The sequence below is a fragment of the Cupressus sempervirens genome, chromosome 7, assembly GCF_028749045.1.
Source record: "Cupressus sempervirens isolate cs-2001-9-10 chromosome 7, ASM2874904v1, whole genome shotgun sequence".
NCBI classification, from domain to species: domain Eukaryota; kingdom Viridiplantae; phylum Streptophyta; class Pinopsida; order Cupressales; family Cupressaceae; genus Cupressus; species Cupressus sempervirens.
The window spans coordinates 584242983-584819698 of NC_143124.1; the positions used below are offsets into that span (position 1 = coordinate 584242983).

A 576716-nucleotide genomic window follows, 5' to 3' on the forward strand; every position below is an offset into this window, starting at 1 on the left:
TCAAACTCTTCATAGGCCAAGTGTAGATGCTATACACCATTGTAGTCATCAATGCTTAGTCTTGATACATCTAAGGTTTGAGAAGACACATCTTATGGAGATTTCAACTTAGATGAGGTAATTGAACTTCCAAAGTTTGATCTCGCAACAATAACCATAGAGGAGTGTTGGAATATTCAAATATGAAAAGAGTACTTATGAGAGGGCGGGGGTGAATCATAAGTATCCCACTTTAGCTAATAAAACTTTTAACTGAAAGTAAATTGCATGCATGTAAATACATCAAGTAAACATGAAACTAAACACATGCATCAACAACTCATAACACTAGAAATTGGTAACCCAGAAACCCTCCAGGAATAAGAAGGTAAAATTGGGGTGGGGATGATACCCACAAAAATTACTGCAACAATATTGTTCAACCACTTCTGATGGTCTGCCCTAGTAAAGGCCTGCCCTATTAAAGGCTTTACACTGTGTCAATAGTGACCTGGTTAGAGGATTTCAAACACTTAACATGAAGTGTCACCCTGTTAAAGAATTTAGTCACCTAATTAAGGATTTACAAAATAGTTGTTAAGCTAACCTATCACCATAGGATTTTCATTCTAATACAATTGCTAGAGAGTATTAGGTATCATGAACCTGATAGATTACAATTCTTGATTGCTGAATGCAGGCACCTGTTCCGCTTTCTCTGATCTTGATCCTTTTGTGATCTGATAATCCTTGCTTCCGAAAATAGAATTCCTTGTGCACCCTTGTATGTCTTTTCACACCTCTACTTTACAATGAAATTTTGTCTTCCTTATAAAGACATTTGAGAATTTAGGGTTAGGTATGGATCTACGCTCCATATTCAATCTTCATTTTCCACTTATTGTTTTCACTTCTTCTATTGGTTGCATGCCTTCATCATTTTTCTTATTGGCTGCATGTAGATTGCATAGGAAAAATAAAAGATTTGATCTCATCATTAAATCTTTCGAGATTTACTTTATGTCGGCTGCAAAAACTATTTGCATCATAGTTTGTGCAATCACAAACTCTTATGCTGATATACTGAGTTACTCAGCTCCTAAAGTATTGCTAATACTCGGCACATGCTATTTCTTGGATAGCTCGGCACTTAAACAAAACTGTATCACTCGGAACCTTATGTTACTCGACACCTAATCTTCACTCGATATCTGATCTTCACTCGATATCTGATCTTTACTCGATATTTGATCTTTACTCAGTATCTGATCTTTTACTCGATATCTGATCTTTACTCGATATCTGATCTTCACTCAGCATCTAAAAACTACTCGGCACATGAAGATTACTCGACATGCATGGTGTACTCAGTTCCAATGTGGAATGTGATTAAGTGTGTTGGCACTCAAGCGTCAAAAACCATTATGAGGTTAACAATCTCCCCCTTTGACATGAGTGACAAAAACACTTAACTAACCTTATAAGTACATTTACTAATCTGATTGGTATTTACAGAGTTTAAAGAAAACTTGATCAAAATTTGTAACTTACAATCTTACAATATATACCTCAAAAATTTTGTAACTCCCCCTGAGTTGATTGTGCCTTATCTGTATATCAATCAAGCTCCTCATTTGTATCTTTTCTCCCCCATTAATTCATCTCATAATATCTATATCTCCCCTTATTATAACTATTTTCTCCCCCTTTTTTGACAGTTATGTCAAAGAGTGTTTAAGGGTTAAGACCATATTTAGCCAAAAATGTGCTATTTACCTCCATAATCATCCTAAGAGTTGCATCCCAATTGTTCAAAGCAATTTCCAGTGACTTATGCATGATGGAAGTCTCGGCAGCAAGATGAATAAGTCCATCTAATGTAGAAAGATTTGGGTCTTTCGTGAGAACAATTTCAGCATATACTTGCTCTTTATGGAGTATCTCTAAATGAGGGGTAATGGAGGACTGGAGTTGTACTAATTTGGCTTTGATATTAGCCTCATATGTTGTTAATATAGCTATTTCTTTGTCAGTATGAAGCAATTGAGCAAAATGCTTCTCACTTTGAGCTGGATCATTTGGTAATTGCATGCTTGAAATGTTTAAATTTCTTTCCAAGCTCAATATCTTTTGGCTTGTTTCTTGTGTCAAGTATGAAAAATCACACAACTTTTTGTACAATGAGAATATATTCTCAAGTACCTTTTTCACTTTGTCAATAAGCTTAGTCAATTCAACTTGTGAGAGTGCAATTTGACTTGATATTTTCTCATTCACTTTCCCTTGAAATTTTCTTTTTGACCATTCCATAAGTTTTGCATTTGTTTCTAGGTCTTCATTTGTCACCTGGTCAACAATATCTGTTAATTGCTCTGTGATATGCTTTGACACATCTAGTGATTACAAACTGAAGGCATCCATAAAGATGTCCTTAATCTCATATAGTGTCTGCTTATGTTTATATTCCTTCCTGAGTATCTCTTATCTTTTTCTCCTATTCAGTGCATCTTGTACCTCATTGATTTGATCAATGGTTATTGATTTTGAGTCATAGCTCGGTATGACTATCTCCTCATCTAATTCAGGGTCTCCATAGTGAAGTACCCTTGCAACTCTGGTAGTACTAGATGATGGTACTGATATTTGCAATTGCTGGTGTGAAGGAGTTCTCGAGGTAGGCAAATTTATTAATGTTTGTATTGCCTCCTGTTCTTTAGGGGTTTTCACTGTTTCCTCCTTCTTCTATCTACCATGATCAATTATTGTAATTTGTGGAAGTGCACCTTGTGTTTGTGCTATAGGATCAGATGTAATAGTCTGTCCTATTTGTTTTGTTCCTTTTTCGACAGCTGCACTTTGCTTCTGTCTTGCAGCATCAATTATGCTTGTTGGTATTTGGAATTGACTACTAGTAGTTGTAATAGAAGGTGGTTCTTATGGATTCACCTTATCTTTGACTGTATTTTCTACTAGTTTTTGCAATTCATCTATACTGACCAATACTAGATCTGTTTGTGTAGATTGGTTAAGAATTCTTTTAAGATATTCTACAGTTAATTGATTGATATTCTGACCAGAAGTATCAGGAACATCAGTAATAGTTACAATGTCTACAGGTGAGATGGATGCTTGAGTAGGGCTAGGGGGTGGCAATTGTGTGTCTTGCAAACTTTGATTTGGTTGCTGCTCTTGCTCAACTGTTGCCATTTTGTCCTATTTTTGTGTCTCTTCCTCCTCTTCATCTTTCTTTTCTTCTTCCTTCTTCTCTTCTTCTCTTTTCTTTTCTTCTTCTTTCTTCTCTTCTTCTCTTTTCTTTTCTTCTTCTTCTTTCCTTTTTCTCCTCTCCTCTATTGGTACAGCAGCTTCTTCCTTGTTTTCTTCCTCAAGAAAATTTTCAATCTTTTTGTACAAATTCTTCCATGATTTCATTGTTCTTTGAACAATCTATTCCATCCTATTTTGAAGTATGAAGAATGCCCTGTATTTAGGTGTAAACTTGTTATTATGCCTTTTGACTGCCTTCCTTACTTGTTCCCTGGTCAAATCTGGCAATACACTTGCTAGGGTTGATTCTCTCATCTCCTTCTCCATTTTAAAGAAAAAATGCCATCTATCTTCTACAATTTTTGACAGTTCTTTTGGCAATTGTCCATCTAGTTCAAGTGGAGTGTACTTGAACTGTGCCATCATTCCATACACTATTTCTTCTATCTTATTTTGTTCTTCTTTTGTAAATTTACTAAAATCAACTTTATTTAAATTACTCAAGTCACCATTTCCAATCTTTTTACATAAGGTATTGATGAATTACTTACCTTTTCAAATTGATCTTCTTCATCAGTGTCAGGTTGAGCCACATACTTTCTTCTCTTCCTCGGCTCTTCCTATGTTTCCTTGACTTGTTTCTTCTTGGTAACTACCTCTTTGGCCTTTTGAGTGGAGGCCCTTGTTGTAGCTCATGTTGTTGGCTTTTGAGGTGATGGCGTGGCAGCTTTCTTTGATCTAGGCTTAGCTGAAAGCTATTCTGTTGCCTTTCTTTTCTTTAGCTCAGCTTCAGTTGGTGCTTCTTTGGCTTCTTCTTCCTCTGCACCTTCCTCCTTGTCTTCTCCAAGACCTTGAGTTAGTTCCAATGTCCCTTGTTCTTGCTCATCTTCATCATCACTATCATTTTCTTCTTCTTCTGCTTCAGCCTCAATTTCTTTGCCAAACTTCTTCTTAATCTTTCTTCTTCAATGTGGAAGTAGTTTTTAATTCCATGTTTATCTTTGATCTTACCACATCATAAGTGCCAAAATGTGGAGCACTTTTATCTGTTTCTTCTGCTAATAATGCAGTTATTGTTGCTGATGCCTCATCAATATGAATTTCATATCCAAATGGCCTTAGCCATCTTACTCTTGGTATTACTGCTTGAATATAGGTAAAATCAATGTCAACTAAGAAACATATATCATTAGTATGTTTTTCTACTAAGGAAGCTGGTATCCTTGATCTTTGCTTTATGAATTTCTTGAAATCCTCAAAATAGCTTGTCATCAAGGTATCAAAATTTTCTCCCATTTGTTCTATATATTCATTAATTTGTGCAATGATGGTTCTGTCATTCCTCCATGCTACTTTTCCAAAAGAAGGAAACTCATTTTGAACATAAAAGAATATACAAACTAGGATTGCTCCAAACTTGCATTGAGTGCCCTTTGTTCTTCTTATGGCAGCTAGGTTTTCATTGATCTGTTGCAATTGTAGTTCTGCAAGATCATAAGTATGATCCTTTTTCACCAATTTGTAACCTACATCTACTGCAATGCATGGTACACTGTTGAGTCTACTAGATTGATAGAATTTATGGGCGATGACTCTAACAACAAACTCAACTAGAGGATCCTGTATGGTATGAATTGTCATTCCTCTTTTGTTCCATTGTGCACCAGTATTCTTTTCAATAACCTCCTTTGATTCACTTCTCAAGGTTTTGTACTGATCTAGGGTTGGGTACCCTATTACTCTATGTATAATTTCCTTTGTCAATTTGATGGGAATATCTTCTAACCACAAATTTCCACCATGAATTCTGCTCAGTACAAGTCTAACCCATTCTGTTTTGAATACGATGGGAAAACTTAAAACTCGAGTTAAACCCTTTCTTTCTACGATTTTGAATTCTTCTTTCAAGACTCCATCTACACACAATTTATCATATGCTTGTCTAATTTCCATGTCTCCTAGAGCTCCTATCTTGCAATTGTAACATTCCCGCACATCTTGAACCATTACAACTTTTGGGGGAATATGGGAGAGAGCTCTAACTAGGTCATTTTTGTAGGCAACTTTGAGAATAGGATGGAAATTAGGTTGCTTGACCTCATTTGAAACTAACTGGACTTCAAAAGACTCTTTTTCCTCGATTTTCTTTGAACTTGATGCCATTTATGCAAACTAGGGTTTTCACAACAAAAGGATATGAAACTACGTAGCTTGGCACAAATGAAAATACCTTAAGATCGATGAAAAATGTTTGAATGAGGTTGCAATCTACTTGAAATGCTGGATTCTTGCTATGAAGTCGCTCAACTCTCTTTCTTCTCCTTTGCTTCTTGATCGCGATGAGTAAAACTGATTGAAATCATGATAATATACCCTAATTCGATTGCATTAAATGTTCAACTGCCAACTTAGCTTCTGAAGAAATTTTAACCTAACTCGGCTTCCACTATTTCTATTTTACTCGACTTCCATTGGAGTTATCCAACTCGGCATCATTTATCAGCTCGATTGCTGTTAGGAGCTCGACATCTATTGGAGTTTTAACTCAGTATCCAAAGATAGCTCGACAACAACATTTAGTTTTTATCTTGACATCTTGTTTCATGTAGATTTATACTTTGCTTATGTTCTTTGTCTTGGGACTGATGTGTGATATAGCTTTGTATATCAGTCCTATGTACTTTTCCTGCTTAGTTTGATGAAGTGTGATCACTTGACCCATTGGGTGAAGTGATCCCTCCACTTGATGTGTTGCACTCATCTTTCTTTTTCCAAGTCTTATTCATTTTCCCCCTTATCTTTTTGACATCAATCTTTTGTTTTCCTTTATTTTTTCAGTCTTGGGTGCCTTTGATCTTGTAGGACAGTTTCTGCTGATATGACCAATTTTCAAACAACTGAAACATGTAGTTTGATTCAACCATCTTTTGTAGTTCCTTTTGAAATGTGTTCTTATGCAGTTCTGTGGTATATGTCCATATTCTTGGCAATAGTGACAATTGTACCTGGTGTTGTAATCCTAATGATAATGACTTCCATTCCCTTCTATTTTTGCTGGTTGATTTGATGTCCACATAGGTTTTGATCTACATGGAAACTTATAACTTTTGAATCATAACTTGGTTCTTAAATCTAACCATCATATTTGCACATATTTTTCCCCTTATCAACAACATATCTAAAACTTAGGTGAATCTAAAGGTGGAATCAAAAGATATGGTCTCTACACCAGGATCCATTTCTTTTTGTGACTCTGTTATAGATTGTTGAATTGATTAACTATTCAATAATAGCCAACAAAGATTTCATATCAAGTTATTCTGAGGTTGCAAATCTTTGAATTGGTCAACCTTTCACTTACAATGAACTACAATCTCATAACAAGTCATTCTAAGGGTACATATCATCGAATCAATTAACCCTTCACTCTCAATTAGCATAAATGTTATTCTAAGAAATTCTAAGGTTAGAAGCATACAACTTTCTTAAACTTTGATTATAAATTGGCTACAATCTCATAACAAGTCATTCTAGACATAAAAATCACCTACTAAGTCAACTCTACACCTATAACCAACTAGAATCTCACAACAAGACATTAAGGTTAGAATGAAAACACAATCTTAAACTCTACAATTGTTGTATAGACTTGTACACGGAGACTCATAAATTTTGAATGAAAACTTAGTTCTTAAATATGATCGTTGGATTTGGGCATATTTTCCCCCCCCAACAACATATCTGAAATTTAGAAAATTCTAACAGTGGAATCAAAAGTTATGGTCTCTATACCGAGACCCATTTTTTTGTGACTCCTTAATAGATTGTTGAACTGATAAACCATTCAATCAAATCTGCCTAAACTTTTATAGCTAGTCATTCTTACATTGTAGATCATTGAATCAGTCAACCATTTCGCTCAAAATGAGCTACAATCTAATAAGAATCCATTTTGAGGTTACATATCATCGAATTGGTCAAATCCTTTAGTCCAAATCAAACAAAATGTTATTTACAAGCCATTCTGAGGATAGAAGTATCCAAATTAGTAAAAAATTGACTATGAATTGGCTACAACCTCATTTCAAGTCTCTTTCAAGCTGCAGATCACCACAATAGTCAAGTCTTCAATCAAAATTAAGTACAATCTCATAACAAACCATTATGAGGTTACAGATCACCGACCAACTCAACCCTTCACTCACACTATGCTCAAATCTCATAACTAGTCATTGTAGAGTTACAAATCACTGAGTCAGTGAACTCAACACTTATAAACAAATAGAATTGCATAACAAGCCATTCTAATGTTAGAAAGAAAACATGATCTTAAACTTTGCCATTTTTGTATAAACTTGTACATGGAGAGTCATACTTTTAAATCAAACCTTGGTTCTTAAATCTGATAATCAAATTTGGGTAGATTTTGCCCCCCAGCAACATATCCTAAACTTAGGAAAATCTAATGATGGAATCAAAAGTTATGGTCTCTATACTGAAGCCTATTTTTCTATGACTCCATGATAGATTGCTTAACTAATAAACTATTCCACCATAGATGCCCAAAATTTCATAGCAAGTCATTATAAGGTTGTAAATCATCGAATTAGTTAAGCCTTTACAAAGAGTGTGCTACAATCTTATAACAATCCTTTCTAAGGTTACATATCATTAAATCGGTCAACATTTCACTTTGAATCAATAAAAATGTTACAATCTCATAATTGGTCAAGAGTTCAATCAAAATTACTTACAATCTCATAACAAACCATTCAGAGGTTATAGATCACCTAACTAGTTAACTCTACACTCATAACTAACTAGAATCTCATAATAGGCTACTCTAGGGTTAGAAAGAAAATATGATCTTAAACTCTTCCATTTTTATATAGACTTATACATGGAGACTCATAACTACTAAATTTGAACTTGGTTCTTAAAAACAATCGTCAGATTTGGGCACATTTTTCCACCTAACAACATATCCAAAATTTTCAAAAATCCAACAGTGGAATCAAAAGTTATGTTCTCTACATTGAGACTCATTTTTTTGTGACTCCATTATAAATCGCTGAATTAAAACCATTCTAAGGTTAGAAGTACCCAAATTAGTAAAAATTTGACTATGAATCAGCTACAATCTCATCATAAGTCTTTTTGAAGCCTCAGATCATCAAACTAGTCAAGTGTTCAATTGAAATTAGGTACAATCTCATAACAAATCATTTTGAGGTTACAAATCACCGAACAACTCAACCCTTCACTCAACATTTGCACAAATTTCATAATAAGTCATTCTAGAGTTAGAAATCACTGAATTAGTCAACTCTACACTCATAATAAACTAGAATCTCATAAAAGGCCATTCTAAGGATATAAACAAAACACTATCTAAAACTCTATCATTTTTGTATAGACTTATACACAAAGAATCATAACTTTTGAATTAGAACTTGGTTCTTAAATATGACCATTAGATTTCATCATCTTTCACCCCCCAAAAATACATCTGAAACTTAGGAAAAATAAACCATGGAATCAAAAGTTATGGTCTCTATACCAAAACCATTTTTCCTTTGACTCCATTATAGATCACTAAACTAATCAATTTTTCAATCAGAGTCAACCAAAATTTAATAGCAAGTCATTATGAGGTTAAAATCACCAAATCAGTCAACCCTTTGCTCAGAATGGGCTACAATCTCACAAAAATCCATTCTAAAGTTACATATCACCGAATCGGCTACAATCTCATAATAGGACATTTTGAAGCTTTAGATCACTGAACCAATCTAGCATTCAATCAGAATTAGATATGATCTCATAACAAACTATTCTGAAGTTACAGATCACTGAACGACTAAACCCTTCACGTACAATTTGATCATATCTCATAGCAAATCAGTCTAGAGTTTACAAATCAGTCAACTCTACACTCACAACTAGCTAGAATCTCATAACAAGCTATTCTAAGATTAGAAAGAAAACATAATCTTAAACTCTGTTATTTTTGTATAAACTTGTATACACCCATAACTTTTGAATTGAAGCTTGGTTCTTAAATCTGACCATCAGATTTGGGCACATTTTGCCCCCCAACAATATATCCAAAATCTAGAAAAATCAAACGGTTATGGTCTCTACACCAAGCCCATTTTTCTCTAACTCCATTATATATCGCTAAACTAATCAATCATTGAATCAAAACCAACCAAAATTTTATAGCAAGTCATTCTAAGGTTTTAGATCACTGAATCAGTCAACCCTTCATTAAGAGTGAGCTACAATCTCATAACAAGCCTTTTTAAGATTACATATGATTGAATTGGTCAAGAAATCACTCTGAATCAACTCAAATGTTATTACAAGCCATTATGTGGTAAGAAGTATTTAAATTGGTCAAACTTTGACTATGAATTTGCTATAATCTAAGCACAAGTCATTTTAAAGCTACAGATCACTGAACCAGTCAAACATTCAATCAAAATTAGTTATGATCTCGTAACAAACCATTTTGAGGTTACATATCACCAAACATCTCAACACTTCACTCATAATTCACTCAAATCTAATAACAAGTCATTCTAGAGTTACAAATTATTGATTTAGTCAACTCTACACTCATATCTAACTAAAATCTCATAACAGATTATTGTAGGGTTAGAAAGAAAACATGATCTTAAATTGTACCATTTTTAGATAGACTTGTAACTTTTGAATTAGAACTTGGTTTTTAAATTTGACCGTTAAATTTGTGTACATTTTGCCCCCCAACAACATAGCTTAAACTTAGAAAATTGGCCAGTTGAACCACATGTTATAGTCTCTACTCCAAGACTCATTTTTTTATAACTTCATTATGGATTGTTGAACTAATCAACCGTTCAATCAAAGCCAACTAAAATTTCATAGCAAGTCATTCTAAATTTGCAGATCACTAAATTGGTCAACACTTCACTCCTAATTAGCTAAAATTTATTTCAAGACATTATGAGGTTAGAAGTATCCAAATTAGTCAAATTTTGACTTTGAATCATGTACAATCTCATCACAATTCATTTTTAAGTTGCAGATCACCAAACCAATCACACGTTCAATCAAAATTAGGTATGATCTCATAAAAAACCAATTGGAGGTTATAGATCACCTAACCAGTCAACTATACACTCATAGCCAACTAGAATATCATAACCGGCTATTCTAATGTTAGAAAGAAAATATGATATTAAATTCTACAATTTTAGTATAGACTTGTATACGTAGACTCATAACTTTTGAATTAGAACGTTGTTCTTAAATTTGGTCATCTAATTTGGGTACATTTTGCCTCGCAACAACATATTTGAAACTTAGGAAAATACAATGGTGCAATTAAAATTTATGGTCACTACATCGAGAACTATTTTTTATACTCTAGTATAAATCATTGAACTTATATATCATTCAATCAGAGCTGATCAAAATTTTATAGCAAGTCATTATGAGGTTTCAGATCACCAAATTGGTCAATTCTTTGTTCAAAATGAGCTATAATCTCATAACAAGCCATTTTAAGGTTACATATCATCGAATGGGTCAACGCTTCACTCCTAATTAATGAGTATGTTATTACAAGCCATTCTAAGGTTAGAAGTATCCAAATCAGTCAAAATTTGACTATGAATCAAGTACAATCTCATCGCAATTCATTTTAAAGTTGTAGATCACCAAACCGATCAAGCATTCAATCATAATTAGGTACAGTATTATAAAAAACCATTCTAAGTTTATAGATCACCAAACTAGTCAACTCTACACTCATAACTAACTAGAATCTCATAACGAGCCATTCTAAGGCTAGAAAGAAAACACGATCATTTTGAAGCTATAGATCACTGAACTGGTCAAATGTTCAATCAAAATTAGGTACAATATCATAACAAACTATTTTTGAGATTACAAATCACCAAACAACTCAACCCCTTACAAATTTTGGGATACATATTATCAAATTGGTTAACCTGTTACCTCCAAAATACAAAAAATGTTAATGTAAGCCATTATGAGGTTAGAATCGATGAAGCGTTCAATTTGAATCAGGTATGATCCTATAACAAACAATTCTAAGGTTTACATACCACTAAACAACTCAACCCTTCACTTGCAATTATTTCAAATCTCATAACAAGTCATTCTAGAGTTACAAATCATAGAATCAGTCAACTCCACATTTACAACCAACAAGAATCTAATAACAAGCCATTCTAAGGTTAGAAAGAAACAATGATCTTAAACTTTGTCATTTTTGTATAGACTTGTACATGGAGACTCATAACTTTTGAATAAGAACTTGGTTCTTAAATTTGACTGTCAAATTTCGCTAGAATATTCCCCCAACAACATATTTGAAACTCAAAAAATCCAACAATGGAATCAAAAGGTATGGTTGTTATGAGATCGTACCTAATTTTGATTGACGGCTTGACTGGTTGGCTAATTTGTAGCTTCAAAATGACTTGTGATGAGATTGTAGCCAATTCATAGTGAAATTTTTACTGATTTGGATACTTCTAACCTCAATTTGATGATAAGTAACCTAAAGATTATGAGATTCTAGTTCATTATGAGTGAAGGGTTGATTGATTTGGTGATCTGCAACCTCAAAATGAATTGCAATGAAAGTTTGGTTAGCTTTGATTGAATGATTGGTCAATTCAGTGATCTATAATGAACTCATAAAAAAATGGGTCTCCGTGTAGAGACCATAAGTTTTGAATCAGAACTTGATTCTTAAATCTAACAGTTAATTTGGGCATATTTAGCACTCAACAACATATCCAAAATGTAGGAAAATCCAATGGTGGAATCAAAAGTTATGGTATGTACACCGAAACCCATTTTTGTGACTCTATTATATATCACTGAACTAATTAAATGTTCAATTAGCGCTGACCAAAATTTCATAGCAAGTCATTCTAAGGTATTTGATCACCAAATCGGTCAACCCTTCAAACAGAATGAGCTATAATCTCATAATAAACCATTTTGTAGACACATATTATTGAATTGGTAAACCCTTCACTCTGAATCAACTAAAATGTTTACAAGTCATTCTTAGGTTAGAAGTATCCATATTAGTCAAACTTTGACTATGAATTTGCTACAATATTATCACAAGTCATTTTGAAGCTACTTATCACAAAACTATTCAAGTGTTCAATAAGAATTAGGTACAATCTCATAAAAAACCATTATGAGGTTATAGATCATTGAACAATTCAACCCCTCACTCACAATTCACTCAAATCTTATAACAAGTCACTCTAGAGTTACAAATCACTGAATTAGTCAACTCTACTCTCATAACCAAGTAGAATCTCATACCAGGCCATTTTGAGGTAACATATAATCAAATTGGTCAATTGTTCACTTCAAATTAACAAAAATGTTATTACAAGCCATTTTGAGGTTAAAAGTATGCAAATTAGTCAAACTTTGAATATGAATTGACTAAAATCTCATCACAAGACATTTTGAAGCTGTAGATCATCGAACCAATCAAGCATTCAATTAGAAGTAGGTATGATCTCATTCTGAGGTTACAGATCACTGAACAACTCAACCCTTCACTCACAATTCACTCAACTCTCATAACAAGTCATTCTAGACTTATAAATCACCAAATCAATCAAGTCTACACTCATAACCAACTAGAATCTCACAACAAGCCATTCTAAGGCTAGAAGGAACACATGATCTTAAACTCTATCATTTTTATAAAGGCTTGTAACAAAGACTCATAACTTTTGAATTAGAACTTGGTTCTTAAATCTACCTCTCAGGTTTGGACATATCTCATTCCCCAAAAACATATCTAAAACTTAGGAAAAGCTAGTGGTGGAATCAAAAGTTATAGTCTCTATAGTGAGACCCATTTTTTTGTGACTCCATTGTAGATCATTGAACTGATCAATCGTTCAATCAAAGCTGGCCAAAATTTCATACGAAGTCATTCTGACTTTCCAAATCATTGAATCAGTCAACCTTTCACTTAGAGTGAGCTAGAATCTCATTACACGCAATTCTGAGGTTATATATCATTGAATCGGTCAACCCTTCTCTTTGAATAAACCAAAATGCTATTATAGGTCATTTTGAGGTTAGAAGTATCCAAATTGGTCAAACTTTACCTATACATTGTATACAATCTCATCACAAGTCATTTTAAAGTTGCAGATCACTAAACTAGTCAATCGCTCAAATAGAATTAGGTACAATCTTGTAACAGACCATTTCGAGGTTACAAATCATTGAACAACCCAACCATTAACTCATATTTCACTCAAATCTCATAAAATGTCATTCTAGAGTTACAAATCATTGAATCAGTCAACTTTACATTCATAATGAATTAGAATCTCATTACAGGCAATTCTAAGGTTAGAAAGAAAACTTTGCCATATTTGTATAGACTTATACATGGAAGACTCATAAGTTTTGAATCAGAACTTGGTTCTTAAATTTGACCATTGAATTTTGGCACATTTTGCCTCCCAACAACATATATGACTTAGGAAAATCCAAAGGTGGAATCAAAAGTTATGGTCTCTACACCAAGACCCATTTTTTTGTGACTCCATTATAGATCATTGAATTGATCAAATGTTTAATCAAAGCCAACCAAAATTTCACAACAAGTCATTCTAAGGTTGCATATCACCGAATTGGTCAAACCTTCACTCAGAATGAGCTACAATCTCATAACAAGCCATTCTAAGGTTACATATCATTGAATTGGTCAACGCTTCACTTGAAATCAAGTAAAATGTTATTACAAGACATTCTGAGGTTAGCAGTAATTAAATTGGTCAAAATCAGCTACAATCTCACACAAGTCATTTTGAAGTTGCAAATCATAGAATCAATCAAGTATTCAATCAGAATAAGGTACGATCTCATAACAAACCATTTCGAGGTTACAGATCATCGAACAACTAGACCCTTCACTTACAATTTGCTAAAATCTCATAACAAGTCATTCTAGAGTTACAAATCACCAAATCAGACAATTGTAGACTCATAACTAATTAGAATCTCATAATAGGCAATTCTAAGGTTAGAAAGAAAACACAATCTTAAACTCTATCATTTTGTATAGACTTTTACAAGGAGAATCATAACTTTTGAATCAGAACTTTCTTCTTAAATAAAAACATTGGATTTGGGCACATTTTGTTCCCCAATAACATATCTAAAACTTAACAAAAATCCAATGTTGAAATCGAAAGTTATGGTCTTTATACTGACACCCATTTTTTTGTGACTCCATTATAGATCACTGAACTGATCAACCGTTGAATTAGAGCTCACCAAAAATTTCATCACAAGTCAATCTGAGATTGTAGATCACAAAATTGGTCAACCCTTTGGTCAGAATGTGCTACAATTTCATAACAAGCCATTATGAGGTTACATATGATTGAATCAATCAACCCTTCACTCTGTATCAACTTAAATGTTACTTCAAGCCATTATGAGGTTAGAATTATCCAAATCAGTCAAACTTTGATGATGAATCAGCTACAATCTTATCACAAGTCACTGAATCAGTCAAGCATTCAATCATAATTAGTTATGATCTTATAACAAACTATTCTAAGGTTACAGATCACCGCACAACTCAACCCTTCACTCACAATTCGCTCAAATCTCATAACAAGTCATTCTAGAGTTATAAGTCAGTCAGTTCTACATTCATAACCAACTAGAATATCATAACAGACCATTCTAAGGTTAGAAAGAAAACACAATCTTAAACTCTATCATTTTTGTATAGACTTTTAACGAAGATTCATAACTTTTAAATTAGAACTTGGTTCTTAAATTTGACTATTGGATTTGGGCACATTTTTCCCCCAACAAAGTCTCCAAAACTTAAGAAAATTCAATGGTTATAATGAGCCAACCCTTTGTTATAATGGTTCTTAAATTAGTCAACCCTTCACTTAGAATGAGCTAGAATTTCATAACTCTTAATTTTGAGGTTATATATCATCCAATCAGTCAACCCTTCTCTCTGAATCAAAGTAAAGGTTATTAGAGGTCATTCTGAGGTTAAAAGTATTCAAATCGAGCAAAATTTGACTATGAATCAGCTACAATCTCATGACAAGTCATTTTGAAGTTACAGATTAGTGAACCCATCAAGCATTCAATTAGAATTATGTACGATCTCATAACAAACTTAGGAAAACACAATTTTAACTCTGTCATTTTTGTATATACTTGTAAATGAATATTCATAACTTTTGAAATAGAACTTGATTCTTAAATCTAACCGTCAAAGTTAGGCACATTTTGCCTCTCAAGAACATATCTAAAACTTAAGAAAATCCACAAGTGGAATCAAAAGTTATGGTCCCTAAACCGAGACATGTTCTTTTGTGACTCTATTATATATTGCTAAAATGATCAATTGTTCAATCAAACCCAACCAAAATTTCATAGCAAATCATTCTAAGGTTGCAGATCACTGAATCGGTCAACCCTTTGCAAAGAATGAGCTACAATCTCATAACAAGCCATTTTGAGGTTACATATCATCCAATTTGTCAACCCTTTACTTATACATGAAGATTCATAACTTTTGAAATAGAACTTGGTTCTTAAATCTAACCATCAAAGTTGGGCACATTTTTCCTCTCAAGAACATATCTAAAACTTAGGAAAATCCACCAGTGGAATCAAAAGTTATGGTCTCTAAACTGAGACACGTTCTTTTGTAACTCTATTATATATCACTAAAATGATCAATCGTTCAATCAGAGCTAACCAAAATTTTATAACAAGTCATTCTAAGATTGCAGATCACTAAATTAGTCAACCCTTTGCAAAGAATGAGCTACAATCTTATAACAAGCCATTCTGAGGTTACATATTATCCAATTTTTCAACCTTTACTTATGCTTTGTGTGATAGTTTGTACAAAACCCATGAGATATAACTTATAGTGCTGGTGCGACAAACTTCTATATAGGTTTGTGATACTTTAATTGGTAAAATATCACACTACAATACTGAGAACTATTGTACGATACTGATAAAGTATTGCACAATAATTATGATTGTAGAGAAAAAAATTTAGGAACACCAAGTGGAAATGAAAGAAAAAATACAATAGAGAGGAAAAACTAAGACATCTTGCCCCATGACGGGCACCAAAAATGTACATTAGGAAAGTATACTTCTCTAAACCCCTCTATCCAAGGTATCCCATAGATTGAAATGCTTGAATTTTGGCTTAGAGCTCCCTATCCATGAAGTGTAAAGGTGTGTGCATATGAAAAAATTTTATCTGAGCCTTAGAGACACAACCCTTGCTATTAAACCATGCAGTTGAGGATTCCTTAGACAAGAGCAAGAATACAAATGTCAAAAGAGCTCTCAAACATACAATGTAAGAGATGAACTATGCTAGAATGAAATGCAAGAATGCAACTAAACTAATCAAGATGAAAGTGTTGCAACCATTTTAATTAAGCTATGTGATCTATGCTAATGCAAGAGAAAGCTAAACTATTACAAATGCAATCTAAACTAGAATGAGGATGATAATGCAAGAATGAGAAGGGAAGCAAGAAGTTCTCCACAAGTGCTCCAAGAAAACTTGTCCACAAACCTGTAGGATAACAATAGCTCAAAAATTGGGATTTTTAGATAGGGAGAGATATTTCTCATTTAAAGGTATACGGACGGTTGATATCAAGATCAAGAAATGGATGATCAAGGGTGGTGGTTGACTTTTGGCATGATCCATTTGCAAGATCAAGTCAACCAATGAGAAAAAATTGACTTTTTCTATGAGACAAAATCTTTTTCTTTTGATTTTTAAATAGGAAAAAGACTTTATGTGTGCACATTGAGTGGGTTAGAAGAATGGGTTCTTTTATTTAATTGAAAGGGGACATGTTCTTTTAATCAAATAAGGACTTAGGATAATATACTCAAACTATAGGTTAAAATTAAATAAATTGATTTTTGGCAATTTGACCTAGGTAAATGATTAAATAATTTAGCCAAAATTTTGAGAAGGGGACTAATAGTCTAGAAGACCATTTTTAGGTGATTACACTCACTAGCAGACTTGAGCCCTAAAGAGACAGTCATGTGACTTACATATACGCACTTAAACTAAAACTGGCTGAGACTTGTTGAATTTATTTTCTTTGTGTGTTGTGTGTGACAATTTTCTTTGTTGAATGTTCCCTCCCTATTAGTCTCTTGAGGATGTCATGGACTAGAAGACTAGGGGCATGGGGCATGTTTTCTTTTTCTTTTTGCCTATGGGTGTATTTTGTCGATCTCATCTATCTTGAGCATCTTGCTTCTCCCACTTGACACTTAGGGTCTACAACATATCATCCTTGTATTTTTTTTCAAGTGCATGCTTATGGCCATCTCAACATTTTGTGTCTCAATGCAAGTATAATCTTGCTATACTAAACCTAGTGAATCTAACTGCACTAGTCATCTTGACCTTTATGTCCTTGATGTGTAGGTTGTATTTCCCATGTTTCTATTTGATATAGATCATATTCATATCCTCATAGTCATACTTTTGTATCATTTCTACTCTCTTTCACTCTTCTTATTCATTCTATTCCATCTTTATTCTTTCTTTGACCTAATTCTTATACTTCATCTTCATGGTCATATCTTCATTTCTTAGTGGTCACTCTTTAGTTTTAATCACTTATCTATCATCATGGACTTTGCTTTATCTTGATTTGATCATTTATGCATCTCCTTTATCTCATTTCAATTTTGATCCAGAAGGGGTAGGAATATTCTATCATTACTGCAAATTGTTTTTTCTTCTATGGTTTTTATTCATCTACTTTCATTTCCTACTTGTTTTGACATATCGATGCTCATCTCAAGTGTTGGTATTGTTTATCTCTTTCCTAATATTCAGTACTACTGTTAACAGGTTGTGCATTCAAAATTTACTATCTCTCTATGCTTCGTTCTTCAAAGTCATATTTTTCTTATTTGCTACTTGCTTAGCTTCTTCATTATTTGACTTAATGTGTTCCTAGATCGATCAAACATTAGTCAAAGAGGGGAAAATATAATCATCCAAAAATGGTCATCTAGACTATGGGCCCCCTTTTCTAGCAATTTTACACAATTTATCTATTGCTTATTCTTTATCAAATCATCAATTTTCTATTTATTTGATTATAATCTATGGTTTAACCACTTTATCCTAAATCTCTTATTTAATTAAAAGAACATGCTCCCTTTTAATTAAATAAAGATCCCCACTTCTCACTTATCTTAAGTGTGCACACATAAAGAATTATTCCTATTTTAAAAATAAATTAAAAGAATTTTTGTCTCACATGAAGGGCACACTTTTTTATGCGAGATGAATCTTCTATTTTTAAAATAACTTTAATTCTCCTCCACACATTTATTTCCCTCTCAAAATGTCAAGTATTGATTTTTATTGGTGGAGATGCATGTGCACATGGATCACTCAAGATGCATTCTCCTCCCTTGATTATGCCTATTTTTCCTCTTAATATCAACTATCCATTTTTCTTGAAAAGGAGAGCTCTCTCCTCATTCTCTCAATCTTAGACTCTCATGCTACCATTATGCTGCAAGATTTTTAGGTGCTTTTGGAGCTTTGAAGACTTGGCTCATTTTTTTATTTTGGTATTTTAGCTTAGCTCTAATTCTACTTGCATTATGGCATTTTATCTTAGTCTTTCTTTATGCTCATAGTTTAGCTCGCATAGCTTAAGTAGGAAGGATTTTTAATACTCTCATCTTGCTAGTTTAGTTTGCATCTTTCATTTCACCTTAGCTTAGCTTTCATCTTGCATTGCATTTACATAATGATTCTTAGATGATAGCATTCTTGCTCCATCTTTAAATCTCTCTTTCAATGGTGCACCTTGCAAGGGTTGCATAGCTTGGTTCATTTGAGATCCACCATACTTATATTTTCACGTTTACTCAACATAGATAAAATATTAGAAGCTAGGAATTTTGGAATGGGGTTATAATAGACAATCAGTTCAATGGTTCACAAGTTTTGGTTGGGCCAACTTTGCAATACCATAACTTGCGAACCATTGACCCGATTGGCTATTATAACCCCATTACATAATTCCTAGCTTCTAATATACAAGGCATGAGTCATATTTGTGTGTAAAAAAGTGTCACACTTTTATAAACCATTATTCTTGAGAATACCCGTGAAAGAGAGCACCTATATGTAATTTTAGGGTTGGTCAACCTCAAGGGTTAGGGTTTCATGTTTAGAACCTTCTTGGGTGGTGTAAAATTGCCTATATAAGGAAAGCCCATAGATTATCTAGGAAATCTCTAGGGATGGTTTGCAACTCTATCTTGTAGATTATTATAAGGAAGATGCTCATGTGAGTTTTCATATTGTAATTTTGAATTATGTAATTCCACATTTGTGGAGAGAATAAGAAGCCCATACTTTGTTCTCCCAAATTATTATTGTTTCTTTGTTTCTATTATGTGTTTGTGGTAGTAATGAGAGACCCTACATCATCCCCAAGGCCACAGAAAAGCCTTGATATCACAAAAGCTTCACAAAAGAAAATAACTGCATGTTACTTGATATGCCTAGGAAATAAGATGAAATGTCCCTTTTTCTAATTTCCTATGATATTTCAAGCCTCTAATCAGATTTTCAAAATCAAACAACCAATATTACAAAGATCCACCAATTTTTCAATAAACCCCAAATCGGGTATGTCCGAAATAGTGCCAAAAACTTCACAACTTCACATATTATTAATAAATCTGAAAATGAACATTTTTACTGAAATTTCAGCAGCATAACGGCCTACAAAATGACATTTTCAGATCTGTATAGCATCTACACAACAACTCTCAAACGTAGGACAAAAACTATGCTCATCGAGCTCCTGAAATAACACAAAAATTCCTGGAAACACCACAAAAACACTAATAAACTATCTCAAAAGTTTAACCACATCCCAATACATATGTTCAGCTCTATTTTAACATCTTAAATTCTGAAATACAGTAGCAACCCAAACTGATATGAAATACCCAACCGAAAACACCAAACTCTTACAAAAAAAACTCGAAAAATCACAAATTTGCACTGTTCAACACAAGGGAAAACTCTGCATGAGCTTGCACATGGAATGGCTTCAAAATCCCATCCTTAGCCTTCCTAGAAACCTGCAAACTCCCATCTTCGAGTCTCCTTCTCCACAGGTTTGGCAGCCTCTGAAGAACAACAAAGCAATAAGCGAAAATCAAGTTCTGGAATGAGGCCAAAATGCCTCCAAACCCCCTTAAAAGAGGGCATAACCCTAACTCACGTCCAAGAGGGGTTAATAAAATATAATTTAATAATATTTTTTATTTATTAGTCCATTGGTTTCCAAAGATTAGCCCCTTTTGCCGAAACTTCATCTTTTTGGAGCCTGCTTGCCTTAGCAAAGTTTATTATTTTTAATTATTTGAAAAGGGGACATGACATAAGAAGGCCTTAAAAAAGAGAATAATAACTCCTACAGGGAATGAAATTAAGTTTCATGAATATAGATAAGGATTCACAATAGTTATTGATTAAGAATCCAATGACATAGAAGGAGAGAACATGAATAGAAAAGGCCATTCTGCTAATAGAATACAGGAACAAATAACAAGAAATATTTTAGGTTGATGTAAGATTTCCATAGTACCCAAGATGCTCCTATGTCATTTAAGAATTAGCTAAAAACTTTTCCTACTTATGTTTACATCATTTAAGAGATAACAAACTTTAAAGACCTATTTAGCTAGATCCAAATAGTTTAAAATTTCATTCTAACTAAAGAAAGACAAGAGAGATTAATCAAATCCCTACTAGACTCATTCGAGAACCCAATAAAACTTCTAGTTCTACCCAACTAAATGCAAAATCCCATTTCTTTCAAGCTACTAATTAACATAGATACTATAAATTAAAAGAAATTTATATTTATATACGAGTATTGATATTAATATCTGAAGCATTGTAGAAAAAGATATAATATTTGTCTTTAAAAGAAAAAGATGTATAAAGAATCTTGTCCCTATGTGATCGCTGACATGTATTTACTATAGATATTGACCTATATTAGAAATATGATTTTATCAGTCAAAACTACTTTCAAAAAATATATTAATGATAATTATTTTAACATAAAGCTAGGATATGTAAGATAAAAGCCTTTGATCTAAGCTTGGTGGAGCTAGACAAAATATGCAAATGTCATTAAACCTTAAAAAGAAAAGCATAAAAAGAATAATTAGTTAGAAAGTAATAATTATATTATTATAATGAGCCTTGTTTATCAATAAAACCTCTTAGTCTAAAAAAAGGAAAATGTCTTCAAAGTATATAAATATTATATAATGGAGATGCTTAACCAAGAACCAAAAATCAGGAGTATTGATGATCACAATAAATGCACAAGTTCAAAATTCAAAAAACTTAGCAATGAAAAAAGATAAAGAGGCTCAATTCACCCTTCCAACTGAATAGCTTCCCTTAGGTCCTCAATATCTTTTTCCAAATCCCTATCTTTGGAAATTCCTTCCTCATTCAAGTGGATTTCTGGCTAGCCTTCCTCCACTGTGACCTACACGTCAAAGAACATAATAAGAAAGTACATATTTCTTTTTATGACATTTCTAGATAACCAAAAACTGTCCAAGTCCTCAAAAAATTTAATGGGATAGGTAGGGATGGGTTGGTCTCTCAAAATAAAGAGACCATGATTGTCAACCTTAATAACGGTGAGATCACTCATATTGATTAAGACTATATAAATCCCCGAAATTTTTTATTCCATGAAGAGCTCACTAGAAGTCCCACAATCAAATCCATGGTGTTAACAATATGCATTGCAATAGTAATAAACATAGCTAAAATGCCAAGGTTAACCATAAATTGGTTTCTCTAGTTAACAAATTGCTCTCCCAAACTGCATAGAACAACTCTCCAAATGATCATTGTTTAAGAGAACAATTTGAAGAATTTTATCAAGGAGAATAGGAGAATCAAATTCAATCTACCTATTTAAACTCTAGAGCTTAATTGGGGTCTCCATCATATTATAGAACATAGAATTTCATTGTTGATGAAATGGACTTGACAATTAATCTTTCCACTTTCAAAATAAAAGAATGAAAGAGGTTTAGGATAATACCAATGCCCTCATGAAAGCATTGCTAATACACTCAACAAGTTAAAATGGAAGTTCTTCTTTTGGTGGCAATGCAAAATAATGAACAACTTCTCCAAAATATTATTATGTTAGCTATTAACAACCAAACTATCACTAATAATACAAAAAACTATATTTAGTAATCAATTTTTTTTAAGATTAGAAAATTCTTATGAGCCATGACTACAAATGGATAAAAGGTTAACAATTTAACATCAAAATAAATTACTCTCAAAGGGAACAAATGGAATAACATAATAAATATTTTATCGAATTCTTATACAATATAATCACCATATAATGACACTTCTATAGATTAGATAAACTCGTGACTAAAGAAACATGGATATTTAGGATATTATGAGTCTTTTCATGAAGTGTAGGTGAGAACGAAACTCTAACGGATCTATATAGGAATATTTTGAGGGATTTTGGGATTGGTAAGAATGGTGAAGGATTATATGAGAGCAGTTAGACTTAAAGATAGAATCGAGATTGAAGAGAATAATATATGATGGTCAAGATTTATTGGGTGTAATTATATATAGATAGTGATTGGACAGAGATTTTTTTAGGATTCAAGCAAGTAGTATGGGATTGAGTGATTAGGATTGGAATCACAATGATGTTTAAATTAGTTAATGGTGACTTGAATCAGGTTTGCTTAGTGTTTGTAGAAGAATGGAGAGAAATGTATTGATGAATTTAGAAGAAAAGGAGACTAAGTGGTCAAATTAGGATGCGAATACCTATTAAGGATGTAGATAGTGGATTTTCTACATCAATTTCCTTTCACTCTCACAATGACTTTAATTTATCAACAAATAGGATAGTCATAGTTGCTAGTATGTATCTAATGTAAATAATGGTTTCTTTTTTATGTTTCCATTGATTACTTTTAAGGACCCCAAATCTCCTACGAGCTCAAGAAATATTCATGCAACCTTGGATCAACCCATTTTAGGGGTTTTAAAAACTTTTTTTTGGACTATCATGAAGATTTTATATTGGACAATCAATAGATGATGATTGATCCTTGCACCGAAGGCTCTTCAAATGTTAACATTGATTGGTTAGGGTACCAAAACCATGAAAAATACTTCTCTACCCTTATATTCCTCCAAAATTCCATCCAACACTTCATGAAAGCTTTAAAACATTAATTTTCTATGTCTAATACATGAAGATATTAGACTTTTATGCATTCAAAGCTATGTCAAAGTTGCTGGTGACACCCTAAAACCTTAGGGTGTGTAAGAACACACACAAAAAACAACATATATAACATGTTTGGAAGTTTAAAACTAAGTGCCATAAAATATGTTATTTCTTCAAAATATATTATTTCATGTTAATAGTTCACAATATACATTTTGTGTGATAATTTATTACTATTTATATGTCTATAAAGGAATTCAATCTCATTCATTATAATTATTCAAATATTTATTTGAATATCATTCATAGTACAAGGAAGAACAATATAGTTTGTTGCACTAAAACAAACCTAGATCAACATTTGTTTTAGAAGCATTTTCATGGTAGAGATTGATTATCTTAAATCCAAAATATTTTGAGGATTAATGTAGGAGAACATCTCCCATGTTGATTTACAAAAAAATTGCTCCACACTCCTCACCAGTAAATTTGCACCTATTTTTTGATGAGTGTTAGTCGATATTTTGACGAACAATAGTCAAAAAATTGCTTCACTATAATTTCTTCAAAATTTTGATGAAATCTAGGGCTGTCTATATATTGACAAACCACCCTGTCAAAAATGATCCCAATCTCTGTCACGAGGCATTATTAGACCATTATTAAGAAACATTGAAACTTCGATGATTAGGAGATTGGTATCGACGAGGTCACCATACCATCAACGACAAAAGCCTTGTCAAAACATTGTCAAAATCCTATGAGATTTCGACAATGTTTCCATATCATCGATGACATTGACCATCGATAGATCAATTAATTGTTGTCAAAACTTCAATGACAACCCTAATTTTATCAAATTTCTACAGTGTTTCCATATCATCGATGACATTGACCATCGATAGATCAATTAATTGTTGTCAAAACTTCAATGACAACCCTAATTTTTTAATAAAAAAAAATCTTAAGAATTCTTCCATAGATGTTTTTTGTGGAAATGTTGCAAACTAAAGGAATTCACCCATTTGAAGAATCTCTCTTGTACCAGCTATCCATTTTAGCTATTGACCTTTAGCAAATATGGTATTAATCTTGGAGCTACATTAGAAGCTTATAATTTCACATCCATATCATTCAAGGGATTTGATTCCTAATGCTCTCCATCTTTCATTGCTTAACTATACAAAAACTTGTCCCAATGCTCTCCAAATTGAGTCCTCTTTGCCCCCCTATCCCTTGTCCCCCCGTCCCTCAGGCCGATGTAACTATGCCATTGAATGAAGAGGGTAAGTCCCCTAAGTGATTACTTGCAAATCACATTATTTCACCAAGTGAGAATCCATAGATAAAGGAGCCTTGAAGTCATTTCATGATCTTACTATGCAAGCTTAGCATGAGAGATGACCCTATTCAAGAAAGGATTGAGTATTTAGTGTTTCATGCCAAAGTAATGAGTTTTTAATTCTACATGTTGTATTGGAGAAAAACTCACCTCAACGCTATGATAATTCTCTTTTGCATCAATGTCAATGCAAAATAAACCATCCAACATTTTGGTTTATAGCATATGAAACAATAATGAGTTGTCTTTGGACATAACTATACAAGGTCTTATATCAAGTCAAGTACTATCAAGCAGTAACAAAAGATTCACAAATTTCCATGATAATGAAGTAAGTAAGTGAGATTCAGATAGGTGCGAATGACTAGCTGCCTTGATGTGATCACAGAGATCAAAATGTACATCAACCAATAGAATTTGACAAGTGATAGATAAGCATCATTGACTAGCTAACAATAAATGTTATAAAACAATAACTTCCATGGTAAGACAAGTTCATCAATATTAAAGAGAAAACACAAAAGAACATAATATTAATGCTTCTGATAGGAACATCTTTGATTAGTGCTTTACATGTGAATACTCAAATGAGTAAACAATAAAAAGTTACCTCTCCTTTTGTTATCTTTTTATTGCATTTTTTGGATGTTGCACGCGAACTTTCTGCATTCTCAATTACATACTCAATTGTTTTCATCCTCTGCAACACTTACACCAATACTTGGAGACGCCCCTTCCAAAGGATTTTCCACATACTTCATTAGCTTCTACTGATCTTTCCATCTAATCATATCAACCCCTTCCACATCATCTAATTTGAAATTATATTAGCAATATAGTTTAGTAGTCATGCCTTGAATACTTGATCAAAGTAAATGCTAAGATAATAAAATTTAATTCAAAGCATGAGGAAGAGTTACATACATTTGAATTTGACCATGTTTCTTTAGAATACACCCTATATGATTCCAAAATTGAACCATAAAGGATTAAATGCATTATTTTCCATGAGTGTAATAACATAGTCATAAAACAAACATCAAAATTAAAAGGAATTGTGTACAAGGAAAGATCTCCAAAAAATGTAGGCAATGTTATATCAAACCAAATTGGAAAGATCTCAACAACTCTATTGGTACTAATGATGTACTAGAGTAGGAAAATATACTTACTATAGCTTTTTGGAACTATTTGTAAGTCTCCCAGCTCAATATATTTGCACAATGAATGAAAGAAAACATCATATGTGAACTAACACTACATCGCTATTTCGATTTAGTTCATTGTTGAATCAAACAGGTTTGTTTTTTCTTAGGCCTTGTGTTATTTGTGGTTTCAATCACTCATCTTAAGGTTTATGGTTGGTATTTTCTAGGACTTCAGTTTTGTGTTTTAGATAGTGGTCTTAACTTTAAGATTTTGTTATGGCATATGGAAGGTGATATAGGCTTTTTATGTCAAATGTATAGTCTCAAGTAGCATGGTACTTCAAGCTCTTCTACAGATGGTACTACCTCATTTCGGGTCATAGGCTCATGCACCTTGCTTCTTACAAAATATGAGTTTGTGTTTCGATGAGGGGAATATGTTTTTGATAACACAATACACACAAGGTGATTTGATTTGAGTTTTTTAGTTATATCCTTTGCCCTTTTTAGTGGTTTCTATAGCTTGTAGGGCCCTTTTAGCTGCTTGGCATAACATTACATTTATGTATTGTTTGAATTCTATCTTGAGTGGGTGCCCTATGGGTAGCTCAAATTATTCAAACTAAAAAAGCCATATGCCTTATTTTGATAATATATTGTCTTTTCTTTTTACCATGCACAAGATACACTTCAAAGAAATTTTGAATGTAGTGATGATGCACAAGATTTACTTTAATGGAATTTTGAATGTATTCATTATGCATAAGATGCACTTCAATGAAATTTTAAATGTAGTGATGATGTTCTGAGCCCAAGAAGTAAATTCAAAAAATCTAAATCTCTTTATTGCTCCTTTGAAACAACTATATAGAATTATAAATAAGGGAAATGGAATCATGAGTTTTCTCATCCTTGTGTTGTAATGATACATGAGATACAATTTACCACCTAAATCAATATTTACTATACCATCTTGTCAAAGTATCATGGAAGTCTCCTAATGTTGAAATGATTCAAATAAGGTTGTGGAAAATATAAAGGATAAATTTAAGTAGCATGGCAAGGATCTCAAGTATTTTGATGATGTCATTTCCCCTAATTTGTCCAACTATTTTGTGAACTATGACTATTATTGTAGAGTTTTATAAGTCAACATTATGATTGGGTCTCCTATTATTCCATGAAGTTGAATGAGATGAACCCTCACATTGGATGGAAATAGATTTTAAGTTGTTTTGAGTCATTGTGTAGAAAATACATTATCATACTATCTTGACTATGATAGTGATAGTCATAGTAATATACTAATTCATTAAAGGTGAGATCTATATGGTTGGGAACAAAACACTATAATTGACCTTGAAGTACATTGAGGTTATTTATTTGGTTTGAGTGTGCATTAGGAAGGTTTGGATCCTTTTATGCGTCACTATTATGCCACAGTTACAGTATGAGATTCAAATTAGATTATGAAAAGAAAGAGCCTTTGGTTCCAACAAAGTTTGTGCATTTATATGTCATGTTTGAAAGGGTGCAAGGAGAAAATTTGAATCCATATTAAGATTTTTCAAGTTGATTCAAGGGTTGAGAATTAGGTGGGTATAGTAACATTGTCATGTACTACCTAATAAGCCTTATTGTTAATGTGATCAATGAATGGGATAGGAGTTGACAATTCATTTGAAGGATCTAATTCCATTGGGTGCTTCATGAGTAGAAGTGAAGTGAGTTTAAATGTTTGTGGGATTAGGTATTTTGATTGTAGTCATGGCCCTAGGGTATGGTGAATTAGAGATCCAAATATCCTTTCATGTTTGTGTGATGGAAATGTTGAAGCTTGCATTCAAAGTTTTTTCATAAAGCCTTTGTAATAAGCAAATGAGTTTGATCCATCTAATCCTATTTAAAAGGTGTTATGATGATTTAGTGAAGGTTTATTCAAGTGTCAAGTTGGTAAGGTATTTGGGAAGAATTGATGGGACCTTATATTGGTGTTTAGTTTTGATAGGTTTACTTTGAGCTTCACTTGGTTTCAAGAATCCTTTCATATTCTCTACTTAACAAAGCCAACCACATGAAGGTGAAAGCTCATCTAGCCTCTCCCCCCCTATAATCACTCTAAATTCCCCATTAACAATCAAGTAAATATTTCATTCATTCATTTAAGAAGTATATCATTGAATCATTATAATTGCATAACATTCATTAACACGATATACAATTAATTAATATGTATAAACGTTCATCAATAATTCATGAACACATCAATCATAATATTCACATAATGTTCATTAACACAACTTATAATTCATTAATACGTATAAACATTCATCAATAATTCATGAACACATCAATCATTGTAACACATAATAATATTCAATAGCATGATATAAAATTCATTAATAAGCAATGTTCATAAAAAATTATCAACACCTTCATCGTCAAACAAGGTTTTTAACCATTACTTCTTCTTCTTCTTTTTCTTTTGTTAAGGACTATCATGACTATCTTTAGCATTCTTCCTGGCTCTTGTGGTTCTGATCTTATGACATGAGGCTTCCTCTTCTTTTTGCAAGGACAAGGTTGATGCACCCCTACAATAAGAAATAAATGGGTTTAATTCTAAACATTTTATATATTTTTGTAAGTATTTCATTAATTTAAATAATATAACATGGATTTTTCTTTACCTAAGAGTTCCACATCATCTACTATCACATTATGTTCATCCCCAACCTCAACATGCTCCACACTAACATCACGCTCTGCATACTCAAAAATTATCACATAAAGGTTACACCAATCGCAATTTAAGATGTTAAATTTTATTAATAATTACATAATTAATTTTCAATAGAAATCAAATATGTACATGTATCATTGTGATGCACATCAAGGCCTTTGTCATTTGTAGGATATGTGCCTTTGTCACCATGAGTAGGATATGTTCCTTTGTCACCATGAGTAGGCTACAATGAAATGTCATGTACATTGTTATCATTGTTCAAAATTAACATGAAATAGATTATTTCTCATGAAGCTCAATTTCTATTATTATTCATTAGGCCTATTTACCTATGTGTATACTGGTGCACTAGAATCTTTTGTATCTCTTTAGCCGCTAGAATATGTGCGATGTCGGACAACTGCTTTATAGCCTTTCTTGAAGCCAATCTGTTTGTCATCTTCTGTGGGCACTAGATTAAATTCAATGCCCTACATTTTTTGCATAATATCATCAATATTTAATGTATTTCTTATTTTTAATCTTATATTAAAAATTTGATATGAAATTTCATTTACTTCTACTTACAAGTCGTAAGTGAATTTTCATATATCCACCAAAGCCAAGATGGTGTTGATGAACCTTCTCTTTCCTAGTTTGTGTAACCTTTGATGTTTCTTGCATCCTATATATATAAACTTCAAAATATGTTAGAATATATAAATATAAAGATCACTAATTTGTACATAATTACATTAAGACTACCACATACCTATTTTTGTCAGGTGGTGGGTTAATTCCTTTATCTCTTAGTCTTATCTCTTTTGCATCTTCAATGATTTCATTCCACTCTAGCTCTAGAACCATATGAGGATGCTCATACTTTGGTTTGAGCTTTAGAGCCTTTCTGTATTGGTCATTCATAGTCTTTAGATGTTTGTAAGCTTTCTTAAGAATTAGGACTCTATTCAAAATATATTGACCAAAGAGCTCCTTTGTAGATTTTAAGTTGATCTTTTAATTTAGGGCCTTTCTCATTCTACTTTTTAACAAAAAAAAAAAAATTAGATAAAAAAATTAGTTTAATCTATGTACCTTGAATATTTACAACAAATGGATGAACAAAAAAATGCGGCAACTAATTATATGAAGCTATGTACCTTTTACATAATGTGGGCCCAAATATCTTCAATGTTAAATCATAAAAAGTTCCATAAAAAAGATCATTTTGTGTAAAACCATCATAGGATCATTAGTCAAAAATGAGTTATGAATAAGTAAATTACAATTACACTCGAAATAATTACAGTTTTAAAGTACCCGAAAGCTTAGAAAATTTTAAGGGAATCATATCTTTCTCAGCCATCAAATATGATGCCTCCAATGATCCAGTAGAAGTAAAACAGGCTGCTCCAGGAAAGGTTGGTAAATTATCACCAATACTGGTGTTTGTTTTATCATCATGAGAAGGTGTACCTGTCATTGTACAAAGTTAATCAATGTCATAATATCATCAAATGAACAAGAAAGTACAAATCAAATCATATTTAACACATAACAAAATGTAGCAAAACAATGATTTATTAGCTCTAGTTGCAGCATGTGTGGATGTTTTCGTGATCCTTGTTGCCGATCCTATAGTCGACAATCTCAAAGTGCTGGTCGACCTCATGGAAGTGTTGATATACGATTGAAAAGATCATTTGAGTAAGAAAACTATTGAAGAATACTATGTGTTTTGAATCATTATTTTGTCATTGATGTCAAACCTGTTATATGCTGGTAAGGCAATTGCTTATATGTTTTAAGCACTATCACTTATTTAATTGATGAGGAGGATTTGATCAACAAGATGTAACAAAAGTACCTAAAGGAAAGGTTCAGTTATAATTATGTATTGAAGTGCAAGAATTAGTTAAGATGGTGATAACATAATGTATTGATGATCTACTTGAGGTTACAAAATGATTGGCTACACTTAGAAAGTTTAGAAGAAAAAGTTTGGACAAAGTTCATTTGTGAAGCTTGACCAAGTTGATAGAAAGTGTCGAGCAAAGTTAGTGCAAGCCAAGCAAAAAATCAGTTGGAGCAGAGTGAAAGTGATTTCTAGTGGATGCTAAGCAAACTAATAGGTGCCGAGAAAGTTAGTAGATGTTAAGCATCAGTAAAATCCATTTGATGCTGAGTCATTTTATAGTAGAAGTTGAGTAACACAGTATATGTCGAGCATCAGTAAATTGATAATGCCAAGCCACTAAATTATGAAAAAGATCGAAGATTCGCCAAATAAAATTCGACAAGTTTGTTTTCTTGAAACTTGTAAATTAGGAGGAAGATAAGATTGATGAGCTGGAGGCATAGAATCTTATGTAAACCATTTTAGAGGTGTATTCAAATGGATTCTAGGAGAAGTTTCTAGACAAGATAAGATATGGGGTAGATACATTGTATCTTACCTAATTCATCAAAAACTCTAATTTTTGAGATGGATAATGAGTGGGAAAAAGAGTTCTAATTTCTTATATGTAGGGATGTTTGGTCATGAAGCAAAGTTGGATGAAGGTCAGAGAGTTTTGGATGCAAAATATTTGATAAGGAGAAAGAAGAGGGTTTGCTTCATCAAGTGACCCAAGTGAAGAAGTCTACAATGGTGAGCTAAGCAAGAAGGCTAGAAGAGGATGAATGCTTGAAGGGTGAACAAGCTGTCAGAACTACAAAGATAGGAAGCAAAGAAAAGTTGAAGACTAAATAGTGATCTATAATCTATAAGTAAGGTTGTAAGTTGTATCAGATCAAAACTCTACTGTTACTTTCTAGCAATTGTATCAGATTAGGGTAAATCCTTTGGAGAAAGGTTGACTTAACAGTCATTGGTAAATTCTTTAACAGGGTGGCATTCCAAGTGAATGACCAAAAGTCCTCTAACAAGGCTCACTTTTAATAGGGTGATTGAAATCCCTTGACTAGGTCACATTTAACAATGTGTTTTGTAACCTTTAACAGGGCATCACTTCAAAAGAGTGAAAAATGAGTAGCATGTTACTAGTGGTTTTTCTCAAATTGGGTTTCCATGTTAAATCATTGTGTCAAGTGTGTTGATGGATATTGTGTTTTATGCTTTATACATCTACATGTTCATGTTACAGTAACATATTAGTTTTGGTTAACACACAATGAATGTATGCATGGTTAAGCATGTTATATGGGTTCACTAAAATAAAAAGGTTTTATTTTGTACATATGGACCTTGAATAACCAATTCAACCCCTCCAATTATTCTAAAAGAATTCCAACAGTAAGGAAGCATATGCACATCATCAAGACCTGGAAAATAATCATATATATACAATGTATTGTCTTTTAAAAATATAGATTGCAAAAACATGACACTAGTAATATAAATCTATCAATAATAATTGTGAAGAAAATAATTTTCCTTCTAATGATTGAAAATTGAAATCACACACCTGTAGAAGCTATACTGGTACACTCACTAGGTGGAACAACTCGTAAGGTCTCAAAAAGCATTGTAACACCACATGCATATTTTTGGTTCATGATCCATAAATTAGTATAAAACATAAAGCTTTATTGAACTATTGTCCTAGAAAAAGATTCATTGTTCCTTACTTCCAGACAACGTGCTCTCCGACACAATTCATTTCTTGTCACCTCTTTCTCTTTGGTTGGATATGGATCCATCACAAGTGCAAAAATTTGTAGATTGATGTTTTTGAGGCTCTTTTTATACATGCTTATAGAGTCATTAGTATATGCGATGTCATTATTGCATAATATTGTGGCCGCCATATCAACAACTAATTGCTCTGTGTAATCCATTCTTTTCCCTTTCCCTAAGCATCAAATTATGACAGAAACATCAGTAAAGCAATCAAAACAAGTCCAAAACCTTAACGAAAATTACATAATAATATGATATTTTGTAAAATTACAATTACACACCTTTTTATACAAAGGTTTACCTGTACTAGAGAAGGGGTGGGAGTAACATCCCTACCTCTGTCATCCAATGGATTATCCATGTCACCATGTGGCAAAAAATATATATAAAAACATCAACATAATGAAAGGAATAGTTGACTTAGCAAAAAATTTATTAATAAAATGCTATATTGTATATTGGAGTTCTAATTGGAAGTAATTAGTTTAAATATTACATATATAGTACTCTCAAGTCCCATGATAGTAACTTTCTTTGTATCTATGTGATTCAATTTGTAATTTATTAGCAACTCTTTCCCTAAATGTATTGATTTTATTGCACATACAAAAACATGATTTCCCTCATGCGCCTTGAAAATGCAATTGAGATGCTTATTAGTTGACCCAGGGTGCGTACTATTTATAAAACCTACAGTGTTCCATGTTCCTTTTGGCCTTCCATCAATGTACACAACAAGTCTTTTACTTTGATCATTTTCTTTCCATTGTATATAATTTGCTAACAATGCATACCTACATGAGCATTTTGTCACCAAAAAATGTTGGTAACAACATGAAACTTTTTCAAGCTACTTTTGTGTCTCTCTAAATTGAATTTGATATTCAATTATTTAATGTTGATCGATCAATGAACTTCAATTCATATATCAAATTATTTTACTAAAGACTTTCATCAAATCTTTTTCATTTTACTTTCTGTCGAGCCTATGCTTGATTTTTGAGGCCTTTATCATCATTTTCTTTACTTTTGAGTGTGCGTTTGTTAGTTTTTATTCATTTGGTTTTTGCTCAAGTCATGGCTTTCAGTTTTTCCTTCGATTTGAGCTAACCTAGAGCTTAATTGGAGTTGTCAGTCAAGAGATATGGTCATTTTAGTGTCTCAAAAGTGAACCTTTTTTATGCAACAACATGAATTAAAAATTATCATGTTATATTTATAATTTGACATTCACTTTTTGAAAAATATAACTTAAATTCACCTTATGTTATGTTTTTAAGTTACTTTATCTTTTAAATTTTCACTTAAAATAACTATAGTGCACTTTATGTTATAATTTTAAGTTGAGTTACTTCTTGATTTTTCACTTAATGTCACTACTAAATACACTATATAGTTTCAGTTTGATTTTTTATTTTTAAATCAAATGCTCATTTAAATGTTACTTTTTTAATGATATTTATTTGTTATATTTTTAATATGATATATAAATATTGTTTATGTCCCATCAAAATAACATTTTAATAAAATTAAATTGATATATGTTTGTTAAACAACTTTAAGTTATCAAAAGTGGACGTTTTATATGCAATTATATGTAAAATCCATCAAAAATGGACATTTGACCTGTCACTGCATATAAAGTTGAATTTGAAATCATAAGTGGACCTTTTTTATGCCATTAAATCAAAATGTAAGGTTTTGTGTCATTGCATCAAAAAAGTGAGATGCAACTTAAAATATGCATTGCACCCCAAAAGGTTTGATTTTGATCATATGCATATTTTAAAATGTGTTATGCACTCCAAAAGGTTCAATTTTCTTTGTTGAAAGTTTTTAAAATATGCAAGTCACTCCAAAGGGTTTGATTTTAACTAAAAGCATATTTTAAAACATGCATATCACCCCAAAAGGTCCATTTTTGGAAGAACGCATGCTTTTGCTCTTTAAGAACCCAATCTTGCTCATTGTGAGAGATTTATTTGGTGGATTTGTGTGAAATCTTTCCCATTAGGGTCATTTTTGCTTGGCAATGGATTTTGTAATATCAAAAATGGATTTATCTTTCTAAAAAACATTTTTCAAACTCCTTCCAAGGGCACATTTTTGGAAAAAAAAAAAAAAAAAACATCATTTTTGGCTCAAGGTTTGGCTCAGAGAGGAATCCATTTGGCTTTTCAAGTGTTTTACATTACATTGTGACTCTTGTTTTGGTATTTAAAAGCCAAAATGTTTTTGTTTCATGTCTTTTATGAATCACATTTTTGCTTAAAATGCCTAGAAAATTGAGGGTTTTATCCACTTTTATGCATTTTGAAGTCAATTTTTTGAATTTGGATCCATGGATTAGCATTTGGGGAAGTCATTTTTGCATTCACAAGTCTAAAATGACTCAAAAACATGCATTTGTTTGCCACGTTTTTGCAAAAATGGCCCAAATTTTTCCATAAAAAACTCATGTTTTTGTTCAAAAAACTCAAAAAATGACATTTCGGCCCATACATTTGGATCAAGATGGGTCATTTTTGAGTTTTAATGCATGCTCTTATCTTTGGAGACCAGGCTTTTGGCCTTTTCATGTCAAATTTGACTATTGAATGTCCATTATATGCAAGTACGGAGGTTAAAAAGTTATTTGAAAATCCAGATTTGAGGGAGAATTAGACATCAAGTCTATAAAACTTGCTATTTTGGCTCTTTAACAACCTTCAAGTAAGTGAAAATTTTCAAACTTTCTCATCAATTCATGCTTATCTTTCTATTTTAATGCACATTATTGCTTAATGATTGCCACTTGTTGAAATCAATGTCATGGAAAGTGCATTTTTTCTTTAAAAATGAAGAAATTGTTCATTTTCTTATTTTCGATCTTTCTCCAATTTCCAAATTTGAATTTGTGTATTGAAGTGCACTGCATCTTGACATGTTTGAGTCACTTTTCGAAGGTACATTTTTCTTTTGAGCTTTTGTGCTTTGTGTTTGTTTGTCAATTTTCTCCACTTTGGAGAAGTTACAAGTTCTTTCCCAAGAACTTGTTGTTGCTTCACTTCATGCGAAAGCATCATCACATTCCACTTCCATTTTCCATGTCACAACAATTCACATCCCATCCAAAAAAATGCAATTACATGTTTTCCATCTCATTCACCATCTGCACATGCATGTAATCCAAATTTTCACTTCCATTTTCACTCATCTTACTTTCCACATCCATTCGCATGACATGATTACACGAAATGCCTTACATGTAATTGCATCTCAAAGGTTTCATTTTTATTAAAAGTCACTTTTTGAAAATTCAAAAAGATGTCATTTTCATCTTCCATGTACTTTGACTTCACCTTTTCACCAAAGATGACTATAAAGTTCATTATCCCTCTTCCATTTTCCATTTTCATCTCTCCATATGCATTCGCACCTGTATGAGCAAATACATGTTTTCGTATATTTCCATGCTTCACACCTCATCCTCCATCTGCACTTGCATGTAAAGTGCATCCTCCATCCACATTCATATCTCATCTCATCCTTCATCCCTTGTTACATGTTGCACTTACATGTACTCATTTTTCATGCAGCAACGTCTTGAAAACCCTATGTCACATTTTGAAAATTAGCAAATCTTCATTTGCATGCATTCCCATGCGCCAAGTACTTGAATTCAAAAAATGGAGTTAAAGGTGCTAATGGAAAGTTATTCTAAGTTTACATTCAGACATTGTCAAGAAGGTTTTCAAAGTGTCAGAGAATCCAAAATTTAGAATAATAGGATAGGGAGTTCTTATATTGTGTGTCACTGCATTCACCTTGATAATCATTTTCCAAAGGTTATTATTTGGGATAACATCACCAAGTACAAGGCCTTTCAGGACAGTCCTTAGGATTGTTTCAAATCTCTTCCATCTTTCTTCTTCTTATTCTTTCATGTTTGTAATTGAAGAGAATGTATTACATGAAAATATTTAATTACATGTAATACGACTTGCATGTGTATGTAAAAGATGTAATGCGAGTTACATGTGTATGTAAAAAATGTAATGTGAGTTGCATGTGTAATTGCATGTAACCCTATATTTTCTCTTTTAGTTAGACTTAACCAAAGTTGGTTGAGTTGCTGCCACTTTTTCCTCCACCTTTTTCTCAGCTCCTATGCCTATATAAAGGAGTGCCCCCTCATTGTAAAAATCATCTTTTGTTGTATGCTTTTGCTCTACCACATTTGTGCAAGCATAACTTTGATTGTGTAGTACAAATTTGGAAGAAAAGTGAATTAAAAAAAGAAATTGAATTCGAAGCTTTGTCTGGAAGCAATTGTGATAGAGAAAATTAGAAGCTTTGACTGTAATTTGTGCCTATTATCTTGATTCATGTTATTATTGTGTGTTCAATAAAAGAGCATAGTGATTTAAGAAGCAATCGGAGCCAAAGCTTTGACTTGGAGCAGTTGTGAAAATATATAGCTAGAAGCTTGGTCTGTAGCTTGTATTTCTTTCTTAATTCACAAAATAGTTAAATTATTCTTACTTTTAGGAGTTTTTGTGCCCTAATTGTAAAACTTTTCCATATAGAAGTACGATCAAACTTAAGAGCCAAATAGGTACATTTTTAGCTAGCCTTTGAGTTAGTGAAGGTTTGTTGGTATCACTATTTCCAACTTTTGATAGAAGTGTAGTTAGAGATTCACCCTACCCATTACTCGCTTCATGAGTAAGTGGATTCTTTCTTAAAAGTTAAAAAGAAAAGATATTGGTAACACCTATTTTACAAAATCTCTCAACTTCTTGCTTACCTTGAGTTGATCCAACGAATGATGAGAAGGGGGAGCTTTCCCTTTAAGGTAGGAGAGACTCTGTCTCACACACTGTGGTTGGTTGTAAGGCCCCTTCCCCAATACCTTGTTATGAATCTCAATAAACCAAGTATGGCATGATTGGCATTTCCCTTATCAAAAAATGAACTAGAGATCTTATTAAGACTGATATAGTTATTGTTATGCTAGGTACCCTATTTAGAATTACACTAGGTTGATAAGTTGAGACCCTGGAGAATAAAAGCTCAAGATGTCATAACTTAGAAACTATGTCAATGGGTTTGTGATATTTTTATGGCCTATTAGGATAATTAAATTAGATGGCTAGTATGGAAAGATGAATCAACACCCACTCTTGTGAATAATATTAATAGTCATAAGATGAAAATTGTTATCAAATTTGGATAAAGGTCTACACAGTAGAACTCAATATGATGTAATGCGATAAGTCAATTAGGTGGATATCTTGATATTTACAAGGAAAGATTTTATGAACCAATTAAATATAATTGATTTATTCTATGTTGGATTTTGAAACTATGTGACATGACTATGCAAACATCATGTTTACCTGACATTATTGATACACTTTATTATTAACCTCATAATGATAACGAGATATTGTTAGAAACCAAATTATATTTAACTGAATCAAAGGATATTAGTTGAGATGCTTACATCTTGATGATTTTGACCTAAAATATGTATTTGGAACTAATTTTTATGTTGGCTAATTTAATAGTATAGATTCAACATTTCATCAACATGATTGGAAATGGATTATGATGTGGTTCAGAATGTTAGTTGTATCATATGATTAGATAGTAATATTGATATGCAGATTCTGATATTTTAATATTTTAGATGCTTTATATGAAAATAATTAGAAAATAAAGTTGATTAGGATAATTGAGTATGGTAATGTGAATTATTCAATATGAAATTTTTCATGCACCTATATACATGCATTTTATTTGATTTTTCATTGGGCTACTAATGTTCGAGTTTAGTGTACAGGTAATTGAATCGTGGATTTTTATTGGGGAAACACAGCCCAAACTAAGGTGGACACAGTATAGCCAAGGTGAATCTTTGAAAGATTCAAAGCCTTGTTGTGATGTGTTTATTTCATAAATGCAAGTTGCATGTGTGTATTAAAGATATATTCATGAATGAATTAGGGACATGTCATTGTGATGTGTAATGTGTTTTAATGTGTCACTTGACACTTGTAAATTGTTTATGTGTTGATGACATGTCACCTAAGGTTTGGTCATGGCAACACTTAACCTTAGATTAAATGTCCTTCAAAAGATTTAATCAAGTCCACTTGGAGAGAGAATAGGATGGGTCACCATCAAGGAGAATTTCGAATTCAAAAATGAAAAGGATTTTAGAGGGTCAATAGGTGGTCCCAAAGTGCCTTTTTTGTGAAAATAAGCTACCCATATGTTAACATAACATGTTAGAGGTCTAAATTTGACCATTTTAGTGCTTAGCTAACCTAGGGGACCCTTAAACCAATGCATTCTTCGACCAATTCGAAATTTGAGTTGTCACATGATTTTACCCTTTCCTTTAAACTTGGTCAAGGTCCTATATTTAGAAGGGACAATAGTGTAAGAGAAAGTGAGCTTCATGTTTTGTTAAAAATGGAGATAGTGGGGTTGGAGGTCTTCTTAAGGGAGTTTGGACAAACTAGTGGGTATTCACCCACTCTTTAAGTTTAGAGACAATTAGGGTTTGGAGAGGAAGCTAAGGAAATAGGGAGCTCTTCAACAACTTTCATTGCCATTAGCTTGGACAAAGGTTGGTGCCCATTCCGTCATCCTGATTGCACTTGTTCATTGTGTATAATACTTGTTCATATTTTTAATGGGAATATGTAATGTATGTGGTGTTGTAATTGTTGTTATGTGTAAGTATTGTGATGAATTTCTCTTTCATTTTGTCTTGATTTTGTGTATGAAATGGTTATGGGTGTGAAGGCTTCACTCACCCTAGGGAGGGAAGAGATGCCTTGGATGAAGGGGCTAGTTGGGCTCAACATTGAAGTTCAGAGATTCTCCTCTTGGAGAGGGTTTTGTTGTTAATGGAGTATGGGCTCCATTAAAGCCATATGCCTTGTTTAGTAGCCTTGAAGAGGTATTTTTATCATGGGAGGTATAAGTGTATTAATGTGATGAGGAGGATGTATTTTGATAGCCTGGAAGAGGCTCTATGCAATTGCAAATGTATATGTGTATATGGATATGGAATTCTCCTCTTTGGAGAGCCCACCTTCACCCATTGTTTCATGATTCCAATGGTGAATCATTGTGTTAAACCTAGGAGGGTTTGTAAAATGTATTATGAGATTGAGTTTTGTATGCATTGTGAAATGTTTGAGTATAACCCATTTGAGTCTTGTTTCCCCTGCTTGGTGGGTGGCTTCTTAGAAGCCTAGGATGGGAGGTGAGCCCCCATGGTTTTGTTGTTTCTTGTGTTGTGTTGCAGGTTTTGTGCTCAAGGGAGTAATGTAAAGAATGCTTAGGATGATCATCTTGTAGATGTTGCTTGAAAGAGAAACATGTCAATGTGCATTTTACATGTATTGGAGGATCTCTCTCCTCCTTATTCATGTTGTAGCAATGTATGATTGTGTAGTAGCAAGGAAGGGATATGTCATTATGTAATTCATTTGGAAGGAGAAATCTTCCTCCATGTCATTAAACATTGTATTTGTAAGGGCAAAGTTTCCTTTTGGTTTTTTGTGTATTGTGCTACAAAAGAAACTTTCCATTTTGTGTATATCACTGTGAAGAATGGTTTCATGGAATAAAGAAAGAAATTTGGATGTTCTCTTAACTATTTGCATCGTAAGAATCTATCTTTATGTGTTTAGTTACATTGGAATAGAAAGAGTTTTCTATCATCTTAGTCATTTATGAAAGGAAAGAGAGAGTTTTAGGTTAAAAAATAGTCATAACTATTTTTGAATCATGGATGGAAAATGCATTCGATTGTGGTTGCTCATGTAAAGAAGTTTGATATTGTAGTTAGTTGATAAGAAATTTCATTTAGAGTTTCATTATAAGGGATGTATTAGTAGATGTTACAATGGATCTTTTCCAAATGTAAGCTATAAAATTTATGTAATATTTCAAGCAATTAGTATGAAAAAGTCCTTAAGAATTGAGTTTATTTACTTATGATTTCAAGTGGCTTCAATAGAACTGATAATTGAATACAATAGGATAACCAAATTAAGTCACTATTTAACCCACACTCACATCCTATCAAATGGATTATAGGAGAAAATGCAATAAAACTCTTAGTAAAACCATGTTGTAGATGCATTTTATCTCTCTGGAATTTGTGTGGAAAGTGGGAAAAATACCCCACCCCTTATTACAAACCTATAAAATAATAAGAGGAATATTCCCCTAGATTTCAAAGTAATAACTTGGTAAATAATGATAGGCAAAGTCTAATAAACAATAACATTACACAAAGTTTAAAAGATTGGGACTTAATCATACTACTCACGTGACAAGGACTCAAAAAAGAAAAGGGGTCACTTCCATCATAGAGAAAAGAAATTATAAATCTTGAATAAATTTATCTCTATCACCCTAGCCTCCCTCCCTAGGGATTTGAAAGCACACCCATAATAAAGCCTTTAAAACAAAAAGGGGGTTTCAAATAAAACATTTTTACTATATTCATTCCTAAACACTTTTATCTCCAAGCGTGGGTTGACTAGTCAAATGGGCGCCTGCTACAAGGAAAAGAATGCAATCATTATGATATGATGGGAGGGGACCCCTTTTGGTCAGTGGTCCCACTCCCCACCCACATTTGTGCCCATGCTCCACACATTTTGACAGATCTCATAGCTTGTTCAAGGCATACATCCCATCTTTGATTCGCGCCTCCCAAGCACTCCAACTCTATCATGTGAGCAATAGAAAGGGGGTTGCAACATAGGGTAGGTTGTGTAGTAAGAAAGGACTAAAGGGCCTTGGGTTGGGCTAGATGGCATGAGAGTAAGGCTTAGGGATTAGTGAATGATAGTTAGTATGTAGGTTAGAGTTAGGCTTTTAGCATGTAATATTAATAGTACGAGTATTAGTGGGTTAGTTAGTGTTGGGATTAGGTTAGTAGTGTGTCAATAATAATATGTGATATTAAAATAGAAAGGGAATTTATTAAGGTAGGAGGTAGATATGAGGGGAGGCCCTATGGGGTATGTAATTAATATAGTAATCACTATAGGAAATAGCAATATAGGTCTTGTGGTGTTATAATAACAATAATAAAATAGATTGGGTAGCATGTGGTATTAGGAAATATGATTTTTAGCTTGTAGGTGGGTTATTTTAGTTAAATGATTAGTTAGTAAATATGAATATAGTGAGGTAAATTTGTATATAATATAGTAGAATAGCTAGGGTGTCATGTTTATTCACGTTGAAATAGTTATTAATAATATTTAATAGTCAATAATAACTAATAATTGGTAGTAAAATTAGATTGAATGATGTCATGCAATGTATTAGAAAACATTCTAGATGTGAGCATTATGTATATTATTAAAATTAGTTACTTTTATTATCATATACGGTTTTGATATGTATAGGCTATGACACTAAATGAAAATCTATTTGAGTCACTGTTGTCACTAAAGTTTGCACCCTTGTCCAAAGCCTATGCATGAAGACAACCTAGTGAAACATGGAAACAACCTCCAAGCTATGGGATTTGAACTGTGAGGTTGAGTCTCCAGAGAAGGTCAACTTACTCTTACTATCAGGGTGCACCAAACTACTCTTGGAAGGGAAAAGGGAGAAGGAGATGCAAGAAAGAAAATCTACCTATTATAATCTAGGGAGGTGATGCATTAAAATAGAGTGTTCAGATCAATCTCTTCCCACACATGCACTACTGAACTAGAATGAAACTAAGGATATACACATTTGGGCTTGCTTTAATCTAATAATCACATGCAGATCAGAAAATCCAAGATGAATGACACAAGGAAAGGGATATTCACTTACATTATCATTCATAGATCCAAAGAGATATAGTCATGCAGATCATAGATCTCTACAAAACACCAGTGAGAGGCAAAGAGTTCTTACACTTTCACACCAATGGTTGAAGGAGATAAGGTAGAATATCATTCAGTTCAGAGGCAAAGGGAATTTTACAATGAAATTGCAGAGCAATGGCAGAGAACAACAGAGAATGGTCTGACCTGAACAAAATCTACAAAATATGCCTTTATAGTTCAAGCATAACTGAGATGTCCTCTAATTGTAATTACTCTACAACTACTTGCCATTAAACCCTGCAGAGAATAATCATGGGGAAAATCTGAAAAAATCTAATCTAGGTATAGCTTTAGGTAACATGAAATCTGATTTTTAACTAAAATAGGGTCTTGAGAGGACAGAATGATGCCATAACTATGCTCTGACCAAGTAGATAGATTGGATCGAGGGTGGTGGAGCATTTTCTTGCATTCAGCATTCACTTCTAGTGGTTAGAATCAATCATGAAGATCAAATTCGTGCAAAAAACCTCGATCTCCCCAGTTTCTATCTCATGAATCGGCAGGGTCAGGAAGTCAACCTATCCTTAGCACCAGGACGAGCCACATGGACTAATGAGTTTATTTCCTTTTTTGCCACCTCGCGAGGGTCCTATATTTGACCAGATATTCCAACTAACCGCATCACCTTACAAACCATGACTGCGACGGTCACATTAACTATTAGCACTGATCATAACATAGTCAGGCCGCTAAGACACATGTCTCTCAAGTGCTTCCCCGCATTACTTAACTTTCGCACAACATAGTAATGCGGGAAAGCCCTGATCATTGATCTCTGCGAGATCAATGATCGTGAAAATCCTCTCTATGTCTGCACCTGCTTTCGATCCGGGCCTGCGACACCTAGCACACACCTCAGCAACTATATCGCACCTGACGACCCTCAAAGAGACAGGCCCCACAGGGACACGCGGAAGCAAAATGCATTCTCACATTCTTTAACTCACTTGCAACTTGATCAAGTGGGGGTGCACCAACCATCAATCGTTGAAGATCTGTCGATGCCCAAAACTTGTGCGTTGAAACTCAACGGTGACCTCGCATGACATCATGCTATGCATGCATCAGAAAGGGGCAATCCCACAACACATAAGATCCTCGCAACTCCTTATTGTGGTTATGTGCCAACCGTTGATCAGATCGTATCAGACGGTGCTCAAAATCTATAACTTCTAAACCTCTGCAACCATTGACCGTGATGTCACTTAAACGCGTGTCACCAAAGTGCTTCCTCGCATTGTCAGGAAGTTTGATGAAGCTCAGAACGTGGGAAAGTGGGCACCAATCAAAATGCCAGATCACCTTTCCACCTTGTCCAACTTGTGGCCCACAAGAAGGACATGGACCTACCTGCCACGTTTCGTTAAGGGGCTTTCCTACAATGTTTAAAGATCGTGCATTTGGAAAATGCGAGAAAGCACCTACCGTGAATTTGGGTAAGATCTGACAACGCAAAAAGTTGCAGGCCGATGGGACAAAACATAAGGTTTTACATTTTACTTTTTAAATATTTCTGTGACATTTAAATAATATTAAATCTGGGGACTAGCCGTTGGGTGGGGTTTGCATTTGAATTCAATTTTTTTGGCGGGGGGCAAAAATAGGCAACATTTTTTGGCGACTCATAGGGGAGGCGAGCCTGCTATGCATATGACCAGTGGCCTAAAGAATCCATTGGGTTATAGAGTTGTAAAATTATAGATCCGTGCACCATAAAACCCTAACCTTTCCTCTGCAGCAGCAAAACACTGAAAATCTGGAAAACCTGCCCTCTGCAACTAAAACTAGAGATTGAACACCTTCTGCAAAACACGTGTGCTCGTGCACTTCGTGGAAAGCTGGAAAACAAATAAAGGGAAACTACTTTAATATGTACAAGAAAATCAAGCCCTCTCAGAAACATGGCTTGAGGTAGATCCCGTTGACTGGGATGGGCAAAACTTCACCACCAAGCTTGCTTAATCGAAAAGCATTGGCCTGCTTGCAACTGACAATCAGATATGGACCACTCCACATTGCATCAAATTTTGAGTGCCTCCCTGGTTTTGCCCTGTTTGTATCCTATTTCAAGACTAAATCACCCTCCCTGAAGGTTCTGATCCTAGCCTTCTTATCAAAGCTCCTTTTTACCTGCTGTTGATGTGTCTCTAGAGTCTGCATAGCCTGATTTCGTCTTTCTTCTAGCTCCATCAACTCTGCCATTCTCACTGTCATGGAATCACTGTCAATTAGCTCCAATTGATGAGCTAGCTCTAGGGATGGGAATTCTAATGAAATTGAAAGCCTCACTTCTTTGCCATATACCAACATAAATGGTGAATTCCCTAACGACCTCTTAGGTGTTATCCTATCAACCCATAGAGCTGTTCTCAATTTTTTATGCCAACACCTCTAGTTATCTTCTATTGTCCTCTTTATGATCTTAATTAGATTCTTGTTGGATGACTCAACCAGGCCATTACCTTGAGGATAGTAGCTTGAAGACATGCTCAAATAGATATTATGGTCAACTGCCCATGCACAAACCTGAGCTCCTACAAAAGACTTTGCATTATCTAAAATAATGGTTGAAGAAGCACCAAACTTGGTCACAATTCCATCAAGGAACTCAACAACTGAAGATTTTGTGGCATCCTTCAGTGCAACTGCCTCTGTCCATCTAGTGAAGTAATCTGTAGTAGCTAGAATCCACTTGTGACCAGAACTAGAGGGAGGATTGATAGGGCCTATGAAATACAATCCCCATTGAACAAAAGGCTAGTCCACCTGAATGGGATGAAGAGGAAGAGCTGCAAGCTTTTGTTTACCAGAGAAGAAGGCACATTTCTCACACTTCCTTACATATTTATGAGAATCATGAAAAAGGGATGGCCAATAGTAACCAGCTCTCATAATCTTCATTGTAGTGGTTCTGGCTGAGAAGTGACCACCATCAGGACCATCATGAAGCTCTTTGATCATTCTTTCAGCTTGGTCCACGTCGATGCATCTTAATAGGGCTCCATTTAAATCTTTCCTGAAAAGAATACCCTCAACTAAGACATAAGGAATTAACTGCAATCTATATTGTCTTCTTTTAACTTTATCTAATCCTTGAGGGTATCCGTTGCCTGATAAGAAATTCTTCATATCATCCATCCAATTTTTTGGGTTATCATTTCTTGCCTCTTGTTCCTCCATTAATACCATGGCAACTTCCTCATCTGACTCCTGAGATGATATCATTTGTTTGCACAACCCCTTCCCTCTTACCAGCTTGGTGACCTGGATGTCAATGTCATATTCCATTACCTTTGTAATCCAACCAACTCTTTTCTCACTAATGTCTTTGCTCAAAAGGAAATTCTTCACGCTAGCATGAGGTACTAACAAATGAATCTTATTATGGGACAAGAGGTGTATGAATTTCTTCAAAGCTCTAATGATTGCAAGGGCTTGCTTCTCTACGTAGTTGTATTTATCCTTATACTCTTTAAGCCCTTCACTAAAAAAGGCTATGGGCTGCTCTTCATTCTTGTCATTTGTTTGAGTCAAGACAGTAGAGATACTTGACTCACCACCTAAGGTATAAAGAATGAAATCCTTCTCAAAGTTTGGATTGATGAGAGTAGGGGCTGAGGCTATGGCTACTTTGATCTTTGCAAAATTTTCCTTCCCTTCCTTGGTCCATGCAAAGACCATACTTTTCTTGAGCATAGTTGTAAGGGGTTTCACCATGGTGGCAAGATTAGGGATAAATCTTCTCACAAAATTTATCTTACCAAGGAAACTTTGCAGCCCTTTCTTGTGTTTAGGAAGAGCAAGAGCAAGTATTGCTTTTGTTCTCTCTAGATCAATGGTTAAGCCATCTTTAGATACAACGTGTCCTAATAATTTTCCTTGATTGGTAGCAAAGACACACTTGCTTGGGTTAAGAGATACCCCAAACTCTCTACATCTTAAGAATACCTGCTTGAGATGATCAAAATGATCTTCTACATTCTTTGAATATATTGTGACATCATCAAGGTGTTTAACTAACACAAACCTTTCAATCGTATTCTTGAAAGCCATTCCCATTGCCTTTTGGAATGCGGTACTTGCATTAGTTAGTCCAAATGACATTTTACAATAAGCATAGGTACCCCACTTGGTAGTGAACGCAGTCTTGTATCTATCAGACTCCTTGACCAACACTTGATTATAATCAGAGAACCCATCAAGAAATGAAAATCTCTCTCAACCACTTACCTTGGATAAAATTTGCTCCATGGAAGGAAGAGGGTGGTGATCTTTAAGGGAAGCTTGGTTAAGGTTCCTAAAGTCCACACACAATCAAATTTCTCCATTCTTCTTCCTAACAAGGACAAGGTTTGCTACCCATGATGAGTGCTTGATAGGGAAAATTATGTTGGCCTCAATCAATTTGGATAGCTCCTTTCTCATTAAGGGTTCAATTTTAGGGTTCACTGGTCTCTGTTTTTGTTCTACTGATTTTACATCATTAATTATGTCTAGGTATGTTGAAACAACCTTGGGTCAAAGCCCTTTAAGTCATCATATGTCCAAGCAAATACATCATTAAATTCTTGACATAAATGAATAAAAGTTTCTTGTTCCACTTTAGAACATAGCTTCCTCATGTTTAAGGACTTTCCATCAGCAACCATGACTGGAGTATAGTCATCTTCATCAGCAACTAGGTTCATGACTCTACCTCTTACTTGATCGTTAGGATTAAAAACACTCTCTAGAGTAATGAGACCTTTAGGCAGCTTGTTGGAGCTGAGATTAATGATTTGACCATACTGATCCTGGAATCTTGACTGATTTCTCTCTAAAAATTCTGCTTCATTCTGCAAGAAGCTCACAATTTGCTCATCAAACTCAAACACTTGCTAATGGATGTCATTGTTAGGGATGGCAAGCCTTACTACCACTCTAATTTGTTGCCCTTTCCTCTCCCCAAAATTCCTTAGCACATCATTAGATGCACCTATTGCTGCAAGTCTATCAGGATGTCTATTTTCTTTTCTAGGGATGCTTTGTATGTTAAATGCATTGGAACCTCCAAGAAAATCCCAAACTCTATGTTTATAATACTTGAGCAAACCATTTTTTGTGATATTTTGATTCCTCACTTGATTCACCACCAACTCACTATCTCCATATACACTTAAAGCTTGGATTCCTCTTTTTTGAGCAAGTAGGAGGCCTTGAATCAAGGATTCATACTCAGCTACATTATTAGTGCAACTGAATTGGAGCCTAAAGGAGAAGTAGTACCTTACTTGTGCGGGAGAAATCAACATCATGCCAGCTCCTAATCCATTCTTATTCCTTGATCCATCAAAGTACATGCTCCATATCCCACTTACATCTTCTTCAATCTCCACAAGATTGGGAACTAAAGCATTCTTCTCTAATATACAATATGTATTGAGGCCTATCTCAAAATTGATATGCATCAGCCCATTCATCTAAGAGGAAATCAGGCACTTGTGTTAGGGGTGTGGTAGGCTCACTTACTATGTCATTCTTATCCACTTCTAGGATAGTGCAATTTATGTTGATGAGGTTAGGGGTGTAGGGCTCGGTATGATGGAGGGCTAGAGGCTCTGCTCTAATTGAAGCTTTGGCTCCATATCTTGTTCTAAAAAACATATATGACCAATCAGAAGATATGTAACCACCTATTTGGGCAGTGAAGTCTCTTGACAGACAAATGGCAAAATGTGGCTTGACCCCAACAATGGATATATCTTGAATGACAATACAACCAAGGCATGCATGTAGGGCCATCTCTACATTCTTAAGGATCCCTACAGTCTTGACAATACTACCATCCAACTGTAGTACATCCTTAACAATGGGCTCATATTTCATTTCCAAAGCATCGGCAACACATCTAGGCATCACTGAACTACTAGCCCCTGAATCGATCATGCAATTGTGGACTAGTTTATCCCCTGTATTATATAAACATAGAATGGAGGAGGTCTAACCTTTTTGCTTGTTTCTATGTCTGATGGTTGTACTAGGCTCATGGCACTTTCCATGTTTGGTGGCTGATCCTTTGGTTGAATACTCTCCAATTCCTGCTGCAACAACCTCTTCTACATGGGTATAGTAGCAATAGCATCCCACACAGAGATATTCACATTTGTCTTCTTCGTTTGCTCTACCACATTGAATGGAGTAGAGGGCAGTTTGGTAGAAGCCTTGGGAGCTGCCCTTGCAGGAGGTTGAGATGGAACAACTAGAGGATCACTGGCATCCTTTCTGACATTATTTTGCCTTTGCTACTGTGAAACATTTGATTGCTCATTGACTGCTTGTTCATGAGGTCTTGCACTTGAAGTTGAGGCCTGATTAGGAGGAGGGGCAGTATCTTCAATAGCTCTTCTCTTGCTCCTAGTGTTGTGAGCAATGGAATCCTGGTTTACATTACAATGTTCCTCCATCTGATGGTTCATAAAAGAACAATCACCTTGCCCTTGCACATATGAGGCATCCTTAAATTGGTCCTCCTTGTATGATTGTCCTGCTGCAGGCTCTTGGATGGCCAAAGCCAAATAAGATTAAGCTTTTTGACACATGCAACGAGCATAGAAGTAATTGCAAGAGGGACAAAAATCTTGATCTTGGGCCATGTTGTTTTGCGGGACTATGGTCCTACTTTGACTTGCATTTGAGGTTGAAGCATGACTACTTTGCCTATTCTGATCAAAAGAATTGTTCCCATGATTTTGATTTGGAGGCCTACCACTATTTAGAGATTGATGTTGCAATTGATGAGCTTTACTACCTTGAGCCCGCCTTTCTAAAGTCACCACCTTATTGCTCATTTTTTGTATCATAGAGAAGTTGTCCTCTAGCTTCTTCTCTTGGCCCTGCAATCTCTTATCTATGTTCAGCATCATAGATTGCATCATCTCCTTAATCTCATCTATTCCATTTGAAGATGTGGAGGCTTGAGGGTCTAGAGCAAGGGATTGTGAGGTGGAAACTGTGGGAGGAGGAGCCATTGCTGGTTGATGGTTCGGGACATCAGGGAAAAAGGGCATAGGAGGCCTTGGAGTGAACTTACCTCCTTGTATCAATATATTTCTTGCCCTTATTGCTATGTCATAAGCGTTAGGCAAGGTATCTCCTCCCATGGTTTGGATTGTAGTAGCAATGTCACTATTAAAGGCTCTAAGGTAATGCAAGAAGGCATTACCAGGGGTAGGCTTCACTAAAATAGGTATTCTATCCCATGTCTTTTGAAATCTATAGTTGAAATCAGTCATACATTCATGGGGGGCTCTTTTTATAGTAGTCAATTGTTCTAAAAGTGACAAATGGTTGCTTTTGTCCTCAAAGTGTTTACATAGTCCTGCTCCTAATCCATCCTAATCTGTTATAAAACCATGACCCAAACTTCTATACCACTGTAGTGCTTTTCCTTTTAGGGTTGAGGCTAGAAGCCTAACTGTAACATCATCTTCTATAATACCATGGATATTACAAACATTTGCAACCTCTTGAATGTGCTCTAAGGGGGAAATGGAGGTTTCACCAGTAAACTCTGGTATACTTTTGAGTGCAACTACTGGTATGTCATGCCTTTAGGCCAATAAGAGAGGACTCCCACCATTAAAGGTGGCAAAAGCATGAACTCTAGGCAGCATCATATAGACAAGTGATCTATTAATATGTATCGATGGTAATCTAGGCCGAGATCTAATAGTAGGAGGAGTAGAGATAGATCTTGCAGGGGTATTTGTTACTATTGCACTCCTATCTGGTGATAAAGATACTCTAGTCCTCCTTCTTCTAAAATTTGAAAGTGAAAGCTCTTGGTATTGAAGATTACCTCTGGAAGATGCCCTTGCTTCAACTTTGGGCATGAATTACTGCAACTTTGGTCTAGAACCAGATGTGTTTGAAGCTTAGAGTCACCAAGTCCTTTGAAGAATGAACCCTTTGAAGGCCTGAATACTGAGGCCAAAACTATCTCCTCAGTATTAATCTTGAAATCTTCCTTCTGACACCAGTAGACTTAAAATCTTTTGATATATCTCCCATCGGGCATGCCAAAAACTGTTGTCACTAAGGTTTGCACCCTTGTCCAAAGCCTATGCATGAGGACAACCTAGTGAAACATGGAAACAACCTCCAAGTTGTGGGACTTGAACTATGAGGTTGAGTCTCCGGAGAAGGCTAGCTTCCTCTTACTATCAGGGTGCACCAAACTACTCTTGGAAGGCAAAAGGGAGAAGGAGATACAAGAAAGCAAATCTACCTATTCTAATCTAGGGAGGTGATGCACCAAAATAGAGTGTTTAGATCAATCTCTGCCCACACATGCACTACTGAACTAGAATGAAACTAAGGATATACACATTTGGACTTGCTTTAATCTAATAATCACATGCAGATCAGAAAATCCAAGATGAATGACACAAGGAAAGGGATATTCACTTACATTATCATTCATAGATCCAAAGAGATATAGTCATGCGGATCATAGATCTCTACAAAACACTAGTGAGAGGCAAAGAGTTCTTACACTTTCACACCAATCGCTGAAGGAGATAAGGTAGAATATCATTCCATTAAGAGGCAAAGGGAATTTTACAATGAAATTGCAAAGCAACGACAGAGAACAACAGAGAATGATCCAACTTGAACAAAATCTACAAAATTTGCCTTTATAGTTCAGGCATAACTGAGATGTCCTCTAAGTATAATTACTCTACAACTACCTACCATTAAACCCTGTAGAGAATAATCATGGGGAAAATATGAAGAAATCTGATCTAGGTATAGATTTAGGTAACATGAAATCTGATTTTTAACTAAAATAGGGTCTTGAGAGGATAGAACGGTGTCATAATTGTGGTTTGACCAGGTAGATAGATTGGATCGGGAGTGGTGGAGCATTTTCCCATGTTCAGCATTCACTTCCGGTGGTTAGAATCGATCATGAAGATAAGATTCATGCAAAAATCCTCGATCTCCCCAGTTTCTATCTCATGAATCGACAGGGTCAGCAAGTCAACCTATCCTTGGCACCAAGACGAGCCATGTGGACTAATGAGTTTATTTCCTTTTTTGCCACTTCACAGGGGTCCTAAATTTGACCAGATATTCCAACTGACCTTTCGACCTTGCAAACCATGACCGTGACGGTCACATTAACTGTTAGCACTGATCATAACCTAGCCAGGCCGCTAAGACACGTGTCTCTCAAGCGCTTCCCCACATTCCTTAACTTCCTCATGACAATGTAATGCGGGAAAGCCCTGATCGTTGATCTCTTTGAGATCAACGATCGTTAAAAACCTCTCTATGTCTGCACTTGCTTTGGATCCGGGCTTGCGACACTTGGCACACACCTTAGCAATCATATCACACCTGACGACCCTCAAAGAGACAGGCCCCACAGGGACACGTGGCAGCAAAGCACATTCTCGCATTCTTTAACTCACTCACAACTTGATCAAGCGGGGGTGCATCGACCATCGATCACTAAAGATCTATCAACGCCCAAAACTTGTGCGTTGAAACTCAATGAAGACCCCGCGTGATGTCATGCTATCCATCCGTTAGAAAGGGGCAATCCCGCAATACATAAGATCCTCGCAACTCCTTATTGCGAGTATGAGCCAGTCGTTGATCAAATAGTATCGGACGGTGCTCAGAATTTGTAACTTCTAAACCTCTGCAACCATCCGCCGTGATGTCACCTGAATGCATGTCGCCAAAAGTGCTTCCCCGCATTATCAGGAAGTCTGACAAAGCTTGAAATGCGAGAAAGCGAGCATTAATCTAAATGCCAGCTCACCTTGCCACCTTGTCTACCTTGCGGCCCACTAGTAAGACATGGACCCACCTGCCACGCGTCATTAAGGAGCTTTCACGCAATGTTTAAAGATCATGTATTTGGAAAATGTGAGAAAGCGCCTACCGTGGATCTGGGTAAGATCTGACGGCGCAAAAAGTTGCAGGCCAACAGGACAAAACATAAAGTTTTATCATTTTACTTTTTAAAATATTTACATGACATTTAAATAATATTAAATCTGGGGACTAGCCATTGGGTGGGGTTTGCATTTGGATTCAAATTTTTTGGTGGGCGACAAAAATAGGCAATAGTCACCATTATGTTGCATGGTTAAATTTGTAGGTGTGAAGATGTAATTGTCTTATAAACACGTATTAACATAATTAGATATTTGATGTAATTAGTGGATGATTTTATTAAATCAAATCATTTAGCACCCATATTTGATCACAACCTTGACATAGGATTGGTTGTATTAAGTGCTAATCATTATTTGGTACACATAATAGTTGTTCATAGTTACTTATGTAATATGTATACCTAAGATCTTTGTATAGACATATAGGTTGTAAACTCTAACATTAATTATAGATAAAACATTATAGATTTACCTAATTTCTTATCACTCCATAACTAGTGAATAAGGAAGTGTGTCCTAAAATTTAGATTTAAATGGATGCAAGGAAGGATAAGTTATTTCACAAAATGATCTATCAATATATTGTCCAAATATATCCTAGGCATAGTAAGTTCATTGATGCAATTCTTGACAACATGTGTCTCAGTAATCATGACATCGATCATGATGGCTATATGTATATCCTTTTAGTGTAATGCCCTGGTCAGGAACTCAAAAGAAATAAACCTAATATGTTACAAAGTTTACTTAACTATATTTTAAAAAAAAGTTTAAACAATCGTCAAAATAACAATAATATGAAAGTAATATATACATACACATCAAGAACACGTAATCAATTACAAATATAGTTTCAATTCCTCAAGGGTTCCTTAACATTGAGTCACATTTAAGAAAGTTCTATTAATAAGTTTAAGTCTCAATTACAATGTGCATAATCATAAAATGAATAAACACATACATATTATAAGCAAATACATAAGTACAACTAATAATATGAAAATGCATCTAATGAATAACATCCACTGCACATGTCACAGGATATGTGAAAATAGATACAAGTATATTAATATACAATAGAATGTCCCATATGATCTCAAAACACATGATACATAGATACATCGGATGAATAGAAGTCTTCAAGATAAGATGAAGAATGATAATGGTACCACTGTATTAAGAAGCATCCAACATCTGTCAATCTAAGGGGGACCCAAATGGTAAGAATACACTACCTCTCAACCACGTGTTCACCTAATCAGACTCCCACTCCCACCATGCAGAAGAGATAATGTACGATCCACACACAGATAATCAAATCATAAAATAATCTTAGGCGAGGAATCTTGATAGCCAAATCTACCTCAAGGGTAACACAAACTATTCAATAAGAAGAGATAATAAAAATCAAAAGGACACTCATCCAATACTAACATCTCATACCAAATCAATATACAAATACCAAGACCAAAAAATATATAACCACTTCGAAATCAATGTCAAGTGTCACAAGCACAATGACCAACAGATAACAACTATCATCAATAAAAGTAAACTACCAATCACTAAATTCAACAATAAAAACACCACCAATGAATAACTAATCATTCATTAGTAAAAGTCACCTGTCAACAATAAATGACATCCAATTAATAAGTAACAACTCACAATAAATATACCATCAAAAGTAATATCCAACAAGTACATCAATAGAGGCAAATATAAAAAAAAATCATAAAGGAGACTCAGGCTACATACTATGGAGTGTCATCACATGAGCCAACTCTAGAGTTACCCTGGCAGTCTCTCAAGACACCAACCCTTTAATGACTCTATGTTGAACTAGAATATCCTCTCATGATGAGGAGGAAACTAGTCATACCTCTAAATGTATCATCTCCATCTCATCCTTAGTCTATACAAGCACTCAAGGCATAGATGAGGAAAAATCTCTAACTTATTTTTTTAATATATCTCAAGGAAAAGGGCTAGGCAAGATATTTTAATTACTATGTTATTACTTGTTACACAACCTATAATGAGTTACCCTGGCAACCACTTTGGGCCTTGGCCCTCATTGCAAGCCACTCCCATAGACATGCACCTAGACTACCTTCTCAAAATTCACAAACCACAATAGTGTCTCATACAAAAAAAAGTAATATTGATTGAATTTGATTCCTTAACAGAGAACCCAAAAAATAACATTGGTTCTCGAAACCCAAGTTCTCAAAATTGTTTAATAGCATAAAACTCATAAAACATAAATCTCAACTTAAATAATAAAATTCATCATGACATCCAGTCAAATAATCTTAAAAGAAATATAAAAAATCGCCTCTAGTTCACATCCTGACTTGGCCAACTAAACAACCCACAAAGAAAAACCATCATGAAAATAAACATCACAAAACTATAACTAGAATATTAGAAGACACAATTTTTAACCACATGATTTAAATCCACCAATTTCTATTGTTTAGTTTGGGTCATAAGGATGTGTTTAGAAATAAAGTAAGAATATATATGTTAATATAAATTGTTATGTTGATATACTTATTTAAAATAATAAGTATTTAAATATCCAATTTATTGTGCATATAAAATATCATGCAATATTATCATGTTATTAATTTAAATAATCTTAAATCATAAATAATTTTCGTAAATCATAAATGATTTAATTAATAACATAAATGTATATTATTTTATTTAAATATTGATATTAATTTCAATTTCTAAAATATTAATGCGACTTTTATTTAAGTCTAATATTAATATTTATTTTTCCTTTTATTTATAATTTCTCTCATAAAGTCAAATAGTTATTAACTAAATGATTAAAAAGTGAACTTTACCACAACTTCTCTTAAAATATAATAAAATTATAAATATTTATCTATTATTAACTACTCTTGCATTAATAAATATTAAATTATTAATATGCAACTAAGAGTTTTATATTACTAACATTCACTTTAACTAAATGAATAATATTTATTTAAATTTTTAAAAATTAATAAATAATTTTAAAATTTTATTATTAATTAACTAATTTATTTTTAATTAATTAATTTTTAAAAAATAAATAAATCTAAAAATTAAATCATATTAAATAAAAAATACACATGCAATTAGTATTTTTGCATGTCTTTGATCTCTCAAATCATGCAACCATACTATACTTATTTTTCTATTTTTAACATATTTGTTTTCACATGCAATCCTACTATACTTAGCTTTCTATTTTTAGCATATTTATTTTCACATGTATGTAACCTTACTATACTTATCTTTCTATTTTTAGCATATTCATTTTCACATGCATGTAACCATATTATACTTAGTTTCTATTTTTAGCATGTTTGTTTTCACATGCATGCATAAGTTTAGTTACATGTTTTCCTCTCAATTAATCTTTTTCCTTTTAATGCTTAGTTACAAATGTACCTATTAATCTTTATGAAGGGAAAAGTTCAATCCATAACTCATGACATGGTATGCTCTCTGGGTTGAATACATAGATCACTTATATAACCTGCCAATTGATAGGAATATTTTAATAAATATCTCATATAAAAATACCATCAGGTGTTCCGAGTTGTTATATGCCCATAAACTAGAGAGATAGATGTATGAGGCCCTCGTGGAATAGGGTTTTCTTATAATACAAACTTGATCTTATCAAAGATTGTTTACTTTTACTTTTTAACTTTTGTTTCATACTAATTCTTGGTCAAAATTCTAACAAGTCCATTACTACATAGGCACCTTCCACAACTAATATTATATTAGGTTAATCTATAACCTTAACTAGCCTTATGTTAAGGTATAATCCATTACTTATGATAATCAAAATATATTCACTCTTCCTACTCTTGAATTCCTAGGAGAGGGTGAGACACATATACCTTCACTAAGAACCCCATACCCTAATGCTCTACCTCCACCTAACTTTTAGGAATCCCTCAGGTAGGCCGGTCACAAGTCACCTTTCCAACACAATTCACAAGAAGGTGCCTCATAATTTAAACTCAAAATCGAAGGTAAAATATTTAATTTAAAAGTAATAAAAAAAGAAATCAAGAGTGGCCACAATAGTAACATTGCTTAAAGACTCTCATTTGTAAGAATTTAATTCTTATCGAATTTAGCTCAAATAAATCAAGTATCTATCACTATCTACTTTTGATATCAATCATAGAGATGCTAATGAAATATTCTACAAAGTCATTAAATTGTGATCAAAAGCTTGGAAAATCAATGAAAGTAAAGGTTATTACACCTAAAAAAAATCAACCATCCATGTAATAATTACTTACTAAAACTAAATTCAAAACAATTGCAAGATTCTCCAAAGGACTAATTTGAACCTAAAATTATACCACATAGTAAACTAAAAAATTATTACAGTATAAAATACAGGTAGATTACCAGGTGACAAGTTGTCTATGACAAAATATCCTGGGTCTATTCAAAGAGTCTTGAAACACAAATTCACAAATCCTCAATATCAGTGCTTGCAACAGTTGTTCCATTTTAGTTGTAATTAGAATGAGATTTTGTTTTACAATTTAAATATTTCATTTGATTAATACATACCTTTTTACCCAAAAAAAACATAAGTTTTCATTTTTATACAATTAATTTTATCTATTTTGTTATTGTTTATGATAATAAAAATGTTGAAAAAATATTTACTTCATTTTTTGTTAAAAAAATGCTATCTTAACTTAGTATACTAACTTTGTTTAAATTAATTAAATATATAATAGTTTTTTTTAATAAGAATAAAAGTTAGAAAAAGTATTTATTTAATCCTTAACATAAAAAGTAATCTTAAATTTACTATTCAAAATTATTAAAATCTATAAATGTTATCATGCATTTATATATATTTTATTTTATTTACTCAAAAATATTATTGTTTTTATTAATAAAAAAGAAAATTTGTAATAATTATATTAATTAATTAAAAAATAATTTAGTTTTTACTTTTATTATTAAAATAACAATTAAATTAAAGAATAAATAAACTTATTACACTATAATTTATAAAAAAAAATACAGATTTTTTAAATCTAAAAAATATCATTTTAAAAGTTTAATACAATTAATTTTATCCATTTACTATTATCATACAATGTTATTGTTTATTTTAATTTTAAATTTGATTAAAAAAATAGTAATAATTATTTTATTCAAAATTTTGAAGCAAACAACTCAACCTTTTCCTTTTTATTTTCACCAGTGAATGGAATCTCTTTCTACGAATGAATATCATGTTCAACACAGTTTAAAAAACCAATGTTTTCGGTCCACACCTCATCGAAGTACGCATAGCACACGAAGGCGCCATTGCCGGTACCGTTGTGATATTCCTCATAAGAATCTTAAATACAGCACCATTTAGAAGCAATACAAGAACACACGCTGGTGAAAGATCTAGACGCCAGAAACTGTTTTCCACATAATATTACAATTAATGCAGAAGAATGCTCCTGCTCGCTAAGGTTGCGTCACCAATTTTGTTAAGCAGGACGTGCCTCACACTCAAAAGCAAGAGCAAACACAGAACTGCAGGCTATACAAATACTCATTACTCCTATGGGAAGTACAGGATAAGGGCACAGGTGAATGACCTGGTGGTTCTGGGAATCGAAACAAGCTGTGACGATACAGGGGCTGCTGTGGTACACTTTTTTTTTCATTGCTACCTTTATTTTACTTTGCAAGAAGGAAACCAATCTTTTTCGTGGATTAATCTTTCCAGATAATTTAACAAATCAGAGCTCAAGGAAGATACCTGTTATGAACTGCAATTTAAGGAACCACAAATTATATTTATTTTCTGTTTTCTTACAGGTCACTGGGGATGGTGAAATTCTCAGCCAAGTTATATCTTCACAAGTAGGCTGAATACCTTTGCTCTCTGCCATTCGACTTCCCCTGTTACTTCTTCTAATTGTTGGCTCAATTTTGCTACTCTATCTTCGGAACTTTTCTCAATTCAATGTTAATTTCACATGAATGAAACATGAAGCATATTTGGCTAGGTAAAATTCAAATTTTCTTTCGCGTTGTTAGATTACAGCAGAGGATGTTCCTGTCTTTTCTTAGCGTTATCTTCTCTTGCAGGGGAGAGTGATTCCGACTTAGATGACACAGTGACTTAACACATCCCCTGCAAATATGAGCTAAGGTCTCCATATTGAAAGCCCCGACGAGTTAGCATTTGACATCATCCCATTTGACTCGCATGCAGGCTTATTTTATTCTGAAATTTGATTACACAATGCTCTGCCATGAAACTCACGGATTCAATTCTTAATTATACTATTACGTCAGCAGTTCACATTTTTGTGCTCCAAAATTAAGTCCACATATAACACGTTTTCTATTTCCTCATATATGGATTCATTCTGTAGGGTTTGCATTTAACTGCCTTGCTCCTATAATTAACTCTCACTTGAATCCATAACTCTGGTGGTATGCCCTGTAGTTCTTTACGTATGCTATGGTCGTTATCGGAGCAGCTAAGAAGAGGTAAGCGGACATTTTGGTGACAAAAAAAGGATGTGAGAAGCACTACAAGTGATTAAGGACATAAATGCACATATTAATTGCAGGTTATCAAATAAGTTTGAATCTACGTTATCATTTGAATTTCGACTCTGGTACACTGGTACGACAAATAAAAATTGGTGTCAGATACATTTTGGCCCAACCTGATGATGGAATCGCCTACATTCAATTATTTCTCTATCCTAAATCTCCCCAGTTTCCTATCAAACTACAATTCTACAAACACGGAAATATTTCTTTGCCAACATACGGAATTTCACAGAATGTCAATCTACAAAAATATCGTATTGTGAAGATCCAAACAGCTTCACAAACTAAACAATAAAGCACAATGCAAATTCTAAACTGAATCCACCAAAATTGGTGTATATAAGTTTTCCTCCAGTCTACCAAGAACCCAAGGGTTTTCGTTCTTGAACTTGCTGAACCTGAAAATACACGCCCTCAAAGAACCTCTTTAAATAACAAGTTGAAGGATGAGAAATTCACTTACCTTTACCCCCTTTTAAAGGTCCATCAATACTCTCTAGGAGAATAAGGCTTACCTCTTTGAAGCTTCTATAAGAAGCACTTTGTTTAATAAAATGATTTTATAATATTTATTTATTTTTGCCTAGAGTCAAATACATCAATTCTAATAAAGTTATCTTTATTAAAATAGCTTTAATTAGATTTACTTTATTGAAATAGCTTTAAAATAGTCAATTTAATTAAATAAAAATAGGCTAGAGGATTTTGTTGAATAGTCACTTGGAAAAAAGGGGGCAATAAAGTCCCCACCCTTCTAAGAATTGCTTGCCCTTAATTGATTGCACCTGGATGCTGTAGAATCCATTCACCTTCCCAAGTAGCACCTTTAGGAGGCCAATCTCTCCATTGAATAAGTCACTCCTTGATCACCGCACTTCTCTATCTTTACATCTAGGATAGCGTCAGACATCAAAATTAAATTTCCTTCCTCTTCTAACGTTAGAACCTCTAGAGAAGATATCGTTTGCTGCCCAAGTGCCCTTTTGAGGCAAGACACATGAAATATATTATGAATTTTGTTAGCTTTAGACAACTCTAGTTCATAAAACCTCTCAAACTCTCTTCACTATTAGGGGCCATATAATCGGGGCTTCAACTTTTTTGCACCACCCTTCTTCAATGTAAGCTATTTGTATAGTTGTAGGCCCAAGGAAAATCACCAACTTCAAATGTCCTCTCAACCCTTGCTTATATGCATATTGTTAGGATGAGGAAGTACCAAGCGGGGGGTGGGGGTATTAGGATATTATAATGTTTCTTTTAATGGTCATCTTAGTTAGTCTTGTTTTATTAGGCTTAATATTTGAGATCAAGTTTTTGGTTGCGATGGAGATAAAGTTTTGGGAATGCGAAGTAAGGATGACAAACATTATGTGCAGATTCAGATGCAGTGTTTAGAAACAGTATTTTAAACAATGGCTTCATTGGAACTGTACAAGCATTTGACATGCTATTAGTCAGTTCGATTTAGGACTGCAAGCCCATATTGTTTGTATAATTGGCTTTATGCCTTGAAGTATTTGGATTGCATAAATGATTTGTGAGCTCTAGATTGTAGACCTGAATGCAAGTGCATTCCCCTTTTGTACTTAAGTCTTTAACCGAGAAGCCTTTAACAGGGCACCTTATTATTACTGCAGTAGTGAGACATTTGTGGGTATTATCCCCACCGGGGTTTTCCCTTAACTGGGTTTTCCTTGATAACAAATCATGGTGTTATGATGATCATGTGTTTGATCTTGCTTTTTTTAATTGCTTTTATATTCGGTTTTAAATTGAAGTTTAAACAACTGGCTTCTTAAAATCTCACATATGTCAAACCGAGTGTCCTTTTTCAACATCTGATAAGCAATGAGTATGATAGTGGCTGAAATTGAATTGAGTCAGCTACTATGATAGACGTTGTAGCCAAGAATCATTGATGCTAACTTCACATCGGGCTGAATAATATCATTAATGGTCATTGCCCTTCTATCCCATCTGGATTTAGTCAATTACTCAACAAGTTTCTTCTTTGTCAATTTCAACGCTGGTTCTTCTCCAGTAGCACCGAATCTGGTCACCTCACTAATTAGCTCTTTAGTAATCTTTACTAGTCATTCTCTGAACCATAATTGATCATGTATTCTGCTCAATATGATTTTGATCCATTCTGGTTCTTTGAATTCAACGAAGTCTTTGTACTGGATTAAGTTACTTTCTTTTAATTTCTGGTACTCATCCTTCAAAATTCCATTCTCACACAACAAATCATACTGCTTATAAATATCTGAACTTCCAATCTCATATCCTCAACATGTAAAACTCCATGGGGCACATGAGAGAATGCGCCTTCTGGATTGTTTTTCATAGACTCAAAGGGGTGCAACTCGAGTTCATACCATGGCTTTTCAAGGATACTAACAATCTGAGGTGTATTCATGATTATTCTGAAAGGATAAACAAGATTTCCACAAAGATAAATATACCTTTTGACTCTGCTAGGGTTTCTTCACAAATTCTGTTGGCAGCTTCAAATTTCTCTTTGCTAGGTTCTGTGCTCGATCTCAAGAAGGAAAGGTGTCAAATAAAGTGTAAAGATGCCTTTTTAATTCCGTAATCTGATTAGGTATATTTGTTTAATACCACTGTACTCTTTCTTGCCAAATAAATTTGATATAACAAGTAAACAATTTTTTTCTTGCAATCCTTGATATGATCATGAAAATATCAGTAACTTTGCATATAGCTTCTTCAGATTAATTCCAAGATGATATTAACTTCATAGTGCATACTACTTCAATTCAGGGTGCCAATTGATTTTCTGATGTAAATTCTCCATTAGGTCTAATAACTTCATTGTCTGGTAAAGAAGGATCCACAGCAGAAAGGGATGCAATCTGTCCAAATGTATCAATATGGTCCTTTCTCACCCAAACGTTATTCGTTTCATCTCTAAAATTACTCTCATCAATTTGCTTCCCTTCATTGTCATTGTTTGCATAGTTCTTTATGGAACCATTTTCTTTCATTCCATTACTATTATAACTGCAATTTCTAGCAATGTGTCCATAATTGTTTCAACTGTATAACACAAAATTCTGATTTACATACCTCTGATTGTTAGGTGCGGTCTTCAATCTGCAATTCCTTGCAATATGTCCAAAGTTGTTACATTTATAGCATATAGAGTTTCTAGTATTGACATTAGGTCTCATCTCCAGTCGAGATCTGGATTTGCATTCCTTATATTTGTGGCCATACTATCAATATGTGAAACAATAACCAAAAAAGGGTAATGAGTTTGAATTGTTCCAACATTATTTAGCTCTATGATCAAGTTTATTGCATGTGAAACATCTCCCATTGAATTTCTGTCCACTTGCTTGCTTAGAAGGTGTTTACTTAGATTTCTTAGTCCGATCTTTCCTTTCTTCTGCAGTTATAGAACATTCACCTGGTTAATATCTCAAACCATTGCTTTTCACCATGTGTCCTTTGATTAGCTATTTGTTCATCAAGCTTTGCTATGCTAGATCTGAACTTTTCTTGAATCTCTCTTGCTTCAGCCAGATCTGTCCTCTGTCTCATTAACTCTTTTCAATTGTTGCTCATTATGTTTAGATTCTTTAATAAAAATCTGTAGCTGTCCAATCTTACTGTTTAGCTTATTACATTCTTTGGTTATAGCTTGCAGGGATTGATCAAATGTTCTCTTAGGTTCAATTTTTTCAGTCATCTTGATAGAGCAAATATTGTGAATTTTAATGAATCCAATGACAAATTATCTTGGCCAATGAATTCAAATGAAGGTGGAGTTACATTAGTTGTAAGGTTTAATTCGGTTGCAAGCCATGGTTTTCTGTTGGTAGTTGTGAAGCATGTGTGATGTTAAATTGACAAGCCTTCTTTAAGCTAAGCAGTTTATAGTGCAATAAAACGGTTGAATCACAGATATCAGAAATTAAACTTTCAAGCCTTCTTCTAGTTCAGTTCTTGGTGAATTCTATCCAGATGAGTTTGGATCTCCGAAAAGGGCAGTGATGAATTTGAGTTATCCACCTGTAGCAGGTTGTGTGTTGCAGTTTGCAATTTACAGGTGTTTGTGGCATAAATAGCTTCTTTTGGACAGAACTGGTAAGGGATCTTGCAGTAGCATCTCACTGTTTGGAAAAAATTCCAAAGTGAATCCGATGGATAATCTGAAACATGAAGTTTTTTTTGAAAGAATTCATTGAGACTTTTAAGCATGATACTGAAGGAAAATGCAATAGGAAATATGGCAGTTAGAAACCGAGAACTCATTCTACTAAATTTGGAAGAGCTGGGCTTCTGTCTATCTAAGGTGGAGCAGTCTGATTGGAGATTCTTAAATTGGGCATTACAACCTTACATGATTGCCTTAGTCGAACACAGGTTAGTGGAGCATCCATGTGAACAGGTGAGATTAATGGTTGCTACTTGTCTCAGTGATATCATCAGAATAGCAACTCCAACTGCTCCTTATAATGATTGAATTTTGAAGAAAGTTCTACAACTAAATGTGGATAGCTTATTTGGGCTTCATGATGTCACAAGCCCTACCTTTGATAGATGGGTAAGATCTTGGAACCCATGGCGAAGGCCAGATTTTTATCATGATGTTGGATCTCGATTGTGAACAAATGGTGTTACAAATGTGTAAATGTCTCTTAAGGGAAGTTGGGAAGCATCATCTAGACAAGGTGAAAACTTGAATAAAAACAATCATGTCTTTAATGCTAGATGAGCACGATAACATATGTAAGCAATTAAAATCAAAATTGCTGGCTATGTGGAGGAAGGAGGATATAATCTCACCTATGGCTTACCAGCTTGTGGAGGAAATAATTGAACATAAAATTGACATGTTCGAGGAATTTGTGTTTGAGCATGAGCTGAGATCAACAGACATTCAATGTTGTTAAAATTGTAGCTTCAGTTAGATTGATTCGATATGATATACATTATTGTTATTGGTAATCAACATTTCCTATATATACTTATCCATGTTAAAAATATATATTATTGTATACAATACATACATATATATATATATATATATATATATAAAATTGTATATAATATATATATATATATATATATATTATTGTATATATTATATATATTATATTATATATATATTGTTATACGTATTATTATTATTCATGTTAATATAAAATTATTTAAATGATGATTACACCATAGAAACATGTCTCTTCTCATTTTATATGAGATCTAAATTTGCATTTGGACATCATCAATAACAATGGCTATGATTCTACATTTGCAGAAACAATCCATGTTACTCGATATGGTATCAGAGCCAGGTTGCAAATGGAGAATAAGAGAAAATGAAAGACATCTGAGATACTGATTGACTAAGAAATCTTTACTATGGCCTCATGTAAGATGGACCGTTTAGATGATTCAATCATTAAGGAATTCTCTAGCATGTTGAAATTGATGAAAGCCCTATAGCTTTTGGCTGTGACATGAAGTATCTACAGAAAAAGTCAATAAAAGTAGTTGTCATTGATAAGAAGTCTAGGATAGAGAAGAGCAGGACTAGTACCATTCAAATTGTGGTTGTTGTTCTTGACAAAGAGGCAGCTATAGAGCATGTTGATATGACATTTTTATTACTACAATACCCACGGTGTTTTTTCTGCCTGATACGAGCGATGATAAAGATGATACTAGCTATAATATAGGCTTTGATGAATATGTTCTAGTTTAAATGACATGAAACTAGAGGTTCAAATGATATATCCACCAGTATTACAAAGGCTTTGTTAGAATCGTACGCTACACATCAATGAGAAAATAAATAAAGACATAAAATTAAATAAAAGACGACTCTCATGGGATCAAGCCATTATCAAGGGTGGTAAACATTTCACACAATCTCATTTAGAAACCCTGCCTCCATGTGGACTTCATTGAACAGGATCAAATCAAAATACACAGCAATATGCAGCACCCCTATGACAAATTCGTGGGCCATGCGGGCATGGAGGGATCCATGGGCTGAATGGAAAATGAATCGATGAGTATTACATGGATACCTCTGAGCGGAGTATCTCATACGAATGGAAGTGAAATGGGTGGACCATCTACTTTGGACGCCTTATGTTTTTAATATTTTTTAGGGCCTCATTTTAGGGTGTACTCGTGAATACTTGAAATAAGGCAAACCGAATACTATTCACGCCACCTTTAAAAGATGGGAAATTATCAAATAAGAAGGAAAAATGAATACCAATTGCAATAGAGTTTACTAAAGTTAAAAAGGGAGACTCGTACTTGTGCATTTGATTTCTGGATTTGATTGTGTGAACAGATTTTTTACATCAACGTTTCAGATCACACTCCGTGATCCATCATCAGGAGGCATGCAAGAGAAGAGAAGGAGAAGATGATGGATCATGGAGTGTGATCGGGAACGTTGATGTAAAAAATCTGTTCACACAATCAAATCCAAAAATCAAATGCACAACAATGATGGATTGTGGAAATTTGATAGCTCTAATAGACTCGTACTTGTCGGGTGTGAGACCCAAGTAAATACACTTGAGCTAAACAATTACATTAATATGAGCACATAAGATTAGACAAAGGATTGCAGAAGAATATCACAAAATGGGACGGATAAACATTGTCTATGCTCAATTTAAGACTATATGTTTTGTTGGATGTAGGCTGAGTGAGTTCCAATGACAAAATATTTGAGATTTGAGGTTTTGATGTCTTCTTTCCGACCTAGATGCACTATAGGAGCAGTGTTTGGATGTGTATTTGACATTAATAAGAAAATTAGTTCCAATAGCACTGCATATCAAATAGAAAATTGTTGGATTCATTGATAAAGTGTGAATGCCATTAAAATGATGATCCAATGACATTGGGATAAATACGCGAGCTAGATTCCTATTTGTGTGGAACATCTTGTCTTGGTATCTAGCTTGGTAATACTAGAATCCTCAACCTACAAATTTAAAAATCTTGATGAAAACCATAATCAACATCTTACTCATCGAATGGATTGGAACAGGACAAAGAAGAAATCTATCTCATTTAGATGGAAGAAAATAGATTATAGAATAGAATGGGAACATATGACTAACTCAAGAATCTATCAATGCCTTAGTAACAATGCACCATGACATGGCGAAGAAATGGTGATTGTAGAATTGAAGGCTACTGCATGCATATTCTTTGAGCCAATATATGGAAATCAAAGTCACTGGTAGGATTAAAGGAGAGGCTCACACTTAACAAAGTTAAATTATCTACCTCTTGGCTGATGTGAAACCCAAAGCGGTCTTAAGGTGATAAATGCATCAATTCCATTGATCTCATTAAAAGGTAAGTATTGAGGTAAGTCAATTGTGTTTACAAAATGGTAATGATTTATTGTTTATATGTGTGTGTGTGTGTGTGTGTGTGTATTATTGAAAGTTTGAATATATACACATGTATTTAGATATGTATAATTACATTTAATGATATTTAATAAGTTGATATAATGATTGTGAGATCTAATATGAGAGTATGAAAGATTAAGTTCTTACTTCTATTATTGAAAACATAATAAAAGTACTATATTCATTTATGTTATTGTTAGTAATAGACAACGTTAGATTTCTAATAGCCAAATTAGCATTCTTATTTGTATTTTTATACATCCTACTAAGAGCTATATACCTTGATGTTTTCCTCCGAGGATGTTCTTGCAGGAAAAAGAGAAGGATTGAAATTCAGAGGGAGGCAACCTTGAAAGAGAGGGAGCATATAGAGGATATGATTCAGTCAACCTTTGGTGATCTTGATCATATTAATTCAGAGGTAGTAAACCACGTTGTGATGGTTTCACCAATGATATAAATTTGGAATACACAGATTGCAAGATGTGCGTAATATAGGTTTAATTAAAAGATCAAACAAATACCTTTGCATGAACAAAGGAGATTTGAGTTGTTGTGAGACCTCAATGAAGTTTTTAAGAATTCATTTGAACCATCTATGAGTCTCCTTGATGAATGAAACTTGACATATGAGTTGTAAATTCATCCATGTGGAACAATTACACTCAATCAAGATATTGGCGTATCATGGATGAGTTTAAGAAAATGGAAGGACATGTTTTCTTCTACTGTTAAGCTTAATGAATGTTTGGACCTTCAGTGGATGAAAAGAGGAAGTTGAAACTTAGAAAGAAGTTGTCATATTTGATGCGATGCAAAAATGCTCAACGATATAAGAATGATAATTTTACATTTTGGGGGAAATAATAACCAAATTTCATTCCCACTCGAACCATCTTTAGAAAGGAGATGTTCCATGACCCTCATGAGCAGATAAGTACTCATATATTTTACATTTATCTATTCATTTATTTATAATCCTATACGTACTATAAGAGTTTATTTATCTCCAAAGACCTTGATGATTAAGATGGATAAAGTGAGGCTCTTGAAGCAAACATCTTTGATGATTGAGATTATGAGATCCTTCTACATTAAGAGGGAATATGACACTTCTTTTAAGGTAACACAATCCAGCTTAGAAGATTGATACTCAAGGGAGTCTAGAAATATGTGTGTAACTGCATGATTTTGATAGGTCCACTCCTATGAATATCATGAGGAAGTGATGACTTATCACCAGAAAATTAGATATCAGATTCAAAGTGAGTTTGACAAGAATCCTTGGGGAAGAGAGTCTCTAAGGGAGTAACTACTAGACCTGACTTCTCAGGATCATTGTTCAGAGGGAGAATTTTTTGAGGTGTAATCTTTTGTGAATGATATCTTCTCTATGAGGAGAAGTTCTAAGTGAAACTCCTTTTAATGCATTCTTCTCTGTGAGAGAAAATTAAGGTGAAAGCCTTTGTGCCACCCTTTGACTAGGTTCATGGTGGTTACTATTACACATATGATATGTAATGAAAGGTTACAATTTTTCATTGACATATATAAATGAAAGGTAATCATTGTAAGACGACGATCTTATAAATGGTAAACCTATTATCATGACAGACTTCATTAAATTGTTGTCCTAGAGTGTTGGAAGTCATGATGACGAACAAACAAAAGGTAACCATTGTAAGGTGGCGATCTTATAAATGGTAGACTTGTTATCATCGTTCTTTGGGCCGGATTTTGCTGGGCACCTTGATAACCAACTTGCTATGGTTCTTTGGGCTAGATCTTGTCTGACACCATGACATAGCTACTATCATAGACCACATTTAAGGTGGTGTTTAAGCTTATATTAAAGTTATGGAATTTGTTTCAATTGTGTGTTATAAAAGGTGAGATGATATCTCTTTATATACTTGAGAGCATAATGTGTTCTATATCAATTCTCCCTAACTAAGAGGGAGTGTTAAAATTGTAGCTTTAGTTAGATTGATTCGATTTGATATACATTTTTGTTATTGGTAATCTACATTTCCTATATATACTTATCCATGTTCGTAATATATATTATTGTATATAATACATATATATATATATATATATTATTGTATATAATACACATATATATATATATATTATTGTATATAATACATATATATATATATATTATTGTATATAATACATATATATATATTATAGTATATATAGATATATTATTGTATATAATACATATATATATATATATATATTATAGTATATAATATAATATATATTATATATTGTTATACATATTATTATTCATGTTAATATAAAATTATTTAAATGATAGTTACACTATAGAGACATGTCTCCTTTCATATTTATATGAGATTTAAAATTGCATTTGGACATTGTTGTCTTGCATTTTGTCACCACAAATGTTGGCAATAGTACGAAACTATTTCAAGCTAGTTTCGCATTTCTCTAAGCTTAAATTTGATATTTAATTGCTAAATGTTGATCGATCAATCCATTTCAATTCATATATCAAATTTTTTTATTGAAGGCCTTTATAAAGTCTTTTTCGTTTTGCTTTTTGTCGAACCTTTGCTTGATTTTTGAAGCCTTCATCGTCGGTTCTTTGTTTTTGAGTTTGCATTTGTTTGTTTTTAGTCCTTTGGTTTTGCTCATGTCATGCCTTTTGGTTTCTTTTTTGATTTGGTCTAACCTAGAGGTCAATTGGAGTTGTCAGTCAAGAGTTTGCCCATTTTAGTGCTTCAAAAGTGGACCTTTTAGGTGCAACAACACGAATTAAAAATATGATGTTATATTTTCAATTTGACTTTCACTTTTTGATAAATATAACTTATATTCACTTTTTGTTATGTTTTTAAGTTACTTTAACTTTAAATTTTTAACTTAAAGAGACTATAGTGCACTTTATGTTATAATTTTAAGTTGAGTTACTTATTAATTTTTCACTTAAAGTAACTTTATAACTATATAGTTTTAGTTTAATATTTGGTTTTAAAAATCAAATGTTTATTTAAATGTTACTTTTTAAATGATGTTTATATGTTACATTTCTAAATATGATAAATAAATATTGTTAATGGCCCATTTTGTAACATTTTTATAGTTTTAAATGAATTAAATGAATTAAATGGCTTAAAGTCTTCAAATGTGGACATTTTATATGCAATAACATGTAAAATTTATCAAAAGTGGACATTTTACATGTCACTGTAAATAAAGTTCACTTTGATCGACTTTTTTGATGTCATTACATCAAAAGTATATCATAAGTGGACCTTTTTGATGCTATTGCATCAAAAGTGAAGTTTTCATGCTATTACATCTAAAAAGTGAGATGCATTTTAAAATATGGTTCCTCCCCCAAAAGGTCCAATTTTGCTTATGAACATATTTTAAAACATGTAATGACACCCAAAAAGTGTGATTTTGATCAAAAAACATGTTTTAATATATGCCATGACACTCAAAAGGTCCATTTTTGAAGAAGAGCATGTTTTTGCCCTCCAAGAACCCGGTTTTGATCATAAGTTGAGATTTTCTCAATGTATTTGCATGAGATTTCTCCTATTGAAGGCGTTTTTTGTTGGCAATGATTTATTTTGCATTTAAAATGGATTCAACAAGCTGAAAAACGTATTTGGAAGCTCTCATCTAGGGCACGCTTTTGGAAATAACTCCAAATAGATCCATTTTTGACCCACATTTTTGCCCAAGAAGGAATTGATTTGGTATATTTTGGTGATTGCATTGCATTTTGGTACATATTTTGATGTTTAATGATCAAAACATTTTGATCATGTGCCTTGGAGAAAAATGTTTTTATTAAAACATCCCATATGCATGCAATCCAAGAACATTGGGATTTAGAGAAGTGATAGGGCATGTTTTGGTATCTTCTACTAACTTCTCCTTGTTTGCTGCCTTCTCCCATTTGAATTTGTGAGAGGTTGAAGGTTTCAAACATTTTTGAAGAATTTTTCAAATATTGGAGCATCTTTTCCCTTCATTTTTGGCACATGTAAGTGGACTTTTTCTTTCTTGCTTTAAATTCATGCTTATCTTGTTGATTTCATGCATGTAATTACTTGATGGTTGCCACTTGTTGAAATCTTTGCCATGGAAAGTGCATTTTTCCTTAAAAAATGAAGTTTTTGTTCATTTTCATGTTTTTGGTTCTTTCCTAAGTTCCAATTTCGAATTTGAGTGTTGAAGTGCATTGCATTTTGGTATGTTTGAGTCACTTTCCAAAGATACGTTTTTTCTTTTGTGTTTTGTGCTTTGTGCTTGCTTGCCGGTGTTCTCCACTTGGAGAAATTGCAAGTTCTTTCCCAAGAACTTGTTTTTGCTTCATTACATGCGAAAGCATCATCACATTCCACATTTCGTTTCCATGTCACAACACCTCATCTCTCACTCAACAAATGCGATTACATGTTATCCATCTCATTTGCCATCCACACATGCACGTAATCTCATTTTTCATTTCCATTTTCACTCATCCCATTTTTCGCATACATATTAGAAAATCGTATGATGCCAGATTATGCATATTACTTATATAATCTTTGCCTGTACCCTTATTCCCAAAATTTTGCTAGGAAACAATCACCTTTTACTAGAGGGCGCCGCCCTAGAATCAATTATGCGAAATTATGAGTCGAAAAGGGAGGGGCAGCCTTAGAATAGTAGGGAACCATTTTCCACTTTGATTTCACACAGCACAATTACACAAAATGCCTTACGTGTAATTGCATCCAAAAGGTTCGAATTTGATTAAAAGTTACATTTTGAAAAGTCAAAAAGAGGTTAGTTTCATCTTCCATGTACTTTGACTTGCCCTTTTCACCAAAAGTGACTATAAAACTCATTATCTCACTTCCATTTTTAATTTCCATCCCTCCATATGCATTTGCACCTCTATGAGCAAATACATGTTTCTGCATCTTTCCATGCTTTTCATCTTATCCTTCATTCGCACTTATATGTGAAGTGCATCCTCCACCTTCATTCGCATCTCATCTCACCTTTCATTTCCCATTACATGTTGCATTTATATGTATTCATTTTTCATGCGACAATGTCTTGAAAACACCAAGTCACTTTTGAAATCAGCAATTTTCATGTGCATGCATTCCTATGCATTTCACCATCACACATTCTCATTTCGTTTCACTCCATCTTACATATTCTCACTTTCATACCATTTCATTCCGCATTCCATTCATTTCATTCCGCACTCCACTGCATATGCATATGTTTTCTCTTTAAAGTCACTTTGTCGGATTTGCGAAATCTCCAATCCATTTTTGAACCTTCACTACTAATCCAGAATCCACTTGTATGGAGATTTCTTCTAATGATATATTTGTGTTTTGGGATTTTTGTGTTGCAGCTCAAAGACAAGACATGTCCTCGCTATCAAAATCCAAAGGCGAAATGAAATATCAATATGATAAAGAATTGGCTCATGCAGCTCCTTCGTTAATCATATCTATTCTGGATAACGTGATGAACACAAAGATTGGTCATGTGGATGTGGCTGATTTTTTACAAAGGGTTGAAGCTCCAGCTAGTCATGAAATGAAGTATATTAAGAGAAGCAACATTCACTTGGTGTCTACGTTTCCCATGGCGGCTATAGAACTTGATTTCATTCTCGGATTTGCACGGCAGTTTACTCTCAAGACGAAAACTATCAAAGACGTTGATGACAAGGTTATCATTAGCCTTGATCCTGAGGTCATTGAGCAAATCTTCAAGGTTCCACATAAAGTAGAATGTGCAAATTTGACCAAAGAATCATCTTTAGCATGTTGGAATGGGCAAAAGGGCGATTATCAGAAGTATGTCGACCTTTACTGGTTAGACAATAAAAGAAGCAATTGATCCAGATGGCCAAAGATTCTTTATCGGTTTAATTTCAAACAAGAATATAAGGATCTCATCATCCTTCTCCAGCAGGATTTTTGGCCTTAAAGATTCTACTGATTTTGAGCCATGGATGTATAAGTTCATGTTTCAAATTATGGAGAATAAAGAACACATCTTTTGGGGAGAACTCATCAGTACTCCACTTTGCCAACAGATATGCAATGTGGGAACATTAGTGCCCTTTTATATGAATTCTTATCTTGTTTACATTGCTGCAGCCATGGGATCTTTCTTTGGTCTTTCAACCAAGGGAGATTGTCTTTATGTTTCTATTTGGGATTATTATGACCAAATCACTTTTGCAAATAGTAAATTCTATTACAGAAGAGTCCAAGATGCCTTCTTTGGGCATTTCCAGTGCTTGTTTTATAAACAATTATCTGTCAAAAGAGTATCTGATGTAACATGGGAGAAGGTGAACTAATACAGCTATATTTTATTTAGTTTTCCACTTTCACATACTTAAGAGTTGGATATTTCAAAGGTGAGCCGTATAACTTACCTAGGTATGCTACAGATCGAATCATCTTGATGGAGCTAGCTAGATAGCTCATGGATGTGCAGAGTGATCAACATGCTTTTCATAGTCCTAGTTTTGGCATTATTGCCTAAAGCAAAGAACATGGAAGCAGAGTTGTAGTTGATCACCTTGAAGAAGTTCAAGGCCAGATTTGATTTTGACTACCGAGAGATGAACTCTCAAATGAAAAGAGCCTATACTCATGTTCATATGAGGACATAACTTGAGATTATGAAAATGGACCATTGCAGATTAACCCTGCAACAGATAATTGATTTTAACATGTTGTAAATCTCTTCAGATTTCCAAGTTGAAGATGATGGCAACATCCTTGATCCGGAGTTTCATCAAGCCAACTTTGATAAGAAGTACCCTTTGTTGTCCTGCATTGTGTCACCACAAAATGTTGGTAACACGAAACTTTTTCAAACTAGTTTCGCATTTCTCTAAGCTTGAATTTGATATTCAATTGCTTAATGTTGGTCGATCGATCCATTTCAATTCATATATCAAATTGTTTTACTGAAGGCCTTCGTCAAGTGTTTTTCGTTTTGCTTTTTGTCGAGCCTTTGCTTGATTTTTGAAGCTTTCATTTGTTCGTTCTTTTCTTTTGAGTTTGCATTTGTTTGTTTTTAGTCTTTTGGTTTTGCTCATGTCATGCTTTTCATTTTTCTCTTCGATTCGATCTAACCTAGAGGTCAATTAGAGTTGTTAGTCAAGAGTTATGCGTGTTTTAGTGCCTCAAAAGTGGACATTTTAGGTGCAATAGCACGAATTAAAAATATGATGTTATATTTTCAATTTGACTTTTACTTTTTGAAAATATAACTTATATTCACTTTTTGTTATGTTTTTAAGTTACTTTAACTTTAAAATTTTAACTTAAAGTGACTATAGTACACTTTATGTTAGTTACTTTTTAATTTTTCACTTAAAGTAACTATATAACTATATAGTTTCAGTTTAATTTTGGTTTTAAAAATCAAATATTTATTTAAATGTTACTTTAAAATCATGTCTATATATCATATTTCATAATATGATAAATAAATATTGTTTATGACCCTTTTTGTAACATTTTTGTAATTTTAAGTGAATCAAATGACTAAAAGTCTTCACAAGTGGACATTTTATATACAATAATATGTAAAATCCATCAAAAGTGGACATTTTACATGTCATTGTATTTAAAGTTTGCTTTGGTGGACATTTTTGATATCATTACATCAAAAGTTCATCATAAGTAGACTTTTTTGATGCTATTGCATCAAAAGTGAAGTTTTCATGCTTAAACATCTAAAAGATGAGTTGCATTTTAAAATATGCTTTCTCCCCCAAAAGGTCCATTTTTACCTATGAGCATGTTTTAAAATATGTAATGGCACCCAAAAAGTGCAATTTTGGAGAGATACATGTTTTAAAATGTGTATGTGACCCAAAAAGGTCCGATTTTAGAGAAAAACATGTTTTTAATAAATGCATTAAGCCTCCAAAGGTCTCTTTTTGATGAATAACATGCTCTTGCCCTTCAAAAATCCAATTTTGATCATAACTTGAGATTTTGTCAATGGATTTGCATGAGATTTGTTCCATTGGAGGCGTTTTTGGTTGGCAATGATTTCTCTTGCTTCTAAAACGGATTCATTAACCTCAAATGTTTTTGAAAGCTTCATGATAGGGCACGTTTTTGAAGAAATTTGCAAATAAATCCATTTTTAATGCATGTTTTTCCTCCCAAGAAAATCGATTTGGCATATTTTAGAGGTTACATTGCATTGTGGTTTATATTTTGATGTTTAATGATCAAAACGTTTTGATCTTGCATCATGAGGAAAAACGTTTTTTGCCAAAAACGTCTCACAAGCATGAACACCCAAAAACGTTGGAATATGGAGTATGAATAGTGCACATTTTGGCATCTCCTAACAACTTTTCTTTGTTTGCTGCCCTCTCCCATTTGAATTTGTTAAGTTGGAAAAAAGTTTTTAAGTGTTTTGGAAGAATTTTTCAAACATTGGAGCATCTTTTCCCTTCATTTTTTGCACATGTAAGTGGACTCTTTCTTTCTTGCTTTAAATTCATGCTTATCTTGCTGATTTTATGCAAGAAATTACTTGATGGTTGCCATTTGTTAAAATCTTTGCCATGGAAAGTGCATTTCTCCTTTAAAAATGAAGTTTTTATTCATTTTCATGTTTTTGGTTCTTTCCCAAGTCCCAATTTCGAATTTGAGTATTGAAGGGCTTTGCATCTTGGCATGTTTGAGTCATTTTCCAAAGGTACGTTATTTCTTTTGTGTTTTGTGTTTTGTGCTTGCTTGCTGGTTTTCTCCACTTGGAGAAATTGCAAGTTCTTTCTGGAGAAATTGCAAGTTCTTTCTCAAGAACTTGTTTTTGCTTTATTACATGTGAAAGCATCGTCATATTCCACATTCCGCTTCCATGTCACAACACCTCATTTCTCACTTAACAAGATGTGATTACATGCTTTCCATCTCATTCACCATCTACACATGCATGTAATCCCATTTTTCACTTCCATTTTCACCATTCTCACTTTTCGCCTCCACTCTCATGACACGATTACACGAAATGTCTTACTTTTAATTGCATCAAAAAGGTCCGATTTTGATTAAAAGTCACATTTTGAAAAGTCAAAAGGATGTCATTTTCACTTGTGACTTCTCCTTTTCATCAAAAGTGACTATAAAACTCATTATCTCACTTCCATTTTCCATTTCTATTCCTCCATATGCATTTGTGCCTCTATGAGCAAATACATATTTCCATATCTTTCCATGCTTTCCATCTCATCTTTCATTCGCACTTACATGTGAAGTGCATTCTCCACCCGCATTCACATCTCATTCCACCTTCCATCTCCCATTACATGTACTCATTTTTCATGCAATAATATGTTGAAAACACTAAGTCACTTTTGAAATCAGCAATTCTCATTTGCACGCATTCCCATGCATTTCACCTTCACGCATTCTCATTCCATTCCATTTTATTTCATCTTCCATTTTCTCACTTTCATACCATTTCATTTCACATTCCGTTCATTTTATTTCGCTTTCCGTTCCATTGCATATGCATATATGCCTTCTCTTTGAAGTCACTTTGTCGGATTTGTAAAGTCTTCAATCCATTTTCGAACCTTCACTAGTAATCCGAAATTCACTTGTATGGAGAGATTCCTTTTGATGATGTATTTGTTGTTTTGAAATTTTTGTGTTGTAGTGCAAGCACAAGGCATGTCGTCGCCATCCAAATCCAAAGGCAAAATGAAATATCAATATGATAAATAATTGACTCATGCAACTCCTTCTTCAGTCATATCTATTTTGGATAAAGTGTTGGACACAAAGATTGGTCATGGGGACGTGGCTGATTTTCTACAAAGAGTTGAAGCTTTGGTTAGTCATGAAATGAAGCGCATTAAGAGAAGTAGCATTCACCTGGTATCTACGTTTCCTAGGGCGGCTATAGAGCCTGACTTCATTTATGGATGTACACGGTTTACTCCCAAGAAAAAGACTATCAAATGATGGCAAGGTTATCAGTAGCCTTGATCTTTAGGTTATAGAACAAATCTTCAAGGTTCCACATAAATCAGAATGTGCTGATTTGACTAAAGGATCATCATTGGCCTGTTGGAATGAGCAAAAGGGTAATTATTAGAAGTATGTCAACCTTTACTGGTTAGACAATAAAAGAAGCAATTTCTCCAGATGGCCAAAGACTGTTCATCGGTCAAATTTCAAACAAGAGTATAAGGATCTCATCATCCTTCTCAGCAAGACTTGTGGCCTTAAAGATTCTACTGATTTTGAGCTATGGATGTATAAGTTTATGTTTCAAATTAGTGAGAATAAAGAACACATTTTTTGGGGAAAATTCATCAGTACTGCACTCTGCCAGTAGGTATGCAATGTGGGAACATCAGTACCCTTCTACATGAATTCTTATCTAGTTTACATTGCTGCTGCCATGGGATCTTTCTCTGGTCTTTCTACCAAAGGAGATCATCTTCAAGATCCTATTTGGGATTACTATGACCAAATCACTTTGGAAAATAGTAAATTCCACTATAGAAGAGTCCAAGATGCCTTCTTCGGACATTTCCAGTGCTTGTTCGATAAGCAGTCGTTTATCAAAAGAGTATCTGATGCAGCATGGGAGAAGATGAACCAATACAACTATATTTTTCTTCCGTTTCCCACTTTCACATACTTGAGAGTTGGATATTTTAAAGGTGAGCCGTATATCTTACCTAGGTATGCTATAGATCAAATCATCCTGATGGAGCTAGTTAGATAGCTCATGGACGTGCAGAGTGATTAGCATACTTTGTATAGGCTTGGTTTTGGTATTACCTTGGCTAAGCCTTTGGCTATTAGCCATTATTCAATCATTTCTGTGCCTAAAGCAAAGAATATGGAAGCAAAGTTGTAGTTGATTACCTTGAAGAAGTTCAAGGTCAGATTTGATTTTGACTACCGAGAGATGAATTCTTAGATGAAAAGAGCCTATACTCATGTTCATCACATCGAAGACTTCTAGATAGATATGAGGACAGAACTTGACATCATGAAGATGAATTACTACAGATTAACCTTGTAGCAGATAATTGATCTTAACATGTTGGAAATCCCTTTAGGTTTCCAAGTTGAAAATGATGGCAACATTCTTGATCCACGAGTTTCATCAAGCTGGCTTTGATAAGAGTACCCTTTTCCTATTCAATGGAAACGAAAGGAAGGTACGTCTATCATGGATAGATTTCAATCTATCTTAGTCAACGCCAACAAATGGTTGAAAAGTAAAGGCCTTAAAAGAGTAAATCCTAAGATGGGTCTGGATTGTGGAAGTTTTGGTCCTCTTGCCAAAAAATCACAACTGGAGATTACAAGAAAAGATGGTGCCTCATTTTTTGATGCCAACGGTTCCCTCAAATTCAAATTGAAGGACGGAAAAGGAACTAAATCATCTCAAGTTCGTGAACTAATTCAAGAATCAGTGGAAGAATTAGAAGAAGAATTGGAAACAGAATCTGATAAAGGAGATTCAGATGAAGGGGAAATCATGATCATATCTCCTCCAAAGCCTGCACAAGCCTATACGTCTTCTATACATGAAGAGCCCTTTTTGTATGAGGTTGATGATGATGTGGATTCATTTTCCACTGTTTTCACTCCTTCCATTCTAGTCTTAGAGGTTAATATCATGGCTCTTTCTATTTCTTCTGCTGCTTCTCGCATCCCTGCACATGAACAATATTGTCACGACCCCTATAGATCACCTTTTTTGCAAATTCCTATATACCTAAAGATAACTTGATACGTATGTTATGTCATCTTCTTATCATCAAGCTTTATTTTCTTAAAGGTAATTTATCTAAAAATTTCGTGAAGATTCAATTTGTTTTAGAGGTAATTTAATTTAAATATTTTGCGATATTTAATGAGATTCTTGAGAGGTTATTTATTTAAATATTTTATTGATTATTTAATTTAATTTCTTAGAACATGCAATTTGATTTCACAAAAGGATATTTATTTAAATATTTCATGATTATTTAATTTGATCTCTTAGGTATTGTTTATCTAGATATTTCACGATTATTTAATTGGTCTCTTAAATAATTATCACTCGAATATTTAATTTAGTTTATTCTTTCGATATTAATAAGATTCTGGATTAAAATGATTTCATAATAAAACACTCCGAACAATTAAGTATAAAATTTAAATAGGATCTTATTTAATGAAATAAGTTATAACCATAAATAATCATTTGACATTAGAATAATTAGAGCATTATTGTCTTGCCTCAAATCATCATCCCTTATTATATTTTAGTGGATATTTTATTTTTATTTTTCTTGATGACAATTATCAAAATGGAATTGAGATAAAATTTCTATGGTAGACTTCCTAATAAATATTTATCTATTGGGATATGTTGTGGTGGTTTAAAAATTAGTAGAATTGGAAAGCTATCATGAAATGAGTCATTTTAACTTACATGTGAAATAGTTCACAAATATTTTAATATCAACTTATAGAATGAGTAAACTAGTTAAATTAGCCACAATATTAAAATTTATTAAATGACTGTATAAAGAAATGGATCAATCATAAAATATAATTATTTAATAGTTGATAGTAATAGAAGAAATTATAAACAACATCCATTAAAAATAACATAGTAATTTATTATTAAAAACATACCACAACTATATAAAATGAATTATAAAGTTTAAACACATAAGCTGATGTTAAAAAACACAAAACAATACTAAGGGAATCCACGATTAAGAAGGAAAAAGAATAATTTAAACCAAAATTTAAAAAAAATAAAAATATACATATACATATATATATATATATATATATATATATATATATATATATATATTCATTACATATGATACTCAGGCCATTTACTATCATTTAAATTTTTAATCTTTTAAGCTAGAAAAAAAGAAAAAGAAAAAAGAAATACAAACCAATGTGCAGGCCTGGAGTGATACAAACGTGTCCAACTATGGGAGGAAGAGAAAACGTCACAGAAGGACGTGGCTGAAGCTGGAGGGAACAAAACTCAACCAGCCAGTGAAGGGAATCTAGGATAGAGGATAATCAGATCTCCTTTATTTAAAAACGTAGATTTTACCATCACAAAAGCACGTACTAATGGTGGAGAGGGATCTCATCGGGGATATAGTCGCTACGCCAACACCCCTCCACACGATGGAGCCGGATACAACCATTTATCATGTGGGATTTGCACCTACTACATACCATGTTGATAATCCAAATTTACATGGTATTAGAGCGCAGGTCACCGGTTTGAGTCCCTCAAGCCCTTTGACTCTTCATCCACGTTACTTCTCCTCTTTACAGTGATTTGGTTGTGCTCTAATACCATGTTGAAGTTGATGATAGATCAACCCCACAGCTCCCAAGAATCACCTGAATGCAAACACTTGTTACAGAAGAGAGAAGCAAAAAGCTATGGAGGCAGGAATTGCCAGATCCATAAATGAGACATTCTTGATGAGAAAAAAGAGAGATTGCTATTATCAAAAGTGAATTATCTCAATTGAATGTTTACAATGAGAGATTATCCTTATAAAGGAGATCGAAACCCTAAAAAAGGTCGAACTTAGGTTGCATCAAAATAATTAATAAAAGAATTAATTATTAGATGCCTAAAGTTTAGCTTAAGCAACTAGAGTTAATTAGGAAATATCTAGTTACTCTAACAAAAAACATTTTTATAAATGTCACTACCAATACCCTAGCCGACAAAAAAAAAAGATAAATAGGAAGAAAGAAGATAAATGGGATATATAGAGAGCAGCTACTGAAAGCAAACATATAGCCCTACGAATTTGGATTTTCGGTGCCAGATTGAGATTGAAAAGTTGTGAGTGCCAGTTCTAGATGGAGACTGAATATAGGTGTAACGGCAGCAAGCACTGCCTCTGTATGTATTCCCTCTGATATCTGATTTATTGACCATGGCAAGGAAGCCAGGTATGATTTTTAATAGTTCAAAACCCTTACCTCCATTTTTATTATAATGAAAATTTCCTTGTGGTAATTTCTATCTATTTATTTCTTAATCAAATTGATATCAAATTCGCTGTTATCATTTGCTATAACACAGGAGTAGGTTGTCTTTTAACTGGTGGAAAATTTAGTAGACCAGATTGGAGGAAATCTCCTACTTGCACAGCTCTCTTTCATGCTGAATATAACCACCATTCTCCTTCACATAGAAGAATTTGGGGCCTTATTTTGCTTTAACTGAAATTAGAAAATAAGTGGGTCTGGGTTAAAAGGAAGGGGAAACCTATATATTTCATTTCAAGTGTCTTATAGAGCATGTGTTACTACATTTTTTTTTCCTTCAGCAGAGGGTTTTATTTTTTTCTCATATGTAAAATCCATTTCAGAAGTTGAGGGCGCATTGTCTAATCAGATTTTGGGTGGAATGGAACTGGTCCACAAGTATGTGTGTATATATATATATATATATATATATATATATATATATATATATATATATATATCCTGATGTTGTTATCCAACAGCTGGGAGTTATTAATATGAAACTGGGCACTACTACCACAATCACTGTTATAAATCTGCTACCTGAGAGTTGTTTTATACAAAAACCGTACACCTCTATTTGTCACACATTTGCTTTCTGGAAAACATTTCACATCTGATTTTGTTTATTTAGGGAAAGATTGGGAAAGAATGAGTGTAAACTGTTTGGCAATTTGTCTTATGCATTTATAAACAACTGAGAGGAGGCTATATCACAGTAATGGAATTCTGGGAATGATATAATTAATCACTCTTAATTTTCAGCCTGTACAAATTTTAGAGGTGATTTGTTTATTTAATTTCTTCTCATTCTCAATATAAAATCTGGAAAACCTTTGAGCATACTTATCCCGATTATTTTAGCTTTAGCGAAAGCTGAAACAAAATAATTATCCATATCATTCTTAGCTCGTATTAAATTCTGGGAGTGATGCACTTATTTCATTTCATGTCTGTGCTTGTGAATTCTGAAAACGAAACAATCTGGAAAAGATGGGATTTCTTCAATACCTCAAAAAGGTGATACTTATATTGGATAACCTCCTATGTTATCAGTAGCTCAAAAGGACAATGTAGACAGCTAGATATTAAAGGCTCCCATTTTTATTTTACGCCAAGATTTCCAATGAAGTACTGTTCTAAAGCTGAGTAGTTGTTCTTCTCATAATATTTAAAAAAAAAAACTTTATAGGCTAGTGTCTACATTCTAGTGTATTGCGACCAAAGATAAGAATGTGTAACCAAAGGGACTGATTGGATTGGTGATTTAATTATTCTTCTTAACTTATAGTTCTTTAAAGAAAAGATGAAGCAGTTCCAATAAATTGATTTTTGTCGGTAATAGTTGAACCTATAAATAAGGAATAAACAATATTAAGAAACCTTACTAACAGTTTAGAAGGAAATTGGCATAATAACAATTAAGGTGAGGAAATCAGATGTATGCACATAGGTAAAGCTCACACTCCCAGCCTATTCATCTTAGTAGGGCGCCCTACTATTCTAATGGGCGAGATGGGGGCGTCCAGCGACTAGAATGGGTGGGGGGCATAATACTCCTTCCTGTCCTCCCCCACCCTTCCTATAGATAGTAGGGGCCGCCCCCCACAATTGGCCCCCACGGGCCTCTGCACCGGTGCATGCCCCCAAACAGATTATTGAGGGCCCGGTTGCTTCCCGATGCCCCATAGAATTTTAGGGGCCTATACCCCCCACCCGGCCCTTTTGTCATAGTAGGGAAAGCAGGTTGATGCTCGATGCCCCGGAAATTGGTTCCATCTTATCTGGGAACTCTTGAACCACTATAAAAGTATCTGGCATCAGCCCCTAAAATTATATGGTCCCTAAAATTCTATGGAGAAGACGGATCACTCACCTGCCTTCCTTCCCTCTAAGGTTGTTCCATCTTACCCGGCAATTTGGTTCTCGGTTCTGGGAATTATTCAAAGTAGGGCCCATTCCTTGGACAAGGTAAACCAACCTATGCATGCCCATAGGGGAAACAAACACTATGCTGTCATAGTAGGTGTTTAGGAAAGGTCGCCTGATTCCCCTGAGTGGGTGTATGAGGGCGAAGAACTGTTGGGAATGGGTAATAGACCTCAAAGGTCCCGTTTGCACCATAGTTACATCAAACTTAGTACAAACAGAACTACATATCGTTAGAGAGTGTGCATTCCACTGGTGTCTTGATCCCGTGGATATGGGTATGTAGGCAGCCTGGTAGGTGAAGGATACCTCCATAGCATAGATACCTTGGACATAGATTTTGTGGCTACTTATTTCTTGTTTAGTTATAAATTTCTGAACTAATAAAACTTGGAAACAAAATTAAGGATTCTCACGAAGGTACTTATACCTAGCCGGATGCCTGAAACCCAAGAGGGGGTATAGGACTTAGAAAACTCTCGGTAGTCTAGCACCTGGCTGTATGCCTGAAAACCAAGGAAGGGTGCCGACTTGTGTTAACTTGTTAAGAACCTTGGCTCAGTCTTGTGCAGACTGTGTAATTTCTTGCAAGCTGCCTTGGACCCGGATTGGTCCCAAAGGGTGAAAGACTCTGATCAGAGCACTATCTATTCCTGTCCCCTATTATAACCCATCCTGGTTGGATGGAGGTACGACTTCCAGGTCACTTAAAGATCTTTCCTACCTTCAAATGGGTAGAGGTATGACCTGAGAAGGTCGCTTATGTGTTCCTTTGGTAATCCATCCTGAAAAGATGAGGTACGGAGTCTCAGTCACTTACATGTTCAGCCTACTCCAAATGGGTAGAGGTATGACCGAAGACAGCCACTTAAATTGAGTAAGTAATGTCCCTATTGGATAGAGCGTCCTGGACAGAAGAGCCCGGATTGGCTAGTTAATATTAAGTCCTATGAGGACAACATGAAAGGTGGCAATCTTCTGAGCAATCTAAAAGTTAAAAAAAGAAATGGCTTGTAAATTGTGCTAATGAAATGGATAACTTTCTAAATGTTTATATTTTATTTTAAGGATAGGATGGTCCTTACAAATGTGATCACTTAGTAGATGTATTTGAGCTTTTCATGACAGAGTCTTCTCAACATGTTCCTATGCCTTAAGTAGTATAGACTGAATCTTGCTCAGTCACTACGGATATACAATCTGGATCAATGCCAATGGTCTCCACTGTGCCTGCTTCTACAGATGAAAGTTTCAACTTGCCTGTATGGTTGAGTAGAATAAAAACAAAGAGAAGGAAAGTGGTTGTTGCTTCGGACAATCTTCCTGTTAGGAAGACCAAATCTAAATCTTTGAAAGATAAGATTGTTTTTAGAATTTTGGTTGATTCTAATAAAACCAAATTTGTTGAGGTTGCTGTCCCTTGGTAGATAAACCTGTTGAAGAATTTACTCGTTCTGACTACAAGTTTACTAAGGTTAAAATTGGAAAGCAATCACATTTGAGTTGCTTGCAAGATGCTCAAGATGCATTAGCTAATGTATCAAAGAGCAATCATGAGCTTTGGGAAAAGAAGAATCAGCTAAAATAGGAGGTCTCTCCTTTGAATGAAGTTATTCAGAAACAATCTTCTCAGAGTGTTGTTATGTCTCAAACGTCTAAAGAGAGAAGGTTGATTGAAGCCGCCAAGTCTTGGATATAGGAAATCATTTCTGAAAGGGGTTTGAGCCATCACAGAGACATTTGCATTTCTTAGGCGTTCAAAAAGATTAATGAAATGGAGTGAAACTTAATTTCTTCTTTGACTCAGGAAGTAGATAACTTGAAGGAAATCCTTGATGATTGGGATGAAATGGTGAAATTCGATTTGGATGCCTTGGTCTTATGTGACATTCTTCCGTCATGTGAAATGTTCTTCAGATTTCAAGGGCTCATTGGTTATAAAGAGGAGACATTAAGGAAGCTGATCACAAAGCTGCAAGTGGCCTTCAGAAATTGTCAAACAATTAAAACAAGTGTTATTTGGAATAGATGGGATGTCATGTTATTGATGAATCTGTTAATCTTATTACAGTAGAGAGAGTAAATTCAGAATATACAATCAGGATCAATGTTGATGTAGATTCTGAAGACTTTTGGTCGCATACCATGAACAAGTTTTTGTATAAATCCTTGACAAAACACTTGTTAGATACTACAGCAATAAGTTCCAAAGTTGTGCAATCAGCATATGAAAATGTAGTGAGAGTTGAAGCCATATCAAAGACTATGGAAATCGCTGATCTTCCCACAGTGCATGACATCATTGTCAAATTCAAGGCACTGAGAAACAATCTTTAAGATTGTTGTTTTTTTTAAATTTCATGTTAGTAGTTGTAAAGAATGCATTATATGAAAAAACATAATAACATGTAATGTGAATTACATGTATGTAAAAGGATGTAATGCGAGTTGCATGTGTAGTTGCATGTAACCCTTTATTTTTTTCTGTAGTTAGACTAGGACAAAGTTGGTTGGGTTGCTCCCACTTTTTCCTCCACCTTTTTCTCAACTCTTGTGCCTATATAAAGAAGTGCCCCTTCATTGTAAAATCATCATTATCTTTATGCAAGAGAGCTTTGGAGAAATTGTGCCAGCAAAACTTTGTTTGTGTAAGCACTATTTTGAGAGAAAGTGAATACAAAGGAGCATTTGAGACTTAACTTTGATTAAGTGAGATTGTTATTTGTGTGAATTGTAAGTTTTGTCTATAATTCATCCAAGTTGTCTTTGATTCATGTTATCTTGTGTTATTGGTAATTGTATGTCGTGAATTGAATAGAAAAGAGTTACGAAGCAATTGAAGCCAGAGCTTTGACCAGGAGCAATTGTGTAAGTGTATAGCTAGAAGCTGTGTCTATAGCTTATATTTTCTTCTTAATTCACAAAATAGTTAAGTATTCTTACTTTTAGGAGTCTTTGTACCCTAATTGTAAAGTTTTTCCATATAGAAGTATGACTAGACTTAGAGCCAAACCGATACATTTTCAACTAGCCTTTGAGTTAGTGAATGTTTATCGGTATCATTGTTTCCAGCTCTTGATAGAAGTGTAGTTAGAGATTCACCTTGCTCATTACTCGCTCCACGAGTAGGTGGATTCTTTCTTGAAAGTTAAGAAGAAAGGATATTAGTAACACCCTTTTTAGAAAATCTCTCGATTTCTTGCTTACCTTGAGTTGATCCAAAGAACGGCGAGAAGGGGGAGCCTTCCCTTTAAGGTAGGAGAGACTCTGTCTCACATGTTGTGGCTGGTCATCCTATTTTGCGACTGGATTTTTACCCAAAACTGTTGGTTGCAAAATATCCACACAACACTCTTTTTCTATTCAATGGAAACAAAAAGAAGGTACGCCTATCATGGATAGATTTCAATCCATCTTGGTAAACATGACCAAATGGTTGAAAGTAAAGGCCTTAAAAGAGTAAATCCTAAGATGGGCTTGGATTGTGGAAGTTTTGGTCCTCCTAGCAGGAAGTCACAACTGGAAATCATAGGGAAAGATGGTGCCTCATCTTTTGTTGTTAAGGGTTCCCTCAAATTCAAATTGAAGGGCAGAAAAGGAGCTAATTCATTTCAAGTTCCTGATCCAATTCAAGAATCAGTGGAAGAATCAGAAGAGGAATTGGAAATAGAATTTGATAAAGGAGATTCAGATGAAGAAGGGGAAATCATGATCATATCTCCTCCAAAGCCTGTACAAGCTTGTACATCTTCTATACATGGATAACCTTTTCTGCATGAGGTTGATGATGATGTGGATTCATTCTCCACTATTTTCACTCATTCCATTCCAATTTTGAAGGTTAATACTATGGCTCTTCCTATTTCCTCTACTGCTCCTCTCATCCCTGCACATGAACAATACGATTATTTAGCAAATGTGTTTGAAGATTTTCCAACTCTTACCAGTGGTCAAGTTTCCCAACTTGATACATCTTTGACAAGATTTGAGCTTTTCATAAAGAAGTCTTCTCAACATGTTCCTATGCCTCAGTTGTGCAAACTGAATCTTGCTCTATTACAACAAAAATACAATCAAGATTAATGCCAATGGTCTCCACCGTAATTGCTTATGTGGATGAAAATTTCAGCCTGCCTACATGGTTGAGCAAAATAACAACGAAGAGAAGGAAAATGGTTGTTGCTTCGGACAATATTCCTATTAAGAAGACCGAATCCAAATCTTTGAAAGACAAGATTGTTTCGAGAATTTTGGTTGATTCTGATAAAATCATATTTGTTGAAGTTGCTAAGCCTTTGGTAGATAAACCTGTTGAGGAACTTACTCGTTTTGACTACAAGTTTACTAAAGTTGAAATTGGAAAGCGATCACGTTTGAGTTGTTTGCAAGATGCTCAAGATGCATTGACTAATGTATCAAAGAGCAATCATGAGCTTTGGGAAAATAAAAATCAACTGAAACAGGAGGTCTCTCGTCTAAATGAGGTCATCCAGAAACAATCTTCTCAGATTGTTGTTGTTATGTCTCAAATGTCTAAGGAGAGAAAGCTGATTGAGGCTGCTAAGTCTTGGATATAGGAAATCATTTCTAAAGGAGTTCAAGCCATCACAGAGACATTTGCAGTTCTTAGATGTATCAAAGAGATGAATGAAATGGAGCGAAACTTAATTTCTTCTTTGACTCAAGAAGCAGATAACTTGAAAGAGATCATTGATGATTGGGATGAAATGATAAAATTCGATTTGGATGCCTTGGTTTCATGTGACATTCTTCCGTCATGTGAAATGTTCTTCAGATTTCAAGGACTCATTGGTTACAAAGAGAAAACATTGAGGAAGTTGATCACAAAGTTGTAGGTGGCCTTTGGAGATTGTCAAGTAGTTGAAACAAGTGTTATTTGTGATTTAGAATAGATGGGATGCCATGTTATTGATGAATCCGGTAATCTTATTGCAGTAGAGAGAGTAAATTCAGAATATACAATTAGAATCAATGCTGATGTAGATTCTGAAGATTTTGGTTTGCACACGATGAAAAAGTTTGTCTTGTATAAATCCTTGACAAAACACTTGTTAACTACTACAACAACAAATTCCGAAGTTGTGCAATTAGCATATGAAAATACAGTGAGAGTAGAAGTCATATCAAAGACTATGAGAATTGCTGATCTTCCAATAGTGTGTGACATCATTGACAAATGCAAGGCACTAAGAAACAATCTTTAAGATTGTTGTTTTTGTTTTTATTTCATGTTAGTAGTTGTAAAAGATGCATTACATAACAGAAAGTGTAATTACATGTAATGTGAGTTGCATGTATATGTAAAGATGTAATGCGAGTTGCATGTACATGTAAAGATGTAATGCGAGTTGCATGTACAGTTGCATGCAACCCTTTATTTTCTTTTGTAGTTAGACTAGGACAAAGTTGGTTGAGTTGCTCCCATTTTTTCCTCCACTTTTTTCTCAACTCCTATGTCTGTATAAAGGAGCACGCCCCTTCATTGTACAATCATCATTATCTTTATGCAAGAGAGCTCTAGAGAAATTGTGCCAGTATGCTAGCAAAACTTTGTTTGTGTAAGCACTATTTTGAGAGAAAGTGAATACAGAGGAGCATTTGAGACTTAACTTTGATTAAGTGAGATTGTTACTTGCATGAGTCATACGCTTTGTCTATAATTCATTTAAGTTATCTTTGATTCATATTATCTTGTGTTATTGGTAATTGTATCTCATGAATTGAATAGAAAAGAGTTAAGAAGAAATTGGAGCCAAAGCTTTGAATAGGAGCAATTGTGGAAATATATAGCTAGAAGCTTTGTCTGTAGTTTATATTTTTTTCTTAATTCTCAAAATAGTTAAATTACTTTTACATTTAAGAGTCTTTGTGCCCTAATTGTAAAGATTTTCCATATAGAGGTACGATCGGACTTAGAGCGAAACCGGTACATTTTCAGCTAGCATTTGAGTTAGTACAGGTTTGTCGCTATCACTGTTTTCAACTCTTGATAGAAGTGTAGTTAGAGATTCACCCTGTCCATTACTCGCTCTACAAGTAAGTGGATTCTTTCTTAAAAGTTAAGAAGAAAGGATATTGGTAAAAGTCTTTTTACAAAATCTCTCGACTTCTTGCTTACCTTGAGTTGATCCAAATAATGTTGGAGGGGGGAGCCTTCCCTTTAAGGTAGGAGAGACTTTGTCTCACACGCTGTGGCTGGTCATCCTATTTTGTGATTGGATTTTTACCCAAAACTGTCGGTTGCAACATATCCACCAAACATACATCATCAATAACAATGACTATGATTCTACATTTGTAGAAACGATCCATGTTACTCAACAAATGTAATGTCTCCTACTTAATGTAACCATTAGGGTCAATAGATTAGCCTATGATAGGAGCTTCTGTAGGCTAATGAAGTGATTAGGGAGCTCATTTGGCAGTATTTTAGGGGTTGCTATTTTTAGTAAGTCAGTGGGAATCAAGTGATATGGAAATTTCCAATGTTCGGCTTGATGGATTTGGTTGAGCTCTTTTTGACAAGCTATCATACATGGTATTCTGAGTTCGACTCATATGATTTTAAAGCCGAAGTTAATTTACTTTATTATAAAGTGATAATTAATTAAAAGACATCAATTAAGTCACTTTATCATAAAGTTGTTTTAAAAATGTGTTTCCCATTTATCCCACATTGCTTATGCAAATGAAGTCGACTTCTTGGAGGACTTTGTATTCTCTTGGTGGGAATGAGTTGGGGTATGCTTGGATGATATTACTATTATGCTATTGGATTTCTGGGAAATCTAATTGTTAGGCTTGGAGGACAAAATCCCTCTTTGCTAGCATTCTCTTTGCTGTCGAAAGACACAGTCAGGAGGATTACCGAGTGTTTTCATTCAGGAAACACAGTAGGATTTATTGATGAGTTCGCACATAGTTAAAGAGAGCTCTAAAATTCAGGTCAGAAGTTGCTTGCAGCCATGAATAGTGTTTTCCTACAGTGTGCGTAAATAGTGATTTTGCTACAGTGCGTGTGGATAGTGTTTTTGCTACAAAGCGCGTGAATAGTGATTTTGCTATAGTGCGTGTGAATAGTGTTTTTGTACAGTGCGTCGTGAATAGTGCTGCTACAGTACGCGAATAGTGTTGCATTGAGTTTCTTGTTCACTCTCGTCGGTTAAAAGTTGGGAGGATGTCATTTTATTTGCATATCACTACGGCATCTACTTCCAAGTTCCTTCCATCATAAAGGTTCATTTTAGGCATTGTAATTGTTAAATACGAGTCTGAATATTTGTTGCAGCCTATAGGGCAATTGTATTTAAACATTTCTATTGCAAGATCAATATTATATCAGCAAATAAGGAGGTCCAAACTTTGCTTATTTATTGTTGTATGTTTGCTAAGTGTTTGTCAAAATGCCATGTTGAAAATAGCACTTTGATTGATAATACTTGGTACTCTGCAAGTCTCCTCAAAAACAAAAAGAAGGGTGGTTATTACATAAAAGTTATAGGATCTTCAAACTTGTGTAGAAATCAAATGAGGAGAGAACAACTTTGTTTCACTTGCAAACGTTTTTGGTCACTTGGTCACAGTTGTGGGGCTAACAAATAGGAAGAGTCAGCCCAAGAAGTGCAGATCAACATTGAGGAAGTTGAGAACTCATTGGTCCAACTACAACATAATGAAGATCATAAGAGGGAACCTGCTATTGATGATGGTGAGATTTGTACTAGCACCCAATTTGGTGAATTGAAGGTTTTTATTGACCAACATTGTAGTAATCATAAGGCTGAAAGAGAGTCTCTCCATGAGGAATTACGTGGAGACAATGATGTAATAGTTGATGAGGCAATACATTTGAAGACAGAGGAAAATTCTGAAAATGGTGCAGCTAAAAATAGAATTAAATCTAGTATTAAAAAACTAGAGCAAGATGAAGTTTTTACAGGGGCTGATTTGTAAGATCAACTAGAAATTCCATTTTCAGTTGATGATTCTGGAGCATATAATTTGGAAGATAAGCTGAACGTAACAAATGATATGGTCATTGCAGCCTTAGTGCATTTTGATAACACCCATAAAAACATTGAAGAAATCATGTGGGAAGTTAAAAGTATTGAAAAGGAGAAGGGAATAACCAATGGAACCAATAGTACAAGCCTTCACACTCTTAAGATGGCATTGGAAAGAATGAAATCAGACTACTTGAAGTTTCTTAAAGATAGGGATACGAAAATCAAACATGCTGAAGATAAAGAAAAGGAGATAGATGAATTATGTCTTCAACTAAGTATGACACAATACTCATTACATCAGGCTGAAAATCAGAATTCTACAACAATCACTTGCATAGATGATGAATATGATCATATAACCGCTAATCTCACACACATTGTGGAAGGGATCAGTACTTTTGGTGAGGATGAATGTGAACTTAGTATTCCCACTTCGCCCTATCTATATGAGACTCATTATGTTGGGGAAGACCTTAAGAACCAACAAGAAATGAACAATGAGAACTCTGATTTTTATGACAGCAATTATATATCTACACAATTGCATGTGAGTAGGGATGAAACAGGTGAAAATGATTCAAAGACTTCACTTGATGGTGATCATTTCATTGATGAAGGTGTTGATTTGAATGATGATACTCATGGAGATGCCTTCAAATTTTTCCTTAATGTATACTAATAGTTCCCATCGATTATCGAGAAACATATCACCAAGTCTTCATGAGGTGACTTTTATTTATTTGCTGGTTGGTGATATTCTCTTTATGCATACTTTAGTTATTAGTGGCTGCTACGCTTGGTCTGCTGTTCTTTCAGTTTTGGCTTGACTTTTGGAAGATTATGGCAGCAGTGTGTGGTGGTTATACGAGTTGGACTTCTTACATTTCGAAGATGGTTTTGTTTTTGGTGGGATGATCTGTTTTTTCACTTGGTTGATTCAGGACGATGATAGGTTGATAGACACCTATATCTACACCTAGGGTCATGATGACATGGTTTGGGATCCAGGTGATAGCAGGATACATTTTTGCATTTTGAGGATTCCATTGAGACACTCATGCAACCTATAGATGCAATGGTGCTTCACAAATTGACTTGTGATCCATAAATTTTGTTGATTACAGAGTTGCATTTGGGCACCTTTCTTCATTCTGTGACAGGATATGATTACAGGGTCGGTTACAGAGCTTCTTGTAGATTTATATGGGATCATGGTATTGATTGCTTAAGGACAAGTAATCTCAAGGAGGGAGGTCTGTATTGTCCCCTTTTTGGGGCATTAGAAAATTAAGTATATGTTTATATAATATTAAATTGACTGATGAGAACATAAAATAACTTAAATAAAAAGAGATCAATTCAATATTATTAGGTGGGCCAAAGTGACAAATGGGAGGAATAAAACGAAGATAGGGGAAGTTGAAGGGTGGTTGTTGACCATTAAAGGAGGAAGTCTCATTCATTTTCAACATGCTTGGATTTGAGATTGATTTTCTGGTTTCTCTTTGGAGAACGAAAGGAAGCTTCAACTTCTACTTAGGATCAAAGGACGCGAACCCTAAGGGTTTTGGGTGGATTGGATGTGTTGGTTCCCAAAACTGTAGAGTTAAAATCCTACAAGTCTTGCCAACTTGATGCTGGGCTTCCAACTGGTAAAAGGGCCAACGTGACAGGATTTATTGATATGATCTGAATCCCTTGCACTTCTGGCTCTGCAAAGATAAGGTGGGTGCACCTGATCCTAGAAAAATAACTAAAATCCAAAGACGATTGTAGCAGATAAATTGATTAGTAATGTAATGAAAGTCCTCTTAAATGGCAAGAAATTTAGACAACTTTCAACTTGTACGAAAATTGCTGAAATTATAGACTTTATGACTTCAATGATAAATTCAGAATGTAAATGCTTCAATCTTGTAAATTCTGAATTGAAAACAAAGTAAATAATTATATAAATGTAAAAGTATTTGAAATGAAAAGTAATTATGAATTGCTGAAACAAATTGATATATTAATTTTCAAAGGAGGGATATGAAATAATTGCCAGCGTATAGATTATGAGATCACAAACAATATAAAGACCAATGCCCAAATTAGAAGGGTAATAGAGTCAATATCATAAGTTTATAACATACAACTTTATAAGATTCAATGCAATTTAACTATAAATAATTTTAATTCTCAAGATGCGACGGACCAAATATATATATATATATATATGCAAACCCTTTAGGAGCCAAACTAGACATTGAAACATAAACAATTAAATATTTCACGATATCAATGATAATTGTGTTTAATTCAATTATCTGATATTAAAACTGATTACATAATTTAAAAGATATTTATGAAGGACTAAACTATATAATATTTAGAGTCTAAAGCTTCATGCACAAAAATATAGTAAATGATTACTGATTACGCCAGAAATGGAAGTGCAATGAAGACACTCATTAATGTTGATCAATCCACTGCAGTTTGAATCTAAGATCGCATGTAAAAGGTTGTGTTCGATGATCCAATATTCCACAAGGTTTGTTCAATCATTCAATCTTTGCCAATGAAAAAATAACACATCAAAGAAGCGTCAATAAATTATATATGCAGAAAGTTGTAAAATATTGTATATGAATTGTAAGTATTATCTTTTGTTTGCTTTTGCATCTTATATTTATAAGAAAATGAATAGATGCGATCACAAGTCACATCGTTCCATAAAAAATAACTAATCCAGGTTGGTTGTGATTAATACTAATTTAGTTTCTTATAACATAAAAACTTAATCACTATTCTTTATAAATTGGTCAATAGTTTCATAATGATATGAAGATATGTGCTCATGCTTCTATTCAGGGTATGCATTTTACATTGCCATCTGTGCATACCCTTCTCAAACACAAATGCTTGTCTATATCTGCGTTAACACCAACACTCAGACTGATTTGTTTGTTCTCTATAGTTACCATGTTTTGGATGAGTATCAGACCTATTATAAGGACTTTCCTCCTCCTGCATACCCATCATAGACCATGAATCTTATCGGGATGATTTAATGTTTTTCATCTGTATTGAAAACTCTTCTAGAAAGAATCTCTCAATGGATGGATATATCCCAAATTGAGTAACTTCAACTTCAGTTTTTATTTGATAACCAGTTTCCTCAATCGCTCCATGGTGCACAAGCTCCTTCCAATGCGTATACACCTACAACAAACACAAAAAAGTAATAGAAATTGCTCACTGAACAAATCCTATATTAGATATTGAATGAGATGAGTTGGATTCATTGCGGTTTCTATCATATGAGAATCAAACCACAAGTCTATCATCAGGTACCTCAGAAGAATGGTTTGAATATTTTGCCCACATGGAATTGAATAAAATTTAATTTTTAAACATCCTCAAGCGTAGAGACGGCAAATAATTTGTGACGGATCCATTTATCTTCATTGATATTTACTATGTCACAAGTTATAAAAAGGGCATCTTAGTCACGCATTTCTCTAATTACAGATGAAATTATTGTAAAAGCCATCCTCATCATATTTGAAGGCTCGCATCATTTCATTGCATATATGTTTCTGCAAAATGATTTTTCTTTGGCAGTATCCTAGTCTGCTAATGATTACTATTTTCTAGCATCACCGAAATTCATATTCCTTTATATTATTGATAAATAGTCATCATTCTTGACATATATGAATCAAGGCATAAAGTCGAAGTAACTTGAATGGAAGCAGGTAACATATATCCAAACTGATCCTTACTCATGATAATACCAAATATAAAATGATCATGGAGCATCATGAAGATTGTCTCAAGAATTTGACCTAGTCTACTCCCATTGTCACACAATCAAAATGAATCTGAAAACATAATAAAAAGAAGAAATTACAGAATCATATTCCAAAATGACATCAGTATATGTGGTGGCTGGAATACATTTTTGGCTGAGCATATGAAACCCAGATTTTGGAGCAAACTAGAGCCTGATATGAAATTTGAGATTACAGGACTTTTGTTTCAATCAATATTCTCTTCTGAAAAAAGTCTGGAGCCTGAAGACAGTGCTACTTCTAATTCGCTGAGTACTCCTGATACTGTTGAGGCTATGCATATACTATAATAGATTTCTAGATCAGGTCATTCTACTTGAACCTTGAATTCTGGATTTTCTGACTTTATCAACCTTAATTTTGGTATGATTTCCTCATGCTGCAGAGGGTTGAAAGTCTTTTGTACTCTTTCTGCTGAAGATACCAAATTGGCTCGAACTATCCAATTTCTTCATCAAATGCTAGTCTTGTCTCCAAATAGAAATGATGTTATTCGATTCTTTAAGTTATGATGCATTCATACTTTTTACTTTGTACACTCACACAGCAGACCCATCCTGACATGCTTGATATATTAGGCAACTCTAATGCTCATCCGCAACAGTTAGTAAACCTTGCCTTGATACAAAGTATAAAATATTAAATTAAGAGTAACATAAAAATTAGAAAGGATGCTCATAAGGATGCCCCAATATGTCAAAATTTTAGGGCTCCACCAATTGCTCTTATTGGGGACATGTGCCTCTTGTGGCATGACGAGTATCCCAACTATCTTTGGGTGAAGCAGGCCTACCAAAAAACAAAATAAAAAGGAATAATTAGTCCACACAATAATACTAATAGAAGTTTAAAATAAGCATGAAAGAAAACAAAGGAAAGAAAAACCCCCTAAAAGCTTTTACTAGAAGAATGGCTTCAAATATTGTCCATGCATTGGGAAATCCTACACGCATCCATCCATTTCCTGGAAAATGTAAGAATGTTCTCCGGTCTTCTCAAAAATGATAAACAGTCTCAACCACAAAGCCTTGAACTTGCCATGCTTGCTTTTCTCTTGATCCTTGGCATTCAATTTTTAAACCCAATCGCTTATTTTGAAAGACCTACTTTGAGCCCTTTTATCATGAAGAAACTTTATTTGTTGTTGTTTATAAATATTTTGTTCTTGTGCGTGCCTCTTGATTTCATCAAGTTCAACCAACGCATTTAATCTGTTTTCCATAAAATCAATATCATCTAATTACTCTTCAGTGATAAATTTGTAAATTGGAAGTAAATTGTTTAGAGGAAGTCTCGCTTCCTTGCCATAGACCAAATTAAAAGGGGAGAAGCCAGTAGATTTCTTTACAGTGATCCTGTCTACCCATAATGCCAAGTTTAGCTTTGAGTCCCAAGTACACTTGTTGTCCAACATTCTTCTACTAATCTTTAGGATATTCTTGTTACTTGATTTAGCTTGTCCGTTGCCCTGAGAGTGATATGGAGACGAATATTACACAGTTATAGCATACTTCCTGCAAAAGTTAGCAAACTCATTAGACCGAAAACACATGCCATTATCTGCTATAATATTTTGCGGGACCCCAAACTTGGTCAAAGTATTCTCTGTAAAAGCAAAGTTGTGATCAAGTTCCTTATAGAGAATATTTTGACTAGATTTGGGGTCCCACAAAAGATTATAGCGGACAACGATGTGTTTTTGATCCAATGAGTTTTCTAACTTTTGTAGGAAATATGGTAAAACTATGTCATATTCATATCCTTATCATCCTTAGGGCAACAAACAAGTTGAGTCCAATAACAAAAATATCCTGAAGTTATAAAAAGAATGCTGGACAACAAGCGTGCCTAGGACTCTAAGTTAAACTTGGCTTTATGGGGTGGCAGGATTATTGTAAAGAAGTCTACTGACTTCTCTCCTTTTAAGTTGGTTTATGGCAAGGAAGCATGACTTCCTCTAAATAACTTACTTCCGGTTTACAGATTTATCATTGAAGAACAATTGGATGATATTGATTGTATGGAAAACAGATTGAATGTGACCTTGATGAAATCAAGAGGCACGCACATGAACAAAATACTAATAAACAACAAGTCTTTCAAAGCAGGCGATTGGGTTCTAATATCGGATGCCTGGGATCAAGAAAAGGGTAAGCATGGGGAGTTTGAAGCCTTGTGGTTAAGACCGTTTGCCATTTTTGAGAGGGCTAGATAAATTCTTACTTTTTGCAGGGCACAGATGGATGCATGCGGGATTTTCTAGTACACGAACAGTACTTGAAGCCATTAATCTTTCAAAGGGGTTTCTTTCCTTTGTCTGTTTGCTTCCATACTTATTTTAAATTTCTATTGATATTATTAGGTGGATTGATTGTTCCTTTTCATTTTGCTTTGTTTTTGTAGGTTTGCTTCATCTAGAGATAGCTGGAATCTCACTATGCCCACAAGGGGTATATGTCCCCAACAAGAGCCACTGATGAAGTCCTAAATTTTGCAAATTTTGGGTCCCCCATTTGAGCACTTTCTTTGTTTTTTTTATCATATGATTAATATTATATTTCCATTTTACATTTTAATTCTAGCATTAATTATTAATTGAGAGGATCTTCTTTCTATATCATTGGGTTGGATACTCATGATAAATGGATTTCAAGATTTTTGCAAACTTTTCACGAACAATTTCCCCCTAAGCTTAACATCTTATTATGCTTGATTAAGACTATGATTTCATTCTACAAATCATAACAGTAGAAAGTTGTATATTTTTACTCTAGATTGATCCTGTTGCATATGAAAGAATGTGTGTCCCCACTGCACAAAAATAAAGAAAGCATCTAGAAAAGAAAAAAGGGGGACATAGAACATTGAGTATCCAATGCGGGAACGTTATGTGATCCAGGGGCAGTTCATTCAGGAAATGAATAAAGTGTTTTCCAACATATTCATGGGAGAATTATCAAACTTTTCATTTGGTGAAAGCATTGACTGGGTGTGAAATGTATCCACTGTGCACAAAATTGAGTAACTAGATCCTATTGGGCAACTATGGGATCTCTGTCATGTGGATTAAAAATATTCAAAATGACTCAAAATACAAAGAATAATGGTCTCAGAAAAGATGTCATGTTCCCCATCTTATAGGCCCTCAATGAAGTTCTTAGCCTTTCATTCTCCGAAGGCTAAGTGGAGAAATAAGGATAAATAAATTAAATTAAAGTCAATAAATAAATAAATCTAAAGGTGACTTTATATTTAATTAATTAAATTTCCTAGAAGCACAACTAATTATTGTATTGGAAAGTGGGAAGCTTCTAGAGAGTGCATTTTCTAGAAGCACAACTAATTATTGTATTGGAAAGGGGGAAGTTTCTAGAGAGTGCAATTAAATAATATTTTATATCTTTCTAGAAGGGTGAGGGAAAAGAATAAATAGAGGTGAAAGCTCCATTGCTAGGCATCCAATTATTGTCAATTGCATTTGATATGAACTTGTGAGAAGAAATTAAGGGTTTCTGATTTAGTTAGCCATTGGAGAGCGTCAATTCTTCAGTGTTGCAACCATTTGAGGTGGTGAAATATTCATTGAATTTGGCATTCAGGAGTTCTATTTATGCTTAAAGTTAAGGAATAATCAAAGGGTTTGAAGAATATTGAAGGACTATCGAGTGTAGACCTAAAGATTCATCTTTGGTAGCCATTAGTAGTTTTTTTTTCTTGCTGCTATAGTATGCATGAATAGTGCCGCACTATAGTACCTGCGCTATAGTATTTATGTTTGATTCTGATTGCAACTTTCATCTCCATCCTTGGGCATCACTATTATCAAGTTCCTCTTGCAACTATTTGTAGTTAGCATTGTAACTTAGGCATATAATTTTGCTGTGGTAAGTGATAACTCAGAATCAGATTTGGCATTGCTGTTGTCATTATTGTAAGCCCATTTGTCTTGGCAAATTCATAGCAACATTATACATGGGAATGAATTCAATAAAGGAGATATATGTTGCATACCATTTGTTTGACGAAATGTCCATCTAATAGCATATATGATCAGGGTAATAGTTGTATGCCAATTGTTTGTCAAAATGTCAGTTGGCTGTAGGTATGCATTCCATATCTAGTTTTCATGTATATGCATTGAAAATACCAAAAAGACCAGCACTTGCATATTAGTTCATTGTAAGAGGTATTATATTATCATTTGCGAACATTCTAAATTTTTTAGCATCATTCAAACTATATCAAACAATCCGAAACACAAAAAAATCAGAAAAGAGAAAGACAACATACAAGTGTTTGACAATATTCCTTGAATTAAAATTAGTCAGTTTGGGCAAGGGATATTACAAAAGACAAGTGTGATACTTTGAATTTTCGAAATGACAGACATAAAGATGTTCCATATTTTTGAGTAGTATGGTTGAAAGTTTCATCATTACTTGTATCTATGGAAATGGCCCAAGTCATCCAATATGCTTGAAGCGGTAGTAGCAAAATACCTGGAACGAATTGCAAAACACGACATATTACCTACTCTGGAACATCACACATTTTGGCATATGCATAATGATTGACCCAGATTGGAGGGCATTTTGGTGGAATAGAAAAATTCTACAAAGCATTGTAAATATTCATAAATCTCAGTCACTCGGGTATAGAGGCAATGTATACGGTGACAAGAAGAGTTTTGTCCACTTGGGAGATTTATTTTTAGGATTGTGTATGATTGGACACTGTGGATGAAATTAAAAAAAATGATTCAGATATCTGCATACCATAAAAGTATCAGATGGCGGTTATGATTTCTAAATAAAGAAGAAACAGTGATCAAAAGAATATAAAGTTATTTTCGATAATTTGTTCCTGATCAAGTTTTTGTGCATTTATTCATTGCCATCAGGAGCAATGAGTATTTATTATATAAAGGAAAATGAAAAATGTTAAATCACCAGTAAACTATGATACCACACAAAAAAAAGCACCGAAGAGAAGGGGTCATCACAATCAATAGACTTAGATACTTGAAAAAGAAATTAGATATCATGGCAAAATAGAAAACATTCGAAAGCTCTGATGGATATATCATATTGACATTCATCTGAAGCCACGCAATTCCTGTACCCTGGATTCTTTTGGAAGATCGTTTGTCATCTGGAAGTAACCGTGGATAAATCATCGTCTATCGATTCAGATTGTGTTTGGTAGTTTACATCTAATATTTGCTCTTACCTTATTGTAGGATAAATGAAGATACAAGGAGGAAAGACATGTATAAAATTGGAACAAAGGATTTTCGCATATAGAGCAAACCATCTAGATCATTATGAAAATAATGCATTAAGTTATAGAACTGCACATCATATCAAATCGAAATTATATTGAGTTTTCAGTTATTTGTTATGAAAGAGTGTGATGGTTTAGTAAATACATCTCCATCATTTATAAATACGAAATGTAAATGAAATGAAGGACACAATTTTTTTACAATTCTTACAACCTTCTACATACAAATTATATAAGCTCTTTCGATATATTATTTTCTCATTTGCAAAGATTAAATATTGAACTAAGCTCATGGATTTTGGATCATTGAATAAATTTTTATATGTGACTTTGGGACTAAATTGCAGTGGATTGAGCATCAATAATGAGTGTCTTCATTGTATTTCCATTTCTCCGATAACCGGTAAGAAATTTTATTTTATTTGTTTGCAAGAAGCTTTGGAGTCGAAAATATTATGTAGTTGAGTCCTTTATGAACATAGTTTTATCCTATAAATAATTTAATATTGGATAAGTCGATTGGATCATTTATAGCTTTTCAAACTTGATAATCACATATATAGTGAAATATTAAACTTTTTCCATATTTGTGTCTATTTTGTCTCCGTAGGAGTTAAAATGCTATTTAGACTAGTGTAAAATTGCATAAATATAACTGATCCATCACATCTTGATAATTAAATTGCTTATAATTGAAGTGCATAGAATTTCATAAAGTTGTATGTTACAAACTTTTAATATTGACTCTCTTGCCCTTTTAATTTTGGCACTAGTCTGATATTGCTTTTGATTCCTAATCTGCATGTTGGCAATTATTTCACATCTTACCTTTGAAAATTAGTATATTCAATTATTATAGTAAATCCTATGCATTCTTATTTAACAAAAATATTTCATTCCCAAGTAATCATTTTTATTATTATTTTCAGAACTTACAAGTTTGAAGCATTTACATTTTGAAGTTATCATTGAAGTCGTAAAGTCAATATAATTTTAGTACTTTTCGCAATTTTCATACAAGTTGAAAGTTGTCCAAATTTCTTGCCATTTTGGAGAATTTTCATTACAATTATAATTAAAATATCTTCTACAAACATCCTTGGATTTTAGCTATTTGTCTAGGATTTGGTGCACCCGCCTTGGTTTTGCAGAGCCAGAAGCATAGGGGATTCAGATCACTATGCCAACAAGTGTTCTAGTAAGGGAAAATCCAACCAGCAAATGTGTCCTCCCTTACCATCAAGCAGAGCAACAATTGAGCCCCATAGAAACCCTGGGTACAAGACCCAGGGGTGGTGGAAATAGAACTAGTAAGAATACTCGAGGCGTGTAAGCTTATGAAATCGAGACGTCACCTAGTACAAGGTCGAGTGGGACCAATATGTTGAAGAGAGTGCTACCTAGGAAGATAATGATGAGATCTACTAGAAATTTCCCCACCTTTTTCCAAGAACATAAATCTTAGTTTGCTATTTTGTATTTTTTGTAATTTTGAACCATTGTGACATGATGTTATTTGAGACTGTAGGACATTTTGGGTGTTTCTTGTGTATTTAATTGCAATAGTCATAGAGGACGATAAAACATAAGGGGGGTGTATGTTAAATCCCCTATTTTGTTAATTTTGAAAAATTCAATTAACCTTTGATATTTCAAGTAGTTAAGTTAGTTACTCAATGTTGAAGTTCATATGAATGGAAATTTTTGTTGATGATTATGTTTTATGTGAAGAGTAAGATGTTAGTTAAATTACATGCTATTACAATTAATTTCATAATTAGTTATGATGACTAATTTTAGTTGATCAATGTGGAAGTATGCTTTCACCATGCTAATTCTTCTTGTAGGTGGCATGATGACAGGGGAAACATTGGTAGAGAGGGAATTAGGTACGAGAGCACCATCCTACCACCAAAGTTAACACGTATGAATTAAACCACCATGGCCAAGGAACACAAGTTAGGACAAACTAAACATATGTCAAGTGACCACCATGAGCTAACTAGATCAACAAGCTTGATAAGATATACAAATATTCACTAGTCCTAAAAAGTGAAATAAAAACAAGTGTTACCTTTGAGAAAATGAGTCGATCTTAAATCATTCTTGTAATGTCAGACATGTTCTAGCATAATGGTACCCATGGTACTTACATACATCTGTACATGATACATACATGTATATGTATGTATGCATATATTCAAATATGACGTATATGTATGTAAACATATACTTAAAATACACCATATGCATAAAAATACGTGTATTTGGAATATTATGTGTAGTACGTTTATATGTGTATAACACATACAAAAATATGTAAATAAAATAGATATCTTAATAGTAAAACATGGGAACTATTTTAATTATTTCTAACTAATGACAATGAATTGTTATTTAGAGCCATTATCTATATTCTTTTTACTCATTATTTTGGCCTTGCCATTTTAATTCAAGATTGTAACTCCTGTTCGCCACCTTTCACCTTCTTTCCATGCACGTAACACTTTTTCGGGCTCATATTTTCAAGTAACCGAGCTTCATTCTATGAGATGCTAGATCACAACCATTCAAAGGTGGTTTCCGAGTGAGTGTTGTTGGATTTACCGCACATTATTTTACAAATTTTGCTTTGATAGTACAATATCACATTAGTGCAGTGACCGAGAAAAATCAAGAGATTATAGAGCATTTTGTTGGTATTGCATTTCTCAATGGTCACCTCTATAGCAATTTGTAGTTGGAGCATATGCGTCATATTTCCAGTGTCTCATACTCATCAAGTTGCATCTCAAATTGCTCGTAATACTTTTAATTTATACCATGCTTGGATTATTTGAAAGATAGTTATCAAGCTTGCAAATATTTTTTAGAATTTTACATGTCTATTCGTCATGAAACATCCGCTATAGCATGATGTAAAATTGCATAACCAGTTTTGATATAAAATCCGAGCAGCCCTACGAGAGCCAAAGCTTTTCGTAATATACCATGGCCTTGTTCAATAAATCTTTTTGTATTGATTAGCCGGGGGAAGCTACAAGTACAAGGACATTAGTTATTCATATGTCTATGAGACTGGAAGGCTTACCCCTCAGCAGTGTATCTTCTAGCATGTTAATCATGATTTGAATTAGGGCATAGTATCATAATCTCAATTAATAACCCCCTTAAGGAATGGGGAGACTTGCTGTGTAAACTAGAAATTTGTAAGTATCATGAATGCTGAATGATCATCAAGGAAAACCGAGTAAAGCTGAGATGAAAGGTGTAAATCATGGATCTATGGTGTAACATGCTATTTTCCTGCAACCATTATAAGACTATAATTCAAGATACATCTATATTCATAACAAAATGACAAAGTGACAATTATAACAACCACTTCACAAGAAAGAGGAATCTGATGAACTTATTCAGATATTGCAATTCATATTAAAGAGATCAACAACGAAGTAATCTAATTCACATGAGATACAGTTATAACTTCCATATCTATTTCCTTTCCATTCCTAGTACAATCTTTCAAATGATAACATAAGGAAATAACAGAACTAAGTATCATGATTACATAATAATATGTCAAATGATAAACAAAAATACAAAAAGAATCAAGTACTAGATATGAAGCATATAATGGTTATTGTGTTGAGCAAGCTGCAGGATCTGGTGGAGAGGAGAAGCATTGCCATGGGCTTAACCTCTTAACCGCGGACCTTTATTTATCCCCACACAATCTTATTCGAGAAAGACCCTCCCTACCATGGGAATAGGCTTGGGGCACCATGGTCTTGCCTCCTTAGCATCCAGTGTTAGAGTGTCGACTAGACAGTAGACAAGGCTTAGGATATCCTCCATCAACCTACCCTCTGTCAGCTAGCACTCTATCCTCTAGTGGTTGTAGTAACAAACATGCCACCAAGCTAACTTGGCCAAGGATTTTTAGTGGGCTACTAATTACGCCCGACAACTCGCTCGACTTGACAAGAAGAGTTATATATTGGACAACCATGAGCTGATTCAGTTATTTAATGTTGTTATATTTACAAGCACATTATTGATTTCATTTTGTTTTGCCATTGTAGGGATGTTCTCTCCTCCCACCCTTTATCTTGACCATTTTGGTCCTTATGGGTGCTTCCTACCTTGAGTATAGTTCAGTTTTGGTATCAATTTGCATTTCTAAATCCATGTCACTGCATAGAGATTTTATCATGGCTTCGAATACTGTACTTGTCTCAGAGGCATATTGCCAACACCTCTGTATAAGTCAGCATATTTTATCAAAATGCATAGTAAGTACCTTGGTGCTTTGAAACATCATATCATACACATAATTTTGTAAGTAACATATGCACGTCGGATTATTTCAATAATACATTGACAATATATGAAGTTCACATCTATGATATCATCATTTAATCCTTTTGCTGTAATATAAATGAAGGAATAACATAATGCATAACTTGCTAGAAGGATGAGCGCTACCTTGTGCGGGTAGAGATTGTTATTCTCGTTTGGTAGACAGAAAAGAAAGTCCACAAAAATGTCTGATACAACAATGCTTGGCTCTTAAAGAATATGGAGCTTGGACACAATGATAAATGTTGTGCTCGCCGTATATGGCTTATGCCTAACGCTGTAAGAATGAAATAAATCACATCGCTCAAAAATTGGAAGAAGAATGCTCGGAGGTTATGGCAAGAGATATGTAAAATAGTCCACATATGCATCCTTAGTTACAAAAAGGCTGAGGTGGCAGACACATAGCTGGGCATTAGTTCCATAAAGAATTGCATTTCCATCGACTCAACAACATATCGGTTATAATATATGAAAAGAACATTTAAAAAATAGAAAGGCCGATGGATAGTTAGGCAATTGCTCAAATCTGTTGAAAATAGTGATAATAATAACTATAAAGTTTCTCCCTCAAAAATATTTTTTTAAATATATCGGCATCATGGTATCTATGCTATCTCTATTTGTAGGTACACATATACATACATGTGCTTAAATTTAATCATTTATTTCTTTTGTATCATTATATGGATTTACGCACATACATACACACACACACACACACACACACACACACATGTATGTGCAAGTATAGATGTCATGATATCATGGTGTCAATATATGAAGTATAACAGGGGGCTCCACAATGATTTTAGATAGGAGAAAAAGATGTAACAACTTATCTTATTAATTAAATTCTTTATGTTTTCTTTAATTGGTAATTGTTATGAACTGACTGGTTAGCTCATGGTCATCCAAGGTATACTCTTGCTTGCCTAGTCTTAAATCCTTAGCCAAGATGGTTAGAATCCATACCTAATGGCCTATCAATGGACTTTTGGTGCCTCAATCCTAGCTCCCATTTTGGCAATAATTCCCTCCCTTCATTGTGTTCTGCAACCAAGAAGAATTTCCACGATAATAACATATTTCTTACTATAAATCTAGGTAACTATAACTTTTTAAATTTTTATAATCATCATAACGACTAACCACCAATTCCAATAAGAAAATAACTTTTCCAAACTTCTTTAAAATAATAAATATTTATTTTCTGTTAACATTGTAATGAACACTTAACATGTCATCTTCACAAGAATTAAAACGAACAACCATATTTCCACTTCACATGATCATACTATTCAACTAATTTAGTTGTCAACTAACTTCACATGAATTACACAATGGCTATGTGTTTATTTAAAATTTGGCAAAATTTTGAGATGTAACATACCCCTCCCCCTCATGTTTCATCGTCCCTAATGAACTTGTAATATAAAGGAAGCGAAAAACATTCTAATTAAATAAAACAATATAAAGTTCTATGTTGCATTCCATTAGAGTTTATTCATACTTCAAGTTCTTGAGAAAAGATGAGGAATTTTTTTGAAGATCTCATCATAGGCTTCCCAAGTAGCATTTTCCTTAGCATATTGGTCTCACTGGACCTTGCACTGGGTTATCTCCCAATTTTGTAAGTGAAGCTTACGCACCTCATGTATTTTGAGCGGCTCTATTTCCACCACCCCTGGGTCTCCCACCTGCAAGAGGTTCTAGTCAATTACATGTTGATGATGGGTGATATATTTCTTAAGATATGATATGTGGAATACATTATACATTTTGGCAAGGGTTGGAGGTAGGGCAATTTTGTAGATTGTCGGGTTTACGACCTCTAACACCTCAAATTGTACCACATATCTTGTGGCTAGTTTGGCGTTCCTCCCAAACTTGATAGTGCTTTAATGAGAGTTGTTGGGGTATCCTTTTCGCTTCTGCATAACTTTTTTGTTGGTCATTTTCCTCTTTCAGCCTCTAATGGATTTGAACTACTTGTTCCTCCATCGCTAGAAGCATCTATGATTCGACGATGATCTTGTCTTCAATTTTGTTCCAACTTATAGGGGTTCTACACTTGCAGCCATATAAAGCCTCAAAAGGTGTCATCTTGATAACACATTGGTAAAAGTTGTTAAAGGCAAAGTCTACTAAGGGAAGATACATTTCCCACTGGTACTGCTGATCCATACAATATACTCATAGGAGATCTTCTGATACCTGATTTATCCTTTTTGTCTGGTCTCAGTGTAATAGGGGAACTGATATTTAATTTGGTTCCCAAGGCCAAGAACAAGGTCTACCAAAATTTGGATGTTATTTTGGTGTCTCTATTAGATATAATTTTCTCTGGAACTCTGTGGAGTCTGAAGATTTCTCTCACAAACTTGTGAGCATTTTTGGTGCTCTATCTGTTATGTTACCTTGTATAAAATAAGTCACCTTGGTTAGCCTGTCCACAACTACTAGGATGGTATTTTGTTTGTTTCAGGTCATAGGTAACCCTTGAATAAAGTCCATGGTGATTATTTTCCACTTCCATTCTGGAACCTCATTCAGATGTAAAAGCCTACCAGGGTAACGGTGTTTTGCCTTAACCCTCTGACATTCGAGGCATCCTTCCACATATTCCATTGTTTCTCTCTTCATTCCTTTCCAAAGTACAAGGGTTTCAATTTAGCCAACATCTTAGTCACCCTAAGGTGTCCTGAATATGGAATAGTATAAATTTCTCCTAAGATTATCCTTCGAATTTCTATGTCTTTGGGTGTGAACATTCTATCCTTATATCTCAAGAGTCTATCCTTCTTTAGTTGGTATCCTTCATACTTGGGGTCTTGAGGATGTTAGCTTCAATGCTAATGGTAGTCCTTTGGGGGAGTATCATAAGCATTGCTAGAACACTTGGGGAAATTGTTGGCATGATTGACATGTTGCATTCATGATTGTGTTTGTCATTGATGTCAACATAGTATTGTTTTAGTAAAGACTGACTAAGTAACAGACAGAAAATGAGGTCATATAGACTGTGTATTGATTATTAGGTCAAGTGCAGTTAAGGATGTATTCTACAGTGTATACTAATGACGTGAATAAGTGTGTGTGCAAAGAGTCGAAGATATGCGGAAGTTATTCAAGGTTTACAGAAGACAGTAAGCAGACAAAGTATCTAATAAGTGGGTTCTGATGATTGATTTGTATCTCTTAACTGGGATAGAATCTTGATGAGCACAATTAACCAGTAATAGTAGACAGCCTGATGATGACATCAGTGAGTGCGTAAGGTCAGAGGTTGCAAGTGTGAGAAGTTGTAAAGACTATGAGCCAACAATGAATTGTAATTACGAAAAGATGTTATGTTTTCTAATATCTTAATGAGGTCCTATTATAATTAATTGGGAAAGCCTCAAGGTCAACTCAAGAAATTATTTTGAGGATATGGTTTAAAGGAAGGTTATTTTCCTTTTGGTAAAGTGTGACATGTAAGGAAGTAATTCAAGTGCGATATGCAAAGTATTTGGTAAATGAGTGTAAGCGATCGAAGGGATTATTTGGATGCGAAGTTGGTGATTTGGTATCGAGATCTGGAGAGGTTTGGTTCTATCAAGGGGACAGAGAAGGAGCTGAAATTATTTCATTTCTATTATTCTGCAAGTAATAATACAGAGACCAGTTGGACAGTGAGTTTGGTGGTCTTACCCTCGAAGTTGTTTGGACAGTGGGTCCTTATGCCTTCTACAATTCCTAATAGGGTTGTTACAACTCTTAATAGGGTTGGAATCTCCTAACAGGGATTCAAAGTCTCCTTACAGGGATTGATATGTACTAAATGTATTTCATTGGCTTGTAATAGAGTCCATTCTCTTACCAGGAACATTTTATATTAGTACATCATTTTGTGCGTACCATCCCGATTGGGGTTTTCCCTTTGATCAAGGGCTTCCCTAGTTCATAAATCTAGTGTTATTGTGTATGAGTATCTTCTTATGGTTGCTGATTATATTGCTTACATGGTTAAGAATTAATAAGGTTGATAAATGTTTTAATAATTGGATAATTGATTCGCACCCCCTCCCCCCCCCCCAATTATCTTGGTGGACTTTACTTTCTAACAATTGGTATCGGAGTATCAGGTCCTTGAAGAAAAAGCTTAACAAGTTTGGGAGATCCATGACAGGTCACTTAAGAAAAGAAACTCCTAAATTTGATGGAGTTAACTATGACCGCTGGAAGGAGAAGATGACTCATTTGCTATGTATGGGTCAAGGGTATTGGCTGATGAAAAAGACTAAAAAGAAGATTGTGGAAGAGTGAAAACATGAGGAATGCAGTGAAGCTGAAAGAGATCTGTTTATGTGCAATATGCTTGCCAAAGAAGCATTATTGTCAACTCTTCCTGAGAATGAATATGTTCAAGTAAAATCCTTAGAAACATCCCATGAAATTTGGAAAGCTTTAGAAACTACATTTGAAGGTGATGCACATGCTAAAAGAATCAGATTACAGAATTGGATATGTTAGTTTCAAGATGCTAGAATGATGGAAGATGAATCTATAAGAAGCTATACTAGTAGAATACTAGAAATTGTTGTAGGTATTAAGTCTTGCAATGGATCCATAACAGAGGATGAAGTTATCTAGAATATCTTGAAAACTTTGACACCACCATTCAAGCAAACATGGCAAGTGATACCCTGCATTGAGAAGTTTATTGGAGAGACACTACTTGGAAGATTGGAAGCAATAGAAGCAAGCTTAAAGCAACATGGAGATTTTCCTAGAGTGGAGACCACCTTTAGTGCATTAAGTGTTAACTTTTCTTTATTAAGAAGTGCAAGCACTGGTGGAGACTATGCTAGTAGCAACAAATCCAAATGTAAGGAGGATAGAAGAATTGAAGAAGGAATTGCCTGGCTTGTAAGAAGAGAATTAGATGGTAAGATAATTTTCAAATGTTGGACTTGCAATGGATTTGGTCATTGTGCTTCTAAATGTCCTAAAAGAGAGAAAAAGTATAAAAAGAATTTCAAGTCTAGAAGACCTAGAGATTGTTTGTATGCAAATGAAGATAATGAGTCTGAAGAAAGAGTTCAAAGTGAAAGTGATGATGCATTAGGATTTGTGGCTATAAAAGAAGAAAAGCCTAAAAAAGAAATTAGGAAGGAAAAAGCCCCCTAGTTTTGCAAGTTGAAAAGAAATCTCATTGGATTATAGGTAGTGGGTGTTCACACCATATGACTATAGATATGAATAAGTTTGTTAAGTTTAAAAACCATGGAGGAATTGTTAGAGTTGGTAACAATGCAGCTTGTCATATCAAGGGAATAGGATCTATCACTTTTGATGGAAAGACTGACATTGATGATGTTTATTTTGTTGATGGATTAAAGCATAACCTATTGAGTGTTGGACAATTGGTTGACAAGGTTATCAATTGCAATTCACAGAGAAGACCTGGATTATCAAGGATAAAGATGGTAAGTTGATTGGAATTGGTACAAGATCCAGAGGTAATGTTTTCCAATTGAACCCTACAAAGATGACTTGTTTGATTGCAAAAGTGGATAACAGTTGGTTATGGCACAAAAGATTTTGTCATATAAACTTGGACAACATTGTGAAGGCTAGTAGTACATTTGTTGTTAGAGATCTACCTAGAATTATGAAACCTACTAATGTTGTTTGCAAAGAATGTGTTATGGCTAAGCATAAGAATGTTTATTTTCCCAGCAAGAAGTTCACTACCACAATAAAACTGGAGATTGTTCATATAGATTTGAGTGGTCTTACTAGAACAAGAGGATTCTATGGTGAAAGGTACTTTATGATTTTTGTTGATAATTTCACTAGAATGATGTGGGTAGCATTTCTTAAAGAAAACTCTGAAGCATTTGAAAAATTTAAATTGTTCAAGAACAAAGTTGAGAATGAATCTGGTGTAAAGATAAAATGTTTGAGATTAGACAGAGGTGGAAAGTTTACTTAAAGAGAATTTAACATCTTTTGTGAAGAAAATGGTATTAAAAGACAACTATCAACACCTAAAGACTCCAGAGCAAAATAGGATTGTTGAAAGAATAAATAGATCTGTAATTGAAGCAACAAGAGCAATGATGTTTGAGGATGATGTATCCAAGACATTTTGGAGAGAAATAGTCAACATAACAGTATATACCATGAATATAGTGCAGATCAGAAAAGGTACAAACAAGACTCCCTATGAATTATAGTTTAGACATGCACCTCCAGTAAAATATTTCAGAATTTTTGGAAGTAAGTGTTAGGTAAAGAGAGATGATGATATTGGTAAGTTTGATGCAAGAAGCGGTGAAGGTATGTACCTTGGTTATTCATTGAAAAGAAAAACTTATAGATGTTTTAATCAAAGAACTAAGACTATTGTCGAGTGTGCAAATGTGAAATTGGATGAAAAGTTTGGAGTTAAAGAGAGAATGCTGGATTATATTTCTCATGAAGAAGAAGATAATCCTAAACTTGTTAGAGAGAATATTGAAGTTTTCTTTGAGACTAACAATGATTTGCAAAATGATGTTCAAGTTGTTGAACAAAGAGAAGAACAAAGATCAAAACCAAGAGAAGGAATAAGAATTGAAGCAGCATCGCCTACACCAAACAAGAATTTGACAAAGAACCACCCTGAGAATCAAATTATTGGAAGCAAAGACAAAGAAGTTATCACAAGAAACAAAGTACATGAGAAATTATGTTGATTTCTCAAGTTCAACCAAAGAGTGCAGATGAGGCATACAAGGATGATCATTGGATTCAAGCAATGAAGGAAGAATTAGATCAAACTGTGAAGAATGTGACATGGGAATTGGTTCCTAGATCTAAAAACAAGAATGTTATAGGAACTAAATGGGTATTCAGAAATAAGATGAATGAACAAGGTGAGGTTGTGTGGAATAAAGCAAGATTGGTATGCAAAGGATATTCACAACAAGAAGGCATAGACTATGATGAAACATTTGCCCCTGTTACTAGACTTGAAGCAGTAAGAATGTTCTTGGCTTATGCAGCAAGTAAGAAGTTCAAAGTGTATCAGATGGATGTAAAGTCAACATTTCTAAATGGAGAACTTGAAGAAGTTTATATTGAACAACCTGAAGGATTTCTTTTGACAGAAGGAATGGACATGGTATGTAGATTGAAGAAAACATTGTGTGGTCTAAAGAAGACATCTAGAACCTGGTATGTAAGATTGGACAAATATTTGGCGAAGTTGGGATTTGCTAAAGATATGACAGATAGTAACTTATATTTGAAAGAAACTGAGAATGAATTGCTGATCATTGTAATATTTGTTGATGACATAATCTTTGGAGGTAATGATGAAGCTTTTCTAATGTACTTAGTCAAATGCAAGAATTTCCCAGCAACAGGCAGATTTGGCGAAGTCTTGAGATAATGGATGTTAGGGGTTTTTGAAATCAAGGGTTCCTATTTGTTTCTTTGTCTTTCTCTCTTGTTTTCTTTTATCTAACATATATTTGGTAGCATATGTATGAGCCTTGTTGGCTAGCTGTAGAACTATCCTAAAGAACTTTTTTTTCATTTTAGAAGTTTTTGCAATTTTTAAATTTTTGAATGTATATGTATTTATTATTTATTTTTGGGAATATAACAAAATGCTTAAAAACAAATTGAACAATTTATTGAAATTCAGAAGCCACTTTCTTTTTCTGATTGGTAAAAGGCTTAGGCCAAAATTTATATTAATTAAAATTTTTGTACATGTTTCCTCTGCTCAACAAGCATTGGTAGGAAAGAATGGAGTCAAAGAAAGCCTCCAGTCTTGCTCGGGGACTATCGTCCACTTACATAATACAAAAGATGATATAGGGGCATTCCCTTATTACATAACTATGAAGTTATGAGGTTATTTCCTCTTTTTATTCATTTTGCATACATCATAAGCTTTATCTCATTTTATTGCAATCTTAAAGTTTTTTCGATACTAGTAGATATCTTTCTTTGCTGTTCTAGATCAATGCTTTGATAGTCCGCTTGATCTTGCTTGCACAGTTTGTTTCTTGGCCAAGATCATTGTTACAAATAATCAATAGAAACATCTAAAATTCCTTAATCAAATTCCATTTATTAGACCTAAGATTACAATCTTATTGATAGAGACAAAACCTTTACATATCTAATTGTACTGTATTCATTGATCATTTCCAAACTAGCATACAAAACTAATAACATGATTTATTTGCGGGAACCAAATGAACGTCATATTAAACATTTCCCAAGCAATGCTGTTTATTATAGTTATCTGTATGATTAACCCAACTATTATCTGAACATATAAATGGATTTTATTAGAAAGAGTTTTAGTACATTTCCTTTTTGGTTTAAATCCTCTCTTTAAATTTGAAGATTTGATATATGGCTGTTATGATAGAAATAAGTTTATCTGCAATTTTTTTTTGATCCATAAGGCTTCTTAAATATTTGAAGCTTACTTTGAGATTGGGCAAAATGTATTTGTAGGAAGAAATAAACTGTGATGCTGTGTTCAATTGTTTAACCCCATTGATTGATGTATTGGATATATGTTAGTCACAATTGCCAAGGAAATTATTTTTCTGTGTAAGGTAAAATGAAAATTGTTTCTTCTTTGATGTTTAAAGGCAGATTTGTTGGCTCAGTATGGAGGTGTGGTACCTAAAATGGCAGAAGAAGCACATGCACAAGTGATTGACAGGGTGAGGTCCTATTTAAAAATTATTCATCAATTTTAGAATACACAAAAGTATGGTAATTCTGGATTATATCTTAAGGAAACGGAGGATTTTATATAAACTGCACATGCTTCCATATTGTATGATAAGATGTTCATCATTTTGTATTCGTAGGTTGTTGAACAAGCTATTCATATTGCAAAATTGAAACCATCAGATTTGACAGCAGTTGCAGTGACCATTGGCCCTGGTTTAAGCCTTTGCTTACGTAGTGAGTACGATATTTGTTTTCTAGCAGAAGATTGTACATGTCTTTTTAATTTTCAGGGCTTCTAGGGGAATGGTCATAGTTAGAAATCTCATTTTCACACTCCTGTTCTTGCTTGCATTATTATTGGTGGGTTGTGCACTGCGAATAGATCGTTTTATGATTATGGCAGTTCTCTTAGTTTGTCACACTATTGTATGCAGTTGTTTGTTGTAGCTTCACATTTGTTTTCATCACTAATGCTCAATATTCTTGATTCTGTGGGCCATGATTTGTTTAATCAATATGCAGAACTGGATACCCTGCATATCATGTTGCTTTGGACCAAGATCTGTGCTTTTATGGGAACGTCTGCTTTATTTATGACGTATATGAAAATGTCTCATTTTTTATGTGTTCTTGGGTCAATGTTAGCTTCTCATTACATGTCTGTAAACTTAATGTACATTTAGTTTCTTTAGGAAGCATTTTCTATTTTTATTGAATCCATCTTTCATATTCAGTGTTACGATACCTTATGAAATAGTTGCTTTCTATTGCTAGAACCACTAGAAGTGCACTGGATGATAAGTGTCTTACCTATTGTTTTTGCTTTATGCTTATTCAACCATGATATAATTTACTAGAAGCATGTTATCAGTATAAATTTCTTGAATCAGTATCTGTGAAGATAGTTGGCATTTAAGAAAAAATAAAATTATCTTAATGTTTATTGATGATTAAATTTGTGAATAGTTCAATAAGTACATAAGCAATATACAACAAAAGCAGTGCTACTTAAAATGTACAATAAACAACCACCTATTCAGCAGTATCAACCACCTTTAGGAACGAATAGGTAGTTAGCCATGCAACAACAGTAATAGGTTATGTTTGTCAGTAATGCCAGGAAAGATAGCTTAGGAAGCACCTCCTCCTGTTTATTTTTAGTGCAGGTTTTATGAAATTTATGGATATGATGGGAAATGTCCAGAAATGCAGAGATTCACACAGCTATTGGCAGTTCCAAATGCAGATCAAGGGCCTTTGGGTGACCCATAAATGTATACTAGATGGACCTAACATGAACTCTGCGATGGGATAGATTCAATATGAACTCACGACTGATGAAACAGTAGATGATTTACGCAGGTGTTGTGGAATCAACAATTTTAAAAAGAAAGAGGAAGAAAACGAAAGAAGAAAAAGTATGGATGGAACAGTCAATGGAGTATTGACTGTAAACAACACACTTTTCTCCACATCATTAAAACAGAGAGAAGAGTTGGAGCTTCTGTTTAGCCTCACAAACTTTGCTCAAGTTCCTTGAGGAAGAGAAGACTGTCAACCAAGTAAGAACATCCTCTTATATTGAACACGAGAAATTGTATGATGCTTATTGTACAAAAAATGTGAGGTTACACAAGCAGCAAAAAATCATAGTATGGTACTTGTGGTGCAAGAAGACAGCAGTTTCACAAGTGATAACAATGAATGATAGTACTTCTCATTCAAGGGACTGTTTGACAGTACATTAAATGACAAATTTGAAGAAATTCAAGTCCTTAAAGTTCAGTCGTAACAATCAATAAAACTGATGATAAAGTAATGGCTCATTGGCTTAATATTAAACCAGATTTGAACATTAAGATAGAAGAAAAGGAAATAATTCTAAAATGCTGTATTTATTTTTATAAAACAAATACGTTCAAATGAACAAGTTGCAATAATTTTATAAGATACTTGTACTGGAAAATTAAATAAATCTGACTCTAATAATAAGATCATTTTTATGTAAACAAATACGGAATGGAAAAATAACTACTGGTCAACTAGAAGTGGGTTGACACTGAAGCATCCTTACTTTCTCTTCTGTTAGGGGGAAAAGGTATCATCAGGGCGCTTATCCACCCAACCATGGATCGCATCTTGATCCTCCCTTGCTTACTTCTACCTGAAGCGGGCCCGACCCTCCGCAAGGGAAATGATTATGGTAAGGGTTAAGTCATTTGAAGCTGGTGTTTACCCTACTAACTTAATCGGTTATGCCCTATAGCTCTTGCTAACTCGACCTAACTCCTGACCAAGTTTGTATCTGAGAGCTATGAATTGACAAGCACCAACATAATGTGGTGCACCTTGGCCAAGGATTCATGGAACATGAGGAACATGTTGTCATTCACACCCTATCCAACTTGCACCATCTAGAGTCTTAGACACAAAAAATTATGCAAATTAAGTATATGCAACTATGTGTGGAAAGAAAGGTTCTGAGAATAAGGTTATCTTAGCTAGTCCTTTAAAGGTATCCTCAGCTAAGGTCTTACAATGCTGCTGCATTTTTGTTTAAAAGGACAGGCTGGACTGTACTAGTCCTTAACAGTTCTGTTTGTCTTGATGAAACATTTTTGTGATATGTTTTCAATTCCCTTGTCTACAGTGTCCAGCTACATGCTTAAACCACCCTTAAGCTTGCCAGTAACCCCTAACAACCTTGATAGTTAGAAACTTTCCTTGACTCAAAAAGACAGTAGTGAAACAACTTGTTTCATATTTCTTAATCAATCTTTCTTATTCAATATAGAACTGGTTGAAGTTGGCAGAAGAGTATCTTTAATATTACTCTATGACTGCGAAGGATTTGTTTGTGAATTTCTGGAGTGTTTAATTCTCAACATAGGAGCTGCAGTACAACATCAACCAATCTTGAATAATAACAATTCGCCTTAAAAGGATGTTTTACCATGTTCCTGCTAGAAGGATACCATTCTTTTCATCTATGGTCTTAGTGTTTGATAGTTGCTACGTGGAGGAGCAGCTTACACTGTTTTTTATGTTCTATTGAGAGTATGTTTTTCCTACACAGAAAATAAGTTTCCTTTCTGCAATGAAAAAAAATAGTATTTGTGCATGCTTATTCATTCTTCATAGCGAGTGGCTCAGACCTGTCTTACCGAGGAAGAATGCTTACCCGACACCTCTCTTTAGTATTAGCAATTAAGAGCAAGATTAAAAGAAAAGATTGTGACAAGCTAAGATTCATATGCACAGAGGATACCGCATATCATCATGACTCGCAATTAAAGTAAGGTATTACTTCCAGCTATGAACAGAAAACAACCAAGACATGATATTCTACAACACCTTAACCTCTCTTATCATTTTTTTTATAAAAGTGCTATAAACTCTTCATATCTACAATTGCAAACATTCCAGTTTCTATAAACAAACTCAACACTGTAAGGATTAAGTAAACGTGCCTGGAGATATCAACCTAAGGTGCAGTTTAGAGCTAAATCTGAAACAATTTCCAGCTTCTGCCTTGTCAGCTCAGGATAATGACAACTTTCAATAGTGTCTGTTTCTATATTTTCCCATGAACAAAGTAATACTTGCTAACCTCCCAAGAGCTCACTATTTTTCATTCTTCCACCTAAAACAAGAACTCGGAAAAGAATCCCTAAAGATGGCGAGTTGGTGTGACATCTCCCCCACCATCATTTGTGAACAAGAACTATCTGCCCATACGCTAACAATTTGCTTATGTTTAAATCAAATCCAATTTATTTACCTTCGTTTGCAAGGTTTCTCTCGATATAAAAATTCATCAAGTCATGTTTCCTAACAACTCATATAAATGGCCAATAGAATCAATGCCAATATAATTATGCACGAGATGGTGGGTCAAGGGGGTTGAACTGTGGTTAGTTAAACATTCATGAATTCATAGAAACTCAACACACTATTAACCTTATTAAGTGACTGCTCGTAATACAATGAGATGGTCTCCACATTAATATATTTGACTTCATATTAAGTTATAAGTGTTTAGGGTATCTGAGTGCTAGCAAGTGATAGTATCTAGTCAAAATATATACCTATTATATATTTACTTATGTGTGGGTAATGCTACTAGGAGTGTTCAAACCATTTAATTGCACACATGTAAATACATGTTAATATCAAAGTACTGTCACAAGGAATCTTAATGAGGAATCACAATGTGCAACCAAAATATAGCTCTTGGTTTTCAGCTCTTGATCTTAACTTGATTTTAAACTTAACTTCTACTTCTAACTTTGAATGCATGGAAGCATGGATGAACTTGGACTCTACCAAGTGCATTCTTGTCTACGACTCTACCCACCTAGTGCAAGCTTCTAAGGGTCACCTAACTGACTTTTAAATCAATATTTCCTCTTTAATTCCACAAGTGGATACAAACTAAAGATTAGACATAAATTGAAGTTAAGTACTTTCAATGACTAGCTAACCATACAAGGCACATTTACAATCAGCAAGAGGCTAATGGCCCAATTTATGTTGAGCCAAGCTAGTAAACATCCACAATTTCTTTCATCCACCTAAACTACTCAACTTAATCACAACTAATTACCATGCAAGACAATGATAAGTAGAGCGAATTTGACATATCTTAGCAAAAATTCTCCAACATCTCCCTTTTACAAATGAGAGAAGATTCCTTATATAGAGCTCAATTTTAATGTACAAACAAGATTAAATTAGAATCAATGACCCATATTGAATTCTACAAACTCTAGTTAGGGTTTCCACCCCACTGGCCAATGAGATTCAAGAATCCCAAAATAGACCAATAGCAAAATTACAAAAAAGGGGACAACCAATCAAATGGCACCAAAATGTGGGCCAATCAGAATTAGGCTTCTAAACTACCAATTGATGAGAAATTAGTTTTCCATTTAGTGATGCAATTCAAAGCAGGTGTATCACCAAGGAGATGACCACTACCCCAACAAATACCCACACAACGAAATATAAACAATAACACAGTTATTTAGATCCAATTATGCATTTAAAACAACACCAATTCTCATAATAGAATCATAAGATTTACATCCAACATGCCTGACTATAAGGCCTTCCAGGCTACGACCAAATACATAAGCAAATATAGTAACAATTCTGCAAGACCTTGCAAGATCCAAACCCTTGCCCCAATTTTACAATGTATAACTAACTCATATGACAACATAACATTATGCAGCCTTAGACATAGGACCACATGTCATTCAACAATCCACATCCAAGAGAATGCAAACCAACTCGCAAGGACTGAAGCTTATGGAAACAATCTCCAAAGTCTACCAGAAAATCAAGATGACGTTACTAGCAACCACCAAAAGAGCTCTAACTCAAATATGATCACTTCAATCATTATGCACACATAGGAAAAAGTCTACCAATATGCCTTGAACATAACCCTAAGCGTGTGAAACATAGATCCACAAAATCCTAGCTTGATGCTCCTACATACAGGATTCACAACTACCTCAGGATGCTCCTGCATCAAATACCCCAGGTGCGAAGAAAAGATTTTCTCAATAGTTAGAAGATCTTTTTAGATTCAACATATAAACCTTGAATTGGTTCTTCACATGCATATCCTCCAAGTTATCAGCTTGTACACACTCTCCTTTGTTCCACTTTTGCAAATCCTTTCCTACAACAAACAACTTTATATTTGTCGTTGGTGTGCTGCAGGCCTATGTCCTACGTTGATCTCTAACCCTTCGAGAATCCTTAAACTCAACTCGCTTACCAACACTCGGGTTCCTCCTACCGAGTTCTGCATCCTGCAAAGGAATGAGGGAAAAGTTCTTGCCACCCTTCTCAATAGTAAGCATATTCTTGAAACAATCATACACTGCCTTGCAATCATATGACCAAGGTCTACCAAGTAATACGTGACAAGAACTCATGTCCACAATATCGCATAACACTTGATCCACATACTGCCCAATCTGAAAATTAACAAGACATTGCTCCCTCACTTCCAAAGCATGTTCATTTTGCAACTAATTGGTCCTGTTAGGACAAGGATGTCTTACCCTCTTCAAACTACATTTCTGAACCATCTCCTTAACAACTTGGTTATTAGTACTACCACCATCCACAATCACATTCCAACATTTACCTTTATAAAGGCTTACAACGAGTCCTGAACAAATTCCTCCTTTGACAAGGTTCCAACACATTTTTACCAAACAATACTCACTGAACCAACAAGTTATCTTCCATCTGGGGCTCATTTATTGAATCCACATTTTCATTCACCACATCAACTCTTCTATCTCCGACCTTCTTGTCAGCATTGGGGCATTCAAAAGATCTATGCCCTTCCTCACCACATTTGAAACAAGTACCCTTAAATACACCTCTTCTTGTTCTTCTCCTTGGTTCAATAGGTTTTAAATATCTTCTGCCCTCAAAGCAAACTAATAAGCATCCTCAACCGAAACATTGAATCTCAAACCATTTAAATATCTAACCACCATTTCTTTAGAAAGTTCTTTATGTCCAAACCGAATAGTTAACTTTTAAAACTGCTTTGTATAATCCTTCATAGTCATATCCTTCTGTTTCAAAGTCTACAATCTTTTAAACAACTCAAGTTTATAATGAACAGGAACGAACTTAGCCTTCAATTTCGTCACCATCAATCTCCACCTAGTGATCTTCATTTCACCTTCATCTTCTCTATCTCTTTGCAATTCTTTCCACCATAAAGCAACATGTCCTTTTAATTTAGTCTGTGCCAACTTTCACTCCGAGCATATCTCCAATATCCTTTAATTGAAAGTAGTCTTCCAACCAACCAATCCAATCAAACAGGTCATTAGGATTCAGAGCACCTGAGAAACTTGAAACCTCCATCTTATGCTTCAGTTTTTACTGAGCTCCAGATCTATCCAACCGACCAGTGTTCCCTTCGACAGGTCTCTCCATCTGATCAACTCTGTCTTCACTAGTAGATCTAGCAATCTCAAAGTCTTCAGCAGCTTCGTCATAACCATCTTCTATACCCACGTTCCTTAGTACAACTATAGCTCTTATGATCTCAGCGAGCATATCATTCTTCATCAGATCCATCTCAAATCTGAAATATGATCTAACCTTCTCTTAAGTCCTAGTCTTCAGAGCACCATAGAGATCATTAATCGCCCTAGGGTCTAATCTTCTTGGAGGCATCTTCGAAGATCTTAAAAAACCCAAAGCAATAATCACCAACTAGATCAACTTGGCTCTGATACCACTTAATGCAGTGCAAGTCAGGTGTATCCCCAAAGGAGATAACCTAGCCCCCAACAAATACCCATACAACAGAATATAAACAATAGTACAAAGTTTTAGATCTAGGTATACATTTAAAACAACACTAATTCTCATTATAGAATCATAAGATTTACATCCAACATGCTCAATTAAGGCCTTCCAGATTACGGTCAAATACATAAGAAAATATAGTAATAGTTCTACAAGACCTCACAAGATCCGAACCCTAGCTAGCCTAGATCTGCTGTTTGGTAGCAACCTAAGAAGAATCCAAACTTGTGCTCACAAGCCACCAAGCAACCTTCTTGTTTTCTCAAGCTACTAGCTCTGCTAAAATTTTCTCCTCTCTCCTACTCTATGCTTTCTTCCTTGCTGAAATGAATGGTTGTAGACATCACAAGGCCCTCTACTTATACTAAACCAAGCCACATGTTGGCCGAGCAAGTTACATTAAATAAACACTTACATTAAATACACACACAAGCCACAAGTCGACCTGACAAACTAAATCAATAAATACTTAGGACACGCCCCAAGTTTACAATGCATAACTAACTCTAATGACAACATAACATTATGTGGCCTTAGACACAGGACCACACACTATCCAACAATCCACATCCAAGAGCACACAAGCCAACTGGCACAGACTGAAGCTCACGGAAACAATCTCCAAAGTCTTCTAGAAAATCAAGAAGACATTACCAACAACCATCAAAAGAGCTATAACTCAAATATGATCACTTCAATCATTATGCACACATAGGACAAGGTCTACCAATATGCCTTGAACATAACCCTAATTGTGCGAAACATAGATCAACAAAATTTGAGTTTGATGCTCCTACATATAGGATTTCCAACTACCCCAGGATGCTCCTGCATCACTTAGGCTTACGTCAAATCATCATCTAAAATATTATTTCCTCTGCCTCTCTTTTTCTATGATAATTCCGTGAACCTAGACACCATACTATTGAGCTCATTTGTAGGAGTCATGGGTGTATTTCACATTTTATTATCTGGTAAGCTCATTTTAGTTTTGATTGCAGTAATTGTTTTCTCCAATTTAGTTCCATTGTCCTTGATTGGAGCCATGAGAAGCTTAAGAGAAGAAATCCCTTCCAAATACTCTTTTTTGATGATACCATTCTCTCCAACACTGAAAGATCTCAACTTTTCCTTCAAAATCTCTAAGTTCATGTTTTCTTCCCTTTTCCCCTCAAGGTTGAATGTGATCTTCATTGCACTCAAAGCCTCTTCAATCATAGTATGGATGGAAAGACTAGGTTGAGTTCTATCATTCATTATCTTCTCCAAAGTATCTATCTTATGGACTAAAGAGAAGTACCATGAATCTATGTCTCCCATTCCTCTTTTTTTGATCATCTTACTTCTTACCAATAACTGCTTAGGAACATCTGCGATAGCCTATAATTGGGGCATGGTTTTGTCCATGATGGGCTGAAATTCATCCCAAAATTCATTGGAAGTATGAAATTTGGCTCTAAGTGCCATGAGTGTCTTAAATTTCCCAAGGAATCTTTGCAGAGGTCCTATCGCAAAACTTCTTGCATCCAAGCCCAAGTTTCATGAATTGATATCCTTGCCTTTTGCACTATCAATATCTTCCCTCTCGAGGGTGAGAGATGGTATAGATGTAGGATCTCTCTACTGGATTGGTTTATAGATATTCCTATAATATATCAATCTCTTATTCTTTTTTTTAATACTTTTTCTTCTTCGCAACTTCCTTATTCAATCTGCTTTGCATGGTCTTAAGAGCATTTTGTTAGGCTAAATTTCTTGTAACTTGTTGTCATGCATTTTGTCACCACAAAATGTAGGTAACAGTACGAAACTTTTTCAAGATTAGGTTCGCATTTCTCTGAGTTTAGTTCATTATTTAATTGGTTAGTATTGATCAACCAATCTGTACCGATTGATATAATGAATCTTTCTATTGAAGGCCATCGTCAAGTCTTTCTCGTTTTGCTTTTTGTCGAGCCTTTGTTTGATTTTTGAAGCCTTCATCGTCTGTTCTTTGCTTTTGAGTTTGTGTTTGCTTGTTTCTAGTCTTTTGGTTTTGCTCATGTCATGCCTTTCGTTTTTCCCTTCGATTCAGTGTAACCTAGAGCTCAATCGAAGTTGTTAGTCAAAAGGTATGTCCATTTTAGTGCTTCAAAAGTGGACCTTTTAGGTGCAACAACACGAATTAAAAATATGATGTTATATTTTCAATTTGACTTTCACTTTTTGATAAATATAACTTATATACACTTTTTGTTATGTTTTTAAGTTACTTTAACTTTAAATTTTTAATTTAAAGTGAATATAGTGCACTTTATGTTACAATTTTAAGTTGAGTTACTTTTTAATTTTTCACTTAAAATAACTATATAACTATATAGTTTCAATTTAATTTTTGGTTTTAAAAATCAAATGTTTATTTAAATGATGTTTATATGTTATATTTCTAAATATGATAAATAAGTATTGTTTATGACCCATTTTGTAACAATTTTATAATTTGAAGTGAATTAAATGACTTAAAGTCTTCATAAGTGGACATTTTATATGCAATAATATGTAAAATCCATCAAAAGTGGACATTTTACATGTCATTGCATATAAAGTTTATTTTGGTGGACCTTTTTAGTGTCATTACATCAAATGTCTACCATAAGTGGACCTTTTTGATGCTATTGCATCAAAAGTGAAGTTTTCATGCTTAGACATCTAAAAGGTGAGTTGCATTTTAAAACATGCATCCTCCCTTAAAAGGTTCGTTGTTGCCTATGAACATATTTTAAAACATGTTATGGCATCCAAAAAATACGATTTTGATGAGATGCACATTTTAAAATATGTAAGTGACCCAAAAAGGTCCGTTTTTGATCAAAAAATATGTTCTAATATATGCAATGACACTCAAAAACTCCATTTTTGAAGAACTTGTCTTTGCCCTTCAAGAACCCGATTTTGATCATTGTGAGAGATTTACTTGATGGTTTTGCATGAGATTTTCTTCAATAGGGTCGTTTTTGCTTGGCCATGGATTTTCCAACATTGAAAATGGATTTATCTTGCTAAAAAATAATTTTTCAAACTCCTTCCAAGGGCACATTTTTGGAAAAATCTTCAAATAAATCCATTTTGAGTGATTTAAATCATGTTTTTGCAATGAAAAGAGGAGTTTTGACATCTTCAATCATTTGCAATACATCTTGGCTCACATTTTTGCACTTGGAAGGCAAAAATGAATTCATTTCATGCCTTTTATGAATCACGTTTTTGCTAAAAACGCCCAGAGAATTGGGGATTTTATCCACTTTTTTGCATTTTAGAGTCATGTTTTTGCATTTTGATCCATGTATATGCATTTGAGAAAGTTGTTTTTGCATTCACAAGTCAAAAATGACTCAAAAACATGCATTTTTTGACTACATTTTTGCAAAAACGGCCTAGATTTTTGCATAAAAAGTCATGTTTTTGTTCAAAAAACTCAAAAAACTGCATTTCCAGCCCATATCTTTGATCAAGAGGGATTGTTTTTGAGTTTTAAATGCATGATATTGTCTTTGGAGACCATGTATTTGGCACTTTCATGTCAAATTCGACCCTTCATTGCTCATTAATTTTTGTTAAATGCAAGTATAGAAAAAGTCAAATTATTGTTTGAGAATCTAGATTTTTAGGAGAATTGGTCTTCAAAATTCTTACTATTTTAGCTTACAACCTCCAAGTAAGTGGACATTTTCCAACTTGCTCATCAATCAATACTTATCTTCCTATTTCCATGCATATTAGGGCTTGTTAGTGCCCACTTGTCCATATATATGCTATGAAAAGTGCATTTTGCCTTTAAAATGATGAAAACTCTCATTTTCACACTTTTGGAATTTTCCCAAATTCCAAATTCGAATTTGCACTTGAAAGCAATTTGCATATTGGCATGTTTGAGTTTAAGACCAAAGGCATGTGTTTGTTTTGCGTTTGTTTTTCATTGTTTGCTTGCTTTCTTTTTCTTTTTTCTTCTTTTGGAAGAAATTGCAAGTTCTTTCCCAAGAACTTGAGCACGTTTTACTTCACTCCATATTCCATTTCCATCTTTCCATGTCACAACACTTCACATCTCATCCGACAAATGCAATTACATTTTTTCCATCTCATTCACCATCCACATATGCATGTAATCCCATTTTCCATTTCCATCCCTCCATATGCATTCGCGCCTCCATGAGCAAATACATGTTTCCACATCTTTCCATGCTTTGCGCCTCATCCTCCATTCGTATTTTCATGTAAAGTGCATCTTCCGTCCACCTTTGTATTCCATCTCGTTCTTCCATCCCTTGTTAGATGTTGCACTTACATGTAATCATTTTTCATGCAATAACGTCTTGAAGACCCTAAGTCACATTTTGGAAATCAACAATCTCCATTTGCACACATTCCAATGCACCAAACACTTTACTTCAAAAAAAAAGTTAAAGGTGCTGATGGAATGTTGTTTCGAGTTTACATCCGGACATCATCAAGAAGGTTTTCAAAGTGTCAGATAATCCAGAACGTGCCAATCTACAAAGGAGAATTCATGACAACTTGAGTGAGAGAAGCAGGATCACATCAATTTTTCAAATAACAATGGACAATTCATCAAAGAGAGTTAGAGGTTATCAAAAGATGCAAGACCATGGTTATCAAGGTGAATGCAGCAGTACAAAATATGTGAACTCTCAGTCTTGTTATCATCCGGGATAGCATCGCCAAGTGCAAGGCTTTCCAGGACAATCTCTAGGATTGTTTCAATTCTCTTCCATCTTCTTTCTTCTTCTTTCATGTTGGTAGTTGAAGAGGATGCATTACATGAAGATGTGTAATTACATATAATGCGAGTTACATGTGTATGTAAAAGATGTAATGCGAGTTGCATGTAACCCTATATTTTCTTCTGTAGTTAGACTAGGTCAAAGTTGGTTGAGTTGCTTCCATTTTTTCCTCGACCTTTTTCTCAACTCCTATGCCTATATAAAGGAGTGCCCTCTCATTGTAAAAATCTTTATCTTTATGCAAGAGAGCTCTGGAGAAATTGTGCTAGCAGAACTTTGTTTGTGTAAGCACTATTTTAAGAGAAAGTGAATACAATGGAGCATTTGAGACTTAACTTTGATTAAGTGAGATTGTTATTTGTGTGAATTGTAAGCTTTGTCTATAATTCATCCAAGTTGTCTTTGATTCATGTTATTTTGTGTTATTGGTAATTGTATGTTGTGAATTGAATAGAAAAGAGTTAAGAAGCAATTGAAGCCAGAGCTTTGACCAGGAGCAACTGTGAAATTGTATAGCTAGAAGTTTTGCCTGTAGCTTATATTTTTTTCTTAATTCGCAAACTAGCTAAGTATTCTTACTTTTAGGAGTCTTTGTGGCCTAATTGTAAAGTTTTTCCATATAGAAGTATGATCGGTCTTAGAGCCAAACCGGTACATTTTTAGTTAGCCTTTGAGTTAGTAAAAGTTCATCGGTATCATTGTTTCCAGCTCTTGATAGAAGTGTAGTTAGAGATTCACCCTACCCATTACTCACTCCACGAGTAAGTAGATTCTTTCTTGAAAGATACGAAGAAATGATATTGGTAACACCCTTTTTATAAAATCTCTCGACTTCTTGCTTACCTTGAGTTGATCCAAGGAATGATGAGAAGGGGGAGCCTTCCATTTAAGGTAGGAGAGACTTTGTCTCACATGCTGTGGTTGGTCATCCTATTTTGTGACTGGATTTTTACCAAAAACTGTCGGTTGCAAAATATCCACCCAACATGACTCACCATAATGACAACTTACAAAATTGTGACTTTAGACAATGATGTAGAGAGATAAATCTCTCCTCTTAGCAATATGGGAGGCTCCCTTCTTACTGTAGGTGGCTTCAATAGGAAAGTAATTGAAATTTTACAAAAAGGGCGGTTTTCTTAATGAATTTCTCTTTTTCGAGGAATGATTTGCATATAACTACTACTTTCTAGCATAACAAAAGGTGCCTTATTGCTACAATAATACTCTTGATCCTGGAATTGGCATAAGATCAATACCAAGAGCAACTATTTACTTTTTTATAGTTTGCAAAACAAAAACAAGAATCCAAAGTCTCTTGCGCTTGCGTTGTGAGGATTCAAGTAGAATAACCAGTATGACACAAAGTCTCTTACTCAATACTCTCAAATTTTATAAAAATAGTTACAATTGATTCCGAAAGTCTTCAACTTCAAGTAATTGCAGCCATTATTATCTAACACAATTCTTCTTCTACAGCTCAAAGTGTTCAAAAGTTGAAATTGGCTTTGAATGCAGCAGGCATCTCAAAGTCAATGGAATTGAATCCAAATCCCTCTTGAATCAAAGCATTAAAACTCAGAATCAACTCAAGAAAATGTCATCACATAAGAGTTTGAATTGGCACAAAGTTTAAAACAACTTGCCTTTTTTATTGAAAACAATTCAAATTCACATCATTCTATCCCTGCAATCATTCTTTCACCTAATTGTAGGCTCCATTATGTGATCTTGCTTGCCTCATACGTAATGTTCCATTCCTGGCAGTACTAGGTTGTCCGTGCTACACGACCTTAGTAGCCCGTGTTGCTTGGTCTCAGTTGCTCGTACTGCATGGCCTGAGTTGCCCGTGTTGTGTGGCCTCAGTTGCGCGTGCTATGAGTTCATAGTTGCTCATCCTGTGTGGGCTTAGTTGCTGGTGCTGCGTGGCCATAGCCCATGTTGCGCAGCCTCAGTTTCCCGTATTGTGCGGTAGTCAAGGGAAGGTCGTACGGTAGTCCAAGGGAGGTCGTATGGTAGAGGTAGGACAAGCCGTACGGTTGTGTTTGGAGGATGAACTATGGGATGAGGCAGTTTAAATGGTGATGAGATGGAGTACGAAATGAAGGCAAAGATGTCCATATGGTAGGAGGGAGGAAACCGACCGATGGTGTACGGATAGAGGGAGGAATGTCTAGTCATGTAACCATAAACCTATAGATCCGAATTCGTTAGATTAATCCAAACAAGAATGGAGATTGAACTTGAATAATCCTTCAATTAATATTTGCCAAAAGATGGTGCTTTGATTTGCCAGATCCGAGCAAAGTATTACATACAACAGAATAGGGTGAGGGTTGAATCCCATTGAAACCGGACAAGCCAAGTAAGTAAGATCTTTCACTTCCGAAATGACGAACAACAGGGAATCCCAACAAGAATTTGCAGTACAAAAGAAATAATCCAAATCGCATGTCTATGACAACACTTCCAACAGACACTAAAACAAAAATGGGTTCGAGATATACTAAATCAATCAGAACTATACATACAAATATTAACTTGGACCCCATATTAATTAATAAACTAATTAAAGGTCCTTTTAGTGTATTATTTAAATTTTGGGACTAGTTAATTAATTAATTAAATTAAATTATTACATTAAAATTGGGGACATTACAAATCCTTGCCGGCCAAAGATTGTTTGTCCTCAAGCAATACGCAAACTCCAGGATCCCAAACCATGTGCAGATGCAGATTGCTGAAAACTCCATGCTTCTTCAATATCACATATGCATAATTGAATTCAACTTAGATGAGTAGACTGCCATTCAGGCTCCGCTGCGCCACTCTGATATAAACATTACTATACCCAAAACCACTAGAATCGCAAGGGAGCCAATCATTAAACAGATCCATAATCTTCATGTAATCATCAATCTCCTCAGGAACTTCACAACACATGTAGATCCTATTATTTTTTTGAGGAAGCACTTCACATGAAAAAATTGTAGTCATGCACGACTTAGGCACAACTGAAGGGTAAACTCCATATTCAACTCACTGTGGTTGCTCCTGCAAGGAATTGTTCATAGCATCTCCAGGAAGTTGAACAACCATCGATGAAACCTTCTTGTAGGGCCACTGACAGAACTCAAATTTTCATTAAGATGATCATTGGGTGTTGGTTTGACAATATTTGTGCTGGTATCTTCCTCCAGAATCCATTCCTTCATCTTCGAGTTGAGTACCAAATAGATTTTGTGTTTGTGGTAAATGACATCGCCAACCACCTTGTATCTGTGATCCTGCACTTGACCATCCAACAGTTGGCATGCAAAAGTATTCTTGGAGTATTCAACTAATAGATGTACCCTTCAATTGGATGGAACATGAGCCACAGTGTAATCAAAGTCAAAGCTCTCCATTCTCCCAATAGGTTGGCATAATCACTAGCTTTGATACCATTGTAATATTCCATTCTTGGCAGTATTGAGTTGTCCGTGCTACACCTTAGTTGCTTGTGCTACGTGACCTCAGTTGCTCATGCTACGCAACCTTAGTTGTCCGTGCTGAGCAGCCAAAGTTGCCCGTCTGTGCGGCCTCAGTTGCCCATGCTATGCGACCACAGTTGCTTGTGCTGTGCGGCCTCAGTTGCCTGTGATGTGTGGCCTCAGTTGCTCGTATTGTGCAGTAGTCAAGGGGAGGTCGTATGATAGTACAAGGGAGGCCATATGGTAGAGGTAGGACAAGCCGTACGCTTAAATATATAGGACATATGGTAGTGTTTAGAGGATGAACAATGGGATGAGGAAGTTTAAGTGGTGATGAGATGGAGTACGGAATGAAGGTAGAGTATTCCGCATAGTAGGAAGGAGGAAACTAGCCGATGGTGTATGGATAGAGGGAAGAATGCTCAGTCATGCAACCATAAACTTATAGATCGAAATTCATTAGATAAAGCCAAACAAGAATGGATATTGAACACGAATAATCCTTCAATTAATATTTGCCAAAAGATGGTACTCCAATTTGCTAGATCCGAGCAAGTATTACATACAACGGAATAGGGTGAGGGTTGAATCCCATTGAAACTGGACAAGCCAAGTAGGGAAGATCTTTCACTTCCAAAATGGCAAACAACAGAGTATCCCAACAGGAATTCGCAATACAAAAGAAATAATCCAAATCACAGACCTAGGACTACCTACAAGCCGTGCTTAAATACCTATTGGGGAAAACCTTTCCGAGGGTGTACAAAGATAGCCGACGGCAACACTTACCAACGGACACTAAAACAAAAATGAGTCCGAGATATACTACATCAGTTGGAACAACACATACAAATATTAACTTGGACCCCATATTAATTAATTAAAATAACTAATTAAAGGTCCTTTATTGTATTATTAAATTCTAGGATCAGTTAACTAATTAATTAAATTAAATTATTACATTAAAATTTCGGACATTACATCATGTCCCTCTTTTTCCTTTGCATGCATAAAGCCAGCTCTTTGAATGGGGGAAAAACTTAAAAATGAGATTTTTTCGGAGCTTTGCATATAGATAGAATTGGAAATTTTTGGGACAGTGAATGGATACATGCGTTTAATCTCAAAATATGTACTTATGTGATGGAAGAAGCCACAAAACGGGTTTTTGGAGGGTAATAGCATGTGTAGACAACAAGCTTTATGAGTGAAAAATGAATGACAAATGGGCAAAATAACATCTACTCATAATGAATTATTATGTTTCCATTATAAGCAAGTATGCAAGCAACCACCATCATTAAGTCACATGATAGGGATATAAAAAATGCAGATGGAGTGCGTCTAAGTGTGAAGGTAGGCTTTCCGGATGCAAAAGTATGTTGCAAAATGAACTGGCTTTCCTCGGCAACTTTATTCAAGAATGTTTTTTTAAATCCCTACTGCATATGCAAACAAGATGAAGTACTTGTTGAAATGTAGTATCAGTTGGATCCGATCAGGGAACATCACCATATGCATAAGACTACATACATACATACATACATACATACATACATATATATATACATGCATGCACATATACTGATGTACGAAATCAGAACCAATTAATTGATTTCCACACTAATATACTGCATTTCCCAGATCAAGCATCTATCCTAGTGACCAGTCTCATCAATGGAGGCCCTTGACACTGGTCAAAGATGCGACCATGATAATAGTAATATTCATCATTGATTGAACCATTGCCATGATTATATAACAGTATATATGTTGCCCTGTGATCGGGTCTGCACATGCACAATGCACTCAAGAAATGACTTAGAATAATATATGTTTATGTTGTGAGGTTATCGGGCTTAACTAATGAGACTTGTTATGTTGCCGCGAGTCATGTCCATGCAGGGACATGACCTTACATGGCATGAATCACATAGGGTCATGTCCCAAGACATGAATTAGAATAATATATGTTTATGCCCTGAGGTTATCGGGCTTACCTAATGAGACTTGTTATGCTACCATGAGTCATGGCCATGTAGGGAAATGACCCTATGTGGCCCATGCCACATAGGGTCATGTCTCTACATCGACATGACCATTTCTCATATATATATATTGATCTGATGATTGAGAGAAAGTATCCAACACAATACATGTTATTATCTCAAGCAACTGCAATCTGCATACTTATATATTAAGCACTCTAATCTGCTATCTTCTGCAGAAAGAATACTTTCACCATAGACTGTGATCTACTACAGATTGATAAGCATTGACAACAGTGATTATCTCCATACTCCATTATCTTGCAAAGGACGTAGACGCCCTGCATTGTTATCGTAGAAAATAAATTAGTAACTGTGCTAATCATTCAAGATATCTAATAAGGCTAATAGTCACAGAAATATCAGAGAATTAGTGTTCAGAATACTCTTCCATAAGATCTCACATTCCTTAATAGTACTTGCATATGCAACTTGGAGAAGTTAGACCGAAGATAGAATACATAATATACAAAACAAATGCAAATCTGGAGATGAAACGTAGAGATTTGCTTGGTAGTTTCATTTAAGAATGTTTTTTTAATTCTGACTGCATATGCAAGCAACATGAAGCACTTGTTTTTTTAATTCTGACTGCATATGCAAGCAACATGAAGCACTTGCACATGCAACTTGGACAATTTAGATGGAAAATAAGACTACATAAAATACAAAAGAAATGCAAATCTGAAAATGAAGCGAAGAGATTTGCAAACAAAAACAAAAGAAAAAATATAACAACTTTGCCCTATAAAATTCACGAGAAATTTACCTTTTTCCTCAAGAAACAATGTAATATCCCTAAAGGGATATTAACTTAAATTTTAACTTTTGTTGTCTTGTGATTTTTCCAAACAACTTCCGAACATCTTCTTATACAGAAATCTTGGACTTGTTCTAATATTATAGTTTGTTGTGCATACTGAGATGAAGAGACTAGTATAGAGCTTTGAACTATAAATGCCCTCAGGAAAACTGACTGATTGAGACTGATATTCATATGCATTTACATATGCAGAGACATCAATTGCGAATCAGACTGTTATAACAATGACATGGTTATTAACAATGTCTTATCAAATAAGATCATCAGTTACAACATGTCATCTTCATGTCCACATACTTAGTATTATGAATTGATATAGATAACCATGAAATATAAATGATAATGTTACACCCAAAGTTTTGTTCTTCTTATCTGATGTCGTGGATGCCTTTCTTCTACAATGGACATATGCATATGATGATTTAATACTAGAGACTTACATTATACTTGCCGACTGAATCTTATAACACTGACTTTATCATTATTTTCTAAGTTGGATTGGTAATGATAATGATCGATTTCCCTTTTCAGCCAATTACTCTATTATTTTATACTAGCGAATGGGTGTGATCCATGTTTTGTAATCTGCCATCCATATCTATCCTTTCACTGATGCTTCCCCAATCCATGTTTTGTAATCTGCCATCCATATCTATCCTTTCACTGATGCTTCCGCAAATTAGAAAATGCGAGTCTATACCCCCTATCATTTGGTTGCTTGGTAGCTGGTTTGGAATGCCTGCATTAATTTATGAACTCCACGTCCTGAGTTTCTTCGTGCGTTAATAATCTCTCTTCTGTGATTACTGGCAATCTTCCTACACAGATGTATGTGCTATGCTGATGGTTGAAATCATCTTTTATGCCTCCGTTGCTGAGGTTCTAATTAAAGATATGGCTATTGTTTTCTTCATGTACCTTCCCTTCTTTTCATATATACATAGAAAGGATTATTTCTTTGAATTGATAGCAATTCCTATTGCCGTTAGTTTAGTTTCAACGATTGCCTTTCTTTGCTCTGGCTGCGTCACATCTCCGTTCCCCTCTTGAGTCAGGCCTCTCTTTTTTCCAATATGAAGCCATGCCCTTCTTCTCTAGTCCTCTGCGTACCTTATATCGAGAGGTAGAGACGTGTCTGATGATTTACTCCATAACTAATCTCGTTCCAATTGAACTTCTATTGTTTATCTGTAATGTTGACGGGGAGCTATAATTATTGTAGTCATCGTCCATATTTGATAGCACACGATATTGCCTAAATATAAAACATTTTGAGTAATATTGGAGATTGTTTGTGATTAACGTCATTGCCATTTATAATATTTTATAGCACCACTCTTATGTGATGACTCTTTTCATATGTGGTTTGATGAATTTTAATATATAGTATAATTTCTCATTCTATATATTTTAGTTAATTATTATTTTATTTATTGATAATACTAAATTATAACATATATATTATATAATATATTATAATTTATTCATTTTTTATATTATGGTATTCTTCATATTAATCACATTATAGCCATATGATTATATTAATCAATATATATTATATGTTATTAATTTTCTATTATAGTTCTAATTCATTAGCAAATCTAATAAATATGGGGACATGACAGTCCTACCTTCCTCAAATTGCTTGTCCTCAAGCCATGTAGAACCTTTGGCATAATGGTGTATTGCTATGTAGCTCGTTATCCAATCGAACAATCCTTGATGTACTGTAGCGTTTGTGATTCTTGTCTTGCTAAGTCTTGCTTTCTTTCTGGATGAATAAGCCTTCAAAGATGTGTTGTCTTAATTCCTTTCTAAGAATGACAACATTCATTAGAATGACCATTTTAGGCATAGGATTAGACTTAATCTCCCCTTCTACCTCAGACAATCGTTGGGTAACCCCATTTTGGCTATACAGAACAATCCCGAGGGGCACAATGCTTGTCAAGTCAACTCTTTAGGTCCGTTCATCGAGTCACCCCGCCAAGTCGACCCTTTAAGTCCGTTCATCAAGTCGCCCCGCCGAGTTGCTTCTCTAAGCCCACTCACCATGTCAGCTCACCAAGTCGGTTGTTCAAGTACGTTGCCAAGTCAACTCTTTAAGTTCGCTCACCAGGTCAGCCCGAGGGTTTGATGGTTCTGATTATGAACTTGCTTAAAGCCAAGAAAGTGGATAGACCTCGTTTTAGTAAGAAAACTCTGGAGTGTGATATGGAGGGGAGTGAATAGGATGAGCGATATGATGAGGATATGGAGGAGGAAGAGGATGTGATGGTGGATAAGAAGAGGAAAAAGGTAGCTCCTAGGAGCTCGTCTGCAAAGGAAAGGAAAACTAAGGAGGTGGATTTTGAGATGGACACGGATTCTGAGGAGCCAAAGGAGGGTGTAGGGAAGAAAACTACTAGAAGTTGTGGTATTTCTACTTGAAATAAGGGGAAGAAAAATGGAAGGGTTTTCAACATTTCCTCTAATGATGAACCACTGATTAAGAGGATGGAGCGGAAAGGCAAGAATGTGATTTCTCAAGGCAAGGCTGGAGACAAAGGTCTTTAGGAGGAGGATACTGTAAGAGATAATATGGAAAGGGATGAGGATTACCTGGTTCATAACAAGGACTTTGATAAACAGGGGCATTTGAAGGGAATCTTTGGTAATCAGGGTCTGATGAAAAGAGAAATCAGTAGAATGAAGGAGCAGATGCAGGACATACGACGAGAGTTTTACTAGTTAAGTAGGACCACCAGAGGAGAGAACTCTCGGCCAACATCTTGATAGACTTTCTGAGGTGATTGGTAATGCTAAAGAGGCTAAGAATCTTATGAAAAGAATCCCACCCTTGGAAGCCAAAATCAGAGCTATGGAATAGATGATGAAGGATGTGCAGAAAATGATGGATAACATGGATAATAGAGTGGTCAATACTGAGAAGGTGGTTAAGAAATTTTCTGGCCAGAGCTGCTCTATCATGAAGACTATGGTGGACAACATTAACACTTTGCTGGTTAAACTAGAACAGTGGAGAGTTCAAGGCTTAAAGGACTTGAAAGAGGACCACGGCAGCAACAAACGAACCGGGGCTAACTCAAAAAAAACTGAGGTCATGGAAGCCAAAGAAATGGATGATTTGAAGGCCTTCACGGTTAACATGAATATCCTTGTAGATCAGGCTGCAAATGTATTGAAGACCTTGTAGTTGTCTTTTGCTTTCCTTTTGTTGTCTTTTCTTGTTGTTTGTATTAAGGCTTCTTGTCTTAGTTAGTTCTGGTTTTTGGTGATGATGCATTGTTCTTCTGTGCTTATCTGCTCTTGTTGTTACTTACTTTGTAAAAGGTTTCAGGTTCTTTAAAACCTGTTTTTACTTAATTAAAACACTCACCAAGAATATTGTTGATCCAGTCTTGACAGAATGTCCTTAATCTTAACACTTGCTAAGAATGTTCATGATGCTCAATACTCTTTAAGAATGTCCTTACTTTTTGACACTCATTGAGAAACATATACTAGGATATATGAAAACATAAAGCATGTACAAAAATATATATAATTATTGTATGAAGACACGATGCAGACACAAAGTATACACATTAATGCATGAAGACACAATGCAGACACAAAGCATACACATGTTAAAAGATTTGGTAGCTTCCTTCCCCTAATTACACTTTTTGTGCTATAGGAGTTGGTGGTGGCTAGCTCCTTGACAGCTAGACCTGCATTATATGTTGGTACTCCAAAACCATAATAAAAATATTATTCAATCGTGTAAGTCATTAAAATATAAGATCCTAATTTCGAAGAGTTAAATTGACTTCGAATCTTGACTCAATCTTTGCAAAATTTTAGTCAAAATTTGTAGCTTACCAAGCGTAGGAAGTTGGAGATTAGAAATGCATCATTGTTGCAATCGTTTTGACCAAGCAATGTGCAATATGCAATGCATATTAAAAATGGCGTCCAAAGCATATACGTAACTTGAAAGAGTTCTATGCATGCTATAAATGATAGGCAATGCTTTAGAACTTATCTTGAACCAAAGTGTTGATGAGTTGATGAAGATAAATGTTCGAACACGAGGCATTTTTGGGCAAAAACGTTCCCTAGATGGGTTGTAGAACGAGCAAAAACCACTTTAAATTGTACTTTTGACTAGCTAGGAATGATCCTCGGATGATCTCATGCAAAAACGACCCAAAGATTTCTGCAAATCCCGCTTATCACTAGAAACACTCAAATTTGTGGGTTTTTAAAAGTCAAAACATGTCTTCTTGGTTTATAAATTGCCATTCATGCTATGACAAACATAAAAGCCTTGCAAACTGAGTAAAGGCACACTTTTTAGTGCTTAAAACATGTGTCTTCATGCCCAAAATTGCCACCTACTTCGAAATGCTTGTAAAATGTAGTAAAGACGTGCTTTTTGGAATGAAAGGCATGTGCTTTAGAAGGGGAAATTGCCACCAATATGCTTTAAGGTCTAAAATGCATGTAAAGAAAGTAATGCTGTTCTTTTTTGTTACAAAAGCATGTGCTTTTGACTTGAAAATCTCTCTAAGCATTTACCTTCAAACATGAGTAATGATGTGCTTTTTGGGATGAAAAGCACATGTTTTAGAAACTAAAATGCCCACCATATGCATCAACATATTAAAAACCTCTTATTGAAGAAGTATTGACATGCTTATTTGGAGGTATAACACATGCTTTGATAATGCATGTGCTTTTGGATTCAAATTCTCCTCCTATATGCATTTTTATATTAATTCAAGTCAATATATATATTAATAAACTTTAAAAGTGTAGTAACATGTGTTTTTGGGTTCAAGTTTGCCACTAATAAGCACTTAAGTGATAAAATAACATGTCATTGCCTATAAAAAGTCTACTTATATGTATTTAGTACTTATATTTATTGGTAGTAGGGTTTTAATAGATTTCTTGCATGTTGATATATGCTTTGAGTGATAAAATGCTCACCTTTACGCATTTTAAATGTCTGATGTAATTTAATATAATAAATAACCGTAGTTTTTAATTAAGTAATATGAAAAAAGACTTTAAAAGGCTAATTTTCATTAATCATAAAAAACTATGGTAAAAAATCAACCCAGAATGAGCTAAAATTTTAAAATGGATGTCAAAATCCACATTAAATATTAAATATAATTTTGTTTTGCATAATTACCAATAAAATGTTACTTTTAGAGACATTTTAATCATGACATACTATTGCATTGGAAAAACTAACCCTTTCCTTCATAACTTGAGTTAGACAACTGCGTTTGAGGCCTAAGTCAGCCTAAAATGAGCAGAATTGCAAGGGATATTAACATAGGCAAAAACATGAATCAAAACTATTTACAACAAGAAGAAAAACAAACAAAATACATGTAAGTCTACAAAAAATCAAGCGTTTTAGTAAGAGAAGAAAAACTCTTTGTTACAAACATTTGGAAATTAAACTTCACAGAAACCTTCAAAAGAAATGCATGAACAAAGTTACATAGAGTAATGATGCTTTACCAATATGATAAAACAAAGATAACAAATTCTATTAATGACGCTTTATCAATATGTTAAAATAAAGAGGCTATACCTACGAATCCATGAGAAAATTGCGTAGGGTTGCCCCAATGTTGTGATGTCAAATTTGAGGACAACACATCTTGAGCTTACTCATATTCCCAATTCTTGTTCACTTATCTCATAATCTTGGGCTGAATGCTATTTATTGTTTTGCTCACCTTGGGTATAGCAATTTGAACCTTACGGGTTCTTGAATAATCTTTGATCACCTTGGCTACCCTTCTTGTTGACTGACACTCTTCAACTTGTATAATATCTTCGATGTTCTCGATTGGTTCAATTCCTATTTGGGTTCTTTTTTTGGCTTTCAATTGGTATGATTGCAATGTCTTCACTTAGACTTCATTAGGAGGTGGGATCTGTCCATCTTGAGGAGAATCCTCGATATCAACCATCTCATCATCATTATCATTCTGTGGTGAAAACATTCTTTCTACCTCAGTGACACTCAATTGAGAGTATCCTTGAGAAATCTGACTAGTGCTATCCTCTGATTTGGAAGAAATCTCTTGGTGTACTTGCCCTTAGATTCATAATCATTCCTTGCTTTGAAGTTGCACTTTCTTTGGATGGAGAAGCAGTTTGTTTCTATCTCTTAGGTTGTGGCTCTTTAATTCTTATTCCTTTCTCCCTCGAATTCCTATTGGGTGGAGCCTTTGTAGTATTCTTCCTTTTCTTACTAAATTCTCCCTGCTGCCCACGTGATGCTGGAGGTTGCTTAGATGATTTGTCTTCTTCAATTTCTTCAACCTCCTTCATCTTATCATATGTTGAAGGTACTCCTCTTCTTGCTAAATTGGCTATCTTCCCATCCAACCACTGCTGACTAAAAAGGGAAGCTGGAGTCATCAAAGACTCAAGGCTGATCTCCTTGTCATAACTCCAATCAATTGGTTCCAGCTCATAGTTTGTAGTGGTTTTGAAGTCTCGTCTAATGATGTTATCATCCTCCTCTAACTGATTAGGAACCAGGATCCCCTTCCTCTTATACTTAATGGTCACATCTATTGTCAATCTTGAGAATGTCTTCTTTTTGGTTTCCAAATCATCTTTTGCATCAGCCCAATAGTTCTCTATATGTGGCATGTGAAGATATCTATTCTCATATGCTTTATTGATTTTTCTCTTTGGATTGAAGTTTTCATATGACTTGTAGAGTCCTATCCCATAGTACTCGAATTCCTCATTTGTTTCCTCAATTGCTGCTTGTGATGGACAAGTCTCACCTCCTAGATTTAAGTGAAATTTAACCCCTAGTTCTTTCTTTCTCTTTTGAATTCTATCAAAGGCGAGTAATTGCGTTGCCACCTCCATGACAACCATCTTGTTTGTTGGATACCTTGGGAGCTTCCTTGAAGAAATTGTACTTCCAAATATTCGAATATAAGTGAATGTGATATTGGATGTACCTTGGTTCATATTCTTCAATTAATTTCTTAGCCTCCTTGAAAAGCCTCACACATGGAGGCTCTTACAACCATCTCACAATCTTCATGACAAATGCATCATTGAAAATCTTGTGATTGTGAAGGTGTAGATGTGGATAGCATTCATGCAGAAAATATGCCGCTTGAGCTGTTCCACACCTTTCCAAACTTGCCAACTCTTGGAATTTAAATACCCTAGCTGACATGCATACAAGGTAGGGTGTCATGTAAAATGCCACAGTGTTCTTCAACGCCCTTAGTTGGTGATCAATGTTGTCCCTGACAATCTTTGCCCATTCGAACATCACCTTTCTAGAAGAGATTGTGTTGACCTTTATTTGGAGGCTGCCAATAATCAAAGTTTAACATCCATTATTATGCAAATAACTTAATTAATTTTAAACAATGATATTCCATATTTCCCTTCCTATACACATCCAAAGGAGATTGTGGATTTACTTGTCCTAGGGTGCTTGACACTAGTATATTCTCTAGTTTTACTCTATCTCTCCCTACATAACACCATCTATAAACTCCTAAGAGCATAGTAAGAAAATAAGGAAATTGGCTAAAACTATCCCAATTCTTTAATATTCATAAAGTACAATTCTAATTTATACTTTCATAGGATAATTATACTCTATACATCTACACATATCTATATCATATATATACATCTTCGTACATAAGATATTTTATATATTATATCATATTCAATAACATAATAAGAATATAATAAAATATATCATATCCAATATATATCATTTCCGATATGATATCATATCCAATCGTATCTAATAACATATACTATGGTTGAAATACCCATTATCATGTTTAATAATATATGTGCATTACCCCACGCCTTTTGACTATCTTACTATCGAGGTTCCTGAACAACTCTTCTCATATATGATCCTTGACCTGTTTGGAGAGTGAGGGATCTTACGTTCTATGTAGCCTCCTTCCTCTCAAATTAACTTGTTTTGGAATCTGCCGCTAATGTTCCGTACGACTATCAACTTCTTGGATGTTAACAATATTATTAGTATTATCCTTGTTTGTTTATGTATTGTGTCATACTTGGGGTTTGCTCTTAATGGCACCTATGATTCAGTTTTTGCTTGCTCGCATCTATGGTAATATGTGTTTGTCTAGTCTCTATCATTTTTGATTGAAAACTAAGATAAGAAAGTTAAATGTTCTCCTTCAGCATGTATTTTGTCAGACTAGTACTTGTTTTAATGCCACTTGCTTGCTTTATTTGCCTATCGTAATACCCTTTTTGACTTGGTCTTATTCCCTATAAATAGGATGGCATGGGCCTATGAAAGGTCACGTCCCAAGTGAGTTTGTACTCACGTCAATTATGCACACCATTTGGATTACAATGCCATTTGTGGATGTTAATTATGTTTGTAAATTCTAAATGATATTATTTGTTCTATAAGCGGTGTTTTAGGACTAGATTAATATTATTTGTTCTAGAAGTGGTGTTTTACTTGGGACCTATGTGAACTGACAAAAGCATCTTGAGCACCTCGCTCCCTACACCGATTTCTAGGGAGTGCAATCCGTTTCAATGTGTTAGAAAGCTGCTGCAACACCTTGACAACATGGTGCTGACCATGTGCAAGATCCCTCAATGTCTATTGGGCCTCTCTATCAACCTTAGAACCAGTGCTGGCATCTGGATAACTTGTATCAGCTAAACCACTTGGACTACCAGTACCCTTGTTGTCTAGACTACCAAAGTGTATCTCAGGTTCTCCATCCCTAGGTGGAGAAGTGCATCCTCTGTGGGTATAATGTCTACCTGGAATAAATCCCTGAGCCATCGTACTGAATAATAATAGTTACTGAAATTAGCACTGAACAATCTCTGAACCCAATTCCCTGTGGGTGGCAGGAAACTGCTCCGATACCACTCTAATGAGTCCAAGATGGCTCTTACTGCTCAATTTGAGTGATATATTTTTTTTGAAAGTTTGTTGCTTTTCTTTTTTTTTTTGTTTGAATTTTTTGGATATATGATTTTTGTTCTTTTTTGGGGCTAAAACTTAATGCAAATAATAAGTCACAATAAATACCAAAATTAAGTAAACAAATGCCTCCAAGACTTTTAATCTCTGAGATACTGATCAACTTATAACTTCTGATGGATCAAATTTACATGCTGCAATATTCTTAATTCCTTTACAAATTAAAATGAAACCTGAGATTCTTGATTCAATATCAAATTGCAACAGACTTGTTACTTCCTTAGAAATGCACACTTTTTTTCCAATTCACACGTGACTGGCCAAAGTGCCAATGTGTGCAGAGTTATTCGTACTCCCAACTTGCTAGCAGGTAGATGATGTGTCACCTTGTAAAGGCAATCACACAACAGCATAAATACCTCCAAAGTCTGGGCAGCGTTGTAGAAGATAGGTGCTTGTTTTCACACACAACCCATCCCAATTTCGCAAGCCAAGCTCTAAGTAGGCTGTTTGTCAATACAACTTGATTAGGGTAATAAACACCCTTTGAAATAATCTAAATTCCCAACGCTATGTACAGAAGACTCAGTGCTGGAATTCAGTCTAGAACGATTACCAAAATGCAACAAAAATAGATACAGTAGACACCCAGTTTCCGAATACAAATTGTCCCTGATTAGAGCTATAAATTTTCAAATCAGGATTATAAATTATCAATGATTCAGGATTTGGAATTACCAAAAATCAGAATGATGAATTGCCAATATCTTTAGCAGACATTTGCCCTCTCAGCCACAATTAAAACAATAAAAGAAGACGCCCAATTATCTGATAGATAGTGCTCCTCAGCCACAATTGATACAGAAAAAGGAAGCACCAAATTCTTAGATCAAACCACTATACTGCTGCAATGGAATTGAATTCACAAACTCAAAACCCCGATCCCTCAAAGAGAGCATTCAAAAAGTAATAGACAGTTGAATGATCGATTTGCGTCATGAAGCCTTCTTTTATAATGCTATTTAGCTTCACCAATACTCCTTCATTGAGGTAGCTTCATCATGACAACATTCAATTAGAAGCTTCCATCTAACTCTTTTACATAAATGACTTTCTAACACATGGCTTCATGAAGACACTTTTCACTTAGAGGCTTCACGTTCAAAGTTTCGTTCTATAACATAAAGTGCCTTAATAAATATGAAGCCTCACTGATAATTATAATTATGAACTCCATCAAATAAATGCACCAACCATATGCAGATGGCGACCAACTACCAATGCCACCACTGCACTGCCAAATATTGTAATTGTCCAAAATAGAATTACTGTAAATAGCAAGCCCGCCTCAAAGACCCCCCAAAACTCACTGTCAACTCACGAGGGTTACGAGGATGAATTGACCTGGCCAATTGAGGAACTTGTTAAAAATCAGGACATTATAGAGTCCGATTGTCTCATTTTCTCCTCTACGTGTATTATGAATTTTGGCTACCACTTTGTCATCATCGCAAAGTAACTTGAATTCAACCTGAAATGCTTGTTTCAAATTATTACAAGTTGGTTTGGGCCTCACTGGTAGTTTTGTGTACTAGTCAATTGCTAGTTCCCATAGGGTAGTCGGGAAAACCTTTTACCAATAATCTTGATCATCTTGACCATTGGTTACACATGTCTTATAGTGGTGGGACAGATCCCCAAGTCTACCCCCACTAAATTTGGGAAGCTTCTACTTCTTGGTGGTGTTGACCATTTTCCTTGTACGATCAAAACTTTGTGCCTTGTTAGACTTGGGTAGGTTGGTTACTGTGTCATATCCTCGTACTTCTTGTGCGCCTTTTGGCACAAGAAAGTCCTTTTCCCTGCCACTTCTATCCCCAAGTCTACCCCCACTAAATTTGGGAAGCTTCTACTTCTTGGTGGTGTTGACCGTTTTCCTTGTATGATCAAAACTTTGTGCCTTGTTAGACTTGGGTAGGTTGGTTACTATGTCGCATCCTCATACTTCTTGTGCGCCTTTTGGCACATGGAAGTTCTCTACCCTTCCACTTCTATCGTACACGCCTTGGTCATCCTAGTACTCCCTCCTCTCAAGAATATGTGGCTTTGTCTTACTATTCTTGGCTCTTCAGATATGGCAAGATTTCTAATGCTCCTTAAAGTAATTTCAAAAAGGTCGCTACCTCTCCTTCAAGAACCCCTTTCTTTGTTACTAATTTTCTTGGAGTGCTCAGATTGTTCTGTCCATATAGAGTTACTCTCCCAACTGTCTACGTTCGATCCCTCGTGTATCCAAGATGTGCTAGGGAGTGGTAACTCTCATAATATCTTACCACTCTTGTCGTGTGGGTGGTGCTCTATCTTGAGTGTTTGTGCAAGTGTTACTCCAGTTGGGAGTATTGAGATATTTTTCCCTCTAGATGATGTAGCTGTTACTGTCTTTCTGTTTGTTCTTGAATTCCAAGAGAGCTCCTTATGATAGTTTCAACCTCCTTTGTTTGTGTCTTTTTCCTCATATGTTGCCTTCTATCCTTATTGGTAGGAGGGGCATTAATTATTGGAGTTGCCAGAGGTGTGACACATCTTATGTTGTTCTTCCTTCGTTTGGTTCGTCTCCTCATATTACTGTATTATTTGTTGCCTATGGTGTTCCCTCTCTTGCGTCATGTTGTTCCTGGAATTCTAGCAATGTGCATGCCAACAATCTTGGAATTCTTGATACTCCCACTACACGCACTCGTAAACAAACACGTCCCATACCCAAACTATATCCCATGTTAATTGGTCCTCTCTGACGGCATTGTTATTATCGTCGACGTCACTATTAGTTACCACACCTATTGGTTGAAGGTACTTCCTCATATCTCTAGGTCCAAACTTAGGTAATGATGCCAAAATGTTAGATGCCTAACTCGAATAGATTTGTGCATTACGATACAATAGTAACCATTCAACAATATTGCATAAATATAAATTGTAAATGACATAACATGAACAACCATATATAGCACAAAATCACGTAATTCAATAGACGATAAAATAACATATCTTTTAGTGCATAATAGTCTCTAAGATTAACAGCCACATGAATTGTCTCTTGACCCTCATACAAATATGTTGGATAGTTGGTTAACTGTGCCAGTTGTCGCAAATTGACACCATTTCAGACAATGTCTTATTATACTACCCAGTCAAATAACAAAAGTGTTATTACTAGCATAATTTCCATCTACAATACTCTGTCATGTTTACGTCTAAACTTGATTTAGTGAATGGTGTATGGTTCCGGATTTGTGAAAGTGACAATTTTTTTATTTGACAATGGATTCAACCCCCACTCAGTTGTTTAGGACATTGATGAGCCTTTTAGTGAATCATATTAATCTTCTAATTAAGTTATAATGAAAGCTCGTTGCTTAGTTGTATTGATATATTTTTAGAGAGATTCACCAATTTCAAGCATACTCATGGAATATTTAGGGCATCTTTGAATTTCACTATTGTCTATATTTTGAGCCACCTTTTTAGGTAATTATCTATCAGGCACTTTATGCATTCTGTTGATATTGTTGAATTTTTACAAATATACAAAGAAATGCATAACCCTCATATTTTTTGATCACCAAGATCCTGATTGGAGTTGTAGTGGCATGATGGAAACATTCTTATGTTTTTGTAATTGCTAAGAACAATGTTGCTATAATGTAGAGATTGGTCATGAAGCTCATATAAAGATTGCTTAAAGTTTTTAAAAGGTTTTTTGAACTGATTTATAGTTGGGTTCACCAAAAAGTAGTGTATGATTTATGGAACAACACTCAACCATGGAGGAAGAATGAAGGAAGATGCACTAGCTAAAGAAGTCAATTTAGGATGACTTTGCATTACAGTAGTAGCTATAGCTGGTGTCTCAGATTGAATGACCACAGGAGGAGGAGTGCTATGTGTGACCTCAATCATAAATTGTTCAAACTTAGCTGAAGTTACCAACAATTTTGTAGACTGAATAGTGACAGAAGGAATAAACAAAGAATATGTATCAAATACATTTTTAAAATCATTTTGATCTCCTTGTGCCTCCAATGAAAGAGCGGCTGATGATACAGACAAAGCTGGTGTAATAATCACAGAATCCTCGAAGGATGAATGCTTAATAGAGAACGCACCCATAGCAACGCCTAAAGGCGAATCATGAGATTCATGAGATTCATCTGACATTGGAGCTGAATCTAGAAGAGAGGTTGCAGCAAGAACTTCCAAAGGATATGAAGCAAGAGGAGATAATTCTTTTGATTTCCTCGCTTCATCATCACTGGAGTCAACTTGAATTGATTGAGATCCAATCTCTTTCACTTCAAGTACTCTTGAATCTTTTCTGCCTTGGATAGACAACTTAGGAAAACTTTGAACAGGGGGTTCAAATATAGACGAAGATGTATCATCTTTTCCTTTATCCTTTATCTTTGATCTTAAACCAATTGGACCAGCAGGACCAAAATCTTTGTGATATTGCTATCAAAATTTAACTATGTGATTTTGAGTCAAACTCATTGACCCATGTGTCATGAGTAGTGATTCAACATGAATCCATCTTTCATGAGAATAAATGGAACACTTAGCTCTCATTGGATCTAGGTGATGCTCATAGGGGTGAACCACTAGGATATCCCAGGAGGTCACCCATCCTAGAACTACTCCAGCCTAAGAGCGCTTAACTATGGAGTTTCCTCTATGGTTAAACCCAAAGCTTGCAACCCTATTTGTGAAACCTCCACCAAGTGTTGTGCCTTATGAACCATTCATTAGAAATATCAAAATTTGACTTGCTGTGGAAATTATCTCCTACTTCTCAATCAAAATCTTTACTAGGTATTATCTTTATGCATTCAAGACCCCTTCTCTTCATCCATGTGTTGGTATTAGCAAGAATAGATTGAAATCTATCCCAAATGAATGTATTTTCTTTGCACAACCATGTAGGAGGAGGAATGGGTAACTTCTTCACATCATGCTGAAAATATTCAGGATCCAGAACTTGATCATCATCTTCAAAACTAGGGAGAATTGGTGCCAAATGGAAATCTACAATTCACTTCGCAGTTAACCGAGTATAATCCATATGCCGTATTTTCACCTTAGTGCACACATCAATCTAGAGATCTTCTAGATGATGTATGTGTAAGAATTGCTTCCTCATTTTGTCATGCAATCCCCTCCAATCGAAACAACTTCTGGCTGCAAACTTTCTTAGCGTGATCCTTTGAAATTCAAACTCCATACTCTTGGCTTTAGGAACAATGCCAATTGAATATCCTCTAATCTTCAATGGGCTTTGAGATGAAATTACCACTCCGAGCCGGTACAAGCTAGACTGGTAATTCTGGACTTCCATAAGTTGTATCGCCAACTCTATCAGTATAATTCTATCAGTAGGATACCTTGGTAATGTGTATGGTTCTCCTTTAACATGTCCAACTCGCAAATATGTAAAGTTGGGAAATTGCAAAAACATGCAACCATACTCATTGACCTTATTCCATGCCTCATCAGATACTCATTTGTCGGGGAGCTCTTTATCAAACAAGCACATTAAATGCCCAAAGAAGGCATCTTGAACTCTTTTGAAGTGTCTCTAACTTTGTTTGGACGGCAACTATTCATAATATTCCCACACATGAACTATAGATCTATTATTCTTAGTTGATAACCCAGAAAAGTTACCTAGAGCAGCAGCAATGTATATCATGTAGGAGTTCATGTTGAACACACTAGTTGTTAGAGCATTCACCTATTGTTCACATATGGAATCACTCACCAATTCAACCCAAAACACATTCTTTTTTGACAGTATTATGAGTGAAATGTACTTGTACATCCAAGGTTTGAAGGTGTTTGAATCCTTGAGCCCTGCCAAGTGGCTAAGAAGTGTGATGAGGTCATTGACTTCCTCTTTAAAATCACATTTGTGGACTTCCTTGACCGGCTTGATGGAGCCTTAATTTTTGGCCTCCATTTTTAGCAATCTCAAATCTTTAATCATAAAATTGATGATATTTTACAATATGCCGAAATTAGAATGAAAGTCTTGTAAAAAGTGTCTACCTTCAGAGGATATCATGCACTTGGAGCAAATCCATTACACTTAGCAATATGTAGCAAAGATGGACATTTAGAAATGATACAGGAGTTGCTGAGAGTGGATTCTTATGCCTGTTATATGAAGGGAATGACACCTATTCATGTTGCAGAAAGAAAGCGCATCCTTACATACTTAAGGAAGTACTAAATTTCAGAGATCAAAAGCATAAAATGGACATTCTGTACTTGGTCATGCATTGAATCTCAATTTTAAGGCAGTCAATAAAGCATGTCACACTGTGTTGGATATAACACAGATTAAAAAGGGCTACTCATTTGCACAACTCTCCGTCTGGAAAGGACTGAGAGAAAGAGCGATCGTTGATACAAATCTAAAGAGAAACTATGTTCATGTGATCCAAAGAGTAATGATCTTGAACTGTGCTGCAAGTTCGACAGGTATTTGAGGCTGCTAAGGACTGCAGAAAGCATGTGATGGAACAGTACACGTGCCTGGAGTTGTTTTGATGGCAGAAGGGCATTCAACCAAAAATGTGCCTCTTCAAACTTTAAGGCTAGGAAATTTAAATATATTTTTATTTTTTCTTTGATTCAGATAAATCATTTTTCTGAAATCTGCATACAATGATTGTATGAGACAGAACTTCCAAACATGGTTAATGATGATACAAAGAAATGATTAGCAAATCATTATAACAGTCTGTATAGATGTCACAAAATGGTTAATTGCTTGAAGTAACCTTGCTATTCAAAATAGCCATCACAATAATTTTGGTTTCCATAGTTTTGTTCATGTATGACATGGACTTTGAGTTGAAGATTATTAACGATTCATTTTCAGTGATGCATCCAAAGAATATTTGAACAGACATGATATGTCTTTCAAGATGTTAAAAGCCTTGTACGGTATTTGTGAAAGGAGATATTTGATTGAACAAATCTCACACAACCCTTTCTATCAAGTAAAGATAAATGGACATTCTGTGGATTGAGTTGAAGATTATTAACGTTTCATTTTCAGTGATGCATCCAAAGAAATCTTGAACAGACATGATATGTCTTTCAAGATGTTAACAGCCTTGTACGGTATTTGTGAAAGGAGATATTCGATTGAACAAATCTCCCACAACCCTTTCGACCAAGTAAAGATAAATGGACATTCTGTAGATTGAAGGACAATTTTCTTTTGGACTAGAGGAAACTAGGACTCCTCGATTATTATCCATCCACCATCGATTTAAATCTTATGTGATTATTAATGTCTGACTTGTTTTTGATGTTGCTGCAGGCTCCAAAGAGGAAAATGAGAGACCAGTTATATGCACAAAGATATGCAGAATTTCTCACGGAGAGGAAAATTTTCAAATGGCAAATACACACAGAAAAAAGGTTTAAAAAGGCAACAGTGGGTTGAGGAGAATAAGGAACCCCCCTACAAAATTGAGGGACTTGGCTGGAATTGATGCCGTGAAAGATGAAATCATTGAGATAGTAGCTTTCTTGAAAAATCCAAAACATTTCCAAGAGATGGGAGCTAGAGCACCTCGGGGAATTCTTATTTTGGTTGATCACGAAACATCTAAACAGCCCTTAGTGCTAGCAATTGCTGTGGAAGCCAAAGTTCCATTAGCGGAAGTGAAAATTACCGACTTCATAGGTATTAGATACAAAGTTGGCTAGGGTCCTGCAAGAGTTCGTGAGCTATTCCAAACTGCAAGGGAGTTGATTTGAAATGCAAGAGGGAGTTGTTTTCATTGCTTTGGCAGAAAGGGAAAAATATCTTGTTGCAGAAGAAGACTCATCAAAGTATAAATATTGGGTCACAAATGGGGGCTGAGAGAAAGGAACAATGTTTGAACAAACGTAATATCCTGAAGAAAGCCACAAGAATATGTGAACTATCAGCAATGTACAGACAAGCACATACATCTCTCCGAAGAAGGACGATGCGTATCATGACAGTTGTTACCTTGGTTATGTTAAGCCTTCGAGAGAACATCACCATCACACATGATGCTCTTGCATTTTGATAGTCTTATGCTCTTTATCAGGAGTCATAGGATTTTCAAATCATTTGTTATTAATTTCCGTTTCATTCACATGCATATCTAATAATACTCTATTTTGTTATAGGAGGAGAAAGGCTTGGCTCAAAGAGAATAAGTCTGTGCAAAAAACCCAATGATTTCCTTCATTACGAAAATGAATATGAAGGCAAAGAGATGAGGCAAAATGGAAAAAGCAAAAGATTCATGATTGCCTTTGGTGACAGTAAGCTTTAGATGGACACTGAGAACGTAGACGATGGAAGATGTGCGATGGAATGAACTTGTGCGGGTGTTGAATGCACAATATCCTCATACCATATCAAATGTAAATGGAAGTCATGCATCTGGTGTCCGCCAAGTCTGTACACTTTGAAGATGAGACCGAAACATGAAGATGATGCGGGAGGCAAAGTGTGAAGTTTGAACGAATGCATCCAGAAGCCTTTCAGCAGTTATCGTGGACGTTTGTCGAAGAAAAGAAGAGCCATAATAAATCGGGAGACATTGAGGAGCAGAGGTAATAAGGAAACGATGTGGCATAAGGGTTAGAACATTACAATCACCATCTTCAAATTAAGCAACGCTGATTTGAGGAAGGTAGAAGTTGGTGAGATCATTACAGTTGGATGGGACAAAGTCATATGGAATGTTCAAGATCTCCAAGCGGTTCTTAAACCTTTAGTCATGTCATTCCATTTATCATCTTTGTTTCTTAGAGCTAAATAGTAAACTTATATTATGCACCATGTTACATATGTTTTTAATTTAATTTTCAGTTATTTATTTGGAAGAGGTGCGGTGTTTGGGAAATTAACCGACACCCCTTGGTCCTCTATATATATGAGATGTAAAAATCAAAACGGGAATACTTCACTATTCATATTTTAACCTTTTCCCTAGCCTATGCTATTATATTTTTTCATTGGCTAAGAAATGACCTTTTGAACTAAGCCTGTTGATGGTGGATTATTGGGTAAATTTCATGCGGTCTGGATAAATTTGTAGTAGATGGATCATCCGTAAGGAGTGTCTCTATGCGTAATTTTTTTTTCCGGCACAATCTGTAAGTGTATTTATTTTTATTTGCATTGGAGTTTAAATTATTATTGTGTCCTTTGTAAATGTTTTTTATTTATTTTCTATAAATATTTTAGTATTCGGATAAGTGGATTGGATCATTATTGCATTTTAAATTTGATAAACATAGATATTGTGAAATATTTTATTGTTTCCGTATTTATGTCTAATTTGTTTCTGCAGGAGTTAAAGTGCATTTTAGACTAGTTTAAATTGCGTTTATCTAATTGATCCGTCGCATCAGAATTATTAAAATTGTTTATAATTTAAATATATTAAACTTTATAAAGTTGTACATCTCAACTTATAATGTTGACTCTGATTGCCCATTTAATTAAGCACTGGTCTTTTATTCCTGATTCATAATCCATATGCTAGCAACTGTTTCATTTCTTTCCTTTGAAGATTTAATAGATTTGTTTGTTGCAATCATCTATAATAATCACTTTTATTTAAAAACTCTCATATATTCATTTATCATTCTCAGTTCGTAATTTGCAATCTTAAAGCTTTCTATAATTCTTGCCATTTTGAAAGCTTTCATCGCATTCACGTTCTAATTAATCTACTTTGAGTGTCTTGAATCTAAGTGTTTCGTCCAGGATCAAGTACACCCGCCTCGATTCTGCAGAGCCGGAAGCACAGGGGATTTGGATCACATTGATCGATCGTGTCAAGTTGGCCTTAATCGGTTGAATATCCCAGCATCGAGCAGGCAAGGCTCGTAGGATTCCAATTTGCGGTTTTGGGAACCAACGCGACCATTTGACAAGATTCAGTCTCTTAGTGATCAATCAGTTATCATTCACAAACTTGGTGCAAGATGAAGTATCCTCATTCCATCGCTCCATAGCCTTTTATCTTGTGATGTTTGTAATAACAGGAGTGTGAGGAACATGAAATATATGATCAATAGTCTCGGGGTCAAGACTAATGATAGTATTACCGTCTTGAATCTTGATCTTTGATGGTCTGTGAAGCAGCATCAAAATGTCTTGCACAAGCAAGGATGAATTCTGGTTCATGAGCTGCTAAGGGGAAGGTAGACAAATGATGAATATGATTTCATTTGATCCACACCATCTACTCAGTAATTGAAGCCTCAATTCTTGCTTGAAAGTCTTCAATGTTCATATGAGAAATATTAGTATCCCGTACTTCATCACAATATGAGGTTACTTGTGATGAAAGAATGGAGTTATGATACTGAAGATACTGGTACCTCATCTTCTTTTTGTCTTTGCCCTTTGCTGGAGTAGATTCTCTTGACATTGCAAAATGGTACGTCTATGAAACTGTTACATGAAAATCCCATAGAATGAGAACATCAGCATGTGAAGGATCCATAGCAAGATTTTGATGGATTTTGAACAAAGTATAAGTGAACAAAAAGATGAAATAAACTAGAATGGATAATGAACAAATGGGTCAAACTCAAAATAGTTGAATTGTGAGTAAATTTATCCAAAATGGGGTTTTCAGGATGAATTGCATATGCGACCAGCAAGCTTGAATTTGAGTGTGTTGGTGAATAGTTTGTCCATCACCTTGAGTTAGCTTTACCTTGACTCCTTATGCCCAAGGTTGTGAGCAACAAGCTATCTCTTGTTGTCCTGTATTTTGTCACCACAATATGTTGGTAACAACACAAAACTTTTTCAAGTTAGTTTCGTGTATCTCTAAGTTTGAATTTGATATTCAATTGCTTAATGTCGATTGATTAATTAATTTCAATTTGTATATCAAATCGTTTTATTGAAGGCTTTCATCAAGTCTTTTTTGTTTTGCTTTCTGTCGAGCCTTTGATTGATTTTTGAAACCTTCTTTGTCCTTTTCTTTTCTTTTGTGTTTGTGTTTGTTGGTTTTTAGTCCTTTGGTTTTACTCGTGTCATGGCTTTTGGTTTTCCCTTCGATTTGGTCTAACCTAGAGCTCAATCAGAGTTGTCAGTCAAGAGTTATGGTCGTTTTAGTGCCTTAAAAGTGAATCTTTTTGATGGAACAACGTGAACAAAAAATATCATGTTATATTTTTAATTTGACTCTCACTGTTTGAAAAATATAACTTAAATTCACTTTTTGTTATGTTTTTAAATTACTTTAACTATAAAATTTTCACTTAAAGTGATCATAGTGCACTTTATGTTATAATTTTATGTTCGGTTACTTTTTGATTTTTCACTTAAAGTGACTATATAATTATATAGTTTCAGTTTATTTTTTGATTTTTAAATCAAATGCTCATTTAAATGTTTAGCTTTTAAATGATATTTATGTGTTGTATTTTTAAATATGATATATAAATATTGTTTATGTCCCATTTAGTTACATTTTTATAAAATTAAGTTGATTAAGTGACTTTAAGTTATTAAATGTGGACCTTTTATATGCAATTACATGTAAAATCCATCAAAAGTGGACATTTTACATATCACTGCATATAAAGTTCAACTTGGAATCATAAGTGGACCTTTTTAATGTCATTACATCAAAAAGTTATTAAAAGTGGACCTTTTTGATGTCATTGCATCAAAAGGTAAGTTTTTATGTCTTTTCATCCAAAATGTGAGATGTAACTTAAAATGTGCATTGCCTTCCAAAAGGTGCGATTTTGATCACTTGCACGTTTTAAAACATGTCATTGCCTCCAAAAGGTCTGATTTGCCTTGTTAAAGGATTTTAAAACATGCTATTCACCTAAAAAGGTCCGATTTAAACCAAAAGCATGTTTAAAAATGTGTATTGCCGTCCAAAAAGTCCGATTTTGAGGAAATGCATGTATTTACCTTCCAAGAACCCGATTTTGATCATTGAGGGAGATTTTCTTGGTGGATTTGCATGAAATCTTCTCCATTGAAGGCGTTTTTTCTTGGGAGTAAGTTTTTTTGCATAAAGAATGGATTTACTATGCTGAAAATCGTTTTTGGAAGCTCTATTCTAGGGCACATTTTTTAAGAAAACTCCAAATACATCCATTTTTTATCAACATTTTTGCTCCAATATGAATTGATTTAGTCTTATTTGGTGATTACATTGCATATTTGTGCATGATTTGATGTTTAAACACCAAATCAATTTCCTCATTCTCCTTGGTGAAACACGTTTTTCACCAAAAATGTCCCATGAGCATGCATATCCAAGAACATTCGATTATGGAGCATGAATAGGGCACGTTTTGGCATCTTTTAACAAGAACTCTTTGTTTGCTGCCCTTTCCCATTCGATTTTGCAAAGTCGGAAAAAGTTCTAGCATTTTTGGAGAATTTTTCAACATTGAAGCATCTTTCTCCTTCATTTTTGGCACTTAATCTTCATGTAAGTGGACTTCTTCTTTTTAGCTATTTAATTTGTGCTTATCTTGCTGTTTTTATTCACATAATTGCTTGATGATTGCCACTTGTTGAATTCTATGCCATGGAAAGTGCATTTTTCCTTTAAAAATGAAGAATTTGTTCATTTTCATGTTTTTGGTTCTTGCCCAAATTCCAATTTTGAATTTGTGGGTTGAAGTGCTTTGCATCTTGGCATGTTTGAGTCACTTTCCAAAGGTATGTTTTTCTTTTGTGTTTTTGTGTTTTGTGCTTGCTTGCCGGTTTTCTCCACTTTGAAGAAGTCACAAGTTCCTTCCCAAGAACTTCTTGGTGCTTCACTTCATGCGAAAGCATCATCACGTTCCACATTTTGTTTCCATGCCACAACGTCTCACATCTCATTCGACAAGTGCGATTACATGTTTTCCATCTCTCCATATGCATTTGCACCTCCATGAGCAAATACATGTTTCCACATGTTTCCATGCTTCGCACCTCATCCTCCATTCGCACTTGCGTGTAAAGTGCATCCTCAATGCACATTCGCATCTCATGTCACCTTTTATCTCCCGTTACATGTTGCACTTACATGTACTCATTTTTCATGCAATAATCCCTTGAAACCCCTAAGTCACGTTCGAAATCAACAATCTTCATTTGCATGCATTCCCATGTGTTCGACCTTCACACATTTCCATTTCATTCCATCTTCCATTTTTCACCTTCATAACACTTCATTCCACATTCTGCTCATTTCATTTTCATTCTGCATATGCATATGATTTCTTTTTGAGATCATTTCATCAGATCTACAAAGTCTCCAATTTGTTTCCAAATCTTTGTTGTTGATGACAAATTAATTTGTATGGCGATTCCATCGGATGATGTATTTATGTTTTGGGATTTTTGTATTGCAATACAAGCACAAAAAATGTCGTAACCATCAAAATCCAAAGGCAAAATGAAATATCAGTATGATAAAGAGTTGGCTCATGCAGCTCCTCATCAGTCATATTTATTTTGGATAACGTGATGGACACAAAGATTGGTCAGGTGGACGTGGCTGATTTTCTATAGAGAGTTGAAACTCTAGTTGGCCACGAAATGAAGCATATCAAAAGAAGTAACATTCACTTGGTGTCTACATTTCCTATGGCGGCCGTAGAATCTGATTTTGTCCTTGGATGTGTATAACGTTTTACTCCAAAGACGAAGACTATCAAGGACTCTGACAGTAAGGTTGTTATTAGCCTTGATCCTGAGGTCATTGAGCAGATCTTTAAGGTTCCACATAAAGTAAAATGTGCAGATTTAACCAACGAATCATCTTTGGTAGGCTAGAATGGGCAAAAGGGTGATTATCAAAAATTTGTCAACCTTTACTGGTTAGACAATAAAAGGAACAACTTCTCTAGATGGCCAAAGACCGTTCATCGGTCTAACTTCAAATAAGAATATAAGGATCTGATCATCCTTCTTAGCAGAATTTTCGGTCTCAAAGACTCTACTGATTTTGAGCCATGGATGTATAAGTTCATCTTTGAAATAATGGAAAACAAAGAACACATCTTTTAGGGAGAGCTCATTAGTACTGCACTTTGCCAGCAGATAGGCAACGTGGGAACCTTAGCACCTTTTTACATGAACTATTGCCTTGTTTACATTGTTATTGCCATGGGATCTTTCTCTGGTCTCTCAACCAAGGGAGATCATCTTCAAGTTTCCATTTGGGATTACTATGACCAAATCACTTTGGCAAATAGTAAATTGCATTACAGAAGAGTCAAAGATGCCTTCTTTGGGCATTTTTGGTGCTTGTTCAATAAAGAGTTATCTGTCAAAAGAGTATCTGATGCAGCATGTGAAAAGGTTAATCAATACGATTGTATTTTTATTCAATTTTCAACTTATATACTTAAGAGTTGGGTATTTCAAAGGCGAGTCTTATACCTTACCTAGGTATGCTACAGATCAAATCATCTTGATGGAAATAGCTAGACAACTCATGGATGTGCAAAGTGATCAACATGCTATGCATAGGCCTAGTTTTGGCATTACCTCAGCTAAACCCTTGGCTATTGACAACTATTCGATCAATTCTGTATCAAAAGCAAAGAACATGGAAGCATAGTTGCAGATGATCACCTTGAAGAAATTTAAGGCCAGATTTGACTTTGATTACCAAGAGCTGAATCTTCAAATGAAAAGAGCTTACACTCATGTTCATCGCATCGAGGAAATCTAGATTGATATGAGGACAGAGCTTGACATCATGAAGATGGACTACTATAGATTAACCCTGCAGCAGATAAGTGATCTTAACATGTTGGAGATCGCTTCAGATTTCCAAGTTGAAGATGATGGCAATATCCTTGATCTAGAATTTCATTAAGCCGACTTTGATAAGAAGTGCCCTTTTTCTATTCAGTGGCAAAAAAAGGAAGGTACATCTATCATGGATACATTTCAATCCATTTTAGTGAACACCAATAAATGGTTGAAAAATAAAGGCCTTAAAAGAGTAAATCCCAAGATGGGCTTGGATTGTGGAAGTTTTGGTCCTCCTGGCAGGAAGTCACGGCTAGAAATCATAGGGAAAGATGGTGCCTCATCTTTTGATGCTAAGGGTTCCCTCAAATTCAAATTCAAGGGTGGAAAAGGAGCCAAATCATCCCAAATTTCTAAACCAATTCAAGAATTAGGGAAAGAATTAGAAGAAGAACTGGAGACAGAATCTGATAAAGAAGATTCCAATGAAGAAGGGGAAGTCATGATCATATCTCTCCCAAAGCATGCACAAGCTTGTGCATCATCTATACATGAGTCTTTTCTGCATGAAGTAGATGACGATGTGGATTCATTCTCCACTATTTTCACTCCTTAAATTCTAATTTCAGAAGTCAATATAATTGCTCTTCCTATTTCTTTTGCTGCTCCTTGCATTCCTGCAAATAAAGAATATAAACATTTAGCAAATGTGTTTGAGGATTTTCCAATTCTTACCAGTGGCCAAGTTTCCCAACTTGATATGTCTTTGACAGGTTTTGAGCTTTTTATGACAAAATCTTCTCATCATGTTCCTATGGCTTCAGTTGTACAGACTGAATCTTGTTTTGTTACAACGGAAATGCAATTTGGATCAATGCCAATGGTCTCCACTGTATCTACTTCTAGGGATGAAGGTTTTAGCCTTCTTGCATGGTTGAGCAAAATAACAACGAAAAGAAGAAAAGTGGTTGTTCCTCCAAAAAATCTCCCTATTAAGAAGACCAAATCCAAATGTTTGAAAGATAAGATTGTTTCAAGGATTTTGGTTGATTAAGATAAAATCAAATTTGTTGAAATTGCTGAGCCTTTGGTTAACAAACCTATTGAAGAACTTATCGTTATGATTACAAGTTTACTAAGGTTGAAATTTGGAAGCAATCCTGTTTGAGTTGTTTGCAAGATGCTCAAGATGCATTGGCTAATGTATCAAAGAGCAATCATGAGCTATGGGAGAAGAAAATCAACTAAAACAGGAAGTTTCTCACTTAGATGAGGTCATTCGGCAACAATCTTCTCAGAGTGTTGTTGCTATGTCTTAAACATCTAAGGAGAGAGAGCTGATTGAAGCTGCCAAGTCTTGGAGAGAGGAAATTATTTTTGAAGGAGTTTGAGCCATCACAGAGACATTTGCAATTCTTAGGCGCGGCAAAGAGATGAATGAAATGGAGCGAAACTTAATTTCTTCCTTGAGTCAAGAAGCGGGTAATTTGAAGGAAATCCTTGATGATTGGGATAAAATGGTAAGATTTGATTTGGATGCCTTGGTCTCATGTCACATTCTTCCGTGATGTGAAATGTTCTTCAGATTTGAAGGGCTCATTGGTTACAAAGAGGAAACATTGAGGAAGCTGATCACAAAGTTGCAAGTGGCCTTTGGAGATTGTCAAGCATTTGAAACAAATGTTACTTGTGATTTGGAATAGATTAGATGCCATGTTATTGATGATTCCAGTAATCTCATTGCAGGTGAAAGGGCACGCTCGGAATATAGAATCAAAATCAATGCTGATGTAGACTCTCAAGGCTTTGGTTCGCACACAATGGACAAGTTTGTCTTGTATAAATCCTTGACAAAACACTTGTTAGATACTATGGTAGCAAATTCCAAAGTTGTGCAATCAGTGTATGCAAATGCAGTGTATATAAAAGACCATGAAAATTGCTGATCATCCCACAGTGCGTGACATCATCGTCAAATTCAAGGCACAGAGAAACAATCTTTGAGATTGTTGTTTTTGTTTTTATTTCATGTTAGTAGATTTAAAAGGATGCATTACATGAAAAAGTGTAATTACATGTATATAAAAGGATGTAATGTGAGTTGCATATAACCCTATATTTCCTCTTGTAGTTTGACTAGGTCAAAGTTGGTTGAGTTGTTCCCACTTTTTCCTCCATCTTTTTCTCAACTCCTGTGTCTATATAAAGGAGTGCCCCCTCATTGTAAAATCATCATTATCTTTATGCAAGAGAGCTCTAGAGAAATTGTGCCAGCAAAACTTTGTGTAAGCACTATTTTGAGAGAAAGTGAATACAAAGGAGCATTTGAGACTTAACTTTGATTAAGTGAGATTGTTACTTGTATGAGTTGTAAGGATTGTCTATAATTCATCCAAGTTATCTTTGATTCATGTTATCTTTTGTTCTGGATGATTGTATCTCGTGAATTGAATAAAAGAGTTAAGAAACAATTGGAGCCGGAGTTCTGACTAGAAGCAATTGTGGAAGTGTATAGCTAGAAGCTTTGTCTATAGCTTATACTTCTTTCTTAATTCATAAAATAGCTTAGTTATTCTTACTTTTAGGAGTCTTTGTGCTCTAATTGTAAAGTTTTTCCATATAGAAGTACGATCGGACTTAGAGCCAAACCCGTATATTTTTTAGCTAGCCTTTGAGTTAGTGAAGGTTTATCGGTATCATTGTTTTCAACTCTTGATAGAAGTGTAGTTTGAGATTCACCCTGCCCATTACTAGCTCCACGAGTAAGTGGATTCTTTCTTGAACGATAAGAAGAAAGGATATTGGTAACACACATTTTTTAAAATCAAGGATATTGGTAACATCCATCTTATAAAATCTCTCGACTTCTTGCTTACCTTGAGTTGATCCAAGGAATGGTGAGAAGGGAGAGCCTTCCCTTTCAGGTAGGAGAGACTCTGTCTCACACTCTATGGCCAGTCATCCTATTTTGCGATTGGATTTTTACCCAAAACTATCGGTTGCAAAATATCCACCCATCATTTTTAACAGATTGAATGAGTGCACTCCTATGTCACTAATCCTTGAATTGAAGGGTACAACTCCCCTATATGTCAGATATACTTGTAATGATGTTTTTATGTAATCAAAAGGGTAACCAGGGGTATGCTCTTAACTTGAGAGCAGAAGAGGCTAACTAGGATGCTCGTAGACATCAACAACCTAGGAGAGGTTTTAGGTTTAATACTAACTCTACTCCTAAATGCATCTAAGACTATGGAATGCAAAGGGATGTAATGGAAGAAGAACATTCATGGCTCTAAGTGACTCTTTGACTTGTCATGGTTACCTAGTGGCAAACTCCTAGCACACTTCAATCCTAACTTCACATCATAAGTGCAGATACTATGTAGCTTTGGAAAAGAGCAGAAGTACATATACAAGATATCACTCGACTACCCATACTACTACTGCACTAACACTTTTATTAGCTCAAACACTAGCAGCTCCACAAGTACTTGTCCTACAATTCTAGAAAGACTAATCTATATGCATGTTAGCTTGGTGAACGAGAGACAATGAATGGAAAATAGATAACCAAACATCATTAAATCCCTCCCTACAACCTTTCGATTCTCACTCAATAGTCTCATCTACAGGGGGAAAGATTGCAGAACAAATTGACGATCCTTTCTATTAACTTAAAAAATTACATATATAGGCCCCCTGTTAGTGTTCTTGGCCAGTTGCAGATTCATCAGTTACATTAGCAGAGCACTTGAATCGCTCAAATATCCAACAGTCATTAGTTACAATTCAATACATCAACTAAAGAGAAGAAAAAATGATTAGAAACCCTCAAAATGGTTGATATTCCTCTCTGATCTGTAACAATCACTTTGGCGCCAAACTTATATTTCATATCTCAACGATCACTATAGGTTTGAATTCTCGTCGTCAATCTCGAATCAACGATCATGATTAAAACCTAGCAACCCTTTCATCTTAATCTTTATCGCCTTTTTGCAATCGTTCTTTATACGATACTTTTAACCCATGCGATGGTGTGATTCACTAACTGTTATTCATTTCGCAGCTTCACGACTTGACATCTTCATTCATGGCTTAACATTGTGAAGGGCGAAAATTTGTTTCTTTAACTGTCAAATGCTTTTCACACTTTCGCAACCTTGAATGTCTTGAATGCTTTCTAGCCTGCGAGCTTGCGATAATTGTTTGACTAAATTGTTGTTGTCTCTCGCACCTTCGCAACCTTCTTTAAGAGTTAACATTAACACCTTGTGATGCTATGATCGTTAGCTTTGATTGCCATTTTATGCTCTCCGCACCATCGCAACTTAAAAACCTTCAAACTAGAAACAAGCCGTGATTATGCGATCACCATCGAATTTCTACCGCGTAACTTCGCCATGGTCTGAGATTTAACGTTTCTTTCACTTGCATGTTGCGACGGCTTCACATTTAACCGCCTAGATCACCTTTTTCAGCTTTGCAACCTGGATTTGGAAGTCAGTCTTAACATCTGCGATGCTGCAATGACCATTTTGAATTTAACCATTACATTTTTGCATGCTCACAACTCGACTCTCTAACTCATCACTTAACCATGTGAAGTCGTGAAAGTATGCTTTCGCTCCTTCGTAGCCTTGACCTCAGGTTAATTGTAACTGCTTGTGATAGTGAGATGAAGAACTTTTGCTATTTTGGAGGCTTAACTCTGGGGCAACTCTAAGTGTCAGTGAACATGCGATGTCTTGCAATCTTACTGCTGCAGCCTTTATAAATTTCACTTTATCGAAATAACCTGATAATGCTTCCTTCGATCACTTAACTCATTTGATCATTGACTTCAAGTTGACCTTGTTTGCACCATCACAACTTGGATTCTCTTTAAGCCAGAACTAATCCGCGATCATGCAATCTTAGTGAATCGTCCCTTCGCAACCTTAAGTTGACAGTTAAACTTAACTGCTGCGAGGGTGCGATGAACATTTGAGGTTAACAGTTTCCTTTCGTCGCAACTCCGTAACTTTAAATTCTAACTCATCTGTTAACTCTGGGATCATGCGATGAAGCCCTTTCGTTGCTTCGCCAGCTTAACCAAAAGTAAACCTTAACTCCTTGAGATGACATGATTGTTTAGATCTTGAATACTTTGATTACTTTTCGTAGCTTTGCCACTCTACATGCCTTAAGCTTGATAATGCCTGCAATGATGTGGTCTTTATCTTATCGCTTATTGACAACTTAAAATTCTACCAAGCCAAAGCCAAGTTGTGATCATCTTTTCAAATTTTTGACGTGGACATTCAAATGTGATTTGCGCCATCAATTTGAGAGCAATTTTGGTCTTTTCCACCTTTGACCATGTTCTTCAATATTTTTGCACATTTTAGTGCTCCTACATCGAATTCAACTAATCTTTCCTATAGCTTGTTCTTACGATCTGGATTTCGTCTTTTAGCCTCAGTCCTTATATTCTTCACTGTCATTTGCTCTAAATATGCCTGTGATGTTCTTCTTGATTGCATCCTGGTTTTACCATGAATACTTGATTAAAGCATTAGAGTTTTAGAACAACTTCCCTCTCATCTAGAAAATGCATAGACTTACCCTCCCTTTCCTAATCACCTAATATGAACGAATGCATTAGATTGCTTTTAAATGCCCACCTAGATGCACACAAAGGAATGATGAGAGGGGAGGTTCCTTAAGGGCAATGTAGACATAGACATAACATTCATTTAGTCAACTTAATCCTAGAAGTTTGAAAAATATAGGGGGACTAAAATCATGGCAACAACTGGCTCTGACTGGGGAACTAGGCATGTTAGTGTCTAGGTAGGAACCTAGATATCTCTTGGTTTTGAAAAAGAGCTCGGCAAAGACACACAAACACACACAACGACAGACCACCTCACTTGCTTTATTACATAAGACCACAATTAACAGAGATCAGTGGCTGGTCCATTGGGTCGTAGAGTCTAAAGTAGCATAGGGAGATGCTATGCATTTGTGTGGTGGGGAAGTACGACAGTCAAACACAAGGAAAGAAACATGCAAAGAAGGAAAGAACTCAACTAGGAAAGTAGGAAACAACAAGCTAAACTAAAGTACACAACCTAACACTAACTATATACAGAGGCAGGAAGAATTCCCACCTTAGAGAAACTAGTAGAAAGGTTGCTTACATGAAGCCGCTTACTGGTTTAGCATAGTAGGAACCTTTTCTCAGCTGTTGGTTCCATCTCCATGGCATAGCTCCTATGAAGTGTTGCAGTAGGAGGATGCCCAATATCTTGATGACAACATGCATTAATCTTCTGATTATCTATTCGTGCCCAAACAACCACCTTTCATCGTAGCAATCAATGATCTCTTTAGTAGGGAAATGGCCACCTTCATACTTCAGGGTGTCTTCCTTGGCTAGATGTATCCATTGTGACTGATGCATAGCAGGGTTTGAAATTATTGTCATTGGGTCATGATTTGAGCTCTCAGTGTCACCAGCCTTGTTAGAGATCGATCCTTCTTTAGATACTGTTAGGGCAATGTGTTCTTCTCCTTGACAACTAGTATAATCTTGAAAGTAGAATAACGGATTATCTTTGATGTGAAAATCCTTCTTTGAATCTTCCAGCACAAACAAAGGGTTTGAAAAATGACACCAGCCACTGAACCTTTCATTGGTGTCCATGCATTCATCTACAAACTCGTCCTCATCTTCATCCTTTGATATACAACTTTCAGTTTCATAAGACAAGGGAGCTACAATCTTTGCTATATTTTCATGTTCCCTTATGTCATGGAGAGCTTGCTCTTGATCATCATCAGACATAGAGACATCATTATCAAAGATGAAATTTCTATAACTCAAAGCCTTACCAGAAGTAGCAGTATCCTCGCTTGTCAAGATTCTCTGAAGAATAGGAGTTAATTGAGCTAGGAGATAAGCATGACTTTCTTTGTTTCATTCGACTCCATTTCATAGGCAAAATGGTAAACCTCGACTATTTGGGGGCTAGCACTCACACTCTTATTTTGAGAATGTTCATGATAAAAAATGATTACATTCATGTTCGCAGCTACACAAGATAGACTTTGGTGCTTTCCGAACTAAGACTCAAAGTTTTGAACATTTTCTATACGAGGGACCTTACTACTTTTATCTTCTTCCATCTGTCTTGCTAACAACAAATTATCTTCAATATCAATGGCTTCCTGTTTAGAAGTTTCAAGGTCATTTACCTTAGTACGTCTGAGATAGTATCCCACCTCTGGTTGCATGGCCATGATGAAGACTGAAACTTGATTTGCTGGGCTGTGCTTATCAGCTTGAGGCATTTTGGCTAATGCTTGATCAAAACGATCTATAAACTCTCGTATCCCTTCATCATCTCCTTTCTTTATTTGGAAGAAGTTGCACAAAAATGAATATACATCTATTGCTGGTCTGAACCTTGCAAGGAATCTTTTCTCTAACACCTTCCATCTTGTGATGCACCCATCCTCTAAGTATTGAAACCATGTAGCAGCTGGGCCAATGAAAGACTCAACAAAGAGCCTTACAAATACATTCTCTTCCACAACTCCAAGCACTGCACATGCAACACTCAAGGCTTTGATATGTTGTTCGGGATACTCATTATTTGCTCCTAAAAACTTAGGGAAGTGTCTTCTTGATCCTTTTGGCAGGGCTGTATAGGAAGATAGAAAAGGTGGGCCAAAATGGGGTTGCCAAGGTTGAGCTATCACCACAACCATGAATACAATTTGGACCTCCAAAACCAACTAATGCAGGTCCTTTATAGAGAGTCGCCGTTCTCCATTCTTGGGGAGGAACCTTTAGATTCTTGAGAATAACATCAAAGCACTTAGATTTTGATCCTTTCCCCTACAGAGTCACCAAAAACTGTTAGTGAACAGTTTGTCCCTCACCTTGAATTTGCTTTACCTTGACTCATTATGCCCATGGTTGTGAGCAACAAGCTATCTCTAACAGATTGGATTAGTGCATTCCTATGTCACTAATCCTTGGATTGAAGGGTACAGCTCCCCTATATGTAAGATATACTTGGAATGATGTTTTTATGTGATCAAAAGGGTAAGCAGGGGGATACTCTTAACCTAAGAGCAGAAGAGGCTAACCAGGATGCTCATAGACATAAGCATCCTAGGCAAGGTTTTAGGTTTAATACTAACTCTACTCCTAAATGCATCTAAGACTATGGAATGCAAACAGATGTAATGGAAGAAGAACATTCATGGCTCTAAGTGGCTCTCTGACTAGTCAAGGTCACCTAGCAGCAAACTCCTAGCACACTTTAATCCTAACTTTACATCACAATTGTAGGATTCTATGTAGCTTTGGAAAAGAGAAAAAATACCAAGGAAAGATAGCACTCTAACTACCCATACTACGACCACTGCATTAACAGTTTTATTAGCCCAAACACTAGCAACTCCACAAGTACTTGTCTTACAATTCCAGAAAGACTAATCTATATGGATGTTAGCTCGGCAAACGAGAGACCATGAATGGAAAATAGATTATTAGACATCATCAAATCCCTCGCTACAACCTTTTGGTTCTCACTCAATAGTCTCAATTGCAAGGGGGAAAGATTGCAGAACAAATTGCCAATCCTTTCTATTAACTTAGCAAATTACATATATAGGCTCCCTTTTAGGGTTTTTGGCCAGTTACAGATTCATCAGTTACATTAACAGAGCACTTGAATCGATCAGATGCAATGTCCCCATCATAAAATAAATGTATTTAATTAAACCTTGTTAATGGGCAGATTGATTTACTATATCTCAGACCCATTTTTATTTTGTTTCCGTAGTTTCTGTTGCTGTTAGCTATCTTTGTATAGCCTTGGAAAGTTTCCTAATGGGTATTTAAGCACGACTTGTATGTAGTCTTTAGGTATGCATTTTTGGATTATTTCTTTGTACTGCGAATTCCAGTTGGGAATTCTCTGTTGTTTGCCATTTCGGAAGTCGAAGACCTTCCCTACTTGGCTGTATCGGTTTCGGTGGGATTTGACCCTCACCCTATTTCGTCATTGCATGTAATACTTTGCTTAGATCTAGCAAGTCAGAGCACCATTTCTTGGCGAATATCAATTGAAGGATTATTCATGTTCAATCTCCATTCTTGTTTGGCATTATCTGATGTATTCGGGATTAATAGTTAAGCATAGATCGGAAATCATTCCTTCTCCATATCCCATCCACAACTCGTAATACTTTGTGCACATACCATATTCCCGTTTGCTTTTCGTACGACCTCCCATCTATACGACCTCTCTTGGAACCCCGTACGGCCAAGCCTCTTACCCTATGACTTTCCCTTGTCTCTTGCTCCACCTCTAGCTACCATACCGCCATTTGGGTCTACCATATGACCTTTCCTTATCTCCTGCTCCACCTCCAGTCACTGTACTACCAACTCTCTCCTTCATACGACCCTCCCTCCCTATTGTATAACCCTCATCCATACAACATCCACTTCCAGTTTCCACACGGTATGGGCATCACCACTTGCATACTGTACGACGTTTGGATGCCCATTGTTGCTTACCATACGACTCTCATTAATTGAATTCCACGCGCCGTATAATTCAAATATACCCCACATATCTGTACAAGATCATCCATTGTCACGTACGGTCATACATTTGTCTGGATTCATATATATGGCGAAAATTTCTGGGTGAATTCGAAGGAGGAACATTACATTAGAAATCCAACAATCATCAGTTACAATTCAATACATTAGAGAAAGAAAAGAAAAAATGATTAGAAACCCTCAAAATGGTTCATATTCCTCTCTAGTTTGTAACAATCACCTTGGCGCCAAAACTTGTATTTCATATCTCAACGGTCACTACAGGTTTGAATTCTCGCTGTCGATCTAGAATCAACGATCATGATTAAAACCTAGTAACCCTTTCATCTTAATCTTTATCGCCTCTTCGCAACTGTTCTTCATACGATACTTTTAACCCATGCGATGGTGCGATTCACTAATTGTTATTCATTTCACAGCTTTGCGACTTGACATCTTCACTCATGGCTTAACATTGCGACAGTACAAGAATTTATTTGTTTAACTATCAAATGCTTTTCACCCTTTCTCAACTTGGAATGTCTTGAATGCTTTCTAGCCTGCGACCTTGCGATAACTGTTTGATTAAACAGTTGTTGTCTCTCGCACCTTCACAACCTTCTTTAAGAGTTAACATTAACCCCTTACGACGCTACGATAGTTAGCTTTGACTGTCATTTTATGGTTTGCACACCATTGCAACTTAAAAACCTTCAAACCAGAAACAAGCCGCGATCATGCAATCACCATCGAATTTCTACCTCACAACTTTGCCGTGGTCTGAGATTTAACCTTTATTTCACTTGCGATGTTAAGACTTCACATTTAGTTGTCCAGATCACCTTTCGTAGCTTCACAACCCGGATTCGGAAGTCAGTTTTAACATCTGCGATGACCATTTTGAATTTAACCGTTGCATTTTCACATGCTTGCAACTCGACTTTCTAACTCATTGCTTAATCCTGTGAAGTTGCAAAGTATGCTTTCACTCCTTCACAGCCTTGACCTTAGGTTACTTGTAACTGCTTGTGATAGTGCGATGAAGAACTTTCACTACTTCGCAGCCTTAACTCCAAGTCAACTCTAACTTTTAGCGGACATGTGATGGCTTGCAATCTTACTATTGTAGTTACCCTTTCCGCACCTTCACAACCTTTATAAATTTCACTTTATCGAAACAAAATGATACTGCTTCCATCGATCACTTAACTCATTCGATCATTGACTGCAAGTTGACCTTGTTCGCATCAACACAACTTGGATTCTCTTTAAGCCAGAACTAATGCACGATCATGCAATCTTAGTGAATCGCCCCTTTGCAACCTTAACTTGATAGTTAATCTTAATAGTTGCGAAGGTGCGATGATCATTTGAGGTTAACAGGTTCCTTTCGTTGCAACTTGAAATTCTAACTCATTTGTTAACTCGTCGATCATGCAATGAAGCCCTTTCGTTGATTCACCACCTTAACCAGAAGTAAGCCTTAACTCCTTGAGATGGCACGATTGCTCAGATCTTGAATGCTGTGTTTACTTTTTGAAGCTTCGCCACTCTACATGCCTTAAGCTTGATAATGCTTGCGATGATGCGGTCTTCAGCTTATCGCTTCTTCGCAACTTAAAATTCTACTAGGCCAAAGCCAAGTTGTGATCATGTGATCTTTTCAAATTTTGGATGTGGACATTTAGATGTGATTTGCACCATTGATTTGAGAGCAATTTTGGTCTTTGCCACCTTTGACCATGCATGTTCTTCAATATTTTTGCATATTTTAGTTCTCCTTTTGCATTGAATTCAACTGATCTTTCCTCTAGCCTATTCTTACGATTTGCATATCGTCTTTTAGCCTTGGTCCTTATATTCTTCACTGCCCTTTGCTTTGAATATGCTTGTGATCTTCTTGAATGCATCATGTCTTTACCATGAATACTTGATCAAAGCATTAGGGTTTTAGAACAACTTCCCTCTCATCTAGGAAATGCATAGACTTACCCTCCCATTCCTAATCACCTAATATGAACGAATGCATTAGATTGCTTTTGAATGCCCACCTAGGTGCACACAAAGGAACAGAGTGAAGTAGGAGAAAAATGAATAAGACATTGAACACCTGATTTTTAAATAAGTGCAAAATGTGAGATATTATCCGGCAAGCATGTGGAAAAGACTTTATCCATAGGGAAGCCATATGGAGATACATGAAATGCGTAATGTTTGCTGTTTAACTCACATTTGCATGTAAGGGAAGAGTCAAACTTATCCTTTTAAAATTGGATTTTGCACTCGACTGCATTTGCAAGTAAGATGAGATCTTACATATGCAACTCGGAGAAGAAGACTGAAGATAGAAGGAACAACTTCAAGAATTAAGATCATGCAAATCTGAAAATGGAAATGTCAGTGACTTGCATGAACATTCAAACAAAAATACAGAAATGTCTTAGAGAAAATAAGCAAGAAATTTACCTCCACTAAAAATGAGAAAGACAAAAACTTTGTCCAAACCTTGAGCAAATTTGAAAAATTCCAAGAGATGTTCGAATTTTTGAGTTGCCCAAACCAAGACTTAAATAGATTTTAAAATCCTGATTACATGATTCGAATTTGGACATGTGTATATGGTTAGAAAAATGCAATGCCCAAAATGTGGAACAACATTTGACCTAGCAACGTCAAATGCAAAAGTATAAAATTGACGTCCAGGACAAGATTGAGCTTGTAAAATGATGAAGAACAAGCTTGGATTCGATTTACTTACCTTAGATAGCTTCTTGAAGAGATTTGATGGAAAAACACACAAGAATGAACTGAAAACAATTGAGAATATGCCCTAGACGAGCTGTTTTATACAAAACATATTTATTAAACTTCATGCAATGCTTGCAAAAAATGCCACTAGCCCTTGGATAATGAACTCGTAGCTAGAAAGATGTTTTCTACATATGTGTTTTGGATGAAAATTGCCATCCAGCTCTTAAGACTTCAAACGTGTTTTTAAAAGCAACAAACACATGTTTTAAATACATGCAATCTTGTCAAAAATTGCCAGTCTTGGCATGTGGTAGTATAAACGCATCGTTAAGAAGTCATTTCATCACAAAAAGTTATGCATTTCACTCAAAAATCACCGCCATTACTTGGATAGGGCAAAATGTCTTTTTGAAAGATGAAAACGGGTGTAAACTCACCCAAAATCACCAGCAATAAAGATTTTCCTTCAAACACACTTTTGGAGATAGAAAACGAAATGCATGCAATGACATAAAAAATCGCCACCTTTGACCTTATAGAGGAAGACGCACATTTGGCGTTCATTAACATGTGCTTAAAATTTGCAATATAATAGAAAATCGCCTGTCTTGGCTTGTGGTGGATTTTATAAGTCAAAACACATTTCTTTTAAGCATTTACATGTCCAAAACATATGCTATTGACTGAAAATTCTCCACTTTTGTCTTTAGTTCAAGAGAAAACACATTTTATTATTAAAAACATATGTATTCGGGTTCAAAATCACCACTTTAAATTAAAAAGAATAAAGAACTCATTTTAATTTAACATTTACATGTAAATGAGTTTCAAAAACCCACTTTAAATGATGATTAATAACACATGCATTTTATTATAAAAAATGAACTTTAAACACAATCATATATGTAATCATATTTAAAAAGCACACTTTTAATGATGATGGGACTTAGAATTTAATGAATGTGGATTTTCGTGGACTATTTTGCATGTGGATATATGCAACATGAAATAAAAATCCCACTTATACACTTAAGTTGTCTCATGTAATTATATTTAATATTTTACTATAGTTTTTTATAAAGTAACATGAAAAATAGTCTTAAAAAAGACTATTTTCATTAAATATAAAAAACTATGGTCAAATCAACTCAGAATGAGCTGAAATTTTAAAATGGACCACATAATCCACTTTAAATATCAAATATAATTTTATATCGTGTAATTGTCAATAAAAAGCCCACTTTTATGAGCTTTTTAATAAAAATATGCAGTTGACCTAAAAGATCCCACTTTTTCCTTATAACTTGAGCTAGACAACTTCAACCTAAGTTAGCTCAAATCAAGTGGAATTCCAAGGGCTATTGACCTAAGGCAAAAAAAAACAAAAACTATTTACAACACAAAGAAAAATAAAGAAAAGACGTGAAAGTTCACCTAAAATCGAGTGTTTGAATTGCAAGAAGGAAAACTCTTAAACAATTGAGGATGATCTTGATGGAAAACTCTCAAAAGAACGCATAAATGAGAGTACACAAAAAACAACCCGGGGATAATGAATCGTTTTCATGATGTCTCTTAAAGCATTAAACCAAAGAGGATGCATCTACGGATCCATGAGAAAATTTTGTAGGGTTGCCGCAATTTTGTGATGTCAAAATTGAGGACAACAATCATGTATTTGAAGAAACTTTCAGGGTTTTCTTAATGTTCTTTTCTAAAATAATTTAAATAGTGGGGAAGTTCTCGACAAAGCATCCATGTTATTCATGGTGTATGCATTTAATTGGTATTTTCTCATCATCGCCCATTTTTAATATGCAACTCAATAAAGTATGGATAATGGAGTGAGTCCTTGTCTAAGCACACTTCATCACATGTCAGAGTACAAGAACAAACACCCGTGAATTTTTTCGAGTTAATGAGTTTCTCAAGGTTGTTTCCCATATGCTTGAAGCATTCTTTGTGCCAGAAAGGACGGGAAAGAAAGGTGATTAATTCAAATAAGGGATGCAACTATTTATGCTCCAATTGTTTACGTACAACCTTTTGAGTACCATGACAGGCTATATTGAAAAGCCTTGTCCTAATCATCTATTGAAGACAATATAAACGAAAAATTCATGACCTCAAAGAAGTATTTATAAAGTGCCTACCACCAAAAAGTTATATGCATTTGTGGTCTACTTTTTTGAGTACTTATGGGCAGTTTTGCTACTATGAATTTCTCAATCAGGGATTTCACTCCCAAACACTTTCCTAGATTTGGCTCCTCGAGGATTAGAGAGATATTTTAAGACCACCTCCTTGTATTTTCACTATCTTCATTGCCTTCCTTTTCTTCTGAGTTTTTTTGAACTCTCAACAAGGCTGTCCAAAATTTTAGACATACCTATTGTAATCTTTTGGTTAGAAATTTCCCATCAAGCATAGAACACTTCTCCCAAGTTTTAAACCCTTAGGTGACACAATTTGAAGTGGTGTCTTCCTTTGCTTCCTCTATGGGGCGAGAATAAGACATTTAGGGCCATTTGCACCTAGTTATCATGTCTGGACTTGATCACCAATATCAATTGTGGATAAGGTGTTGTAATTTAAAAGTTGTAAGATATTTCTTAATATAAGAAAGAATTTGTCTTTCCTTTGAAATAAGCAGCTGGTATTGGATTCAAGTTTTTCTAATGATTTCGTTATTTTTGTGATCCAGTTGGTGTGAGAAAAGCAAGAACTATAGCTGGTAAATATAGTTTGCCAATGGTTGGGGTCCATCATATGGAAGCACATGCTCTTGTTGCTAGGTTTGTGATTTAACAAAACATAGTGGATTGTGTTATTTATTTTTGTAATCATCGTAATATTTCAAAGTACCACTTTTGTAAAATATTCTTGTTCTTTGCTTAATAGATAAGAATTAGCTGTACATGTTAATTCCATTGTATGCATTTAATTGTTAGTTTCTTGGCAGTTCAAACATTCTTTGGATTTTTCAATTTTCTTTCATTGGATCCCTACTGACAGGATTGATATCCTGTTGGAAGCTCAAACATGAAACTAAGCTCATCATATTTTGGGCAACAACTCACCTTAATGTCTTGTATTCATTATTCTATTTCTTGATTTAGCAAAACAACCAGATATTTTCATTTCTTTATGTATTAGCACTTTTTGTAATGAGATAAATGACGGGCTTATGATTTCAACCTTGTAAGCACAGATTTGAAGCTTATCATGTACTTTTTTGACATGGAAAGTTATAATTTAGCCAAGCACCGACATCTACTTTTATATTATAATTATTGTCTATACTCTTTCTTTTATGCAAAGCGCACATGCAACATAATAGCAAAATTGGATAATAGAAAGATCAAAAGGAACTGTAACATCCCCTGCATATGAAGTGTACACATTGCAATGAAGCTATTATACAAGAGAACATGTAAAGTACATAGTGGATGGAGCCTGCACACCCTTGTCTGGGTTACTATGGTAGCACCTGAATATCTGGAATGAATGGAGAATTGAACATCTTGAAGTGAGAGTAACCTCGAACTAGTATTAAATTATAAAATGAATCTGTTTATGAAAGTCCATCAAACTATTTATAAAATGGCACTTAATACCCAAGCTTAAACCATTAGAGTAGTGTGCTTGGATTTAGAAGTCCGCTATATGATATCAAGAAGGTTTAATTCCACATCATTCTCTAGATTATAAACAAAATAACCCATAAATTAACAGAAATATCTTGTCCAGGAATACAACTAGTAATTTCAATTTCTACTCTTGCCATCAGTACAATGTAAGCAATGAGATGAACAAAAGAGTGCATTCATAACACATCAAAGAATTAATTTTGATGTGCCATCTTGTCTGGTGCCTCTCAATGATGCTATTTACAAAATAAAATTTTCAAACGGTTGATCAAATTTATGAAGACCTTGACTTGTATTTCATTCTGATATGGCTCACATCTATTTTTTTTATGGAAATGTCAGTATATAGAGAAAATACCCAAATGTCAGCTACATCTTATTTCTCAGAATATTATATTGATCTCTTTGCAAATTTACATCTCTGGTTTATCCTTTCATTAAGGTGAAATCGAGGATGTTTACAAGATCAAGGTATCTATAACAAACTGGACATTCATTATTGATTTTTGTTCAATAATATATTCCTGTAATTCCATTTTTGAACAAAGCCCTAGCTATCTTTTTTGGACAAAAATCTGAAAATGCTTCCTTTTGTTGGAAGTGGTAATTTTTTTTTGAAATGACCATTACAAAACTACCAGCTCAATCCCTATTCTTGATTCAAAAATCCTTCAACTGTATGCACAGATCAGATCCTCATGAAAGCTGTTTAAAAAGGCCAATGATGCCTTAAATCTCTGTGGAAAGATGAAAGCCTTGCTTTTGAATGTAAAGATATTTATAATGCCAAACCTCAAGAGGACAACAAAAAGCTGTCCTAGGGCATTGGTTCTATGACCATTAAAAACCCTAGAAGTCTCACTTAATATTAAATCAACAACTTCTCAAGTTTTCATGTTAAAAAAATTAATCAAACCTCAATACTTAAAAGTAGTACTTGATCTTACCAAAAACTGATGAAAATTGTTGTAGCAGCATCTTCAAACCCCTAGAAAATGTGTAAACTTCCTTCTCTTTAATCCTTGTTAAACTTTGCAGTTGCACTCCTCATGGAACAATATTAAAATATCTTCATTTTCCAATTTATTTCCAGTTTGGAGCCACATGTGCTTTACAATGTTCTTTATCTATGTTGTTTCCCTTTATTTTTAAGCAGTGAAGTTGCTTGAGCATTTTCCTTACGGAATTTTACCACTCAAAAATGCACTTTTGAGATGATTATCTGCAAATAGAAGGGAAAGCTTGCACCTTGCTGATATTTTTCACTTAAAAACTTGGTGAAACATGAAATCTGAATACTTAAAAACCTCTTGCCACTTTGTCTTAGCCAATTTTTGCGAAGTCCACTCTAGAAGTGACTTGATAGGTGAAAATGTGTGCTTGGAAGACCACCTCCACATTACTTTTGGTCTTAACATAAAAGCATGCACTTGAAAGGGGTTTTTGACTTTTATCAACCTAGCCAAAATTTCATTCATTTTGGTACTTACGTACCAAGCACACCTTGGGACCATGGTAAGCATACCAAAAGTGCATGGTTTTTTGTTCCTAGCCACATTGGGTACTTTGTTTTATTTAAGTTTTAACTTTCTCCATTATTTGAATTTCATTGTTTTTGATGACTTTAACTCTAGATCTTTGTAAAGACCCGGATCTAGTCTCTGCTGAAATGCTGAGAATGCAGGTAGGTTTTTTTTGACTTTTTATATCTTTTTTCAATTTTTTGTGTTTTTTTTGGTTTTTTGTAATATACAAAAATGAAATTCTCACACACTGCTGGAAATTAATGAATTACACTCTAAACTACTGACAGAGATATAATTTCAAATAAAACTTGGAAATTCGAATGCAACTTCAGATTGATAAATTGTACATTGGAACTGGGCAGCTGCCTATGACCGCAAAATCGCATTGGAGATGCCTCAGAATTAATGAATCACAGATATCTAATGAATGCAGCCCCTTCAATACCATAGATTGGTTTCCAACAATGAATATAATACCTGCTACAGAAAATGCAGGTCTTCCAAATCTGCTGCTGATCAATAAATGGAATTGAGGCTAGGGTATGGGTGACAGTTTGCCCAAGTTTCAACCGCTAGCCTCTTAACCTGCTTGATACCCTCTAATTTGTGGTTGTAAGTCCACTTTCAGATTGCCGCCCAGCCTTAAAGATGTTGATTTGGCTCAGGGATTGCCAATTATGCATTCAACCATGGAATTGCTGCTTTCTAGGAATGAATTGGAAGCCAATCAAGTCACAATTTGTACCCAATTCAATGCCACAACAGATAGGGGTTATTTCTCAGTAAATTCTCTTTCCCAAATCCACCAAATACTTCCAGTAAATTAATCTCCTTAAGCACAGTTTGAACAATAGGAGAAGATGGGAAAATTGTTATATCACAGCAGCAATTTGCAATACTACTCAAGCAATTCTCAGAAGTTCACAAACCCCTGAAGAAACCCTCAGCAAATAAGCAAAGCAATTATAATATTGAAGATGATTCATATTCTCCCAAAATGTCATATTTATAATGCATTTTTTGCCAATTAGCGTCACCCACACACCTTTCACTTAGAAATAGCTTTATAATTATGACATTAGTCTGAATATAATATAAAACACAATAATAATAAAGAGTGCATTAATACTCATTAAATCCCATTATACTTGAGATAAATATGACTTCACTAAATAATCCATTTGGAGATTGAGAGGCAGAATGCCAGGTGTCCACCCCGGCCTCAACTGGTTTGCTAAAATAGTAACCAGCCAAAAGTGATTTACTAAAAATAGTAAGTCCCAAAATTTGGAGATTGAGAGCTTGAATGCCAGGTGTCCAGCCCGGCCTTAACTACTTTAGTAAAATAGTGATTGGCCAAAAATGATTTGCTAAAAATGGTAAGTCCCAAAGTGTGATTACTTTATAATATAAAACACAATAATAATAAAGAGTGCATTAAATACTCATTAAATCCCATTATACTTGAGATAAATATGACTTCACCAAATAATCCACCTAGTGAGATTGAGAGCTAGAATGCCAGGCATCCACCTTGGCCTTAACTGCTTTACTAAAATAGTAACTGGCCAAAAGTGATTTACTAAAAATAGTAAGTCCCAAAATAGTAATTTTGCAACAAAGACCCCCAAATCCAAATGTCAGCTCACGAGGGTTGCAATGATGAGTTGACAAAACCATACTCTAGAAACCTGCTAAATTGGGGATATTACAATCTTAGCCACATTTGGTACTTCCCAATTGCATTCCTACAATATGTAGCCTTGGTAGTGTTGTCTAAATATATTGTAAGCCATTGTGACCATAGGTCACAAAATGCGATTTTTAGCCAACGGTGTAGTGAGATAAATCTCTCCTCTCAGCAATAGGGGGAGGCTCCCTTCTTACCATAGGTGGCTAAAACAAAGACCTAACCGGAACTAACAATAGGGTGGTTTACTGAATCAATTCCTCTTTCTTCAAGAATGATTTTATATTACCAACTAGTATTTGCAATCAAGCAAAAGGAATTGATTGCTACGGTAATACCGGTGACTTAAGGGTTGACGTAAGAACAACCTTAAGACAACAGTTATATCTGGACTTGGGTGATTGGTAGCAAGAACTCAAAGTCTCCTACGAACAATCTTCTTGAAATAAAAGAGCGAATAACTAACAAAGCTCAAAGTCTTCGTTCAACTATCCAAGTATGAAATAATATACTAAGAAGTTAAGCTCAAAGTCTGAAATTCTCAGCACTTGCAGCCACTATTTAATGAAATCAATCTCATTAATGAAAGCTCAAAGTCTTTAAAAAACAACATCAAAATTCTCAAATGCTTTCAAAGAGAGAAGTAACAAAGACGAATGAATCAATGTGACATTAGAAACAAAGATCAATTCCAAGTATCTCAACACAAAGTTTGGGAAAAACTTGCTTCTTTATTCACTTCAGAGATTTGCAACAAGAAATACAAAACCTTCTAGTCACAAGGTCAGCCTTCTCCTCTTTCGCAAAAGATCATTATTTACAATGATCTCTCTCCTTTATATAGGAAAAACGAAGAGAGAAAGGTGAAGGAAAAAGTGGATCAACCTTAACCACTCATCTTTATCTTATCAACTACTTTGACTTTATTCAAATTGCATGCCTAATGTGATTGCAATTAAACTACATGAGCTACTTGCACAGGTACATGTTATCCTATACTTGCAACAAATTTATTAAAAGCATACAAAAATGAAATTTGGAGTTTTCACATGGTATCGACCAATTCTCTAAATTTACGTAGGGATTCTCGTACAATTGTAGCATCTGATTCACTAGTGTGTTGCAAAATGATGATGACCTTTTGGAGTGTGCTTGCTGCCCTAGATGTTTCCTTGCTTGAATCTTTCAGTTGATTATGCAAATTCTCTAGTGAAAACTTCCAATTTGCAAGCGTATCAAGCACATGGATCTTGAAATTATCCAATTGAAGTTGTAGGTTAATGGTTTCTGCAAACTCGGTGAGAACTTCTTGTTGATTCCTTATTTTGTTATCTTCATAAATAACTTCACATAGCAATTCTTTCAAAGCTCCTTTAATTTTATCTTCCAGAGTAGACATTATAAGTATTGCTGCCTTTACATTTTCAATGAGGTTTTGGAGAACTTGTTTCTTGTTTTCCATAACATGCATGAAGTCATGATACATTTCAACTGATGTAATGAAATTATACTCACACAAGAAGTATAAATCAACTTCCATCATGCTGCTCCAAGCACCACAATCACTGTCTATCAATTCAAAACGATGATTAAGTGATTTCAACATGTCATTGAGTTTAGGAAAGATTTCACCTTCTTTCTTCAACTCTCCGCACACTTCGAGAAACACTCGGATTCCCTCGTTTTCAATATTGCTGCCCCATTTATCAACAGTATGTGCTTTCTGCATCTCGGTCTGTGTGCATTCAGCTGAAACAAGTTCACTAGCGACAGATGACCTCTTCATCTCTTCAACGATTCTCAACAAGTGTGCATTCTCTTCTTTCAATTTCTCTTTCTTTTCCCATATTTCATCATTCTTTTGAGAAAGAAAATTAATTGCCTCATGCACAGCTTGTTGATAACCCAACCTTGTCTGTTTACCAAGCTCAACACTCGTGATTCGATAATCGGTAGGTTGTATGTCTTCAGTAGATTTCTCTACAAGTGGTTGAATGACCTCAGCAAATTTGATGTGATTTTCATCAATCGTCACTCGAGAAACTACCTTTTCTTTTTAATTCTTGGAAACCCTTGATTTACTTATTTGATTATCAGCCTCTTTAGGTGAGATTTCTTCCTTCTTCCTCTTCTGTGTGATAGTGCTCAATCATAGAGGAAGACTGAAAAAAGATGCATTAGCTGAAATAATAGTCACCATAGTTAATGCAAGGTTATCTTGCACACCAGTAGTAAATATAGTTGGTTTCTCTGTCTGAATAGCCATAGGAGGAGGTGTGCTATGCGTGACCTCAATCATAAATTGTTCAAACTAAGCTGAAGTTACATCCAACAATGCAATAGACCAAATAGTGACAGAAGGAATAGACAAAGAATATGCATCAAATACATTTTCAAAATCATACTGATCTCCTTGTGTCTCTAATGGAAGAGCAACTGATGATACCGACAAAGTTGGTGTAATAGTCACAGAATCCTCGAAGGATGATTGCTTATAGAGAATGCTCCCATAGCAATGCCTAAAGGCGAATCATGAGATTCATCTGACACTGGAGCTGAACTTGGAAGAGAGGTTGTAGCAAAAACTTCCAAAGGATATGAAGCAAGAGGGGATGATTCTTTTGATTTCCTTGCTTCATCATCACTAGAGTCAACTTGAATTGATTGAGATCCAATCTCTTTCACTTCAAGTACTCTTGAATATTTTCTGCCTTTGATAGACAACTTAGGAAAACTTTGAACAAGAGGTTCAAATGTAGACGAAGATGTACCATCTTTTCCTTTACCCTTTATCTCCAACTTCAAACCAATCGGAGCAGCAGGATCAAAATCTTTACCAGGTTTTATCTTTATGCATTTAAGACTCCTTCTCTTCATCCATGTATTGGTATTAACGAGAATAGACTGAAACCTATCCCAAATGGATGTATTTTCTTTGCATGACCATGTAGGAGGAACAATTGGTAACTTCTCCATATCATGCTGAAAATATTTAGGATCTAGAACTTGATCATCATCTTTGAGATTAGGTGGAATTGGTGCCAAATGGAAATCTACAATTTGCTTTAGAGTTAACCAGATATAATCCATGCGCCATATTTCTACCTCAATACACACATCAATCTAGAGATCTTCTAGACGATGTCTGTGTAAGAACTGTGTCCTCATCTTGTCATGCGACTCCCTCCAATCAAAAAAACTTCTGGGTGCAAACTTTTTCAATGTGATCCTTTGAAGTTCAAACTCCATATTCTTGGCCTTAGGAACAATGTCAATTGAACATCCTCCAATTTTTAATGAGTTTCGAGATGAAATTCCCACTCCGGGCCGGTGCAGACTAGACTCATAAGCTTGAACTTCCATAAGCTATCTTGCAAACTCCATCAGTATAATTCTATCAGTAGGATACCTTGGTAATGTGTATGGTTCTTTGAAACATCTAACTCACAAGTATGTAAAGTTGGGAAATTGTAAGAATATGCAACCATAGTCATTGACCTTGATCCATGTCTCATTAGATACCCATTTGTGAAGGAGGTCTTTATCATACAAACACATAAAGTGCCCAAAGAAGGCATCCTGGACTCCCTTGAAGTGTATCTGACTTTGTTTCAAAGGCAACTGTTCATAATATTCCCACAGATGAACTAGAGATCTGTCATGCTTAGTTGATAACCCATAAAAAGTACCTAGAGCAGCAACAATGTATACCATGTAGGAGTTCATGTTGAACACACCAGTTGATAGAACATTCACCAATTATTGATATATGGAATCACTCACTAACTCAGCCCAAAACACGTTCTTTTTTGACAGTATTTTGAATGAAATGTACTTGTACATCCAAGGTTCGAAGGTGTTTGAATCCTTGAGGCCTGCCAAGCGGCTGAGAAGTGTTATGAGGTCATTCATTTTCTCTTTAAAATCACATTTGCTAACTGCCTTGATTGGCCATCTGACAAGATTCGGTCTCTTAGTAATCAACCAATTATCATTCATAAACTTGGTGCAAGATGAGGTATCCTCATTCCAGTGCTCCATAAGTTTCTGTCTTGTGATGTTTGTAACAATTGGAGTGTGAGGAACATGAAAAATATGATTAATAGTCTTGGGGTCAAGACTAATGATAGTATTACCATCTTGATCTTTGATGGTCCATGAAGCAACATCAAAATGTCTTGCACAAGCAAGGATGAATTTTGGTTCATGAGCCGCCAAAGGGAAGGTAGACAAATGATTAAATATGATTTCGTTTGATCGACAACATCTCCTTAGTAGTTGAAGCCTCAACCCTTGCAAGAAAGTCTCCCATGTTATGAGAAATATCACTACCGCATACTTCATCACAGTATGAGGTTACTTGTGATGAAGGAATGAAGTTATGATACTGATCATACTGGTACCTCACCTTCTTTGCTCTTTGCTGGAGTAGATTCTCGTGACATTGCAAAATGATATGCCGTGAAACTGTTACATGAAATTCCTATAAATTGAAAACATCAGCATGTAAAGGATCCATAGCAAGATTTTGATGGATTTTGAACAAGGAATAAGTGGAATAAATAGATGAAATGAATGGGGATGGATAATTGAACAAATGGGTCAAACTCAGAATGGATGAATCGTGAGTAGATTTGCTTAAAACTGTGTTTTTAGGATGAATTGCCTATGTGACCAGCACACTTGGATTTGAGTGAACAAGGAGAAAAATGAATAACACCTCATGTTTAAATAAGTGCAAAATATGAGATATTATCTTGCAAGCATGTGGGAAAGAGTTTATCCATAAGGCAAAAATATAGTGATACATGAAATGTGTAATGGTGGGGTTTTAACTCACATTTGTATGTAAAGGAAGATCCAAACTTTTCTTTTTAGAATGGGATTTTACACCGACCTGCATATGCAAGTAAGATGAGCTCTTGCGTATGCAACTTGGAAGAAAAGACGAAAGATAGAAGGAACAACTTCAAGAATGTAAATCATACAAATCTGAAAATGGAAATGTTAGTGTCTTGCATGAACATTCAAACAAAAATATACAAATGCCTTAGAGATAAGAAAAATTGCCTTCACTTCACCAAAAATGAGAAAGACAAAAGCTTTGTCCAATGCTTGAGCAAATCTGAAAAAATCCAAGAGACGTTCGATTCTTAGAGTTGCCCATACCAAGATTTAAATAGATTTCGAAATCCTCGTTACATGACTTGAATTTGGACATGTGTATATGGTTAGAGAAATGCAATGCCCAAAATGTGGAACAACTTTTGACGTAACTTGGATTTAAAAACAAGCTTGGATTAAAAAACCCTTACCTTAAATGGCTTCTTGAAAAAATTTGATACAAAAATGCCTTGAAAACGCAAGGTATTTGATAGAAATCAGACCAAAAATGGGCTGTTTTTGTTTAAATGCATATGAAATTGACATATGCATTTGCTCTCAAAATCACTGCCTATGAGAAGATATGATGTTTGAAAGACTAAACATTTTTTTTTTGAATATCATAGCATATTGAGACATGCATTTTTACCCAAAATCACCATTCTGTCTTATGCAAATGACAAACGCTCTTTAGTAGATCATTTACATGCTATGTAAATTCATTTAGAAATCACCACTAGAAGAGATAAGGTGTTTTATGAGAAAACACACTTTTTGGGAGGCACAACTTATTATAAACCTCATGCATTTTCTTCCAAAATCGCCATCTAGCCCTATAGACGCTTTTTGGAGGAGCAAAGTCATGTTCAATATACATGGATTTCTAAGAAAAATCACCACTTTTGGGTTTATGAAAAAAACACATAATGGGAAGTAAATAACATATGCATTTGGCATGTATATCTGCTTAAAATTGCCACTTTTGAAAATCAGGGCTCTAGTTAGTATAAAATGCACTTTTTGGGAGGCACAACATATTATAAGCTTCATGCATTCTCAAAGAAAATCGCCACTTTTTGACTATTTCTTCCAAGACGAAAAACATAACGTGTTTTGAGATGTAATTACATATGCTATAAACATATGCATCTGGCTTTAAAATCACCACTTTTGCCTTAAGCTTCATAGAAAAATATATTTATAATTAAAAAGATATGTATTCGGGTCAAAAATCACCACCAAAAATCAGAATGAATAAAAAAGCTCATTTTAATTCAACATTTACATGTAAATGAGTTTCAAAAACCCACTTAAAATGGTGATTTAAGAACACATGTATTTAATTTAAAAATGAACTTTAACAAAATCACATGTACAATTGCATTTTAAAAGCACACTTTTAATGACGCTGGGACTTAGAATTTGTTGAAAGTGGATTTTCATGGAGTAGTTTGCATGTGGATATATGCAATATGAAATAAAAATCCCACTTATACACTTAATTGGTCTCATGTAATAATATATAATAATTAACTATAGTTTTTAATAAAGTAACATGAAAAATAGTCTTGAAAAAGACTATTTTCATAAAACATAAAAAAACTAGTCAAATCAACTCAGAATGAGCTGAAACTTTAAAATGGACCAGAGAGTCCACGTTAATTATCAAATATAATTGTATATCGTGCAATTGCCAATCAAAAGCCCACTTTTATGAGGTTTTTAACAGAAATATTCAGTTGACCTGAAAAACCCCACTTTTTCCCTTATAGCTTGAGCTAGACAACTTTGGATTCAACCTAAGTTAGCTCAAAACGAGTAGAATTCCACGAGCTATTCACCTAATGTAGAAACAAAATCAGTATCTTCTGGATAGAATTGTTTCGATTGACAGGGATAGACTTGTCACCAAGTACTAGTTACCGCCCTCAGACAGATAGACAAATGGAGATTGTTAATAAGTGGCTCGAAGGTTACCTTTGTAACTATGTTTCGGCACAACAACAGGGGTGGGTCAAGTGGATACACCTAGGAGAATATTGTTACAATACCACGTATCACATGTCTGTCAGGATGACACCATTCAAAGCTCTGTACGGGTATGAACCCCTCTCCTTCATCGACATAGTATTGGGAGACAGTCGTGCACCAAGGGTGAGGGACTGGCTTTAGGAGGGACAGGACATCCTATGATACCTGAAGGAAAACTTAAAATGGGCACAGAATCAACAGAAGATGTACGCTGACAAACACAAAATGGAGAGGAGTTTCGAAGTAAGAGACCTTGTTTATCTTAGGCTCCAGGCATATCGACAATCCTCATTAAAGAAAAAGGAAAAGAAAAATTGAAGGCACGATTTTATGGCCCCTATCATGTAGTTTGTCGCATTGGTGAAGTTGCCTACGACCTGGAACTTCCAGAGGGGAGCCTTATTCATAACGTCTTTCATGTTTCATGCCTGAAGAAGGTCGTAGGGAAGAATGTTACGGTAGCCACAGACGTTTCGCTGCTCAATGAAGAAGGAAAACTCATTCTAGAACTAGTCGAGATCATCGAAGTATGCGAGAAGGCTTTGTGGAACTGCACAGTAAAGGAATATTGGGTGTGTTGGAAACACTTGTTGTTGGACGATGCGTCTTGGGAGGGCGGGCATATTCTTCAACACCCGGCATTGCATTTGCTTGAGGACAAGCAAAATTTGGGATGGGAGGATTGTAATGTTCGCATTATAAAATAGATCATTAATCAAATTATTGTTAATGGGCCGATTGATTTTTTATATCTCGGACCCATTTTTGTTTTGAATTCCAAAGTTGTGTTGCCATCGGCTATCTTTGTACACCCTCGGTAAGTTTTCCTCGAGGGGTATTTAAGCACGGCTTGTAGGTTGTCATTAGGTATTCATTTTTGGATTATTTCTTTGTATCGCGAATTCCAGTTGGGATCCTCTATTGTTCGCCATTTCGGAAGTGAAAGATCTTCCCTACTTGGCTATTCCGGTTTCGGTGGGATTCAACCCTCACGCTATTCCGTTGCTTGTAATACTTCGCTCGGATATGGCAAATCAGAGCACCATTATATTGCGAATATTAATTGAATGTTATTGAGTTCACTCTCCATTTCTTGTTCATGTTTTGTCTTGGTTGTGTTAAGTAATTTGATCACCCACCAACAGCTGACTTCATCCGCACAACATCATTGGACACAGACACCTATACCATACTACTCCCTTTACACCATACGACCCTCTGAAATCATCCATATGACCATGCTTTGTATCTAGCATACGACCCTCTAAAATCTTTCGTACGGTCATGCTTGTATCCATTGTACAATTTGTTCAACACCTCTCTGTATGACCTTCAAACTTATTCCTCTAGCACCGTATAGACTGTCCTATCAAACGCATGGTCAAGCATCTTCCATACAGTGAAAGTTTGGCTACTGTATGGCCTCTTGTGGCCTCCATACGAACTTACCTGAGCAACCATTCTTGATACCATATGACATCTGTACAACAGTCGCACTACCACACACCATTATTTTATTGTTTGTTTTGATCTCAGAGAAGGATAGGAACATTGCATGATATCAGATACAACTGTGATCTCCATATCTTGTTATTTGCAGTTTATCCACATTATCAAGAAAATCTCAGGAATTATATATATAATCTAAACAGTTATAAGTGATATCATAGATTATAATCCTTAGTATTAATTCAGACTTTGCGGAAAGAAGTCTCTTGTGATTGATCTTTGCAAGTTATTGGCCCAATTTTCTAAGTTATAATAAAATGAGACATTACAAGTGGTATCGAGAATTAGGAAAACATTCGAAGGACAAGCAAAAAGGAACAAGTATGGCCAAGGAAGACGACTTTGACAAGAAGATATGCTAGTTCTTAGCAAATTGAAGAGATGCTCAAGGGAATCTGGCTCAACTATTGGACATGCTCACTTAGATGGTAATCAACTTCACAAATAATAATAATAGAAATAGGGGAGGTAATGCAGGGTAATCTACTAATGGGAGCTAAAAACAAAAGGCCCTTATTATGAGCTCCAGGCCTTAAATAAATGAGCAACTAGAGGCGGTAAAACCTACATTTGTAGATCAACAAGACCAATTTAGTCAAATTTGGTTGGATGGAGGTTTCCAAATGGAAATTCCTTGAAGGAGTGCATGGATTTGAGGATGAATTGTCCTCAAATGTGAGAAAATTAAGACAACCATTTTGATTTAAAGAGTGTAATGTCCCTACTATTAGGGTTAGTTTGGGACTAGTAAAACCTGCAAATTTAATGTTATAACTTAAACAATAATAAACATAACTACACTATTGTACCCTCTATCTTAAACCCCATTCTTGAAGGCATCTCTAGATCAAGTTTCCCAACCCTTAGTTATTCCAGCGTCTTCCCTGAAACCTAACCCTTAAGATTCTTATTGGATGGGACATCCTCTATTCAAGGCTAATCGCATATGCATATTTTGACATCATCGGAATATTCTAGCACATCAATCTTAGGCACACCGGTTAGATGGAGTTTATATCAATGTCACATACCGACATTATAGAGATAATGACAATTTGAGGCATGTTGGTCAAATGGAGATAATTCTCACATACCAACATTATAGAGATTATATCCTTAGGTAGTGTTGGCCAAATGGGAATTATGCTCATCTCTGATACTGACACATCCATATCTTGTGTTAGCGAAATGACTCGTTGTACTCATCTTTGATACAAACACTGAGTTGGTATTTTATTCCATCATGTCAGTCAAAGGGGGTTTACTCATCATGTCATGTCAAGAATGGGACCTACAATACTTGCCAAACAATACTCATAAAATATAAACTAATTGCAAGAATTTTAATAGATGCTTGTCACAATTATTGAGATAAAAAAATTGCTCAATCAAGAAATTCAGCTAAATTTCTACAAACCAATACTCCTGCACTCAAATATTGAGTTTTTCATTGTAAATGCTACAACGGAAGATTATATGCGATGGATCTTTGTAATAACCCCAACCAGTTATAACTTCATCAAACACCAAATTTTTTTATAGTTCAGTTGTTTGACATTTCGTCAAGCACTTTGCCAACAAGGTTTGATACCACTATAATGAGCCTTGCTGGCTTTCAAACAATTTGTGCCAAAGAAATGATTTTTTTTTTGTTTTTGTTTTTGAGGTTTTGCAATTTATGATACAACAATATTGCAGAAAAATAGAAGATATTACAATAAATATTTGGATATTACATAGGGAATATACAGCTGAAAATTTCAGATTTTAATATCAACTTAGATACCGAGTATTTTCACAAAATATCAACAACCTAGTTGATAAAATATATGCTATTATCTAAATCGACAATACCCAGAAAAATTAGAAGTTGCAATCCATGAACTTATAGGCAAGACATGCCTTGAAACCCTTTGAAATGAAGTCTAGCAATAGCAAAAGATTTCTCCAACAAACAAATGCAATTGTAGATATGTAAAACGTTGCTCCCAATGTGCAGATAGATAATAATGCATAGCAACAAATATAAATTGGTGCTCAACCAACTCCAAATTAACTAGCACCCAACCACTTATCAGCAACAGTAATAACATTATAAAAAGATGCCAAATTCGAAATTCCTAACACCACAATATCTCCCAACCACAGTGTATACAACAATGGAGATAAAGACCAATTCTAAGAAAATTAATTCACAGTACCTCAACTGTGAATTACAATGAACTTCTCAAGAGTAAACGCTTAAACTTCGGCAAGGGCATAGAAAAATCAGACTTACGAAACCTCACGAAGACATCAAAGCAATATAAGATAATCAAATAATTAGATGCTTTTCTCATCAAATGTCCTCATATTTATAATCTCCAAATGGTACCATTTTTGCAAAAGAACTCCACTTAAGAAGCTTCCTCTACACAACATTAAAATATAATAAAGTGCCATTAATATAATTTACTAATTTCTTTTGGCTCCAAAAATGACCTTTTCCACCATAACTCAATATTTTGACATGCAAGGCCACTGTTTCCTATTCCTAGGATTTGAAATTTTTCGTCCTAGTTCCAACGAGCTATGATACTGAGGTGACCAACCAACAACACCAACAAAAATAACCTCAACATATTTAGATGAATAATAATAATAATTTACCCATCTTGCGAAAACAACTGAAGAAGCATTAGAATCGAAAACTGACAACACCAAAGTGATTTTGATGATGAAAGACGATAAGAGAACCTCATAGTATGACTTACTATAAATAGATGCTCCCTCCAAGATTCTTGGAGCCCAAACCGGAAGCCCAAAATAAAAACTTAGAGCATCACCCAACTCCTTTAACTCAACTAAGCTCATCAGAATCAATAGATTGACTTACTATAAGTAGTAAGTCCCTCAACTGGAGCCAAAAGACACCATAGGCTGCTGGAAAGCCCCTATAACCACACAACCGAGACCCTCAAATTCCATTGTCAGTTCATGAGGGTCGCGATGGTGAATTGATCTGGTCAATTGTAGGAACCTACTAAAAATGGGGACACTATAATCGTCCCTCCCTAAGATTGCTTGTCTCCAAGCAATCCTAGAGCAAAATGAACATCATAGTCCACCTGGATCCCATATGTAGAATTGCGTACTATCCTTGTTGTGTACAAGCAACTCTTGTAGCACCAACACCCAAATAACGGATATCAACAGCAGAATCATCTGAGAACTGACCCTAGGCGTTGATGAAGGCAACAACTCATCAGAACTCGACATTACTGAAATTCCAATTCTGTCCACACTTGAGTCCCCATCAAACTGATACTCACACTGAACTACACTGTGGAGATGGTAACAACCATAAGTACCTGAAACACTACAACCAACTCCAACTTCTGCCAAATTGTCCTAGGTGTGTAGATATTGCAAGGGGTCTAACTTGCCGCTGTCAATCCCATCTGCAAAAGATGGTGCTAACCCATCCATAATGGATGGTATGAAACTCCATTATCAATCTCCTCACATGCCTTAGCTTCCACCTCAATAGTAGAATATTGTAATCACCGATCTTGCGACCCATTCAAAACCTCCTCGGAGTCATCAATTGATACCTGGCAAGGGAAATTATACCCGACGCAGCTTATAGCATCATCAAATGTATCATTAGATGTGTCCATACTATCTACATCCACATCTCGTAATAAAGCCTCAATTGCTGACACCTGACTCTGCCCACATGACTCTATGCCATGTTGTGAATCAATAATGCTAGAGCATGAATCCACATCTACTGACTCTGCTATGACACCCAAATCACGAACGTCATAGCTAGGTGACTACATACTTGCCTCGGTCCCACCTAAGGAAGCAACTGCCTCTTGCACTAGATCAACACTACGATAGCCGACATATAAGTCTCCAATAACAACTCCTTCCTTGGGAGAGTTTGAAAAGTTTGTGGCAACTACAACATCAATTGCCTCTGAACTAACTATAGCAATTACTTTGGGAGCCTCAACTTGCTGAAGCTCAATGCCGCCACCCACCAAGGGTACAGACACATCTATTGATCTTTGTGAAATGAGTCCATCATCAACATTGCAGATAGGACTAGAATCTGCCATCGTAATTACAGGTACATCTGCATCATGGACACCTCTTGGAGAAAACTCAAGCTTCTTTTTTTGCAACCTTGATGCCGACCTTCTATAGGCTGAAACCATATACCTCGCTGCCCTGTCAACCATCTCTGGATTTGACAAGCTCTTTGACATCCTTTGCTGATGAAGTTTTTCTATACTCTTCCAAAAAATTTAATTTCTTGTTATCTTCCTCACTACACCGCCAGCTCCCGAAACTACTAGGCCTCTAGTATTTGTCCATAGTTGATTAAAACTAGAGTGCTGGTCACTCCGCAAACAATACTAGATCCGAAATTTAAAAAAATATTTTCCTAGCCCACAAGATGGCAGGAAATCGCTTTGATACAACTGTAATAACCCCAATCGGTTATAACTTCATCAAACACCAAATTCTTTTATAATTCGGTTGTTTGACATTTCGTCAAGCATTTTGCAAACAAGCATTGATACCATTGTAATGAGCCCTGCTGGCTTTCAAACAATTTGTGCCAAAGAAATGATTTCTTTTTTTGGTTTTTGAGGTTTTGCAATTTATGATACAACAATATTGCAGAAAAATAGAAGATATTGCAATAAATATTTCAGCTAAAATATTTGGATATTACATAGGGATATACAGCTGAAAATTCTAGATTTTAATATCAACTTAGATGCTGAGTATTTTCACAAAATACCAACAACTCAGTTGATAAAATATCCCCTATTATCTAAACCAACAATACCTAGAAAAATCAGAAGTTGCAATCTGTGAACTTACAAGTAAGACATTCCTTGAAACCCTTTGAAATGAAGTCTAGCAGCAGCAAAAGAATTCTCCAACAAACAAATGCATCCGCAGATATGTAAAACGCTGCTCCCAAAGTGCAGATAAAAAATAATGCCTAGCAACAAATATAAATGGGTGCTCAACCAACTCCAAATTAACTAGCACACAACCACTTCTCAGCAGCAGTAATAACAATGTAAGAAGACGCCAAATTCCAAATTCCCAAGACCACAGTATTTCCCAACTACAGTGTATTACAACAATGGAGATAAGGACCAATTCTTAGAACACTAATTCACAATACCTCAACTGTGAATTACAATAAACTTCTCAAGAACAAACCCTTATACTTTGGCAAGGTCACAGAAAAATCAGACTTCAAAAATATGACAAAGATGACAATGCAAAATAAGATAATCAAATAATCAGATGATTTTCTCATCAAATATCCTGATATTTATAATCTCCAAATGACATCAGTTTCCCAAAAGAACTCCACTTAAGAAGCTTCCTGTACACAACATTAAATTATAATAAAGTGCGATTAATATAATTTATTAATTGCTTTTGGCTCCAAAAATGACCTTTTTCACCACTATAATATCTCCCTAGGATATTTACCCTAGATTTTACCAAATGTACCACCAAATTTTAAATAGATAATCTATAGAGAAATTGATTTCTATCGATCCAATAGTTTATCTTGAAAAACATATAATATGTCAAATAGAAATATATGTTGCCATCAAAATAGATAAGTTGATGTAGCCATGTTTTCCACATAGTTATGAAACACCTTTATTCACAACTTCGCCCAACTATGAACTCTATCGCGAAGCTACCTTAGTTGAATTGGGTTTCCATGCAATTGACTAAATTGCCAAGGATTTCTGCCCCAGCAATTCTGAATTGAAGGCTGAAGCTCCCAAATTCTCGAAGAGAAAATAATAAAGCGAACATATATCAAGCATAATAAGTGTGAGCTGCTCAGTGTTCTTTTATAGCACATTCTTGTGACTCTTTGTTTTCTTTTTGCCTGTCTCTTCATATTCCTTTTCTTTGTCTCTTTATTTTTCCTCTTTAAATTAAAATGACTTTACTACTTATTCACTAAGTTCCATTAAGTCATTTTTATACTTTCTTAAATAATCAAATTAAGTCATCATTAAATTTGATTTGATTTGACAGCTTAAAATTTAATATTTGATTGTCTTCTGATTTCCCACAAAGTGGATATTACAGCAATCAAGTAGAGGACAAGAGAAATCTGTGATATCTTTCTACAATGTGCTGGAAATCCCTCCTATTTGAACAAGTTACTTATTGTAATTGATCAGGAAGTTAGTTGGGAAATTAGTATAATAAAACTGTTAAAATGCTCTAAAATTTTGGGAGGAGAAATAATTCCTGCATTTTTCATTGTGAACCGCCATGGAGTTTACATCTCTCCCCAAACTTATCAGTTTCTTTTTATGGTTATCCAACATTGAGCCTAGTTTATTCTGTAACTGTCATCTTTGATAGGTATACGTGGGCCTGTAAAAATTATTAAACAGCCAAAAATTGAGATCAGAAGATAGGCTATGGATATTAAGCGACCTATTATTTTATCTTGGATATATATTTCTTCTTTGACTCTTTTTGTTGCACAAGACTATTAAGCTGACTAAAACATGTTTGATTCTACTATATTGCCCCCATTCAGGCCGATTTCCCAATAGTATGTTTCCTTGATCTAAGGAACTTTGGTTTCTTGTAAAATAATTATATCTTGATTGTTATTATCTCACTAGTGCTTGATTTGGTGCCTTTTATTAGGGAAATTAATGCTTTCTAATATTATACAGTATGACCTTCATTGTCTTAAACAAGAGCAGGTTGTTCTCATCATCGTAATTGATCTGTCCAAAAAGTTAAACTGATTCAAAATCTCTTTTTGATTCTTTACATATTATTAACAAATGCTTAGAAAATGAGTGAAATTAGTTTTAAAATTTAAAAGTGGAATATATAGCATCTGCATATGATATCTCAAAAGTCACTAGTTTACATCATCTTCAAATTCTTAATGGTTTGCTCGCTACATGTTTTAAGAAATGAAAAGCTGGCTGAAAATGCCAATTTGAGCGTTCCAAAAAAGCCAAAAAGTGGTATTCGATGTCACATTCTTATGATTCCATTTGCTGAGCTTGGACTCATTGGATTCACTTATATGTGCTATTATTTTTTCGAGTGAAATAATGGTGGCTACCTTACTCCATTCCCCTTGTATATCCAACTACACCCTCTAGTATTTCAGACTTCTCAAAGACAAATTGTGGGCCAAAATACTAATAATATTTGTTGTGGGCAAAATTTGCAATGTAATTTTTATATGAAAGTGGAAAATGTTCTATGATATATATGTATTATGTGTTGATGTTCGTTGATTTTTATTTTGAGATGTAGCTTTTGCATAGTTTCTCCTAAAATTTCTCTTATATTGGTAACCCTATTGAAATCTTAGAACTTTAGAAGTATAACTATGGATGTCATGTCTTAATTTATATTGCAATTTACTTTGAATGTATTGCACCCAATATATTTTCATCTTTTTAACAGGTTGACAGAAAAGGAGCTAGACTTCCCGTTCTTGACTCTGTTAGTTTCTGGTAATCACCTCTTTGTACATTTCTGGATTTACATTAACTTATAAGTTTGATTCTTAGGATATGGGTTATTTCAGAATTGGATAGATGTACACTTTACATCAGAATCTCTTTTTGGCAAGAAGCTTATTCGTCTTTCCTTGATCAGATAAAACTTTTTTGACATTTTGTTTTTGTTTTTGAATAGGTTAGAAATCTTTTATTTAGTAATGAAATATCAGGATCCTCTTGAATAACTTATTTATGAAATAATCTGCTGTCAACAAACATAGTTGATTATATGAAACTGCAGAAACATCACATCAGTTGAAAACAAATGTTTTGTTAAGGAGTCCTTGTATTGCAATCACCAAACTTTAGTAAATGCAATCACTTTGGCTGCCACCAATAATTCCAAAGAGAATAATCTTGATCAACCAAAAGCTTTGATAGTTAAGTACAAAAGTCTCAAAACACTATATTATATTATATCATTTAGAATCAAATAGTAATAAACACAAATCTTGTTGTAGACATCTCATAACTAGGGGAACAAACTCTCTGCCTTCCTCTTACATGCAGTGAGTTTACTTACATTCTAAGGAGATTTATTCTAGATGTGCTGTGATCCCAGACATTGAACCTGTTGTGCTCTTGAACAAGTCATTATGATTCACTTTTTTGATGAATCTAAAGCACATCCAATCAAGAGGTTGTGATTGTCTCTCCCCTCACATATCAAGTAGTGTAACCCGGGTGTGCGCACTCGGCTCAAAAACCTGAAGCACCCGGTGCGGGTGCGTCATGCAGCCAGGTACCCCTGCTGGCTGAAAATGCGCTGCCGCACCAGTCAAGCACCCGGGTGGTTCGCAGGTGCATCGTCGGTGCTCGGGTGCAGGGGTGCTTCCAAGGTGCTTGCAGGGTGCTCGTGGGGTGTGGCTCGCTGAATGGCCCAAATAGTTTTAAAAAAAATAATTTTTTCTTTTCTTTTTTAATTTGTTTTTTATGCATGCTTAGAGAGCACTTGGGATGATTCCATTCTCATTATTGACATTTTGTCATTTTGTTGATTGTACTCACTTTGATATGGCCACGATACATTATTTCATTTCACTGTTTCATGCTACTAGGCTCATCGTCATCATGAGCATCTTTATGATATATCATATATGAACAATGAATTTTGAATCTTGCATCTTGAACTAAGTTAATTTGTTAAATGGTCATTGGTAATGGTTATGAAGTTTCAAGTTTGATATTTGGTATGTTATATAATATATTGAAGTATCATTTCATAATTAGCATTTTCAGTCATATATATTATATATTATGCAACCAGCTGCCCCTCCCTCCCCACCTCCCCCCCTTCTGCACCCCCGCCGTCCCCCCATCGTCCCCAAATTGAGGCCATTTTTTTCTCACACCAGAAACTCGTCCTGACGTTCCCTTGCACTGCCGCACCCCCACGCTGCGGTAACACTGATATTAAGTTACCACCACATGCTTTTATTCTTGGGATATACCTTTAAACTTATTGATCTGAAAACTTGGTTTAAAGTGGGTTAGATTTGGAAGATCTCAAAAAGAATTATGAACAGTCACCCGACATTATATTATTGCAAGTTCACCTGCAATTGTGCAATGTCCCCTATTTCTAATTACATGGACACTACATGGATTATGAATGCAAAGTGAAGTTAATTTGAAATATGGTAGTGAATTAATAATACAAATAAATGAATTATCGATATGAGTTGTGATTCCAAGTGCTGCAACAATGGAAATGAAAAATGTATGACAATGCAATGGTGTGTGTGTATATATGACTGGTAATCCATATGCCCCAATCAAATACAACTGATATTTCACTTTTTTCATCACAATTATATCAATGACTGCTATAACACTGAAATAAAGGTAATAATAGATACAGTAGTTCCTTGGACCCGATCTGCTATACTACACATTCAGAATATGACACCGGCCCAACTTAAGCCTTTTTGAATAGGGATGGGTCAAGACATGATTGGCAAAGCGACCCATGGCACTACACACTTTGGGACAAGATCGGAAGGGGTTGCCGAATAGGAAGGGAAGTACAGTGGATTTATTGATGTTGTACGATATGCTGAAAGATAGGTAGGTGTACGGGGGAACCAGTGTGGTGTTTTTATGGATGCCATATAGTAGAATTAAATGACTGGAAGGATTGGGCAGAGATTGTACTTGATGCCTGTACCGAAAAAAATAGATTCCTTTGAATGGAATATTTGAGCCACTAGGAATTCCTTAATGTAGTTTTTTATTAATCACAAAGACAAGCACAGAGCATACACTAGCATGCATGAACCATATATATTAGAGAAGACAATGATATTTGTAGACACAAATGGTGTTCCGATTTTCTAGATCCAAGCCAAGTATTATAGAAACGGAATAGGGTAGATCTTCCACTTCTAAAATGATGAACAATACAATATTCTAACATGAATTCACAATACAAAGAAATAATCCAAATCACATACCAAAACAACTCTACCTCACTAACATAAACACCCTGTTGAGGGAGAGATTAAGTGCCAATAGAGAGCATGAAAAATTCCTACAAAAACAATAAAAATAAAAATTGGGTTCGAGATATGCTAAATCAATCGGCTCATAAACAATGTTTTAAATTAATTATTCATTTTATCATGGGGAAATTATAGAATGTTTCCTTCCTTGTGAAGTCTTGGGATCATGGAGAACCTTATTTGGATTGGTTGTAGGGTGGTAGACTTGGTTTCTAACCTATAACTTGTAAAAGGTTACGATTTTTTGTAGAAGCTATTGTCAAAATTGCTCAAGGTGGAGGAAATGCAGATAATGCTATCGTGGACATGTTGAGACATTGTAGCAAGGTTTGAAGCTATTGACACAACCTAAAGAAGAGGAGTACATCTTGATGATGTTAGTGATGGTGAAGAAGCAGTTGCACCTAATCTTGAACTCGAAGTGGAACAAGATGCAGAAAGACTCTTGAGAGCTTTGTCTAGAGAAGATCCCAAACCTACTTTTTGAACTCTAAAGTTACTGGGGAAACCTTGATACAAATGCTTTGTTGGATTGGATCTCTAAGGTAGAAAAATACTTGGACTATAAAAGTACCCGTGAGGATAACAACCACTAAATTGAGAGGACATGCTTCTCTTTGGTGTGAACACTTACAAATAGATAGGCAAAGAAGGGAAAAGGAAAATATCAAGACTTGGGTGAAAATGGTTGGTAAGTTGAAAAAGAAATTTCTTCGTGCTGATTATCAAGTTAATTTGTTAAGGAGAATGCAAAACTTGAGGCAGAAGAATATGACTGTGAAAGATTACACTAAAGAGTTTCAAGTTGGACATTAGATCTAGACATGTTGATGAAGAGGTTGAGAAGGTTGCTAGATATCTTAATGGACTGAGAACTTCCATTCAAGATGAGATCAATTTTGTGAAAATAGAAAGTGTGGAAGGAGCATATTTGTATGTCTTGACAGCTGAAGAAATATTGACAAAGAAACAAGAACATAGACAAAGGACAAGAGGTGAAAGGTTTTAGTGAAGTAGAGACAGAACTTATAGGGAAAGTAGCAAATCTGATTGAACATCCCACGAAAAAGGCGAATTAGAATAAAAAGAGGATGATGTTGGCAAAAGAAGAGGTAACTACACTAGAGGTAATTATTTTGGTTACTCTAGTAATAATAGTAATGGATAAAGAAAAGATAGATCTTGGTTTAAGGGCACTTGTTTTAAATATGTCTAGCAAGAAAATTAGAAGTAGTAGTAGGAATGTCTTAGTTCAAGAAGAAGCTATTGATCCACCTAATGAACTTGAAAATGGGGAGAACCTAATGACTAGAAGAACCTTGTGGAATGAACAATTGAATGAACAGAACTTGTTTTGAGCAAAAGTCTTTTCAAGACTAGATGTAAGATTGAAGGAAAGTGTTGCGAAGTAACTTGTGGGAGTTCAGATAATTTGGCATGACAAGAATTGGTTTGTAAGTTGTGGTTGCAGAGGTTGAAGCATTTTAATCCATATCACACTGCATGGATGAAGAATGAATATAAATTACTTGTAAGTGAGCAACGCCTTGTGAAATACAAAATTGGAAATTACTATGATGAATTCTTGTGTGATGTTATGGTTATGGATTGTTGTTATGTTCTTTTGGAAAGACCTTTGTAGTATGATAGACAAGGTTTGCATGATGGTAGAATAAACTATTTGTGCTAATGGAAAGAAACAAATTTTGTTACCTTTCATAGAGAAATGTGAGGAAAAAATCATTGTACCACAGTTAGAGTCTACTTGGTTGAAGGAAATCAGTTTGTAAAGGACATAAAGAAACAAAATGTTTGTTTTTCTTTTATTCCGGAAAAGAAAGATAGACAAGATGAGCTTGAGCATGCACTTGAGATTAGGTCTTTATTGACAGAATTTTAAGACATTATTTTAGACAATGTACCTGATGGATTATCCTCTATAAGAAGTATTAGTCATTCCATGGATTTATCACCTGGAGCTAGTTTTCCCAACAAAGCACCACATAGATTGACACTGACAGAGAATGAAGAATTGAATAGGCAAGTACAAGAGTTGGTTGAGAAAGGTTTGAAGAGAGAGTTTGAGTCCGTGTATAGTACTTGCTGTATTGACACCTAAGAAGAATAGAGAGTGCCGAATGTGTGATTCTAGAGCTATAAGCAAAATAGCAGTTAAGTATAGGTTTCCTTTGTCTAGAATGGATGACATTATAGATCGTTTGATTGGGGCAAAATACTTTATCAAAATTGATTTGAAGAGTGGATATCTTTAGATTAGAATCAGAGAAGGGGATGAATGGAAGGCTTCTTTTAGGACTAATGAGGGATTGTGTGAGTGGTTGGTTATACCTTTTGTTTAACTAATGTGCCTAGCACTTTTATGAGATCAATGAATGAGGTTTTGAAGAAATTCTTGAGTAAATTTGTGATTGTGCATTTTGATGACATACTAATATATAGTAAGACTAAAGAACACCTAATGCATATTAGATAAGTGTTACAAAGGCTGAAAGAGGAGAAATTGGTGATAAACCTAAGAATTGTTCTTTCATGAAGGAGGAAATTGTATACCTTGGTTTTGTGATCTCTACTGATGGATTGAAGATGGACCCTGAAAGGTAAAAGCTATACTTGAATGTCCGGCACTTGAGAATATTGGAGAAGTTAGATGGTTTCATGGATTGACAAGTTTCTATAGGAGGTTTATTAGAAATTTCAGTTCAGTGCGTCGTTCTATGACAGAGACAATGAGAGGTGATAAAAGGAATTCACATGGACACACGGCGAAAACAAAAGCTTTGAAACATTGAAGGAAACTATAGCAGAATTGCTTGTACCTTCTTTACCTAATTTTACTAAAGTTTTTCAGGTTGATTGTGATGCTACAGGTGGGAATGCAATTGGAGTTGTTTTGAGTCAAGAAGGTAAACCTATTTCTATAGTGAAAAGTTGAATGATGCTAAGAGGAAATATTTAGTCTATGATCAAGATTTTATATGCAATTATTCAAGCTTTGAAGAAGTGGGGACATTATTTGATGGCTAAAGAGTTTTTACTATACATTGATCATAAAGCTTTACAGTACATGAGAAATCTGAATAAGTTGAATTAGACACACATGAAATGGGTTGAGTATATAAAGAACTTTTCCTTTGCGTTGAAGTATAGAACTGGATAGTCAAAAAAAGTGGTAGATGCTTTGAGTAGAAGGAGAAACTTATTAACAAAGATGAGGGTTGAAGTACTTGGATTTGATGATTTAGAGAACTTGGATGAAATTGATCTTGATTTTTCACAAACTTGGAAGGCTTGTAAGAAACACATAATTGATGAGGAGAACGAATGGGTTGACTATTTCATTCAAGAAGATATGTTGTTCAAAGGAATTCAATTGTGTATACCAAGAGGATCTATGAGGGATAACATCATTAAGGAAAAATATAATGGTGGAGTTGTAGGACATTTTGGGATTTCAACATAGTGAAGTTGAGTTTTTGGAAGATACTTTTAGCTGCAAATGTATATAGATGTTCAGAAGATGGTGAAGAGTTGCACAATTTGTCAAGTAGCTAAAGGGACTAGTTAGAATGTGGAGTTGTATACTCCTTTGCTTGTTCTTAGTAAACCTTGGGAAGATATTAGTATGAATTTTATTTTTGTGTTATGTAGAATTCAAAGAGGTAATTATTATCTCTTAGTGGTAGTTGACAGATTTTCTAAAATGACACATTTCATAATTTGTAAGAAGTCATCGGATGCAGTAAACATAGTAGACTTGTTTTTCAGAGAGACTGTGAGATTACATGGATTACCAAGGACTCTTGTTTAAGATAGAGATACTAAGTTTACTAATTATTTTTGGAGGACACTTTGGAAGAATTTGAATACTGAGCGTAAGTTTAGTTCTATATTGCATCCACAAATAGATGGACAGACTAAAGTTGTGAATAGAAGTTTGGGAAACTTGTTGAGGTGTTTGATTGGAGATAAACCTACTAATTGGGAGTTGATTTTGGAAAAGGAGAGTTTGCATATAACAATTCAATAAACAGAAGTACTAACAAGACACATTTTACTAGTAAATGACATGCATCCTAGAGGTACTACAAAGTTGAAGAACTTGAATACTGGAGTGAAGAACAATGTAGAAGCAGATGAATTTTGGGCTTCATGAAGAATTTGCATAAAGAAGTAAAAAGTAATGTAGATAACAATAATCAGGAGTATAAGGAGAAAGCAGATAAGCAGAGAAGACATAAAACTTATAATTCACGATTATGTATTTGTATATATATATATACACGAATCTTCCACGAATCATAATTGGGAAAAAAAAATCATGAATCCACGGATCCGATTCACGTGCCCGAATCGGATTCGTTTCACGAATCGGTAACTAAGCAAATAAGTAAGTAAATAAATAATATAACGTTAATTAAACTAAATCTAATGAAAAGTCAAGAGATATTTAAAAAATAGATAGGACTCCTTAAAATTAAGATATAAAGGGAAGGAGAGTTTATTTTAAAGAGAGGGCAAAAGAAGAGGAGAAGATAAGGAGTTCAAAAAGGAAAAATGGAAGAGAAAAGTAATATGAAGCAAAATAAGGAAGTGGCCTTTTGAAAAGGTATCAATTATATTGAAAGGATATGAACTTTCGAAAGAGTCATAATTATGAATAGTTGTCTCTTCAAATATATTGTAATTATAAAGTATTGGAATTTTTCAAAAGGATTTTAGTTTTGAAGTGTTGAGACTTTTTGAAAGGATTATAACTATGAAGTGTTGTGACTTTTCAAGGATTTGTATTATGAAAGGTTGTGACTCTTGGAAGAGAAGAAATTAAAAAGTATATATCTTATCCTTTCCTTATAATTAGAAATGGAAGAATTTTAGAAAGTAAATATAGAGTTGAGATAATTTAGAAGAAATAATTCATTGAATGGTTGACTAAGGATAGAGCCACATGGACCAAGCAAAGAGGAAGGTAAGAAAGGTATGTTTATGGATTTTATTTGTTTAATTATGTTTATGAATTTATTTATATTAATGAATCATACTTGTGGATAATTTATGCATATACATATGTGTATGCAAAGGTGGAATTCGAAACGGATAACACACATGACTTAATGGTTTAAAATCAAGAGAGTCCCTTTTTAGGGAAGAAAGTGATTTTAATATGGTTATAAGGCCGGAATATTCTGTAGATGTTAACATATGCATATGTGACAAGGGCCCTGGATGGAGAATGTCTTTTCTAGGAAGGACCTTAAAGGGAGCACTTCATAGAAGACGGAGAAATAACTGGGGATCTAAGGATCCTCAAGAGGGTTATTGATCCCGATGTGGAGATGTCTTTAAGGTTGGGTTAGGATAGAGGGTGGGATAGTGAAAGTTGATTTATTATTGTATAAATTCTAACATTGGTTTTGTAGGTATTCTTGTCATAGCTAGTGGCCCGGCATTACACTGGCACTTTGTAAGAAGATTGTCTCATCATTTTTGCATTGGAATCAATAGAAATTGCTGCTGTTCTTCCACATTTTGTTGGCTTCCGTGTGTATACTCTAGCAGGGTGGTTGGTGAGTGTTTCACCACCTATCCCTTGTGTCATTAAGGCAATATCTTTTCAAGGGGTTTAAAAAAGGAACAGGTCCCTCTCTTTAAGCAATGTACAAGCAACAACCTATGTAGGTGCTGCATTGTAAATTATGTTTTGAACAACATTCTTTAGGCCTATCTCTATGATAAATTCCAAAATTTATGTTCTTTTTTCATTTATCACTTTGCTACAGGCGTCCATCGAATGCAAAAAACATTAGCTCACCATTTGAAGCTACCAAAAAATTGATTATGGTTAGATTCTTTTTATCTGTTTACCCATTTGAGAGAATAGTGTAGCCATACTTGTACCACTGCTGCATCTATTTTTCCCTACTAACTTTGCCTCTTCAGTTTCATTCATTAGTAACCTTCTGTTAGTCTTTGTAAGAACGTGCCTTGTAGCCATTTCCTACTATTGTTGATGCAGTTACTAAATTTTCACAATAAGGACTGCATGCCACATTGAACAGAAGGTTGTTGAAGGATCCTCCTTTTTCTATCTCATGCTTTTCAATGATGGTTGTTCCCCACGTATGTTACTGTACAAAAAAGGATATGTTGTGTGCATGCAAGCACTCTATCTGAAGTAGATGCAATTGTGTTTTGTATTCAGTGATGACAGATAGAGCCCTCTGTGGCTTCAAATGTCAATTTCTTTGTTCTGCATATGCTGGAATGAAAACTGCATCGGGGCAAGTAGTCATACAAGAATATTTTCATCCTAAATTTTCAGCATTCTTTTTGTGTTAGTTGTGTCAAATTTCTTATACAAATGTTGTCATTTTTTCCATAGAATAACTTCATTTCTCATCTACTTTATTTTGAGTCTTTAAATTAGATGACTTGCTTTTGAGCTAAGTCAAATGTATTCTCGATGAATGAAAATGAAACAAACAATTGATCAAGGGGCATTAATTTGCACAATGATCTCTAAACTTTGGATATTAGATTTCTATTTTTGGAAAACCTAGGAAGTTATGTATATGTTCACTAACTTACTAGTTTTATTGATTTTTTTTGTAGGTGGTCACAATCTTCTTATCCTAGCACAAAATGTTGGTCAATACATCCAACTAGGCACAACCATAGATGATGCAATTGGAGAAGCATACGATAAAATAGCAAAATGGCTGGGGCTTGACATGAGGAAAGGTGGTGGACCAGCACTAGAAGAGCTTGCTAAGGAAGGAGATCAACATTCTATCATGCTTTCAGTGTGTTTCCTTCCAAATTAGATTTTACATAAACATTTTAGACTTTATGCATTAATGGTAACTTAAATATCACAATATATAATATTGGGGGCCATCATAGAACTAAATTAAGTTTTCTAGTAGTTGACATATGATTATAATTTGGAGTGTGATATAGGTGCCCATGCAAAAATACAAGGATTGCAATTTCTCATATGCTGGCTTGAAAACTCAAGTACGGAGGATAATCGAGTTTCATAAGATGTAAGATGGGATTCAGATTTATTTTTTATAAACCTCTAAATCCATTGAAAAAAATATCTTTGATCTGATGTAAAATAGTCAAAGTTCTTATGGTCCTTGAGGCTAGCTAGAACAACAAATTATTGTATTTTAGGACTATAATATGTTGCTATTTCTTGTTATACAATTGTAGACAATTAATCAATTTAACATTTTTAAGAGAAGACTACAACGACATTAGATGTACAATAATTTATACATACCAGACGGGTGTACCACTACTAACTTTTTATGCCTTGAGAAAAATATAGGATATCCAGATCAGAAACATTGACTGGTGCAAAAATACATAATAATAGGATACTAGGAAGCATGTGAAGTAAATATGGCTCTTACACTCCCACTATGCTCAACTTTATTACAGACATAATTGCAAGACTTTTCAAACAAGTACTATAGTCGATACCTGATGATGTATGTCAAATGTTTAGTAATATTGCTACTGCCTTTCTCAAAAAATCTTTATTTTCCATAAGGAGGCAAATGGTAATCCAATAAGAGTTTCTGGCATGGCTATTGATTGATTATTACCATGAAGGGCTGTCGAGATAGGAAAGCAATAAAGATTTTTCTTATTTGTGGTGTCAGGGAGCCATGCCTTTGCAGAGATCGAAGCTTGGTACTCAAATAGTGTGCTTGAAGAAGTCGTACTTCATATGTTTGCTTAAGTGGAGATTTGACTCTGCTCCTGTTCTTCTTAGCTAGTGTAGTTAACCCTTCATGATCTTGAATGATATCAGTGATCTATCTTATTGCCTTTTCCGAGAGAAGATTAGCATTGACAGTTTTCAACATCTTATTAGTTTCTTCAGTGATCTTGCTTAGTATGAAATGTGCCGTTTTATAAATTTTAGGTAACATATGATTTTTTTTGTTTCTGTTTTCTCTTAATTACTAAAATGATTGGAAGAAAATGCTAAAGGTAAATGCAAAATTGTTCAATCAAACCCTAGGTAAATAAATATGCTGGCAAAATGCAATTTGTTGAATTTTGTTCAATTTATAAAAAGCTTCAATGAAAACACACTATTCCATGTTTTCTTTTTCTAATTAAACCGATATAATGTAAACCAGAAAATGGTATCATTTTTATTCACCAAAATTTATTAGTATAGTAATGAAATACTCTCAGGATCTAACCATAAATTTTGCACTAAACCAAAATATCAACAAATATATAAACCCAAGTTTATCTACAAATAAATAATCATTTCATCAACAGTATCTAAAGAACGCTCTTCTGAAATTAATATTTTACCCAGCAACAATAAAGTTCAGAAACCCTTTATAATTTTTGAAAGATAGTTCTTAAAGAAAATTGAAATATCAATTTGTATCAGAGAGTTCTAAGCTCTATGAATGCCAACACAAATCATGTCACATAATATGTATGGAGGAAAAGCATGTGGCTATCTATCATTGGTAAGATAGCCAATTATGTATATGAATTGGCATAATTGGCTATCCTCAACCACATTAAAGATTGCTACAATGAAATCAATTGGTGGTAGAACAGCCTTTTGCAGTTGAACTCAGCTTAAGGTCTGATGTCTTAGGACTTAACTATGTCATCTAAAATTGTATGACAACCTTTTATAAAGAAAACATTTGTATTTGCTGCTATGACAGAAAATAATATATAAAATACTCTGAGCAATAAAGATTGGCATAGTTTAGAAAATATATTTAAATCTCACACAATTAATTGATAGGATAAATGAAGAAATCTCTCACAATAAGAATAATATTGAAAACCAGCAGTATATGAATGAATTTAGACTTTCATTAATGTTGTTGATATTGAATTTGCTTGAAAATCTAAGTCATTTTCCTACTGAAAAATAATCACAGCCCTTTTGAAAATGAGTCATTTGTCTTCAAAATCAAAGAGATCCTAAAAGGGTTTCTGTCCCTTGGAAATTGCTAATCAAAGGTTTTCATGCTTGAATGTGAATTCAAAATTATGATAAACGATGATTTGATGTGAGCATTGATTTATCTTTTATAAGTGCTTTATTCTGTTCCCTCTATTATATTTTTATTTTAAATTACTTTCCCCTTCAGGTATTTGAAAATACCTTTTAACTATAATAATATTTGAGTTGCCCCTTTGAAAATTGTAATGTCCCTTATCCAATATTTGAATAATTGGGACTGATTTCCTTAAATTCAAGAGGCTTTATGCATGAATCCCATTATTGGACTTGGAGTAGACAATGAAATTTGTTCGTGATCAGTATAAGTGTTTTATATTCTCTGTTCTGCTAATGCTCCTTGATGAAAGAAATAAATAGTGTTGTTCAACTTGTCTTTATAAACTTGTAAAAATGGTACTCTTTCTAATTTCTTTCTTTAGATACATGCAATTGGTTCTACGACAAATGCTCACTTTGAGTAAATCAACAAGGATGTAAAAAGAATAAATAAGCAATGATGAGAACTAATTAATTTAGATCTGCCTTATATATGCTCTCAACTGAGAGTTGCGACTCTTAATCATTAATAGAGTGTCTTGTCTTCTCTGTTAACTATGGTTTCGTTCTTATTTACAGACCTGATATACTTATAGTTATGTGTTCCTCACTGACTATTAGTTGTCTTTGCTGATTGCTGACTGTATATATATCTATTTCTAAAGTCTGATTATATTTCCAATGCTGACACGACTGTATATTTATGTCTGATTGGACATTAAAATTCTGATTCGGTGATTGTATTGGATGGAGACTGATTTTCTTGTTCATTGAAGGGATTTGGCTTTCAAAATTGCTTTCAAAATTCATCAATGACTAGTATCAAACGAATTTATAAGTATCTCTATTTTATGATTCTATATTTATCTCTAATTTTCCTCTTTCATTCCAGCCTCATATCAAGGTGTCTTGTTGACCTCAATCGTTGTGTATGAACTCATCTTTAGTGGATGTTAAATGGATGTATCTTGTTCTATTCCCCACTCTAGGAGGACAAATCAGCAATACTCCTTTATACCTGTAATTCCTTCACATGAGTCAATGCTATGTATCCAGCTTAATTACGACACTAGGAGGAACACTGGATAATGATGTAAGAAACAAGAGCATGATTTTGCCTCTATTTTCAAGGGTTCGCAACTCAGAAAATTCTCAGAATATATGCTATTGATATCAATACCGTAAGATTTTTTTCTCTCTACACTTTGCTGATTGGATGCTCTCTGCATGAAATTTTCTCTGGTTCTGCAGTGTATCCTTCCCTCCTATTTGATGATTGGATGCCTGCAACAACTGATTTTGTCTGAGCATGGGTCACTAGCTTGGAAATATTGATTTCCTCTGGGAAAACACTGAATCTAGTTACATCTTTGACTTTGTTGCCTTCAGTTGTTCTAACGCTGCCTCCAAATGCTCCCCATTTGGATGGGTTTTGCTGATCGTCTATTGTTTATCCTGTGTCCTTTTGCTTTGTTACTCATCTGCATTGATATTGATTGTTGAATGCCTAACCATCCCCTTTGTTTAGCTTGCGGTCTTCATACTTATATTTGTGTCTCTAGGCAAAGACTTCTAATAGTCGTGTCGGTTCTATTAACTTGACCTGTCAATAATCCTTTAATATCTTATCATTTGATATTTCATATTGGCTTATACGGATTATATTTGATATTTGATATATATATATATATATATATATATATAATTATTAAATATTCTACTATAGTACTATTTTTAATATCTTGTTAACTATTACTATATCAATAATATATTGTACTATTAAAGTTATAATAAATTATATTATTATTGTTTTAGATTAATAAAGTAAAACATGATTTTTATTGACCCATCTATTCTGATTTGAAAAAATTCAGCTCTTATGCAAACATGCAAATCATCGAAATTCCATTACTTGAACAACAATCGTCTAGCAGTGATGAAGTAGGGAATTGACATTTGGTTATTAGCATAAGAACTAGATAGAGGATTTGTAGGGTGAGCACTATTCATGATAAACCCTCTATGGCTTTCCCTAAATTCCAAAGGCAAAGAGGTCTAGGGTATCAAATTGTCCAAAATAATCTCCAAATCTTGAATAGAGAGACTCGCCCCAGGTTTCCAAAATATCGAACGTCAAATGCGAGGAACTGAGATAGGGTTCTTTCTGCAATAACCTCTAACCATGGAAGTTTGCGGGCATCTGGGCCATTCCCTTTGCTAGTTCGCAGCTTATTTTTGCTACTGACATCAATTGTATTAAGCTCGGCTCTAATAAGGTTTCATCTCCTCTGTAGAAACCCCTTTCTGGTCTTATACTTATTTGCTGATTGAAAATGAAAAATGTTTCTCATTTTTGTGTTTCTCTTTCAGATTTTAGAATTTTGAATATATATATGTTTTTGAACTTTTGAGAATGGATAAGGCCTCAAATATGAAATGACTTCAATTACTGAATCACAATAACTAGAATTGAAAAATCAAATGGATTGCACTCTCATTACAAAAAATTCTGAAACCGGTACAAGAAACTGATTTGCGCCAACAAATTTTTTGGCTGATTAGATTATTGCAGGATAATAATGCAGAGATTAACTGCTCCAAAAAGTCTGCCGTCCCAAATACTGGCATGTACTTGACTAAAATTCTGGCATGAGTGTGAATGCAGACCCTTCCAACCTCAAACACAGGTCACAACTCCCTTATCCACTAGCTGTGTCCTCCCATACCAAGCCGCAGGTCCACTGATTATGCACAGAAGGTCAGATATAAACCAAACACAGCCCAGAAATTGATCAAACACTACCTGTAATGAAGCGCCCAGCCTGGCAATGCCTATGAGACAAATTGCAGGGCATGCAAACAAATCGCAGACCAAGGAAAATATAACACAGGAGCAGCAAATGATTTCGTAGGTGGTAGAAATGGCTTGGTGACTTCAATCTGCAACCCACGAGTACTGGAATTTTGGTGCCAACAATAATCCAGGCCTCTAAACCCCCACATGGTTTCTCTAGTTAATCACTGTAATTCAATTGCACACATCGCACTTCCAGAATCCAGCTCCAGAATTGCAATGGAAACCACAATTAATCCTTACATTAATTCAAATGCAAACACCAATAGAAGCTTCTCCTTAGACATAGGCAATACAATAGGAGTAAAGTAGCAAATTATTATAAATCAGCAATAATTTGTACAACACTCAGAATTCTCAGAATTAAGAAACCAATCCCCCCAGTCACAGAAAAACATAGTTGAGAGATCTATCCAATGAGACCACTATACATCAGCAGTGACTCCAAACAATCTTCAGAATCTCAAAGACCCTTGTACTTCAGCAAGGGCTCACCATTCAGAACTCAGGAAAAAGCCACGAAGGCACAAAATAAAATAAAATTTTCAAGTGTGTCTTTCCCAATGAAATGGACTCTCATTTATAAGCTCTTATTGGCTAAAGTTTCCTTAAAACTCCAGTTCAGAAATTGTGGGAGTTTCCCAAAAGAACTCTAACACTAAAAACTTTTCAGCTTGCTCTGTAGAAATATCTCTAGTCATTATTATACTAATATAAATATTAGTATAATAATGCAACTCAATGATTAATAAATAAGTAAGAGCTCATGCAATTATTAACCTGATTAACTGCAGGTGACAACCAACTGCCCAACCACCCACTGCACTGCCAAAAATAGAAACTACTAAAAAATAGACTTACTAAAAATAGTAAATCCACAACTGAGATCCCCAAAACACCCTGTCAGCTCACGGGGTCGCTATGGTGAACTGACTTGGCCAATTGCAGGAATCTGCTAAAAAAGGGGACATTACATCCTCCTATTGATAGCCACCCATTTGACAAGAGAACCACTTGGAGGACATTGGCAATAGTAGCATAGGGTATTCTCAAAAAATCAGAGAGACAAATCCTCCAAAAACTATGGTTTTGAAGGCCACTCTTCAATCAAAAATGTTAAAGCATGTTGATGAAAAACTCAAGAATGAAGGATTGCTGGCTATGTGGGGAGGGCCGATTTGGAAAATGGTACAGATGGAGCAATGGTAGAATACCTCATTCCACGATTAGCTAAGTATTTCTCACCTAGGAAAAATATCATATTAATTAAGTGCAGATCTGTGGCTTTGAAAGAATACCTTTATCTAGTATCAATCTCATTTTTAATGGGTATGCATTTAATTTCTTCGACCAATTTTCACATATTGGTGCATTTTCATACAAGTCGATCACAAACCCTTGTTGGTTTAGCCTTGTTTATCCACCAACAGAACTTAGGAATTGAGATGTGCTAATTTATATCATTGGCAATGTAATGTTCCCGTTATAAAATAAATAATAAATAAAACTTTTGTAATGGGTCGATTGATTTAATGTGTCTCAGACCCATTTTATTTTTGTCTTCGAAGTTTGTGTCGTCGTTGGCTCTTTGTACACCCTCAGAAGGGTTTCTCGACGGGTATTTAAGCACGGCTTGTAGGAAGTATGTGGGTATGCTTTGGAATATATTTCTCTGTACTACGAACTCCTGTTTAGGGTTCTCTATTGTTCGCCATTTCAGAAGTGAAAGATCTTCCCTATTTGACTTATTGCGTTTTCGGTGGGATTCAACCCTTACCCTATTCTGTCATTGCATGTATTACTTTTCTCAGATCTGGCAGGTCGAAGCACCATCATATTGTGAATAACTATTGGTTCAATCTACTCTTTGTTTTGTGCACTTCTATTTTCGAGTCTATTATTTTGTGGATTCCATCAACATTCCACGTTTGTATGAGCAACATTGTGTTTCCGTCCCCAACTGTGTGTTTTTCGTACTACTCATTCCTCGCCCATCCATCCATTTGTGGTATTCTTCACCTCCTTGTACGGCTTGGGCATTCAAATCTTCCATTTGAATCACCATACGGCCTATAATAATCATCGTATGGCTTGGTAATCCTCAACTGTACAGCTAACTGTTCTGCACCGTACGGCTATCCCAATTGCCACCGTACGGCTACCCCTTTGCCACCATACGGCTTGTGACTATCCACGTATGACCACTTCACCTCCATACGCTTTTGTTCGATCAGTAAGAAAACTCGATACAATCCTAGATACAACACCATACGGCCTCACAGAGTCCTTGGACCTAGCTGTACATCATCTTGTTTACCCATCCTATTACAATATTTGTCTATTCGGGGATTAAACATAGTTAGGAGCATTACAGTGGTATCAGAGCACTTCGATCCTGCCAGCTTGTGGACAATGAATAAGAGTTTATATTCGGAAGAGAAGGATACATTCCGTTGATCGAATGGTTGATGAATGAGAACCGACCGTTGTCGAACTTGTGGCACTACTGAGGGAACTTTCTAAGAATCAGGCACAAATCATTGATACGCAGCGACTCATGGGAGAAACTCTCAAGAAGCTGGTGGAAAACAAAATATCTGGAGAACAAAATGGTCACAGCGCGAGCTCGGTGTTGGGTAAATCAAACCCTTAGCTAGCATGCTCTCAACCTTCCATGCTGACTTTTCCACCACAGACAGAGGCACAACATGGAGGGAGACAACCAACCTTCGAAGAGATGAGAGAAGACTGGAAGAATGCAAACCTTGAAGAAGATATATCCTACAAAGATTACGCGGATTTGAGAATGAGATATTTAGGAGGCGGAAACAAAGAATATTTTAATGATGATCTTAGAAGAAAGTTGCGTAAGGTAAATCTGTCTCCATTTGATGGATCCGGTTCCATATCTATGCAAGTGTGGGTAATGAAAGCCGATACCTACTTCCAGTTGAATCCTATGCCAGAAGAAGAAATCAAATTTGCCGTGCTGCACTTGGAAAGAGTTGCGTAGGAATGGTGGCACCACGACACCATCACATTAGGGCGTGATCAAATAAATACTTATGTGGAATTCACGGAGAGATTGATAGAACAATTTAATGGTAAAGATTCGGAACTCAATTTCAAAGATTTGGCACAATTGAGACAAACTGGATCGATCGATCAGTTCATTGCAAAATTTCAGAGACTGTTTTGGTCACAGGCATTTTTGAAAGAAGACGGGTAGTGCTCTTCATGGATGAACTGACAGAACCTCTGAAAGGTTGGGTAAAGGGGTTCAATCTTGCCACCCTGTCAGAAGCAATCAATAAAGCACGGAGTATGGCATCGTCATTGACATCATCCTCTTGAAGTTACATCCTAAACCGTCGATGTTTCCGAGGGACAAACCTCCGCCCAAGAAGCCGATGTTGGATGAAGCTATCAGACAGGAACTTTGAAGAAAGAAATTGTGTTTCAATTGCAAGAGGCCTTGGGAGCTTGGCCACCGATGCCTTGGAAAGGGGAAGATACATTAGATTGAGGTCGTGTTCGATGATTAGGACGAAGAGGATGAAATGCCGGCCGAAGATAACCAACCCCACAATGACACCAACATCAGTTTAAACCATATGGAGAGAATTGTTGCTTTGGTACAATGTGGAGGAACCATTGCCTTGGCTGGTAGCCCGAAGTGCATAGTTTTTTGTGTGCGGGGTACCCTTCAAGGACACAGGGTTATCGTGATGTTGGATAGCGGAGCTACTCTAAATTTCATAAACTCATCCTTGGTAAAACGAAGAGGTCTACCTACGGAGGTGAACGCAGGCTTTTAGGTTAAGGTCGCCGGAGGGACTTTTCTGCCCTGCACGCACCTTGTTCCTCAACTAAGTATCACAATGGCGAATCACACGGTGACTGAGGACTTTTTCGTAGTGGACCTGGTCGGCATGGAAGTTATTCTTGGCATACAGTGGATGGAATCCCTTGATGAATACACTCAGAGTTTAAAACGGATGGAATTTGCTTTTTGTGGTTGATGGAAAGAAGGTTGTCCTCTGAGGAATGGAAAATGAAGGCCCGAAGGAAGTTACTGCGCATCGGATGGAGGCAATCTTTCGGCACGATAACATTGCGTGGGCTGCGCATTGTCTTATCTCGGTGGAATCTATAAAGGGGCGTCGAACCATTGAACACCTCTGCAGGATGATGAAGCTTCAGGATATTTTAAGTAGACATGATAAAGTTTTCATGGATATTCCTCCTAGCATACCACCTCATTGAGGGTTTGAACACACTATCGAGTTGGAATCAGGGGCAAAGCCAGTCATAACCACACCGTACCGCCATCCCAAGAAATTCAAAGATGAGATCGAAAGAATGATTCAAGAATTGCTAGAGAAAGGATGGATCCGTCCCAGTTCTAGTCCATTCGCGTCATCTGTGGTCTTGGTCAAAAGGAAGGACGGGACAAATGCGCATGTGTGTGGACTACTACGCGTTGAACAAAAAAACAATAAATAGATATTCCATTCCAAGGATAGATGAGTTGCTGGATGAAGTGCATGGCTCTGTCTATTTATCAAAAATAGATCTTCGTTTTGGATACCATCAGATCTGCATGAGGGAGGAAGATGTGGAGAAAACGGCTTTCTGTTGTCACTACAAACATTATGAGTTTCTGGTCATGCCGTTCGGATTGACCAATGCACTTGCTACATTTCAATCATGCATGAACCGCATCTTCAACAAGCAATTGCATAAGTATTTATTGGTATTCTTTGATGATCTTCTTATTTATAGCAGGACATGGGAGGAGCACCTAAAGCATCTGAATGAAGTTCTAAGTATCATGGAGGAACAGTCCTTGTTCGCCAAGCAGTCCAAATGTGAATTTGGTATGACAGAAATATTTTACTTGGGGCATGTAGTCGGTAAATATGGAGTTCAAATGCATCAGGAGAAGATTCAAGCTATCCTTGACTGGCTTCCCCCAAAATCACTCACGAATTTGCGAGGATTCTTCAGACTATGCAATTACTACAGGAGGTTCATTAAAGGATTCTCTCAGCTCAGCACACCTTTAATGGATCTGACGAAGAAGGGGTCATTCGAGTGGAACAAAAAGGCACAACTCACCTTTGATAAGCTGAAAGAGGCCATGAGCACTTGTCCCATACTTGCACTACCTAATTTCACTCGACCGTTCATTTTGGAGTGCGATGCGTTTGGGGAAGGCATTGGAGCGGTACTGATGCAAGATAGACACCGCATCGCTTATGAGAGCAGGAAGCTTATGCTAGCAGAACGCCTATATTCCATCTACGACAAAGAAATGTTGGCCATCTTAAATGCTCTAACCAAGTTCCAGCAGTATCTGGTAGGTGCCAAGTTTGTCGTTCGTACGGATTACAACAGTTTGAGATATTTTCTAGAGCAATGGGAATGTAATGAACGACAACAAAAATGGGTAAGCAAAGTTCAAGCTTTTGATTTTGACATTGAGTATGTGAAAGGGAAGAACAATGTAGTTGCAAATGCCTTGTGCAGGAAACCCACCATTTGCTCACTAGACCATATTTCAACTGTCTGGAAGGCACATCTGTTAGTGGAATATTCCAAGAATACATTTGCCTATGAAATAATAGATGGCAACACTTGCGATGATCGGTACAGAGTGGTGGATGATATCATCTACTAAAAAGACTGGATATACTTGGTGCCAAAATCCAAATTGAAGCAGGAAATTTTGAAGGAAGTACATGACTCACCTCTGGCTGGACACCCAGGTTTCCTCAAAACTTACGGAAGTCTTCGAGAGAGGTTTTCATGGAAAGGACTTAAAGGGGACATGTTGTAGTATGTAAGAGTGTACGGTTTGCCAACAGAACAAGTCCGAACATACTCTTCCTGCTGGGCTGCGACGACCTTTGCCAATTCTTGAACATAAGTGGAAAAGTATATCATTGTACTTCATAACAGGTCTTCCCAAGGTGAATGGAAAGGATTGTATCTTCGTGGTGGTTGATAGATTGACAAAGTATGCACATTTCTTCGCCGTCCCCTCGGACCTTCAAGCTGCACAAGTTGTTGATCTGTTTTTTAGAGAAGTCTTTTGTCTGCACGGGTTACCCCAAAACATCCTCAGTGATCGGGATGGACGATTCGTTAGTATCTTCTAGACATAACTGTTTTGGATGGCAGGGACAGAGTTATCACCAAGTATGAGTTACCACCCGCAAATGGACGGACAAACCGAGATTGTGAAAATGGCTCGAAGGCTACCTTTGGAACTGTCTCGACACAACAATGAGTGTGGGTAAAATGGATCCACTGGGGGAATATTGCTACAATACCACGTATCACATGTCTATTGGGATGGCACCATTCAAAGCTCTGTACTGGTATGAACCCCTCTCTTTCATTGACACAGTTCTGGGTGACAGTGGTGCTCCAAGGGCGAGGGACTAGCTTCAAGAAGGACAGGACATACTGAGGTGCTTGAAAGAAAACCTACAGCGGGCACAAAATCAATAGAAGATGTATGCCGACAGACATCAGATAGAGAGGAGTTTTGAAGTGGGGGATTTGGTCTATCTCCAGCTCCAGCCATGCTGACAATCTTCATTAAAGGGAACAGGAAAGGAAATATTGAATCTATAATTTTATGGTCCCTATCACGTGGTCTACCGCATTGGTGAAGTAGCATATGAACTGGAACTTTCCAAGGGGAGCCACATTCATAATGTCTTCCAAGTTTCTTGCCTGAAGAAAGCCATAGGGAAAAATGTCACAGTTGCTACTGATGTTCCGCCCCTCAATGAAGAAGGAAAGCTCATGTTGGAACCTGCCAAGATCCTTGAAGTACGTGAAAAGACCCTACGGAACTGCACTGTGAAGGAATAGTTGCTATGTTGGTGACACCTACCGTTGGATGACGCAATGTGGGAAGGCGAGCACATTCTCCAGCACCTTGCATTGTATTTGCTTGAGGACAAGCAAATTTTGGGACGGGAGGACTGTAATGTTCCCGTTATAAAATAAATAATAAATTAAACTTTTGTAACGGGCCAATTGATTTAATGTGTCTTGGACCCATTTTATTTTTGTCTTCGAAGTTTGTGTTGCCGTCGGCTATCTTTGTACACCCTCAGAAGGGTTTCTCGATAGTTATTTAAGCACGGCTTGTAGGAAGTATGTCGGTATGCTTTGGAATATATTTCTCTGTACTGCGAACTCCTGTTTAGGGTTCTCTATTGTTTGCCATTTCGGAAGTGATAGATCTTTCCTATTTGGCTTATTGCGGTTTCAGTGGGATTCAACCCTCGCCCTATTCTGTCATTCCATGTATTACTTTGGTCGGATCTAGCAAGTCGAAGCACCATCATATTGCGAATAGCTATTTGTTCGATCTACTCTTTGTTCTGTGCACTTCGATTTTTGAGTCTCTATTGTTTTGTGGATTCCATCAACATTCTGCGTTTGTATGACCAACATTGTGTTTCTGTCCCCAATTATGTGTTTTCCGTACTATCATTCCTCTCCCATCCATCCATCCGTGTTGTTCTTCACCTCCTTGTACGACTTGGGCATTCGAATCTTCCATTTGAATCACTGTATGACCTATCATAATCATCGTACTTGTTATAAACACCGTTCAACCTGGTAATCCTCCACCGTACAACTAACTGGTCTGCACCATACGGCTATCCCAATTGCCATCGTACGGCTACCCATTTGCCACCGTACGACTTGTGACTATCCACGTACGGCCACTTCACCTCCATATGCTGTCATTTGGTCAATAAGAAAACTCCGTACAGCCCCAGATACAACACCGTACGGCCTCATAGAGTCTTTGGACCTAGCCGTACATCATCTTGTTTACCCATCCTGTTACAATATTCGTCTATTCGGGGATTAAATGTAGTTAGGAACATTACAGGCAATAGCTTAGGTTTCTTTCTAGGGTTTGAAAAATCGGAATATGATACTAGAGAACTTAAGATTATAGTTAATACTAATCCTCTTTGTAAAATGAACACTCTTAAAATGTCTTCAGAATTGGGTAGCTATGACATTTTCCATAGATTGTATCTAGGGCTGGTTAATGAAGACAACTTAATCTTTTTAAAGTATTACCTCTTCCCTCTGTTGATATCGGCCACTGATTTCAATTTGTTGGAGTTAGAAGCTTTTGAAATTTTTGTTGAAAATGGTACAACCCATCAACGAAATGAAGAACCACTTGAGTTACATGATAATTTATAAAACAATGAACATTGTTCTATGAATCTGTGCACACCTATCCTGCAAGCTCTTAATTAGGGTTCTATAGATCTATCGCCGATTCTCAATCGTGTTCTTAACCCAGATCAAGATGAGATTTGTAGGAAACTTGAGGCCAAGATGCATGTTCTTGGTAACCAACTAGCTGATATTTCAGCAATTCATAATGATGTTAGAGAAGAACTAACTTTGTGGTATAACTTGAAGCAATCCAATAGCGAAGTGTCACCTTCTCACCTAGTTTGAATAATGTATCTTAGGTTGAACTCCCCTACAATAAGAATAACTCACTAACTAGGGAAATAGGGGCTTTGTGTACTCATAATGCACTTATTGAGGGAGACCAAATTCCTCAAGAATCAAAACCCATTTATAACATTATGGGGATCAATCAAGAAGTGGATGAATAATACATTGAAGATTGTAATGTCCCTGTCTTAAGTTCGGCAAGGAGGTGCATCATTAGCCAATACTATGTGATCCCATGTGGGCTAACTAGGAAATTGTCAAGTGGATCCTAATAGCAGATAACCTAGACACACTTAACTTCTATAATAGTGAAGGTTCAATGGCTATACTTTCTATGTGTTAATCTCACTTTAGTAAGGACTAAAAAAGTGATTATTTAAATGATTCAATATTTAATGGAAGGGAAGTTTATAAGATTTCAATAATTTGGAGTCTTCAGCTAACCACAACATATGTGGAGACAGACATTTTTCTTTTAAGTCTCACTCAGCCAAGTTTCATGGCAGATGACAATTCAAATAGGGATCATGCTGGCATGCGTTACAAGGGAAGAGGAGTCTCTAGACACAAAAGATACATGCAGTAGGGAGGACGAGGGGGGTTATTAAAGAGGAGAAGAGAAGTGATCACATGAGTTGCAGAAAGCTGTGTGGTTAAGAGCAAGCACCTGGGATAAGAACCCCTTATGCTATCAGCCTCGATGCCACTGTAAAGTGATTTTGAGGCTTGGGACGGAAGTCAAAACTTGAAGCTGAGTTGTGTAGTCGCTAGAGATTGGTTGTTTTGGCCAAGGAGATTGCTAGACATGGTATAGGTTGTAGGTCGAGTGGGAGGCATACGGGATTGTTTGTAATATTTCTGCAAGGAAATTGAAATGCAAGCCGCCCACAACATTATTATTCCATTTGCTATTTGGTGATCACACCTGTTGTAGAATGATACAGATAGGAAACAAGCCTTAAGCTAGAGTGATGGTCATATCTAATTCAGAAATGCATTATCCACCTATGGTTAAATCTGTGTGAAATTCTATTGTGCGTAGAGGAGGCATATTATGGGTGCGCATTCCATCAAGTCAAGGAGAAAATTTATGTTGGGACTACCGTAGCACAGTTACAACTTAATTCAGATCAACAAACATGGGTGGGTTGTCCTGCTGTAATTAATTAGACTTCTTCTATGTTGTAGACGAAAAAATTCTAGAAAGTCTAAATTGAATGTGTTCGATCATTCTTACTTGTTATCTGTAATCAAAACCAAATTCCTACTCATTAAGTCTGTGTTATTGACATATTGGAAGAACTTGAGTAGTTCAAAAAACAAGTACCAAAGAACTCTAACTTCTGAAAGCCATTCGAATCAGATCCAACACTCAGGGGTAGATTATTACATCGGTGTCAGAGTAAGTGTATCTACCATCTTAGTGGTTAATCAATCTAAACAATCAAGAAATGATATGGAAGAATGGAGTGTACATCTGTTGGCACACCATTATAACTTGAGGAGGACAAGAACACGTTTAAAGGCAAGACATGAGAGGAAAATCAGGAAGAACAATTTGTTGTAGCTGAAGAAGTTTTTGGCAATATGGGTGACAAGAATGCTATGGACTCAGAAGAAGAGAGATTTGTGCAGTTATTGGATACCATAGTACACGGAGAATAATTAGCTGAGCAACGAGCTTATGAACAGAATCAACGAATGGATGTTTTAATTCAAATGATGGCCAAACAGATGGGCATTAATGTGAATGCTGGTGGGAAGAATAGGGAACGCGGCTAAACTCACATGTTCACTCACACAAGTGGACGTCTTAGAAACACTTCCAAAGATCCCCAAGTAGTAGACCATAACTTACAAACCAAAGAGCACACAAATCAATAGAATACTCAAAGGAGATCCGGATAACATCCACGGATTAGAAGAGGTAAATATTGAACTATCAATCCCAAACAAGATGTTCTTTTTAAGCCCAAGGTAAAAGTTCCTTGCTTGGTTAAACATACATGTCCATTTCCAACTAACCATAACATAATCAAGAATTACAAGCAGAGACCCTCAAACGGTCATGCACAAGACGAGGGCTTAAGGTTACAAGCACTCATCTACTGGAAACCAAGCTGAAAGCCAAATGTCTAACTCTGAAATTTGGCTAAGTCTAAAATACTGAACCTTTGAAATTTTCTAGAATCTTTATCTTAACTCACAGAGGTCTAGAAGCTATCTCAAACGAATCGCCGCATATATATAAAATATATCTTAAGTATAAGAAAGAAAGGAGAAAGAATAAGGAAGAAGAGAATGCCAACTTATACTTTAGGAAGCAAGAACTTGCAAAAGGGTATCCAAAACACCTTCTAGAACATATTGGAGAAGTTGGAAAGTACCCTTTGTTTGGCCGAGAAGGTCTTTCTCAAGACTTCATGCGATACTTTACCAGTATCGTATGATAATTCATACAGTAGCCATATGATACTTTGCTAATATCATACGATACTTTTCACTACTATAGTGCGATTCTTTACCAGTATCACACCATGCTGAACAAACACAATACAATACAACCGTGCTCGTTTCCTCTATACCATAATGGCATCATGAGACCTCAAGGGCCCTAACCATACCCCCAAGCATGAATCTCATTTTGCCAACAAGACCGTTGGAGTTGTCTCATGAGATCTTTCTTACCAATAATCCATCCAATAACATCACAAAAAATAAGAAACATCTAACATGCTAATCTACCAATAGCACCACTAATCCAAAGCAATGGTAAGAAGTCTCATCTAAGCAATATGAATACAACATCATGATAAAGGAATGCGTCAAGTAACATACTAATCATCATCTAAACATGATATCAGAGGCATCCAAAGTAAGCATAAATCACAAGGGAACATACATTGGATACATCGAAGTACCAAGTGAACATTCAACACCAGCCTCAAACTAGAAGTAGACCATCTCTTTACACCGGTCCCCAGTAGTAGGTAGCTACGCCTCCCAACCATGTGGTACCCATAGGCCCACGCACGCGTTGCTCATGGAGATAATGACCCGACCACAATCACATAAGACAATCACCCAAGGCTAACAAACATGCCAATCAAGAACATGATGACAACACCTATATGATCATGAAGACAATGCAGTACATTAGGTCATTGGTTAGATCCACTAAAGATAACTATGTCATTGGTTAGACCATAATCTCATCAATCAGGCAAAAGCATAAACAACCAGCTAAAGCAACAATATAATCAATTCACCTCGAGGGCGTAGACCACTCACGGGTCCCAACCATGATCACTTACAAAGCAAGATCATCAATGTAGCATCCATTAGGATGACATTGTTGTCGGTAAATTCTATATTATAGCCAACAGGTAGAATAGTATCGAAATGGGCACGTGACGGTTTAGTCACCCCTTCGGGAAAGTATATATACATTGTTCGGAGGGGACTTTGAAACAGCATGGGAATCAATTGTAATCATTTGAATCATATTGGAAGTAGTAAAGTGCATATTGCATATATGAATAAAGTATCTGTTCTATGTTATATCTTACTATACTACATCCATTAAGTATCCTTTTACCTGTACGGTAAACACTTGGCGCTATTGCCAGGGATCAAACCTAGGTCACCCATGTGACAGGCAAGAATACTCACCACTATACTACGGTAAATAGACATATAGAAATCAAATTGGAGAGGCACTATAGAAGTGAACACCATAGAACTGAAGGAAATTTAATCAGCCTTAACAGACATAGAATCTAAAGAATCTCAACTAAAGGAGAATATAGGAGAGGCCAAATCTTGGTCACAAGTGGTAAATGGTTCAACAAACAAACAAAAGGGAATCATGGAAGAACTTATCAAAATTCCACTAAGGGAAGAACAAGACAAAAGGAGTAAGATTGCAAATTGAAATATCATTATCAAAGGGTTGAAAGATTACAGAGAAAAAGAGAGAAGTGACATTCTAGCAATGGACTTTCTTAGAGATAAGCTGAATTGTATAGGTGGAATTCAACAAGCAAATAGGATAGGTAAGAGTTTGGATGGATGAAGGGATAAACACATAAGAGCTATTTTGAGAAACATTTAGGGTAAGAATATTATCTTTAGAAAAAGACAGCTACTTAGAGGAACATGGTTCTGTCTAGGTGAAGATCAAAGTTTTTCCTAACAAGAGGAACAATGGAAAAAACGAGAAAGAGTAAAGACAACAAGAAATGGAAAAGTGGGCATGGTTGAAAAATGGGAAAGCTCAAATCAATGAGCATTTATCAAATGAGAAATAAAAAATAAGTGACCCATAGGAACGCTTGAGTAAGTTGAAATTAATGAGGTTATCCATGGAGAAGAGGTCTCGGGTTGGGGCTTGTAGCATAAGGGAGGATATTATTGTTCTTCTTGAAACACATGAGCACGACTATTGCATCGTCTTGACTTTTGAAGGCTACAAAAAAATTTCAGTTTGGAAGAATGGGAATGTAATAGGTAAAGTACTCACTGGAGTTATAGTGTTTATAAAGGAGAAGTGGTATGGAGTCACAATATTTGAAAAAGAAGATCCAAATAAATAGTTTTTACGATTCTAGATAACAATAAATCATATAATTTTCAGATTGGTTGCTTGTTACTTTTCTTCGAAAAGCTTTAAGCTATATGAGATAAGGAACTTTGACAATGAGGACCTGTTCACCTCATTAAAAAAAAAGACATCCCTTTATTCAACAGTTTAGGAGAAATAATGCTTATTGGGCATGTTAGAATGGGAGGTTGATGCTGTCCAATGTTATTGTCATTGATGTCAACATTCTTACATCTTAACCTCTGAGTGTCTTGGTAAGTATGTGTTGGCTAGTTGGTGGATCGGTTGATGTGCATCGATAGTCTGTGTATCGCTTTGTGTATTCGCCGCCTGGCTTTGGTATGTAAACTACATTGTGGTAGATCATATGTTTTAGTTCAATCCTATTTGGATGTGTATCTCTTATGGTTTTGGTCCTAGCTTTGTCATTATAATGTGATGAATATATTCGTATGAATGAAGTGCTTTGGAAAATGTGTTGTACATTGGCTCAAAGTGTGACGTGTTGTGTTGGTTGAGGTTGTCCTTATTTTATTTCTTACCTCTACATTAATGTTGAAGTGTGACCTATTTCAAATGGTTCGGTCGACTTCATGAACCTCATCACGTGTTGTATAAGTAGGACAAGTAGTTTGGATGTTTTTCAGGCATAATAACAAGTTAAGTGTGAATATTCTTGTTTGGCTTATGCCAATTCTATGTGGAGTGATTATGAATCAACGGGAAGGAGATTCATGTTCATAAGTAGGAGTGTGTTGATCTTAGTGGTGGATTATCTCTTTTCATATTCTCTGGAAGCGAGCCCTGGTGTATCGACAACAATCCTTATTGTATTGGTAGTGAGCTTTATTGTGCTGACAGTGAGCCTTCTTGTAGTGAGCATAACTCATAGTCAGTCTTTGCACACATCACCTTAGTGTTACCTTAATAGGTGTGTTAGATTTCATGAGAATTAGCTTCTTGGTGGTTTTTCCTACTTTGAGTTTTCCACGTAAAATCTAGTGTTCTCTGTCTCGATTACTATGTATTTCATGATTACATTTTTTGTGGATGTTTAATGTGTTGAACTAACAAATGTAAAGTTATCATTGCAATTGTTTAACTGCTAAGTGACATAATTTTTTCGTAAAGTTGTTTTGGAATAACTGATTCACCCCCCTCTCAATTATTTTTGTATAATAGGGGAGTTCAATGCAAGGACAACCAAAATGAATCTTTACATCTGAGAAATAGTAAACTAGTATAGATATCTTAAATAACTCTATCTAAAAAATGCCAATAGATATCCACTACAAAATAATTATAATTTAATTCACTACATCTAAAATTATTTATATTTCCTTTATCTCCATTTATTTAGGTTTTTTCTAACTTAAGTCTTAAATTTTCATCTTAATTTCTAAAAAAATGGATGATTTATATCTCTAAATATTATAGTTTAAACAAATATTTAATGTGGTAATTATTAAATTATTTGTAAAAGTATATTCTATTTATAATAAGATTTAAATTTTGACACGTAGATGGTTGTCAAATTTAACTTAGAAATAAAAGTTAACATTAACACGCTCACACCATCCCACTCCACCCATTCTGCCATTGTAGAATGCCTATCGGCATTAAAAATGAGAGAATATTCATTATACTTGGAAGAAAGTGATGAGCAATCTTGTAAAAGAGCTTCAGGAGACAGCAATAGGGTTTATCCATATTTTGGGGCACATTTTTTGGGGTTATGTAGTTTGTTTGGCATGGTTGTTTGCAATAGCATGAGAAACTGGCCAATTTCAGGGGATATCACTTATAAAATTACAATGAACAAGGTGTGGTGGATTACGTCATTTTCTCTCGAAATCTTACATGTAGAGTGATAGAGTTTGACATTGGAGGCCCTATAGAGATTCAGTCAGTTCGTATGCTTCTCTATATTAGGTTGGACTTTGTTCCATGTAATTCACGTAGTAAATAGGACATCCATAGGCAAAAGACAACTGTTAACAAGGAAGAAATCCTCATAAATCAGGAAAATAGGGACATATTCAGCATTGTTCTTAACTAGAAACTTCATGAAATAGACAATATCTTGACTGATGAAAGGGTTGATAAGAGATTAGGCATGTGCATAGTAGCTTGATGTTTCCTATTATGCAAAAGATGTCAAAGGCATGTAAACAGTAAAAGATCTAAAAAGTAGGAAGAGGGCTGTGAATACTTTTTCGGAAAATCCATTCTAAAATGAAGAATGTAAGGCACTCAAGAGATCTCTAAAGGGAAAGATCTGAGTAAACAAACCAAGAAGAAATATAAGAAATTGCATCGAGGAAAATCATAGTATGCAAATGCAAGTAGGGAGTTAATCTCTCTTGGAAAATAAAATCCCAAAGACTTCTTGAAGAAACTATGACAATAATAAACAAACTGAGAATAATAAAACAAATGCTCAATGGTTAGAATATGCAAAGGTACTTTATTAGTGGAAACATGAGAAGAACTCTCCTCCCATTGTGAACACCTCGATGGAACTCTTCATGGTGGATGATGTCAAATTGGGAATAAAGAAATCAAAAAGTGGTAAGGCATGTGAAATTCAAGCTGAATTTTTAAAGCGGGGAGTTGATCTTGTTGGCTCCTGATTTAATAGTGATTATTATTACCAGTAGACAACAAAATTTATTATACCTAGAGGTAGCTAGTGCTCATATTTAGCATTATAAACTATGTCTTTGGGTCAACTTCACAAAGCACAATTGCTTCCTACACTTCTGGCTCTGCAAGACCAAGGTGGGAGTACCTTAGGGATTCTAATATCTTCTTGACTCTTACCTCTAATCCCTAGAAACAGCAGATGTGGTCCAATTACTCTGATATATGTGAAACAAAGATGAGCTACAACAGCTAACAATAACTCGTAAATCCCACAAATTAGATGATGACCACCCTTATGCACTTGATACTCTGTTCGATTGATTTAAGTTTTAATATAAATTGGGTATATGTAGCAGAATTCTCTTCAGTTTGTTCCTGATTTATATGACTAGTGCCTTATCCATTGTAACATAGAGTCAACTATTAGCAGAGGATCTAATTCAAAATAACTTGTAAATGAATTACATTAATTGTAATCACCATTTCCTATTCTTATGAAATTTCCCTCTTATAAACTCACAGATCCTACTGAATCATTGAAGCACTTCCTTAATTCCTTGAATTAAAAGCAACAATAGAATCAATATACAACCTATCCAGATTGCATTCAATCAATTAAACCTTATTTAACTGATCTCAAAGTAAACAAATTCATAAAATGGAGACAAAGATTGATAACACAGATGTAGTGTAAGTGCCCTTTTCTATTATTCTTTGAAAAGACTGATACAATAACTAATAGAAACTCAATGAAACTCAGAATATCTTACTAATTTTGTCATTGATATGGAAACATTAGGAAATTACAAAGCTAGAAAATAAACTCAGAAGACTACACATAAGTGGACCGATTGTATATTTTGAGCAAAGCAAAAATTATACAAAATTCTCGGACCCCTTCTCTAACTTTGGGATCTCACTTATATAGGGTGAGATGCAACAAGCTTCAGGTATAGAGAACTGACAGTTGTCCTTAGGACAAAATATTTATATCATTACTGTCACAAAAGACAAAGAAATGTGAAAAACTTCACATCATAATATTCCTTTGTGGGACCATTTTTCTGCTACACCTATTGTTATACTTTCTTTGTTTGATGAAAAAAGCTGATGATTGGCTTTATTGTTGTTGTGGGTGCTTGGAAGATGTGGTTAATGGAATTGATGGTAATGTTTCTTGCTTTGATTCATGCAAGCTCACTTCAACTCGAGGATCCCCATTAATATCATCATGAACTAATAAAACAACATTTATTTTTATTTCCTCTTTTGCCATGTCATCAGTCTGGATTTCTGTGCCTACAACAGCAATTGGATTTTTGTCTTCTTCTTCCCTTTGATCTCTTGATGATGTGTCAATAATCTGTACCTCATCCTGCTCCATCTCATCATCATCAGTTTCAACTTATTGCAACTGCTCACCATGAGTGATATCTGCCATCCACTTGTCAAAAAGGGTGTCATCTGGCCAATCAAATTGCAAAATATCTTGCTGCTTCTTAATTATATATTCAGCATTTTTATCAATTTCAGCAAAGTCTCTTCTCAAAGAATCAAAGAATAATTGCACTTTTACAATTTCTTCAGTTGTGGCTACCCACCACATATTTCCTTTTTCATTAATGACTCTATTCATTCTTAAATAGAATAAGTCATTCACTTCTTGGGTCCATTCCTCTCTATTTTTCAATCTGTTCTTTCCTCAATAGCATGTGGGAACAAATCAAATTTGACACTCTTATATTTGTCCAAATAACTAACAATCCTCCTTTGCAACTCAACTCTCCTATCATCAAAATTGGAGAGGTCATGGACAATATCATAAGTTTTCTCTATATGCTGATTAGATGAACAAATCATAGAAAAAAATAAGAAGGTGACCTCTTTATTCCTCTTAATCTACTTATTTACAATTGGCTTTAAGGCTTGATTGTTTGCCTTTATCTCATCCCACACATTTATTGTTTTTGCCAATTGCTTATAGAATGAGATGAGGGCTTTCCTTAACTTATCCTCATATTGCACTTCCAGTTCCACATGTAATGCCCATAATTTACTTTTTTCCTCTTCAAAATCCTCTGCGGTATAATATTGTGGCCTCTATGGTCTATCTAGTATCTTGATGAGAGGAGTGGATTTATAAGGCTCCACTAGTGGGTGAAGGTAGGTAATTCTTGGCCTAGTGGACCATCCCATCACTTTATTCTCAAGTTTAATTCTCTTTTGAACTTCTTTACCGTATGCCTCCAGAACCTTTTCATACCTGTCTAGTAGTTTCTTCAACTCTTTTTACAATTAGGTTGCTTATCAACCCAGTATCGTCATGTTGGGAAGAGTTAGTCCTAGATCCTTTCCTTAGTGACCAAATAACCAATGCGGCCTGGTCCTCACTGAATTTGGCACCTCTCATTTCTTTCTTCCCTTGATCCTCTAAACTCATTCTATCAGCAATAGAATTAAAAACCAAAGCATCTGCTATATCCCAATTGGGTAGCAACAAAACACCGGATGCTCTTACCATTTGTCTGCCCTCTTCAGGGGTTAGGTTCTTAAATTCTTGCATCATTTCTTCTTTAACTTGATTTCGTGCATTTGCTTCTTCCATTTCTGGATGCTCTGTTCTCAGTTTATTACACCTCTCCTCAAACTTTTCCATGTTTACTCTCCAGGCAAATTGGTAGAAGGCTCTAGTTTTAACAAAATTGTCATCAGATATAAACTCATGATTGGTCTGTTCAATCACAGGGTCTAGCTCCTTTCCTCTATAATCTGCCACTGTTAACTCTAGGCCTGGCATTGGAGGTTCCTGTGGATTTGCCTCTTCTAATTCTGCTTGAGTGATGAACGCTCCCCCTTGAGATCCCAATTGCTCCATCTGCTCCTTGGTGAGTTGTTCATCTCTTATCTGTAGTGGGGACTGTGTAGGTGAGTATTCCTCAATGTGAGGTGTTTGTTCCCTTATTATTCTCTGCCTCTTGGGCGAGGGCTCATTAGGCCTTTCTTCTAGGACAACACTAGTTGATCCTACTATTTGTTTTCTTTTATCCGCATTGGTCCGTTTATTTTGAATCACATTATAGCTAGGTCTCTTTTGGACAAACAACTGCCCTACTCCTACTGTAGGAGTGAATGCCAATCTCCTCATGACCTCTCTGGCTCTTTTTGGAAAAGAATTAATAAAAAATTGTTTCTTTTCATTCATGGCCTCCATGATTTCAAGAAAAGTAGTCATGAGTTTATTTATTCTATCTGCCTTTGTTTTTGCATTACCTAAAGGCTTGTAATTATTATCAAAACAATGAATGAATTCCAGAACTCTAGAAAAAACTCTCCATTTTTCTTTCTTGATCTCTTGCTCTTGTAGAGAGATTTCATTCCTTATTATATCCTCAGGGAAATAAAACTTATGTTTTTCGGAGCCAACTTTAGCCCTTAGTCTAAACATATCAAAAAATCCCTCAGTACCACAAAAACGGTGATGAGACAGAACAATCTTGTACTAATCCAAGAATTTATACAAAAAACAATGATCCGCCTTTTGTAATTATGAAATGGTGGGCTACAATACAAGTGGGGAAAATTGAGCCTCTGCCTCTTCTAACCAAATATGCTTCCTCTAATCCTCCTAGCTGCCACAACATCTCAGCTATCCCTACCTTCAAAGGTACCTGGTAGGGCAATACATGGGGAGTCCCTTGGAAACCATAATTTCTAAAAATAGTTGAAACAGAGTATGGTATGATATTTGCCCAATTATGTGATACTTTCAAATCAGAAGGATTATCCATAGGTTTGATAAAATCCATCAGTGCCTTGGGGATTCTGGGATTGTCCCTTAATATGAGGCATCTTAGCCTTGATGCAAAGTACCTATCAAACTTGACAAAACTGGCCTACCTTGCATCCCAGGTCATGTCTGCCCTCCACAACTAGACTGGCAGATCTTCTTCATACTTTCGGTTTAAAATCATTTCCTTCTCAAAATATGTAACCCCGTTAAATAGGAACATGTGCATTAACAGTGAATAATGGTCAAAATTTTTTTCCACCTTCCCCTTCGCAATTCCAACTAACCCTATATGAATTTCTTCTGCCAAGTAGGATGCAAAATAAAAAATAATATCAACACCAAAAGAAGAAATTTGAATCAACATATACATAAATTTTATTTGCACAAAATTTTCTTCACCTCACCAAAAACCCTACACAGAGTCATATATTTCTATGGCCTTGGAAGTGAAAAATTCCGCTTTAAAAGGTTCCTTAGTAGATGCTATGACTACTAGCAAATTTCCAATTGAACCTATGTGTGCCCTCAGTGCACCCTGCCTGATCCTATCCTTCTTAGATAAGTATTCTTTCTCCAGTCGTCGCAGGTCAATGGGTAGATGATAATCTGAAAATGATTCTAAACCAAAAACTTCTCGAATTTCTTTAGGATTTATTCTCACCAGGCATTCACCATCCATTCTTCTCACTATCCTGGCTGTTGGGTCACAATTCTGGGCAATGGCCATTAATAGGTCAGAATCCATAAAAACACTAGGTACCACAAGTTTTCCCAAATCAAAGTTCCAAATGTTCCCATGGCGAGCAAATAATTTCTTTTCTAAGAACCACTTCTTAAAAAGATAGAGCCCTGTTTTAGTGGTGGTGACATCTCTAACCCAATTCCTTCTATCATACAGGCCATCTGCAATCTTGAGCCTAGGGTTACGGAAATTAGCTTTTTCATCTTGTAGATTCAGGCAATAATTCAAGAAGATCATCATGTATGTTTCTGTTAGCATAATCTACCTGTCCCGAGAATACTTTCTTTGGAGGCATGATGGATAAAATTTGCAGAATACTAGAATACTTCGAGGTGTATGGTGAATTTGGAAACTTACTTGGCTTTTTGCTATTGTTTTATTGCAATTTCTGCGACACACTGTGAATATTGGAAATCCTTTTGCGCTCTAATCACACTAGGCACAATTCTTCAATGGCTCTGAGCTCTCCGAAAGTTTGAAATTTGTTTATGTAGAGAAGAAATTGTGAAATCTCTACAATATACTTTGTTTCAGGTTTGCATGAGGAGTCTTCAATCTTCATAAATGAATCGTAAGGAGCAATAGGGTGCATCACCTTCTGTTTTTAAAACACACCGTCAATTCCAAAAAATCTGATGATCTAGGAACAAAATCGTGAATGACTCGCTTTCCACTTACAAGGTTGGCAGTCAACCCAATGAAACTTCTCCATGTAAGCCTTTCTCTCTACTACTGGCAACTTGATTTGGACCCACGAGCACTCATGAACACGTGTCACACTCTTGCAATGTCGCTATGCGTAAACATTGAGCAACTTCCACATGCGACATAGTGACCATTGTTGATTCTTCCCTGATCTGACAATGTGTCCTTTTATTTTTCCTTTGGTCACCATGTCGCGTGCACTAAACATCGAGCAGGTTTCCATAGTGACAAGACGACCATTGTTGATGCATCTTCAATTTAACGGCTTTAATCAACATGTATCTTTTTATGAGTGCGGGTCCGCGTAGCATGCGACATCAGATTTCCCTTGACACACTGGCATAGTTATTTATAGCTGTCAATCCTTTTGGCTAAGTTGCCAATTCGAGTTCCAGTTCGGGTACGGATATGAGATTCAGGTACGTGGGTACGACAATTTTCCTCCCTTGCGGGTTCGGGTTCGTCCGTATATGTATGCATGTATGTATGTTAAAACATTGAAGTTACAAATGTAAAAGAAGAGTGATACTTGTAAATTCATAATGGCCAATAAAGTCATAAATAAATTATTTGTAATACTGATACAGTTTCAGATTTACATGCATTGGCAATTGACATCAATATGAACATGATCAACAAACATAACTATTGGCTGACTTTTACAAACCTATCAACGGTCATGTCCTTAGATCTACAAATGAAAAAATATCAATCCCTAACCTTCAAATGAATCGAAATAGATTGCTGTTCACTACTGTCATAAACTATGGGCAATACATAGAACAAGTATGGCTTGAATAATATTACCAAACTGTTGCAAGACAGTATCTAAAGCTGATAGAAAGAACATGCTGATGAACAAATCAGCATTACATACATAAACTGACCTCCTGCCTTGGGGTACTTCCTAGGTGCCTAGGTCCACTGTAGGTCCTTCACAGAAGGACCCATAAAGAACCTGTGAAGTACCCAAGAAGAACCAGTACCAAAACTGTACCAGTACCAGGACCCAGGCCTAAATAGTAGAATCTGGTAACTGAGCCTTTTGGCACTACTCTTTCGAAACCAGGTCCCACCGTGTTTTAGTTTCATGGGAAGTCGCCATGTCGTTACCAACAAAAATCTCATAATTTCCAGTGACAATATAGCGAATTCCCATGTTTTTTGAAAAATTACGGTACTGCAAAAATAGCACATGCTTTGGTTATGACTATTCTTACTGCTCTTCTGACACATCTGACAATCCGTCGTGTGGACATGGTTCAGTAATGACAGGTAGGACTTTCAACGCCATATTCACTTTTGGCCAACCATGGTTTCCTTTTGCAGGAGGTCGCCATGTCACTATCGGTGGAACTCTTGCTTTTTGCGATGGCAACATAGCGACCACCTTGACTTAACAAAAACCGGTGTCGTAAAACAAAGCATGCTCCAACCAATACTTTTTACGGTGCCTGACATTTTTGACATCCCATCATGCCGCCAAAATTCACAAAAAGCAATTAAAATCCCGGCGTCCGTCTTTTGGAATTAGGTCTCACTGTGTTTCTATTTTGTGATGGTCACCATGTTGCAAAGGATAAAAACCTTACATGATGACATGATGACCACCATAGATTTGAAGGAAGATCTGACGGTCGGAAACAGTTTTGGGAAAAACGAAGCCAAAAATGAAAAATTTAAAAAAACTTCCCAAAAGTATATACCTTTTTCAAAATGTTTCTCCAGCTCAATTTTCAAAGTAAAGGCATACGGCCTAAAAGGTCTACTTAGGGCACAAATTTGGTTTTAGTAGGGTTTTTGTTAGGGTTAACCAACTTTTAAAAGACCAAACCCTAATTTGTAGGATACACGTAGATCTATCTGATTTTCATACATATATTTAGGATAATTTTTGCATTGTGGAAAATGAGACCATAAGATCTCCTTCCCCCTCACATAAAAGGAGTCTTCAATAGTGCCGTTCTGGGTGATTTGTGTGTAAAGACAAGGGTGTTGCTATGTCATAAAACAATTCCTCGTGACATGAAGTTTTGTAAACTTTTTTTGAGACATCCAACATGGTCTTACATTGAGTATGACTATCCTGAATACAACACTTGCCAATTTCAATCTCCAAATCACCAATGTAGTGTTTTGAATGTCACATACCTTTAACAAAGTTGAATTCATTTCATCGCCACTAGTTGTGACATGCATTGCTTTGTAAGGGCAAAACGGTAAAATTCTTATCATCTCCATTGCTGGTCTGTATTTCTTTAGTTATACCATCACCACAAACATGATCAGGTGTCCAAGATTGGTGACATGTGACCTCATTAGATTCTTGCTCATTTTTGAAGATCCTTCAGCGTGTATGCCTTCTGAAGTTAGCTTATCTTCAGTCATAAACTCCTTGAACTTTTCAATTTTATGCTCAGTCAATCTTCTAGATAATTCATATGCAGCCAGTGATACAATATGTTTTCTCCTTTGAATAACCAGCAAATCAGATTGCAATTGTTTGGATATTTCATCATCTTCATCAAGGATTAAAGATATAGTCGTGTGCATGAAAGCTTTCACATTATCAAGACGATGCTTCCTAATTTCAGTCAAGATGCATTGAAGTGATTGATGAATTGAATCATTGCATTCAAGGTCAATCATAATGGAAAACGATCTGACCTTTTTCATAATATCTGAGATCTTAACCCTTTTGGCAAATGCGGGATCTTTTTCATCATGCAACCCTTGAAAACTTTTCACAATTAGCCGCAAAACTTTCCTCAACACATCATCATTATAGGGTGCTATAGGTGTTGTTATCTGTGTGATCTCACTGAGACATGAAGCCACTGCGAGTCTTACATCTTAATGAGGATGCTTCCTAAGCTTATGTTGGACCAAAGAAAGCATTGAGGGCTGCAAAGCCTATGTTGGACCAAAGAAAGCATTGAGGGCTGCAAAGCCTAGTTAAGAAGCCTCCAATCCAATTGTTCAACTTGAGATAGATGTGAATCCAATTCTTCTGGTTTAGAGAAAATGTCATTAGAATTTTTTCCAGACACTATTGTAAGCCAAGAAGATACAACCTATTGCCTACTTTCTTTTCTTTCTGCAAGTCCCAAAGTTGTTCACCATTAAAGTGTCATTGACCTCTTTAGGGAAAACTTTGTTTTTCAGTTTTTCCATTGTCCGTATTTCACTACAACTGTCTTTCACCAAGATCTGTTACTAGCAGCTACAAAAGACTGATATTCTGAATTACTGAAGTACTGCCCTGTTTGCCACTAAACTTTCCTTTCCCATAGAGAAGTTCAAACAGTTTATTAATTTCCATCTTTCTAGAGTTTTACTCAAAGTTTGAATCTCGATTTTTAAATAACAATATCTGGAACACAGATGTAGTCTCATTTAAGGTTTGTATTTGTTTTGGATGTTATAGTTGTTTTTTCCTATGAAAAGTTCAGTTCATAGCATCAAACCGTTTAGATTTCCATTGGTATGCAAACATGTAATTAAATAGAAGTTTAATTCTGATCGTAGTTAATCACTGTTTTTAAACAGTAAGAAAGTGAAGTTCATTCAAACATATATGGGAAAAAATATTTTGTGCACTTATCACACTACTGTTGCTTTCTGAATAACCTAAATAATAAGCTCACATTCCACTATCCTTTTTTTTGTACTCCTACCATTGCATGAACCCATGCAATGAATTGCGTTTGATCTCTCCAAATTGCTTCATTAGATTTCCCCCCATTTCCTTGCTATTTTGCAATGTTCCTTCTCAGAACATACTGCAACTGAAGGTAATTGCTGACCATGGAGATCAAATGTAATTCTTCGACCAATTGAACACAAGAAGTAAGAGTCTTGACCAATCAATAAGCGAGCAGGAATCTACATTGATCCACAATCTACATCAAATATGATCATTATTTATACAGGAATTAACCAACAACAAGGTTACTCGATGGCACTTTGACCCCACTTTCACCCAAATCTTTAGAAAATGATCTAGAGCCCTTGTGTAGCTTAATATATGCTGCATATGCTTCATATAGAGCATCTGAACTATATAAAAGGCAACAAAAAATTTATTCTTCGTTTACAACATCATCATTAATACTCCTCTATATAGAAGTCGGGAATAATAATCAAGTCTCCACTTTAGTCACTAATGCTTATAACTTGGACTCGCTATTCTCCAATTTTGGCACCCAGATGATTCTCAACAATCATAGGTTCTTTATGGGAACTCACATGTGACAATGGATGGGAGACTAAATAATCACACATGATAATGAATATCGAGTTTTCAGTGGCCTGAATATATGATAACGTAAATGATTTCAAGAATTGATATTTAAATAGCAAGTATAATATTCCCTCCGCCAACCATAGATTATTTGACCAGTATTTTCTTAATAGGAAAGGTTGACCTGTTTGCCTTCCTCATTTCTTGAACAAAACTTCAGGATAATCTGAAACCACCATATCCAGTGTGTCTCCATAATTTGCCATAGATGTTTTCTTCTAGTGTTGCTTCCCAAATGTAGTCGGATACCTATTAGTTTGGTTGCTTGATGTCATTCAATCTAACTCATGCACAACAACCAAAGTAATACCAAGATTCTCTTGAAAACTTTTCTATTTTGTATGCTGAAGTTTTTCACTCCCAATTCTTGTCATTAAAAACACACAATCACTTAATCACTTAGGAAAATACATTTTTCCTTCCATTAACACCCAAATAATTTATATAAAGTCTTCTCTTCATATTTTGCAAATATTGTCACCAAGAAATTGATTTTGATTTTAGAAGCTGTTATGATTCCTATTAAGTATAGAGCCGCTTCTTAACATGAAATAACTACTAAAAAGTTATTGATAATTTGTTGCTCGAAACCTACCCGACCTCCTTCCAATATCTACAATACAAAACACGAGGTTTCTATTTGAGGATGCTCATGGCAACATAAAACATGCAACAAGACAAAAACTGTTGGGCACAACCTAGAATCCTTCATGTGATCGCACCGGGAAGACTATTGTCTCTAGTCTTCGTAATATCTACCTAAAAATAGCAAGTCAAATCTTTCCAACTGTTATTCATGGAAGACCATGCAACTGATATCCAGGTGATTGTTGTAATGCCATGACTGGATCTTTCATTGCAAATTTAACACATAAGAACATAAGGAGTCTCTAGTGTTCTTTTTCCATAAGCCTTATGTTAGAGAAAACATCGTCATCATTCCTCCAAGACTTATAACAATCGGCAATAATAACTTTTAGAAATTCTATAATTTGGAGGGCTATTGGATTTGAACTCAAAACCCAACAAAAAGTGAGGATTCATACTTAAATTTTATACTTCGAACTATTTGAAAAAAAATTAATAATACCCATTGGTGCTTGTTGAAGCCTTCCAAAAGATATTCACGGACCCACTATAGTCTCAAAAATAATTAAAACAGGTCTCGTAGAAGTATTATTATTTATCAAGAGATAAATTATATCATCATTCATGACAGCCAAGATACATATTTTTGAAAACTCTGATATGGAAATATTTGCTTATTTTCGAGCTCCAATTTGAAGCACCAAAATAATCTAATAATATTATCGGCTCGCAAAAATTATTTTCGCTCCAATATTTGCAACCATGGCCTCATGCATTGTTTACACAAATACTTTTGACAAGTAAATAAGGGTCACAACAAAAATGAGTGCACTCGATATTTGTAGTGTCCTGTGATGACCCTCGAATAGGGCATATCTGTGAATATAAATTGTACCTTGTAAATTAATATATCAAAATTAATTGTACCTTGTGATTTAATTTAATTGTACTTTTGTAATTTAACATTATAATATATCAAAAAAACTATCATAATATACATATGTTTTTCTTTGTTTAAAATATATTAAAATTTTCATAAGATAAAATTATATATATTATATAATATTATATATATATATGATAACATTACACATCAGTAGTCATTACACGTTATGGAAGGAAGAGAACGATTAATAAACTGACAATTCCTATGAAGTTTAAGATCGAACCTATGCTTGTATATTGGTTAAATAATCAGTAAGTTGCCATAAAGATCAAAAGAATATGTTTCAATAAAGATAGCTATTCACATGTTGATAATAATCATTCACTATAACAAGTTGGACAATCACGTACCCGATAAAGCAATATCGGATATGAAGAATGAATCAAACATAATAGTTGAGTATTACCTTAAAGAAACCTGATGGCGATAAGTATTAACCTGGGAATTAATTAGTGATCATATGATCTATGTTAGGTATGCATGAATTAATATTATCATGGAAAGGTGCGATTAGCAAAGGTGCATAACGGAAGAGACAATACTGTCTCATCCACTACGTCACTTCACTTGTAGAAGACGATATAAGAATGCATTCTTATCAATCCTTGAAGGGGCAGAGTTAGCTGTTGATCGATTGCAGTTTGGATTGGCTGTATTGGAGTGAAGAGCCTCTTGGCATAATTGGTGGAAATCATTATTAACATTAAAGGACAGAATATAGCAGTAGTTCGCTAAAAGGCAATCAGCCTTTTCAATATTTTAATGTAAATTTATTTTATATATATATATATATAATTGCTGTTAATCTTACCTCTTTTTGCATCTTGTTTATATCTTACTTAGCTTGTATTCTATAGAGGATGAATACAATATTCATTAGAGATAGATTCTCAGGGATAAGGTTGGGACTCCAAAGAGGATGAGTGTAATGTTCATTAGAAATGGATCTCGATATCTTGAGGGGGACTATCGCTAATTTTCATGGTCACCATAGTCGTAGGGTTCATACCCAAATTTAGGCAAATATAACCCTATAAAATGAATTATATATTCATCAGAGATGGATTCCTATTTGAAGGTGATTAAAGGAACTTATAGTTTCCCTAAACTTCCATAGGCAGTATATATAGTATACTGAAACCCAGTCATATGCATATGCGTAGGCTTGGATAACGGTGTCTATATCCAAGAGATCTTGGATTAGTGCTCTATGGAAAGATGGCATGATGCCCGACCTAGAGGCAATCGTAGGATCAAATTCCCTTACTAACTTAGAATAGATTATATTTCTTACCAATATATTTGATGTTATGCTATACTAGTACTGGTTTTGCGGGTAATTTGTGAGGAGAATATCTAGGGACATTACAGTGGTATCAGAGCATAATCCTGCCAACCTGTGGATTACAATTCATGCAAACCCACCAACGTACCAGAGGGAGAAAAGAAATGGCGTAACAACTAGCCCAAGAATTAAGAAACTTCATGGAACAAACCAATGAAAGATTTGAGAGGGCAAATCAATTAATACTCCATGTCATTCAAAACATCAGCAATAATAACCAAACTAAAACAACCAATCTAACTTCAAGAGATACTCAATCTAATCACTCTGAGAATGAGCACTCAACTCAAAACTCTTTCCTTAGACCTACATTACCATCATTCCTCCCAAGGGAAGAACCTATTATCGAAGAAGGTGAACTGGTCACAAATAGTGTGGAAGAACTAACTCAAATGTATGCAAGGCTAGAACCTGAGACCCAAAGGATTATTCCTTTTAAAGAGTACTATGAAACAAAAATTCTAGCCAACCACAACAAACGTAGAAATCATGATGGAAGATACCTCCGCACCAAGATAAGCAAAATGACACTACCATACTTTGATGGTTTTGGGAAAGAAACTGCACAAGATTGGGTACAAAAACTTGATACTTATCTATCCCTCAGCCCTATGACAAAGGAAAATGCCATTAAATTTGCAGTAATCCATCTAATCGAAGAAGCCCATAACTGGTGACATCATGGTATTATCACTTTAGGACACAAGAGTATAACTACTTATGGTGAATTTACACAAGAACTCATCAGTAGATTCAACCAAAAAGAACCAGAATGGTATTTTCAAGAATTAGCCCACCTCAAGCAAATCGGGACTATTCAAGAGTTTGCCAACAAATTTCAAAGCCTATTATTTATGGTTCTGACATATCTCAAAGGAGAAGGGTCTATATGTTTATTGAAGATCTTAAGGAACATATCAAGATAAGGGTGAAGCCTTTCGAATGTCAAACACTAGAAGAAGCCATCCGAAAAGCAAAAATGACAGAATATGATACTTCAAAGGAAAAAACAAAAATCAATCCTCCAAGATCAATCGAAATGAAGGACCAAAAAGGGGACCAACAAAATGCTTTCTTTGTCAACAGCCATGGCATAAAGACCATCGATGTAAAGAAAGGGTCAAATTCATTAAGAAGGGATCATCTTTCAAGTCTAAGGAACCATGGACTAAGGAGCATCGATGCAAAAGAGGGCAAATTAATAATCTAGAGGAAACATTTAATGAAGGATCTGCAAAAAGGGCTACAATGGAGGATTTCGAGCATGGGACACTAGCTATCATCACTCAAGGAAATGAGAACAGGCATTTCCGACTTAAAGGAATTGTTAAAGGAAAGAAGGTGGCCTTGGTGGATATCGGAGCCTCACATGATTTTATCAGCCAGCAACTTATGGATAGGCAAAAGATAGCCACTCAAGAGTTTGAGGGATTCGAAGTAATCATAGGCAATGGCACCATGGACCAGTGTACCAAAATTACTCCATAGTTAGAAATCAGGATAGGAGATCATATAATCAAGAGAAACTTCTTTGTGGTCAAACTACAAAACAACATCATTCTAGGAATTGCATGGATAAATTCCTTGGGAAGGTTTACAATGGATAGCCCAAACCTTGAGATATGTTTTCAATACCAAGGGAAGGAAGTAATATTAAAGGGAAAACTAGATGGCTCTCTAAAAATGGTATCATGTAACAAAATCGAAAAGATACTTAGGCACAATCAAGGAGAATGAATAGCTCAATGTATGATCCTTGATGAATCCTCCACCCATAACCAGACTACACATAGCGACATTCAACCCATACTTAGGAAGCATAAGAGGGTCTTTGAAGATATTCCGGAAGGACTACACCCAAAAAGAGGATTTGAACATTCAATTGAATTAGGAGCAAAACCTATAATCACCACTCCTTATCGCCACCCTCACAAGTTTAAAGAAGAAATTGAAAAAACCATTAAGGAATTATTGGAAATGGGACATATTCTACCTAGTAGCAGTCCTTTTGCTTCATTAGTAGTTCTTGTAAAAAAGAAAGATGGAACAATGAGAATGTGTATAGATTATCGATCTCTGAATAAAAAGACAATTAAAAACAGATATCCTATTCCCAGAATTGATGAACCAATGGATGAAATACATGGGGCCAAATACTTCTCAAAAATTGATATAAGATCAGGATATCACCGAATTAGGATGACGAAGGAAGATGTTCCTAAAGACAGCCTTCCATTGTCATTATGGCCATTTTGAATTCCTCGTTCTTCCTTTTGGCCTCACTAATGCACATACAACCTTCCAATCTTGTATGAACCATATCTTCCGTCAACAATTAAGGAAATTTTTACTCATTTCTTTTTATGACATTCTCATTTACAACAGGACATGGGAAGAACATCTCAAATACATTGAGGAAGTTTTAACCATCTTAGAAACAAAATCCCTATATGTCAAATTATCAAAGTGCGAGTTTGGACTCGAGCAAATCATTTATTTGGGACACAAAATCAACAAGGAAGGACTAAGTGTAGATGAAGAAAAAATTAAGGCAATTCGAGAGTGGCAAATTCCTAAAAACTTAACACAACTAAGAGGATTTGTTGGATTATGCAGCTATTATCGATGTTTTGTGAAAGGATTCTCAAAAATTGCCGCAGCTCTCATAGACCTAACCAAAAAGGGAGCTTTCACCTGGAATGAGATAGCCCAATCAGCCTTCGAACAACTTAAAATAACCATGAGCTCCTAATTTTAGCTATTCCTAATTTTTCCATACCCTTTGAACTACAATGTGATGCTTTCGGTGAAGGGATTGGAGTTGTACTCATGCAAAGGAAATACCCCATAGCTTTTGAAAGTTGCAAACTTACAGAGGCAGAAAGACTCTATTCTATTTATGATAAAGAAATGTTGGCTATAATGCATGCCTTGGTCAAATTTTGTCAATATTTAGTTTGTTGGAAGTTCGTGGTGAAAACAGATCATAACAGTGTACGTTTGTTTTTTAGCCAAAGGGACCGTAATGATAGACAGAAAAAGTGGGTGAGTAAAATACAAGCCTATGATTTCGATATAGAATATATGAAGGAAGCAAATAATGGAGTCATAGATGCACTTTCCTGAAAGGTTCACCTTAATGCCATCACCAACATTTCTAAAGATTGGAAGGAAGGGATTATCAAGGAATACGACTAGGATTCACAGGCACAAGAAATCATTAAAGGCAACCCACCTAATGAAGACTATAAAATTAGAGATAGCTTCATATATTATAAGGGAAGAGTAATGCCTTCCCCCCACTCCCAATTTAAAGATAAAATACTTAAAGAATTTCATGCTAAACCCTTGGTAGGACATCAAGGATACTATAAGACGTATAAACACATCAGAGAAAGATATTTTTGGAAAAATCAAAAATTTGATGTAAGAAAGTATGTGCAAGAATGTTTGCTATGTTAGCGTAATAAGATTGAACTTACCCATCGAGCCGGGTTACTTCAACCATTACCCATTCCTCATCAGAAGTGTGAAAGTATATCAATGGACTTCATAACGGGTTTGCCTAGAACTCAAGGGAAGGATGGTATCTTTGTAGTAGTGAACAGGCTCACTAAGTATGCACATTTCTTTGTAGTTTCTTCTGAATTTAGTGCCTATCAAGTTGCTAAGCTCTTCTTCAAAGAAGTTTTCTGACTTAATGGACTTCCCCTCAACATTGTCAGTGACAGAGATAGTAAGTTCATTAGTAAATTCTAGTAAGAACTCTTCAAATTGGCCGAGACATCCTTAACACCTAGCACAAGTTACCACCCCCAAACAGATGGACAAACAGAAATAATAAACAAGTGGTTGGAAGGCTATCTCAAAAATTAGGTTACAAGACAACAAAATGCTTGGATCAAATGGCTACATTTGGGAGAGTATTGCTATAATACCACATATCACATGTCAATAGGGATGAGTCCTTTCAAGGCATTATATGGGTATGAAGCCCCAGCCTTCGAGGAACTGTTGCAACCAGAAAGTAATGTACCTAAGGCACAAGACTTCATTCAACAAAATAGAGATATCATGAAGTCCCTAAAAGAAAATTACATCAAGCTCAAAATCAACAAAAAATCTATGCTGATAAAAAATGCATAGAAAGGACCTTCAAAAAGGGAGATCTCGTATTCTTACGACTGTAGCCATATAGACAGTCCACTCTTAAACAATGTGGAGCAGAAAAATTAAAACCTCATTTCTATGGACCCTACAAGGTATTACAAAGAATTGGAGAAGTAGCTTATGAACTTGAACTCCCTGAAGGTAGTAAAATCCATAATATATTTCATGTGTCCTGACTTAAGAAAGTCATCGAATAGTACACAACTCCTTGCAATGAACTACCCCCATTAGATAACGAAGGAAAACTCATCTTATGTCTCGAAATTATCCTAGACACTCGGGCAAAAAAATTAAGAAACTGTACCATCAAAGAATATCTTATCAAATGGAAACATCTGCCAAGTGAAGATGCCACTTGGGAAAAGGAGGAAGTTCTTAAGTTGCTTGAGGACAAGCAAAATTAAGAGGAGGAAACTGTGATGACCCTCGAATAGGGTATATTTGTGAATATAAATTGTACCTTGTAAATTAATATATCAAAATTAATTGTACCTTGTGATTTAATTTAATTGTACTTTTGTAATTTAACATTATAATATATCAAAAAAACTATCATAATATAAATATGTTTTTCTTTGTTTAAAATATATTAAAATTTTCATAAGATAATATTATATATATGATGGCATTACACATCAGCAGTCATTACACGTAATGGGAGGAAGAGAATGATTAATAAACTGACAGTTTGTATGAAGTTCAAGATTGCTATGCTTGTATATTGGTTAAATAATCAGTAAGTTGTCGTAAAGATCAAAAGAATATGTTTCAATAAAGATAACCATTCACATATTGATAATAATCATTCACTATAACAGGTTGGACAATCACGTACCTGATAAAGCAATATCGGATGTGAAGAATGAATCAAACAGAATAGTTGAGTATTACCTTAAAGAAACCCAATGGCGATAAGTATTAACCTTGGAATTAATTAATGATCATATGATCTGTCTTAGTTATGCATGATTTAATATTATCATGGAAAGGTGCGATTAGCAAAGGGGCATGACGGAATAGACAATACTGTCTCATTCACTGCATCTCTTCACTTGTAGAAGACGATATAAGAATGCATTTTTATCAGTCCTTGAAGGGGCAGAGTTAGCTGTTGATCGATTGTATCGGCTTTATTGGAGTGAAGAGCCTCTTGGCATAATTGGCAGCAATTATTATAAATGTTAAGGACAGAACATAGCGGCAATTCACTAAAAGGCAATCAGCTTTTTCAATAATTTAAGGTATATATATATATATATAAATATAATTGCTGTTAAATCTTACCTCTTTCTGCAATTTCTTCTGCATCTTGTGTAGCTTGGATTCTATAGAGGATGAATACAATATTCATTAGAGATAGATTCTCAAGGATAAGATTGGGACTCCAAAGAGGATGAGTGTAATGCTCATTAGTAATGGATATCGATGTCTTTATGGGGACTATCAGTGATTGTCATGGTCACCATAGTCTCGGGGTTCATACCCAAATTTAGGCATATATGGTTACCATATAAAATGAATTATATATTCTTAGAGATGGATTCCTATCTGCGGAACATTAAAGGAACTTATAGTTTCCCTAAAGTTCTATAGGCAGTATATATACTGAAACCCAGTCATATGCATATGCGCAGGCTTGGATAACGATGTCTTGGATTAGTGATCTATGGAAAGACGGCATGATGCTCAACCTAGAGGCAATCCTAGGATCAAATTCCCTTACTAACTTAGAATAGATTATATTTCTTACCAATATATTTGATGTTATTCTATACTAATACTGGTTTTGCAGGTAATTTGTGAGGAAAATATCCAGGGACATTACATGTCTGTACAAATATAAATCAATAGTCACGCCATTCACAGTCTTCAAAGGTTTGATTAAATTATGGGTACTGTATAATATTATATTTCTAATCCTTGAACCAGATAAAGACTTGTTCAGAATTGTAAACAACTCAATGTTTTGATAAAAAATTTGTAAATTGTTTTACTTTTGTACAAACTCCACAAGATGGCAAGGTCAATGCTTTGATACCACTGTAATATCTCGGATGAATATTCTACCATTTTTTCTCATAAACAGATTTAGGCACATTATAGATAGCTCAAGCAATCCAAACCAGCAATAAAAACCAGAAAATGTACTGATAACCGCTCATTAAAATGCTCAGTTTGATACAACTTCACACTGGTTATTGCATTATAAACAAGCAATATAACAACAATTTCTCATACAGAAGAAACCTCAAAACTTGTCTTGTATTATAGTATTGAGCAATACAATAGCATGCATAGAAAAACCAATCTTATAAACAATAACAACAGTTACATCAGATTTCACATTAAAAGAACTTGTAAGCGCAGTGTGAACTTTGTCTTGAATCCACTGTAGTGATGAATTAGGGCTGCGTCCAATCCACTAGAAATGGCTTGAAGGTTGCATCCTTGGGTCTGAAATGGAAGAAGTAAGCTCTCCCTATGTTTCTCCAAGTGAAGCTCAAATTCTCTAAACAAACAATAAACCAACCGTAATCCAAGCATAACAGAATGAACTCCTTGCCCCTCATTTAAGGAGCACATGTGACTCTCGATCTTCCTTCCTCTCGTTTTCTCTTTTTCTCTTCTTGCTATTTGCTCTCTTATTAATGCCTTTGTAATATTAAATTGACCTTTTTATTAATCTGCATTAAGCTTTCATAAGACAATTTAAATATTTCATAAATTTAAGTTTAATTTTCCTAATGTCTCAAAAATGGGACATTACAACAGCAGCAATGATAATTTCTCTACAAACCCAGACATTCAAATTAAAATTGCAGACTAGATAGTTAAATGACTGGTATACAATAGCACCATTCAATCCTTAGATGAATCTTAGACAAAAACTTACCGGATCGAGCACAATTATCCGCTTCTACAAAAATCTACCTGCATTGAATGTACTTATCATAGTAAGAAGAAGAAGGTGCAGAAAGGCAGGAATGTTTTGTGTTAACTGAAGAGAGATCTCACTCAAACATGTAACCATTTGTATAACTTGTATTCCCTATCTTACATATTAGTTTTCTACTATTATAGCAGTTGGCTTTGGTGCAGAGGCACCTAGAGCACATAAGGAGTTCAATAAACCTTTGGAGATCAAGAAGGTATCAGTGAACATGAAGACATCCAATGACATCAATTGGAGTATTTTGGAGCCTATAATGACCTATAAGGTTAATCTATGTAATAACTTTGCAATAAAAAGGCCTAACAAGCCTTAGGACTAAAATTGGAGTCTAGGATAGAATTAAGAGTTAAAAGTTTCAAAAAGGATAAACTAATCTTTTTAATAGGTTAATAAGTCCATTTGAATGAGTTGGTAAAGTTTCAGCACTTAGCAATTCCAAATATTCAAAAGTTACAAAGTTATAAATTTGAATTTTCAAATTATAACGGTCATGGACATTTAGGAGGGAATTAGTTTCTTTATTGTTTTTAAGCCAAATTAAACCATCCAACCAATTTGGATCAGTTGGGGTAGTTGATATGAGTTTATTAAATATTTAAAAAATCCATTGTATGGCAGAGAACCCATGGTACGGACTGCTACAGCAAGTTGAATAAAAATCTGATTTCTTGCAAAGTTTAAAGGGTTTTTGGCATGATTCAAAGTTCTTGCTGATTGGATTGCCTTGTATAATGTTTTGATCATTCATATTTCACCTCTTTTAATTCCTTCATGTTCTAAAACCCTACTACAGTTGCTGTTAATCATTTTGTGCTGTTCAGTCTTTGGAAAATCGGATTTTAGGACACTTTTGTGTAGATTTCACACTATGAATGTCATTCTATGAATGTAACACTCTGATTCTCATAGAATGGCATCTTATTGACATCAATTTAACATGTACGCTATCTTACTAACCTTGGAAACACAAGTTTGATCAATTTATGTGGTGATCACCATATGAAGACTAAGAAACTAAGTGAATTTGGAGGGTAGGCTGAAGGTTAGAGAGTTTTGGCCAAACAAGGGCACCATTTTATGATGGAATGTGTAGAGACATGCTGTATAAAAGGTGTTCCAACCTTTATTTGTTGTAGGAAACTTTGGGAAGCGTGACATTGAGGAGGCCCTAAATTTAAGGGTTTTGAGGGCACAATTTGGGGCTTTTGTACCTAGAAACATCTCGGGGTCAAATTGACTTCATAATACTTTGATTTGAACCTATTTATGACACTATGCAAAGATTTGGAGCCTAGGGGTTTGAATGGCTAATTAGCACTTCCTTTGTAAATGCATGAGAATTAGGCCTTAAAAATCTGAGAAACAGTGAAAACAGTCATATACCGTCCAAAGAAACCTACCCTATCCTTTTGGTATGTTAAGGTACTCCATAACGGGTACTCAAAAATATAATTTATTTGCCTGGTGTTTTGGAAAAAGTTGAAGAAAAGTCCTTGTGAATGTTGCTGCTGTTACAAGGCATGCTATTAGGCCTAGTTTGAAGAATATTGAAGTTTTGATATCTAAACCATTGAAGAAAGTCTGAAACCTGTTCAAGTACCTTGGATTGCATATTTTAGGGCTTTTGGATCACATCATAAGACTTGTTGGTGGATAATTTACCATTTCACTTATTGAAGGCACTTTTGGTCACTAGATTCAATTGTGCATTTGACTGAGTTTGTATTTGGGACCTTGCATCCACCATATTCCTTTGCCACCTCTGCATCAGGCTTTATTTCTCCCTCTTCATCATTTGAATATATGTTGAACTTAGGAAGCACATATCATGCATTATAATATTTGTAAAAAACTGGTTAAGTTTTTCTGTAAGTTTGAGGAATAATTTTTATATGGTCATTTTGAATAGTTCTTGAACCTCACTTCCTGTCCAAATTTCAGTAAAGATAAGTAGTTTTTAAAATATAATTTTTTCCAGAGCAATCTAAATGCAGATCAACCTCTAATAGTTATGATCTAGTATAAGATAAAATATATTTCAAATGTGAATGAAATGTTTTGGTTAATCCAATATTATTTAAAAAAATCTGCAGTTAAAACTTTTTTACTGTTAGACCTTTTATTGAGCATGTATAAATTGGATTTTGAGTGTTTTAACTTTTGGGACACATACTGATGTTTAAGATGTTTTGATAGATTGCTTTCAATAATTTGGAGCTCATCTGACATATGTTGATATTTAAAGCAGTCTGTTTTCAAGTTTTGAGTTTCTTTCGTGCAATTCATTATGTTGCTCTCCATTTCTCACACTATTTCTAACATGAATAGAAGACATTAGTGACTATTGGTTGACGATATTTGTTTTTTGAGTCTGATTTGCACTTTTTTATTACTGATGTTCATATTTCATTTAACATCATACACAGACTTCGTGATGATGATGCATATTACATTTTTCCTATGGTTTTAACAAAAATTAAACTACCTTGCCCATCACAGCTGGATGTCCCCTTCCAAGTACTATGCATGTTTTTGTCTCTTCCCCACATCAAACCAGCTCTCCCATTTCGTCAAATCGTTCACCATGTCTTTACGGTTTTTTGTCCTTCAAAACTTGGCGATTAAAGAGTACTTCGCTAACCGATCCTATTGCTTCAACAATAATTTTATCAGATTTATTTTGGAAAATATCACCAATCAGCATAGTTGACACTTGAAGAATCCAAAAATTGTCTTTAACATATTCACAGATTTCTAACATTCATTTAATTTTGTAAAGAATATTTGTTTCTTTTAAAAAAAGACACTCTATCTACCATCAACTGTTAGTGCAGATCTGCTCCCACAATATAAAAAACTTGGTAAAGAACAAAGTTCAGCAGAATATGAAATGATGTTGAGATGTTAGAAGACTATTTGTGAATATCAGTGTAAAAAATGTGCAATGACTATGAAAATTAGAATGACATAAATGCTATGGTAATTATAAAATTTTAATTTTTACACTCTAAATTATACTTCTGTTTCTTACAAGAAATCTGATACAAACAGCTTACGAATTACCATTATATCTAATTTTTATTGGACATTTTTTGTTGCCCATGTGCCATGTTTGAGATATGATTTGGTTTAATCAATAACTTCACTTGTTTCTGTGGGTTTATTTGTCATTTTAATCAATAATCTATGATGCTTATGAGGGCTGTAAGTACTTCCTAATGTCAGAATTCCTGCAAAATGCCTCTATGACAGTATTACTTAACACTTAAATTGGCATCTCAATGGTGGAAAAGGAATCCTTGCAAAAAAATAAGCTGTAACAAGTAACTTTATCTTAACACTACCAACTTCAAAAATACACTGCGGCAGGAACTAGACACTTTGCGTCCTTGTTTATTTTTATTTTTTTGGATCAATGTAAATTTATTTTTAATTTTGATATTATGATTTATTATGCAATATTGTTCTAGATATATTGACATCACAGTATTCATATTCTACTTCTGTGTATGTTTTGTTCATAGATTAACCTGGTTATGTTGTGCATAATGGAAAGTAACAAGATTTTAGTGATTTGATATGGATGATGTTATCCCTATAGTATATGTCAAAGATGAGTTACTGTGAAACGTTTCTTCAAATAAAAGAGAGAATCTCATTGTGGGTTGATTATTTCTAATGTAGTGATGCAATCAGCGTTCCTATTATTTCTGCTAGCAGCGAGGACCGAAAACTACGGGCAAATATTGCCGCTTCTTTCCAGGTACAAGTTTTTGTTCGAAGTCTGTTCATAAACTTTAGGACTACTCTAGTTTAGGAAACACATAGTTAACATTCAATAATCCATGTACTAGAATTGAAATTTAATAAAAGAATGATATGCTTAGCATTTCTTTTGAAAAGGTCATATTTATCATACCAATACTGATTTTACAAATGCCTAAGTAAGATGATGAGGGGGCAATTTTCTCTAACCTTACTCTGATTGCTATGTTAAGAGAGTTGCTGTGTTACACTTGGAGCAAAAATGTGAGCGAGCAGTTGAGTGGGCCCAGAAGATGGAACCATTTATTAAAAGTTTGGTATGGTTTATGAATATTATGATTATACAATATTATTGAGAAAGTCTGCTGCTGTAGTTACTTAAATAACTGATGGAACCATTTATTAAAAGTTTGGTATGGTTTATGAATTTTGTTATTATACAATATTATTGATAAAGTTTACTGCTAGAGATACTTAAATAACAGAGCAATGCATTCTAACTGATGCTTTCATTGAACAGGTTTTATCTGGAGGTGTTGCTTCAAATCACTATGTACGAATGCAGCTTGATAAAATTGCAAAGAAACATAACTTAAAGCTTGTTTGCCCACCTCCAAACCTTTGCACAGATAATGGTTTGTCTATAGTTCTTCCCATGACCTTGACACCACCCGTTGCATGATGAATACATAGTCTGACTGTCAGACATAGAAATACTTGCTTACTGTACAGACATAACTCCATTTGCCTATAAAGATCAAAGAATTTGAAAAGGAAAATCATAGTATGTAACGAGTGTTTCTAAATTAAAATAATTCAATGCTAGATGTTATCAGCATGCAGAGTTTCGTTACTTTAGAGGAAACACAATACTTAATTTGTTATATGTTGTATAGATTCTCAAGAATGAGTGCACATTGTCCAAGATTAACAACCACTGCATTGTTGCCAAGATATTGGGTAGTTAGATGGTTGGCACATCCAAGGGAACTACATGGTCAAGTCGGTTCGCCTTGCGACCCCTCGGACACTATATGTAAACATTATTCCCTTTCATTGAGAGATGTTGGTATGGAATACTATTGTGTATGGTGACTAAGCAATGAATATAATATAATTGTTCTCTACTTCAATTCTGTGTTAAGTACCTTTCCTTCTGTATGCATTTAGTTTTGTTGCCCATTAGGGAATATAATATAATATCAAGAGTTTTGGCCTTTAGAATATCAACATATGATATTCACCAAAACTTTGAGGAATGGTCTACAAAAGATCAACACTTGATATTCACCATGTACTCAATAACACAATGGTCTCCAAAATATCAACATATGATATTCACCATTTTGATATCACATTTGAGTATAGGTCTCCAAAATAACAATATATGATATTCACCAAATACTCTTTGAGTAATGGTCTCTTGAACATCAAGTTGCATGATATTCACGAAGTATTCCATGTAATGGCCTCCATAACATTAGTTTGCATTACATTCAGCATGTTCTCAAAAATGTTTATAAGTTATGTGCACGCGCATTCTTATAATACGTACCATATAAACTTCCACTATGCAAAGTATAATCTATCATGATCTGCATAGACATCGTCAGATATCCATCTTAATAGAAAATGAAGTTATTATAAGATCATCACATTTCAATAACTTCTGCAAATACAAGTGATAATCATTTGTAAGTCGTCACTTCCTCATGATGTACACAGGGGGTAGGCCCATTAAAAGCACACAGTCACGAGGTATATTTATAAATCACAGTTCTCTTGACTAGTATGATTTATTGATCACCAAAGAATCCATCACAACATGCTTTACTCCCTTTGACTCAATATGATCAAGATCACCAAAGGTTGACTAAATCATATCCTCTATTTGCTCCCTCTCTTTCAAGGTTGCCTCTAATGAAATGTTAGGCTCCCTCTGAATCTCAATCTTCCTTTTCTTGCAATAACATTCTCGGAGGAAAAGATCAAGACACATAGCTCTTACAATATGTATTGAAATTAGAAATAAGAATAATTCTACATAATTATAAATATTATTCCAATAAAATATAGATAAATATATATTTTGAACATATATCCATATATTCAATCTTCTATATATATTGTACTCTATATTTTCAACATATTATTTCCTTATTAATTGCATGTAAAATGCTCACAAAAATAAATAGAAATAAGATTGGACATAACAAAAATACTCATCTCTCCTTTAAAATTGTATTATATGGAGAGTCCTAATAAAATTTTGATCTTTTCTCAAACCTTAGTGGATGCGAGGGCCCATGGTTACTGTTCTTGCGACTTATGTAAATTCCACCATCAATCTTATCATGCCCAATCACCTAATTGTAGGTCGATATGGATTAATATCTGGTCTCTTTATATAAGAAAATATCCTTCACAAAGGATTGTTCCTCTATACATCCAAAGTGCCATGTAGCCTCTCTTTTTTAGTCTCTCCTTACAGAGCTAGTTTATTTACATTAATAGTCACAAGGGGTGTTGATGCTTCACACTCCACATGTATCCAAAGAATGATGGCATTTAATGTTTCGACTTCTTTATTATTAAGTGTCTTCATCACTTATGATTTGGTACCTTGGATATGGATGTAATGGAGCCCACCAAACTCATGAGTTGATGATGAGCAGTATAAATGCTCTTCAATATCTCAGATTTTAGTCAACCAAAGTTGAATTAATGAGTCTTCATTTGAGTATCAATAAAGATAAATTTCAAATACCAATCTTGTGAGTTGTAATATGTGTTTGTTGTTATGAGTTGCGATCAACTATTCTTGGAATTTAATCAATCTAGATTTTGAAGTTTCAATATTAATACCAGTATTTCCAGCCAATATCTTTCCCATACGATTTGCTGATTGACTTAGTTTTCACTAATTTAGCACACTAACCATTTTGACTTAAATATCATATCTCATCTCATAGTATTAAATTTGGAAGAGCTGCAATTCGTCCTTTTATGATGCCTAGCAAAGCTTGCTGACTATAACATGTGTTTGGGGCTGAATAGTTATTGAGCGGTGACCTCCCCATTTATGTCCAACTCAATGATGTATGGCGTTTGTAGTTCTTGTAATTCTATCAATTTGAGATTGGCTGAACTGGACTCTCTTATGTATAATCACAATTCCCATGAATGAAGACCATTGCAGCACCAAATGTTGAATGTTATTGGATCCTGTAACAAATCAGGAATCACTTTGTTTATAACTTGAAGCGTTGAATATGCATTTGTATTGCAGACTTGGACATCTTCGTTCCCAACCGCAAATCATTCTAGCATGGCCGTTCTTCTTCTTCTTCTTCCTGTCGTTTCCTTTCCTTATTATTATTCTCCTTCCATTGACTTTACCTATGTTGGCAATATATGGTTTCTACGTTGCCTGAATCTTTCCTCTCATTTTCTGCCATTTTGGGAGAATATTGAATGATTGAAGTAAGACATGATATACTTTGATAATTCCTCCTATCGTTGCATATGTATGGACTTCTCTTTTTTTTATTTCTTCATTCATCTCACTCCCATCTGCTCGTCTTATTCTTTTTCACATTTTCAGCCTGCTCTGATACCGTGTTGCTTTTCTTAGGACCGCTGCAGATGTAATAGCACTGCCATAATGTTTGGTATGTGCTTTCCAAACGGCACCGTTCTCTTGTATTTATATGAGGAATAAACCAAGAGAAGAAGCATGTTTCTTCATGAGACATGTCTATTCATCAATATAATTAATATAATGGCAAACTTTTATATATATATATATTTCTCTTTGATCTCAAAAGTTTATCCTACTAAAGCTACCAAAACATCAACAATATCTTATAGGCATTCTGAATCCTTCCAATGGATGATCCTTCAAATAACCATGAAAACCATATTTATCGGAAGAGTATATCTATTTCATTGCTTTTTGACTCAGAAAACATAATAAATCAAAACTCCTTGTACAGTTCGAAAGAAGCTTTGGTGAATTGGCTCTCAAAAATAAATTAAGCTCATGTGAGCAAATCATTCAACCACTCATGCAAACATTATCTTTCCGTTGCTTCTTCATGCTAGCGACAAAATCTCTTCATCAAAAGCCTGGGTTTAGTCACAAATTATCTCCACACGTAGTTGCTTGAACTTGTGCACAAAGTGCTCAAAGACCAAAAACCTGTCAGTTGTACATTACTGCATAGGAAATCCATGAAATATTAATAAGATTCCGGTGTACAAATCAATTTTATTGTATGATGAAACATAATAGGCATGCCCTACATGCTTTTGATGTGAGTTTTGTGACCACTTCAACATGTAGGGTATATTATTAAGCACTCTACCCTCTCTTGAATAGGGAAACTCTAAGTGCTAAACAATGTAGAATTTTGTGTGATCAAGTGAAGTAACCCCAAGGTTTACGATGCATACGTGCAACTTTTTGTTTGACACAATTTAGTTATAATGCGATATATTGGATATCATAAAGCAACATTTTCTATTCATTCATGGACATCTTATCAATTCTTCTTCTCAAAGTGTCTGGAACTTCAAACACTAATTTGACTGCAAATAATTGAGAAAAAGATAAAATGTGTACAAAAATTTACTTTATTCCTAAGGACAAGGATATCGATGGAATATGCTTACATGAGTGAATTGATATAGCTAAGCCTTGCTTTGCCAAATGAAACAACTACACCAAGGTGATACAATCTCAAAAGGGAATGATTGATTTTCATGTTGCAAACATTCATCCACATACCAAGATTGACACAATCTAAATAAACATTCACAATCAAACTTAGTACTTAATAAGTCTAGACCAATCCTACACTGTGACTTGCAATCAAAAAGTAACAAAAAGTACGGATGAACAAGGAATTCATCATTCATCTTTACATTTCTCCATATCAATCAATGAACTTTAAGAAACGATGAGAAGTAGACCCCATGCAAACTGTTGAAATAAAACATAGAAACTCACCATATCTTTTAATGAAAATCATGTTTTTATTACAAACATTTTCTTGGCATCAATTTCTTGTCTTCTCTACTGTAATGTCCCTTTAATCGATCTCTTAATAATTTAGGACGATTTACTTATAACTTCAATTTCAAGAGACTTCTTCCTGACCTTGATATTGGTATGTTGATTATGTATTTAAATCACTATATCTAAATCTTTTAATAAAGAAACATTATTTTAATATGATCCTTGACTGTGCGATTACCACCATATAATGTGGGTTTCCTTGAACTTACTAGATTGATTGTATATCCCAAATGATTGTGTCGATAAAGACTAAAGAAAGAAAGGTGAGCCTTATTACCATTCCCTCTATCACAGTTTAATCTCTTATTGAGTTTCATCTTCAAACACCTCATCTTGCTGACATTATTATACGTATAGCTGCTATTCGTATTCACTCTCAAATATGGATGAAGTTTTCATTCTTCCCATTTTCTTCTCTACTTAATATGGATATATTACTTCTATTGTGGATTCTTATATTGGGCCTATATTTTATTTTGTGCATATATAAAATCCAAGTAACTGAAGGATACATTGTTTAGCGTTGACATTCCTCTTTCTCAAGTGTTGCATGTAATTCAGTCCTAGCTGCTGAATGGTGCACAGTCTATTATAAAAGCCGCATATTTCCCTGAAGTTAATCCAACTCTCCAGATTGATATTATGTATGTGTAATGTTCTTCTGTAAGCTAATGGTTCAAGAACATATTTGATATTGGATATCACTAATAAGACCAATCTTCTAACAAATGCTGATTAGTATGGACGACTGTTTGGATTGTTTAACTGTATATTCAGAAATCCCATTTGCTCCCATCATTAGTTGTAAATTCCTCCCATCCGATTCCTACTCTGTTTGAATCTGGCTAATGTCTGAATGCATAGAAATTAATGATTACCTTTTTCAATATATATTCAGATGCTGATTTTGTGCAGACCCTTTTCTTCTTCTCCATTATATGTAAATATGGAGGAATGTCCCTACTTTATTGACTCCCAAGTGTCTATAGTCTTTTCTGAAGCGATCCTTGAAGCTATTCTCCCAAGTCTTGCAGGAAGACTGATTTTCACATATTATCAATTCCAGATTCATGACTATGTGTCAAATCTGATGGATGATGGTGCTTTCTGTGATATCTCTCCCTACTTGATTTTATATATGTCTTCTCATACGTTCAATGCTAGTAGAGATGCCTATTTAGAAAGGTCATGACTGATCATGATGCTTTATAGTTGGTATATTATATTATATGTTTCTATAATATAATGTATATTTTTTATAATATGAATATATATTTTTATAAATTTATATTTATAATAATATTTTAATATAGATTTCATATATATATATATATATATATATATATATATATATATATATATATATATATATTAGTATAATATCTTGCATCTATTGTCTTTATTAAAATATTATTATATTTATGAGAAAGGGAGCAAAAATGAGCGAACAATTATCTAATGAACTTAGGAATATTATAGAACAGACAAACCAAACTCTAGCAGAGCAAATAGAGAGATCAAACCAAGCACTTCTCCAAGCATTGCAAAACATGCAAAATTCCATAAACAATCAAAAAAACAATAATTCTAGGGGGAGAGACATAAGTCCAAATCACTCAGAAAATAATGGAGCTTCATCATCTCGGATGCCCAAACCCCCTTTCTTACCTAGGGAGGACCCCTCGATGGAAGGGGAGGGACAAGCAACCAATAATGCCATTGAGAACGCAAGAGCTTATGCCAGCCTTGAACTAGAAATTAGAGAGCTAGTAACATTTAGAGAATTTTGTGAAGGCAATAGACAAGAAACTCCTAGGAGGGGAAGAGGACCTCAAAATCAAGATTTTAAAAGCAAAGTAAATAAAGTAACACTTCCAAATTTTGATGGATCAGAAAAATCCATGGCACATGCCTGGCTACAAAAATTGAACACTCATCTCACCCTTAGCACTATGACGGAAGAAGACGCACTTCAGCTTGCGATTCTTCACTTGGAGGTAATGGCACACGATTGGTGGCACCATGGCCTTGTTACTCAAGGGCACCAAAATATCACTTCTTATGAAGAATTCTCTCAAAAACTCATTAAGAGATTTGATAGAAGGCATCCCCAAGAGAATTTTAAGAAATTGACTCAAATAAGGCAGGAAGGAACAGTGGAGGATTATATAAAAGAGTTCCAGAAGATTTCAGTCCAAGTCACAGGAGTAGATGACCACCGCTCCACCTACTTGTTCATAGAAGGATTAAAAGACTCATTAAAGGGTCTAGTAAGTGCCCTAAAGCCTTCATCCTTAGATGATGCTTTTGAAATAGCACTAAAATTGGAGGTCTCAACTACAAATAACAAGTCATGGAATAAGCTCAACACAAAATCTCACAAGAAAGATAAGTTATACAAAAAGTTCATACCTACAAAAGAACGAGAGGAGTTGAAGAAAAACAATTTATGCTTCAAATGCCAAGAACCATGGGGGCCGGGCCATAGTTGCAACCAAAAGAGAAACCCTTGTCATAATTGCAGTGAAGATTGGGTACGAGGACATAAATGTAAAAAGAGGGGCTGCCTCCAAAGAATGGAAGAAGACCTTGAGAAAGAAAATACCAAAAAAAGAGCAAAATATGAGGAAAGCGATGAAGAAGAAGAAGAAGAAGGAGAAGGATATGGAGTGATAGCCACTATTACTCAATCTTCTAAGCATCGAATCTTAAGAATTAGGAGCACTCTTAATGGACAGAAAGTCATTGCACCAGTTGATAGTGGAGCATCCCATAACTACATTGATGAAAAACTAGTTAATAAAATGAAGTAAAAAACTGAAAAGTTCAAGGGATTTACTGCTTCTCAAGCCACAGGATCATTGGTACGATGTACAAACGTGATTCCACAACAAGAAATCACATTGGGAAGAAAACACACCATCAGAGAGGACTTGCATGTGGTTCCACTAGATTCAAATATAATTTTGGGGGCTCCATAGATATTTTCTTTGGGATGTTTTAAGTTTGATCTTCCAAACTTGAAGATCCAATTTGAGCACGAAGGGAAAGAAATAACATTGGAAGGAATACCTGATAGTTCTACGAAACAAGTCTCATGCAAAAGAATAGAAAGAATATTACGGCATGGTCAAGGAGAGTAGGTTGCACAATGCTTAGTGCTAAACAAATCTACTCCACAAGAATCAGCCATTCATATAGATATTGAGCCCATTATTAAGAAACATCAAAGGGTGTTTGTAGAAATTCCACCAGGATTACCACCGAAAAGAGGATTTGAACACATTATGGAATTGGAAAAAGATGCTAAACCAATGATTACCACCCCTTACCGACATCCTCAAAAATATAAAGATGAAATTAAAAAAGGCATTCAAGAACTCCTAACAATGGGACATATTCAACCTAGTTCAAGTTCTTTTGCATCACCGGTGGTACTTGTGAAAAAGAAGGATGGGACAATGAGGATGTGTATAGATTATCGAGCACTAAATAAGAAAACTATTAAAAATCGCTATCCCATTCCTACGGTGGATGAACTCATAGACCTACTTCATGGAGCAATATATTTTTCTAAGATTGATTTATGATCAAGATACCACCAAATCAGAATGAGGAAGGAGGATGTTCCCAAGACGGCATTTAGATGTCATTATGGACATTTTGAGTTTCTAGTTCTACCCTTTGGCCTCACTAATGCCCCGGCCACTTTCCAATCATGCATGAATCATATCTTCCGGAAACAACTCAGGAAATTTCTACTTATATTCTTTGATGACCTTCTTATCTATAGTAGGTCATGGCCGGAGCACCTCCAACACATTGAAGAAGTCCTAAACATATTGGAATCTAAATCCTTATTTGCAAAAGCATCAAAGTGTGAATTTGGGTTAGAAGAAATTCTCTACCTAGGTCATAAAATCAGTGCCAAGGGTGTAAGCATGGATGAAGAAAAAGTTAAAGCAATAAGGGAATGGCCAAAACCCAAGACCCTAACTCAACTTAGGGGATTTTTGGACTTATGCAGCTACTACAGACGATTTGTGAAGAATTTTTCCAAGATAGCATCCCCTCTAATAGACTTAATAAAAAAAGGAAATTTTGGATGGAATGAGGCAGCACAGGAAGCTTTTGAAGAGTTAAAGAAAAAAATGAGCTCTTGCCCAGTCTTAGCTATTCCAGATTTTGCACTACCTTTTGAATTACAGTGTGATGCTTCAGGTGAGGAATTGGGGCAGTACTCATGCAAAACAAACACCCTATTGCTTTCGAGAGCCGAAAACTTTCAAAGACAAAAAGGCACTACTCAATCTATGATAAGGAAATGTTGGCTATCATGCACGCATTGGAAAAATTTAGACAATACCTAGTATGTGGAAGGTTCAATATTAAGATAAACCATAACAGCTTAAGGTTTTTTATGAATCAGAAAGACCTTAATGAGCGTCAGCAAAAATGGGTAAGCAAGATCCAAGCCTATAATTTTGATATTGAGTACGTCAAAGGAACCAATAATGTAGTAGCAGATGCCTTATCTCGGCAAGGCCATTTGAACACTTTTACTAGTATCACAGGCGATTGGAAAAATGACACTGTTGCAGAATATGCTAAGGACCCAAGAACTAATGAGATCATGGAGGGAAATATACCCAATGATGAATTCAAAATAATTGAAGAACTCATTCTATACAGGGGAAGAATACTGCTTGCAGCAAACTCCAAGGTTAAAGGAAAAATTATGAAGGAATACCATCACAACCCTCTATCTGGACACACAGGGTTCTGTAAGACTTACAAGAAGATAAGGGAGAGGTACTTTTGGAAAGGCCAGAAGGACATTATGAAGTATGTCCAAGAATATATCACATGCTAGAAGAATAAGTCTGAATAGAACCACCCTGCTGGTTTATTACAACCATTACCCATTCCAAATCAAAAGTGGGAAAGCGTTTCCATGGATTTCATTACAAGGTTACCAAAAGTGTGAGAAGGAGATTCCATATTTGTAGTGGTGGATAGGTTAACCAAATATGCACATTTCTTTCCAATATCCATACATCATAAGGCACCACAGATAGCAAAGATATTCTTCAAAGAAATTTCTAGGCTACACGGGTTACCAAAGAATATTATTAGTGACAGGGATAGCAAGTTTCTTAGCCTGTTTTGGAAAGAACTTTTTCAGTTAGCAGGAACTGCGTTGGCTCCCAGCACCAGTTACCACCCCCAGATGGACGGACAAACCAAAATTGTTAATAAATTGGATAGAAGGATATCTTAGAAACTATGTGACAGGACAGCAAAATGCATGGACCAAATGGTTATACTTAGGAGAATACTACTATAATAAGACCCATCACATGTCAATTGGAATGAGTCTGTTTAAAGCATTATATGGATATCAGGCCACCACATTCGGAGATTTGATTATTCAAGAAAGCAAGGTACTAGGAGCCAAGGATTTCATCCAACAAAACATTGATATTATGAAAACTCTAAAGGATAATCTCCACCATGCTCAAAACCAATAGAAGATATATGCTGATCAAAAGCGAGTGGAAAGGATGTTCGAAGTTGGAGATTTGGTATTCTTAAGACTACAACCCTACAAAAAATCTTCACTTAAGGTCAGTGGAGCAGAGAAACTAAAGCCATGTTTCTATGGACCATATCGGATCTTAAGAAGGGTAGGTGAAGTAGCCTACGAGATAGAATTACCTGAGAACAGCAGGATTCACAATATCTTTGATGTATCCAGACTAAAGAAAGTCCTCGAGAAACATCTAAGCCCTTGTGTTGATTTGCCGCCACTAGACAATGAAGGAAAACTCATCTTGGAACCTAAGTTTATTCTTGAAAGGTGTGACAGGAAACTGAGGAACAGGACTATTCCAGAATACTTAGTGAAATGGAAAAATCTACCCACGGAAGATGCTACATTGGTGGGAGAAGAAGTCATTTCTCACTCAACATTGCTTGAGGACAAGCAAATTCAGGAAGGGTGGACTGTCATGCGCTATGATTAATGTATTATTTCTTTATAAAAACATATGTTTATATTTGTTTTATTATTTGAGTTAATATCTTAAATACATTATTGTGATAACACTAATGTTAAATTATATCAATCAATAGCATAAAAATTATAATGTTAACAAAATAATAGTATGAATGTTAAACTGATAACATGAAAGTTAAATTAATGTTATATTATTAAATTAATATTAATATTATATTATTATATTTATGTAATTTAATAAATGAATCTAACAATACACTTTTAATTGTTTAAAATAAACAAACAATATCATTATTTATTTTTATTATTATAATAATATTTAATGTTTAAATAAAAAAAACAAAATGTTATTACTATGATAATATTTATTATATTAATATCATTAATTATAATATTTAATAATAATAATATTACTATTAATAATATCATTTAATGACATTCAGATCATACTGTTATCGAAATATCACATTATCGATATTACATTATAATGAATATAATGAAATCATATTACCAATAGATAATGAAACCATACAAAATGATGCCAAGGAAATGGACAGACGCGTCCACAGGTACCGTCAATGTATATATATATATATATATATATATATATATATATATATATATATATATATATATATATATATATATATATATATATATATATATATATATATATATATATATATATATATATACATTGACGTTGCAGAACGAGGGAAGGATACAACATAGAGACAACAACATATAGTTCGAAGGTTGAAAAATCAGAGGATTCAGGCTGCGTTGAATAAAGGAAGGAAAGACCAGATAAATCAAGGCCACCACAGCAATAAAAATAAGCAACTCAACACCCATTGTTGGTTACAAGTATGCAGGACCCAGTCGGCAGGCAGAGTACCGAGGTACTAATCGGTACGTATAAGGTATACCACTACACTGAATTATATTGAAATTTTGTTAATGGTAAATACATGGTACAAGTAATTTATATATATATATATATATATATACACAAATATAGATGTGAATATATGAAATATGAAAATTAGATAAATATTGAATTAAGTGGATACATGTATAATATATATTTATAAAGATACATTCATAAGGATCATGATGACATTAGAAACATATTCTAATTATAGTACATAAGGGTCTATTTCTCGTCCACATTATGATATCTTAAGGTACGGAGTCTGTGGAGGGAGAGGCGGAGTAATTTTGGGCACATGACGAATATCCTCTAGGGAACCGCTTGTAGTCTGTTTCACAGACCCTTTGGCACTGTAAGTCTTCCATCTTATGATAATCGTTATAGGGAGAGAGAAAGATTCTTGTGCCCTATATGAAGAAATCTTCCAAATGATTATGTTCATTAGATTAACACTCATCTTCTCTACACCTTAATAATAATGATGGTTATATGTTGCTAAATATTGGATGATTCCCTAACTTATGCCTAAATTTTTGACTATAAGGTCAAGGGGTAAAAAAAGGGATCATCACATGATACCACTATAATGTCCCTTTAATCGATCTCTTAATATTTTAGGATTATTTACTTATAACTTCCATTTGAAGAGACTTCTTCGTCTAAGACCTTGATATTGGAATATGATTATGTATTTATATCACTATATCTAAATCTCTTTGATAAAAAAACAATATTCACTGCCATATCGAAATTGAGCATGAGTATGCAGCATGTACATGCACAATGAAAATATTAAATAGCAATCTACTCTCACACAGTTAACAAATCTTATGTGATATGAAGAAGCCATTAAACCAAGAGATGCGATGGGAAGGAAAGATATTACTGTAAAGTAGGAAAAATAAAATTGTGTGAGGATGTGCATGCGACATTTCTTATGCAGGTCAAATTTGAATACATGGTCATCCGATAGAAGATAATTAAATTTGATAAAGTAAGTGTGTATTTTCAAAGGATTAATGACTTTGGTCAAGAAACGATATAACTTTTAATTATGAAAAGTCACCATTCCTTATATTTAAAATATAAATAGCGGTCAGATATTGTAAGGAGACATATTCGAACATCCATTCAGATATTGAGAAGCAACATTTTTATATTTTTATATTTTGTAAGGAGTAAGGGCTCAATATGACTTTATAATGAAATTTCATTATTTTATTATTATTTTATTATTTTATTTTAATAATAAAATAAAAATGTTCTTTGTTTATCATTAATGGCATGGAGATTTAAACTACAGGTGAATCGTCCTTCATAACTATATTTTAGAATTTTGTATATGATTTTGATATTAGATAAGTGGATATGGTCAATTAGCATTTTAGATTTGATCATCATAGGTGTTGTGAAATATTAAATTGTTTCCGTACCTTTGTCCAGTTTGTCTCCTTCTCAGCAAAGTTAAAATTCAATCTGGACTAATTTAAGATTGCATTATAATTGGTTTGTCGCATTTGGATTATTAATATTGTTGGTAGTATAAGTGCATTGAACATTATGAAGTTGTACGTGAAAGTTCACCGAAGTTGACTCTATCGCCCGGATCAACAAAGCACTAGTCTTTTGTTTTTGATTAGATAAACAGGTTTTACAAGGATCCTGAAACCCAATAGTTAAAACATATAAGGCTGATAATAAGCGTGAAAGCCCAGCCAAAAAAGTATAAGTTCAGAGGCTGATAATAAGCATAAAGCCCAGCCAAAAAGTAGAGTTCTGAGAAAAGACCAGGAAAAAAGACAAGTAAAACCACGGCCTAAAGCTAGACCAAAAGCCAAAAGACAAAGAAAAACATAACAGCAGGCGAGAGTTATTCCTCGCTCTTTCGTTCTAGCTCTTGCATAACCTAAGCAGCCTCGAAGGCCAGTTGGTTCTCGTCCGCTTCCAGCTGAGGAGAAAATTTAAAATATCCTTCTTACAAAAAATCAAATTCATTATTATTAAAATTTTATCCAAGTGCTCAGCATCGAGTTTCAATAAGATCGAGTTCAACGAATTTGCTAACCGAAGAACTCCAAAGTTTAAATTCGCTTTAGAAAAGCTTTGAACCAAGTGATCAAGTTCAAAGAGAAGGTCTACTAGCTTGGGTGTAGCAGAGCCTGAACTGTAGGGGAATCAAGGTGATTTCCGTTCGTTGGCCAGTATTGATTAGAAGCCCTATTGGAGAAGTGGCAAGCTCTTGGATTTCCAATCTGCGCTTTTGGGAACCAACAGATTGGCGACTCTACTGGGGAGAGTTGCTCACAATACATATTGCGAAGTTACCCAGAATTTCTAAGTTCATAGATCAGTATCAGAACTTGTATCAGTTTGTTTGGAAGTATACTCTGCTGGAAGTAAGAACCTGGAAGATAAATACATTACTCGAAAGAGGTGGCGACTCTATTCAATAAAGTTTTAGTTGGTAACTCTGCTAAGAGAGAGGACTTAGAAGGAGATGATTTGATTATCTAACATGGACAATATGTACTACGATCAGGATACGGATCTATGTTACACCATGGAGGAAGAATACATACATCCCTTAGATGCATTTTTCAATCTGGAACGATATGAAGGCGAGACATCGGCACATTTGTTTATAAGGATGGTGGATATTTTCTGGGAAGTACCTTCAAACATCATGCCTTCACACAAGGAATTGATAAGAAAGTTTTGTGAGTTGGGAACCTCGCCAAATGATCTTGATTTGATTCTTCTTTTCCAAATATTGGATGAAAGTCCCAATTATAGACCTCCTTTGGATGCATTTTGGAATTTAGGAAAGCAAGAAGATGAATCTGCAACACAATTCTTCATAAGGATGTTTAATGCTTATCAAGAAATAACTTCAGAATACAGACGTCCATCATCTGATCTTCTCTACAGGATGCAGGAATTAGGCCTCTTATATGATCATCGGTTTATTAATTTTCTCAAACTTATGGACAATGAGCTGGTTATAGAGGAAAATGAATGCGAGATTGAAGTAACATATGAGTCAAATAAAATTTCAGATTCAAATGGAGATGAAAATTTTTAACATTTTGAAGGAGAATCAGCCCATGATGATACTTATATGCCTACAGGTGATAGTGAATGTGAAAAGGAGGAAGAGGATTCTTTGAGTGTGGAAGAAATTTCAGCTTTGTTAGACATGGAATATTAGAAGCATGTTGAGAAAAATGGCCCAAATTTTTTCTCAAATCACAATGGTGAGCAGATTGATTGATCAGTGCATTCTCAAGATGTATTGGATGAAGGAGATAGTAATTCATAGGAATCATATAGTGAAGATGATGATTCCCAGAAGGATGAAATTAGTACACTATTTGATGAAACATTTGCTGATTCAGATGAAAGTTCTCATGATAGTATGCCTGAATTCTCCATGTACCTAAATCCATTGTTTGAAGAAGAAGTGATTGAAGACAGCTCTGAATTCATTTTATTCTCAAATCCATTGTATGAAGAGGATATTCTCTATACCCAAATCCATCAGCATCATGATGAAGATAGCAGGTCTGATTTTGAAATTGATGAAACTCATGAAGTGTATTTATAAGGTGAAACATTTTTGAATTCATCCTATGAGGAGGAGGTACATCAAACATGTGAAGGTGAAGTGGAATCAGCCATGCATAATAGGGAGGATGTGTTGAAAAATAGTTCTGAATTTTTTTTAACTGTCACATTTGATGGAACTCTTGATGAGAGAAAGGTAGCCTTTCCTGAATGTGAACCATCTTCGAAACTTTCTTGTGAGGAGAAATATTGTCTGGCGTATAGAGATGGCACAAATTGTGTACTCAGTGAAGACACTCGAGCAAAAAGGAGAAATTCTAATGGTGCAAAGAATCTTTCATTCAGCAAAGAATATAGTGTACCTATTGATTTCTCAAAGGCTGAATATGAGAAAGATGCCATAAACTTCATTTATGAAGTGGAAGCAATTAATATTATCAATAAGGATGGCGCACCTACTAGAAGTTTGATGTTTGGGCTGCAGACTGAAATGATGAAGGGAAATAATATCATGATCAAAAGAAAGAAGGTGCTACATGATCAGAACTATGTATTTTATAGAGGGAAGTGGTAGTGTTCATTTCTGAGGGGCCGGGGGCCACCCAAATTCACCTTGCATCATGCTAAGCATGGTTGCTTGGTCTGCTCTTTCAGAGATAGCTAGAATCTCACTATGCCCACAAGGAGCATACGTCCCCAAAAAGAGCCAATGATGGGACTCTAAATTTCTGCAAATTCTAGAGCTCCAAGCACCATCACAAAGGGAAAATCTTTAGATCTTACCCGCTAACAATATGCTTCAAAACAACTAAAGGTCATGATCAGGAGAATATAGACAGCATTATGTTATTCAGGAAAAATGGATAAGTCTTAGCATTTATATATGCAAAAACCATTAGAGAAGTGTATTCAATGTCAAAATCATGTTGTGATAATTTCAACCACAGATTCTGATTAATACATGAAAGTGTCCTCGATTTGTTCAGACAACACGTAGACAGCCAGCAACAGTCCATGAAGCACAACACACATACAATATGTTTTACTATTCACACCAGGATTACTCTCAGTCAAGTCTTCTGTGTTTCCAACTTCTTAAATGTTAAACTTCTGATTCACTACAGTCATGTCTATATCAAACCTCCCATCTTTAGTGGGAAATATTTCTAGAATATGTCATTTCTTTGTTGATATTGGAAATTGTTTTTGAAAGGGGGTTTGTTTATAAATTTCAGATTATATAGCTTGAATCTGAAAAATTTGCACAACCAAAGGAAATTTACATAAACAACAACACACCTTAATCACCATTGGATTTGGAAAGCACAACAGAAGTAGATATTTGTGTGTATTGAGATAAGGAGTTTAAAGTCAGACAAAAGACACTACCGAAATTGATGGAAGAATATTGACAGCTGCACAAGTCACATAAAGAACTTGCCATGTCATTGGTATTACACCATCAACTATTTGCTAAGAGCACCGAACTTTCTGTTTCAAGTCTTAGTAACCAGCTTTCAGAGGAAGCATGCCGTCCAGATGTATACAGAGGCTATTTCTGTCCTAGCAATGGAAGCTATTGTATACGCACAGAAAAAAGCAATCAATGTTTCCATTCACTGCCATATCGAAATTGAGCATGAGTATGCAGCACGTACACGCACAGTGAAAATATTAAATAGCAATCTATTCTCACATAGTTAACAAACCATATGTGATATGAAGAAGCCATTAAACCGAGAGATGCGACGGGAAGGAAAGATATTACTATGAAGTATGAAAAATAAAATTGTGCAAGGATGTGCATGCAACGTTTCTTATGCAGGTTAAATTTGAATACATGGTCATCCGATAGAAGATAATTAAATTTGATAAATTAAGTGTGTATTTTCAAAGGATTAATTACTTTGGTCAAGAAACGATATGACTTTTAATTGTGAAAAGTCACCATTCTTTATATTTAAAATATAAATAGCGGTCAGATATTGTAAGGAGACATTCGAACATCCATTCAAATATTGAGAAGTAGCATTTTTATATTTATATATTTTGTAAGGAGGAATAAGGGCTCAATATGACTATAATGAAATTTCATTATTTTATTATTATAAAATTATTTTATTTTAATAATAAAATAAAATATTCTTTGTTTATCATTAATGGCATGGAGATTTAAACTACAAACAAATCATCCTTCATAATTATATTTTAGAATTCTGTATATGATTTTGATATCAGATAAGTGGACATGGTCAATTAGCATTTTAGATTTGATCATCATAGGTGTTGTGAAATATTAAATTGTTTTTGTACCTCTATCCAGTTTGTCTCCTTCTCAGCGGAGTTAAAATTCAATTTGGACTAATTTAAGATTGCATTATAATTGGTCTGTCGCATTTGGATTTTTAAAATTGTTGGCAGTATAAGTGCATTGAACATTACGAAGTTGTACGTGAAAGTTCATCGAAATTGACTCTATCGCTCGAATCAACAAAGCACTGGTCTTTTGTTATTAAAGTCAGAAAATTTAAAATATCTTTACAAAAAATCAAATTCATTATTATTAAAATTTTATCCAAATACTCAGCATCCAGTTACAGTAAGATCAAGTTTAAGGAGTTTGCCAGTCGAAGAACTCCAAAGTTTAAATTCGCTTTAGAAAAGCTCTGAACCAAGTAATTAGGTTCAAGGAGAAGGTCTACCATCCTGGGTGTAGCGGAGCCTGAAGTGCAGGGGAATCAAGGTGATTTCCGTTCGTTGGCTAGAATTGATTGGAAGTCCTATTGGAGAAGTGGCAGGCTCTTGGATTTCCAATTTGCGGTTTTGGGAACCAACACACTCGACAAACTGTTGAGGCAAAATTCACTTGTTTAGTGGCATTAGAAAAAATTGAACAAGACAAATTGGATAAGAAAATGCAGCTTGAAGGGTTAAGGGCTATTGGCTCCCATGCTACTGTAGCCGCATCTACATCTGCATCAGCTTCCGTATCGGAAGGTTGTGTTGGAGAGGGTTCTTCCAGGCCTCCTTTTCGTCCTAGCTCTAGTGCTCATGGGAGTGCTAGTTCTAGTCTCTCTTATACTAAGACTAAGTCCAACTCCAACCTATTGCAACTTAGAGTGTGGCAAAATAGAATGGATAGTTACTTTGAGCCCCGTTGTACTCCTGGCTCCCAACCCATGGTTGAGGGCATGTGTTTGAACAAGGAGATTCATGATGTTGCCAGAAAAGATATTTGCAAATTTTGGTACTTTTGCAACATTCCATTTGTTGCAGTTAGGTAATTGATTCTTTTTTTCTTGTTTTCTTTAAGGTTAAACTTAAAAGTAAAAGTAAAACTTTAATTATATCTACTTGTTTTATGATTCATTGACTAATCATAGATTTGCTTTACAAGCTTACATAATGATTTGAGTCTTTGACACCTAAGTTTCTAATCATTATGTATTTGTGACAGGGCTCCTTATTGGCAAAACATGATAGATGCAGTTGCTATTTGTGGTTCGGGGTTTAAAACCCCAACTAAGGCTGAGTTGAGTGGATACCTCTTGGATGATATGGTAGAGGATATGAGGGTTGAGCTTGAGGAGAACCGAAAAGAGTGGATCGAAAAGGTTCACCATCGTGACTGATGGTCGAACAGATAGGAGGAATAGAACACTCCTTAATTTTCTTGTATCCTGTGGAGGTGATTGATCATTATACTTTCCTACATACATAATTGTGAATCATGATTGACTATTTCAAATTTTGATTTGTTGATTGCTAATTTGTTGATGATCCATTATAATTCATTGTTTTGTAAGATATACCATGTTTCTCAAATCCATTGATGCTTCCACTCATGTAAAAAACACCACATACTTATGTGAGTTTATTGAGGAAGTCATAGCAAAGGTGGGGGGACAAAATGTGGTGCAGGTGGTGACGGATAATGCAACAAGTTATGTTGTTGTAGGTAAACTTTTAACTTTTCAAGTTTTGAAAATAAATATATTTGAAGTTTGAACTTTTTCTAATTCTAAGTTTCCTAAGTTCTAACATGTTTGAAATTTGAATTTCTAATTAACTTAAAATTGTTGTAGGTAAACTTTTGATGGAGAGGCATCCCACCATATTTTGGACCTCTTGCCTGGCACACTACATTGACCTCATGTTGGAGGAAATTGGCAAGCTTGAGTGGGTCAAGTCATGTGTCAAAAGGGCAAAAAATATATGCAAGTTTATTTATAATCATTCATTTGTCCTTAGCACAATGAGGAAGTACACAAGAGGCAAGGAGTTCGCTCATCTAGGCATCACGAGGTTTGCCTTGAATTTCATGACACTAGAGTCCTTGTTGACATCAAGGGACGATTTGAGGAGCATGTTTGTTGGGTGGGAGTGGATTTCATCTCCCTATGTTGTGACAACTGCAAGGGTATTGCATATTTGATGATGATGGTTTTTGGAAACCTGCTAGAGAAATCCTTAAGGTAAATTTATTGCAATTTAACATTTAGTATTTTACAGTTTACTATTTAGTATTTAATATTTAATATTTAATTGTTTAATGATATAGTTTTACTTTAAGTTATATTATTTTATATTTAAATTTTGACTCAAATTTTTGTTTTACTTTATATGTAGGTCACTGAGCCCCTTGTATCTCTCCTACGAACTGCTGATAGGGAGAAGCCCTCTATGGCCTACATATATGAGGGCATGGATAGGGCCAAGGAGGCCATTAAAGCCCACTATGCAGGAGTGTAGGAGAAGTATGCCCCTATTTGGGATATCATTGATAGAAGATGGCAGAATCAGCTCCACCAACCCATCCATGCAATAGCTTACTTTTTGAATCCGGCATTTCGTTTCCGTCCTGACTTCAAGGCAGATGAGGAGGTTCTCGCTTGCTTATATACAATAATCTAGAGGTTGAGTGGTGATGAGGATAGCGCAACTACAATCATTGAGCTTGACAAGTTCAATAATAAAGAAGGACCACTTTTCTCTAGCAAGATGGCTATAGATGCTCGGGCAACAATACAGCCAAGTAAAAATTAAATAATATATTCAATGTTCATGAATCTAAACTTAAAGTTTATGACTTATAGTTATATGTTGTGCATTTTAAATTTTAATTGTCGATTATGTAATTTTAGAGTTGTAAATGAGACTAATTGTTTTTGTTTTCCCTTATTTCAGACAAATGATGACAAATGTTTGGAGCCACAACCCCAAAATTTCAAAAAATTGCCATCCGTATTTTGAGTCAGCCAAGCAACACTTCTAGATGTGAGCGCAGTTGGTCCATGTTTGAGCACATAAGAGGAGAAATAGGTTGAATGTGCAAAGCTTAAATGATCTTGTCTTTGTTCATTTTAAATTTTAATTGTTGATTATGTAATTTTAGAGTTGTAAATGAGACTAATTGTTTTTGTTTTCCCTTATTTCAGACAAATGGTGGCAAATGTTTGGGGCCACAACCCCAAAACTTCAAAAAATTGCCATCCGTATTTTGAGTCAGCCAAGCAACACTTCTGGATGTGAGCGTAGTTGGTCCATGTTTGAGCACATCCACTCGAAGAGGAGAAATAGGTTGAATGTGCAAAGCTTGAATGATCTTGTCTTTGTTCATTACAACTTTCGTCTTAGGATCAGACAGATTTTGGGCGCTGACTCCTCTTCAATCATTCTAGAGGAGATTGATCTAGAATCAAAATGGCTCACAGAAGTTGTGGATCCAGTCTTCACTGAGGAAGACCGTGTGTGGGTTGACCAAGTGGATATAGAGGCTAAGGTTGTGGCCAGGACAAAGGAGGCAGCTAGAGGGCGTTCAGGCACTGGTAGACGCACACATGCACGCATAGACTTAGGCCATAGTGATGTTGTTCGTGAGCCCATCTTACATGTGGGGGATAGGCTCGGCGGTCCTCTAGGACCTACCTTAGACGCCTTTCTAGTAAGCAGACTAGATACTCAGAGGCTGAGGCTAAGGTTGCGACCAAGATTGAGGATGATAATGAGGCTGGAGCTAGAGCCTTTTTTTATTTTGTTTATAGATATTGATACTAAATCACTAATAGACATACGTTTCATGGATCTTCATCTTAGATTCTTACATACATTTATGATTTGATATCTTATGGATCTTCATCTTAAACACATTTCTATGATTTGAATCATTATGATCATTTGATTTCTATTTACTTCAGCTAGCCTACAATTTACATTTTACATAACATAGTTACATATGTGATGGATTTTATGTTCTATGTTTATGTATGTTAAGTTTTAACTTCTATTTGATGATGTTATAGTGTGTTTAAGTTATATTTAATAAAGGGTGCATGAATTAAGTTTTAAATTGTTAAAATCTCTAAATTTAAAGAGTTTTTTCAAATTTGCCGATTCATCGCCAATTCATGGGCGATTCATGGCTGATTCACAATTCAATTTGGCCTTGCCAATTCCGATCCGATTCCGATTCTCATTACTTTGGTATGGACAACTGTTGGGATTGTTTAACTGTATATTTAGAAATCCCATTTGCTCCCATCATTAGTTGTAAATTCCTCGCATCCAATTCCTCCTCTGTTTGAATTTGGCTAATGTTTGAATGTGTAGAAATTAATGATTGTCCTTTTCAATAAATATTCGGACCCTTTTCTTCTTCTCCATTGTGTGTAAATATGAAGGAATGTCCCTACTTGATTTGACTCCCAAGTCTCTATAGTGTTTTCTGAAGTAATCGTTGAAGCTATTCTCCCTTGCCTTGCAGCAAGACTGATTTTCACATATTACCAATTCTAAATTCTTGACTATCTGGCAAATCTGATGGATGATGGTGCTTCCTGTGATATCTCTCCCTATTTGATTTTATATGTCTTCTCATACATTCAATGCTAGTAGAGATACCTCTTTAGAAAGGTCATGACTGATCATGGTGATTCATGATTGGTATATTATATTATGTCTCTATAATATAATATATATATTTTTTATAATATGAATTATATATTTATATAAATTTATAATTATAATAATTTATTATATATTTCAGATATATATATATTTTTGTTTAACATCTTACATCTATTGTCTTTATTAAAATATTTTTATTTATTCACGTTATGACCTTATTTATTAATTTACCATATCATTGTATTCATCATATAATTGTATTTCAATCATATATAATATCTAATATGATTATATTAATAGCTATGTATTATATGTTATTAATTTCCTTATTATATTTATATAATAATAAATTTTATTAATTTTTTATTGTTTATGTAATTTAATTTTATTATTAAATCTTATAAATATGGGGACATGACATGTACTCCTACTTTCTAACTATCAGATTATCTCCCTTACAAATTAGAAGGCCAAGCCTCTATATAGAGTATAGACCTCCTTGTTACAATGAATGGCCTAGATTGATTTGAAATCAGCAACCAAGATAATTCCTCAAAACCCTAATCAAGGTTGTTACAAACATTGAATGACATCCAATGGGAAGATTATGTTTCTTTTTAATATATATCCTTATGAGGATGAACCAATGAGAAAAATTATTGTAATATTATATTTAATGCTTTTTTACATGTCAAATTAAGTTCAATGAACTTGAACATGTTGACTTAGAATTGCTCAATAAGTTGAAGACGATTGGGTGTCACCTTAGCATATACATCCTTATCCTTTATTCACAAAGAAGAGATATCCTTATCTGAAACTATATTCTTTGTGTGATTATGATGACTCAGGTTCCCAAATTGTTTCATCTTCATAAACTTTCTTCATCCACTTAATTTTGGAAATCTTCTCGAATTTGTTTTGGAAATTGTTCTGTTGTATGGCACTCCTCTCTCATGGAGTTTGATTGGGCTTTAGTCGAGAGGTTCGAGACCCTTCTTCAACACATTATCTAGTGTCATCGGTCCACTCCTCACAATATCATTTTGGTCGAGTTTGGGGCTTATGCTTTTAGGCTAGTGACCATCTTTGATTTGGTTTGGTTTCTTCATCATCTTTAGAGTTTTACAAACTCAACTAAGGGCCATTACAGGTATTCTTTCTTGGCCTATTTCTATTCTGAGGTGGTGGTGAGCTTTAATCCCATCGACAGAGCTCGTTGTTGGTACGCCTAGGCCTTTGTCCTACTTGGTTCAATCAGGATTGCAATGGATCACCTTACCCCTTTAAGTTCTCTCTAGATGCCCTCACTCACCTCCTTCCATCTTAGCAAAAGCTGAATGAACATGTCAGGCTCAACATCTACAGGAAGTATATTATCATGACATGGAGTAACCCTCCAAGGGCCTCCACCAAGGATGGCTTTCTACGTTGAGCACTACATGGATATTCAAGATAGGGATATTGCGTGCCCTTTGTACATCACTTGCCGCTAGACTCATTCCCTCTGCATTACTTTGGGATCTTTCATAGTGTGATACCAACGGCTACGTATATAGACTGATCTCCAGGTTGACAAAGAGGACATGATCTGTCACCATTGCCCCCTTGGGGAGGTGCAAATTGAGAATCATTTTGTTTTCCCTTGTCCCATCTTCTATGAGATTAGGGAGAGGTTCTATTTCGTATTTAGAGAGTGTAGGCCCCTTTCTTGATTTGTCAAATACACTAATCAACAATGTCTTGCACTTTATCTCTGGGAAACCATGCGTCTTCGTGGTCACATTGCCAGCTTCAGATATAGTCAAGACAGATCTCAGACTAGCTCATCACCTTCTTCACCTCTGTGTCTCCTGGCTGAGGGCGAAGCAACTGTTTGGTCTTCCTATGAGTCACACCAAATTTGTGAGGCCTCGTTGAGGACACACTCAACAACATCACCATATCTCCAATGGCTCCTTGAGACGATCTGGAGCACACCGTCGCCCCAAACCGTATCCTTTGGCTATAGACTACTTCTCATTTGTGAGGAGCATAGTCCTTTGTTTTGTTCTTTTACTTTCTCTCTTGTTCTTTCCTCAAAAACTATTTGGTGGTCCCACTGTTGGCTATTGTCTCACTATTTGTTTTCCAATCCCTTAGACCCTCTTTGTGGTCTCTTGTTGGACATTAATAAATTTATCTGCCTTATTTGAGTTTTATGCCAGTATAGGATGTAAAATCAAATACTTTGTATTTCAAGATGTAACACCAAATCTCCAACTTTCTCTTGATTAAGGATGCTCATATGCTAAACAATGTATATGAATCGTGTGATCAAATGGGACAATCTCCAAGTTCCTTCCAATTGTGGATTTAACTTAACTATAATGATGTGGTATTTTGGGTATCACAAAGGGACTTAAGTTGTTCAATCAATGGATATCAACTACTTCCAACCAAACAAGTTGCAAAGAATGAGTCTTAAGAAAGCTATTCTACTTCTAGAATGCAAGAGATTGTGAATGTCTCTGTGGCTCTACTAGACTTAGTTTAGTTAGCCATTTACATCAAGGAAGCTAGTGTGATCTCCTAAAATAGATGTAAGATGTTCAAACTAGTACCATTCCATGAAAACCATCCATCAATGTATTAATGTGCAAGCAATAATTGAAGTAAAGCTCATATATGTGTCATTCGACCACGCAAGAAAAACTTACAATCAACAAGCAACTAGTGATTTGGTCTAAGCAAGTTCACCAAAGACGCATCCATATATCTTCCATTCAACTAAACACTAGTTCTAGCCAACATGAAATTGTCCTTATCTAAGTGAGGAAATGAAGAAACCATGCAATACTCCAAAGAAACACAAGTAATCCACCACAAAGACCAACAATAAGTTAGCAATTACATTGATAGCATTATGACAACAATTTCAACATGTCTCCTTGCAAATGGGAGGAGTGGAATTTATATAGGAGCCTTGAATACAATGAATGAAAATGATTCTGTCCAAATTAATTCATGACAAAACCTAATTAAGGCAACCATAAATAGCCAATAAAATCAAGAAATCAATATGTGGACCAATGGGAGAATTCCATTGATTGGAAATACATGTCTGCTTGAAAATGCACTCCACATGTACACTTTGAGTGATCTGAGTGGATATCACCTTAACATGTTTATTCAATACTTTTCCCAATTCCATATTTAAACTTCACCCCCATTAAGCAGCCTTCTCATTGAACTTGTCCCTGAGCTTTGTCTTGATATCTTGACTACTTGGAATGATTAGTTTCTCCATGTTGATCATGGACTTCCTTAGATGTTTGATGATGACAATCTTTCTCATTTGTAGACCTTTCTTCTTGGCATAATTTGATCATCCTTGTATGGAAAAACCTTTTGATGTGCTCAAAATTCTCTTAATTGTTCCATCCTTGTCCTTAAAATCTTTCTTGCTCTTAAGTTGAGGCTTTCCCTTATGTCTTTGTTGATGTCCTATTCTAACTTTGGTGTTGGATCATCATTGCATATGGAAGGACTTAACCTCAAACATTCCTTGGTGTACCTGTTTGATCATCATCATGCTGCACCTGTATGCCGAATTCCGGGACCTTTTGCAATTTGCATCTTCGGTTCCATCTTTCAGTTGAATTTTTTCACCCATGTATCCTTTCTATTGGAACAGCTTCTTCTTTTCCTCATGCATCTTCCTTCATTCCTTGAGTTAATTAATCCTTTCATGGAACTTGTCCTCTTCATGATCGTTGATTCCCTCTTGTCCTTGAGCTTGAGCTTGTCCATGAATTCAATCCGAGTTTTTTTGACTTGGACTCGTCCCATGTTCATCTTTGATGAAGGTCTGACCTTGAATCCTCTAAATGTAAAGGTCTGATTGTATTGTTGAATCCTTCTTAGTCATCCATTTCCCTGCATCATCTTCAAGTGTTGCTTTCCTTTGAATTTGATCAATTTGGGTTAATCCTCCCTCATTGCTATCCTTGGCCTTGAGCTTGAACCTGTCTTCCACCCTTTGTTCTGTACGAAGCTAAAAGTCAGTACCTTATAAAGAAATTTGATTGAGAAACAAACTTCATGCCTTCAACCCTTTTGATTTTTCCACTAATCTGGATCTTATAACTTAGAAAATCAAGCAATTAACTACAAATGAAGCTCATTATAAAAAAATAAGAGATTGTGATTCTAAGGACAAGTCTGAAAATATGATGCCTGAAGACAATTGGATTTAAGAGCATAAAACTAGTTCTTTGTTGCTATAAACTTGAAAAGTCAAAATTTTATCTCATGTATCTTAGTAATTTTCCAAGGACACATACCTAAAGATAAAGTTTGAGGACAAGGTCTGCAAACAAGGTGTAATCAGATTGGTATGGTATTAAAATCATGACTAAATTGACCTATTTAGACTCCCAAATGCAAAGATCAGACTTTCTCGTTGATGCATAAACTCTGATTTTTCTGCAACACCCCTAAACAACGCTGCAACAACCCTAGAGAACTCAGAAATCAATCCATAGATCTTGTTAAATGTCATCAAAACATCAACCTTGAGGTCTGATAATGAAGATTATGCTTCAGGATCAGACTGGGTTTTCAACAAATTCTAAGGACATAAGTCTGAAGAAATTTGTCACCGACCTTATAGTCTCAGAAAAACAGAACACGGGGTCATGAAAGCATGCATGATGAAAGGTTTTTTGAAGGTACAAACCTTGAAGAGAAGCCTTCCATCACTAAGACTTATATCTGATTTCTTAAGAGATAACCCCGAACCACACTCACCTAGCAGGTCTTTGTCAAACTAATTTGTTTTCTAGGCACGGAAATGATTCCTCTTACACCCTGCAATGAGTTTGAGTGGGGATAAGCCATTTATAATTTTCTCTTATTTTTCAATGAAAATCAAATTTCCTTTGAGAAGAATTCAGACCTAAGTCTGAGAACCATTTACTTAAAGACTCTTGGATCTTGTCTTAGACCTGGGTATATGTTTGATTTTGCTCTCAAAATGACTTTGTTATTTGCTTATTGGGAACAGCTGATTTTCTTTACAAATCGTAGCCTTCTATGCAACCTTTGATCGCAGGGCCTCCAAACTTCTCTTATAATTGCCTACATTCTGCTGAATTTTCAATCAATCTTGAGTCCGTCTTACAATGATTCCTTATGGCACCTTTATACTTCAGACTGTCCTCTTCAATGGTCGCCACCCTAGTAATGGATGTTGTTATATTTATATCAGACATACAAATCCGATTGCTCCTTGCTGGTTCTTCTTTCAGTTCTACCACCTTTTTCAAATTGCCTAGCCTTCGTTGATCTTCTTCAACCTTAGAGTTTAGTTGACTCTTATTATATCTTATGCTGCTGTTCATAGGCCTTCTAAAGAGGTTTTTTCTCTGAGTCACACCCACACAGAAAATGTCGGATAAATGTTTTGCGTCTTGGAATTCATGCATTCATTCAAATCGAACTTTATTTTTCTTGCATTTCACTAAATTTCATTTCATGTCCACAATCTTATTGACGTCCATGGTTAATTCAAGACCAGTTTGGTGAGAATTCAAACTTGTCAAGGAATTTGTGACATTTCTTCCAGTTGCACACTTGCCTTTTAGGAGGGAAATTCGAAACATACAGGGACATGAAGGATCCCTTAATTTAGTTTAATCCCATTTGATCAACTCCCAAATAAGGAGAATCGACGCATTTAAGGACTTGTACTTGATTTCCTTAGTCAAAGTCCAAGGGAAAAATTGCTGTGTACAGGGACAGATCAGATTTCCGCACTTCACTTTTTCGTTGGTCCACATTATCCTCCAAGGGGAAAATTGATCTCCACAGAGAGTAGGGGAGATTCCATGGGTACAAAGATAATTAGGATTCCTTATTCTTCATGTAGAAAACATAATTGTTCAAGGACAAATTGGAAATTTTATAAGGACAAGGTCAAGTAGAAAATTGAGATCCTCAAGGAGTTTCCTTATTTCAGGCGCAAAAACAGTCATAAGTGTTCAACTAGTGGGAAAAAACACCTTCATAGGAGACAAATCGGAAAATCCTTGTCCACAAGGACTTTCTGCTCCAAATGTTTTCAATTTTTTTGAAAGTATAGAGCAAGTGGAAAAACAAACGGGACAGGGACCTTTAGTCTTTTGACTTGGTTATAATACCCGGGTGTGGAAATTCAAATTCTATAGGGACTTTATGCATTGATGAAGTGGAAATTCACTTTGCATGTTTTTGAAATGGAAACTCTATTTTCATGGAGACGTTATTGGAATGTTGTACAAATTGTGCTTCAGAGATTGCTATCACATATTTGAGAGATTTGTTGTCACACCATATTTCTTTCTTTTTGACAATGTTATTGGTTTATACCATGAGAAGATTGGATCAATATGGCTACTATCTTAAAGATCAAGTGTTGCAAAGCTAAATGATGTATCAGGGATGTTTGTAATTGACTTGTGTCAATTTACAATGGTTAGCATAGTGATTGGAGTAAGTTGTGTTATTAACTAGTTTTCTAGTTGTTCAGGAAGAGGCAGTGTTTTAGTTTTTACATTGGTGTAGATCAATTACGCAACATTTCAGGTTGCTAACTTTGCAATGAGTGGTTCCTGATTTGGATGCTGGCAAAGCTATTTTTTTGTAGTGAAAGAGGTCACTGGTTATTGTTCGTCATTAACAGTGCATAGATAAAGGTGAAATCTAAGACAAAAATTGTATTGGTTGGTTCTATGACACTTAATGATGCTTGTCAATGTTCCCAGACTGTGTCATATTCATGTTGCTATCGCATTGTTTTTTGTGATTGGATTGGTGATGTGTTTGTGGCGCGTGGGTGCTCTTGATTGTTCTTGGTAGACCTGATGATGTAATGTGTTGCAATCCTTGGTGCATGATTTATGGAGGTGGAGCGTGCTTGACGATGTTCATTTGGATCCTTGCTATATCTTAACCGACAAGTTGTGTATCGCTTGGATGGTTGTGCTATATTTGATTAAATATTTTATATTGAGGTGTTAAGCCAACCTTGTAAGAATAAGTTGATGAATTGTATAAATGTGATGATGTAAAATACATTATGTATGGATGGATGCACATGTATGAGTAGTGTGTGAAGAGGTATGAGTGGAATCTACAATTGAGGCAGATATTTGATGTGTTATGTACTTTGTTGGAACTGTATAAGCATATTGAAGATCTGCCAATCAGTTCATGATTAGTAGATTGTTGTCCACAATGGATTGTAATCCATTCAGGGTTGTAGCCCACATTGTACTTCACATGGTTGTTGCCCTCATTTGTACCAAAGTAGTGAGCTTTAGGTAGTGTGTCTAAATGCATGTGCATTTCCATTTTTAATACTCCTAATAGGGTAGAGTACTTCTAATAGAGTACATCTTGTGGGTTTGATGCCTACCGTGGGCTTCACCTAACAGAGTTTGCATATCAAAAATCTTGGTGTTGTGTGTCCATGTGCTGTCATGGATCATTTCTTTTTGTGTTTGAATTTCAGATTAGAGATTATAGATTTTTGTTTGGTTAAGGTTTTGATGTTTGGGACACAACTGATTCGTTCCCTCTCTTAATTCTATTAATTGATGCTAGAGCTAGGTACTCTTTGGAAAGATTGGTTGCTTGAGGAGATCTAGGATGCCAACTTTTAAGGACAGTCTGAGATTTGAAGACACTAACCACTCGATATGGAAAGGCTGGATGGAGACTCACTTGAAATGCATTGTGTTGTCCTTTATTTTGTAATCACAAAATGGAGGCAGCACTATGAAATTTTGACTTCAAAAGTTTTTGATTTCTATAACTCTAAGTTGATTCATTATATGATTTGTGAAAGTTCGTTAATTATTCTTTCCTTATTCATATTATGAATCTTTTTATTGAATGTTTCTATCAAATTTTCTTTGTTTTTGTAAGCTTACTTAGATTTATGTAATATTTGTTTCTGGATTTGATTGTGTCTGCTTTGTTAGCATCAAGGTTTCAGTTCACACTCTGTGATCCATCATCAAGATGAGAGACTGCAAGAATGTAAAATACTTTAGATTTATTCAATCTAATGGCATATGCTTGATTTTTTAGGCCTTCAAATCCCCTTTTGCATTCTACTGTGTTTGTCTTGATTGTTTTCGTCCTTTTGTTGCCTTCAATTTCTTGCTTTCAGTCACATGCTTCGTTTTAAGCTATCTTAGGACTTAATTGGAATTGTCAATCAAAAGATGTTAAGTGGATGTGTAATCAGACTTTGGAACCCCGATTGCATATTTTGAACTTTAAATCTTTTATTTTATTTTTATGTTGCACTTTTTGATGTTTTTAACTTAATATCACTTTTTAATGTGTTAATAAATTATAAATTTGCACTTTTTGATCTTTTAAGCTATAACTTAAATCACTTAAGTTATTAAGTGCACTTTTTCAACCTATTTAGGCTCCAAAAATTACGATTTCAGTTAAGTGAAACAATTAGATATCTGCAAAATAGAAGTCAAGTGAAAAGAACAAGTTATAATAAGTCATTTACATGTGTATTCAAGTGAATATGTAAATGCACTTGAAAAGTGTGATTTACTACCATTTAAAACATGCAAATGCACTTTAAAAGTGTGATTTGGCTTATTTTGCTCCCATTTCAAGTGCTAAATTGCACTTCTTGAAGCCATATGCATATTACATCTCATTCCCCTTCAAATGCAATATGCTTTTCAAGTTGAAAACCAAGATTTGGCTTGTTTGAAGCAAAACAACTTGTTTTCTTTAAAACTACTAGGCTGGGAATTATTTTGCATTGCATATGCACTTTAAAAATTCAAAGGCAACTTCACTTGATATGCAATATGTATCTCATTCTCAAAATTGTGTTTTACCTCTTGAGTGATCATTTTTATGCAATGTGGACTGTGTAGTTTGCCCCAAAAAGTGTGATTTGCTTGTTACTTGCATATTTCATGCAAATATGCAATGTACTTGAAAAGTGTGATCTACTTTTTAGTCTTTCTATTCCAACATACAAATCATCCTAAAAAGTGTGATTTGCATTTAGACGATTTATAGGCAATATGCAATGGGTCTTGAAAAGTGCGATCTGCATTTAGGCACATCACTTGCATATCATTTAAATGTGGAAAGTGCTGCGAGAATCCCGATTTAGGGCTGGAAATGGAAGACATTTTAAAAAAAATTCTCACCATATGCAAATGCATTTGAAAAACCCTATTTAGAGAAGGTAGTTTCTTTCCAACTTCTTCTTTGCTCCAAGATTTTCTCTTTGCTCTCCAACTAATTGTAAATTTTTGGTTTTGTTTGCATTTCTTGTTCTTGTTGCATATTTGATGCTTTCTTTTTGCTCTGTGATTTCAATTTGTTCATTTGCAGCCCTAGATTTTTGTTCTTATTCTTTAACTCAAATTCAAAACTCTCATTCCTTATAAATACAAGAAAGTTCTTCCTCTCAACGAAATTGCGAAGATTGAAGTGTTTGAAAAATCTTAGCAAGAGGTATGTTTTTCTTCTCTTTTCTTTGTTTTCATTTTTTTCTTGTTTTAGGTGCTTTTGAAGAGCAAGTTTGTGAAGAAAATAATGAAAGTTGTCCCAAATAATGCAAGTTTCCAGCCTTCATCCTCATTCCATCTCCAAATTTTTCCAATTCCATATTTCCCAAATATGTAACCAGACTTTAAAACCCTGATTATACATTTATACAAATTAAAAATGTTTGTTCTCAGCATATGTAAAACAGTAAATGCATTTGTAAACCCTAATTTTGGGTAACTCTCATTTTTAAGCATAAAAGTTCCTATCCAGATGTTCAAAAGCTATATCTACTTGCATGCTTAGCCATTCAAGCTAAAAAGCCACATTTTGCCCATATGCAATCCACCTAAAAAACCCCGATTTTGATGATTTTTGCCCAAAAAGGGAGTTGTCCATGTCATTTCCAGCATATCTAAGGGTTCAAAAAGCATCTAAGTCATACATAGAACACTTACCCTCCAGAGATTTGCCAGTGTTCAAATCTTGAAAGCCCTCATGGATTCAGTCCCTTTAGAAGATGTTTTCAACCTTTAAAATTTTCATGTTGCAGCAAACTTTCCGAGTCATGATATGTCTAAAAAAATTTCACCTTCAAAGGGTAAAGGTAAAATGATGTACCAATATGACAAAGAATCTGCTCATGATTCTCCCTCTCCAATTTCATCTTTATACAATGAAATTAGAGATACAAAGATTGGTCATGTTGATATGGCAGGTTTTCTACATAGATTCATGACATGTTGTCAAGAGGACATGCTTCGAATCAAGAGAAACAATATTCATTTGGTCTCCACTTTTCCAATGGTTGCCCTAGAACTTGAGTTCATGTAGGAGTGTGCCAAGCATTTGATTGAAAAACAAAATCTATCAAGGATGCTAATGGGAAAGTCATTCTAAGTTAACATCTGGGCATCATTGAGAAGGTTTTCAAGGTGCTTGTAAATATAGAATGTGTATATCAGATCACAACAAATGTGGAACAAGAAAAAGCTTGATTCATCAATTTGTCAAATGACAACTAGTTGATAGTCAAGAACACCTGATCGCACAATCATCTTGAATTGCATTGCCGAATTCAAAGGCCTTTGCTGATAATCTATAGGATTAATTCGTTTGGATTCAACAATTTCAACATTTTCATTAGTTTGCTTTAGAATATTCTCAGCTTTTTGCTTGTAGATCAGAAGATATGTGTGTAATTGATTCACATGTATTCTAATTACACGTGCCTTTAGCAATGTCATTGAATAAATCTTCTTTCCTTTTTGACTTAGTCAAGGTGGTTGAGTTTCTTCCACCTTTTTCTCCTCTTTTCTCACTCCTTTGTCTATATAAGGGAGCGCCTTCTGCTGTAAATATCATCTTTTTATATGCAATTAAACTCTACAGGATTTGTGCTTTCTCTAATTCATGCAATCTTGTTTATGTTTAAAGCATCCATAGAATACTTTCAGTTTATGTGCTAGGATAACTTAGGGAATTAGACTTAGAATTCACTATTTGTGGAAATCTGTGTGCTCAATTATTAGAATCTCATCTTTGAAGGATTGCGTAGGAGCCTGTAAGCTTCCTATTTGTACTTATAGTTTAGAAGCTAGACATAGATCTAAACCAATATGCTTATAATCAATCTATGAGCTGATTTGAGTTTATTGCTATCATTGTTCCGATTCAAGATAGAAGTGTAGTTAGAGTTTCATGGTTCTCATTGCCTATTTTATGAGTATTTGGTTTGTTTCTTGAGAAAGGAGGAAAGGATATTGGTAAGATCCCTAATATCCCTTTTTAGATTCTCTCAATTTCTTCCTTACTTTGAATTGATCCAAGTAAGAATGAGAAGGGGGATCTTTCTCTTTAAGGTAGGAGGGACTTGGTCTAACACGTTGTGGGTGTGACCCTATCTTGTAACAGAAGTTCTAAAAACTATCAATTGCAAAATATCCATCCAATACATTGGAGAAGAGTATTGGAAAGTTATAGATTGTTCGTAGAATCCTCCTACAAATCTTTGATCTTTCTACTATTACGGTCGATAAGACGAAGAAATTTGAATGTATCATTAGAGCAAAAGAAGCATTTTTTAGCACCATATCAGATTAGCACACTAATGTCATGGAATTGGAAATTGCACATGAGGTATGGACAAATTTAGAGATGTTGCATGAAGTAGCTGCCTATGTGAAGAAAGTAAAGCTACAAATTTTGAAAGGGAAGTATGAAGCCTTGAAAATGAGAACATCACGCTCTATGTTCAGAAGATAAATGAGGATGTTTGTGGAATCAAATGCGCTAGCGGGAAACTAGATGAAGATGAGATTGTTTGTAAGGTGCTTAGATCCTTCCCTCCTTTCAAACATAAGGTTGTTGTAATAGAAGATATCAAAAGTCTGACCACTATAACAAGGGACACATTGGTTGATAAGTTATCTTCTTTTGAAATGAGTGAATTTGGTGATAATCTCCTTAAGGTTGGATCTGCATTTAATGCTACTTTTTCTAAGAATAAGAAAAAGTATGATTCTGGAAAAAGTTCGTCTAAGTTTGGAGCTAGATATGCTAAGGAATGCAAAGAAATTAAGGAAGATGAAAGAAAGCTTGAAGAACTTGAATCCCTAATCTCTAAACGAGTACGTAAGGGGGTTGGTAAGTATGACAGAAAGTTACCTTTGAAATGCTTTTCATGTAACAAGATTGTTCATTTTGCATCAAGATGTCTTTAGAGAGTTCCAAAGTATAAACCTAGAAATTCCAACCTAAATATCAGAAGAAGTGTTAGTATGCTACTAATGAAGGTGTGACAGATGAGGAATCAAAAAAAGATGCTAAAGCTGATGATGATGAATGGGTGTTCATTGGTATCAAAGAAGAAGATCCTATAATGAATTAAGAAGAAGCCTTGGTTACACATATTGATGTGAAAGAGGAATGGGTTATTAACAGTGGCTGTTTACATCATATGATTGGTGACCAAAGAAAATTTGCGACCTTGGAAATGTATGATGGTGGTGTAGTTAGATTTGGAGATAATACTCCTTGTCTAATCAGAGGTAGAGGTTCCATTACACTTAATGGTAAGAATAATACTTGCGATGTTTTATATGTTTAACGTTTAAAGGATAATCATTTGATAGTTGGGCAACTAGTTGACTAGGGTGAGGACTTACAATTCAAGGATGGAAAGTGCAAAATCATTGGAACTTCAGGTGTTTAGATTGCACCAAGTACTAAGACCAAAGATAATATTTTTTGTTGGAATAGTGCCAGAAGAAGATGCTTGATTGTTCAAATTGATGATATTTGGTTATGGCATAAGAGGTTGTGCAATCTAATTTTGATAACATTGCAAAGATAAGCACTACTAGAGCTGTAAGAGATCTGGCTAAATTGTTAAAGCCTACTAATTCTATGTGTAGAAAATGTCAAATGGATAAACAAACTAGATCTACTTTCAAGAAAAAAACATATTCTTCAAATGGATTGTTAGATTTTCTGCATACTGATTTATATGGACTATCTAGAACTCACAGTTATAATGGTGAAAGACATTTCAATTTTTTTTTATGACTATTCAAGGATGATGTGGGTTACTTTTCTTAAGGAGAAATCTGAAGCATTTAATAAGCTCAAAATATTTAAAGCTATGGTTGAGATAGAAACAAGTTTGAAGCTGAAATGTCTGAGATCAGACAGAGGTGGTGAATTCACATCTGGCGAACTTTTGCATTTTGTGAAGAGAATACAATAAAGAGACAAGCATCTCTCTGTACTTCAGACAACAAAATGGTATTGGTGAGAAAAGGAATAGAACTATCCTAGACACTTCTAGGAGTATGAGTATTTAAGATAAAGTACCATAGATCTACTGAAGAGAAGCGGCTAGGGCTGCAATTTACACAATGAACCAAGCACTTATCAAAAGTGGAATTGCTAAGACTTCTTTTGAGCTATGGTATGGTAATACTTCTACAAGGAAATATTTTAGAATCTTTGGAAGAAAATGCTATATCAAAAGAGATGAGGAGTTGGGAAAGATTTATCCTAAAATCAATGAAGGATTTTTCTTGGTTATTCTACAAAGAGGAAGGCCTACAAATATTACAATAAGAGGTTGAGAAAAGTTGTTGAAGAAGTGCAAATTTGAGTCTATAAGAGAAAACAATTACAAGCTAGATCTTGTGTGCATGATTTAGATGATGAAAATGATAGTGTCAATCAAGGAACGCTAACTCCTACACAACATCAGTTTTAGGTTGTCCTTAGAATTCAAGATGATGAAGATTAAAAAATGAATGATGAAGAGAATCAAGAATGAGGTATTTATGCAAATCCGAAGACTCCAAAGTATGTAAGGTTGAATCATTCTCAAAATCAGATAATAGGTTATAAGAATAAGGCTGTTCAAATTATAAAGTTAGCACAAAATAGAGAATAAATTTGTTTGATTTCAAAGATTCAGCCTAAAGATGATAATAACTGTGGATGAAGAGTTAGATTAGATTGATAAGAATAAGACATGGATTCTTTTTCCCAAACTTAAAGACAAGACTGTGATCGGGACTAAATAGGTATTCAGAAAAAAATTGAATGAAGATGGTGAAGTAGTAAGAATCAAAGCTAGGCTTGTTTCCAAAGTTTATTCACAAATGGAAGGTATTGTTTTTGAGGAAACTTTTCCTCCTTATGCTAAGGTTGGCACTGTTAGATTATTTCTTGCCTATGTTGCTTACAAGGATTTCAAGGTATATCAGATGGATGTCAAATTTGTATTTTTGAATGGAGAGTTGGAAGAGGAAGTTGATGTTGATTAGGCTTGATAAAGGAGAAATGGTTTGTTGATTAAAGAAAGCACAATATTAATCGAAACAAGCTCTTACCCTAGTATGCAAGATTGGATAAGTATCTTATCAAACTTGGATTCAATAAAGGTATTGTTGAGAGTAATTTAGATTTCAAAATTCATCATGATAACATTTTGATTGTTGAAATCTTTGTTGATGATACCATTTTTTGTGGTGATAACAAGTTAATGAATTTGTTAATGAAAAGCAAAATGAATTTTAGATGTCTATGATTGTTGAGATGAAAATCTTTCTCTATTTACAAGTTAATCAGAGAAAGGAATTTTTGTCTCAATCCAAGTATGTGAAAGAGTTGTTGAAAAAGTTTGCAATGGAAGATTCTAAACCAGTTGGTACTCCTATGATTATCAGTTGCATGTTGACTAAGGATGAGGATGCTCCTAATGCAAATCAAACTAAATACAGATATATGATCATTGGTTTCTTATACTTGACTTGTCTAGTCTTGATATTATGAATGTAGTTTGTATTGTTGCTAGATTTTAATCAGAACCGAACGAATATCCTATTATGGTTGTAAAAAAAATATTGAGATATTTGAAACGGACAATGGATTGTGCCTTGTGGCATCCTAACGATGATACTTTACATTGAGTTCTTTCACCGATGCTGATTGAGCAAGTAATGCGGATGACAAAAAGAGTACAAGCGGTGGTGCATTCTTCTTTAGAAAAAGGCTAGTTGCATGGTCAAGAAAAATAAATTATGTTATACCATCTACTACTGAAGTTGAATATGTTGTTAATTGTACACAACTGTTATGGATAAAGAAAATGTTGAGATATATTAGAGTAAGTACTGATGAGTCTATTGCTATTTATTGTGATAATTCAAGTGCTATTAATATTTCAAAGAATGTTGTGTTGTATTAAAAGGTAAAGCGTATTTCTATTCGTTACCATTTCTTGAAAGAGAAGGCTAGTAAGAAGAAAGTTAGAATTGAAAGTGTATCTGCTAAAGAGAAGATTGTGGATATCTTCACAAAGCCCATGCTTAAGAATACTTTTGAGTATCTCAGAGGTAAGCTTGGGGTGAACACCCCTCCTGATCAAAGTTAGAGATGCATTGATATGTATCAATCCGATGATCTTACTGAGATTATTCTTCTTCTTCTAGATTGATGTTTATGGTGGCTACTACTCAGGGAGGGTAGCTAGTCTTGTGGACTTTTCAATTTGAGTTGAAGTTGGGAGAGAGTTATTTTGCAACCATGTGCTTTGTCATTGATGTCAAAGGGGAAAAGAGTCGTGAAAAATAATATAGAACCAAGGGAAAGAAATTTTCCTCAAAGGAAGAAAATTTGTTAGAGCTACTCTAAAAGCTAATTTGGATATTGTTGGTAGTATTGTTGATATTGATGGTTTGGATCTTTGTGCATTGTCTATTTTTTTACATCATATGTTGGCATCAATGCCAAAGGGGAAATTGTTGGAAGGTTGTGCAAATATGTACTTCAAAGATCACTATCACATATTTGGGAGATGTGTCATTGATATCAACATGGTTTTTTTCTTTTAGACATTGTTGTTGATTTATTTAGTCAAAAGATTGGATTGGTATGGTTATTTTATTGAAGATCAAGCATTATAAAGCTACAAGATGTTATATAGATGTCTATAGTGTTGGCCTAAGTGTCTTGAAGATTGACAATACATACAAAGGAATCATGACTGGTAGAGGGACACAATTGGCAAAGCACACTAATGTGCGATTGTAATAGACAGAGTAGAGAAGAAGTGAAAGCTCAGTAGAGGCAATCACAGAAGGTGATCCACTTAGATAAAGCATGTTAAGTGAAGTTTGTGTGAGCAGAAGGATGCAAAGAAGAAGGACAAGCAAATAGAATAGTGAAGTTGAATCAACCAGGTCAGCAAGGTCAGTCAAGGGTAAGAATGCTCTCAATATCACATTTAATGGTGATGGGGGGAATGGATCAAGAAAAAATCAAAAGAATTCAAATTTTGAATTCTTTTCAACAATAGCAAGTCATCGAGAACACGTGGCATCCATGACTCATGTACAAACACGCCATAACTTGACAAGGGTGGTGCACTATTGCAACGGGAATACGAGCTAGTAGTAGGGTGAGAATTCAAATTTGAATTCTCAAATCAAGTCTTCCAGGAAAAGAAAGAGGCAAGTATAAAAGAAAACAAAGTTGGAAGAGTTAAGATTAGATTGCCAAGTGAATAGCCAGAGAGCCAGAAGAGTCGAGCTAAACTCGAGTCTCATAGTCTGAGGAAGAGTGATCAAAGAAAGGTCTTCTTCAAGGAGTAATTGTGCTAAGAAGAGGAGAGTGAATTTGAATAGCATAAGGTGTATCATGTGCACAAGCAATGAGAGCCAAGCACACAAGTGATCAGAGTCTGAAAATTGCAGAGCCAAGAGAAGGTGGAGCTTAGTTCCAAATTGGTCAAGAGAGTTGAATAAGAATCTATATCAAGTTAAGTTTAGTAGCTAAGTTGTTAGATCATTTTTTGTTGTTTACTAATATTTGCAATAAGTAGTGCCGTTGAGGGTGGACCCTAATGAATTCTTTGTACAAATCCTTTAACAGGGTGACATATTAACTTGTGTTCTAAAATCCTTTAACTAAGCTACTCCTAACAGGGAAAGACTTTAACAAGTCTTAACAAAATTACCTAATCGGGCGGCACCTTACATTGTTGTAATCTTTGAACAAGGATAAGCTCTTTACCGGGTGCACTTGAGAAGAGTGCAAGCTTGTGAGGATCGACTCGCATGCTATGGTTTTTATCCTAGCTGGGTTTCCACAAGATAAATACTGTGTTATGTGTTACTATTTTCATGTTATGTGTTTTTGCTCAATTCTGACCAATTGAGTTATAGATAGCACTAACCCATATATAAGTGAGAAGTGTGATGAGGTAAAAAGTTGAGATCAGCGAGTATACCAATTCACCCCCCTCTCACAGTATACTAACTTGTGGTAGGGACAATAATTGGTATCAGAGGCTAGGTCCCTAGGAGACAAGATTTTAACAGCTCGAGGAAAAGATCAAGATGTTCAAAAGGGATGCACAGAAGTTTTCTAGGGAAAACTATTGCTCATGGTGTAGGAAAATGTGCTTGCATCTAAAGACTCTTGGAGATGCTTATTGGACCCATGTAGAGGTCAAATATGTTGAACCAACTAGCCAACTTGGTGCAGACCAGTTGAAGGAAAAGGATATACACAAGGCCATAATGGATGTTCTTGCGAGCAACATGTCCTACTCTAAGTATAAAGATGTGGAGGAACTGGAGAGGGCATACAAAATGTGGGAGAAGCTAAAAGTCATCCATGGCAGAGATAAGCATGTCACTAGGGCTAAAGTTGAAAGGCTAAGATGAGGACGCAAGAAGGCGAAGAGATTGAGAGTTGTGGTAAGCGGGCAAAAGCCATCATGCTAGCCATCAAAGCATGCAAAGGACTAATAATAGAAGATGAATGCATGAGCAAGGTGCTGAACCCTGTTGCTCAAGTATGCCATAAGAGTATAAGCCATTCAAGAGTTGAGAACTATAGACAAGATGGAGATATCGCTTGATGCCTTAGTAGGCAAGGTCATTGCATTTGAACTTAGCAACTTCGACAACAATTAACCACCCAAGGTTGAAATTGCCTTCAAATTGCACCAACTGTAACACTAAGAGAAAGAGAGAGACAAGCACATCCAAACACAGAAGGGAACTGGAGAACTAGTATGCATAAGAAGCCAAACAAGAAGAGTTGCTCTGTCACAAAAAGAATGATCAAAAAGTAAAGGGAAGTATAAGGGTAAACTGCCTTTCAAATGCTTTAACTCCAAAAAGGTAGTACATTACATTGCTAGATGTCGAGATTTTGTCAAAAAAGAGACAATTGACTGGAGAGAACAACAACTGGAAGGGTACCAACAAGAAGTGGTCAAATTCTAAAACAAAGAAGAAGAAGCAGTGCTACATCACTGAAGTTGGTATGACGATGACGAGTCAACTAGCTACGAGAATGAGGACAAGGATGAAGAATCCTTTGTCACCATCATAGAAGAAAGGATAGAAAGAGCCTAGATAACCAGCACCATTATCAACAAGAACTGGATATAGATAGCGGTTGCTTGCACCACATGTTAGGTGACAAGAGCAAGTTCCACAAGGTTGAGGACTACAATGGAGGAATGGTGAAGTTCAGCAACAACATATATCTGGTGGAAGGATTGAAATACAACTTGTTGAGCGTGGGTCAACTAATAGACAAAGGCTACAAGTTCGAGTTTAACAAAGGGTCTTGCAGAATATTTGACAAGAGGAAAGTTACTAGCAATAGCATAACAAAGCAAAGGTAACCTCTTGCCTCAATATTTCTAGAAATACTTGTATGGTAGCTAGAAATTATAATAGCTTTTTGTGGCATATAGGAGGATGTGTTATGTAAATTTTCAAAGCATTGTCAATGTAGGAAGAAACAATTGTGTAAGGGCTGCACCCCCTATTACTAAACTTGACAATGTTATGTGTAAGGATTGGCAACTAGGAAAGTTGGCAAGTTCAAGCTTCTCTAGCAAGTTACTTCAGAACATGTATTAGATCTAGTTCATACTGACTTGAGTGGTCCCATGAGGACTAAGAGTGTATCTGGAGAGAGATATTTTATGTTGTTCATTGATGATTTTTCTAGAATGATGTGGACTATTTATTTAAAGAAAAATCAAAAGCCTTCCACATGTTGAAAGTATACAAAGCCAACGTGGAAAGAGAGACCGGTATAGCATTGAAGTGCTTGAGATCAGACTTGGGAGGTGCAGTCACCTCACAAGAATTTGAAAATTACTGAGGAGCATGAAATTTAAAGGCAAATGTCATCTCTTCAGTAGAACGATGTCACTGAAAGAATAAACTGAACTATCATAGATTGTGCTAATACACTGATGATCCAAATTAATGTTGCACGAATCTACTGGGGAGAGGATGTGAGAATTGTTGTGTACACCTTGAACAGGGTATAAGTGAAGAGGGGGACAAAGAAGGCCCCCCTATGGACTATGATTTTCTCATACACCATCCGTAAGTTACTTCAAGGTATTTGGAAGAAAATGTTATATCAAAAGGGATGAATAGCAAGGGAATTTTAGGCCAAAGAGTGATGAGGGTATCTTTCTAGGGTACTCCACCAAGAGTAGAGTGTAACGGTGTCTGAATCTCTGGACAAACAAAATTGTGAAATCAGCTAATGTAAAGGTGGATGAATTTTCGGGGAAAAATGAGGAAGATAGCAAGAAGGAACAAAAAGACCAAGAAATTTGACTACATCCCACTAAGTGATACTATTGAGAGAAAACTAGTTGATAAAGAACTTGTGCAAGAGGTTGTATCGACACAAGTAGAAGAAGCTCAATGTGAAGAACAAACAGAAGAGGCACATGAAGGATAACTAGTGCTAGCAAAGTATGTAAGGAGGTGTCACTCAGCAGATCAGATCATTGGGGACAAGTGTGTTGGATTGATAACCAGGAGAAAGGCGAGAGAGATAGTATGTCTACTCTCACACATGGAGCCTAAGGCTACTAAAGGGGCTTTAAAGATCAGGATTGGAGAAAGGCCATGGAAGAAGAAATTGATCAAATAGTGAAGAATGATGCATGGACCTTGGTCACTCGACTAGATGACAAGAACGTCATTGGAACAACATGGGTGTTTCGAAACAAGATGAACAAAGATGGAGAAGCGATTAGAAACAAGGCCAAACTTGTTTGCAAGGGCTATGCACAAGAGGAAGGTATAGACTATGGAGAAACCTTTGCACTAGTAGTCAGATTTGAAGGAGTTGGAATGCTTCTAGCATTTGCAGCACACAAGAACTTCAAGGTATATCGAATGGCTGTAAAGTTTGCATTCTTGAATGGAGTTTTGGAGGAGGAAGTCTACACTGAGCAACCTGAGGGGTTTGAAAATGAACATGGCAAGGACCAAGTATGTAGACTAAGAAAAGCCCTGTATGGACTGAAACATGCACCAAGAGCATGGCATGAGAGGCTACACTCATACTTGATAAAGATTGGGTTCATAAGAACCAGTGATAACTGCAATAACAAGCTAAGTGTTGATTTTGCTAAAGCCATGACAATGGAGTTTGAAATGTCCATGATCGGAGAATTCAAATTCTTCATTGGACTCCAAGTGTCCTAGTTAAAGGGAGGAAACTTCATAGGGCAGACCAAGAATGTGAAAGAAATACTGAAGACAGCTGGTATGGAGGAAGCAAGACCAATAGGTACTCCAATGGAAATAGGTTGCAAGCTATCAAAGGAAGATGAAAGCCCTGAACTAAATGAAACATTTTACCGATCCATGATTAGTAAATTAAAATATGTGGTGCATAGCAAACTGGACAGAGCCTAAGTAGTTGGGTTAGTGGCAAGATTTTTGGCTAACTCGAAGGAATCACACATGGTAGCTATGAAGAGAATCTTCCGGTATCTAAAGGGTACTGAAGAATATGGTCTATGGTATCCTCTTAAAGGTAACTTTGAACTTAGCGTCTTCACAGATGCTAATTGGGTAGGGAACATAGGTGACAGAAAGAGTGCAAATCAAGTTGCATTCTTTCTTGTAGGAAGACCGGTTGGCTACACCAACAAAAAGAACTACATATCGCAATCAATAGTTGAAGTAGAATATGTAGTTATCAAGAGAAAATGGAGGAACTGATAGTTATCAACTTTGATCACACTAGTGCAATCAATATCTCTAAAAATCTGATTATGCACTCAAAGACAAAGCACATATCCATCAAATAACATTTTTTGAGGGAACGAGTGCAAGAAAAAGAGGTCAGGTTGGAATATGTACCAACGAAGGAGCAATTGGCTGATCTCTTTACGCAACCACTTCAAAAGGATACTTTCAAGTATCTAATCGAAAGGTTAGGGGTCCCACCCCTATCGAGCCTAGACTAAGCCTAGTCATGCAAGCATCAATCTATGATAAAGAAACGAGCAGACTAAAGGTGAATTGATGAGAACAAGGGAGTACTTCATAGGCAGAGCAGTCAAAAGAGCAACAAGAAAGAAAAGATGGTCGCCTTTGGCATTGTTGTCTAAGGTGGAGAAGTTGAGAAAGGAGCAAAAAGATGAAAGGAGTTGTAGACAATCAAAGCATGAAAATGCACTATCTTAGGGGAAGACAATGAAAGACGGAAAGAAGAGCATCCATACAAAACAAAGAGTGCTAAAATGACTGTGTGTTGCCATCAATGCCAAAGGGGGAGAGTTTTGGTCTAAATGTCTTGAAGACTGACTGGTAAACGGACTGGTAGACTTAGTCATCAAAGGTGTTGTCATTGTTGGCAACACATACAAAGGAATCATGACCAAAGTAATGAGAATCGAAATCTTATTGGAATCGGCAAGGCCGAATCGAATCGTGAATCGGCCATGAATTGGAATTGAATTGGCCACAAATCGGCAAATTTTAAAAACCCTTGAAATTTAGTAACTTATTTCATAAACCCTTTATCGCCACGATTCTTGGAACTATGATCATGATTGATAGAGGGACACAACTAGCAAAGCACACTAATGTTCAAGTCTAACCCAGAAGGGCAGACAGAGTAGAGAAGTGAAAGCCTTGTAGAGGCAATTACAAAAGGTGATCCACTTAGACAAAGCTTGCTAAATGAAGTCTGCATAAGAAAAAGGACGTAAAGTGGAAGAACAAGCAGTGAAGTCGAATCGGCCAGGTCAGCAAGCTGAGCATAAAGAAAGAAACCCGTAACTGTCTAGTCATGTGGGTATCAGTGTACTCAATGTCACATTAAATGCTAACGGGAGGAATGGATCGAGAAACAATCAAAGAATTTGATTTTGAATTCTTTCCAACAATAGCGAGTCGTTGAGAAGTAGAACACGTGGCACCTATGACTCATATACAAACACACCATAACTTGACAAGGGCGGTGCACTACTGCAATGGGGAACTGAGCTAGTAGTATGGTGAGAATTCAAATTTGAATTCGTAGATCAAGTCTTTTAGGAAAAGCAAGAGGAAAGTATAAAAGCAAACAAAGTTGGAAGAGTTAAGGTTGGATTGTCAAGGGAATAGCCAGAGAGTTAGAAGAGCCTAGCTAAAGTGGAATTTCATAGTCTAAGGAAGAGTGATCAAAGAAAGGTCATCTTCAAGGAGTGATTGTGCTGAGAAGAGGAGTGAACCCAAACAACATAAGGTGTATCATGTTGACAAGTAAGGAGATCCAAGCACACAAGTGATCAGGGTCTGAAGATTGCAAAGCCAAGAGAAGGAAAAACTCATTTCTTGACTAGTTAAGAGAGTTGAACAAGGATCTAGATCAGGCTATGATCAGTACCTAAGTTGTTAGATCATTTTCTGTTGTTAACTAGTCTTTGCAACAAGTCTCGTCGAGGGTGGACCCTAATAGGTTCTTTGTACAAATCCCTTATCAGGGTGACACATTAACTTGTGTTCTAAAGTCCTTTAACCAAACTGCTCCTAACAAGGAAAGACTTTAACAGGTCTCATCAAAATCCCTTTAAAGTGTGGCACCTTACTGTGTCGTCATAATCGTTTAACAGAGATAAGCTCTTTACGGGCACAGTTCAGAAGAGTGCAAGCTTGTGAGGATTGACACACCATGTTTTTTATGCTAGTTGGGTTTCCACGAGATAAATATTGTGTTGTGTTGATATTTTCATGTTATGTGTTTTTGTTCAATTCTGACATGTTGAGTTATAGCTAGTACTAACTGCAGATATGTTAGAAGTGTGATCTAAGGTAAAAAGTTGAGATCAATGAGTGTGCTGATACACCACACCCATCACCCCTCGCCCCCACTTCTTAGTATACTGGCCGGTGGTAGGGACAACATATAGTTGACTCATGTCAATTTACAAAGTTAAGCATGATGATTGGTGCAAGTTATCTAAGATAGATCAGAGACTAGTATTTTGGTTGTTCAAGAAGAGATAGTGTTTTAGTTTTAGGATCGGTATGGATTAGTTATGCAACATTTCGGGCTGCTAACTTTGTGGTGAGTTTAGGAGATGAATTTGTCCTCAACTAGAGTGGTTTGTGCTTTGGATTTTGTCAAGCTATTTTCCTTTTGTGACAGAGGTGATTGGTTTTGTTCCCAATGCACATTGCAAATATAAATATGAATTTTGAGAGACGGATCCTAGATTGTGTCCTATTTGTGTTGCTGGATCACATTGATTATTGTGATGGGATTGGTGATTTTCTAGTGTCGTTTTGGTGTTCTTCATTTTTCTTGGTCGACCTGATGGTGTAATGTGTTGTGATCGTTGGTGCATGAATTGCAGTGTTGGAGTGTGCCCAAGGATGTTCATTTGGATCCTTGTTATGCCTTAGCTGTCATGTTTTAGATCGCTTGGATGATTGTGCGATATTTTATTAAATATTTTGTATTGAGGTGTTAAATGTGATGATATAAATTCATTATGTATGGATGGATGCACGTGTATGAGAATTGTGCGAAGAGGTATGAGTGGAATCTGCAATTAAAGTAGAGATCTAATGTGTTATGTACTTCATTGGAACTATATAGGAATATTGAAGATCCTACCAACCAGTTCATGATTAGTGGATTGCTGTCCATAGTGAATTGTAGTTTATTCAAGGTTATAGTTCAAGGACAAAATGGCACCTATGATTCCAATGCAAACTAGATGTAACGAGTTTAACCTTTTCTCCCTAAGCCATTTAATACAAGAGAAAGAGGGGCATTCAAGCGTAACTCTCAATAAGACCTAGGTTTGATTAGCAAAACCCCAAGTGTGACAATGGGATGCCAATACAAAACCTAAAGACTTACCAAGGAATTACACCAGCAAGGCCTCTTTCATGCAATGTTATTTAATTATTTCAGAGCAAATAAGATCTAAATGATATATGCGAGATAATTAGAGATCTGAAATGTACGCAAATAGCCCAATATAGATCTAAAAAAATGTAAATACTAAAGGATGAAATAAGGGATGAAGGACTTGCCTTGAAATATGCTCTGGAAAGTGACTTTTTTCTTAGAAAACAATAGATTCAAAATTGTTTCTTAATATATGACTGTGGATCTTTGAACAAAATAAAAAACCCAGAAACTAATTTTCTAGAGAAGTAACAGAGAACAAGTTGACCTGGTGATAACTATTTCGAAACAATTCTCGTGAGGTCACCGTGTTCCTGAGGCCCTATAGGAAGGTTGACTTGACTTCTCCAGAAAAGCTCACAAGGAGTAAATTTCAGATTCGAAACCTTCAATTCTATATCCTTTAATCCTGTAATAGATCTAGTGTGTGTGGGTGCCCATAAAGGGGTTTTCCTTAGTCATCCCCTCGCTTTAGTGATTTCCACCTCGACAAATAGCCATTAAGAAAGATTTTTTGTGTATATGTAGTGTATGTGTATCCTAGATTTGTGGATTTAGCATATAAAAGTGCTAAAATGCTAAGAATCTATTCTATGAGTGAAACCCTAGCATGTAAGTGTTGATGTATGTAAATGTATGTAAAATGTGTGAAGATATAAAGGATTAGATCTGAGTATAGTGTAGAAATCATACCAAGCCCCCATGCCTAAAGTAGTCTAGCCATCTTCAAGATCCTGTTGTATCTCCATGATAATATATTATTGTTCTAGAATGCTTGATGTAGAATGATAACCTTCTTAGAAATAAGAAATACTAAAAGGGGGGGGTTGAATCAGTATTTTCAAAAACTTTTGCTCAATTATGGATATCATAACAAACTTATGACTTGCATATGAAAGTAAACTGATTATGTTGAACAATAAACACTGTTGTCCTGCATTTTGTCACCACAAAATGTTGGTAACAGCATGGAACTTTTCTAAGCTAGTTTTGCATTTCTCTAAGTTTGAATTTGATATTTAATTGTTTAATGTTGATTGATTGTTCCATTTCAATTCATATATCAAATTGTTTTTCTGAAAGCCTTCGTCAAGTTTTTTTCGTTTTACTTTCTATCAAGCCTTTGCTTGGTCTTTGAAGCCTTCATCGTCCATTTTTTGCTTTTGAGTTTGCTTGTTCTTAGTTCTTTGGTTTTTCTCATGTCATGCCTTTCGTTTTTCCCATGGTTACGGGGAGACCCGTCTCCCCCCTAAAAGTCATGTCTCAGAGACTTTTTGCATCTCTGGAGACCTCAAAAAAGGTTGGAGACTTTATGACAAAGTCTCCTAATCCAAAAAGTGACATTTTCTCAGAGTCTCCTAATAAAATATAAATGTAAAATATAATATTAAATAATTAAATATATTTTAGCCCTCATTTTAATGTTTTTAGTGCAAAAATTAAGACCAATGAGATATAGTATTGTGATTGTGAGTTTTGAAATATTTGACTCTATATTAATTTGACATTACTATTTTTATTTACTTTAGTCTTCTAGTTTTACAGTATTACTATTGTCAAATTTTGTATATAGTATTACTCTTTAAACTATTAAATAAATTGCCGTCTCCAAGTACCCCCGTCCCCTATTTTTTGAAAAATTGTTGTACCGGTACTAGTCTCAGTATCAAAGACCTCCAAGTCTCCCCGTCTCTCAGTGACTTTGGTTTTTCCCTTCAATTCGATCTAACCTAGAGGTCAATCAGAGTTGTCAGTCAAGAGTTATGCCCATTTTAGTGCCTCAAAAGTGGACATTTTAGATGCAACAACATGAATTAAAAATATGATATATTTTCAACTTGACATTCACGTTTTGAAAAATATAACTTATATTCACTTTTTGTTATGTTTTTAAGCTACTTTAACTTTAAATTTTTAACTTAAAGTGACTATAGTGCACTTTATGTTATAATTTTAAGTTGAGTTACTTTTTAATTTTTCACTTAAAGTAACTATATAACTATATAGTTTTAGTTTAATTTTTGGTTTTAAAAAGCAAATGTTTATTTAAATGTTACTTTAAAATGATATTTATATATTATATTTCAGAATATGATAAATAAATATTGTTTTTGACCCATTTTGTAACATTTTTATAATTTTAAGTGAATTAAGTGACTTAAAGTCTTCATAAGCAAAATCCATCAAAAGTGGATTTTTTACATGTCACTGCATATAAAGTTTGCTTTGGAGGACCTATCAAAAGTTCATCATAAGTGGACCTTTTTGATGCTATAGCATGAAAAGTGAAGTTTTTATATTTAAACATCTAAAAGATGAGTTGCATTTTAAAATATGCTTCCTCCTCTAAAACATTCGTTTTTAACCTATGAGCATGTTTTAAAATATGTAATGGCACCCAAAAAGTGCGATTTTGAAGAGATGCTAATTTTTAAATGTGTATGTGACCCAAAAAGGTCCGATTTTGGAGAAAGACATGTTTTTAACATATGCATTCTTTGAAAGGTCCATTTTTGAAGAATAACATGCTCTTGCCCTCCAAAAACTTGATTTTGATCATAACTTGATATTTTCTCAATGGATTTGCATGAGATTTGTTCCATTGGAGACATTTTTGGTTGGTAATGATTTCTCTTACTTCTAAAATGGATTCGTTAACTTCAAAAACGTTTTTCAAAGCTTCATGATAGATCACATTTTTGGAGAAATTTGCAAAAAAATCCATTTTTGCACATTTTCCCTCCCAACCAAATTGATTTGACATATTTTGGAGGTTATGTTGCATTGTAGTTCACATTTTGGTGTTTAATGATCAAAACATTTGGATCTTGCAACATGAGGAAAAATGTTTTTTGCCAAAAACGGCTCACAACATGAACACTCAAAAACCTTGGAATATGGAGCATGAATAGGGCACGTTTTGGCATCTCCTAACAACTTCTCCTTATTTGCTGCCCTCTCCCATTCGAATTCGTTAATTTGGAAAAAGTATAAGTGTTTGGGAAGAATTTTTCAAACATTGAAGCATCTTTTCCTTTCATTTTTGGCATATGTAAGTGTCCACTCTTTCTTTCTTGCTTTAAATTCATGTTTATCTTGCTGATTTTATGCATGAAATTACTTAATAATTGCCTTTTGTGAAAATCTTTGCCATGGAAAGTGCATTTTTCCTTTAAAAATGAAGTTTTTGTTCATTTTCATGTTTTTGGTTCTTTCCCAAGTCCCAATTTCGAATTTGAGTGTTGAAGTGCATTGCATCTTGGTATATTTGAGTCATTTTCCAAAGGTACGTTGTTTCTTTTGTGTTTCGTGTTTTGTGCTTGCTTGCTGGTTTTCTCGACTTGGAGAAATTGCAAGTTCTTTCCCAATAACTTGTTTTTGCTTCATTACATGCAAAGGCATCGCCATATTCCACGTTCCATTTCCATGTCACAACACTTCATCTCTCACTCAACGAAATGCGATTAAATGTTTTCCATCCCATTTGCCATCCGCATATGCATGTAATCCCATTTTACACTTCCATTTTCACCCGTCTCACTTTCCGCTTCCATTCGCATGACATGATTACACGAAATGTCTTACGTGTAATTGCATCAAAAAGGTTCGATTTTGATTAAAAGTCACATTTTCAAAAGTTAAAAGGATGTCATTTTCACCTCCCATGTACTTTGACTTCTCCTTTTCACCAAAAGTGATTATAAAACTAATTATCTCACTTCCATTTTCCATTTCCATTCCTCCATATGCATTTGCGCCTCCATGAGTAAATATATATTTCCGTAACTTTCCATTCTTTCTATCTCATCTTTCATTCGCACTTACATGTGAGGTGCATCCTCCACCCGCATTCACATCTTTTTCCACCTTCCACTCCTGTTATATGTTGCATTTACATGTACTCATTTTTCATGCAATAATGTTTTGAAAACGCTAAGTCACTTTTGAAATCAACAATTTTCATTTGCACACATTCACATGCTTTTCACCTTCACACATTCTCATTCCTTTCCATTTCATTTCATCTTTCATTTTCTCACTTTCATACCATTTCATTCCGCATTTCATTTATTTTATTCCGCTTTCCATTCCATTGCATATGCATATGCTTTCTCTTTGAAGTCACTATGTCGGATTTGTGAAGTCTCCAATCTATTTTCGAATCTTCAGTACTGATCCAAAATTCACTTGTATGGAGATTCCTTTTGATGATGTATTTGTGTTTTGAGATTTTTGTGTTGTAGCGCAAGCAGAAGACATGTCCTCGCCATCCAAATCCAAAGGCAAAATGAAATATCAATATGATAAATAATTGGCTCATGCAGCTCCTTCTTCAGTCATATCTATTTTGGATAATGTGTTGGACACAAAGATTGGTCATGTGGACGTGGCTGATTTTCTACAAAGAGTTGAAGCTCCAACTAGTAATGAAATGAAGCGCATTAAGAGAAGCAACATTCACTTGGTATTTATGTTTCCTATGGCGGCTATAGAACCTGACTTCATATATAGATGTGCACGGCATTTTACTCCTAAGACAAAGACTCTCAAAGATGTTGACGGCAAGGTTATCATTAGCCTAGATCCTAAGGTTATAGAACAAATCTTCAAGGTTCTGCATAAATCAGAGTGTGCTGATTTGACTAAAGAATCATCATTGACCTGTTGGAATGAGCAAAAGAGTAATTATCAAAAGTATGTCAACCTTTATTGGTTAGACAATAAAAGAAACAATTTCTTTAGATGGCCAAAGACTGTTCATCGGTCAAAATTCAAACAAGAGTATAAGGATCTCATCATCCTTCTCAGCAGTATTTGTGGCCTTAAAGATTCTATTGATTTTGAGCCATTGATGTATAAGTTTATGTTTTAAATTATGGAGAATAAAGAACACATCTTTTGAGGAGAACTCATCAATACTGCGCTTTGCCAGCAAATATGCAATGTGGGAACATTAGTGCCTTTCTATATGAATTTTTATCTTATTTACATTGCTGCTGCCATGGGGTCTTTCTCTGCTCTTTCTACCAAAGGAGATTGTCTTCAAGCTCTTATTTGGGATTACTATGACCAAATCACTTTGGCAAACAATAAATTCCACTACAGAAGAGTCCAAGATGCCTTCTTCGGACATTTGCGATGTTTGTTCAATAAGCATTTGTCTATCAAAAGAGTATCTAATGCAGCATGGGAGAAGGTGAACCAATATGGCTGTATTATTATTCAATTTCCTACTTTTACATACTTGAGAGTTGGATATTTCAAAGGAGAGCCGTATACCTTACCTAGGTATGCTACCCAATTGAATCATCCTGATGGAGCTAGCTAGACAACTCGTGGACATGCAAAGTGATCAGCATGCTTTGCATATGCCTGCTTTTCGCATTACCTCGGCTAAGCATTTGGCTATTGGCAATTATTCAGTCATTTCTGTGTCTAAAGAAAAGAGCATGGAAGCAAAGTTGCAGTTGATTACCTTGAAGAAGTTCAAGGCTAGATTTGATTTTGACTATCAAGAGATGAATTCTCAGATGAAAAGAGTCTACACTCATGTTCATCGCATTGAAGACATCTGGATAGATATGAGGACAGAACTCTACATCATGAAAATGGATTACTAGAGATTAACCTTCCAGCAGATAATTGATCTTAATATGTTAGAAATCCTTTCAGATTTTCAAGTTAAAGATGATGGCAACATCCTTGATCCAGAGTTTCATCAAGCCAGTTTTGATAAGAAGTGCCCTTTTCCTATCCAATGGCAACAAAAGGAAGGTACATCTATCATGGATAGATTTCAATCCATCCTAATAAACACCAACAAATGGTTGAAAAGTAAAGGCCTTAAAAGAGTAAATCCTAAGATGGGCTTGGATTGTGAAAGTTTTGGTCCTCCTGGCAAAAAATCACAACTGGAGATTACAAAAAAAGATGGTGCCTCATCTTCTAATGCCAAGGGTTCCCTCAAATTCAAATTGAAGGGCAGAAAAAGAGCTAAATCATCTCAAGTTCCTAAGCCAATTCAAGAATCAGTAGAAGAATCAAAAGAAGAATTGGAAATAGAATTTAATAAAGGAGATTCAGATGAAGAAGGGGAAATCATGATCATATCTCCTCCAAAGCCTACGCAAGTCTGTACATCTTCTATACATGAAGAGCCCTTTTTACATGAGGTTGATGATAATGTGGATTTATTTTTCACTATTTTCACTCCTTGCATTCTAGTCTCGGAGGTTAATATCATGGCTCTTCCTATTTCCTTAGCTACTCCTCGCATCCTTGCACATGAACAATATGATCACTTAGCAGATGTGTTTGAAGAGTTTCCAACCCTTACCAGTGGTCAAGTTTCTCAACTTGATACATCTTGGACAAGATTTGAGCTTTTCATGACGGAGTCTTCTCAACATGTTCCTATGCCTTCAGCAGTACAAACTGAAACTTGCTCAGTCACTACGAAAATACAATCTAGATCAATGTCAATGGTTTCCACTATACCTATTTCTACGGATGAAAGTTTCAGCCTGCCTACATGGTTGAGTAAAATAACAACAAAGAGAAAGAAAGTGGTTGTTCCTTTTGACAATCTTCCTGTTAAGAAGGCTAAATCCAAATCTTTGAAAGATAGGACTATTTCTAGAATTTTGGTTGATTCTGATAAAACCAAATTTGTTGAGGTTGTTGAGGAGCCCTCGGTAGATAAACCTTTTGAAGAACTTACTCATTGTGACTACAAATTTACTAAGGTTGAAATTTAAAAGCAATGATTACATTTGAGTTGCTTGCAAGATGCTCAAGATGTATTGGCTAATGTATCAAAGATCAATCATGAGCTTTGCGAAAAGAAGAATCAGCTGAAATAGATCTCTCATTTGAATGAGGTTATCCAGAAAAAATCTTCTCAGAGTGTTGTTATGTCTCAAACATTTAAAGAGAGAAGGTTGATTGAAGCCACCAAGTCTTGGATACAAGAAATCATTTGTGAAGGGGTTTGAGCCATGATAGAGACATTTGCAGTTCTTAGGCGTGTTAAAGAGATGAATGAAATAGAGTGAAACTTAATTTCTTCTAACTCAGGAAGTAGATAACTTGAAGGAAATCCTTGATGATTGAGATGAAATGGTGAAATTTGATTTGGATGCCTTTTTCTCATGTGACATTCTTTCGTCATGTGAAATGTTCTTCAAATTTCAAGGGCTCATTGGTTATAAAGAGAAGACATTAAGAAGCTGATTACAAAGTTGCAGGTTGCCTTTGGAGATTTCAAGCAATTGAAACAAGTGTTACTTGTGATTTGGAACAGATGGGATGTTATGTTACAGATGAATTTGGTAATCTTATTGCAGTAGAGAGAGTAAATTCAGAATATACAATCAGGATCAATGCTAATGTAGATTTTGAAGACTTTGGTTCGCATACAATGAATAAGTTTGTCTTTTATAAATCCTTGAAAAAACTTAGATACTATAGCAACAAGTTCCAAAGTTGTGCAATCAGCATATGAAAGTGTAGTGAGAGTTGAAGCCATATCGAAGACTACGGAAATTGCTGATCTTCCTACAGTGCGTGACATCATTGTCAAATTCAAGGCACTAAGAAACAATCTCTAAGATTGTTGTTTTTTGTTTTTATTTCATGTTAGTACTTGTAAAGAATGCATTACATGAAAAAGCATAATTACATGTAATGGGAGTTACATGTATATAAAAGGATGTAATGTGAGTTGCATGTGTAGTTGCATGTAACCCTTTATTTTCTTCTATAGTTAGACTAAGTCAAAGTTGGTTGAGTTGCTTCCACTTTTTTCTCCACCTTTTTCTCAACTTCTTTGTCTATATAAAGGAGTGCCCCATCACTGTAAAAATCATCCTTATCTTTATGCAAGAGAGCTCTGGAGAAATTGTGCCAACAGAACTTTGTTTGTGTAAGCACTATTTTGAGAGAGAGAATACAAAGGAGCATTTGAGACTTAACTTTGATTAAGTGAGATTGTTATTTGTGTGAATTGTAAGCTTTGTCTATAATTCATCCAAGTTGTCTTTGATTCATGTTATCTTGTGTTATTGGTAATTGTATCTCGTGAATTGAATAGAAAAGAGTTAAGAAGCAATTAAAGCCAAAGCTTTGACCAAGATCAATTGTTAAAGTGTATAGCTAGAAGCTTTGTCTATAGCTTATATTTTCTTTTTAATTCTCAAAATAGTTAAGTATTCTTACTTTTAGGAGTCTTTGTGCCCTAATTGTAAAGCTTTTCCATATAGAAGTATGAACGGATTTAGAGCCAAACCGGTACATTTTCAGCTAGCCTTTGAGTTAGTGAAGGTTTATTGGTATCACTATTTCCAGCTCTTGATAGAAGTGTAGTTAGAGATTCTTCTTGCCCATTACTCATGCCACAAGTAAGTGGATTCTTTCTTGAAAGATAAGAAATGATATTGATAACACTCATTTTATAAAATCTTTCGACTTCTTGCTTACCTTGAGTTGATCCAAGGAACGGTGAGAAGGGGAGCCTTCCCTTTAAGGTAGGAGAGACTCTGTCTCATACGTTGTGGCTGGTCATCCTATTTTGTGACTGGATTTTTACCCAAAATTGTTGGTTGCAAAATATCCACCCCACAAACACGACCATGAAAAATGCAACACATAACACCATATTTGGTTAACTAGGAAAAACCTTGGCCAAGGTCAAATCTTGGTGGGGATTGTACCCACAAAATGATCCACTAATCAAAAGTATCTTGTGAAAGATATTGACTCTGTTAGGAGTCTATTACATCAGTATAGTGTCTCGGTCCTTGTTAGAGGACTAGACCTTGTTAGAAGCGTCAACCCTGTTAGGAGTTGTTATTACAATTACAAAAAGTATGCAAGATGAGCCCATTGCCCAAACATGCAATATAGAATAATGTTCTTCAATACAAGAGATAAATACAAAAGCCTCTTACTACTGCCAATGTCTTCAATATCTGATTTGCCTTTGCTACTCTTCACAAAGCTGATCATATATTCGCACTGCTCTGATCAAACATTTGAATTTTGCATCTCAAAACAATAGCTTATCAATTTAATAGACATCTACAAACTTCGCATTTCAAGTTCTATCCTTTATACCAAGCTATTGCAAAATAATTTGTATTGTCGGCCTTCATACCTTTCACATGTGTCCCAAAACATAATATTATAATTTTCTTACTCAAGGTTAATATCTAGCATGTTTTCTCTACTTAGATAAGTAATTGTTTTGGTAAACAAAATAGTTCCTTTAGCCAAGATACTTGATTCCTTATCTTTATCCTGTTTGAATTGGTTCATTACTACAACTGGAAAACCTATTGTAACTTCTTCCTTACAGTCCATACAACCTCATGCACTTACAGGCATGATCAACAGACTCTGCTCTATCTGTCCTTATGTTCGCACATGCTGATCATCTCTCAGTAAAGCTCGCCAATCAAATCTCTATCTCTGCTGTCAGATAAATTGAATGATAGTTAGAAAATTTTCTATGTCTAACTGTCAAAATTGTATCCTCACGTCTTGTTCTCTTCATGCTGAATATATGTTTCCATAAATGACTACATCATACGATCTAACCTAGCCAAATTGCCAACAATCTCTCCCTTTGGCATTAATGGCAACATATAGGAAAATTGGCTAAGTCCCAAAACTCAAAATTTTAAAACTTCATAACTTTTAACATCTGTTACATGGCCATTACAAAAAAAATTAAAATTGTGGATCATCCTTACTTATACCACCTTTTCCTTATATCTCCTAGTTATAATATTACCCCTTCCCCCCCCACCCCCCCGATTATAATCTTTCACTCTTTTACAATTTTTACTCTCCCTTACATGTACATACAATTTTTCTTATATCTCTCCCCCTTTGACATCAATGACAAAGATGGTGTCAAGAATTATATACAACTCACTGTACTAATGCTTTTTCCTTCATGATTGTTGACTAGATATCCACAAGATGCAATCAGCAAGTTTAGTCTTCAAGATGGAAAACTCCATATCTGATTTGTCCTTTACTACATCTGATATGCTAAGTAATGGACATAGTGCATATGAGGCTATCTCTACTACCTCCAAGTCAATATATGCAAACTTTTCATAGGATACCTTGGCTGATAGGCATTCGTCCAATTGTCTTTGGACAAGATCAATTTTCAAAATAAGGTGCTTCCTTAACAGTGAAAATCTTTTCAACATTCTTTCCTTCTTTAGCTCTAAAAGCCCAATTTCGTCATGTATCCTGCTAATTCTACTTTCCAAGTTTACAATCTACACTGTAGGACTTTGTAGTGCATTCACAAGAGTCTTTAACTCTTCCAATTTAACATTCAGCTCATCTATGATATCCTTGGTAAATGTCAGTGACAAGGCACATTAACACTTCTTTTTCTTCTGCTAAACATCTCCTCACTTTCTTGATTCTCTCATAAAGATTTTTCAAGTCTCGTCTGATGTTTTCACAGACTTTTCAAAACATCTTTACATCATGTAGAGTTTGTGCCTTTGTGGTTGCGACTTCTAATAACTATGTAAACTCAGTATCAAAAGCCTTGATAACCTCTACCGCTCTTATCTATGGATCTAGCTCATTGATTTTAGTTGATACAATACTCTGCAACTTCTCAGTGCCTTCCATCAACGAGTTTTATAGTCTTAACTCTCATGCTCTTCTCAATAATTTTACTTAGAAATGAAATTAATCCAACTTGATCATCATCATCTGACTTATTTCCTGACAAAGCTGCCAACGTAGATTCAAGTGGTGACCTTGAAGAACTAGGTTTGCTTGTCTTTATTTGCCTGTTGGCTTTTTCTTCTTCTTTCTTATTCTTTTCTTCCTGTTCCCTCTTTCTCTTCTCTTCCTCTTCTCTCTTCTTTCTTTCTTCCTCCTTTTCTTCTTCCATCTTCTTTCCTTCTTCTATCTTCCTTCTTTCTTCTTCATCAGAGCTTGTATAACCTATCAAATTGTCAACATTTTCTCCATAATCCTTAAAAGGATCCTCTATGGTATCAACTGTGACATTTGTGCTATCTATCTACATGGTGTCCACATCTATAGTCACCTATGGAGCTGCTGATAATGATGTTGCTGATGATGTGCTCTGATGGTTAGAAGGTTTAAGATCCTTCGTCATCTGTACTATTGCTTGCTCGGTCTCCTTATTTACTTCCTCATAGTTTCCTCCCATGATTAATATAGCTCTTGTATTGTTCCTTGGATAAGGTTCAAGACTCTTAAACACATATCCCAAATGCTCTTCATTGTCTACTACGCATAACTTTTTGATCATATTTTCTCTAATCTTCTTATCCACTTCTTGCACTCTCATTTTTCTTTTAACAAGTTTTTCATACAAGTCAATGGGAATGTGTCCTTGTATATCAATGAACTTCTTTCTTTTCAATATCATATACCGTATCACTGAATTTTCTTACTGAAATTTGTCAAGATTATTGTACAATTCTTAAAACTTGTTCAACTAGACAAAATTACGATCATCAATGATTGTATTGTTCAATCTTTCTACCTTAGGCTTCCATGCCTTCTTCCTTTGCTCACACTTTCTAGTTGGTTCTTCTCTTGCTTTGCTTGTTCAATATCTTCAAGGACATCAATTTGTCCTCTCATTTTCTTCTTCTTCTTCTCAAAAGTCATTAATACCTTTTGCCTTTTACCAGTTGATATTTTGGAATCTCTATTAGTTCTTGCTTTTAATGTCCCCATTTTTGCAGGTTCCTGTAGTTGGCCATCTTAGTTCACTATAGCGACCCTCATGAGCTGACAGGGCATTTTGGGTGTCTCAGTTGTGGACGTACTATTTTTAGTAAGTCTATTTTTAGTAGTTTCTATTTTTGGCAATGCAGTGGGTGGCTTGTGGTTGGTCGTCACCTACAGTTAATTAGGTTAATAATTGCATAAGCTCTTATTTATTTATTAATCATTAAGTTGCATTATTATAATAATGTCTATATTATTATAATAATGACTTTAAAGGACATTTCTAAAAAGTGTGTTGGAAAGTTTCTAGTGTTGAGTTCTTTTGGGAAACTTCCACAACATCCGAAGTGGACTTTTAAGGAAACTTTGGCCAACAAATGCTTATAGAGGAGAGCTCATTTCACTGGGAAAGGCAGGCTTGAAAATATATTTGCTTCTTGCGCCTTTGTGGCTTTTCCTGATTTTTGACTTGTGGGCCCCTGCTAAAGTATAAGGGTCTCGTCTGAGAAGTTCTTGGCAATTGTGCTAAAGTATACAATAGGCCAACATTCTCCTACTATATCTTTTGTATCTAGGGAGAAGAATAATGTTGTTAATTATACTGAAAATTATTGTGCATCTGGCTAAGGGTTTGAGGTTTGAATTATGCCTTGATCCTACAGCTGAGGTATTGTGGATCAATTTCTTAAAAGTATTGTGTCTTCCATCACTGATATAACTGTTCTTTGGAAGATATAGCACTGAGGTTTTGGGGTTGATTCCATCTGCATGATTGAATTCATTAGTATTGCTAGAGATATTCCTTGTTTGGAATTTGTAGTTACTTTCCCTCCTTCAAATTTGAAGAGTTCAAACTGCTTTCGTGAAGGTTGTTGTGAGTGTTTTATCTTTGTTAACAACATTGCTTGGGAAGATCATGTGTGTTAAGACCATTTGACATCATTCCAATTTGTCTTTGGATGCCAGAATTGTTGAAATAAATGCAAGAGCATAATGGATTTCTAGCTGCTGAAACCCTGGGCTAATATTTTAAAGGTTGAATTGCATATTTGAAGTGCAAATCGCTCTCTAGGGCATTTTATATATAGTGCCAGTATATGTCCCAAATTGGGTGTATATTTTGGAGCTGTTGTTTGGCATTTTGGGCAGCCAGCTTACCTGATAATTAGCACCACATATCTATCATTTTCGTCTGTGGCAATGATCTGTTCAAAAACCATCTAGAGGATCTAATTTCGTCACCAAGGAATTTCTGTTTAGGGCGCTCAATTTCTCTCAAGAATATGGACATGCTTACAAGGTTGGGCTGCACTTTTGAAGGAGGAAATCTGCCCTATCGGTCTGTCTGTAACAACACCATCTGGTGGTGTGCCTTGAGCATATTGGAAGCCTGCAATTTTATTCTTCCAGGCCTGCATTGTGGTTTTTGGAAGCCACATGGACTGTGGTGGTTCAATTTGGAGGATGGGATCTGCTAGATAAGGAATTATTTTCCCTAGTTCATCTCTGTGCTTCAAATCAGATTCCTCTATATAAGTTCACATTTGTCTAAACGTGCAAAAACTATTTGACATTAATTTGTTTGTCTCAGGAAATTCAGAGTAATAAAGTTAGAGTTGTACGTTGTATTCCTGGCATTTTATTTTCTGTATTTTGTATATTAAATATCTTTCAAAACAGTCCAAAAATTGTATATTGTTCAGTTGCATCTGCATTTTTGGATAGTGACAAATTTGAGATTCAATGGCATAGCCAGCTGAATTCGCTTGTCCTTCGTCATGATTATCTAGGAAAATTGCCAAATTATTAATTCAGTAAAAGAATTTGTATTATTAAGTTATAACCAGCAAAGGGTATTTACATTGCTTTATTTCTGCCAATCTAGCAGACTTCCTCTTAACTTTCACAACACTCACCTCTTCTTCTTCACTTATTTGTTGAATGGATGTGCTAACTGAGGGAATGACTGGTGTGACCTGTGGTTGTACCTGTGAAACTACTGCATAAGGAATAGCTGATGCTGTAGCCAGTGGTTCTACTACAGTTAAACCTTCTGTCATTGGATCTGTTGGTGAGGGTCCTGCTGCTGCTAGTAGAGTCACAAACATTATGCCTTCTTGTCTACTCTTTCTCATACTTACCACTATTTGCCTTACTACTGAAGATTCTTCAGGTGTCATCTGTGCCTCCTCCATCATCTTTCTCATGGTTGCCTCTACCTTCTTCTTGGCAGACTTCTCAAGTTTTGCTTGATAAGTCAGCTGCATTAACTCCTCATAAGTACCAAATCTGTCATATTCTTTATCTCTATCAGACTTCAGAATAGCTTCAACATATCCTTCAATCTCTACTTCTGTAGCTTCATACCCAAGAGAGACAATATACATCATTCTGGGTTTAATCGCTTCTATGTAAGTGAAATCAGTATCAACCATAAAACAAATTTCATTTTTGAATTTGCTGACTAGAGATAGTGGGATTCTGTATCTTTGTTTCATCTCTGTTTGAAATGTCTTCATTATTAAGTCTATGCTGCTCTCAATCTTCTCAATAGGGTGCCTGTTATAAAAGTCGGTTATCTTTTCCATAGTACAGTTATCACTGTTCATCAACTCAGATATAGGCATGAATGGAAATCTCTTTGTCAAGTGGAAAAACATGTATATTATTAATGATTGGAATCTGAACTAACTGTTTCCTACTTCCTTTATCCTCTCCAGATTTCCAACTAACTGTGCTCTCAATATTCACACAAGCTCACCTTTGCTTTCTCAACGCACATCATATAGGTCGCATGAATAAAACCTACTACCATATCATCTTCTCTAGAATTTGAACATATCTTTGATGCCATGATTCTGCTGACAAACCTTAAATCATGTTGTTTGATTTTGCCTATCACAATTCCTCTTCCTTTATATTCAGACTTGGTGTTTTCTAACACAACTTTCTTTACATTCTTCTCATTAATAGCTATAGAACCTTCATTTCTTAGACTAGTGACTTCATGGATGAGGTTAGCTGAAATTTTTATCACATTGTCACCTAACCAAAACTTTCCATCATGAATCCTACTCAGTATGATCATGGTCCATTCTTCATTATTAAGCTCATGGGAAAACAAGTACTTGACTAGATCATTTTGTTCTAGGTATTCATATCCATCTTTGAAACTCATGTCTTGATTGTATATGAAGTCATTCTTTAGTTATGTTTCCTTCTCCTACAGATTCGTGCTTGTTCCTAGTATAGCTTCCAACATCTCCTAATACACGGAATTATCCAAAATGTTACTGAGGGATTATCCTCCAAGGGTTTGATAGGGTCTATCTTCATCTTAGGTTTGGGTTCATCCTCAACATTGTGAATCAAAAGATTTATCCATCTCTATAGTAAATATTGAACTCAATTTTACAAATTCAACCTTTGGGAATCCTTAAAATGCCTCAATTTCATAGAGAACACAAAGTATGCAGAATGAGCCTGGTGCCCAAACATGCATTATACAATAATGTTCTTCAATACAAGAGAAAAATACAAAAACCTCTTATTGCTACTCATATCTTCAATATCTGATTTGCCTTTGTCGCTCTTCACAAAACAGATCATATATTCACACTGCTCTGATTAAACATCAAAATGTCACATCTCAAAACAATAGCTTATCAATGTTATAGACATCTACAAACTTCACATTTCAATTTTTGTTCTTTATACCAAGTTATTGCAAAATAATTTGTACTGTCGGCCTTCATACCTTTCACGTGTGTCCCAAAACATAACATTATAATCTGCCCACCTAGGCTTAACATCTAGGATGTCGTCCTGACTTAGTTAAGTAATTGTTTTGCTAAACAAAACAGTTCCTTAATTCAAAATACTCAATTCCTTATCTTTATACTGTTTGAGTCGGCTCATTACCGCAATTGGAAAAACTGTTGTAACTTTTTCCATACAACCTCGCGCACTTATAGGCATGATCAACAAACTCTACTCCATTTGTCCTTAAGTTCACACATGTTGTCTCTGTTGTGAGATAAACTGAGTGATACTTCAACAATTTTTTAAGTCTAACTGTCGGAATTGAATCTCACATCTTGCTCACTTCATGTTGAATATATATTGCCATAAATGACAAACATCATACTGTACAACTAGCCAAATTGCCAACAAACCGCAATTTGCAATGAAGAATAAGAAACCAGCCCTTTGCTTTCATCTTGCAATGGTCTTATGTCAAATTAGTGTGTCCATACGTGCTTGCCTCTTTCTTGCTTCCTCATCATGTACAAAATGAGGGGTTTGATGTCCTTTTATAGTGAATTTTCTGAAATTACCCCACTAGAGCCAACTACAATGAGTGGGAAGAATTGGGAGAGTGAAATAGGATCGGGCCCAAAATACAAGATCCTCCTAGAACATGTCGACATGGATCGACCTAGTCTAGGTGGTTAGACTATTGAGTCCTAGTGTTCCATCTTTAGGATTTGCAGAAGTTTTAGGTGTAATGTATGTCAGAGTTTGATAGTCTGAGACCACATCCGAGATATCAAGCCTAGAAAGAGGAGGATACTTAGAAATTAGATCATACTTCAACCAATGTGTGAGAGAGGAAATCAAGGAGGACTTATTAGGTCCTACCTCAATTTCACCTAGGAGAAAGAGGAGAAAAGAGGGAAAGTGTGTGCTCAAAGTGCAATCATCAAATGCAAACACACTAAAGAGGAGCTAAAAGGTCATAAATTGAAGTGCGTCCAATTTAAGATGGTATAGTAACTTTCATTGTAATTCATAGGGTTGTAGTCCTCATTGTAATTCATAGGGTTGCATCGAGCTCTAGGCACTGTGCTTGAATGCATGTGCATTCACGTTTATAATACTCCTAATAGGGTATAGTGCTTCTAATTTAATACATCATCTTGCAGGTTTGATTCTTATTGTGGTTTTTCACCTTGTGGGGTTTCCATGTCAAAAATCTTGGTGCCATGTGTTCATGTGTTATTGTGGATCATAGCTTTCATGTGTAACTTCCATATCAAAGATTTAAACTCATTATTTGGTTAAGGTTTTGAAGTTTGGGACACAAATGATTCACCCCCTGCCTCTCAATTGTGTGTGATACTTTAATTCTATCACTTCACCCATTTTTGGATTGAAAATTCTATTTTCATAGAGTTTCAGTGCATTTTTAAAGTGGAAATTGATTTTCATAAGGATTTTACCCATTTTAAGACTAGAAAATAAATTTCCATAGGTACTTTGAAGTCAATTTTCCACTAACAAGTAATTATGACATATTTTATACCAATTCAATAGCTAAAACGTCAAAACACTTCAAAAATCTCCCTTAATCCTTCAAAGTTGACCTCAGTGAGCCCAAACCTTGACACACTTGTTTGTATTTGGGATTTTAATGGCTTGACCATTTAACAACTCCTAACATTTCCAGCTCCCTTACTATATTTAACAACTCCTAACATTTCCAGCTCCTTTACTATAAAACCCTACATCCACAAGCGAGAAGCGGGGGTCCTCGTTTGCAATGGGATAGTGTGAAAAGGTCACAATAGGATCATGATATCTTGAACTTCTTGTAGTAGCTTGAAACCATGATATTGTAATTTCCTTCTTGTGGATGAAATCCAAGATTAAGGTAGCCTTCCTTTTTTGAAAATCTTCTTTTCGAATTCCCTTTTGAAGTGAGACTCATGTTTTGAGTTTGAAATTGTCTTCTACCTTCCCTTGTCCAAGAGCTTCCTTGTATCTTGAAATGCCATCCTCCTTTGCACTTGATCTCTTTGAGCTAGTCCTTTTCATCGCTATGATCATTCTCAAATGCATCATTCTTGAAAGAAAAGAGGAAACACTTTGGATTTTACAAGTTGACCTTTTAACCACTCCTAACATTTTGAGCTTCATTACTGCCAGAACCTTACAACCACGAGTGAAAAGAGGTGTCAGCATTTGCAATTGGACAACGATGTGAAAAAGTCACGTGTTCTTGATATCTTGAACTTCTTGTGGTAACTTGAAAACCTTAATATTGTACTTTCCTTCTTTTTGATGAAATCCAAGGTTCCTATGGATTTAGTGACACGTGTTACAATACATAAAGTCACAATATGCAAGGACATTGTAACTTCCTTGTGCATGAAATTCAAGATTCCTATGGATTCCAAGGTCTCCATATGCATCATTCCTATGGATTTAATGACTTGATCATTTAACCACTCCTAGCATTTTGATCTCCTTTAGTGCCAAAACCCTACAAACACGAGTGAAAAGAGGGCACCCCTATTTGCAATGGGATGATGGTGTGAAAATGTCACAACATGTTCCTATTATCTTGAACTTCTTGTGGTACCTTTAAACCGTGATATTCTAATCTCCTTCCTATGGATGAAATCGAAGATAAAGGTAGCCTTCCTCACTTGAAAATCCTCTGTTCAAATTCCCTTTTGAAGTGAGAGTCTTGTTTCGAGATTGAACTTGTTTTCTACCTTCCCTTGTCCAAGCTTCCTTGTCATCTTGAAGTGTTGTCCTCCTTTGCACTTGATATCTTTGAGCTAGTCCTCTTCATCCTAATGATTGTCATCAAATGCATCATTCTTGAAAGAAAAGAGGAAACACGTTGGATTTAATGACTTGACAATTTGACCACATTGAACATTTTGAGCTATGTTACCGCCAAAACCCTACAACCATGAGCGACAAGAGGGGGTACCCATTTGTAGTGGGACGATGGTGTGAAAAAGTCACATTATGTTCTTGAAGTTTTTGTGGTAACTTGAAAACCTTGATATTATGGTTTCCTTCTTGTTGATGAAATCCAAGATTCCTGTGGATCTAATGTCCCAAGTTACAATATGCAAGGATATTGTAATTTCCTTGTGAATGAAATTCAAGATTCCTATGGATTCCAAGCTCACAAAATACCTTGCTAATGGTCTCTTGCATTTCATAGAGTTCATTAAAGATCTTCTTAGTTTTATCTCTGTGATTGTAACATCGTTTATGAAATCGAATGGTAGCTGTAGAAACTTAAATGATTCTATGAATCAACATCAATAACTATGCTATCATAATTTCCAAAACAAAGATCAGAATACTCTTAGATTCTCTAACACCTAGGATTCACTGGCAATGAAGCCATGAAATGGTGAAGAGGTGTAAATAAAACAGAATGATCGTAATCTTCCAGGCACCTAGGATTCATCGGCAAACCAAGAATGAAATTAGATATGAATTAGATATGAATAACTAAGTAATGAAACACTTAATAGCTCATGCTGTCCCTGTAATGAAATCTATTGTCAAGTCGAATGGTGGTGATCGGATCGTTGAACCCAAATGGAAATCCTTGGCCAAGGTAGTTTATAGGCATATGTGTCATTCTATGATCACTTGATGTCCGTAGACGTCAGTTATATAGGTATAACTAATTGAGCACTCAAAACCACCCAGTAACTCGGATGGCTGGACTGAAGAACATCCCAAGCCTGATTTCGAGGTGGGGAGGGTCATTTTAATATGTTAGGATGTGTGGGAATAAGTATGGTCTGAGGTTGGGATGTTAAGCCTATGTCAATGCTTCTTCTCTCCCCAATGCCAAAGCTTGTACAATCAGATAAAGGATCCTTCGTTATTACTGTATGTTTTTTACTTTTTTACTTGATAATCATTTAGCATGAATATTAGATAGTCTTTTTATTTCAATTAGGGTAGTTAATTGCCATCTAAATTTGAATAAGAATACTTTCAATTAAGCATGATTTCAGTTAAGGAAGATAGTCGTCGCTTTATTTTTCAGCTGAATATGTTTTCAAATAGGAATGGTTAAATTATTTGCGATGAATATGTTTCTCGTAATATCAACTGAACATGAAAATACAATTGAACTAGTAATAGTTGTTTAACCAAATATTAATACAATTATTTCTTGTTATTGTTAAACGAAGTCTTTGTCATGTGAAATGGAATTAGTTACTTTGTAAACGTTAGAAGATATAGATCTTAAGATTTGGTTATGAAAATTCGTTTGTTACAATTCCTAACATTTTGAGCTCCGCTACTACGAAAAGCCTACAACCATGAGCGAAAAGAGGAGGTCCCCATTTGCAATGGGACAATAGTGTAAAAGAGTCACAACATGTTCTTGATATCTTGAATTTCTTGAGGTAACTCGAAAACCTTGACATTGTAGTTTCGTTCCTATTGATGAAATCCAAGATTCTTGATGATTTAATGACACAAGTCACAATATGCAAGTTCACAACAATATGCAAGGATATTGTAATTTCCGTGTGGATGAAATTCAAGATTCCTATGGATTCCACACTCACAATATGCATCATTCCTGTTGATTTAATGACTTGATCATTTAACCACTTCTAGCACTTTGAGCTCCTTTATTGCCAAAACCCTACAACCACGAGTGAAAAGAGGGCGCCCTTATTTGCAATGGGACGATGATGCAAAAATGGTCACAACATGTTCCTAATATCTTGAACTTCTTGTGGTAACTTGAAACCTTGATATTGTAATTTCCTTCCTGTGGATCAAATCAAACATTGAGGTAGCCTTCCTCACTTGAAAATCTTTTGTTTGAATTCCCTTTTGAAGTGAGAGACTTGTTTTGATTTTGAACTTGTCTTCTACCTTCCCTTGTTCGAGCTTACTTGTCATCTTGAAGTATTGTCCTCCTTTACACTTGATCACTTTGAGCTAGTCCAATTCATCCTTATCATCACCATCAAATGCATAATTCTTGAAAGAAAAGAGGAAACACCTTGGATTAAATGACTTGACCATTTAACCACTCCTAGCATTTTGAGCTCCACCAAAACCCTACAACCACGAGCAAAAAGAGGGGGTCCCCATTTGCAATGGGACACTAGTGTAAAATTGTCACAACATGTTCCTGATATCTTGAACTTTTTGTAGTAACTCAAAAACCTTGACATTGTAATTTCCATTCTATTGATGAAATCCAAGATTCTTGAAGATTTAATGACAATATGCAAGGATATTGTAATTTCCTTGTGGATGAAATTCAAGATTCCTATGGATTCCAAGATTACAATCTCCATCATTCCTTTGGATTTAATGACTTGATCATTTAATCACTCCTAGCATTTTGAGCTCCTTTACTGCCAAAACCCTGCAACCACAAGCAAAAAGAGGATACCCTCATTTGCAATGGAATGATGGTGTGAAAAGGTCACGACATATTTCTGATATCTTGAAGTTCTTGTGCTAACTTGAAACCTTAATTTTGTAATTTCCATCCTATGGATGAAATTGAAGATTGAGGTAGCCTTCTTCACTTGAAAATCTTTTGTTTAAATTCCCTTTTGAAGTGAGAGTCTTGTTTTGAGCTTGAACTTGTCTTCTAGCTTCCCTTCTCTAAGCTTCCTTGTCATCTTGAAGTAGTGTCCTCCTTTGCACTTGATCTCTTTGAGCAAGTCCTCTTCATCCATATGATCATCATCAGATGCATCATTTCTCAAAGAAAAGAAGAAACACTTCGGACTAAAGTCATGAAAAAAATGAAATGCAAGTAAGGATTTACACTATTTTCATTATAACAATTCCTCAAAGAGATTTCGAAATTAATTTGCATTTGGATTTTGAAATCATAACTTAGATTATAATTCTGATATTATTCCTCAAAAATTTCTCAATTTTCTTACCCATTTGCACAAAAATGAGCCTTAACCACTTCTCTTTTCCATCTTCAATGGTCTGGGAATTTGATTTGGAATCTTATTCAAATGCTTGATTAAATCTGGAGATGCTTGTTTGTCGCACTAATGCTCGAAATTCAAACTTTCGTTCTGATTTTAATCTTTTCTTCAACCTGGAATCCTTGACAAAAATTTGGAAAATACATGATGGAATCTGCTCTGATTCTGTAATGACCCTACTCAAATCTGATCCCAAAATGCTGATAAAGGTCCAAGAAAACACTTTGCATACAAGGGTCATATGACTGATATAAAATTTCAGTTTGCTTTTATGGCTCTTTCCTTCACTTAGCATCAATAAGAATGCTTGCAAGAAGACTCTAAATTGACTAAACAATGACCTAACATGAATGTGCAACCTATTTTGACAATATTCAATGCATATATGTGATTGAAACTACTTGCAATATGCAGCTACAGCAACTAGTAATTTTGACAAACACTTGGGATGCAAAATTATAACATTATTTATGCCAAAAAGAGAACCTACAGCCAATTGACATTTTGTCAAACAATTGGCATGCAAACTAATAAGCTGATCATGAATGATAAATACATATTCAATTACACTATATTAGACCAGCAAATTATGTCTCCTTTATTGCACATAAAATGTTAACTACAATGCTAGTATGAAATGGCCAAGACTCTTGGCTTACATCTACAAGAATAATGCTTAAATCTGTTACAACTTTCACCTACAGCTTTACCTTCTAATATGCATCTAAATGATAAGAACAATGCATGTAACATCCAAAGGAATCTGATTGTAGATGGCTATAATAATTTTCTCCAATGCTGCCTTTTTGCTTTGCTTTTTCCAATCTGCTTTTTCAGTTGCTTTTTTCGGATCTGCTTTTTTGAACTGCTTTTTCGGATCTGCTTTTTTGGATTGTTTTTTCGGACTTCTTTTTCGGACTGCTTCCAAAAACTCAAACCCTCAGGTAGTCTGAGTATACAAATTAAGCTCAACTTGAAATGGCTGAATATCACTTCCAAAGTGCAACCCTTCAGAAGATCTTTCACTTACTCAGTTATGTGATCTACTGGGAGGTATCATTCCCGAAGACCAATAGACTATCTGAAACCCTTGGTTTCACAATAAACCATGTGATTGTATTCACAATTTGATGTCAAGAGAAATGATAAAAACTGGATGATGAGAATGAAGCCCAGGATGCCTATTTATTCTTTTTCTCCACTTTCTCCAGAAACTTTTAGAACATTATTTTTATTTTATTTATTAAGTGACTTTATAAGATATTTTTAAAGTCACTTTATTAAATTAATTAAATATAAAGTTACCTTTTTAATATTTATTTATTTATTTGATAACTTTATAAATAATTAACTTAATACCACTTATTTATTTAATTAAAATAATTAATTAGTCATCCTCATAAAATATTCATTATTTTGGACAACTTAATTAATTAAATTAATTAAATCAAATTACCGCCAAAATGAGGACATTACAGTCCGCCCCTCCTGAAATTGCTTGACCTCAAGCAATTCACCACTTGGATCCCACAAGAACTCCATAATGTCCTTGTCATCGCCAAACAATTCCTGCAACACTTGCTCAATCCATCTATCATTTTGTCGTACCAACTCAATACCACCAACGCATTCCACTGGCCTGAGCGGAATGTACAACCCAACTCTGCAACAATGGTGAACATTCTCGAATGAAATTGTACCCAGTCTGGAGAATCCACATATTGTACAACTCCTACAGTCAACACAACTCTGCAGATCACCAGCCACTATCTCATAACCATAACTCCCATGCATCACTGATGGCGAATAGTCATCACATGATAGATAGCAAGAACTAGAACCCAAACCAAATCTGACGGCCATCAAGTCCTCAACACCTGGATCCAATGCAAACTGATGAACATACCCTGCAGTATAATGCTGATTAAAAAAGAACCAACCTCAGTCGACAGCTCGCCATACACAAGTGATGCAACCCACAACAATGATCACTAACCAAGCCGGAACTAACTACTACTTCCGAAGATATTGCCAAGGGAGTAGTGTCACTAGCAGGAACCATGCCAACTGCCGGTTCACCAAGATCACACATGACCTCTAATACAACATCACTAGTCTCCTTGCCATCCGTAGGAGAGACCACCACCAAGTCAAACATACCTCCATGCTCAGCTGCAACACCCAACTCAACTGAACCTGCCTCTAGTGGAAACGAACCAAACATGCCAATACTAGTATCAAGGACAGATATATCCTCATCTCCACTGCCTCTATCAACCTTGACCATGGACATCCTCAAATCACCAGACACCGCGGCCGGTGACTGTACAGAATCTGGTAAAGATTGAAGTCGCTCTAACTCCATGGTCACCTCAACCAAATGAAAATGTGACTCCTCAAAAGCCAACTGTGTACTCTCAAGGAACTCAAAAGTCACCTCGAGCTGCTGAGTAAGCTCACTCACCTCATCTTCCTTGACCAACAATGCATCATATGCTGTACTGCCCCACACCATAAGATAATCTCTGTCGGCTACCAACTGCATATGTGGATCTCTATCAATGAAAGATAACTACCTCCCTGCTCATCACTAGTAGGAGAACCCCATCCATGAACTGCTAACAACTGACGAGCAGCATCGAAATGCTCGCAAATGATAGCAATGTCTCGCTCACTAACTCTCAGCTGACTAGACACATGATTGTGTTGGCTGGTCAAACTCCTATACTCTACCCCTGGTACACTGTCCAAAGTAGTAACCTCAGAATAGCTATCGTCTGTAATACTGCCATCCAAATTTTGCAATCCAACTGCTGAACTCGTATCATCAAACGGAGTAACTAAAGCATCAACATAAACCTCCGTATCAAAGGAACCCGCTGAAGAGGCTAAGTCCTCAACACTGTTAACAAAATCCTCCTCGGTGTCATCTGTAATAATCAAATCATGTGACTCTTCTATAAACTCTGTCATATCTGAGGGATCATCAACCCATTCCAACAAGAATGGTCGACTGGATACATGAACAATGCCCAGCATGGTTGTATAAAAACTAATTCCAGCATCAAACAAGTTGCTGGCATGGATGAGAACTACACCTAGTAAACTACTAATCAAGTCCATGATAGTGCAACAGATACTACTACCAAAGAATGATAGATATCTCTGGCCAAAACAATCCGAAGTACTAAGATAAGGATTCCAACATCTAATCCACGAATAGAAATCAATTGGCAACTCAAGTAAACTCCTCACCTGAGTAATGTGAACAATACCAACTGACTTCACGCACCTGTTCACTGTATCCACTACAATCTCTAAATCCGGAGTGTGAATGCTAGACATACTCATATCATCATCAACATGTGACCCGACTGTAAAAGAAAACTGAGTCCCTGCCATATGCGCTAACTCCTGAACTGAACTCACCTCTAGACGAAGCTCGTCCACATGTCTCTCAAAATCCTAGAGAGCCAACTGAGTATACATCAAGGAATTCTAAGTATCCTCCAGCTCATGAGAAAATCGGTCGACCTCCTCTTCCTTCTTCTTCAATGCATCTGAATAGATCCCCACAAGATTAAGGAGATGATCGCGATCTGAAAGTAGGTGTATGTAACTTACCTTCATTGCTTCCATGCCTTCCTTGATCTGCTGTAAGTCGTCACAAGAAGAACCTACTGTGACTCCTTTCTGTCTCTCCTGCAGTTGAATCATCCAAATGTGATTCTCGATCAATCCACGCATCCTGTCATGATGAGATAAAGCCGCGACAATATCCTTTTTCTTCATCTTCAGTTGGCTTGCCAAAACACGTGAAGAACTACTAGCCTCTATCTCATGAAAAGAAGCATCCAACTGTGCCTGATACTCATTTTCTGCAAAGTCCTGAATGCTCACTTTCTGATCAACCGTACTATCCTCAAACATGACAGTATCCTCAACTGCTCTAACTTCATCCAGCCCAACTATACTGGAATCACTATCTGTGTCAATCATGCAGTCCAGTGTGCCTATGATATCACCTTTTGATGCAACTGGCTCAACCGGCACAACATCTGTAACCACTTTTGCCTGTGAAGATGATGCAGATAAACCATTACCTAAAGAAGTGCTAATGTCTCCCTATATTGAATCAGCATGTCTGTTAAACTCCTCATACAAGTTTCTGCCTATCATAGGAAAAGTACTTCGATCCTTAGGCCTATCAATCAGGCTCTTTAACCACGTACATGCCACAGGTGACACATTCCTCTTTTTTGTCCAAACCCACCATAAATCTTCTGCCAAAAGTTTAGAAATTTCATCATCCTCAAACAAGATTGTGAACATGATGGAGTGCATCGATGCTAATACACTGCTGGGATGAAACTCATCCATAATATTCCAAAATGTGTTAAACATCCTACGAATGTCACCGATACAACCTATTGCCAGCATAATGTTTTCAAATCTACACCTTGCAAATACTTCAAGTAATCTTGCTCTTTTTGTGAAATAAGGGTCTTGGATGTTGTCCAACTTTTCGAAACTTTTTACCATGGCGTGAAGTATCTCTGTCATAATTTGATCGTCATATGAATTAAGGCCAACTATTATCCTCATGATTTCACTAATGCAAGAGAGAGTTGCAAGTCTTATCACCTCATCATGATGTCTCAATAAGCGGGGCTTAACCAACGAACCAAATGCTGGAGATAAAACTGTTTGCATAGCATCGAGTTTTGACTGATCAATCTTGCCTAAATAATTTTCCAACTCCTCCAAAGTTTTTAGAAGGTCCTCTATTCGTTGAAATGGGCAATCTAATTTCTTTTTTGCATTGTGCATTCTTTCTTCCAAATCCCTATCTCCTGTTAACGCCATACTGATAATTGAATTCATTATGAAATAACCCAATCAAGCTGGCAGGAAACCGCTCTAATACCACTGTAATGACTTTGCTCAAATCTGATCCCAAAATGCTGATAAAGGTTCAAGAAAACACTTTGCATACAAGGAAGGGTCATATGACTGATATAAAATTTCAGTTTTCTTTTATAGCTCTTTCCTTCACTTAGCATCAATAAGAATGCTTGCAAGAAGACTCTAAATTGACTAAACAATGACCTAACATGAATGTGCAACCTATTTTGACAATATTCAATGCATATATGTGATTGAAACTACTTGCAATATGCAGCTACAGCAACTAGTAATTTTGACAAACACTTGGGATGCAAAATTATAACATTATTTATGCCAAAAAGAGAACCTACAGCCAATTGACATTTTGTCAAACAATTGGCATGCAAACTAATAAGCTGATCATGAATGATAAATACATATTCAATTACACTATATCAGACCAGCAAATTATGTCTATTTTATTGCACATAAAATGTTAACTACAATGCTAGTATGAAATGGCCAAGACTCTTGACTTACATCTGCAAGAATAATGCTTAAATCTATTACAACTTTCACCTACAGCCTTACCTTCTAATATGCATCTAAATGATAAGAACAATGCATGTAATATCCAAAGGAACCTGATTGTAGATGGCTGTAATAATTTTCTCCAATGTTGCCTTTCTGCTTTGCTTTTTCCGATCTGCTTTTTCACTTGCTTTTTTCGGATCTACTTTTTGCTTTTCTTTTTTGAACTGCTTTTTCGGATCTGCTTTTTCGGATCTACTTTTTCGGACTACTTCCAAAACTCAAACCCTCAAGTAGTCTGAGTATACAAATTAAGCTCAACTTGAAATTGCTAAATACGACTTCCAAAGTGCAACCCTTCAGAAGATCTTTCACTTCCTCAGTTATGCGATCTACTGGGAGGTATCGTTCTTAAAGACCAATAGACTATCTAAAACCCTTGGCTTCACAATAGACCATGTGATTGTATTCACAATCTGATGTCAAGAGAAATGATAAAACCTGGATGATGAGAATGAAGCCTAGGATGCCTATTTATTCTTTTTCTCCACTTTCTCCAGAAACTTTTAGAACATTATTTTTATTTTATTTATTAAGTGACTTTATAAGATATTTTTCAAGTCACTTTATTAAATTAATTAAATATAAAGTTACCTTTTTAATATTTATTTATTTGATAATTTTATAAATAATTAACTTAATACCACTTATTTATTTAATTAAAATAATTAATTAGTCATCCTCATAAAATATTCATTATTTTGGACAACTTAATTAATTAAATTAATTAAATCAAATTACCGCCAAAACGGGGACATTACAGATTCTGTTTTGATTCGCCTTCAGCCAGGGCAGATTTTCGATGTTTTGCCTCTGACTTCGTCCTAAGTTTGTTTTACAATGACCAGATTTGTTTGGAGGAATGCTTGCTTATCTCTCAAAATCACTCATCAATGGATCAAATCGCTGATAGTGATCACTGCGCCCTGCTGGATATTTTGTAACAATATCCCTGCTTCAAATCGGAATATTTCACTTCCTTCTTGAACTTAATTAGACCATGACTTGATGCTTGAATTCGACTTCTTTTGAATTCTGATTTTTGTTTTATCTTTTTCAGATTCGGTTTTTTTCCTTGTTCTGCTCTGCATTTAACAAATTACTTTTGCATTGAGATTTGAATGTTCACCCAAGTGAACTTTTGAACACTTTACCATGTTGTGAGGAAGAAATATCATCTGGTTTTGTCACTTCCCAAATGGGTAGTTCTCAGATTTATTCCTACCAAACTTGAAAAAAGTGAAGGAATAGATGTATCTCAGTTCACAGTCCACCTCTTCTTCCTCACCATTTCTGCTTTTATCCTATTCAAATCTCACCCTTGTTTGACAACAAACAGCTGCAACCTTTATCAATCTGCAACAGTTGTTAGTTTGAAGAGAAAACTTTGACACTAACAGCCTTCCATGCTGACTAGGAAAAATCACAAATCTAATTTCATTCAAACACGACAACTATGGCCTTAACAACAAGCCAAAACATTTAAGTAGTCAAATTGAGTTTCATAGGGCAACCTGGCCAAAATACAAACAATCTCTTTTAATTCGTGATATGGAAGGAGACTAGCATTGATGGAATGTTGGAAGCTAAGTGTAATTTTACTGTAAGGGGAAAAAAAAATTGTTAATTTCCTAATGCAAATTCCAAATTTGTCTTCCAAATGAGATTTGGTTTGGGTTTGAAATCTGCAAAAGATGCTATTTTTAATGTCCGACTGTATTTGATACTCATTTCAAACTAAACAAAACAGATTGTACAATTATTTGGAATGTCAATAATAAATTCTGTGAAGCTGCAGGTTCCAGTTGGTTGAGATCCATTTTAGGGCTGAAATTGGCAAATGCATTAATTCTTAGAGAATTTTCAATTAGTTTCTTTACAGAAGTCATTGACTTACACTCTGAAGTTCTGACGAGACATTTGTTCTTTTTAACTCAGCAGATTATTGAATTTTTTCTAAATATTAATGACTGTTATCATAAGTTTTTCTGGATTCATTTGCGTGTGAATTTTTAGCATCTAATTAAATCCAGAAATATTTTATGATAAATATAATGGATTGTGGAAATCTGATATCTCTTATTGGCGAGTGTTTCAAAGGTCACGAAGTTTTGACTGAGTCTAAGCTGTATCTGTGAGCATATGTTTCATTAATTGCAAACAGTCAATCTATACTGTAGGCAAAATTCAGACATATTAATGTTCATACTTCAATCCGAATTGTCTACTTAATTTGTCTGTGTAACGTATTGAATTGGAATAAACCAATAAACAGGAGTCATGGTAGCTTGGACTGGCATCGAATACTTCCATTTAGGAAGGTGTGAACCTCCGCCGGATAATGATGAACCTGAGGATGGAAGGGTCAGTTTCGACCATCTCAAATTCTGGTCTTCATGTTTTATTAGCAGATAACCATTTTGCCTTGTTACTCTTAATTGCATCCTACTTTTAGATTATACTTGTACAATATCAATGATGTTCAACTTAAAACTGCAATTACAGTTTTTTTAGCACAATTATCATATGGATTGATGAAGTTCCCTGCCCTACAAGAAGAATTTACAATAAAATTTCTTTATATTATCACCCATGTAAATTATCAATTTCCCTTTGTGTGAGACTATTAACCACACAGTTTAGTACACAAGAGAGAGAATTACAAAATCTCATTAACAATTTATGTTCTGGCTTCTTTTGTAAAGAATGTTACCCACTTCTATTTGTTCAACCAATTTTCTATATGCAATAGAAATATGAGAAGTTTATTTTTAAATTTTTAATAGACTTCTCAATTTCGATGATTACTTAAAGACTCACTTAATTGCTTGGATGTTTTGAAACAGCTAGATCTGCGTCCAAGATGGCAATTGGGAGAGATTTATGAGGCAGGCAAGAGTGATTCCCCCTCCCTTAAAAGGGCTAGAGTTTATTCATCTCTTCAATGTTTAAACAAGTACTGAGAAAGTCATTAGTGGAAAACTTGCTATTTGATGTCAATGCGGATAAACTTTAACTTGTCTTTAGCTCTAGATAAAAGCCTTGCCAATTGTATAATTTTGGATATTTATAAGTTCATTATGTAGGTATCCAGTTTAAGCAACAAAGAATAATTTATGGAGATACTTTGCCATGGACAATTATTTCATAATGGAAAGTTGACCATGATGGGAGTGGGAATATAAATGCAGAGACAATCTATTTGGATATATACTGTAAGATTTGTCTCTGTTGTATCCTTGCACAGTTGCATAGTAGTTCAGAAAATGCAGTTATTTAGCTTCTTGTAAGCCATTATGTTTCCGACACAAAATTTTGAAGGTGGTGCATTGTTTTCATTTCAATATGGTTGTTTCATAAAAGTAATGAACTCTGGTAAACTATGTTACTATTAATACCTGGTTCGAAAAATCTAGCAAAGTTCGCTACATTCTACATAAAACTTTAAAAGATTTTTGTTTTAATAATGATAGAATACTGAAATAAAACTAATATGAGAAATTATTTCAATTAAGGATGAAGTTAAAAAGGATTAGTGTACTGCATTCAGTATCAATTTATCCCTAACAGCAAAGGCAAAGTATTGACAGAAATACTTAACAAGAGAAATGCAGTGGCATTAAAACTGAAAGAACTATTGATTGAAACCCATGAAACTTAGAAATCATAATTAGCAGCCTAGATGCACAAGACTGCCAACTATCATGTATAATTCAAACTAGCAGCATTGTCTTGTTCACCATTCAAGCAATTTGTTTTAGAGTGAACAGAAGTCGTGACAAGGATTGAACCATCCAGTTCCCCTACTATTTTAAGGGCTGGCCGGGGGTGCCCTTTCTTTTCTATTTCCAGTTAAGACTTAATCACCCCGGAGACAGGTGGGAGGACAAGAGGACTATGAAGCGACTGGAGCCATAATCCATGCGAGCCGGTAGGGCCGGCACGCTCGACTGCCCCTGGCGAATAGTAGGGCCATGCGAGCCGGTAGGGCACTTTAGGCTCGGGGTTAAGAGTTTGCTGTCCTAACTTATTAGGAAACCACCTTCCGCGTGTGTGGGGCAACGGCCATCTTCCATAGGAGTTTGTTATTGCTCGAGGCAAGTTATTGTGGTGCATTAGATATTATTGTGCAGGGATGCCTCCTGGGAGGATCATTTTCACAAAACTTGCTGGCACTTATTCCGCAATGACTTGTGGAAGAGTTCATAACATTAGTCTGAGACACTGAAAAGATCTCCTTTGAGTGAGATATTAGAAAACAGAGCTTTATTCGTGCACTTAGAGCTGCATGGTGTGACACATGCGCATATCATTCCATAGACATGTGCATAGTTGGGAAATTTTGAAGGAAAAGGTTGGAACTATTTCATCTGAGAGAAAGTACTGGTCAATGGTGCCAGGCGTGTCGTGTCTCAAACTCTCAAATGACATAGTCCACAGCTTCCACTGCAGGCTGTTGTGGAATAGGTGAGATGGACTAAGAGCATTTTCCTTGTGACATTTTCTATGGAATTTGTGGTTCATAATTATCTAACGGAGGATATGCATCTCCAGAACAGGCTGATAAGTAGCACTAACATAAAGTTACCGGTGCTCTCCTCCTTAGATGAAAGCTTGACTAGCAAAGCTACTAAGTTAGTTGTTGGGTGGATATTTTGCAACCGACAGTTTGTGCAAATTCAGTTGCAAAATAGGATGACCAGCCACAGCATGTGAGACAAAGTTTCGCCTACTTTAAAGGGAAAGCTCCCCCTTCTCATTGATCCTTGGATCAACCTAAGGTAAGGAAGAAGTTAGAGGTACTTTAAACAGTGTTACTCATATTCTTTCCTCTTGTTTCAAGAAAGAATCCACTTACTTGCCGAACAGGTAATGGGCAAGAAGAACCTCTAAACTACACTACTATCTAGAAATTGGAAATAGTGATAGCAATAAATCAACACCAACTCAAAGGCTAATCAAAAGTGTAGTGGCTTGGATCTAAGTAAATCACTCATATTAGGGTTGTTAGTGAACAGATTTGTTTTCCTACATATAATGATTAGTTGGATCCTATTACCCCTTTACGAAGACAAAAATATCCACTATAGTTGGGTAAGCTTTAGTGATCTTCTTCCCTCTGAATTGCATAAGGTACAACACCCCTGTTAGATCTTCGGTGAATCTCTAGCCTAATTGAACAAATTCACTATTTACTCAAAAAAATAAAGGTTGCCCTTCTTAGTCTTAGATAAGGTGCTCTGATAAGGTAGTTTCAAAACAATAACAAAGCAAGAAAAGATCAAAGTCTTCAAATCCTCATAGCTTGCCAATCACATATGATTTTTCAATGACAATTGAACACCAAGTATCAATACAATTTAAAACAGTAAGATGACATAGGGTGCTAAAATAAACATTCACCAAGATTCATAAATCTGAATACAAAGACTCAAATCATCCCATATATACACACATATTATCAGAATTCAAAGTTTAAGATAAACTTTCAAAACATTTACGATATCTTGATTCAACTATCCGCAAAAATATCAAAAGTAACTATCCAAAATACTAAGATGTTAATTTCCCCTGTATTTTTTCTAAAGTGTAACCTACCCCAAATAGAAGGCCAGCAAAGAACTGTCCTTGGGTGGCCCCTACGGGCCCTTGGATTCAACTATATAGACAGAGGGCGCTCTATGCCTATTGAAGATTAGATGGCCTGACCTAATAATCTAATAATAGGGGTGATCAGGATTTGAGATATCCTAATGGCACCTAATCTAGCCTCGAGGCCCCCATATCATCCCAACGACAGGAGGGTTACATTGAATAGGGTCGAGTTGCACTACTCTCCTTACCAGTTCAACTTATATAGTTTTAGATCACCAAGAGGTCTCCTTGAAAACCCGACCTCCTAGTAGTCAACAAAGATACTTATAATATCTAAGAAAACATTCATAGGACATTTGTCCTAAGGTTCGAACTATATCAAGAAAAATAAAACTAAGCAGTAGCACCGCTTTCTATTTCTTCAACCAGTTCTTCTTCACCTAATGCATTACGTGCCAATTTCCACTCCCAATAGGCACCCACGATCTCTTGCACAACATTTGAGTTAGGATTCTTTAGGCTCAGCAACCGCATCTTCGAGGCATCTTTATCCCATTTCATTCTAACAATCGGTTCAACATAATTAGGTAGGTAACCCATACACAAATGTAACATGGATTCCACTTGGACGACCTTTGTGAAGTTTGTTGTCGTATTACTCACTTCGTCTCTTGTGGCCTTCATGTCCTCCTTGAAGATCTTCATCATTGCTTCTAAATCCCCATTCCCTTCTTCATATTGTAGTCACCAGTTGGATTAATGATCTTTATGTCCTTAGTGAAGCTATCAAACATTTTTTAATTTCTCTCTCAATGGTTTGGGCTCCTGCAATTGTAGAATTGTATAGCAAGCACCTCCAATTCATATTCTTTTTCATGATATACAACATGGCCGCATCAACAACCTTTAGGGGATTCTCTATCAGAAACCTCAAGATGCTATATTCTTCTTTTTTCTGAAATCTAGATGATTATTGTAGTCCACTTAGTTTCATCTGCCTCCCAAATTAGTAATTGGATCTGAACCTCACTAAGTAGGGTTTCCATGTCATTGAAGATCGTGTTAGATTCTTGGGTGAGCTTCATTTCATCTTTTATCACACCATCTATCTAGTGATCCACTACAATTGCCACTAACTTGCCCGTTTGTAGTTTTTTCAGTAGCTTTTTGCTATCTAAGGATTTTGAGTCAAAAGTTTTAGGTACTTGTGCCAAAGGTAATGCTCCATATCCTCAAAGGGAATCCATGTATTCAGGCATATCATTTATTATTTTCTTGAGTTCCCTCTTTTCTTTGGCATCTTTATGTGATTGCATGAGGATATGTTGAGTCGAATACTCTAACCAATGTTCTTTGGTTTCCCTATTTAATACCCCTAGGTTTACTTTAGTCATCTCAAAATTGTTGACATCTTGTTCAATAGATCCTTCTTTAGGTTTATAAAGAGATACTTCCACTACGACCTCCCCTATTTTTGAATCTTTAACAAGCCTTGATGCATTCTTCATTCTTTAGGCCTAGGGGTTCTTGCGGTATATCTACCATGTCATGAGCTAGTATGGATACAAGAACTAGGTTGCATTTTTTTCTCATTGAATTGATTAGGCAGTTCAATACTGTTGATCAATTTTCTCTCTTTTTTGTATTTTTAGGAGGGGTCACTATCATATCCAACACTTAGATAACATTGTCTACCAGTCCTTGAACTTGTTGTTCATCACCCACAAATGAAACATTTTGTTCCTTATCTTTACCTAGATTAACATTGCCAGATTCCTGAGCTTCCATCTTTGTTTGCTTCTGAGACTTGGTACTGGACCTAGTCCTTTGTACTATAGGTTGGTTTTCAATTGGTTCCCTCGAACTTCTTCACCTGCATGATCAATGGAAAGAATTGTGTTAGAAATAGGGGAACATTGTAGATTTTCATCTATCTTTTCTAACCGGTTGGTGGGTGTTTTCTCCTTTCTCTTATGTTTTAACCAAGCTTTAGTGTGTTTGACAATATCTTTGGTTCTCTTAATAACATCATCTTCCTCATTCTGAGCCCAATCAATAATAGACATAGTAATTTCACCTAGGCTCAAATAGCATGGTTCAACAATATCTGAACTATTATCCTATACTCCCTTAATTTTCATCTTCAACTAAAGTGAGTTCACTTGAGACAATAGGAACCTAGAGTGATCTCTCTTGTAAACCTCCCTTTCATTGGGGCAGTCCTCCCAATAATCCTCAAGGTGGGGTAAGGGTATAATCTGGCCTTCCAGTTCAAGTGTCCTTGCAAATCCTTTACTATTAACCTCTTCTTTCTTGGTAAAATTTGAAATCAAAATTGCAGAAGTCATAGCCGATGTTGATAGTGTCTTCAATCATTCTACAAGAAAGCCTACCAAGCTTTACAAGAAACACCATATTCCACTTTTCCTTGAGAAACAAATCTTTTAACCACGATGACCAATTGTCTGGGCCATACTTCGGTTATCACCAAACAGTCCATAATCTCATGGGTTCCTCTTCAAAACCCCCTACCCTAATGTAAGTGAACTTAGGAAATTTAATAAAAATGTTGCCATAGGCTTGAACCAATTGGAAAGCTTCAGATGAGCTAAACAGATTCGAGCTTGGGCTTGTCGATGCCAAGCGACTCTCCATGATGCTAGTCCCTACTTAGTAGCCTTTTGAGTGTCTAACCAGGACCTGTACTCCTTGCATTGTCTTAGGTTCTTGCTTCAGCCATCATACTGTCTGGCATGAGTGTTAACCATGGATGTTGTGATTTTTGTGTGTTTGTGGTTGGATCTTTATCTCCGTCAGCATGGCGGGTGTGGACCTATGGGTGCCACGTGGTTGGAAGGCGTAGCTACCCTCACCACTGCTAGGGATCGATGTACAGAGGCGATCTTTTGTCCTAGTGCGACCGTTGCTGGATGTCTTCACTTGGTACTTTGGGTTCTGGAGTATGCTTTCTTGTGATTTATGCTTTCATTGGAATGCTTGTATATCATGTTTAGATGATGTTAGTTTACTTGACGCATTCCCTTATCATGATGTTTAGCATATGATTATATGACGTTATTTGATTTAGTAGTATATCTGTTGCTTACTACTGTTTAACATGTGATAGGTGATGTTATCTACTGGGATTATCTTTATGCTTTACTACTAGCATGTTAGATTTTCTTATGCTTATTTTGTTGCATGTTTTAGTAGTGACATCCCTATTACGACAGTACTGACGATCTGGTCGGTGGCTTGGGATGTTACGCGCGGGGGATGGCTAGGACCCACGATGGTCTTATGATGCTATTGACGGTTGGGAGGAACCGCGTACTTAGTTTGGTTGTTTTGTTCCTGAGATGTATTTATGTTCATTGCGATGTTGCCTTTGTTCTATGCGATGTTTATATTCAGTGTGTTCTATGTTGCTGTAGTTTAGATGGTTTGATGTTCTTCATTCCGTGTTGTTCTTGCACTCGAGTGTTCATTCCTCGAGCCTTTGTGGATCCGGTACTCCCCGGTGTGGAGGTTCTTTTGTTGGTTTTTCCCCATTTTTGAGTTCTAGAAGTGTTTTTACTTTCTATGGACGACATTTGTTCAGCATTGTGCGACACTGATAAAGTATCGCACGCCCATAGAAAAAATGTTGCATGATACTATAAAGTGTCGCACGCATTATTGGAAAAGTGTCGTATGACACTGAAAGAGTGTCGCACGGCTTTATGAGAAATGTCGCGCGATACTTTTCCAGTATCGCACGCCTTCTTGAGAAGTGTCGCACTCAGTAAGGGAGAAGTGTCGCCCTCCCTTAGTAAAAAGTGTCACACGATTTTTGTGAAAAACCTGCGCGTGCCATCAACGGGCACTTTTCTTTGTGATCCGATCTTTTTGAGAGTTGATTTGGATACCCTTTTGGGCGTTCTTCAATCCTATGTTGTTGCATTTTGAATTCAGTAAGTTTCTTTTGAAATTCAGTTATTGGGTTTCTATTGTAGTTCTTCGGGGTTTAAAATATATCGTTTAAGTATAAGATATATTTTAATATATGCGACAAATCATTTGAGATAGGTTTCAGACCTCTCAGAGATAAGTTATGGATTCTAGGAAATTTCAGGGCTTCAAAAATCTAGACTTAGCCAATTTTCAAGGCTTCAGGATTTTAGGCTTAGCCAAATTTTGAGATTCTGCATATTATCCCAGCTTGGTGTTTTGTTGATGAGTGGTCATTTCTTGTTCCCTCATCTTGTTGTGGTGGTTGTTGGCTTTTGTTTGGGTCTGTCAGTTGGGTAGTGGCATTCGGAGATTCGTTGGTTGCCGAGATTGTGTTGAAGTCTTCCGTTGCGATCGTTGTGATCCCTGTATGATGTTGTCATGTGCATTCATGCTTGTAAAAAAAAATATCTTGGCTTGATTTGAATCCTTGTTTCCAAGGATCTCCAGGCGGGGCATTACACCATACATCTATATGCACAAGCTCTAATTTCACCTTTTTGTTTTCCTTCCCAGTCTTTACAAAACTCACTCTCTTTTGTTTTTCATACACACAATTTTCAAAAAAATCCATATTCACACATTTTAGACCTGGTAAAACTTTCTTTGAATCAAGTACTTTCATACCTTTTTCACTCATGTGCCCAAGTCTATTGTGCCACAACGCTGTATCAAAATCTATAGCAACTATTTGTTCTCTCTGCTCAACTGCAACAATTGTTCCTGAACATTCATTTTTCTCTGAAACAATCAAAGTAGAAAGAACAATATGACCTGTACAAAGATATAAGGTGCCTACTTTCACACCTTTTGCTACTACAAGGGAACCTTTTGAAACCTTCCAATTTTTATCATTAAAAGTAACTACAAACCCTCATCACCGAGTTGCCCTGCTGAAATTAAATTCTGACTTAGTTTTGGAACATGTCTTACCTCATGTAGTAGCCAATGATTCCCATTCTGCAACTTATCTTAATTTTTCCCTTTCCAACAATTTGACAGGGTTCATTATCCTCTAAATAAACAAGCCCAAATCCCCTTGAACATAATCAATAAAATAATCTCTATGAGGTGTAGCATGAAATGAAGCACCAGAATCTAAAACTCATGAATCATCAACACTCTCTAAAGACAGAAGCAAAGCATCCTCTTCGGATTTTTTACTTACCACATTTGCCTCCTTGTCTTCATCTGATTTATCTCCTTCATTTTTCTTTCGATTCTAGCAATCTTTCTTTTTGTGCCCTGATTTTCCACAGTACCAGCAATCATTTGGTCCTCTCAATTAAGACCTCCTCCCCTTTGACTTTCCTCTTGATTTCTCACGATTTCCAGAGTTACTTCCTCTTTCAGTCGTTCTGCCCCTACTTTGTGCATTCAAAGCACTTTCTGATGTAGATCCACCTGAGGATTTCTTACGAGTTTCCTCACTCAAAACAACACCGATCACTTCATCATATTTTAGGATACTAGATCCAAGAATAGAATTACTCACCGCCATTACCAAGCCATTCCAGCTTTCAAGCAAAGAACACAAAATCAAGAGAGCTCTAATTTCTTCATCAAAATTGATACCCACAAAAGATAACTGACTAGTAATAGTATTAAACTCATTTCGATGATCTGCAACAGATCCACCTTTTGCCATTTTCGTATTAAATAAAAGCTTCATGAAAAATACCTTGTTTGAAGTGGAGGGCTTTTCATAAAGTGTCGATAGGGTTTTCATCAAATCTTATGTCGTCTTTGCGTTTGTAATATTAAATGCCACTGATGGTCCCAAGCATAATCGAATGCTTCTGAGTGCCTTTCTGTCTAAAAGATCTCATTCAGCCTCTGACATAGTTCCCTGATTGATGCAGGAGCATCCAGAGGTATAAGGGCAATCTTGTATCACTCAAAAAAATGTACTTAGACTTAGTTTCTGTTTCATTTGTTTTCATTTTTGGATACCCATTTGAGCCAAATAAAGGTTCCAACTCTCACAGTTCCACTATCAGTGAGCTAGAAAATCTTGAAAAAATAGGAGCATGCAATTTGGCCATCATTTTGGTGACCTAGAAAGTGTGAATTGGCCAGATGCATATAATTGTGATTTAGAGCATTCTAAAAAAAGAATCAGGTCAAAAGGCCCCACGGTTTGAAAGTTATTGAAGTTTTTCGAGTTTTAGAGACCTCCTAAGAATGCTTCAAAGTCAGGTTAGGGGCATTAAATGACCTCAAAAAGGGGCCGAAAAATGGGAGACGAGTGAAGCTTGTCCATAGGGCTATAGAGCGCTTCGAGAGCTTTTCGAAAATGTAAACGGTTCGTCAATCGGAGCTATGGTTCAAAAGTTATGCCTCCCGGAAGTTCGATTACCATTTCTGGATTCTTCTAGATTTGCATCGACTTCTAACGTAGCTTTTGGAACCTTCTATTTGATCGGTGGATGCCTACTAGCACTTTCTAGAATGTACTCCTAGTCCTTAACCCTTCGGGGTCTATTTAAGGAGATTTCTAGCATTGTAAAAGGCAGTTCGGAGTGGAGTTTGAGAGGAGGTACTGTAAAGAGAAATTATCTCTAGATTTATGCTATTGTAAGCCCTTAGGGCATGTTTTGAAGTTTATTTTCTCTGTACTATTGTACTAGCTTATTTTCTTAGTTAATATAATTTTCTCTTTCTGTTGTGTCCATTTTGTTCTTGGGTTGTGTCCCCATCAAGTGGTATCAGAGCAGGTTTTTCTGAGTGTGTAGACAGAGCGCCGACTGTGAGGCAGTTTTCACCAGGACTGTGTGGTTGTGGGATCGAGTTAGAAGATGCCTCCATGAAGAGAACGTGGTGGAAGGGCCAGAGTTGTTAATCCTAAGGAGGTTAGAGCCCTCCAAAGGCAGGTGCAAGCATTGCAAGAGGAGCTCCGTAGAGGAGCAAATGTTGCTGTTGGTGACAACAGTGAGGATGACAATGAAAAAGAAGTTATGGAACCAGAAGGGAAATTTGACGAGGAAGTTTTGAATCATGCAGAGGAAAGGCTTTTTAGGGCCATTACTAAGTTTGGGAAAAGACCTACAATTGAAGTGGGTGTATTTTCAAGAAATCTGAAACCAGATGAGTTGATCGATTAGATCAATGAACTGGAAGAATACTTTGAGTATGAGGATATAAGGGACTCAGATAGGGTTAAGTTTGCAAAGGACAAACTGAAAGGCCATGCCAAAATCTGGTGGCAAGAGGTTCAATTGGAAAGAAACAGAAGAGGAAAAGAGAAGATCACAAGATGGGATCGCATGGTGGACAAATTGAAAAAGCAGTTCATTCCTGTGGACTACGAGCTTGATTTGTTTAAGAAGATGCATGGGTTAAAGCAAGCAGGAAGATCAGTCCAAGAATATACAGAGGAATTTTACCGACTCTTGATTAGAGCAGGGCATGCAAAAGCAAATAAGGAGAAAGTTGCTCGTTATATTAGTGGGTTGCAACCTAGCATCTAGGAGGAATTAAGTCTGGTAAGAATGACCAGCGTTGAAGAGGCATATCAGTTTGCCCTACAAGTTGAAGAGAAGCTAAATAAAAAGTTTGAAGGAAGACAAAGAGGGCGTGGTCAAAGAGGAAGGGGAAGCGGTAGATCATCTAGAGGCCGCAATGAAACCCAAAAGAAAAATGAAGATGTGGGTACTAGCAGGAACCAGAGGAATGAGGGTTTCAATCGCTCCCATGATCAAGACTTTGGAAATCAGATAGGAAGGCGTAGAGGACATGGACAAGGAAGAGGAGGCTTTTGTGGTACCTGTTTCCATTGCAATGAAGAAGGTCATCGTGCCTTTGAATGCCCTCAACGACAAGGAAGGACAGATAGGAGAGCTAAGGGCCAAGCTAGGGTTGCTCATGTGGATGAGGATGCACAATCATCACATTCAGAGGATGCAGAAAGAGGAGAGACCTTGGTAAATGAAAGAGTCCTACTAAGTGGTGAGATTGAACCAAGACAACGGAGGAGTTTGTTCCGTACCAGATGCAAGTGTGAGGATAAATGTTGTGATGTGATCATTGATGGTGGTAGAACTGATAACTTGGTATCAGAAGAGATGGTCTCTAAGTTGAAGCTCAAGAGGGAGAAACATCCACAACCCTATAGGATTGCTTGGGTAAAAGATGATCATAAGGTCTTGGTAAGTGAACAATGTTTAGTAAAATTCAAAATTGGGAGTTACCATGATGAAGTTCTCTGTGATGTTATTTCGATGGATGTTTGCCATCTATTGTTGGGTAGACCATGGCAGTTTGATAGACATGCAGTGCATGATGGACATGCAAACACATACTCTCTCACAAAGGATGGAGTTCGCCATAAATTGAAGCCCATGAAAAAGGAAGATGAAATACCTATGTAGCAGTGCTAGGATTTGTCTTGTTGATGGAAGGAAGTTTTTAGATGGCATGAAACATCAGCATATGTGCTATGCTTTGATTCCTACGAAAGATAAAGAAGGTAGTAGTGAAATACCATTTGAAGTTTCAGATTTACTAAAGGAGTTTGGAGATGTTATCTTTGATAATGTTCCAGATGGATTGCCACCAGTAAGGCAAATCAGTCATCAGATAGATCTGATTCCAGGAGCTAGTTTGCCTAACAAGGCTACCCACAGGATGACTCCTACTGAAATAGAGGAGCTAAATAAACAGGTTCAGGAGTTGTTGAGGAAGGGCTTGATTCGAGAGAGCCTGAGTCCATGTGCAGTACCTGCAGTACTCACACCAAAGAAGGATGGAGAGTGGAGGATGTGTACAGATTCTCAAGCTATAAATAGGATCACCATCAAGTACCGGTTTCCTTTGCTAAGGATGGATGATATTATAGACTGCTTGAGTGGAGCTCAGTACTTCACAAAGATAGATCTGAAGAGTGGTTATCACCAGATACAGATTCAAGAAGGAGATGAGTGGAAAACAGCCTTCAAGACCAAGGAGGGTCTTTATGAGTGGCTAGTCATGCCCTTTGGATTGACGAACGCCCCAAGCACCTTCATGCGGCTCATGAATGAGTACTTAAGAAGTTCTTGGGAAAATTTGTTATTGTTTATTTGGATGATATTTTTATTTTCAAAAAGACTTTTGAAGAACATTTATTGCATATTCATAGTGTCCTTGAAAGGCTAAGGGAAGAGAAATTGTTAATTAATCTGAAGAAGTGTAACTTTGCAAAATGGGAGTTAGTCTATTTGGGGTTTGTTATATCACCTGAAGGTCTCAAAATGGATCCGGAGAAGGTAAAAGCCATCTTGGAATGGCCTACTCCAAGGTCTGCTACTGAGGTAAGATCATTTCATGGTCTGGTTAGTTTTTACAAAAAGTTTATTAAGAATTTTAGTGGCATATGTGCACCCCTAACTGATACAATAAGAGGGGATAGAAAAGAGTTCAAATGGACTGCAGCAGCTGCGAGAAGTTTTGAATTGCTGAAGAAGAAGGTAACAGAACAACCTGTGTTGGCACTTCCAGATTTAAGAAAAGTGTTCCAGGTGGATTGTGATGCTAGTGGCAGTGCTATTGGGGCTGTATTAAGCCAAAAAGGTAAGCCTATTGCATATTTTAGTGAAAAATTGAATGATGCAAAGAAGAAGTATTCTGTTTATGATCAAGAGTTCTATGCAATAGTTCAGGCCTTAAAGAAATGGAGGCATTATTTATTGCCAAAAGAATTTGTTTTGTATACTGATCATCAGGCATTACAGTACCTAAATAGCCAAGGTAAATTGAATCAGAGGCATATGAAGTGGGTAGAGTTCTTGCAGAGTTATACATTTGTATTGAAGCATAGAAGTGGAAAATCCAATAGAGTTGCAGATGCACTAAGTAGGAGACAGTTGTTGCTTACAGTAATGCAGGTTGAAGTAGTTGGGTTTGATGAACTCAAGAATTTGTACCCTCAGGATCCTGATTTTGCTGAAGCCTAGAAAGCTTGTAAAGAACATGTTGTTGTAGATAGAACCAAGTGGTTAGACTATTTGATTTAGGATGGCATGTTGTTCAAAGGTAATCAATTGTGCATTCCAAGGAGTTCCATGAGGAAAAATTTGATTAAGGAGAAACACAGTGGAGGGATGGCGGGACATTTTGGTCGAGATAAAACCATTGCCATTCTTAGAGAACATTATTTTTGGCCTCAAATTTCACAGGATGTGAAGAAGTTTGTACAAAGTTGTCAGGTTTGTCAAGTTGCCAACGGGTTTAGTCACAATACTGGCCTATATCAGCCATTGCCTGTTCCATCAAGGCCATGGGAGGACATAAGTATGGATTTTGTTCTTGGATTTCCAATGACACAAAGGGGTAATGACTCAGTATTCGTGGTGGTTGATAAGTTCTTCAAAATGGCAGATTTCATTCCATGCCACAAAATTCATGATGTTGTTCATATTGCAGACTTGTTTTTCAAAGAGGTGGTAAGATCTTCTACATGGTCTTCCAAGGAGTATAGTTTCTAACAGAGATACTAAATTTGTGGGGTATTTCTGGAGGACATTGTGGAAAAAGTTGAGAACAGACTTGAAATTCAGTTCCACGCATCACCCACAAACTGATGGCCAAACAGAAGTGGTAAACAGAAGTCTGGGCAATTTGCTGAGATGTTTAGTTGGGGATAAGCCCAAGGGATGGGATTTGATTCTACCACAGGCAGAGTTTTCTTATAATAACTCTGTCAATAGGAGTACTGGAAAATCACCATTCCAAATTGTATATGGGAGTAGCCCAAGGACTGCACCAGAATTGAGGAAGATAGAACAAGGGGAGAGGACAAGTGTTGAAGCTGAGGAATTTGCTGAACATATCAAGCATCTACATGAGGAGGTTCAAGCACACATTACCAAGATGAATCAAGAGTATAAAGCTAGAGCTGATCAAAGGAGAAGACATAAGGAATTCCAAGTAGGAGATCTAGTCATGGTACACTTACGAAAAGAAAGATTTTCAATCGGTACTTACAAGCAGCTAAAAATGAAGAAATTTGGCCCCTGCAAAATTCTGAAAAAACATGACTCAAGAAATGCATATGAGGTGGAGCTGCCAGATGATATTCACATTTCTCCTATTTTCAACATTGCAGATTTAACAGAGTATCATGATGATGGTGCAAATGACGAGCCAGTGTTAGAGCCATGTCCAATTCCTGCTTCTACGAAGAAGGAGATAGAAGACATTCTTGATCATCGTGTGGGTAGGAGTACCAGAAACAGGCAGTATGAAGAGTATTTGGTCAAATGGAAAGGACGACCGATCGAGGACTCAACTTGGATTTCAGCAGCTGAGGTTTTCCATTTGGGATTTCCTCTACCATTCATAAAGTGACAGGGTCACTTTTCAATCTACCTTGGGTGTCTAATGCAGGAGCATCCAGAGGTATAAGGGCAATCCTGTGTCACCCAAAAAAATGTACTTAGACTTAGTTTCTATTTCATGTGTTTTCATTTTTGGATACCCATTTGGGCCAAATAAAGGTTCCAACTCTCACAGTTCCACTATCAGTGAGCTAGAAAATCTCGAAAAAATAGGAGCATGCAATTTGGCCATCATTTTGGTGACCTAGAAGTTGTGAATTGGCCAGATGAATGTAATTGTGATTTAGAGCGTTCCAAAAAAAGAATCAGGTCAAAAGGCCCCACGGTTTGAAAGTTATTGCAATTTTTTGAGTTTTGGAGACCTCTTAAGAATGCTTCAAAGTCAGGTTAGGGGCATTAAATGACCTTGAAAAAGGCCAAAAAATGGGGGACAAGCAAAGCTTATCCATAGGGCTATAGAGTGCTTCGAGAGCTTTTCGAAAATGTAAACGGTTCGTCAATCGGAGCTACAATTCAAAAGTTATGCCTTCCGAAAGTTCGGTTACCATTTCTGGATTCTTCTAAATTTGCACCGACTTCTAACGCAGCTTCTAGAACCTTATATTTGGTCGGTGGATGCCTACTAGCACTTTCACTTTCTAGAATGTACTCCTAGTCCTTAACCCTCCGGGGTCTATTTAAGAAGATTTTTGGCATTGTAAAAGGCAGTTCGGAGTGGAGTTTGAGATGAGGTACTATAAAGAGAAATTATCTCCAGATTTATGCTATTGTAAGCCCTTAGGGCATGTTTTGAAGTTTATTTTCTCTGTACTGTTGTACTAGCTTATTTTCTCAGTTAATATAATTTTCCCTTTCTGTTGTGTCCATTTTGTTCTTGGGTTGTGTCCCCATCACTAATTCTTGGCTTTGCCTTCCAACGGCTTCCATAAATCCTTCTGATATAGATAGTCTTCCATTTGCATCTTCCATAACTGGAAGTTCTGCCCATTAAACCTGTCAACCCTCAGCTTTCCCTCATCTGCCATCGTTCTCACTCAACCGTGAGACACCCACTTAACCGTGAGACTTTCCTGTAGAGGATAACTGAAAGACAACCTCGCTCTGATACCACTTGTTAGGATAAACCACGCACAGAAATAATACTACATGCAAATATAACCAATAAAAAATAATAATAGATCACACAAAAATGAACACAAGGCACCAAGATATAACGTGGTTCACCCAATCCCTGGGCTACGTCCACCAAAACAGCAAGTCCAATCTTATTACAATCTAGTGATTACAACTTGATTACAATCTGTAATCCCTTACAGCTCAATACCACTGCAAGAAGTAATTTCACATCACAACATAACGAAAAATACCCAACCCTAAACCCTTTTATACAAGTATTAAACCGCTTTAGGGTTATAACATGTCGGGCATATGTTGGCCATAATGTGTCGGCCACGGCCCAAAAATTTTATGAAGTATGTACAGTACTTTCCTGATCAGTCATCATAATCTAACAATCTCCCACTTGAGGACTAACCAGGCTCCACACTAAACAACAGTGTTTCACCTTATGATGATGACGTTAACTATGGTATCTTGATGGTTAGGTTATATGCATTTAGATAGTTCAATATGCCCTATTGATGATGTATGATGTTTTAGGTACATATGTATGCATTACGATGATTATTTTAGTATTTTAATTCAAACTGATGATATATTATGATGATTCAATTATGAGATTAGTGATGTTAATCTATGTGCATAAATGAGTTATAATATTTTGATTAATGAGATTATGCAAATTTTGTTTAAATATATGAATGTGATGTTATTGAACTACTAATATTTGAATTGATTGTGCGGGATAATTAACCATGGAATTAAATTTATCCTATGTGCAAACTATAAGACTAAGGTTGAATCCAATAAAGTGATTCAAACCTCGTTGTCAAGTGTTTAATTTGTATTGTAATATGAATGTATGTGTATTTTATGACATGTTGAATGTTATGTAAAAATGAATCTTATGGGGTCACTTGACACTTGTTATATGCATATGTGTACTGACATGTCAATTTAAGGTTAGCAAAGTAACATTTTAACCTAAGACTGATTTAGCTAGTAACCTAAATTAGTTTCCCTAATTAGGGTTTAGTGGAAAGGTTACATTTGTAGAGTTTTTGAAGATCAAATATTTCAAGCCACTTGTATAGGTCATAAATTGATCTTAGAAGCCAAATTTAATGTAATTCAAGTGCCCAAGTGGTATGTGTATGGGTTAGAAACCTTTTCCACCCTTATAGAACTTCCCAAGACCCCTAAAATATCCCAATATCCCTTTATTGTGAAAATGGATCATCTCCATGAAGTTACCCAAGTTTACACTCTTGCTAAGAGTTTTCCTTTAAGATAGGGGAAAGTGGGAAGACCATAGTAGGATTAAAGTCAAGATTAGAGTTATTGCCATTTTGGGTAGATAAGTTTAGAGACTATTTAGAGTCCCTTGGAAGAGTTGGAATTTGTTCACCCATTTTCTACATCTAGAGAATTCAAGTTTGGAATTGGAAGAAGGAGAGGATTTATCTCATCTCAAAATTCATTCTTGCCATAACCTTTGTGAAGGTAGGTTCTCCATTGCGATGGTTATGTTCATTTGTTCATTGCTTGTATGTGTAAATTTCTTGTATATTGCAGCATGTTGGTGTTTTTTATTCATGTGAGGGATGGGTATTGTGGGTTTTTACTTGCTTCATTTCATGTTTTTTCTCTTTGTTTTATTGGGAAGACTGTGAAGGGAGTGTTGGCATTACTCACCCTCGGATAGAGTAGAAGTGGCTATGTACAAGAGAAGGGCTTAGTTGGACTCCAAGTCAATGCAGAGTCTCTTCTCATGATGAAAGAGGGAGGAAGCAATGTTTTATGGGCTCTTTCTCGACATTGCAAAATTGAGTTTGTTTTGGGGAAATAAGGAGAGAAAGAAATGCAAGTTTATGTGATTTGGTAGCCTTGGAAGAGGCATATGATTTGTGTTCTTCATTGACATCTCCTACCTGAAAATATCCACCTTCTCCCTAGTCATAGGTTCATTATGAAATCTATTGTGCATACCTTGGATGGGAATTATATATGGAGTTATGTCATTGTGATTGGTGTCTGAGTGTCACCCAGTCAATTACTAGTTCTCCTAGCTTAGTGGATGGCTTTTCAAAGCCTAGGATGGGAGGTGAGCTCTCCATGGTTAGTTTATTTTTTTGTAGATTTTGGATAGGCCTCATGATGGAGCCATTTTGGAATTGGAGCATTGAAGTTGTTCTTGAAGTCATGTTGGAGACTTCTCCTTGTGCATTCATGTTGAAGATGTTTTTTTTATGAGATGAATCAAATGTTGTAACTACAATAATAATAATAGATGTGTAGTCATTAGGAGAAAACAAGGAGGTTATGTTTACTAGGTTGCAAAACATACCTTACTCTCAAAATGTATTACTTTGCATAAATCTCAAGTTGTATACTTCATAGTCCTTTCATGAAATATTGGATTTAATTCAATGTATTTAAAAGTTATTTAATAAGATCTGGATGTATGCATCATTTAAATATTAGTTGCAATAACATCATTTCAAGGATTATGAGTGTTAATCCCATGTTTAACATTTATACTTCAAAAACAATATTGCACCTTAAACCTATCTAGGAAAGTCGTGATATTTAGTGGATCTTTAACCATATTGCTAAATAAATGAAAACTACCTATTATTAATACTCATATAAAAAATTCACTTAATGAAATGTATAAAACTATGACCCATGATACTACCACAAAACTTCTAAAATGAAATAATTTTCTAAAGGAGGAGCAAACAAAAAAAATCAACTCTTATGTTTTGAGAAAACCAAAAATGCTCTCTGAAAAATGTATGGGAAACTTTTAATCCCCAATTTTTTAATAGAGAATATTCTTTAAATATTACTTCATCAAGAGAGATATAATATCACCTTGACCCATCTTATTATATATTATAAAGTGCAGACCTTGACCTTAGGTGTTAAGGGAGGGAACATATTTTTGAATAAATCATAATTTATTTTTAAAAATTAATAAGAAAGTAAAGGGGGGAATGGACACTCCATGGGCCCCACCTCCACCATACCCCATTACTCTTAAAACCCCTCTAACTAAGCACATGAGGTGACATGCTCTTCCATTTCAAAAGAGGAAACAAAAAAAAAAAACTTGCATGACTCACCTTTCATGCATTTAAGGAGACCTCCCAATTGGGATGCCACCTACCTTGGTTTTGGTGCCCAACATCCCTCTACAAGCATTTAGATTTGATGACATCGCCTTCCACTTTACCCTCCAAGAGATAAAGGTGTGCATGAATGTGGGATTGGGAAGGAGTAAAGTCAAATTCAACCACTACTCATCAATGCAAAACAAAAACCAAAAAATTGCATCCACACCTTACCTTACTTTTTAACATAGTCTCCTTCTTGCCATGCATGTCATTCCATCACCCACTTGCAGCCTTGGACATTGGGATATTTTTTTTAATGAACAATATAACATTTTAAACAGCTTCCTTGGTCTTTGTTATTAATAAGCCTTTGGTCTCCCTCTAACGTACCATCATCCACATAGGGGTCTGCAAAATTGAAGTGCACCTAGCCAAATATGGGATCACGTGCCTCCCTTCGGAGGAGTTCCTAGGATGAAGGGACATCCCACTTCTTAAAAGGGCAAGTGGGTAGACTTAGATAGGTAGGTGTAGTTAGAGACTAATTGTAACATAAGCAAGTTTAGTAAAAAGTAAATATGTTTTAGTATTTAGGTAATTAGGTTTAGGTATAAATAATTGAATTATTATAAAGGTTACCTTTTAGTATGAATATTTAATTAGCTAGGGGAATATTGTTTTACTATTAGTGTGATTCTTTAGTTAAGATTTGTAGGTATTAAAAGAATAGCTAAGGGATTGAGGATTATTGAATAGTTTGAATAACTTAATGTTTCGATGAAATATTAGTAATTAGATTTGATGATGTAATTAGAATTTCTTTTATTTAATGAATTTTATTAAATGGATTTTGGATGTTAGTCTCTAGGTGAGGTGTTAGAGTGACAAGGGTATAGGGATTGATGGGGAATACTTTAGGATAAGTACACTACGTTAGTAGTTGTTAACCATGTTTAGAAATTGATGTTTGATTATGTGTAGATAATAATAATTGTGTACTAGAATATTAAATTGTTTAAATGCATAATTATGTAGTTGTTTTGGCTTTAGTGTTTAAATATAGGGTTTAGAAGTTACGGTTGTTAGTGAATGGCTATGTGTTTAATTATGGCTTTAAGTAGTTTGTGGCTAATGTTAAAGCTCAAGAGTGTCATTATAAGAATCACATTGATGCTTGCTAGAAGGATTCAGGGTTATGTTGAAAGATATGGTTGAATGTCACAATAGATGTAATATCATGTAATTAACATTTTTTTTAGTCCTAATAGGTTATGTTGATAACTAGGATCAAGTGTTAATCTAATGATACATTAGCTTGTCAATGCAGATTTAGTTACTTCTAGTGGAATGAATTAGTATGATGAAATAAGTGTAAGGGTATTGAATCAAGCCTAAGATAATTTATGTTATTGAACAAATGCTTCAGATCATGATGTCACACCTTGCTAAAATTTTAAAACTATAGTTAAATCAATCAACTTAGTCAACCCAAGTTGATTGAGTGTTCTTGTAGCACTAAGACTTAGGTTTTCAAACTAGTGTAGTGAGTTGGAATGTTGACTCTGCATCCTCTTGTAATGTAATCTAAACACAATTTTTGCCTAGACAAAGTGACTCAAAACTAACCTTGTCTTGGTGTCATCCTCCCACAACACATTTTATGTTGTATGTGTTTAAACATAGTTGTTATCACCTTTTAAAAAATAAATTTGTTGTTGTGTTTTGCTCTAATTTTTACGCATGACACTTTAGAACATTCTATTAGAATGCCACCTTGATTAAAGGGTTTACATATGAATGTTATGTCAACCTTTATTAAAGGATGTTAAATGTTGATGCAATGGTTATAAAGCAACAAAAGGTTTTGATATGTCAAGTACAACTCACTTTTCAAATATAGATATCAGTTTGGCTCACAAGGTGCTTCACTATATGGCCTTAATTATCATCTAAGTCTTTGATTCACTTGGCAACCCTTTAAGAAATCACACTTCTCCTCTTCTAAACTCTTTTCAGCCTTCTCCTTAAGTTCGTCAATCAATAGTATCAACAATTGTTCCAACCTTCAACCAATTTTGAAAGTTAGCCCTTGCACCTCCTTAAATAGGTAGTTTTGATCTTTTTTCACTTAAACACCATTGTAGATCTTAGGGTTACTACAATCAGATTTGACACATACAATGAATCTGTCAACCATTTCATCTCTTCTTTCTCTTTGAGAAAATTCTTCATGAATCCTTGCATGCAAATATGAAAACATGTTTTCCCTTGATTTAAGTGTTCAAGTTCATCCATCCTTATCTTCAACATGCTTTCCATATTCCAAGAGATCAGCTTTGTCGGCTGTAGATTATGATTTCTCATAAATTGTTAAAATGGTGTTCATCAGCCAACACTATGTTCTGACACTCGATTGGGTTACTTGGTTGCTACTAAATTTCTTTCTCAACACATATATTGTTACTAAATCAATACTAATGCTCGGTCAACTCTAATTCTACTCAACACTTACTGTGGCACGGTGGACACTAGCATCACTCACCATATACTTCACATTATTATCTTCTGCTCTGTTTCTTGGTCAAGCCAATGTATTTGGTCCATCTTTGATCTCTTCTTCAAGGATTTAGTGTAGCTATCTTGTCCACTTGCAACATGATTTAAGAAATCACTTTATCTTATCAAAGCCTAACTAATCAAGTGTCCATTTTTAGTTTTCTTTTTATAACTCAATGTTTTCCTCTAGATACTTTTGTTATGACCAATTTCTCAAGTCTTCTTCATCAATCAAGTAGATATGACACTTAGATCAGATATAAAACTATCTCACCAATAAGGTTTGACATCAATGACAACATAACAATTGTTCCAATTGTAGTTTCCAACAAATTGTTCACTCAAAATTAGCTATAATTGCATAAAAATGCATTCTAAGGTTGTAAATTATCGAATCAATTAAAGATTCACTCAAAATCAATTATAATCTCATAACAAGTCATTTTGAGGTTTTGGCTATTTAAACCAATCATTTGTTTCCTCAAAATCAGCTACAATTTCATAACAAAGTTATTTTGAGGTTACAAATCACTTAATCAAATTTCTATTTGCTCTCCCTTGCATATAATCTCATAACAAGTTATTGTAAGGTTCTAAATCACTGGCTTGAGCAATCATTTTCTCAAAATAAGCTACAATCTCATAACAAGTTATTATGAGGTTATAGATCACTAAATTGGTCAACTATTTTCTCAAAATTAGATACAATCTCATTACAAGAATTTCTAAGTTAGAAGGTTATTGAACTAGTCAACAATTAGCTTAGAAATGGGAAAAAAATCATAACAAGATAGTTTGAATTTGCACATTACAAAAGGTCAATTGTTCACTCTAAATTGGCTTTAATTTCATATCATTCTATTTTTATGTGGAAGAGCACCATATTAGTCAACTATTTTCTTAGAAGAAACTAATTGTAACAAGTCAGCATGAGGTTTGAGATCCCTGAATCGGTCAATTGCTACCTTAGAATCAACCTTGATCTCATAACAAGCCATTGCGAGGTTGTATATCTCTAAATTAATCAACCACTTGCTTAAAATTATAACAAGCCTTTTTTAAGTTGTAGATAACCAAATTGGTCAACCATTTACTTAGAATCAACTACAATCTCATAACAAGTCATTCTAAAGTTGCACATAATCAAATTATTTAATTTTTTGCTCAAAATTAGCTACAATCTGATAAGAAGTCATCTTGAGGCTATAGGTCATAAAATTAGTTAACCATTTATTGAGAATCAACTATAATTTCATAACAAATCATCTAAGATTATAGATTGTTGAATTGGTCATCTACTCACTTAGAATTTTAGCTACAATATCATAACAAGCCATTTTAAGGATGCAAATCATTGAATTGGTTAATCATTCACTCAAAATTAGCTAGAATCTCATAATAATCTATCAAATCAATGAATTAGTAAAATTAGTTGATACTAAGATTGCAAATCACCAAAATCTAAACTATTCACTCAGATTGAGGTACAATATGATAATAAGCTATTTGAAGTTCTAGATCACTGAATCAGTCAACCATTCACTCAAAATCATCTATAATCTCATAACTACATTGTATAAGGTTTTAGATCATTAAAATAATCAAACATTTACTTAGAATCAACTATAATCAACTCATAACAATTTATTTTTTGGAGATTATTGAGGCTATCATCTATTTCCTTAAAATCAACTATAATTTCATAACAATTTATTCTAAGGTTGTAGATCATTACATTAATGCCCCATTCACTCAGAATTAATTACACTCTCATATCAAGTCATTTTGAGGTTCTAGATGGTTGGATGAGTTATTTGTTCACTCAAAATTAGATACAATCTCATAACAAGTAATTTTGAGGTTACAAATCATCAAATCAATCAAATACAAAATTATAACAAGTTGTTCTAAATTTATATATCATCAAACCAGTCAACCATTTGCTAAAAATAAGCTACCATCTTATTAAAAGCCATTTTGGGGTTGCAAATCTTTGAATTAGTGAAAAAATTATTAGAATCAATTACAATCTCATAACAAGTCATTTCAAAGTTATAGATCATTGAATTGGTCAATTATTTTCTTTTAATCAGTGATAACCTTATAACAAGTTGTTCTAAGGTTGCAGACCATAGAATTGATCAACCTTTCACTCAATCAAATACAATCTCATACTATGTTATTCTCAAGTTGTAGATTACCAAATTGATTAATCGATCACTTAAAATCAACAATAATTTCATAAAAATCCATTCTAGAGTTGTAAATCATTGAATCAATCAACTATTTACTTAGAATCAACTACAATCTCATGATAAACCATTCTAATGCTACAAATCACCTATTGGTTGATTGTTCACTCTGAATTAGAAACAATTTTTTTTTAAGGTTACAATTTATAGAAATGATCAACCATTTTCTCATAATTAACTAGAATCTTAAAACATAATATTTGAAGGTTAGAAATGTTGAATCAATCAACTATTTGCTCAAAATTAGCTATAATCTCATAATAAGTCATCCTAAGGTTGGAGATCATCAAATCAATTAACCATTCTTTCGAAATTACCTATAGTCTCATAACAAGTCATTATGAGGTTAGAAATCAATAAATTTGTCAAGTATTTTCTCACAATTAGCAATAATTTCATAATAAATTGTTGTAAGGATATACATTACCAAATAGGTCAACTATTTTCATATAATCATCTATAGTCTCATAATAAGCCTTAAAGGGGTTGTGGATTATTGAATTGGTTGGCCATATATTGGAAATTAGGTACAATCTCATAACAATCTTTACAAAGGTTGTAGATTGTCAAATTGATCAACTATTTTCTCAAAATCAGCTACAATATCATAAAAATCCATTCTTAGGTTGCACATCATTAAATTGATCACTCAGAATTAGCTACAATCTCAAAACTAGTCATTTTGAGGTTGCAATTTGCCAAACTAGTCAATTGTTCACTCAAAATCAACTATAATATCATAATAAAACATTCTTAGAGTATATATCTCTCAATTGGTTAACCTTCCACTTTGTTTAGCTACAACCTCATAAGAAGTAATTCTTAAGTTGTAGATCATTAGATCAATCAACTATTTTCTCATAATCGCCTAGAATCTCATAACAAGTTGTTCAAAGGTTGCAAATGTCAAAGTTGGTTAAATGTTCACTCATAATCAACTACAATCAAATTAAAAGTCTCTCTAAGGTTCCTAATTGTGAATCAATTAATTATTTTCTCAAAATTATCTGAATCAATTAATTATTTTCTCAACATTATCTATTATCTCATAATAAGTTATTTTGAGGTTATAGCTCCACAACTCGATCAATTGTTCACTCAAAATTACCTATAATCTCATAACAAGCAATTCTAAGGTTATAGATTGTTGAATACATCAACTTTTTTTTCAAAACTAGTAATAATCTCACAACAAGCTATTATGAGGTTACAGATCTTTGATTTGGTGAACCATTCACTTAAAATAGGCTAGAATCTCATAACAAATCATTCTAAGACATACATTACTGAATTGGTCAATCATTCACTCGAAATTAGCCACAATCTCATAACAATCTATTTTGATGTTATAGATCACCAAATTGGTTAATTAATAACTCAAATTTAGGTGCACAACTATAAAAATTCATTTTGAGGTTATAGATCACCAAATTGATCAATTGTTCAAAATTAACTACATTATCATAACAATTATTTAAAGGTTACAAATTGTAGAACCATCTAATTGTTCATTGAAAATCACTTTCAATCATGATAATTCACTACGAGGCTATATATTACCATGTTGGTCAACCATTTTCTTAGAATTAACCACAATCTCATAACAAGTTTTCTTGAGGTTGGAAATCAACAAAATAGTCAATCTTCACTCAAAATCAACTATGATCTTATAAGAAGTCATTCTAAGATTCTAAAACATTGACTTGGTTAACAGTTCACTCAAAAGATTTTGAGCTTAGAGATCACTAATCAGTCATAATTTCACTTATAATTAGCTAAAATCTCATAACAAGTTATTTTGTGATTTCAGATTCATCGAATCGATCAACTATTCGCCCAAAATTTGCCATAATATCATAACAGGTTTTTCTAAGGTTGAAAATTGCCATCAACCATTCATTTAAATTAGGTTTAATTTCATAAGAAGTAGTTCTAAGTTTGAATATCGCTAAATTAGTCAACCATTATCTCAGAATCAGTTAGAATCTCATACAATCCATTTTAAGGTTATAGATTGCAAAGTGGATCAATTATTTATTTATAATCACCTATAATTTTATAATAATATACTTTTATGATGCAAATCACTAAACTAATCAACAAATCTCTCTTATAATCAACTATGATATTATAACAAGCTAATTTGAGGTTTTAGATCCCTAAATTGATCAATCATTTCCTCAACATCATATACAATCTCATATTAAGTCATTCTGAGGTTGTAGATATCATTTTCTTAGAGACAACTATAATATTATAACAAGTCATTTTGAGGTTGCAAATTGTGAAATTAGTCAAGCATTTACTCAAAATCAATTATAATCTCATATAAGCCAGTCTTAAGTTGCACATCATTGAATCACTCAAGTGTTCACTAAAAATAAGTTAGAATCTCATTATAAGTAGTTCTAAGGTTACAAATTATTGAATCCTTCAATTGTTCACTTAAAATTTGTTGTAATCTCATAACAAGTTTATACCGAGGTTGCATAATATCAAATTAGTGAATCATTTTCTTAGAATTAACTATAATCTTGTAAGAAGATATTTTAAGGTTGTAGATCACCGAATTTCTTAATTGTTCCCTCAAAATTAATTTAAAATCTCATAAAAATTCATTTTGAGGTTACACATTGTTGAATTGGTGAAATATTTTTGCATAATTATCTATAATTTTTTTTAGATGTTGTTTTGAGGTTGCAAATTAGTAAATTGCTTAATTGTTCACTCAGAATGAGCTAAAATATGATAAAACACTATTCACAAGTTGTAAATGTTAAATCAGTCAACCATTAGCCAAGAATTATCTATAATCTCATAACAAGCTATTCTAAGGTTGGATATCACTAAATTAGTTAACTGTTTGCTCAAAATTAGCTAATAATCTAATAACAAGTCATTATGGGGTTGTAGATTACCGAAGTAGACAATTTTTGCACAAAATCAACTACGATTTAATACCAACTTTCCAAATTGTTATGAGGTTACAAATTTCCAAATTGGAAAGCCTTTCACTCAAAATTGATTACAATCTTATACCAAGTTTTAAGGTTGGAGATTACCAAATTAGTTAATCATTTTCTCAAAATCAACAACAATATCATAAAAATCTATTTTTTAGGTTGAAGATCTCTAAACTTGTCATCTATTCACTTAAATTCAAACACAATCTCATAAAAACTCATTGTAAGGTTGAAGAACATCAAATTTATTAATTATTTGCTCAAAATAGGCTATAATATCATAAGAAGTTATTCTAGTATTGTAGATCACTGAATCAATCAACTATTAACTAGAATGAGATATAAACTTATAACAAGGAAATTTAAGGTTAGATATCATTGAATTGATCAACTTCTCATATTTACCCATAATCTCATAACAAGTGGGTCTAAGGTTGTGTTAGAAATAGGAAATAGTAAGGGGGGAGGGAGGATTGGATCAATATTTCATAAACTTTTTTCCCAATTGTGGATATCTTTAACAATCTTAAAACATGTGAATAAACTAAAAAGTAAATATAGTAGTAAAACACTGTAACTCATAACACCATTATTTGCTAACTAGGGAAACCTTGGCCAAGGGAAAACTCTGATGGGGTTGGTGCCCACAAAAAGATCCACTAATCAAAATTATCTCGTGAAAGATATTGACCCCATTAGGAGTCTATTACATATTTATAATGTCCATGTCCTTGTTAGAGGACTAGGCCTTGTTAGAAGCCTCAACCCTATTAGGATTTGGTAGTACAATTACAAAAGTATCAAGATGACCCCATTGTTCAAACATGCATATACAATGATATATTCTATACACAAAAGGTATAAATTAAAAAACCTCTTGACAATGGATATCTTTAATATCTAATTTGTCCTTTGTAGTTATCTTTACAAACTTCACATATACTAACCTTTGTCTTCTCTTGAATAAAGTTTTCATCATCAATTGTAATTCAATGTCAAGGAAATAACACAATCATCACAAAACTTTGCATATACAGATCTTTCCTTTGTAACCTTTTTTTTTGTCTTGTCGGCCTTCAAATCTTCACACATGTCTGAAAACACAAAATTAACCTTTGATAAGTAAAGATTATCTAGTCCATGTTGTCTCATAATAGTCAAGTACTTACTTTGGTAAACCAAAATAATTCCTTCATACAATTTAATATTTATTCCTTAAGGGCCTCTACTTTGTTCTTCCTGTACATGACTACAATTGATAAAACTTTGATAACTTTGTTCATACAGATCATAATGACATGTGATCTGTGATTATTAATTGGGGTATCCTCATATTCTATTCTAACCTCCCTCAAGTGTGCACGTGCTATTTCACTCATAGTAAACCTTTCCAATCAACAAGGTGTTTCTACTAACACTTAATCTGCATGACACTTGGACAATTTTAGAAGTTATCTTCTCCAAAACATAACTCTAGAATCTGGTCACTAAATATAGCATATATTTTTCCATAAGTACAACAACCTTAAGGTATCTTTGTATTCACCTCTTAGCCAAATTTCCAAGATGTAGATCACTCATTTAGTAAAGTGTTTTCTCAAAATAAGTTATAATCTCATGATAACAAGTAATTATAAAGTTCTAGATTGGTGCAAGACAATCATAGAGATTTTGGTGTGATTTAGATGTTTTTAATTTAATAAGAATCAAAGGCAACAAAGTCTAGTCAGATTGAGCCTCAATGAATCCATTTTGGTTTTCACTCAAATGTTGCATATAAGAAAGTTTAGCATTAGCACCAAGTATGATCAAAATTGGATAATGATGTGTGTAAGTTATATTATGGTCAATCATATATTTAGAATGGTTCATAGGTAATTTGGATGATCTTGGGTGAGTTTGGAGTCATGGAGATGTAGAATTGCAAAGTTGCTTGAAAAGTTGAAAAGTTCCAACTTTTTACAAAATGTTGCAAGAATGTAACCAAGGACTCAAGAAATAGTTAGAATGGTTATGGCTAATCCAAGAGAACATAAAATCCTTGGAAAAACTACTTTTGGAGGGAATTTAATCAATAGAGACAAGATGTTATTAGTTTTTTCTATGTTATTAATAATATGTATTGCATTTTTACTGCATTATGATATTTTTTCAAGTTAGTCATTGTAGGTTGTAGCCTAGCTTTCATTTACACTTGATTGTAGGTTTTGAAGTTCTCTTCATTGAAAGAGATGCAAGTTTGGAGTGATACAACCACTAAACCCTTAGAAAGTACGGCTCTAAAGGAAAACTAGTTGTAGCTTGACATTCCATAGTTAAAAGTCCAAATGGATTGGTGAAATGTTAAGTTATCTTGTATAGTTTTTATTTCTTTAAATTTTGGGCTTGTCTTTTTTGGTTTGATATTTTCACATTGATGCCTTAGGCTGATGAGTACCTAGGTAGCATTGAACTAGGGAACACAAGAAATGTTGTGATAGAAGTGTGTTAGGGATTGGATGATTGAATTTAAGGGTGAGTGAGAAGTTCCTAGTTCTATACAGACCTTTGAAGTTTTACTTGGAGAAAGATTCAAACCCAACTTTATGAATGTTATAAAAAAATTCCATATAAACCTAGAAATTATTCAATTTGGGTTATAAGAGGTATAGGAAAAAACCATATCTAATTCCTTGATATTATAGAGAACTCCCAAATGGGTGTTACGAGTGGTGATTACCTATTGGGGTTCTTCAGGTTCTATAAAAGTTAAAGCCCAAAAACCCAATTAGGAGGGCTAATTCAATTAGTCCTAGGTCACCTTGTGCTTGTTGAATACTGAAAATTTATGTACAACCTATTATTATAAGGGATGAATGTTGTCAAACCTACCTATTAAAATGTTATAAAGGGATATAGAGTGTAAAAATCTAGTTATTAGTGAAATTATGATAGTTGATCAATTAAGGTGCATTTTTTCATTTGTGCTATTAACTTGATATCATATTTATTATTCTTGTCATCAAGATACCTTGGGAAGGTAGAAAAAGGCCTTAATGAAACATTGGGAAGGCCCCTTGGACTCTAGCTATTAGATGGTTAAGAGATCAACTCCATATTGTAGTCTTGGATTGAATTATCACAATTTTCTCTACATTATATTGGTGTCAAAGAAAAAATTTGAAGTTTGCATTTCGGTATATGTCAAACACTCAAGAGACTATGTTTTATGTATAGTATGAGGTTGGGACTATGTCCTAAGACAATAAATGAAGAATCCATTGAGAAATAAGTGCAATAAATTCTTAATGAGGCACAAAAGAAAGAAGCCAATAATAATAAGGATAAAGAAGAGGGTACATTGACAGAATGGTGAGATGTGACTAATGTTACAAAAGAAGAAGAAAAAAGACCCTTAGTGATAGTAACTATATCATTAGAGTTGGAAAAAGATCATAAGATATCTCTTGATGCCTTCAAATCAATAAGGATAATTGGATTTTCCATATTTCATGGTAATATGGATAGAGAAGAACAATTATACTAGACAGATGCAATGAACAACCACTTAGACTTCAAGGAAGTGTCTGAAGACAAAAAGGTGAGTGCTATAAAGGCTATTTTAGAAGAATCTTCTCTTGTGTAGTGAAACATCATGCAAGAGGAAAAAGTACAAGATGTAAAAAATAAGATTTTGTCTTGGGAAATGATGCCAATAATATTGAATACATGATTTGTACCTATAGATTATGAGGTCTAGATTATACAAAGTTACAAAATTTTAAACAAAGATGCCTATATAGAGGAGTTTCATAAACTTATTTTGAGGTCTAATAAGTAGGAAAATGAAGTGAAAAAGTTGGAAAATGAAGAAGAGATGAGCATCTTGGTTCTTTATATTGTTTACAAGTGTTTTCAATTGGTCTTGAGGGTTGCTAATGAAATCAGAAGAAGGTGAGAACAAAGTAGAAGAAGTAAGAGTAACAGAGGTTATAGAGGTAGAGGTTCATCCAAAATTAGTGTTTAATAGGGGAGGAGAAACTTCTTTGATAGAAGGAAGTGGAGAAAGAAGTGAAAGATGTACATCCTATAGAGGAGGCTACAAATGAAGGAGCAACTCAAGAGGAAGGTTTATAAACCAAAGAAGAAGTTCTAAATGTTATAGCTATGATCAAGTAGGGAATACTATCAGACGTAGATGTATAGAAAATTATTCAATTTATCATGTGGGATAAGGGAGAACTCGTCTAGAACAAGAGTAGGATAGTCATAGTGTTACCTCACATGTTGGAAAAGAAGGCCTAGTATCTTGATGGTGAAAATATAATGCTAAGGAGGACCCTATTGAAGGTGCCCCAATTTAAAGAGTCTCCATAAAGGAAGACCCACTTTAGAACTACATGTAAGTCCTAAGGTAAGATTTCCAAATCTATATTTGATTCACTGTCTATTGAGAATATTGTGTATTTGGAAATGGTAGAAAAGTTGCTATTGAAAAGGCTTAAACATGTCACTCCGTATAGGGTGTAATGGCGTAGCAGGGGTCAAAATATTTTCAATGATGAACAAATATATGTAGAGTTTGAAATAAGAGACTATAATGTAGTGTCTTCTAAGACATACTCCCTATGGATGTGTGTTATTTGTTTTTAGGGTGTCCATGGTAGTATGATGTGAAAGCGTTAAATGATGGTGAGAAAAAATCCAACATGATAACTAAGGCAGGCAAAAAGCTTGGGGAGAAGGAAAAAAATTAGAATCTAGTATCATGTTACTGAATGGAAAATTGATGCAAGGCAAGATGGCCAAAAGACCAGTCCTAATGTACCCTTGCTAGAGTTACACATGGAAGCCAACATAATATAGGATAAACCAAAATAAACTATAAATATTTCAATACAAATATGATGAGATAATTTTCATTCAATGTGTCAAGCATAATTCCTACCTACTTGTAGCCATATACATTCAAAACACAATAAGAAAACTTAAGACCTTGGGCTTACATAGGAAATTCTTCTATATTTTCCTTCTATCTAATTCTAATTTTCCTAATCATATATCTTAAATTATATAGCCAACAAGACCAAAAGTTGGCCTATCAAGTAGATTGTTACCAAAATATAGGGAGTAATCAGAGACCTTACAATATAGAAAATTGACTTCTATGACGAAAATGATAGGTCCAAATGTGATCTAAGAAGAGGTTATTAAGGTCACATAAAGCCTTTATGCCAACAAGCATCTTTCCAAAGCCAAACCTACATGTTACTTGAGCTGCCAAAAAATAAGCATGCCTTGAATAAAGATAAGGATAACTCCCACAAATGATGGAATTATTTTATACAAGCTTAGATGCGAGATCCAAAATAAGTCCTCATTAAGGAGATAACTATTTAGAAAGAGAAAACATGAAAAAAAATTAACATTCTTTAAATCGTAGACATGAACAATAAAAGGAAATCATTTTGGTTGATGTAAGATTGAAAAAGTACCCAAGGTGCTCCTACATCAAATACCTAGGGTAAATAAAGACCGATGTCCACATTAGTAAACCCTGATGATTTGAGAAGTATCATAAAGATCCAACTTAGCTTGAGATATCTAAGAATAATCTTCAATAATTTTACTACTATTGAACCAAGTATTCTTTGTAATCCTTTCCTCTAGTGCTTTTATTGATTCTAGTGTCCAAGATCTTGTTAATTCCCTATGTATTCCTATTAGGATAATCAAATTTATTAATTCTCTCTTCATTAGATTCATAATCTCAAAGATCTTTGTAATATTGAACATAGGTGAAATATTTATATCCTCGATAAATTCAACTTGAAAAGCATTACCACTATCATGTTTCCTCAAGATTTTACAAGGCTTAAACTTCTTCATCTTCAACTTATTGTATGTACCAACTAGAAGTCTATTTTTCTTCAAATGTACCATTACATCTCCAACCTCAAAATTTTTAAGTCTCCTATTGTTATCTTCTATATCTTTATATCCTTGACTACTATCATTTAGATTATTCTTTACTTCTTCATACAAAGTCTTCATAAAGTCCACAAATTCTTCAACTTCAACACTACTATTTAGTTCGGTATCCAATTTTCTTAATTCAATAGTTCCTCTAGGAATCATAGCATTCACAATCTCAAAAGGAGTCTTCTTAGTACTTCTATTTAGTGAATTTTTATATGTAAACTCTTCTTATGCCAAAACCAAGTCACAATTAGAAGAATTATCTCCAATCAAACATGTCAAAAGGTTACCCAAACTTATATTTACAACTTTAGTTTTTCCATCAATATTATAGATGGAATATAGAACTAAACTTAAACTCTGTTTCAACTTCTTCCAAATTATCCTCTATAAATAACTAGTAAACTTAGTATCTATGTTAGAAACAATAGTCTTAGGCAATCCATGCAGTCTATATGTACTTTAAGTGATATCTTCTTATATGTTGTGTAATGTGTAACTTTAGAAAATCTTTCAACCACTACAAAGGTAGAAATATTACCTCTCTAATTTATAGATAGTCCAAGGACAAAATCCATACTTATATCTTCCCAAGGTCTACAAGGAAAAGGAAAAGGTGTATAGAACCCAATATTTTGACTATTTCCTCTAGCTACTTGACATGTTCTATCTTCACCATTTTTTGAATATCCTTACATAGTTGTGGACAAAAGTATCTCTATGCAATCAATTTCTTTATCTTATCAATTCCAAAATATTCTGTGAATCCACCACTATGTTTTTCTTTAATAATATTATCCCACATTGATCCTCATGGCATACTTAACTTAATTCATTTGAACAATATATCTTCCTAAATGAAATAATCAAATCACTTAGCTTTCTTATCTATCATGTGGTTCTTACAAACATTCCAAGGTTCTGTAAAATTAGGATATGTTTCATACACGTTCTTCAAATCTTCAAACTAAAGCACTTCAACTCTCATTTCTATCAACAAACTCCTTCTACTCAATGCATCTAGCACCTTAACAACTATCCACCCTTATATTTCAATATGGAATAATTTTTTTGGATGTACTCAACCCACTTCATATGTCTCTAATTCATCTTATTCTCACTTTCCAAATATTATAAGGCTTTGTGATTTGTATACATCACAAATTATTTAGGCATCAAATAATGTCCCCATTTCTTTAGAGCTTGAATAATTGCATAACATTTTTTATCATAGATTGAAATTTTCCTCTTAACATTATTCAATTTCTCACTATATAAATGTAAAGGATTACCTTCTTGACTCAAAATAGTACCAATGGAATTCCCACTAGCGTCACAGTTGACCTGTATTTTTTTGTTAAAATTAGGTAAAACAAGAAAAGGTAATCCTGTGACCTTTCCTTCAAAGTTTCAAAGCTTATATTTGATCCATGTGTCTGTATTAATTCCTTTCTATCACCTCTCACTATAATTTTCATAGCATTACATACTAAAGTGAAATTTCTCATAAACTTTCTATAAAAATTTGCCAATCCATGAAATGATCTAATTTCTCCAGCATTCCCAGGTGTAGGCCAATCAAGAATAGCTTTTACCTTTTCAAGATCCATCTTCAATCTATCAAAAGAAATCACAAAACTAAGATACACAATCTCCTCTTTCATAAAAGAATATTTCTTCAAATTTATCAACAACTTCTCTTTCTATAGCCTCTGAAAAACTTGCCTGATATGATCTAGGTGTTCCTCTTTAGTCTTATCGTATATTAGTATGAATTTTATCAAGTTTCCACAATTTTTTTTAACAACATGATTTGTTTCTGGATTCAATTTTGTGTGTAATTTTTAGCAGCAACATTTTAGATCACACTCTGTGATCCATCATCAGGATGAGAGAAATGCAAGAATAGATTGGTAGAACTACAGACAAAGCCTTACTCATGAAGAATAAAAGGAAGGAAAAGGTAAGCACACAAACTGAGGAGCAAGAGGAAAAGGTCAAAAAACTAGAAAACTAAAAAATAAAGGAACATAAAGAAAAAAAAGTGACAAGACCTTGAGTTGAAAAATAGACCAAGCAAACCCACCAAACCAATAAGATGCAATAAAAACAAAATTTTAAAATTTTTAACCTCGAGCAAGAATATAACTTGGTAATAACACAAATGGTTTAAATCTATAAAGTCACACTTGATCTATAATCTAAAACAAGTTAAAGATAAACATATCCAAAAAACACCTATATAAATACATAAGCTTTAATATCTCTATAATAAATAAATACTAAATGATATTTAGTGAAAAATAAGATATGCATGATAGTTTACTAATCTATAAAATAAAATAAAAATAAAATACTAATTATGTATATAGTAACAAGACTATATATATTTATATATAATAATATATATAAATTAGAATATAATAAGAGTCCACGACTCTATATATATATATATATATATATATATAAAATATGTAGTAAGAGAAAATGATAAGATACCAAGACTATATATATAGAATGTGTGTGTGTGTGTGTGTGTGTGTGTGTGTGTGTGTGTGTGTGTATAAAAGAGGTTATATATTGTGGTTGCGAACAAAAATAAAAAATAAAAAGGAAATGCAAGAAAGTTCTAACTAAAGAATATATGAGATACGACGCTATATTCTTTATTTAGAACTAAAAAGTGTCCATTATATGAGTCTCCATTATACAGTCTTTAGTTCTAAATAAAGAATATAGCCTCGTATCTCATATATTCTTTAGTTAGAACTTTCTTGCATTTCCTCTTTTTTTTTTGTTTTGTTCACAACCACAGTATATAACCTCTTATATGTGTGTGTGTGTGTGTGTGTGTGTGTGTGTGTGTGTGTGTGTGTGTGTGTGTGTGTGTGTGTGTAGAGTCTTGGTAACTTTTCTTACGCTCTTACTATATATATATATATATATATAATTGGTATTTTATATTTATTTAATTTTATAGATTAGTAAATTATCATGCATATCTTATTTTTCACTAAATATCATTTAGTATTTATTTATTATAGAGATATTAAAGCTTATCATATAGGTTTTTTTTGGATATGGTTATCTTTAACTTGTTTTAGATTATAGATCAAGTGTAGCTTTTATAGATTTAAACCATTTGTGTTATTGTCTTTTCACACACACACGCGTGCGCACGCACACATGTACGCACACACACATGCACGCACACACACACACAAGCTATGTTCTTGCTCAAGGTTTATTGCATCTTATTGGTTTGGTGGGTTTGCTTGGTCTATTTTTCAAGTCAAGGTCTTGTCACTTTTTTTCTTTATGTTCTTTTATTTTTTAGTTTTTTTAGTTTTTGACCTTTTCCTCTTGCTCCTTGATTTGTGTGCTTACCTTTTCCTTCCTTTTATTCTTCATGAGTAAGGCTTTGTCTGCAATTTAACCAATCTTTTCTTGCATTTCTCTCATCCTGATGATGGATCATAGAGTGTGATCCAAAATGTTGATGCTAAAAATTATACACACAATTGAATCCAGAAACAAATCATGCTATATATTAGTATGTCATCAAGGTATACAATCGCAAACTTACCCAAAAACATTTTCAAAACTTCACTCATTAATCTCATAAAAGTACTAGGTGCAAGCCAAAAGGAAAAACAAACCACTCATACAAACCTTTATTGGTCTTAAAATAATATTTAGTGCATCCCCTTCTCTGATCCTAATCTAACCAAAAGGCATAACCAACCACTCATATAAACCTTCATTATTCTTAAAAGAATATTCCATGCACCCCCTTCTATGATCCTAATATGATGATAGCCACTTTTTAAATCAATCTCTTTAAAATACTTTATTCCCCGCAATCTATCCATAATATCATCCATCCTAGGTAAATAAAACCTATACTTCACTATTATTCAATTTATAGCTCTAGAATCAGTGTACATTCTCCATTCTTCTAAGGTGCAATATAGAAGGTAATAAACAAATACTCAAAATTTCTCTAATCAAATCTTTCTCAAGAAATTATCTATTTAATTCTTCATTCTCTGCAAATGTTATCTACATTTTACTTTATTAGGAAAACTAGCTTTAGGTATCAAATCCATACAATGTGACTTATACTTCTCATAGGGGTAATCCATCAAGTATATTATCTGAAATAATATCTTGAAATTCAATCAACAAGAATCTAAACTCGGGTACATGCTCAAGTTCATCTTATTTCTCAATCTTCCTAGGAATTAGAGAAAAGAAAAGATTCTATTTATTCATGCCTTTTATAAACTGATTTCCTTCAACCAAGAAAACTCTTATAGTACTATATTGCTTTTCCTTAGGCCTTTATATCATAGATAACAATACTTTTTTCTTTCCATCATCTCTAATTGTATACTAATTCAATCTACCATCATTTAAATCTTGTCTATCATACTACCAATGTCTTTCCAAAACATAGGCATGATATTACACAAAAATTCATCAAAATAATTTTTGATCTTAGACTTCACAAGGAATTTCTCACTTACTAGTAACTTATGCTCATCCTTGATCCAAGCAATGTGATAAGGTTCAGGGTATCTCAACCTATGCAACTACAACTTAGATACCAACTCCTCAAATGCCAAGTTATTGTTGGAAATACAATAGGGAAAATAAATTTTGAGAGGGGGCTACGGTGAATCAATACTTCAAAACTTTAACCACAAAATCATTCACCACACATCCATCTCACAATTTTTCATATAAACTAAAATAGCTAACTAAAAATGTTCATCCATAGCATGAAATAAATAACACATATGAAAGAAGATATGATTACCTAGAAACCCTCTAATGATTACCCAGACACCCACAAATCTTCACTACTACATTTGTAAAGTGTATCCAATGAAAGTCACAACTATGAAAGGTTTTCCCTGTTAAAGGCTTACAAAGATTGTTAAATGTTACCATGTTAAAGGATTTCAACACTCTACTAAAACTGTCCCTGGTTAAAAGATTTTAACTTACAATAAAGTAAGTACCCTATTAAAGGATTTACAATATCCTATTAGGACTACTCAGTTAAGAGATATTATTGATTCACTTGTTAGAATGTCTCAACCTTGATCCTTCGGTTAACACCTCTCTACTAGATAACAAATGACCTCTTTCCTGATGTATGTTTGATCCTCTCCGATTAGATGTATCACTTCTGTCCTCTCTGTTTTCCTTTGTTCTCTCTAACTAATTATGTAATTCATATCTCAATCACAACTCCTTAGTCACCATGAATTCTCTATCTATGCATGCAAACTTCTCTCTTTGCTCATACAATATTTTAGGGTTTTCCTCCCTTAAAAAGACCTAGGTGACCTAAGGTTAGGTAGGAATCAATGATTGTGATTCACCCATTTTTTCACTTAGATCATCCCTCAATCTAATTGGTTGAATGTATTGCATAGGGATCCTCAATATAGATTCATTCTTATCATCTAGAATTGTAAAAATATCCTTTAGTCAGCCCAAAAATGGTTTACATAGGAGTTTTTGCCATTACAAACAACTATGTCCAAAACTATTTATTTGACACTTGAAGGCTCTGATGCTTGACATCCACTATATCTTCAATGTTGTAACTTGGCCTCTGAATGACTTGGTATCCACTATTTTACTTGGCATCTGTATCACTCAACATATACTAGCTTGCTCGATATTGGAGTGACTGGGCACAAACTATCTTCTCGGCACATATTGGTGCTCGACACTAACTATATATTTTCCTCAACATGCATTATCTGACAACGTATGCTCGACATGCACTAAGTTTTTGTTAAGTAATGATTAAGTGTATTGTCACTCATATATCAAAACAAAAATGAGATCAACAATCTCCCCCTTTGAAATAAGTGTCAAAAACAATTTGTCATCCATATAAAACCTTAATGTATCATAACTTAGATAATCTATATTCTTTACTCGGCTCACATACAAAATTTCAAAGTGTTCAAAATTTTGCAAAATGACTTATTAGTCATACCTTAAAACTTCATAACTCCCCCTAAGTTGATTGTTCTTTATTGTGTCTAAATCTAATACTCCTATTAAGTAAATTTACATCAACTACTAGCTTACTTTATTTCTGCATTTACTCCCCCTTTGTGTGTTACCTCCTTTTCTATCTCAATTCCCCTTTTCTTCACTATCCACCTTTTTTGACACTTATGTCATGGGTGATACATAAATAGTGTGTTTGTCCAAAAATATTTGATGGACCTCCATTATAATCTTAAGTGTTGCATCCCAATCATTGCATGCTACCTCTAGAGATTGAATTTGATCATCTAGCTTGGAAGCAAGGTCCACTAGGCCTTCATGAGTATAAAGATGTGGATCTTTCTTCATCAATGTTTCTACAAATTCTAGTTCCTTGTGCAACACCTCCATGTGTGCGGTCAAGATGGCTTGAATATTTATCAAGGTAGCCCTAGTATTTGCATCTTGTGCATGTAATGTAGCTAGCTAAGCTTGAGTAAATAACAATCTTTGAAAATGAGTCTAGCTTTAACTAGAAGACAACTTAAGAATATTACCTGTCATCTTTAAATCTCCTTGCAGTTAGTCAATATCCCTCTATGCTTCTTGTGTGAATAAATTCACATCACAAAGCTTTGTGTATAGAGAAAATATATTCTCTAACACATTCTTTACATCTTCCATCTTGGTTGCTAAGTCAACTTGTTTAGTGCAATAGCATTAGAAATATTTTCATCAACCTTTGTTCGAAATATTCTCTCAGACCATTCTAAAATTTTAGTGTTTGTGTCCAAGTTTGCATCATTGATCTTATCAACCATATTCACTAGTTGCTTAATAATACATTTATCTTTCTTAGGTTCTAGGAGGCTAAATGCATCAAGAAATATGTCTTTGATGTCATATAGAAGTTTTCTTTGATTTTGCTCCCTTCTAAGTAACTCCTGGTGCTTCTTCCTTGCTAGAGCTTCTTGTAATATGCTCATCTCCTTGTTAACCTCATAATGGTTTTTGACACTTGAGTGCCAACACACTTAATCACATTCCACATTGGAATCGAGTACACCATGCATGTCGAGTAAACTTCATGTGCCGAGTGGTTTTTAGATGCCGAGTGAAGATCAAATACCGAGTGAAAATTAGATACCAAGTAAAAGATCAGATACTGAGTAAAGATCAGATACTGAGTGAAGATCAGATACTGAGTGAAGATCAAGTGTCGAGTAACATAAGGTGCCAAGTGATACAGTTTTGTTTAAGTGCCGAGCTATCCAAGAAACAACATGTGCCGAGTATTAGCAATACTTCAGGAGCCGAGTAACTCAGTATATCAGCATAAGAGTTTGTGATTGCACAAACTATGATGCAAATAGTTTTTGCAGCCAACATAAAGTAAATCTCAAAGGATTTAATGATGAGATCAAATCTTTTATTTTTCCTATGCAATCTACATGCAGCCAATAAGAAAAATGATGAAGGCATGCAACCAATAGAAGAAGTGCAAACAATAAGTGGAAAATGAAGATTGAATATGGAGCGTAGATCCATACCTAACCCTAAATTCTCAAATGTCTTTATAAGGAAGATGAAATTTCATTGTAAAGTAGAGGTGTGAAAAGACATACAAGGATGCATATAAGGAATTCTATTTTTAGAAGCAAGGATTATCAGATCACAAAAGGATCAAGATCAAAGAACGGAACAGGTGCCTGCATTCAGCAATCAAGAATTGTAATCTATCAGGTTCATGATACCTAATACTCTCTAGCAATTGTATTAGAATGAAAATCCTATGGTGATAGGTTAGCTTAACATTAGCTTAGCTATTTTGTAAATCCTTACTTAGGTGACTAAATCCTTTAACAGGGTGACACTTCATGTTAAGTGTTTGAAATCCTCTAACCAGGTCACTATTGACATAGTGTAAAGCCTTTAACAGGGAAGACCATCAGAAGTGGTTGAACAATATTGCTATAGTAATTTTTGTGGGTATCATCCCCACCCTAGTTTTACCTTATTCTTGGAAGGTTTCTGGGTTACCAAATTTCAGTGTTATCAGTTGTTGATGCATGTGTTTAGTTTCATGTTTACTTGATGTATTTACATGCATGCAATTTACTTTCAGTTAAAAGTTTTATTAGCTAAAGTGGGATACTTATGATTCACCCCCCCCCCCCCCCCCTCTCATAAGTACTCTTTCCATATTTGAATATTCTAACAATTGGTATCAGAGCAAATCCAGGTTCTCACAAGGAAAAGCCTAACAACTTGGAGGAAAAGATCTAAAGATGGAAGCTTTCAAACTTGGAAAGATCATTGAAAATCAGGTAATAGATGTGCAACTTGCTCTGCATAGCTTAGAGGAATTCAGAAACAAGTTGAGAAACTCATTAAAAAAAGGAAGGATCTAGCCATAGCTGAAAATGATATACACTACAAGGAGATTGATACCACCAACATATTTTCTAACGGAGACACTAAAGAGTTTGATGCAGCAATAGCAGAATTGATGGAGAACAATAAAATTCAAGCAGAAGAGATAAGATCTCTCAAAATGGAATATGAATCACAGGCCATAATGATATGTGAAATTACTAAACAAAAGAAAAGAGCAGTTGATGATAAGGTCATGATGAAAAATGACAAAAGAAATCTTGCAAACAGACTTGAAGAAAAATGTACTAAACTGACAAGGATCTCAAACATGTAGATGGATACACTTGCCCAAATGATGAAACTTCATCATGAACTCAATGTGAAAGATATTGAGATCTCTACTTTGAAGATGCAGAATGAACAAATCCAGAATGAATTGAACAAAGAAAAAGAGGTAGCAGAGAATCTTAATAAATCAAGTGAAGCTATCAAGTATTTTGAACAGTTGCTGAAATCCCCAAAATCTTCCCATGATACATCAGGACTAGGATACAATAGCACTGAAGTTGGAAAATCATCAAAAAGTGCTGAACAAAGAAGTGATAAAAGTAAAAATGCAAAATTCACTTGTCATTACTATAATAAGAAGGGACATACAGCTAATGTGTGCAAGAGTAGAAAATTCAATCAATCAAACATACCCAAAAGTTTTTGTCACAAGTGCAACATGCAAGGACATATGACACAAAATTGCAGATCCAATGTCATAAGGACTTAGAGATTTGATGGACATTGTTACAATTGCATGCAGATGTCTATTAAAAAATGATAGAGTCTAAGATAGTGTTTTTTTCTAACCTTAGAATGGCCTGTTATGAGATTCTGGTTGATTATGAATGTAGAGTTGATTGATTCACTAATTTGTAACTCTAGAATGACATATTATTAAATTGAGCAAATTTTGAGTGAAGGGTTGAGTTGTTTGGTGATTTGTAACTTCAAAATGGTTTGTTATGAGTTCATACCTAATTCTGAATGAATGCTAGACCAGTTCAGTGATCTATAACTCCAAAATTGCTTGTGATGAGATTGTAGCTAATTCATAGTCAAAGTTTGACCAATTTGGATACTTATAATCTTAAAATAACTTGTAATAACATTTTAGTTGATTTGGAGAGAAGGGTTGATTGATTCAATGATATGTAATCTAAAAAATTCTTGTTATGAGATCGCAGCTCATTCTGAGTGAAGGGTTGACCAATTCAATGATCTACAACTTCAAAATGACTTGCTATGAATTTTTGGCCAGTTCTAATTGAATAGTTGAATCAGTTCAATGATTTATAATGGACTCATAATAAAATGGGTCTCAGTGACCATAACTTTTGATTCCACCCATTGAATTTTCCTAAGTTTTGGATATGTTGTTGGGTGGTGAAATGTACCCAAATCTGAATTCAATAGTTATGAGTCTCCATGTACAATTCTATAAAAAAATGGAAGAATTTAAGATCTTGTTATGAGATTTTAGTTGGTTATGAGTGTAGGGTTGACTGATTTGGTGATTTATAACTCTAGAATGACTTGTTATGAGATTTGAGCAAATTGTGAGTGAAGGGTCTAGTTGCTTGGTAATTTGTAACCTTAGAATGGTTTGTTATGAAATCATACCTAATTCTAATTGAATGCTTGATCACTTCGATAATATCTACTTCAAAATTACTTGTGATGAGATTGCAGCCAATTCGTATTCATAGTTTTATTCAACGGTTGATCACTTAGAAATCTATAATGGAGTCATAGAAAAATGGGTCTCGGTGTGGAGACCATATCTTTTGATTTCACTATTAGATTTTTCTAAGTTTTGGATATGTTGTTGGGGGGAAAAATATGCACAAAATTGATGGTCAAATTTAAGAATCAAGTTCTAATTCAAAAGTTATGAATTTGGCCTGTTATGTGATTCTAGTTGGTTATGAGTGCAGAGTTGGTTGATTCATTGATCTGCAATGTCAAATTGACTTGCTATGAATTTTTTGGTCAGCTCTGATTCAATAGTTGATCACTTTAGCGATCTATAATGGAGTCATAGAAAAATGGGTCTTGGTGTAGAGACCATAACTTTTGATTCCATCATTGGATTTTTCTAAGTTTAAATACATTGTTGGGAGATAAAATGTGCCCAAAGTCGACGATCATATTTAAGAACCAATATTTGATTCAAAAGTTATGAGTGTAGAGTTGACTGATTCAATAATTTGTAACTCTAGAATGACTTGTTATGAGATTTGAGTGAATTGCGAGTGAAGAGTTGAGTTGTTCAGTAATCTCTAACCTTAGAATTATTTTTCATGAGATCTTACCTAATTCTGATTGAATACTTGAATGTTTTGGTGATCTGCAACTTCAAAATAACTTGTGATGAGATTGTAGTTGATTCATAGTGAAATTTTGACCAATTTGGATACTTCTAACCTCATAATTTCTTGTAATAACATTTATGCATATTCAAAGTGAAGGGTTGACCAATTCAATGATATTTAACTTCATAATGGCTTGTTATAAGATTGTAGCTCATTTTGAGCAAAGGGTTGAAGATTTAATGATTTACAACTTCAGAATAATTTGCTACACAATTTTGGTCAGCTCTAATTGAACGATTGATTAGTTCAAAGATCTATGATGGAGTCACATCTAACGGTCAAATTTAAGAACTAAATTTTGATTCAAAAGTTATGAGTCTTCATGTACATGTCTATACAAAAATGGCAAAGTTCAAGATCATGTTTATTTTCTAACTTTAGAATGTCATGTTATGAGATTCCCTTGGTTATGAGTGTAGACTTGTCAAATTTGTTAGAATTCTTTACAATAACTGAGAGGGGGGTGAATCAGTTATCCAAGGTCCAATGATGTCCAATACCACTTTTTTCTATTTCTACAAATCTTTAATTGCACATAACTAAAATTATCATGCATGCAATTGAACATTAAACAATCATGAAAAGTAAACATGCATCACACCATAACACTAAATATTTGATAACCCAAAAACCCTCCAGGAATAAGAAGGTAAAACTGGAGTGGGGATGATACCCACAAAATAACTGTGCAATTGATTTAAACCACTTCTGATGGTCTGCCTTGTTAAAGGCCTACCCTGTTAAAGGTTGCAACACATTGTTAAATGTGACCTTGTTAAAGGATTTAAGAACATTCAACTTGGAATGTCACCTTATTAAAAGATTTACATAGAGCTGTTAGGCTCACCCAAATCCATGGGATTTTTAGTCACATTCTCAAAATAATCTTTCATCCCTCTCTAAGGATCTCCTATCCTCCTCCTAAGGATCTCTTTATCCTTCTCTTAAGGATCTCTTTATCCTTCTCCTGAGGATCTCTTTTTCCTTCTCCTGGGGATCTCTTTATCCTTTTCCTGAGGCTTATCCACCTAGCTCTTAAGCTAACCTAGCAATGTAGGGTTTCAATATCTAATACAATGGTAAGAAAGTATTTGAAGGGTTTTGACCTAATATAGATTGCAACTTCAACCTTGCAGATTTTAGATTTCTCTCCAGTCCTTTTCTTTATTTGGCTTTCCTCCCTTGCAGTGTTGACAGCTTGTTCACCCTTCAAGATTTGTCTCTTTGAGTTCTTCCACTCATTATGCCAATGCTCTCTCTGGTCACTCGATCAATTCAGAGTCTTGATGTTCTATTCTTACTCCTCTTGGCTTCTTTGCATGATTACACTTATGACCAACTCCTTCTCATGCATGCGCACTTGATCTCTGACCTGTAACTCCTTATAAAGAAGTTCTATTCTTAATTTCCCGCTCAAATCTCCCTCTCCAACTTTAAAATTTCAATGGATTAGGTAGGATACAGTGTATCTGTCCCATATCTTGTTTCTATCTAGAAATTTCATGATAAATCCATTAGCATTTACCAAAAATGTTTTACATAGTGTTCTATGACACCAACTCATCATTCTTATCTTCTATCTGGTTCACAAAATTCTAGATAACTACCATGTCAACTCAGATCTGGCGAATCTTCGACTTTTCAAAATAATGCAGCAACTCGGCATCATTGGTTTACTGATGCTCAACACCTTCTATGTTACTCAACTTCTTAATATTATTTACTGGTACTCGACACCTGTATCTTGCTCAGCATCTAAAGACTGCTTGGCACTTGATCTTCACTTGGCACACACTAAAGTTGAACTTGCTCGGCTTCAACTGAGAATCTGTTCAACACTAACTAGGACTTAGTTAATCCTTACATCATGTGTCTCAGTGTGTCCATCCTCTGTATCTTAGAGTATGTCATCAATGCACTATTTCATCAATGACTTACCTGATCCTTATACTTCATTACAATATCATAACTTCAACCTTTCTCTAGGTGCTCTAGTTACATCTTATTGATTGCCACCTCCTTATCAATCAACCAATTGATAGTATTTGGATCACTTAAGAAATTGTCATTTCTACAAGTAGAAAGTTTGACATCAATGACAAAACAATGATTGAAATGTTCTTTACCAATTCCATTTCTCTTCATTCATGATCTTTTCAATCATTTCCAATAGAATTTGGTGATTTGTAACTCTATAATGACTTGTTATGAGATTATAGCCAATTTATAATCAAAGATTAATCAATTTGTATACTTCTAACCTTAGAATTTTGTGGAATAACATTTATGTGAATTCATAGTGAAGAGTTGACCAATCAAAGATATCTAACCTTAAAATGGCTTGTTATGAGATTGTAGTTCATTGTAAGCAAAGGGTTGACTAATTTGGTGATTTGAAACCTCAGAATGATTTGATATGAAATTTTGGTTGGCTCTTATTGAATAACTGATCAGTTTAGCAATCTATAATAGAGTCACAGAAAAAAGAGTCTTGGTGTAGAGACTATAACTTTTGATTCCACCTTTAGATTTTTCTAAGTTTTGGATATGTTGTTGATGAGGAGTGCAATGTGTAAAAATTTGATGGTCAAATTTCAAAACTAATTTTTGATTCAAAAGTTATGAGTTTCCATTCACAAGTCTATTAAAAAATGACAGAGTTTAAGATTGTGTTTTCTTTCTTACCTTAGAATGGCCAATTATTGGATTCTAATTGGTTATGAGTGTAGAATTAACTGATTCAATGATTTGTAACTATAGAATGACTTATTATGAGATTTGAGGAAATTGTGAGTGAACAGTTGATTTGTTTGGTGATCTGTAACCTTAGAATGGTTTGCTATGATATCATACCTAATTCTAATTGAACACTTGATCAATTTGGTGATCTATAGCTTCAAAATGGCTTGCGATGAGATTGTGGTCAATTCATAGTCAAAGTTTTGACCGATTTGAATACTTCTAACCTTAGAATGACTTGTAATAACATTTTAGTTAATTCAAAGAGAAGGGTTGACCAATTCGATGATATGTAATCTCAGGATTTTTTTTTTATGAGATTGTAACTCATTCAAAGTGAAGGGTTGAGTGATTCGGTGATCCACAACCTCATAATGAATTGTTATAAAATTTTGGTCAGCTTTGATTAAACGGTTGATTAGTTCAGCATATAATGGAGTCATAGAAAAATGGTTCTCAGTGTAGAGACCATAAATTTTGATTCCAACATTGGATTTTTCTAAGTTTCAGATATATTGTTGGGGGGGGGGGGGAAATGTGCCCAAATCCAATGGTCATTTTTAAGAACCAAGTTCTAATTCAAAAGTTATGAGCCTTTGTGTACAAGTCTACACTCATATTTAAGAACCATGTTTTGATTCAAAAATTATTAGTCTCTGTGGATTATTGTGAGATTGTAGCTCATTCAAAGCAACGAGTTGACCAATTCGATGATTTGCAACATCAAAATGACTTGCTATAAAATTTTGGTTGGCTCTGATTGAACTTTTGATCATTTCAATGTTTTATAATGGTGTCACAAAAAAATGGGTCTCAGTGTAGAGACCATAACTTTTGATTCAACTATTGGATTTTCCCAAGTTTCAGATATGTTGTTGGTTGTTGAAATGTGTCCAAATTTGATTGTTGGATTTAAGAACCATGTATTAATTCAAAAATTATGAGTCTCCATGTGTAAGTCTATATAAAAATGATAGAGTTTAAGATTGTATTTTTTTTTAACCTTAGAATGGCCTATTATGAGATTCTATAGTTGGTTATGAGTGTAGAGTTAACTAATTTGGTGATTTCTTACTCTAGAATGATTTGTTATGAGATTTGAGTGACTTGTGAGTGAAGAATTGAGTTGTTCGGTGATCTGTAACCTCAAAATGGTTTGTTAAGTGATCGTACCTAATAGCTATTGAGTATTTGAATGATTTAGTGATCTGCAGCTTCAAAACGACTCGTGATGAGATTGTAGTCAATTCATAGTCAAAGTTTGACTAATTTAGATACTTCTAATCACAGAATGGCTTGTATTAACATTTTAGTATATTTGGAGTGAAGGGTTGATAAATTTGATGATATGTAACCTCAAAATGACTTGTTATCAGATTGCAACTCATTTTGAGTGAAGGGTTGATCGAGTTAGTGATCTACAACCTTAGAATGATTTGCTATGAAAATTTGGTCTTCTGTAATTGAACGGTTGATCATTTCAGTGATCTATAATGGAGTCATAAAAAAATGGGTCTATGTGTAGAGGCCATTACTTTTAATTCCACCCTTCAATTTTCCTAAGTTTCAAATATTTTGTTGGGGGGGCAAAATATGCCCAAATTTGACAGTCAAATTTAAGAATCAAGTTTTGATTCAAAAGTTATGAGACTCCCTGTACAAGTCTATATAAAAATGCTAGAGTTTTCAATGCATGTTTTCTTTCTAACCTTAGAATGCCCTATTATTAGATTATAGTTGGTTATGAGTGTAGAGTTGACTGATTCGGTGAAATTTAACTCTAGAATGACTTGTTATGGGATTTGAGAAAATTGTGAGTGAAGCGTTGAGTTGTGAGGTGATCTGTAAGCTCAGAATGGTTTGTTATGAGATTATAACTCATTCTTCGTGAAGTGTTGACCAATTTAGTGATCTGCATTCTCAGAATGACTTGTTATGAAATTTTAGTTAGCTCTTATTGAACATTTGATTAGTTCAATGATCTATAATGGAGTCATAGAAAAATAGTTCTTGATGTAGAGACCATAACGTTTGTTTCCATCATTGGATTTTCCCAAGTTTTGGATATTTTATTGGGGGGTGAAATGTGCTTGATGGTCAAATTTAAGAACCAAGTTCTTATTCAAAAGTTATGAGTCTTAGTGTACAAGTCTATACAAAAGTGGTAGAGTTGAAGATCATGTTTTCTTTCTAACATTAGAATGGCCTGTTATGAGATTCTAGTTATTTATGAGTGTAGAGTTTACTAATTCGGTGATTTATATCTCTAGAATGACTTGTTGTTAGATTTGAGTGAATTGTGAGTGAAGGGTTGAGTTGTTTGATGATAGAATGATTTGTTATGAGATCTTACCTAATTCTAATTGAAATCTTGATCAGTTCAGTGATTTGCAGTTTCAAAATGACTTGTGATGAGATTGTAATAGATTTGTAGTGAAAGTTTGATCAATTATGATATATATAACCTTAGAATGGCTTGTGATAATGTTTTAGCTAATTTTGGAGTGAAGGTTTGATCGATTTGATGATATGTAACCTCAAAATGGTTTTTTTTATGAGACTCTAGCTCATTGTGAGAGAAGGGTTGACGAATTCATATATATCCAACCTTAGAATCACTTGCTATGAAATTTTGGTCAGCTCTAATTGAAAGGTTGAATTAGTTTATGGATCTATAATAGAGTCACAAAAAAATGGGTCTCAGTGTAGAGACCATTGCCGTTGGATTTTCCTAAGTCTCAAATATATCTTTGGGGAGCAAAATGTGCACAAAATTGATGGTCAAATTTTAGAACCAAGTTCTAATTCAAAAGTTATAAATCTTTGTGTGTAAGTCTATACAAAAATGGTAGAGTTTAAGATTGTGTTTTCTTTCTAACCTTAGAATGGTTTGTTATGAGATTCTAGTTGGTTATGAATGTCTCTTTGAATGGTTTAGTGATTTATAACTCTAGACTGACTTGTTATGAGATTTGAGCAAATTGAGAGTGAAGTCTTGAGTTGTTTGGTGATCTGTAACCTCATAATGATTTGTTATGAGATTGTACCTAATTTTGATTGAATACTTGAATGGTTTGGTGATCTACAGCTTCAAAATGACTTGTGATGAAATTATAGTTGATTCATAGTCAAAGTTTGATTGATGTGGATACTTCTAACCTTAGAATGGCTTTTAATAATATTTTAGTTGATTTAGAGTAAAGAGTTGATCGATTCGATGATATGTAACCTCAGATTGGCTTGTTATCAGATTGTAGCTCATTTTGAACAAAGTGTTGAACAATACAATGATTTCCAACTTTAGAATTACTTGCTATGAAATTTTGGTCAACTCTAATTTAATGGTTCACTAGTTCAATGATCTATAATGGAGTCACAGAAAAATTGGTCTCAGTGTAGAGACCATAATAGTTGAGGGCACCATTGGATTTTCCTAAGTTTTGAATAAGATGTTGGGGGATGAAATGTACCCAAATCCAATGTTCTAATTTAGGAACCATGTTCTGATTCAAAAGTTATGAGTCTCCATGTACAAGTCTATACAAAAATGATAGAGTTTAAGTTCGTGTTTTCTTTCTAACCTAAGAATGGATTTTTGTGAGATTGTAGCTCAATCTGAGTAAAGGGTTGACTAATTTGGTGATTTGTAATCTCAGAATGACTTGCTATGAAATTTGGGTCAGCTCTAATTGAATGTTTTGTTGAAACAAATAACTTTGATTCAAATAATTACACTGATCATATGAGAATATACTAATGTATATACATGTCGATATGTTGAATATCAATATGTACATATACATGAATATAATCTACATTTACTTAAGGTGATCACAACATTCAGAACTGACTATGCATACCATGATTGAGTAATATCTAAGAAATGATCTCAGTAATAATCATATTTATACTAATTGTTAAACTATTGCAATGGACCAAATTAAAGTCTTGAAGTCATTAATTTTTTTATGACTAATCACATTGGGTTTGGCCATTCCACCGATCGAGTGCATTAGTGAATGGTCATGTCTCCATTTGGAGACATGCCCATTTGCCCATGTACCTATCCAAAATTTTATACATAGTGTATGCCACCCAATATTGCAAACATAGAAATTGATTAATGTATGTAGGTTGAAGGTAGTACAAACATTGAACTTGAAGGAATATTTATATCATTTTTACATTGAGATTATATATATTGTGCAACACTTTGGATTCTTCATTGGCATTGACTATAATTATAAGAAACATACATACTTCAACACTGTTAAAAGAAATATGTAAGTAAACTTTCCATGGTATCAAAGCTTGACTAAGGATAAATCACACTAAGTTTATTGAATCAAATTTTTACTTTAGACAACAATCCTCTCTCCCCACAAAATGAAAAACACAATGAGATTCAAACATCACCTTGGAAATGCTGATAACTTTGAATTTTGGAAATTTTGAGTAATGTTGTTAAAAAAAAACAAATTCAAATCATTTTTAAGAGAGGACAAAGAGGAACCTAAAGATGATCTTGAGAAATTAGAATGGATCGAGAAAAATGAAAAAGTCTATGAAGATAATTGTAGATGTTGTTTGAGACCACATAGTACCTATTGTGGCAAAAACATACCACAAAATATCATATGTTTTACGCTCTTGAAAATGCATTTATAATCAATAATATAGGTAGAAAACTTGCTCTGGTAGATGATTAGTGTAAGCATGAATAAAGAAGAAACTATAAATGCTTTCTTTATGAGAATCATAGACTTACACTTTGTTATGAGATTGAAAATCAAGAATTATCCTTCGTAGCATTAGGAGGACTTCCAAACTACTGGAAATCCTTTGTACAAGGTATAAGTGCTAGGTCTAAAATCCCTAAACTGGATCATTTGAGATTAGATTATCTTCAAGAAGAATTGAGATTAATGATTAAGAGAAAACACAAAACCCTAGATGAAGATGTTCAAGTTCTTAATACAAATGCTCATAAGAAGGGAAATAAGAGAAACAACAAAAGGAAAAGGAATTTTCATGGAAAAGGAAAAAATTCAAATAGAAAGAAGACTTGTCCAAAATTGTCTCGATAGATCTAAATCTTAAAAGTCAAATGAAGGCAATGAATATGAGAAATATATAGCATTATCCAACTAGATATAAAAAAAAGGAATACATGGATAGTTGACAGTGGGTTTTCTAGACACATTACTAGATATTAGGATAACTTAGAAAGCATGCAAATAGAAATAGATGAAGAAGTTACAATTGGTGATCATTTTGCACACTCCATTAAAGGAATTGGGACCTACACCATAAAATTGAAATTTGAAAATTCTATTCAACTTTCTACAGTTATTTATGTACTAGGTATTAAGAGGAATTTAATATCTATATATGCACTTGAAGATGATGGTTTTATAATTGCATATCACATTCATGAGAGGGAAAGTACGGTGCATGGCCTAAAAATTCAACCATTAAAAGGGCTCTAACAACAAGAGTAACACAAGGATTTTTATATGAGCTATGTGCTAAGACAAACCTTGCACTTATACATGAGATCTCAGATTCAAATGAAATATGGCATAGAAGACAAGGTCATATCAACTTCCATGCTCTAACATCAATGGAGAAAGTATTAACTGGAATACCCAAGTTAAACTATATTCACAATGAATCATGTAAAGGTTGTGCCTTAGGGAAAAACACTAAAAAGCTATTTCCTTATAGTTTAAGCAAAACTAAAGAAGTGTTGGAACTAGTATATTTTGATCTATGTGGGCCCATGTCTATACCTTCTATAGGAAGATTCTTGTACTATTTGATATTTGTTGATAATTTTTCAATGAAGCCATGGATATACTTCCTTAAATGAAAAGAATCTGAAGAGATTCTTTCTAAGTTTAAAAAATTCAAAACTATCACTGAGAACTCTGATAAGAACATTAAAATTCTGAGAATAGATAATGGGAAGGCGTATACTTCTAAAATATTTAAAGAGTTCTACAAACTAACTAGGATTAAGAGGGAGTTCAAAGTCCCTTACAATACTCAACAAAATGGGGTTGCTGAAAGGAAGAACAGAACCATTGTAGAAGCTACTCAGGCTATGATTTTTTATCAAAATTTGAGCATGTCCTTTTGGGCTAAAACATACAACATTGTAGTCTATATTTTGAATAAATGTCCTCACTCACATTTGGACAATAAGACTCCTGAAGAAGCATTTTCTAGAAAAAAATCTAACATTAGTCACTTTTAAGGATATATGGATGTCCTATATATGATCACCTAAGGAGAAGAGAACTAAGAACATTCTGGAAGAAATGGTATTCTCATTAGTTTTAGTGAAATAGTAAAAGGAATACAAAGTCTACATACTTGGATGAACATAAATAAAACTAAGCCAAGATGTCATCTTTGAAGAAGACATTACTTTCAGAAGAGTCAAAGCATCTGATGAACTAGATACATTTGATGTATCTCCAGAAGAGACTCCTGCTCCTGAGATTCAAAGGGAGTTCTTTGAAGAGACTTCAACTAAAACTAAAATCCTTTTAGAGACTCAAGAAGAGAGTCTTGATCACTCTAAAAAGGTCACTTTGGGTAAAAAAAAAAATACAAAAAGGAGATGGATTTGCAGCCCCTTCTAGAATCTTCTAAGAAAGTAAGAGACCTAGAAAATTAACATATAATGCTTTCTTGTGTAATAGCTCAAATCTTGAACCTTCTAGTACTTCTAAAGTACTTAAACATCAAGCTTGGAAAGATGCCATGGTGGAAGAATATCAATCTATACTAAAAAATGATGTTTGGGACATAGTTCTGAGACCTAAGAAAAAATCTGTTGTGTCTTCTTCAAAATGACTCTTCAAAGTTAAGTATGTTGTAGATGGCAGCATTGAAAAACATAAAGCTCAGTTTGTGGCTAGAGATTTTTCTCAAAAGGAAGGAACTGACTTTGAATAAAGCTTTATTGCCAAGTACACTTTTGTTAGAGCTATAATAGCCAAAGGTTGGAAAATTCATCAAATGGATGTGAGAACTACTTTTCTTAATGGGAAAATAGAGGAAGAAGTATATACTCATGATGTTGCTTCTCATGTTTGTAAATTGAAGAAGGCTCTATATGGACTTAAATAGGCTCCTTGGCCCTAGTAAAAAAGGATTGACAAATACCTTTAAGTCTTGGATTCACCAAGAATGTAGCTGATCCAAATCTCTACTTCAAGTTAACTAAAGGTGATATGCTAATTCTAATTATTTATGTTGATGATTTTCTAATTATAGAGGAGGAACATCTCATTAATCAGTGTAAAAAATTTGGCTTCTAAATTTGAAATGAAGGATTTAGGAATTCTTTATTACTTTCTTGGTTTGGAAGTAAGTCAGATGTCTGGTAATATCTTTCTACATCAAAAGAAGTATACTATTGATATTTTGAAAAGATTTGAAACGTGGGACTGTCAACCTATGTCTACACTTATGGAAACCAACTTTCACAAGCTGAAGGAAGCAAGTGTTGAATGTAGAATAGTTGATCCCACCTTATATAGACAAATAATTGGGTCCTTGATGTATCTTGTAAATACTCAACCTGATATCTATTATGCAATGAATGCATTAAGTCAGTTCATGTGTGAACCTTGTCAATTTCATCTTGTTGCTTTGAAACATATATTGAGGTATCTTCAAGCTATTATTGGGTGAGTACCTTAAATATGAAAATACTAGTTTGGAGTTACATGGATATACTAATTCTAATTAGGTCAAAAGTGTAAAAGACTCTAGAAAAGCACATCAAGATGCTACTTCAATTTAGGATCAATCATGATTTTTTGGATATGTAGAAAGCAAGCTTCTATTGCTTAAAGTTCTATTAAGGTAGAGTTTATTACAAAAGATATGGGAGCTTGAGAAGCAGTGTGGCTTCAAACATTGCTTTCTAGCTTGTTTGGTGAACCTATGAAACTTACCACTATTCACTATGATAACCAAAGTTGTATCAAATTATTTATGAATCCAATATTTCATGATAGATCCAAGCATATAGAAATTCCTTACCACTATATAAGAGACAAGGTGGAAAGAAGAGCTATTCAATTAGAATATATTAATATAGGTGATCAAACAACTAACATTCTCACCAAGGCTCTCCCTAAAGTGAAAGTTGATCATTTCAGAAAGAATCTTGGCTTGATTGAAATGTAAGTTTATGAGATTGAGTCTCAACTTTGTAAATTTTTATTATTTAAATAAAGATGTTTAAAGTGTAAACTCTTTTCTCATGTGCATGACTCTATGCCAAATCTAACAATCAGATTTAAGAATCACGTTCTAATTCAAAAGATATGAATCTCCATATACAACAAGTTTATAAAAATGACAGACTTTAAGATTAGGTTTTCTTTCTAACCTTAGAATGGCTTTTTATAAGATTCTAGTTGGTTATGAGTGTAGAGTTGACTTATTCAATGATTTGTAACTTTACAATGACTTCTTATGAGGTTTAATGAATTCTGAGATTAGGGTTGAGTTGTTAGGTGATCTATAATCTTAGAATGGTTTGTTATGAGATCGTACCTAATTCTAATTGAACACTTGATCTATTTGGTGATCTGCAGCTTCCAAATGACTTGTGATGAAATTATAGCCAATTCAAAGTCAAAGATTCACCAATTTGTACACTTCTAACCTCTGAATGGCTTGTAATAACATTTTAGTTGATTTAGAGTGAAGGGTTGACCAATTCGATAATATGATTCGATTAGAATGGCTTGTTATGAGATTGTAGCTCTTTTTGAGTGAAGGGTTGATCAATTTGGCGATTTGCAACTTTAGAATGACTTGCTATGAAATTTTGGTTAGCTCTGATTGAATAGTTGATCAGTTTAGCAATCTATAATAAAGTCACAAAAATATGGGTCTCGGTGTAGACAACATAACTTTTGATTCCATTGTTAGATTTTTTTAAGTTTTGGATATGTTGTTTTGAAGTGTACAGTTGACTAATTCAATGATTTGTTTATGTGTTATGAGATTTTAGTAAATTGTGAGTAAAGGGTTGAGTTGTTTGGTGATCTATAACCTCATAATGATTTGATATGAGATTGTAACAAGTTTTGATTCAAAATTTATGAGTCTCCATGTAACATCATAATTGTTTGTTGTGAGATTGTACCTAATTCTAATTTAGTACTTGACTAGTTTGGTAATTAGTAGTTTCAAAATGACTTGTGATGACATTGTAGTTGATACATAGTCAAACCTTGACCAATTTGAATATTTCTAACCTCAAAATGGCTTGTAATAATATATTAGTTAATTCAAAGTGAATGTTTTACTAATTTGATCATATGTAACCTTATGATGATTTGTTATGAGATTGTAGCTCATTTTGAGCGAAGGGTTGACTGATTTGCTAATCTACAACCTCATAATGACTTGGTATAAAAAATTTGCTAGACTTAAGAACCAAGTTCTGATTCAAAAGTTATGAGTTTGTGTGTAGAAGTCTATAAAAAAATGGTAGAATTTTAGATCATGTTTACTTTCTAAACTCAGAATGGCTTGTAATAATATTTTAGTTAATTCAGAGTGAATGTTTGACCAATTCAATGATATGTAACCTTAGGATGATTTGTTATGAGATTGTAGCTCATTTTGAGCGAAGGGTTGACTGATTTGCTAATCAACAACCTCATAATGACTTGGTATGAAATTTTGGCTAGACTTAAGAACCAAGTTCTGATTCAAAAGTTATGAGTTTGTGTGTAGAAGTCTATAAAAAAATGGTAGAGTTTTAGATCATGTTTACTTTCTAAACTTAGAATTCTAGTTGGTTATGAGTGTAGAGTTGATTGATTCAGTGATTTGTAACTCTAGAATAATTTGTTGTCAGATTTGAACAAATTATGAATGAAGGGTTGCGTTGTTGGGTGTTCTATAACCTTAAAATGGTTTTTTATGAGAATATAGCTCATTCTAAGTGAATAGTTGGCTGATTTGGTGATCTACAAAGTTAGAATCACTTGTTATTAAACTTTTGTCAACTCTAATTTAGTAGTTGATTAGTTCAATGATCTATAAGGGAGTCACAGAAAAATGAGTCTCAGTATAGAGACCATAACTTTTAATTCCATCATTGGATTTTCTTAGTTTCGGATATGTTGTTGGGGACAAAATGTTTCCAAATTTGATAGTCAGATTAAAAAACCAAGCTCTAATTCAAAAGTTATGATTCTTTGTGTACAAGTATATACTAAAATGATAGACTTTGAGATTGTGTTTTCTTTCTAACCTCATAATAACCTATTATGAGTGTAGAGTTGACTCATTTGATGATTTATAACTATAGAATGACTTGTTATGAGATTTGAATGAATTGTGAGTGATAGGTTGAGTTGTTCAGTGAATTTTAACCTCAGAATGATTTGTTATGAGATCATACCTAATTTTGATTAGACACTTGACCAATTCAAAGATCAACAAGTTTGGAATGACATGTGATAAGATTGTAGCTAATTCATAGTCAAAGTTTAACTGATTTGGATACTTTAACCTCATAATATTTTGTAATAATATTTTACTTGATTCAGAGTGAAGGGTTGACCGATTCGATGATATGTAACATTAGAATGATAGGTTATGAGATTGTAACTCATTCTGAGAGAAGGGTATCAGTGGCTTAGAATGACTTGTTATAAAATTCTAGTCAGCTTTGATTGAGTGGTTGATTAGTTCAACCATCTATAATGGAGTCATAGAAAAATAGGTCTCAGTGTAGAGACCATAATTTTTTATTCCAATGTTCGATTTTCCTAAGATTTGGATATGTTGTTGGGGGGAAAAATGTACTCGAAATCAATGTTAAATTATCAAGTTCTAATTCAAAAAATGAGTCCCCACATACAAGTCTATACAAAAATGATAGAGTTTAATATCGTGTTTTCTTTCTAACCTTAGAATGGCCTGTTATAAGATTCTAGTTGTTTATGATTGTAGAGTTGACTAATTTAGTGATTTGTAACTCTAGAATAATGTGTTATTAGATTTGAGTAAATTATGGGTGAAGGGGTTGAGTTGTTGGGTGATCTATAGCCTCAAAATTGTTTGTTATGAGATCATACCTCATTTTGATTGAACGTTTGACTGGTTCAGGGATCTGTAGCTTATAACTAACTTGAGATGAGATTGTTGTAGAGTAATAGTCAATGTTTGACCAATTTGGATACTTCTAACCTTAATGGCTTGTAATAAAATTGTAGTTTATTTAGAGTGAAGGGTTGACCAATTCAATGATATATAACTTTAGAATGACTTGTTATGAGATTGTAGTTCATTTTGAGTGAACAGTTGAATGATTTGTTGATCTGCAACCTTAGAATGACTTGGTATGAAATTTTGATTGGCTCTGATTGAATAGTTGATTAGTTTAGTGATCTATAATGAAGTCACAAAAAATGGGTCTTCGTGTAAAGACCACCACCATTGGATTTTCCTAAGTTTCAGATATGTTGTTGGGGAGAAAAATGTGCCCAAAATTGATGGTCAAATTTAAGAGCCAAGTTCTAATTCAAAAGTCATCTCTATGTCTAAGTCTATACAAAGATGACACAGTTTAAAATCATGTTTTATTCCTAACCTTACAATGGTTTGTTATGAGATTCTAGTTGGTTATGAGTGTACAATGGAGTTATTTGGCAACTTGTAACTCCAAAATGACTTGTTATGAGATTTGAGTAAATTGTGAGTGAAGCATTGAGTCATTCAGGAATTTGTAACCTCATAATAGTTTGTTATAAGATCATACCTAATTCTAATTGAATGCTTTGAAGGTTTGATGATTTCAGTTTTAAAATTATTTGTTATGGGATTGTAGCTGATTTGGATACTTCTAACCTCAAAATAGCTTATTCTAACATTTTAGTTGATTCAAAGTGAAGGGTTGATCAATATGATGATATGTAACCTCAAAATGGCTTGTTATGAGATTGTAGCTCATTCGAAGCAAAGGTTTGAACGATTTAGTGATTTACAACCTTAGATGACTTGTTATAAAATTTTGGCTGGCTCTAATTGAATGGTTGAATTAGTTCAATGATCTATAATGGAGTCACAGAAAAATGAATCTTGATGTAGAGACTATAACTTTTGATTCCACCTTTGGATTTCTCTAAGTTTCAGATATGTTGTTGGGGGCGAAATGTGCCCAAATCTAAATGTTAAATTTAAGAACCAAGTTTTGATTCAAAAGTTATGAGTCTCCATGTACAAGTCTTTAATACAAGTCTTTAAAAATATGGTAGAGTTTAAGATCGTGTTTTCTTTCTAACCTTAGAATGACCTATTATGAGATTCTAGTTGGTTATGAGTGTAGATTTGATTAATTTAGTGATTTATAACTCTAGAATGATTTGTTATGAGATTCGAGTGAATTGTGAGTGAATAGTTGATTTGTTCAGGGATCTACCCTTAGAATGGTTTATTATGAGATCATACCTAATTTTGATTGAACACTTTGACCAATTTGATGATCTACAACTTCAAAATGACTCTTGATGGAATTTAGCTGATTCATAGTCAAAGTTTGACTAATTTGGATACTTCTAACCTCAGAATGGTTTGTAATAAAAAAATGTATGCATATAAAGTGAAGGGTTGATTGAGTCGATGATATGTAACCTCAGAATGGCTTGGTATGACATTGTAGCTCATTCTAAGTGAAGGGTTTACTAATTCAATGATCTCCAACCTCAAAATGGCTTGGTGTAAAAATTTTGTCAGCTTTGATTAAACATAGATTAGTTCAGTGATCTATAATGGAGTCACAAAAAAATGGGTCTCACTGTACAAACCATAACTTTCTATTCCACTATTGGATTTTTCTAAGTTTTAGATATATTGTTAGGGGGTGAAATGTGCCAAATCTAATGGTTAGATTTAAGAACCAAGTTTTAATTAAAAAATTATGAGTCTCCCTGTACAAGTCTATAAAAAATGATAGAATTTAAGATCATGTTTTCTTTCTAACCTTAAAATAGCTTGTTATGAGATTGTAGTTGGTTATGAGTGTAGAGTTAACTGATTTGGTGAATTGTAACTCTAGGATGATATGTTATGAGATTTGAAAAAATTGTGAGTGAAGTGTTGAGTAGTTTGGTGATCTATAACTTCAAAATTTATGAGATTGTAGCTCTTTCTGAGTGAAAGGTTGACCAATTCTATGATATGCAACCTTAAATGACTTGTCATAAAATGTTGGTAAGCTCTGATTAAATAGTTGATCAGTTCAGTGATTCATAATGGAGTCACAAAAAAATGGCTCTCGGTGTAGAGACCATAACTTTTGATTCCATTATTGGATTTTTCTATGTTTAAGATATTTTATTAGGGGGCAAAATATGCTAAAACTCAATGGTCAAATTTAAGAACCAAGTTCTGATTGAAAAGTTATGAGTCTCAATGTACAAGTTTATACAAAAGTGGTAGAGTTTAAGATAGTGTTTTTTTTCTAACCTTAGAATGGTATGTTATGAGATTTTATCTAGTTATGAGTGTAGCATTGACTTATCTTGTTATGAGATTTGAAAAAATTGTGAGTGAAGGGTTGAGTTGTTCAGTGATCTATAATGTAAGAATGGATTGTTATGTGATTGTACCTAATTTTGATTTAACACTTGACTACTTTGGTGATCAACAAATTCAAAATGACTTCTAACAAGATTATAGCCAATTCATAGTCAAATTTTTATTGATTTGGATACTTCTAACCTCTGAATGATTTGTTATGAGATTGTAGCTCATTTTGAGCTTAGGGTTGAGAATTTTGGTAATCTACAACCTTAAAATGACTTGCTATGAAATTTTGTTCGGCTCTGATTGAATGGTTGATTAGTTCAGTGATCTATAATGGAGTCATAGAAAAATGGGTCTTGGTGTAATAACTTTTGATTCCACCATTAGATTTTTCTATACTTTTGGGAGGGCAAAATGTATCACAATCTAATGGTCGATTGTTCTTAAGAAACCAATTATGATTCAAAAGTTATGAGTCTTTGTGTAGAAGTCTACAAAAAAATGGTAGAGTTTTAGGTTGTGTATTATTTCTAATCTTATTCTAGTTGGTTATGAGCCTAGAGTTGACTAATTCAATGATTTGTAACTTTAGAATGTTTTGCTGTGAGATTTGAGCAAATTATGAATGAAAGGTTGAGTTATTCAGTGTTTTGTAACTCAAAATGGTTTGTTATGATAACATAGCTCATTCTAAATGAATGGTTGACTATTTGGTGATCTACAAAGTCAAAATCACTTGCTATGAAACTTTGGTCAGTTCTGATTGAACAGTTGATTAGTTAAGTGATCTATAAGGGAGTCACAGAAAAATGATTCTTGGTGTCAAAATTATAACTTTTAATTTTATCATTGGATTTCTTTAGTTTTGGATATGTTGTTGGGGGGTGAAATGTTCTCAAATTTGATGGTCAGATTTAAGAACCAAGTTCTAATTCAAAAGTTATGAGTCTCTATATACAAGTAAATAGAAAAATGATAGAGCTGAAGATTGTGTTTTCTTTCAAACCTTAGAATGGTCTGTTATGATTGAAGAGTTGACTCATTTGATGATTTGTAACTCTAGAATGACTTGTTATAAGATTTGAGTGAATTATGAGTGCTAGTTCAACTATTCAATGATCTGTAACCTTAAAATGGTTTGTTATAAGATCATACCTAATTCTGATTGAATGCTTGATGGGTTTGGTGATCTCCAGCTTCAACATGAGTTGTGATGAGATTGTAGCCTATTCATAGTCAAATTTGGATACTTCTAACCTTAGAATGATCTTTAATAACATTTATGTTGACTCAGAGAGAAGGTTTAACCGATTAGATGATATATAACCTCAGAACTACATGTTATGAGATTCCAACTCATTTAAAGTGAAGGGTTGATCGATTCAATGATGTACAAGCTCAGAATGACATGCTATGAAATTTTGGTCAGCTTTGATTGAATGGTTGATCAGTTTAATGATCTATAAATCAAGTCACAAAATAATGAGTTTCAGTTTAGAGTCCATAACTTTTGATTCCATCATTGGATTTTACTTAGTTTGGAATGTCTTGTTGGTGAGAAACATATGCCCAAATATGACAGTCTAATTTAAGAACCAAGCTTTGATTCAAAAGTTATGATTCTTCATGTACAAGTCTATATAAAAATGACAGAGTTCAAGATTGTGTTTTATTTCTAACCTTAGAATATCTTGTTATGAGATTCTAGTTGGTTATGAGTTTAGAATTGATTGAGTTGGTGATTTGTAACTATAGAATGACTTGTTATGAGATTTGAGTGAATTGTGAGTGAAGGGTTGAGTTGTTCGATGATTTGTAACATCAGAATGGTTTTTTATAATCGAAGTTTGATCAATTTTATTACTTTTAAACTCAGAACACCTTGTAATAACATTGTAGTTGATTTGGAGTGAAGTGTTGATTGATTCGATGATATGTAACCTTAGAATGGCTTGTTATGAGATTGTAGCTCATTATGAGTGAAGGGTTGACTGATTCGATGATTTGCAACCTTAGAATGACTTGCTATGAAATTTCATTTTGCTCTGATTAAAAAATTTATTATTTTAGCCATATTTAATTGAGTTAGAAAAAATGGGTTCGGTGTAGAGACCATAACTTTTGATTCTTCCGTTAGATTTTACTAAGATTCAGATATGTTGTTCAATTTGTGTTTTATTTCTAACCTTAGATTGGTCTATTATGAGATTCTAGTTAGTTATGAGTGTAGAGTTGACTGATTCAGTGATTTGTAACTCTAGAATGACTTGTTATGAGATTTGTGCAAATCATGAGTGAAGGACTAAGTTTTTGGGTGATTTGTAACCTTATAATGGTTTGTTATGAGAACATACCTTATTTTGGTTGAATGCATGATAGATTTGGTGATCTACAGCTTCAAAATAAATTGTGATGAGATTGTAACCGATTCATATTCAAAGTTTGACCTATTTTGATACTTCTTACCTCAGAATGGCTTGTAATAACATTTTAGCTTATGTAGAGTACATAGTTGATCGATTTGATGATATATAACCTTAGAATGGATTGTTATAAGATTTTAGCTCATTCTGAGCAAAGTGTTGACCAATTCAGTGATTTGCAAGCTTAGAATGACTCACTATGAAATTTTGGTTCACTTTGATTGAACGGTTGATTAGTTTAACAATCTATAATGGAGTCACAAAAAAATGGGTCTCAATGTAGAGACCATAACTTTTGATTCCATTGTTAGATTTTTCTAGGTTTCATATATGTTGCTGGGGAGACAAAATGTACCAAAATCCAATGGTCATACTTAAGAACCAAGTTATGATTCAAAACTTAAGAGTCTCCATATACAAGTCTATGCAAATATGGCAGAGTTTTTTTTCTAACCTTAAAATGGCCTGTTATGAGATTCTAATTCATTATGAGTGTAGAGTTGAGAGATCTACTGCTTCAAAATGACTTGTGCTGAGATTGCAGCCAATTCATAGTGAAAGTTTAATCAATTTGGATACTTCTAAACCTAAAATGACCAATTGGATGATATATATAATCTCTAAATTGTGTGTTATGAGATTCTAGCTCATTCTAAGTAAAGGGTTGACCAATTCAGTGATCTGGAAGGTCAAAATGACTTCCTATGAAATGTTGGCTAGCTTTGATTAAATTGTTGATTAGTGTAACAATCTTTAATGGAGTCACAAAAAAATGGGCCTCATTGTAGAGACCATAACTTTTCATTCCACCATTGGATTTTTCTAAGTTTCAAATATGTTGTTGAGGGGAAAAATATGCCCAAATCTGATAGTTAGATTTAAGAACCAAGTTTCAATTCAAAAGTTATGAGTCTCCACGTACAAGTCTTTATGAAAAATGACAGAGTTTAAGATTGTGTTTGCCTTTTATGGGATTCTAGTTATGTATGAGTGTAGATTTAATTGATTTGTAATGATAGAATGACTTATTAAGAGATTTGAGTGAATTGTAAATGAAAAATTGAGTTCTTTAGTGATCTATATAACTTTTGAATAGTTTATTATGAGATCGTACCTAATTATAATTTAACATTTGATTGGTTCAATGATCTGCAACTTTAGAATGATTTGTGATGAAATTTTAGCCAATTCATAGTCAATGTTTGATCGATTTGGATACTTCTAACCTCATAATGGGTTGTATTATCATTTTAGTTAATTAGGAGTGAAGGGTTGACCAATTCGATGATATGTAATCTCAAAATGGCTTGTTATGAGATTGTAGCTCATTATGAGTGAAGGGTTGACTAATTTGGTGATCTGCAAGCTTACAATGAGTTGCTATAAAATTTGGGTTAGCTTTGATTAAATAGTTGATCAGTTCAACGATATATAATGGAGTTATAGAAAAATGGGTCCCAGTGTAGAGACCATAACTTTTGATTCTACCATTGGATTTTTCTAACTTCTGGATATGTTGTTGGTAGATGAAATATGCTCAAATCTGATGGTCAGATTTAAGAACCAAGTTCTGATTCAAAAGTTATGAGTCCTAGTGTACAAGTCTATACAAAAATGGTAGAGTTTAAGATCATGTTTTCTTTGTAACTTTAGAATGGTGTGTTATGAGATTCTTTCTAGTTGATTATGACTTTAGAGTTGAATGATTCTATATTATTTGTAACTCTAGAATGAAGGGTTGATTTGTTTGGTGATATGTAACCTTAGAATGGTGTGTTATATGATCAGTACCTAATTTTTATTGAACGCTTGACTGGATCAGTGATCTGCATCTTCAAATTGACTTAAAATGAGATTGTAGCCAATTCATAGTCAAAGTTTAACCGATTTGGATACTTCTAACCTCATAATGGTTTGTAATAATATTTTAGTTAATTATGAGTAAACGGTTGACTAATTCAATGATATGTAACCTCAGAATGGCTTGTTATGAGATTGTATCTCATTTAGAGTGAAGGGTTGACCGATTCGGTGATATGCATTCTCAGAATGTCTTGCTATAAAATTGTGGTCGGTTCTAATTGAATGGTTGATAAATTCAACAATTTATAATGGAGTCATAAAAAAATGAGTCTCGGTGTAGAGACAATAAATTTTAGTTCCACTGTTGGATTTTCATAAGTTGTAGATATGTTGTTGGGGGGCAAAATGTGCCAAAATTCGATGATCAAATTTGAGAATGAAGTTCTAATTCAAAATTTATGAGTCTTTGTGTACAAGTCTATACAAGAATGACAGAGTTTAAGATCATGTTTTGTTTCTAACTTTTAGAATGGCCTGTTGATGAGAGTCATTTGTGATCCTTTTCTATGTCATATTTTAATATATTTCATGTGCCTCCATATTCACTTCCATATTTTATTATTATTCTAATTCATCATATTATATCATTTTATGTTGCATATGATCTAATATATGTAAATAGTATTTAATATGGTTTTGGAATTTAAATATAGAAAATACATTATTGATTATTTTACTACTTATAATCCTAAGCCTTTGAAAAATCAAGATTGCAGCATACATATTGTACGAACATTCTACAACTTCTTGTCACCCGTCAATTGGTACTGCAACATTCTGTCGCTTGCCAAGCTTCCTATTGCCAGTCAAATTTTATACACTTTGTGTTACCCATGGGTTTATTTTCTAGCAAATGAATTTGTGCCATATTATTAGTTTCAATGAGATACTTTTGCTATTTTGTTGTAACTAAATTGATATATTGTTTATGACTCAATGGAAGAGAATTCACGTCAAAAACAATATCCTATTTTGTTTTAACTATGAGCTAAATAAGCTCCTACATTTTAGGGAAGTTATTTTCAGCAAATAGAAAATCCAAATGTGAGCCACAAAATAATAGAAAAGTGGCATGAAAATAGGGAATAACTTGCAGCCATATTATAATATAAATATGAGCTACGTGAGAGGAAAAAGGGGAGAATAATCTTTTATATCACTTCTTCGATAAATGAAAATTGGAATTTGCATGATTAGACCTATGTAGAGAAGCTGTAATTTAATCTACTATGCAAACCAAGACCAAGGGCCCATTCCTTGGGAAGCTTGGTGATATTTATTTTATGCATTTTTGTTTGGTTTGTTTTTATTTTATTAAGATATATTTCATTTATAATTGTGTTATTTCAATTAGTTTATTTTTATTAGCTCTAATTGTTTTAATAGTTATGTTATTTTAATTAGTTTTGTTTAATCAAGATAACTATAATTTATTTTTACATATGTATGATTTTAATTAGTACGATTTTATTTAATTAAGATTGTTTAAATTTACTTTAATGATCATGAGATTTAGATTCTATTAGTTTAATTTTTATTAAATAGTTATGCTTTGAGCTTGGTTTGGAAAGTTGATTAATGTTTGATTTTAGTGTTATTAATTTGGTGTGATGTTTTTAATAAATTATTTGTTTTTTTTAATGTGTGTATAGTTCCAGTTACTAGGAAGTGACAGTTCCTATCTCTAGAATTGTTTTATTTATTGTAAGTTTCCTTTTGTGTGATTTAGTTGCATTTATTCCCCACTTGGCATGCTATCTTCATCCCTTGACAAATTGTCACTATACCTTTCATCGGTTTACTACCCTAGATTGACATTTAAATGCAAAATAAACTAGAATATATATTATCAATATTAGAACCACAATTTAGCCCAACACCTGTTATGAGGCTCTACTTGGTTTTGAGTGTAGAGTTGACTAATTTGGTGATTTGTAACTCTAGAACAACTTGTTATGAGATTTAAGCAAATTGTAAGTGAAGGGTTGAGGTTTTCAGTGATTTGTAACCTTATAATGGTTTGTTATGAGATCGTACCAATTCTGGTCGAACACTTGATTAGTTCAATGATCTAAAAGTTCAAAATGACTTGTGATGAGATTGTAGTCAATTCATAGTTGAAGTTGACCATTTTGGATAATTCTAACCTCAAAATTATTTTTAATAACATTTTAGTTGATTTAGAGTGAAGGGTTGACCAAGTCAATGATATGCAACCTCATAATGACTTGATATGAGCCTTTAGCTCATTCTAAGCAAAGGGTTAACTAATTCGATGATCTGCAACTATAGAATGACATGATATGAAACTTTTGTTGGCTCTATTGAATGGTTGATTAGTTAAGTGATCTATAATGGAGTTATAGAAACATGGGTGTTGGTGTAGAGATCATAATTTTTAATTCTAGCTTTGGATTTTCCTAAGTTTTAGATATGTTGTTGGGGGAAAAAATATGCTCAAATTTGATGATCAAATTTAAGAACCAAATTTTGATTCAAACATTATTAGTCTCCGTGTAAAAGTCTATACAAAAATGGTAGAGTTTAAGATCATGTTTTCTTTCTAACCTTAAAATCGCCTATTATGAGATTCTAGTTGGTTATAAGTGTAGAGTTAACTGGTTTGGTGATCTTTAACCTCAGAATGGTTAGCCTAATTCTAATTGAATGCTTTTAACCAATTCGATAATCTGCAACTTGGAAATGAATTATGATGAGATTGTAGCTGATTCATAATTAAAGTTTGATCAATTTAGATACTTCTAACCTAAGAATGGCTTCCAACAACATTTTAGTTAATTAGGAGTGAGGCTAACCGATCTGATGACATGCAACCTCAGAATGGCTTGTTATGAGAGTGTAGCTCATTTTGAGTGAAGGGTTGACAAATTTGGTGATCTTCAATCTCAGAATGACTTGTTATGAAAATTTGGTTAGAATTGATTGAACAGTCAATCAGTTCAATGATCTATAATGGAGTGGCAGAAATATGGGTCTCAATGTTGAGACCATAACTTTTGATTTCACTATTGGATTTTTCTATGTTTCACATATGTTGTTGGCAGGCAAAATGTGCCCAAATTTTATGGTCAAATTTTAGAACCAAGTTATGATTCAAATATTTCGAGTGTCCAAGTACAAGTCTATAAAAAAATGGTAGATTTTAAGATTGTGCTTTCTTTCTAACTTTCAAATGTCTTGTTATGAGGTTCTAGTTGGTTATGAGTGTAGAGTTGACTGATTTGGTGTGATTTGCAACTCTAGAATGCCTTGCTATGAGATTTAAGCAAATTGTTAGTTAAAGGTTGAGATATTTGGTGTTTTGTAACCTTAGAATGGTTAGTTATGATATCTTCCCTAATTCTAATTGAATGCTTGATCGATTTAGTGATCTGTATCTTTCAAATGAATTGTAGCTCCTTCTGAGTGAAGAGTTGACCGATTTAGTGATCTGTAACCTTAGAATGACTTGTTATGAGTTCAGGGATCTATAATGGAGTCATAGAAAAATGGGTCTTGGAGTAGAGACCATAATATTTGATTCCACTGGTCAATTTTTCTTAGTTTCAAATATGTTGTTTAGGGGTGAAATGTGCCCAAATTTAATGGTCAAATTTAAGAACCAAGTTCTAATTTAGAAGTTATCATTCTCCATGTAAAAGTCTATACAAAAATGGCATAGTTTAACATCAAGTTTTCTTTCTAACCTTAGAGTGGCCTATTATGAGACTCTACTTGGATATGAGTTTAGAGTTGACTAAATCAATAATTTTTAACTCTAGAATGACTTGTTATGAGATTCAAGTGAATTGTGACTGGAGGGTTGAGTTGTTCAGTGATCTATTATGAGATTGTAACTAATTTCGATTAAACACTTGTCTAGTTCAGTGATTTGTAGCTTTAAAATATTACTTGGGTTGAGATTGTAGCTGATTTTTTGTCAATGTTTGATCGATTTAATTACTTCTAACCTCATAATGGGTTGTAATAACATTTTAGTTGATTCAAAATGAAGTGTTGAACAATTCGATGATATGTAACCTCAGAAAGGCTTGTTATGAGATTGTAGCTCACTCTCAATGAAGGGTTGACTGATTCAATGATTTGCAACCTTAGAATGTGACTTGCTATGTAATTTTTGTTTTCTCATATTCAATAGTTGATTAGTTTAGTGATATATAACTTTTGATTTCACTGTTGGATTTTTCTAAGTTGCAGATATATTGTTTGGGGAGAGGGGGTGGGGAATGTGCCCAAATCTAATGGTTAGATTTAAGAATCAAGTTTTGATTCAAAAGTTATGAGTCTCCATGTACAAGTCAAAGGTTGAGTTGTTTGATGATCTATAACCTCAAAATGATTTGTTATTAGATCGTACCTAATGAGATTACATTAGAATGGTTTGTTATTAGATTGTAACATTAGAATGGTTTGTTATCATATTGTAGCTCATTCTGAGTAAAGGGTGGACCAATTCGGTGATGTGCAACCTCAGAATGACTTGCTATGAAATTTTGGCCAGCTTTGATTTAATAGTTGAATCAATTTAGTGATTTATAATGGAGTCACAAAAAAATGGGTCTTTTAGTTTAGAGACCATAACTTTTGATTCCACCATTGGATTTTTCTAACTTTTGGATATATTGTTGGGTGGTGAAATGTGCCCAAATTTGATGATCATTTTTAAGAACCAAGTTTTAATTCAATAGCTATGAGTCTCCATGTACAAGTGTCTATACAAAAATGGGAGAGCTTCAAATCTTGTTATGAGATTCTAGTTGGTTATGAGTGTAGAGTTGACTGATTTGGTGATTTGTAACTCTAGAATGACTTGTTATGAAATTTGAGCAAATTATTAGTCTATGTGTACAAGTCTATATAAAAATGTAGAGTTTAAGATTATATTTTATTTTTAACCTTAGAATAGTCTGTTATGAGATTCTAGTTGGTTATGAGTGTATAGTTGACTAGTTAAGCGATTTGTAACCTTTGAATGGTTTGTTATGGAATTGTAATTAATTTCAATTGAACATTTGATCAGTTTGGTGATCTATAGTTTTAAAATGACTTGTGTTAAGATTATATCTGATTCAAAGTCAAAGTTTGACCCATTTAATTATTATTAACCTGATAATGGCTTGTAATAACATTTTAGTTGATTCAAAGTGAAGTGTTGACCGAAACGATGATTTGTAACCTTAGAAAGGCTTGTCATGAGATTGTAGCTCACTCTTGTGAAGGGTTGACCAATTTGGTGATCTGGAACCTCATTATGACTTGCTATGAAATTTTGGGTGGCAATGATTAAATAGTTTATCAGTTAAGTAATCTATAATGCAATCACAAAAAAATGGGTCTTGATATAGAGACCATAACTTTTGAATCTACAATTGGATTTTCCTAAGTTTCAGATATGTTGTTGGGGGGCAAAATATGCCCAAATTTGATGTTCAAATTTAAGAACCAAGGTCTAATTGAAATGTATGGGTCTCTATGTACACGAATATACAAAAATGTTAAGAGTTTAAGATCATATTTTTTTCTAACCTTAGAATGGCCTGTTATGCAATTCTAGTTGGTTATGAGTTCTAGTTCATTGATTCGATGATTTATAACTCTATAATGACTTGTTATGACATTTGAGAAAATTTATTTGGTGATATAATCATAATGGTTTGTTATGAGATTGTACCTAATTTTGATTGAATGCTTAACTGGTTTAGTTATCTAAAACTTCAAAATGACTTGTGATGAGATTGTAACTAGATCATTGTTTAAGTTTTATTTTTGGATACTTCTAATGTCAGAATGGCTTGTAATAATATTTTATTTGATTCAGAGTGAAGGATTTTACTAATTCAATGATATGTAACCTCAGAATGTCTTGTTATTAGATTATAGCTCATTCTAAGAAAAATGGTTGACCGATTTGGTAATCTACAATGTCAGAATGACTTTTTATAAAAGTTTGTACAGCTCTAATTAAACGATATTTCTATCAGAATTTAACTGTATGATTTTGAGTCAAACTCATTGACCCATGTTTCATGAGTAATGATTCAACATGAATCCATCTCTCATGACAATAAATAGAACACTTAGTACTAATTGGATCTAGGTGATGCTCATAGTGGCAAAGCACCAGGACTTCCTGGTAGGTCACCATCCCAATACTACTCCAGCTCGAGCATGCTTAACTATGGATTTTCTAATGAATGGTTCATAAGGCACAACACTTGGTGAAGGTTTTGCAAATGGTGGTGCAAGCTTTGGGTTTAACCATGGAGGAAACTCCACAGTTAAGCACACTTGGGCTGGAGTAGTACTGGGATGCGTGACCTCCTATAAGCATCACCTAGATCCAATGAGTGCTAAGTGTCCCATTTATTCTCATTCTCATGAGAGGTGGATTCATGTTGAATCACTACTCATGAAACATGGGTCAATTAGTTTGACTCAAAATCACACAGTTAAATCTTGATAGCAATATCACAATTTGACTTGCTATGGAAATTATCTCCTACTTATCTAATTAGGTTGATCAATTCAGCGATCTATAAAAGATTTTTCTAAGTTTTGGATATATTGTTGAGGAGCCAAAATATACCTAAATCTAATGGTCATATTTAATAACCAAATTTTGATTCAAAAGTTATGAGTCTCCATGTACAACTATACAAAAATTGTAGAGTTTAAGATTGTGTTTTCTTTCTAACCTTAGAATGGCCTATTATGAGATTCTAGTTGGTTGAGTGTAGTGATTTGTAAGTCTAGAATGACTTGTTATGAGATTTAAGTGAATTGTGAGTAAAGAGTTGAGTTATTCGATGATCTGTAATCTCAAAATGATTATTATGAGATCCTACCTAATTCTAATTGAATTCTCGACTAGTTCGATGATCTGCAGCTTCAAAATGACTTGTAATGTGATTGTAGCCAATTTATAATCAAATTTTGACCAATTTGTATACTTCTAACATCAAAATTTCTTGGAATAACATTTATGCAAATTCAAAGTAAAGGGTTGACCAATTCGATTATATGAACCCTTAAAATGGCTTGTTATGGAATTGTATTTCATTGTAAGTGAAGGGTTGATTGATTTGGTGATCTACAACCTCAAAAAGACTTGATATAAAAGTTTGGTTGGCTCTGATTGAATGGTTGATTAGTTCAACAATCTATAATAGAGTCACAGAAAAATGGGTCTTGTTGTCGAGACCATAACTTTTGATTCCACCATTAGATTTTTATAAGTTTTAGATATGTTGATAAGGGATGAAATGTGTGCAAATATAATGGTAAAATTTAAGAACCAAGTTCTAATTCAAAGCTATAAGTCTTGATGTACACTTAAGTCTATACAAAAATGATAGAGTTTAAAGATCATGTTTTCTTTCTCACATTAGAGTGGCCTATTATGAGATTCTAGTTGGTTATGAATGTAGAGTTGATTGATTCGATGATTTGTAACTCTAGAATGACTTGTTATGTGAGTTGAGTGAATTGTGAGTGCAGGGTTGAGTTGTTTGGTGATTTATAAATTTAGAATGGTTTGTTATGAGATCATGCCTAATTTTGAATGAACACTTGACCAGTTTGGTGATCTACAATTTTAAAATCGCTCGTGATGAGATTGTAGCCCATTCATAGTCAATGTTTGACCAATTTGGATACTTCTAACCTCAGAATGACTTATAATAACATTTTAGTTGATTTTGAGAGGAGGGTTGACCAATTTGATGATGTGTAAGCTCATAAATGCTGGTTATGAGTTTTACTCATTCTGAGTGAAGGGTTGACCGATTCAATAATTTGTAACTTTAGAATGACTTACTATGAAATTTTGGCAGAGTTTGATTGAACAATTGAATCAATTAGGTGATTTATAATGGACTCACAAAAAAATTGATCTAAGTGTAGAGACCATAAATTTTGATTCCACCATTAGATTTTTCTAAATGTTGGATATGTTGTTGGGTGGCAAAATGTGCCCAAATTCGATGATCATTTTTAAGAACCAAGTTCAAATTCATTAGTTATGAGTCTCCATGTACAAGTTTATACAAAAATGAAAGAGTTTAAGATCCTATTATGAGATTTTAGTTAGTTATGAGTGTAGAGTTGATTGATTTAGTGATTTGTAACTATAAAATGAATTGTTATAAGATTTGATCAAATTGTGAGTGAAGATTCTAGTTGTTTGGTAATTTGTAACCTTAGAATAGTTTGTTATGAGATTACCTAATTCTATTTAAATACTTGACCAGTTCAATGATATCTACTTCAAAAAGATTTGTGATGAGATTGTAGCCAATTAATAGTCAAGGTTTGATTCAATGATTGATCACTTCAGCAATCTATAATGGAGTCATAGAAATTTGGGTCTCAATGTAAAAACCATAACTTTTGATTCCATCGTTGGATTTTCCTATGTTTTGGATATGTTTTTTGGGGGAGGGGGTAAAATGTGCCCAAAATTGATGGCCAGATTTAGATTGTAGCTCATTTTGAGTGACGAGTCAACAAACTGAGTGATCTACAACCTTAGAATGACTAGCTATGAAATTTTTGGCATCTCTGATTGAACAATTAATTAGTTCAATGATCTATAATGGAATCTCAAAAAAATGGGTCTCGACATAGAGGCCACCACTATTGGATTTTTTTAAGTTTTGAATATGTTGTTGGAGAGCAAAATGTGCCCAAAATTGACTATTAAATTTAAAAACCAAGTTATGAGTCTTTGTGTACAAGTATGTGCAAAAATGACATAGTTTGAGATCGTGTTTTGTTTCTAACCTTAGAATGGTTTGTTATGAGATTCTTATTGGTTATGAGTGTACAATTAAGTTATTTGTTAATTTTTAACTTCAAGGTTCAGTCATTTGGTGATCTCTAACCTTCGAATTGGTTTGTTATGGTTGATCAATTTGGCGATCTACTTCTTCAAAATGACTTGTGATGGGATTGTAGCTGATTCATAGTTAAAGTTTCACTAATTTTGATACTTCTAACATAATAATGGACTGCAATAACATTATAGTTGGTTTAGAGTGAAGGGTTGATCGATTAGATGATATGTAACTTTAGAATGACTTGTTATGAGATCGTAGCTCATTCTAAGCGAAGGGTTGACCGATTTAGTGATTTGCAACATAAGAATGACTTGCTATAAAATTTTGGTTAGCTCTTATTGAACGGTTGATTAGTTCAACAATCTATAATAGAGTCATAGAAAACTAGGTCTCAATCTAGAGACCATAACTTTTGATTATACCATTGCATTTTCCTAAGTTTCAGATATTTTGTTGACCAGTGTGTCCAAATTTTACAGTAAGATTTATGAACCAAGTTTTGATTCAAAAATTACGAGTCTCTATGTACAAGTCTATTAAAAAATTCTAGAGTATAAGATTTTGTTTTCTTTTAAATCTTAGAATGGCTTGTTATGTGATTCTAATTTTTTATGAATGTAGAGTTGATTGATTTGGTGATTTGTAACTCTGTAATGACTTATTATAAGATCTGAGTGAATTGTGAATGAAGGATTGAGATATTTGGTGATTTGTAACTTCAGAATGTTTTGTTATGAGATTCATAGTGAAAGTTTGACTGATTTGTATATTGCCAACTTCAAAATAGCTTGTTATGAGATTGTACCTTATTCTAAGAGAAGGATTGATTGATGCAATGATCTTCAACCTCATAATGACTTTCTATGAAATATTGGTAGGCTTTGATTGAACACTTGATTAGTTCAGTGATCTATAATGGAGTCACAAAAAATGAGTCTTGGTGTAGAGAACATAACTTTTGATTCCACTTTTGGATTTTCCTATGTTTTAGATATGTTGTTAGGGGTCAAAATAAGCTCAAATCAAATGGTCCAATTTAAGCACTACATTTTGATTCAAAAGTTTTGAGTTTCCATATACAAGTCTATACAAAAATAGAAGAATTTAAGTTTGTGTTTCTAGTTGGTTATGATTGTAGAGTTGACTTAGAAGGTGATTTGTAACTCTAAAATGACTTGTTTTCAAATTTAAGCAAATTGTGAGTGAAGGGTTGAGTTATTTAGTGATCTGTAATCTCTAAATGATTATTATGAGATCTTACCTAATTCTAATTGAATGCTTGACTAGTTTGGTGATCTGCAACTTCAAAATGACTTGTGATGAGATTATAACCACTTCATAGTCAAAGTTTGACTGATTTGGATACTTCTATCCTTAGAATGACTTCTTATAATATCTCTATATGTTTGGAGTGGAGGGTTGACCGATTCGATGATATTTAGCCTCAAAATGACTTGTTATGATATTGTAGCTCATTTTAAGGAAAGGGTTGATCAATTCAATGATCTACAGCCCTAGAATGACTTGCTATGAAATTTTGGTCAACTTTGATTGAATGGTTCATCAATTTAGCGATCTATAATGGAGTGATAAAAAATGGGTCTTAGTGTAAAGAACATAATTTTTGATTCAAAATTTATGATTTTTCATGTACAAGTCTATACAAAAATGGTAGAGTTTAAGATCGTGTTTTCTTTCTAACTTTAGAATTGCCTATTATGAGATTCTAGTTGGTTATGAGTGTAGAGTTGATTGATTCAATGATTTGTAACTAAATAAAAATAGAACAACTTTTGGATAACATACATGACTTGGAGCACTTAAGACAAGTTGAGACTGGTGACATGAGTCAAGCAAAAAGTTGATGTGAGGAGCCATCTAGGCTTGAGGCAATTCAAGTTGGTGTACCCAAGGTGATTTGAGTCAGGGCAGCCTTAGAATATTTTGTTATGAGATTGTCCCTAATTTCGATTGAACACCCCCAAAAAGACATTGGATGAGCTTGTAGCTGATTCATAGTGAAAGTTTGATCGATTTGGATACTTCTAACCTCAAAAAAATTTGTAAATATATTTTAGTGTATTCAGAGTGAATTCAAGTTTCATTGATTTAATGATATGTCACATCAGAATGGCTTGTTATGAGATTATAGCTCATTCTAAGTGAAGGGTTGACTGATTGGGTGATTTGCAACCTCAGAATCACTTGCTATAAAATTTTGGTCAGCTCTAATAGAATGCTAGATTAGTTTAACAATCTATAATGGAGTCACAAAAAAATAGGTCTTAATGTAGAGACCATAACTTTTGATTCCACTATTGGATTGTAGCTCATTCTGAAGGAAGGGTTGACTGATTCAATGATTTGCAACCTCAAAATAATTTCCTATAAAATTTTGGTTGAATTTGATTGAATAGTTGATTAGTTCAGTGTTCTATAATGTAGTCACAGAAAAATGGGTCTTGGTGTACAGACTATACCTTTTGATTCAATTGTTGGATTTTTCTAAGTTTTAGATATGTTATTCGGGGGGGAAAATGTGCTCAAATCCAATGGTAGAACTGATTTAGAAAATCATGTTCTAATTCAAAAGTTATGAGTCTTTGTGTGCAACTCTATAAAAAAATGACATAGTTTAAGATTATGTTTTCTTTGTAATCTTAAAATTGTCTATTATGAGATTCTAGTTGGTTACGAGTGTAAAGTGAAGGGATGAGTTTTTTGGTGATATATAACCTTAGAATAGTTTTTTATAATCACAATCAACAAAAATTTAATAGCAAATCATTCTAAGGCTACAGATCACAAAATTGGTCAACCCTTTGATCTAAATGAGCTACACTTTGACAACAAGCCATTCTGAGGTTACATATCACTGAATCTATCAAACCTTCACTCTAAATCAACTAAAATATTATTACAAACCATTCTGAGGTTACAGACCACCGAATAACTTAATCCTTCACTCATAATTCTCTCAACTCTCATAACAAGTCATTCTAGACTTACAAATCACTGAATCAGTCAACTTTACACTCATAACCAACTAGAATGTCATAAAAGCTCATTCTAAAGTTTAGAAAGAAAATATGATCTTAAAATTTTGCATTTTTGCATAGACTTTTACATAGAAACTTATAAATTTTGAATTAGAACATGGTTCTTAAATTTGACTCTCAAATATGGGCACATTTGGCCCACCAACAACACATATAAAACATAGGAAAATCAGATGGTGGAATCAAAAGTTATAATCTTGACATTGAGAACTATTTTATGTGACTCCATTATAGATCACTTAACTGATCAACCGTTCAATCAGAGTTGACCAAAATTTTATGACAAGCCATTATGAGGCTAGAAGTATCCAAATTGGTCAAACTTTTACTATGAATCATTTACAATCTCATCACAAGTCATTTTGAAGTTGCAGATCACTAAACTGGTCAAACATTCAATTAAAATTAGGTACAATCTCATAACAAACCATTCGAGGTTACAGATCAATGAACAACTCAACCCTTTGGTCATAATTTGCTCAAATCTCTTAACAAGTCTTTCTATAGTTACAAATCATCAAATCAGTCAACTCTACACTCATAACCAAGTAGGAATATCACAATAGGCCTTTCTAAGGTTAGAAAGAAAACAATATCTTTAAACTCCATCATTTTTGTATAGACTTATACATGAAAATTCATAACTTTTGAATTACAATTTGGCCAAATTTTTCCCACCAATAATATATCAAAAAGTTAAGAAAATCCAACAATAGAATCAAAATTTATGGTCTCTACACCTCTTAGGCCCTTTTATTTTTACTCCATTATTCAATCAAAGTTGACCAAAATTTTATAGTAAGTCATCCCTTCACTCAGAATGAGTTACAATCCAACGGTGGAATAAAAAATTATGGTCTCTACACTGAGACCTATTTTTTTGTTACTCCATTATACATTGCTGAACTGATTGACCATTCAATTAGAGCCAACTAATATTTTATAGTAAGCCATTCTAAGGTTACAGATCACTAAATTGTTCAACCCTTCTCTTGGAATGAGGTCAACCTTTCACTCCACATATCATTGAATCAGTCAACCATTTACTCTGAATCAACTAAAATGTTATTAGAAGACATTATGAGGTTAGAAGTATCCAAATCAATCAAATTTTTACTATGAATCATCTACAATCTCATCATTAGTTATTTTGAAGCTATAGATTACCAAACTGATCAAGTGTTTAATTAAAATTAGGTATAATCTCATAAAAAACCATTCTAAGGTTATAGATCACATAACAACTCAACCATTCAATAACAATTTTCTTAAATCTCATAGCAAGTCATTCTAAAGTTACAAATCAACAATCAGTCAACTCTACACTCATAATCAACTAGAATCTCATAACAAGCCATTCCAATTTTATACCAAGAAAACATGATCTTAATTCTGTCATTATTTTATAGACTTGTACATGGAAACTTATAACTTTTGAATTAGAACTTGGTTCTTGAATCTAACTATTGGATTTGGCCAAATTTTGCCCACTAGTAGAATCAAAAGTTATGTTTTCTACGCTAAGACCCATTTTTCTTTGACTCCATTATAGATTGCTAAACTTATCAACCGTTCAATCAGAGCCTATGAAAATTTCATACCAAGTCACTTAAGGGTTACGTATCAAGCCATTTTGAGATTACATATCACCAAATCGGTCAGTCTTTCACTCTAAATCAACTAAAATGTTATTACAAGCAATTTTGGGGTTAGAAGTATCTAAATTGGTCAAATTTTGACCATGAATCAGATACAATATCATCACAAGTCAATTTGAAGTTGTAGATCACCAAAACATTCAAGCATTCAATTGGAATTATGTATGATCTCATAACAAAGCTATAGATCACCAAATCAGTAAACTCTACACTCATAAGGTTATATAGATCATCAAACAACTGAACTCTTCACTCACAATTCACACAAATCTCATAACAATTCATTTGAGAGTGGCAAATCATTGAATTAGCCAACTATACATTCATAACCAACTAGAATCTCATAACAAACCCTTCTAAGGTTAGATATAAAAACTTGATATTAAATTCTTTCATTTTTGTATAGAGGTGTACATGAAGACTCATAACTTTTGAATCAAAACTTGGTTCTTAAATCTAATTGTTAGATTTGGGCACATTTAGCCCTCGAAACAACATACAGTCTCTACATTGAGATCCCTTTTTTTGTAACTCCTTTATAAATTGCTGAACTAATGAACTATTTGATTAGAGCTAACTAAAATTTAATACTTGATTATAGATCATGGAAGTGATCAACACTTGAATCAAACTTTGACTACGAATTAGTTACAACTCATCACAAGTCATTTTGAAGTAGATATCATCGAACCGATTAAGCATTCAATCATTAGGTACGATCTCATAACAAACCATTCTAAGTTATGAATTACCAAACAACTAGACCCTTCACTCACAATTTGCTCAAACTCATAACAAGTAATTCTATAGTTACAAATCACCAAATCAGTAAACTCTACACTCATAAGCAACTAAAATCTCATAGCAAGATCCTAAGCTCTTCCAATTTTGTATATACTTGTACATGGAGACTCATAACTATTGTATTCAAACTTGGTTCTTAAAAATGATAGTGGATTTTGGTACATTTTGCCACCCAACAACATATCCAAAACTTAGAAAAATCCAATGGTGGGATAAAAAATTGTGGTCTACTGAGACCCATTTTTTGTGACTCCATTATAAATTGCTAAACTAATTCAACTATTCAATCAAAGCTGGCCAAAATTTCATAGCATCTCATAACAAGCATTTATGAGATTACATATCATCAAATCATTCAAACCTTCTCTTTAAATCAATTAAAATGTTATTATAAGACATTTTGAGGTTAGAAGTATCCAAATCAGTCAAATTTTGACTATGAATTGGCTACAATCTCATCACAAGCTATTTTGAAGTTGCAGATCACAAAATCAATCAAGCTTTCATTCAGAATTAGGTACAATCTCATAACAAACCATTCTCAAGTTATACATCATTGGACAACTCAACCCTTTATTCACAATTCACTCAACTCTCATAACAAGTCATTCTAGAGTTACAAATCATCAAGTCAGTCAACTCTACATTCATAACCAATTAAAATCTCATAATAGGCCATTCTAAGATTAGAAAGAAAACACAGTCATAAACTCTGTCATTTTTTAAATGACTTCTACATAGAGACTTATAACTTTTGAATAGAAACATGGTTCTTAATTTTGACCATTATATTTGTGCACATCTTGCCCCTTATCAACAACATATCCTAAACTTAGGAAAATTGAATCAGTCAACCCTTCACTTTCAATTTCCTTAAATGTTATTCCAAGAGATTCTAAGGTTAGAAGTATACAAACTAGTTAAACTTTGACTATAAATTAGCTACAATCTTATAACAAGTCATTCTACACTCATAACCACCTAGAATCTAATAATAGCCCAATTTAAGGTTAGAAAGAAAACATGAACTTAAACTCTACCCTTTTTGTAAAGACTTTTTACATGGAGACTCATACTTTTGAATTAGACCTTGCTTCTTTAATCTGACCATCCAATTTGAGCAGATTTCACCCCCAACAACATATCTAAAACTAAGGAAAATCCAATGGTGAAATCAAAAGTTATGGTCTCTACACTGAGATGCATTTTTTTGTGACTCCACTATTGATTGCTTAACTAATAAACCATTTAACCATAGCTGTCCAAAATTTCATATCAAGTCATTCTAAGGAAGCAAATTCCCAAATCAGTCATCCCTTTGCTGAGAGTGAGCTACAATATCATAACAATCTTTTTTGAGATTGTATATCATTGAATCAATCAACACTTCACTCTGAATAAACCAAAATGTTATGTTTGCATAATCGGTCAAGCATTCAATTGAAATTAGTTACAATCTCATAAAAAACCATTTAGAGGGTTATAGATAATCTAACCAGTCAACTCTACACTCATAACCAACTAGAATCTCATAATAGGATATTCTAAGGTGTACATGGAGACTCAAAACTATTGAGTTCAAATTTGTTTTTTTAAAATGATTGTCTAATTTAGGCACATTTTTCCACCCATCAACATATCATTGAATCAGTCAATCCTTCAATTTGAACCAAATAAAATGCTACTACAAGCCATTTTGAGGTTAGAAGTATCCTAATTGGTCAAGCTTTGACTATGAATCAGCTACAATCTCATTATATGTCATTTTCAAGCTTCAGATCACTAAACTAGTTAGGGTTCAATCAAAATTAGGTACAATCACATAACAAACCATTATGAGGTTACAAGTTACTGGACAACTCAACCCTTCACTCAAAATTCATACAAATTTCATAATAAGTCATTTTAGAGTTACAAATCACCAAATTAGTCAACTCTACAGTCATAACCAACTAGAATCACATAAAAGGCCATTCTAATGTCATAAACAAAATACGATCTAAAACTATGCCATTTTTGTACTGACTTGTACATAGAGACTCATAACTTTTAAATCAAAACTTGGTTCTTAACTATGACCATTAGATTTGGGCACCTTTCACCCCCCAAAAACATTTATGGAACTTAGGAAAAATAAACAATGGAATTAAAAGTTATGTTGGCAGGTCATCGAATCAATCAACCCTTTGTTCAGAATGAGCTACAATCTCATTAAAAACTATTTTGAATTTACATATCACCGAATTGGTCAATGCTTTACTTTGAATCAACTAAAATGTTATTACCAACCATTCTAAGGTTAGAAGTATCTAAATCGGTCAAACTTTCACTATGAATCAGCTACAATCTCATCACAAGTCATTTTGAAGCTTTAAATCACTGAACTAGTCAAGTATTCAAATAGAATTAGGTACGATCTCACAACAAACAATTCTAAAGTTACAGATCACCAAACAACTCAACCATTCATGCACAATTTGGTCATATCTCCTAACAAATCAGTCTAGAGTTACAAATCACCAAATTAGTCAACTCTAAACTCATAACTAACTGAAATCTCATAATGGACCATTCTAAGGTTAGAAAAAAACATGATCTTAAACTTTGTCATTTTTGTATAGACTTATACACAGAGACCCATAACTTTTGAATAAGAACTTGGTTCTTAAATCTGACTGTCAAATTTGTGTGCATTTTACTCCTCAACAATTTATCTAAAACTTAGAAAAAGTGATTGGTTATGGTCTCTACATTGAGACCCATTTTTCTTTGACTCCATTATATATCACTGAACTGATCAACCGTTGAATCAGAGCCAACCAAAAATTTTATAGCAAGTGGTTGAAGATCACCGAATTGCTCAACCCCTCCCTAATTGTGACCTACACTCACAACAAGCCTTTCTGTGGTAACATATCATCAAATCGGTCAACACTTCACTTTCAATCAACTAAAATATTATTACAAGCCATTATGAGGTTAGAAGTAATTAAATTGGTCAAACTATGACTATGAATCGGCTACAATTCACTTAACTGATCAAAAATTCAATTATAATTAGTTACAATCTCATAATTTCCATTTTGACATTATAAATCACTGAAAAACTAAACCCTTCACTTAGAGTTCACTCAAATCTAATAATAAGTCATTCTAGAATTATAAATCATTGATTCAGTCAACTCTACTCTCATATCCATCTATAATCTTCTAACAGGTCATTCTAAGGTTAGAAAAAAACCACAATCTTAAAGCTCATAACTTTTAAATTAGAAACTTGGTTCTTAAATTTGATCGTCAAATTTTAGTATATTTTGGCCCCCTAAGAGTTAGGAAAATTTCAGTATATTTCAGTATCTTTAATCCAAGATCTATTTTTTTATGACTCCATTACAAATTGTTGAACTGATCAATCATTCAATTAGAGCTGACCAAAATTTCATAGTAAATTTCAAACTAGTCAAGTGTTTAATTAGAATTAGGTACGATCTCATAAAAAACTATTTTGAGGTTACAAATCACAGAAAAATTCAACCCCCTCACTCACATTTCATTCAAATCTCATAACAAGTGATTCTAGAGTTACAAATCACCAAATCAGTCATAACCAACTAGAATCTCATAACTGGACATTCTGAGGTCATATATCATTGAATTGGTCAATCGTTCACTTAGAATGCACACAAATGTTATTACAAGCCATTTTGATGTTAGAAGTATGCAAATCAATCAAACTTTGACTATGAATAGGCTATAACCTCATTACAAGATATTTTGAATACAGATCATTGAACCAATCAAGCGTTCAATTAGAATTAAGTACGAATTCATAACAAACCATTTTGAGGTTAGAGATCACTGCACAAATCAAACCATTCACTAATTTTTTTTTTAACTCTCATAACAAGTCATTCTAGACTTACAAATCGTCGAATCAGTCAACTCTACACTCATAACCAACTAGAATCTCATAACAGGCCATTCTAAGGTTAGAAGGAAAACATGATCTTAAGCTCTATCATTTTGTATAGACTTGTACACGGGGACTCATAACTTTTGAATTAAAACTTGGTTCTTAAATCTTACTATCAGATTTGGGCACATTTCATCCCCTAACAACATATCTGAAACTTACCAAAATTCAATGGTGTAATCAAAATTTATGGGCTCTATAGACACTGAGACCCATTTTTCTGTGACTCTATTATAGATTGCTAAACTGATCAATCGTTCAATCAGAAGCAACTAAAATTTCATAGCAAGTCATTCCACGGTTGTAAATAACCAAATCTTGCAACCCTTTGTCTATAATGAGCTACAATCTCATAACAAGCAATTATAAGGTTACAGATCATCGAACAACTCAACCCTTCACTCAAAATTCACTCAAATCTCATAACAAGTCATTCTAGAGTTGCAAATTACCAAATCAATCAACTCTACACTCATAACCAACTAGAATCTCATAACAAGCCATTCTAACTTTTGAATCAGAACTTAGTTCTTAAATTTGACTGTCAAATTTGGGCACATTTTGCACCCCGACAACATATCCAAAACTTAAGAAAATCCAACACTAGAATTAAAAATTATCATGTCTACACCGAGACCCATTTTTCTTTGACTCCATTACAGATTGATGATATAATCTACTGTTAAATCATAGATGACCAAAATGTCATAGTAAGTCATTCCAAGATTGTAGATCACCAAATTGGTCAACCCTTGGATCAGAATGAGCTACAATCTCATTACAAGCCATTATGATGTTACATATCATTGAATCATTCAACCCTTCACTTTGAATCAACTAAAATGTTATTAAAAGTCATTCTAAGGTTTAAAGTATGCAAATCAGTCAAACTCTAATGATGAATTGGATACCGTCCCATCACAAGTCATTTTGAAGCTATCGATCATTTATTGATTAAGCATTCAATCAGAATTAGGTACAATCTCATAACAAACCATTCTAAAGTTACAGATCAACCAACAACTCAATCCTTCACTCACAATTCATGCAAATCTCATAACAAGTCATTCTAAAGATACAAATCACTGAATCAGTCAACTCTACATTCATAACCAACTATAATCTTATAATAGACCATTATTCTTAGGAAAGAAAAAAGCACAAACCATTTTGAGGTAAGAAAAAAAATAACAGACCATTCTGAGGTAAGAAAAAAAAAAATGTCAGATTTGGGAACATTTTACCCCCTAAAAACATATCCAAGACTTAAAGAAATCCAACAGTGGAATCAAATGTTATGGTCTCAACATCGAAACTCATTTTTTTATGACTCCATTACATATCACTGAAATGATCAACCATTCGTCAGAGCAGACCAAAATTCCATACCAAGTCATTCTAAAGTTGTAGATCACTAAATCAGTCAACTCTTTGCTCAGAATAAGCTACAATCTCATAACAAGTCATCTTGAGGTTACATACCATCAAGTTGATGAACTGTTCACTCCAAATCAACTAAAATGTTATAACAAGCCTTTCTAAAGTTAGAAGTATCCATATTGATCAAACTTTGAATAAAAATCAGCTACAATCTCATCACAAGTCATTTTGAAGTTGATTATCAAATCGATCAAGGGTTCAATTAGAATTAATTATGATCTCATAACAAATCATTATGAGGTTATAGATTGCTGAACAAATCAACTGTTCACTCACAATTCATTAAAATTTCATAACAATTCATTCTAGAGTTACAAATCACTGAATCAGTCAACTCTACACTCATAACTAACTAGAATATTACACTAATAATAGGTGATTCTAAGGTTAGAAGAAAAACAAGATCTTAAACTCAGCCATTTTTGTATTAACTTGTATGTGGAGACTCATAACTTTTGAATCAAAACTTGGTTTTTGAATCGATAGTCAAATTTTTCCACATTTTGCACCCCAACAACATATCTAAAACTTAGAAAAATCCAATGGTGTAATAAAAAATTATGTTGTCTATACCAAGAGCCTTTTTTCTTTGACTCTATTATATATCTCTAAATTGATCAATTGTGCAAATCACAACTGACCAAAAACTTTATAGCAAGTCATTCAAAGGTTGTAGATCAACAAATCGGTCAACCCTTTGATCAAAATGAGCTACAATCTCATAACAAGCCCTTCTAATGTTGCATATCATCAAATTGGTCAACCCTTCACTCCAAATTAACAAAAATGTTATTGCAATCCATTCTAAGGTTAGAAGTATCCAAATTGGTGAAATTTTAACTATGAATTGACTACAATCTCATCACAAGTCATTTTGAAGCTTCATATCACTGAACTAGTCAAACGTTTAATCAAAATTAGGTATGAACTTATAACAAACTATTTTGAAGTTACAGATCATTGTAGAACTCAACCCTTCACTCACAATTTGCTCAAATCTTATAAAAGGTCATTCAAGAGTTACAAATTACCAAATAAGTCAATTTTAAGACTCATAACCAACTACAATCTCATAACAAACAATTCTAAGTTTAGAAAGAAAACACAATCTTAAACTCTGTCATTTTTGTATAGAGACAATTATTGTACACAAAGAATCATAACTTGATTCTTAAACTTGACTGTCAAGTTTGGGCACATTTTGCCCCTCAACAACATATTTAAAACTTAGAAAAATCAAATAGTGAAATCAAAAGTTTTTGTCTCTACATTGAAACCCATTTTTTTGTGTCTCTGTTATAGATTGTTGAACTGATCAATCATTTGATCAATGCTGACCAAAATTTTATAGCAAGTCATTCTAAGATTATAGATCACATAATTGGTCAACCCTTTGCTTAGAATGAGCTAGAATCTCATAACAAACAATCTTGAGGTTACATATCATCCAATCGGTCAACCCTTCTCTCCAAATCAACATAAATTTCATTACAGTTCATTTTAAGGTTAGAAGTATCAAAATCAGTCAAACTTTGACTATGAATTGGCTAGAATCTCATCACAAGTAATTTTGAAGCTGTAGATCACCAAACCCATCAAGCATTCATTCAAAATTTCTTATGATCTCATAACAAGCCTTTCAAAAGTCATGGTCTCTACACCGAGACCCATTTTTCTTCAAATCCATTATAGATCGTAGAATTTATTAACCATTCAATTGGAGTCAATCAATATTTCATACCAAGTCACTCTAAGGTTGCACATCACTGAATTGGTCAACCCTTCATTTAGAATGAGCTACAATCTGATAACAAGCCATTTTAAGGTTACATATCATCGAATCAGTCAACCCTTCACTCTAAATCAACTAAAATGTTATTACAAGTGATTCTAGAGTTAGAAGTATCTAAATTGGTCAAATTTTGACTATGAATTGACTACAATCTCATCACAAATCAATTTGAAGTTGTAGATCACCAAACTGGTCAAGCATTCAATTAGAGTTATCTATGATCTTATAACAAACCATGGTGAGGTTACAGATCACTGAATAATGACCCTTCATTCACAATTCATGTAAATCTCATAACAAATCATTTTAGAGTTACAAATCACTAAATCAGTCAAATCTATACTCATAACCAACTTGAATCTCATAACATGCCCTTCTAAGGTTAGAAATAAAACATGATTTTAAATTCTTTCATTTTTGTATAGACTTGTGCATGAAGACTCATAACTTTTGAATTAGAACTTGGTTCTTAAATCTAATTGTTGGATTTGGGCACATTTAGCCCCTAAAACAACATACGATCTTTACATCGATACTCATTTTTCTATGACTCCTTTATAAATTGTTTAAATATTGAACCATTTGATTTGAGTTGACCAAAATTTTATCTCAAGTCACTTTGAGGTTTTAGATCACTGAATCGGTCACGTCTTCGCTCAAAATGAGCTACAGTCTCATAAAAAGCCATTATGAGGTTACATATGATTGAATTGGTCAACCCTTTACTCTAAATTAACAAAAATATTTTAATCAGTCATTTTGAGTTTAGAAGTATCTAAACTGGTCATGTTTTGAGTATGACTTGGTTACAATCTCATCACAAGTCATTTTGAAGATGCAGATCACCAAACCAATCAAGCATTCAATCAGAATTAGATACAATGTGACAAACCATTTTGAGGTTATAGATCGTTGAACAACTCAACTCGTACTCACAATTTTCACTTAAATCTCATAACAAGTCATTCTAGAGTTACAAATCACCAAATCAATAAACTCTACACTCATAACCAACTAGAATCTCATAACAGCCCATTCTTACGTTAGAAACAAAATATGAGCTTAAACTCTTTCATTTTTGTCTAGACTTGTATACAAAGACTTGGTTCTTAAATTTAACCATTAGATTTGGGAATATTTTACCCCCAAACAACGTATCTAAAACTTAAGAAAATCCAATTGTGGAACCAAAAGTTATGGTCTCTACACCAAGACCCATTTTTATGTGACCCCTTTAAAGATCATTGAACTGATTAATTATTGAATTATAGAGGACAAAATTTTCCTAGCAAGTCCTTTTTAAGGTTACATAGATCACCGACTTAGTAAAACCTTCTATCAAAATTAGTTACAATCTCATAACAATCCATTTTGAGGTTACATATCATCAAATCTATCAACCTTTGCTTCAAATATACTAAAATGTTATTAGAAGCCATTCTGTAGTTTGAAGTCTCCAAATTAGTCAAACTTTGACTACTAATTGACTACAATCTCATCACAAGTTATTTGAAGCTACAAATCACTAAACTAGTCAAATACACAATGGGCGTTAAGGATGATCTCTTAACAAATCATTTTGAGGCTACAGATCACCGAAAAACTCAACCCTTCACACACAATTTGCTCAAATCTAATAACAACACATTCTAGATTTACAAATCATTGAATTAGTCAACTCTACATTCACAAACAACTAGAATCTCATAACAAGGCATGAGGGTTAGAAAGAAAAATGTGATCTTAAAAACTCTGGCATTTTTGTACTTACTTTTGAATTAGAACTTGGTTCTTAAATTTGACAATCAAATTTGAGCATATTTCACCCCCAAACATATCAAAAACATATGAAGATCCAATAGTGGAATCAAAAGTTATGGTCCCTACACTAAGACCCATTGTTCTATGACTCCACTATAGAACATCAAACTGATCAACCATTCAATCAAAGCTGACCAGAATTTAATAACAAGTCAGGCTGTAGATCACCAAATTGGTCAACCCTTCACCAAAAATGAGCTACAATCTCATAACAAGTCATTTTGAAGATGTAGATCATTGAATCGGTTAAGCATTCAATCAAAATTTGTATGATCTTATAACAAACCATTTTGATAGATCACTAAAAAACTCAACACTTCACTCATAATTTGCTCAAATCTCATAACAAGTCATTCTAGAGTTGCAAATCACCAAATCAGACAACTCTACACTCATAACCAACTAGAATCTTATAATAGAGCTTTCTAAAGTTAGAAAGACAACACGATTGCTTTGCCAATTTTGTATAGTCTTGTACATAGAGACTCATAACTTTTGAATAAGAACTTAGTTTTTAAATCTAATCACAAATTTGGGCACATTTTGACTCCCAACAAAATATTCAAAATTGAGAAAAACCCAATGATGTAAGACCCATTTTTTTGTGAGTCCATTATAGATCATTGAATTGATCAACCGTTCAATCAAAGTCAACAAAAAATTATATAGCAAGTCATTCTAAGGTTGCAGATCACCAAATCAGTTAACTCTTCACTTAGGTTGAGCTACAATCTCATAATAAGCCATTTTGAGTTATATGTCATTGAATCGTTCAACCCTTTGAATGTACAAAAATATTATTCCAAGCCATTTGAAGGTTAAGTATGCAAATTGGTCAATTTTTGACTATGAATTGACTACAATCTAATCATTATTAATTTCTAAGCTAGAGATCACCAAAATGGTCAAGTGTTCAATAGAAATTAGGTACAATCTCATAACAAACCATCTGAAGTTATAGATCACTAAACAACTCAACCCTTCACTCACAATTCACTCAAATCTACTAACAAGTCAATCTAGAGTTACAAATCACTAACCTAGTCAACTCTACACTCATAACCAACTACAATCTCATAATAGGCCAATCTATGTTTAGAAAGAAAGGGTGATCTTAAACTCTGCCATTTTTGCATAAACTTGTATACTTTTGAATTAAAACTTTATTCTTAAATCTAACTATCAAAATTTAGTACATTTTGCCCCACAATGTAATATCTTAAAGTTAGGAAAATCCAACTGCAGAATCAAAAGTTATGGCCTCTACACCTAAACCCATTTTCTGTGATTTTATTAAAGATCATTAAACTAATGAACCATTTAATCAAAGCCAACCAAACTTTTGTAGAAAGTCATTATAGTTCACTGAAGTAGTCAACCCTTTACTTAGAATGAGCTATAATCTCATAACAAGTAGCTTTGAGGCTACATATCATCGAATAGATCAACACTCAAAATGAACTACAATCTCATAACAAGCCATTTTGAAGTTATATATCATCAAATTAGTTAACCCTTCACACCAAATCAACTAAAATGTTATTAAAAGCCATTCTAAGGTTGCAGTTCACTGAAACGGTCAACCCTTCACTTAGAATGAGCTACTATCTCATAACATGTAGTTTTGAGGTTACATATCATCAAATAGGTCAACCCTTCAGTCAAAATGAACTACAATCTCATAACAAAGCCATTTTGAGGTTATATATCATTGAATCAGTTAACCCTCCACTCCAAATCAACTAAAATGTTATTACAAGCCATTTTGAGACTAGAAGTATCCAAATTTGTCAAACTTTGACTATGAATTATCTACAATCTCTTCACAAGTGATTTTAAAGCTATAGATCATTGAACTAGTTAGACATTCAATTGGAATTAGGTATGATCTTGTAACAAACCATTTTGACATTACAGATCATCGAACAAATCAAACCTTCACTCAAAATTTGCTCAAATCTCAAAAAAAGTCATTCTAGAGTTACAAATCACCAAATCAGTTAACTGTACACTCATAATGGCCTAAAATCTCATAATATGTGTCATTCTAAGAAAAAAAACATGATCTTTTTCAGTTTTGTATTTGTAAATGAAAACTCATTACTTTTGAATCAGAATTTGTTTCTTAAATCTAAATAGAACTTGGTCCCCCAAACATATAAAACTTAGTAATATCAAATGGTTGAATCAAAAGTTATGATTTTGACATTGAGACCCATTTTTTCGCAACTCCATTATAGATTGCTTAATTGATCAGTTGTTCAATCAAAGCAAACCAAAATTTGATTGCAAGCCATTATGAGGTTAGAAGTATCCAAATCGATCAAACTTTTACTATGTATCATCTACAATCTCATCAAAAATCATTTTGACTTTATAGATCATCGAACCAGTCAACCTTTCATTTGAAATTAGGTACAATCTCATAACAAATTCATTCTGAGGTTACAGGTCAACAGACAACTCAACCCTAACTCACAATTTGCTCAAATCTCATAATAAGTCTTTCTATAGTTACAAATCACTAAATCAGTCAACTCTACATGCGTAACCAACTAGAATCTCATAACAGGTTGTTCTAAGGTTAGCAAGAAAACACAATGTTAAACTCTATGATTTTTGTATAGACTTGTATATGGACACTCGTAACTTTTGAATCTAAATTTGGCTTTTAAATTTGATTGTTGAATTTGGGCACATTTTGCCCCCAAACAACATATCAAAAACTTAAAAAAATCCAATGGTGCAATTAAAAGTTATGGTCTCTACACTGAAACCCTTTTTTTTTTTTTTACTCCATTATACATCACTGAATTGATCAACCATTCAATTGGATCCGACCAAAATTTTATAGGAAGTCATTCTAAGGTTGCAAATTATCAAATTGATCAACCTTTCTCTTATAATAAAGTACAATATCATAACAAGCCATTCTACGGTTACATATCATCAAATCGATCAACCCTTCACTTTGAATCAACCAAAATGTTATTACAAACCATTCTAAGATTAGATGTATCCATATCGGTGAAACATTGATTATAAATCGACTAAATTTATAGCACAAGTCATTTTGAAGTTGCAATCATCAAACTAGTCAAGCATTCAATCAAAATTAGGTATGATCTCATAAACAAACCATTCTGAGGTTATAGATCATGGAACAACTCAACCCTTCAATCGCTATTCTCTCAAATCTCATAGCAAGTCATTCTAAAGTTACAAATCACTAATTTAGTCAACTCTACACTCATAACTAACTAGAATCTCATAACAAGCCATTCTAGAGTTAGAACTTGGTTCTTAAATTTGAACATTGGATTCAGCCACATTTCATCAACCAACAATATATCAAAAACTTAAGAAAATCCAATCGTGGAATAAAAAATTATGGTCTCTATAGCGAGACCCATTTTCTTTTGATTCAATTATAGATTGCTAAACTGATCAACCATTCGGTTAGAGCTAACCAAAATTTCATACCAAGTCACTTTGAGGTTGCATGTAGATCACTAAATCAGTACATAGGGACTCATAACTTTTGAATTGGATCTTTGTTCTTAAATTTGACTGTCAAATTTAGGCACATTTTGCTCCCTAACAACATATCCAAAACTTAAGAAAATTCAATGGTGGAATCCTAAGTTATAGTCTCTACACAAAGACCCATTTTTTGTCACTCCATTATAAATTGCTGAACTGATCAACTGTTCAATCAAACATGACAAAAATTTCATAGCAAGTCAATATGAGGTTGTATATCAGCAAATTGGTCAACCCTTCACTCAAAATGACTTACAATCTCATAACATGTCATTCTTAGGTTACATATCATCAAATCAGTCAACCCTTCACTCTGAATCATTTAAAATGTTATACAAGCAATTCTAAGTTGAAACTTTAACTATGAATTGGCTACAATCTCATCACAAGTCATTTTGAAGCTGTAGATCACTGAACGATTAAGTATTTAATCAAAATTATGTATGATCTCATAACAAACCATGTTGAGGTTACAAAATCATTGAACAACTCAACCCTCCACTCATAATTCATTCAAATCTTATAACAAGTCATTATAGAGCTACAAATCACCAAAATAGTCAACTCTACACTCATAACCAACTAGATTCTAATAATAGGCCATTTTAAAGTTAGAAAGAAAACACACTCTTAAACTCTGTCATTTTTGTATAGACTTATAATCGAAGACTTACAACTTTTGAATCGGATCTTTGTTCTTAAATTTGACAGTGACATATAGGCACATTTCACTCCCCAACAATATATCTAAAACTTGGGAAAATCCAAAATGGAATCAAAAGTTATGGTCTCTACAATGAGACCAATTTTTCTATGACACCATTATTATAGATCATTGAACTGATCAACCGTTCAATCATAACTGACCAAAATTTCATAGCAAGTCATTCTAGGGTTGCAGATCACCAAATCACTTAACCCTTCATTCAAAATGAGCTACAATCACATAACAAGCCATTTTGAGGTTACATATCATAAAATAGTCAACCCTTCACTTTGAATGCATAGAAATGTTATTACAAGGCATTCTGAGATTAAAAGTATCCAAATTGGTCAAACTTTGAGTATGATCTAGCAACAATCTCATCACAAGTCATTTTGAAGCTAAAAATCACAGATTCAGTCAAGTGTTCAATCAGAATTAGGTTCTCATAACAAACCATTCTAACATTACAGATCACCAAACAACTCGACCCTTCCGTCACAATTTGCTCAAATCTCATAAAAGGTTATTTTAGAATTACAAATCATCCAATTAGTCAATTCTACACTCATAACCAATTGGAATCTAATAACAGGCCATTCTAAGGTTAGAAAGAAAATATGATATGAAACTCTATCATTTTTGTATAGACTTGTACATGAAGACTCATAGCTTTTGAATCAAAACTTGGTTTGTCAAATTTGGGCACATGTTGATGCCTAATAACATATCTTAAACTTAGGAAAATCTAACAGTGGAATCAAATGTTACGGTCTCTATATCAAGACCCATTTTTCTATGATTACGTTATAGATAGCTGAAATAATCAACCGTTCAATCAAAGATGACCAATTTTTTATATAGCAAATCATACTGAAGATGTAGATCACTGACTTGGTCAAACCTTTGCTCAGAATCAATTACAATCTCATAACAAGCCATCTTGAGTTTACATATCATTGAATTTGTCAACCTTTCACTAAGAATATAGTAAAATGTTATTACAAGCCATTCTATAGTTAGAAGTATCCAAATCAGTAAAACAACTACAATCTCATCACAAGTCATTTTGAAGCTGCAAATCACAGAACCAGTCAAATACTCAATTGGCATTAAGGAGGTTACAAATCACCAAACAACTTAACCTTTTACTCACAATTCATCCAAATCTCACAACAATTCTTTCTAGAGTAAGAAATCACCAAATCAGTCAACTCTACACTCATAACCAACTAGAATCTCATAACATTCTAAGGTTAAAAAGAAAACACCATCTTGAACTCTATCATTTTTCTATAGATTTGTACATAGACATAACTGTTGAATTAGAAATTGATTCTTAAATTAGATAGTCAAATTTAGGCACATTTCACCCCCTAACAACATATCCACAACTTAGGAAAATCTAATGGTGGAATAAGAAGTTATTGTCTCTACACTGATCAACTGTTTAGTCAAACTAACTAAATTTTTATAGAAAGTCATTCTACGGATGTAAATCACCAAATCAAAAAATCCTTCACTCTGAATGAGCTACAATGTCATAACAAGCCATTTCTAGTTACATATCATTGAATCAATCAACTCTTCTCTTTGAATGCACAAAAATGTAATTACAAACCATTATGAGTTTACAAGTATCCAAATTAGTCAAATTTTGACTATAAATTGGCTACAATATAATTTTAAGTTAACTTGAAGCTACAGATCATTGATCAAGTCAAGTGTTCAATCAAAATAAGGTACAATCTCATAAAAAACTATTTTAAGGTTATAGACCACTGGAAAACTCAACCCTTCACTCACAATACACTCAAATATCATAATAAGTCATTCTAGAGTTAAAACTCATCGAATCAACCAACAAGAATCTCATAACTAGCCATTCTAAGGTTAAAAAGAAAACACGATCTAAAACTTTATCATTTTTACATAGACTTGTATGGAGACTCATAACTTTTGAGTTAAAACATCATTCTTATCTTAAATCTGACTTTCAAATTTGAACACATTTCACCACCCAACATCTTATTCAAAACTTAGGAAAATCCAATAGTGGACTCAAAAGTTATGGTCTCTACACCGAGAACAATTATTTCAGTGACTCCATTATAGAATATTGAACTCATCAATCACTAAATTAGAACCAACCAAAATTTCATAGCAAGTCATTCTAAGGATCACCAAATCATTCAACCCTTCATTCAGAATGAGCTACAATCTCATAACAAGTCATTTTGAAGTTACATATCATCGAATTAGTCAACCCTTCAATCTGAATCAATAAGCCATTATGAGGTTAGAAAAATCCAAATTGGTCAAACTTTGATTATGAATCAGCTATAATATCATCACAAGTAATCTTGAAGCTATAGATCACTGAACCATTTAAGCATTCAATTGAAATTAGGTACAATCTAATAACAAACCATTATGAGGTTACAGATTATCAAACAACTCAACACTTCATTGACAATTTGCTCAAATCTCATAACAAGTTAGTCTAGAGTTATAAATCACCGAATCAATCAACTCTATACTCATAACCAACTAAAATCTCATAATAGGCTATCCTAAAGTTAGAAAGAAAACACAATCTTAAACTCTACCATTTTTGTATAGACTTGTACATAGAGACTCATAACTTGGTTCTAAAGTCTGATCATCAATTTTGTGCACATTTTGTTCCCTAAAAATATATCTAAAACTTAGTAAAATCCAACGATGTTGGTCTCTACATGGAGACACCATTATAGATCATTGAACTAATTAAACTATTCAATTAGAGCTAATCAAAATTTCATAGCAAGTGATTCTGAGGTTGTAGATAAATGAATCAATCAACCCTTCTGTCATAATAAATTAGAATCTCATAACAAGCCATTTTGAGGTTACATCTGATTGAATCGGTCAATCATTGACTCTGAATCAACAAAAAAAATTACAAATTATTCTAAGGTTATAAGTATCTATGTCAATGAAATTTTGACTATCAATCTACTACAATCTCATCACAAGTCATTTTGAAGCTGTAGATAATCAAATCGGTTAAGTTCATAACAAAGCATTTTGAGATTATAAATCATCAAATAACTCAACCCTTTTCTCACAATTCACTAAAACCTCATAACAAGTCATTCTAGAGTTATAAATCACTGAATCAATAAACTCTACACTCATAAAAACCTAGAATCTCATAACATGCCATTATGAGATTAGAAAAAAAATACAATCTTAAACTCTTCCACTTTTGTATAGATTTGTACATTGAGACTCATATACCTTGAATTAGAACTTGGTTCTTAAATCTAACCATTAGATTTGAGCACATTTTGTCCCCCCAATAAAATATATAAAACTTAGAAAAATCCAACAATGGAATTAAAAGTTATGGTCTCTACATTGAGACCCATTTTTTTGTGACTCCATTATAAATTACTAAACTAATGAACTATTCAATTAAAGCTGACCAAAATTTTATAACAAGTCATTCTAAGGTTGGAGATTGTAGAATCAGTCTAGCATTCACTCAGAATTAAGTATGATCTCATAACAAACCATTTTGAGGTTGCATATCACTGGACAACTCAACTCTTATCTCATAATTTATTAAATCTCATAAGAATTCATTCTAGAGTTACAAATTATCGAATTAGTCAAGTCAACACTCATAACCAGGTAGAATCTCATAACAGGCTTATTTAGAAAGAAAACACAATCTTAGACTCTACCATTTTTGTAGACTTGTACATGGAAACTCATATCTTTTGAATTGAAATGTGATTCTTAAATATGACCATTAGATTTGGGCACATTTCACCCTCCTACAACATATACAAAACTTAGTAAAATCCAATGGTGGAATAAAATGTTAAGTCTCTACACTAAGGCCCATTTTTCTATGACTACATTATAGATCCTTGAACTATTCAACCGTTCAAACAAAGCTGACCAAAATTTCATAGCAAGTCATTCTATAGTTTTAAATCATCGAATTTGTCAAACCTTCGCTCAGAATAAGCTACAAAAGTTGTATACATTGACTCATAACATTTGAATCAAAACTTGGTTATTAAATTTGACCATTGATTTTGGGCACATTTCGCTCCCCAACAACATATTTGAAACTTAGCAAAATCCAATAGTAGTGGTCTCTACACTGAGATCCTTTTTTTTGTGACTCTATTATAGATTGCTAAACTAATCAACTGTTTAATCATAGCTGACAACACTTTCATACAAAGTCACTCTCAGGTTGTAGATCACCTAATTGGTCAACCCTTCTCTTAAAATGAGCTATTATCTCATAACAAGCCATTTTGAGGTTACATATCATCAAATCGGTCAACCCTTCACATTGAATCAATGAAAATTCCATTAAAAGCTATTATGAGGATAGAAGTATCCAAATTGGTCAAACAATTACTATGAATTGGAAAAATAGTCTCATCATCACAAGTCATTTTGAAGTAGTATATTGCTGAACCAATCAAGTGTTCAATCAGAATGAGGTATGATCTCATAAATAAACCATATTTCAAGGTTACAGATCATTGAACAACTCAATTCTTCACCTAAAATTTACTCAAATCTCAAAACGAGTCATTCTAGAGTTACAAATCATTAAATCAGTCAAGTCTACACACATAAATGATTAGAATCTTATAGCAGGCCATTCTAAGGTTAGAAAAAAATATGATCTTAAACTCTATTATTTTTGTATAGAATTATACATTGGGACTCATAAGTTTTGAATAAGAACTTGGTTCTTATATCTGATGATTGATTTTGGGAACAGTTCACCCCCCAACAACATATCTAAAACTTAGGAAAATACGATAATGGAATCAAAAGTTATGGTCTCTACACTAAGACCCATTTTTCTATGACTCAATTATAGATCATAGAGCTAACCAAAATTTCATAGCAAGTCAATTAGAGGTTGCAAATCATAGAATTAGTCAAATGTTACTCAGAATGAGCTATAATCTCATTACAAGACATTCTAAGGTTAAATATCATCTAATTGGTCAACCCTTCACTTTGAAAGGACAATCGATTAAACTTTGACTATGAATTTGCTACAATTACATCTCAAGTCATTTTGAAGTTGCAGATCACCGAACTGGTCAAGTTTTCAATCATAATTTGGTATTATTTCATCTTAAACCAATATGAGGTTATAGATCACTGAACAACTCAACCCTTTACTCACAATTCACTCAAATCTCATAACAAGTCATTCTTAAGTTACAAACATCCAAATCAGTCAACTCTATACTCATAACCAACTAGAATATCATAATATGCCATCTAAGTTTAGAAAGAAAACATGGTCTTAAACTCTACCATTTTCGTATAGAATTTTACATGGAACTCATAAATTTTGAATCAAACTTAGTTCTTAAATCTGACCATCAAATTTGGGCACATTTTGCCCCCCCAACAACATATCTAAAACTTAGAAAAATCCAACAATGGAATCAAGAGTTATGGTCTCTACATCAAGACCCATTTTTCTTGGACTCCATTGTAGATTGATGAACTGATTCAATTGTTTAATTAGAGTTGACCAAAATTTCATATCAAGTCATTCTAAAGTTGTAGATCACCAACTTGGTCAACCCTTTAAATAGAATGAGGTACAATCACATAAAAAAGTCATTCTGAAGTTACATTTTGATGCTCAACAACATATCCAAAACTTAGAAAAGGTATCTACACTAAGACCCATTTTTCTGTGACTCCATTATAGGTTGTTGAAATGATCAGATCACTAAAGTGGTCAAGTGTTCATTCAAAATTAGGTACAACCTCATTAACAAACATTTTGAGGTTATAGATCATTGAACAACTCTACCCTTCACTCACAATGTGCTCAACTCCTGTAACAAGTCATTCTAGAGTTACAAATCATAACCAATTAGAATCTCATGATAGACCATTCTAAGGTTAGAAAGAAAATATATTTTAAAGACATTTGTATAGACTTATACATGGAGACTCATTTTTTTGTTACTCCATTATATATCACTGAACTGATCCACCATTCAATTAAAGCTGACTAAATTTTCATAGCAACTCATTTTTAGGTGATTAGAGAATCAATCAACCCTGCCTTCATAATGAGCTACAATCTCATATGAAGCCTTTCCAAGGTTACTTTACATCAAATCAATCAACACTTCACTCTGAATAACCTAAAATGTCATTACAAGTCATTATTTGTTAAAAAGTAATTAAATCAGTCAAAGTTTGGCTATGAATCAATTACAATCTTAGCGCAAGTCATTTTAAAGCTATAGATCACCGAATTGGTCAAGCATTCAATTAGAATTAGTTACAATCTCATAACAAACTATTATGATGTTATAAATCACTGAACAACTCAATCCTTCACTCATAATTTTCTCAAATCTCATAACAAGTCATTCTAGAGTTACAAATTGCCAAATCAGTGAACTCTACACTCATATCCATCTAGAATTTCTCAACAAGCCATTTTAAGATTAAAAAAAAAATACGATCTTAAATTGTGTTATTTTTGTATAGACTTCCACATGGAGACTCATAAATTTTAAATTAGAACTTGGTTCTAACTAACTAAAATGTTATTACAAGCTATTAATGAAATTAGAAGTATCCAAATTGGTTAAACTTTGACTATGAATCGGCTACAATCTCATCATAATTTATTTTGAAGCTATAGATCACCAAACTAATCAAGCATTGAATCAGAATTAGCTATCATATTATAAAAAAATATTCTACGATAGATCACCAAACTAGTCAACTCTATCCTCATAACCAACTAGAATCTCATAATAGGCCAAGGTTACAAAGAAAACAAGATGTTAAACTGTGCCATTTTTGTATAGACTTTTACATGAAGACTCATAACATTTGAATCAGAATTTGGTTCTTAAATTTGAAGGTCAGATTTGGGCATATTTTTCCCCTAACAACATATTGAAAACTTAAGAATATCCAATGCTGGAATAAAAAATTATGATCTCTACACCAAGATCCATTTTTCTATCACTCAGAGCTAAACTGATCAATTGTTCAACTAGTGCTGACCAAAATTTTATAGCAAGTCATTTTGAGGTTAGAGATCATTGAATCAGTCAACCCTTCACAATATCATAACAAGCCATTTGAAAGTTACATATCATCAATCATCAACTGTTCTCTCTAAATCCACTAAAATATTATTTCAAGCCATTTTGAGGTTACATATCATCAAATCGATCAACCCTTCACTCTGAATGAACTAAAATTTTATTAGAAGCCATTCTTAGAAAAATCCAATGCTGGAATAAAAAATTATGGTCTCTACACCAAGATCCATTTTTCTATCACTCAGAGTTGAAATAAAAAATTATTCAACCAGAGTTAACCAAAATTTTATAGCAAGTCATTTTGACATTACAGATCATTGAATCAATCAACCCTTCACTCATAATGAGCTACAATCTCATAATATGTGATTTGAAAGTTACATATCATCGAATTGGACAAACCTTCACTTTGAATGAACTAAATTTTTATTACAAATTCTTGAGTTAGAAGTCACCAAATTGGTCTAACTTTGACTATGAATCTAAAGTCATTTGAAGCTCTAGATAAATAAACTGATCAAGCATTCAATCATAATTAGGTATGAAGTCATAATAAACCATTCTTAGGTTATAGATCATTGAATAACTCAACTCTTCACTCACAATTCACTCAAATCACTGAATCAGTCAAGTCTACACTCAAAACCAACTAGAATTTTATAACAAGTCATTCTAAGCTTAGATAGAAAACACGATCTCAATTAATGACATTTTTTTATAGACACTGAGACTCATAACTTTTGAATTAGAACATGGTTCTTAAATATGACTAGTGGATTTGGGCACTTTTTCCCCCTAACAACATATCCAAAACATAGGAAAATTAAACAATAGAATCAAAAGTTATGGTCTCTACAGCGAGACCCATTTTACTATCACTCCATTATAGATTGATCAACTGTTCAATCAAAGACAACTAAAAATCCATAGCAAGTCATTCTGAGGTTATAAATCATCGAATTGGTAAACCCTTTGCTCAGAATGAGCTATATTCTCCTAACAAGCCATTATGAGGTTACATATCATCGAATCAGTCAACCCTTCACTTTCAATGTACAAAAATGTTATTGCAAGTCATGTAGAGGTTAGAAGTATCTAAGTTAGTCAAAGTTTGACTATGAATCAACAACAATCTCATCACAAGTTATTCTAAAGTTGCAAATCACCAAATCAGTCAAGCATTCAATTTGAATGAGTTACGATCTAATAAAAAACCATTCCAAGGTTACAAATCACTGCACAACTCAACCCTTCATTCATTCACAATTTGCTCAAATGTAATAACAAGTCATTCTAGAGTTACAAATCACCAAATCAGTCAAACACTCATAACAAACTAGAATATAATAAAAGGCCATTCTAAGGTTAGAAAGAAACATGATCTTAAATTCTATCATTTTTTTTTGTATAGACTTGTACATAGAGACTAATAACTATTGAACTTGAATTTAGTTCTTAAATTGGATAGTCATATTTGGGCACATTTTGCCCCCCAACAACATATTTGAAACTTAGAAAAATCCAATAACAAAATTAAAAGTTATGTTCTCTACACTAAGACCTAATTTTTTGTGACTCTATTATAGATCACTAAACTGATCAATCATTCAACCAAAGTCGACCAAAATTTTATAGTAAGCCATTCTGAGGTTACAACTCATTGAATCAGTCAACCCTTACTTAGAATGAGCTACAATCTCATAACTAGTCATTCTAAGGTTATATATCATTGAATCAGTCAACCCTTCACTCTAAATAAAATAAAATTTTATTACAAGCCATTCTAAGGTTAGAAGTATCCAAATTGGTCAAATTGGACTATTTATTGGCTATAATCTCATCACAGGTAATTTTCAAGCTGCAAATCACTAAATTAGTCAAGCATTCAATCAAAATTAGGAATAATCTCATAAGAGAACAAACCATTCTAAGGTTATAAATCACCAAACAACTTAATCATTCACTCACAATTCACTCGAATCTCATTAAAAGTTATTCTATTGTTACAAATCAATTAACTCTAAACTCAACCAACTAGAATCCCATAACAGGTCATTCTAAGGATTGAAAAAAAACACAGTCTTAAACTCTGCCACTTTTGTAGACTTGTTGTATATGAAGACTCACAACTTTTAAATTAAAACTTGAAATAGGCAAGAGGTGAATAACTAGGGCCAAAGGCTCACCCAGCTATCCAAACCACCTTGTAAGAGTTAACACAACGAAAGTAAACACAAAGAATAGTAACCAAAGGAGGAAGAATAGTGAAATACTTTTATTAATTCATCAAAATGCCTTCATACATGCCCAACTATAAGGCCTTCTGGGTTACGACCAATTACAAATACATTCACATTCAAAGATCCAACTATAAATTCTACACCTTCAGTTCTACTCTAAAATCTTCTTCTCTATACTTACCTAACTCTAAGCTTAAACACTCTATACTTGCCAAAATGGCTTACAGATTATTCTAGAAAATTACATAAGAGGAGGGTTGACCTAACAATGGTTTGGACTCATCCCAAGAAAAGATTTTAACATAAATGTCATGAACGAAATAAATTTCACAAGTCGGCTCACATAAATCACGTCCAAATACTGACACTCAACATACAGTGGGTAACTCAGCACATAAAAGAGTGCTATAGTAACTTAGTACCAACTAAGTGATACAATAACTCAGTACATGAAGGAGTGCTACAATAAATCGGTACCAACTAAGTGCTACAGTAACTCGGCACATGAAAGAGTGCTACAATAACTTGGCACAACTAAGTGCTATAGTAACTTGGCACCAACTAAATGCTACGATAACTTATCATAAGTCATTTTGAAGCTAGTGATCATGAACTAGTCAAGAATTCAATCAAAATTAAGTACAATCTAGTTAAAAACTATTTTGAGGTTATAGATCACCAAACAATTCAACCCCTCACTCACAATTTGTTAATATCTTACCACGAGTCATTCTAGAGTTACAAATCACCAAATCAATCTACTCTACACTCATAACTAACAAGAATCTCATAACATGCCATTTTGAGGCCACATATGATCAAATCGGTCAATTGTTCACTCTGAATGTGTAGAACTGTTATTAAAAGCCACTTTAAGTTTGAAGTATGGAAATCGATCAAACTTTGACTATGACTCAACTACAATCTCATCACAAGACATTTTAAACTTGTAGATCACCAAACTAATCAAGTGTTCAATTGCAATTAACTATGATCCCATAACAAACAATTTTGAGGTTATAGATCACTGAACAACTCAACCCTTCACTCACAATTCTCTCAAATCTCATAACAAGTCATTCTGGAGTTACAAATCATCGAATCAGTCAGCTCTAAACTCATAGCCAACTACAATTATATAAAAAACTATTCTAAGGTTACAAATCACTAAACAACTGAACCCTTCACTCACAGATCTGAGGTTACATATCATTATTACAAGCCATTATGAGGTTAAAAGTATCCAAATCAGTCAAAATTTGAAACAAATGGGCCACCATCTCATCACAAGTTATTTTAAAGTTGTAGATCATTGAATTGATGAAGCATTCAATCTAAATTAAGTATGATCCCACAACAAACCATTTTAAGGTTACAGATCACTCTAGAACTCAACCCTTCACTCACAATTCCCTCAAATCTCATGACAAGTCATTCTAGAGCTACAAATCACTGAATCTCTCAACTCTACACTCTTAAATAGCTAGAATCTCAAAATAGGCCATTCTAAGGCTAGAAAGAAAACATGATTTTAAACTCTATCATTTTTGCATAGACTTGTACATGAAGACTCATAAGTTTTGAAACAAAAATTATGGTCTCTACACCAACATCCATTTTTTTGTGACTCCATTATAGACAGCTGAATTGACCAACTATTTAATCAAAGTCGATCAATAATTTCATAGCAAAGTGATTATGAGGTTATAGATCACTCATTCTGTTAACCTATAATCAGAATGAGCTATAATTTCATAACAAGACACTCTAAGGTTATATATCATTGAATCGATGAAACTTTCACTCTGAATGCACAAAAATGTTATTACAAATCACTCTGAGGTTAAAAGTATTGAAATCAATCAAACTTTGATTATGAATCAGCTACCATCTCATCACAAGTCATTTTGAAGCTACAGACCATCAAACCAATCAAACATTCAATCAGAATTAAGTACGATTTTATAACAAACTATTTTGAGGTTACAAATAACTGAACAACTCAAGCCTCAAGTTGCTCAAATCTCATAACAAGTCATTAGAGTTACAAATTATCGAATTAGTCAAATCTACACTCATAACCAACTAGAATTGCATAACAAGACATTCTAAGGTTAGAAAGGAAAAACAATCTTAAACACTTCCCTTTTTGTATAGACTTGTAAATAGACACTCATAACTTTTCAATTAGAACTTGGTTCTTAAATCTAACTATCAAATTTGGGCACATTTTGACTCCCAATAACATATCCAAAACTTAAGAAAATCTAATGGTGGAATCAAAAGTTATGGTCTCTACCCGAAGACTCATTTTTTTGTGACTCCACTATGGATTGTTGAACTAATCAATTGTTTAATCAGAGCTGACTAAAATTGCATAGCAACTCATTTTGAGGTTGCAAGTCATTAAATCGGTAAACCCTTCAACTTGTTATGCCCAAATCTGATAGTTAGATTTAGGAACCAAGGTCTGATTCAATGCTATGAGTCTCCGTCTACAAGTCTATACAAAAATGGCAGAGTTTAAGATTGTGTTTTCTTCCTTCTTAACCTTAGAAGGCATGTTATGTGGTTCTATTTGGTTATGAGTGTAGTGTTAACTAATTTGGTGATATGACTTGCTATGAGATTTGAGTGAAATGAGTGGGGTTGAGTTGTTCGGTGATCTGTAACCTCATAATAGTTTTTTATGAGATTGTACCTAATTTTGATTGAAAGCTTGACCAATTTGGTAATCTGCAACTTCAAAATGACTTGTGATGAGATTGTAGCCGATTCATACTCAACATTTTATCAATTTGAATACTTCTAATGTCATAATAACATTTTATTTGATTTGGAGTAAAGGATTTGACTAATTTGATGACATCTAACCTTAGAATGGCTTGTTATTTGATTTTAGCTCATTTTGAGTGAAACGGTTGATTGATTTGGTGATCTACAATATCATAATGACTTGCAATGTAATTTTGGGCAGCTTTAATTGAACAGTTGATCAGTTCAATGATCTATAAAGAAGTCTCAAAAAATGAGTCTCGGTGTAGAGACTATAACTTTTGTTTCCATTGTTGGATTTTTAAAACTAAGTTTTGATTCAAAAGTTATGAGTCTCCATTTACAAGTATTTACAAAAATGGTAGAGTTTAAGATTGTGTTTTCCTTCTATCCTTAGAATGGCCTATTATGAGATTCTAGTTGGTCATGAGTGAAAAGTTGACTTAGTAGGTGATTTGTAAGTCTATAATGACTTGTTATGAGATTTTAGTCAATTTATAGTCAAAGATTAACTGATTTGTATACTTCTAACCTCAAAATTTCTTGGAATAACATTTATGTGAATTCAGAGTGAATAGTTGATCGTTTGATGATACCCTTAGAATTGCTTATTATGAGATTGTAGTTCATTATACGCGAAGGGTTGACCAATTTGATTACTTGAAACCTCAGAATGATTTGATATGAAATTTTGGTTGGCTCTTATTAAACAGTTGATCAGTTTAGAAATCTATAATGGAGCAATAGAAAAAAGGGTCTTGGTGTAGAGACCATATGGAACTTTTGATTCCACCTTTAGATATTCCTAAGTTTCAAATATGTTGTTGATAGGGAGTGAAATGTGAGGAAATTCAATTGTCAAATTTCAAAACCATGTTATAATTCAAAAGTTATGAGTCTCCCCATTCACAAGTCTATTAAAAAATAGCATAGCTTAAGATCGTGTCTTCTTTCTAACCTTAGAATGGCCTATTATGGGATTCTAGTTGGTTATAAGTGTAGAGTTGACTGATTTGGTGATTTGTACCTATAGAATGACTCATTATGAGATTTGAGCAAATTGTGAGTAAACACTTGAGTTGTTTGGAGATTTGTAACCTTAGAATGATTTTTTGTGATATCGTACCTAATTCTGATTGAATGCTTGATAGGTTCGATGATCGGTAGCTTCAAAATGGCTTGTGATAAGATTGATCGATTTGGATACTTCTAACCTCAAAATGACTTGTACTAACATTTTAATTAGTTCAAAGAGAAAGGGTGACCAATTCAATGATATTTGATCTCAAAAATTCTTTTTATGAGATTGTAGCTCACTATAATAGAGTCATAAAAAAATGGGTCTCAATATAGAGACCATAACTTTTTATTCCAACGATTGATTTTCCTAAGTTTCAGATATATTGTTGGGGGGCAAAATGTGCCAAAATCTGATGGTCATTTTTAAGATCCAAGCTCTAATATGGTGATTTGCATCCTCAGAATGACTTACTATGAAATTTTGGTTAGCTTTGATTCAATAGTTCATTAGTTTAGCGATCTATAATAGAGTCACAAAAAAAGTGGGTCTCGGTGTAGAGATCATAACTTTTGATTCCATGTTTTAGATTTTTTTTGGAGGGTTAAAATGTACTCAAATCTGACATTCAAATTTAATAACCAAGTTCTGATTCAAAAGTTATGAATCTCAATGTATAAGTCTATACAAAAGTGGTAGAGTTTAAGATACTTTTTTTTTTTCATCCTTAGAATGGCCTCTTATGAGATTCTAGTTGTTTATGAGTGTAGAGTTTACTAATTTGGTGATTTATAGCTCTAGAATGACTTGTTATAAGATTTGAGTGAATTGTGAGTGAAGGGTTGAGTTGTTTAGTGATTTGTAATCTTAGAATAGTTTGTTATGAGATCGTAACTAATTTTAATTGAACACTTGACTAGTTTGATGATCTACCACTTCAAAATGACTTGTGATGAGATTGCAATGGATTCATAGTAAAATTTTGACTGATTTGGATACATATAACCTTAGAATGTTTGTAATAATATTTTAGTTCATTCAGAGTGAAGGGTTGACCAATTCAATGATATATCACCTTAGAATGACTTGTTATGAGATTCTAGCTCATTATGAGAGAAGGGTCAATCGATTTGTTTATATGCAATCTCAAAATCACTTGAAATGAAATTTTGGTTGGCTCTAATTGAATGATTGTATTAGTTCAGTGATCTATATTGGATTCATAGAAAAAGGGTCTCGATGTAGAGACCACCACGATTGGATTTTCCTAAATTTTGGATATGTTTTTGGGGAGCGAAATGTGCACAAAATTGATGGTCAAATTCAAGAACCAAGTTTTGATTCAAATGTTATAAGTCTTTGTGTATCTATAAAAAAATGGCAGAGTTTAAGATCTTTTTTTCTTTCTAACCTTAGAATGGCTTGTTAGGAGATTTTAGTTGGTTATGAGCGTAGAGTTAACTGGTTTAGTGATTTATAACTCTAGACTAATTTGTCATGAGATTTGAACAGATTGTGAGTGAAGTGTTGAGTTGTTCAGTGATGTGTAACTTCATAATGGTTTGTTATGAGATTGTACCTAATTTTGATTGAATGCTTCAATAGTTCAGTGATTTGCAGCTTTAAAATGACTTTTGGTGAGATTATATTTGATTCATAGTCAAAGTTTGACCAATTTGAAAACTTATAACCTTAGAATGGTTTGTAATAATATTTTAGTTGATTTAGAGTGAAGGGTTGACTAATTTGATGATATGTAACCTCAAAATGGCTTGTTCTGAGATTGTAGCTCATTGTGAGTTAAGAATCAAATGATTTAGTGATTTGCAACTTAAGAATGACTTGCTATGAAATTTTGGTTGGCTCTGATTTGATCAATTTAGTGATCTATAATTGAGTCATAGAAAAAATTGGTCTCGATGTAGAGACCATAACTTTTAAGGCTATCATTGAATTTTCCTAAGTTTTGAATAAGATGGGGGGTGAAATGTGTGAAAATTATATGGTCAAATTTAAGAACCACATTTTGATTCAAAAGTTGTGAGTCTCCATGTACAAGCCTATAAAAAAATGATAGAGTTTGAGATTGTGTTTTCTTTCTAACCTCTGAGTGAAGGGTTGATTGATTTGATGATTTGCAACATCAAAATGACTTGTTATGAAATTTTAGTCGACTTTGATTGAATGTTTGATCAATTCAATGAAATGGGTCTCAATGTAGAGACCATAAATTTTGATTCCACTGTTGGATTTTTCTAAGTTTCAGATATGTTGTTGGGTGTTGAAATGTGCCCAAATATGACTATCAAATTTAAGAACCAAGTTCTAATTCAAAATTTATGTCTTTGTTTACAAGTCTATATAAAAATGATGGAGTTTAAGATCAATTTTTTTTTTAACCTTACAATGGCTAGTTATGACATTCTAGTTGGTTATGAGTATATGGTTGACTAATTTGGTGATTTCTAACTCTAGAATGACTTGTTATGAGATCTGACTGAAATTTTTTTGTGATATGTAACCTCATAATGGTTTGCTATGAGATTATACCTAATTTTGATTGAATGTTTGATCGGATTAGTGATCTACGGCTTCTAATTGACAAATAAGATTGTAGCCCATTTATATTCAAAGTTTGGCCAATTTGGGTATTTTTAACCTCATAATGATTTTTAATAACATTTTTGCACATTCAGAGTGAAGGGTTTAAATATTCAATGATATGTAAACTCATAATGGCATGTTATGAGATTGTAGCTCATTCAAAGCAAAGGGTTGACCGATTTGGTGATCTAGATCCTTATAATGACTTGCTATAAAATTTTGGTCACTTCTGATTGAACTATCTATAAAGTTTAGCTATCTATAACTTTTGATTCAAGTGTTGAATTTTCCTAAGTTGCAGATATGTTGGTGGGAGGCAAAATGTTCCCAAATCTAATGGCCAATTTTAACAATCAAGTTCTGATTCAAATGTTATGAGCTTCTATGTACAAGTCTATACAAAAATGACAAAGTTTAAGAACATGTTTTCTTTCTAACCTTAAAATGGCTTATTACAAGATTCTAGTTAGTTACGAGTGTAGAGCTGACTGATTTGGTGATTTCTTACTCTAGAATGATTTTTTATGAGATTTGACCAAATTGTGAGTGAAGGATTCAATTGTTTAGCAATCTGTATACTTAGAATGGTTTGTTAAGTGATCGTACTTAATGCCCATTGAGTATTTGAATGATTTGGTGATTTGTAGCTTTAAAATGAGTTGTGATGAGATTGTGGCTCATTCATAGTCAATGTTTGACCAATTTAGATACTTCTAACTATAGATTAACTCGTAATAATATTTTTGTATATTCGAAGTGAATGGTTGACAAATTTGATATGTAACTTCAAAATGGCTTGTTATGAGATTGTAACTCATTTTGAGGGAAGGTTTAACCAAGTCGATAGATCTACAACCTTAGGATGACTTGTTATGATCTTCTCTAATTTAACAATTGATTATTTAAGTAATCTATAATGGAGTGTCAAAAAAGTGGGTCTATGTGTAGAGACCATAACTTTTGATTCCATTGTTGGATTTTTCTAAATTTGGAATATGTTGTTGGGGGGAAAAGTACACCCAAATTCGATAGTCAAATTTAAGAATCAAGTTTTGATTCAAAAGTTATGAGTCTCTCTGTACACTAAGTCTATATAAAAATACCAAAGTTTCATATCTTGTTTTCTTTCTAACCTTAGAATGGCCTATTATTAGATTATATTTGGCTATGATTGTAGAGTTGATTGATTTAGTGAATCGTAACTCTAGAATGACTTGTTATGGGATTTGAGCAAGTTGTGAGTGAAGCGTTAAGTTGTTCAATGATTTGTAAGCTTGTAATGGTTTCTTATGAGATTGTAGCTCATTTTGAGTCAAAGGTTGACCTATTTGGTGAACTACAACCTTAGAATGACTTGTTATGAAATTTTGGTAAGCTCTTATTAAATAGTTGATAAGTTCAACCATCTATATAATGGAGTCAAAAAAAATGGGTCTCAGTGTAGAGACCATTAATTTTGATTCCATCCTTTTATTTTCTTAAATTTTTGATATTTTATTGGGGGGCAAAATATGCTCAAATCTAATAGTCAATTTTAAGAACTAAGTTATGATTCAAAAGTTATGAGTCCCAGTGTACAAGTCTATACAAAAGTGTCAAAGTTTAAGATTGTTTTTTCTTTCTAACCTTAGAATGACTTGTTATGATCTTCTAACTTTTTATGAGTGTAGAGTTTACTGATTCGATGATTTATAACTCAAGTATGACTTGTTATGAGATTTGAGTGAATTGTGAGTGAAGGGTTGAGTTGTTTAGTGATATGTAACCTCAAAATGGTTTTTTATGAGATCATACCTAATTTTGATTGAATGCCTGATCAGCTTGGTTATTTGTAGATTCAAAATGACTTGTGATGAGATTGTAATGGTCTCTACACTGAGACCCATTTTTCTATGACTCCATTATAGATCGTTGAATAGATTTACTATTCAATCAAATCTGACCAAAAGTTCATAACAAGTCATTCTGAGGTTGCAGATCACCAAATCGGTCAACCCTTTACTCAGAATGAGCTATCATCTCATAAAAAACCATTTTGAGGTTATAGATCATCGAACAACTCAATAAATATTATGACGTTAGAATTATCCAAATCAGTCAAACTTTGACTATGAATTAGATACAATCTTATTATTACAAGTCATTTTGATATGTTGATCTCTAAACTAGTCAAGTATTCAATCAAAATTAGGTACAATCTCATAACAAACCATTCTGAGGTTATAGATCATTAAACAACTCAACCCATCACTCACAATTTACTCAAATCTCATAACATGTCATTCTAAAGTTACAAATCATCAAATGAGTCAACTTTAAACTCATAAACAACTAGAATCTTGTAATAGGCCATTCTAAGGTGTTCGAAAGAGAACATGATCTTAAACTCTATCATTTTTATATACACTTCTCCACTCATAACTTTTGAATCAAAACTTGTTATTAAATTTGACCATCACATTTGGAAACATTTTGCCCCCCAACAACATATCCAAAACTTAGAAAATCTAATGGTGGAATTAATAGTTATGGTCTTTACACCAAGACTCATTTTTCTATTACTCCTTTATAGATTGTTGAACTGATCAACAATTGAAACTGACCAAAATTTCATAAAAAGTGATTTTGACTTTGTAAATCACAACATCGGTCAACAATGATGAGCTATGATCTCATAAAAAACTATTTTGACATTACAGATCATCAAACAACTCAACCCTACATTCACAATTTGCCCAAATTTCACAACAAGTCATTCTAGAGCTACAAATCACTGAATCAGTCAACTCTACACTTATATCCAACTAGGATTCTAAGATTAGAAAGAAAACATGATCTGTAATTCTACCAAATTTTTATATAGACTTGTAGATGAAGACTCATAACTTTTAAATTAGAAATTGGTTCTTAAATCTAACCATCAGATTGGGGTACATTTTGTACCTCAACAAGATATCTAAAACATAGGAAAATCTAACGATAGAATCAAAAATTATTGTGTCTACACCGAGACCCATTTTTCTATGACTTCATTATAGATTGTAGAACTAATCAACCATTTAATTAGAGTTGACTATAATTTTATAAAAAGTTATTCAAAGATTACAGATCATCGAATCAGTCAACCTTTTATTTAGAATGAGCTACAATCTCATAGAAGCTATTCTGAGGTCACATATAATCAAATTGGTCAGTCCTTTACTTTGAATCAACTAAATGTTGTTAAAAGCCATTCTAAGGTTAGAAGAATCCAAATCAGTCAAACTATGACGATGAATTGGCTACAATCTCATCACAAGTTATTTTGAAGTTGCTAATCACTGAATTGGTTGAGTGTTCAATCATAATTAAGTAAAATCTCATAAAAAACCATTCTAACGTTACAGATCATTGAACAAGTCAACCCTTCTCTCACAACTTGCTCAAATCTCATAACAAGTTATTCTAGAGTTACAAATCACTAAATTAGTCAACAAGTATCTCATAACAAGCCATTAAGGTCAGAAAGAAAACATGATCTTAAACTCTATTATTTTTGTATAGACTTTGTACATGGACACTCATAACTTTTGAAGAGAAACCTATTCTTAAATTTGGCAGTCAAATTTAGGCAAATTTTACCCCCCAACAACATATCTAAAACTTAGAAAATTTCAATAATGTAATAGAAAGTTATGGTCTCTACACTGAGACCCATTTTTTTGTGACTCCATTATAGATTACTGAACTAATCAATAATTTAATTAGAGTTGACCAAAATTTGATAGCAAGCTATTCTAAGGGTGTAGACCACCGAATTACTCAATCCTTCACTAATGTCTTATTACAAGCCATTATGTGGTTAGAAGTGTCCAAATTGGTCAAATTTTGACCATGAATTAGCTACAATCTCATCACAAGTCATTTTGAATCTAATCTAGTCAATTGTTAAATTAGAATTAGGTAAAATATCATCGAACAACTCAACCCTTCACTCACAATTTTCTCAAATCTCATAACAATTCATTCTAGAGTTACAAATCATTGAATTAATCAACTCTACACTCATAACCAACTAGATTCTCATAATAGGCCATTCTAAAGTTAGAAAGAAAACACAATCTTAAACTCTGCCATTTTTGTATAGGCTTGTACACAAAGACTCATAACTTTTGAATCATAACTTGGTACAATCTCACAACAAATCATTTTGAGGTTAAAGATCAGCAAACAACTCAAACTTTCATTCACAGTTTGCTAAAATATCATAACACATCATTCTAAAGTTACAAATAACTGAATCAGTCAACACTACACTCGTAACCAACTAAAATCTCATAATAGGCCATTTTAAAGTTAAAAAGAAAACACAATCTTAAAGTCTGCCATATTTGTAGAGAATTACATAGAGACTCATAAGTTTGAATTAGAACTTGGTTCTTAAATCTGACCATCAAATTTGGGCACATTTGGACCCTCAACATCATATCTAATAATGATGGAATCAAAAGTATGGTCTCATACTAAGACCCATTTTTTGTGACTCCATTATAGATAGTTAAACTGATCAACTTTTCAATCATAGTAGACCAAAATTTCATAGCAAGTCATTATGTGATTGCAAATCATCAAATTGGTAAACCCTTCACCAAGAATGAACTAGAGTCTCATAACAAGCAATTCTGATGTTATATATCATCAAATTGGTCAATCTTTCACTCTAAGTCAATTAAGATTTTATTAAAAGTCATTTTAAGGTTAGAAGTATCCAAATCGATTGAAATTTGACTATGAATTGGCTACAATATAATGACAAGTCATTTTGAAATTACAAATCAGTGAACTGGTAAAATGTTCAATCAAAATTAGGTATGATTTCATAACAAACTATTATGAGGTTATAGATCACAAAATAATTCAACCCTTCACTTACAATTCACTCAACTCTCATAACAAGTCATTCTAGAGTTACAAATCATCAAATCAGTCAACTACACTCATAACAGACCATTCTGAAAAGTTAGAAAGAAAATACAATCTTAGTCTCTCCCATTTTTATATAGACTTGTAGATGGAGACTAATAACTTTTGAATAATAACTTGGTTCTTAAATCTCACCGATTGATTTCGGCACATTTTGTCCCCAACAACATATCCAAAACTTAAGAAAATCCAATGGTGTAATTACAAGTTATGATTTCTACACTGAGACCAATCACAAGTCATTTTGAAGGTTGTAGATCAGCAAACTAGTCAAGCGTTCAAAATCAAAATTAGGTACAATCTCATAACAAACCATTTGGAGGTTACAAATCATTGAACAATTCAACACTTCATTCACAATTTGCTCAAATCTCATTAAAAGTCAGTCTAGAGTTATAAATCACTAAATTAGTCAACTCTAGAGTTATAAATCTCATAACAGGTCATTCTAAGGTTAGAATGAAAGCACAGTCTTAAACTCTACCATTTTTTTATAGACTTGTACATGGAGACTCATAACTTTTGAATCAGAACTTGGTTCTTAAATCTAACCATCAATTTTGTTCACATTTTCTCCCTAAAAACATATCCAAAACATAGAAAAATTCAACAGTGGTGGTCTCTACACCAACACCCATTTTTTTGTGACTCCATTATAGATCATTGAGCTAATTCAATAGTTCAATCAAAGTCAACCAAAATTTCATAGCAAATGATTTTGAGGTTGCAGATAAATGAATCGGTCAACCTTTCTCTCATAATGAGCTAGAATCTCATAACAAGCCAATCTAAGGTTAGATATCATTGAACCAATCACTTCTTCACTCTAAATCAACTAAATTTTTATTACACATCATTCTAGAGTTATAAATCAACAAATTAGTAAACTCTACACTTATAAACAACTAGAATCTCATGACAAGTGATTCTAAGGTTAGATAGAAAATTTTATGGCAAGTCATTCTGAGTTTGCGCATCATCAAATTGGTCAACCCTTCACTCAAAATGAGCTACAATCTCATAGCAAACCATTCTGAGGTTACATATCACTAAACAACTCAATGCTTCACTCACAATTTGTTCAAATCTCATATAAAGTCATTTCAGAGTTATAATTCACTGAATCAATCAACTCTACACTTATAACCAACTAGAATTTCATAATAGGCCAAGTTAGAAAGAAAATACAATCTTAAATTTTACCATTTTTGTATAGACTTGTACATTGAGACTCATAATTTTTTAATCAGAACTTGGTTCTTCAATAAGACCGCTAATTTTGGGCAAATTTTGGCCCACAACAACATATCCAAAGCTTAGGAAAATCCAACAGTGGAATCAAAAGTTATGGTCTCTAGACCAAGACCCATTATCCTAAATGACTCCAATATATATCACTGAATTGATCAACCGTTCAATCAGAGGCAACCAAAATTTTATAGGAAGTAATTCTAAGGTTTCAAATCATCAAATTAATTAGCCCTTTGCTCAAAATGAGCTAGAATCTTATAACAAACCATTCTGAGGTTACATATCATCGAATCAGTTAACACTTCACTTCAAATGAACTAAATGTTATTAAATTTGACCATCAAATTGGGGCACATTTTGCTCCTCGACAACATATCTGAAACTTAGGAAAATCATTAAGTGGAATCAAAGGTTATGGTCTATACACTGAGACCCATTATTCTATGAATCCATTATAGATCATTAAACTGATGAACTATTAAATCATAGTCGACCAAAATTTCATAGCATGTCATTCTAAGGTTGCAAATAATTGAATTAGTCAACCCTTAGCTCAAAATGAGCTAAAATTTTGTAATAAGTCATTCTAATGTTACATATCATCAAATTGGTCAACCCTTCACTCTGAATTAACTAAAATATTATTACAAGCCATTATGAGGTTAGAAGTATCCTAATTGATCAACATTTGACTATGAATTAGCTACAATTTCATCACAAGTCATTTTTAAACTAAAAAGATCACTAAACTAATTAAGTGTTCAATCAGAATAAGGTACAATCTCATAACAAACCATTCAACCCAACCCCTTCACTCATAATTCACTCATAATTCACTCAAATCTCATAACAAGTCATTCTAGAGTTACAAATTACTAAATCAGTCAACTCTACACTCATAACCAACTAAAATCTCATTATAGACCATTCTAAGGTTAGAAAAAAAAACATGATTTTAAACATTTCTATTTTTATATAGACTTTTATGTGGAGACTCATAACTTTTGAATCAGAACTTAGTTCTTAAATTTGATTGTCAAATTTGGGCACATTTTGCTTCCCAACAACATATTCAAAATTTAGAAAAATCTAACTGTGGAATCAAAAGTTATGGTCTCTACACTGAATTTTATTTTTCTGTATATATCATCACTGAAATGATCAACTATTCAATCATCCAACCAAAATTTCATAGCAAGTCATTCTAAGGTTACAAATCACTGAACAACTCAACCCTTCTCTCAAAATTTCCTCAAATCTCATAACAAGACATTCTAGAGTTACAAATCACTGAATCAATCAAATGTACAGTCATAACCAACTAGTATCTCCTAACAAGCTATTCTAAATTTGGAAAGAAAGCATGATCTTAAACTCTATCCATTTTGTGTAGACTTGTACATGTAGACTCACTAATTTTGAAATAGAACTTGGTTCTTAAATCCGACCGTTGGATTTGGGAACATTTTCCCCCCAACAACATATCTAAAACTTAGGAAAATATAACAATAGAATCAAAAGTTATGGTCTCTACACCGAAACCCATTGTAGATAGTTGAACTAATCAAGCGTTCAATTAAAGCCAGCCAAAAGTTCATAAAAAGTTATTCTAAGGTTGTAGATCACCAAATCGGTCAAGCCTTAGCTAAGAATGAGCTACAATCTCATAACAAGTTATTCTGAAGGTACATATCATCAAATCAGTCAACCCTTCACTCTAAATCAACTAAAATGGTATTATATGTCATTGTGAAGTTAGAAGTATCCAAATTGGTCAAACTTTGACTATGAATCATCTATAATCTCATCACAAAACATTTTGAAGTTGTAGATCACCGAACCAATCAAGCATTCAATCAAAATTAAGTTCAAATCTCATAACGAACTATTTTAAGGTTACAAATCACCAAACACCTCAACCCTTTAGTCATAGCTCACTCAAATCTCATAACAATTCATTTTAGAGTTGCAATCACCAAATTAGACAACTCTACACTCATAACCAACTAGAATCTCAAAACAAACCATTCTAAGGTTAGAAATAAACACAATCTTAAACTTTCTCATTTTTGTGTAGACTATTATAGGGAATCAGAGTTATGTCTCTACATTTAGATCCATTTTTTTGTGACTCCATTATAGATCCTTGAACTAATCAACTGTTCAACCACAACTGACCAAAATTTCATAGCAAGTCATTTTGAGGTTGAAGATCATCGAATTGGTCAACCCTTCACTTAGAATGAGATACAATCTAATAATGAGACATTCTGGGTTACATATCATCGAATTAGTCAACCCTCTAAATACACAAACATATTATTACATGTTATTCAGAGGTTAGAAGTAACCAAATTAGTCAAAGTTTTGACTATGAATCGACTATAATCTCATCATAAGTCATATTAAAGCTATAGATCATCGAACTGGTCAAATGTTCAATCAAAATTAGGTATGATTTATAATGGAGTGACATAAAATTGGGTCTTGATGTAGAGATCATTACTTTTGATTCTAATGTTAGATTTTCCTATGTTTTGGATATGTTATTAGGAGGTGAAATGTATAAAAACCTGACTATCAAATTTAAGAACCACCTTTCGATTCAAACATTATGAATCTTCGTATTTTCTTTCTAACCTTAGAATGACTTGACTCAAAGATTTGTTACTATAGAATGATTTGTAATGAGATTAGAGAAAATTGTGAGTGACGATTTGAGTTGTTTGGTGATATGTAACCTTTGAATAGTTTGTTATGAGATTGTACCTAATTCTAATTGAACGCCTGACTAGTTTGATGATCTGCAACTTTAAAATAAATTGTAATGAAATTGTAGTTGATCTATAGTTAAAATTTGATTGATTTGCACACTCCTAACCTCAAAATGGCTTGTAACAACATTTTAGTTGATTTAGAGTGAAGGGTCAGTGTAACCTCAGAATGGCTTGTTATGAGATTGTAGCTAATTCTAAGAGAAGCATTGACTGATTTGGTGATCTGCAACCTTAGAGTAATTTGGTATGAAATTTTGATCAGCTCTAATCGAAAATTGATCAGTTCAGCAATCTATAATGGAGTCACAAATAATAGGTATCGGTGTAGAGACCATAACTTTTGATTCCATTGTAGTTTTCTCTTAAGTTTTGAACATGTTGTTGGGGTGCATAATGTGCCCAAATTTGATTGTTAGATTGAAGAAATAAGTTTTGATTCAAAAGTTATGAATTTTTGTGTACAAGTCTATACAAAAATGACAAAGTTTAAGATCATGTTTTCTTTCTAAACTTAGAATGGCTTGTTATGAGATTCTAGTTAGTTATGAGTGTAGAGTTGACTGAATCTATGATTTGTAACTCTAGAATGATTTTTTATGAGTTTTGAGGGAATTGTGAGTGCAGGGTCAATTGAGTTGTTTAGTGTTTTATAACCTAAAAATGGTTTGTTATGAGATCGTACTTAATCCTGATTGAATGCTTGACCAATCAACTCATTGATTTGTAGCTCCAAAATGACTTCTCATGAGATTTTAGCTGATTTATAGTCAAAGATTGACTGATTAGGATACTTCTAACTTCATAATGTCTTGTAAAAACATTTTATTTGATCTAGAGTGAACTGATGACCGATTTGATGATACGTAGCCTCAAAATGATGTGTTATGAGATTGTAGCTCATTTTGAGCAAAGGTTGACCGATTCGATGACTTGCTATGAAATTTTTTTTATGTATGTACATTGAAACCCATATTTTAGTGGCTTCATTATAGATCACTAAATTGATCAAATGTTCAATCAGAGCCGACCAAAATTTCATAGCAAGACATTCTAAGGTCTTTGATCACCAAATTAGTCAACTCTTCACTCAAAATGAGCTACAATCTCATAACAAGTCATTTTGTGGTTCCATATCATCAAATCAGCCAACCCTTCACTCTAAATCAACTAAAATATTATTAAACATCATTCTTAGGTTAGAAGTATCCAAATCGATCAAACTTTGACTATGAGTTAGCTATAGTGTTATTTGAACTAATCATTAAACTGGTCAAATGTTGAATATGAATTAGGTATGATCTCATAAAAAACCATAGATCACCAAACAAATCAACCCCTCACTCACAATTTGCTCAAATGTTAGAACAAGTCATTCTAGAGTTACAAATCATTGAATCAATTAACTCTACACTCATAACCAACTAGAATCTCATAATAGGCCAATCTGGGATTACATATCATCCAATCAGTCAATTGTTCAGTTTGAATGTGCAGAAATGTTATTACAATATATTTTGAGGTTAGAAGTAAGCAAATCAGTCAAACTTTAACTATGAATTGGCTACAATCTCATCATAAGACATTTTTAAGCTACAGATCACTGAACTGATCAAGTGTTCAATCAAAATTAGGTATGATCTTGTAACAAACCTTTCTAAAGGTTATAGATCAGTGAACAACTCAACCCTTCACTAATAATTCACTCAACTCTCATAACAAGTCATTCTAGACTTATAAATCACCGACTCAGTGAACTCTACACTCATAACCAACTAGAATCTCATAACAAGCTATTCTAAGTTTAGAAGAAAAATACAATCTTAAACTATGTTACTTTTGTATAGACTTGTAGACAGAGACTTGTAGCTTTTGAATTAGAATTTGGCTCTTAAATCTGACTGCTATATTTGAGAAAATTTTGTCTCCAAATAACATATCCAAAACTTAAGAAAATCCAATGGTGTAATCAAAAGTTATGGTCTCTACACCAAGACCCATTTATTTGTGACTCCATTATAGATCATTTAATTGATCAACCATTCTATGGTTAAAAAAAGAAAAAATGATCTTAAACTCTACCATTTTTTAAAGACTTGTACATCAAGACTCATAACTTTTGATTTAGAACTTGATTCTTAAATCTGACCATTGAATTTGGGCACATTTTGCACCCCAAGAACATATCTAAAAGTTAGAAAAATTCAATATTGTTATGAGAATGTAGCTCATTCTTATAAAGGGTTGACTGATCTAGTGATTTGCAACCCCAAAATGACTTGCTATGATTTTTGGCTAGCTCCAATTCAACAGTTAATCAGTTTAACAATCAATAATGGAGTCATAGAAAATGGTTCTCATTGTAGAGACTATAACTTTTGATTCCACAGTTGAATTTTTTTAAGTTTCAAATATGTTGTTGGGAGGTGAAATGTACCCAAATCTAATTTCAAATGTTATGAGTCTCCATGTACAAGTCTATACAAAAATGACAGAGTTTAAGATCATGTTTTCTTTCTAACCTTAGAGTGACCTATTATGAAAGACTTGTTATAAGATTTGAGTGAATTGTGTGTGAAGGGTTGAGTTGTGCAATGATCTATAACTTCAAAAGATCATACCTAATTTTGATTGAATGGTTGATCGATTCGGTGATCAATAACTTCATATGTCATAAGATTGTAGCTGATTCATAGTTAAAGTTTTGACCAATTTGTATACTTCTAACCTCTGAATGGCTTGTAATTATATTTTTGTGCATTTGGAGGGTTGACCAATTCAATGATGTGTAACATAGAATTGCTTGTTATGATATTGTAGCTCATTCTAAGCAAAGAGTTGACAAAATTGGTGATCTACAACCTCAGAATGACTTGCAATAAAAATTTCAATCAACTCTACACTCAGAACCAAATAGAATCTCATAATAGGCCATAGAGTTGTACACAGAGACTCATAAATTTTAAATCAATACTTGGTTCTTAAAACTGCCATTCAAATTTGGGCACATTTATCAGCTATCAACATATCCGAAACTTAAAAAAATCCAACAGTGTAAAAAGTTATGGTCTTTACACCAAGACTCATTTTTGTGTGACTCCATTATAGATCACTAAACTGATCAATCGTTCAATCAGAGCTAACAAAATTTTCATAGTAAATCATTTTGTCACTGAATTGATTGATTTAGTGATTTGTAACTCTAGAATGTTGTGTTATGAGATTTCAGCAAATTATGGATGAAGGTTTGAGTTGTTCAATGATTTGTAACCTTAGAATTGTTTGTTATGAGATTGTACCATGTTTTGATTTGTTAAGAACCAAGTTCTGATTCAAAAGTTATGAATCTATGTAAAGTCTATAAAAAATGACAGAGTTTAAAATTATTTTTTCTTTCTAATCTTAAAATAGTTTGTTATGAGATTCTAGTTGGTTATGAGTGTAGAGCTGATTAATTCTATGATTTTCTAACTCTAGAATGACGACTTGTTATGAGATTTGAGTAAATTTTGAGTAAAGAGTTGAGTTGTTCGGTGATCTATAACGTTAGAATGGTTTTTTATTAGATTGTAACTAATTCTAATTTAATTCTTGACTAGTTCGATGATCAACAAATTTATAATGACTTATGATGAGATTGTAGCCAATTCATAGTCAAAGTTTAACAGATTTGGATACTTCTAACCTTAGAATGGTATTACATTTTAGTTAATTCAAAGTGAATGGTTGAATGATTCAATAATATGTGTAACCTCAAAATGATTTGTTATGAGATTGTAGCTCATTTTGAGTGAAAAGTTGAGCAATTTGGTGATCTGCAACCTTAGCATGACTTGCTATGAAATTTAGGTTAGCTCTATTTGAACAGTTGATTAGTTCAGTGATCTATAATAATGGAGTCACAAAAAAATGGGTCTCGGTGTAGATATAATAAATTTTGATTCTACCGTTGGATTTTCCTATGTCTTGGATATGTTGTTAGGGGGGCAAAAATTTTCTCCAATTTGATGGTCAGATTTGAAAACCAAGTTTTGATTCAAAAGTTACGAGTCTCCAAAAGTCTATACAAAAATGGTAGAGTTACATATTGTGTTTTCTTTCTAACCTAAGAATTCTAGTTGGCTATGGGTGCAAAGTTGACTGATTGAGTGATTTGTAACTCTAAAATGATTTATTTAGATATTTGAGCTAATTGTGAAAGAAGGGCTGAGTTGTTTGGTGTTCTATAATCTTAGAAGGATTTTTTATGAAATCATGGCTGATTTTAAGCAAATGGTTGGCTGATTCGGTGATGTGCAAAGTCAGAATCACTTGCTATGAAAGTTTGGTCTGCTCTGATTGAACAGTTGATTAGTTCAACGATCTATAAGGGAGTCATAAAAAAATGAGTGTCAATGTAGAGACCATAACTTTTAATTCCACTATGGGATTTGCTAAATTTTAGATATGTTGTTGAGGGTTGAAATGTTCTCAAATCCAATCAGATTTAAGGAGCAAGTTCTAATTCAAAAGTTATGAGTCTTCGTGTACAAGTATATACAAAAATGATAGAGTTTAAGATTGTGTTTTCTTTATACCTTAGAATGGTCTGTTATGAGTGTAGAATTGGCTCATTGATGATTTGTAACACTAGAATGACTTGTTATGAGATTTGAGCGAATTGTGAGTGATGGGTTGAGTTTTTTGATGATCTATAACCTCAAAATGGTTTTTTATAAGATTGTACCTAATTTTGATTGAAGGCTTGAGCAATTCAAAGGTTCAAAATAATTTTTGATACAATTGTAGCCAATTCATAGTCAAAGTTTGACCAATTTAAATACTTCTGACCTTAGAATATTTTGTAATAAAATTTTAGTTGATTTGGAGTGAAGGGTTGATTGATTCAATGATATGTAAAGTCAAAATGGGTTGTTAACAAAATGTAGGTCATCCTAAGAGAGAAGGGTTGACTTAGTTGATTTAGTGATTTTGCAACCTCAAAATGATTTGCAATGAAATTTTGGTCAGTTTTGATTGAATGGTTGATTAGGTCAGTGATCTATAATGGAGTCATAGAAAAATGGGTCTCGATATAGCGACCATAAATTTTGATTCCAACATTGGATTTTTTTAAGTTTCAAATATGTTGTTGGAGGGCACAATGTGCCCAAATAGGACAATCTGATTGAAGAACCAAGTTTAGATCTATGTACAATAGAAAAATGGAAGAGTTTAAGATTGTGTTTTCTTTCTAACCTCATAATAGTCAATATGAGAATCTAGTTTGTCATGAGTGTAGAGTTGACTAATTTGGTGATTTGCAACTATATAATGATTTGTTATGAAAATTGAGCGAATTTTGAATCAAGGGTTGAGTTTTTTGGTGATCTATAACTTTAGAATTGCTTGTTATCAGATTGTAGCTCATTCTAGGTGAAGGATTGACTAGTTCAATGATCTGTACCTTAGAATGACTTCCTATGAAATTTTGGTTGGCTCAAATTAAATGACTGATTAATTCAATGATTTATAGTGGAGTCACAAATTAGTGTAGAGACCATAATTTTTTATAGCACTATTGAATTTTCCTAAGTTACAAATATGTTCTTGGGGATGAAATGTACCCAAATATGACTATCAAATTTAAGAACCAACTTCTGATTCAAAAGTTATGAGTCTACGTGTACAAATCTATATAAAAATGATAAAATTTAAGATTGTGTTTTCTTTCTAACCTTAGAATGACTTGTTATAAGGTTCTAGTTGGTTATGAGTGTAGGGTTGATTGATTTAGTGGTTTATAACCTTAGAATGGTTTGTTATGAGATTGTAGCTCATTCTTAGTGAAGGATTCACCAATTTGGTGATTTGCAACCTCAGAATGACTTGCTATAAAATTTTGATCAGCTCTAATTCAATAGTTGATTAGTTCAACAATTAATAATGGAGTCATAGAAATTGGGTTCCAATGTAGAGACTATAATTTTTGACTCCACAATTAGATTTTTCTAAGTTTTAGATTTGTTAATGGAAGTCAAAATGTGCCCAAATTTGGCATTCAGATTTAAGAACCAATTCTAAATTCAAATGTTATGAGTCTCTATGTACAAGTTTATACAAAAATGACAGAGTTTAAGATCATGTTTTCTTTCTAACTTTAGAATGGCCTATTATGAGATTCTAGTAGGTTATGAGTTTAGAGTTGAGTGATTTGTAACTCTAAAAAAATTTGTTATAAGATTTGAGAGAATAGTGAGTGAAATTGAGTTATGTGATGATCTATAACCTTAGAATTGTTTGTTATGAGATCGTACCTAATTTTAATTGAATGCTTGATCGATTTGGTGATCAACAACATCAAAATAACTTGTGATAAGACTGTAACCAATTCATAGTCAAAGTTTGACCAATTTAAATACTTCTAATATCATTATGGCTTGTAATAACATTTTACTTGATTTAGAGTGAAGGGTTTGACCGATTCAATCATATGTATTTTCATAATAGATTGTTATGAGATTGTAGATCATTCTGAGGGAAGGGTTGATCGATCTGGTGATTTGCAACCTTACAAAAGTCTTGCTATAAATTTTGGTCCACTCTAATTGATTGATCTATTCAATGATCTATAACTATAGTTAGAAAAATGGGACTCAATGTAGAGATCATAATTTTGTATTCCACCATTAGATTTTCCTAACTTACGGATATGTTGTTGGAGTGAAATGAGCCCAAATTTGATGGTTAGATTTAAGAACCAAGTTGTAATTCAAAAGTTATGAATATATGTAGAGTTTTAAGATCGTGTTTTCTTTCTATCATTATAATGGCTTATTATGAGACTCTAGTTGGTTATGAGTGTAGAGTTGAATGATTCGATGATTTGTAACTCTAAAATGACCTTTTATGAGAACTGAGTGAATTGTGAGTGATGGAGTTGAGTTGTTCAGTGATCTATAACCACAAAATAGTTTATTATTAAATTCTACCTAATTTTGATTGAATGCTTGACCAATTTGGTGATTTACAGTTTCAAAATGACTTGAGATGAGATTGTAGCCGATAAATAATCAAAGTTTGACCAATTTGGATACTTTTAATCTCAAAATAGCTTGTAGTAACTTTTCTACTCATTCAGAGTGAAGGGTTGACCAATTTGATGATATGTAACCAAAGAATGGCTTGTTATGAAATTGTAGCTCATTCTAAGCATAGGGTTTATCGATTCAATGATCTACAACCTCAAAATGACTTGCTTTAAAATTTTAGTCATCATTGATTGAAATCTTGATAAGTTCAACAATCTATAATTATGTCACAAAAACATGAGTCTTGATGTAGCAACCATAATTTTTTATTCCACCATTGGGTTTTACTATGTTTTGGATATGTTGTTGGGGGATGAAATGTGCCCAAAATCGATGGTCTGATTTAAAAACCAAGTTTTGATTCAAAAGTGAAGGGTTGAGTGGTTGAGATTGTAGCCAATTCATAGTCAAAGTTTGATCGATTTGAATACTTCCTAACCTTAGAATGGCTAGTAAGAAAATTTTAGTTGATTCAAAGTGAAGGGTTGACTGATTCGATGATATGTAACCATAGAATTGTTATGAGATTGTAGCTTAATCTGAGGAAGGGTTGACTTGATTGTAGCTCAATTAGTTATAACCTCAAAATGACTTGCTATGAAATTTTAGTCAGCTTTGATTGAGTCGTTGATTGGTTCAAATGGAGTCACAGAAAAATGGGTCTCAGTGTAGAGACCATAACTTTTGATTCCACTATTAGAGTTTTCTAAGTTTTAGATATGTTGTTTAGGAGCCAAAAAGTACCAAAATCCAATGGTCTAATTTAAGAACCAAGTTTGAATTCACCTTAGAGTAGCCTATTATGAGATTCTAATTTTTTATGAGTGTAGAGTTGACTAATTTGATGATTTGTAACTCTAGAATGACTTTTTATGACATTTGAGTGAAGGGTTGAGTTGTTCGGTAATCTATAACATTAGAATGGTTTTTTATGAGATCGTAACTCATTCTGATTGAAAACTTGACTAGTTTGGTCATTTGCAGCTTCAAAATAACTTATGATGAGATTATTGCCAATTCATAGTCAAAATTTGACCAATTTGGATAATTCTAACCTTTGAATGGCTTGTAATAATATTTCTATGCATTGAGAGTGAAGGGTTAACCAATTTGGTGGTATGTAACATCATAATGGCTTATGATGAGATTATAGCTCATTTTGAATGAAGGGTTGACCGATTTGATGATTTACAATCTCAGAATGATTTTTAAAATTTTTTGGTCATCTCTAATTGAATAATTGATAAGTTTAGTGATCTATAATGAAGTGACAAAAAAATGGGTCTCAATGTGGAGACCATAATTTTTGATTCCACCATTGAATTTTCCTAAGTTTTGGATAAGTTGTGGGGGCAAATGTGCCCAAAATTGATGTTAAGAATTAAGAACCAAGTTCTACTTCAAAATTTGCGAGTCTTCCTGTAATAATCTATACAAAAATGGTAGAGTTTAATATGATGATGAGATATGCTTTCTGGATTTGTTTGTGTAGAGTTTTTTATCATCAATGTTTCGGATCATACTACATGATCCATCATCAGGATGCAAGAGAAGAACATATCATGTTCTCTTTCTAGCCTTAAAATGGTTATGGGGTTGAGCAAATTGTGAGTGAAGGGTTGAGTTGTTTGGAGATTTGTAACTTTAGAATGGTTTGTTATGAGATCATACCTAATTCGAATTGAACACTTGAATGGTTTGGAAATTTGTAGCTTCAAAATAATTTGTAATGAGATTGCTACTGATTCATAGTCAAAGGTTGACTGATTTAGATACTTCTAACCTCTGAATGACATGTAATAATATTTTGTTTGCATTCAAAGTGAAGGATTGATGAATTTGATGATATGTAATCTTAGAATGGCTTGCTATGAGATTGTAGATCATTTTGACCAAAAAGTTGACCAATTTGGTGATCTGCAACTTCCTAATGACTTGCTATAAAATTTTGGGTGGCTCTAATTGAACAGTTGATCAATTCAGCTATCTATAATAGAGTGACAGAAAATGGGTTTCAGTGCAAAAACCATAACTTTTGATTCCACCGTTGAATTTTCCTATGTCTTGATTCAAAAGTTATGAGTCTCCTGGTGCAAGTCTATCCAAAAATGACACATTTTAAGATTATGTTTTATTTCTAATCTTAGAATGACATGTTATGAGATTCTAGTTGGATATGAGTGTAGAGTTGACTAATTTGGCAATTTGGAACTCTAAAATGACTTGCTATGAGATTTGAGCAAATTGTGAGTGAAGGGTTGAGTTGTTCAGTGATCTCTAACCTCAAAATGGTTTTTTATGAGATCATAACTAATTCTGATTGAACACTTGACCAATTTGGTGATTTGTAGATTTAAAATGACTTGTAGCCAATTCATAGTAAAAGTTTCACCGATTTTATTACTTCTAAACTCATAATGGCTTGTAATAACATTTTAGGTTATTCAGAGTGAAGTGTTGACTAATTCAATGATATATAACCTCAGAAAGTATTCATATGAGATTGTAGTCATTATGAGAGAAGGGTTGATCTATTTGGTGATCTATAACCTCAGAATGACTTGCTATGAAAATTTGGTCGGCTCTGATTAAATGGTTGATTAATTTAGTGATATATACTAGAGTCACAAAAAAATGAGTCTCAATGTATAAGTCTATACAAAAATGACTTGAGATCATGTTTTCTTTCTAACCTTAGAAAAACATGTTATAAGATATTAATTGATAAGGAAAGTAGAATTGAGTGATTTGGTGATTTGTGACTCTAGAATGACTTATTATGAGAGTTAAGTGAATTATGAGTGAAAGGTCGAGTTGTTCAATGATCTGTAACCTAAAAATAGTTTGTTATGAGATGTACATTAATTTGAATGAACATTTGAAAAATTTAGTTATCTGTAACCTCATAATGACTTGCTACAAAATTTTAGTTAGCTTAGATTGAATGATTGAATCAATTTATTGAGTTGAAAGAAAAATAGAGTGAAAGAAAAATGGGTCTCAGTGTAGGGACCATAACTTTTCATTCCATCATTGAATTTTCCTAATTTTTAGATATGTTTTTGGGGGGCTTAATGCGTCCAAATCTGAAGGTCAAATTTAAGAACCATGTTTTGATTCAAAAGTTATGAGTCTCCATGTACAAGTCTATACAAAAATGGCAAAGTTTAAGACTGTGATTTTTTTCTAACATTAGAAAGGTCTACTATGATATTCTAGTTGGTTATGAGTGTAGAGTTAATTGATTGTGAGTGAAGGATTGAGTTGTGTGGTGATCTGTCATTTGAGAATGGTTTTTTATGAGATCGTACTTAATTTTGATTGAATGCTTGACCTATTCGATAATCTGCAGCTTCAAAATGACTTGTTATGATATTATAGTTGATTCATAATCAAGCTTTGACCAAGTTGGATACTTCCACCCTCATAATGGCTAATAATAAAATTTAGTTGATTCAGATTTAAGGGTTGATCGATTTGATGATATGTAACCTTAGAATGACTTGTTATGATATTGTATCATAGTTTAAGATTTGTTATAAGACTTGACCAAATTATGAGTGAAACATTGAGTCATTCGATGATTTATAACCTTAGAATGATTTGTTATGAGGTCGTACCTAGTTCAGATTGAATGCTTGACCTGTTCGGCGATTTGCAACTTCAAAATGACTTATGATGGGATTATAGTGGATTTATTGTCAAAGTTTGACCAATCTGCATATTTCTAACCTCAGAATGACTTGTAATAACATTATAGTTGATGTGGAGTGAAGGGTTGACCGATTTGATGATATGTAACTTAGAAGAGTTTTATATTAGATTGTAGCTCATTGTAAGTGAAGGATTGATCGATTCATTGCTCTACCTTAGAATGACTTACTATAAAAATTTAGTCACTCTAATTGAACGCTTGAATCAATTCAGTGATTTAAAATGGAGTCACCAAAAAATGGGTCTCAGTGTTGAGACCATAACTTTTGATTCCAACATTGGATTTTCCTTAGTATTGTAAAAGTTGTTGGGGGCAAAATGTGCCCAACTTTGACGTTCATGATTTAATAACCAACTTTTAGATATTTTCCTAAGTTTTAGATATTTTGTTAAGAGGTGAAATGTGCCCAAATTTGATGGTCAGATTTAAGAACAAAGTTCTAATTCAAAAGTGATGAGTCTCCATTTCAAGTCTATATAAAAATTGCAAATCTTAAGATCATGTTTTCTTTTTAACTTTAGAATGGCCAATTATGAGATTCTAGCTACTTATGAGTGTAGAGTTGTTTGATTCAGTGATTTGCAACTCTAGAATAAATAGTTATGAGATTTGAGAAAATTGTGAGCAAAGGGTTGAGTTGTTCGATGATTTATAACCTTAGATGGTTTGTTATGAGATTGTACATAATTTTTATTGAATGCTTGAACAGTTCAGTGATCTGCAGCTTCAAAATGACTTGTGATGATATTGTAGCCAATTCATAGTCAAAGTTTGACCAATTTGGATATTTCTAAGCTCAAAATGGCATTTTAGTTGATTAAAAGTGAAGGGTTAATAGATTGGATGATATGTAACCTTAGAATGACTTCTTATAAGATTATGGCTCATTCTTAATAAAGGGTTGATTGAATCGGTGATCTGCAACCTCAAAATGACTTGCTATAAAATGTTGGTTGGCTCTTATTGAATGGTTGATCATTTCAGTGATAATGTTTCTTGGTTTAGGGACCATAACTTTGGATTCCACTGGTGGACTTTCCTAAGTTTTAGATATGTTGTTGGGAGGTGAAATGTGCCCAAATTTGATAGTTACATTTAAGAACCAAGTTCTATTTTAAATGTTAAGAATCTTCGTGTACAATTACATAAAAAAATGATAGAGTTTAAGATCGTGCTTTCCTAAGTTTGTTATGAGATCGTACATTATTCTGATTGAATGCTTGAAGGGTTTGGTGATCTACAACTTCAAAATGACTTGTCATGAGATTGTAGTTGATTCATAGTCAAAATGGGTCTTTGTGTTGAGAGCATAACTTTTGATTCAATCGTCGGATTTTCTTAAATTTTGGATATGTTGTTGGGGGACAAAATTTGGTTAAATCTAATTTTCAAATTTAAGAACCAAGTCCTTATTCAAAATTTATGAGTCTCATGTACAAAAATGGTAGATTTTAGGATCATGTTTTATTTCTAACCTTAGAATGACCTATCATGAGATTCTAGTTGGTTATGAGTGTAGAGCTGACAATTTAGTGATTTGTAACTCTAGAATAATTTGTTATATTATTTGAGAAAATTTTGAGAGAATGGTTGAGTTTTTCAATGATCTGTAGCCTTAGAATGGTTTTTTATGAGATTGTACCTAATTTTGATTGAACACTTGATTAGTTCAATGATTTGCAGCTTCAATATGACTTTAGATGAGATTATAGCCTTTTCATTGTTAAAGTTTGATCTATTTGGATACTTCTAACCTCTAAATGGCTTGTATTAACATTTTAGATGTGTTTTCTTTCTAACCTTAGAATGACCTATTATGAGATTCTAGTTAGTTATGAGTGTAGACTTCTAAACTCTAGACTGACTTGTTATGATTTTGACTGAATTGTACGTAAAGGGTTGTGTTGTTTAATGATCTATAACCTCATAATGGTTTATTGTGAGATTGTCTAATTTTGATTGAACATTTGACCAATTTGGTTATCTATAGCTTTAAAGTGACTTGTGATGAGATTATAGTCAATTTATATTGAAAGTTTGACCAATTTGGATACTTCTAACCTTAGAATGGCTTGTAATAACATTTTATTTGATTTAGAGTAAAGCATTCACCAATTTGATAATATGTATCTTTAGAATGGCTTTTTATGAGATTGCAGCTCATTTTGTGTAAAGGGTTGACTAATTCGGTTATTCGTAACACCATAATGACTTGCTATGAAATTTTGGTCAACTCCAATTGAATAATTGATCAGTTTAGTGACCTATAATAGAGTTGGAGAAAAATGGGTTTCAATGTAGAGACCATAGCTTTTGTTCTAGAGTTTGTTTTTCCTAAGTTTTAGATATGTTTTTGGGGGGCAAAAGGTACCCAAATTTGATGGTCACATTTAAGAACCACATTCTGATTCAAAAGTTATGAGTCTCCATGTAAAAGTCTATACAAAAATAATTATGTTTTAGATCATGTTTTGGATATAACCTTAGAAAACCTTTTATGAGATTCTATTTGTTATGAGTATTACTCTAGAATGTTCTAAAAGTTGACTGATTCAATGATTTATTACTCTAGAATGACTTATTATGAAATTTGTTCAAATTTTGAGTGAAGGGTTTAGTTGGTCAGTTATCTATAACCTTAGAATGGTTTGTTATAATACCTAACTAATTTTGATTGAGCACTTGACCAGTTCAGTGATCTAAAGCTTCAAAATGACTTATGATGAGAGGTTGTAGTTGATTCATAGTCAAAATTTGACTTATTTCTTATAACTTCAAAATGGCTTGTCATAACCTTTGAGAGTGAAGGGATTGACTAATTCAATGATATGTAACCTCAAAATAGTTTATTATTAGATTGTAGCTCATTTTGAGTGAAGGGTTGACCAATTCAGTTATCTGCAACCTCAAAATGGCTATGAAATTTTGGCTAACTCTGATTGAATAGTTGAATCAATTCAGTGATTTATAATGGAGTCACAAATAAATGGGTCTTAGTGTAGAGACCATAATGTTTTATTCCACCATTTTATATTCCTATGTTTTAGATATTTGTTGGGGGGCCAAATGTGCCTATTATAGCCCTACTATTCTAGATAGATCATAAATAAAGTATTTCCTTTTAGGAACCTACCTTAACTGGCTCAACTCATTAGGAAAAAAAAAGTTGCCCCCCCGAACTCTCACTCTTTGAGCCTATAGAATGATAGGGGGGCTAGCCAAAGAAATAAGTAAGTAAGAATCATAGAGAAAAGGTCAGACCTTTGCCAAGTGAGGGCCTAGTTTAAATAAATAAAGGGCCAGGATACTATATAGGGGCCTCGCTTCAATTGCTAGGACCCTACTGGGTTTACCTTTTAGGACCTACCTGCCAAGAAGGTGAAGGGCCTAAATTTAATGGTTATTTTAAGAACCAAGTTTGAATTCAATAGTTACGAGTCTCCATGTACAAGTCTATACATAAATGGAAGAGTTTCAGATTTGTTATGAGATTATAGTTGGTTGAGTGTAAATTAATTGATTCGATTATTTGTAACTCTACAATGACTTTTTATGAGATTTGAGCAAATTCTGAATCTATGCATACAAGTCTATATACAAAAATGGCAGAGTTTACGATCATATTTTCTTTCTAACCTTAGAATGGCCAGTTATGTTATTCTATTTGGTTATAGGTGTAGAGTTCACTGATTCAATAATTTGTAACTCTATAATGACTCATTATGAGATTTGAGCAAATTGTGAGTGAAGGGTTGAGTTGTTTGGTGATCTCTAACCTTATAATAATTTGTTATGAGATTGTACATGATTTTGATTGAATGTTTATCTGGTTTGGTGATCTTTAGCTTCAAAAAGAGTTGTGATTAGATTATAGCTCATTCTAAGCAAAATGGTTGACCGATTTGGTGATCTGTAACATCAAAATGATTTTCTATAAAAGTTTTGGTGGCTCTAATTGAATGGTATATTAGTTCAGCAATCTATTAAGGAGTCACAGAAAAATGGGTCTTAGAGACCATAATTTTTTATTCCATTGTTGGATTTTCCTAAGTTTCAGATACGTTGTTATCAGATTCTAGTTGGTTATGAGCGAAGAGTCATAGTAGGTGATTTGTAAGTCTAAAATGACTTGTTAAGAGATTGTAGCCAATTTATAGTCAAAATTTAATCGATTTATATACAACTTCAGAATTTCTTGGAATAACATTGGTGCGAATTCAGAGTGAAGGGTTGACTAATTTAATGATATTTACCCATAGAATGGCTTGTTATGAGATTGTAGTTCATTGTAAGTGAAGGGTTGACCAATTCAAAGATCTTCAACCTCAAAATGACTTGATATGAAATTTTTGTCAGCTCTTATTAAACAGCTGATTAGTTTAAAAATCTATAATGAAGTAATAGAAAAATGGTTCTTGATGTAGAGACCATAACTTTTGATTCCACCTTTAGACTTACCTAAGTTTCAGATATGTTGTTGATAAGGGGTGAAATGTACACAAATCTAATGGTCATATATAAGAACCAAGTTATGATTTAAAAGATTTAAGAACTAAGCTCTCCATGTACAAGTCTATTAAAAAATGACAGAATTTAAGATCATGTTTTCTTTCTGACCTTACAATGGCCTATTATGAGGTTCTAGTAGGATATGAATGTAGAGTTGACTAATTTGGTGATTTGTAACTCTACAATGACTTGTTACAAGAGTTAAACAAAATGAGAGAGAAGAGTTGATTTGTTTGATGATTTGTAACTTCTGAATGGTTTATTATGAGATCATACCTAATTCTAAATTAATGCTTGACTAGTTTGGTGATATGCAGCTTCAAAATGTCTTTTGATGAGATTGTAGTCGATCATAGTCAAAGTTTGACTGATTTGGATACTTCTAACCTGAGAATGACTTGTAATGAGATTGTAGCCAATCACTTACTCATAATTCACTCAAATCTCATAACAAATCATTCTAGAATAAGAAATTATCAAATAAGTCAACTCTACACTCATAACCAAATAGAATCTCATAATAGGACATTCTAAGGTTAGAAAGAAAACTCAATCTTAAACTATCATTTTTGTATAGACTTATAGACAGAGACTCATAACTTTTGCATCAAAACTTGGTTCTTAAATCTAACAGTCAATTTTGGGCACATTTCACTCTCCAACAACATATCCAACTTATGAAAATCTAATGGTAGTGGTCTCTACACTAAGACCCTTTTTTTGTAACTCCATTATAGATCACTGAACTGATCAACCATTTAATCAAAGCTAACCAAAATTTAATAGAAAGTCATTCTAAGGTCATAAGTCATCGAATTAGTCAACCCTTCTAAGCTTAGAAAGAAAATACGATCCAAAACTTTGTCATAACTTTTAAATCAGAATTTGGTTCTTAAGTTTGAAGCAAATTTTTTGTGACTCCATTATAGATTGCTCAACTGATCAATCGTTCGGTCAAAGCTGACCAAAATTTCATAGCAAGTCATTGTAAGGTTGTAGATATCATAACAAACCATTCTAAGGTTAGAGATCACCAAACAACTCAACCCTTCTCTCACAATTCACTCCAATCTCATAACAAGTCATTTTAAACTTATAAATCACCTAATTAGTCAACTCTACATTCTTAACCAACTAGAAAATAATAACAGTCATTCTAAGGTTAGTAAAAATACATGATCTTAAACTTTGCCACTTTTGTATAGAATTTGTACACAAAGACTAAAAAATTTTGAATTAAAAAACTTGGTTCTTAAATTTGACTGTCAAATTTGAGCACAATTTGCCCCCTAACAATAATCCAAAACTCAATATAATTCAATGGTGGAATCAAAAGTTATAGTCTCTACACCGAGACCCATTTTTCTGTGACTCCATTATAGTTTGTTGAATGGATCAACTGTTAAATTAGAGCCCACTAAAATTTTATGGCATGTCATTCTCAGGTGGCAAATCACTAAAACAGTCAACCCTTCATTTAGAATGAGCTACAATTAGAGCTGACCAAATGTAGATCATTGAATTGATCAAATGTTCAATAAGAGGTGACCAAATTTTTATATCAAGTCATTCTAAGGATGTTGATCATCAAATCGGTCAACACTTCACTTTGAATGAGATACAAATCTCATAACAAACCATTCTGAGGTTACATATCATTGAATCGATCAACCCTTCAATCTAAATGTGCAAAATTTTTATTACAAACTATTATGAGGTTAGAAGTATCCAAATTGGTCAAAATTTGACTATGAATCAGCTGCAATCTCATTTTAAGTCAATTTCAAGCTATAGATCACCAAACTAGTCAAACATTCAATCAGAATTAGGTATAATCTAATAACAAACCATTCTAAGGTTATAGATAATCGAACAACTCAACCCTTTCACTCACAATTCACTCAAACCTCATAACAAGTCATTCTAAAGTTATAAATTATTAAATCAATCAACTCTAAACATATTAGAAACTTAGGAAAATCCAACTATGGAATCAAAAGTTATGGTCTCTACACATAGACCTTTGAATTGATCAAACATTCAATCAAACTCGACCAAAATTTTAAAGTAAGTCATTCTGAGGTTGCAAATCACCAAATTGATCAACCCTTTGCTTAGAATGAGCATCTCATAACAATCCATTTTGATGCTAGAAAGAAAACACGATCTTAAACTCTACCATTTTTTTATAGACTTGTACATAGAGACTCATAAATTTTGAATAAGAACTTTGCTCTTAAATCTAACTATCAAATTTGGGCACATTTCACATGCCAAGATCATTTTCAAAACTTATGAAAATTCAATAGTGGACACAAAAGTTATGGTCTCTACACCAAGACTCATTTTTTTGTGACTCCATTATAGATCGCTGAATTGATCAACTGTTTAATTAGAGCTGACCAAAATTTCATTGCAAGTCATTTTGAGGTTGTAAATCACTAAATCAATCAACCTAGAATGAGTTACAATCTCATAGCAAGCCATTCTAAGGTTACATATCATTGAATCGGTCAACCCTTCACTCAAAATCAACTAAAATGTTATTACAAGGCATTCTGAGGTTAGAAGTATCCAAATTGGTCAAACTTTGAATATAAATCAGCCACAATCTTATCGCAAGTCATTTGAAGCAACAAATCACTAAATCAATATTAGGTACAATCTCATAAGAAACCATTATGAGGTTACTATAGATCATTAAACAACTCAATGCTTCAACTTAAGGCATTCTAGAGTTACAAATTAGTGAATCAATCAACTCTACACTCATAACCAACTAGAACCTCATAACAGGCCCTTCTAAGGTTAGAAAGAAAACAAGATCTTAAACTCTGTCATTTTTATATAGACTTGTACAAGGAGACACATAACTTTGTTCTTAAATTTGACTATCTATTTTGGTCACATTTCGCTCCCCGACAACATATCTGAAACATAGAGAAATCTAACAATGGTGGTCTCCACACTAAGACCCATTTTTTTACCACTTCATTATAGATCATTGAACTGATTGAATCATTCAATCATAGCCAACCAAAAATTCATAGTAAGTGATTCTGAGGTTGCAGATCAATTAATCAATCAACCCTTTAATCAGAATGAGCTAAAATCTCATAACAAGCCACTCTTAGCTTACATATCATCTAACCGGTCGACTTTTCAAATTGGTTAAACTTTGATTATGAATTAGCTACAATCTCATCACAAATCATTTTGTAGCTATAGATCACCGAGCTGATGAAGCATCCAATTAAAATTAGGTATAATCTCATAACAAACCATTCTGAGGTTACAAATCATCGAACAACAACCCTTCACTCACAATTCACTCAAATCTCATAACAAGTCATTCTAGAGTTACAAATCCTTGAATTAGTAAATCGTAGACTCATAAACAACTAGAATCTCATAACATGCCATTCTAAGGTGAGATTGCTGATTTGATCAATGACATAAAAATGGGTTTCAATGTAAGGATCATAACAATTGATTTCACTGTTTTGTTTTAGATATATTGTTAGGGGGAAAAATTTGCAACTTCAAAATGGCTTGCTATGAAATTTTGGTCAGCTCTAATTGAATAGTTTATCAATTTAGTGATCTATAATGGAGTTATAGAAAAATGGGTCTCGGTGTAGAGCTCATAACTGTTGATTACACTGTTGAATTTTCCTAAGTTTTGGATATGTTGTTGGGGGATGAAATTTGCCCAAATCTGACAATCAAATCTAAGAACAAAGTTTCGATTCAACAGTTACAAGTATCTATGTACAAATTTATACAAAAATGATAGAGTTTAAGATCATATTTTCCTTCTAAGCTTAGAATAGCATGTTATGAGATTCTAGTTGGTTATGTGTAGAGTTGACTAATCTAGTGATTTAAGTCTAGAATGACTTGTTATGAGAGTTGAGCAAATTGTGAGTGAAGGGTTGAGTCGTTTGGTGATCTATAACCTTAGAATTATTTGTTATGAGATCGTATTGAATTTTGAATGAATGCTTTATTGGTTCGGTGATCTACAACTTGAAAATGTCTTGTGACGAGATTGTATCCTATTTATAGTCAAAGTTTGACTGATTTGCATATTTCTAACCTCAAAATAGCTTGTAATAACTATATTTAGAGTGAACAATCAATTGATTCGATGATATAGCTCAGAATGGCCTATTATGAGATACTAGTTAGTTATGAGTCTAGTTCACTGATTTGGTGATTTATAACTATAGAATGACTTGTTATGAGATTTGAGCAAATTGTGAGTGAGTGGGTTGAATTTTTTGGTGATTTGTAACCTCATAATGGTTTTTTATGAGATCATACCTTATTTTGATTAAACACTTGGACTAGTTTGGTGATCAGTAGCTTTAAAATGACTTGCTATTAAATTTTGGTCCCCTCTGATTGAACAATTGATCAGTTAAATGATCACAAAAAAATGGGTCTTGGAGTAGAGATCATTATATTTGATTCAGCCTGTCAATTTTCCTAAGTTTTAGATATGTTGTTGGGGGCCAATATGTACCAAAATTTGACTTTCAAATTTAAGAACCATGTTTCCAATTCAAAAATTATGAGTCTCCATGTACAATTCTATAAAAAAAATTGACATAGTTTAAGATTGTGTTTAGTTTTTTTACCTTAGAATGGACTGTTATGAGATTCTAGTTAGATATGAGCATAGAGTTGATTGAATTAGTGATTTGTAATTCTAGAATAACTTGTTATGAGATTTCAATGAATTGTTAGTGAAGGGTTGAGTTTTTCAGTGCTCTGTAACCTTAAAATGGTTTGTTATGAGATTGTAACTAATTTTGATTAAATGCTTAATTGGTTCAGTGACCTATAGCTGATTCATAATCAAAGTTTGAAATGATTTAATTGCTTCTAACCTCATAGTAGATTGTAATAATATTTTAGTTTGACTAATTCAGTGATTTACAACCTCAGAATGACTTGCTATGAATTTTTGGTTGGCTCTAATTTAATGGTTGATCAGTTCAACAATATATAATGGAGTCATAAAAAAATGGGCCTTGGTGTAGAGACCATAATCAATCACTTTTTAAAAATTTTGAATAAATTATTTTGGGACAAAATGTACCTAAATTCGACAGTCACATTTAAGAACCAAGTTTTGATTCAAAAGTTATATTAGTTTCAGTGTAAAAGTCTATACAAAAATGACAAAGCTTTCTTTCTAACCTTAGAATGGTTTGTTATGAGATTCTAGTGTGGTGACTAGTGTAGAGTTGACTAGTGTGGTGATTTGTAACTCTAGACTGACTTGTTATAAGATTTGACCAAATTGTGCATGAATAGTTGAGTTGTTCAGTGATCTATAACCTCAATATCATTTTTTGTGAGATCATATCTAATTTTGATTGAACACTTGACTGGTTCAGTGATCTGAATCTTCAAAATGACTTGTGATGAGATTATAGCCAATTCATAGTGAGAATTTGACTGATTTGGATAATCCTAACCTTAGAATGGCTTGTAATAACATTTTAATTTATTTAGAGTAAAATGTTCACCAATTCGAAGATATGTAATTTCAAAATGGCTTATTATGTGATTGTAGCTCATTTTGAGCAAAGGGTTGATCAATTTGGTGATTTGCTACCATAACTTTTAATTCCACGATTTGTTTTTCCTAAGTTTCATTTATGTTTTTGGGGGGGCAAAAGGTGTCCAAATCTGACGATCATATTTAAGAACCAAGTTTTGATCTAGAAGTCATGAGTTTCCATGTACAAGTCTATACAAAAACTACAGAGTTTTAGATCATGTTTCTTTTATAACCTTAGAATGGCCTTTTATGAGATTCTAGTTTGTTATGAGTGTAAAGTTGACTAGTTTGGTGATTTGTAATAGAATGACTTATTATGAAATTTGTGTAAATTTTGAGTGAAGGGTTGAGTTGTTCAGTGATTTGTAACCTCAAAATAGTTTATTACGCAATCATACCTAATTTCAATTCAATGCGTGATTGGTTCAATAATTTAAAACTTGAAAATGAATTATGATGAGATTGTAGCCAATTCATAGTCAAAGTTTGACCAATTTAGATTTTTTTAACCTCATAATGGCTTGTAGTAATATTTTAGTTGGTTTGGAGTGAGGAATTGACTGATTTGATGATATGTTGTGTTGGGTGGCAAAATGAGCCCAAATCTAAAGGTCATTTTTAAGAACCAAGTTCAAATTAAATAGTTCTGAGTGTCCATGTACAAGTCTACACAAAAATGGAAGAGTTCCAAATCTTATTATGAGATTCTAATATGTTATGAGTGTATAGTTGACTGATTCAGTGATTTGTAACTCTAGAATGATTTGTTATGAGATTTTAGAAAATTATGAGTCCTCGTGTACAAGTCTATAAAAAAATGGAAGAGTTTAAGATAATGTTTTCTTTCTAACTTTAGAAAAGCCTGTTATGAGTGTAGAGTTGACTGGTTAAGTGATTTGTAACCTTTGAATGGTTGAACAATTTATTTGTTAAGCAATCTATAATGGAGTCATAGAAAAATGGGTCTTGGTGTAGAGACCATAACTTTTGATTCCACCATTGAATTTTTTCCAAGTTTTGGATATGTTGTCAGGGGCTGAAATGTGCCCAAATCTTGATGATCAGATCTAAGAACCAAGGTCTAATTTAAACGTATGAGTCCATGTACAGGGCAGAGTTTAAGATCATGTTTTCTTTCTACTAACCTTAGAATGGCTTGTTATGAGATTCTAGTTGGTTATGAGTGTAGAGTTGACTTAGCAATTGATTTGTAAGTTTAGAATGACTTTTTATGAGATTGTAGCCAATTTATAGTCAAAGTTTAACTAATTTGTATACTTCTAACCTTAGAATCTCTTGCAATAACATTTATGCAAATTCAAAGTGAAGTGTTTGATTGTTTCGATGATAAATACCCTTAGAAATGGTCTTTCCTAAGATTGTAGTTCATTGTAAGCAAAGGGTTGACCAATTCCATGATCTGCAACCTCAAAATGACTTGATATTAAAATTTTGGTTGGCTCTTATTAAACAATTGATCAATTTAGCAATCTATAATGGAGTCATAGAAAAATGGGTCTTGGTGTAGAGACCATAACTTTTGATCCACCTTTAAATTTTCCCAAGTTTAGGATATGTTGTTGATAAGGGACAAAATGTGCATAGATTTAGTGGTTAGAATTAAGAATTAAGTTTTGAATCAACCTTAGAATAACTTGGTATGAGATTTTTGTCAGCTAATTTTGGATGATTGATCAGTTTAGCGATCTATAATAGAGTGACAAAAATATGGGCCTTGGTGTAGAGACCATAACTTTTGATTCCACCATTGGATTTTTAGATATGTTGTTGGGGGTGAAATGTGCCCAAATTCGATGGTCAAATTTTAGAAACAAGTTGTAATTCAAATCTTTTGAGTGTTTGAGTACAAGTCTATACAAAAATGGAGTTTAAGATTGTGCTTTATTTCTAACTTTAGAATGTCTTGTTATGCAATTCTAGTTAGTTATGAGTGTAGAGTTGATCAATTTGGTAATTTACAACTCTAGAATGCCTTGTTATGAGATTTGAGTGAATTATTAGTTAATGGTTGAGTTGTTTGATGATCTGTATCATCAAAATGATTTGTTATGAGATCGTAACTAATTCTAATTGAGTGCTTGACTACTTTGATGATTTGTAGCTTTAAAATGAATTGTGCTAAGATTGTAGCTGATTCATAGTCAAACTTAATTACTTAATAGGCATAATGGCTTGTAATAACATGTTAGTTGATTCAGAGTGAAGTGTTGACCGATTTGTTGATATGTAACCTCAAAAAGGCTTGTTATGAGATTGTCATTCACTCTCAATGAGGGTTGACCGATTTTGTGATTTAAAACCTCAAAATGACTTGCTATGAAATTTTGATTAGCTATTCAACAGTTTATTAGTTTAGCGATATATCATGGAGTCATTGAAAAATGGGTCTCAGTGTAGAGACCATAACTTTTGATTTCACTATTGGATTTTTGTAAGCATTAGGTATATTGTTGGAGGAAAAATGTGGATTTTTCTAAGCATCAAGTATATTGTTGGGGGGCAAAATATGGCTAATGGTGATGGTTAGATTTAAGAATCAAGTTCTGATTCAAACCTTTCTTTCTAAGCTCATGTTCTGAATCAAGTTTAATAAGATCATGTTTTCTTTCTAACCTTATAATGGCTTTTGTGAGAGTCTAATTAGTTATAACTATAGAGTTGATTGATTTGGTGATTTGTAATTCTAAAATGACTTGTTATGAGATTTGACCAAATTATGTGTGAACGGTTGAGTTATTTGGTCATCTGTAACCTCATAATGGTTTGTTATGAGATTGTACCTAATTCTTATTGAATGTTTGTTTGGTTCAGTAATCTAAAGCTTCAAAATGACTTGTGATTAGATTGTAGCTAATTAATGGTAAAATTTAGACTGATTTGAATACTTCTAACCTTAGAATGGCTTTAAATAACATTTTTGTTGATTCAAAGTAAAGGTGTCACCTATTCAGAGATATGTAACTTTAGAATGGCTTTTTTATGACATTGTAGCTCATTCTGAGCTAAGGGTTGACTGATTTGGTGATTTGCAACCTCATACTGACTTGGTATAAAATTTTGGTTGACTCTAATCAAACATTTGATCAGTTAATTAATCTATTCCACCTTTTTTTTTCCTAAGTTTCAAATATGTTTTTGGGGTGTAAAAAGTACCCAAATTTGACAGTCATATTTAAGAACCAAGTTCTAATTTTTGAAGTTCTGAGTCTTTGTGTACAAGTCTATACAAAAATGAAAAAAAAATTAGATCAGATTTTGTTACCTTAGAATGGCCTTTTATGAGATTCTAGTTTGTTACAAGTGTAGAGTTGATTTAGTGATTGTAAATCTAGAATGTCTTATTTTGAAATTTGTGCAAATTTTGAGTGAAGGGTTGAGTTGCTTGGTGATCTATAACTTCATAAAAGATTTTTATGAGATTGTACCTAATTTTGATTGAACTTTTGACCAATTGTAACTGATTCATATTCAAAATTTGACCAATTTGGATACTTCTAACCTCAAAATGGCTAGTAATAAAATTTTAGATGATTTAGAGTTAACAATTGAATGATTCGATGATATGTATCCTCAAAATGGCTTGATATGATATTGTAGCTCATTCTAAAGGAAGGGTTGACCTATGATCTACAACCTCATAATGACTTGATATAAAATTTTGGTCGGCTCTAATTAAATAGTTGATCAGTTATGTGATCTATAATGAACTCACAAAAAAATAGGTCTTAGTGTAGAGACCATAGCTTTTGATACCACCATTGGATTTTTCTAAGCTTTAGATATGTTGTTGGGGTGCAAAATGTACCCAAATTTGATGGCTAGATTTAAGAATCAATTGCTGATTGCAAAGTTATGAGTCTCCATGTACAAACATGGTAGAGTTTAATATCATGTTTTCTTTCTAACCTTAGAATGGCCCAATTTGAGATTCTAATTGGTTATGATTATAGAATTGACTCATTTGGTGATTTGTAACCCTAGAATGATGTTATAAAATTTTCGTTGGCTCTAATTGATTGGTTGATCAGTTCAATGGTCTATAATGAATGGTGTTATAGGATTAGAGACCATAACTTTTGATTCCACTATTGAATTTTTCTAAGCTTTAGATATGTTGTTGGGCAAAAAAATATATGCAAAATTGACAGTCAGATTAAAGAACTAATTTCTGATTAAAAAATTATGAGTAGAGTTGTACAAGTCCATACAAAAAGGGCACAATATTGTTTTCTTTCTAACCTTAGAATGGCCTATTATGAGGTTGGTTAAGAGTGTAGATTTGACTGATTTGATGAATTGTAAGTCTTTAATGATTTGTCATGAGATTTAAAAAAATTGTGAGTCAAGTGTTGAGTTGTTATGTGATCTATAACCTTAGAATGGTTTGTTATGAGATTGTAGCAGCTCATTTTAAGTGAAGGGTTGATTGATTTGGTCATCAAGATGTGCTCCTCTTCTCTAGGCTATCTCCACAATATTTAATTTGGTTGCAATTGGTCTCAATTGATCCAATATAGCATTATCAACATTTCTTCTACCACAAACCATCTTCACAAATCAAGTTCCTACAAGATCGTAACCCTCTACAAGTTATAAGTCAAATCCATAGATCTACAACCCTACAACCAAAATCTAAAATAGGGTTCTACATGATCCAATCTCCACAAGGATAAACTTCAAGCTCTGATACCACCTAACATAAGGAAAGATAGGGAAAACTAGAGTAATGGCACACCCAGCTCTTCGAACTGCCCTGCAAGAGTTAACACAATAGAAGCAAACACAAAGAATAACAACTAAAGGAGGAAGAAGAGTAAAATGTTTTAATTGATTCTTCAAATATTCAAAATACATGCCCAGCTATAAGACCTTCTGAGTTATGACTAGATACAAAATACATTCATACACAAAGATCTAGCAGCAATTCACGCTTTCCAGTTCTTGTTTGCAATCTTCTTCAAAACTACTTAAAAACTCTTTTCTCTTCACTGCCCTAGCTGGCCTTAACACTCTATTTATACTAGCCAAAATTTCTTAAAGATCATTCTAGAACATGGAGAAGTCACAATTTGGTTCTCAGTAAATATTAAATAAAAATAAACCTAACATTAAATACGCAAGTTGGCCTGCATCAACAATTAACTATCCTGAAATCAATGTACAAGCAAAATTGTGATATCTCTTAGCTCTAATTGAATTAGAACTCATAAACTATGGGTAGATATCTAGGTCCTCTATAACCCCTTAAGTGCACAAAGACTAATTCATCAAGGAAAAGTGTGCATCCATTCTGAAAGTTAAGCACAAAAAATTGCCATGAAGAATTGCTAGAAATTGATGTTCTAGGAGAATTGTCATAGCTCCCAACCTATAAGAAGTTAGAACTTGTTCTCTAAAAAATAGATATTAATCTAGGCCCTCTTTAATCCCTAAAGTGTTTTAGCCCTTCATTCATTATGAAAAATTAGTTACATGGTTTGCAACAAGCACCCAAAAACTAGAAAATGCAGTTTCAACAGTAAGACAAAAATTTAAAACATGCAAGATAGTAGTGCAACCTAGGATGCTCCTACATCATAGTTGGCACTGAGTTAATATAGCACTTAGTTGGTGCTAAGTTACTGTAGCACTTAGTAGGTGCCAAGTTACCGTATGTGTTGAATGTTAGCATTTGGACATAATTTCAGTGAGCTGACTTGCAAAATTTATTTTGATTGTAATATTTATGTTAAGATCTTTACTTGGAATGTCTCCAAACCACTATTGGGTTGGCCTCCCTCTTATGTAATGTTCTAGAATGATCTGTAAGCTATTTTGACAAGTATATATAGAGTGTTTAGGCTTAGAGTTAGGCAGTTTTGAAGAGGATTGCAAAGCAAAACTAAAAAGAGCAAATTTGCTATTGGATCTTTGAATTTGAATGCATTTTTATTTGGTCATAACCCAAGAGGCCTTATAGCTGGGCATGTATGAAGATATTTTGATGAATCAATAAAAATATTTCAGTCTTCTTCTTCCTTTAGTTGTTCTTTGTGTTTGCTTCTGTTGTGTTAACTCTTGCAAGGTAGTTTGGATAGCTAAGTGAGCCTTTGGCCCTAGTTTTGCCTATCCTTCCTTGTGTCAAGTGGTATCAAAGCTTGAGGTTCATCTTTGTTTGTAGAACCCTAATTCAAATTTGCTTGTAGGGTGGCAGATCTACAGATTTGACCTATAACTTGCAAATGGTTACATTCTTGTAGGAACCTAATTTGTAAAGATGGTTCATGGTAGAAGAAATGTTAATAATGCTATATTGGATCAGTTGAGACAAATAGTAGTCAGATTAGATATTGTGGAGATAACCTAGAGGAGAGAAGCACATCTTGATGATATAAATGATGATGAAGTAGTAGCACCAAACCATAATCTAGAACTTGAACAAGATCAAGATGAGGAAATATTGTTGTGAGTGTTGTCTAAGGAAAATTCAAAGCTTGCTATAGAAGTTGTTTCTTATGATAAAAAATTGGATACCAATGTTGTGTTTGATTAGATCTCAGATATGGAGAAGTTCTTTGAGTATGAAAGCACTTCTAATAATAAGAAGGTGAAGATTGTAGTTACTAGCTTAAAAGGTCATGCTTCATTATGGTGGGAGCATTTGCAAACTGATAGACAAAGGAGAGGAAAGGAGAAGATCAAAACTTGGCCAAAGATGGTGGAATAAGGTAAAAAACTAATTCCTTTCTACTAATTACCAAGTTAGCTTGTTGAGAAAGATGCAAATTTTGAAATAAAAGGACATGACTGTGAAAGAGTATATCGAGGAATTCTATAGATTGGACATTAGATCTAGACATATGAATAATGATGTTGAGAAAATTGCAAGGTACATAAATAGATTAAGATCTAGAATTCAAGATGAAATAAGTTTTGTGAAATTGAAAAGTGTTGAAGAAGCATATCAATATGCCTTGAAAGTTGAGGAGATCTTAGCAAATAAGCATGAACAAAAACAAAAAGGTAAAGGTGGTAGATTCCAGAGAGGCAGAGGTAGATCTTATGGTGAAGGTGGTAGATCTAAAAATTTTGTGCAAGATACAGACAAATCTGAATGGAAGAGTGACGAAAAAGGCAAGATTAAATAGAAAAGTGGTAATTAGTACCATGGAGGTACTAATTCTTACCAAGGAAGAGGTAATTCTTCTAGAGGTAGATTTCACGGTAATTGTTTCAGATGTGGTAAAGAGGGACATAAATCTTTTGAATATAGATCTTATAAAAATGGGCAAGGTAACAGAAATGTTGTGATTCAAGGAGATGATGAGGGTTTACCAAATGGACCTAAGGCTGGAGAAAATTTGATGGTGAGAAGAACCTATTTTAAGGAGAAGTCTTTTCAAGACAAGATGTAAGATGGCTGAAAAATGCTACAAAGTAATCATTGACAGTGGAAGTTCTACAAATTTGTCATCAGAAGATCTAATTGCAAAGTTGCAATTTCAGAGGCTGAAGCATCCTAAACTCTATCATGTTTCATAGATCAAAGATGAGCATAAGATATTGGTAAGTGAGTAATACCTTGTGAAGTTCAAGATTGGACATTACTTTGATGAAGTTTTGTGTGATATTATGCCTATGGATCGTTGTCATATTTTGTTGGGTAGACCTTAGCAATATGATAGATGTGCTATGCATGATGGAAGATTGAGCCAATACACTCTTTGGGTGATTGAAAGTCCAAATGAAATTAGTTGTACTACAATAAAATTTGCATAGTTAATGGAAAACAATTTGAAAAGGAAGTGAAGAAGAATCAAGTCTATTTTGCCATAGTTCTCAAAGGATTGACTGTTGTAATAATGACTGATCTATCTCAGCTAGCCTAATCTCATTCTCTAATAAGTTACCGAGCTAAGGTGCCAACCCTTCAGTTATATAGTAGGGAGGGCAACCCACCCACCCCTACCGCATCTAGTGGAGTTTCTTCGCTCCACTTGCGACTATGAAAGCACCCCTTTTCCATAGTAGCAAAAGCTAGTAATGACCGAGTGACAATAGATAGTGATAGCTGAGTACCAGTAGAAATTACAGAATTGCTAAATGAGTATAAGGATATTCCTGATGGTTTATCACCAATGAGAAGTATAAGTCATTGTATGGATTTGATTCTTGGAGCAAACTATTTTTTGAAAAATGCACAATATAGATTGACACCTATAGAGAATGAAGAACTTAATAGTCAAGTGCATGAGTTGTTGCAGAAAGGTTTGATCAGAGAAAGCTTGAGTCCATGTGTTGATGTAGCTATTGTATTAGCATTTAAAAAGAATGGAGAATGTGTACTGATTCCAGAGTTATTAACAAGATAATAGTGAAATATAGATTTCCTATGTCAAAGATGGATGACATAATGTCAAGAGTGGCTATCATCAGATTAGAATTAGAGAAGGTGATGAATGGAAGACTGCTTTCAAAATAAAAGATTGTTTGTATGAATGCTTTGGTTATGTCTTTTGGTTTGACTAATGCACTAATACTTTTAGGAGGTTGATGAATGAAGTTCTAAAAAGATTTTTGGGTAAGTTTGTGATTGTTTATATGGATGATATTCTGATATTTAGTAAGACTAAGGAAGAACATCTTGAGCATATTAGATAAGTATTGTAGAGGTTGAAAGAGAAAAAGTTGCTGATTAATCTGAAAAAGTATTTTTTTATGAAAGAGAAGATTGTGTATTTGGGATTGTGATTTCAGCTAAAGGATTGAAGATGGATCCTGAGAAGGTTAAAGTAAATTTGGAATGGCCTACACCTAAGAATGTGGGTGAGGTAAGATTATATTAGGATTTGGCTAGATTTTTACAAAAAAATTATAAAAAATTTCAGTGTTGTTTGTAATGCTATGACTGAGACATAGAAGGGAGATAAAAAGGAATTCAAGTGGACACATGGAGTTGATAAGAGTTTTGAGACTTTGAAATAAAAGGTTACTAAATTATTTATATTGGCTTTACCTAATTTCAATAAAGTATTTCAAGTTTAATGTGATGAAAGTGGTAATACAATCAAAACTATATTAAATCAAGAAGGTAAACTCGTTGCTTTTTTTAGCGAGAAGTTGAATGATGCTAAAAGTTTTATGTATGATCAAGAGTTTTATGCTATTGTTCAAGCATTGAAGAAGTGGAGACATTATTTTATTTCTAAGGAGTTCGTGTTGTGTACTGATCATAAATCTTTACAATACTTGAGAAGTCAACATAAATTGAATTAGAGACATATGAAGTGGATTGAGTACTTGCAAAATTTTACATTTGCATAAGAGTGGAGTTACTAATAGAGTTGTTGATGCATTGAGTAGAAAACATTCTTTATTGACTGAAATGAAGGTTGAATTTCTTGGTTTTGATGAAATAAAAGAGTTTGTATGATGTTGATCCTAATTTTTCTAAAGCATGGAGAGAGTGTAGAACACCAAATTTGACAGATCACATAAGTATGATGAGTATTTCATTTTAGAAGGTATGTTGTTTAAATAAATTTAGTTGTGTATTTCTATAAGCTTTATGAGGTTGAATTTGATTTAGGAAAAGCATAGTGGTGGATTGGCTGAATATTTTAGAATTGATAAGACATTGAGTTTGCTGAAAGAGAAGTATTATTGACCACAAATGTATAAGGATGTTCAAAAATTTGTAAAGAGTAGTGGAGTTTGTCAAATTCAAAAGGAGTAAGTCAAAATACTAGTTTGTATACACCTATTACTGTTTCTGAGAAACCTTGGAGTGACATCAGTATGGATTTTATTCTTGGATTACCTAAGATAGTAAAGGGGTATGATTCTATATTTTTTGTAGTGGAAAAATTTTCTAAGATGGCACATTTCATACCATGTAAGAAGACATCAGATGTTGAGCATGGTGTTAATCTTTTCTTTAAAGAGATTGTGAGATTGCATGGATTACCAAGAAGTATTATTTTTGATAGAGATAGTAAGTTTGTTGGTTATTTTTGGAAGACTTTGTGAAAAAAGATGGGTATTGAGTTGAAGTTTAGTTCTACATCCCATCCATAGATAGATGGATAGACAAAAGTTGTGAATAGAAGCTTGGGTAATTTGCTGAGATTTTTAGTTGGAGATAACCTAAGTAATTGGAAAGTAGTGTTGACACAAGCCGAGTTTGCATATAACAATTTTGTGAATAGGAGTACAGGAAAAACAACTTTTGAGATTGTTACTAGAATGTATCCTAGAGGTATATCAGATTTGAGAGATGTTGCTGGTGAAGAAAAGAGAAGCATTGCAGGAGAAAAATTTGCTAATTTTAAAGAGTCTTTGCATAAGGAAGTAAAGTTGAGGTTGGAACAAAGTAATTAGAGGTATAAAGAGAATGTTGATAAGTATAGAAGACATCATGATTTTGAAGTTAGTGATGAGGTGATGATTCATTTAAAGAAATGAAGATTTTCTGTTGGAACATATAGTAAGCTGAAGATGGAGAAATTTGGACCTTGTAAGATATTGAAGAAGTTTGATAGTGGTAATTCTTCTTATGAAGTTGAGTTACCTGATGAAATGGATATATCTCCTATATTCAATATTACTAATTTATATAAGTATCATGAGTTAGTTGATGAAGTTTTTGTATAAGAAGATTATCGTAAGAAGCTAAACAGATATTGGATTAGAGAATTGGCAAGAGTACAAGAGGAAAAGATTACTATGAATATTTGGTGAAGTGGGAGAATAGGTCTATTGAAGATGCTTTATGAATTTCTCAATCCAACTCAGATTACGACATCTTAATGATTTAGGAGAATTATTTCTTTCAACCCTAGTTGTTTGATGTAGGAGAATCCTAGGTTGCCTTATTATCTTGCTCATTTTTGTTCATTCTACATGTTGGTGCTAAGTTACGTTAGCACTTAGTTGGTGCCGAGTTACTATAGCACTTAGTAGTGCCGAGTTATTGTATGTGTCAAGTGTTAGCATTTGGACGTGATTTCTATGAGCTGACTTGCAGAATTTTATATCACAATATTTATGTTAAGATCTTTTCTTGGGATGTATCCAAACTATTGGTGGGTCAACCTTCCTCTTATTTAATTTTTCAGAATGACCTATAAACCATTTTGACAAGTATATATAGAGTGTTTAAGCTTAAAGTTAGGCAGTTTTGAAGAGGATTGCAGAGCAAAACTGAAAAGGGCAAATTTGTTGTTGGATCTTTGAATGTGAATGCATTTGTATTTGGATGTAACCCATAAGGCCTTATAGTTGGGCATATATGAAGATATTTTGATAAATCAATAAAAATATTTCACTCTTCTTCCTCCTTTGGTTGTTGTTCTTTGTGTTTGCTACTGTTGTCTTAACTGTTGTTCTTTGTGTGAGCCTTTGGCCTTAGTTATTCATCTTTTACTTGCATCAATTCTGATTGAAGGGTTGACCAGTTTGGTGATCTGCTACTTGAGAATGACTTTCTATAAAATTTTGCTTGGTTGTGATTGAATGGTTGATGAGTTTAGCAATTTATAATGGAGTTGAAGAAAAATGGGTCTTAGTGTAGACACCATAACTTTTGATTCCACTTTGGATTTTTCTAAGTTTTAGATATATTGTTGTGGGGCAAAATATGGCTAAATCTGACTATCAAATTTCAAAACCAAGTTCTGATTCAAAAGTTATGAGTTTAAGATTGTGTTTTCTTTCTAACCTTAGAATGGCTTGTTATGATATTCTAGTTGGTTATGAGTGTAGAGTTGACTAATTCAATTATTTGTAGCACTAGAATGACTTTGTTATAAGATTTGTGCAAAATGTGCCCAAATCTTATAGTCATATTTGAGAACCAAGTTTTGATTCAAAAGTTATGAGTCTCCATGTACAAGTCTATACAAAATGGCATTGGTTAAGATCATGTTTTCTATCTAATCAAAGGGCTTGTTATGAGATTCTAGTTGGTTTTGTGTGTAGAGTTGACTTGTCATACCTAATTCTGATTGGACGCTTCACTAGTTTGGTGATGAGATATAGCTTCAAATGACTTGTGATGAGATTGTAACCAATTCATAGTCAAAGTTAGATTTGGTCACTTTTAAGCTTAGAATGGCTTGTAATAACCTTTTAGTGGATTGAAAGTGAATGGTTGAACGATTCAATGATATGTAATCTCAGAATGGCTTGTAATGAGATTGTAACTCATTATGAGTGAAGAGTTAAATGATTTGGTGATCTACAACCTCAAAATGAATTGCTATGAATTTTTAATCGGCTTTGATTGAACGTTTGATCAATTTGGCTCTAAGTCACAGAAAATGGGTCTCAATGTAGAGACCATTATTTTTAATTCCATCATTGGATTTTCCAAAGTTTCATATATGTTGTTGGGGGCACAAAATGTGCCAAAATTGAATGGTCTAATTTTAGAGCTAGGTTCTGATTCAAAAGTTATGATTCTCCATGTACAAGTGTATACAAAAATGACAGAGCTTAAGATCGTGTTTTTTTTCTAACCTTAGAATTGTTTGTTATGAGATTCCAGGTTGTTATGAGTCTAGATTTGTCTAATTTGGTGATTTATAACTCTAGAATGACATGTTAAGAGATTTGAGTAAATTGAAAGTGAAGGGTTGAGTAGTTTGGTGATATGCATCCTCAGAATGTTTTTTATGAGATTGTACCTAATTTAGATTGAATGCTTGACTAGTTCGATGATTTGTAACTTCAAAATGAGCTATGATGAGATTGTAGCTGATTCATAGTCAAAATTTATGGCTTTTAATAACATTTTAGTTGATTTAGAGTACAAGGTTGACCAATTCAATGATATGTTACAACCTTAGAATGTTTGTTATGAGATTCTAGCTTATTCTAAGCAAAGGGTTGATCAATGACTTGTAATTAAATTTTGGTTTTGTTTGATTGAATGGTTGATCAGTTTAATGATCTACAATGGATTTAGAAAAAATGAGTCTCAGTGTACAGACCATAAATTTTGATTCCACTGTTGGATTTTCCTATGTTTCATATATGTTATTGAGTGGCAAAATGTACCCAAATCCAATAGTTAGATTTAGGAACCAAGTTCTTATTCAAAACTTATGAGTTTCCCTATTTATAGTAGTAGGGGTAGTTGCTTGGGGATATCCAATCTGCATGTAGAGGGGGGAATTTAGAATCGATCCAAGCATGGGGTTAACATTACCAACCTACAAGAAAACCTTTAGATGGAGCTTTCTTGCCATAGAGTTTTAGGGGTAGGGCTTCCCTCGTACTATCTACAAACCATGACATCTAACTTCCTCCTAGAGCAGCAATGTCAGAACTTTTGATGCACAAGAACTTCAATGAGTTTTTCAAACAATTCCCTACTATTAATACTAAGGCTAACAATGAGCAGCATAAGGGAATAAATAGGAGGAGATTATAACAATTCTATGGCTATTATAGTTCCTAATTTAGGTTTGCCAACCCCACTGAAGGTCACCCTGCAGTGCAAAGTTTATACAAATATGGTAGAGTTTTCTTTCTAACCTTAGAATTGACTGAGTTTATACAAATGAGATTCTAACTCGTTATGAGTGTAGAGTTGACTGATTCAATGATTTGCAACTTTAGAATGACTTTGTTATGAGATTTGAGTGAATTGTGAGCTAAGGGTTGAGTTATTCAGTGATCTGTAACCTCAAAATGGTTTGTTATGAGATATACTTGAGTCTAATTGAATGATTGATCAGTTTAGTGATCTATAGCTTCAAAATGCCTTTGGTTAAAAGTTGATCAGTTCGACAATCTATAATAGAGTCATAGAAAAATAGGTCTCGGTGTAGAGACCATAACTTTTCATTCCACCATTGGATTTCGCTAAGTTTTTGATATGCTATTGAGGGGTGAAATATCTCCAAACTTTATATTCAGATTTAAGAGCTAAGTTCTAATTCAAAAGTTATGAGTCTTCGTGAACAAGTCTTTACAAAAATGGCAGAGTTATGAGTGTAGATTTGACTAGTTCTATATTATTTATAACTCTACAATGAATTGTTGTGGAATTTGAGCAAATTGTGAGTGAAGGGTTGATTTATTTTATGATCTATAACCTCATAATGGTTTGTCATGAGATCATGCCTAATTTTGATTGACTACTTGACTAGTTTTGTTATCTTAAAGCTTCAAAATGACTTGTGAATTTGATTGTATCCAATTCATTGTCAAAGTATGACCAATTTGGATAATTCTACTAACCTCAAAATGACTTGTGATAATATTTTAGTTAATTCTGAGAGAAGGGTTAACTAATTCAATGATATGTTACTTCAGAATGGCTTGTTATGAGAGTGTAGCTCATTCTAAGCAAAGGGTTAACCAATTTGATAATCTGCAACCTTAGAATGACTTGCTATAAAATTTTGGTCAACCTAGATTGAATGGTTGATTAGTTCAGTGAATAATGGAGTCATAGAAAAATGGGTCTTCATGTAGAGACCATAACTTTTGATTCCATTGTTGAATTTTCTTAAGTTTTAGATATATTTTTTGGGGTCAAAATGTGCTCAAATTTGATAGTTAGATTTAAAAACACTTTTTGATTCAAAAGTTATGAGCCTCTATGTACAAGTCTATACAAAAAGGGAAGTGTTTAAGATCATGTTTTCTTTCTAACCTTAGAATGTCTTGTTATGTGATTCTAGTTAGTCATGAGTGTAGATTTGACTGATTCATTAATCTGTAACTCTAAAATGACTTATTATGAGATTTGAGTGAATTGTGAATGAAGGCTTGAGTTGTTTGGTTATTTGTAACCTCAAAATGGTTTGTTATGAGATTGTACTTAATTTTGATTGAATGCTTGACTAGTTTGGTGATCTACATCTTAAAAATGGCTTGTGATGAGATTGTAGCTGATTCATAGTTAAAGTTTTACAAATTTGGATTCTTCAAACCTTAGAATGACTTGTAATTATATTTATGTGCATTGAGAGTAAAAGATTGACTGGTTCAATGATATATAACCTCAGAGTGGCTTTTTATGAGATTGTAGCTCATTCTAATTAAAGGGTTGATCGATTTAGTGATCTACAACCTCAAAATGACTTGTTATGAAATTATGGATCTTGGTTTAGAGATCATAATCTCTTATTCAAAAGTTATGAGTCTTTGTGTACAAAGTCTATACAAAAATGATAGTGTTTAAGATCGTGTTTTCTTTCTAACCTTAGAATGGCCTGTTTTGAGATTCTAATTATTTATGAGTAAGTTCACAAATTTGGTGATTTGTAACTCTAAAATGACTTGTTATGAGATTTGAGAAAATTGTGAGTGAAGGGTTGAGTTGTTTGGTGATTTGTAACCTTAAAATAGTTTGTTATGAGATTGTCCCTAATTCCAATTGAATACTTGACCAGTTCGGTGATTTGTAGCTTCAAAATGACTTCTTATGAGATTGTATATGATTTAATGGTTGAACAGTTCAACAATCTATAATAGAGTCAAAGAAAAATGGGTCTTGGTGTAGAAACCATAATTTTTTATTCTACCACTAGATTTTCCTAAGTTTCAAATAAGTTGTTGGGTTGGAAAATGTACCCAAATCTGACAGTCAAATTTAAGAACCAAATTTTCATTCAAATTTTATGAGTCTCTTTGTACAAGTCTACACAAAAATGAGAAATTTTAAGATCGTATTTTTTTTCTAACCTTACAATCGCCTACTATGAAATTGTAGTTGGTTATGAGTTTAGAGTTGACTGTTTTGTTGATTTGTAACTCTATAATGAAGGGTTAAATTATTCGATGATTGTAGCTCATTCTGAGAAAAGGGTTGATTGAACGGTTGAATTAGTTTATCAATCCATAATGGATTTAAAGAAAATGGGTCTTGATGTAGAGAGCATAACTTTTGATTCCATCATTGGATTTTCTTAAGTTTTAGATATGTTGTTGGGGGTGAAATTTATCCAAATCCAATGGTCAAATTTAAGAACCAAGTTTTAATATAAAAATTACGAGTCTCTGTGTACAAGTCTATACAAAAATGGCAAAGTTCAAGACCATGATTTCTTACTAACCTTAGAATGACTTGTTATGAGATTCTAGTTGGTTATGAGTGTAGGGTTGATTGATTAGGTTATTTGTAACTCTAAAATGACTTGTAATTTGATTTGAGCGAAGTGTGAGTGAAGGATTGAGTTTTTTGATGATCTATAACATTAAAATGGTTTATAATGAAATTGTACCTAATTCTAATTGAACGCTTGACCAATTAAGTGATTTGTAGCTTCAAAATGACTTGAGATGAGATTGTAGCCAATTCATAATCAATGTTTGACCAATTCGGATGCTTCTAACCCCAGGATGACTTGTAATAACATTTCTATATATTTAGAGTGAAGGTTTGATCAATTTGATGATATGTAACTGAAGAATGACTTTTTATGAGATTGTAGCTCATTCTAAGTGAAGGGTTGATGGATTAAGCAATTTGCAACCTCAAAATGACTTGAAGCTATAAAATTTTGGTCATTGTTGATTGCAATATTGATTAGTTCAGAGATCTATAATTGTGTCATATAAAATGAGTCTCAGTGTAGAGACCATAACTTTTGATTCTACCATTGGATTTTTCTAAGTTTTGGATATGTCGTTGCGGGATGAAATGTGCCCAAAATTGTCAATCAAATTAAAAAACTCAATTCTGATTCAAAAGTGAAGGGTTGAGTTGTTGTGATTGTTGCAGATTCATAGTCAAAGTTTGCCTTATTTGGATAATTCTAATGACAGAATGGCTTGTAATAAAATTTTGTTTGATTCAAAGTGAAGGGTTGGCAATTCGATGATATGTAACCTCAAAATAGCTTTTTATGACATTGTAGCTCATTCTGAGCAAGAGTTAACCAATTTGGTGATTTACAACCTCAGAATGTCTTGCTATGAAATTTTGGTCGTCATTGATTAAATAATTGATCAGTTCAACAATTTATAATGGAGTCCCAGAAAAATGTATCTCAGTGTAGACACCATAACTTTTGATTGCATTGTTGGATTTTCATAAGTTTTAGATATGTTGTTGGGGTCCAAGTGTGCCCAAATCTAATGGTTCACGTTAAGAACCAAGTTTGAATTCAATAGTTATGAGTTTCTGTGTACAAATCTATTTGATTCAACTAGTCAATTTTCCTAAGTTTCAGATATGTTTTTGGGGGTGAAATATACCCAAATTCGATGGTAAGATTTAAGAACCATGTTTTGATTCAAAAGTTATGGGTCTGACTAATTTGGTGATTTATAAACTCTAGATGACTTGCTATGAGATTTGACTGAATTGTGCATGAAGGGTTGAGTTGTTTGGTGATCTATAACCTTAGAATGGTTTGTTGTGAGATTGTAGCTAATTCTGATTGACTTTTGATTAACTATTTATCAATTAATGATCTATAATTATGTTAGAGAAAAATGGGTTTTGATGTAGAGATCATATTTTTTATTCCACCATTTATTTTTCCTAAGTTTCAAATATGTTTTTGGGGGGCAAAAGGTGGTCATATTTAAGAACCAAGTTCTAATTCAAAAGTTGTGAATCTCTATGTACAAGTCTATACAAAAATGATAGAGTTTTAGATCATGAGTGTAGAATTGATTAATTCAGTGATTTGTAACTATAGAATGACTAATTATGAAAGTTGTGCAAAATTTGAGATCATACTTAATTTTGATTTAACACTTAACTGCTTTGGTGATCAACAAATTCAAAATGACTTTGATGAGATTGTAGCTGATTCATAGTTAAAGTTTGACCATTTTGGATACTTATAACATCAAAATGGAATGTAATAACATTTTAGTTGGTTCAGAGTGAAGGATTGACTGATTTGATGATAACCTCATAATGGTTTGTTATCAAATTTCAACTTATTCTGAGTGAAGGGTTGACCCATTCATTTATCTACAACCTAAAAATAACTTGCTATAAAATTTTGGTCTTCTTTGATTGAACAATTGAATCAATTTAGCAATTTATAAAGCAATCACAAAAAAATGGGTCTTAGTGTAGAGACCATAACTTTTGATTCCACTATTAGATGTTCTTAAATTTTGGATATGTTGAGCAGACTAAAAGAATCAACCTGGTGAGGCAACCAAGTGAGTTGGCTCATCGAGGCAACTTGGTGAGCTGACTTGGTGAGTCGGCATGGTGAGCGGACTTAGTGAGCGCACTTCAATAGTCGACTTGGTGAGGTGACTCGGCAAGCTAACTTGGTGAGCAAACTAAAAGAGTCAACTTGGGTGGTGAAATGTGCCCAAATCTGATGATTATTTTTAAGAAAGGTTTGAATTCAATATTTATGAGTCTCCATGTACAAGTTTATACAAAAATGGAAAAGTTTTAGATCTTGTTATGAGATTCTAGTTTGAGTGTAGAGGTGACTGATTTGGTGATTTGTAACAGTAGAATGACTTGTTATGAGATTTAAGCAAATTATGAGTTTACATGTAAAAAATTCTATACAAAAATGGCAAAGTTTAAGATCATATTTTCTTTCTAACCATAGAGTAGTAGCTTGTTATGAGATTCTAGTTGGTTATGAGTGTATAGTTGACTGGTTAGGTGATCTGTAACCTCTAAATGGTTTGTTATGAGATTGTAACTAATTTTGATTGAATGCTTGATTGATTATGAGATTGTAACATTTTTGTTGATTAAGAGTGAAGTGTTGATCAGTTCAATGATATGTAACCTTAGAAAGGCTTGTTATGAGATTGTAGCTTAGTGTTAATGAGGCAAAGGATTGACTAATTTAGTGATTTGCAACCTTAGAATGTAATTTGCTATGAAATTTTGGGCAGCTATGGTTGAATAGTTTATCAATTAAGCAACCTATAATGGAGTCGCAGAAAAATGGGTCTTAATGTAGAGACTATAACTTTTGATTTCAATGTTAGACTTTTTTAAGTTTCAAATGTGTTGTTGGGGGGCAAAATCTGCCCAAATATGACAATTAGATTTAAGAACCAAGGTCTGTTTCAAAAGTATGAGTCTTCGTGCACAAGTCTATACAAAAATTGTAGAGTTTAAAATCTTGTTTTCTTTCTAAACTTAGAATGGCCTATTATGTTATTATATTTGCTTATAAGTGTAGAGTTAACTGATTTGGTGATTTGTAACGCTACAATGACTTGTTATGAGATTTGAGCAATTGTGAGTAAAGGGTTGAGTTGTTCGGTGATCTATAACCTCATAATGGTTTGTTATGAGATTATACCTAATTTTGATTCAATGCTTGACTAGTTCGATGATCTACAATTTCAAAGAGAATTATAACGAGATTGTGGCTGATTCATAGTCAAATTTTTACTGATTTGAATATTTGTAACCTCAGAATGGCTTATAATAACAATGTTTTTGGTACAAAGAGGTAAACGCTTTGACCTGGAGCTATGAACCAGTGAGGCCACAAACGGGGGACCTCATCCCCATAAGATTTGAACCTTGATGGCAAGGATAACAACATAACAACTTAACCATCACAACATGCCACTATTGGCTCTTATAATAACAATGTTATTTGATTCAAAGTGAAGGATTTGACTGACTCGATTATATGTAACCTCAGAATGGCTTGTTATTAGATTGTAGCTCATTCTGAGTGAAATGTTTGACTGATTCAGTTATCTACAATGTTATAATGACTTTGCTATGAAAGTTTGGGTGGCTTTGATTGAATAATTTATTAGTTCAGTCATCTATTAAGGAGTCATAGAAAAATGGGTCTTAGTGTAGAGACCATAACTTTTGATTCTATATTGGATTTTCCTAAGTTTAGGATATGTTGTTGGGTGGGAAAAATATGCCCAAATCTGACAATCATATTTAAGAACCAAGTTTTTATTCAAAATTTATGAGTCTCCATTTACAAGTTTATACAAAAATGGTAGAGTTATGAGATTCTAACCATAATGGCCTGTTATGAGATTCTAATTGGTTATAACTGTTGAGTTGACTAAGTAGGTGATTTATAAGTCTAGAATGACTTGTTATGATACTATAGCCAATTTATAGTCAAAGTTTAACCAATTTTTATACTTCTAACCTCAATTTTTTTTGGAATAACATTTATGAGAATTTAGAGTGAAGGGTTGATCGATTTGATGATATGTATGCTTAGAATGACTTGTTATGAGATTGTAGTTCAAAGATCTGTAAACTCAAAATGGCTTGATATAAAATTTTGTCAGCTCTTATTGAACAACTGGTTAGTTCAACAATCTATAAAAGAGTCACATAAAAATGGGTCTTGGTGTAGAGACAATATCTTTTGATTCCACCTTTAGATTTACCTAAGTTTTGAATATGTTGCTGATAAGGGGCAAAATGTGTGTAAATCCGATGGTCAAATTTAAGAACCAAGTTTTGATTCAAAAATTATGAGTCTCGATGCACAATTCTATTAAAAAATGACAAAGTTTAAGATAGTGTTTTCTTTCTAACCTTAGAATGGCCTGTTATGAGATTCTAGTTGGTTATAATGTAGAGTTGACAAATTTAATGATTTATAACTCTAGAATGACTTTTTATTAGAATTGAGAAAATTGTTAGTGAAGGGTTGAGTTCTTTGGTGATTTTTAACTTCAAAATGGTTTGTTATGAGATTGTACCTTATTCTAAATCAATGCTTTACCAATTTGGTGATCTGCTACTTCAAAATTGCTTGTGACTTGCTATGAAATTTTGGCCAACTCTGATTGAATAATTGAATCAGTTCAGCGATTTATAATGGAGTCACAATAAAATGGGTCTTAGTATAGAAATCATAGCTTTTGATTCCACCATTGAATTTTCCTAAGTTTTAGATATGTTATCGGATGGCTAAATGTACCCAAATCTGATGGTCATTTTTAAGAACCATGTTTGAATTCAATAGTTATGAGTCTCCATATTTGTCTATACAAAAATGGAAGATGTTAGGATCTTGCTATGAGATTTTAGTTGGTTATGCAATGTTGGTTTATTCAGTGATCACCTCAAAATAACTTGCTATGAAATTTTGGGCAGCTCTAATTGAGTGGTTGATTAGTTAAGCAATCTATAATGTTGATTGAATGCTTGATCGATTCTACAATCTGAGATTGTAGTTGATTCATAGTCAAAGGTTGACTAACTCAATGATACAACCTAAGAATGGTTTTTTGTGAAATTTTAGCTCATTGTGAGAAAAGGGTTGGCTGATTCTATGATCGCCAATGTCAAATTGACTTGCTATGAAATTTTTGGTCAACTCTAATTCAACAATGATCACTTTAGAAATCTATAATGAGTCTTAGTGTAGAGACCATAACTTTTGATTCCATTGTTGTATTTTCCTAAGTTTTGGATATGTTATTGGGGGCCAAAATGTGCCCAAGATCAATGGTCAGATTTAAGAATCAATAACTTGTTCAAAAGTTATGATTGTAGAGTTGATTGATTTGGTAATTTGTAATTCTAGAAACACTTGTTATGAGATTTAAGAAAATTGTGAGTGAAGGGTTCAGTTGTTCAATGATCTCTAGGCTTAGAATTGTTTTTCATGAAATTATACCTATTTCTGATTGAATGCTTGAACAGTTTTATGATCTGCAACTTGAAAATGACTTGTGATGAGATTGTAGCTGATTCATAGTCAAGTTTGATCGATTTGGATACTTCTAACCTCATAATTTCTTGTAATAACATTTATGTGCATTTAGAGAGAAGGACTGAATGATTCAATGATATTTAACCACATAATGGCTTGTTATGAGATTGTAACTCATTTTGTGTGAAGGGATGACTGATTTGATGATTTACAAACTCAAAATGATTTGCTATAAAATTTTGATCAGCATTAATTGAATGGTTGATCAGTTTAGTGATCTATATGGAGCCATAGAAAAATGGCTCTCAATGCAAAGAGCATAACTGTTGATTTCAATGTTGGATTTTTGTTAAGTTTTGGATATGTTGTTGGGTTGTAAAATGTACCCAAAATCTACGGTCAAATTTAAGAAGCAAATTTTGATTCAAAAGTTATGAGTCTCTGTGTCTATATAAAAATGGCAAAATTGAAGATCGTGTTTTTTTTCTAACCTTAGAATGGCCTGTTATGAGATTTTAGTTGGTGATGTGTATAGAGTTGACTGATTGAGTAAAATGTAACTCTAGAATTACTTGTTAAGAGATTCAAGTAAATTGTGAGTGAAGAATGGTTTGTTATAGCTCATTCTAAGTGAAGGGTTGACTGATTTGAAGATTTGCAACTTTAAAATGACTTGCAATGAAATTTGGTTAGCTCTAATTGAACAGTTGATCAGTTCAATGATCTATAATATAGTAACAAAAAAATGGGTCTCCGTCATTTGATTTTCCTAATTTTTAAATATTTTATTTGAGGCCAAAATTTGCTCAATTCTGACGATTAGATTTAAGAACCAAGTTCTAATTCAAAAGTTGTGATTCTCAGTGTACAAGTCTATTAAAAATTGAAAGAGTTTAAGATCATGTTTTCTTTCTAACCTTAGAATGGCCTATTATGAGATTCTAGCTATTTATGAGTGTAGATTTTTTCGATTCCATGATTTATAACTCTAGAGTGACTTGTTATGAGATTTAAGAAAATTGTGAGTGAAACATTGAGTTGTTCAATGATTTATAACCTCATAATGTTTAGTTATAAGATCCTACCTAATTTTGATTGAATGCTTGAACAATTCAGGTGATTTGCAACTTCAAAATGACTTGTGATGAGATTAAAGTTGATTCATAGTCAAAGTTTGATTGATTTAGATACTTCTGATCTTAGAATGGCTTGTAAAAGCATTTTAGTTGATTCTAGGTTATGAGTTGACCAATTTGATGATATGTAACCTCAGAATATCTTATTATGAGATTGTAGCTCATTGTGAGTGAAGGGTTGAATGATTTAGTGATTTGCAACATCAGAATGATTTGCTATAAAACTTTGGTCATCTCTGATTTAATGATTGATCAATTTGATGATCTATAATGGAGTCATAACTTTTGAGTCCACTATTGGATTTTCTTAAGTTTTGAATAAGATGTTGGGGGGTGAAATGTGCTAAAATTTGATTGTTAGATTTAAGAACCACATTCTGATTCAAAACTTATTAGTCTCCATCTACACTTCTATACAAAAATGATAGAGTTTTAAGATTGTATTTTTTTCTAACCTTCAAAATGCATTTTTATAAGATTGTAGCATTCTAAGTGAAGGATTGATTGATTCAATGATTTACAACATTAAAATGACTTGCTATGAAATTTAAGTCAATTCTGATTGAACATTTGATCAATTCAGTGATCTATAATGGAGTTGAAGAAAAATGAGTCTCAGTGTAGATAATAACTTTTGATTCCATCATTGGATTTTCCTAAGTTGCAGATATGTTGGTTGGGGGCATAATGTGCAAAAATATGACGGTCAAATTTGAGAATCAAATTTTGATTCTAAAGTTATGAGTCTCTATGAACAAGTTTATACAAATATGATAAAGTTTAAGATCATGTTTTCTTTCTAAAGTTGACTGATTTGGTATAAGATTTGAGCAAATTTTGAGTAAAGGGTTGAGTTTTTTAGTGATTTGTAACCTCAGAATGGTTTGTTAAGAGATCACACTTAATGCCCATCAAGTATTTGACCAATTCAATGATCTACAGTTTGAAAATGACTTGTGATGAGATTGTTGCTTATTCATTGTCAAAGTTTGACCAATTTGGATGCCTAACCACAAATAGCTTGTAATAACATTTTAGTATGTTCGAAGTGAAGGATTGATAGATTTGATGATATGTAACCTCAAAATAGCTTGTTATGAGATTGTAACTCATTCTGATTAAAAGGTCAATTGAGTTAGTGATTTATTACAACCTTAGATTACTTGCTATGAAAATTTGGTCTTCTCATTTTGAATGGTTGATCATTTCAGCGATCTATAACAGAGTCACAGAAAAATTGGTCCTTGTGTCCACCACTGGATTTTCCTAAGTTTTGAATATGTTGTTAGGGGTGAAATGTGTCTAGATTCGACAGCTAGATTTAAGAACCAAGTCTTGATTCAAAACTTATGAGTCTCTATGTATAAGTTTATACTAAAATGGTAGAGTTTCAGATCATGTTTTTTTTCTAAACTTAGAATGGTCTTATTAGATTCTAGTTGGTTATGTGTGTAGAGTTGACTGATACGGTGATTTGTAACCCTAAAATGACATCTTATGAGATTTGAGTGATTTGTGAGTGAAGGGTTGAGTTGCTTGGCGATTTATAACATCAGAATGGTTTGTTGTGACAACTTAATTCTAATTAAATGCTTGATCAGTTTGGTGATCTGCAGCTTGAATATGACCTATGATGAGATTGTAGTCGATTCATAGTCAAAGTTTGATTGATTCAAATACTTTTAACTTCATAAAGGCTTGTAATAATATTTTAGTTGATTTAGAGAACAAGGTTGACTGATTTGATGATATGTAACTTTAGAATGGCTTGTTACTAGATTCTAGCTCATTCTAAGCAAAGGGTTGAGAGATTTGGTGATTAGCAACCTTAGATTGACTTTCCTATGGAATTTTCATTGGCTATGATTGTTCACAGTTGATTAGTTTTGCGATCTATAATGGAGTTACAAAAAAATGGGTCTCAATGTAGAGACAATGATTTCTAATTCCACCATTTGATTTTCCTAAGTTTTGAATATGTTGTTGGGGATCAAAATATGCCTAAATTTGACAGTTAGATTTAAGAACCAAGTACTAATTCAAAAATTATGAATCTCCATTTTCAAGTCTATACAAAAATGGTAGAGTTTAATAGTGTGTTTTCTTTCTAACCTTAGAATGACATTTTATGATATTCTAGTTGGTTATGAGTGTAGAGTTGACTAATTCAGTGATTTATAACTCTAAAATGACTTGTTATGAGGTTTGAGTGAATTGTGAGTGAGGGTTGCATTGTTCAATGATCTGTAACTTCAGATTGGTTTGTTATGAGATCATACCTAATTTCAATTGAATGCTTGATGGGTTCGGTGACATGTAGCTAAAATATGAATTCTGATGACATTGTAACTGATTCATAGTCAAAGTTTGACCGATTTGGATACTTCTAACCTTAGATTGGCTTGTAATAACATTTTAGTTGATTCAAAGTACAAGGTTGAGTGATTCAATGATATGTCAACTTAAAATGGCTTGTTATGAGTTTCTAGCTCATTTGAGTAAAGGGTTGACCAATTTTGTAATCTGCAAGCTTAGAATGACTTGCTATGAAATTTTGGTTAGTTTTTATTGAATGGTTGATTAGTTCAATGATCTATAATGGACTCACAAAAAAATGCATCTTGGTGTAGAGACCATAGCTTTTGATTCCACTATTGAATTTTCTTAAGTTTCATATATGTTGTTGGGACGCAAAATGTGCCAAAATTCAATGGTTAAATTTAAGAAAAAAGTTTTGAATCAAAACTCTCCATATACAAGTCTATACAAATATGGTAGAGTTTTATTTCTTACCTTAGAATGGCCTATTATGAGATTCTATTTTTTTTATGAGTGTAGAGTTGACTGATTCAGTGATTTGCAACTCTATAATCACCTTTTATGAGATTTGAGAAAAATTAGAGTTAAGATTTGAGTTGTTTAGTGATTTGTAACCTTGGAATGGTTTGGTATGAGATCATACCTAATTTTGAATAAATGATTGACTAGTTTGGTGATCTACAGCTTCAAAATGACTTGTGACAAGATTATGACAAATTTATAATCAATGTTTGATCACATTGAATACTTCTATTCTCACAATGGCTTATAATAATATTTTAGTTAATTAGGAGTGAAGGGTTGACCGATTCAATGATATGTAATCTCAAAATGGCTTGTAACTCATTTTGAGTGAAGGATTGACCAATTTGATGATCTATAAGCTCAGAATGACTTGCTATGAAATTCTAGTAAGCTCTAATTGAATTGTTGATTAGTCAACAATATATAATGGAGTCACAGAAAAAATGGGTCTCTATGTAGAGACCATAACTTTTGATTCCACCATTGGATTTTTTTAAGTTTCAGATATGTTTATTGGGGACAAAATATGTCCAAATTTAATAGTCAGATTTAAGAAAAAAGTTGTAATTCAAAAGTTATAAGTCTCTATGGACACTTAGTCTATACAAAATTGGCAAAGTTTAAGATCGTATTTTCAATCTAACTTTAGAATGACATGTTATGAGATTCTAGTTGGTTATGAGTGTAGAGTTGACTGATTCCATATTATTTGTAACTCTAGAGTGACTTCTATGAGATTTGAGCAAATTGTGAGTGAATGGTTGACTTTTTTGGTGATCTAATTTGTATGACCACTTGATTGTAGTTTATTATCTAGTTTGTTATGAGATTGTACCTAATTTTGATTGACCGCTTGACTGGTTTTATTATCTATAGCTTCCAATTGACTCTTGAATTAATTGTATCCAATTCATAGTCAAAGTTTGACTGATTTGGATAATTCTAACATTAGAATGGCTTGTAATAACATTTTAGTTAATTCTGAGTAATAGGTTGACTAATTCAATGATATGTAGCATCAGAATGGGTTGTTGTGAGATTGTAATTTATTTTGAGTGAATGGTTCACAAATTCAATGATCTGCAACCTTAGAATTAGTCGTTATAAAATTTTGGTCAGCTCTGATTGAATCGTTGATCAATTCTATGATCTATAATGGAGTCAAAAGAATGGGCCTTCGTGTAGAGACCATAACATTTAATTCCACTATTGGATTTTTTTAAGTTTTAGATATGTTCTTGGAAGTCAAAATGTGCCCAATTTTGATAGTTAGATTTAAAACCAAGTTTTGATTCAAAAGTTATGAGTCTCTATGTACAAGTTAGTCTATACAAAAAGTTTAAAGTGTTTAAGATTGTGTTTTCTTTCTAACCTTAGAATGTCCTTTTATGGATTCTAGTTGGTTATGAGTGTAGATTTGACTGATTTGGTAATTTGTAACTCTAAAATGACTTGTTATGAGATTTGAGCAAATTGTGATGTGAGTGAAGGCTTTTGATTTGTTTGGTTATCTATAACCTCGGAATGGTTTGTTATCAGATCATACTTAATTCCAATTGAACGCTTGACCAATTTAGTGATCTACAGCTTCAAAATGTCTTTTGATGAGATTGTAGCTAATTCATAGTCAAAGTTTGACCGATTTGGATACTTCTAACCTTAAAATGACTTGTAAAAACTTTTCTATGCATTCAAAGTGAAAGGTTGATCAATTCAATGATATATAACATTAGATTGGCTCGTTATGAGAATATAGCTCATTATGATTAAAGGGTTGATAGATTCAGTGGTCTACAACCTTAGAATTACTTGCAATGAAATTTTGATTGACTTTGATTGAACAGTTGGTCAACTTAGCAATCTATAATGGAGTCACAAAAAAATTCTCGATGTAGAGACCATAATTTTTTATTCTAAGTTATAAGTCTTTGTGTACAAGTCTATACAAATGGTAGAGTTTAAGATCATGTTTTCTTTCTAACCTTAGAATGGACCATTTTGATATTCTAAGTGTTTTTGAGTGTAGAGTTGACAGATGCAGTGATTTGTAACTCTAGAATGACTTGTTATGAAATTTGAGAAAATTTTGAGTTTAAGGGTTAAGTTGTCTGGTGATTTGAATTGTTTGAATAGTTTGGTTTTGAGATCATCCCTAATTCTAATTGTACACTTGATTGGTTTAGTGAGTGATAGCTTAAAAATAACTTTCGATGAGCTTGTTATGAGATTATAGCTCATTTTGAGCGAAAGGTTGACCAATTTTGAAATTTGCAACCTCAAAATGACTTGGTATAAAATTTTGGTCAACTTTGATTAAATGATTGATTAGTTTAGTGATTTGTAATGGAGTCAAAGAAAAATGGGTCTCAGAGTAAACACCATAATTTTTTATTCCACCATTGGATTTTTGTATGTTTCAAATATATTTTTGGGCCGCCAAATGTGCCCAAATCTAACTAACAAATTTAAGAACCAACTTTTCATTCAAACTTTATGAGTCTCTTTATACAAGTCTATACAAAAATGGTAGATATTAAGATCATGTTTTCTTTATAACCTTACAATGGCTTATTGTGAAATTGTAGTTGGTTATGAGTCTAGAGTTAACTGATTTAGTGACTTGTAACTCTAGAATGCCCTGTTATGAGATTTGAGAGAATTTTGCGTGAAGGATTAAATTTTTTTGCAATCTATAACCTTAGAATGGTTTGTTATGGGATCATACTTAATTTGGATTGAACACTTGATCATTTTTGTGATCTACAGCTTTAAAATAACTTGTGATGAGATTGTAGCTGATTCAAAGTTAAACTTTGACTAATTTGGATACTTCTAACCTTGAAATGACTTGTAATAACATATTTGCACATTTTGAGAGAAGGGTTGACTGATTTGATTATATGTAACCTAAGAATTATGAGTGAAAGGGTTGAGTTGTTTAGTGATCGTACATAATTTTGATTAAATGTTTGACCAGTCCCATGATTTGTAGCTTCAAAATGACTTGTGATGAGATTGTAGCTGATTCATAGTTAAAATTTGACCAATTTGGATACTTCTAACCTTAGAATGGTTTGTAATAATATTTTTTTTAATTGGGAGTGAAGGGTTGACCAATTTTATGATGTGTAACCTCAGAATGGCTTATTAATAGATTGCCCATAACCATAAAATCAATGGGTAAAAAGTTGCAAGCTATTGGTGACATTTCTCTGAACTAAGATTGGGTGAGCCTGAGTGAAAAATAAGGGCGGGTGAACTACAGTAATATAAAGAGGGGCTCACTGCTCTCCCACCTAGAATTTTATGGGCTATAACCCATAGAATTTTAGCCCTATTATTATAGTATAGTTTAGTTGATCCCAATGGGCCCCCACCACTATAGTGTAGATAGCCAATAAAATTCTAGCCCTAAAGCAGACCCCCCACCACTATAGTATAGTATAGATAGCCCATAAAATTTTAGCCCTAAATAGACCCCCACCACTATAGTATAGTATAGATAGCCCATAAAATTCTAGTCTAAATAGCTCATTCTAATCAAAGGGTTGATAAATTTGGTGATTTACAAGGTTAGAATGACTTGCTATAAAATTTTGGTTGGATGTGATTGAATGGTTGATTAGTTCTATGATTTGTAATGGAGTCAAAGAAAAATGGGTCTCAGTGTAGACACCATAACTTTTGATTCCACTATTTAATTTTCCTAAGTTTAAGATATATTGTTCTAGGACAAAATATGGCTAAATCTAACTATCAAATTTAAAAACCAAGTTCTGATTCAAAAGGAACGAGTCTTTGTATACAAGTCAATACAAAAATGGTAGAGTTTAAGATCATGTTTTTTTTCTAACTTTAGAATGATATTATAGTTTGTTATGAGTGTAGAGTTGACTAATTTAGTGATTTGTAACTCTAGAATGACTTGTTATGAGATTTTTAGTGAATCATGAGTGAATGATTGATTTGTTTAGTGATCTATATAATATTATAATGATTTGTTATGAGATTGTAACTAATTCCAATTGAATGCTTGACCATATTGGTGATCTATAGTTTCAAAATGACTTGTGATGAGATTGTAGCCTATTCATATTCAAAGTTTGACTATTTTGGATACTTCTAACTTTAGAAAGGCTTGTAATAACATTTTAATTGATTCAGACTGAAGGGTTGATTGATTCAATGTTATGTAACCTTAGAATGGATTGTTATGAGATTGTAGCTCATTCTAAGTGAAGGGTTGCCTAATTCACTAATGTGCAACATTAAAATGACCTGCTATGAAATTTTGAGTGACTTTGATTAAATGGTTGATCAGTTTAGCAATCTATATAATGGAGTCATAGAAAATGGGTTGACCATAACTTTTGATTACACCGTTGGAGTTTCCTAAGTTTCGGATATGTTGTTGGGGGATGAAATATTCCTGATCTAATGGTCAAATTTAAGAACCAATTTCTAGTTGGTTATGAGTATAGAGTGGACTAATTCGGTGATTTTTAAGTCTAGAATCACTTGTTGTGAGAGTTGAGTGAATTGTGAGTGAAGGGTTGAGTTGTTTGGTGATCTATAACCTTAGAAAGGTTTGTTACAAAATCATACCTAATTTCAATTTAATGCTTGATCAATTCAGTGGTTTGTAGCTTCAAAATATCTTGTGATGAGATTTCATAAAAAATTGTCTAATTTGCATGCTTCTAACCTCAATGTCTTATAATAACATTTCTGTGCATTTGGAGTGAACAATTGACCAATTTGATGATATGTAACCTCAAAATTGTCTGTTATGAGATTTTGGTTGGTTATGAGTGTAGAGTTGATTGATTCACTGATTTATAACTCTAGAATGGCCTGTTATGAAATTTGAGCTAATTGTGTCACAAAAAAATGGGTCTCAATGTAGAGACCATAACTTTTGATTCCACTGTTGGATTTTCCTAAGTTTTGGATATGTTGTTCAAGGATAAAATGTACCCAAAATTGATGGTTAGATTTAAAAAACAAGTTTTGATCCAAAAGTGAATGGTTGAGTTATTGAGATTGTAGCAGATTCATAGTCAAATGTTTGATAGATTTGGTTACTTCTAACCATAGAATGGCTTATAATAAAAATTTATTTGATTCAGAGTAAAGGGTCGATCAATTCGATGATATTGTAGCTTTTTATAGCTTTTTATGAGATTGTAGCTCATCAGAAGCAAGAGTTGACTAATTGGTGATTTGGAACCTTGGAATGTCTTGCTATGAAATTTTGGTCAGCATTGATTAAATGGTTGATCAATTCAGCGATTTATAATGGAGTCACAAAAAAATGTGCCTCTATGTTGAGGCCATAACTTTTGATTCCATTATTGGATTTTTGTAAGTTTCAGATATGTTGTTGGGGGGGCAAATGTAACCAAATATGAGGGTTCACGTTAAGAAAAAAGTTTGAGTTCAATGTTTATGAGTCTCTGTGTACAGGTCTTTACAAAAATGGCAGAGTTTAAGATCATATTTTCTGTCTAACCTAAAAATTGCATATTATGAGATTCTAATTTGTTATGAGTGTAGAGTTGACAATCATATTTAAGAATCAAGTTTTGATTCAAAAGTTATGAGTCTTTGAGTACAAGTCTATACAAAAATGGTAGAGTTTAAGATCACATTTTCTCTCTAACCTTAGAATGGCCTATTATGAGATTCTATATGTTTATGAGTGTATAGTTGACTAATTCGGTGATTTGTAAGTCTAGAATGACTTGTTATGAGTGTACAATTGAGTTATGTAGTGATTTGTAACTTCAAAATGATTATTATGAGATCATACCTAATTCAAATTGAATGCTTAACCAGTTTAGTGATTTGCTATTGCAAAATGAGTCTACATTTTACATGTCTATAAAAAAAGGTAGAGTTTTAGATTGTGTTTTCTTTGTAACCTTAGAAGGATTGATTGATTCGGTGATTTGCAACCTCAAAATGACTTGCTATGAAATTTTGGTCATCTTTGATTGAACGGTTGATTAGTTCAGTGATCTATAATAGAATCATAGAAAAATGGGTCTCGATGTAGTAACCACCACCATTGGATTCAAAATGAAGGGTTGACCAATTTGATGATATGTGGTCCCCATATTGGCTTTTTATGAGATTGCAGCACATTCTGAATGAAGGCATCAATGGTGATTTGTAACTTCAAAGTGATCATATGTTGCTTTGGGGGCTAAATGTGCCCAAATCTAATGGTCAGATTTAACAACCAAGTTTTGATAAAGTTATGAGTCTCTATGCACAAGCCTATACAAAAATAAAAGAATTTAAGATCATGTTTTATTTCTAACCTTAGAAGGATCTGTTATGAGATTCTAGTTGGTTATGAGTGTAGAGTTGACTGATTTAGTAATTTGTAACTCTAAAATGACTTGTTATGAGATTGCAGGTAACATAGTAAATTTTTAGATACTTCTAAATCTAGAATTGCTTGTAATAACATTTTAGTTGATTCAAAATGAAGGGTTGACCAATTTGATGATATGTAACCTCAAAATGGCTTGTTATCAGATTGTAGCTCATTTTGAATGAACATTAACCAATTCAGTAATCTACAACCTCAAAATGACTTACTATGAGATTTGAGCAAATTACGAGTGAAGGGTTGAGTTGTTCATTGATCTGTAACCTTAGAAAGGTTTGTTATATGATTGTACCTAAAGATTGAACACTTGATTGGTTTGTGATCTAAAGCTTCAAAATGACTTATGATGAGATTGTAGATGATTCATAGTAAAATTTTGACCAATTTGGATACTTCTAACCTCATAATTGCTTGTAATAAAATTTTGGTCAGCTCTAATTAAATGGTTGATTAGTTAAGTGATATATAATGGAGTATCGGTGTTAAGATCATGGGTCTTGGTTTCAAGATCATAACTTTTGATTCTACTGTCTAATTTTTCTAAGTCATTTGTAACTCTAGAATGACTAATTCGATGATATGTAATGTCAGAATTAATTGTTATGAGATTCTAGTGCATACTAATTTGATGATTTGCAACCTCATAATCACTTGCTCTAAAATTTTGTTCAGCTCTGACTAATTGGTTGATCAGTTTAACAATCTATAATGGAGTTGCAGAGAATTGAGTGTTGGTATAAGACCTTTTAATTCCACCATTGGATTTTCCTAAGTTTTAGTAATGTTTTTGGGGGACCACATGTGCCCAAATTCTATGGTTAGAATTAAGAACCAAGTTTTGATTCAAAAGTTATGAGTATCCATGTAGAATTCTATATAAAAATGGTAAACTTTAAGATCATGTTTTTTTTCTAACCTTGAATGGCCTGTTATGAGATTCTAGTTGGTTACGAGTGTAGAGTGGATTAATTCAACATTTTGTAACTCTAGAATGACGTGTTATGAGATTTCAACAAATTATGAATGAGTTTGATGATCTATAACCTTAGAATAGTTTTTTATGAGATTGTACCAAGTTTTGATTCATTAAGAACCAAGTTCTGATTCAAAACTTATGAGTCTTTGTGTACAAGTCTATACAAAAAATGGCAGACTTTAAAGATTGTGTTTTTTTTCTAACATTAGAATGACCTTCTATGAGATTCTAGTTGGTTACAAGTGTAGAGTGGACTTATTCAGTAATTTGTAACTCTAAAATGATGTGTTATGAGATTTTAGCAAATTGTGAGTGAAGGTTTGAGTTGTTCGGTGATCTAATTCATTAAGAACCAAGCTCTGATTCATTAAGAACCAAGTTCTAATTCAAAAGTTATGACTCTCGACGCATAATTCTATACAAAAAAGCTAAAGTTTAAGATTGCATTTTTTTTCTAATCTTAGAATGGCCTCTTATGAGATTCTAGTTGGTTATGAGTGTAGAGTTGACTAATTCAATGATTTGTATCTCTAGAATGAAATTTTATGAGAGTTGAGCGAATTGTGAGTGAAGGGTTGAGTTCTTCAATGATGTGTAACCTTAGAAAGGTTTTTTATTAGATCATACCTAATTTTGACTTAATGATTGATGATTTAGGTGATCTACAACTTCAAAATGTGCTCAAATCCAATGATCAGATTTAAGAACCAAATTATGATTCAAAAGCTACGAGTCTCCATGTACAAGTCTATACAAAAATGATAGAGTTTAAGATCATATTATCCTTCTAACCTTAGAGTTGGCTATTATGAGATTCTAGTTAGTTGTAAGTGTAGAGTTAACTGATTCAATGATTTGTAAGTTTAGAATGACTTTTTATGAGAGTTGAGCAAATTGTGAATGAAGGGTGAAATTGTTTAGTGATCTGTAACCTTGGAATGGTTTGTAATAACATTTTAGTTGATTTAGAGTGAAGGGTTGACCAATTCAATGATATGTAAGCTTAGAATGGCTGGTTATTAGATTATAACTCATTGGATCGAAGGGTTGACTGATTTTGTGATATACAACTTCAAAATGACTTGATATGAAAGTTTGGTCAACTATGGTTGAACAGTTGATCAATTAAGTGATTTATAATAGAGTCAAAGAAAAATGGATCTTGGTGTAGACACCATAATTTTTAATTACATCGTTGGATTTTGGGGGGGCCAAATGTACCCAAATGAATAATGGTCATATATAAGAACCTAGTTTTGATTCAAAATTTATGAGTCTCCATGTACAAGTCTTTACAAAAATGGTAGAATTTAAGATCGAGTTTTCTTTCTAACCATGCAATGGTTTGTCATGAGATTCTAGTTTATTATGAGTGTAGAGTTGATCAGTTCGACAATCTATAATGGAGTCACAGAAAAATGGGTCTTGATATAGAGACCATAACATTTGATTCCAGCATTAGATTTTCCTAAGTTTCAGATATGTTGTTCGAGGGCAAAATATGCCCAAATCTAATAATCAAATTTAAGAACTAAGTTCTGCTTCAAAAGTTATGAGTCTTCATGTACAAGTCTATAATGCAAAGAATCTAAAGAGATTCTCTCTAAGTGTAAAGAATTAAAAACTATCACTAAGAACTCCTCTAGTTGATTAGTTCAATGATCTATAATGGAGTGACAGAAAAATGGGTCTTAGTGCAAACGCCATAACTTTTGATTCCAATTTTGGAATTTACTAAGTTTTGGATATGTTGTTGGGGTGCTAAATGTGCCCAAAATTCATGGTAAGAATTGAGAACAAAGTTCTAATTTAACATTTATGAGTCTTCCTATAATAACCTATACAAAAATGGAAGATTTTAATATCATATTTTCTTTATAACCTTAGAATGGTCTATTATGAGATTTTAGTTTGTTGTGAGTGTAGAGTTGACTTATTTGATGGTTTGTGAAGAAGGGTTGAGTTGTTCAGTGATCTGTAACTTCAGAATGACAATATGAGATCATACCTAATTTAGGTTGAATGCTTGACTGGGTCTACTATTTGCAACTTCAAAATGACTTTTGATGACATTGTTGTTGATTGATAGTCAAAGTTTGACCAATTTGGATACTTCTAACCTCTTAATGGCATGTAATAAAATTTTGTTTGCACTTAGAGTGAAGGGTTGACTGATTCGATGATATATAACCTCAAAATGGCTTGTTATGATTGTAGATCATTTTGGCAAAAGGTTGACCGATTTAGTGATCTGCAACATTAGAATGACTTGCTACAAAATTTTGGACGGCTCTAATTGAACTATTGATTAGTTCAGCTATCTATAATAGAGTGACAAAAAAAATGGATCTTAGTTTAGAGACCATAATTTTTAATTCCACTGTTGGATTTTCCTATGTTTTGGATATGTTGTTGGGGGATGAAATGTGCCCAAATTTGATGGTCAGAATTAAGAACAAAGTTATGATTCAAAACTTTCGAGTCTCCATGTACAAGTCTATACAAAATGGTAGAGTTTATGATCGTGTTTTTTTTTTGTCATTAGAATGTCCTGTAATGAATTCTAGTTAGTGTATAGTCAACTAATTTAGTGATTTGCAAGTCAAGAATGACTTATTATGAGATTTAAGTGAATTGTGAGTTAGCCAATGGTTTGTTATGAGATCGTACCCAATTCTAATTGAACGCTTGACCGGTTTAGTGATATGCAGCTTTAAAATGAATTCTAATGAGATCATAGATGATTCATAATCAAAGTTTAACTAATTTGGATACTTCTAACCTCAAAATAGCTTGTAATAACATTTATGCACATTCAGAGTGAAGGGTTGACCAATCCGATGATATGTAACCTCAGAGTGACTTTTTATGAGTTTGTAGATCATTTTGAGTAAAAGGTTGATAGTTCGATGATCTGCAACATCAAAATGAGTTGCTATGAAATTTTGGGCAGCTCTAATTGAATAGTTGATCAGTTCAACTATCTATAATGGAGTGATAAAAAATGGGTCTTAGTTTAGAGACCATAACTTTTGATTCCATTGTTGGATTTTCCTATGTTTTTGATATGTTCTTGGGGGGCAAAATGTGCCCAAATTTGATGGTCAGATTTAAGAACAAAGTTATGATTCAAAACTTTCAAGTCTCCATGTAGAAGTCTACGCAAAAATGGTAGAGTTTATGATCATGTTTTCTTTGTAATGTTAGAATGATCTGTTATGAGATTCTAGTTGGTTATGACTGTACAATTGACTGATTTGGTGATCTGTAAGTCTAGAATGACTTGTTATGAGATTTGAGTGAATTGTGAGTTAAGGGTATAGTTGTTTAATGATTTGTACCCTCAAAATGGTTTGCAACTAATTTTGATTGAATGCTTGACCAATTCAATGATATGCAGCTTCAAAATGAATTCTAATGAGATCGTAGCCAATTCATAATCAAAGTTTGATCAATTTGATGATTCTAACCTCAAAATATGGCTTGTAATAACATTTATGCATATTTGGAGTGAAGGGTTGATTGATTCGATGATATGTAACCTCAAAATGGCAAGCTTGTTATGAGATTGTATTTCATTCTGAGCAAAGTGTTGACATATTCAATGATCTACAATCTTAGAATGACTTGCTATTTTGATTAATTAGACGATCTATAAAGGTGTTACAGAAAAATGGGTCACAGTGTAAAGGCCATAAATTTTGATTCCATTATTGGATTTTTCTAAGTTTCAGATATTTTGTTGGGGGGGTGAGATGTGCCCAAATTTGATGGTTATGTTTCAGAACTAAGTTCTGATTCAAAATTTATTAGTCTTCATGTACAAGTCTATACAAAAATGACATTGTTTAAGATCGTGTTTTCTATCTAACCTAAGAATGGCATGTTATGAGATTCTAGTTGGTTTTGTGTGTAGGGATAGTTACTCAAGGATAGCTAATCTACATGCAGAGGGGGGAATTTAGAAAGCATGCTTATCCATCCAACTATCCTTCAGTCTATTCATCCAATTGTGGAGTTAACATTACTAGCCTATAATAAGATAGCCTTTAGATGAAGCTTTCTTGCCATAGAATTTTAGGGGTAGGGCCTCACTCCTCCTATCTATAAGCCATGACATCTCACTTCCTTCTAGAGTAGCAATGTCAAAACTTCCGATGCATAAGACCCTCGATGAGTTTTCTAAACAATTCCCTACTATTCTAAGGCTAATGATGAGAAAATTGAGGGAATAAATAGGAGGAGATGAGGAGCAAGGTATACCCTACCTAACAATTCTATGGCTATTATTGTTCCTAGTTTAGACTGGCCAACCCCATTGAAGGCCAATCCCTACTATAATGTCTATACAAAAATGGTAGAGTTTTTCTTTTTAACCTTAGAATGACCTATTATGAGATTCTAATTCATATAAGTGTAGAGTTGATTGATTTAGTGATTTGCAACTCTAGAATGACTTGTTATAAGATTTGAGTGAATTGTGAGTTAAGGGTTGATTTGTTTGGTGATATAACCTCAAAATAGTTTTTTATGAGATTGTACCTAATTTTGATTGAATGATTGATCAATTCAGTGATTTGCAGCTTCAAAATGACTTGCGATGAGATTGTAGCCAATTCATAGTCAAAGTTTCACCAATTCGGATACTTTTAAACTCAGAATGACCTATAATAACATTTTAGCTTATTCAAAGAGAAGGGTTGACCAATTTGATGATATAACCTTAGAATTGTGTGTTATTAGATTCTAACTCATTCTAAGTGAACTGGTTGATTGATTTAGTGATATGCAAGCTTAAAATGACTTGCTATAAAATTTTGGCCAATTTTGATTGAAAAGTTGATTAGCTCAGTGATCTAAATAGAGTCAGAAAAAAATGGGTCTCGATGTAGAGACCATAACTTTTCATTCCACCATTTGATTTTCTTAAATTTTGGATATGTTGTTGGCTTGATAGTTAAGTTTAAGAACCAAGTTTTGATTCAAACCTTACGAGTCTCCATATACTTTACAAAAATGGAAAAGTTATGAGTGTAGATTTGATTGATCCTATATTATTTATAACTCTAGAATGACTTGTTATGAAATTTAAGCAAATTGTGAGTAAAGGGTTGTTGATTTGTATAGTGCTTTGTAACATCAAAATGGTTTTTTTTGAGATCATACCTAATTGACTGTTTAACTACTTGACTAGTTCTATTATCTAAAGCTTCAAAATGATTTGTGAACTAATTGTATCTAATTCATAGTCAAGGTTTGACCAATTTGGATAATTCTAACAACCTCAGAATGGCTTGTAATAATATCTTAATTCATTTTGAGTGAAGGTTTTTGACTTATTGTGAACTGCTTGATTGGTTCTGTTATCTAAAGCTTCAAAATAACTTGTGAACTGATTGTATCTGATTCATAGTCAAGGTTTGACCAATTTGGATAATTCTAACCTTAGAATGGCTTGTAATATAACATTTAGTTCCATTTGAGTGAAGGTTTGACCTATTCAATCATATGCAACCTTAGAATGGCTTGTTATGAGATTGTGGCTCATTCTAAGCAAAGGGTTGACAGATTCAGTTATTTGCAACCTCAAAATGACTTGCTATGAAATTTTGGTCAGCTCTAATTAAATGTTTTATTAGTACAATGATCTATAATGGAGTCACAAAAAATGGGTCTCAGTGTAGAGACCATAACTTTTGATTCCACTGTTGGATTTTCTTAAGTTTCAAATATGTTGGTGGAGATTGAAATGTGCCCAAATCTGATAGTTAGATTTAAGAAAGTCCTTTTAATTTGAAACTTATGAGTCTCCATGTAGAAGTCTATATAAAAATGATAGATTTTAAGATCATGTTATCTTTATAACCCTAGAATGGCTAGTTATGAGATTCTAGTTGGTTGTGTGTATGTTGACTGATTTGCTGGTTTGTTACTCTAGAATGACTTGTTATGAGATCTGAGTAAATTGTGAGTCTTAAGGTACGAGTTGTTTGTTGATCTGTAACCTCAGAGGGTTTGTTATGAGATCAGTACCTAATTTCGATTGAATGCTTGATCGAATCAGTAATTTGTAGCTTCAAATTGACTTAAAATTCTCAATATTGTAGCCAATTTATAGCCAAAGTTTAACCAATTTGGATACTTCTAACCTCATAACAATTTTTAATAACATTTCTATGCATTCAAAGTGAAGGGTTGACCGATTAAATGATATGTAATCTTAGAATGGCTTGTTATAAGATTGTAGCTCATTCAAAGTGAAGCATTAACTTTCTATAAAATTTTGATCAGTTTTGATTGAATGATTGATCAATTTAGTGATCTATTATGGAGTCACAAAAAATGAGTAACGATGTAGAGACAATAACTTTTGATTTCACTTTTGGATTTTCCTAAGTTGTAGATATGTAAATCCAATAGTCAAATTTGAGAATCGAGTTCTGATTCAAAAGTTACGAGTCTCTATGTACAAGTTTATGCAAATATGACAGATTTTAAGATCGTGTTTTCTTTCTAACCTTAGAATGGCCTATTATGAAATTCTAGTTGGTTATGAGTGTAGAGTTGAGGGCCCATTTGGTGAGCAGAATAGGAATACATATTCTGGAATATGTATTCTGGAATAAAACGTATTCCTATTTTTCATTTGGTTCAGCGAATATTTGATGAGAATTTGCGGACCCAAAAATTTATGTTTTCTAAAATAAATAAAAATGGAATAGGAATACGTATTCCAATACCACCTATTTTGGTGGAATTGCAAAACCCCATTTTTGGGCCAAAAATGGAATATGTATTCCATTTTGCTTCGTATTCCAATCTCGTTTTGGTGCATCCAAACAAAGAATTCACAATTTTTGGAATACGTATTCCTATTCTGCTCACCAAACGGGCCCTGACTGATTTGGATATTTCTTACTCTAGAATGATTTGTTATGACATTTAAAAAAATTGTGAGTGAAGGGTTGAGTTGTTTGGTGATCTATAACCTCAGAATGATTTGTTAAGAGATCATAGTTAATGCTCATTGCATATTTGACTGGTTCAATGATTTGCAGCTTCAAAATGACTTGTAATGAGATTGTGGCAGATTCATAGTCAAAGTTTGACCAATTTGGATACTTCTAACCACAGAATGGGTTGTAATAACATTTTAGTATATTCAAAGTGAAGGGTTGAAAATTTTGATTATATGTAACCTCAAAATGGCTTGTTATGAGATTGTAACTCATTTTGATCGAAGGGTTAACTAAGTCAATGATTCTGACCTTAGAATGACTTGCTATGAAAATTTGGTCTTCTCAATTTGAATGGTTGATCATTTCAGTGATCTATAACTTTTGTAGAGACCATAACTTTTGATTCCACCATTGGATTTTCCATTGTTTTAGATATGTTCTTGGGTGGCGAAATGTGCCCAATTTTGATGGTCAGGTTTAAGAACTAAGTGTTGATTCAAAAGTTATGAATCTCCACGTACAAGTCTATACAAAAAGGGCATGTTGGCACTATAGTGGGTTGGGGCCATCCATTATATACGTGATGTGATACCAGCAACCCCTATAGGGGAGAGTGGTGGGCATCAATTCCATAGATAGATAGGGGATCAATCTACCCACCCGCATATGGAATGGGGCAATTCTACCACCTAACATTGATCAAAAGTGACTGGCAAACTGAACCATAAAAAATAAATTATAGGCCCATGCCATGGAACTCACTACCATACATATAGTTCATATATTATGGATCATCAAAGGTGTGCGGCATCTACCGGATGGAAAACTATATTAGATTGATTCAACAAAAAGAACAAACAACTAGAAGAAACAAGTTGACGGGTGAATTTTCATGCATATTTCCATGCCCCATTCTAATATAGGGGCCCTTAAAATAGTAGGCTGATTGAGTAGATTGGATTGATTTGATGATTTGTAACTCTAAAATGACTTGTTATGAGATTTGAGTGAATTGCGAGTGAAGGGTTGAGTTGTTTGGTAATTTGTAACATTAGAATGGTTTGTAATGGAAACCTAATTCTTATTGAATGCTTGACCAATTCGATGATCTGAGGTTCAAAATGATTTGTGATGAGATTGTAGTCAATTCATAGTAAATGTTTCATCAAGTTGGATTCTAACCTTAGAATGGCTTGTTATGAAATTGTAGCTCATTTTGAATGAAGGGTTGAGTGATTTGGTGATCTACAACATCAGAATAACTTGCTATAAAATTTTAGTCAACTATAATTGAACAGTTGATCAGTTCAGTGATCTATATAATGGAGTCATAGAAAAATGGGTCTTAGTGTAGAGACCATTAATTTTGATTTCACAATTAGATTTTCCTAAGTTTCAGATATGTTGTTGGGGAGTGAAATGTCTCTATTTTCTTTCTAACCTTAGAATGGTCTTTTTTGAGATTCTAGTTGGTTATGAGTGTAGATTTGACTAATTTTAATGATTTGTAACTCTAAAATGAATTGTTATGAGATTTGAGTGAATTGTGGTTGAAGGGTTGAATTGTTTGGTGATCTGTAACCTCAGAATGTTTTTTGTTATGATATCATAAATAATTTTGATCGAATGCTTAACTAGTTTAGTGATCTATAGCTTCAAAATAAGTTGTGGTGAGATTATAGCCGATTCATAGTAAAAGTTTGAATTTAGAATGGCTTGTAATAATGTTTTAGTTGATTTGGAATGAAGGGTTGATCGATTTGATGATATGTAACATAAGAATGACATGTTATGAGATTGTAGGTCATTTTGAGTGAAGGATTGACCAATTCAGTGATTCGGCTACAATCTCATCACAAGTCATTTTAAAGATGCAAATCATTAATTCAATCAATCATTTAATTAGAATTAGATACAATCTCATAACAAACCTTATGAGGTGTAGATAATTAAACAACTCAACCCTTACTCATGAACAATTCACTCACATCTCATAACAAGTCATTCTAGAGTTACAAATTCCCAAATCAGTAAAATCTACACTCATAACCAACTAGAATCTTAATAACAGGCCATTCTAATGTTAGAAAGAAAGCACGATCTTAAACTCTTCCATTTTTATCTAGACTTATATACAAAGACTAATACTTGTACATGAAGACTGATATCAAACTTGGTTCTTAAATCTAACCATTAGATATGGGAACATATTTTCTCCCAACAACCTATCTAAAACTTAGGAAAATCCAATGAGGGAACCAAAAGCTATGCTCTCTACACTGAGACCCATTTTTTTGTGACCCTTTTAAAGACCACTGAACTGATTACCAGTTTAATTAAAAAGGACAAATTTTTATAGGAAGTCATTTTGAGGTTGTAGATCACTAACTTGGTCAACCCTTCAATCAGATGACTTACAATCTCATAACAAGCCATTTTGAGGTTACATATCATCAAATCTGTCAACCCTTCACTCTGAATATACTAAAATTCTATGACAAGCCATTTTATGGTTTAAAGTTTCCAAATCAGCTACAATCTCATCACAAGTCATTTGAAGCTGTAGATCATTGAACTAGTCAAATACTCAATGGACATTAAGTATGATCTCTTAACAAATCATTTCGAGGTTACAAATAACAACTTAATCCTCTACTCATAATTCACTCAAATCTCATAACAAATTATTTTAGAGTATAAAATCACCAAATTTGTCAACTCTACACTCATAACAACCTAGAATCTCACAATAGGCCATTCTAAAGATAGAAAGAAAACACAATCTTAATCTTGGCTATTTTTGTATAGACTTGTGCAAAATGTGCCTGAATCAGAACTTGGTTCTTAAATATGACCGTTGGATTTAGGCACATTTTGCACCCTAACAACATTTTGAAAACTTAGGAAAATACAATGGTGTAATTAAAAGTTATGGTGTCTACACCGAGACCCATTTTTCTTTGACTCTATTATAAATCACTAAACTAATCAACCATTCAATCATAGCCAACCAAAATTTCATAGCAAGTCATTATGAGTTTGTAGAACATGAAATTGGTCAACTATTTGATCAGAATGAGCTACAATCTCACAACAAGCCATTCTTACTTTACATATCATCAAATCAGTCAAGTGTTCACTTTGAATAAACTAAAATGTTATTACAAGCCATTCTAAGGATAGAAGTAATTAAGCCATCCAAAATTTGACTATGAATCAAGTAAAATCTTATCACAAGTCATTTGAAGCTAGAGATCACCAAATTGGTCAAGCATTCAATCATAGATCACAGAATAACTCAACCCTTCACATACAATTCACTCAAATCTCATAACAAGACATCCTAGATTTACAAATCACCAAATTAGTCAACTCTATTGTCACAACCAACTAGAATCTCATAACAGAGCATTCTAAGGTTAAAAAGAAAAACATGATCTTAAACTCTAACATTTTTGTATAGACTTGTACAGGTAGACTCATTACTTTTAAATTAGAACTTGATTCTTAAATCTGACAGTCAAATTTGGGCACACTTTCGTCCCCAAAGAACATATCCAAAACTTAGGAAAATCCAATAGTGGAATCAAAAGTTATGGTCCCTACACTGAGACCCATTTTTCTATGACTCCATTATAGATTGTCGAACTAATCAATTGTTCAAGTAGAGTTGAGTTTTGTGGCAAGTCATTCTAAGTTGCAGATCACCAAATCGGTCAACCCTTTGTTGAGCAAGAGCTACAAACTCATAAGAAGCCATTCTGTGGTTACGTATCATCTAGCATATGAACCCTTCACTCTGAATCAAGTAAAATGTTTCTAAGGGTCATTGTGAGATTAGAAGTATCCAAATTGGTCAAAGTTTGACTATGAATTGGCTACAATCTCATCACAAGTCATTTTGAAGATGTAAATCACCAAACTAGTTAGACATTCAATCAAATTACAAATGATCTTATAACAAACCATTTTGATGTTACAGATCATCAAACAACTTAATCATTCACTCATAACTCTCTCAAACCTCATAAAAAATCATTCTAGAGTTGCAAATCACTGAATCAGACAACTCTACACTCATAACCAACTAGAATTTCATAACAGGGCATTTTAAAGTTAGAAAGAAAACTCGATCTTAAGCTTTGCCATTTTTGTAGAGTTACAAATCACTTTTGAATCAAAACTTGGTTCTTATATCTAATTGCCAAATTTGAGCACATTTCATCTCCCAAAGAAATATCCAAATCTTAGAAAAATCCAGCAATGTAATCAAAAGCTATGGTCTCTACACTAAGACCCATTTTTTTGTAACTACATTATAGATCGCTGAACTGATCAACCATTCAATCAGAGATGACAAAATTTCATAAAAAATCATTTTGGGGTTGTAGATCACTAAATTGGTCAACCCTTTACTCAGATGAGCTACAATCTCATAACAAGCCATTCTAAGTTACAAACAATCAAATTGTTCAACCCTCTGAATGCACAAAAATATTAGTCTAAGCCATTCAGAGGTTAGAAGTATCCAAATCAATCAAGTTTGACTATGAATTTACTACAATCTCATCAGAAGTCATTTTATAGCTAGAGATCACTTAAATGGTCAAGCATTAAATTGAAATTAGGTACAATCTAATAACAAACCATTATGAAGTTACAAATCACCAAACAACTTGGCCTTTCACTCACAGTTTGTTCAAATCTAATAAATGGTTAATCTAGAGTTACAAATCATTGAATCAATCAACTCTACACTCATAACCAAGTAGAATCTCATGATAGGCCAATCTATATTTAGAAAGAAAAGTTGATCTTAAACTATGTCATTTTTGCATAAACTATGAGCTAAAGACTCATAACATTCAAATCAGAACTTTGTTCTTAAATCTAACCATTGGATTTTGGCACATTTTGGCCCACAACATAATATCTGAAACTTATGAAAATCCAACTATTTAATCAAAAGTTATGGTCTCTACACCTAGACCCATTTTTCTGTGACTTCATTATAGATCATTGAATTGATGAACAATTCAATCAAAGTCGACCAAAATTTTGTAGCAAGTCATTCTAAGGTTGCAGTTCAATGAAGCAATCAACCCTTCACTTAGAATGAGTTACAATCTCATTACAAGTAGTTTTGAGGTTACATATCATCGAATAGGTCAACACTAAGAATGAACTACAATCTTATAACAAGCTATTTTGAGGTAATATATCATCAAATTAGTTAACCCTTCACTCCAAATCAACTAAAATGTTATTACAAGCCATTTTGAGGTTACTGTTCACCGAAGTGATCAACCCTTCACTTAGAATGAGCTACAATCTTAAAACAAGTAGTTTTGAGGTTACATATCATCAAATAGCCCTTTGCTTAGAATGAACTACAATCTCATAACAAACCATTTTGAGGTTATATATCATTGAATCAGTTAACCCTTCACTCTAAATCAACCAAAATGTTATTACCTTGCCATTCGGTTAGAAGTATCCAAATTAGTCAAACTTTGACTATAATTGGCTACAATCTCATCACAAGTGATTTTAAAGTTATAGATCATCAAACTGGTCAAACATTCAACTGGAATTAGGTATGATCTCATAACAAACCATTTTGAGGTTACAGATCATTGAACAACTCAATCCTTCACTAAAAATTTGCTCAAATCTCAAAACAAGTGATTCTAAAGTTACAAATCACTGAATTAGTTAACTGTACACTCATAATGACCTAGAATTTCATAATAGGTCATTCTAAGGTTAGAAAGAAAACATGATCTTAAACTTTGCCATTTTTGTATTTAAAACTCATAACTTTTGAATCATAATATTTTTCTTAAATCTGACTATTAGATTTGGACACATTTGGCCCCCCAACAACATATATTGAACTTAGGAAAATCAAACGGTGGAATCAAAAGTTATGATTTTGACATTGAGACCCATTTTTCTATGACCATTATAGATCACTTAGTTGATCAACCCTTCAATTAGAGCAAACCAAAATTTTATTATAAGCCAATATGAGGTTAAAAGTATCCAAATTAGTCAAACTTTGACTGCATATCATCTACAATCTCATCACAACCATTTTGACTTTGCAAATCACCAAAATTAGGTACAATCTCATAGAAAATTCATTTTGAGGTTACAAATCAACGAACGACTCAACCCTTCACTCACAATTCACTCAAATCTCATAACAAGTCTTTCTATAGTTACAAAGCACCAAATTAATCAACTCTACATGCATAACCCACTAGAATCTCGTAACAAGCTATTCTAAAGTTAGAAAGAAAACACCATGTTAAACTCTGTCATTTTTGTATAGACTTGTACACAAGCACTCGTAACTTTTAAATCAAAACTTGGCTCTTAAATTTGCTTGTCATATTTTGGTACATTTTTCCCCCAACAACATATCCAAAACCTAGGAAAATCCAATGGTAGAATCAAAAGTTATGGTCTCTACACTAAAAAACATTTTTCTTTGACTCCATTATACATCATTGAACTGATCAACCATTCAATTGGAGCTGACCAAATTTTTATAGCAAGTCATTCTGAGGTTGCAAAACACCAAATTGGTCAACCCTTCTCTTGGAATCAAGTATAATCTCATAACAAGTCATTTTGAGGCTACATATCATTGAATCGATCAAACCTTCAATCTAAATGAACTAAAATGTTATTACATGCCATTCTAAGGTTAGAAGTATTTATATCAGTCAAACATTAACTATAAATTGGCTTCAATTACAGCACAAGTCATTTTGAATCTACAAATCACCAAACTAGTCAAGTGTTCAATCAAAATTAAGTATGATCTCATAAACAAACCATTTTGAGGTTATAGATCACATAACAACTCAACCTTTCAATCACAATTCTCTCAAATCTCATAATAAGTCATTCTAAAGTTACAAATCATCGAGTCAGTCAACTGTACACTCATAACCAACTAGAATCTCATAACAGGTCATTCTAAGGTTAGAACTTGGTTCTTAAAATTTTACCATCAGGTTTAGCCACATTTTGCAATTGCACAATATATCAAAAAATTAAGAAAATCCAGTGGTGGAATAACAAGCCATTTTGAGGTTACATATCATCAAATTAGTCATCCCTTCACTTTGAATTAGCTAAAATGTTATTACAAGTGATTATGGGGTTAGAAGTATCTAAATTGGTCAAATTTTGACTATGAATCATCTACAATCTCATCACAAGTCAATTTGAAACTGTAGATCACCAAACTGGTCAAGCAGCTAATCAAAATTAGGTAACAAACCATTATGAGGCTACAGATCATTGAACAATTCAACCCTTCGCTCACAATTCATGCAAATATCATAACAAGTCATTTTAGAGTTATAAAACATCAAATCAATCAACTCGACACTCATAACCAACTAGTATTTCATAACAACATCTTAAATTATTTCATTTTTCTTATAGACTTGTGCACAAAGACTCATAAGTTTGCAGATCACTGAATTGGTAAATCCTTCGATCAGAATGAACTGCAATCTCATAAAAAGTCATTCTAAGGTTACATATCATTGAATCAGTCAACCCTTCACTGTGAATCAACTAAAATGTTATTATAAGCCATTCTGAGTTTAGAAGTATCTAAATTAGTCAAGTTTTGTCTATCAATTGGCTACAATTTCATCACAAGTCATTTTGAGGCTGTAGATCATCGAACCAATCAAGTGTGAATTCAATCAGAGTTAGATATGATCTCATAAGAAACCATTCTTAGATTACAGGACATAGAACAACTCAACCCTTCACTTACAATTCACTCAAATCTCATAACAAGTCATTTTGGAGTTATAAATCATGGAATTAGTCAACTCTACAGTCATAACCAACTAGAATCTCATAACAGGCCATTTTAAAGTTAGAAAGAAAACATGATCTTAAACTCTTCCATGTTTGTATAGACTTATTATACACATAGACTCATAACTTGGTTCTTAAATCCGACCATTAGATTTGGGAATATTTCACACTTCAATAACCTATATGAAACTTAAGAAAATGGTGGAACCAAAAGTTATTGTCTCTACATAGAGACCCATTTTTTTTTTACTCATTTATAGATTGGTGAATTCATCAATTGTTTAATCAGAGACGACCAAAATTTTATAGCAAGTCATTATGAGATTTTAGACCACTAAATTAGTCAATCCTTTGCTTAGAATGAGCTATAATATCATAACAAGCCATTTTGATGCTACATATCATGAATCAATCAACCCTTTACTCTCAATCAACTAAAATGTTATTACAAGTCATTCTAAAGTTATAAGTATTCAAACCGATCAAACTTTGATAATGAATCGGCTACAATCTCATCACAAGTCATTTTGAATCTATAGATCATCTAACGGGTCAAGTGTTCTATTGGAATTAGGTACATCTCATAAAAAAACCATTCTTATGTTATAGATCACTGAACAACTCAACCCTTCACTCACAATTCACTGAAATCTCATAACTAGTCATTCTAATGTTACAAATCACTGAATCAGTCAACTCTACACTCATAACCAACTGGAATATGATAATAGGTCATTCTGAGGTTATAAAGAGAACACTTCAACTCTACCATTTTTGTATAGGCTTGTACACAGAGACTCATAAATTTTGAATAGAATCTTTGTTCTTAAATCCAACCCTTTGATTTAGGCACATTTCTCTACCTAGCAACATATCTAAAACTTAGGAAAATCCAATGATGGAATAAAAAATTATGATGTCAATTTGCTCAAATCTCATAATAAATCATTCTAGAGTTACAATTCATTAAATTAGTCAACTCTACACTTATAACCAACTACAATCTCATAAACCGACCATTCTAAGGTTAGAAAGAAAACACAATCTTAAATTCTACCGTTTTTGTATAGATTTGTACATGGAGACTCATAATTTTTGAATCACAACCATCAATTTTGGGATATGACTCTATTATAGATTATTGAACTGATCAACCATTTAACTAGATGTGACCAAAATTTCATAAAAAGTCATTTTATAGCTATAAATCACCAAATTAGTCAATTCTACACTCATAACCAACTTGAATCTCAAAGCAAGCCATTCTAAGATTAGAAAGAAAACACAATCTTAAACTCTATCATGTTTGTATAGACTTAAACACATGGAGACTCAAAATTTTTGAATCAAAACTTGGTTTTTAAATCTAACTGTCAAATTTGGGTACATTTCACCACCTAGCAACATATCTGAAACTTAGGAAAATCTAACAGTGGTATAAAAAGTTATTGGTTCCCATTTTTTTGTGAGTTTATTATAGATCACTAAATTGATCAATCATTATAGATCATTCTAAGGTTGCAGATTACTGAATCATTCAACCCTTCCTTTAAAATAAACAAGTCATTATGAGGTTACATATCATTAGATCGGTCAACCCTTCGCTCTGACTATGCAAAAATGTTATTACAAGCTATTTTAAGTTTAGAAGTATCTAAATTGGTGTAACTTTGACTATGAATCGGCTACAATCTCATCACAGGTCATTTTGAAGCTATAGATCATCAAATCAATCAAGCATTCAATTAGAATTAGGTATGATCTTGTAACAAACCATTCTATGGTTACAAATCACCAAACAACTCAACCCTATTGGAATTCTTTATAATAATTGGGGGGGGGGGGGGCGTGAGTCAATTATCCAAGGTCTAGATGTATAGATAAAACTTTTCATAGCTTAGTGAACCCATAAAACATTTATCATCATATTCATAAGATTATGCAATCACTTAAAAACTTGGAGGCTAGTGCAAAATCAATTTACAAAAATTTTTAATATTAAATGTAATAGATTCAACAACAATCATTTACGTGGAGACCCAATTTGGGAAAAACCACCAGTAACATGCTACTCTTTTTCACTCTTCTGAAGTGATGGCCTGTAAAAGGCCAACTTTGTTAAAGGTTTACAATACACACTGTTAAATGTGACCTTGTCAAAGGATTTCAGTCACCCTGTTAGGAGTGAGCCTTATTAGAGGACTTTAGAATATTCACTTGGAATGTCACCTGGTTAAAGAATTTACAAATGACTATTAACTCAACCTTAATCCAAAGGATTTACCCTAGATTGATACAATTATTAGACAATAACAATAAGACTTGATTTGATAACAACTTACAACTTCATTTACAGATTACATATCTCTATTTAGACACTTCACTTAGGTCACTTGATGAAGTAATACCTTTGACTCCTTTTCTTCCTCCGTTTCTTCCTTAGGTTCTTGCACATGACAACCTTTGCTTATGACAATCTATCCCTGTAAATAGAGAATTAAGATTTTTTTTGTTTATTCTTCATTGTAAAATTTGGGGTTAGGACAAATTAGGTAATTCAATGAATCTACCCCTCATTCCATATCACTTCTAGAAACTTCTCCCTCAATTGTCTTTTAATTTGCCTCAAAATAGTTTACCATGAGTTATGTGCCACCAGCTCATTAGTCTTATCTTTCACCTACTTCACACAATTCAAGAAAACAAACTTGTTGGCTCAGATCCATCCAATTCATGATCTTTCTATTAAAGTGGCATAAGTACATTTGACCTCATTTTTAGACCAAAATTTTTGACCATCTATTAAAATGTTTTAGATTGGTTAGAATATGCAAGGAAAAATATTTTTAAAAAAAATCCATGCCCATGTTGGTCAAAATTTTGACCAACATGGACTTCATCATGTTAAAACGAAAAAGGTCGAATTTCATTGTTATGATAATACTCATTCTCAAGACATTTTGGGAAAACTTGCAAAATATTTTTTGTAACCGGGCTCCCAAGCCACCAAGTTGCTTGAATAGTTGCATTCTCTCAAACATAAATATGTGTTTTATCTTAGGATAACTTTTAGGTAAGGCATTCTTCCCATGTGAATTGATCATCTAGGTTATTGTGATAGATTCTAAGCTTGGATGAATAACATTGAATTTTAATAGTGTTTAATGCATAATTAGCCCTCAGGCTTTAGTAGGTTGATCGTTCTTCCAGTAGTATTATTGGATTGCTTTGTTGTATTGTTCTTGGAATCTTCTTTGGGTTATTGTAATTACTTTGGAAATCCTTTCTGGGTATTGAGATTGTGCTCAAAATTCCTTTAGAGTTTCCAAATTGTGTCATGATGCTCTCATGGGTATTGATACTGCATTGCGAACAGCTTCTAGTTAGTGAAATTCTATTTGAAACATTTTTTGATTAACAAAATTTTAGCAGGAGCCCCTGGGTGTTGAAATAGTGTCTTTACTCTTTTAGACTTTGAAGCTAGTTTTGGAAGCCCTATTGGTTATTGGTATTACAATTAATTTGGATCCCATGTACAACTAAACAAAAATTACTTTATATTCCAGCTTAAATATTAATATGATTGTTTTCAAAAGTTTGGATTGTCTTGATTTTGATGATGAAGTATGGTATATATATATAATCCTTGTTATATTACCCCTTCCCATTTAGTCTAGAAATGTGTCTTTGTTATTTCGTGATACACATTACATTTGAGCACATATGAACTGATTCTTTACTCAAACTGTTATATCTCCCCTATTTGCTATCTAAACTTGTTTACACTTTCTTACAATTTTTCAAATTTGGCAAAATAAAGTGGTCATTTATCTTCCATTCTTCATTGTCTTGGCTAGTTTAAATTATTTTGCCAGAGAATTTATTGTCAGGGCTTGTTAAGACCTTCTTATTTTTCCGTTGGGTTTCATCCAAGTGCCCTCTCCTCTATGTAACACTTATTTTATCACTACTTTTGGTAGAATTTTGGTCTTCATTAGAATGTTTTTGAAATCACTTTGTGCTATTAAATTACTTTGGAGATCTCTTTCTGATCTTGAAATAGCGGTGGGGATCTCTTCCAAGTGGTAGATGAATTAGGGCATTTATAGCCACCTAATGAGCCCTTGAACTAATGTTCTTAGTTTTATTATGTTTTGAACCATGGGCGGGATGTATGTAATTGCAAGGGTATCTTATTTGATCAATCAGTTTATCTAATTTAATTGGAATTTGATTTCTATTGTGGCAGATTAAGTGGGGTCATGCAATACTTGAAATCTTGCCAATGAGAAGTTTTGAGTCTAATATTAAGGGCTGATATTGCTGCTAGTTAGTAACATGGGGAGGTTGTTTTTGGTACAGCTAAAGGGGTGGATTTATGTTTGCAACTCCTATAGCAAATATTGATGAGGTTGTCTCTAAGGTAGGCAACTTGTACTTGTAGCTTGAATTTTGCATAGGAATCACATTAATCTATATTTGATTTGGGCTTTAGTCAAGTCAAATGGAGGGGCATTCAAGACTTCTTTAAAGTGGATGACTATGCTTTTAATTTCTTACTTGTCTAAGTTGTCAAGTATATTGTTTGGAATAAGCCCATGCCTTCATTGATTTTGGACTTTCACATTTGTTGAGGTTATTTTACTTGTGTGTTTTTACAGCAATATTAATGCAACCTCCACAACTAGTCATTGAACTAAGATATATCTTCCTCATGTATGTTGGCATTAAGGACAAAGGGACTTGCATGGCACATAGTCATTTAAAGACTTTTTGAGATTTTGTTAGTAGGGGAGTAGTGAAGGGTATAATCCTCCACTGTCTAGCCACTTGTCCTATTGACAAAGCATTTTGGGACATGTGATGCTCTATATGTTATCCTTATTATTTAGTTTTGACCAATGCAGGATTGAATTCAATGACAATCCAATTATATATTTGTGTTAAGTAATTGAAGACTTCTACCAGTATTTATGGTTACATTTCATTTAGAAATTTGATTGTATTACTGTGAGTTTTCATTTCAGAAATTTATTTTCCTCATATATGTTGCAAATAACTACAAGGAAAGGGGGTACAATTAGCACACAAGCACCTTTAGTCATTTGGTAGTAGGAGGAAAGGATGTATAATCCATTACATTTAAAATTTCACCCTCTTTCTTGGGTCATATATTATATATTCATGGGTCAATGAGTTTGACTCAAAAAATGTATAGTTGAATTCTGATAGCAATATCACAATTTGACTTGCTGTGGAAAATATCTTAGGCTTATCTAATGATGAAATCAAGGGGATTTCTAATGAATGTTTCATAAGGCACAACAGTTGTTGTAGGTTTTCCAAATGGGATTGTAAGTAGAGTGGTTTAAACCATGGAGGAAACTCCATAGTTGAGCCTGCTTGAGCTGGAGTAGTACTGGAAAGGGTGAGCCTTTGAGGAAGTCGTGGTGCTTCACCTTTGTGAGCACTACCTAGATACAATGAGTGCTAAGTGTTCCATTCATTCTCATGAGAAATGAGTTTGTGTGAAGTACTATGCATGAATCATGGTTCAATGAGTTTGACTTAAAAACTACACTGTTGAATCTTGATATCAATATCATAATTTGACTTGATGTGGAAAATATATCCTACTTATCAATGATTTATGTGTCTTATGTTTTAACATATTACTTCAATAATAAATTCACCTTCAAAGTTCAGAGTTCAGACAATTTTGCTTTTCAACATTTTGTGGTTTTGGCCTGATATAATACATTTATTGAAAATAGTAAGGTTTTTATATTTCCAATTATTTATTATAAAACCACTTCCCAATTGTGGATTGGCTTGTCATTTTGATGGTGCCCTTATCACTAATTTTAATTTGAAAAATCAATTTTGAGATTATTGTTCTTAAGTCTGGAAGTTTTGCTTTGATGATAATTATGCCTTTAGTGTGTAGAACTATCTCTATTTTGTTCAGATATGTAGCAACAATTGCATATGGTTATTGTTTTTAGTTTCAGTGGTTTATCATAAACCAAGTATCAGTTAAAGCTTGACTTGTTATTACTATAATTACTTTGTTGTTAACTGGCTTGAATAGTCACGTTTGAGTTTTTGTTATTAGATTTTTTTGTGGATGGTAGAAAAGAGAACTGATGGAAAGAAAATGATGTCATATAAGAGACAATAGTATTAGATAGGATAATTTTACCCTTTGTGAAATTAAAAGGTTGGTACTTTTCTTTTGCTAAATTACTAGATGATTCAATTACCTTGTTATTTGCCTCTATGAAATTGATACAAATCTAGGTATGCTAATATTTATTTTGTTGTATCTATATTCCTTGCATTGAATCACTGGTCTAGTAGTTAAAAGGAAAAAATGACTACCTTTCACAACAAGTTACATATTTGGATGTTTTACTTAAAGTGGGTGAATGACATTTTTCCTTGTTTGCCCAAGGACAAGAAAAAGGATTGAGCCTAAATTTTTTCAAAAAGAAAAAAAATCCTAATGTTATATGAAGAATAATATGAGTTATCCTAATGTAACAATATTGACCTTCTATCATAAATTTTTTGCATTAGCCTACAGTGAAAATAACAAAAGAAAGTCTAAGTGATAGTTTATGTCAAGCAACACTGCTTCAATGTGTTCCTAATTTTTCATTTTCTTGCCTTTTTGCTATTTTGTGTTTGATGTGAAGGATAACAAGGCACAGTCTTTTTTTAAAGAAAAGGAGATGCTTTCTAAAAAAGAAGGCCAAGGTGTAAGGTTCTGGATGGCCAGGAGAGGTAGCTAGACCCCATGGAATTGCCACTGGTGAACACTTTATAATATTGTAAAGAAACAAACATACAAATATACTGGTTTAAAAATGTCTATATCCATGTCCTTATAACTTAGCTCTATGGTTGTTAGTGCTCTCTTCCAAGTTGGGGATATGTTCATCTTTGATTGTATTGTGGGACATTTTCTTATTGCCCTCCCCTTTCCCAATATCTAGATAAAAGTAAATGTAGGAAAATATTCTGACTCCTAGTAATTATTTGTGGTTGATTCACTTCTGAAGTGATTAGTTGATTTTCTTGATGAATTCCCATTTGTTCTTAATTTTCTTAAGCTACCTAGATTGTGCTAATGTAGAGTCCTTCAATCAGGCTAATGGTTGACTTTAGATTGCTATCTGATTAGTATATTTATGGAAATTATAGTTATTGCATTATTTTTATGATATAGTACTTTACGATGAATCTAAAAATTGTTGTGAATTCACAGGCATTTTTCACTATAGTTGTGAGGATTAGTTAGAGTGGTGTGATTGATACATAAATGCATTTTGAAATTCACGTTGCTAAGGGAAGTGACAAGATGATATTAAGAGCATTGCTGGGCTTACTTTCTTTGAGGATGAAAAACTCATAACTTTTTAAGATTATTTTAGATTGTTTCAAACTTGTTATACTTCCTTCAAATTTAGATTATGGCAAATCAAACATGGCATCTAGAGAAGACATAAATCATCTTTTGGTCTTTTTGCATTTGAAAGATTAACATTCTTCAAGACATGGGCATATGTAGCTTTCCATTCATCCTCAAAGGAATGGGCAGCTCACTTGATTGCCTACTATGAACAGTTAAGGCAAGTTGCTATTGCAATTAGAAAAAATATTTATGAGCTCTATATTTTTTGGACTGCATCATCTGGGTACTTTTGATACAGAGTGCTTATTTCAAGACATAGATTAGTTAAGGATTCTATAGCTGCAAAGTTTAATGTTTTGTTTATCTCCAGAATGTTGTGCTCTGTAAAGTTATAGTTGAAATAGGTTGAATTAAGTACTTTTAAGTTTCTGTATAAGGCATATAAAGACCATGCCTACTCATTATTTTGGTGAGCCATTTTGGCTTATCTTCTTCACATTGATCTTTATTTGCTGTTAACATAATTAGTTGCTGGAATATTTTTTCCCTCTCAACATTTTGATTTCGACACTGTTACATTCACTTGTAGATCCATAGGACAAGACAATTTTATGAGAATTTGGTTCCAAGCTATACAATATATGACATTGAATGTCCAAACTAAGGTTAGAAAGAATACACGATATTAAACTATGCCATTTTTTTATAGACTTGTACACGGAGACTCATAAATTTCATAGCAAGTCAATCTAACATTGTAGATCATGGAATTGGTTACATATCATAATAACAAGCCATTTTGAGGTTAAATATCATTCAAACTTTGACTATGAATCAGTCTACAATCTCATCATAAGCCATTTTGAAGCTATAGATCACCGAACCACTCAAGAATTTGATCAAAATTAGGTACAATCTTAGTAAACTCAATGCTAATAAAAAACTACAATCTCATAATAGGCCATTCTAGAAAGAAAACATGATTTTAAACTCTGTCATTTTTTAAAAGACTTCTACATTGAGACTCATAAACTTTGAATCAAAAATTGCTTCTTGAATATAACCATTAGATTTGAGCAAACTTTTCCCCCCAATAAAATATCCTAAACTTAGGAAAATTAAACAATGGTATCAAAAGTTATGGTCCCTACACCTAGACTCATTTTTCTGCGACTCCATTATAGATCATTGAACTGATCAATTATTCAATTAAAGCTGACCAAAATTTTATAGGAAATCACTTTATGGTTGTAGATCATCAGATCGGTCAACCCTTCACTCAGAATGAGCTACAATCTCATAAAAAACCATTTTGAGATTATAAATCACCAAACAACACAACGCTTCACTCACAATTTGCTCAAATCTCATAACAAGTCTTATAGAGTTATAATTCATTGAATTAGTCAACTCTACACTCATCACCAACTAGGATCTCATAGCAAGCCATTCTAAGGTTAGAAAGAAAACACAATCTTCAACTGTTCCATTTTTGTATAGACTTTGAAAAAAGAGACTCATCACTTTTGAATCAGAACTTGGTTCTTAAATCTAACCATCAATTTTTGGCACATTTTGCCCCCAACAACATATATAAAACTTGCAAAAATCTAACATTAGAATAAAAAGTTATCATCTCTACACTAAGACCCATTTTTTGTGACTCTGTTAAGGATCATTGAACTAATCAACCATTCAATTAGAGCTGACCAAAAATTTATAGCAAGTCATTCTCATTTTATAGATCACCAAATCAGTCATCCCTTCACTCAATATTAGTTATCATCTCATAACAAGCCATTATGAGGTTAAACATCATCAAATCAGTCAACCTTTCACTCTAAATACACTTAAATGTTATTACAAGCCATTATGAGGTTAGAAGTATCCAAATCAATCAAACTTGACTATGACTCAACTACAATCTCATCACAAGTCATTTTGAAGTTGTAGATCACCAAATTATTCAAGTGTTCAATTAGAATTAGGTATAATCTCATGAAAAATAATTCTAACGTTGGAGATCATCGAACAACTCAACCCTTCACTCACAATTTGCTCAAATCTCATAACAAGTCATTCTAAAATTACAAATTACCAAATCACTCAACTGTACACTCATACCTTTTGAATCAGTTATTGGTTCTTAAATTTGAACATTGATTTTGGGCACATTTTGACCCCCAACAACATATCCAAAACTTAAGAAAATTCAGCAACGATCTCTACACTGAGATCCATTTTTCTGTGACTCCATTATAGATCACTAAAGTGATCAACCATTGATCAGAGCTAACCAAAAATTTCCTAGCAAGTCAATTTGACATTGCAAATCACTGAATCAACCAACTCTACACTCATAACCAACTAGAATCACATAATAGGCCAAACTCATAACTTTTGAATAAGAGATTCTTAAATCTGGTCATCAATTTTGGGCATATTTCACCCCCCAACATATCCAAACTTAGAAAATTCCAATAGTGGAATCAAATTTTATGTATGGTCTCTACACCAAGACCTTTTTTTTGTGACTCTATTATAGATCGCTGAAGTGATCAATCATTGAATAAAACTTTGACTAGGAATTGACTACAATCTCATCACAAGTCATTTTGAAGTAGCTAAGTCTTCAACTTTGACTATGAATCAGCTACAACCTTATCAGAAGTCATTTTGAAGTTAATAATCATCGAATTAGTCAAGTGTTCAATTAGAATTTGTTACGATCTCATAAAAAACCATTCTAAGGTTACATATGATTGAATCAGTCAACCCTTCACTTTGAATCAACTAAAATATTATTTCAAGCCATTATGAGGTTAAAAGTATCCAAATTGGTCAAACTTTGACTATGAATCAGCTACAACCTTATCACAAGTCATTTTTAAGTTACTAATCATCGAATCAGTCAATTAGAATTTGTTATGATCTCATAAAAAACCATTCTAAGGTTACATATCACCACACAACTCAACCCTTCACTCACAATTCGCTCAAATCTCATAACAAATCATTCTAAAGTTACAATTCAATTAACTCTACACTCATAACCAACTAGAATCTCATAACAAAACCATTCTAAGGTTAGAAATAAAATACAATCTTTTTAAACTCTATCATTTTCGTATAGAATTTTAATGGAGATTCATAAATTTTCAATCAAAACTTGGTTCTTGAATCTATCTATTGGATTTAGGCACATTTCACCCCCAACAAAGTCTTTGAAACTTAGAAAAATCCAATGGAAGAATAAAAAGTTGTGGTATCTACACCGAGACTTGTTTTTCTTTAACTCAATTAGATATCATCGAACTAATTAATTGTTCAATCACATCCAACCAAGATTTCATAGTAAGTCATTCTAAGGTTGTAGTAGATCACCTAATTGGTCAACTCTTTGCTTAAAATGAGCCAAAGTCTCATAACACGCAATTATAAGGTTATAATATATCATCCAATCGGTCAACCCTTTTGTCTAAATCAATGTAAATGTTATTATAGGTCTTTCTAAGATTAGAAGTATCCAAATCGGTCAAAATTTGTCTTTGAATCAGTTACAATCTCATTAGAAGTCATTCTGATTTTGTAGATCATCAAACCCATCAAGAATTCAATCAAAATTATGTACGATCTCATAATTCAAACCTTTCTAAGGTTATAGATCATAGAAAAACTCAACCCTTCGCTCACAATTCACTCGACTCTCATAAAAAGTCATTCTAGATATACAAATCATCGAAACAGTCAACTCTACACTTATAACCAACTAGAATCTCATAATAGGCCGTTCTAAGTTTAGAAAGAAAACACAATTTTAAATCTTTCAATTTTTGTATAGAATTGTAAATGGAGAATCATAACTTTTGAATCAAAACTTGGGTTCTTAGATGACCATTAGATTTGGGCACATTTTGCCCCCAAATTTGAAATTTAAAAAAATCCAACATTGGAATTAAAAGTTATGGTTTCTACATCGAGACCCATTTTTCTATGACTCTATTATAGATCATTGAATTGATCAACCATTCAATCAAAGTTGACCAAAATTTCATAGCAAGTCATTCTAAGGTAGATCACTAAATCTATCAACTCTTCTCTTAAAATGAGCTACAATCTCATAACAAGCCATTCTGACGTTACATATCATTAAATTTGTCAACTCTTCACTCTGAATCAACTAAATATAAAATATTCTACAGTTAGAAGTATCCAAATCAATCAAACTTTGACTATGAAATAACTACAATCTTATCACAAGTCATTTTGAACTTGCTGATCCTTGAATTGGTCAAGTGTTCAATTAGAATTAAGTACAATCTCATAACAAACTATTTTGAGGTTACAGATTACCAAACAACTTAACCTGTCACTCACAATTCACTCAAATCTCATAACAAGTCATTCTATAGTTACAAATTATAAAATGAGTGTCAATCATAATGGCAAGTTATGAGATTGTAGCTTATTCTAAGAGAAGGGTTGAACGACTTAGTGATCTACAAACACAAAATGACTTGCTATTAAAATTTTGTTAGCTATTATTAAATGGTTGATCAGTTCAATGATTTATAATGGAGTCCTAGAAAAATGGGTCTCAGTGTAGAGACCATAACTTTTGATTACACCGTTGGATTTTCCTAAGTTTGGGATATATTAATGGGGGAGAAATGGTCCCAAGATTTAAGAACCAAGTTTGGACTTAAAAATTATGAGTATCTATGTACACCTTTATCGCTTGTTATGAGATTCTAGTTGGTTATGATTATAGAGTTGATAGATTTGATGATTTGTAACTCTAGAATGACATGCTATGAGATTTGAGTGAATTGTTAGTGAAAGGTTGAGTTGTATATTATGAGATTTTTTCTAATTCTAATTTAACATTTGATCGATTTGATGATCTACAACTTTAAAGTCAAAGTCAAAGTTTTATTTGAATAATTTTAAATGAAGGGTTGACTGATTTGACGATTAGTAAGCATTATATCATAATGACTTGCTATAAATTTTTGTTCAGCTCTAATTGAATATTTAATCAGTTCACCAATCTATGGAGTCATAAAAAAGACCATAAATTTTGATTCCATCATTGGATTTTTCTAAGTGTCAATTATTTGTAACTTTAGAATGACATGTTATGAGATTTGAGCAAATTGTGAGTGAAGTTGAGTTGTTCAGTGATTTGTAACTTCAGAATGGTTTGGTATGAGATCATACCTAATTCTGATTGAACACTAGAATGGTTTGTGATCTACAACTTCAAAATGACTTGTGATAATATTGTAGCTAATTCATAGTCAAAGTTTGACTGATTAGATACTTCTAACCTTAGAATAGCTTTTCATAACATTTTTTCACATCCAGAGTGAAGGGTTGACCAATTTGATGATATGTAACCTTAGAATGGCTTGTTATGATATTGTAGCTCATTTTGAAGGAATGATTAATTTGATGATTTGCAACCTCAGAATGACATGCTATAAGATTTTGGTCGGCTCTAATTATGTTGTTCAATTCAACAATCTATAATGGACTCACAAAAAAATTGGTCTTAGTGTAGAGACCATTGCATTTGATATCACTATAGTTGGGGGGTGAAATGTACCCAAATCTGATGGTTAGATTTAAGAACCAAGTTTTGATTCAAAAGTTATAAGTCTCTGTGTAGAAGTCTATACAAACATGGAAGAGTTTAAGATTGTGTTTTCTTTCTAACCTTTGAATGGCCTGCTTTGAGATTCTAGTTGGTTATGAGTGTAGAATTGACTCATTTGGTGATTTGTATCTATCTCTAGAATAACTTGTTATGAAATTTTGGTAAGCTCTAATTGAATAGTTAATCAATTCAATAGTCTATAATGGAGTCATAGGATACTAGCCTCAGTGTAAAGACCATAACTTTTGATTCCACAATTGGATTTTACTAAGCTTTGGATATGTTTTAGGGGGCCAAAATCTGCCGAAAAATCATGATTCCATGTAAACATCTCTACAAAGATGGAAGAATTTAAGATCGAGTTTTCTTTCTAACTTTAGAAATGACCTATTATGAGATTCTACTTGGTTATTAGTGTAGAGTTGACTAATTTGGTGAATTATAACACTAGAATGACTTGTTATGAGATTTGAGCAAATTGTAATTGAAGTGTTGAATTGTTTAGTGATCTATATAACCCTCATAATAGTTTGTTATGAGATTGTAACTCTAACTAAATGAAGGGTTGATCGATTCAATTATCTGCAACTTCTAAATGACTTGTTATGAAATTTTGGTCAGCTCTGATTGAATAGTTGTTCAGTTCAACGATCTATAATGGAGTCACAAAAAAGAAGGGTCTCAGTGTAGAAACCATAACTTTTGATTCCATCATTGGATTTTCCAAAGTTTTAGATATTTTATTGGGGGGCAAAATGTGCTTAAATCAGATGGTCAAATTTAAGAACCAAGTTATGATACATAAGTTATGAGTCTTAGTGTACAAGTCTATACAAAAGTGGTAGAGTTTAAGATCATGTGTTTTTTCTAACCTTAAAATGGTGTGTTATGAAGTTCTAGTTGTTTATGAGTGTAGAGTTTATTGATTCTATGATTTTTAACTCTAGAATGACTTCTTACGAGATTTGAGTGAATTGTGAGTAAAGGGTTGAGTTTTTCAGTGATTTGTAACTTCAGAATGGTTTGTTATGAGACCATACCTAATTTTGATTGAACACTTGACCAGTTCAGTGATTTGCAACTTCAAAAATAACTTTTAAAGACATTGTGGCAAATTTATAGTCAAAGTTTGTCCAATCTAGATACTTATAACCTTGGAATGACTTGTAATAATATTTAGTTGATTCAGAGTGAAGGTTGACCGATTCTATTATATGTACCCTTAGAATGGTTTGTTATGAGATTGTAATTCATTATAAGAAAAGGGTTGACTAATTCAAAGATTTGTAACCCTGCAATGGCTTGATATAGAATTTTTGTTGACTATTATTGAACAATTGATAAGTTCAACAATCTATAATGAAGTCACAAAAAAATGGGTCTTGATGTAGAGAGCATAACTTTTGATTCCACCTTTACATTTACCTAAGTTTTGGATATGTTGTTGATAAGGGGCAAAATGTGTGCAAATCCGATGGTCAACTTTAAGAATTGAGTTTTGATTCAAAAGTTATAAGTCTTCATGCATAAGTCTATTAAAAAATGATTGAGTTTAAGATCATGTTTTCTTTCTAACCTTAAAATGCCCTATTATGAGATTCTAGTTGGTTATTAATGTAGAGTTGAATGATTTAGAGATTTTTAAACTTCTAATGGTTTGTAATAACATTTCTATGCATTCAGAGTGAAGGGTTGACCAACTAAATGATATGTAACCTCAGAATGGCTTTTCATAAGATTGTACCTCATTCAAAGCAAAGAGTTGACGATTCGATGATCTGCATCTTCAGAATGACATGCTATAAAATTTTGATCAGTTTTGATTGAATGATCGACTAGTTCATCGATCTATAATGGAGTCACTAAAAATGGGTCTTGCAATAGAGACAATAACTTTTGATTCCACACCTAAATTTTCTTAAGTTGCAGATACATTGTTGCGGGGCAAACTGTGTCAAAATTTGAGAATCAAGTTAGTTATAAGTGTCTTTGTACAAGTTTATAGAAATATGACAGAGTTTAAGATCATGTTTTCTTTCTAACCTTAGCATTGCAAGTTATGAGATTATAGTTGGGTATGAGTGTAAAGTTGACTGATTTGGTGATTTCTTACTCTAAAATTATTTGTTATGAGATTTGAGCAATTTGTTTGACAATTTGTAACCTTAGAATGGTTTGTTAAGAGATCGTACTTAATGCCCATCGAGTATTTGACCAGGTCAGTGATCTGCAACTTCAAAATGACTTGTGATGAGATTGTAGTCGATTCGTAGTTAACTTCTAATCAATTTGGATATTTCTAACCACAGAATGGCTTGTAATAACATTTTATTATATTCAGGGTCTTGATAGATTCAATGATGTGTAACCTCAAAATGGCTTGTTATGAGATTGTAATTGACTCTGAGAGAAGGGTTGACTGAGTTAGTTATCTACAACCTTAGAATGACTTGGTATGAAGATTTGGTCTTATCTATTTGAATGGTAGATCATTTTAGTGATCTATAATGGAGTCACACAAAAATGGGTCCTTATGTAGAGACCTTAAATTTTGATTCCACCATTAGATTTTCTTAAATTTTAGATATGCTGTTGGGGGATGAAATGTGCCCAAATTCAATAGTCAAATTTAAGAATCAAGTCCTGATTCAAAAGTTATGAATCTCAGCGTACAAGTCTACACAAAAATTGGTAGAGTTTCAAATTGTGTTTTCTTTCTAACCTTAAAATGACTTGTTATTAGATTCTAGTTGGTTATGAGTGCTAAAATTGACTAATTCGATGATTTGTAACTTTAAAATGACTTGTTATGAGATTTGAGAGAATTGTGAGTGAAGGGTTGAGTTGTTCAGCAATCTGTAACCTCAAAATTATTTGTTATGAGATCATACATAATTTTGCTTGAATGCTTGACTGATTTAGTGATCTACAACTTCAAAATGACTTGGGATGAAATTGTAGTCAATTCATAGTCAAAGGTTGACCTTAGAATGACTTGTAATAACATTTTATTCGATTTAGAGTGAAGGATTAACTGATTTGATGATATTTAACCTAAGAATGACATGTTATGAGATTGTAGGTCATTCTGAGTGAAGGGTTTTCCAATTTAGTGTTGTCTAACCTCAGAATGAATTGCTATGAAATTTTGGTCATGTTTAATTGAATGGTTGATTAGTTCAACGATCTATAACAGATTGAAAAAAAAATGGGTCTAGGTGTAGAGACCATAACTTTTGATTGCACAGTTTAATTTTTCTAAGTTTTGGATATGATGATAGAGGGCAAAATGTGTGCAAATTCAACAATTAGATTTTAGAACCAAGTTCTAATTCTAAAGTTATGAGTCTCTAGGTACAAGTCTAAACAAAAATGGCAGAGTTTAAGATTGTTTGGTGATCTATAACCTAAGAATGATTTGTTATGAGATTGTACCTAATTCCAATTCAACGCTTGACCCATTTGGTGATCTGTAGCTTCAAAATGACTCATGATTAGATTGTAGCCAATTTATGGTTAAAGATTGAGCGATTTGGTAACTTCTAACCTCAAAATGGTTTTTAATAACATTCTAGTTGATTCAGAGTGAAGGGTTGACCAATTTGATGATATATAACATTAGAATAGAAAAGTTTGTTAAAATTTTGGTCATCTTTGATTAAATGATTAATCAGTTCAATGAATAAAGGAGTCATAGAAAAATGTGTCCTAGTGTAGAGGCTATAACTTTTGGTTACATCACTGAACCTGATGGTTAGATTTAGGAACAAAGTAATGAGTCTCCATGTAAAAGTCTATAGAAAAATTGAAGAGTTTGAGATCATGTTTTCTTTCTAACCTTAGAAATGCATGTTATGAGATTTTATTTTGTTATGAGTGTCTAAGAGTTGATTGATTTGTTGATTTATAACTCTAGAATAACTAGTTATGAGATTTGAGTGAATTGTGAGTGAACGTTGAGTTATTTAGTGATATGTAACCTTAGAATGGTTTGTTCAGTGATATCTAGCTTTGATTGAATGCTTGACTGGCTTGGTGATCTGCATCCATAAAATGACTTGTGATGAGATTGTAGCTAATTAATAGTCAAAATTTGACTGATTTAGATACTTCTAAACTCAAAATGGCTTTTTATAACATCTTAGTTGATTTGGAGTGAAGAGTTGATTGATTTGATGATATGTAACCTCATAATGAATTTTAATGAAATTGCAGCTCATTCTGAGCAAAGGCTTTTAACTGATTCGGTGCTCTGCAACCTTAGAGTGACTTAGTATAAAATTTTGGTCAACTTTGATTTAACAGTTGGTCAATTCAGAAATCTATAATGCAGTCATAGAAAAATGGGTCTTGTAGAGACCATAATTTTTAATTCAAAATTTATGACTCTTAACATACAAGTCTATACAAAAATGGCAAATTTTAAGATCATTTTTTCTTTCTAACTTTAGAATGGCTTATTTTGAGATTCTAGTTGTCTATGAATGTAGAGTTGAAATATTTAGTGATTTGTAACTCTAGAAGAACTTGTTATGAGAGTTGAGCAAATTGTGAGTGAAGGATTAAGTTGCAAATCACCAAATTGATCAACCCTTGACTCAAAATGAGCTAGAATCTCATAATTTTTAGTTTACTTATGATCAAATCGATTAGCCCTTCAGTCTGAATCAACTAAAATGTTGCTAAAGCCAAGTTGAGGTTAAAAGTATCTAAATCGATAAAGCTTTTACTGCAGCTACAATCTCATCACAAGTCATTTTAACACTTCAGATCAGCCAATTGCTCAAGTGTTCAATCAGAATTCAAGTCATTTTTAAGAACCAAGTTTGAATTCAATAGTTATGAGTTTCCATGTATAAGTCTATACAAAAATGGAAGATTTCATGATCCTGTTATGATATTTTAATTGGTTATGAGTGTAGAGTTGGTTGATTTGGTGAACCTTAAAATTACTTGCTATGAAATTTTTGGTGGCTTTGATTGAACGATTGATCGGTTAAGCAATCTATAATGTCGATTAAATGCTCGACCAATTCCATAATCTACAGCTTCAAAATGACTTGTGCTGAGCTTGTTGTTGATTCATAATCAAAGTTTGACTGATCTAGATACTTGTAACCTCAGAAAGGCTTTTAATAACATTTTAGTTAATTTAGAGTGAAGGGTTGACTGATTCAATGACTTAAGAACCAATATTTGATTCAAAAGTTATGAGTGCAGAGTTGATTGATTTGGTAATTTGTAACTCTACAAACACTTTTTGTAAGATTTGAGCAAATTATGAGTGAAGAGTTGAGTTGTTTGGTGATCTCTATAGAACCTTAGAAATATTTTTCATGAGATCGTACCTAATTCTGATTTATGATGAGATTGTAGCTAATTCATAGTCAAAGTTTGACTAATTTGGATACTTCTAACATCATAATAATTTATAATAACATTTATGTGCATTCAGAGTGAAGGATTGAATGATTTGATGATATTAAAGATTTGATGTAGAGACCATAACTTTTGATTTCAATGTTGGATTTTTGTAAGTTTTAGATATGTTGTTGGGAGCAAAATGTACCCAAAATCAATGGTCAGATTTAAAAGGCAAGTTTTGATTCAAAAGTTAAGAGTCTCTCTATGTACAAAGTCTATACAAAAATGGCATAGTTGAAGATCATGTTTTCTTTCTAACCTTAGAATGACCTATTATGAGATTCTAGTTGGTGATGGGTGTAGAGTTGATTGATTCAGTAAACTGTAACTCTAGAATGACTTGTTATAAGATTTGATCAAATTGTGAGTGAAGCGTTGAGTTGTTTGGTGATTTGTAACCTTGGAATGGTTTCTTATGAGATCGTAGCTCATTCTAAGTGAATGGTTGACTGATTCAATGATATGCAACCTCAGAATGACTTGCTATGAAGTTTTGGTCAACTCTAATTGAATAGTTGATCAGTTCATTGATTTATAATGGAGTCACACAAAAATGGGTGTCGGTGTAGAGACCATAACTTTTGATTCCATTGTTTGATTGTTCTAATTTTCAAATATTTTATTAGGGGATAAAATTTGCTCAAATCCAACAATTAGATTTAAGAAACAATTTTTGATTTAAAAGTTATGAGTCTCAATGTACAAGTTTATTAAAAAATGACAAAATTTAAGATCATGTTTTCTTTCTAACCTTAGAATGGCCTATTACAAGATTCTAGTTGTTTGTGAGTGTAAAATTTACTAATTTAGTGATTTATAACTCTAGACTGACTTGTTATGAGATTTGAACAAATTGTGAGTGAAGCGTTGAGTTGTTCAGTGATCTATAACCTAATAATGGTTTTTTATGAGATAGTACCTAATTTTATTGAATGCTTGCATAGTTTGGTGATTTGTATACAACTTTAAAATGATTTGTGATGAGATTATAGTTTATTGATAGTCAAAGTTTGACCAATTTGTATACTTATGACCTTAGAATGGCTTGTAACAACATTTTAGTTGATTTTGAGTGAAGAGTTGACTGATTTGATGATATATATAACGTCAAAATGGCTTATTATGAGTTTGCAACTTATTCTAAGCAAAGAGTTGAACAATTCAGTCATTTGCAACCTCAAAATGACTTGCTATAATATAGAAAATAAAATTGAATTTTATCATTAATGTCTAATCTGATAGGTAGTTTATAGTAATTAGTTACAATAATTTTTTTTGAGAAGCCTCTACTATCGACTCATCCTTTTAGAATAGGAAGGTAGAAGATTCCCACTTTGCACTATTTTGAATAGTTCCATTATCATCAAGAATCAATAATGATATTATTATTATTTTTTAAAACTTTTTTTTAAGTTTTCAAAAAGAGAGGGATTCGTATGGATATAGTCAACTCTGATTTAACGGTTGATAAGTTCAATGATCTATAATGGAGTCACACAAAAAATTAGTCTCAGTGGAGAGACCATTATTTTTGAGTCCACTATTGGATTTTCCTAAGTTTTGAATAAGATGCTGGGGGGTGAAAGGTGACCAAATCTAATTGTCGTCTTTAAGAACCACTTTATGATTCAAAAGTTATGAGTCTTTGTATACAAGTCTATACAAAAATGATAGAGTTTAAGATCATATTTTCTTTCTAAGGGTTGGCTGATTCAATGATTTACAAACTTAGAATGACTTGCTATGAAATTTTGGTTAGCTTTGATTGAACGTTTGATTAGTTCAATGATTTATAATGGAGTTAAAACAAATGGGGCTCAATGTAGAGACCATATCTTTTGATTCCACTATTGGAGTTTCGTAAGTTTTAGATATGTTGTTAGGGGTTCAAATGTGCCCAAATTTGATGGTCAGATTTAAGAACCATCTAATGATCTAAAAGTTATGAGTCTTCATGTACAAGTCTATATAAAAATGGTAGAGTTTAAGATCATGTTTCCTTTTTAACCTTAGAATGGCTAGTTATGAGATTCTAGTTAATTATGAGTGTGTAGTTGAGATTGATTTAGTGATTCGTAACTCTAGAATGACTTGTTATGAGATCTGAGTGAATTGTGAGTGAAGTGTTGAGTTGTTGAGAAAATAGTTTTTTAAGAGATTGTACTCAATGCCCATCGATTATTTGACCAGTTCAGTGATCTATAGCTTCAAAATGACTTGTGATAAGATTGTAACTAATTCATAGTCAAATTTTGATAGATTTGGATACTTCTAATAATAGAATGACTTGTAATAACATTTTAGTATATTCAGAGTGAAGGGTTGACATATTCAATGATATGTAACCTCAAAATAGTTTGTTATGAGATTGTAACTCATTTTGATGGAAGGGTTGACCGAGTCGGTGATCTACAACCACATAATAAGTTGTTATAAAAATTTGGTCTTCTCTATTTGAACATTTGATCATTTTAGTGATCTATAATGGTGTCAAAAAAATGGGTCCTTGTGTAGAGATCATAACTTTTGATTCCACTATTGGATTTTCCTAAGTTTTAGATATGTTGATGGGCATGAAATGTAACCAAATTTAATGGTTAGAGAACCAAATCCTGATTCAAAAGTTATGAGTCTCTATGTACAAGTATATAAAAAAATGATAGAGTTTTAGATCATGTTTTCTTTCTAAACTTAGAATGACCTTTTATTAGATTCTAGTGGGTTTCAAGTGTAGAACTAATTGATTCAGTGATTTATAACCTAAAATGACTTGTTATGAGATTTGAGAGAATTGTGAGTGAAGGGTTGAGTTGTTTGGTGATCTGTAAAATCAGAATGCTTTGTTACAAGAACCTAATTCTGATTAAATGCTTGATCAGTTCGGTGATCTACAGCTTTAGTTCAATGGTCTCTAATGAGATTGTAGTTGATTCATAGTTAAACTTTGACCCATTTAGGTAATTCTAACCTTAGAATTGTGTGTAATAACATTTTAGTTGATTTAGAGTACAAGGTTGACCAATTCAATGATATGTAACCTTAGAATGGCTTGTTATAAGATTCTAGCTCATTTTCATCAAAGGTTTGAGTGATTTGGTGATCTACAACCTCAAAATGACTTGTTCTAAAATTTTGGATGGCTATGATTGAACAGTTGATTAGTTCAATGATCTATAATGGAGTCACAGGAAAAAAGGTCTTAGTGTAGAGACCATGATTTTTGATTCCACCATTTGATTTTTCTTTGATTTTTCTTTGATTTGGATATGTTTTTGGGAAGTGAAGTGTGCCTAAATTTGATGGTCAGATTTAAAAATCAAGTTTTGATTCAGAAGTTATCAATCTTCTTTTACAAGCCTATAAGAAAATGGCAAAGTTTAAGAGCATGTTTTCTTTCTAACCTTATATAATATTATAGTTGGTTATGAGTGTAGAGTTGACTAATTTAGTGATTTATAACTCTAAAATGACTTCTTATGAAGGTTTGAGTGAATTGTGAGTGAAGGGTTGAGTTGTTCGATGCTCTATAACCTCAAAATTGTTTATTATGAGATCGTACCTAATTTTGATTAAATGCTTGACAAGTTTGATGATATGTAGCTGTGATAAGATTGTAGCCAATTCATAGTCAAATTTTAATTGATTTGAATAGTTCTAACATTAGATTGGCTTGTAATAATATTTTAGTTGATTCAAAGTATGTGGTTGACCAATTCAACAATATGTAACCTTAGAATGGTTTGTTATGAGATTCTAGCTCATTTTGAACAAAGGGTTGATCAATTTAGTGATCTACAAGCTCAGAATGACTTGCTATAAAATTTCAGTTGGCTTTGATTGAATGGTTGATTAGTTCAATGATCTATAATGAAGTCACAAAAAATGTGTCTTGCTGTGGATACCATAACTTTTGATTCCACCATTGTTTTTTCCTAAGTTTCATATATGTTTTTGGGAGGCAAAATGTGCAAAAAAACCCAATGGTCAAATTTAAGAAAAAAAATTTCAATCAAAACTTATGAGTCTATATATATAAGTCTATACAAATATGGCAAAGTTTTCTTTCTAACCTTAGCATGGCATATTATGGGATTCTAATTTGTTATGACCTTTTCTGAGATTTGAGCAAAATTTGAGTTAAGGGTTGAGTTGTGAGTGATATGTAACCTCAGAATGGTTTGTTATGAGGTCGTACTTATGATTGACTAGTTTGGTGATCTATAGCTTCAAAATGACTTGTGATGAGATTGTAACAAATTCATAGTCAATGTTTGATCGATTGTAATAACATTTTGGTTAATTAGAAGTAAATGGTTGACTGATTTGATGATATGTAATCTCAAAATGGTTTGTTATGAGATTGTAACTCATTTTAAGTGAAAGATTGACCAATTTGGTGATTTCCAAGCTTAGAATGACTCGGTATGAAATTTTTTGTCGTCTCTAATTAAATTAGTTGATCAATTCAATGATCTATAATAGATTACAAAAAACTGAGTCTCAGTATAGAGACATAACTTTTGATACCACCATTAGATTTTCCTATGTTTTGGATATGTTGTTGGTAGACAAAATATGCCAAATCTAACAATCAGATGTAAGAACAAAGTTCTGATTAAAAAGTTATGATTCTCTATGTATAAGTCTATACAATAATGGTAGCGTTTAAGATCGTGTTTTTATTCTAACTTTAGAATGACGTGTTATGAGATTCTAGTTAGTTATGAGTGTAGATTGATTGATTCTATATTACTTGTAATGATAGAATGACTTTTTATGAGATTTGAGCAAATTATGAGTGATGGGTTGATTTTTTCAATGATCTATATAACCTTAGAATGGTTTTTTATGAGATCATACCTAATTTTGATTGACTGCTTGACTGGTTCTATTATCTACATCTTCAAATTGACTTTTGAATTGATTGTATCCAATTCATAGTCAAAGCTTGACCAATTTGGATAATTCTAACCTTAGAATGGCTTGTGATAACATTTTAGTTAATTTTAAGTGAAGGGTTGACCGATACAATGATATGTAACCTCAGAATAACTTGTTATGAGATTGTAATTCATTCTGAGTGACTGGTTAATTGATTCAATGATTTGCAACCTTAGAATTAATTGCGATAAAATTTTGGTCAGCTCTGATTGAATGGTTGATCAGTTTAGTGATCTATAATGGAGTCACCAAAAAATAAGTCTTCATGTAGAGACCATAAGTTTTGATTCCACAATTGGATTTTCTTAAGTTTCATATATGTTCTTGGGAATGAAAATGTACCCAAGTTTGATATTTAGATTTATAAACCAAGTTCTAATTCAAAAGTTATCACTCTCTGTATATAAGTAAGTCTATACAAAAAGGGAAGTGTTAAGATTGTATTTTTTTTCTAACCTTAGAATGTCTTGTTATGCGATTCTAATTAGTTATGAGTGTAGATTTGACTGATTCGATAATTTGTAACTTTAAAATGACTTGTTATCAGATTTGAGTGAATTATGAGTGAAGGCTTGATTTGTTTGGTTATCTATATATAACCTCAAGATGGTTTGTTATGAGATCACACTTCATTTTGATTGAACACTTGACTAGTCTGGTGATCTATAGCTTCAAAATGGCTTATGATGAGATTGTAGCCAATTAATAGTCAAAGTTTGACCAATTTGGATACTTCTAAACCTCATAGAATGATGTGTAGTAACTTTTCTATGCATTTAGAGTGAAAGGTTGACTGATTTGATGATATATAACTTCAAATTGTCTTATTATTAGATTTTAGTTCATTCTGATTAAAGTGTTGACCAATTTAGTGGTCTACAACCTCAGAATTACTCGCAATAAAATTTTGGTCGACTTTGATTGAACATTTGATCAACTCAACAATCTATATAATAGAGTCACAGAAAAATAGGTCTCAATGTACAGACCATAATATTTTATTCTAAAGTTATGAGTCTTTGTGTACTAGTCTATACAAAAATGGTCTTGTTTAAGATCATGTTTTCTTTCTAACCTTAGAATGGCTTGTTTTGAGATTAAAATTGTTTATGAGAGTAAAGTTGATAGATTCAGTAATTTATAACACTAAAATAACTTGTTATAAGATTTGAGCAATTTATGAGTGAAGGGTTGAGTTGTTCAATGATTTGTATCCTTGGAATAATTTTTTTATGAGATCATTCCTAATTATGATTGAACGTTGGACCAGTTTAGTGATCTACAACTTCAAAATGGCTTCTAATGATATTGTTATGAAATTATAGCTCATTTTGAGGGAAGGTTTGACTTATTTTCAGATTTTCAACCTTAGAATGACTTGCTATGAAATTTTGGTCGACTATGATTGAACAATTGATCAGCTCAATGATCTATAATGGAGTTGAAGAAAAATGGGTCTCAGAGTAGAAACCATAATTTTTGATTCCACTATTGGATTTTCATATGTTTCAAATATGTTGTTAGGCTACAAAATGTGCCCAGATCCAACTGATAGATTTAAGAACCAAGTTTTGATTCAAACATTATGAGTTTCTTTATACAAGTCTATACAAAAATGGTAAATTTTGAGATCGTGTTTTTTTTTATAATGGCCTATTATGAAATTGTAGTTGGTTATGGCTTTAGAATTGACTAATTTAGTGACTTGTAACTATGAAATTTGAGGGAATTTTGAGTGAAGGGTTGAGTTGTTTGATGATCTGTAACTTCAGAATGGATTGATATGGGATCATATTTAATTTAGTTTGATGATCTACAACTTCAAAATAACTTATGATGAGATTGTAGCAGATTCAAAGTCAAATTTTGACTGATTTGGATACTTCTAACCTCAGAATGCTGAGTGAACAACTATAATATGATAATAGACCATTCTAAGGTTAGAAAACATGATCTAATGCTGTCATTTTTGTATAGGCCTGTACATGGAGACTCGTGAGTTTTGAATCAAAACTTGATTCTTAAATCTGACAGTCAGATTTGGGCAAATTTAGCCCCCCACATCATATCCAAAATGCTAGAAAATCCAATGATGGAATCAAAAGTTATGGTACATACACTGAAATCTGATCAAATGTTCAATTAAAGCTGACCAAAATTTAATAGCAAGTCATTCTGAGGTCTTTGACCACCAAATCGGTCAACCCTTCACTCCAAATGACCTACAATCTCATAACAACTCATTTTGTGGTTACATATCATCAAATTGGTTAACTCTTTACTCCTAATTAACTAAAATGTTTACAAGCCATTCTAAGGTTAGAAGTATCCAAATTGGTCAAACATTGACTATGAATTTGCTATAATCTCATCACAAGTCATTTTGAAGATGCAAATTACCAAACCAATCAAGTGTTCAATTAAAATTAAGTACAATATCATAACAAACCATTCTAAGGTTACAAGCCACCAAACAACTCAATCATTCACTCATAATTTGCTAAAATCTCATAACAAGTCATTGTATAGTTACAAATCAATCAACTCTACACTTGTAACCAACTAGAATCCCTTAATAGGCCATTGTAAGGTTAGATAGAAAACACAATCTTAAATTCTACCATTTTCATAAAGACTCATGCACCACTCATAACTTTTGAATTAGAACTTGGTTCTTAAATCTAATTGTTCGATATGGGCATATTTCACCCCCAAACAACATATCCAAAACTTAAGAAAATCCAATTGTGGAATGAAAAGTTATGGTCTCTATGTCAAGACCTATTTTTCTATGTCTGCATTATAGATTGCTGAATTGGTCAACCATTCAATTGAAACTAACCAAAATTTCATAGTAAGTCTTTTTAGATCACTGAATCGATCAACCCTTCTCTTAAAATGAGGTAGAATCTAATAATACACAATATCATTGAATCGATGAACCCTTCTCTCTGAATAAACTAAAATGTTATTACAGGTCATTATGAGGTTAGAAGTATCTAAATTGATCAAACTTTGCCTATGAATTCACTAAGATCTCATCACAACTCATTTTGAAGCTGCTGATCACCAAATCGATCAATCGTTCAATTAAAATTAGGTACGATTTCATTACAAACCATTTTTAGTTTACAAATCATCAAACAACTCAACCCAACTCACAATTTGCTCAAATCTCATAACAATCATTCTAGAATTGCAAATCACTAAATCAATCAACTCTTTACTCATAACAAATTACAATCTGATAATAGGCCATTCTAAGGTTAGAAAGAAAACTTTGCCATATTTGTATAGACTTTATATGGAGACTCAAAAGTTTTGAATTAGAACTTGGTTCTTAAATTTGACCATTGAATTTGGGCACATTTTGATGTCCAACAAAATATCCAAAACTTAGGAAACTCAAAAAGTGGAATCAAATCTTATGGTCTCTACAACCAAGACCCATTTTTTTGTGACTCCATTATAGATTGCTAGAATGATCAAATGTTTAATCAGAGATGACCAATTTTTTTATAGCAACTTGGTCAACCATTTTGAGGTTACATGTCATTAAATCAGTCAACACTTCACTCCAAATAAACTAAAATGTTATTACATGACATTCTAAAGTTAGAGGTAATTAAATCAGTCAAACTTTGATTATGAATTAGCTACAATCTCATCACAAGTCATTTTGAAGTTCCAAATCACCAAACCGGTCAAGTGTTCAATCAGAATTAGGTACCATCTCATAACATACATTCTAACATTACATATCACTGTTCAACTCAACCCTTCACTCATAATTCATTCAGATCTCATAGTAAGTCATTCTAAGGTTGCAGATCACCAAATCTGTCAACCCTTCACTTAGAATGAGCGAGAATCTCATAACACGCAATTTTAATGTTATATATCATCCAATTGATCAACCTTTCTCTTTGAATCAATGTAGATGTTATAAAAGGCCATTATAAGGTTAAAAAGAAAACACAATCTTAAATTCTACCATTTGTTTATAGACTTGTACAAAAAGATTCATAATGTTTAAATTAGAGCTTGGTTCTTAAATCAAAGCTGACCAAAATTATGATAGCAAGTCATTCTTAGGTTGCAAATCATGAAATCTATCATCCCTTCTCTTAGAATGAGCTACAATCTCATAACAAGTCATTCTAACATTACATATCATTCAACCCTTTACTTTGAATCATCTAAAATGTTATTACAAAATATTCTATGGTTAGAAGTATACAAATCAGTCAAACTTTAACTATAAATACAATCTTATCATAAGCCATTTCAAACTTGAGAATCTCTAAACTGGTCAAGTATTCAATCAAAATTAGGTATGATCTTATAACAAACCATTCTAAGGTTACAGATCACTGAACAACTCAACCCATCACTCACAATTTACTCAAATCTCATAACAAGTCATTCTAGAGTTACAAATCATTGAATGAGTCAACTCTACACTCATAACAACCTAGAATATCATATCAAGCCATTCTAAAGTTAGAAAAAAAATGATCTTAATCTCTGTCATTTTTGTATAGACATGTACATAGAGACTAATAGCTTTTGAATTAGAAACTTGGTTCTTAAATATGACCGTCAAATTCGAGCACATTTTGCACCCCATAAACATATCAAAAAGTTAAGAAAATCCAACGGTGTAATTAAAAGTTATGTTGTCTACATCGAGACCTATTTTTCTCTATCTCCATTATAAATCATTGAACTGATCAACCATTCAATCACAACCGACCAATATTTCATACCAAGTTATTCTGAGGTTAGTAGATCATAAAATTGGTCAACCCTTCAATCAAAATGAGTTCAAATCTTGCAACAAGCCATTATGAGGTTACATATCATCAAATTGGTCAACTATTCACTTTGAATCAACTAAAATGTTATTACAAGCCATTCTAAGGTTAGAAACAATTAAACCATTCAAACTTTGACTATGAATCAGGTATAATCTTATCACAAGTCATTTTGAAGTTGTTGATCACTGAATCAATCAAGTATTCAATCACCTCAACCCTTCACTCAAAATTTCCTCAAATCTCATAACAAGTTTTTTGTAGAGTTATAAGTTAGTCAACTCTACACTCATAACTAGCTAGAATCATGAAAAAGACCAAGGTTAGAAAGAAAACACAATCTTATACTCTATCATTATTTTTATAGATTTCTAATGGAGACTCATAAATTTTGAATGAGAATGTTGTTCTTAAATTTGACTATTGGATTTGGGCACATTTTGCCCCCAATAACTATTCAAAACTTAAGAGAATCCAATGGAAGATTCAAAAGTTATGGTCTCTACACTGAGACCCATTTTTATTTGATTCAATTAAATGTGACTGAACTAATCAATTGTTCAATCAGAGCCAACCAAAATTTTATAGCAAGTTATTGTAAAGTTGTAGATCACTGAATTGGTCAATGCTGTGCTTAGAATGAGCTAGAATATCATAACACACAATCCTGAGGATATATATATATATATATATATATATATATATATATATATATATATATATATATATATATATATATATATATATATATATATATATATATATATATATATATATATATATATATATATATATAATCCAATTGATCAACCTTTCTCTCTAAGTCAATGTAAATGTTATAATAGGCCATTCTAAGTTTAGAAAGAAAAAATGATCTTAAATTTTACCATTTTTGTATAGAATTGTACATGGAGACTCATAATGTTTGAATTAGAACTTAGTTCTTAAGTTTGTCTATTGAATTTGAGCACATTTCAGCCCCCAATAAAATATCTGAAACTTAGGAAAATCTAACAATGGAATCAAAAGTTATGGTCTCTACACTGAGACCCTTTTTTTATGACTCTATTATAGATCGCAGAATTGATTAACCGTTCAATCAAAGTAAACCAAAAGTATGATGGCAGGTCATTCTGAGGTTGTAGATCACTAAAACTATCATCCCTTCTCTTAGAATGAGCTACAATATCATAAAAAATTATTCTAACATTACATATTATTGAATCTTTCAGCCCTTCAGTTTGAATCAACTAAAATGTTATTACTAAATATTCTATAGTTAGAAGTATACAAATCAATCAAACTTTGACTATAAATTGGCTAAAATCTTATCATAGGTCATTTCAAACCACCTGATCTCTAAACTGGTTAGTTCAATTGAAATTAGGTACAATCTCATAATAAACCATTCTGAGGTTATGGGTCATTGAACAACTCAACCTATCTCACTCATAGTTCACTCAAATCTCATAACAAGTCATTCTAGAGTTACAAATCATCAAAGGAGTCAATAGTACACTCATAACAACCTAAAATCTCATAACAAGCCATTCTAAAGTTGGAAAGAAAATATGATTTTAATCTCTGTCATTTTTGTATAGACTTTGTACATGGAGACTAATAGCTTTTGAATCAAAACTTGGTTGTTAAATATGACCATCATATTTAGGCACATTTTGAGCTCCAAGAATATATCAAAAACTTAAGAAAATCCAACGATGTAATTAAAAGTTATGGTTTCTACACTGAGACCCATTTTTCTTTGACTCTATTATCAATTATTGAACTGATCAACCATTTAATCACAGCCAACCAAAATTTCATAGCAAGTAATTTTGAGCTTATAGATCAATAAATTGGTCAACCCTTCAATGAGAATGAGCTACAACCCTCCCAACAAGCCATTTTGAGGTTACATATCATCAAATTGGTCAACCGTTCACTCTCAATCAACTAAATTGTTATTAAATTCCACTATGAGGTTAGAAATAATTAAATCATTCAAACTTTGACTATGGATCTAGTGCAATCTTATCACAAGTCATTTAGAAGCTAGAGATCATTGAACTGATCAAGTGTTAAATTAGAGTTAGGTAAGATCTAATAACAAACCATTATGAGGTAACAAATCATCGAACAACTCAACCCTTCACACACAATTCACTAAAATCTCAGAAACACACATTATAGATTTACAAATCATTGAAATAGTCAACTTTACACACCTAACCAACTAGAATATCATAATAAGCCAATCTATGTTTAGAAAGAAAGGTTGATCTTAAACTCTGCCATTTTTGCATAAACTTCTACAAAAAGACTTGTAACTTTTGAATTAGAACTTTGTTCTTAAATCTAACTATCAAATTTTGGTACATTTTGCCTCACAACATAATATTTGAAACTTAGAAAATCCAATAGTGGAATCAAAAGTTATGGTCTCTACACCTAGACCTATTTTTTTGTGACTTCATTATAGATCATTGAATTGATGAACTATTCAATAAAAGTCGACCAAAATTTTGTAGCATATCACTTTGAGGTTGCAATTCATCAAAGTGGTCAACCCTTCACTTAGAATGAGCTACAATATCATAAAAAGTAGTTTCGAGGTTACATATCAATCTCATCACAAGTGATTTTAAAGCTATAGATCATCAAATGAGTCAAACATTCAATAGGAATTAGGTACAATCTCACAACAAACCATGATGAGGTTATAGATCACCAAACAACTCAACCCTTCACTCAAGATTCACTCAAATCTTAAACACAAGTCATTCTAGTGTTACAAATTATCGAATCAATTAACTCTACACTCATAATGACCTAGAATCTCATAACAGGTCATTCTAAGGTTAGAAAGAAAACAAGATTTTAAACTTTGCCATTTTTGTATAGAATTTTACATGTAAACTCATAACTTTTGAATCAAAACGTGGTTCTTAAATTTGAACGTCAGATTTGCATACATTTCGACCCCCAACAACATATCTAAAACTTAGAAAAATTCAATAGTGGAATCAAAAGTTATGGTCTCTACACTGAAACCCATTTTTTTTAACTCCATTATACGTAGCTAAACTAATCAACCATTCAATTGGAGCAAATAAATTTTTTATAGCAAGTCATTCTGAAGTTACAAATCATCAAACTAGTCAACCCTTCTCTTAGAATCAGGTAAAATTTCATAACAAGTCATTCTGAGGTTATATATCATCGAATCAATCAACTCTTTCACTTTGAATCATTTAAAATATTATTACAAGCCATTATGAGGTTAGAAGTACCCAAATTGATCAAACATTGACTATAAATTAGCTATAATTTTAAAACAAGTCATTTTGAAGTTGCAGATCACTGAAACAGTCAAGCGTTCAATTAGAATTAGGTACAATCTCATAATAAACCATTCTGAGGTTATAGATCATGAAACAACTCAACTATTCCTTCACAATTCTCTCAAATCTCATACCAAGTCATTCTAAAGTTACAAATCATTTAATCAGTCTACTCTACACTCATAACCAACTAGAATCTCATAACAAGCCATTCTAATGTTAGAACTTGGTTCTTAAATTTGTCTATTGGATTTGGCCACATTTAGCCCACCAACAATATATTGGAAACTTAAGAAAATTCAATGGTGCAATCAAAACTTATGGTCTCTACACTGAGACCCAATTTCTTTCGACTTAATTATAGATTGTTAAATTGATCAACCATTCAACTAGAGCTGACCAAAATTTCATACCAAGTCACTGTAAGGTTACAGATCACTGAATCGGTCAACCCTTCATTCAAAATGAGCTACAATCTGATAACAAACCATTATGAGGTTACATATCACAGAACAACTCAACCCTTCACTCATAATTCATGCAAATCTCATAATGAGTCATTTACAAATCACTAAATCAATCAACTCTACACTCATAACCAACTAGAATCTCATAAAAGAATCTTAGATTCTTTCATTTTTGTACTTATAACTTTTGAATCATAACCAACTAAAATCTCATAAAAGGATCTTAAATTCTTTCATTTTTTGTACTCATAACTTTTCAAGTCACTCTAAGGTTACATATCATCAAATTAGTCAACCCTTCACTCTGAATCAACTAATATGTTATTATAAGCCATTTTGAGTTTAGAAGTATTAAATCAGTCAAATTTTGACTATCAATCAGCTACAATCTCATCACAATTCATTTTCAAGCTAGAGATCACTGAACCGGTGAAGTGTTCAATCAAAGTTAGATACAATCTCATAAGAAACCATTCTAAGGTTACAGAACACTGAACAACTCAAAAATTCACTCACAATTTGCTCGAATCTCATAACAAGTCATTTTAGAGTTACAAATCATCGAATTATTCAACTCTACATTATAACCAACTAGAATCTCATAAGAAGCCATTCTAAGTTTAGAAAGAAAACACGATATTAAACTCTTTCATTTTCTATAGTTTAACATGGAGACTCATTAACTTGGTTCTTAAATCTGACCATCAGATTTGGGAACTTTCACCCCCCAACAACCTATATAAAACATAAGAAAATCCAATGGTGGAAAAAAAAGTTATGATCTCTACAAAGAGGCTCAATTTTTTGTGACTCCTTTATAGATCATTGAACTCATCAATCATTTAATCAGAGATGAACAAAATTTCATAACAAGTCATTTGAAGGTTTTAGACCATTAAATCGGTCAACCCTTCACTCTTAATCAACTAAAATATTATTACAAGCCATTATGAGGTTAGAAGTATCTAAATTGGTAAAATTTTGACTATGAATCAGCCACAATCTCATTACATGTCATTTTGAAGCTATAAATCACGGAACGGGTCAAGCGTTCTATTGGAATTAGCTATGATCTCATAACAAGCCATTCTTAGGTTACGGCTCACCAAACAACTCAACCCTTCACTCACAATTCGTTCAAATCTCATAACAAGTCATTCTAATGTTACAAATTACTGAATCAGTCAACTCTACACTCATAACCTAGTTGAATTTGATAATAGGTCATTCTAACGTTAGAAAGAAAACACAATATTAAACTATGCCATTTTTATATAGACTTGTACGTAGAGACTCATAACTTTTGAATGTTCTTAAATCTGACGGTTAGATTTAGGAACATCTCACTCCCCAACAACATATCAAAATTTTTAGAAAAATCCAATGGTGGAATCAAAAGTTATAGTCTCTACACTAAGTCCCATTTCTTTGTCACTCCATTATAGATCGCTGAACTAACAAATCGTTCAATTAGACATGATCAAAATTTCATAACAAGTCATTATGAGGTTGCAGATCATTGAATTGGTCAACCCTTCACTTAGAATGACCTACAATCTTGTAACATGTCATTCTTAGGTTATATCATCAAATCAATAAACCCTTTACTCTGAATCAACTAAAATGTTATACAAGCCATTATAAGGTGAAACTTTGATTATGAATCAGCTAAAATCGATAGTCATTTTGAAGCTATAGCTCACTGAACCAATCAAGCATTCAATCAAAATCACATACAATCTTGTAACAAACCATTCCAAAGACAACTCAACCCTCCACTCACAATTCATTCAAATCTCATAACAAGTCATTTTAGAGTTATAAATCACTTAACTAGTCAACTCTATAATCATAACCAATTAAAATCTCATCATAGGCCATTCTAAAGTTAGAAATAAAACACACTCCTAAACTCTCCCATTTTTGTAAAGACTTGTAAATGGAGACTCATAACTTTTGAATCACATCTTTTTTCTTAAATGTGATCATTGAATAGAGGCACATTTCACTCCCACACAACTTAGAGAAATCCAAAGATGGAATCAAAAGTTATGGTCTCTAATGAGACCAAAATTTGCCTTTATTTCATAATAGTTTTAAGATACTTTGTTGATACTCTATTTATCTTTGTCAAAAAATCTATGGACCTATTGTTTACCAAACCTGTGATAAACTTATGGGTAGCAACTATGCCACCTTTTTACTAGTATTATATATAGTATGTAGTATTTCATATAGTTATCAAAATGTGCGTTCTTATATTTGAATTTAATTTGATAAATGTTTATTTGCAAACATGTCTTTGTATTGAAAATAACCTATTAATGAAGACTGATGATTGGAGGAATTCAAAAGTTGAGTGCCAACAACATTCAAGGAGAAGAGAACACTAAGGAGCAGCCACGACAAAGGGAAGTTGTAATGATTATAGAAGACACGACAGTGAGTAAGGGGGAGCTATGAAGACTTATTCCCTTCTTTGCATTTATTCTATGGTGAGCAAATGTTCAGACTTTATTATTCCCTTCTCAAGCCATTATTCCTTCTTCTCGCCTTCAGTTGTTATCTTCCTATTTTCTCTCCTGCAAATTTAAAGCTAGAGCATTACTTTTCTGTTATAGAATAAGTGTTGATCTCTTATATATATAGGAATTGACCTAAGTGTGTTAGTTTTTAGCCAGATAGAAGAAATAGTTTATGATAACAGACTGTTGATTTTTATAGTCATGTTTTTCCAATTTTGTGTTATGTAATGAATTTTTGAAATCTAATGAAATAGTTTTTTGGCTTCTATCTTGTGTTATTAGTTTAGTGAAGCCAACCAAGGGGGCCCACTTTGATAGAATAGGATAGAATAGATTAGGATAGAATAGGATAGAATAGATTAGGATAGAATAGATTTATTTTCAAGCATTCTTAGTTTTGTAAGTAGAAGTTGTAAGTTCCTTCCTATAGCATCGCACTTTGTGAATGTTTCTGTATCATATGTGAGAATAGTTATAGTGGATGAACCGAGTTGAAATATTTGTTATCTTTTCATTTTATTCCCAATATTCATAGATTTAAGTCTGTTAGTTTCTTGCAGCAATAGTGTAAGTTCTTTTCCTTGCATTTTACTTTCTTGCAACATAAGCTTAATAACTCATTAAGAGACCTAGTGCACATACTATGTTGACCATTTTAAATATGTCCCTGGGTTGATAAGATTAAATGCACCTCATGGTGGGAGAAATAGTCATTAGTTTGAATACATTATTCCTAAGCACGACCTAGAGCATGACTATGATACACCTATTGTGAGGCAGACCATTTTTGGCACTGTTGATGGGGACAGTGTCAAGCTAGGAGCATTTTTGAGTCGTAGTTCTTAGATCAAAAAAAATTAATTTTTTTTAGAAATCGCTAGTTTGAAGTTTCTTTCACCAATGTGAAAAATTTAATTGCATGTATTGAAGAGGAAGACAACGAGATGAGTATGGTAGATTTCTTCCATGAGAGTCTATTAATTTGAACAAAGAAATTGAAGAAGAAGAAGTTGAGTCACATTTTGTAGCCACAAGCCTTGTTTTTCCCACAACATCATCATCAAGAGCTAAACGAATAGATACAAGGGGTCTTCAACCTTTCATTGAAGTATTGGCAAATTTTCTTGATAACACTGCTCTAAATCCACCAGTTGTTAATCATCACTACCCAGTGTCCCTTTTCAGCACCAACCTCATAATTTAATATCTCTAGTTATTGTACAACCTACTTTTTCATTTCCTCTTGCCTTGTAACTACTGATAATCTCAAGAATATACCTGCAACTACCCTTCCAAAGTTCTATGGCCTTGCAACTGAAGACCCTGATACTTTCTTGTTTGAATTTGACATACTTTGTCATAGTTTTGACTACAACACTGATGCCCATAAGCTTAAATTGTTTCCAGCAACTTTGAAAGAATTAGCTCTATGATGGTTCATGGGCTTAGGAGCCAATGTAGTAGGAAGTTGGTATGAGATGCAAACCTTGTTTTGGATAAGTACAAAGAGTATTGCAAAGCATCTAGTTCAAGAGGAGATGATGTCTTTAGGATATCCTAGAAGGAGGAAGAAACATTGAAGACTGTGTTTCTCACTTTTTATATACACTGTAGAAGAACCCTCAACATGTGTTGTCCGAGGATTCACAAAAGCTAGTCTTTCTGAGAGGTCTGAATGATGATTGTCTAAAAGATTGGACCTAATGGCTGGCAATGATGTGTATCAAGCTTCTTAGGATGACCTCAAGAAGATCAATTAGAACTATTCAAGGTCAACCATGAAGAAAGGCTGAGGACCTCATTCCACAGTCACTAAAAGAATCAGTCAAAGCATTTCAGAGCTCAAGATATCTAACCTATTGTCAGATTTCAAACAAGACATCATCAATGATGTTGCTACACATCTGGACACAATGACTGCAAAGAAGAAGCAAGCTAAAGCTGAGTTACAACTAGTTGAATTTTGCCCTCATTGTCGAAAGCAAAAGAAGGATTTTCAATGTAAATTGATCGCAAGCATGGAGAACCATCTTCCAACTAAATATGTCAAGATAGATGAAGAAGATGAGCAAGTATTCTTCATTGCTCAATGTCGACCATGGGCCCAAGGTCAAGATATGCCTCAAGATCCCTTGCAAAATTCAAATTCATATGGTAATCAATGAAAAAATTGTAATCCCCAAGGTCCTCCACAAAATCAACCCAATTGGAACAATGCTAGGCAAAACAACCCACAAAAATTCCAATGGCCTTAGAATTCCTAACCATCTTGGCCCAACCAACAGAGTAACCAATAGCAGAACCAATAGAAGTACTTGCAAAACTAGCAGAACCAATGGCAACCACTCGAAGGGAATTGGCAGTCTACGAGCCAATGGAGGGGATCCCAACAATGTCTAACCAAAATATTGGTGCTCCACAATTACCACCTCCAGTTTAGTAACTTGCTTTAATGCCACCACCTACAAATCTTGGACCTCAAAAAAAAACACAGTTACTTGTACAACCTCAGCCAAACCTAAATAGCCAACAACCACAACAGCCCATGTATAGTGCTAATGCTCAACAATATCCTGCTTACGCTTTAGGTGTTACAGATATATACCTGAGATATGGTATGACTTTACCAGTGCCTAAATCGCCTCTTATAACTAAGATACCAGACTCTTCTACAACATCAAACCCTCAGTTGTTGGAACCATTGACTCAACCAACGTTGCTATGCCAACCCTAGCTCAACCAATAGTGGAACCTCCTTTTCTAGAAAAGCTAAGACAAAAGAAACCTGAACAAATAGAGGAAAAACCTTTTAATATTGTTATACATGTCCAAAAACCCTATTTCAAGCCATTAAGGATGTTCCAATTTATGGAAAAGCTATTAGAGAAGTTTTCTTGAAGAAGCCAGGAAGGAAGAAAAAGTACCCCACCATAGTCCATGTTGTGGGACAATTGGCTGACATCATGCTAGGAAAATTGATTACACCAAAATATTCTAATCTAGGAAGTCCAGTAGTGAATGTTAGTATAAATGGTCAGTTTGTTAAAAATGCTTTAATAGATCTTAGAGCTGCTATAAATATTATGACCAAGGATACCATGAAGAAGTTGCAAATAGAAGGTTAAGGGCTACGCCAACAATTCTGTAACTTACAAATAGTTCTACTGTTAACCTTGATGGGATGATAGAAAACATAGTTGTAACCCTAGATTCTCTAGAATATCCTTAAGACTTCATGATTTTAATCCCCAAACTTAATCTATATGGTTACCCTGTCATCTTAGGTAGACCATGGTTAGCCACAACTGATGCAAACATAAGTTGTAGATCAGGAAATATGACCATCTCAAATGGTCAAGCAACAAAGAAATTTGATTTATATCCTCCAGCCCAACCATTACCAGATCTAAGCACATCTATTTGGCCAGATTTAGGAGATGAAGAAGAAGAGAAACTTCATATTATAGCTCATGATGTTACATAGATAGTCTTTTCAAAAAATGCAAGAGGAAGATTTAGTACTTTAGAGTATCCTCACTAATAGTTTTGTGGTAGAAAAAGATGTATCTAAAAGTTCTGTGTTGGAATTAATCACATATGAAGAGTGTGATAAGAATTGTACTTTGATCAAAGAACCTAAAATTCTTTATCCACTTTTACCTTGTGAATTAGAAGCAAGCCCAATCTCTGAAGCTACTAAAGGTCATAATCTATGATTTAGTCCGCCACCACTATTGAACTAACTAAAGGTCATAATCTCCATGTTAATCCCAAATTGTTAACGCACACAAATGGAATAGTTAAAAGAATTGCTTCAAAGGCATGAAAAGGCCTTTGCATGGGACTATAGTGATATGAAAAGATTAAGTCCTACACTGTGCACTCATAGGATATATATCAATGAAGGTTGTCTACCACTCCGTCAACCCCAGAGAAGGATAAATACAAGCCTTAGAGAGATAGTTAAAATTGAATTGCAAAAATTGCTTGATGTTGGTTTTATTTATCCTATATCTAATAGTAGATGGGTGTCACCCCTAGTCATAGTGCCTAAAAAAGGAGGAGAATGGAGAATTTGTTTAAATTACAGAGAGTTGAACAAAGCTACCAAGAAGGATCACTTTTCTTTACCATTCATAGACCAAGTTCTGGACACACCAGCTGGAAAGAAGTATTTTTCTTTTCTAGATGGATATAGTGGTTATAACCAAATCAATATTACTCTTAAAGATCAAGATAAAACCACATTTACATGTCCATGGGGTACTTTTGCATACTCTATTTTACCATTTGGTCTATGTAATGCTCCTACAACATTTCAAAGAGTAGTTATTAGCATCTTTGTTGATATATCACATGTTGTATGGAAATCTACATGGATGACTTCACAATATTTGGAGTCACTTTTGAAGAAGTAACGGTGAATCTTGAAAAGGTTTTGGTAAGATGTCAAGAACATAATTTGGCACTTAACAATGAAAAGTGTTTCATGCTCACGCTGGAAGGTGTAGTACTTTGTCATTTCATATCTGCTACAGGAATACAAGTGGATCCCCAACTAAGATAGAGGTAATTCAAAAGTTGCCCATACCTACAAAGTCAAAAGATGTAAGATCTTTTCTAGGTCATGCTAGATATTACAAACCTTTCATAAAATATTTCAACAAAATAGCTACTCCCTTGTATAAGTTACTCACAAAGGAAGCTTTGGACATCCAAATGCAATGAAGCCTTCCTACAGCTTAAGAAACTTTTGACTACAACCCCAGCCAGTCTTACAAGGCCCTGATTGGAACTTACCTTTTCATATATATATAGATGCCTCTAATTATGCCATAGGCACGTCTTAGCACAACAATCTCAAAATCTTGAAAATGCAATCTGTTATATCAGTAAAAAGCCTTCATGGACCACAACTTTAAACTACACTATGTCTAAAAAAGAATTGTTAGTAGTATTGTTTATGCCTTCAACAAATTTTGGCATTACATAACTAGCTATTCCATATTTATTCATTTTGATCATGCAACAATTAAATATCTCATGAACAAACCTACTATAATAGGTAGGTTAGCAAGATGGTTACTATTATTGCAAGAATTTGATATAACTATCATTGATAAGCCTAGAAAAGCCAATGTTGTAGCTGATTATTTATCAAGAATCCATCATGATGATACTAACACTAACTTGGTAGATGATGCATTTTTTGATGAGCATTTGTTTCATATTGCTATTGAAACTCCATGATATGCAGACATTGCTAACTACATTGCAACCAATAAAGTACCAGAACATTTTTCTTACAAGGAAAAGAAGCTGCTTGTAGAGAAAAGTTTTTGTTTCTCCTAGATAGACAATCTCTTATTCTACACAGGACTCGATCAAGTTATGAGAAGATGTGTGAGAGAAGATGAGACATACGACATTCTACATGTATCATAATGAACCATGCGGAGGACATTTTTCAGCAAAAAGAATAGCTTTCAAAATCTTGACGATTGGTTATTATTGGCCTGCACTTCACAAGGATAAAATGTGAGAAGTGTCAAAGAATGGGCCGACCAACAAGAACAGATGAAATGCCTCTTAATCCTCAGATGGCATTAGCACCATTTGATAAATGGGGAATGGACTTTATTGGTCCAATTGATCCTCCATCTAATGGAAAATCATATATTCTTGTGTGCACTAATTACCTAACAAAATGGATTGAATTAAAGGCTATGAGGCATGCTTGTGATGAAAAAGTTGCTGAATTTCTCTATGAAGAGATCTTTACTCACTATGGTGTACCCAAACAGCTAGTCACTAACCAAGGTGCCCAATTCACCTCTAATCTGAACTCAAAGTTGACAAAATAGTAATCAGGCACCAAAAATCCAATCCTTATCATCCTCAAGCTAATGGACAAGTAGACGTCACAAACTGTGAGCTTGAGAACATCTTAACAAAAATAGTCCATTTGCACCGAAGGGATTGGACAAGCAGATTAAAGTTGTTTGGGCTTACAGAACAACCTAGAAGACTACTATAGGATTCACAACCTGGAAGACTACTACAAGATTCACACCATTTGAGCTCTTATATAGTACGGTAGCAATGCTTCCAATTGAATTTGAACATAAATCTCTAAGGACAACATTAGCATTAGATATTGAACTTCCTGTAGCACAAAGAGAATGTCTTCTACATCTTAATTCTCTGGATGAGATGCACAAAGCTTCTTTGGAACAGACTGAACTAATACAAAAAAAAAGGAAACAATGGCATGATTCTCATATTATCAATAAACAATTTCAAGTTGGTGATTGGCCACTACTGTATGATTTCAGATTTAAAGATATGCCAAGAAAGTTGCAGACAAGATGGCTGGGACCATATGAAATTAGTCATGTCTTTGCTAATGGAGTTGTTCAACTAACTACCATTGATCTGGTACCTTTCAAATTGTTAGTCAATGGTCATCAATTGAAATTATTGAAACAGCCCCAAACAAAAGAAAACTTCCTACAGTAGTTTCAATAGCCAGATTAAAAAATAAATCAAGTAACTCTTCCTGCAATTGAAGGTGTCAACCTTCTGACTGCCACCCTTCAACATTAGTTTCTTTGTTCATACTCATAACAAAGACTTTATGTTCATATAAAGTTCACTCTTCTATTCACTTTTCTTTCCATCTCATCTCTCTACCTTCCACCCATCTACCTCATCTCATTTCTTTATCTTCCATCCATCCACTTTTTACATCATCAATTTTTCATGCTTTCAATAAATCCTGCGAGATGTTGACGGTTGCTACCAATCTTGATATCACTTTCGCCACCTTTTTGGTATGTGCGATAATCAAAATGATAGGTATAAAATTTTCAAATTATCATTCACTTATAGTCTACAAATTTTATTAATTATATTAAATACTGCATAATTTATATGATGGTAGCATTATACTAATCCCTTACCTATACTAGGTCTAACAAGTGTGGACACTTGTCCAAATTCAGTAAGGGGCAAGGAAGGTCACTAACATCCAATGGCATTTTTATTTACGCATAAAGATTTTTCCAAATCTTTGCATTCCCTTCATTAATGAAAATTAATTGTCATAAGTACACAAATGAGATGTCATTAGCTCTATTTTTGAATGATTTTATGTGTCAAGCTGTGATGTTAGTAACTAGGTTGCCTACAATTGGAGAACATTACCCCATCACACATGATGTGAGGTCAGCAAGAGCTCAATTTTCCAGACCACTTGATCCTCAAATGGACATTACAAAGCAAGGTTGCAAGAGAATATCACTACCACCACCATACAATGAATTAGCCATGGACATAATTAGGTATTTTACATTCGAAGGTAGATTCTCATACTTGCTTAGTTGTGTAAGGCATAATCTTGCAGTAAATATTCAAAATTTCTTATATAATATGTTTTGTATTAGTGCGAAAGAGACTCAGAAAGGAAAATATAATTCTATTTCTCCTCATGTTTTAATCAAATTACTAATAGAGAGGTCACTTAGGGATGTGTCTCCCATGACATGGGATGAATTTGTGCAAGCCAAAATTCTACAAGCCCAACTTGCCCCTAGCAAATAGCCTAGTGAAGAAAATGTCCCTACCAATGAGCCTACTGAACAAAATACCCAAGAGGCTAAAGCTGAAAAGACCCAAGAAAATGTACAAGAAACTATCTCTACTCAAGAAAATGTGCCTTCACCTATGCAAGAGACCCCAAAACCTACTATTAGCAAAGCCAAGAGGAAACAAAAACTGCCAGAAGAAACCTTTGTTCAGGAAAAGGAAGGACCGAACCCTATAATTGTAAGATAAAAAGAGAACAAAGAAAAGTCCTACAGTAGACATCCAAAGTGAAAAGTAGGCAAAAGAATGTATTGCAAGAAGAAACCCATATAAGGAGAAGCTCTAGGATGAGAGGGCAAGTTTCTAAAGATTCCACTATGTCTAAAACATCTACTAGGGAATCCCTTGTGCAAATTGTTTCAGATCACTCTCCTCCCCATCCTGAGATTACAAGTATTCCCAAAAATCCTACTAAGAAATGCAAGGATGGAGTCAAAGAAAGTCTAGATAATGCCCCAATAGACCTACCAGGTACTTCCAGCTATAGGGATGAACTAGTTCCTAAATATGTTGATCTAAACACTGCTCTACTTCCCCATAAGTCAACATGGATTATAGGTGTTGTAGAACATTTATGGTGGGAACAGAGAAAAAGGAAAAGAGAACATGAAGAAGATAGTGGTTCTATCACACTGTACAAACTCATTTTTTAGTTGTATGGACATCATCTGTTTGCTGAAGCCTTGTGGAAAGAAGAGAAGAAAAAGATGAATAAGGTTATAGTAGCTCATGTTCAAGAAATTGCAGATTTAAAGGAATAGTTAGCAAGCCAAAAGCAACGAATGGACCATGCCCTCAAGCTAGTTGATCAGGCCCTTGCTTGTAGACTACCACCAAGAGTTTGTGCTCTATTTGAAAGAGAAATTTCTTTTGTTTCAATTAATGTTAACTCTTAAAAATGTTAATGCAGAGTTCAAATTAGCACAAGAATTTTATGGACTATATTAGACTCTGCCACCTTGGTAGCAGAATTTACTTTGTGAATATGTTCATAATTTTGTTATCCCTTCAGAGACTCAATAGAATCCCTTGCTTTACATAGGAGATATACACTTAATAGCCCTCATGTCCTAGATGTCCAATGAAGCAAATTATGATAGGCAGCTAAATAATTATAGGGATGAGAAGAGGATAGAACCTTTGCCTTTAAGAGCAAAGAGTAGAAAACTAGATGAAGTTCTCAAGGATTGATTCACATTAACCTATGGAAAGAAGAATCTAGAAGTAAGGGATAAAGTTTATGTTGATTACAAAAATTTGCCCTACTTTGCTTTTCAAAGAGCTATGACTAGTGCAAGGAGTAGATGGGCCAGACTACCTGGATCTCTTAAAAAGTTAGAACCACACAGTCCCATTAACTTGGAAGCATCACTTAATAGGGTTCCAAAATATTTAGAGTTAGGGAAGTAGATTAGACCAGAATTGTGGTGTCCCCTAACCATGCAGCCTTCAATGCTTCTGTGGCCATTACATGACATTAATGTTGATAGACTCTACAAGCTACAGAAAGATCACAAAAGAGAAGTGTGGGAGAGAACCAAAGGATTTTACTACACTTTCAAGAGCAACAGAAAAGGAAGGACAAAGATTGGAGAGTTCAGGTCATTAAAAAGGAAGTGCAATGCTTGAGGACAAGCATTAGTTTAGTAGAGGGTAGATGATGAGACCAAAATTTTCTTTTATTTCATAATAATTTTAAGATAATTTGTTGATACAGTGTTTTATCTTTGTCAAAACCTTTTGTGGCCCTATGTTTACCAAACCTGTGATAAACCTATGGGTAGAAACTATGCCACCTTTTTCCTAGTATTATATATAGTATGCAATATTTCATATAGTTATCAAAATGTGCATTTTTATATTTGAATTTAATTTGATAAATTTTTATTTACAAACATGTCTTTGTATTGAAACTAACCTATTAATGAAGACTAAAGGATGATTGGAGGAATTCAAAAGTTGAGCGTCAACAGCATTCAAGGAGAAGAGAATGCTAAGGAGTAGCCATGATGGAGGGAAGTTGCAATTATTCCAAAAGACATGGTAGTGAGTAAGGAGGAGCTATGAAGACTTATTTCCTTTGCATTTATTCTATGGTGAGCAAACGTTTAAACTTTATTACCCCCACCTCAAGCTATTTGACCTAAGTGTGTTAATTTTTAGCCAAATGGAAGAAATAGTATCCAAATCTATCAAGCTTTGAGTATGAATCAGCTACAATCTCATCACAAGTCATTTTGAAGCTATAAATCACCAAACTACTCAAGCATTCAATTAGAATTAGGTTCTCATAACAAACCATTCTGATGTATAGATCACCAAACAACTCAACCCTTCACTCACAATTTAGTCAAATCTAATAACAAGTCACTTTAGAGTTACAAATCACTGAATCAGGTAACTCTACACTCATAACCAACTAGAATCTAATAACAGGCCATTCTAAGGTTAGAAAGAAGACATGATATGGAACTCTAACATTTTTGTACATTTGTAAATAGATACACATAACTTTTGAATCAAAAGTTGCTTATTAAATTTGACCTTTAGATTTGGGCACATTTTGATGCCCAACAACATATCTAAAACTTAGGAAAATCCAATAGTGGAATAAAATCATATGGTCTCTACACTAGGACTCATTAATGTGAGTCCATTATAGATTGTTGAAATTATCAACCATTCAATTAGAGATGACCAATTTTTTAATAGCAACTCGATCAACCTTTCACTCATAATCAATTACAATCTCACAAAAAGCCATTTTGAAGTTACATATCATCGAATCTGTCAACCTTTCACTCTAAATATACTAAAATGTTATTACAAGCCATTCTATGGTTAGAAGTATCCAAATCAGTCAAACTTTAAATATGAATTGGCTACAATCTCATGACAAGTTATTTTAAAGCTACAATCACCAAACCAATCAAAGCCATTTTAGAGTTACAAATCATCAAATTAATCAACTTTACTGTCATAACCAACTAGAATCTCATAACAAGCCCTTCTATGGTTAGAAACAAAACATGGTCTTAAATTCTTTCATTTTTGTATAGACTTGTGCAGGGAGACTCATAACTTTTGAATTAGAACTTGGTTCTTAAATCTGAACATTAGATTTGGGCATATTTAGCCTTCAAAATAGCATATAGTCTTTGCATCGAGGCCCATTTTTCTATGACTCCTTTATAAAATGTTGAACAAATGAACTGTTCAATTAGAGCTTACCATACCAAGTCAAGCCTTCGCTTAGAATGAGCTGCAATCTCATAAAAGCCATTATCAGATTACATATCAATTAATCAGTCAACCTTCATATCAAATCAACTAAAATGTTATAATAAGTTAAACTTTGATTATGAATGAGCTACAATCTCATCATGAGTCATTTTGAAGCTGCAAATCATTGAACCAATCAAGCATTCAATTGGAATTAGATAAGATCTCATAACAAACCATTCTGATGTTACAGATCACTGAATAACTCAATTCTTTACTCACAATATTTTCAAATCTCATAACAAGTCATTCTAGAGTTATAAATCACCGAATCAGTCAATTCTATACTTATAAAGAACTAGAATCTCATAATAGGCCATTCTAAGGTGAGAAAGAACACACAATTTTAGATTTATCCATTTTTTTATAGACTTGTACATGAAGACTCATAACTTAGTTCTTAAATATGACCATCATATTTCTATAACTCCTTTGTAGATTGTTGAACTGATTAATTATTTAATCAAAGACAACCAAAATTTCATAACAAGTCATTTTGAGGTTTCAGACCACTAAATCAGTCAACCCTTCACTCAAAATGAGCTACAATCTCATAACAAGCCATTCTAATGTTACGTATCATTGAATTGGTCAACCCTTCACTCTGAATCAACTAAAATATTATTACAAGCCATTTTAAGGTTAGAAGTATCCAAATTGGTCAAACCTAGACTATGAATTGGCTATCACAAATTATTTTGAAGCTGTAGATCATTGAATAGGTCAAGTGTTCAATTGGAAATATGTACAATCTCATAACAAACCATTCTTAAGTTATAGATCACCGATAACAAGTCATTTTAAAGTTACAAATCATTGAATTAGTCAACTCTACATTCATAACTAACTAGAATCTATTAATATTAGAAAGAAAACATGATATTAAATTCTGGCATTTTTGTATAGACTTATACACAATGACTCATAACTTTTGAATCAAAACTTGGTTCTTCAATCTGACCTTCAAATTTTGGAACATTTTTCCCTCTAGCAACATATCCAAAACTAAGAAAAATCCAATGATGGAATCGAAAGTAATATAGATTTTTGAACTGATCGACCAATCAATCAAACATGACCAAAATTTCATAGCAAGTCATTCTCAAGTTAATAATCAATAAATTGGTCAACCCTTATATTAGAATGACCTAGAATTTCATAACACATTATTCCTAGGTTACACATCATTGAATTGGTCAACCCTTTACTTTGAATCAACTAAAATGTTTATGAGTTATGTACAATCTAATAATAATTTGTTATTTGGTTACAACTCACCAAACAACTCAACCTTTCACTCACAATTTGCTCAAATCTCATAACAAGTCGTTTAGAGTTACAAATCATCGAATTAGTCAAATCTACACTCATAACCAACCAAAATCTCATAAAAGGCCACTCTAAAGTTAGAAAGAAACCACGTACATTTAGCTCACCGACAACATATAAACTTAGAAAAATCTAATGGTGGAATCAACTATGACTCCATCATAGGTGACTGAACTAATCAACTATTCAATTGCAGCCAAACAAAATTTCATAACAAGTCATTCTAAGTTTGTAGATCACAAAATTGGTCAATCCTTTGATCAAAATGAGCTACAATCTCACAATAAGCTATTATGTTGTTAAATATCATTGAATTGGTCAATTGTTCACTTTGAATCTATCAAAATGTGATCACAAGCCATTTTGAAGTTACATATCATTGAATCGATCAACCCTTCACTCTGAATCAACTAAAATTTTACTACAAGCCATTCTATGGTTAGAAGTATCCAAATTGGCCAAAATTTGACTATGAATTGACTTTAATCTCATCACAAGTCATTTTAAAGTTGTAGATCATTAAACCGGTCAAGTTTTCTATTAGAATTAGGTGCGATATCATAACAAACTATTTTGAAGTTATAGATCATTAAACAACTCAACTCTTCACTCACAATTCACTCAAATATCATAACAAGTCATTCTAGAGTTATAAATCACTGAATTCGACAACTCTACACTCAAAACCAACTAGAATCTCATAAAGGCCATTCTAAGGTTAGAAAGAAAACACGATCTTAAACTCTACCATTTTTCTATAGACTCAAACATAGAGACTCATAACTTGGTTCTTAAATGTGACCGTTGGATTTGGACATATATCTAAAACTTAAGAAAATCTAATAGTGGAATAAAAAGTTATGGTCTCTACATCGAGTCTCATTTTTCTATAACTTCTTTATAGATCACCAAACTAATCAACTGTTCAATTAGAAAAGCCCAAAAATTTCATAGCAAGTCATTCTAAAGTTGTAGATTTTCAAATCTATAAACACTTCTCTCAAGATGAGCTATAATCTCATAACAAGGCATTTTGAGGTTACATATCATTGAATCAGTCAACCCTTCACTCTGAATGAGGAAACATATTATGACAAGCCAAACTGAGGATAGAAGTATCCAAATCAGTAAAACTTTGACTATGAATCAGCTATAATCTCATCAAAATTCATTTTGAAGCTGTAAATCATCAAACTGTTCAAGTATTTAATAAAAATTAGGTACAATCTAATAACAAACCATTCTAAGCTTATAAATATAGATCATCGAATAACTCAACCCTTTACTCACAATTTTCTCAACTCTCATAATAGGTCATTCTAGAGTTACAAATCATCAAATTAGCCAACTCTGCACTCATAACCAACTAGAATGCTATTCATCCAACTTGGGCATCGATTTTGCATGAGGTAATACATGATATCCTGGTACTAGAAGTCTGTCACCACACCTTGGCCAATATTGACTTGAGATACTATCATTTTGTTCTAGTCATCCTTATTTGTTTCACTTTCAATCTTGAACTCCTTTTCATTTCCATCTTGGTTATCAGCTATCATCCTTGAAAATCCTTGACCTCTGACTAATTTCATAAGTTAGATCTCAAGGTCTAACTCTTGAAGTATTGCCATCTACTTACCCCATCTTTCACCAAGTTCATTTTGCATCAACAATGTCTTTAATGCTGGTTCAGATACAATAGCATACACCTTACTTCTCTTTCTTGTAAACTGCATGCTTTATACCAAGTCCTAATAACTAATTGAGTGATCCTTGAGGCTTTCCCAATGTACAATAAATAAAATATTACCATCAAAAGATAGTACAATTAGGTTCCACACATTACATTACAAATTACATCAATTACATAAATCAATTTCCAAGTGATCTGCACATTAAACTTCACAACTATTCACAAACTAAAAATCCAATTCTTCCATTTCAAACCTAGTATCACAAACACATCTCTAACCAAAATCCAAGCTCGCTAAACAAGATTCAACCTCACCAAAAAGATACAACATGAACAATAACATATAGTTTCCTATAAACTATCCTACAACTAGTCCTCTGTAAATCTTCTGTAACTCACTAAAAAATTCACAACTCTTTTTGAGAACATAGACCCACCATATATAAACATCTAAGAAAATATTGCTTGTACCATCTTAAAATGAACACACTTGCATTTTAAGACCTTTCAACATCCTTTTCCATAAGTCCTCTCTTAGATCATGGAGGGGCTTTTCCTCAATGTCTCTTTTTCTCTTCCATTTCACTCTTCATTATTATCTCTCATTTTCTAACATGGTCTTTTAGGTGCCTCTTTTCTACCGTTTTGACCATATGTCTCTATTTCATCTGTGTATCCTTTTGGACCTTCTTGGACCTTTTCTCTCTAGTCTCTAGGATTAGGTCAACCTAGGTTGACTTGGTCCTTACTGAGGCATTTTATCTCTAGTCTTTGGGACTAGGTTAACCTAGTCAACCCAAGATGACCTAGTCCAAGACTAGGTCAACCCAGGATGACCTAATCCCTTTTAAGATCTTTTTCCTCCATTTTCTGGGCTTGGATTGACCTAGGTCTACCTAGTCTAGGACTAGGTCAAACTAAATCGACTTGGTCCTTGATGAGCATAAATTTTAAAGTCCAAAAGGCCTCAAGTTTACCAATTGATTTATCTATCCCCCCTATTATCTTGTAGTTAATTCTCCCCTTCATAACTGACCTATAATTTACCCTACACTTAATAGTCATTCTGCCATTAATTCTCCACTTAACAATCAACCTATAGTTAACTCTCCATTTAATAACTAGTCTTAAGTCAACCTTTAAGTATTTTTGCACCAACATACTAGTATAAAAGGAGGCTTGGAAGCTTCATTTTCATATCTAATCTCATCAAGCATTCACAATTCATCAAGCACTCAAATAAAGTGAGTTCTAGCATTCAAGCATTCAATAAAGTGAGTTTTCTTCATGCATTCAAGGATTCTTTGTGGGTATTTCCTCTTCAAGATCTAGCTTATTATTGGCCATCAAGGGAGGAGATCTACATTGATACATTAATTATCTTCTTCATTGATGTACATTTACATCTATGGATCCATGATGTGGTTATGGTAGATCCATTGCAATTGTGGAGATATCCTACATCCTTCATACTAAGCTCAAGATCTACAATATAACACATTCAAGCAAGGTGAATCCTAACAATTATCTCATTTTTTGGTCATTTACATTTACATTTCTCAATTACAGTTAATTTATTAACCTAGGTCTTGACCAAGGCAACCCTCATCAAACCCCAAACCCCAAACCTTTCTTTGATGTGTTGATTTGCAAGTTGGTAATGAAAAGAGTCATAAATCTAGAGCCTACAATTCACAAGATTTCTAAAGTTATCAATTTTAGAGTTGCGGACTACATCAACAGGGTTATAGGATTTCCTTCCAAGTTGACCTAGTCCTTCCATCTCAAATTTTGGGGAGATTTATGGGTTTTCTTTCTTTTGTCATTTCATTCCAAGATCCATTGATGAAAGTTTAGAAAATATTTAGATTCAAAATTTCTTGAGTGAAAACACATCTTCCTCTATGCATTTCAAGGCGAGTCTTTCATATGTCATTTCCTTTCATATTTTAACACTAGATTGCATCTTAATTGGGCTGATTGTATTCACATATAATCTAGATTTGTATTTCTACGCAATTAGTTCAATTTCACATTCACATTACCCTATTAATGGCCTAAAAGAGTGTATTTCTTTACATTACATTCCACTTTACAACTCATATTTAGCATTAGCACCCCTTTTCCTTTGGGTCCTAGCTAATCTAATTTAGATAATGAAGGAAATTATACTTAGAAATTCCCCTCTTTCCCTCACACACATGTTTGAATGGCTTAGTGATCCTATAAAGTGGAAGTCTACATCTTATTTAAATGATTCCATTTTACCAACTGAACATTTTGGTGAACATGACATTCTTACCCTCTTTATTGGAATTAGATATTCATCTTTTGGAAATCTCTCTTCTTTGGCCTCAACTTCACTAACTAAATATTTTGGTGAACTCATCCGCTTACCCTATTTTCTTTTTGGAGTTGGATCACTTTATGTCTTCTTTTTCTTTTGCATTGCATGTTTAGATATAGCTTCTATGCACTTCACTCATGTTGCAAAAGTTATTTAAATAATTTTCAACCATTCCTCTATCACTTTTTCCATAAAATAACATCCTCCTTTAAGACATGTTTCCCTTAAAAGGAATCAATCTAGGGTATGTGATGTCACCTTGTCCTCTATTACATCAACTGATAATGAAACATTAGAGCAATATTATGATTTTAACTTCTCTCTTAGTGCTCTTTCTCTTTGTGAGAGAAAGTTGGAGATTGATGTTAACCTTTCTCCTAATATAAACCTTATCTATGAGGACACTTTTGGTAGGGACAATTTTTTCAATTCCTCTCCTTTTTCTTCCATGGTATACTTTCTTGATAGATACATTATGTCCTATGATGATTCTCCTATTTGGGATGAACCATTGGATGATCACATTGACTACTCTCTTCCTCATGAAAGAACTTTTATTACAAACAATGCTATCATGGATGACATAGTTGACATTTCTTCTTCTCCTAAAACATACCTTCCTTTTAGGGATATTTTATCATAAGAGGAGGATATTACAAATACTTCCATCAATATTACCTTTCCTTCATTTGATGATCATAGTAGCAATGGGCATCCATAACCCCTATTGTAAGGATTCCTTAGAAAAATGGATAATGGTAATATTCTTAATGCTCTCTCTTCTAGTGATGAGTCTATAGAGAAGCAAGATCTTAATCAAGTTAATGTTTGTCAATGTATTCTCACTCTCAAGGGTTACTCTTCATCAAATAAGCCTCTCATCACCCTTAAGGGTTGTCCTCCCATAACTCTTAAAGGGGAACACGACAATTCGAAGGATTATTATATAGTGTCACACATCTATCGTACAAGATCTAGCTTCTATTCATGTTATTCCCCCTCCATCTCATCTTTCTCAAAATCTTGGGTTGGATTACAATTTGGTATCATAGTTACATCATACTGCTACCAAGATTTCTCTTTGGGAACTTCTTCAAACATCTTCGTCATACCATGAAACCTTAAAAAAATCTTTATCTATGCTTCCTACTCCATCTCCTAATCAAGATAACATAAATTATTTTTTACAATGCAAATTAGTCCCACCTTACATTATGTTTAATCATCATGACTTACCTTGTAAAGAGATTCAATATTTCTATGATGCTCTTATGGTAGCTGTCTTAGTTAATGGTAACCTTGTTCATCAAACTCTAGTTGATAATGAATCTATGCTTAATGTTTGTAGTGTGGATATGCTCAAACTAATTAATATTGATCCTTCACATATCACACCTAACATTAATAGTAATTGTGGCTTTGATATATTTTCTAAGAAAACTTTAGGCACAATCACTTTACCTATCAAAGTAGGCCTAGTTGTTTTGAATACTCAAATTCATGTTATGCCTAGACCTCTCAATTACAATCTTCTTTTGGGTAGACCTTGGTTACATGCTATGTTGTTGTTCCTTCAACTCTTCATAAAAAACTCAATTTTATTTATAATAATGTGATACTCTTCATGCAGACACTAATCCAAATAGTTGTCCAAATATTGAGGAGAAACAAAATCAATAATCTAATGATGATCCTCCTTTTACAAGTACCCTCCTAGGTGATGATTGGGGATCCTTAGACTTCACACCACCCTTTATTGGAGAATATAAGTTAAGGACTTTCTATTAATGAGAGATCATGCAACTTCTTTCTTCACCAACTTTGTTTCTACTTCCACTCACAATGAAACTTTTATGTCTAGTGATAAAAATCATATGCTCTTAGGCAATTGGGGGCATGGACACTCTTTGTCCACATCCTCTCATATATATTATCCTACTAATCAAGAGCTTATTTTACCTAAAAAATTTCATGCTAAGGTGATTAATAGGCCTAAATGTATAAATAAACATAGTAAAAAACTCATGAATCTTCCATTTTGCATGTATCACTATTATCATGATCACTCTACTAATGATTGTCAGGATTTACATTACAAGATCCAACAACTCATTAATAATGAGGTTATTCACATATATCCTTATAATGAACTCCCTTTTACCTCCAATTTCTTTAAATAGCATTTAAGTCCCTATTATCTTTTTCCATGCCATGTAAAACTATTAGCCTTCTTTCTGGGGGCTCATTATAATACATGGTTGTCTTTGTGAGTAGCATAATAGGTTGCTTTTATCTTTTATCTTATTCCTATACTTGAGGGGCAAGGGAACCATTTCCATCTTTTTCACTTTCTCATGGATTAATTATTTCCTTCAACAAGTGTTATTTTTTTTATCATGTCACATCCAATTTTATTTTATTAGCAATTGGGTTCATGGTAGATAGATGACTTACCTTGGAGACTCATAATAATGTATCCTTTTTTTCAAGGATTTCATTTTTCATTTCTTTCATGGTGCCTCTACATTTTATCCTTCAATGACCTCATAAGATCTATGACCTCTTTGGTTTGGACTAAGTGTTGCTTGTGGACACTATCATGATACTAAAATTGCTTTATCCTTTTTCATCACTTCCTTAAGATGCCAAAATAAGAAATTATTTTTCCATCTCAAGGAGGGGGGTATACATGATCCCCTTATCCTTTTCATATGTTCAAACATACCATATAGAGTACACTAGCATGACACAACTTGCTAGGGTCAGCTACTCTTTCTTTACACATGTCTTGGATTGATTGACTAACATGCCACACACACTTGCTAGACCATTTGACCTATCTTAGCACATACACCATTCTTGTAATATAGGAGTACTATGTCATGATAGTGTAAGGAAAATTTGTGGGATTGACTATTGGTAACACAAACCCGCTAGACTATTCAATCCTATCCCTTTTTGTGTGATTCACAATAAGGAACAAAAACCTTATTAGGCAAGTTGGTCACACCTCCCCCCCCACCGTATCTCTCTTCCTTACTAGTGAAGTCTTCCTTATTTTGATTTTTGGGATTTGATGAAGATTCGAGTTTCTTAGGGTCAAATACAAATCCTAAGTATGGCTTACAGTACTTTAGACTTTATGGCTTGGTATGATTTTTGGGTTATCTTCAAATTTATGCATTTTATGACCTTGATGATTTCTTTGTGTTGGTGCACAAAATTGTTGGTTGACTTCCTAGGAGCTTTCTTACTCAATGCTAGGAAATAGAACACAATTTTGGTCAACGAAGAAGGCTGAAACCTTTCTTATTCAACCTCCACACTTTAGGCTCTATAAAACCTAGATGGTTATACCTTTCATTAATGATGTATAATATGTAGACTTAACAATGCTCTTCAGTTGGAAAAATTTCTCAAGGAGAAATTGATTGTAATAAAAAATGTTTTTAGAAAGGGGGTAATTTCAAACAAAAGGTATAATTATAGACTGTAGTACATAAAAGTGAGTTGATACTAATTGTTTACCTTCTACAAAGCTATTCTCAATTTTCAAACTATAATAAGACCAATGTCTTCCGGATTGGAGAAGAGAGTCAAATTTTCCAATTATTGAATAGATCTTATATCTTGGAGATGGGCATGCCAGCATCAATAATGAGCAAACAAACTAAGAGAATTTAAAAAATAGTGAATAATTGAATTTAATTTCAAGATGAAGACCAATCATACATAAACATATGAGTTTTTTTTTTAAAGGCTTGTCATATTTTTGCTCTGCAAATAGTATTAATCCAATAAAGACTTAAATCTAGAAAATCAATGACCAATTCCCTATCTTTTGGAGAAGAACATGATACATTTTATTAATTCAAAAATGGAGTACAACTAGGCTATAACAAGTTGTAGTCTCTAACACCACTATGCATGTATATATCCACAATTTTTTTTTTTTGTATATCTATATCTATATCCTATACAAGGTCTTGGTACCCTTTCTTATAGAATACAAAAGGGTGCAAAAAAGTTTCAGGCCTCTTCATCATATCTAACTAAAAACTAACTGCAACTTGTCATAGATTAATTACAATCAGAAAAAGAAAACAAAAGAAGATCATCATTCTCATATCATGTCAAGAATTTAAGTTCTCGACAACCTCTTCATCTGTCACTCCTATCAACATGTCCAAGGCTTCTCCCATTTCTTCCTCCATCAAGATCTCATGGTAGTCACTCTGATACTAGGCATACATTGTTTGCATATCTCATGCAACTACATACATGCTGCAAATAATGTTGAATTGATCCTCCTACGTTGTTGTCAATCCCAGTTGTATAACTAGGTGAGGCACTTCATTTTTGTTGTGTGATTATACTAGTAAACCCATAGCTACTGTGTTGCAAAAAAACACATAAAATTGCACCCAAATGTCCTTACACCCATGAATGAGGTAGAGCACATTAAATATTTTCTTCAAATCTTTAGCACGAACCATTCTAGATCAATGTCATATTGAATGAAAACTAAATGAATAGGAAAAATCCTTGACATAACCTCTTTTGCTGATCAATTAATGAAATCAATGCCTCTTTATGATTCTAATAATTGTGGATTGTTAGAGAACTAGTAGCATCAAAATCACAAAATCACTCATCAAAGATGTCTCACTCATTAGAGATGTCTCCCTTCCCAAAATCATGAAACCAGAATACAACTAAAAGCTTAGTCCCAAAATCAAAAAATCAAAGTGCTACTATGAACTTAATCCCAAAGTCACAAAATCACAAGTTGAGAATTTCTTATATCCCATAATCATGAAATTGGAATGTTGTTTTGCAAAATTCAGCAAGATACTCAAAATTTTGAGGTTCCATTAGTGGCTCTTTCTAGGGACGCAGATTCCTTTGGGATATGGCAAGAATCTAGTTATCTTTGGGACAAAAGTAAAAACATAAAAACAAAAAACATTAGTCCTACTTAATAAGAAATAAATAGATGAATAATTATTTTAAGAGAAGAAGGGTTTAAGGTATTGTCAATGAACAAGAAACTCTAATATGTGCCGATATATTTCTTGAAGAAGAAAGGAATATTCTCTAACTTTATTAGACATAATATAAGGGCCTAACCATAAAGGATCAATTTTTGCATGCTTCCCTTTGTCTTGGTCCTTGACATTCCATTTTAACACCCAATCTCCCACATAAAACACACTTTTTGTGGCTTTCTTGTCATGAAAATATTTAACACCCTTTTTTTCTTTCAATGGTGTATTGCAATGCTGATCTCCTCTTCTCATCTAGTTCTACTAGATAAATAATTCTTTCATCCAAAAAATTAATATCCTCAAGTTGCTTGTTTATGATGAATCTATACACTGGTAATAAATTATTTTCAGGGATTCTTACTTCTTGACAATATAGAAGTTTCAAAGGTGAGAATCTAGTTGAATTTTTTCTCATTATCCTATCTTCCCACACAATCAAGTGTAATTTCAAATCCCAAACTCTTTTATTATATCCGACATCCTTTTTATAATTTTGAGAATACTTTTATTACTTGATTTCACTTGACCATTTCCATTTAGATGGTAAGGGGATGAATATGACACAGTTATCCCATACTTTGTGCTAAAGTTTGTAAATTCCTCTAGTTTAAAATACATCCAATTGCCAAGAATAAGCTTTTTAGGAACACCAAATCTTGTTAGTATGTTATTCATCAAAAAATATGTAACAACAATACTAGTGGACCTCCTAGTTGAGATGGCTCCAACCCATTTGGGGAAATAATCAGTAGCAACCAAAATCCAATTGAATCCATTGCTTGACTTATTCGTGATTTCACCTATGAAGTCTATTCCCCACATCTAAAATGGTTCTTGTGCTTGCAATGTTCTAAGGGGAAAATATCCACCATACTTCAATTTACCCAAAAACCTTTGGCATGCTTCACATTTTCTCACATAATTACAATAATATTTGAAGAGATGAGGCCAATAATACCTTTCTTTGAGAATTTTGTTTGCACTAGTTTGAGCACAGAAATGCCGTCCACAATTGTTTAGAATGATAGCTGCATGATGAGTGTCACAACGAAAATGTAATATGCCATTTCTATTCTCCAATATAAATCTCCTTCAATAAGAACATATTTTTCTACATGCATATTCTTCTAGTAGTTTCAGTCAGTCTGAATATGTCTTTGACTGCCACATTGGGAACATAGGAAACAATACTAACACTTACTAATTATGGGTGAAAGACTTTGACCACCTTAACCAAAGCATAATATTTCTTCTCATTTATATCATAATTCAACTCAAAATTTTGGAAGCTTCTATTAAAGAAAGAAATAGGTTGTTCATGTCCTTCCTGATTCTTTTTGAGCATAGCAACAACAATTGTATGATAAGATATAAAAGGAAAAACTTGAAATGGTTTATTGAAATTTGGGGCCTTAACTGTAGGTGCTTCTTTAATAGTTCTTTTCATATTTACAACGGACATAAAGCCTCATCATCCCAAACTAAGTCAACCCTTTTTTTAGCCCTTTTGATATTGTCTTAATGATTTCAACAAAATTAGATATGGATCTTTTGACAAAGTTAATCTGACCAAAGAATAATTGTATTGCTTTGACTGTCTTTGGAATTTTTATGATGTCAATAGCCTTCACTCGATTAGGGTCTATTCTAAATCCTTCCTTGGAAACTATATGACCTAATAATTTACCTTCTATGAATCCAAATTGACACTTTTTTGGATTGAGAGATATTTCATATTTGAGAGATCTCGTGGAGATTTTTTCTAAGTGATTACAATGATCATCCACTTGCTTTGAATAGGCTATCAAATTATCTTGATAAATGAGCAAAATTTGATCAATCAGATTGTCAAATGCAATATCTGTGGCCCTCTAGAATGTTGCTCCTACATTGGTTAAACCAAAAGGCATCCTAGCATACACATATGTTCCCCAAGGAGTAGTGAACACTATTTTATACTATTCAGTTTCTTTAAAATTTTACTTGATTATAACCTAAAAAACCATCCATTATAGATAACAATTCATTTCCTATAACCTTTTGTAATAGAGCCTCCATATATGGGAACACATAATTATCATTTAATAAAGATATGTTTAAATTCCTAAAATTAACACATAACCTTATCTCACCATTCTTTTTTTTGACTAGAACCAAGTTAGAGATCCATGTAGAATATTTAACTAGTTTTATTATTCCAACATCCCTCATTTTAATCAATTCTTCTTTCATTTTAGGTGCTAACATTGGGTTTATGGGACACTATTTTTGCCTAAATGATTTTGCATCTAGTTTTAGAAGGATTTCATGTTGAAAGAGATCCTCCCTATATGCTTTAAGGTCATCATATGACCAGGAAAAAAACATATCTATATTTTCTTAGTAAAGAAATCAAATCCATCCTAATTTTCTTAGACATCCTTTTACCAATAAACACCTCTCTTGGTGAACATTCATTTCGTAAACTGATCTTCTCAACTTGATCTTCTGTTATAGCAGGGGTATGTGTCTTGAGCATTGTATGCTCACAATTTTTTTTTCTAATGTGACCAATCCTTTCAATATCTTGTTGGACTTAAGCTAAACTATTTGTTCACCCAAAATAGTATCTTTTCCATCCTAACTCTCCACTAACCCATTTCAATCAATTTTAGTATCTTGGGAATTTTTCTGACATGTCAAAAATTTTAACACATCTCTGTCATCTTCAAAAAATTTCCAATTATGAATATTATTTGGTACAAATGGCCTTCATTTTATTTCCACTTGGACTATATCTTGCAATTGTTTGTTAATTTGTTTAATGACTATATTAGCCATCGAATTAACTAGAGATTTATTAATCCTAGCTATCGAAGTGATTGAGCATGCATCAAAATGATCAATTAAATCTCAAACATAATTTATATATTTTTAGTCTAGAACATTTGGTTAAAAATTTGATCCTTATTTGGTACACAATTAGTTTAGAATCACCAAATACTGATAGCAATTTAATTATGATGTTTTGTGATGTTAATCCCTAAAATTAATGTTTTATATTTAGTAACATTATTGGTAAATTCAAAGTTAAGCAGGAATGCACACCTGAAGGGGATGTCAAGATTATTCTAGTACCATCTCCCTCCTTACTACATGCTCCATCAAAATGTAGCCACCGTATTCCTTTGCTTTCTTCCTGCATAAGAATAGTAGATTTCCTTGTACTTTGAATAGGTTTGTTAATTTTTATTTGAAAATTATCTATGTCCATTTGAAAAAAAATAATGTTTATGTCGGGGTGAATTTTTTTGATGATATATTCAAACGTAGGTTCTTTATTAATTCTTATGTTTTTACCATTTATAAGGATTTTTGCATAGGATAAATTCTTTATTTCTTACCCTTGACATGCAAATCCTTAATCATTCCTAAGATCTTGTCTATCTTATCTTCCTCCTTATTTTTCTTAGGGGCCTTGGTATCAAACAGACTAGGATCTTCTCTTTTTCTAATCCTACCCACAACTCTTCTATTGTTTTCAATTGTCATGACCAATTTAAAGGCTTCTTGCAGTGTATTAGGTCTTTGAGACCTTATCTCATAATGTGTCTTGCTTTCAAAGGTACTTAAATACAAATTTATAAGAAAGGAATCAACATGCCTAATGTCTTGAGGTATCCTATTCAAAACATTATTGAATTTGGAAATAATTTCATCAGAGTTCTTCTTTATACTAGTTTATTCATGAGATGTAAAAGATTCCCAAATTAGTGAAGAAACTTGTCTACAAAATCCTACTGACTTGTTATATAATTTTTGAGAAACCCTCTATACCATTCTACAAAATCATTGGTTAGAGGCTAAATAAATAATTTCATGAATACATCTTCATTATTTACTTCTAATTCCTTAATGGTACTTTTGAGATTGATGACATGCATTTCTGTAGATTGATCTCCTTCCCCAAAGAATTTAGGTATAATGTTCCTTAGATCATTAGATATAAGATTAGGATACTGCGATATCCCTATAAAATCTAACTACTTATATAGTTTCATGTTCATAGAGGATATCACCCTTTGGTTATTTTGATTAAATTTGAACCTCCTCACATTGTTTTGATTATTAACAATGTTATTCCTCTAATTATTCTAGCTCTATTTGCCTGGTCCTTATTTTGGTTAGTGAAATTATTCTTCTCTTCATTCTTATATGATGGATTTTTATGCATAGTATCGAAAGATGAATTTTTATTGTGATGAGGAGGAATGTATTTGGATGACTAACCTTTGTCACCATTCACCCATTATTTAGTGTGCTTTGGTGTAGTGATAACATCTTATCTCAAAATAGACTTTTCTATTAATTCATTTGGAACTCCCCTTAATGCCTTTGTTTCCCTTCTCAAGGACTGCAAAATTTCTAATGCTTATGTAAGCTTTTGAGAATCTTCATTCATTTCCTCTTCATTTTCTTCTTCATTGGACTCATTAACCACTTGGTGATCTTTGAATCATCTTCAATTCAGATCAAAGAATGAATTTTCTTGCTGCATATCCATCTGATCATCCTCACACAAGTGTTTTTCTCTATCTACAATTTTTTAATATCAAGTTAATGACATGTCCACTAATTGCTTATATTTATTCTTCTCTTTTTTGGAGTGTACTAAAAGTGTTTTCTAGAATGTACAGACCTCCTTCCCCAAATAAACTTTGAGGATAAATGTCTGTTATTTCTTTGATTCTTAGATACAAACAATTCATCATTCATAAATATACACAAAATAGTAGAGTTTCCAAATTTTCTTCAAACATTATTTCATACTCCAATAAGGTCTAAAAATATTCTAATTCACTTTGGAAAAACACTCTTTGCAAAATCTTTTGAGTTCTCCCTTGAGCAAAGTTGCACTTCAAATGGGATGATTTTATTTCTTCTCTATTTTTTGTTTGCAGAACTAAAAACTTTGGGTAACTACACAATATGAATTGTGAGAAAATCTCCCTAGTAGAGTCACCAATGTAATGGTGCAAAAAATTATTGGTTGACTTCCTACGAGATTTCCCTACTTGATGCTAGAATCACTCAACACAATTTTGTTCAACGAAGAAGGCTGCAACCTTGCTTATTCAACCTCCACACACTTCGAGCTTTGCAAAACCTAGGTGGATGTACCTTTGATTAATGGTGTATAATATGCAGACTTAACAATGCTCTTGAGTTGGAAAAATTTCTTAAGGAGAAATTGATTGTAATAACAAATATTTGTTAATATGGGTTAATTTCAAACAAAAGATATAGCTGTATACTGCAGCACATGAAAGTGTGTTGATACTAATTATTTATCTTCCATAAAGCTATTCTCAATTTTCAAACTATAATAAGACTAATGCCTTCCAAATTGGAGAAGAGAGCCAACTTTGACAATTACTGAATAAATCTTATATCATGGAGACAGGCATGCTGCCATCAACTAATGAGCAGACAAACAGAGAGAATTTAACAAACCCTAAATAATTGAATTTAACTTCAAGATGAAGACCAATTATACAAAACATACATAAGCATATGAGTTTTGTTTTTTAAATGTTCGTCACAATTTTGCTTTGCAAATAGTATTAATTCAATAAAGACTTAAATCTAGCGAAATCAATGACTAATTCCCTATCTTTTGGAGAAGAACATGATATATTTTATTAATTGAAAAATAAAGTACACGTAAGCTATAATAAATTGCAATATCGAACATCACTATGCATGTGTATATCCATAATTTATATATTTTTGTATATCTATATCTATATCTTATACAAGGCCTTGGTGCCCTTTCTTAAAGAGCATGAAAGGATGCAAAAATGCTTCAGGTCTCTTCATCCTAACTAACTAAAAAATAACTGCAACTTGTTACAAACTAATTACAATGGAAAGAGAAAACATAAGAAGATCATAATTCTTGTATCATGTCAAGAATTTCCTCCAAGTTGTTGAAAACCTCTTTGTCTGGCACTCCTATCAACCTATTCAAGGCTTCTCCATTTCTTCCTCCATAAGGATCTCATGGAAGTCACTCTAATACCTAGCATATGTTGTTTGTAGATCCCATACAACTGTGTACATGCTATTAATAATGTCGAACTGATCCTCCTAGGTTAGTGTCAATCTCAATTGCATAACTTGACGTGACACTTCATTTTTGTTGTGTGATTGTATTGGTAAACCCATAGATCTTGTCTTGCAAAACAAACACATAAAATTGCACAAGAATGTTTTCTTGAAAAGAGAAAACCCACCACATTTCCTTATAACCATGAGTAAGGCAAAGTGCATTAAATGATCATATTTTCCTTAAAATATTTAGCATGAGCCATCTTAGATTAATGTCATATTGAATGAAAATTGGACAAATAGGGAAAATGCTTGACATAACCTCTTCTGCTGATCAATTAATAAAATCAGTGCCTCTTTATGATTCTCAAAATTATGGATTTTTAGAGAACTAGTATTATCAAAAACATGAAATCGCTCATGAGAGATGTCTCCCTTCTCAAAATCATGAAATTGGAATAAAACTAAAATATTAGTCCTAAAATCATGAAATTGGAGTGCTGTTGTGAACTTAGTCCCAAAATTGTGAAATTAGAAGCTGAGAATTTCTTATATCCCATAATCACAAAATTAGAATGTTGTTTAAAGTTGTGCTTTGAATTTGCAAAATTCAACAAGACACTTAAAATCTTGAGGTTCCATCACTTTCTCTCATAGGTTGTGATAAGATCATCTTTTACTTTTGATCTACTTTACCATGAGTTTGAGACAACTCATACTCCCACTAAAGTAGGGGCTAAATGTACCATCTTAAAATGGACACACTTGCATTTTAAGACCTTTTAGTGCCCTTTTACATAATTCCTCATAGGTGGACCTATGCTCAATGTCTCTTTTTCTCTTCTCCTCTTTCATTTCACTCTTTTTTTTCATCTCTCATTTTTTGACATTGTCTTCTAGGTGACACTTTTCTACCCTTTTGGCCATATTAGTTTGTTTCATCTATGCATCCTTCTGAACCTTCTTGGGTTTTTTTTTCTCTCTAGTCTCTAGGAATAGTTTGACCTACGTTGACTTGGTCCTTTCTAAGGATTTTTCTCTCCAATCTCTAGGACAAGGTTGACCCAGGTTGACGTGGTCCTTTTTGAGGCCTTTTCTCTCCATTTTTGGGTCTAGGTTGGCCCAAGTTGACCTAGTCCTTAATGAGTGTAAATTTCAAGGCCCAAAAGGCTTTGAGTTTACCAATTGATTTATCTCTCTCCCTTGACATCTTGTAGTTAACTCTCTACTTAATAGTTTACCTACATTAATTTCATGCTTAACATTCATCCTGCCATTAACTCTTCACTTAACTATTAGCTTGTAGTTAACTCTTTATTTAATAGTTAGTCTTAAGTTGGCCTTTAACTATTTTACCATTAGGAAACTAGTATAAAAGGAGACTATAAGGCTTTATTTTTATATATCATCTCATCAAGCATATGATCATAGCTCATCAAGTACACAAGGCAAAGAGATCTAACATTCAAGAAAGAAAGTTTTCTTCATCCATTCAATGATTCTTTGTGGGAATTTACTTTTCAAGATCTATCTTATTGTTGGCCATCAATAGAGGAGATATAATTGAGGCAATGTTGAGCTGTCATTATGCATGATGCTAAACGGTCAAAATTCTTGCAAATTCCTCTCTTGAAAAGATGATTTTGTGAATCAACTCCAAGGTTTTGGGTTGGTATCACAACCTACTAGAATACATTCAGTTGAAGATAAATGTGATTGTTCACAAGGAGGCCTTTGCTAGTTCATTTTGATTTCAAAATGAGATGAAGAATTTGCACATTACTTCAAAATAACACAACAAAAAAAACTATATTTTTGTATTTTTTATATTCTTTGATGAATGCAATCTAACAATGTAACTAGTATGAATTCCTACTCTAACAAGGGGGTTAGTAAAGCAAATAACAAAACATGAAATTGAAAATTCCTAATGGACATAAGTTATGGAGAACCACACATCTATGAATTAAGCTTTCAAAGAGATTGGTAAATAACCAATGACAGAAGGAGCAGTGCTTTCCTAATTCCACTGATGCAATCATCAGTGAGAAACTTAGTGATTGCATGATTTTTCACCCTTCATCAAATTGCAAGGCCACAAAAAGTGTGCTCATGCGAGATGAAAAGTTATTTAAGCATGATTCAATGATTTTTTATCAAGCTAGTTATGTAGTGAAATTCATCAATACCATAATAAACACTAGAACTAATGAATTGTACAACTAGAAACAAAGCAATAAACCTTTGGTTCAATCATAATTTCATGAAAATAAATGCACAAAACAATGACACATTCAGGCAAAAATTACTACACTTCAAATGCGAGTACTAAAAGCATAATTTTATTACAAAATAACGGTGGCCCTCATTACATATTACAATGGGGTATTTATAAGAAATCATCTCCTCAATTTATGTTGAGAGTGAGAGATATCTTCATGTAATAAAATGCTTTTTAATTTAATAAAACAAACTAATTATATAGTAATCATAATGTAATTGGTGCTAAGTAGGACTCCATCCATATTTTATTCATTAATTGGGTGCATGAGCCTTTTTAAAAACAAAGAAATATGAGAGAGAAAGCTCTAAGTCGAAGTGGAAATGTCTAAGAGTGCCAAAAATGGAAGCAGATCCTTCATAGGGCATTTGTAGGAGTTAAACTGCCATCAAAATGCATTTTCGATGCATGGAAAGCTCTATTTTTTGAACTGGCAGTTGATTGTCAGCGAAACTTTTTCAAACATGTGCACCTGTGAAGCTGTGGACCTATGTACCTGTGGACTTGCACACCTCAAATTGATCCAAAATCTCAAAATTTTCCTAAGTATCAAAACTAAAATTCTGGCATCTGGGTTTTGTTCTTCTTCATCCCAAAGCTATGTTTTGATGTTTGCCCTTGAATTTCTCTATAATCTTAGTAATTTTGGCTACATCTCATAAATCCAAAGCCTCATACTTGTCTTTGACCTTTTGTCTATAATTTTCTACCTCAATTCAAGTGTCAAAAAAATCCTCGAGTTCAGTATCCAATTCTAACAATGCTTCCTCAATCCTAAAGGCTTGACAGATGTCCTTATCATTAGAAACTTCCACAAAAATCTTCCTAAAATTCTTTACCACTATCTCTATAGGTAACAACTTTTCTCGTTCCTCATCTTCAAAAATATCCAAGCAAGCATTGCTGTAGTGACTCTCTACTTCCAAAATTTGCTCCTGGGCTTGTTCCTTGAGCTGATGAATCTCTTCATGTAATGTTTCCATTACTTTATTGCTATTTTCTATTTTCTCTATCCAATCATCAATCATATATAACTCTTCTCCTATGTACACATCAATCAAAATCTGGTACCTTTGCACCTTTATGGCTTGCAGAGTTTGTAAATCCTTACTCTAGGAACTTATTTCATCCATAATGTTGAAGTCTTGCTTCAAAATTGCTACAATTTTATTCACATTCTCCTATGTAGCATGCAGTAACTTCAAATTTCCCATGATAATCAGAATACCTTTCTCCTCAAAACTTTCCCACCACTACTGATAGGCTTTAAAAAATGGATCCATATGCATAGCTCCCCCTTCTCTAAGAATGATATTCAATGTGTCCTCGGGGTGCTCAGGATCAAGAGGACCAACCACTTCAGTCAAATATCCCTTTAGGATCTTGATCTTCCTTTGAAGTGTTTGGAGTTCGACCTCATCCTACCCCATGCTCTTTAAGAGTCCCTTAATACCCATGGTCACCATTAATTGAGTTGTATCCTATGTAGGTCTCCCAAGAATGGTCTCTTTAAGTTGATAATCTTTGGGACCAAGGCTTTCTACATCCATGTCTTTAGGGGGAATGACCATTTACATGAAAATAATTTGGTTCCATGTACTTGTGAAAAATGCCAACAGTCTTGCCTCATGTGATGGGGACTTAGGTTTATTCAAAATCTCCACAATCTCAAAAATGTCTTCCCCCAAAGCATAGAATTTAGGTCTAGTACTCCTCATTATTTCCTTTTGGAGCCACCTTTGGATGCGCTCAGTTGAATACTTTCTTCTCAAGGATGAAGGGGTGTGTTCTACTAACTCCTTCCCCTTATCACTCCTCCTTGGAGTTGTCTCCTATTACAAGGGCTTTTCTTTTGCAGTCTCAGTTTTAGTGGACCCTGCAGCTTGCACCTCAATGTCTTGGGAAGATGGTAGAGAATATTCCACCATTTGTTCCTCCCTTGACACTTCATTGGTTTCTATCTATTCAGGTTCCTTCCCCTATGATGGTTCCTTCTGAATTTGTTCTTCTTCTAAACTTTGGGGCATAGCAGCAACTGAGCCCTTATCTACCATCGTGATTTATTGTGGAGATGGGGGAGTAAGATCAGGACCCTATGAATCTAGTGGCATCTGCTTCTAGTCTTCTTGTTGAGCTTCACCTATAGGGGTACCCCTGATCTTATCCCCAACTAGTTCTGTACCAACAGGCATGAAATCAAAATTTGACATTTTGAAAACATCATCACCTTCTTCACTTTTCTCATCCACCCACTATTGTACTTCATCTTCCAAAGGAGAGACTTCCAAGGGGCTAGGGTGGATTGCAGTATGTTCGTGGTAGTTCTTCTTTCTTACTTGGTGGCTATGGATAGCTGGGTTATTTTCTATAAGGGTAGCTACTCTTCTCCATCTGTCTCCTCTTCCCCTTTTTTAATGGTCTTAGGAATAGACAGAAAAGACACCATTCTCCTAGTCACCCTTTTCCATTTCTTCGTTTAGATTTTAATCCTCTTTGGTTTTGTGGAGGTAGAAGGGGATGCTAGCTCTTCTTGCAAAGGAGGAATAGAAACTTGTTGACTCTCTCCCTCTTCTGATTGGATAGGCACAAAGGGAGGCAATTGAGGGTCATCCTAGACTTGGGAAGCACTAGTATCCTCAGACCCTTGTACACTCTCTTCTTATTCTATTTGAATCCTTTGAGGGTAGGTCATCTTCCTTTTTTTCTTTCCCTTCCTCTCTGAAGGATGATAGTATCCAACCAGGCAGTCAAGTTGGTATATTGTCTCTGGCCTGATGGGAGACCGGGCCGTAAAGGTAGGAATTGTAACTTTCCTCCCTCTACCTTTCTCAGGGCAGGCTTGAGCATGAAAGATTAGAATGTCAAGTATTGGATCAAGTTGAAAAGGCTTCTTGATCTAATCCTTCATTATTTTGACAACATGCCTTGCCCAATGATTAATATCATTGCCATCCTCCCTATCAACCTTGACTTTCACAATGGGCCTCTCTCTTATTTTGTCTAAGTTGAACAAGGGATGCAACATCTCCTGTGAATCTTGTTGCCTTATTTCCTTTGGAATGTTTAGCTTGAGAGATTTCTTTGGTAGATACAAAGTCATCCTACAATAGTCTCTTATGCAGACATTGTAGTCATTTATGGCATTCATCCAATGATCTTCTATGATATCTTCATGATGGAACTCCTTGCTAGCCAAACTCTCCACTCTCTCGATATTATCAAAATAGAGCCTAGGGGAGTTGTACTTTTTGAGGGGATAATTCTTCCATTCCCATTCAAAGGACAAAATATCTTGCTTCTATTTGACCTGATATGGTCCAATGACTAGGGGCCATGTCCAATAGGGTCTCCTTTGTCTCTTCAGCCTCTCATATGCAAACTCAATTTAATGAGTAATCTCCAATAACACTAGTTTCTCACTTGGATATCTAGGGAGCTTCTTTGTGTTGATAGTGGCACCAACTACCTATAGATATGTGAATGTCTTGAATTGGATGAAGTTGGCCTCGAGAACTATTTTCTATGCTTTTGCCTCATTGGATAACCTTTTTGCACAATCACCTTCAATGAATCGAATGACCAAAAAAATGAATGCATCATTCATGATTCTATACTCCTTGCTTTGAGCTGAGAGCTTCTTCCTTACTAGCTGAGGGTAGATGATGTAGGGCCAGGCATTAGGATCCTACATACTACCTCTCTTGTACAAATTGGTGTAGTTTGTCACCCTTACTACAAGTAGATACACCATGTAAGAAGTCATATAGAACTTCTTCTTCTCCTTAACTACTCCCAATTTCTCACACAAGTTCACACTTAGTGTGATGGCCCAGTCTAGTGGCATCCTTGCCATCTTGATTGTCTCAATGAAGTTGACCATGAAAGAGCTAAGGTGGCCAACTGCTGGTAAACCCATGACTCTGCTTAGAAAGATGATGGAATAGCCAATATCTTCCTTCATGTATCCCCTATTCATGTCTATCTTCCCTATGATCTTGTCCGAAGGAGTCTTCTCAATGAGGTAGGAGGATTGGATGATTTTTGTCACCTCTTTCTAGTGCTCCCTCTACCATCTCTTTGTCGCTTCATAAGAGAGTCTGATGAATTGGTCTACCCTTGGGAGGTGGAAGACCCTCTCAATGTTGTCAAGTTAGAGATCAAGGACCACTTCTCCAGTTACACTCTTAACTACTCTCTCTTCAGAAAAAAGTTATTGTGCCAGTGTCATAATCAAGTATGCTAATTGCACTGATACTGGATATGAAGCTACGCTCACCAACTGGAAACAAATCAATAAGGATACTAGTGCAAATCTTTTGATGGGTTTGTTGTAGATTCTGAGGAATTCTCCCAAATCTGTATGTCCCAAGTCAGTGTCTTTGATTTTTGTATGATCATCATGAAATCTCAACTTCAACGACACGCCTTAAAATTTGAACACAATGAGCTTGGTACCATTTTCTCTCCAGATATGGGTACCATTCAGCCTATATGACACAAAGTCAAAAAATATTTATTAGTTTGACATAATGAAGACTTGGAAATAAAAATGCAAAAGCATTAAATTTCTTCTCCAATTAATTGTTAATGAACAATTAAAAAAATGAAACTAAGTTGTGCCTTTCTATTTTTTAAAATTATATATATTTTTTGTTTGTATTATTTATTTATTCATTTATTTTTGTTTATATTATTTATTTATTTATTAATTTTTTAAAAGTGTATGCATGGTGCGACTTGGTATCACACAAGCAATGAAAAGAAAACAATGTGTGAGATGGAAAGTGCACAATACTTTAAAATGCATGGCTAAGGCCCGCAGTGCTAGGCACGGTGCTAAGTTTGTGACACTGGGTGTGCAGAGCTGTTGAGTATGCATACAAAGGTTTTTATTTCAAAACACATGGTTTTGGTGAGGAAATGTGTGACATCGCTGGCACATGCAGAGGAGTGGAGGTGCAGAGGGTTATGTGAAGCAGGGTGTCGCAGGTGCAGAGTGCGTGTGGTGGCGTGGGGCATCATAAACATGGAGGTGAAGTGTGTGTGCATTGTGTGGGTGCACGGGTGTGGCATGGAATGATGTTGCGGGCTAGGCATGTGCAGTGACACGAGGGTAAAAATTTTGTGTTACAAAAGTAGAGTGTGGTAGAGGAGCATAGTGCATGTGACATAGAGCAATGAGGATACCTTCATTCACTGGTGCTTCAAAGTTTTGAGAATTGTTTGAAAATGACAATGCACTTTGAAGATGTGGGGGGGGGGGGGGGCTTTATAGCCTCGCCCACCCATGGGGTGCGTAGGTGCACGGTGTGGACCTTATGGGTAACGCGTGCACATGTATTATATGTGGTGCGCACATTTATTAATATTATTATTTTTTATTTTATTTTATTTTGTTTTCTTTATTTTTTTCTCTTTATATTTTTTATATCCTTTTTGAATTTTTGAATTTTTTATTTTTTCTCGATTTTTCGATTTTTTGTCTTTTTGATTTTTTTGATCCTTTGTGTTTTTTTTTTTTTTGACTTTTTGTCTTTTTTTTTTTTGTCTCTAACACTTTCTTGAATCTCAAATCATGAATTAGAGAATTCAAAAAAAAAGTAGGGGTCCCCCATTCCTAATACAAAATGGAGCGTGTGTTGTGGAACCACAACAAATAGCCCCAAAAAAAGGAAGAAATGACAAAAGCGTTTCTATTAGAATCTGAAAAGATTAATAACCCAAAAAACTAGTGCAAAGAGTAAATATCTAAACTATGAATGCAAATGATACAAAATCAAAATAGCATCATAGAGTTAGTCTCCAAGAGAGTAATGCAAATGCTGGAAGCAAAATAGCATTAAGAGGATGCAAAAACAAGAGATACAAATACAAGCTAGGTAGCATGCTTATATAGGCTAGGAAGAGGGAGGAGGTGGCAACACCAACCAATGAGGAGCAACCATCTATCGGACTAAAGATAGCAAAGTATCTTCCCAAGATAGCTAATGGATGCTCACATGTAAGAAGGTGACACGTCACAACCATTCACCTAATAAGACATGCTTTATTAACCTAAGTGAGATTATTAAAAGTGTAGGAAAAACCTAGCAAAATAGGAAAAATAAAAAACTACACTAACACCCCCCCATAAGCAAAGCTTAGGTGGATGTAGAAATGGGTCCCGACAAGTCAAGCCTGATGAGGTACCCATGTACATAAAATTCCCCCAAAAGAGAGAGAAAAGAGACTCCTCAAAGAAAATTAGGACTCCAAGTAAGAGGAAGAGGCCCTCCCAAAAGATGAAGCATCCCGCACCTCCAACAAAGCTTGCAAATTTTGTCCGGTTGATCCACTTACATCGAACAAGTTTTCTTCCCTTAGAAAAAGGGACAAGATCCCAAGTGTGGTTCCTCATCAAGGAACTATACTCTTCCTGCATAGCTGTATCCCACTCAGAAATATCAGAAGCCTCATGAAAGGACTGTGGATTTGAGGCTGTATCAATGAAGATTTGTAGAGCATCCTGGAATTGTAAACAAGTCTTTTTGGTGTCTGATGGATCCCCAACCCAATCACCTGCAAACTGCAAGGTTTGTCTAGCCCAAAGTGGACCAGAAGATGGAGAATCTAGAGGAGAATCATCAACCTGTAAATGATGACTAGGAGAGGAAGGAGGTGAGTCCTCTGAATCATCTCTGCATCAAAAGTGGAGGTAGAAGACTGCTCGAGTGAATCTGACCCATCAGAAGATCTATCATGTAGTCCAAGTGACTCCAATGTCAAAGTAGAAGGCAACCCTGTGACCATGCTATGTTGGTTAAGCTGATGCAAGTAGTGGAAGTTAAGATGGCCAAACCGCTCATGCCATAATCTGCTCACATCATTAAAATGAGTGAGTGAAACAGTCAAAGGAGGATCAGGAACAAAGTGAGAAAACATATAGAGTCGTGACTGATGATCTGCTCTCCCAACTGCAACTGTAGAATCATTGTGCAACTCACATATCTCCACTGAATCAGGAGTGAACTCAACCTACTTGCCTAAACCTGTGTGAGTGATCTGGTGTACCGATTGGAGATTAGTTGACAATGAGGGTACATAAGGAACATCATGGAATGTACCATCCCCCACATCAACAGATCCTCTTCCACACACCTCAACAAGAGTGTTATCATCCATCAAAATAGAAGGCATAGTACACAGCTCCAAGGATGCAAGTTCTTCCTTAGATGAAGCCATTTGGTGTGAAGCAACTGAATCAAGAACCCAAGTGGATGGTGAGGAAGCAATTGCAAAAAGGGCCTTGCCCTTTCCTTTCCCCTTACTATTTTCTTTTTCCTTATTAGACCCTTCATTAGAACTTTGTTTGATAGACTCAGGAACACTGATATTATTTTTCTCAAGAATGTATGTCAAGTGATCAAGTTGTTTCTGCAAACATTTATGTTCATCATGACCAGGTCTTTTATAATAAGCACATTTGACCTTTTCTTTCTTAGGCTTATCGCCCTTGGAAGATGGTGTATCAATAGTTGCTTTTGAAGAAACTGGCATCTGATCCTTCTTCTCCTCGCTATTCCT

At 33.9% G+C, this 576716-nt stretch overlaps 2 protein-coding genes across 8 annotated transcripts; both read left to right on the forward strand.

The window, feature by feature from the left end:
- The first annotated feature begins 57766 nt into the window (after positions 1–57766).
- GCP1 (glycoprotease 1) lies at positions 57767–320802 on the forward strand. 7 transcript variants are annotated; one of them, XM_089792139.1, is made up of 14 exons: positions 57767–58102; positions 58275–58319; positions 112624–112698; positions 112849–112945; positions 170056–170146; positions 190133–190182; positions 199362–199552; positions 199710–199795; positions 243657–243735; positions 243971–244054; positions 244258–244372; positions 319788–319876; positions 320359–320404; positions 320607–320802. In XM_089792139.1, the coding sequence occupies exons 1-14, from the start codon at positions 57905–57907 to the stop codon at positions 320609–320611; spliced, it is 1251 nt and encodes a 416-aa protein (XP_089648265.1). In that variant the 5' UTR covers positions 57767–57904; the 3' UTR covers positions 320612–320802. The 7 variants fall into 7 exon arrangements, 5 of the variants coding, with proteins under 5 accessions (XP_089648265.1, XP_089648268.1, XP_089648263.1 ...); XR_016353980.1 differs by lacking the exon at positions 244258–244372 and having other exon boundaries at positions 320607–320723; XM_089792142.1 differs by lacking the exon at positions 319788–319876.
- LOC149548117 (uncharacterized) lies at positions 262797–265455 on the forward strand. The gene is made up of 6 exons (XM_089793655.1): positions 262797–263022; positions 263141–263292; positions 263420–263809; positions 263964–264369; positions 264522–264656; positions 264773–265455. The coding sequence occupies exons 5-6, from the start codon at positions 264536–264538 to the stop codon at positions 265453–265455; spliced, it is 804 nt and encodes a 267-aa protein (XP_089649781.1). The 5' UTR covers positions 262797–263022; positions 263141–263292; positions 263420–263809; positions 263964–264369; positions 264522–264535.
- Positions 320803–576716: the final 255914 nt, after the last annotated feature.

Bases quoted from the DNA above. Each gene is read 5' to 3' on its own strand.
- GCP1 (XM_089792137.1), top strand. From the start codon at position 57,905: ATGCTCCTGCTCGCTAAGGTTGCGTCACCAATTTTGTTAAGCAGGACG. The intron at 112,699-112,848 runs GTGAGGTCCTAT...TTGTATTCGTAG, and splicing joins ATGCACAAGTGATTGACAGG to GTTGTTGAACAAGCTATTCA. The intron at 199,796-243,656 runs GTAAGATGGGAT...TTTCTAATGTAG, and splicing joins ATAATCGAGTTTCATAAGAT to TGATGCAATCAGCGTTCCTA.
- LOC149548117 (XM_089793655.1), top strand. From the start codon at position 264,536: ATGTTTGGAGCCACAACCCCAAAATTTCAAAAAATTGCCATCCGTATT. The intron at 264,657-264,772 runs GTTGAATGTGCA...CCCTTATTTCAG, and splicing joins GCACATAAGAGGAGAAATAG to ACAAATGGTGGCAAATGTTT.